Source organism: Phyllostomus discolor, chromosome 7, assembly GCF_004126475.2.
Source record: "Phyllostomus discolor isolate MPI-MPIP mPhyDis1 chromosome 7, mPhyDis1.pri.v3, whole genome shotgun sequence".
NCBI classification, from domain to species: Eukaryota; Metazoa; Chordata; class Mammalia; order Chiroptera; family Phyllostomidae; genus Phyllostomus; species Phyllostomus discolor.
The window spans coordinates 5,421,594-5,948,129 of NC_040909.2; the positions used below are offsets into that span (position 1 = coordinate 5,421,594).

Here is a 526,536-nt window from a genome sequence, read left to right on the forward strand (position 1 = left end):
CGGGGGCGGGCGCAGACGCGGCTCGACCCTTGGTGCCCCCCGCTGAAAATGAGAGAGCAGGCCTATAGGGAAGCGATGTCCTTCCCTTTTCTTAGAGCATGTACTTTACAGAGCTCATCATTGTGAATTCTTTCTCTATCTCTTTGACACGTGTGTAAATCTTTTAAAAAGCTAAACAAAGCCCTGGCCAGGTGGTTCAGTTGGTTGGAGCGACTTCTCAATCCCCAAAAGGTCGCAGAATTGATCTCCTGTCGGGGCTCAAAGGGAGGCGACGGATGGATATTTCTCCCACATCGATGATGTTTCTCTCTCTCTCTCTCTCCCTGCTTCCTCCGTCTCTAAAATCAATTTTAAAAAACATATCCTCAAGTGAGGATTTTTTAAAAAAGCTAAATAAGCCTCTTGCTGGCTTTATGACCCAGGGGATGTCTTTCTAAAGTACCTGGGAGCCACCTCCTTGAAATGCAAACGTCCAGGCAGACGGCACCCCTAACCCCCAGTTTCGGTGGGAAGGTAAGGGGCCTAGCTCCCGCGGGTACCTTGCTCCAAGTTGCAAAACCATCTCCTGTCACAGAGAGAGAACTTCAGCCCCATCTGGCTAGCTCAGTCGGTTAGAGTGTCGCCCCAGATACACTAGGGTTGTGGGTTTGATCCCTGGTCAGGGCACATGCAAGACGCAACCAAGGAATGCATTGATAAGTAGAACAACAAAGCGCGCTCTCTCTCTCTCTCTCTCTCTCTCAAATCGATAAATTAAAGAGAGAGAGAGAGAGAAGTTTATTTTTCCTTTCTATAAAACCCGTGAACTAACATACTCACCCCAGTCTCTTAGTGGATTGCCTGGAATACGCATCACATTCTGGCTCAATGCTTATTCGATAACAAACCATTGTTTTCTTCTACCTTTGTGGACAGGTTCTCCGGGGTGGGAGGTTTTGATTTAAATTGTATTTCCCTGGCACTGACAAAGGTAGGAAACCATCACTTCCCTGGAGGGTGCATGAATTTTAGATATTCTGCCTGGGGTGGTGAACACACAATACAACACACAGATGGTGTGTCATGGAACTGTACCCCCGGCTGCACAGGCGAGCACAGACTTTTAGGGCAGTGAAACCGCTCTGTGTGATCCTGTATTGGCGGACACCTGTCATTATGCATTTGGAGAATCCGCAGAAAGCACACCGCCGAGAGTGAACTTCGGTGTACACTGTGGACTTTGGGTGATAATAATGTGTCAGCATAGGTCTGTCCATCATAACAAATGTTCCTCTCTAGCGGGGGACAGTGATAAAGGGGGAGGCCATGCTTGTGTGGGGACGGGAGGTGTATGGAAATCTCTGCTTAGTTTTGCCGTGAACTTCAAAACGCTCTAAAATATAGTTTTTGAAAAATAAAACCCGCACCAAGACGCCTCTGCACCCTGCTAAAATGGCTGAAGTGAATACAACGGAGAACATTGAATAAATAGTGAAGAGCTACCTTCTGTCCAATGTCCTCTACCCATGTCTTGTTTCTAAGAGATAAGGTTACAGTTTTTTCCCTGAGGATTCTAAGTATCAGCTCACGATGACACAAAGTATGAGTGACTCTTAACTTTGCGGGGGGCGAGGTTCTGAAGTGTGGCCAGTAGTTGCCAACCGGGAGAACTCACCAGGCCAAACGGAAACAAGTTAGCGAGAGGGCTCACTGAGGCTCATGGAAGCCCGCCCCCTGCAGGGAAAGGGCGTCTTAGCATCGTGCTCCCAGTGTCTCTCTCATTTGAGTCTCGGTTTCTTCATGGGTCGAATGGGTGGTCTGGATGCGGTGATTCTCAGCAATCGGTATTTTGGGAATTTAACGATTGTTTAATGAAAACGTTAAATTATGTAACAATTTCATGACTCACATGAAATTTTATTCAAAACAATATTTTGAATGCCCTGGCTGGCATAGCTCAGTGGATTGGGGGCGGACTGTGAACCAAAGTGTCGCAGGTTCGATTCCCAGTCAGGGTACATGCCTGGGTTGCAGGCCATGACCCCCAGCAGCCGCACATTGATGTTTCTCTCTCTCTCTCTCTCTCTCTCTCTTTCTCTCTCCCTTCCCTCTCTAAAAAAATAAATAAATAAAATCTTTAATATAAAAACAAAAAAACAATATTTTGAAGATATCTATAATACATACCACTTATGATGCCCTGCCTGTTTCAGGGTTAGCATTGAATAAATAAAAGTTTTCTTCAGCTCTCTTTAATGCTTCCTGGTTACTTTTTTTAAAAAATTGACATAGAAAGAGAGAGAGGCATCGCTCTGTTGTTCCGCCCTGTAGTCGTGCGTACTCACTCCTGCATGTGCCCCGACCAGGGATCGAACCCACAGCCCTGGCGCAATGGGACAGCGCTCCAACCAGCTGAGCTACCCAGCCAGGGCCCATCCTGGCTACTTTTTGCAGCTTAGTAAGCAAAGTAAGTCCTTGACTTTCTGACTCACGTGAAAGAACAGTCAGGCAGCACTGACTACCGAGGCCTGGAAACCGAGCCCCAGGCAAGCCCTGTGCTTTCTTCATGGCTGCTACCCGGCTGCTTCGCTAGGCAGACGGAATGGAAAATGGGGTGCGAACCCTCTTAAAGGCATCTTACAGGCTTTGACAAACACACGAGGTCCCAATGGAGCATGGGTCTGACCTGTGGGGGTGGGGTAAGGACGTAGGACCATTGGAACCTGTTGCAGAGTGGCCAGAATTAACCCATGTCCCCTCCACCGTGACCGTGGCTCACCTGGAAATCACCGAACTCTTGGTCCCCGTTTCAAACCTCGGGAGAGGAAGCCCGGAAGGAAGGGTAGTGACAAGACAGAGCCTGCCCCTTCACAGGGTTTACTATCTCGTCTCCCGGAGGAAATGCACACGGAGCAAGTAAAGGAATGCATTTTCCATGGAGGTCACTGAAACAGAGATGTAGAAGGCAAGGTAGGGGACTGGAGTAGTGGGAGAAGTCATTCATCGAGTCAGGGAGAGTCACGCTGAGAGGTTAATGCAGCAGAGAACGAGCCAGGAACTCAATTATTTGTAACTATTTAAATTTATGATGAAGAACTTTACCTGTCACTTTAAAAATACGGTAAGTGGGCACCAAATTCAGAGAGATTGAATGTGACACTTTGAAGACCATCACGTACCCCTGGCTGGTGTGGCTCAGTGGATTGAGTACCGGCCTGTGAACTGAAAGGTTGCTGGTTCGATTCCCAGTCAGGGCACATGCCTGGGTTGTGGGCCAGGTTCCCAGTTGGGGGCATGTGAGAGGCAATCACACACTGATGTTTCTCTCCCTCTCTTTCTCCCTCCCTTCCCCTCACTCTAAAAAAAAAAAAAAAAAAGGCTATCATGTAGTCCTGATCAGAGCTGAGAAAGTACACTGACTTCTCAGAACTAGACTTCATGTCCTCAGTCAAGGCCACTCGCTCGGGACTGGAACCCGAATTTATGTCCCCCAATAACCTCTGAAGTTTCCCTTTAAAGGAAGGTGGTGTTTTGAGGGACTTTTTGTTCCACGTAGTAGAAAGAGGTACCATTTAAGGGAATCAGCACTCCATCCTAAAATTCTTCAACTCTACTAAACAAAACTGAGCTTGGCAGATTCCGTAGAAGGTAACTTTCTTGTTTCAGATTCTGTGAGCCCTGCCCTGGCTGGTGTAGCTCAGTGGATTGAGCTCGGGCTTCGAACCAAAGGGTCGCCAGTTCGATCCCTAGTCAGGGCACATGCCTGGGTTGTGGGCCGGGTCTCCAGTTAGAGGCACGTGAGAGGTAACCACACATAGATGTTTCTCGCCCTCTCTTTCTCCCTCCCTTCTACTCTCTCTAAATGAATAAATAAAATTAAAGAAAAAAAATAGATTCTGTGAGTCCAGTGGCCCTGGGCCAGCGGCAGGACTCTGGCCGCCCTTGGAGAACGACAAGGCGTCATTAGCAAGTCTGCCCACCGCCCGCGGCCGCTGACCCTGACCTCCCTTCCACCGCAGGCCAGGCGGGCTGACCGCAGGCCTCCGAGGATTCCATGACTACCAGGTGTGACCGCTCGGAAGGAACGTGTTCCGGGAACCGAAACTCAGGGTGAGCAGCTGCGACAGCACCCACAGAGCCGCGCCCCTCAGCTGTCCCGCAGAGTGGAGGGCGCGGAGGAGCACCCTCACTCACCCCAAGCGGCCTGGCGGGTCCGTGCACACCACCGGGCCCTCGGGAGCTCTGGGCGCGTGGTCTAAGCGGGACCCCTCACAGATGACCTGCCGGCGCTGTTCTCGCCCCGCGCCCAGGCCTGGCGCACCCCGAGACAAGGAGGGGGCCGAGGCCGGAGTGCCTACCCTGCAGTTTCTGGCGCAGCGGCCACCGCCCGGAGGCACAGGTGGGTTCTCCCGAGGCTTCCTGAATCGAGGGTGACCCGCCAGGGCACTCAGGAGCCATGTCCCAACTGCGTGCCAGGGACAAGTTGCTTCAGCGTCAGTGCAGGATGTGAACCCGGCAATGCACTGCGGGGCACTTTGTGACCCGCCTGGTTCCCCGGGTGCCAGCCATCACTCTTTCCCCACTCTGGGGTCTCCCCAGCACGGAGCGCTGGCCCCTCTGCAGCAGTCGGGCAGGCAGGGGACGACACACCCATGCCGTAACCTTTCCCGGTAGCCAGAGCTGCAGACGACTTAATTTGGCTTTTGTTTCTTGGCACTCTATTTCTTAAACCTGGCTCCACATTGTTGAAGCTTCTCACTCCAAAGCCTGGACTCACCCCCTTCTGAGGCCTGAATGACCGGGGGTAGCAGGGTGGGCGGAGGGGGCAGTGGGAGAAGCGGGGAGCCTGGGCCACGGACGTGTGGGGCCAGAGTCTGTGCTCTGTGGGGAGGGTGGGGGTGGGCAAGGCGCACCCTGGATTCGGGGTGCAGTCGGGAGGGGGTCCCCTGGCTCTAGGGCACAGGCAGAGGTGCCCCAGGCTCTCCGGGGCAGGGAGTGGAAGGGGTGCTCCCCTTTGGCTCCCAGCTCTGGGGAGGGTGGCCTCCGCTGCGCCTCCCTGGAGTGGAGGGAGCAGGGGCTGCCCAGCACCCAGAAGGGGGAGTGGCCGAGAGGCTGGCGGCGGGGTGGGCGGAGGCTCCCTGGGGAGGAAGCCAATGCCTCTGCTATCGAAAGGTCATCTTGTCTGCCTTGGCCTCCAGCCCGCGGGCTGTGACAAATCTGGCTCCTCCTGCCTGACCTCCCCTAACCCTCCCCCGGGGCCAGTGTCCAGAACAGTCCACCTGGCAACCATCGGTTCGGGCTGCTTTCAGGAATGGGGAGGAGGCAGCGCCTCTTCCCATGGACCTGCCAGCCAGGCCCACAATTCAGCCAGTGAGAAAACCTGGGTCCCGAGGGCGGTACCCTTCTCACCCGCGTGCTTGGGAAGGGGCTCGCCCTGCCCACAGCCCGGAAGAGCATCAGGCAGAGGGAACCCAGGCACAGCCCCCACCCCTCCCCCGAGTCAGGCGCTTTTGTTGTCCATAGTTTTCACACGGGTAATCCAAGGCACAGAGAGGCCAAGTAACTTGCCCGAGATCACACAGTGAAGACGTGCAGGAGCAGAGTTTGGCTTTGGCTCTAGGAAGGACTTAGCAGGACTCAAGAAGGGGTTTGGCGGGACTGGGGAGGGGAAGGTGAGGGGAAGGGGATGAACGGACTGGGCAGAGCTGGGGTTGGGGCACGGCAGTTTTTCCCAACCCGAAGGCTGGGAGGAGAAGGGGCCCAACCTCGAGGGCTCACGCCCCCTCCAAGGGCTGCCCCAGACTGGTGCGGGCAGGTGGGGGCAGGTGGGGTCCTGGGGGGCGCCCAGCTCCAGGACACGGGCTGTGGGCCCTGCGTCGAGGGCCAGGACTGTGCCCAGTGGAGTGGACACTGCATGTTTAAAGCCAGAGCAGAGGGGACTCTTTGAACACTCCGGGCAATCCAATATGGAGTCACTGTCAGCCATGACAGTGACGTCAAGACTCAGGTCATGGGGTGTAACACCCTTGGGAGGGGCGGGGACACCCAAAACCACAAGCTGGGACACTCGGGTAAGGCCTTCATCTGGACGCAGGTGTGAGCGGGACCTCCACCCCCTGTGGGCTGTAAAAACACCGAGCTCTGACCACCGGCTGCGGGAACCCGGCTGTACCAGGGGTCATGCTGGAGCCCCCCTTGGGACGCCCACCTGCCTTGAGATCAACGCCCCCACCCCCACCTTCAGAAGCCGCCAGTGACCGGGACCTCGTGCCACACGCTGACTCTGCTGGCGTTTACCCCTGAGCTTCCCTCTCTGGGTGTGACCTGCTTGTGACTCTTGGCTTATCGGGACGGTCTCCCCTGATAAACCAGCAGATGTGGCACCTGACAGCACTGTGTGCCCGCCTGCAGCAACCCTGGAACACAGCCATTGCAAGAGAGATAACAATGTGGGAACTCAAAACCCGGGCAGGACGTCTGGGTGGGTTTGGGTCTGGCCAGAACCACTAGGCCTTGGAGCGGAAGCGGACGGCGCAGACCACCCTGGGAACACCGAGACGGGAACTCCGGGATCGGGTGTGACGGGCCCAACCTGGAGTCGGAAGGAATGGGTTCGCGTTGTGTCAACATCTCCCAGCTTTAAAGGTCACTCACTGTCCTCCACTGCCAGGCATCCTGACCTTGGGAAGACACTGCGCCCCGCCCCCGCCCCACACCCAGTGTCGTTTCATTACCAGCAAACTGCACATAGAAAAGATCTTGTCCGGCCAGTTTCTCCGAAAAACCGTAGGAGTCACAGCAGGTAAGGTGGCCTTGTTACTTTGAAAACTTTTGAGTAGGAAAAGAGTTATAGTATTGATTCTTTGGTTTTACTCAGGGAAGGGCCTTGGGCAAAAATCACCTAGATACAGAATCTGCCTGGAAAATGTATGGAAAAAATGTATAGAAACCTGCGGATAATGCCAATTGGCGTGTGCTGTAGCATTTTCGATAATGCAAGTAAGCTGTTGATAAATAAATACTCTGCGGTGTTCATTTCAACCATGTCATTAGTTACTAAATGGTGATGCCCAAGGGATAGTGTCCGGAAGATCGGCCATATGGGGGTGTCTGGCGCTCTGACCCTTCCTGTTTCTTACTGTCTGGTGACCTGACCTGTGTCACTAAGCCTCCTAGCGACTGCCCTTCTTCCTTCAGAGATAAGCATCAACTTTTACACCTTTCATCGAAACATTTTTGGTGCTTATTCTTCATCAAAAGAATGTCATCCCTTGAAAACATTCTTTACGACCTCTTTTTTTTCTGGCATCTTCTAAAATTCTATGTTTGAGTTCGTTTTTCTCTGATGTTGAATTATTCTAAGCAAATGAATTAAGCGATTTCATTTCACCAGACACCATCCGTTCCAAGTAGCTCGAGGCAAGAACACACTTGAAGAAGTATTTCAGCTTCGTTTCTTGGTGGACGAGGGGGTCTCTGTGGGAATTTGTACTTCACGGAGGGTTTTCTGTCCTGCTGTCAAAAGCTGCATTTTTTTCCCACAGCTCCTGTGCCACCATGAAGGGGGCCTTCCTGAACACCGTCCTCGTCCTGGCCATCTCCGCCTGGGCTGCCTTCGCGGTGGGTGAGTTCCATGTCCTTGCTCTGCCCACATTCTCCGCAGCGTATGCGGGGCCGTGGGGAAATTAGAGGTAGAAGCGGGCGTGCCGTTCAGTTTTATTTAACCCTAATTCCTCAGGTTAGAGGTGTAGAAACTGAAGCAAAAAGAGAGAGAGAGAGAGAGGGAGAGAGAGAGAGAGAGAGAGAGAGAGGAGAAGAAAAAGGGGAGAGGGAACAGAGCTACCTAAGAATAACGTTTCTAAATGTCACTTGAATTAAAATAGTATAGATCTGAGATACATTCCAACAAGATCTGTATGGTAAGCCATATGCAGCTACTAAAATACTCAGAAAAGGTTATTATGGGAATTACGAGGTTACACTAGGTTATATTCACTTAATGCAGCGAAGGAGGAATCGGGAAGCAAAAGCATATGAGACACGCAGAAAACAAAATAAAATGCCAGATGTAAATCTAACTATATCATAAAAACCTTAAATGTGAGTGAATTCCACAATCTGATCAAAAGGTAGAAATTGTTGGACTAAATTTAAAAAAACAAGATCCAGCTACATACTATTACAGGAAATAAACTTGTTCAGCAGAAATGGAAAAGCTGACCCTAAACTTCGTGTGGAAATGCAAGACTGAGGTGGCCGAAACAATCTTGAAAGAGAACAAGAACGTGGCACATGCTCCTGCATCCCATGGCAGAACTTGCTACAGAGGCGCAGGATCGGGACGGCGTAGAGTCAGCATGGGGTAGAAGTACAGATCCATGGAATAGCCTTAAAATCTAAACAGAAAAAGGCCTTACTTACTTTTAGGGTGGGTTGATTTTAACAAGGCTCTGAAACGATTCGATGGTGAATTGTCTTTTCACCAAACGCTGTGGGGTGGACTGAGCACCCACGTGCAGAAGAATGAGCGTGGACCCTTTCCTCACGTCAGAGACAAACGTTAACTCAAAACGAATCACAGAACTGAATGTAAGGGGTAAGATGATAAAACTATAAGAAAATATGAGCGAATTTTTATGACCTTGCGTGAGGCAAAGCCTTATTGAATAGGATACCAAAGGCAGAAGAAAAAAAGAAAAATAGGTAAATTAGACTTCATCAAAATTAAAAATTTTAGTGCTTCAAATGATGCCAATAAAGACAACCATAAAGTGATAGGCTACCCAGAGAATGGGTGAAATTGTTTGTAAAGCACATATCTGACAACGAACCAGGATCCAGTGCGTATACAAAGAACTCGTACAACTCAATAATAAAAAGACTCAAAATGGTCTATTCTTTTTAAAAAGACCAAGTACCTGAGCAGACATTTCTCCAAAGAAGATACACGAATGGCCAATAAGCACATGAAAAGAGGCCCAGCTTCACTCCCTGGTCAGTAGGAAAAAGTAGGAAAACACATATGGAAATCACAACGAGCCCTGGCTGGTGTAGCTCAGTGGACTGTGTAGGCCTACAAACCAAAGAGTCTCTGGTTCGATTCCCAGTCAGGGCACATGCCTGGGTTGCAGGCCAGGTCCCCAGTATGGGGTGCCTAAGAGGCAACCACACATTGACGTTTCTCTCCCTGTCTTTCTCCTTCCCTTCCCCTCTCTCTAAAAATGAATAAATAATCTTAAAAAACAAGAACCACAATAAGATACCGCTTCATATTCATTAGGAGGACTGCCATAAAAAAAGAAATAATAACCAGTGTTAGCAGAAATGCTAGCAAACTGGAACCTTCTTACATTGCTGTTGGGAATGTGAAATGGTGCAGCCGCTTTGGGAAATGTTCTTCAAAAGGTCACCGCACGACCCAGCGATTCCATCTGCAGCTCCGTGCCCGAGGGAAAGGAAGACACACCGCCACGCAGAAACGCGGCGCGAACGTCCACGGCAGACTTGCTCATCGTAGTAGCCGGAGAGGGAAAACAGCAAGCGGCCCATCAACTGACTGATGGATACAGAAAGTGGGATGTGCACATGCAACGGAATATCATTCACTTATAAAAAGGAATGAAGAACTGATGCACGTCATATCAGGGATAAACCTTTAAAACATTATTCTGAGGGAAAGAGGACAACATGAAAGACTACACATTATATGATTGCATTTACATAAAGTTCCAGAAAGGACAGACAGCAAACGGGTGGCCGTCTGGGGAGGAGAGAGGGGGTGGGTGCTGAGGGAGGGAGGGGAGGCGGCTGCCTATGAGCACGGGTTTCTCTCCGGAGCTGAAGGTTTCTGACATCGATCTCGGTGATGGCCGCACAGCTCCGGGACTTTCATAAAGACCTTGAACCATGCACTTTAAATACATGAGTTCTGTGTTATGTACATTTTATTTTAAGAAAATTGATATACAGGGGTAGGTGAAGGAGGTTTACAGTTGTATGTGAAAAGTTTATTCTTTATAGTTTATTAATTATTGTATTCTTTATTTGTATTATGACTATAAGCCTACTTTTGCTCCCTCCAGTCTAGAGCTGATATGTTATATATTGTAATAATTATGTTAGATAATTATAATATATACTATAATATATGTAATAAAATGTTATATACATCTATATGAATAATTGCAAAGACTGCTTTGGATCCAGAACATGTAATTTTTTAAAAAGATTTTGTTTATTTTTTTTTAGAGGGAAAGGGAAGGAGAAAGAGAGGGAGAGAAACATCAATGTGTGGTTGCCTCTTGCTCCCCCTACTGGGGACCTGGCCTGCAACCCAGGCACGTGCTCTAGATTAGGAATCAAACCGGTGACTTTTTGGTTCGCAGGCTGGCACTCAATCTGTGGAGTCACACCAGCCAGGGCAGAATATTTAAGTCTTAATGAAACCCAACATCTTTTAAGATATTTCAATATAATTATTTTATTGTGATTTGTAACTTACAGGGTGTTTTCTAAAAGAAAAAGGGCTGTGGAAAGCGTTATTTGCTTGTGAAGTGGAAGGGCTGGGACGACCTCCGTTTTACGGGAGGGGGAGGGGCAGAAGCGTCCCAGCTGCCCCCTTCTTTAGAGGGTGGCGTGCATCCGAGAGGACCGTCAGCCTCTTCCGAGGGGACCCGAGGCTGCCCGCGTGCCAGCCAGGGTCTCCCTCACCCCAGCCTCTTTCCCTGGGGGCGGAAGACCGAGCAGCAACCCTCCTGAAGCCGCTTCTGTCTTGCAGACTTCCCTGTTCCTACGGGCGAGGGGGCGAGCCTCAGGGAGACAAAGGTGAGCTCTGTTTCCCGGCTTCCCCGCCACAGGACTGGGGGGAAGCCCGGTTTCCCGACAGCCCCGGCTCTTCCTTCCAGGAGTTGGGGGGCCAGAGGGGACTTGCGTGGGTAGAATGCCACCCTAAAAGCTGAGTCGTCAACTACGCGTAGCACGTTTTGTATGTCCCCGAGCCCTCTTCCCATTCACGGTCCCCGTCGGTTCATACAACCCGCTTGTGGGATGATGGGAGGCAAGCATTTTGCACCGTTAAATGCATGCTGAAGCCATGGCTGAAGCTCAGGCCTGTCTTGTGCTACAGCGCACATTCGGCGGGGGTGCACTAAGTCACACACCTGCCTCCCACACACTTCACATTGTGTCGCTTTGAACCCCTCCCTCCACATCCGAACTCTGCCGTGGCAAGCTGGAGCCCCCTGCTGTCTGGAGCGCCACACACACACACACAAGTCACTCAGTAATGTCGATGAGGAAAGTCTAACCTAGAAAGACATTTTCCCCTTTGACCTCACCACCGCAGTTTGCGGTTGGTAGGACAGGGATTCTTACCCTAAGGAATTTATGGCTCGGGCTGGGAAGTCCACAGGTTTTATGTTACATTGCAACACATTATATTGTACTATATTACCGGATTTTGCTGTGTACAATGTGAACTCACATTTTTGGCCCAAACTTTCAGGGAAAAAAAACTTTCGTTTTTATTTTTCAATAGTTTATTTATTTATATTTAGATACTAGGGGGTTTTTTTTGTATTATAAAGGAATTTTAGCATTTATCTTTGAACATATTATGGTACAAGAAATGTTGTGTAACAAATCATTACAAACCACAAGAACAGAGATGCAAAGTATTCAGGTACCACCCATGTATCATGTACCTCCTTATTTTCCCTCAAAAACCTGGGCAAAACAGTGCACACTGTACACGGAAAATCTGGGCATGTTATATTGCATGAAAGTGTTATATGTCGGTGGCGGTAAATGCCAGGGGTCAAACTCTGATGCTTCTAAAGCCTGGTCCCCAAACTCCTGGTCTGGTGCTCCTCGTCCCCCTGCATCACCCGCCACCAGCAGTGACAGTCAGAGGACCTGGAGGAGGGCGTCTGGAGCAGGAGTCTGTGTCTCACCTTCAGGTCAAATGCGCCAGCAATATCCATCAGTGCTGGTTTGTCTCCTACATCAAGCCCAGCGAGTCCATCTGCGGCAGTGACATGGTCACCTACAACGGCGAATGCCACCTGTGCTTCAGAATCCTGTAAGTTTTCATTTTATTCTCCCTCCTCTCCACTCAGGAGGCTAAAGGGGCCAACCCCAGAATGACCCCCCGAAAATGCGTCCTGCTGGTGAGATCCCCCCTCCAGCGATGACTCCACTACTCCACGTCTTCCAGGCTTCCCTAGGCTCCCAAGGCGACCCCCCACTCACACGATGCAGAAACGAAGACCCCCAGGGTGTGGTCTGGCCTGGGCAAGGGTCAGCTGAGAAAAACATGTCCGTCCCCCCTCACTTTATTGCTATGATACCATTACGTTGGTTGATATTTTTAGGTTGAATCACCTGCACACTTAGGAAAAAATCCCACCTGATCATGGTGTACAATCCTTTTAATATTCTTTTGGCTTCCGTGTGTGTTCGTAAGAATTTTGCATCATACTCATAAGGATGCTTGTCTGTTGTTTCCTTTCTCTGAGATGTTTTGTCTGTCTTCACTATTGTGGTAATTATGGCTTCGTAGAATGATTAGGGAGTGTTTATTCCTCTTCTATTTAGAAGCATTTGAGAAGGATTCGTATTAAATCTGCTGAAAATGTTTGTTACACTTTACTAATGAAGACTTCTGATCCTGAGCTTTAATGGAGTTGTTTTTTTTTTCCTGATTCAATCTCTTAATATAGGTCTGTTGATTTTGTTTCCTCTTGAATCAGATTAGATAATTTGTGTGTTTCTAGGAGCTTGTCCATTTCATCCAGGTTATCCAATTTATTAATGTACGGTTGTTCACAGTATCCTTTATAATCATTTTTATTGCTTTAAGGTCACTGGTAATGCCTTTTGTTAAATGCATATTTTAACTTTAATGGACATTGCCTTTCTAATAGTCTGCATTTCTACTTAACTATTCAAAACTATTTTGAGAATAATCAAGAATTTTCCAGATTTGATTTAAGGATGAGCATGTTTTATACAGTCAACCTCTTAGACAAATAAAGATCTATATCATAGATATTTTAAACTACTTTATTAGATAAGAATTCACTATTAGCAGAATGTGTCCTTCTCAAACTTAGCTAAAGTTATCAGCTAAAACTTAGTCATAACATATCCTAGAGCAAAAGTAATCATTTTAACATATAATTTTTTCAGATATGAAAAGCAGAGCATAACTAAACTGCATGATGGACCGTGCGTGAGTAAAGCCACCTTTACTTTTCATTTTCAGGAGTGAACCAAAATATAGTTAAGCACCCCTTGTTGTAGAGAGTTTCAAATATTGTGTTATGAAAAATTTCAAGCATGCATGGAGTCAAAGACACTATAATAAACCTCATATGCCTATTGCATAGATTCTACAAAGCACAGTGTTTGCCACATTTCCTTCCTCTGCTACTTCCCTTTGCTGAAGTTCATGAGCACCTGTCTCGGACATCACGTGGCTTCCCTCCTCCACCCTTCAGGGTGCATCCCTGGGATGAGAAGATGTTCCCTTACCGAAAATGCTGCTCTATACCTAACTCGTCCCTTGTCATCTTCTAGCACATACTTCATGTTCAGGTTTCCCAAGCCATCTCAAAACTAACATCTTCTGGGGAAAGAAATGTACTTTGGCCTGATAATTCGACAGTAAAGAACGTCTATTCCACCCTTTTTCTCCCCTGCCGTGTCTAGCTCCCCGGGCATTCACGGAACACACCGGGTGGGAGGTTATTCTGAGTGCGAATGGCCGGGGCTTTGCCTGGCCCTCCCTGCTCTGGATGCTGTGCTTGCGAGTCGAGGGTCATGGGGCCAAGCAGGCACTCAGCTGATACCGCAGGGATCACTAGGCTGTTCCGAGGCGTGGAAGTGGGGTGGGGACAAATCATGTTGGGAGAGAAAATAAAAAGATAGCACGTAAAGCAGATAAAAAGACAATTATATAATTTTGTAATAATTTTACGACAGTATCTCCTGATACAATCTCAATGCCAAGTTCGCAGGGCTCATCTGATTCCAGACCCGTGTACATATCGCTCACTCGGAGATCCATGACTGGCATGTTCTCTGCTCCCACTACAGAGAAATCATGAGACTTTTTATGATTTGGGGGTCATTGCAATGGGACCTCACACTATCCCTACTTCTGTCAGATCCTTGTGACCTGGGCTAATTCATAGGAAATCCGGCTGAATGCCCTTCCTCTTCTAGCTGGGCCACTTGTCAAATAAGCCTTTGGTCCTAGGTCCATTTCAAACTTCTAACTTCAAAAAAGTGCTTTTAAACTGGAGGGTATCCATAAAGTGGCATCCAAGGCCGTCTTCTGGCAGAATTTCTTTCTCCTTGGGGCAGTCTTTGTCCTGTTCAGGTCTTCAACTGATGGACGAGGCCACCCGCAGGGTGAGAGGCAACCTGCTTTCCGCAAAGGCCTCTGATTTGACGGTTCATCTCATCCAACAACACTTCTCAGGAGTATTCAGAGTGTGACACCAAATATCCGGGCACCGTGGCCCAGCCAAGTCCGTACATAAAATGTACAGTCCCGAAGCCTGTGCCTGGAACTACTGGTGAGAAGACGGCCGCCGAGCACCCGCCCCAGGGGCCACGGCGTGAGCAAGCAGTGCCCGTGCTACTTCATCCAGGTCTCTCCGTGTTCGTCTGTGTCCTGGATGGGGCTTCAGTCTGCCCATGGCGGAAACGGAGATACCACAATCACCACTCCGGGGGTGGCCTGAATCACAGACTATTAACATTGTGAAGAGGGGTCCCAAATTCACTGGGTGCATGGTCAACCTACAAAATCAGTAACGTTTCTTTACAGCAGTTAACACCTAATTAGAAAATGAAATAATATATCACTCAAAATAGAAACAAAAACTATGAACTCTCTGGAAATCAACCTTTCTCCTCAAAACTGCCAAAAACTTTAAGGACGTTTAAGATCCTGAGAGAGAGGCCCACGTTCCTGGATTGTAACTTAAGCTCTCCGACCGCCCTCCGCCTCTTCCGCCCCACGGCTCCCCCGGGGGCCGAAGGCTCAGCGGCACCCCGTCCTTTGCTCTCCTCTGCCCGCTGCCACGGTGCCTTTTCTCTTCTCCAGAGAAATGAGAATGTCTCTAGTCTGCCGGCATTCCTCCTGCTGGGCTACACGTGGTAGTCTTTCTCTTCACTTCCCCAGGTTTGATTTCTCTAAGCACACACTTCTCTTGCAGGCAAACTCCTGAGCTTACACCGCAGAGAGGCACAGCGCCGCTGAGTCCCCGCATGATCAAGTGAAACGGAATGATTGCCTCTTAAAGTACACCCCCGGTAGAGGAGAATGCTGGCCCCGGAGGAAGCCAACGGTCAGCGTCAAACTCACTGATTTGCTTCAGTAAATGATTCTCAGCAGGAAATCTGGCTGGCGAACGTTTTTCTCAGTTACTAAGACATATCTTTTTAAAAGATCAGCTCTTTTGTGGTTGCACCCCAAAACTACACGACTGTGCCGTGGGCTCCCTGTTCTTGTGCGGGTTACGAACACACGGCCACAGGTGTCTGCACGAGGGGACAGGTGCCTCGGGAGCAGCCACACTTACTAGAGGTGGTGCTGGGCGTTGTGAGGCTGAGTGAACGTCAAGAGAGAGACGTGACTTTCAATACATCAGGATTTGGCTTGAGAAATGGTAACCGTACTGTAAGAAATTCAGTTTTATTGAGCACAATACTTGGGAGTAGTGCCTGGCCACATTAACGCTTCTAAATGCTTCACAAGCACTAACTCATTTAAGTTTTTCGGCAAACCTAAGTACAGCCTTGTTTTACAAAGAAACTGAGGCTTAGAGAGTTTCACACAACCCTCAATGAGGATTTTATTAGAATGAACTGCAGATTCTTACATAAAACATTTGGTTACGGCCCTAGGGAAACACGCACACGCACACATACACGTTAAGCTGAGCATGGACGAAGAAACGACACACGCATGCGTGTGAAGCTTCAGGAAGCCAGGCACACACAGCGTGGCCCCTGCTTCCCGCCCTTCCCGTGGGAGCCAGCGGGGCGCACGCTTGGCTGCGTTTTGGAAGTTTGACAGGAGGTGGCTCTACCTTTTGGCAGGGGTGGAGGATTACGTTGGACTCAAAGGAATGTTTGGATCTGGTGATACGGCCCAGAACATAAAAGAGACCAGGTGAGAAATGTGGGGACCACAGCATCACATTTCAGCTGAGACATTTCAAACACTCTCTGGATTAGCCGTGTTGAATGTTGGCCACTTGGTTCATAAGCAAGTGTGTGGGGTCTTTTAAAGATTGAATTTATTTACTTGTTTTTAGAGAGAGGGAAAGGGAGGGAGAAAGAGAAGAGAAACATTAATGTGAGAGAGAAACATCAACTGGTTGCCTTTACACACACCCCAGATGGGGACCGGCCCACAACCCAGGCATGTGCCCTGACTGGAATCGAACCAGCGACCCTTTGGTTCGCAGGCCCGCGCTCAATCCACTGAGCTACACCAGCTAGAGCACTTTTTTTTTTTAATTAAAAAAATATGTTTACTGATTTTAGAGAGGAAGGGAAAGCGAGAGAAACGTTGATTGGTTGCTCCCCATATGCACCCCGACGGGATCGAACCCACGTCTGTTGGTGCATGGGTCGATGCTGCAACTGAGCCGCACCAGCCAGGGCAAGAGAGACTTTCTACAGGGGCTCCTTTCCTCCTTGCTTTCTGTAGCCTGGCAAAGGGCCAGCTCCACGAGTCTTCCTTCTCTCCACCAGTGAAATGACAGACTCTCAGTGAGCTTTCTGGAAAGGAGTAGAGGAATAGCAGTGAGAAACATGTCAAAAGAGAAATTTTGGAAAGAAATCTCCTCCTTGTCAGACACACCCAGAAGCTGAGGGTAGTATCTGGAGGAACACACAGAAGTCTCGATTCTCACCAGGTCCCTAGGGGAACAAACTTTAGAAACAGGGACAGCAGCTTCAGCTAAAATGAAAACCTCCGGAAATTCTCAGCAGAAATGTATGGGTCAAGAGCCCCCTTCCTCCCCAGGAGGCAGGTGTCCTGGGCCTGAGCCGCTCACCAGCACGAGGTAGCGGCCCCTGAGGACTGTTCACAGGCGGGGACCTGAGGGACCTGTCCCTAGAGCCTGCCCTCAGAGCAGCCCGGGGCTGGCAGAGACAGAGGACCCAAAGGGGTTAAGAAACTTCCTTGAGCCTTAGCGAAACGGAATGAAGACTTTCTAGCCTATTCACCTTGCCACAGATACCAATGAGGATCACGGGTTTCTTTTTTTGAATTTTTTCATTGTTATCCTATTACAGTTGTCCCAATTTTTTTCCCTTTGCCCTCCTCCATCCAGCCCAGCCAACAGCTTCCTTAGGACAAAATGTTGCCTGGTATCTGCTAGGAGCTGGGGATTGGCCTGTTTTCTAAGTTTTGTGGGAGTGGGGCAGTGCTGGGATAATTATGTCCTGTTAACTATCTACATTCTTTTTGTGGTTGCCACTGTTTTAAGTGAGACTGACTCATAGGAGACTCGGCATTGAATCCGGGTAGCAGAGTATGAGGCAGGTGCATCTGGCTCTCACGCTGTTTTCCGACAGATCCGTCAAGTACTGATTAAGCTCATATTTGGCCTCCACCTGCCTGCCCTTCCTCTCTTTCTCTTGGTTCTGAGCCTAAGCTCAGAAAAGGGAGTTATGTATTGGGTCTCCCCCTACCATCACATCTGCCCTTACTTTCATTATGTAGGCTTGTGGCCGAGGATGGTCAAAGCAACTATAAAACGGTTTCCTAAAGACCCCTGTGGCAACCAGGACCACAGACCTCCTACCAACGTTCCAGGAGTGCGACACCTGGACATGCAGACACTAGAGTCAGCTGGGAAAATGTTTAAACTGATGACAGTTATCATTCGTTATCCTTCCTCTCAAATTCTCTGATTCCCTCCAAGAAAAAACTGTGCCCTCTCCTTACATGAGACCACGCTCCAGGAACACCCCAGTTCTCATCTCCTTACCCTGGACGACTTCAAGAGACCCCGGGGTAACCCACTCCACTAGCCGGTGCCCGAATTCCTTAGCGGCACGTTCCAGACCCTTACCGCTAGTTTCCCTAAGAATCCTGCCTCGCCCACCCCGAATTCGCTGTGCTCCTTCGAGCCTATGTGATCGCTCCGCGCTCCAAAGGTTCCCGGTGGCTGCTGCCTGCCTCCGCCCTCGCGATGGAGCGCACAAGCCCTTCGCGGAGCTCCGACACGCACTGGGCACACGGACCTTGCGTGAGACAAAGAATACAAGAGTCGGGCAAGGTGTCTGTCGGTGGCGCCGCTGGCGGGCACTGCGCTCCGCCAGGCTGCCACCCTGCACCGCCCATCCTGTCCTGGGCACCCCGGCTCGCCCTCCCTCCTGAACGAGGGGGTCCTCCCAGCTAGGCTCGGAGGGCAGCTCCCGCCGGAGACGGCGTCCGCCTCTCCTCTGGTGCCGGAGAGCGACGAGGGCCACCGGCAGTCGACCCTCCTGCTGCAAGCTGCCGCCGCCGTTTTGAGCCCTGATAAACCGGACAGCACAGTGGCCTCCCGGGCTCACACACCCCTTTACTCTGCTTCCGCTGGGCCCGAGGTCCCCGGCAAGGACCCCAGAGGGGCTGCCCGCCGAACGCCTGAAGGCCCCCGCTTGGGCTGGCTAGCACGGCGCCTGGTGGCCGCGCCACGCTGCCGGAGGACAGGGTGAGTCCGCACCCGCACTCCAGCTGGCCTGGGGCTCCGAATAGCCCAGAACTTTGTCCCAGGTACCAGGAGCAGGGGCGCGCGGCTGCAGGTCTGGAGAAAAGGAGGGGGCGGGGGAGGGTAGGAGATTGTGAGCCTGGGGGACTGGGGGCGGGGCCTCACGTGCTGTGGGGCGGAGGCTGAGTTGAGGGTCTGTAGGTACCCGCTGCACAGACCTGGACGAGAGGCGTTCGTGCTGCCTTCCGGACGCAGAGGAATGGAATAGGTGCCTCCGGTGTTGGGGCAAATGCCCAGGCAGCTCCTAAAGTTTGTACTTCTCTGATGGAGTGACCTTTAAGTTGAGCAGGTTTCTCGACCTGTCATCACTTGTTGTAAACTAAGAACCAAGACAGCTGTAGTTGGCATTAGGAAAGGACCCACGTCCTCCCATGGAGGCTTCTCGCAGCCTGGACTTGGAATAGCTGGATCAGGTTCACTGATTAATTCGTTCAACAAATACTGTTGAGAGCGAACTCTGTGCTAGACGCTCTGCGTAGGTGCCAGGATACGATGCTGAGCAAAACAGACCCCTGCTTTCATGGTGCCGACCTTCTAGTGGGGAAGACGGAACAGACGAACACATGCAAGGAGCCCTGAGAACATGTTACAGGAGAAGTGAGCTAGGATCTAGTAGGTGAGTAGGAGGAAACCAGAGGAAGCACATTCTGGCCGCGAAAACTCCTCATACACACGCTGTCAGGCCAGAAAGCCCTGGTGCTGTAAGGCCAGGGGGGTGGCAGGAGTAGGAACCGGGAGGCCGTTCAGGAGACTGCTGTAGAAGTGGGGGGAGGTCGGACGCTGTCTGGGACTTGGTGACAGAGGTTGAGAGGGGAGAATGTTATGGGTTTGAGACACCATGTTGGTTAGGTAAAATGACCAGAATTTAGTGATAGTGTGAACTCGGAAGGTGAGGGAGGGGAGGTGTCAGGAGTGTCTCTCCCTAGATGTATGGAAAAGATTCCTCGTGCTTTGGGTCACTCGCTACCTGGGACACTGAGGAGACTGGCTTGGCCAATCTGGTACTGGGTAGACTGGGCTTAGCATTGTGGTTCGAGTGCAGCATCGGGCTGAAAGGTACAGAAAGGGTGGCATGAGGAGGAGAGACCTTGGCATAATTCCTCATTGGAGCCGGCTCCGGACAGCACTTTGAATGTGGTTGTCAGGCCACTGCCGGGCTAGGGGACATGAGAGTGTTGGCCAGGCTGGCCCTGCGCGTGCTCACAGAAGCCTTCTCTGTTTGTTGGCGAATGTCGCGGTTCCCCCCAGATGTGTTTCGAGACCTAGTCCTTAGTCCTGCAGAGATGGTCCATTTTTCACATGTAAATAGAAGTTCGCAGCTGGAATAGATCTCAGATTCTCTTCATCCAGAGTATAAAATACTTTTATGTTCTGTATGTCATTTCCATAATTATTTATTGGACTCTTACAGCATGTTAGACACTAGAAATACAAATATGAGTGGAATAAGACTATAAAGGTTCATTTAGTCCACAGGTGGCAAACACAAGGCCCGAGGGCTGAATCCGGCCCTCCACCTTATTTTACCACCTTATTTTATCCGGCCGGGGCCTTGTTTCTGTCTGGCGGCAGGCCTGAGCTCCTTGCCCCCAGCTAAGGAGTAGTTACATTTATACAGCGCTGAAGTTATATCTGGCCCTTTGAAGGCAACCGCTAGGTGAAAATGAGTGAAAATGAGTTTTATACCCCTGTTTGAGTCAATAAAACGAATCAAGCTCCTTTGTGCCAAGTACTGTTTCAGCCGCTTCGTATACGACACGGTTGCAGCTAGTCCCTGAACTTGGAGTTGCACATCTGTAAGGCTTGCCATCGGGAACAGCTGAGTGTATTACAGGGCTCGAACTGGGCGGGAAAGTGTCTGACCGACCTGTAAGAGTAGATAAGAGATGGAGTGTATCCAGCGGGCTCCTTGGTATCCTGCCAGCATCCCAGTTCTTGTCCGTCCCATCTCCCAGGTCCGCGGGCAGTGGGAGAGCAGGACCAGGCAGAGGCCCTTTGCAGCGGGAGCACGTGTGCTACCCTCGTGGCCCGGCCGTTGAGAAGTGTGACTTGTAACTCCTCTGAAACACAGAGGACAGTTAGGAAGGGAAGGGAATCCGGGGAGAGACGGGTAGTGTTTAAGCTGGAATTTCTCTGGAGTGGGCCGCTCCTCTGTAGGCTTCCAGTGGCCTAGCCCAGACAGCGTATTCCCCAGGCAGCCCCGGTGTCCCCTCTGCCACTCCTTCCCTCCATCCCATGAGCACAAACGGGCCATTAAATACAACCGTGTGCACGTGTGTACATAACAATGTGTGCAGCCTTCCCACGTGCCCGTCATGTGCTCCCTGAGTGACAGGAGTGGGAACACCGGCTGGCTTGCACAGCCGCATGGCTCCAGAGCAGGAAGGGTGGGAAGCGCAGTCGCGACGGGTCCCTAATCCGGCTCTGATGGCAGGAGCGGGAGAGCGGGATGGCCTCGATCTTGCGAAGCCCTCAGGCTCTGCAGCTCACCCTGGCCCTGATCAAGCCTGATGCGGTCGCTCACCCACTGATTCTGGAGGTAAGCATGAACCCTGAGCCTCTGCCGTGTGCCTGGACATTGCCGCTGTTTCGGGTGCCACCGGGCCCCTTGTGCAGGCTGACAGTGCAGCCCTGTGCCGGGTACCGTGGAGGCGGAGCTAGGAGCCATAAGAAGACTAAAGACCTGCTAGCGAATTGGGCAGATATAAAATATAAGAAAGAGTCCCGTATAATAAGAAGTGGAGCCAAACCTCAAGACAGTGTGCGCGCATTAGTTTTCTATTGCTACGTAAAAATTACCATAAACTTAGCAGCTTTAAATAACGCTCCTTATTAATTCACAGTTCTAGAATTTGAGGTGCAGGAGACCTGGCTGGGTTCCTTCCTTGTGGTTTCACAGGGCCAAAGCCAAGGTGTCAGCTGACTGGTCCCTTATCTGGACGTCTGGGGAAGAATCCACTCCCAGACTTGCTCGGGTTGTTGGCAGAATTCTGTTCCTGTGGTTGTAGGACTGAGGGTCTTGTGTCCTTGCCGTAGGCGGGATGGCCCTCTGCCTCTAAGGACCAGTCACATCCCTCACCTGACGGCCCGCTCTGTCTCCAAGACCGCAGCGGTGCACGGATCTTCAGGTCCATCTGACTCCGCCTGTACCTCCCAGCCAGATACGTCTCTGCTGCTCAAGAGCCCACGTGATTAATTAGGCCCGGCTGGATACTCTCCCTTTTGATGAAAGCCAGGCCCACCAATAGTGACCTTAATTACACGTGCAAACTCTCTCTTGTCATGTCACATGACATAATCGTTCTGCATGATATTCACAGTCCTGGAGATTTAGGGAAGGCAACTTGGTGGGCTAGGCGAGGGCCGTTTGAGCACCCCGCTTACAGTAGTTCGGTGAGCAGAGCCGAGCAGCATTGCTGAGTCAGCCCGCCGGGGCGCCAAGGGAGGCCAGAGCCATCAGGACCGGTGGCTTGCAAGGGTTGAGACTGTGCACCAATCCGGGGGGACTAGCATCCCGCAGAAGGGGGGTGCTCAGGTGGGCGTGGCGTGTCTGAGGGCCACGGGCAGGCTGAGTTCGTGGGACTAGAGACCGGGAAATTGGGGGGGCGGGGAAGTACAACCTCGAGGACCAGAGCACCGGACCAGAGTGGCCGCTCTTTACCCAAGAATGACAAGAACCACCCAGACACTGCTGACCAGAGTGTGACCAGTCGAACGACGTTTTCGACTGGTGAGGGGTGATGTTGTAGAGAGAGGGGGAGGAACGCAGGGCAGGGCCACTGTCCAGAGACGCCGATGAAGGTCTGAGTGGTGGGTCTGGTGGGCTCGGGCTTGAGGGGCTGGAGGGGCTGTAGGAACAGGGGCCGGGGCCAGTCACAGCACCTCCGGCCTCTCCGCCCAAGGCTCACGTTCGGCCGTGTGACCGCAGGGCTTCGCGTCACCCCACCATCTTCCCTTCTGGCCCATCGAGGGACAGGCTGCCGAGTCCCGGGCTCCCACGGGTCCCCGAGGTCCCTCGGGTCCGCCTTTTGTTCGCTCAGGCGGCCCTTGGGACTGACCTTAATCTCCGTGGTGATGTCCCCCCCAGGCTGTGCACCAGCAGATCCTGAGCAACAAGCTCCTTATCGTGCGGAGGAGAGAGCTCGTGTGGCGGAAGGAGGACTGCCGGAGGTTCTACCGAGAGCACGAAGGTAGGCTCCGCAGCCTGGAGAGTGGGCGGCTTCCCTGTCCCCAAGGCGGGCGAGACGGCTGTACCCGGACACGTGACCCGGGCTCTCGGCCACCAGCTGTGAAATGGCCGCCCATCTCAGGTCTCGGCATTGACTCCGAGTTTTCATGAGTATCAGGGCTTGGTTTGGTTTTCAATATTTTCTAGGAAGGTTCTACTTCACAGTGCCAAGCAGACACTGAGTTTTCTGGCCTGATGGTATCAGTAGTTAACATGTAGTGAGTGCTGCCTCGGCCTGACACTGTCCCAGGGCTCACGAGTTCATGTAACTCTCCCAGCAGCCCGTGCGGTGGGCATTGGTGTGTCCCCAGCATACAGATTAGGGAACCGAGTCAGAGAGGTTAATGAGTCACGCAAACTCGCCCAGGTGTAAGTGGCAGAGCCTGGATTCTGACCCAGGTAGGTCAGACTCCAAGGGCCTTGTTCTTTGCTTTAAAACAGTTTTTTTTTTTTTAAATTTATTTATTTTTCGAGAGAGGGGAAGGGAGGGAGAAAGAGAGGGAGAGAAACATCTGTGTGCAAGAGATACATGGGTCAGTTGCCTCTCACATGCCCCCAGCTGGGGACCTGGCAGCAACTCATGCATGTACCCTGACTGGGAATCGAACCGGCAACCCTTTGGTTCGCAGGCCGGCACTCAGTCCCCTGAGCCACACCAGCCAGGGCTAGAACAGTTCTGATTATTCCAAGTCAGGAGGCAGTGGTGCGAACGGCTCTCCTGGGCATCGGTGTCTTGACGAAGGTGCTGTCTCTTTGCAGGGCGTTTTTTCTACCAGCGGCTGGTGGAGTTCATGGCCAGGTACTTCGGGTTTCGGCCCCAGCGTCTTTATCTACTGAGACTTGCCTCCCTGCCCCCTCAGTAGATTCATCAGTTCCATTTGCCAGTCTTTAAAGCTTAGCGAGTGTCCAGTGTCTGGAGAAACTCGGATTTGGGGCTCTGACCGAGCCAGCACTGGCCTGGTGGCCCCCTGTCCCGTGGCGGTCACCGACCCAGTGGCTGTAGGAGAGTGCCATCAAATGCTGCCCGGCCACTCGGCTGATCTCTGCGGCCTCCTGCGATAGCAGCAGTCACCCCCCAGCACCTGTGTGGAGCAGCATGGGTGCCCAGCTAGAAAGGCCAGGAAACTCTCCCGATGGACAGGGTGCCTGCGTCGGCGCCCTGCGTCCCGCGTGCCGTCCTGGACCCGGGGGCCCGATTCCTGATCGATGAATGCTCCTTTTCTTCCCCAGTGGGCCCATCCGAGCCTACATCCTCGCCCACAAGGATGCCATCCAGCTCTGGAGGACGCTGATGGGACCCACCAGGGTGTTCCGGGCACGCCACGTGGCCCCAGATTCAATTCGTGGGAGTTTCGGCCTCACTGACACCCGCAACACCACCCACGGCTCTGGTGAGTCTGCCCCCACAGGCCCACAGCCACAGGTCAGGGAGGGTAGTTTGGGGCCGGTGGGCAGGCTGAGAGCCAGGTCCTTCCGGTGAGCTTTTTCCCCAACTGGGGTCCGGCCCTTTGCGGCCATCTCAGCCGACGTGGCCCGAGGGCTGAGGAACGGGCAGGCGACTTCGAAGCTCTGGTTTCTGAACCTGATTGTGAGGACTTGTCGCCTCCATTCTGCACTTCCTAACACCGTCCCTTCTGTTTCTTACCTCCTCTTGCAGACTCCGTGGCTTCGGCCAGTAGAGAGATCGCGGCCTTCTTCCCTGACTTCAGCGAGCAGCGCTGGTATGAGGAGGAGGAGCCCGGGCTGCGCTGCGGCCCCGTGCACTACAGCCCCGAGGGCGGCGTCCACCGCGCAGCCGGCGCGGGGGCCCCGAGGCAGGCCTGTCCGTGTGTGAAGACTGGCGGCACGGCCAAGACTTTCTCCTGAGCCCTCCGGTCCAGAGTGTTCTCCCGAGACCAGGGAGGCCTGGGGCTCCTGGTGCCCTCTCCGCTAGACACTGCCACCTGCCCGAGTGCCTGGCTCCTCGCCGCCGCCACCACGTCCAGAACCTGCCTCTCTGTCTACCTCTCCGTTGGAGCGTTTGTCGGTGGCTCAGAGGAATAACGCTTCCTCTTTCCTCCAAACACTGTTCATCCTTTTGTAAGCAGGAGCTTGCCCCCCGACTCTGCAGGGGCTCCCGGTGAGCACCAGGGGGCCCAGGGGGCCGTCTTCCTCAGTGCCAGCCAGCAGTCAAGGCCGGGAGTGCTGCGCTGGTGCCTTCTCTCCATCCTTAATGGAGTCACTAGTCATTAAACCTGCCCTGAAGCCAAGTGTCTCCCTGTGTTCAGTGGAGAGAGATGGCGTAGAAATCTCCCGCGAGGCTCACACACACACACAGGGTGCGGCTTGGGCTGTGCGTGAGGCGCCCAGAGACAGAGCTGCGTGCGGGTTCAAATCCAGGCTGTGCCTCCGGCACGGGCTGCGCCCTGGAGGAAGGGGAGGTTTTGGTTTTGAACAACGGTGTGTCTGCCCAGTAGAGGAGTTTTTTTGTTTTTTTGGGTTCTTTTTATTACTGATTTTTAGGGAGAGAGAGAGAGAGAGAGAGAAACATCGATTTGTTGTTCCACTTACATATTCATTGGTTGTCTCTTGTATGTGCCCTGACCGGGGAGCGAACCCACAACCTTGGCCCATCAGGACCGTGCTCTAACCAACTGAGCTGTGCGGCCAGGGTTTTTATGAGGCATGTTTTTATGATTCCCTTTTTTTTGGTGATTGGCACAAAGCCACTAAAGGTAGTCACATTTTTGTTGTAGCTGAGGGTGACAGTTATCAATTACTTCATGAAGAAGCACCTCAAAATTTAGTGGCTTAAAACGGAAATGCGTTCTTCTTACGTGTCTGTCTGTTGGCTGGGTGGTTCCACTAGTGTCACCTGGACTGGCTCGTGTGGCTGCACTCAGCAGGTGGGCCCAGCGTGCTCTTTCATTTTGAGCTGCTTCATAGCACGGTTGTTTCAGGGTTCCAAGATGGCAGGCCCCCTCTTCACAAGCTTAGGAAGCTTCTGTTTGTGTCGTGTTTGCTAACATCCCATTGGCCAAAGCAAGTCACGTGGCCAAACACAGAGTCCATTTGGGAAGGACCTGTATGAAAACATGGATACTAGGTGTTATGCATTCTTGGGGGCCATTACCATGGCAATCTGCAACACTGGAGATAGTGAAGAGCCTTGAATTTATATAGAATTTATGAAAACAAATATTTGCACAAGCCAACAAAGGAGATGAAACAATAGCAATAGAGTAAGAAGGCCCAAGTTCAAATTCTGGGTTCAGTGTACAGGTGGCGAGGTCCTGGGCCAGGTCCAATGTCCAAGTTTGCTGTCACGTACAAAGTTGCAGGTCAAATCCTTGTCTAAATTTCAGGCTTAATGTGTGGGAGTAGGTCAGAGTTCAGGATTAAGTTGATGCCACATCCAGGTCTGAAGTCTGGGCATTAGGTCCAGATCCGGGGTCAAGGCATGAAGTCCAAGTCCTCTCAGAAGTTCAGGTTCAAGGGGAAGGAGGAGAGGGATAATGGGGGAAGGAAGGGGAAGGGTCAAGTCAGCGAACATGTACAAAGGACCCATGGACAAAGACAACGGGGAAGGAGGATTGAAAGTGGAAGATGGGGGAAGGGGAGGGCAGGGGAGAGTAATGGGGGGAAATAGGGACAACTGTCATTGGGCAACAATAAAAAAATTAAAAAGTAAGCCCTGGCTGGAGTGACTCAATGGATTGAGTGCCAGACTGAAAACCAAAGGGTCACCGGTTCAATTCCCAGTCGGGGCACATGCCTGGGTTGTGGGCCAGGTCCCCAGTGTGGGGTGTGTGAGAGGCAACCACACATTGATGTTTCTCTCCCTCTCTCCCTTCCCCTCTCTCTAAAAACAAATGAATAAAATATTTTTAAAAAGAAGAAATCAGTGTTCTTATTTTTGTTTTTAATTTTTAAAGTTGGGCTCTCAAGAAGAAGAAAACACTTTTTTTTTCATTTTATTTATTTTTAGAGGAGAAGGCAAGAAGAAAGGGAGAAAAACACCAATGTGTGGTTGCCTCTCACACAACCCAGGCATGTGGCCTGACTGCGAATCAAACTGGCAACCCTTTGGTTCATAGCCCGCGCTCGGTCCACTGGGCTGCACCAGCCAGGGTAGAAGAAAACACTTTCATCAAAGTTAACATCAGCTCGATTTCACCAGTAGTGGGTTTTTGGCTTTAGAATGTAAACAATTTTAGGCAAATTCATTGTCTGAGATTTTGGGGGCTCATGTAAGTAGTTAAGTGAAAGAACGAACCTTAGTCTTGCAGACGCTGGGCAGTGGGGGCTCGGGCGGTCCAGGACCCTTGGGTCATGGCATGAAGGCTCAGAGCAACTGCTGAAGCGCAGGTAGGACTCCATGCCCATCTCCCCTCAGACCCTCACCCCCAGGCAAGCACACAAGGAGCCACGTGGGTGAGCTTTTATCAATTTCTCGAATACAGTGGACGGAAGGGATTCAATACCCTGCTTTTATGTTGGTATGACAGGTGGTGCAATCCATTACCTCACCACAAAAACACAATCATACTCTTAAATTGGTAAAATGTCTCTATCTTTCCTGTATAAATCAACTTTACATCTGTACAAAACCAGCCCCCAGTGGGCACTCAGAAGTCATCATTCCGTCAGCATCCCTCCGTCTCGCCCATCTTGTCCTTACCGCGAGGTCCCTCCGCATGCTGGTAGCTCCACGTCCCCCTCAGTCCCCACCCGTTGTAGAGAGGACATCCTCGGTGCCTGAGTAAAATGACTGGAGACGTAAGTGAAGGGAATGGATGTGATGCTAACACAGAGGGAGGAGGGAGAGGGCTGGGAGGTAGGTGTGAAGTAAGCAGCGCACACAAAGCTGGTGGCAACTGGAGACGCCGGCAGCAGGGAAGAGTCTAGGAGAAAGGCTTGAATAAGAAGACAGGAATCAAATTCTGCTGTGGCTGCAGGAAAGATAAAGACTAAGGGAAAACGGGAATTTGAAAACATGGAAGATGATTGGTGGGGTCAGCATACTGACCACTGAGGGGGGGAGTTTGAAGCAAGGCTGCGGAGGTGGGGGGGGGGGGGTGCCGGATGAGAGGGAAGAGTGGACAGATGGGCATTTCCAAGCATCTTAAAGAGGAGACACAGTGGATGCAGATAAAATAGAATTAGCAGAGGTGTTTTTGGTTTTGTTTTTGTAGAATAGGAATCATTTGAACATACTTATATATTAAGGAAGTGGAGTCCGTGGAGAGGGATTGGTTTACAATAAATATACCTTATAATCACTCATATAAAATTTCTAAGACACAGGAGGGACTAGGACCTCAGAAAACGGGAGTGAAGAGACCGGGAGAGTAAAACAGAAGAGGAGGAGCTGGTCAGCCCTGTGACCAGCTGGCCCCAGTTTAGCTGGAGGCCCTCTGCCTCCCAATAGAAGCCGGAGACTGGGAATTGGCCTACAGGTTTCCTTCACCCATCCTCAAGCATTGGTCAGGGACAGAACGCCTCTGGGATCCAAATTTGCATATTGCCAGAAGCCTTCCAGCTGAGTATCGGCAGAGAAGCTCCTGGGAGGAGCCAAGCATAATGGAATAAGAAACTGTCCGATTTCCCCTGGGTGCAACAAGAGACAAGGTAGGAATGTGGCCAAGCAGCCTTACTGTTGTGGCTCCGTTGGTTGGGTTCTGCTTAAACAGGCTCGATTCCTGGTCAGGGGACATGCATGGGTTGCAGGTCCCGTTCAGGTCGGGGCACATGGGAGAGGCGGCCAATCGATGTGTCTCTCCCTCTATTTCTCCCTCCCTCCCCTTCTCTTTAAAAAAAGGAAGGGGACCAGAGGAAGTGAGAAGGGGATATAAAGGTTGCGCAAGGCTGCCCTCCCCTGGCCATGCCTGGACCACCATGTTTTGTCCCTGGAGGGCAGCATGTCACAGAGCCCGGCCACCTGGCTCAGCCACCATCCCTGCGGGACTCCCTATAAGCAAGCGCATCAGTGGGGATCAAACTCATCATGCTGCGCCGAGGCCTGAGGCCATAACCGAGTCTTATCTCCGCGCTTCACCAACCACATCCCAATTCCTGCGCCCAGAACCAGCACTTCCAGGTCTGAGACGCTCACCTACAGGGGAAAGGCAGACCTTTATCTGCAGGGTCTGGTCTCTCAGCCACCCCGGGAAACACCTGACTGCCGGGAGTGCCTGGTGAGGGCGACCCCACTGTGTGCAGGGCTTTTGCAGAGTTACGATTTTCAAGGGGAATTGGAACTTTATGGGCATTGGAACCCTGCTGCCCTCAGAACCCAGCCAGCCCTGACACTGAACTGCATCCCTGGGAGTGTTTAACAAATGTCTGGCGCCCCCTGCAGGGTCACCCCTGTAAGAGCAGGGACAGCTCAGCAGCATCCCCAGCTGAGCTGCACACTGAGTAGATCTCCTTAAGACCCTACTAGGTCCTCAAGGAGGAAGGGGGGAAGGATTTGAGGCGGCGTGGGGGGCGACCCTGAGAATGAGGCACTGTCCTGGCCCCTCGGCCTGCTGCCTCAGCCCGTGTCCTCCTGGATGGAACAGCCCCCCCGCCCATGCCTGTGTTTTGCCCGCTCATGCGCACACGGTGCGCCCGCACACACACGGCCTCCCCGAGTAGGTGGCGGTAAGTGGGGGAAGGCGAGACAGGTGAAACTGAAGCCTGGAGAAAGTTGCTTTCACAAGGATTTATTTTTCAGCGTCCAGAGTTGGACCCAGGGCCAAACAGGCGCTCAGCCCCTGCGCTGACGATTCCGTTCACGATGGCGATTTATAGCATCTCCGATAAGCTTTCCAGCAATCCTTCCGGCAATCCTCCCGCCAATCCTCAATGCCGGGCCCAGTATAACATCCTGAATCTGTCATGAGGAAGAAACAGTCTCCTTGTGGGGGCTGCATCCAGCGTCAAGACCCCTCCCCACCTGTACACCCAATGTTCCTGGGCCACCCCAGGAGCCTGTGGATACAGTCACCTCTGGCAGTGACCTTCGGACATATGGTTGAATCCCTACACGCATCAGGAGAAGAGGAAGCTGAGGCCCAGACATGGCTACTGGCTTCTCCGGGTCACACAGCCCATCCCAGCAACACTCAATGGATCTTGGGCTGAACACTCATCTCTAAGTCAGTGGCTCTGGAAGTAGCCCAGGGCAGGGGGCTCTCTGGGCCCTGGACGGAGCAGTGGTTAATGGGTCCATGGGATGTTCCCTGCACCACCACCCATGGGTCCCTACACACAAAAGGGGCCACTCACCTCCGCACAGTTGATGTCAAAATAGCTACTGGCCTGGCCCAGGGTGACTGTCCCTGCACACTGTTTCACCAGCTGAAAAGAGGAGGATTGAGGTCACATGGGCATCTCTGTGCTTTAACCCTCCAGGCTCACCCCCAAGTCTGCAACTGTGCTCCAGATGCCCATCACTCAGCGTCTGGGGTGGCAGCCTGGGCCCCCGGCCCCAGCCTCACCCCGTTCTCCTGGAATTCACACTGCTCCGGGGGCAGCTGGGTCGTCCTGGGGCACACGGTCTCCTTCAGTGTGAAGCTCACGGGCTTCGGGGTGTTGGGGTTGTCGTCCTGGCCAGAGAGAGAGTGGGGAGACCCGACTGGCACCAGCTCATCTTCTCTGAGAGAAGGGGTGTCTGCCCGGCTGGTGTGGCTCAGAGGACTGAGCTTCAGCCTGGGCAGCGAACTGCCACTCGTTTGCTTCCCACTCCCAGCACGCGGCTGCGCTGCGGGTGGGCCCCTGGACACCAGTCCATGTTTCTGTCCCTTTTCTTTCTGCCTCCATACCCCTTTCTACAAAATAAAGAGTAAAATCTTTTTCTGAAAAAGCTTATTTGAGGGTAGGGGCTTTCAACAACCCACCTGGGTCCCTGGCACCAGGTTGGGTGCTGGAGGACACAGGTGAGCAGGACAGAGCCCATTGCTGCCCTCCCCGGGCACACAGAGTGCAGGAGCGGACTGCAGACATGTTTGGGGGACTGAGGGAAACCAGGGCCCTCCTGGAGGACAGGCATTATCACGGGCACCCCGGGGCGGAGAGGGGCCATCCCTTGTGTGGGAGACACGCAAGAGCAGGGGACACTTGAAGCAGCGAGGTCACAGCGAGACCCAGTGACCCCATTCTTCTTCCCAGAACTGGCAGGAGTCCCTGAGGGCTGAATGGGGGTGTGGAAGGGGCACCTCTTCGCATGGGATTGATTCTCAGAGAGGAGACTGTTCCCTGGGAGGGACACAGCTCAGGAAGGTCTCCTGGAAGAGGGGGGTCCCACTGAAAGGGAGGAGTGCCCCCCTGACCACAGGTCCTGCATGAGCAAAGGCAGTGGCAGTGTGGCCCACCCGGCTGGCCCAGAGCCCCCCTCCCGGGCATCCTCCCCAACTCACTGCATCGGGCCTCGGCGGGTCCAGCTCCAGCAGGCGGTAGAGATTAGCTTCCGAGGACCGCTGGTTGAAGCCGTCCACGGCAGCGAGCACAGCCTGGTTGTAGCTGAGGACCTGGGCAGCGGCTGGAGGCACTGCCAGGCCCAGCAGCAGTAGCAACAGTGACCAGCGCCCCCAGGGGAGGTTGTCTCTCTGGGTCTCCATGGTCCCCAGTCTGCCTCCTCCCGACCTGCACGACCCTCCTTTATGCCTGGGCCTGTTGCAACAGCCCCACCAGGAGCCTCCCTGACCTGCCCCATCCCTGGCCACCTGCCAGGTGTGGGCTGGGCTTGCCTCACCTCTGCTGTGGCCTCAGGGGTCTCGCCAGACTGTGAGCGAGGTCTGCCTCCTGTGCAACCTGAAGAAATCCTTTCTCCATCTTCCTGGCACCATATCGGCCTGTCCTGGGCCCCTCAGGGAAGTTTCGTCCAGGGTTGCTCAAGGGAGGTGAGATGCCCAGAAGAGAGGAAGGGAGTCGGGCCCAGTCCTCCATCCTCCCCCACTGGGACGGCCTCCGAACCCGCCCTGTGTGGGGAATTCACCAGCAGGTCTTCCCTCCAGGCCTGCCCGGCACCCAGCAGGCTCTCAGGTCAGGCTGGAAGAGTGAGTGACAGTGGCCGCCTCCACCTGCAGCCTTACCCCCCAGCCAGTCCCAAGGGCGGCTTCCAAGGTCACTTCATCCTGCTCTAGGCCCAGCCCTTGTCAGTCCGGCGGCTTGGGGACACTCGCCCCCTCTCCCGGGCGCTTCTTTACTTCTTTCTGGTCTGAAACTGTCCCTAGGCCCCACCAGATGTGGGCTGCTGCCCTGGCCCCTCCCCCGCCGAGGCCGAGGAAGGGCAGCCCACAACCACACTCCACTCCTCGGATGTCCCACTCACAGCCACTGCAGGCTGGCCAGCCCTCACTGGGGACAGTGGCCACTCATGCCTCGTCTTTGTCTACCAGGTGCTGGTGGCCCCTCTGTCCTCATGAAAGCGCCCCTGTCCCATCCCCCCCTGAGGCCCCTTCCTGGTTCCCCTCCTCGTTCCCTGGAAGCTGCTTCTTGGTCTCCCCCAGGACCTTCCCCCAGGACACGGAGGGCCTGACCTGGGCCATCCTGGGCTGCTTCTGCTCTCAGGCCTCACATCTCCCTGGGGACACCCTCTCTCAGGCCACCAGTTATCAGGCCCAGATGACAGCTGGCCAGCATCTCTGAGTTCGGGACTTCCGGGGTTGGCCCTGGCCGTGCCCAGGCGGCTGGGCCTGCTGTTTGGGCAGGTGGCCGCTGCACCAGCCCTGAGCTGAAAGGCTGGGGAGCAGCCGCCTGCCCCTCCTTCCTCCTGGGGACACTCCCGTCAGACCTCTGCCAGAGCCCCTGCCCTGGCCCCTGCCCTGGCCCCACCACCATCTTCTCCCCTCCTAGGTGCAGCCACAGCCCCCAGACTCCACCTCCTCCAAGCTCCAGGCCCTCCCCAGAATGTACTCTGCTTCCTCACCAGTGTCCAGGGCTCCTCCAAACTCTGATTTGACCGTTTGGCCCCCAGCCTTCAGGACTCCGCACTCCACACACTGGAATCAGGGTCAGGGGTAGCCTCTGGCTTCTGTGGGCCTGTGGGACCCCTTGGGCGCTTGGATAGGGCCCCTTGGAAGGTGGCGGCCAGATGCAGGGGCCGCTTGCGCACTCAGCCTCGGGAGAAGGAAGAGGAAATGGGCCTGTGTGCAACCCGGTGTCATATCCAGGTGTTGCCCCAGGGGGCTCTTGATCAATTCCAGCTTGCACATCCGGGCCTGTTACAGGGTGGGAGGAGGGTCAGCACCCTGAGGACATTGGACCCCTCAGATCTCTCCTGGGCCACTCACCTTTCTTCTGGCTTCAGGGTCCCCAAGGAGCCAAACTGGGAGGGAAGGAGGTTTCCATGTGCGTGTTTAGACCAGGGCATGAGACCTGCCGAGTCCTGCGTTCCTCCGGGTCACATGCAGCACACGCAGGGCCCTTCCCAATGGGCTGAGGGGCACTGACAGATGCTCCACACTCAGCAGCTGCTGCTGTCACCAGGGCTGGCAGCTGCCCCAGGGCTGCTGAGGACCTCAGCCTCTGGGTCGGGCAAACAGGCGTTGGGATCCCTGGCCTGTCTGTCACTCATTGTGGCTCCCTTTGCAACCCCTGCCCTGGGAGGGCCTCTGAGCAGCGCGTGAGGTGAGCCCCACTCTGCCAGCCACAGGCAGACTGAGGGACCCACAGGGGAAGACCGAGGGCAAGCTGTGGACGAGGTCCTACTGACTGGCCTCCAGGGCTTCTCCTTGGGTGGAGAGAGGGACAGAGACACAGAGAGATGGAGAGACAGGGAAGGCACAGGGACAGGGAAACAGGAGCCAGGTCAGGAGTAGGCGGGATGTCTGAGGCTGTGGGAGCCAAGCCCTAGATGGTGGGGCTGGCCCCTGGGCACTGTCCCCACACCCACCCCCAACCCAGCCAAGAGAGCAGCGCAGCCCAGGAGCTGGGAGCAGAAGGTCCCCCAGAGGCTGGCACAAGGGTGTTGTCACCACCTCCCCCACAGCTGGGGCTCCCCCCTTTCCCAATGCCCCTCTACTACTCCCGCCAGTCTGCTTGAGCCAGGTTCTCTTCCCCATCCTGTGTTGCACTGAAACCCCTCCCTCCTGGGGCCCTCTCCCAGCCAGGGCTGGAACCCACCCTCTACCTCCCAGGGCGCTCGCCTCCCTGCTGGGCCATGCTCTCAGGGCCCAGCCCCACCAGCCCCCTGCAGGCTGCCTAAGCAGCCACTCTGTCAAGAAGAGCTCTGTCCACCCGCTCTGCAGGCGTCCTTCCCTGCCAGGCAGCTGACCCCTGGGGCCCTGTCCCAGTCCACCAGGCATGGTCTAACAATACTGACCCTCCAGTGGGAGGGTGGGGGTCTCATGAGGCTGTGCAGAACTTTCTGCAGTGAAGGGACTCTTCTGGATCTGTGCTCTCCAACATGGTAGCTACTGACCGCACATGGCTGTGGACACTTCAAACAAGGCTAGTGTAACTGAGGAACTGATTTCTTTTTGTTAAATCAAATATATTTTATTCAGTGTGCTATTCCAGTTGTCCCATTTCCCCCATTCATTTTCCTCAGCCCTGCACACCCCCTCTCACCTGCATTCCCCCCTTTAGTTCATGTCCCTGGGTCATACATACAAGTTCTTTTGGTTCTACATTTCCCATACTATTCTTAACCTCCCCCTGTCTATTTTCCACCTACCATTTATGCTACCTATTGTCTGTACCTTTTCCCAGTCTCCCCTCCTCCCAGTCCTCTGCTGATGACCCCCCATCTAATCCCCAAATGGAGATTCTGTTCCTGCTCTAGTTGTTCTAGTTGGCTTTTGTTTTTGTTTTAGGTTCAGTTGTTCATAACTGTGAATTTTTGTCATTTTACCGTTTGTATTTTTTATCTTCTTTTTCTTGGATAAGCCCCTTTAACATTTCATATAGTAAGGGCTGGGTGATGACGAACTCCTTTCACTTGACCTTATGTGGGAAGCACTTTATCTGCCCTTCCATTCTAAATGAAAGCTGTGCTGGACAGAGTCATCTCAGATGTAGGCCCTTGCCTTCCATGACTTGGAATACTTCTTTCCAGCCCCTTCTTGCCTGCAAGGTTTCTATTGAGAAAGCAGCTGACAGTCTGATGGGAACTCCTTTGTAGGTAACTGTCTCCTTTTCTCTTGCTGCTTTTAAGTTCCCTCCTTCTCTTTAATCTTGGCTAATGTAATTATGATGTGCCTTGGTGGGTTCCTCCTTGGGTCCAACTTCCTTGGGATTTTCTGAGCTCCTGGACTTCCTGGAAGTCTATTTCCTTTGCCAGATTGGGGAAGTTCTCCTTCGTTATCTTTGTTCAAATAAGTTTTCAATGTCTTGCTGTCCCTCGTCTCCTCTTGGCACCCCTATGATTTGGATGTTGGAACATTCAAAGTTGTCCTAGAGGTTCCTAAGCGTCTCCTCATTTTTTTGAAGCCTTGTTTCTTCATTCTGTTCTGATTGAATGTTTCTTTCTTCCTTCTGGTCCACTCCATTGATTTGAGTCCCGATTTCCTTCCTGTTGCTGTTGGTTCCCTGTGCATTTTCCTTTATTTCACTTTGCATAGCCTTCACTTTCTCCTGCAGTTTGTGACCATATTCAACCAATTCTGTGAGCATCCTGATTATTAGTGTTTTGAACTGTGCATGTGATAGGTTGTTATCTCTTTGTTGGTTAGTTGTCATTTTCAGGAGCTTTGATCTGTTCTTTCATTTGGGCTTTTGGTTTTGTTTTTTTTTTGGTCTCAGTGGGGGAGTTAAGTAGAAAGGGGTGGAACCTTAGGTGTTCACTAGGCCGGAGCATCCCAGGTGGCTGTATTCTGATGTTGTGTGTCAGGGAGGGGCCCAAGAGGGAACAGTGTCACTTGCTCCAATGTCTGCGGCATTTCAGTCACTTGCCCTGCTACCCACAATCAAACTGGGCCCTTCTGGTGCTGATTCCCAGGTGGATTGGTTTTTGTTTGTTCTAGCACCCTGTGGGTCTCTCCAGTGAACTCTCCTGTGAGGCTGGGAGTTTCTCCCCCTGCCGCCTCAACCCCCACAGGTGTTTTCAATCAGGGGTCTGAGGCTTCACTTCCCAGCTCTGGAACCCTGGGCTGTGCAGTCTGCCTCGCTCCCCGGTCTTCCCTCCCGGTTTATCTGCCTGTGAATGTGGGACCGCCAGTCCTCAGTCTGCACCTCGCTGGGTTGGCCAGCCACCACCCTGCTGTGGTCTCTCCGCCCAGCTGCCTGTCTCTGACCCTCCTACTGGTCTGGGTGGGTATTTCTTATTTAAATCCATGGTTGTCAGACTTCCATACAGTTGTATTTCCTGGCAGTTCTGGTTGCTTGTTTTTTTTATATTTGTTCTTGTCTTTCTTCTGGTTGTGTGTGGAAGCACAGTGTGTCCACATCTCCCTCCATCTCACCAGAAGTCCTGATTTCTTAATTTTCATCATTTAAATGTAAGTATCCACATACATGTAGGAGCATGGTGGTGATCCTTTTTCCCTTGGCCTCCTGGCATTTTTTCCTCCTCCTTTCTACTGCTATATTCTGATGTGTGCATGGCCAATGGATGGCCCCACACGCCCACAACACAATAGCCCTTGGCCACTCAGCTCAAGGCCAAAGGAAGCTCCTAATGTTGGCAGGCACTGGCTGTGGCCCTGCCCACAAGGACTGGAGAGAGGATGCAGCTCTCTAAGGGAGGCCTGTCCCTCAGGGCCAGTTTTGTCTCACAAGCAGCCCAGGGTCTCTGCTCCAGCCCTCAGAGCACAGGTGCCTGAGAGCGGCCAGAGGCGGCCCTCACCCACCACCTTGCATCCTCTGGGACAGGCAGGGAGGGCCGTGGTGCCCTTTCCCTTTCACACATGAGTGCACTGAGGCCGACCCAGAGGAGGCAAAGCCACTTGCCCAAGACACCAAGCTACTTGAAGACAGGTGTAAGGCTGAGGCCCAGTTACCCCCAGGCTCTCCCGCCCTCAGCTCACCCTCTCATCTGCACCAGTGCCTCCCCCTGTAGGTGCTGGGGAAGGACCACCGGGAATCATTGTGAAAGGGGTAAGGTCTGACACCAGGCAACCCAGAAATTCCGTCTGTAAGTGTTTACCATCAAGAAATGAGAGCATTGCCCTGGCTGGCGTAGCTCAGTGGATTGAGCATGGGCTGGGAACCAAAGTGTCCCAGGTTCAATTCCCAGCCAGGGTACATTCCTGGGTTGTAGGCCATAACCCCCAGCAACTGCACATTGATGTTTCTCTCTCTCTCTCTCTCTCTCCCTCCCTTCCTTCTCTCTCTAAAAATAAATAAATAAAATCTTTAAAAAAAGGAAAAGAAATGAGAGCATACCTCTACACAAAAACTCATAGAAGAATGTGTGTAGTAACTTCATTCAAAATATTCTAGAAGAAGATGAAGAAAACCAAGACAGAGAGGGAGAAGGAAAAGAGGAAGAGGACAGGAAGAAGAAGAGGAAAATGGTCAACAACCAGAGACCACCCAGCTGCCCGTGAGCAGGCTCATCAAACTGGGGGCCATCCACTCCAGGACTGGAATGCTCCTTGCCAGTGAAGAGGGATGAACTGTCAGGACACACATCTCGAAGGAGCCTCCTGAACACGATGGTGAGTGGAAGGAGCCACATGCAGAGGACCATCCCTGCGTGGTTCCGTCTACGTGAGATCTCCAGAGAAGGCCAAGCCCCAGGCAGAGGAGGAGGACCAGTGGTGCCAGGGCCAGGGCTGGAGGAGGGGACTCACTGCAAAGGGGGCGAGGGGAACTCTGGGTAAGGAAAACGTTCTACACCTTGACTGTGGTGGAGGTCACACTGCTGTACACATTTGTCAAACTCACATAATTACTCTGAAAACTGTGGACTTTATGGTAGACAAGTTGTACCTCTGTTTTCCAAGTGGCAGAGTGAGGAGGTAAGCAGTGACAACAGGTGGGCATATTTTTCCAGGAAGGAGCGTGGTTCCCTGTCCCCACCTCTGTGACAGCAGAGCCCAAGCTTACCTGAGCTGGGCCAGGGGCCACTGAGATGCAAACCAGTGTGAGGGTGGGGACAAGGAGGGGCCCTGTGGCTGCACCTCCCAGCCACTGGGGGGCGCGCCGGGTGTGCCCTGGGAAGGGAGGCCCAGGCCCTGCTCAGGAGACAGCCACATGGGCCTGGGACATCTCTCTGTCTGTTTCCTCACCTGGGAAATCAGTGTGGGGCTTCACCAGATATAGTGGGCACATCTCGGGTTTGATTCCCTCACAGAACAGGCAGGCATCCCAAAGGGCCTGGGCATGCCCTGGAGTCTGGATTCTGGGCTCAAAGGCTTGGAATGGTCCAAGCCCAACTCCCTCTAGGGCAGGCATTGCTCAGGGCTGAGAACTTAAGTCCTGGAAATGGAGACCTGTTCTCCCCATGTCCCCTCCCCCACCTCTCTCTCTCTCTCTCTCTCTCTCTCACACACACACACACACACACACACACACACACACACAGCATCTTGCCTCATGTGGGCCTTTGTCAACCAGCTACCAGCTGGCTTGGGCAAGAGGCTATAACTCAACCAGGATGGGAAGGAAACCCAGGAACAATTTTACGTCCCAGAGGCCCTGAGAGTGAGGAACTGGGGCAGCCCCTTCCACCACCAGCACGTAGTGTTGCCGCTCCTGTGAGTACATTCTGTGAGGACCCAGCACCCAGTGCAAGCTGTGAGGAGGGCTCGGCTGCTACCCAGGACCTCTGGTTCCACAGACAGCACCCCAGGAAACCTCACAGGAAAACCTGACCCTTTGGAATGAAACCCTCCCCCTGCTCCACAACCTACTGTGGCTCCCTATTGTCCCTGGGACTTCCATTCCCCATCCTCTGCCTCTGACCTCACTGGGGCCTCATGCCCCCCACCTGCAGGGGGACCGCCTCTCAGGCTGCCCAGAGCTGGGCACTGGCTGGCAGTGTGTCCCTGAGGGCAGCCACACACTCTGCACAGCGTTACCTTATCACAGGCCCAGCGGGAGGGGCAGCGAGGACCAGCCGCCCCGCACACCTCTCCAGTGCACTTCATTTCAGCCTTCTGAGAGTATTCCTGTGACTTGCTCTGTTTGTGTTGCTCAGGCCTCTGGGTGGTAGAGAGATTGAGGTCATTCCTCCTGTTTCTTTTTTTTAAATATATTTTATTGATTATGCTATTACAGTTGTCCCATTTCCCCCCTTCACTCCCCTCCACCCTGGGCACCCTCTCCCACCCACATTCCCCCTCTTTAGTTCATGTCCATGTGTCATAAGTTCTTTATGACACTTCCCATACTATTCTTGCCCTCCCCCTGTCTATTTTCTACCTACCATCTATGCTACTTATTCCCTGTACCTTTTCCCCTTCTCTCCTCCTCCCACTCCCTGTTGCTAACCCTCCAGGTAATCTCCATTTCTGTGGTTCTGTTCCTGTTCTAGTTTGCTTAGTTTTTGTTTTTGTTTTTGTTTTACGTGTGGTTGTTAATAATTGTGAGTTTGCTGTCCTTTTACGATACATGCTTTTTAAATTTTCTTTTCTTAGATAAGTCCCTTTAGCATTTCATAAAATAAGGGCTTGGTGATGATGAACTCGTTTATCTTGACCTTATCTGAGAAGCACTTTATCTGCCCTTCCATTCTAAATGAAAAGCTTTGTTGGATAGAGTAATCTTGGATATAGGTCCTTGTTTTTCATGACTTGGAATACTTCTTTCCAGCCCCTTCTTGCCTGTAAGGTCTCTTTTGAGAAATCAGCTGACAGTTTGATGAGAACTCCTTTGTAGGTTACTGTCTGCTGCTTCTAGGATTCTCTCCTTCATTTTTACCTTGGCTAATGTAATTATGATGTGCCTTGGTGTGTTCCTTCTTGGGTCCAACTTCTTTGGGACTCTCTGAGCTCCCTCGACTTCCTGGAAGTCTATTTCCTCTGCCAGAGTGGGGAAGTTCTCCTTTATTATTTGTTCAAATATGTTTTCAATGTCTGATTCTTCCTCTTCTCTTTCTGGTACCCCTATAATTCTGATGTTGGAACGTTTAAAGATGTCCTGGAGGCTCCTAAGCTTCTCCTCATTTTTTTGAATTCTTGTTTCTCTGTTGTTTTTTCCTGTTTGGTTGTTTCTTTCTTCCTTCTGGTCCACTCTATTGTTTTGAGTCCCAGTTTCCTTCCTATCACTATTGGTTTCCTGTGCATTTTTCTTCATTTCTTTTATTGTAGCCTGCATATGTTCATCTAATTTGCGACCAAAATCAACCAGTTTGTGAGCATCCTTATCACCAGTGTTTTGAACTGTGCATCTGATAGGTTAGCTATCTCTCAGTCGCCTAATAGGCTGAGCTCTAGGGCTTTTATTTGTTCTTCTGTTTAAGCCATCTTTTTTTTTTTTGGAGGGGGGTCTGGCCACACCTGTTACATGTGAGGGGCAGAGCCTTAGATGTTCACCAGGGCAGGGCACCCCAGTTGCTGGGTTTGTGACGTTGTATGTGGGGGTGGGGTCGAGAGGGAACAATGGCGCTTGCTCCATTCTCCATGGGACCTCAGTCCCCTCTGCTGCTTCCCCCAAGCAAACTGGGCCCCTCTGGTGCCAATTCCCGTGTGGGTGGGCTTGTGCACCCCATGGGACCCTCCAAGGACCTCCCCCGTGAGGATGGGTGTCTCTCCGTGGGCCTCAATTCCCACAGGAGTCCTCAGTCAGTGTACCGAGGCTCTGTTTCCCAGCGCTGTGATGCTGGGTTGCGCGCCCTGCCTTGCTTTACTATCTCGGCCTCACTGGGTCTGCCGGTTGCCGGTTGCTGGTTGCCAACCCTGGGCCGGGATCTGCAGAAGCGCACTCAGGATCCACCCGCTGTGGTCGTGCGCGCCCGACACCTCACGCGTCCCCTGATGTCTTACGCGCCAATCCCACTGCTCTCTGTTCTCTGCGCCGCCACCCGACCCGCCTGGCTGCTCACCCCCGCCCCTCCTACCGATCTGGATGCACCGGTCTGGATGCACCGGTCTAACTGAACTTCTTGGTTGTCCGACTTCCATTCAGATCAATTTTCTGTCATTTCTGGATGTTATTCTGTTTCTAAATTGTTGTTGTCCCTATCTTGGTTGTGTGTGGAGGTATGGTGTGTCCACCTATGCCTCCATCTTGGCCGGAAGTTCCCTCCTGTTTCCTGGAGGGTGAGACGGAGACCGAGAGTGGACAAGCCCTAGCAGGTTGGGCTCCATTGGTTGGGCATCACATCTCAAGGTCAAGGGTCACTGTTTCAATTCCCCATCAGTGTACATGCCTTAGTTGCAGGTTCAGTCCCCGTCGGGGCACAAATGAGAGACAACCAATTGATGTGTCTCTCACATAGATGTTTCTTACCCTCTCTATTTCCCTACCTTCCCTTCTCTCAATCAATCAATCAATCAATCTACCAATCAATGTGAAGAAGAACAAGGAGAATGAGGAGGAGGAGGAGGAGGAGAAGGAGAAACAGCTGACTGCCGAAACTGCCTGGTGAGGGCAACCCCACTGTGTGGAGGGCTTTTGCAGAGTTACGATTTTCAAGGGGAATTGGAACTTTATGGGCATTGGAACCCTGCTGCTCTCAGAACCCAGCCAGCCCTGACACTGAACTGCATCCCTGTGAGTGTTTAACAAATGTCTGGCGCCCCCTGCAGGGTCACCCCTGTAAGAGCAAGGACAGCTCAGCAGCATCCCCAGCTGAGCTGCACACTGAGTAGATCTCCTTAAGACCCTACTAGGTCCTCAAGGAGGAAGGTGGGAGGGATTTGAGGCTGTGTGGGGGCGACCCTGAGAATGAGGCACTGTCCTGGGCCCCTTGGCCTGCTGCCTCAGCCCGTGTCCTCCTGGAGGGAACAGCTGCCCTGCCCATGCCTGTGTTTTGCCCGCACATGCGCACACGGTGCACCCCCACTCATATGGCCTCCCAGAATAGGTGGTGGTAAGTGGGGGAAGGCGAGAGAGGTGAAACTGAAGCCTGGAGAAAGTTGCTTTCACAAGGATTTATTTTTCAGCATCCAGAGTGGGACCCAGGGCAAAACAGACCCTTGGCCCAAGGGTACAAGAATCATCCCCTTCGGGGAAATCTGGGATATCTGGGAAATCTGGGGATTCTGGGAAATGGAGGAAATCTAGCAAATCTGGCAAATTCTCCATTTGTACTGCCACCCCTGAAAGCCGTCTGCTCCGTGTCGCCCAGTTGGACATCCTGAATCTGTCATGAGGAAGAAACAGTCTCCTTGTGGGGGCTGCATCCAGCGTCAGGACCCCTCCCCACCTGTACACCCAATGTTCCTGGGCCACCCCAGGACCTGTGGATCCAGTCACCCTCCGGCAGTGACCTTTGGAACATGTGGTTGAATCCCTACACCCATCAACAGAAGAGGAAGCTGAGGCCCAGACATGGCTACTGGCTTCCCAAGGTCACACAGCCCATCCCAGCAACACTCAATGGATCTTGGGCTGAACACTCATCTCTAAGTCAGTGGCTCTCAAACTTCAGCAGGAATCAGAATCCACAGGAAGTCTTCTTCAATGGAGATTGCTGCCTCCCACCCCAGAGTGGGGCTCAGCAAGCCTAAATGGGGCCTGAGAACTGGCATTTCTTGTACTTCCCAGAGGAGGCCACTCTTGGGGAAGCACTGCTCTCAGGGCCTGCAGAGCCAGTCCTGCAGACCTGGGGCTCAGCCTGAGGGAGGAGCCCAGGGCAGGGGGCTCTCTGGGCCCTGGACGGAGCATTGGTTGATGGGTCCATGGGATGTTCCCTGCACCACCACCCATGGGCCCCTACACACAGAAGGGGCCACTCACCTCCTCACAGTTGATGTCAAAGTAGCCACTGGCCTGGTCCAGGGAGACTGTCCCCGCACACTGTTTCACCAGCTGAAAAGAGGAGGCTTGAGGTCAAACGGGAATCTCTGTGCTTTAACCCTCCGGGCTCACTGCACTGTCTGGAACTGTGCTCCAGATGCCCATCGCTCAGCGTCTGGGGTGGCACCCTGGGCCCCCGGCCCCAGCCTCACCCCGTTCTCCTGGAATTCACACTGCTCCGGGGGCAGCTGCGTCGTCCTGGGGCACACGGTCTCCTTCACTGTGAAGCTCACCGGCTTCGGGGTGTTGGGGTTGTCGTCCTGGCCAGAGAGAGAGTGGGGAGACCCGACTGGCACCAGCTCGTCTTCTCTGAGACAAGGGGTGTCTGCCCGGCTGGTGTGGCTCAGAGGACTGAGCTTCAGCCTGGGCAGCGAACTGCCACTCGTTTGCTTCCCACTCCCAGCACGCGGCTGCGCTGCGGGTGGGCCCCTGGACACCAGTCCATGTTTCTGTCCCTTTTCTTTCTGCCTCCATACCCCTTTCTACAAGATAAAAAATAAAATCTATTTCTAAAAAGCTTATTTAAGGGAAGGGACTTTCAACGGCCCCAACTGGGTCCCTGGCACCAGGTTGGGCGCTGGGGGACAGAGGAGAGCAGGACAGAGCCCATTGCTGCCCTCCCCGGGCACACAGAGTGCAGGAGCGGACTGCAGACATGTTTGGGGGACCGAGGGAAACCAGGGCCCTCCTGGAGGAAAGGCATTGTCACGGGCACCCCGGGGCTGAGCAGGGCCATCCCTTGTGTGGGAGACACGCGAGAGCAGGGGACACTTGACGCAGGGAGATCACATCCAGACCCAGTGACCCCATTCTTCTTCCCGGAACCGGCAGGAGTCCCTGAGGACTGAATGGGGGTGTGGAAGGGGCACCTCCTCACACGGGATTGATTCTCAGGGAGGAGACTGTCCTCTACCAGGGACACAGCTCAGGAAGGTCTCCTGGAAGAGGGGGGTCGCACTGAAAGGGAGGAGTGCCCCCCTGACCACAGGTCCTGCATGAGCAAAGGCAGTGGCAGTGTGGCCCGCCTGGCTGGCCCAGAGCCCCCCTCCCGGGCATCCTCCCCAACTCACTGCATCGGGGCTCTGTGGGTCCAGCTCCAGCAGGCGGTAGAGATTAGCTTCCGAGGACCGCTGGTTGTAGCCATCCACGGCAGCGAGCACAGCCTCATTGTAGCCGAGGACCTGGGCAGCGGCTGGAGGCACTGCCAGGCCCAGCAGCAGTAGCAACAGTGACCAGCGCCCCCAGGGGAGGTTGTCTCTCTGGGTCTCCATGGTCCCCAGTCTGCCTCCTCCTGACCTGAACAACCCTCCTTTATGCCTGGGCCTGTTGCAACAGCCCCACCAGGAGCCTCCCGGACCTGCCCCATCCCTGGCCACCTGCCAGGTGTGGGCTGGGCTTGCCTCACCTCTGCTGTGGCCTCAGGGGTCCTGCTGCACAGCGGGCGAGGTCTGCCTCCTGTGCAACCTGAAGAAATCCTTTCTCCATCTTCCTGGCACCATATCGGCCTGTCCTGGGCCCCTCAGGGAAGTTTCGTCCAGGGTTGCTCAAGGGAGGTGAGATGCCCAGAAGAGAGGAAGGGAGTCGGGCCCAGCTCTGCATCCTCCCCCCCTGGGACGGCCTCCGAACCCACCCTGTGTGGGGCATTCACCAGCAGGTCTTCCCTCCAGGCCTGCCCGGCACCCAGCAGGCTCTCAGGTCAGGCTGGAAGAGTGAATGACAGTGACCGCCTCCACCTGCAGCCTTACCCCCCAGCCAGTCCCAAGGGCGGCTTCCAAGGTCACTTCATCCTGCTCTAGACCCAGCCCTTGTCAGTTCGGCGGCTTGGGGACACTCGCCCCCTCTCCCGGGCTCTTCCCTACTGCTTTCTGGCCCTGAAACTGTCCCATCTGATGTGGGCTGCTGCCCTGGCCCCTCCCCCGCCGAGGCCGAGGGAGGGCAGCCCACAACCACACTCCACTTCTTGGCTGTCCCACTCACAGCCACTGCAGGCTGGCCAGCCCTCACTGGGGACAGTGGCCACTCATGCCTCGTCTTTGTCTACCCAGCTGCTGGTGGCCCCTCTGTCCTCATGAAGCTGCCCCTGTCCCATCCACCCCGCGGCCCCCTCTTGGTACCCCCCCTCCTTCCCTGGAAGCTGCTTCTTGGTCTCCCCCAGGACCTTCCCCGAGGACACAGAGGGCCTGCCCTGGGCCATCCTGGGCTGCTTCTGCTCCCAGGCCTCACATCTCCCTGGGGACACCCTCTCTCGGGCTGCCAGTTATCAGGCCCAGATGACAGCTGACCTGCATCTCTGAGTTCAGGGCTTCCGGGATTGGCCCTGGCCGTGCACAGGCAGCTGGGCCTGCTGTTTGGGCAGGTGGCCGCTGCACCAGCCCTGAGCTGAAAGGCTGGGGAGCAGCCGCCTGCCCCTCCTTCCTCCTGGGGACACTCCCCTCGGACCTCTGCCAGAGCCCCTGCCCTGGCCCCTGCCCTGGCCCCACCACCATCTTCTCCCCTCCTAGGTGCAGCCATGGCCCCCGGACTCCACCTCCTCCGGGCTCCAGGCTCTCCGCATAACCCACTCTGCTTCCTCACATTGTCCAGGGCCCCTCCAAACTCTGATTTGGCCTTTTCACTCCCAACATGCAAGAGCCCACACCCCTCAGGCTGGTTTCAAGGCCTGGCACCCTGGGGCTCCCCTTGGCCCTCTCCTGCGCCCTGCCCTGCCTCAGGATTCTGGCTGCCGCACTTCCCCTGCCAGTCAGGCCCCTCGGAGCCTCCTGCTCAGGGAACCCTCTGCTCGGCGGGCCCTTCCACCCATACAACCACCCCTGACCTGCACCCCGACACGGCAACCGCCTCCTCCTTTCTCCCATAGTCTCAGGGGCTGTCCTCTGATTTGACCCCCCTCACTCCCTATTCAGTGCTCTCCTTGAGAGAGGAGGCTGGGACGGCTGGTGCTGGGAGGTGAAGAGAGCACCCCTGGGGGAGATATGGGCCCACGGGATAGAGGGGTCCAGAGGGCAGGAGGGAAATTCTGCTCCCAGCTCTCCTAGGAATGAATGGACACGTGGCCAGGAGGCCTGGGGTAGCCTTTGGCCTCTGTGGGCCTGCGGGACTCCTGGGTGCTTGGACAGGGCCCCTTGGAAGGTGGCAGCCTGATTGCAGGGCTGCTTGCGCACTCAGCCTCGGGAGAAGGAAGGAGAAACAGGCCTGTGTGCAACCCGGTGTCATATCCAGATGTTGCCCCAGGGGGCTCTTGATCAATTCCAGCTTGCACATCCGGGCCTGTTACAGGGTGGGAGGAGGGTCAGAACCCTGAGGACATTGGACCCCTCAGACCTCTCCTGGACATCTCACCTTCTTCTGGCTACAGAGCCCCCGAGGAGCCAAACTGGGAGGGAAGGAGGTTTCCATGTGCGTGTTTAGACCAGGGCATGAGACCTGCCCAGTCCTGCGTTCCTCCGGGTCACATGCAGCACATGCAGGGCCCTTCCCAATGGGCTGAGGGGCACTGACAGATGCTCCACACTCAGCAGCTGCTGCTGTCACCAGGGCTGGCAGCTGCCCCAGGGCTGCTGAGGACCTCAGCCTCTGGGTCGGGCAAACAGGCATTGGGATCCCTGGGCTGTCTGTCACTCACTGTGACTCCCTTTGCAACCCCTGCCCCGGGAGGGCCTCTGAGCAGCCCATGAGGTGAGCCCCACTCTGCCAGCCACAGGCAGACTGAGGGGCCCACAGGGGAAGATGAAGGACAAGCTGTGGACGTGGTCCTGCTAACTGGCCTCCAGGGCTTCTCCTTGGGGGAGAGAGAGACAGAGACACAGAGAGATGGAGAGACAGAGAGATGGAGAGATAGGGAAGGCACAGGGACAGGGAAATAGGAGCCAGGGCAGGAGTGGGCAGGATGTCTGAGGCTGTGGGGGCCAAGCCCTAGATGGTGGGGCTGGCCCCTGGGCACTGTCCCCACACCCACCCCCAACCCAGCCAAGAGAGCAGTGCAGCCCAGGAGCTGGGAGCAGAAGGTCCCCCAGAGGCTGGCGCAAGGGTGTTGTCACCACCTCCCCCACAGCTGGGGCTCCCCCCTTTCCCAATGCCCCTCTACTTCTCCCCCCGGTTTGCTTGAGCCCGGTACTCTTCCCCATCCTGTGTTGCACTGAAACCCCTCCCTCCTGGGGTCCTCTCCGAGCCAGGGCTGGAACCCACCCTTCTACCTCCCAGGGCCCTCGCCTCCCTGCTGGGCCATGCTCTCAGGGTCCAGCCCCACCAGCCCCCTGCAGGCTGCCTAAGCAGCCACTCTGTCAAGAAGAGCTCTGTTCACCCGCCCTGCAGGCATCCTTCCCTGCCAGGCAGCTGACCCCTGGGGCCTTGCCCCAGTCCACCAGGCATGGTCTAACAATACTGACCTTCCAGTGGGAGGGTGGGGGTCTCATGAGGCTGTGCAGGAGAACTTTCTGCAGTGAAGGGACTCTTCTGGATCTGTGCTCTCCAACATGGTAGCTACTGACCGCACATGGCTGTGGACACTTCAAACAAGGCTAGTGTAACTGAGGAACTGATTTCTTTTTGTTAAATCAAATATATTTATTCATTATGCTATTCCAGTTGTCCCATTTCCTCCCCTTTATTCCCCTCCTCCCTGCACACTCCCTCCCACCTGCATTTCCCGTCTTAGTTCAAGTACATGGGTCATACTTACAAGTTCTTTGGTTTCTACATTTCCTATTCTATTCTTAAACCCTCGGCTATTTTCTACCTACCATTTTGGCTTCTTATTCCCTTACTTTTTCCCCTCTTCCTCCCCTCCTCCCCCGCCACTCCCTCTCCACTGATAACCCTCCATGTGATCTCCATTTCTGTGATTCTGTTCCTGCTCTAGTTGTTCTAGTTGGCTTTTGCTTTTGTTTCAGATTAGGTTGTTAAATACTGTGAATTAGTTGTCATTTTACTTTTGTATTTTTTATCTTCTCTTTCTTAAATAAGCCCCTTTAACATTTCATATAGTAAGGGCTGGTGATGATGAACTGCTTTAACTTGACCTTATCTGGGAAGCACTTTATCTGCCCTTCCATTCTAAAAGACAGCTCTGCTGGATAGAGTCACCTTGGATGTAGGTCCTTGCCTTTCATGACTTGGAATACTTCTTTCCAGCCCCTTCTTGCCCTCAAGGTTTCTATTGAGAAAGCAGTTGACAGTCTGATGGGAACTCCTTTGTAGGTAACTGTCTCCTTTTCTCTTGCTGCTTTTAAGTTCCCTCCTTCTCTTTTATCTTGGCTAATGTAACTATGATGTGCCTTGGTGGGTCCTCCTTGGGTCCAACTCCTTTGGGACTCTGAGCTTCCTGGACTTCCTGCAAGTCTATTTCCTTTGCCAGACTGGGGAAGTTCTCCTTCATTATTTGTTCAAATAAGGGTTTAGTTTCTTGCTTTTCCTCTTCTCCTTCTGGCACCCGGATGATTCAGATGTTGGAACGTTTAAAGAAGTCCTGGAGGTTCCTAAGCCTCTCCTGGTTTTTTTGAAGTCTTGTTTCTTCATTCTGTTCTGGTTGAATGTTTGTTTCTTCCTTCTCGTCCACACCATTGATATGAGGCCCAATTTCCTTGCCATCACTGTTGGTTCCCTGTACATTTTCTTCTATTTCACTTTAATAGCTTTCACTTTTTCCTGTAATTTGTGACCATATTCAGCCAATGCTGTGAGTATCCTGATTACCACTCTTTTGAACTGTGCATGTGATAGGTTGCTATCTCTTTGTTGGTTAGTTGTAATCTTCTGGAGCTTTGATCTGTTCTTTTATTTGGCCCATTTTTTTAATTTTAATTTTGTTGTCTGGGTGCACCTGTTTGGTAGTAAGGGGTGGAGCCTTAGGTGTTCACTAGGCCGGGGCAACCCACGTGGCAGTATTCTAATGCCGTCTGTGGGGGAGGCGTCTGTGAGCACATGGTCAGTTGCTCTACTCTCTGACAGTTTTCAGTCACTTCCCCCGCTACCCACAATCAAATTGGGCCCTTCTGGTGCTGATTCCCAGGTGGGTGGATTTGTGTTTGTTCTAGCACTCTGTAGGGTCTCTCCAATGAACTCTGCTGTGAGGCTGGGAGTGTCTCCCGCCACCTCAACCCCCACAGGTGTTTTCAGTCAGACGTTTGAGGCTTTATTTCCTCATGCTGGAGTGGTGGGTTGCACTGTCTGTCTCTCTCCCCAGTTGTTCCTCCCGGTTTATCTGCAAGTGAACATAGGACCACCTGGCACTGCAGCTGTAGCCTTGCCACAAGTCCTCCCTGTCCAGCTGCCAGCCTCAGCCCCTGATACCAGTCTGGATGAATGTTTTTTCTTTTTTCTTTAAAGAATTTATGTATTTACTTATTATTAGAGATGGGAACGGAGGGAACCATCAATGTGTGGTTGCCTCTTGTGCATCCCCCATTGATGACCTGGCCCAGCAACCCTGGCATGAGCACTAGACTGGGAATTGAACCAGTGACTCTTTGATTTGCAGGCTGGCACTGAATCCACTGAGCCACTGCGGCCAGGGTGAATGTTTTTTCTTTACCTCCTTGGTTGTCAGACTTCCACAGACAACCAAGATTTCCTGGCAGTTCTGGTTGCTTTTTGTTTTTAAATTTGTTGTTGTCCTTCTTTTGACTGTGTGAGGGGGCACAGTGTGTCCACCTATGCCTCCCTCTTGGCCAGAAGTCCTGATTTCTTAATTTTCACCATTTAAATGTAAGTAGACACATACATATAGGAGCTTGCTGGAGATCCTTTTTCCCTTGGCCTCCTTGCATTTTTTCCTCCTCCTTTCTACTGCCATATTCTCAGGTGTCCATGGCCAAAGCTTGGCCCCACATGCCCACAACACAATAGCCCTTGGCCACTCAGCTCAAGGCCAAAGGAACTTCTCAAGGTTGGCAGGCACTGGCTGTGGCCCCACCCACATGGACTAGAGAGAGGATGCAGCTCTCTAAGGGAGGCCTGTCCCTCAGGGCCAGTTCTGTCTCACAAGCAGCCCGTGGTCTCTGCTCCAGCCCTCAGAGCACAGGTGCCTGAGAGCGGCCAGAGAAGGCCCTGGCTCACCGCCTTGCATCCTCTGGGACAGGCAGGGAGGGCCGTGGTGCCCTTTCCCTTTCACACATGAGCAAAGCCACTTGCCCAAGACACCAAGCTACTTGAAGACAGGTGTAAGGCTGAGGCCCAGTTACCCCCAGGCTCTCCCGCCCTCAGCTCACCCTCTCATCTGCAGCAACACCTCCCCCTGTAGGTGCTGGGGAAGGACGACCAGGAATCATTGCGAAAGGGGTAAGGGCTGACACCATGCAACCCAGAAATTCCATTTGTACATGTTTACCATCAGGAAACGAGAGCGCACCTCCACACAAAACTCATAGAAGAATGTGTGTAGTAACTTCATTCAAAATATTCTAGAAGAAGATGAAGAAAACCAAGACAGAGAGGGAGAAGGAAAAGAGGAAGAGGACAGGAAGAAGAAGAGGAAAATGGTCAACAACCAGAGACCACCCAGCTGCCCATGAGCAGGCTCATCAAACTGGGGGCCATCCACTCCAGGACTGGAATGCTCCTTGCCAGTGAAGAGGGATGAACTGTCAGGACACACATCTCGAAGGAGCCTCCTGAACACGATGGTGAGTGGAAGGAGCCACATGCAGAGGACCATCCCTGCGTGGTTCCGTCTACGTGAGATCTCCAGAGAAGGCCAAGCCCCAGGCAGAGGAGGAGGACCAGTGGTGCCAGGGCCAGGGCTGGAGGAGGGGACTCACTGCAAAGGGGGCGAGGGGAACTCTGGGTAAGGAAAACGTTCTACACCTTGACTGTGGTGGAGGTCACACTGCTGTACACAATTGTGAAACTCACATAATTACTCTGAACCCTGTGGACTTTATGGTAGACAAGTTGTACCTCTGTTTTCCAAGTGGCAGAGTGAGGAGGTAAGCAGTGACAACAGGTGGGCATATTTTTCCAGGAAGGAGCATGGTTCCCTGTCCCCACCTCTGTGACAGCAGAGCCCAAGCTTACCTGAGCTGGGTCAGGGGGCCACTGAGATGCAAACCAGTGTGAGGGTGGGGACAAGGAGGCGCCCTGTGGCTGCACCTCCCAGCCACTGGGGGGCGCACTGGGTGTGCCCTGGGGAGGAAGGCCCAGGCCCTGCTCAGGAGACAGCCACAAGGGCCTGGGACATCTCTCTGTGTCTGTTTCCTCACCTGGGAAATCAGTGTGGGGCTTCACGGGATACTATGGGCACGTCTCGGGTTTGCCTTCTCTCACAGAACAGGCAGGCATCCCAAGGGACCTGGGCATGCCCTGGAGTCTGGATGTTGGGCTCAAAGGCTTGGAATGGGTCCAATCCCAACTCCCTCTAGGGCAGGCATTGCTCAGGGCTCAGAACTTAAGTCCTGGAAATGGTGACACCTTCCCCCCATGTCCCCTCCACACACACACACACACACACACACACACATAGCACTTGCCTCATGTGGGCCTTAGTCAGCCAGCTACCAGCTGGCTTGGGCAAGAGGCTATAACTCAACCAGGATGGGAAGGAAACCCAGGAACAATTTTATGACCCAGAGGCCCGGAGAGTGAGGAACTGGGGCAGCCCCTTCCACCTCTAGCACATAGGTTTCCTGCTCCTGTGAGTACATTCTGTGGGGACCCAGCACCCAGTGCAAGCTGTGAGGAGGGCTCGGCTGCTACCCAGGGCCTCTGGTTCCACAGACAGCACCCCAGGAAACCTCACAGGAAAACCTGACCCTTTGGAATGAAACCCTCCCCCTGCTCCACAACCTACTGTGGCTCCCTATTGTCCCTGGGACTTCCATTCCCCATCCTCTGCCTCTGACCTCACTGGGGCCTCATGCCCCCCACCTGCAGGGGAACCGCCTCTCAGGCTGCCCAGAGCTGGGCACTGGCTGGCAGTGTGTCCCTGAGGGCAGCCACACACTCTGCACAGCGTTACCTTATCACAGGCCCAGCGGGAGGGGCAGCGAGGACCGGCCGCCCTGCACACCTCTCCAGTGCACTTCATTGGAGCCTTCTGAGAGTATTCACTCGACTTGCTCTGTTGTGTGTTGCTCAGGCCTCTGAGAGTTAGACTGATCGAGGACATTCCTCCCATTTCTTGGAGGTGAGACGGACACCAGGAGGGCCAGCCCTGGCCAGGTGGCTCTGCTGATTGGGCTGGTCCGGGTTCAGTTTCCGGTCAGGGCTCATTCCTGGGATGTGGTCCAGTCCCCTGACTGAGGTGCTAGTGTGAGTCCAGCGATGAATCTTTTTCCGGTTCTCTTTTGCCCTCCTTTCCATTCTTACTGAAAGTCAATAAATAAAACCTTAAAAAAAAAAACCAAAAACAGCGGATAGGTGAAGAAGCTGACGTCTAAGCAAACGGGCCAGCAGAGAGAGACGACACAGGAGTCCGGCCCTGGGCCCTGTGCGTGTCCCGCCGTGCATTAGTCCCGGAGCCAGACCCTCAACAGTTGGGGTGACATCAGTTTTCCTTGTTTTTTATATAATTTTAAAATTATTGTTGCCATACGGTATTATATTAGTTTCAGGTGTACTACATAGTGATTAGTCATTTATATAACTTGCAAAGTGATCACGCGGGTAATTCCCATCTGACGCCGTACATGATTATCACGATGTCGCTAAATAAAAAAATAGGAAGCGCAGCACGTTTTCCCTGTGCTGCCATTCACGTCCCCGCCCCGCCGTGCAGTCAGTTCCTCCCGTGTGCTCAGCTCCCAGCCCCAGTCCCTCGGCTGCGGCTGTCTCTTCTCCGGGCATTCCTCACTTCTTTCCAGAAAAATATTGTGCTGGGAAACAAGTGCCCTCTGGCGGCGTCTTTGGGGACCACGCCAATACTCGCCAGGGGGAAGTGGGACAGAAAAGTCCTCAACCTTTTCAGTAGAGAAAAGGGACTCTAGGGACCTGCCTCAGTCGCTCAAGCTGTAAGTCCAGTCCATTTTCCAGGGGGAGGGAGGGAGGGGGAGGGTGGATGGCTTCTCAGAGGCCCGTCTGAAGCCCCTGACCCCAGGATAGCATTCAAATTCTTAGCCTGCAATCACTCCAGAAGCATTTCTCTTTTCCCCTTCGAGCCAGGCTCTGTGTTGCTGCTGGGAACAGGAGACCGTGAGGCCGCAGACAAGCTTACCCAGAAGGCCCAAGGCTCTTGTCTCTCCCTATGCCTGGCGACCGGCACCCCCCCCCCCCCCCCGGCCCCTTGAGGGGCTCAGTGGCTTCCTCTGCCATGACCTCTGTGTGGGAGCCGCTAGAGAGAGGACGACCCAGAGAATGCTATCCTGGAAGTCAAGCAAAGCCAATGTTTTTGGAAGGAAATGGTCGTCTGCATCCCGGCCAGAGTAAGACATGGCATGTGGCTTGGTCACTGGATGCAGCAAAATAAGGATCCCCGGAGAGCGTGCCAAAGGCTGTTTCTGTGGAGTAGGGGGGTTGCGTGTCTGTCTGATTTGATTGGGTTCAAGAGAAAATGAGAGGAGAGAAATCAGAGACAAGTTTTTACTGTGAAGGGAAGGCACACAGCGTCAAGTGAGGCCCAGGGAAGGTTGTTTTATTATTATATTTTTCCCAAGATTTTTATTTATTTATTAAGGGAAAGTAGGGAGAAAGAGAGGGAGAGAAATATGATGTGCAAAAGGAGCAGCAATCGGTTGCCTCTCTCTCATGGCCCCAGCCGGGGACCTGGCCTGCAACCCAGGCAAGTGCCCTGATTGGGAATAGAACCAGCGACCTTTCGGTCTTCAGGTCTGTGCTCAGTCCACTGAGCCACACCAGCCAGGGCTATTTTATTATCAATTGCGAAGATTTCCGTGAAGTATACAGAAGAGCGAATAAACCATGAGTGGACATGAATTTCCACAAGGCGAACACATTCCTGCAACCAGCACCCAGATCAAGAAACAATGTGACCAGTTCCCAAAAGTCCTCTTCATGGCCCTTTCCAGTTACCGCCCCCCAAAGATAACCAGCACCCTCACTTCTATCACCAACAATGAAACAGCAGGACTTTTCATTTTTCTTTAAGTATTTTATTGTTGATGCTATTACAGTGGTTCTCATTTCCCCCCTTTGTCCCCCTCCACCCAGACCCCTGCGCCCCTCCGCTCCCACAGGCAGTCCCCACACCGTTGTCCACATCCAGGGGCCATGCACACATGTTCTTTCACTAATCCCTTCACCCTTTTTTAACAAGTACCCCCCGTCCCCAGGACTTTTCATTTTTTTGTAATGAAATGGAATCAGATAGCATGTCCGTTTCTGTGTCTGGCTGATGTTTAGCATTGATTGTGAGTCATCCATAGAATTCTCTCTTTTCATCGCTGCATGAAAGAGCCTCTGTTTACCCACTCTGTTGTGGACAGGCATCTGGACCGCCCTCTGCTGGGGCTAAAGCAGGAAGCATACTGTAGTACTCCACCTCCCGTGCTGTCTCTTGCCTTCCCAGAGCCTCCCTGAGCCTCCTTCCTCACTCCTACCTCCTCCGCCCAGGCAAAAGGACCTCCATGTGGCCACCTCCAGTGACTTCCTTCAGTGCGTCGCTGAGCCGACCGGTCACTCCCTCCCTTCAGGTTCCTTCCCCAGTACCACCTTCGTGGGCCTCTTTGCTACATCTGGGCTTCAATACCAGCACCCCCCTGGCTGGCATAGCTCAGTGGATTGAGTGCAGGCTGCCAACCAAAGCATCACAGGTTTGATTCCCAGTCAAGGGCACATGCCTGGGTTGCAGGCCACGGCCCCCAGCAACCGCACATTGATGTTTCTCTCTCTCTCTTTCTCCCTCCCTTCCCACTCTAAAAATAAATAACATCTTTTAAAAAAAAAGTGAACAAGAAACAAAAAATGCCTTGCTGAGGAAGAGGTATTAAAACAAACAAACAAACAAAAAAAACTAGTGCCCCCCAGGTCCAGTCTCCTAAAACACTCTTTGAAAGAAAAAAAGAAAACACTCTTTGCGCATCTTCAGGGGCCATTATCATCCTCAGGCTAATGAACCCCCAAATCGTTCTCCTGCGTGCCACCCCCAGACAGTACACAAGCGCAACACTGAGCTCTTCAAACCCCTCCGGAACCGTGCGGTGCTTGCTGAGATAATGGTACCACCCACCCAGGTGCTTAAGTGGTGACTGAGGCTAGGACTCATTCTCAACAGCTTCCTCCTCCTCTCCCACCTCAACTCCCGGTTACCGGAAAGGATCGGATAAGCTGTTCCTCCTCCACACTCCCAGGGTCACTCCCTGCCTCTGGTGGCTGAGGCCCCCACCTGCATTCCTCCGGACTGCTGGGAGAGCCCCTTCCTCAGGCTTCCCCACTCTTCCCCACTCTTCCCCCACACCCGCCACACCCTCCACTATCTGCGGAATGAAGCCAAACCCTTGGGAGGTCCAAGTGCCCCAAGCTGTGTCTCCTCCTCCCCACTCCGGTCCCCTTGCAACCACTCCAGGTGCGCATTCTAGGACTCAGTAGTTCCCGGAAAGTGCAGTTCCTGCCACCTGGCCTCCTTGGGCTCCTCCCTCTCCTTACAAAGCGCCCCATCTCACCCCACCGCAAGTCCCCCTTCACCGACTTGGGAAAGTGCCCCTCCACCAGCCCTCAGGCCCCTCCTCTGGGTCCCATGATCCTGCAGAAATGACAGCAATTATTACTATTATTGTAAGGGATGTTCTGTGAGATAAAATTTGGCAGAGGTGAGCCCCCTGAAGGGGGAAATCGTGGGATTTTACTTCAGGCACCAGGTTTGTCCCAGTGAGCCATGAGTAAGTGTTTGTGCAACGATGCACGCAAGAACAGGGATGTTGAGTCCAGTGTGAAACTACCCCCCAAAAGGAGAGGAAACACATTTTTAGAAGTTTAATGGGGAAAAGTATTTGAAATAGTGGACGGGGGGGGGGGGGCGGGGGGGGGGACCACAGGCCCTGGGGAACCCGTGACAGCAGGGAGGCGGGATAGCCTGAGGCTTGTGGGGGGGGGGGTGGCCGGTGGCTGGAGCTGTAGACCGGGCGTAAGGATCTTGGTGTCGTGGGCCAAAGCCTTTACTTTAGTCTTCAGCCTGTCAGCCGTTGCTTTGAAAGAACGGGCGCGTGCAAAACATTAAATCAAGAAAAGCAGTGTTTCTTGTTCTACAGAAAATAAATCTAACATAATAATGGGAGAATTTTTCTTTTTTTTTTTTTCTTTTTTTGTGTGGGAGTTTTTTTTTTTCTTCTGTTTTTAATGAAGGGAATCCCTTCTCCAGACCAAATACACAGGGCACTGCAATAGGTAACGCAGACTTAAAAACGGAGTTTTTCTGGTCATCAGGGAGTGGCAGGGAAGAGCCAGGAGCCCCGCTGGGGTGCCTTCCTGAGAAGCACGGCTGGGAAGGGAGGCCTACCCTCCTCCTCTGCATCACCCCCTCCCTAGGTCAAGTGCACACCGTCTCAGAACAGGACCTGCGAGGTCCTCCAAACCATCTCCCCAGCTCCACCATTGCTGCTCTCTGCTCAACTCCACTCTGGAGTCAAGGTTATGTCTTTAAAACGTAAATATAAGCCTTTTGACGTTTTCTCTTTGCCCTTGAGAGATCAAGTTCAACTTCCAGAATGTGGTCTACAAGGCCCTGCAGAGCCGGGTCCCTCCCCAAACCCCTCTTCTCCCACTTGCCCTCCACCACACGCAGGGGACTCCTAGCCTCAGAGCCTTTGCTTAGGGATGGTCCCGAGGCCCAGAGCACTGTTTCCTGAATCCCTGACATACCAGGCCAGATCAGATTCCCTTTTTAAACACTCTCAAAATATTCACATTTATCTTTTTTTTTTTTTGCAGAATGTATTCAATCTACATGTACTGAGGGGTCCCCTGAACCAGGCAGGCCCTGAGGTATATTGTAGGAGAGAAAGGGAAAGGCAAGTTCCTTACATTTTTCAGTTTATAGTCATTTGGGTGGACTCACCCTGATTAAATAATCACAGAAACAAAAGTAACCGAGTGGTGCCTGGAAGGTGGATAAATAACAGGAGAATGTATCAGTCAGGGTGTCTGAGCGTAGAACTTTCCTGGGCAGGGTGGGTGTTAGCTGAGTGAAGAGGGTATGGGTGTGAGGAGGGCATTCCAGCATTTTCCAAGGAAGTGTTGATGCTGTCTGTCTGGATGTAGCAAGCTGGTAGGCTTGCTCAGTAGAGCCTGAATGAATGAGCAAAAACTGACCTGCCCCAAAGCAGAATCAGAAACTGAAACCTCCCAGTTCACAAAGCAAGGCCCTTCCCTTCCCCTCCTGCTGCTCTGGGACTTTGAAGGGCATACCTAAGTGAATGGGGAAAGGACATGGTTAAATTATGCTTTTCCTTTGCTCTAATTCACAACTGAAGATGACCCAAACATAATAAAAGTCACCCTCAACACTTCAACCTTTAAAAAGGAAAAAAAAAAAAGCCCTGACCGGTGTGGCTCAGTGGACTGAGTGCTGGCCTGCGATCCCAAGGGTCACCAGTTTGGTTCCCAGTCAAGGCACATGCCTGGGTTGCAGACCAGGCCCCCGGTAGGGGGCGCGCCAGAGGCAACCACACATTGATGTTTCTCTCCTTCCCTCCCTTCCCCTCTCTCTAAAAAGTAAAGGGATGTTCTGTGAGATAGAACATCTCACCTCTTTTTTCCTTAAAGAAAAGCATGAAATAACTTAAAAAGAAAGAAAAAATAATATAGACAAAAGCACTTGGAAGAGTGTCTGGAACATAAGTGCTATGTGTTAGGTTTTATTAAATTTATGGAATTGCTATCTAGGAGCTTCCAATAGGATAAGGAAGGGTGGAGGAGAAGGAAGTGATTTTTAGAAGATATACCGAGAGCTAAAATGGAGGTGAGCAAAGAATGCTGAGCCCCGCAGCCCATATCGTATTGTAGGGTTCAAGTCTTGTGTGGTCAGCAGCTCGTGGTCAGCTCGACCCGCAGGGTCTTGAACCGCCTGATTGAGATGAGCGTAACCGCTCCGGAATTGGGCTCTAGTGTTCCGAGGGCAGCGCCCAGTCAGTGGGTCATTCAGTTCCCTCCCTGCTTATAAAATTGGGGCGTGGAGGCCCAGGCGGAAGACAGGGGCCCACAATACCGCAAGGCTGGGCTCAGCCTGGCCTCCAGAGGCCTTCTCCAGCCGCCACATTCCTTCAGAGTGTAGGGCCCTGGGCAGGGGCGATGAAGCAGTAGCCCAACGCGGGCAGCAAGCAACTGGGCGGCCTCGCGGGGTAAGAACTACGCTCCCCAGCATGCAACGGGCCAAGAGCAGCCATTCGATCTCGACCAGCGCCTCGCAGGTGCTGCTGGGAGTTTTCATTGACCTCTGAGCCCGCGCTCTTTGGGATCAGCCCCGGTCCCCCCCCCAACCCCGCCCCTTTCGGAGAGCCGCTGACATGGCAGAGTCCCGCGCCTTGCCCCCTTTTCCCCCTCTTATTGGTCCTGCCTAGCTGCCTTTCGGGAGCAAGGGGGAAGAGTTGCTTACTGATTGGCGCGTTCCGTTTGGCGCCAACTAGGAACGGGGGCGGGGCAGCGACTGTCTACTAAGCAATTACCGCGAAAGGCCTTCTCCCGAGAGACAGCGGCCCGGGAGGGAGGTGAGTGTTGGCTTGGGTCCTGGAGGCCCGGAACTGGGCCAGGGGATGAGAGTAAACGAAGAGAGCGTGAGCGCGGGCTGTTTCCCCTAGGCTCCGGCCGCTCGCCTGTTCTGACCCGCCGCGTTTGTTTGGATTTAATCTTCAGGTTGCCGGCGCCCGCCCGCCCGCTGGCCTCGCGGGGTGAGGGGGAAGCAACCTTGCGTGTGGCTGGCGCCTGCTGGGTCCGGACACCCGCCCGTCCGCGCCGCTTCTCCCGCGACAGCCGCGTCCCTGAACCGCGGGGTCGTGTTTGTGTTTGACCCGCAGGCACCGGCGGCGGGGCTCGCGGCCCAGGCCAGTGGCGGCAGGGCGGGGCGGCGCGGCGGAGGAAGAGGGAGCGGGAGCCCCGGGAGGCCGGGCGCCGCCATGGAACTGGGCCCGGAGCCCCCGCATCGCCGCCGCCTGCTCTTCGCCTGCAGCCCCACTCCTGCGTCGCCCGTCGAGAAGACGCTGTTCGGCACGCCAGCCGCGGGGGGCCTGTCGCCTGTCACCAACCTGACGGTCACCATGGATCAGCTGCAGGGACTGGGCAGGTGAGGGGGGGACAGACGAGCGGTTCCACGGGCCTCTGACCTCCCAGACGGCTCTCGGGGGGGATCAGGCCGGGAGAAGGGCCAGACCTGTCCGCCGTTTGGGGTCGGGTCAGTCTGGCGGGGGCTAGCCATGTGCACCCTCCCCCTCAGGCGGAATGTTGGGCGGGAGAGGCCGTTCGGACAGTCCGGGGCCGCCGTCAGCCCCGAGCCGGGCCCGGTAGGGGTGGGGGCGGCCCCAGGTCCCCATCCTCGCCACCCCTTTCGGATTGCCCTGCCCTGTCCTTTCTGACCCTGTCCCAGGAAGCCCTTTGGAATCTGCCTCCACGGGGGGAAAAGCAGGCCGTCCTAGGCGCTCACTTCCCCGCTTCGCTGAGCCGTCTTGCAGGATCATAGTTTCCTGTGAGCTTTGTTCCTTCCCAACAAAGGGACATGGCATTTTCTCGCCTAAGATTTGTGCAAAACCATCGCGGTCCCTCGCCCCGTGCACATTCCTGATGGCCGCCCCGATGCATTGCTAAGGCCGGGCCTTTTTACTCACCTTTCCATACTCAGAACTTCCCTGAGCTGCTCCTTATAGCAAAATAAATAAACAAATGCGCCCCACGGTGCCTGCGGTGAAGCTGCTTTCCCTTCTGTCTTGGACATCCTATTTTCTAAGTGAGCACGTGTCCTGCTTCCAGCCTCTGAAAAGCAGGAACCTTTCCCATTCGTTTTTCAACTCTGCTCCTAGCACAGTACCTACACACAGGACACATGCTCTCATTTCAGGAAGTGCTCCAGCCTTCATCATAGTCATCCTTTCCTGCAGTTGGACCCAGGCCATGCCTCCCATACCCACTCCTTTCTCGTCGTTTCTGTGGAGTGCTAGCTGCCTGGGCGTTTGGATGGCAGGGTGTTCTGTGGGGTGGTCTAGAGGGAATGGCGGTTGGCGGCTGGCACCCTGGCTACTTGGCCTGTCTCCTGTATGTAACCTGTTAGTCGTGGCCTAGAAATACATAGAATAACTTCTCTTGGTTTCAGTGAGTATGAACAGCCGCTGGAGGTAAAGAACAGCAGTCTGCAGAGAATGGGCTCCTCCGAGTCAACCGATTCAGGTACTTTTTTGGTCCATGCGCGGCATGTACCATGTGTCTGCTGGGTGGGGAACGATACTGGGATTTGCCGGACACGCGCTTTCACCTGGAAACGTTCTGTGGCGGTGTGGCGAGGGAGCACACCCGTCAGGGGCTAACACCCAACTTGCTGTCGGGTCGCGGAGACATCAGGCAGGAAAGGCCTTTGCTAGGTGGGCCGGGTGCCACCCTGCTGCCTTGGGTGAGACGGGCACCTCCCTCGGTGTAAATACTTGCTTTGCTTGTCATAGGACATAATCGTATTTCCAAGACCCCCCAATTATACATAGGATCTGACCAGATAAACTATTTGAAATAAAAGCTTGCACAACACTGGTGCCACATGTTATCCCCATGGTCGGAACTCGCAGAAAGAGCTGGATAATCTCTTACCCGAACAACCTGCAGTCAGGAGAGGGTTCAAGTGAATCCGGCTTGGTCACTCTCTCCTCATCCTCTTTCCCTTGATGGCATTTGCAAGTAGGAAAGGGGGTTTGTAGATATGCCATGAAAATACTTAAGACTTGTGCAAATGTTATGTCTTCGACAATCATATAGAGACTTGACTTCATTTCTGGCAGAAAGTTCAAGCTGTGAGTCCTCATTGGCTGGCTTAAAGAAACAATGCTAAGAATTTTACTTACTTTCGTGACAAAATGGTGTTTCATGGACTCTTTCCTAAGGGGTATTTTTATTTTCTACAGGCTTTTGCCTGGATTCTCCTGGGCCCTTGGACAGTAAAGAAAAGTATGTATTCACTGCTTTTAAGTGTTTGTGCTTAGAAAAAACTTTTCTTCTTTATTATTATCTTTTTTTCAGTGACCTTTGTCATACTCCGGATGTAGCTGTCCCTGTAAACAGTCTGATACCTTAATGAGCTGTCTGTGTCAGCAGTTTTCAGAACTTCCCTTTCTTTATTTTAACTGTAATTTGGTGTCCATGTGAGTCTGGCTCAAGCCCTTGCTCCACCCCATGACGGCCTGGCCTTCAGAATGGGCCTGCTGCTCTGACCTTGAAGCCCCGTGTTGGGGTGCTTGTGAGACAGGACAGCTTCAGAAACCTGGTCTTCCCTCTTGCCCGAAGTGGGGGTGTTTTTGACCGCCCTCAAACTATAGATCGAGCACACTGTGCATTTTGCTACCTCTTTGCTTCATTCTCATTCTTTACCTACTGATTCTATTGCAGCCTTGAAAATCCTATGAGGAGGATACATTCCCTGCCTGTAAGTTAATTCCCTTGTATATTTTGAACTGATACCTGTTGTCTGCCCCTTAGCTACCAGCGTGATCTTGATAGTGGACATTAATTTAGACAGTGAAGACTGCTTTTCCTTCATCTTAAAAGCACTCAAACCTTCTTAAAAGCAACTTCAATAACTGTCTCTTTTTTGACCATGTCTAACTATCCGTTTTAATCAAAGTAGGAGGAGTTCTTTTTATGCAAACGAGGTTGTTGGGGGAGCAGGTGGTTTGGCGACCCTGAATCCCCACCGAGAGGGTCGTGGGCCTTGTGGGGTTATGCGTGAAGCCGTGTAGCGGGAACTTCCATGCCGTGTTCTGGCAGGGCGGAGCCCTGGCCACAGTCACTGCCGTGCGTGAGGGCCTAGGCCGCAGCCCTCCCCCACCAGCCATCTTTTTTCCTTTTGAGGACTGAGTTTTCGTTTATGGACCCTAATTCCTTTTTCGCTTTGATAGCAGAAGCTCTTGGGGTGTAGTCCCGCTCTGAAGAGGAGCCACTCTGATTCCCTTGACCGTGACGTCTTTCAGCTGATGGACCAGGATGAGAACAAGGAAAACGTGAGTGTTGCACTGACGTACTCACTTAGGGCGGGAGCACAGCGTCCAGAGAAGTGGCCGGGCTGCCTCCTGGGAGGCTAAGCTTTCACCAGGTTCATGATGGTCCCTGGAGTCACAGAAGCCTCGATTTGAATCCTGCTGCTAACCAGCCCTGTGATCTTGGCGAGTTAGTTCCTCCTTTAGGCTTCTTCATTTCTCTGTCTGTAAAGCAGGAGTAGCAGTGCCTTGCAGGGCTGCTGTGGGAGTGCGGTGGGACAACGTAGGTAAGCGTTGCGGGTGGTTCCTGGCCAGTTTTTCCGGAGGCGTCTGCCCGGGCCTTTCCCTCCCTCGTGTGCGCTGACGCTGGGAGGGGTTGTGAATTTAGGGGAACGCTGCTTGACAGGGTTTGAAAGAAGGGAGCCAGCAAGTCCCAGGGAGTTTCAGAGAAACTGAGATGGTAGCTCAGAGGATGAGCTTGTGGCTGTCCATTTAAAAGGCCGGGAATTCCTTGGCCTGGCTTTTTCTCTCACACCTGGCACGCACGTGCCTTGCATGGGGCAGGCGTCCGAAATATTACAGTTTAAATGAATTTGCTCAACTTCTCCAGTCTTCTTACTCTATTTCCACCCCTTTTCCATTCCCTGCCAACAAGCCAGAGTGCATAATCCTCATACTCTTCCAGACTTGGTATAAAACCTGCCACTCCCGTGAACTCTCCCAGTGATTCCTTTGGCAACTTGCAAGGTGGCCTGTGGGAGGCTATAGAAATGAGTTACTGCCTTGGGGGGTTGGGAGACTTGGATCAGCCTCTGTGTAGTGGCTTTCTACCCAGCAGCCCAAACCTGTGGCCCTGCCTAGTCTGTCCGAGTTCCCCCGTGCCTCCCCGATTTGGCCTCTCCCAGGGTCGCCTGCTTGGTTGGAGCTTTGTTCTGGGAGGGAAACCGCATGGGTTAAAGAGCTCTTGCTCTGGAGTTGTCCTGTCTGCCTATGAAGCCAGATCTTAGGCGCATCTTCGCATCTGGTCAATAAGATCTTTAGGGCCTACAAGGCTTAGTTTCCTCATCTGTAAAATGTGGACGATCAGGTTATAGTTGATAGTTAATGAGCTGATGCACAGAAAGTACTTAGTCCTGCGTCAGCGTGTAGGTACTCTGATATTAGCTGTTACTGCTCTGAATACATACCAAACACTTAAGTGGGTATTTTAGGGCAGGGGGATTGTGGGTGCTTTTAAACTTGACGGAAATGGAATCACGCAGCGTATCGTCTTATCACTTTGACTTTTCACTCAGCATTTTGTGAGATTCATCCATGTTGCAGGCTAAACCAGTTTTTCCCCCATTACTTTTCCTATGGAATACAAGAATTTTAAGTGGAAAAAATGATCTCCTAGTGGGAGGAAGAAGGTGGAGAGTGTAAAGCCCTCAAGCATACCTGGAGTGGAAAGCTCTGGCTCCCGTTCACAGGCGTATTGAAATAACTTTGCTGTCGATTTACCGAGCTGTTGGTTTAGCTTAGAACTCACAGTGTTCTGTGTACTTGGCAGATACGTGCTTGTTAGGAAATAACGGCGTGGTGAGGGGGAAAATGCCGTATAAGAAGTTGGCTGTTGACAGAGTCTTTGAAAGTCTTAGTTACGCAGACCCGCTGTTGGCGTTAGATCAGAAACGTGTAAACCCTTAGTTCGGGGTCGGTTACGAAGATGATCGGTGCCCATTCCCTTGCCTGCCCTACCCGAGCTGTAGCTGAGGCCCTAGCGCTGATGTCTGTAGACCGTGGAAGATGTCTCGACTGTCCTGTCTTGCAGGAAGCCTTTGAGTTTAAGAAGCCCATAAGACCCGCGTCTCGAGGCTGCCTGCACTCTCACGGACTTGAGGAGGGTAAAGATCTCTTCACACAGAGGCAGAGCTCTGCCCCGGCTCGGATGGTACGTGCTCTGGCTTTCAGAGGGAAGTTTCTACCCACTTTCAGAGGGAAGTTTCTGTTGGGAAGGAAGCTAACGCGCCTGTAACCCGGCGAATTGAAGACACTGCAGTTGCTCTTGCTGTCTTCACCTTGACTTTGCCTTTCAAAACTAGATGGCCCCATTTTTGGTGTCCGTGCTGCGCCTGGAGAGCAGACAGGCAGGAGCAGAGTGAGAGATAGTGTGTTTGAGATGCTGTACTTGAGCAAAAAAGATTTGACCTGGTCAGTGCTGGGGAAAGAATCTGCAGGCATCCTGGGTGGTTCTGCTGTATGTGCAGGGGGATTGTGATGTCGTACTTAAAACTCGCTTTTTCACGATGCGCCCTGAATGCTAAGAGGTGCTTCCCCAGACTGATTTTAGAGAGAACACTTAGCTTCTTCCACCTTCCAGAGGTGGTTTATTAAGAACTATTGTGGATGTCAGGACACTTAGCCTCTGGGCTACTTGATAATAATTGGGGCCACTCGCCCCATGGTTACTGATTTGGTAGACGGAGACTGTCATTACTTCCCAAGTTTTCTGCTGGTGATCTGACGGCTACAGACTGGCGGGTCCAACTTGAGCAAAATGACCACGTTTGGTTCCCAGGTTTTCCCGGGAACAGGCATCTGAAAATACAGTTCTCCAGACTGGCTTGTGGTCTGAGATGTGGGTTCAGTCAGTGTTGCTGTGTCGAGCGTCAGTACGGAGCACTTGGATGTTTCCTCAGCTGTGAAATAGCCAGATTTGCCCGTTTTACAGACTGGGAGAGTGCTCGGGGAGGTTGGGTGATTGGCCAAGAAGCAGAAGAATGGGATTTAACAAAGCCTCCTAGCCCTGGCTGGCGTAGCTCAGTGGATTGAGCGCGGGCTGGGAACCAAAGTGTCCCAGGTTCGATTCCCAGCCAGGGTACATGCCTGGGTTGCAGGCCATAACCCCCAGCAACCACACATTGATACCTCTCTCTCTCTCTCTCTCTCTCTCTCTCTCTCTCTCTCTCTCTCCCCCTCCCCCTCCCTTCCCTCTCTAAAAATAAATAAATAAAATCTTTTAAAAAAAAAAAACCCTCCTGAGTCCTGAGTACACAGTAACCCTTTGAGAGCTGGGTGCCCAAACTCAATGTGTTTCGTGTGTGTGTGTGTGTGTGTGTGTGTGTGTACGTATGTGAAGCCAACGTTTCCTGTGATCACTTGGCCGGCTCTAATTGTGGACTGGAAGTGTAAACAGAAAGAGAGCCAGTGCTAATCACACGGGGTTGGCGTTTGATCGTGTCACAGGACATTACCATTGTGTCCTTGCTTTTGGTCTCCAAGCACCGCCTATCTTTCTCATAGTGGCTTCTTGGTGTGGGAATCACAGAGAAAGATGATCTGTCTAGGGATTTGTTGGTCATTTTCTTCTCTTTTATTTAAGTTTGATTTATTGATTTAGGGGCGGGGGGCAGGAGGAAGAGAGAGCAATATTGATTTGTTGTTCCACTTACTCATGCGTTCACTGGTTGATTCTTGTACGTGTCCTGACCAGGGATTGAACCCACAACCTTGGTGTATTGGGACGACACTAACTGACTGAGCTACCTAGCCTGGGCTATTTGTCATTTTGTTTTTCCTACTTTATTTATTTATTTTTTTTAAGATTTTATTTATTTACTTTTAGAGAGGGAAGGGAGGGAGAAAGAGAGAGAGAGAAATCAATGTGTGGTTGCTGGGAGCCGTGGCCTGCAACCCAGGTATGTGGCGTGACTGGGAATTGAACCTGCGACATTTTGGTTCGCAGCCCGAGCTCAATCCACTGAGCTATGCCAGCCAGGGCTTGTTTTTCCTACTTTATTTTTATTGTTTACAGTTGTCCCGGGGTTTTTTTCTTCCCCTTTTGCCCCCCTCCTCCCAGCCCCCCCAGCCCCCATAGTCAGTCCCCTCTCTGTTGTCCATGTCCATGAGTCATTCCTACAGGTTCTGCAACTAATCCCTTCCCCTTCCTTCCAGCTTATTTGTCATTCTCTGTAGCACGTCTGAGTCTAGGGATTCAAGGACCTGGGTCACAAAAACTGGTGTCACACCATTACGTGAGAATTCAGGGGGCGTTGCCCGGGGCAGTTCCCTGCCCCCACGTTCTGCTGGGTGGGAAACTGCTAGTGTGCCCAGGGGGCGCTCTGGTGCACGTGTGCAGGATTGGAGAAAGCCCAGAACTTTTTTTTTTTCCTTTTTTAAGATTTTATTCATTCATTCATTTATTTATTTATTTGCAGAGAGGGGAAGGGAGGGAGAAAGAGAGGGCAAGAAACATGTGTAGTTGCCTCTCACGTGGCCCCCCACTGGGAACCTGGCCTACAACCCAGGCATGTGCCCTGACTGGGCATCGAACTGGCAACCCTTTGGTTCGCAGCCCGAGCTCAGTCCACTGAGCCACACCGGCCAGGGCAGCCCAGAACTTTTTTTATGTTAGGAAGCAAAGCTAGTGCCAGATCAGAGCAGGCCAGCTGCAGTGAGGGTTCCTAGCTGAGTGATCCACCCAGAGCCACTTACAGATCTGTGCACTTGAGTCCCAGAGGGGTTGGGATCTTAAGGATATTCGTAGGACTTATGTGGGAGCCACCTTGTTACTGTGGGGGAAATAGGCCTCTGAACTGTTTTCCTGGCTTTGGGAAGCATGTGGGAAAGAAATAATAAAGTGTCAGCAATGCTTGTATTAGCAGTATTTATCTCCCTTCTTTTGAAAAAAATATTTATTTATTTATTTTGGGGGTGGGAAGAGGAGAGAAACACCGATGTGTGAGGGATACAGCAACAGGTTGCTTCTCTCACGTGCCCCCAGCTGAGGGCCTGGCCTGCAACCCAGGCATGTGCCCTGGCTGGGAATCAAACAGGCGACCTTTCTGTTCGCAGGCCAGTGCTCAACCCACTGAGCCACACTGGCCAAGGCTGAATTTCTATACCAAGTATACACTGGTTGAATAGTGGGGCTTCCCTAAAATCCAGACAGGGTTGCCTGATGCGATGCCTCCGCGTCGCTCCAGGAGTGGTCCCTCTCCTAGGGAGAGTGTACTGGGGGGAAACGCTTGGGCTCTAGAGTCGAAACAAGTGAGCCCTGTGATCTTGGTAACCTTGCTTAAGCATTGGTTTTCTGGCTTTTTATTAAATTATTGATTTTTAGAGGAAGGGGGCAGGGAGCGAGAGAGAAATGTCGATTCGTTGTTTCACGTATTTATGCATTCATCGGTTGCTTCTTACGTGTGCCCTGACCAGAGATCGAACCCACAACCTTGGCCTAGCAGGACAGTGCTCTCACCAGCTGAGTTAGCTGGCCGGGGCTGGTTTTCTGATTCGTTAAATATAAAGGAAAGGATTACCCTTAGTGTGTTGGGAGACTTAAATGGGAATATACATGTAAAGATTACATTATAACGTCTGGCCACACAATAATTCCTCAGTTAAAAACTGAGAAGCTATCATTTATTTTTTATTATTATTTTTTAAGATTTTATTTATTTATTTTTAGAGAGGGAAGGGAGGGAGAGAGAGAGAGAGAGAGAGAGAAACATCCATGTGCGGTTGCTGGGGGCTGTGGCCTGCAACCCAGGCATGTGCCCTGACTGGGGATCGAACCTGCGACACTTTGGTTCGCAGCCCTCGCTCAATCATATTTTTTAATTATTTTTAAAAGATTTTGTTTATTCATTTTTAGAGAAACAGGGAAGGGAGGGAGAAAGAGAGGGAGAGAAACATGGATCGGCTGCCTCCCAGACACCCCCAGCTGTGGACCCAACCCACAACCCAGGCGCCGGCCCTGACTGGGAATGGAAACCCCACTGAGCCACACCAGTCAGGGCTGAGCAGCTGCCATTGAAATCCCAAATCTAAAGAATCAGGGTCGGCACCATCTGGGCGCCTGTGGAGCCTGCCAGGAACAGGGCTTTACAGTGATAAGTAGGTCTGGAAGGCTGTGGTCTAAGGCCATTTTTGCCGGCGATAAACAGGGTCTCTGGAACCAGAGAGAGTTCATGGTTCCTTGTAAAAGTGAAGGTGTTCGTGCCCAAGATGAAACTGAATTCCATCCAGGGAAGAGATGCGTATGTGCACAGAGCAGAGAACAGCGCACTGACTCCCGGGGGAAACCCAGCAGAACCAGCGTGACCTGCGGAGCTCGTGCTCACGGAAGGAGCGGCATGGTTTGGGCTAAATTCCAAAGCAGCCTTCCTGCCAAGGCCACTGGACCCAGAATCCGTGTAGTGCTGTACCCCTCAGGGATTTAAACTCACTGAAAAGTAAATTAACAGCCCTGACTGATGTGCTTCAGTTGGTCGGGGATCCTCTGGCAAAGTGAAGGATTGTGGGTTGGCGTGCACGCTTGGGTTGCGGGTTTGGTCCCTGGTCAAGACGCAAGGGGAGCCAACTGATGAGTGTTTCTCTCACACATCGATGTTTCTCTTCCTCTTTCTCCCTCCCTTCCCTCTCTCTAAAATAAGGAAATGAAGTCTTTTTTACTTTTTTGAAGGTTTTATTTATTTTTTAGTCAGAGGGGAAGGAAGAGAGGGAGAGAAACATCAGTGTGTGGTTGCCTCTTGTGCACCCCCTACTGGGGACCTGGCCGGCAACCCAGGTGTGTGCCCTGACAGGGAATCGAACTGGTAACCCTTTGCTTCAAAGGCTGGAACTCAACCACTGAGCCACACCAGCCAGGGCAATAAGTCTTTCTTTAAAAAATTTTAAAAAAGAAAGAATTAGATCAAGGCCCTGTAGCTCAGTTGGTTAGAGAAGGGGTCCCCAACCTCCCCCTGCTCACAGACCAGTACTGGTCTGTGGCCTGTTAGGGGACCAGGCCTTGAGCCTGAGCTCTGCCTCCTGTTGTTGCACACCCTCTACCCCACCCCACCCCCTCCCGTCCACAGCTAGAGCATCGTCCAGAGTCGCCACGTTTGCAGGTTCATTTCCAGGTCCAGGCACATACGAGAATCAACCAATGAATGCATAAATAAGCAGAACAACAAATTGATGTCTCCCCCACCGTCCTCTCTCTCTAAAATCAATAAATTAAAAAAAGAATTAGGATTGATTTTCCCAGAACCATGCCACCCTTCACTTCCCTCTGTCAGAACTGGAGTTGCATACGCATGCTCCAGGCCATCTCGTGGTCTCGCCCTCCCTCACTCTGGCAGATTAGCGCAGTGTCACAGCCCTTGTGTTGGTCTGCGTTCCCTGACTCCAGTCCCGGGTAAAACAAACCTTGTCTTTCCAAAGAGCTGTGCCCGGGTCCTTCTGCGAGGTGGATTGCTTCTGAGAAGGGTTCTCTGTGAAGGCTGTTCGGCCTGACTCTACTTAATCCAGTGTGTGGACATCCCATCATTTATAACCTTGGGGTTCCTAGTCCTTTGGTTAGTAGCTGCTAAAATTGTACTTTTATAAACCGTGTACTTACTATATTGTCCTCATAAAAATGAATGACCATCCAGAGAAATCAAAGTGGGTCATTGAGTCACGAGCATGCATTCCGTCTTGCAGCTTTCCTCAAGTGAAAGAGATGGCGGCGAGCCAGGGACCTGCATCCCGCTGTTTATGCCCCAGTCGCCTGTGACTGCCACGTTGTCTGATGAAGATGATGGCTTCATGGACCTCCTCGATGGGGAGAACCTGAAGGTAGTGTATGTGTGTGCGTGCGCGTGTGTCTGTTCCTCTCCGTTCCACTGACTACCCCCAGAGAAGTCATGTGAAAAAATGCGGCGATTCCTGGGGCTGGAGCTGGCTGATACTTTTGTTCAGATGGTGAGACACTGAGGCTATCCTTCTAGGCTGAATCCTGGGGGCTTCAAAAGAAGACACTGATATGATCCTTAACCCGAAGGAACTCACACTCTATTTTTTGTGTGTGTGTGTGCAAGAGATGCGAGGGTGGGGGGCTAGCAGCCACAGGGCATGAAGCCGAAGAGACAGGAGACGCCCTCCCGTGTGGAAGGAGGGTGCCTTCGGCTGTGGTCGGGGGCCTGAGCTGTAAAGTATGGTTCTCTCCTGACCTTAAAATGCTGGTGGGGGGGGGGGAGATGAGCATTGGATGCTCTCTCTCTAGGCCTAGCTGGTATTCTGCAGGCAGTCACACCCAAAGCATTTAAACGAATGCTAGTCTCTACTGGATCGTTGTAACACAGCTTTCTCTTTCCTTAGAATGATGAAGAGACCCCATCCTGCATGGCAAGCCTGTGGACAGCTCCCCTCGTCATGAGAAGGACTACAAACGTGGTAAGGAACTCTGGGGTGTCCGAAGGGGACCTTTAGTAACTGGGTCTCTGAGACAGAGAGCACTAAACGGAAAACTAGTCCTTCTGCTCAAACGTCGCCACAGGAAGAAGGAACTGTTTCATTTGAGATTCTGTCTTTGGAGCTGTGGGCCTTTACTGGTCACTAGCGATTTCTGGTGCTAATGCACACTGTTTTTTTTTTTTTGTTTTTTTTTTTCCAAGGGTTTTTTTGGTCCTCACTGCCGTATGAGGAAGTCTGGGTAATGAATGTATGTGTGCATGCAGTTCTTGTTTCTCCGATTTCTAGTTCATCCTAATCATTCTTGGCCAGCTAACAGCCTTTCTGAGCAACTCGGACCTCTCATTAACTTCTTGTTGAAGATCGCTGGATAATATCTGGGAAATAGCTGCTCCATTGAATTTAAGAAGTTAAATTATTCTTAGACTACCTCAGCTGCCATTGGTAGAGAACAACCACCAGAAGAATGAGGAGACCCAAAACTACGATAGCTGTTGTGGGCTGGTTGAAAACTTGGGACAGAGGGCTTTATTGGAAGAAGAACTAATCTTGGATGCAGAGAAAGAACAACAGGTTTGGGACCGCAGGACTTGGGCAGAGCTACGTGAGGGCCGCTGCAGGAGCTAACAGGGTCCGGGGGCTGTTCGTGTTTGAGCCAGAAAGATGAGTTGTGGCTCGGGAAGTCGAGAGCGAGGCTCGCGTAGAGGAAGGGGGTGGCCATCCGGGAGGGGGTACTGCAGAAGGGGGACCGAGCAGCGTCTTGAGGTTCCTCACAAGCCACAGCAACTGATGGCACCTGAGCGTTCTAAGCTGTGGGCGCTGGTACTGGTAGTCTGGGGGTGTGGCCCTGAAGGAGGCGGGGTTCGCAGGCTGTGGCCCTGGTGAGTCTCACAACACAGCCCTCTCTCGGGAGCCGCTGAGAGCACACGCCCGCGTGGGCACTCCCAGCGCTTGGGGCTGCCATTTGCAAGGTGGGGAGCTGGCTGGCTTCTGTCCCTGGGTCTCTGGCTCTCATCTTCCCTCGTCTTGTTTTGACTTTTTGTCCAAGTTTTTCCACATTGGCTCACACGATGTGCCAAACATTTGGAACACTGCTTTACCTCTGATCTCTGCTCCAAGATTCTACTTTACGCTGGGCCTTCCCCACATGGAGTTTCATTAGGATTCTTTTGGAGCTCAAGGGTACTAACAGTATTACATATAGATAATGGAGGTTTCACGTATTTTTTATGTTTTTCTATAGACTTACCCACAGTTCATATGTTGTCCCCCTTAACTAGGACAGGCACTTGAATTTCTCTTGCTTAATTTAAATTAGAGTTGCCCTTGACTCTGCCGTTTTGTTGTTGTGACTGTTAAAGGCGTGAGCACAGCCTTGTGGCTCCAGCCCTGCAGTGGCCGCCGAAGCTCTGCCCCACACCCCTGCAGGGCAGGGCCCCACTCTGGACCCCGCTCTGGCCCCCACAGTCTGCCTGGCTCTGAGCGATCCTCTGATTTTGGGAAGGGGCAGCCAGCTCTCTGTGGCCTCCAACGTCAGCTTCAGCGAGGAATTTGTGGGGTCTCTAGATGGCACTTTAGCCTGCGCTTCCACACGGACACTTTGCTTCCAGCCAGTGTCCTCTCACTGGTCACTGTTAGAGCTTCTGTGTTGTCCTCTTGTCCTAAATAGGATGTCTCCACTGTCATCACCAGTGACAGCTGTGTTAGGTCAGTCCCAGTGTTAAAACTTCGCACCTAAACAGCAGTAAGGCAGCAGGCGGTGGGTTATTTTTCTGTTAAGGGCAGCAGCTTACCTTGTGAGAGGGGCCTGGTCAGACTCCTGCAGACAGCCGCGTGTGTCCAGTTAAACAGGCGGGTGGTGTGGACACTGCAAAGACAGGACCGTCTGTCCCTGGAGAGTCTGTGAGCAGCCACCTCAGCGCAGTGGGCTGGTCAGGGGAGTCACCTGAGCTGGGTCTCAGGGTACGTGGGGACCCGGTGGGCGGCAGGATGTTCGTTCTCACAGAAGAACAGTCTATCTGAGGAGATAGCAGCCCCGGGAAGCTGGAGCCTGGGGCCTGTGTGGTGGGCGGGGCTTGTGTGTGGGTCTGCGCGCTTCAGACCTGATTCCCCCGGGAACTCTGGGATTCCCACAGCGCTCTTGTGTTAGCTGGAAGGGTGCTGGGCTCAGTGACAAACATGCCACTCGGGGGCCTGCTGTGACTATTCAGAAGAGTGCCTAAGACTTCCTCTGGATCATGTGGGGAGGGGCCACAGACCGGAGGAGCTTCACAGAGCAGAATCACTGGTGTTGGGGCGTGAGAGAGCGGCAAAGGGGAGGAAGCCATGAGAATGACACCACGCTTTTCCGTCGGAGAGACGGAGAGACATTTGTAAGGTGGTAGTGGGGGGGGGGGGTGTGGGGGTGTGTGTGCGCGCATGCGCCTGCACCGTGGAGAGCCTGCCGTCTCCCGTCTTCTGGGATGGCGTAGGAGCGCCCTCCGTCCTGCCACCTTAGCTGGGTCCAGCCAGCCACAGTTCGAATGGAATGGTAGGGCTTGGGGACCTGGGTCCAGACCCCACTTCCGCTGCCTGTGAACTGCGACCTTGCGGCGTGCGCCTAGTCTGTCCGCGTGTTCCCTCGTCTGCGAAATAAGGGGCGTCCGTTAGCAGAGACCAGGGTTGTTTGGGAAAGCCTTTCTAACCTGAAACCTGTAGTCTGAAAACTTTTTGGACCATCCTCATTTATTTATATTCTGTAGCACCTAGCACAGCGCTTGACAAACAACAATGACTCAGAATGTTTCTATTTTTTGTGGAAAATACCCGCCCCATCAACATGCAGGCTCAGGTTTCCATTCGAGATACTTTCAGATGGAAAATCTGAAGCAAGACCGTGCCCACACAGGCCTCCCTTAGTTGGTGCGCACGTGCCTAGAGAAAATTCCATATCGTCACAGTGCAAGTTGAAAGTTAACGCAGCCTTAGCTATACCCGTAAATTGATGAGAACATTTTTAACTGTCAATGTCCCTGACTAGATACAGGACAAACGAACTATAATCTTAAGGCCACTTAAATTATCGTCGATTTCCGTGCAACAGCTTTAATGAATAGGCTACCCCAATACAAATGTCATGACTAAATCTGCAGGTCCTTTTGAAAGACATAACATTATATGTCGTGTGAGAGTGGTTGGGAAATGACTGCCAGCTTTATGAGCTGGATTTTGAAGTCACCAGGAGAGAACTGTGGGCCTCTTCGCTATGGACAGTTGTTACAGACTCACAACTGCCGAAGCTGTGTCAGAGTTGTGGTCTCGCCTTGGGGAGCTCGCGACTCCCGTGGGCCCTCTTCCCCAAAATGCGCCTAGATCTTCCAGGTAAAAAGAAGAATCTCCAGCCTTCCTTAACATGCCACTGAAATAAACTTCAGGGGATAAGAAATAAATCCCTGGTCTCTGGGAGATCCAGCGTGGGGGTGCCGCTCTCCTCTGGGGCCTCAGGAGCATTTCAAAGAAGAGGCAACCTTGACATTGGCCCCGCAAAGGACTTTCTGCGTGGGAGGGAAGGCCGGCCGTGGCACACTGGCTGGTGGGCAGGCTGATCGGCTGCCCTCGGGTCTCTGGGAAGTTGGCCTTGAAATGACGCAGGCAGAGGGGACTTCCGGGCATAGTTTTGGAAGGCACGTGCTCCCCCGCTCCCAACTTACACTTTTAACTGTTTTAACCACCTTCCTAGCTTTGTCTTAGTCTAACTACCTCACATCATTCCTGGACTTAGGTGAGATATTAAAGTCTGTTGGGCTGCTCGAGCAAGGTGCAAGTAATACAGCAGAGGGGCAGAGGAAGCCAAAAACCTGTCCCTGCCCAGAAGGTGACAGTCACTTGACTCTCAGGACCCTGTGCAGACGGGAAGTTTTGTGAGGGCATGGCTTGTCTTCCTCATCCTCATATAAGGGCAGCTTAGCACATGTGCATTGAGCACCAGCTACTGAGTGTCTGCTAGGTGCAGGGCCCCATGAGAGCTGGTGGCACCTGGTGGATGGGCAGTGTCTGCTCATGGAGGGTGGGCCTTAAACCATCACGGAAGACCTAGGTCCGTTCTCTTTACCATTCAAATGAGCAGGCTTTAATGAAAGATGGCTCTTCTTTTTGTTCCCCCCAAAGGGCAATCGGTATCAGCTGTTCGACTCCACCTCCCCGGGCAGCTTGGCCGCGCGGTCGCTGTTGAAAAGGCCAGAACGGTCCCAAGAGGAGTCCCCACCCGGAAACACGAAGCGGAGGAAGAGCACGGCTTGGGCCGGCCCCGAAGAGGCGGCGAGCCCAGGGAAGCCCCCGGAGGTGCGTTTTGCAGGTTGCGGTGTGCTGCAGGAGGGCGACACTGTGTGTTTTCAGTTCTGAGACTTCCGCTGGCTTCTCCTTCTCTGCTGAGACGTGGTTTCTGGTTTCTGTTTGTTTCACACACGGTTTGTAGTCGCCTCTTCAAGCATGTTTTGACGGCTGCTTTGAAATCCCTGTCAGATGACGCTAACATTCATTTCATGTTGGCTCCTGCTGGTGGTCCTTTCCGATTCCGGTTGTGATTTTCCTGCTTCGTGGTCTGGCGAGTGATTTTTCTATCATATCTGTGTATTTTGGGTAACGTGAGGCTGTGGTCTGGTGAATCTTTTGTTTCAGCAGGCCCCCTCTGGCACTGCGGGGAAGGTGGGGATAGAGGTTGCGGCTCCCCGCCACAGCCTCCCTTGGCGCGGTGCCCTGGAGGCAGGCCTCACTATTGTGGCCAGCGGTGGGGATTGCAGCTGCCTGCCAGGCCTCCGCTGACACCATCCCAGTGGCCTTTGTTCCGTGCAGACCTCTTGTGGCTTCATACAAGTTTAATTCTTATAAAGGTTACATCCATACTCAAAAAAATATGTATCCTCTTTGGTGCCACGTTCAGTAAATCTAATTCTGTCTAATCACCCAAGTTAGTGAATTGCATTGCTTATAGTTTTATGGTTTGTTTTAGATTGTTTACAGTTTTTTTTTAAAGATTTTATTTAACTTTTAGAGAGAGGGGAAGGGAGGGAGAAACAGAGGGAGAGATACATCAGTGTGTGGTTATCCCTCACACTTCCCCTGATGGGGACCTGGCCCACAACCCAGGCATGTGCCCTGACTGGGAATCGAATCAGCGACCCTTTGGTTCTCAGGCTGGCACTCAGTCCCCTGAGCCACACCAGCCAGGGCAGAAGCTTCTAGTTTATATATCTGTTAATATTTAAGAGTCTTCATTTCCTTTTGCCATGCTTGGGATTTACCTTTTTATTTTCTCAATGTCGTCCCCTCAATTATCTCCTAAATGCTTTTCAGTTTGTTCAAATCTGCATCCAAATAAGGTCGGTACATTGCAACTGCTCAGTAGGTCTCTTTGGGTTCCTGAGCTCCATCTTTTGTTTCTCTCTTGTGGGTTATTTGCTGCAGAACTCAGGTCATTTGTCTTGTACAGGTTCCCACAGTCCTGTGGGGTCTTCTAACCTCAACTTATATTTGGGTTCCATTTCGTTGGCAAGAATATTTCATGGGTGACTGCGTATACTTTGGTCAAGGGGCACAATGTGCTAGGCAGGCATTGGTGAGTGTCGCCTAGATTCATTACTTCATTTAACTGGGGTTTCTTACAGGTAATCCTCCAGTTCTGCCATCCTTTCTTAATTTACTAGTGGGATGTTCTCAGGAAGAGAAACTTACCCACATCAGACTCTCAGGGACCACCCTTTGGAGAGGCGGGATGAACGCTGGATCTCTTTCATTGCCAGTTTTCCAGATAGTGCCCTGCCTAGCCTCTTGACAAGGTAGCATCTTGACACTGAGGCTTGTAGGTTGTTTGGGTTTTTCTTGTTTTTTTTTTTTTATATATTTTATTGATTATGTTATTACAGTTGTCCCATTCCCCCCGCTTCATTCCCCTCCACCCTGCACACCCTCTCCCACCCACATCCTCCCCTTTTAGTCCATGTCCATGTGTCATAAGTTCTTTAGCTTCTACATTTCCCATACTATTCTTGCCCTCCCCTGTCTATTTTCTCCCTACCATCTATGCTACTTATTCTCTGTACCTTCCCCCCCACCTCCTCCTCCCACTCCCCTGTTGCTGACCCTCCATGTGATCTCCATTTCTGTGGTTCTGTTCCTGCTCTAGTCGTTTGCTTAGTTTGTTTTTGTTTTAAGTGTGGTTGTTAATAATTGTGAGTTTGCTGTCATTTTACTATACATGTTTTTAATCTTCTTTTTCTTAGGTAAGTCCCTTTAACATGAAATAAGGGCTTGGTGATGATGAACTCCTTTAACTTGACCTTATCTGAGAAGCACTTTATCTGCCCTTCCATTCCAAAGGAAAGCTTTGCTGGATAGAGCAACCTTGGATGTAGGTCCTTCTCTTTCATGACTTGGAATACTTCTCTCTAGCCCCTTCTTGCCTGTAAGGTCTCTTTTGAGAAATCAGCTGACAGCCTGATGGGAACTCCTTTGTAGGTTACTGTCCCCTTACCTCTTGCTGCTTCTAGGATTCTCTTCATTTTTATCTTGGCTAATGTAACTATGATGTGCCTTGGTGTGTTCCTTCTTGGGTCCAACTTCTTTGGGACTCCCTGAGCTTCCTGGACTTCCTGGAAGTCTATTTCCTTTGCCAGAATGGGGAAGTTCTCCTTTATTATTTGTTCAAATACGTTTTCAATCTGTTGCCCTTCCTCTTCCCCTTCTGGTACCCCTATTATTCAGATGTTGGGACGTTTAAAGATGTCCTGGAGATCCCTAAGCCTCTCCTCATTTTTTCAAATTTGTGTTTCTTCATTCTTTTCTGTTTGGTTGTTTCTTTCTTCCTTCTGGTCCACTCCATTGACTTGAGCCCCAGTTTTCTTGCCATCACTATTGGTTCCCTGTGCATTTTCCTTCATTTCACTTAGCATAGCCTTCTAGTTTTTTTCATCTAATTTTTCATCTAATATGCAACCAAGTTTAACCAATTTTTGAGCATCCTGTTCACCAGTGCTTTGAACTGTGCATTTGATAGGTTGGCTATCTCTTGGTCACTTAGTTGTATTTGCTGTGGAGCTTTGATCTGTTCTTCCGTTTGGGTGTTTTGTTTGTTTGTTTGTTTGTTTGTTTGTCACGCCTGTTGCATATGAGGGGCAGAGCCTTAAGTGTTCACCAGGATGGGGCAACCCAGTTGCTGGGTTGTGGTGTTGTATGTGGGGGCAGGGTCCAAGAGGGAACGAGGGCTCTTGCTCCACTCTCTGTCGGATTTCAGTCCCTTCCACCGCTTCCCCCAAGCAAACTGGGCCTTTCTGGTGCTGATTCCTGTGTGGGTGGGCTTGTGCACATTCTAGAACCCCGTGGGTCTCTCCAGCAAACGCTCTTGTGAGTCTGGGAGTCTCTTCGGCACTTCAACCCCCACAGGTGTTTTCAGTGGGTGATTTGAGGCCTTATTTCCTGGCACTGGGACTCTGGGTTGCATGGTCTGTCTCGCTCCCCAGTGTCACCTGGTTTATCTGTGCACGAATGTGGGTCAGCCAGGCCAGCCAGCTGCCTTGTGCACAATGCCTTACTTCACAGTCTCTGCCTCACTGGGTCTGCCCATTGCCATCCCGTGTCCAGAGTTTGCCAGCCACCACCTGCATTCCTAGGGTCTGCCTGCTGTGGTCTTGCGTGCCTGGGGTGCCTTGCCTGCCCGGCGCCACCACTTTTTGTGCCACGACCCCTCTCTGCCTGGCTGCCAGACTCGCCCCTCCTACCAGTCTGGATGAATGTGTCTATTTTAACTCCTTGGTTGTTGGACTTCCATACAGTTCAATTTTCTGTAGGTTCTGGTTGTTATGTTGTTTCTAAATTGTTGTTGTCCTTATTTTCGTTGTGCGAGGCACAGTGTGTCTACTGCCTACGCTTCCATCTTGGCCGGAAGTCCGGTTGTTTGTTTTTCAACAAAAATTATGAACTCATAGGTTAAAATATTTGGTGTTGTATATATTGCTATTTTTATTCATTCTGGTGCCCAAATTAATCCCTTTTGCTATTTGGCTACCTCTTCACATTGGCTTCTGAGGTTTTGTTTTTAAAAATGAACTTGATAAGATATTTTACCATATATACTGAAAAGCATGAACCTAAGTGTATATCTTAATGGGCTTTTACGACATGAGCACATCCCCATAAAACACCAGCTGCAACCAAGGAAGAGCATCGGCGGCAGCCCAAAGCCTCCAGTGCGTCTTCCCTCAGTGGGCCTGGCCTGGCGCTGGCGTTGAATTTTGCCTTTTATGTGAGGATTCTCTTGCTCAGCATATTTTTATGAAAATCACCTGTTGTGTGTGTCCATGGAGGGGGGGTTTCTTTTTCATTGTGGCATAGTGCTCTACTGCACGAATAAACTACCAGTTATCTGTTCTACTATTGACCGATGTTTCGGTGGTGGTTCACAGGTTTCGCTCCTGTAAATAAAGCTGCTATAAATATACGCATGCACGCACATTTTTGGTAAGCATACGCTTTTATTTCTCATGGAGATGCTTGTCCCAGGCTAGTCATGTGTTCAGCTGCAGTGCTCATTGCCAGATAGTTTTCCAAAGTGGTTGTACTCGCAAGTACGTACGAGAGTTCCATTTCTTCGACACCCTTGCACCATCCTTCCCAGGACTTGGTGTTGTCCACCCCTTCGATTTTAACCATTGTGGTGAGTGTATGATATCTGTGGTTTTAATTTGCATTTCCCTAACAGGCATTTTTCTTGGTCCTAGATTTCCTCTCTGTATATTCCTTGTCCAGGGTTTTTTTGGGTTTTTTTGGGTTTTGTTTTTGGTTGTTTTTTTTTTTTTGTCCATTTTTTAATTGGGTTGTTTAGTTTGTGGGAGTATACTATCTATATTCAAAAGTGAAACTTTTATTCTATCAATATGCATCTTCCAAGTCGGCCTTGCCTTTTCTCTTAATGTTCTTTTGACGAACAGAATCTCTTGATTATTAAATGTATTTCAGTTCATCGATTTTTAAAATTTATAGTTAGTGCCTAAGAAATTCCACCTCCCCGTGGTTAGCCCTTCTGACCTGCCCGTACAAGTCTGATGGCTTCCTTGTCCCAACCTGGAGTCAGTGACATCTCCAGAGAACCGTGGTTCTTTCCGTGGAAAAGGGTGTGTAGAGACCACGCTGTCCCAGGGTGCTCATGGCGCCCCTGGAACTTCTCAGTGGGTGGAGCCAAGTAACGCTTTTTTAGACGTGGCCTTCTTTTCAGTCCTGCTTTAAACCGGGGGGAGGGGAGGGGCTTAGTTACAGAGCAGTTCAGTTAGACACTGAAAGAATAGTAAACTTAGTAATCTCTTTTTTTTTCCATTCTAGAGTCAATTAAATATGTAAAGCCTTTATTTGTTAAATATAAATGTTAACATTCAGTCTCCTCCTTGTGAACATTCTAGGTGAATGTTTTCAAAAGTTCTGCTTAGCACCCTGGCCTCATTGTCCACTTTGGATTTGTTGCAGATTCTGCATCAGTCTGTATCCCTGGTGTCTTCCTCAAAAGGGACCATTGAGAACATTTTGGATAATGACCCGAGGGACCTTATAGGAGACTTCTCCAAGGTAACTGTAAGCAGACTCAGGCCTCCAGCTACGGGATGCAGGGTTGGCGGGGCTTACCTAGAACTCCCCTCGGCCCTTCTCCTTCTCTCGGGCAATTCCTGCGGAGGACACAGTTCGAGATGTTTTAAGGAGAGGAAACAGATGCCTGATCGGGTGTGTCTTGGTCTCTGTGAGACTGTAGGCCTGACTGGTGCTTCAAACCCCTGATCAGGGGTTTTAAGTAGAAGATGCTCGCCAGCCACCTCGACTCTGGCCCCAAGGCCCGGCTCCCTGGGAGCCGTTTAGTATACAAATAGAATTACATAAAAGTTTAAGTGAGCAGAAATCTGTGGCCTCACTACAAGTCCCTATCAGAAGGTTATCTTGGAAGGTCCCGGGTTGAAACGGAATTGCTCCATCGCCCAGAGAAGCCCCCGGGGAAGTCCAGAGGTGGCCCGATACGGACTTCCTCTGCGGAGGAGCCGGCCGCCTTCGAGCTGTGGGGGACACGAGGCGGGGCAGGGGACGTGTCGGTAGCAGCTTGTGTGGCCACCTGTGACTTGAAGGTCACCAGATCAATCTTTTGTTTTTAATTTAGCTACATTTATTAAAGCATGTATTACTATATTAGGCAAAGCTTTCCAAATGTGACCCAGTTCCTTCCCTCAAAAAACCCTAACGTTATCAGTAAGACTTGTGGCCATGAACCCCACCCATCACACGGTAACTGAAATGCACGTCAGTGCGATGTAAGCAGGCTAGGGAGAAGCTAAGAGGGGTCGTCTCAGCGAGCAGATCGGGTCTGGGCTGATGATGTTTCAGCCAGGGGGATGGAAGGAACAGGGGGCATAAGTGTGTTAAAAATAGGAGACAGGTTCATGTCCATTCCAAAGGCAGGAACAAGCAAAGACCTGGGTGTGCGCTCGCTAGTGCACTCTTCCACGTGAACTGAAGCTGTTGGTTGTGTTTGTCACGACCCTGCACGGGGAGACGGTTGAGCACTTGTCCTAGTGAGGAATTGCTGATGTGCCCATCTGCCCCCTCGCCAGGCCAGGCCAGGTCCTTTTTTTTTTTTTTTTTTTTTCCACGCGGAGCATAGTAGATGTTCAGTAACTGAGTGAAGTGTATTTAACATCTGAAAATGAGGGTGATATGCCTTATGGGTTTGTACAAAAATTAAATGCTCAGAAATTAATGAAATGACCGGACGAGAAACTAACATGAAATACTAGGTTTGGTTTGGTTTTGTTTAAAGCCGCCTCTTCGGGCAGGTAAGCAGTATAACTGTTGCATATGTAGGCTTTCACATTTGCTAAGTCTCTCTTTCTCTCTTTTTAAGGGTTATCTCTTCAATACAGTTGCTGGGAAGCATCAGGATTTAAAATACATCTCTCCAGAGATTGTAAGTCATTCCTTTGGAGCCTGCCTCGCGTAGAGTTATGTGAACCTGGGTGTTTCTGGCAGCCGAAGCCGAGTGCCCTGGGCTTTCTCTCCACAGATGGCGTCTGTTTTGAATGGAAAGTTTGCCAACCTCATCAAGGAGTTTGTCATCATCGACTGCCGGTACCCGTATGAATACGAGGGCGGCCACATCAAGGTATGGGCTCCAGGGGCTCGCCGGTGAGCCCTGCTGTCGCTGGGGGCATGGAAGGGGCCCTGGGCAGCATCGGCACCTTTTTTTTTTCCTTTTTCATTTTAGAAGGGGGGAGGGGAGAGAAAAAGAAACATCGATTTGTTGGTCACTTGTTTATGCACTCATTGGTTGATTCTTGTATGTGCCCTGACCGGGGATCAAACCCACAACCTTGGCGTACTGGGACAACGCTCTAACCAATGGTCAGGGCCAGCATCTGTGACTTTTTAAAAGGGTTGGGGGGGGCACCTGGCTGTTTATCCACTGGCAAGCTGGTGGTGAGAATGAAGAGACCACGGCGGGAAGGCATTCGACTCCTGGTGTGCTGAAAGTTCGTCCCCTGGTCTCCTCTGCTGTCCACCGAGTTGTACAGCAGATGCTCCCCGCTGCACCCCTCACATCATCGCCCCAGCAGGACCATTTCCAGGTGGTGCCCTCTGGTCTCCGAGCCAGGGCCCCCTGGCAGCACGGTTCAGCTTCCTGGTGGAAAGGGGAGTGAGGGCAGGGGTGTGAGGACACACTCTCCCAGGAAGAAAGTAACTGCATGTGCATTTTAATCTTTTAGCCATTAAAATAATGTTAAAGTATGGTACGGAGGTCATTTAAATACACTATTAGTGTTTCCATGGCCTTGTGGCTTTTGAAAGCCCCCGAATTCATAAACAGCATGCATAACGTATGCATAGGCATAACAGAATTCGAGGTGCCCATTTAAAGATCCTGCTCGTGGGACCGTAACTGCAAGTGTGAGACGTGGCTGCCAAGAGTCGGTGGTGCCTCTTCACAGGGCGCGGTGAACTTGCACATGGAGGAGGAGGTCGAAGACTTCTTACTCAAGAAGCCCATCGTGCCTGCCGACGGCAAGCGTGTCATCGTGGTGTTCCACTGTGAATTTTCCTCCGAGCGAGGCCCTCGCATGTGAGTGTTGCGCAGGACCGGGGTTCCGTGGGGTGTGGTGGCGTGTGGCTTGCCTTTGGAGCGTCCTACTGCAGAAACGGGACATTTCCATGCCGCAGCCTGCACTACGGCCTGTGAATACATGGTTTCCAGAAAGTATAAATTCACGTGTAGCAGATGTTATCTGAAATTCTTCTCTACCTAGCGGTCACTAGATGGCACGCACGACTCCCCTGAATGGAGTTAAAAATAGGCTTGACCTAAGCAGTTCCGTTGCTATGGGCTTGTGGGCTTCCGTAGTCCACCCCGTCTATGATGCTAGGGTTGCCCGAGCAATGTCCCCAGGGGGGTCTGACTTCTGAGTCATCACCCCCACTCCTGAGTCAGTCCTCGCCCCTGCTGGGCGTGGCTCACCGCTTAAGCTTCCTTTATGTGGAGTTGGACTCGGGCCCTTCCCGTTTCCACCACTGTCCTCAGGTCTCCCTTTGGGGCTGCTGTTCTCAGGACGTCCTTCAAGTACAGTGTAGTGGCTGCTTGTGCAAATGCCAGAAAAGTGTGAGACCCCTCACTGCAAGACTTGGTGTGATGCTGTCAAACGTTCATCCAGTCGGTGTTTGCAAAGGAGTGGCTGTATGTTCTCACATTATTGCCACATTAGGGGTGAAAGGAAATGCCCCCCAAACGTACCCCTTATTAGCACAAACTTCTGTTAGGGAAGGCCCTGTAATCACCCAAAGACACATTTAGTATGGCATTCAGTCCAGGCAGAGGAGGCACACGGGTGCCCTGCAGCAGCAGCCAGCTCAGCCTGTGGGCGAGGGAGAGGGGGAGGCCCGGGTGGAGAGCGAGTGAGGCGCTGGCTGGAGGCCGTCGTCACAGCTGCGGGGCGGGTGTTGGCAGGGAGCGTGTCCAGGGCCGGGGCTGTTTAACCTGGAGAAAGGAAACTGGGGGAACAGACTGTCTCCCTTCTCGTGCAGGGCGGTGGCACTGGCTGTGACCGTGTTCCTAAAGATCACACGTGGCCGGAGGCTCACACCTCAGCGCCGCTGTTCCCCAGGAATGAGTGGGAAGGTGGCCGGGTGTGCGTAGGGAGCGCTTCACCTCCAAGCAGCGCTAGTGGCAGTGCACCCCCATCCCTCGGCGTCGGAAGAGCTGACCTCGCTTCCCCGTCCTTGCCCTCCGCAGGTGCCGCTACGTGCGAGAGCGAGATCGGCTGGGCAACGAGTACCCCAAACTCCACTACCCTGAGCTGTACGTCCTGAAGGGCGGGTACAAGGAGTTCTTCCTGAAGTGCCAGGTGAGGCGGGCTCTCTGGGGGGGCACGGTTCCCCCTTGCCCGGGGTGGACAGTTGGGTGGGTCTGACGGTCATGGCTGTTTGTTGCCAGGGGTCTGGGGATTTTCCCTGCACAAGAGGGGCGCTGGAACCCATCGTGAGGGCTGCATTACTGCTCAGCCCCAGCCTCAGCGAGGGAGGGGGCAGGATTGGGAGTGAAACAGATGCAGGCTGACCTCCCCCGTTCGTGCCCCCCAGTCTCACTGTGAGCCCCCCAGCTACCGGCCCATGCACCACGAGGACTTCAAAGAAGACCTGAAGAAGTTCCGCACCAAGAGCCGGACCTGGGCGGGGGAGAAGAGCAAGAGGGAGATGTACAGCCGCCTGAAGAAGCTCTGAGGCCGGCGGGGCAGGCGGCGGCCTGAGCCTCCTCCGTCCTCCACCCCTTTTTGCTGCAGAGAAACCTGAGCGAAGGGGCCGACTCGGTGACACTGGAGAGAGAGCCTGGGCTTCCCGCCTCAACCCTCACTTTCCACACTCCCAGGGTCAGAGCCCAGCGCGCCCTGCTGGCTGCGCCTTTTCGTCCCTGCGTCAGGCCTGCCTCCCCAGGCTGTCACGGGCCCAGTTTTGAGCACCAAGACGATGCACCACCTGCCTCTTCGTCCCCTGGGCTGGAGAACCTCCTGGGGCACCACTGGGTCCCGCCCCTCCGAGAGGGGAGGGCGAGGCGAGGGCGTGACGCGACACAGCGGAAGTGCTGCCGGTCAGACACCACAGGCGGCCTGGGAAGGACGCAGTCTGCGTGGGGGAACCCGTGTCTTTAATTTATTCAACCTCATCAATCACTTTATTTTTTTTAACTCCTGGAAACTTTTATTTAACTGCTCTTTAAGTCAAAATACTGCCATTTTATCATCCCAAGGACTACCTCTGCTTTTAATTAAAAAGGGGGGGAGAAGAGGCCGAACGGGCGTGTGGGACAGGAGTAGCGCTGTCACCCCCACCCCCGGGAGGCGCTGCGGCGCGGGGGCTGCCGCTATTTAAAGCCAAAGACTGAGACGGCGGTGGGAGCAGCGGGCACTGGACTCGGCCTTCCTGCCGGGCGGGAGCTGCGCCTCCAGGACCTGCCTCGAAGGCCCCTGAGGTCTGCTGGGGGCGGGGTGAGACCCCGCTCCTGCCGCAGTTCCCTGTGAGGTCGGCCGGCAGAGGAGTGGATGCGGAAAGCACTTCAGGCAGCTTGCATGGGGCTCCCCACCCCCACCCCGGTGGTCAGTGTTGGAACGTGGTAGCGTAGGTGTCCCCAAGTAGGGAGACTGGGCTGGGGGCGGGAAATATGCACTGAGTGTTCTATGACTCTGGTACTCCTGGTAGCTTTTGATTTTCTGAAAATAGTGATTTTATCGGTCAAGGAGTATCAGATCAGTGTTGGCTGGCCCATCCAAGGGCGGGGCGAGGGGCTGGAAGCCCTGGGCTTCAGGAGAAGGACGAGGGTGCGGGCACAGCGGTGCCTGGGGTGTTTCTCAGGAGGCAGTGTGATGGGTTGTGAAGGCAGAACTCTCTGAGTTTATCATGTTTTAATTTGAGGGGCAGGGAGTGGTGGGTCGTCCCCAGTGGCTTCCTCCTCCAACCCCGTGGAAGCAGGGGGTCTCCAAGGAGCGCCTCCCATCCGCGGAGCCAGGGCCGCCTTCACTGCTTCTGGACAGGCCTGTTCGTTCTGCTCATCCCCACCGACCGGCGCCAGCCCCCTCGCCATCTCTGCGCCCTCGGGGTGCAGCCAAGTTCGCCCCGTGCACAGGAGTGAGTCCCCCTCCTGCCTTGGCTTCCTGCTGTGGAGCTGGGGAGGGAACCGGCTGGTTGCTGTGTTAATGGGTTTGAGTTGCATTTGGCTGTAGAACAATCTTGTTCGAAGAAAAGTTTGAGGGAGAAGACCTATGCCCCCCCCACACACACTGAGAGGTCGCCGTTGGTCTGTGTAATCTGGTCTGCAGGGGTTCTGTGGTTCGAAGGCCTGGAGAGGGAGGTGGAGCGCCGTTCGGATTGTGCCGCCCTGAGTAGCATTGCTAACCGGCTGTCGCAGGCTCTGAAAATAAACCGCCAGTCCTGAACCCATGCTCTCTGCCTAACTCGTGATTCGAAGGGAATCGTTTCCCTCTGCGGCTCCGGGACTGCACTTGACTGAAGCCGGTGGCCAGGGCAGCCACGTCTCCTCAGTGGCCTCCCGGGACAGCTGGAATGACCTCCAGCGACAGTCCGGAAACAGTCTAAGCTGATTTGGACCGACTGGTGTGATGGAAGAGCGACAGCAGCAGCTCGCCTGAACCACTGACATTTCCTTACAAAACCTTAGTTCCTATGGATTAAGCACCAGGCCAGGGGGACCCTGAAGGGTGTGGGAGTGTCCGCTGTGTTCTGGGAGCTGGAGAGGCTACTGCAGAAGGACACAGGGCCAGAAGCCCGGGCGTGGGGCCCTGGGGGTGACTGCTGGAACGGATAGACGCCAGAGCATGCACATGTCTTCGGAAAGAGGGACGCCTGGGGTAGGGAAGAGCTCGTGTTCCTTCCCATGTATTTCAAGTGCTCCATAAATGGAGCAGAGGCTGAACTCTAAAATATTTCACCCACGGTCCCACCTCAAGTCAAACTGCGTTTAAACACGGTGTCCCCTTCTGATGAGCATCTATGGTAGAGGCATTATTCCAGCCTTTTAAATGCGTAATGTGTAAGGAAAGGAAGTCACCTGTATTACCAACCGATTTCCAGTGTCACTGTGTGTGTGTTTCTGTGTGGTGAAGGCTTGGAGGAGAGAACGGGTCCCCAGAATGCTAGAAGGGCTAGCTGCCCTTCAGCAGGCACCCACTTCCTCTCCCACGGGGCTTGTTAAGCCTTCCAAAGAGACTGCATGGCTAAGTGTCCCTACCCTACTCCAGCCAGCTCTTGTCACATTATCTTTGAAAGCACTGTATAGTGATGGCTTCTTTTAAAAGATTTTATTTTAGAGAGGGAAGGGAGGGAGAAAGAGAGAATCAATGTGTGGTTGCTAGGGGTCATGGCCTGCAACCCAGGCATGTGCCCTGACTGGGAATCGAACCTGCGATGCTTTGGTTTGAAGCCCAAGCTCAATCCACTGAGCTACTCCAGGCAGGGCAGATGAAAGAGTTTTTGATTAGTTTGTCCACATAAACTCAGTTTTATGGTGGAAATAGATAAATACCTACTTGTACTTAATATCTGTGCATACTTAAAAGCACATCTAAAATGTTAATTTTTCTCAGTCTTTCTCAGTCTTTTTCTCAGTCTTTCAAAATAAAATTTTAAATTCTTCAACATCTATTTCTGCACCATATACTAGTTTCCATGTACTCAACTTTTATTCAGTCTTGGGGAACTTCAAACTTTGTGGATGAAGAAGCAGCGCCATGATCATAAATTCCTACGTGGGCAGATCACCAGGGCAGCGCCAACCCAGGCCTGTAACTGCTCTAGGTGGCGGCTCTAAGCGGACACACCTGGCAGTGCCAGCAGTAATACCCCTGGCAGGTGGGACCGCCCTCGAGGGCGCACAGAATCTAACTACCCTGCAATCCAGCGGCTTTCAACCCCTTTACTTTAAGGCATGCGTTAATAATGACCAAAATTCTGTAGCACACCAAAAATACTTCTTGTCAATCTGGGAAAAAAACGTATAATTTTGATTTATTCATACTGGCTGGCTATTGTTGTGTTGGCTGTTGTCCTAGACATATCTTTTAGACAATCTTAGAGAACAGAGGTCAGTGTCCCTAACTAGTGGGGTGAACTGCATGTTTTAGCATCGCTTGCAGTGCACTGGTTAAAAATCCTGCTGTGATCCAGCCCAGCCTGGTTTTTCCCACCTCCCTGTAGGCTCTCCCTCCCTCTCTAACCTCCAATGCAAAAAAGAAGCTGCGGCTCATTCTCCCAGCCCTGGAGTTCCTGCTTCCCGAGTGCTGTCCGTTTGGCTCAGATACTCATAAAAATTCTCTACAGGTTTGGACGTTTCTTATGTTGACATCGTACTGAACAAAGAGAGGCTAAGGAACTGGTCCAGGCTGAAGGGGACCCGGGGACATGACAGCGACAGGAAGTGTGGGACCCTGGACCAACAACAGTGCTACAAAGGACATTTTGTCTCAATGGTAGATTTTCTGAATTTGAGAATTATATAAGGAGAATAAAAATATCCCTATTCTCAGGAAATGCACTGAAGTTAGGGTTAAGGACTATTATGTAACATTTCCAAGTGGTTTTTTAAAACTGTGTGAAGGAGAAGAATAGAGAGGCAGGAGAAAGGATGGAGCAAATGTTAAAAAATAAAAGACTGCTGGTAAAGGCTACAAGGGAGTTCTTGGTACCATTCTTGCATCTTTCAGTAGGTATGACATTGTTTCAAAAGGAAACATTTTAAGATGTGGACACTGCAGTACTGAACTCCTGTGTAGACAGGGCGGGTGGACGGTCCGGTCCAGAAGCCTGCATGGTCGGGGATGGACAGGAGTGGTGCTCCAGAGAAATAGCCAGGCTGGTCCCAAGCATCCAAGCAGCAGTTAAAGGGACAGCCGAAAAAGAGAGGTCCCGGGTGGGGGCGGGAACCCGAGGGAAGCAGAGCCAGAGGCCGGAATGCAGGGTGTCAGCTCCCGGGGCAGGGGCAGGGACAGGGAGGGGGAGTGGAGCCGCAGGGAGGGTTAGAGAGATAAGGTGACTCTCCGCTGCCTGTGGCTGGGATGTCACCAGCGACCTTGGGGAACTAAGGCTGCCCACAGTGGGGTGGAGGCGGAGGAGCGACTGGAGGCGGAAACCGCGGTGTGTGGGTCTCCGTGTGACTGACCTGGCCGCAGGGTAGGGACTGGCGACTGCCTTGGTGAGTGATGATGCCTGGAAGTCCCATAAAGCCCCGTCTGGGGCTCCCTGCTTGCACACACCCAAGAGGAGGGGCTCCCTCCTTCCGGGAGGCAGCTGCTTGCAGTGATGGACAGAGTGGGTCAGCTCTTCTTCGGGCAAATCAAATCGCCCAGCCCGGCCCCTCCACCCACAGGCCTCCTTTGTTCCCTCGTTCTGCAGGGCTGGGCTTGCTGCCGAGACTGCTGTCATAGCCGGGGTAGCCCCCAGGTGGCGGTAGTGCCCCGGGTTAGCCTCCCTAGGCATCTGCCTTGCAGCTTCTCTTCCCCAGAACCGGCAACTGAGAGGACCTGGGGCCTCCGCAGCTTCCAGCGGCGCGGACCCGCATCCTGCCTGCCCCGGGCGGGCGCAGGGCAGCTGCGACTGCTCCCTGCTCAGGCTGCAGTTCTCCATGGCCCCGTCCAGCATGTGCTTCGTGTACCGCAAAGCAAAGCAAAGAGAAACAGAAAGGGGGCTAGAGGTGGGCTATCGGTGTATACGTTTGGATATTTGTTTGTTTTTAATCCTCACCTGAAGACATTTTTTCATCGCTTCTACAGATAGAGAAAGGGAGAGAGATAAACCTCAATCAGTTGCCTCCCCCACACACCAGGACCGGGGATTGTAGGATGGAACCTACAACCTGGGTATGTGCCCGGACCAGGAATCAAACCCGCAATCTTTGGTTATAGAACAATGCTCCCACCAACTGGACCACGCTGGCCAGGGCTCAGTGTACACTTTTAATTAAATACACACATGTAGTCACTATGGAGAAACATCAAGATCTCTGTTGGCTGTCTACACTTCATTCACGATTTATTTTGGATGACACTGTGGACCCATCTCAACCTTTTCAATGCCTAACTCCTTCCCCCAGAATGGCCCTGACCCATTTTTTTAAATATATTTTATTGATTATGCTATTACAGTTGTCCCATTTTCCCTCCTTTATTCCCCTCTGCCCTGTACACCCCCTCCCACCCACATTCCCCCCTTTAGTTCATGTCCATGGGTCGTACATATAGGTTCTTTGGCTTCTACATTTCCTATACTATTCTTACCCTCCCCCTGTCTATTTTCTACCTACCATTTATGCTGCTTATTCCCTGTATCTTTTCCCCTTCTCTCCACCTCCCCCTCCCCTGCTGATAACCCTCCATGTGATCTCCATTTCTGTATTCTGTTTCTCTTCGAGTTTGCTTTGTTTTTTATTTTTTATTTTTGTTTTAGGTTAGGTTGTTAATAAACGTGAGTTTGTTGTCATTTTACTGTTTGTATTTTTTATCTTCTTTTTCTTAGATAAGTCCCTTTAACATTTCATAAAATAAGGGCTGGATGATGATGAACTCCTTTAACTTGACATTATCTGAGAAGCACTTTATCTGCCCTTCCATTCTAAATGAAAGCTTTGCTGGATAGAGCAATCTTGGATGTAGGTCCTTGCCTTTCATGACTTGGAATACTTCTTTCCAGCCCCTTCTTGCCTGTGAGGTCTCTTTTGAGAAATCAGCTGACAGTCTGATGGGCACTCCTTTGTAGGTAACTGTCTCCTTTTCTCTTGCTGCTTTTCAGATTCTCTCCTTATCTTTAGTCTTGGGTAAAGCAATTATGATGTGCCTTAGTGTGTTCCTCCTTGGGCCCAGCTTCAACTGCTAATCAAGAAATAAAAAGGCCTACCTTCCTGCTGTTGCCCCTAACTGGCTGTGTGACCCTGAGCAATACCCCTCACTTCTCCGGACTGCAGAGGTCTCGCTGAAAAGGGAGGGGCTTGGGCAGCAGCCCCTCCCTCCGCCCCAGGACTCCTCCTCTCCCATTCCTGCTCACCTTTGCTGACCCCCCTGGAGAGTGCTGTTCTTCTTCCACAGTTGCTTGTTCTGGTAAAAATTAATAATATAATTACTGAAACCTAGAACTCAATTGACAGATTAGAACTCAAACTGCAGATTACACCCAACTGAAGAGATAACGCACTGGAGACACGTGTTTGGGATGTTTAAATTGTGTCAGTAAGACACATACTTGCCAGGAGAGCACGAAAGACGTGGAAAGAGAGAAACAGACATAATGAGAAGATCTAACTGTATCGAGTTTCAGCACCAGAGGAAAGAATAGAGAGAATGGAGGAAAAGCCATTTTTAAAGAAAGAATGCCTGATGAAGAACTCTGAATCCACAAAATCCACAAAGACCCCATGAATCCTGAAGACATCCACAGCTGGCCACGTGGTTGGGCAGAATGCCAAAGGCACAGGAGCCTGGGCACAGGCTGAGCGGGAGGCCGGACCACTTGCCCAGGGAGGGCTCATGCTGCTCTCTAGCCACCACGGGAGACTCGAGGCTACGGGGCGCCGTCCACTAAGTGTGGAACGTCTCTCCCAGCCTCGAAACTGTTAAACCACTGCGCAAGAATGAGAGTCAAAGAACGAGAGTCACAGATCAAACACAGCGAGTTCCGCACCAAGAGAACTGAACTTGATGAACTTCTAAAGAATAAACTTCAAAAGCCTGGGAAAGAGTCCCAGAAACAAGGTCAGCAATGCAAGAGGAGATGGGGACTGAGCATATGGTGAACACAGATGTTAGTCCAGATGGACCCTCATTTCCTTGTGCTGGGACCGGGGTAGGGGCAGCCCTTCCTCACGTGCACCGTCCGGGCTGTGTGCTCCCAGAGAGAGACCAGGGACTGGGACCGCAGCCCGAGCTAGCTTTGAGGGTGCCCAGAGCATCGCAACCCTTCTCCTCGCCCAAGAATCGGCACAGACCTATTCAATGGAGGTCAATGCTAGGGCTATTCCCAGAGAGACGACGGTCAGGGTAAGGAACAGGGCTCTGAGACCTCTCCTTTAAGGTGTTTTTACAGTGGTGTGGTATTCATGATTACAATCTTCAGTATTATTTAAAAGATTTTTTATTTGTTGTTTTAGAGAGGGGAAGGGAGAGAGAAAGAGCAGGAGAGAAACATCAGTGTGTGGTTGCTTCTCATACACCCCATACTGGGAACCTGGCCTGTAACCCAGGCATGTGCCCTGACTGGGAATCAAACTGATGACCCTTTGGTTCATAGACTGGTGTTCAATCCACTGAGCCACACCAGCCAGAGCAGTATTTTTTTTTTAAATCCTTGCCCTAAGGACACTTTTTCCCTCATTGCTTTCAGAGAGAGAGGAAGAGAGAGAGAGACAAACATTAACGTGAGAGAGAAACATTGATTGGTTGCCTCCCCTATGTGCCCAGACCAGGGATCAAACCTGCAACGTAGTCACGTGGCCTAACCTGGAACTGAACCCGTGACCTTTCAGTTACGGGACAACGCTCCAACCAACTGAGCCCCACTGGCCAGGGCAGTGTTTTTCAAATACAAACACACACACACACACACACACGGAGGTTTTACTTTGAAACCACCAGCTGGTGGATCCGGGGATCCAACAGTCACTTGGTGCTCACGATAGTGACAAACACCCACGGCTTCGGGCTGCAAAACCATAGAGGCTTCGAGCTAGCGACCGAGGGAAAGCCGTCCTGCTCAGCCTAGGGATAGTGGGTTCCTCTCCCAACTTAGAAAAAAAGTTTTCAAAACTTCAAAAGTAACGTATGTTTGCTATAAAAAATGAAAACGACGTGGAAATGCATGCAAGTTTTACGCTCTTTCCTACCTTTCTTCCTAATCCCGCATCTCTGAAGAGTGCCCCTATTAACATTGTTGTGCACCTTGCTAGACTTTTTTATGCTTTATATATACATATAGACGTATGGATATAAAAGTATGTCATTTATATTTAGGTATTCGTATAAATATATGTATATATGCACATTTACACATATGTAAATACAAATGCATATAAATATATGTAAATATGTGGGTACATACATATATCTATATATGTCCCTCTCCCTATATATCTTAATATACATATTTTTAAAATATTTTATTTATTTTAGAGAGGGGAAGGAGAAAGAGAGGGAAAGATCAATATGTGGCTGCCTCCCACACGCCCCCAACTGGGGACCAGATCCGCAACTCAGGCATATGCCCTGACTGGGAATTGAGCTGGTGACCCTTCTGTTCACAGGCCTGCACTCAGTCCACTGAGCTATGCCAGCCAGTGCTTAAAATATATTTTTGATATGGCAGTTTACCTTCTAAGCATTTACCCTATAGAAATACATGGAATATATGAACAGGAACATTCACTGAAGTTTCATGAATAAATATTAAAAAACAAGGCTTATATACCATATATTATATGTATGTATATATCCACAGAAGAGCAAAAGAAGAAAGAGTTCTTTTTCACCTAAGTGGGAGCTGGCATCTTTGCTGAAGGGCACACGTGGGGACTCTCGCCCTCAGGGTGCGCAGACTATTAGACTTGCAAGCAGCCAGGACTGTAATGCTTCCCAGGGGCGGGTGTCTAGATTGTTTCTTTTCTTTTCTTGTATTGACAAGTGATGCTTCAGTGAACTTTCTAGTACATACATTAAGTGCAAGTACTTAAGCAGGAAAGCGCCTAGAAGTGACCCTTCCAGAGCCATTCACTCGTTAACCCGCGCAGCCGAGGGCCCTCCCACGGGCCGGCCGACGCCAGCCAGCGACCGCGCCCGCGCAGAGCGGGAGCACGCCGGCGCCGCTGACTTCCGGGCCCTCGCCACGGGCGCCTACTGTTCGCGTGGAGGCCACTCGGAACACCGCCCCCGCAGCATGCTTCCCGAAGGCACACAGTGAACGATTCCCGAGTCAAGCTGGGAAATTGTTGGAGCCGAGGTAAACAACGGCCGCTTGGCTTCTTCGTTGCAAGCCTTCTCGGGCGCCTTGGCCGCCGGCGTGCGTTTCAGGGGAGGGCAGAGCATTTCCCGAAGCTCTGGCCCACGGAGCCTTGTTCCCTGGAGCGTGTCACGGGCCGGGCGTGGCCGAGGCCTGACCTGGGGGCTGCAGGTTTCCCTCCTCGGTGGCGGTTCTCCCCCGGTGCCCGCAGGGGTGGGTGTGCCCCCGTCTCCTGGGTCCGGGAGGCTGGTGAGCTGCTTCGGGTCCCCGGGCTGGCGAACAGCAGAGTTGGGCGTAGTAGTCATTTGCTCCTCGGCTTCCAGTCTCAGGCCCAAGCCTCTTTCCTGACTCTCTCCTGCCGCGTTCAAGCCTCCTTCCCAGGCCGCACACCGCCGACCCTGCCTCCGGAGAGCCGGCCGCTGGTGGGCAGTCTCCGAAGGCCGTGTGCCAGGGAGCCCTCGGAGGTGAGCTGCGGAGTGAGGGACTGGAGCAAAGCCTTTGTGTCAGCCTTTCCAGGCTTCATCGGGAACTCCCGCTGCCACCCACGCGGGAGCATGAGGAGCGGCCTCCCAGGTGCTGTCACTTCTGCCTCGGGCCCCACCCATCTCGCCTTCCAGGCCTGGGCTCTGGCTGCAGGCAGGTGAGATGGTGGGTAGAGTTTCCATGGATACCAGGTTGAAAGCTGGGAGGGAGCCTGCAGCCCGGAGTGTCTGGGAGGCCCAGAGCAAAGAGGCCCGCGGGGGAGGTTTGGGAAGAGAACGTGTCCGAGGCCTGACTCATTGTCTCCTTCCTCCCGGGCCTGCGCTACCAAGGACTTTGCTACCTGGATGACTGGGAGAGTGTTTTCAGCGTGGTTGTGTTTTTTCTCTTGATAGCATTCTTTACCTGTTTTCGCCTCCTTTCTCCGTTGGAAGTACTTTCACGCAGGACATTCCCTTCCTCCTGCACAGAGCTGTACGGGCGGCGGGAGGAGCAGAGAGGGAGTGGTGGCCTGGCGTCAGCTGGCTCCCTGAGGACTGGGGCGGGCGGCCCCTCCGGGCCTTCAGTTCCGGGTTTGGGCTTCAGCGTCCTGAGCCCAGCGCCGCCTGCGGGTGGCTGCAGCACCACGGGATTCCCGGGACACCCAATGCCCTAAGCTATGCTGGGGAGCCCTGCTTTCCCTCTCTTTCCTAGGCTCACGATGGGTCCGGAATGACTGGTTCAAAACAGACCTTGGGACCACTTGATTCAGTGCGAAGAGTGAGATGAACTGGCCCTGCATCTGGGCAGAGGACACCTCCTGGTGACGCAGGTTCCAAGGGCGCCGGGTCTCTCCCTGGAACCCAGCTGGACGGCACAGGCCCTCTGTCCGTCTGAGCCCCAGGCCTCGGTGAGTTAGTGTTGAGATCAGCTGCAGCCCGGTCTCGGCAGGTCTGAGCCGGGGTGACACCCTTGTCCTCCTCTACTCCCTGCCGCACACCCACCCTGCACCTTGAGGGCCAGGGCACCCGAACCAACGGAGGCGGCATCTCCTCACCTGCCTGGCATCTGCCAGCACCCAAACAACTGGGCATGCAGAGGAAAGAATGACAGCCTTCGCAGCTGCCGCACTACTCAGTACAGGCCAGGCAGGGCAGGGACAGGGCGCGGCAGCAGGTCCGGAGGCTCCGAGCCTGCCCAGACATCTGGCTGGCTCAGGAGGGCCGGCGTGCTGACAAGTGTGGGCTGACCCAAGGCCCGGGCTGCTGAGCACTGGTAACCACGGTATTTGGCAACAGCTGAGCAGATGAGGGGATGGAAACCTCGGAGTCATTACCTGCATAATGCGGGTAATAGCAGGGTGGTGGGGGATTAAATGATATACACATGCAGAACTCAGAACAGTTCCGGTAAGCACTCAGACATCCCAGGTATGATTATCTCGGGTCCAGCCCATAGGGCACAGCAGGTTTCGTGTCTGATTCATCTGCCTGCCACAGAAACACAAAACAGCAAAGTCGCAATAACAACAGGAATCACCTCACACCGAGTCCCCTGGAAGCCCTGTGAGGTGAGCACCATTTTTGAGCCCATTGTGTGGGTGGGCGGACGGGCAGAGAGGGCCTGTGGTTCACCACAAACAGCGCAATGAGACGGACACACAGCGAGGAGGCACATGGTGGCCGCCCAGCAGGGCACTGAGAATGCCCCGGGGCAGCCAGGCTGGTTCCTCTCCTCCCTCCACCCTCTGTCCCTACCGCCACCCCAGAGAAGCCTGCGGAGGCAGGTGCGGGAACCTGCCTTTCCCAGGTGGGGAACAGCCCTGAGAGGTGAGGAGCTGACCTTCTTCTCTCTACGGGGCCTCCCCAGGTGGCCTTGGTCCCCGGCCTGCCTCCCACTCCCTGCTCCACTTCTCTGAGCCTCCCCAGCTGGGCCAGCTCGGCTTCGCTCGCTCCAGGACGCCGTCCCTCCCTGACTCACCAGGCCAGGGAGGGCTCCTTGGGAGTGGATGGAGCCCCTTCATTCTCCACATGACTCGGGCGAACCAGAGACACTCCCTGCTACTCCCTGCCTGCAGGTGTTGGCCGAAGCCAGGAGACAACCAAAAGAATTGTGTGCAGAAAAGTTCATCCAACAGCTAGTGTAGCTCTCTGCCAGGCACCAGAACCGGAAACTCAGTCTGGGGGTTCCTTAACAGGGGGCTCGTTTAAGGTGTTGAGTGTTGTCACCTTGGGTAGTGCTGTGGTGACCCAAAGAGGGGACCTGGGTTTCAGATCTTAAGATCAGAAGAGAGGACCCTTTAATAAGCTCCAGCTTGCTTCCTTCCATATGAGGTGGTCTGCACCCTCAAAAGGCTGGTGTGGCTCTGCTGAGGTCCCTTCTGTGCTGCTCCCTGCTCACACGGGGTTAGCGCCACGGAAAAACCGTGGCCCTGTGTCATATCCCCAACTGTAAGATGTGCTCATGGTGTGACGAGGAGAAATGCCACTGGGCACGGGCTTGGCACTCCATACACAGCTTTATTTCTCAGCACAAATGGTAATTTCCTTCTCAAACACAAACCTCAAACCGCCCCCTCCATCCCCCCCACCCCACTGTGGCTTCTGGCCGAAGGTCACAGGAAGGTCCTTTGTTCTGTTTTGCCCTGCTGGCCTCTCCTGCCTGCTTCCTGCCACCCCCTACTCCCCCATCCATCCTCCAGCCCAGCAAAACTTCGCAGGAGCCCTCAACAGATTGCCTGTTCACAGCGCTGTGTCCCTGGACACTCTGGGCCCCCCTGTGAACCGCCACTCCCTCCCCGGCAAAGTCCTGCCGGCCCTTTTCCCCTTCTATCCTCCTCCAAAGGTATCTCAGATGCCCCCTGCACCCAGCATCCATCACGTCTTCCTCCCTCCTCTCAGGGGCTTGTTGTGCAATTGCAATTGTTTTACATTTATCCTAGCTGCCATTTCTCTTCTCTTTTCCTGCTTCTCTGGCAGTCATTATAGGGTTTGCCTTAGAGACACCGAAGGGGGTAGAAGGGTTGCGTGCTTCTGAGGGTGTCAGAGTGTGGGGCACATGGTTGCCCCACAAAACCACAGCTCTCCTGGGCCCTGTTTGTTGGAACGCTCAACCAACAGGACTCAGTGACTCCTGTCCAAGCTGGCACCCCAGCAGGCGCCACATCCCGCCTCTCAGCATTCAGGCTCCCACCACACGCGGGGTGGTCGGGTCCAGGGCATCCTGCCCCTGCCCCTGAGCAGGGCCAGGCCGGGAGGCTGTGTGTCTCTGTGCCCGCACAGGGCGGGGCCTCCTTGGCCATCAGAAGTCTCGGATCCTGGTTCTGAGCCCCAGTGGAGGCCTGGTGCTGGACGGATTCCTTCCTCTTTAATTAGGGCTGAAAGTATATGGGTCTCCCATCCACCCGATTTGGATACGGGCCAGGACACCGCACATCTGGAATTCTCTTTGGCTTCTCAGAATGCTTTGAACGCTTTCCCGTGCTGGGGACTCCCCCACCTTGACACCCATTCCTCCAGAGAGAAGCTTTTCCAGCCTCCCTACAGCCGGGCATCTCCTGGGACGGACGTGAGCACCGCCCAGACGCAATACCTTGTTCTGGGCGGGCTGCTAGGACACGGAGGTGGCTCGGAACAGGCAACCCAGCAGGGCACTGAGGCAAAGATGACAACGAAGGGAGGTGGCCAGTGCTCTGGGAGCTGAATTGTGGAGCCTTGCAGGGAGGGGCCCCTCTTACTCATTGGCTAATTACCCCGTCCTGGCAGGGAGGTGTCCTGTAAGGTAAACCAGGGCCAGTGTCTGAAGCCCCGAGTTTGAGTCCATTTTACCCTTTTATAGCTGGAACCTTGGGCAAATCACCACATCTTCAGGACCTCTGTTTTCTTAGCCGTGCCTTGAAGGACGTGGGAAGGTCAAACGAGGCAATGGATGTAAAGTGTCTTTGAAGAAAATGGTTGAGCACTTCATAAATCTTCACTTTTATTTTTTTAAAGATTTTATTTACTTAAGAGAAAGGGAGGGAGGGAGAAGGAGAACAGTAATGTGCAAGAGATACATGGATCGGCTGCCTCTCGCACTCCTCCAAGGGGGGACCTGGCCTGCAACCCAGGCATGTACCCTGACCTTTCAGTTCACAGGCTGACACTCAATCCACTGAGTCACACCAGCCAGGGCTGCTTTTTTTTTTCTAGTGCATTTCATCAATTCTGGCCCTTGAAATATTCTGTTGAATGAATGAATGAATGAATGAACGAACCAATGGATGACTGAATGGATAGCAGACACTCAAGAAAAGCTTTATTAAAAACAAAACATGAGCAAGAAAATTGCCACTCTGGGCACCCTTATTATCAGTAACGAGCTAAGAACTTCACAGACAGTCTCGTATTCCGTGTTCACAGCAACCTTGTGAGATGACTGCTACCACTGTATAGATGAGGAAACCGAGGCCCTGAGATGCTCAGTAACTTGCCGAAGGTCACGCGCCGCTTCCTTGGCAGACCTGGGAGTCACGCTCCAGGCTTTGTTCTTGTCCACTTGGTATAATCCCTTCTGGGCCGTGTACACAGGCGTTTCCCAGCGGCGTCAGCCTAAGTCAGCCAGCCTCTCCAGACAGACTACATAAAACGCAACTTTAATCCGCCGCTGCGGAGTCTTCTTTGACTCCTGGCTCAGGGCCACTGTTTGACTTGGCCAATTTGGGGAGCAAGTCAAGGGTGGCAGTTTCTGAGAGGCTGTTTCCCTGAAAGCACCCCTGTTTCCACCCGCACCGGGGCCGGGAGCAATGGCTCTCCCACTCTCTGTATCCCTCCCACCCAGGGCCCATGTAGCCCCCGAGAGCTTCCACAGCGGGCCCACCCCACCCACCTCCTGCTGTCACCTCAGCTGTCCCCAGAGGCAGGCAGCAAGGAAAGCATCACCCTTATCTAAGGTAAAGGGTTCAAGGTCACTGCTGCCACAAGTCCACACAGAAACACAAACCCAGATCTTTGCAGTCTATGGCCAGAATCGCCTCTACCAAGTGGCGTGGCCTAAGGTTTGAGCCCAGAAACTGCCTGGACACAGGAGCTTCCCTGGCACTGGCTGGGAGCAGCAGGCCTTAGACCATCAGCCTCCGCTGTGTTGATTCCTTTGGGGCCCTGGCAGGGGACAGTGCCTGTGTACAGAATAAAACACTGGGTGTCCCCCTCGTGTGGCAGAGGGAAGGACTGGAGAGCGGAACAGGAAAAACCCTCTCCTGGAGAGCAGCTGGGATGCCCGTGAGACATAAGGAACAGCGTCCAGGTGTTTTGGACATGAAGTCTGCCGTGCCAGGGGGGCAGAACGGCGGCAAAGAATCAGGAGACTTTGGGGCAGACGCCAGCGCCTGGGTGGTCCGTCTGCTCTGATGGCCGCGCAGGCGGGAGAGAGGATGCTCCTTTCGGACCAGACGGCGCCTCGCCTCCTCCGTGGGGACGTGCCAGGTCTGGTGATGCTCAGGATGGACGAGGAGCCCCGGGACTTTCGAGAGATCTGGGTCAGTGCTGCTTTCATCCTCTGCCCTGCTGGCTGCTTCGGGCAGTCTCATTGGACTGAGAAGCAAAAATCCTGTAATCGGCTGCTCTAAGTCCAGGTCTGATATTTGTGGAATGAGGAGGAGGGCGATGACAAGCAGGTGAGCTGAGGCTGCGGGTGGCAGGGCCTGGGGAGAGGGCTGAGTCTGATCTCAGCTGGCTGGCGTCTGGCCACGGAGGCTGGGCCTCCCCTCAGCCCTGCGGAAGGGTCTCGTCTGACACCCTAATGGCATCGCTGCAGGCTCCCGAGGAGTGCGGAGGGGGGCTTGGGAAGCTAGGGTGCACCTTTAAAAACGTAAGTTGAAAGCAGCATGTCCACACAAGGGCTTGTACATGAATAGTCAGAGCAGCATTGTGCGTGACACCGAAAGTGGAACAACGCAAGCGCCCGTCACTGGGAGTGGCAACGCCGCTGTGATACGGCCGCACCCTGGGGTCCTACTCGGCAGTGAAAAGGCATGATCTCCTGGCACGTGTCCCAACACGGATGCACCTCAAAAACGTTATGCTGACTGAGGAAGCTGGACACGAAAGGCCATATTCTGCGTGAGTCCACGTGTATGAAATTTCCAGGAAAGGCAAAATGAGAGACAGAACATAGACCCTCAGGCTGCTGGAGCTGGGCGTGGCCCTGGGACGAGCGGAAGATGGGCCTGGGGGAGCTTGTTGGGGGGGTGGGGACATTTCTGAGCTGGGTTGTACAAGTCTGAAAATTTACTAAAGCTCATCGAACTGTATACACTGAAAGAGATGAATTTTATGGCATGTCACTCATACGTCAAAAAATGCTTGAAATCCTTCATTTTTGTCAAGTCCATCCCAGAGCTCCCCTGGGCGCCAGCCTGGGAGGACAGGGCACATTCCCGCTGCGTCCTCCTCCAGAGGGAGAGAAGCACAGTGCGAGCTTTGTCTAACGCAATGGTCCTCGAGACAGGACCTGTGGGCCGCCCGCGGCAGCAGCAGCCCCTGGAGGCTGACGGAACTGCCCATCTGGGGGCCTGGCTCAGAGCCACCGAGTCAGACGCTCCGTGGTGGGACCCTGCGATCAGAGCTCAGCTGCAGCGACCCTCCAGGGCAGTGAGCACCGTGGCCTCATGGACGGGGGAGGGGAGAGCAGCAAGGTCGTCTGCCTTGAGCATCCATGTGTGCAGCCCGCTGGCGTGCCCTGAGTCACATCGTCCCCAAGGCCACCCTGTGACGTCAACATTATTGACCTTATTTTATAGACAAAGAAACTACAGTTCCAAGAGACTTGCCGGTTAATAAGCAGACAGAGCTGACACTTGAAACTAACATCATATTGTTAAAAAAAATTTTTTTTTACATTTTTAAACAAGGGGACAGAGCTGGGATCAAACACCCAAGTTTCTGATGTGAAACACACCTGCTCACCACCCCGCCAACGCTGTGACTGTGAGCGACAGTCATGGTGCCTGGGAGCCCAGAGAGGGGACAGAGAACTGAAATCAACAGCCCACCAGGTTCTGTCTTGGAACAAAGTGTGGGAATAAAAAAAAAAAAAAAAAAAAAAAAACGATCGGTAAGCATAGTACTCAACACAGCCCAGTATTTTCCTCAAGGCTGAGGCAGTAGTCTTTGTTTAAGGTAATACTGTTTTCTCCCAAGGGAGAGGGGGTGGGGGAATTTAGAACTAGCTGCTTGGACAGAAGCCCAGGAGGTCCTGACTCAGTTCCTGGGGAGCCTGGAATGTGAGGGTGGGGGACACAGAAAGAGCGGAACTCGGGGATCCTGGCCGGAGAGCACGAGAGTCTCTGGGGACCTGGGGGGCAGGTCTGTGGTTTGCAGATGCATGAATGACATCATGTCTGCCTGGCCTGCAGACACCAGTCCTGCTCCGAGTGGCCCTTCCGAGCCTCAGGGCCACAGGCCCTGCCCTGGCTTTGGCCCGCTGCTCGGGGGTGGACTTTGTCCTGGAGCTGCTCAGGCAACCGAGGCTGACCGCTGGGGCCTTCCGCTTAAACCCAGCGCTGCCAGAAGCTTGGCTCAAAGCCACACCTCAGGCCACCCTGCCGGGGGGTCACTCCCGTTGGTCATTCTACACGGTTTGCGGCTGTCTGTTTGCTGTGCATGGCCCTCCCACGCGGGGTTCGCGTCCCCTGCTTTTCCCACCAGGATCACCATTGACTGTCAGACTCGATAAAACAGAGAGGCTCTTCCAGATGAGAAGCGGCTTTCCCTGGGGAAGGGCAGGGCGGAGGAGCTGGCTGAATGATAATAAGCCCTTGTCTTCAGTAGAGTTTCGACATTTTCCAAGTGCTGTTGTGTGTGATCTCCCAGGCCCTCTTGCTAACCCTGTGCGACAGAGGGTTCGTAACGGCTTGGTTTGTAGACGAGCAATGTGGGGCTCACAGAGTTCAACTGGCTGGGCCAAGGTCACCCGCTAGTACCCTGGCTGGTGTGGCTCAGGGGATTGAGCGCTGGCCTGTGAACCAAAAGGTTGATAGGTTCGGTTCCCGGTCAGGGCACATACCTGGGTTGTGGGCCATGCAAGAGGCAACCAGTTGATGTTTCTCTCCCTCTTCCCCCCCCTAAATATGAATGAATTAATTTTTTAAAAAGTTATCAAAAAGATCACCCACTAGGGTTAAAACCAATGCCCAATGCTCATGACCCTTGAGACATTTGGCCCCAAATTCCTTGCTCAGTGCTCCATTCCTGGTGACGTGAACCATGGCCCCAGTGTCCAGATTCCTGTAGGAGGAGCCAGAGAGATGACACTGAGCACACCCCTCTGATTCTCTCGGGAACAAAGCCTGGGTGCTTTTCTTGTCCGTGGGCTGAACAGGGTCCTCTCCAGTGATTTTCCAGCGTAAACTGGGCAGGGGAGTCCCCAGCTTGAGCAAGAGATCTGGGCGAGCGCTGCTTCTGCCTGCGGAGAACGGGACTGGTGACGCCCACCTGCCTCCGGGTGCGCGCGCAGCCTGGAAACAGCTCTCTGCTCCGCCCACTTCGGCGGCTTTTCTGTTTGTTGTTGTTGTTGTTTTAATCAAAAAGTAACACTGGTTGTTAAGGGGTTTCAAAATGCTGAAGCAGAATCGTGATAGTCAGGGTCCACACATCCAACGTGCAGTATCATGAACACTTAAGATTTGAAAGAGATAGCATTATATAACCACTGAAATGCAAATCCTTTTCAAATTCTATTTTTGTTGAATTTATTGGACCGACATTGATTAATAAAATTCTGTAGGTTTCAAGTGTACGATTCTATAACCCATCATCTGTATATTGTATTGTGTGTTCAAGTCTTTTCCGGTTCTTTGCATGTTGTAAATGATAAAACCCACAACCTGTCACGGTTGGCCTGTGTCCCTCCCAATAGAGCTGAAACACAATAAGGATGATGATGATGGTCCCCGATTCCCACTTACCAAGGGCATACTGGGCTCTGGTACCTTTCATGCATCATCTAAGATTTTATTTATTTATTTTTAGAGAGAGGGGAGGGAGGGAGAAAGAGAGGGAGAGAAACAGACTGGTTGCCTCTTGCACACCCCCAAATGGGGACCCTGTCTACAACCCAGGCACGTGCCCTGACAGGGAATGGAACCTGCGGATCTTTAGGTTCCCGGGCCGGCATTCATTTCAACCCGCTGAGCGACACCAGCCACGGCTCATGCATCATCAAGAGGCCTCACAGCTCGTAATAAAGGAGCCAGGACTGCAGCTCAGATTCAGGGTGACTTGGGAGCGCATAACATCGTACTTCCCTCCCATCCCCCCTGGGTCCCCGGTCTGGGACAGGCAGGTATAGAACCTGGATGCTGCATGGTACCTTGTGGGATCTCAGCCAGGTTTTCTGGGGGAGGGGCTTCTTTTCATTCATAAATCCATACCCATGTCCCTGGGCAGAGCTGTGTCACCTGGGTGACCTGGAGAGCCAAACCAGGCTGCCACGTCCCTCTCATCCCTCTCGTCCCTCTCGCAGGCTAGGTCCTGGACGGGAGTGCCTACAGCCTGGGATTCCCCACTGCCTGGAAGGGAGTGCCAAAGGCCTGGGATTCCCCACTGACGTCAGTGCAGGGGAAATGCCTGGGGGCAGCTCACCAGGCCTGAGCAGGGAGAGGAGTGGCCCCTCCCGATAGGATAGGATGGGTGGTGCGGGATTGAGTTCATCTCTTCTGACTGCCCTGCCCCCTGCTTTTTAATTTTTAAAGTCTATTTATCTTTAATAGAATATATTTGACATGTAACATCATGTAAATTTAAGGTATAGAATGTGTTGCTTGGATACATTTATATATTGCAATATGATTGCTGATGTAATAATATTTTTTTTGTTTTTTATTTATTGATTTTAGAGAAAGGAAGGGAAGGGAGAGAGAAAAAGAGAGAAAGACAACGATTTGTCATTCCACTTATTTATGCATTAATTGGTGGCTTCTTGTGTGTGCCCTGACCAGGGATCAAACCAGCAACCTTGGTGTATCAGGACGATGCTCCAACCAACTGAGCTACCAGCCAGGGCTAGAATCACTTATATTTATGAACTCTTTTACATCTAGCTTCTTTCTTTCAACACAATATTTTTGAGATTTATCTATGTTGTTGCATGTACCAGTAGAATGGTCTTTTTTAAAAATTACTGTATAGTATTATCAGCTATACTATGGTATACTATGGTATAAAAATGGTATATGGTACTATGGTATGGTATTATGGTATAGTATTATAGTATAGTATAATACTATACTATGGTACTATACACTGTACAATACTGTACTATGGTATAGTATTATGACAATACCGTAGCTTATTTATCCATTCCTTTGTAGATTTTTAGGTTAGTTCTAGTTTGTAACCCTTAAGAACAAAGGTGTTTTGAACAGTTTGGACCGTTTTGAGACATGCATCTATTTCTCTTAAGCATATGATTAGGACAAGAACTGCTGGATCACAGAGGTATTATATGATCAATATTATTAGAAACTAATAGGATTTAGTGCATATATTTTCCTGCTCTTTCTCCAGCGGCATCCCCTCTCCTTCCTCCCTCTGGCCTCCGTAGCATTGCATTTGGTTTTTTTTTCTGTTGGCATTTAGCTTCTTGGTTAAATTAGGGTCAAGTCATTCACGTGTTCGTTTGCATAATGTGCATTTCTTGAACGTTAACCATGCACACGGCACTAGTGTACGAATAAGACATCCATCCCAAGGAGCCCACAGCAGCTAGTAGGGAGGTTACAGAGATAAATAATCATAATACGACGAGGAAGAAGATGCCGAGTGGCCAAACTAAGTTGAAATAAAGCATGACAGAGGTTCAGAGGTGAGAAGGATCATCCCAACGGGGAAATCAGAAAGGCTTCATGGAGGAGACAGCATTTGGGTTTAGCGCTGAAGAAGGAAGGTCAATTCAAAAAAGTTCAGAACGTAGTTATAAGGGGTGGGCGGGACGAGCTTTCTGGACGGAGGGCACAGTGTGGGCCAGAGCGGGGTCGGTAAACCTCTGGAGTGTGTGAGCCTTAAGCCCATGAAGACAGAGGCCACACTGGCCTAGCTGGCTCACGGCCACTTCGCCAGTGTCCGGCCTGGGCTGGCCCTCAGAAGATACTCAGGAAAAATGTGTGGCTTTGACCAGTGAGCGCTTCAGCTTGGCTGGGGCACAGGGAGCCTCGAGAGAGGCGGTGGGGGAAGGATAATGCTTCATTTATCCACTGCTGTGCAACAAATTGCCTCAGAGCTTAGAGGCTAAATTCAACAAGAAACTTTATTATCTCTCCCGGTTTCTGCAGATCAGGAATTCGAGAAGGGCTGAGCCGGCCGGTTCTGGCTTGGAGTCTCAGGCGCTGGAGTCACATGTTGGCCGGGGCGCAGCGTTCTGCGGCTTGACTGAGGCTGGGGTACCCCCTTCCCCCACTCACGCACAGGCCTGCGGAGCTGGCCTGGCTTTAGTGGGGTTCCTGACTCCTCTCCTCCTGGGGCTCCCCCAGTGTGGTGGCTGGCTTCCCCACGGTGAGTGAGCCATTGCAGAGAAAGGAGTGAGGAGGAAACTTGAACTTTTTTTTATGGCCTGCTTCTGCCCCACTGGGTGTACTAGGAGCAAGTCACTGAGTCTGGCCCCCACCCAAGGGGAGGGGAATTCAACTGCATCTTTGAAAGATAAAAGTGTCCAAGAATGTTCCAACATATGTTAAAGATTTTATTTATTTATTTTTAGAGAGTGGGGAAGGGAGGGAGAGCGAGAGGGGGAGCAACACCAGTGCGTGAGAGAAACATCGATCGGTTACCTCCTGCATGTGGCCCATCTGGGGACCTGGCCTGAAACCCAGGCATGTGCCCCAAGTGGGAATCGAACTGGCGACCATTCACGTTGCAGCACAATGCCCGACCAACTGAGCCACGCTGGTCAGGGCTTCGGACACATTTTAAGTCACTGCAGATACTGAGAGCGGGGAGGTTTGTCTCTTCAGAGCCCACGGCTCTGGGGGCCGAGGGGAGCTCAAAGGGTCTCGGCAGTCCTGCCCCAGCGTTGTCTATCCAGGGGACCGTGAGCCACCGTGAGCCCTGGCAGGAGACGAGACAGATAAAGGAGCAACCGAGGGAAGACGGCGCCACACGCTGCAGAGGATTCAGAGTGGCTCAGACCACGGCAGGAGGCTCTCCCCCGCTGGCAAGCACGTAACCCAAGGACATGACCCTTTGCCCTGGGAGTCAGGGAAGGCCTAAGGGTCAGGGTGGCATCTGAGCTGCATTCTTCCAAAGCCCACATTGCGCCCCCAAGCATGGGGCTGAGTATATCCCCCCAGAGCTAAATCTGCATGGGCTGCCTGCCCATAGCGTGTCGGAAGCCACACCTGGGACCCCAGGCCTGGAGGGACTACCATATGTCTCACCATAGCAGCAGACATTGTCCCCACTCTACACCTGGTGAGACATTGTGATGCCACTCGCTGGTGGCACGCGCCTTTTCAGACGGCTACGGCTTTCCCCACGGGAAAACCACAATCTCCGGGGGTGGCTTCAGCGCCCCGGAGACTGTGGGTTCGAACTTCTCTGGCCCATTTCCCCCATCAAGGGTCCTTCACCGTTGACAGTCCTCTCTGCTCCAGCTCTGGGAGAGCCTGGAGGGCCACCCCTCACCTGTCCCTCTCCCCCCACAGCTCACCCCCAGGAGAAGTTTCAGGATTTGCTCAGTGAATGGTTGGGTCTGGGGAACTCCTCCTGCCCCCCAGGGAGCAGCGAATGCCACCCCTGGGCCTTTCCTGTTTGCCGTCACAGACAGATGAGCAGTGCCACCGCTTGCTCGCATCTTCCCACGTGGGTGCCGGGACCCTCGGCAGGCTCCCCCGGGGAGGCTCCTCCAGGCAGGCTCCTCGGGCCCCGGGTGGAGTCCGGCTGCGGGGATTATTATACGTGCGTACTTAGCAGTCTGTGCTGGGCGTATAGCACGCTGCATCGCTGCTCCTTTTGATATGCTGCTTGTGAATTTCTTGGCTCTGGCTGTGTGACCTTGGAAAGGTGTGCAGCCTCTCTGAGCCTTCTCTGCTGAAGAGGGCACAGATCCCAGCCTCAGTGCGAGAATTAAAGGAGGTGACGTGTGTAAAACTTGGAGCTCTTCCTGAAACGCAGTAAGGGTAGGGCAAACGGGACATTTCTGTCCTGCCCTCCTCGCAGGGCCGCCGTGAGGGCTGGCGATGTGTTGTGGGTGCTGGACACCCAGAGAGGAGGGCTGTGCCGACTCTGGTGTCCTTTGCAGAGAGTCCCTTCCCGTCATCTGTGAACCTGGAGAAGTGGAGGGAAGGCGCGGAGGACGGAGGCTGAGTGCCTGGGCTGTGGCGGGCCCCAGCCTGAGCTCTCACACTTTCCCGTTCTTCACGAAACCCAGGGAGGTGGGGATTGTTCCCCCCATCACAGCCTCAGCCCCTGAGGCGCAGAGACAGCTGGGCTGCCAGCAGGGCTCCTTTAAGCTCCAGCCCAGATCAGCCAGGAGCTGGAGCCCCTGGGTGGGGAGGAGAGGGGTAAGACAGGTAAGGCGGTGGGGCTGTGATCAGAAGGACACCCACAAGCCCAGGGGGAAGCCGACAGTTGAGAGAGAGCCTGGGAGGCTGCTTGAAGCCAGCAGGAGAGGCCGGCCAGCCCAGCGGATTTCAGGGGCGGAGACTTTGCTCAGAGAGGGAAGGTGGCTGAAGCAGGACTGCGAGCCATTCTCAGGGGCCCCCCAGTGTGGGTGCTCAGGGGAGAGCTCCAAGGGCGAGTTGCTTCTTCTGGGCTGTGGCTGAGGGCCAAACGGGGGGTCCGTAGACAGCCTAGAGCTTCCAGGTTTTCCCTTTGAATCTTTCCCAGGAAATCTTTCGGGAGAGCAAAGTTCCCAGAGAGCTGGGAGTTAGGACAAACTGAACTATCTTCCTGACTCATTTAAACACTTCTCTTGCCCTGGCTGGTGTGGCTCAGTGGACTGAGCGCCAGCCTGTGAACCAAAGGGTTGCCGGTTTGATTCCCAGTCAGGGCACATGGCTAGGTTGCGGGTCGGGTCCCCAGTAGACGGTGTGCGAGAAGCAACCACACATTGATGTTTCTCTCCCTCTCTAGGAAAGAAAGACTTCTCTCCTTCAGGAAGGTCATGTCTTGACCATTTTGTGTCACAAAAATTGCTCTCATGTTCAGGTTGCTAAAAGCAACTGAAAACTTTACTACAAGCTGTACTGTTCTCCCCACCCGGGGTCCCCGCCCCCACTCCACCTTCCTCTACCCTGGCTGTCAGATGACAAAGCCTCACACACACACACACACACACACACACACACACACACGCAGGCGTGCACACATGCTCCGCACGTGCGTCCTGCTCGGTGGCTTCCCGTGGCCGACTGAGTCCATACCAGATGCCCTGGTCTGTCTGTCAGGGCCGCCCCGTCCCAGGCCCAGTTGTGCTCATTGGCTACTCCTCCTGCCATTCTTCTCTCACTTGCACCTTCCCAAAAGGGCCTTGAATTTCAAGCTGCCCTGCTTTTCCTACTGGGATGCCCTTCCCCCCTCTCCCTCCCCCGCCTTTAAAATCTTATCTTTCAGGCCTGTTTCCTAGAACTCCTCCCCTCTGAGACTCTCCTTGACCCCGGCCTCCGTCCCTCCCCAGCGGGAGCAGTTGCTCCCTCTTCGGTGCTGCAGGGAAGAGTGCCGGCCCTCCACCACACCGCTCAAGGAAGGCCCGCCTGGATTACAAAGCATGGCCGCCCCCCCCAAAGTTCTATTATGAAACATTTCCAATGTACAGCAAAACTGAAAGAACTTGATGCTTCACACCTACTTCTCTAGTGCCTTGTTTCTACCATTAACCCTTGTTATTTTTGAAAGATTTTATTTATTTATTCTTAGAGAGGGGGAAGGGTGGGAGGAAGAGAGGGAGAGAAACGTTAATGTGAGAGAGCAACATCGATTGGTTGCCTCTTGTACACACCCTGACTGGGGACCGAACCGGCAACCCAGGCATGTGCCCTGACCGGGAATTGAACTGGTGGCCTTTTGCTTTGCAGGATGATGCCCAACCAACTGAGCCACACTGGTCAGGGCCATTAACACTTTATGATGCTCGTTATGCAGGGTAGAGGGGAGTGAAGGGGCGGAAATGGGACAACTGTAATGGCATAATCAATAAGATATATTAGAAAAGACAATTTATGATGCTTGTTTTATCAAATATCTATCCATCTCGCCATGCTACTATCCATCTATTACTCCATATCATTTCTAATATATTTTGAAGTTAATCCTGGACATCAGTACACATCTCTCTAAATACTTCAAGATGTGTCCCATTCATTGGAATTCAATCTTTTTTCTTCTGTTTTGAATTGCAATTTATATAGAAGGACATGCACAAATCTGAAGTGTCCATTTGCTGAACGTGGACAGACACGTAAACCTGTGGTATATGATGTGACCCCCAGCAACATGCAGGACACCACCTCAGCCCCCAGAAAGTTCCTGCCTGCCCTTCCTGGCAGTCCTCCCCCGCCTCCCTTCCAAGCAGCTGCTCTTCTAACGGGTTTTCCAGTTTTGCCCGGTTTTGAACTTTATATAAAAGAAATCATACAGTATGGACTCTTGTACAGGACTCCTTCCACTCAGCGTGTGTTTGAGGTTCAGATGTGTTACAGAAAATCAATAGAGGTTCCTCTTCACTGCCGAGTAGCAGTCTACTGTGTGGGTGTCCTACAGCTTTTCTGCCCATTCCTCTGTTGACGGATGCCTGCGAGGTTTCCAGTGTGGGGCTATTAAGAATAAGTGCATTGGCCCTGGCTGGGTAGCTTAGTTGGTTAGAATGTTGTCCCAATACCCCAAGGTTGTGGGTTCGATCCCCAGCCAGGTCACATACAAGAATCACTCAGTGGATGCGTTAATAAGTAGAACCACAGATCAATGTTTCTCTCAATTCAATTAAAAAAAAAGAATAAAGTTGTCATGAATATTCTTGAACAAATCTTTGTGTGAATATATACTTTCCTTTCCTTGGGTAAATACTTAGGAGTGGAGTTAATGGTATATTTCTTCCTCTGGATTGAGAGCCTTGTGGGGGCTAATTCGCTTTGTCTCTAGCCCCCAGCACCGCCCTTGCTACAGGGAAGGTGCTCAGCAGACGCTAGTTGAAACGAACCAGTTCAAACACAATAGAATTCCCCTGCGTTCCCAGCACACAATGGGCCCAGCAAGATGAGAGCATTATTTCATTCAATCTTCCCAACCAGACCTTAAGGTAAGAATTACCCCACATTAGGAGTCAGGAAACAGAGGCCAGTGAGCAACTACCGCAGGTGAGCTGCCGGCGGTCAGTACGCAGGCGAGGGGAAGACTCAGCATCGGAAGCTGACCCCGCGTGGAGCCCCTGCTCGCTGGTCCAGGCCACTTTGCTTCTCTGAAGGTCTCAGCTTCTTTAAGCTGGACCATTGGAGGGGCTGTCCCGGTCTCCCCTTTGTCTGCTCTCCGTGACGACGGGTCACCGGGTGGGCTGTCTCCTTTCCCTCCATTGCTATTGGACCCGAGGGACTGTTTGCCAATGGACCTCCGATCTCCCTCACTTTGACAGAGACAGAACTGCTCCCGTTGAGAGGGGTGGGGGTAGGGCTTACATCCAAATGCTTAGTGTCAACAGGCAGCTGTGGGGGAGGGGTGGAATGGAGAATCGTCACTGTGCTCCAAAGACTGGTTTAGGCCGGAATCGTCAATGGATGCTGTATCTAGGGAATAATTTGGATGACGAGTAGGATATACCGTATTTTGCCATGTATAATGCACACCCACATTTTTGGCCCAACCTTTCAGGGAAAAAAATCTTTCGTTTTAATTTTTTAATTCCATTTGTTATTTATTCATGTTCAGAAACAAAACCGATGATCGTATTCCAGGGTATTATTTTGCATACGGATATCATTTTTGCTTTCTAGAGTGACGCTTTTAATGAATAAGCATAAATAAAAGAATTAAAAACATTTGTATAGATAGGGAATTAGTCCTACCCGTATATAATGTGCATCCTTATTTTTCCCTCAAAAATTTGGGCAAAAAAAGTGTGCATTACACATGGCAAAATACGGTCAGCATGTCTAACATTTCTTTCCACAGATTGCTTATTAGTTGCAAGGGCAAAAATAGTAACAATACCCAAGAGAAATCAGAAATCAGATGTTAATGAAAATTAGCATCATGAGTGACAGCCAGCTGGACACCACATGCCTGCTGATGCGAGGTACTGAGGACACGTCACCGCTTGTGCCGTGTTCCGGGCTGGGACGAGTGACCTGAGTCCAGCCATGAGAAAACATCAGACCCCCAAAAGGGACCCATTTTAGTACAAAAATGTTGGTGTCACAAAGACACGCCCATACGCAGACACAAAAGTTGTGAGGGTGTTCCGTGCCAACAGAAATGAAAGAGACAAGAGACATGACAACTGAAAGTGACCTTTGATCCCGGCCTGGATCCTGTTCTGAAGGAGGGAAAAAATGTCCTAAGGGACATTCTTGGGTCAATTGACAAAACTGGGATGGTAGGTTAAAAAGAGCTCCTGAAGCCCTGGCTGGCGTAGCTCAGTGGATTGAGCTTGGGCTGCGAACCAGTGTCGCAGGTTCGATTCCCAGTCAGGGTACATTCCTGGGTTGCAGGCCATAGCCCCCAGCAACCACACATTGATGTTTCTCTCTCTTTCTCTCTCTCTCTATCTCTCTATCTCTCTATCTCTATCTCCCTCCCTTCTCTCCCTAAAAATAAATAAAATCTTTAAAAAAAAAAAAAGAGCTCCTGAGTCCATGACAAATTTCCTGAGGTTGATATTTGTATTGGTTATAAGAAATATCCTGCTCTGGCTGGTGTAGCTCAGTGGATTGAGTGCTGGCCTGCGAACCAAAGGGTCACAGGTTCAATTCCCAATCAGGGTACAAGCCTGGGTTGCAGGCCAGGTCCCCAATAAAAGGTGTGTGAGAGGCAACCATACACTGATATTTCTCTCCCTGTCTTTCTCCCTCCCCTCTTTAAAAATAAATAAATAAAATGCTTTTTAAAAAGAAATATCCTTATTATTGGGAATGCACACTGAAATGTTTAAAAAGCCATGATGTATGGATGGAACCTACATTCAAATGGCTCCAAAAATATTTCTGTGGTGTGTGTGTGTGTGTGTGTGGGTGGGTGGGTGTGTAGCAAGCACATAATCAAGCAATGGGAAAAATGTTTGGAAGAGGTCAATCTTGGCCCTGGCTGGTGTGGCTAAGTGGATCAAGTGCCAGTCCATGAACTGAAAGGTTGCCAGTTTGATTCCTATTCAGGGCACATACCTGGGTTGTGGTCCAGATCCCCACTTGGGGGAGTGTGAGAGGCAACCAATCCATATTTCTTTCCTTCTCTTTCTTCCTCCCTTCCTCTCTCTCTAAAGATAAATAAATAATAAAAAAAAAGAGGTAAATCTTGGTAAAGAACGTCTCTCCCAGGCAGACTCTCGCTAGAGGCTTGTTGAATAGGCCCAAGTTCCAGTTTCTTTGTGATCCAAGGGGAACTCTGAATGGAAGATCTGAGGTTTGGGTCTTGCCTCCCTCTCTTCTGCTAATCTACAGGATGATGACCTCCTTCCTCATCTGTGGGTTGGACCAAAGCATCCCAAGAACCGCCAGTCCACAGATGCGTTCAGCCTACACAGTATTTTGAAATAATGTTTAATTAGTTGCCGGCACACAACGACCAGGTTGCTACACATAAAAACATGGCTCCATCTTCTCTGACCTCCCTGGGCCTGCATGTCCAGCAATTAGCTGGAGCCGAGGCCTATGCCCTCCTGCTCCCCACTGTCCCCACCCCATCCTTTCATAGTATCACTAACCACCTTCCACGCGTAGTTCCTGCTTGGCCTTTGGACTGGAAGAGCTCAAGAGGCCCTCCAGTTTATGTCTTCTCTGACCGTGTCTCATTTCTTTAGGGACTTCACGTGCTGAATAACAGGTTGGATGGAGTGAAGGAGCAATAACAGAACCAAGATGGGAGTTGCCTCAAGTACGCTGGTTTACAAAGGGCCAGATTCCAGCTCACGACACTGATACAGCCAGTGGAGCTCTAGATGGGACTGATGCTTGGAGTCAGAGCGGGAAGGAGACTAGGGGGTTATATCGGGACTGTGACTTGGCCACCGGCCAGCAGTGACCACGGAACGTTGCGGATGACTTGTCAAAACACAAGAAAAATATACACAGAGACCACCAGGTCCTGTGGGGAAATAGGGACGAAATGGCCACTCTCTCTAGTGGAGAGTGCCTAGGCCACCCTCCCTAGGGAAGAGCGCCCCTAAGGGAGAGTGCCTTGTTCTCCCGCCCAAGCAGGTTTTTATTGGGTTCATTTGATAATTCAGATAAAGCTCATTACTCATTGCCAGGAAGTAAGGATCAAACAATAGGTAACAAAGAAGTCTGAGGGCCTATTTTGAGTCAGGGTCAAAGAGCTGTAAAACTTTGAGGAACAAACTTACTTCTTCCCTGGACCCTTATCATTCAACTGAGAGCATTCTAAACAAAGCAGGTTTCACAGGATTTTACATATTCTTTCTTAGGCCTGATCACCCGGGGAACCCCCCCTTTCCAGCACAGGGCTGCACCACCTTCTGTCATTGTTTCAGGCTTAGGTGGAGCAAGGGAACTAAGGCAACCAAGAGATTAGGGGATTTTCTCGCAGACAATGAGGACTCAGGCTATGTCAAAGCCAAGGGGCGAGGGTCCATCACCCCCTTTTGCTGCAGCCCCCAAAGTCCTTCCTTGGGGGCCTCCCACGTGATCATGTCTGTCTTAGATCGTTCCCCCCTTGGGGAGCCTTACCCGTCATTGGCTAACCGACCAAGCATTGGGGGCCAGTTATGGATGAAGTAGCAGAAGCAGCACTCCTGCCAGGGAGATAAGCTTGTCTCCTTGGTGGTTTACGGTTCCAAGGTCGCTCCCTCATCCTTAGCCTTGGCGGGGGTTACAGCTTCTGATACCAGACAGGGTGGTTCCCAACAGGACTGAGGGTTCAGAACAGAGGATGGAAGAAGAATTGGGGGAAAGCTAGGGGTCTGCTGAGCCTGCCAAGTGCCTGGAATTGAGGGCATTACTATAAGCAGTCTTTTCCATCTCCCCAAAAGTATTTATTGCACTGCCAGGGTCCAGCTCTGCAGAAGATGCCTCCGAACCCGGCTCTGCCCTCACCCCGGCAAGTATCTGGGGGAGGAGGGACACGGTGGATTCAGGGTCTGGAGCCATCGAAGTCACATGGGCCACCTAAGGGGGGCCAGGCCTGCCTGTCTCAGCCAGTGCATGCCGCTCTGTGGGACCACCGTGGGATGACAGCCAAGGGCCGTGTGTCCACAAAGGGAGGTCTTGACACAAGAGGGGTCCAGGATGGCTCCATCCTCCTGCAAGCACAAGAGAAAGGTAATTGTTCTATTTTTGCCAGCATCACCATTGGGAAGTGCTGTCCTCACATGCTGCGTCTGTTTCCCTCTGTCTTTGGGATGCAGTTTCTCTGCTCTCGCCACTGCCAAAACCTCGGCCCCAGCCCCGCCAAAGATATGAACTCCGAGACATGACCATCGCTCTGCTCTGCGAAGCCGTGTGAAGCTATGAGCAGTCTCGAGATTATAGCTGAGAGCAGTTGTGACTTGTAGCCAGGAAGTGGGTCCTGGAGAGAAAAGAGAAAAAGGAAAAAAAAAAAAATCAAGGTGTTGTGGAAAGAGCACTGGGCAAGGAACCAAAGGAAGTTGTTTCTAGTTCCAGATCTACCACTTGCTGTGTGATCTTGGGCATATCACTCCATGTTCCTGAATCTGTTTCATTCTCTTCAAGACAGGGATGATAACACTAGCTCCGCCTGTCCCAGAGATACAGAAAGCCTAACCTGCAATGCAGAGAGCAGCTGGGAAGCTCTATCCCCATGTGAGATGAAACTCAGAAGGTGAAGTTGTCTTGGAATGCCTGAGAGTGACGGCCCTTTGAGGGTCCGCAACCTTCTCATTTCACAACGATGGATTTGAGGCCCGAAGCGGAGAGATTACACGGCAGGTTTAGGGCAGAGGTAGGCACAGTGCTGCATTAGTTTTAGAGTAGAACCCCCTTTGGGATCCCCCCTAGGGATCCCTCTAGGGTGTGCAAATAAAACTAATCGAAGGAAGAGAATACGGACCGAGCTGGGCTGCTCAGGGAAAGCCACGAGGGTGTGTGTTTCATCACATTCACTCAAAGGGGACAGGCCCTTGTGATTAGTCCTGAGGTCTCAGGAACAAGGGAACACTTAGCGAACTCTGAAAGCAGTAGTCTTTTGAGAGAAAGGAAGTCCCGCTCTGCACAATACGCGGCGGCGTGCACAGTGAAGCACAGAAAACGGGAGGCGGAGGGACAGCTTGCTCTGCTTCCCCTGACAGCCGGGAGGGACCCGAGGCCCAGAGAAGGGAAATGGCTTGCCTAAGGCCATGCAGTTTGTTCCTGGCAGAGCTGGGACTATGATGGGGTTTCTTAACTCGTAGTCCACGGCTTGTACTCCATGTACCAGGTGGGACTGCGCTTGGCTGCAAGTAACAGAGAATAACAGTGGCTTACACCAGTGGAGATGTACTGATTAATGATGGCTTTAGGAGACAGGGGTTACTCTTCTCACTTTACAGGAAGTCCAGAGGTGAGCAGTGGAAGATTAGGGTAGTTGCTGAAGGATGTTAAGGACCTAGTCTCCCCCTCAGCTCCCGGCTTTTGTCTGTCTTAAGATGATTGCTTCATGCACCTGTTGGCATTGTGTCTGTATTGCAGGCAGGGGGAAGAAGTGCAACTGAGTTTGTCTTTTTTTTTTTTTAAGATTTTATTTATTTATTTTTAGAGAGGGGAAGGGAGGGAGCAAGAGAAAGAGAAACATCAATGTGTGGTTGACTCTCACGTGGCCCCCACTAGGCACCTGGCTAACAACGCAGGAATGTGCCCTGACTGGGAATCAAACCTGTGACCTTTTGGTTAGCAGCCTGCACTCAATTTACTGAGCTATGTCAGCCAGGGTGAGTTTGTCTTTTTATAAAGCCTTACCTGAAAGGTCCAACCAGTGGGGCACATAGCCATCCGAACTGCAAAGGAGTCTGGGTAGGTGGGTGGTTCAAGTGTCCAGTCATTAAAGTGGGAGGTAGCAGGGGTTAAAAAAATTTTTATTATTTATTTTTAGAAAGAGGGGAAAGGAGAGAGAAAGAGGGGGAGAGAAGCAGTAGTTGGTTGCCTTTCTCACACCCCCAGCTGTGGACCTGGCCCACAACCCACACATGTGCCCTGACTGGGAATTGAACCAGCAATCTTTTGGTCCACAGGCTGGCATTCAGTCCACTGAGCCACACCAGCCAGGGCAGCAGGGGGCTTTTGAGCTGCTAGTCTGTGTTTGCCGCACCACTACGCTTCACCATTTTAAAGATGAAAGAAGGGGTGGGTTTGACAGGCAGCCACTTAGAGTCAGAAAATGGGTTCAAGTCTGGTTTCTGCCACTTTTTTTATGGGTCCTTGACATGTCTCAATGACCTCACCTGAAAAAGGTTTGTGCCAAAGGACCCCAAAAGGTCCCTTGACCCTATCCTATTCAAATTCTAATCCATGTAATTACATTTCTCTCTCCCCATGGAATTCTAACATAAACATCATAAATTATGATAAAAATTAGTATGTAAAAAATGTGTATTTTCAGCCAGGGATTCCTATCTTGAAAGCATCAAGATGATCCCTATATTTTCTTCTAAAAGTTATAAAGTTTTATGTTTTTCTATAGGAGTCTTATATGGTACTTATTCCTTAAGTACCATATGGATTTTAGTGCTTCACTGCAGTGAATAGGATCTTTTTTTGTATCACATTTTGTAATTGATTATTGGTGTATAGGGATGCTATTCCTTTTTGCATGCTGACTCTGTATCTAGTAATCTTGCTGAACTTTTAGTTTTATTAATTCTGGTAGTGTGTGGACCTTCCCAAGTTTTTTTTTTTATGCAGAAAATCCTATTACCTACCAATTAGGATAGGCAGAGGAAACAGCACGAGAAAGGACCTGAGAGGGAAAAGTTCCAGAAACAAAGAAGGCAGATGGTGCTGGGCATAGTGAGGAATAAGGAAGATGATGAGATGAGAGAGAGAGAGATAGCATCATCAGAGAGGGTCTTAAAAGCCATTCTCAGGATTTTCATACAATGGAAAAGCTACTGAAGAAGCTCACGTTAAAACAGGAGAAAGGTCTCTATGGTAAGCCATTAGGCTTTGCTCATGTCTGAGTCTTGCCTAACATTTTGGTCAAAGTCTGGATGAATAAATATAAATCATGCTTTTCAAGCAGAAAAATATATTGGATAACTCTAAAATGTTTTGTGAACTTGTAGATCCTCAAGCACATATGCTTACACATGGGACTGGATGTTTGTTGAGATCCTTTCCAACTTGGAGATGCTGGGGACCTATGCATTGCATCTGGGGTACCTGGAACTGCAGGGAAGGGTCTTCCCCACTTGAGGTGGGGAAACAATGAACCTGTATATCAAGAAATCATCTATTAGGGCAGATCCACATTTGCACAAATAATTACCAGGTATGTGCTGGGTGCTGTAACAGAGAGGCATATAAGTGGTGCAGGAAGGATGTGTACGGATTGGAGGGGGTGGTGCAGAAGTTGTGAAACTCGGACTAAAGCAGGGTGGAGGGAGGGCTGGGAGGTAGCCATGACAGTATACAGGAAAAGGGGACTGAACTGGAGCAGCATCAGGGGTGATGGAGACACTTCTGAGGCAGAAGCAGCATCTGGTAGGCCTGAGTGGGGAGAAGAAAGGGGATAAATGAGATTGACTCCTGGTATCTAGTTGGGGTTCTTGTAACACGGTGATTCTATTACCTTGAAGAAGGAACCCTAATTCCAACACTTTTGGTTTTTCCTAGCCATCTGACTTGTAAGGAGCTCAAAGCCAATGAACTCCAGTCATGAAGCCAGGGACAGGCCTTGGGGCTGGCTACTCCAAGCAGCCAAAAGGGTCAGTGTAGTCTAGGCTGGTGTGACTCAGTGGATTAACCACTGGTCCTCGAATCCAAAGGTCACTGGTTCAATTCCCAATCAGGACACAGGCCTGGGCTGCAGGCCAGGTCCCCAGTTGGGGGCATGTCAGAGGCAACCACACATTGTTGTTTCCCTCCCTCTCTTTCTCCCTCCCTTCCCATCCTAAAATAAATAAAATCTTTAAAAATAAAAAGGCCAGTGTAAGTTTTTTAGGTTCCACCTATGTGTTTTCCTACAACTTATTTCAGTTCATGTGTAAGCAAAACCTGTGGACTTTGGTGTGAAGTAATGCTGATTTCACCAGGACGGTAAACCTCTTTTATTCATCTTTGTATAGTGTCCCTGAATGGCCCTTCTTGATGTGCAGATACTCAATCAGCACCTGTTGGATGAATGAATTCAGGCTTGCAGTGGTACTCCCCTACTATGGAGCCTGGGTGAGTGTGAGTTTGGGCCCAAGGCACTTGGCTTCTTAGTATCAGTTTTCTGTAATTGGCCCAAAATCTTTTTCAGGACTCCAAGTTCATAGTTCTATACCTTTTCCATTTATGCTTTTACTCTTCATCCCTTCATATTTGTATATGCTGTCGACACTTCGTTATAATCATATTAATAGCAATATATAAGTGCTTGCTAAGTGACAGGCACCAATCTAAGCACTTTACATACATTAACACACTTGATCCACATAAAAACCGTAATGAGGTAGGTACCAACCATTATTACTCATTTACAGTTGCAGAATAGGTACAGAGAGAGATTAAGTATCTTCTGCAAGCTCATATAACTTCTAGGTATGAGCCCACAGATTTGCACACAAGGAGTATGGGTCCGAAGTCCAGGTTCGTCGACCTCAGTGTGCTACCTCTAGGTCACCCTAGCAGTGACTATGACAGGGGCTGGTGACTGAAGTATCTCGTTTTTATAAATAAGGCCGCTGAAGCTTAACTTCCCTAAGGTTATACAGCTGTAATAGAAAGTAGCAGAGCCAGACCTCCAGCCAGGGCTTTCGACCAAGGTCAGCGTTAACCAGCTTTCTCCAGAGGTCGGGTGTGTGGCCCTGGCACCTGGCTCACAGTGCCGATTACCGGCTTGCTGACATTAGGTAGGTCACCAAGCTTCTGTGTTTGTAAAACCCCCAGCTGTAAAATGAAAATGACAACATTAACGCCAACCAGATAGGATTGTGGTGACGAGTAAATGAATGACTGTCACACCCAAGAGAGAGGCCTGGAACATCGTAAGCACTCGATAGGCGTAAGCTCTCCCTTTTCATTCTGGACCAACGGTATCCAGCAGAAATATAACGTAAACCAGATAGTAATTTTAAGTTTTTTTTTAGTGATGGTGCTTTAAAAAACAAAAAGAAACACTTAAATTATTTTAAATACGCTTTATTTAGCCAACTATATCCAAAACTATAATCAGTTATCTGACTTACAATCAAGATACGAATTGTGAATGGGGTATTTTATACATTTTTGGCATTAAGTCTCGCAGACGTGGAATGTATTCTACATTAACAGCACGTATCAACTCGGACCAGCCACGTCACTCGCGGCGTGGGGCAGAGCTGCTCGGGAAAGGGCCCCCAGCCGGCTCGCGCCGCAGACCCCACCCCGCGCCCCGCCCAGGTGACATCACAGAGCCCGCAGGCCCCGCCGGCGCGGGTACCCGGCCCCGGCCGCGTGCGCCCGCCCGCCGCCTCCGCTCCACCCACCTAAGTTCTAAGAGGCACCGACGGTGTCACACTACGGCTGGGCGGCAGATCCGCCCGCCGACCGCAGCGTTAAGCGGTAGGGGAAGGGAGCCTGAGTCCCACGGGCGTACTTCACCCCCCAACCGCCCTCCGCTCGCGCCGCTACCTCGGCAAGGTCGGGGCGGCGGGGCCGGCGCCTATTGGCCCGCCGCGGCCTTCCGCCCGCCCCTCGGCGCTCTTATTGGCCGGAGCCGCGGCGCCTGCAGGATAGGCGGCGGCGGCGGCGCTCCTCCCACGCACCGGCCCTCGAGAGGGCAACGAGGAAGCGGCCGCCTCCCTGCGCCCCGCCCCTCGGGTTCACTCTCTGGCTCCTAGGTCTTCCGGCTCCTCCCGGCCCTCTCCAGGTTCTCTCTCCGGCTCCGGCTCCGGCGCGGTGGCGGCGGGTAGGTGCAGCGGCAGGCGGAGCCCGACTGGAGGGGCGGCCTCTCCGCTGCCCCGGGGGCTGCTCGAGCCTGCCCTGGCGGTGGCCCGGGGCTCCGCAGGGCCGGCTTGAGGCGGGGAAGGGCGGTGGCCGCCGGCCTGCAGGACGCGGGGATGGCCCGGCGAAGGGCCTGCGGGCGTGATCTCCCGAGCTTTCTAGGCGCGACGTGGGGGCCCGTGGGGCGGGGCGGGCCGAGAGGTCCGTTTTCGGGGGTCTGGAGCGGTGGGGCCAAAGGCGTGCCTCAGGCTCGGGATGGAGCCGAGCCCCGGGAGCGAGGGTCGGCTGCCGCTCGGGGCCCTGGGTGGGGCTCGGGGACATCGAGGAACGCAAAGGTCGTTCTGTGAGGATTTTTGGGGCCAGTTGAGGTGGGGCTGAGGCGAGCCTTGCTTGGAAAGGGTGAACAGTCAGGTTTTATGGGAGTTTGGAGGGGTGGTCTGGAGAACCGGGCCCCGGCCGGGGCTGCCTCTCCCGGCGTGCGTCGGCCCGGCACTGTTTGGGCGACTAAGCAAGTGTCTGGCCGAGGGAGCGCGAAGGAGACGGAGTTAGGTTGGGATGGGAGGATGGATGGGGACAGGGACGAGGAGGGCAGTTGGAAACGTTACCCAGAGCCGAGATTGTAATGTAGCGGCACATGGACTAGCTTCTCCGCGGGTGTGTTTGCCTGAGCGCTTCTTTATTGAAATTACCCCGTGGGGGAGTGTTGGGGTTTTGCTTGCATCCAGGAACGTGCAAATTAAGTTCATTTGGGAGGAGGCAGTGAGGGATGACGCTAAGGTTTGTGTTTTAGGAGCCAGACCCAGGGTGAAACGTGCTTCTCGGGAAGACTAGTGTTACCCAGCTTTCTCCTGGAAACCCCCTTTTCTCCTTCTTTCCCTCCTCTGGTTCGATTACAGCCTTGCTCCCCAGGGCCTCTCGATTCCCTCTCCCTGGCTGCAAAGCATTGCAGTCTTGCTGTGTGTGTGTGTGTGTGTGTGTGTGTGTGTCTCCCGCCCATTTCCCTGCTGCTGTGCTTTTGGCAACTGCCTCTGCTCTTTCCCAGGGATGGTTGTGGCATTGCATCAGGGGATATTTGTGCTTGTAATTTGCTCACTCAGCCCAGGAAGAGGGAGAATAGCACGCTGCCGAGATGGGAGGGGGGTGCCGTCTGCTGGGCTGGGGCGGCAGAGAAAAGGGTGTGGTGAGGGAATACAGCTGCTCTAGGCCTATAGGGTAACACTGCCCAGTCATCAGCTGAAAGAGATTGAAAGAGCAGCCGCGGCAGCAGCTATTTTTATAAATCAGCCTTGAATCCAAGCTGAGAACACATGGATTTAGAGTGAACAGTTGTCATGCTCTCACTGTTACAGGCGGGGGTGTTTGGTAGACAACATTAAGAGTTGCTAAGCAGGAGACTCCATTTGTACTGTACAGCAGGTACTTGACTTGCAACTTTTTAGCTTTGCTCTTTTGAGTTTTGTAGGGTGTCTTTCACACTGACGTCCTTGGATAGTCCATACTCCTTTTCAGATGAAATGTTAGGCTCTTCTTTTCAAGTGTAGCTTAAAAGTAATAAAGCCGGCTCTTTTTGAGCACTTGCCATCTTCCAGGCACTCGTTGTCTGTCTGTATTTACAGACGAGGAAATTGAGACTGGCAGGAATAAGAGGTCACACATATTTAAATGGCAGAAGTGGCAGCCACACCAAGGTCTCTCTCATCCCCTGCACGGTAGTTTAGAAATGCAGAATTTTTGGTTTACACGGGAGTGATTCAAGCGCTTGAGAATTTATTCATGCAAAGTAAACTCACTGGAGACAGATAAACCAGATACCAATTTATTTATGATGAAAGTATTAAGTGCCATGTATGCAACTGGAATTAATTATCTACTGGCCAGGACACCTCCTTTGTTTTGGGGCAGCCTAATCAGCAATGAGAAGGCAGTTGACTCTAGAAACGGAATGAAAGGCACTGGGTGTTCTTAGGGGCTACTTTAGTCCAGTTACGGAAGCCGAGTGGGTCTCCTTTCGTTGTATGAGCCTCTAACAGCGTTTCACAGTCCTGGGGGGCTTTTCACACACTTTCCCCCTCTGTCTCTGTTGTGTTTTTTAGCCATCACTTCATATGTTTGTCATCCAGCATATGCTTACCTGTGTTAAAATTTCCAACTTGTAAGTAGGTTTATGTTACATATTAAAAAGCCACTTTCTGTTGTTTGTTGACATTGAAGGAAGCACCTGGAGTTTTTTGTCTAGGTGGCTTATCTTCTTATTTACTTCTTTTTTGAGGGTACAAACGCTTTTATTAATTGCATGATAAGATGTTCGGGGGAGAGGAGGACAGGTTTCTCAAGCTCGTCCAAAGCGGCCTGAGAGCAGGGAAGGGTCCTGGTTTGTGGGTTTTTATTTTGGTGATGGCAGGGGTGTCAAACTCATTTTCGTCGGGGGCCGCATCAGCCTCGCGGTTGCCTTCAAAGGGCCAAAATAGTTTTAGGGCTGTACACACACACACACACACACACACACACGCGTAACTACTCCTTAACTGTTAGGGAGAGGAAATTACGCTAGGCCCTCTGAAGGCAACCTCGAGACTGATGTCACCCCCGGTGAACATGAGTTCGACAGCCCTGGGTTGTGGGGTGAGGTGTGAGGGAGCGAGTGTTCCCATGTGTGTGAAGAGGCTTGTGTGGTTCGACCCTCCCACCAATATCAAGATCAGTGACTTAGCAATTTTTTAAAACAGACATTGTATTCATTTATTTTAGAGAGAGGGGAAGGGAGGGAGAAAGAGGGGAGAAAAAGAGTGTGTGGTTGCCTCTCATGCGCCTGCAACTTAGTACCTGGCCTGCAACCCAGGCATGTGCCCTGACTGGGAATCGAACCTGCGACGCTTTGATTCGTAGGCTCAATCTACTGAGCTACACCAGCCAGGCTGGTATTTTTAATTGCTATTTTTCAGCCCAAGTGGAGAAGTGAAGTCATTTGCTCTTGGCTAAACAGGAAGTGACTGTAGCTGGAACTGACCTATTCTCATGTGTGCCTGATCCCAAGCAAAACAGTCTCTTCATATCAAGTAGCTTGACCAACAAGTCAACCTTTGTCTCTTTGTGGTGGGATTGCTCTTTTTAATAAAGAAGCTGCTGGCTTTAGGTTCTGTTTTTGTTTTTGTTTTTGACTTTGGCAATGTTACGAGCAAGAATAATTCCTTTTCTGGACTTCTTCCTTCTTGTAGAATCATAGAATCTCAAGAGATTTTAAAGATAATCTAGTGCAGCTTTTCACACAGTGTAAGCGATTTCTCCAGCCCTCCGTGCAAGTCTTACCCCGGAGAGGGACTCCGCAGCTGGCGGCTGACAGTTCCAGGTTTGCAAATTTGTCATTGTAGAAAGAATTCCCTGAAAATGACCCCAGACCTGCCTCCCTGCAGTCTTTATTTGCTGGTTCTAATTTTGCCGTCTACAGTATTTTCCTATAGCTCCAGTCTCCACTTGACACTCACTCCGTCACAGTTACTCTGTACCACCGAAGTTTTTTCTCTTCCAGACTAAACAGTTCTTTTCTTGCAGCCACCTCTTATGAAGTGTTCTCCCTAGCCCTGGCTGGTGTGGCACAGTTGGCTGGAGCATCATCCGGTAACCTAGAGGTCGCGGGTTCAGTTCCCCACCGGGGCACACACCTAGGTTTGCGGGTTTGGTCGCAGGCCAGGTGCCTGCGATCCCCAGTGCTCATGTGTACAGCAGGCCGCCAGATGGGTGCTTCTTTGTAGCATCAGTGTTGCTCTCTCCCTTAAGCCCTCTCTGAGAGCAGTGAACAAATGTCCTCGGGTGAGGATTGAAAAAAGAATAGAAGAAATGTTCTCTCTAAATCTTTCACTGTGTTGGGCATCGTTTGTAGACATGCTACAGACTGTTAGATATGGCCTGATTCGGATACTGCATTAGGCCCTGGGAGTGAAGTGATTAAGGAATTCAAAAAGGTCCCCGCCCTTGGGGAGCTTAGCATTTAGTTTCTATCAATGCTGCTTTAGAATGAAATAGGTTCTTTTTTTTTTTCTCCCAATATCCACTCTTCCCTGTTAGTTTATACTTGTCCTATACTAAGCTCACCTCTAGGTGTTTTTTTCTAGAACTGATATTAACCCAAGTTTTTGTCTGGTTGTTTGGCTTTCTTTGGTTTTGTTTTTTTTTTTTTTTTCCTTAAAGATTTTATTTATTTATTTTTAGAGAGGGAAGGGAGGGAGATAGAGAGAGAGAGAAACATCAATGTGCGGTTGCTGGGGGTCATGGCCTGCAACCCAGGCATGTACCCTGACTGGGAATTGAACCTGCGACACTTTGGTTTGCAGCCCGCGCTCAATCCACTGAGCTACACCAGCCAGGGCCTTTTTCTTTGTTTTTTATTTCTATTTTTTTGGTTGGCTTTCTCAAGCTGTGTGGTTGATTCTTTTACACTCCTAGTTTCTTGCTGTCCATTGTTCCAAGGGGGACTTTTGGAATCCTGATTCTGTTACCATGTGCCTTTGTTAGCCTTCCTATTTCTAGAATTCTTTCTATATTTTTACTTGATTGAACTAATTAAATACTTTCCTAGAGAGTGCCAAAGCCAGATCTTGGTAGTATCCAATGAGAGACAAAACTTCATGCTTTATTTTCTCCTTACTTCTGACTTGTATTAGATGTTGGTTTGATTTTCTGCTATAGTTTGTGTGGAAAATTATAATCAAAACATTTTACATCTTACAACTCTGAAGGCATAGCTAATTCTTTCTAATGGTAGTTATTGATTACTGATTGAAGTTACATTACAGGGTTCTTTATTATGACCAAGTAGAGGTTCTGACTTATAAATGATTCACATGTAAAATAGCTGTAGGGAAGACTGGGGATACATGGTGAGTGGGAGTGGAGAATGGAGACTTCAGGAAAAGGTGGCTTCAAAAAGAGGCAGAGTAGAAAATTCCAAGTTCCCTTTTAATTAGATGATATGATTTCCTCAAAGAATGGATTCTCAGTGTAATAAATTGACCATTCTGTAGATGGTGGTGAATAATATGTGTAAATTCTGGGGTCCATGGAAATTTCTGTATTTGTTGTAAAGAATTCAGGGCCATCAGCAACCAAGGTAACTGTGGTGGCTGGGCCACATGAGGAACTTCCGAAAGTAGCCACAGGCTGCATGGTTCCCGTATTTTGCTGTGCATAATGCACACTTTTTTGCCCACATTTTTGAGGGAAAATTAAGGACGCGCATTAAACATGGCAAAATGCGGTGTGTGGTTGAGGAGATTGTGAGTAATTACACCTCTTCCGGTCCACTTTCAGCACTAGTAGAGAAGTATTAGGGGTATGAGATGTCCCTGTGCTAGTCAGGTCGTCCTGTTCGGCTCTAAGATGTGGCCTGGAAGTGTCCATGCAGAACTCTGCCTGCTCGTGGGGCAACAGTTTAGCATGATTTGAAGTTCATTTTCCCGGACCGCCCACAGTTGCTTTGCCCTAGTGAATTTGATTTCCCTAATAGTCATTTTTGTGTCCCTCATTCTTTTTGTTTTTTAAAATCCTCACCTGAGGATGTGTTTATTGAGTTTTGTCTTAGAGAGAGAGGGAGGTGGCGGGGGCAGGAGAGAGAGAGGTCTCTCATGTGCACCCCAACTTGGGGTGGAACCCGCAACCTTTTGGTGTGCCCATGACGTTGCAACCACCTGAGCCAGGGCCCTCGTTCTTTCTTAAAAGACTTTTCCAAACAGCTTCAAATGCATCACAGAAGGTGAGAGGAGTATATGAAACCGAACCCCTACGTACCCACCCCTGACCAATTTTGATTCCCCCATATTTCCACCTACTCCCCTACCATTCTTTTCCAGATGGTTTTTTTTTTTAGCAAATCCTAGACATGAGTTCATCTGTAAATATTTTAGGACATATCTTAAAAGATAGTACTTATCTTTTAAAATATAAATCATAATTTCTACAGAGAACCTCAAAATTTGACAAAAATGCCCAATTAACATTCAGGTTTTCCTTACTATCTTAATTTTTTTTCCCCCACAGCTGGTCAGTTTGAACAGAATTCAAACCAAGTATTTATGTGATATTATTCTCTTAAGTCCCCTTTAACAGAATCCCCCCACCCGCCGTAATTTTTGCATTGAAGAAACTGGGTCCTTGTCCTCTAGGAATTTTCATATGCTGGATTTTGCTCTTTGCGTCTTGATGATGGCGTTTCACATGTTTCTTGATCCTCCACATATTTCTTGTAAACTTTTAGCTATAGCTAGAGATTTGACTTTTTTATGGGGGGGGCGGGCAAGATGCCTGCTTCATTCATAATTTCCATTCTAATAAACTCATTAAATGTTCCGAAGTTCATAGGGGAATGTTTATGTAAACTCACGAGTAGTGACATGCACAACTGTTTTATAGTGTTGCTGTCAGTCTGTCACAGCCTTTTGGGTCCCCAGGAGACTGCACTCTGCTTCCGACTTGTATTGGATCTTGGCTGTAACAGGCTTGTGTCAGACTGCCGTTGGCAAGGTGCATGTGGAGAACATGCCAGACCCTCTTACTAGCGAGCGGTCTGTGGCCCTTAGGTTGGGGGAACAGGGAGACAGATGAGCCAGCCCAGCTCCTCCGGGAGTGCTGGTCTGCACGGCAGCGACCTCCAGAGAAGTGAGCGTGGGCCCGGAGACCCTTTCTCTTCTCCCAGGCGGTCATCTCCAGAACTCTTTTGTGTCCCCGTGAGACTTGCAACCAGGGGGGCAGTGGGCAGCGACATCTTGTCCAGGCTAACCTCCTGAACCTGTCCCCGAGGCCCCCTTTTCTCTGGTCCCCCGTCTAGGCTGGCTCTCTCCCGTTGCTTCTGTCCTAGCCCGTCCTTGTTTCACTGTCTGGACATACAGTATAAATGCCACTCGACAGTAGGTGGCCTTTTGTGTCTCGTGTCTTCCACTTGGCACGGTGTTGTCAAGGTTCATGTCGCAGCATGTGTCAGTACGTCCTCGTTCCATTTTATTGGCAAGTGACACTCCTCTGTACGGATGTACTGCATGCATTTGGTTCATTCGTGTTGATGGGCATTTGAGTTGTTTCTGTTTCTTAGCTATTATGTGTAATAATCCTGTGAATATTTGTGTACAAGTTTTTGTGTGAGTGTATGTTTTTGTATCTCTTGGTTATGTACTTAGGAGTAGAATTACTGGGTCATATGGTAATTCTGTGTTTGATTCTTGAGTAACTGCCAGACCAAAACTGTTTCCCAAAATGACTGCACCATTCGACTTTTTACCAGTAATATATGATAGATTCTTTTAAAAATCCTCACTCAAGGATATGTTTATTGATTTTTAGAGAGAGATATGTTTATTGATTTTTAGAGAGAGAGAGGAAGGGGCGGTGAGGAGAGAGAGAAAGAGAGAAAGAGAAACATGGACGTGAGAGAGAAACATTGTTTGGTTTCCTCCCTGGTACATGCCCTGACTGGGATTTGAACCCGCAGCCTAGACATGTGCCCTGACCGAGAATCAAACCTGCAACCTTTTGGTGTGAATGATGATGCTCCAGCCAACTGAGCTGAGCCATCCAGCCAGGACTTATGATAGATTCTTAAATGTGTATTTCATTACTGAGTCAGAAGATGGTAAATTGAAGGCTTTTGATACCTTTTGCAAAATTGTGTTCTGGAAGATTGTACATTCTTACCAAACTCCATCTCATCACACCCTTTTTAGCCGTGGGAATGATCATTTAAATTTACTTAAAATTGCGAATTTAATAGGTTAAAATGGAAAAATCTCAGTTTCAATGACATCTGGTTTTCTTAAACAGTGGCATCAGAAGGGCACAGTCACATACCTGATAATCAAGGGCAAGACTGGGCCACTAAGAGGGAGCTCCTCTGACACAGCCAGGTGCCTGGCACTCCAGTCACTGTCTATTTTAGCATGATTCTCTCGGGTGGGGTATAATTTAAGAGTGAATGTCAGCAGGCTACCTGGGAAGCTGGTTTTTAGCAAGCCAGAGTGGGGGGGTAACATTAATCCTAGGGACAAAAGAAATCTTTGGAGGCTGTTTTGGACAATTTTATATGTTTGGTGTAGCTGAGTCTTGCTGGGATGCCTCAGGGACAAACCGGCCAGCTTAGTTCATCAGCCAGGGACAGGAGCGCCTTTCAGTGCGGAGCCGGTCCGAGAGTCCCGGGTGGGCTTGCCAGAATGAACAAACCACGGTTGCCCTCGCAGAAAACTAGTGTGGCAGCAGCACCAGACCGGGTGTCAAAATCCCAGGGTTCAGGTTCCAACTCTATCACAGAATAGCTATGAGATGGGGCACATCAGCTACCCTGCTTATTTGTAACACCAGATACTGGTAGAGTAGCTCACAGACTTGTGAGCATTAAGACCTATGGGACCAGGATGGGTACCCTTTCAAATGCTGAGAAGATGTCGCCTGATCCAAATCAAAGAATGATTGTGGTGTGCATGGGATTGGTGTTTTCCACGGAAACGCCCTGCCTCTGAGTTTCAGAGGACGTGTGTAGCAACTTGGCTAAGAAACATAGAGTTCTTGGACTCGGGGAGTCATTTGGGGCCCAGAATAATTGTCTTCTTTGAGGTCGCCTACCAAAGTTGTAGCCGAGTCAGGACTTGAACTTGAATCTCTAGCATTCTTTTCGCTGTGTTGAATTTAATGCCACAGATACTGATACATTTTTTAGGTACATGGGATTGTGATAAATGCCGCAGGTTATTCTTAAAGAGTAAGCCGTAAAGTCTTCAGAAATGACACTATTTTAATAATAATGTCATGATACAGAACATAAATGCCATGCAAATTGCAACAATAGTGGCCCGATACAGACTGAAAGTGCTTTACAGATTGTGCGGAGATCTGACTGACTGATTGGATTGAAATGGATGCTTTATGTAGTTTAAGGGAGGGTGCTTTGTTGAACTGACTCATAACCAAGAATTCAGGTTCTTTTCATTAATTTTTATTTAAAAAATTTTTCCTATTAATTTTTAATTAGTAGAGCTGGATAGTTATCATTTAAACACACTTTAGAACAGTTTTTCGAATGCTTCTTTGTTGACTTTGATATAGTCAGAAGCATAAAGGTTATAGGTTTTTAGGATTAAAAATGTAAGAATCATAGGGGAACATAATACTTTATACCTTAAGTATTGTGTTCGGTTTCAAGAGCCACATTTTCAGAGACATGGGTAATCTACAGCCTGTCAAGGAGAAAACCATCTGGCTTGTGATGAAAGTAGAAATGCTGATTGTATTATTCAATCTGATTCAATAGTACTTATTGACTGTCTAACATAGTTTAGGTTCTAGTTAGGTGCTAAAAGGCTATATAACTCGTAGTCCTGCCTTAAATCCAAATATTTAGTGTATGTTCATTTGTTACATAATTTTTGCACTCTTTTTTTAAAGTAAAATTAAACTTCTGACTTGGAGATAATTAGATTCACATGCAGTTACACAGAGAGATACTCAGTGCCCTTTACCCGGTTTCCCCTCGTGGTAATATTTTGCAAAACAATCTTACAGCTAGGCTGTGGATACGAAACATTTAACAGGAGATGGTACAGCCACTCCGGAAAACAGTTCAGCAGCTTGCCTCGGGGTGCAGTTGCTTGGTCATGTAGTGGTTGCATGCAACTTGGTAGGTGCATATAGAGTAAACATGCTCTTGGTAGTTGCATGTTTAGTTTTTTTTTAATTTTTTTTTAAGATTTTATTTATTTATTTTAGAGAGGGAAGGAAGAGAGAGAGAGAGAGAGAGAGAGAGAGAGAGAGAGAGAGAGAGAGAGAGAGAGAGAAACATCAATGTGCGGTTGCTGGGGGTTCTGGCCTGCAACCCAGGAATGTACCCTGGCTGGGAATCGAACCTGTGACACTTTGGTTCCCAGCCCACGCTCAATCCACTGAGCTATACCAGCCAGGGCGCATGTTTAGCTTTTAAAGAAATGCTGTTTATATTGATATGATGAGGTGGAAGCATAGTTTCCGCTGTGGTCTTCAGGGACATCGTGGTCGCCTCGTTTTATCAGGCTGCTGGCATGGAAGCCTTGGCTCCTTTCCTTGGCCTTCCCTGCCTGCACTCTGGAGGGGGCGTCGGTGCCCCTGCCGAGAGGGGAGACTTCAGTCCCCCCTTGACCTTTGCTGGGTTGGAGGTGTTGGGCCGCTGTGCTTTCTGTGGTGTTCAGCTGGAGCAGAGTGATTGTCTAAAAAGTTTCTGTCTTGCTAGGTGGCCTCGCTCCTGGTCCTTCAGCTAAATAAAGAGAACAGATTTTGCTGGGGGTTTTCTTGTCTGCACTCTTAGGCATTACTGGGTTCCCAGCCTTGCCACCTCCAGTTTTTTTTAACTCTTTTTTTTAAAGATTTTATTTTATTTTATTTTTTAGAGAGGGAAGGGAGGGAAAAAGAGAGAGAGAGAGAAACATCAATGTGGGGTTGCTGGGGGTCATGGCCTGCAACCCAGGCATGTACCCTGACTGGGAATCGAACCTGTGACACTTTGGTTCGCAGCCCGTGCTCAATCCACTGAGCTACACCAGCGAGGGCAGAACTTCCCATTTCACTATATTGTACGTATTGTTCTTTGTCAAGAAATACTTACACATAATACCATTTTTTGGTGATATCAATTAAGTTGTACTGTGCACGCCCTGGGGAATCATTGGTATGTGTTACTCCCCTGGTTTCAGTGCCTGAAGGGCAGTTCCTGTGTGAATAAAGGCTGTACTGTGTCACGAATCTCTGCTCAGAGCTGGCTTTTTCACTGAAGAAAGTCCCAGGCAATCTAGATGTAGCCATTAGTTTCAGAAACGCTGGGGGTTTGGGTATGTATTTAGATTTTAAAGTTTAAAAATAAAAAGCATCCCATGTTTTTATAAGTGCTAGTTTGATTAAAATTTTTGTTCATATTTTCCGTGCTATTGTAGGAAAGTCATTACAGTTTTCAGGAGAAAATCAGAGGTAATGATGGCTTTCTTGTTTTGCCTCGGAGGAAACAGGAGGTACCAGCAGTGTGTGTTTCGGGGAACCCTAGCATTAGTTTTCTGCTGGAATTTGCAAAACACAAGCTGGGAAGACTTAAATCTTTTGCCCCAGTACAGCTTTTTCTGATTGCTATATAATATACTTCTAGATGTGCAGATTTATTGGGAGGTTTAGATTTCATAGATGGGGTGTTTTTTTTTAAGATATTAATTTATTTTTAGAGGTGGGGAGGAGGGGAGAAAGAGAGGGAGGCCCTGACCCAGCACTGAACCGGCGACCTTTCGCTTCGTGGGAGGGTGCCCCACGTACTGAGCCACACCAGGCAAGGCATAGATTGATGTTTGTGATCCAGATTCGCCAAACAGGTCTAGTTAAAAATTAATACTCAATTTTTTCCACTTTGTGTAATCTTTCATTCACAATGTGAATAGCTGCAGTGTAAGTCAAATCAGAGCCAACACAGTAGCCCCCTTTTCTGCAACGCTGCTCTCCGTGGTTTCGGACACCCGTGGTCAGCCGCGGCTCGAAAATTTGAAATGGAAAATTCTACCTCACCTTATCTCATCATGTAGGCAGTGTGTCATCTCGCATCATCACAAGAAGGGTGAGCACAGTACAAGGTATTTTGAGAGAGACCACATTTACATGACTTTTATTACAATATATTAAGTGATAAATAATACTATAAAAATAAGGTTTAGAGAAATGGAAAAATTACCAACTTACTAGTTTTCATATACTTTACAAGCAGTTAACCATTGAGATATGTTCAGCAAATAAATTTTTACAAAGTATTTTATTTACTTATTTATTTAAGATTTTATTTATTTCAGAGAGGGAAGGGAGGGAGAGAGAGAGAGGGAGGGAGAGAGAGAGAGAGAAACATCAATGTGCGGTTGCTGGGGGTCATGGCCTGCAACCCAGGCATGTACCCTGACTGGGAATCAAACCTGCGACACTTTGGTTCGCAGCCTGCGCTCAATCCACTGAGCTACGCCAGCCAGGGCAATTTATTTATTTTTAGAGCAAGTGGAAGGGAAGGAGGAAGAGAGGGAGAGAAACATCAATGTGCAGTTGCTGGGGACCTGGCCAGCAACCCAGGCATGTGTCCTGACTGGGAATCGAACCGACGACCCTTTTCTTTGCATGACTGTGCTCAATCCACTGAACTATACCACCCAGGGCCCAGTTAGATCCACTTTTGAAAATCTTCACAAAAGGTAATTGCTAAAAAAAAAAAAAGGACAAGATAGCTCATTAAATAATAGAAAGCTTCACATAGTTTAAAGTCATAATTTTGTAAAGTCTTGTACTTTGTATATTTGCATTTAAATTTTCAATGGTTTGTTGAATGTGTGCACACTGATTTTTTTCATGTATGGTCACCATTTAATTATATCAGATTGCTTTTAAAATTTGTTTTTTTCTTACCCACTGTGTTTTATCCTGGATCAAATCAATAGGGAGATGCAGGGTAGCTTGGATTCCTCAGATGGATAAAGCATGAGTTAAACCCGTTACTGAGCGAAGCCACTGAATTCGGGGTGGTTTGTCACTTTCCCCATCTAACACAGCAAGTAAGGCTCCGGCCCGTACTAAGTTCACGCTCACAGGAAGGTCCAGAGATGCACCTGACGCTCCCGTGTAAGTGCAGCTCCACAGCCAGCCGCCTTTCTCTCTTCTCAGGCTGTGGTCCAAATACGGCTTCCATGCTGTTCGTCTGAGGTCCCTTTTCTTTCCCCAGTTGCCCCGTTTCATACTCTTAAGTGTTCCAGTAGGAGTGACTTGAGAGTTTTTTGTGCTTGCTTATTTTATTAAATAAGTTGTAATCTGTGTATACTTGAACTTCACATAAAAGGAATTCATATTTAGGGAGTGATGATTGTACCCCAAATATGATTTCCCCTGTGACTTGCCGTCGTTTTGTCCAGCAGACACGACAGGCTGCAGCGTAGCAGCGCGCCCCTCACAGCTGCTGCGTGCGGAGGTTTTACCCCCGAGCTCCCCGCGTGGCTGTGATACCGAGTGCTTGCTTTGTGGTGCCTCTGTTTCCGGACTGTATTCTGGGGGAAAAAGTCTTTATTTCTCTTTCTAATTTTTTTTCTTCTAAATTGCTGTGGCTTCAGGAACCAGATACTATTGTAGAATTAAGTTTAAAATGAGAACATTTTGAGGGTTTTTTCCCTCCAGGCAGGGGTTCTGTGACATACTGAATTTTTCGGACTGTAAGACGCACTGGACCGTAAGATTGCACCCAGGTTTTAGAGGAGGAAAATAGGGAAAAAAATTTGAAGCGAAAAATGTGATAAAATAATAACTTAAATAACATAGATGTGCCCCCCCCCCACCCCCCCAGTGAGCCAGGCAAGCTACATTCGGACTATAAGATTCGCCCCCATTTCCTCCCAAATTTGGGAGTGTGTCTTATAGTCTAACAAATAAGGTGCTTTTGGCTGATCTGAGACAGGCTTTTACTGGGCGTTTTCATTCAGTCCTTATAATAATCTTTTCTATGTAGACAGTTTCCTTATCTACAGGTTGGGGCAAAGTAGGTTTACAGCCCTGGCTGGTGTGGCTCCGTGGATTGAATGTTGGCCTGCGAACCAGAGGGTCACCAGGTCAATTCCCAGTCGGGGCACGTGCCTGGGTTGCAGGCCAGATCCCCGGTGGGGGGTGCACAAGAGGCAGCCACACACTGATGCATCTCTCCCTCCCTTTCTCCCTCCCTTCCCCTCTGTCTAAAAATAAATAAATACAATCTTTAAAAAAAGTAGTTTTACAGTTGTTCATATGGAAAATAATACAACAATCAATAAATAATCATACAAGAATAAACTCTGTTTTCATGTACTCACAGCTGTAAGCCTACTTTTGCCATATTCTGTGTAAAGTTGGGGATGATAGAGGTTAGAGAACATAAGGACCCAAAATTGCAGATCCAATAAAAAGATTCAAATCTAGATCCAACTATAACATGTATGTTCTTTGCACAGTTCCACGAAGCCTTGTAATTTCTTTCAGGATTTCTACTTGGTTTTTAAATACCAGATGTTGCCAAATATGTCGTGACTCTTGAACTCCACGCGGTCAGGAGGCACAGCATCCAAAGCAAATGCACGGTGCAAATGCATGACATTGCAACACAGAGAGGGTGGTGGCTGGGTCCATCATCCTGTGTCCTTCTGTGTCGCTGGGATGGGAGAGGGTCAGCGCCCCACGATCAGGTTGCAGCTTCAGGAGCGGCTGTTTGAGTTTTAGAGTTAGTATTGTCCGCCATTTTCTTGGTTCTTGTCTTTTTCTTTTCTCTTTCATCCTTTTCTTTTAGCTTTTGTACTTTCCTTTCTCTGTTTTTAAGAGACAGGGAAATCAGAGATATGTTGTTCAAGAACCTGCATTTTTTTCAAATACCTCCTATTTATGTAGCTGATGCAGCTTCACCAGGAGTTCCCTTTGTTATCAAGTTCAAGAGGGACTGCCATTCCAAGTGAAATTTTATCTTGAAAGTGGATGCAGTGAAAATGGCACCGAGAAAACAATTCAAACACTAACTATTTCTGAGCAATCAGGCTTATGTGTTGTGTACTGTCATTGTGTCTGTCTGTGCTAAGTTGTTTCCTTTTCAAAGCTTAGTTTAATTCTTCCTTTTTGGACTGTTATTTATGTTTCCTCGGTCGTGAAATTCATTTGATCTTTTAAAGGGTAGCTGTCTCCTGATTCCTTGTGAGTTGGGCCAGGCCACCTGTCCACTCGAATTCCTTCCTCACCCTACTCGGTCTTTGACACTGTGCTCTGGGCTACCGTGACTCCCCCCGACCCCGAACAAGGACTCTGACTGCTCAGCCCTACCTAACAGCTTTAGACCGAATTTTGGCAAGGGGACAGGGGTCAGGTTTGGTGTGTAGGGGGACAGCCAGGTGACCGTTCGGAGAGCTGGGTGGGAGACTGCGCCAGAGAGCTCTGCGAGGTTGGTGCAGCGTCCGGGTGACGGGGGGGGGTTGCACCACGGCACGTGGGGATGAGTAAGGAGGACCAGGCCCTCTCCGGTCATGCCGATGATACGGTTAATCACAGAGGTGGTCATTACCGAACACTTACTGTGTGCTAGGTACAGTAAGCACTCCGTAGATCTGTCATTTAACTCTCATAACAGCTTCATGATTATTACAGGTCTTAACATTTTTATTTTATCTTACAGATGAGGAAACTGTGTCATGGAGAGATACATAATTTACCCAAGTTGGACAAGTTTGGCTAGCTGGACAGAGGAAAAGCCAGGGTGGGCCGTCAGGCAGCCTGACTCTAGAACCTGTAGTCTTGCCCATCGTGCTGGTTGAGGGTTTATTTTTCCAGTCATCAGACTGCCCTGTAAAGCCGCGTGCATCACTCGATGGTCCCCAGTCGTCTGCATCCAGGTTCCACATGCACTCTCTGGTTAGAGGACCCTGAGAGAGTTTTCCAAAGTTGCCGAGATTTTGTGATTTGAGCCCTGGCCAGGTGGCTCAGTTGATCGGAACTTCGTCCAGTGCAACAAAAGTTTGGGTTCAATTCCCAGTCAGGGCACATACCTAGGTTGTGTGTTTGATCCTGGGTCGGGGAATGTACAGGAGGCAGCTGATCAATGTTTCTCTCTCTCATCTATGCTTTTCTCTCTCTTCCTTTCTGTCCCTCTAAAACCAATAAACATATCTTTGGGTGAGGATTAAAAAAAAGATTCTGTGATTTGATATATGGGGAGTCCTTCCTATGCATGGTTCTGATATGCATAAATTTCCTTTTCTGTGATTTAGTTAAATGACACTCTCCCCTAATAACATGTCTGAAAACTGACACAGTATATTAGCCGTGACTGGTCCCTGCACAGTTTGAATTTCCTCTTCTGTTCCATTGATCTTTGTGCCTGCACTAGTACCACATCGTCTTGGCTGCTGTAGCTTGTAGTGTGCTTTGAAATTGGGAAGTGTGACTCCTCCAACTGTGTGTTCTGCTAATTTCAGTCTTAGTGTGCCTGTTCTGGCTGCTCTGAATTTCCATATTTTAGAATTAGCTTGTCAATTTCTGCAGAGAAGCCAGCTGGGATTTTGATGGGATTGCGTTGAATCCGTAGATGAGTTTGGGAAGTATTAGCATCTTAACCATATTAGGTCTTCCCACCCGTGAGTGAACATGGGGTGTCTTCCAGTTTAGATCTTTTCTCTCACCAGTGTTTTGTATTTCCCAGAGTATAAACTTTGCACTTCTTTTGTTAAATTTTATTTCTAAGTATTCTTTTTGATGCTTTCATAACCAGAATTGTTTTCTTAATTTCATTTTTGGATTATTCATTGCAGGTATTTGGTGCTCTTCTTTTCTCTCTCTCTCTCTCCCCTCCATTTGGTGCTCTTTTCATATTGACTTTGTTGAATTTAAAACTTCCAGGAATCAAGGATCTTCTTATAATTACAGGAAAGGCTTGTAATTACAGGAAATGGAGGCCTGTATTGTAGGGTGCTCTTGCAAAAGCTTTATTTCAGCGTTAGCCTTCAAGCATTTGTGGTGAGACTTTGAGCTATTAGTGATGGCTTTTTAGGCCACTTTTACTTAGGTGTTCCAAACTGGTGACTATATATGACACTTTTACGGTCAGTGTGACTGGTTTTCAAAAGTCTTTTCATGCATATCATTTTTTTGTTCTCTTGGTGTGAAGAGCCAGAAGAGCCATAGTTAAGAAGAACAATAAGATTTTTGTGGTTTACCAAGTTGCATTAGAGGAAGTCTATAAAAGGATTGTTGAGCCAGCTTGCAGATTAAAAACCAATCTATTAGTAAGACAGGAACCTCTCTCTCTCTTTTTTTCCAATATATTTTTTAATCCTCACCCGAGGATATGTTTTTTAAATTGATTTTAGAGAGAGAGGAAGGGGGCAGGGAGAGAGAGAGACAGAGAGAGAGAGAGAGAGAAACATCAATGCCAGGAACATTGATTGGTCTCGAACCCGCAACCTAGGCATGTGCTCTGACTGGGAATCAAACCTGCAGCCTTTGCTGTATGGGATGATGCTCTGGCCACCCTAGCCACTGGCCAGGGCAAGGTAGGAACTTCTTGCAGATACTTTGGTTAACCTGTACTTCAGTGTAAGAAGTGTTGAAGATCTGACTTTCATGATGAAATCTTAAATCATGTAGGCATGTTTCTAGTAAGTATCTACATCAGAACTAGTTGGACTGTGTTGAAATGCAGATTCCTGGGCCTCTACCCAGTCAGCAAACCAGATTCTGGGACTAGAACTCTTTAATATATTTTAGCTGTCTTCCTGGAGGATTTCTATACTGAAGTTTTTAATGTTGTACCTCCTTCTCTTAAGAGATGGTTTTTATCAGAATCGAAAATTTAAAATTATAAGTCACAGGCAGGCCCTTAAAAAAAAAAGAAGGAACAGAAAAATATCAATACATTTTACATTGTAAGGATTCATCAAATTTCTGTGTGTGTGTGTGTGTAAAATGAATTTTCTCCCATGGGTTGTGGTCAAAACAGAAAAACTGAAGACCTCAAGTAGAAAAATGTGCAGCATGTTTTACTTTACATTATTTGTTTCTGCCGTGTTCCTGGAACTGGGGCGAGCGCTGGTGGACACCCAGGGGTCACTGGAAACCCTTGCCCTTGAGCTCACGGTTTGTAAAGGGTCACAGGCACGTAAACAGCACTTTGTCCGGGGAGGGTGGACTAGAAGCTCTGCAAGGCGCGGAGGCTTTCATAGAGACGGAGACAGTTGAGGTGGGTCTTGAAAAGGTGGGATAGAAAAATGGCGTTTTAGTTACTGAGCGAGAAAGAATTATTTTAGGATTGAAGAGGAAGACTTAGTATAAGTTACTTCTGATTCAGGGTACTGATGTACTTACCCACTCATATTCGTGTTACAGCGGTGAGGAGATGAAGGAAGGTTCTAGGCTTCTGTAACAGCTTTTCCTCTTCCTGGGACACTCTTTCCTTCTATCAGAACTCTGTGTACTGGAGTTTGTTTCCTGTTGGGAACTGCCCTGCCTGGTTTCAGAAGCTGTAATCCCTCGTGGCTAAGGCTGAGTAAAAAGACCTCAGACCTTAAACCACTGTGGAGACAAAGCTTATCTTCCTGGTAGGGATTCCGCCTCTGCCCCTTTTACTTCACCCTGCTTGGCCCTGGGCGAATGACCAGTTAGTCAATGATGGGTAAGATTCCTCAAAGGAGGGACGACCTAAGACAGGCATGGTTGCAAAGGGGCCCCCAGGGAAGGACTTGGGGGGCTATGAAAAAGGGGGTGATGGGCTGTCGCCCCTCGGCTTTGACATAGCCTGAGTCCTCATTCTGTCTGCAAGAAGTCCCCTAATCTCTTGGCCACCTTACTTCTCCTGCCTGACTTAAGCCAGAAACAATGCTGGAAGTGGGTGTGGCCCTGTGCTGGAAAGGGCGGGTTCCCTGAGATGATGAGGCCTAAGAAAGCATGTGTAAAATCCTATGAAACCTACTTTGCTAATAGCCTCAATTTAAATGATAAAGGTCCAAGCATGAAGTGAGTTTGTTCCCCAAAGTTTTATGGCCCTTTAGCTATCTGACCCTGACTCAGAATAAGCCCTTAGAGTTCTTTGAATGTTATCTATTGTTTAATCATTTCTGCCTGATAGTGATTGATGAGCTTTACATATACACCTTGTAATCCTGTGCAAATGGAACCCAATAAAAGCTTGTCAAGGCGAGGGCCAGGGCACTCTGCTCCTGAGAGTAGCCTAGCCACTCTGAGGCGCTCTCCCCTTGAGAGAGTGGCCACGCCGTCCCTTTTCCTCCACAGGACTCGGTAGTCCGTGTGAATGTATCTCGTCTCGTCCATAACGCCTCGGACACTGCGGGCCGCTGTCCGCATCAGTTTCCTTTACAGATTATATTTTGGATTGTGTTACTGTCCTCGCTGAAATATTGGAACCTATTTGGAGTCCAGGGTAATGTGGGGAAGATCTGGGGAAATCTTTATGCATTTCAGAGGGTTAAACTCTATTTTTGTCTGTAGAAACTTCAGGCTCTAGGCCAGTTTTGTTTTTAAAAATTTTTTATTGATTTTTTTAGGGAGGAAGAGGTAGGGAGGAAGGGAGAGGAGAGAGAGAGAAACATTGACTTGTTCCACTTATCTGTGCATTCATTGGCTGATTCTTACGTGCCCTGACCGGGGATTGAGCCTGTGACCTTGGCGTATTGGGACAACACTCTAACCAGCTGAGCCACCCGGCCAGGGCCATAGGCCAGTGTTCTAACTCTAGTCTTTATCTATCTGTCAGTTGGCTTTGTAACCACCTTTTTGTTTTGTTTTACCTTAGGACAACGTTCACTTTTGTCCTGAGAGCTGCCAGAGAGCTGGCCTGTAAACCAGAAGAGATTGTTAGCTTTATTCCTTGTCTCTGCTGTGGGTCCTTGTGTTTGCAGTTTCCATCGGGCACCCTGAGCCAGTTGATTCTCACGTGCACACACACACACACCCACACACACACACATTTAGGGTGATTCAATCTAAACAGCACTCTCGATCTGTTTTGTATTCCTGAGTGTTTCAGAGCAGAGACGATCACTGACCACCTAAGCAGGAGGAACTGTTGGCCAAGGGGGTGGAGGTGCATACCCTGTGGCCAAGAAGGTGGCTGTGGCTCCGCATTCGACAGTAGGCCAGATGGAGAGAAGGCACATCCATGTGCTTTGTGTACCGATATATAATATATGACGAATAATGACTTTTTTAAGAATTAAAAAAATAGGCGTGGTGCAAAGTTAATAGATGATGGATGCTAATGGATGTCTGTTTTATTTCCTCACTAGACATTGAAAGAGATTACTGCTGGGGGTGAGGTCAGATTACTACTGGGTGTTGGCGATGGGAGCTAACTGGTTACCAGCCTTTAGGATTTGGGTTGTAATCTTTAACTTGAGATAATGACTTTTCAAATGAGACCGACATAGTGATTAGGGGGCTGCTTTTTCCTGTTGCTTTCCTCCGCCCCCCAACCAACCGGTCTTGGTTTATTCTAAATGGGAAGGATGGTGGGTGAGCATGGATTTAAACCAGGGAATGCAGTTTGGGGCTATTTCATCTAAGCTCTAGGAGACCAAAGTATCTTCTTCCCTGCAGAGAACACTTTTTAAGCGACTAGATTGCTTGTGCTTACCAAACCCTTGGAAAATAGTGCAGTAATACTAAGATTTTGCTTTTAAAAAACCCCCTTTTCCCTACATCTTTTTTTGTGCTAACCTTTCCCGATCTGGCGTTATGTCATGGAGCAAGAGAAGTCCTTACAATTGCCCGTATGTATACTAGCCTGTTCCCACCACCTTCCACCTGTCAGTGTTGATGTCTCTTAATCTGCGTCGGGGGCTGGGAGTTGGGCTGTGGGGTCGGGCTGTGGGGTTGCAGGTGGAGGTGTGGGAGAGGGGGTTTATGTTGCCTCTGACTTCTCAGTGTGTGTAGTGATCTTTTACTTCTGCCTCAGCTTGTTCTAAAAAAAGTCACAAGTTATTTAACCTCTGAGTGCCTTGGTGTCCTCATTTTAAATGGGGATAATAACATACCTCCATACTAGAATATGTCAACATAACATACTAATCGAATTAACATGTATAAAGTGCTGGGAATCTGGAATATAAGCACTCAGTCAACGCTGAGATGCTGCTAGAGAGGAATCCCTGTTTTTCCATTCAAATCAGACCCAGTGTAGGTTCAATATTGGGACTAGAATATGAAGTTTAAAGTTCTACAATTAAAAAATTGTTAGAGTGATTTTTTTTTACTGGCATTAAATAATTCTGAAAGTCTTTTTATTCATTTGTAGTGATATACCAAAGAAAGGGCAAAATTCTGTAGAGTAAGTGATTTTTAGAAATGGTCAGTATGTGAACTGACTTTTCTCCCTATGATTTCTTTTTTCCTTTTTGTTGCCGGCACAGTAAAAATAGATCTGGTTTCCTAGGTTATCACAGCTTGTAACAAAAAGCTTTTTGATAAAGTTTGCTGTTGGATCAGTGGGATGAGATCATTCCTTCCTAAGTAGTTTGTAATGTCTCAAGTGTTTGCTGCAACAAAAGCCTGCGGGGTAGGCTTGCCGCACAATGAGTCGGGTCAGGGCAGGGGGGTGAGTTTTCTGTGTGATAGAGCACCACTGATAAGTCGGAGAAGGGGAAAGGCACTTGGCACAACACCTGTGCACGCTGGCTGGCCACGTGCAGGAAGAGATTGGAAGGATAAAGGGGCTCAGGATACACTTGGGGTTGGAGCCTGGGCGCAGGCGAGGTGCGATGGATTCAGTGAACACAGAGCATAGCTCTTCTGTATTTGGATGGTCGCGTCTCTAAGTAAAAGTGTAACAGATGCTTTGAAACTAGAGAGGGGTGGATGCCGTGGAATTGTATGCTTTAAAATGTTTGTTCTGTAGAGTTTACCTCAATGAAAATATTTTTTAGGACAGCTGGGAGGGAAACTGATATATACTTGCTTTCTGTTTGTACCAAATTAAATTGTACACTTAGGAACTTGAACCAAGGCTTCAGCTTCACGCCATGGATATTGGCTACACAAGAATTGATAATTAAATAGGAGACGAAAATCTGTGTTAGGCATGGCATTTAAAAAAAAGATAGCTATTTGGTGCTATTTCTGATAGGGGGATATGGCTGGACTCATCTCCTTGACCCTGAGAAAACCAAAGCATTCTAACCTAGTGTAGGAATTGGTCAGAATTATAATACCCCTTATCTGTCACTGCTTCCTGCTTTGGACTGTAGGACTGAGAGGAAATCCTTGTTCTAGTTGATACTCAAGGATGACCTTGAACAAGTATCTTTGTTAATCCCCTTGGCCTTTTTCTCACTTATAAGATAGGGAGGTTGGATTCAAATGTCCTTTTTAAAGCCTTATGATTCAGTTGGAAATATTAGCTCCATATTGCTAGTTGTTTTGTTTCTCTGAACATGAATAAGGCTTTATTAGAGTTGGAGGCTGTGGTTTGTGAATCAGCAAAGTCGAGTTGGTTTTCCAAAGTACCACTGGTAGGACTTCGGATTGGAGCTTCAGTGGGGAGCCAGTTTTCAGTGCCTAGAAGCTACTCTTCCGCAGGCTTTCCTCCAGACTTACTCAGTCTCGTCAAGGAGTTGTACAGTACTTTGTGTGAGTGCAGTTTGAGGTCTTGGATCAGATTAAAGTCGGGAGTGAATACTGGTTGTTCAAGGCCGGTGCCCTGACAGGGAGTCGAACCGGCCACCCTTTGCTTCGCAGTCCCAGTGCTCAATTCACTGAGCCACACCAGCCATGGCTCACTTTACTAGTTTTAAAATGTGAGAGGAAACTAGATAATGTAAGGTCCCCCTTACTCTTTTATTATTTTGTATTTTTATGCACGTATTTTTTTCTTTTGTTAAATTTATTGGGGTTAATTGGTTAACAAGATACATTTCAAGTGTACAGCTCTGCAAAGACATCATCCGTGTATCGCGCTGTGTGCGCGCCGAAGTTGTCACCTTCCGTCATCATGTATTTGACCCCTTTGCCCTCTTTAACCTCCTCCCACCCCCCTCCCCTCCGAGAACCACCACACTGTTGTCTGTGAGTTTTATTGTTTGCTTCTTGCATCCTGTTTTATATCCCGCATATGTGTGGAATAATTTGATTCTTGTCTTTTTCTGTTTGACTGACTTCACTTAGATATTTTTATGCCTGTGTTTCACTCGAGCTGTGAGGCAGTGACCGTTCGGGACTCAGGAGAGCGGGAGGTTTACCAGTCTGAGCGCTGTGGTCCTAGGGGAGACTCTTGTTTTCTCCACGTGCAGCTTCACGTGGGCCGCGGGGGTTTCTTGCCTGCCCTCCCGAATTCCTGCCATGCCCGCTGCCTCCAGCCGCTGTTTGGCAGATGTACCCATATTAATTAATTGGTGATGCGTTTTATGCTCCTGTTCCTTCAAGTAAATGGCAAATTCATTCTAATGTGATGCAGCTGTATTGATGGCTGTGTTGTTAGGCGGGGTCTGGGGCGGAGTTGTGAGGAGTGGAAATAGTAAAGCTGACAGTGGACAGGATTTTCTTAGTTGTGGAGAATATATTATTTTTGTAGTTTGATTTGTTTCACTGTTTCTAGTTTCAGCTAATCGGGTTGTAGCAGTTGTATGTGTGAGTGATGACTGGTTAAAATGAACCGCCCAAGATCCCAGGGCGACTTACATGCGTTACTCACTTACACGAGTTACTCGAACTGCAAACCTGAAATCTGAAAAGCTGTGTTTTAGAAGTTCTTCTACAGAGAAAAGAAAGCCGGTTACCTTGTCACCTTCTCCTCGACTTCAGACTTTGTGTTTTTTAGTCAAGAAGGTGGTTTTCTGGAAAGATTAAGATTCTTTCTGAAAACTAGTAAAGGCAAGGGAAACAAATTTTTGCCTACTCTGAGAATACAAGTTGATGGTACTCACTTGATGTGTTAGGCCCACGTAAAACCACACAAACTATAGTCAGCACTCAAACTAAATGTGCTGGCACAGTTTTGTAAAGACGTGTTCATTTGCCTCTGGCGCCTAGAATAAAGTGCCTCGATGGAAAGTGGTTTGGTTGGGAACATGCCTGTGCCCTGAGGACCGGTTTAAACTCCTGTTTTGTACGGACTGACCACGTTTTCCGAGAAGCCACTTGACCGGATGTAATGTGAGCATAGATGGTTCGGTCTTTCATGGGAATGGCCGGCTATTTGCGAGGAATTCAATCCCCTGAGTCTGACAAAGCAAACTGAATCCTAAATCTTTAAGTAGGCGTCTAAACTAATGGAACACCAGACAGGTAGGTTTTATGTTTAATAGTAACTGCAGTAATTTTAACCAAAACACTTGAATTTAGTATTGTGATCCCGTGTACCGTACCGACTGACACGGTGTGGTTCCTTTGCAAATAGCACATGGGTAAGTGCTAGGAGGAGAGGCCGTGTGAAGGCCGTGTAACAGGCTCTCCTCTTCAGCTGTGTACAATTTGCTCTTCATCTCTAATGACATCAGTTTGGCAGCTCCTAAATTGGCACACTGCTTTTTCTTAAAAACTGTGGGGGTGTGTATATGTCAAATAAAACTAAAACTTTTAAAAATAGAGTATGTGGCACTTAGTATTAGAACAAGCCATATGAAAATGAGTTTTTATATGTCAAAAACAGTCAAATGTCAGTAATTTCATATGGTTCCACCTAATAAGATTCAATACATTTTCTTGAATAGTCAAATCACAGGCAAACAATAGGCTGAAAAAAGACTTTGTAGATAATTCTTTTTTTACAAATCAAGCGAGGTGACTTGTCTAAGATCTTATATCCAGCTGTGACAGAGGTAAAGAGGAGCCAGACGACCTGCCAACGGTGAATTATTTTAAATGTGATCTGTTGTTAAAAACTTGGGATTTTCTTTCTTCTCGTAGAAATAAAGGCATAGTCAAAAATTATGTATTTGACCATGGGCTTAATGCCCATGGTACTCTCCGTAGAAATGATCACAAATACCCTTTTCACATGATATGCTTACATAATATATAATACTTTAAATGTACTCCTTAGAAATAAGGAGGGTAATAGAGTAACGAATTATATAAAGTTTTATGTAATGCGTTTGTTGTGAGATGCAAAGTTTCTAATAATTTCGGCCGTATTTTACTGGTACAAGTCCAAATGTGAGAACCAGTGGCAGTGACAGTATTTGGGATGGATGTCTGTGAGATTTTCAGAAGCATTTTTGTAGAAATGTAAGGTCCCACATGTTGTATGGGGAACTATCTTGCTGCCTTGTGTGGTCTTTAACAAAAGAACCTGGTTCTTTTCAGTAACTAGTGTAATTTTTAGAGACTCTGTTTGTGGATCAGTTTCTGTACCTGCAAAATGGGGATGTTAGACCTGTAAGATCCTGGTATTAGTTGGGTAATTAATGCTATCTGCTGTGAAGTAATCTAGCATATCAGTAGCTTTGCACAATTAAGGTTTATTTCTTGCTTCCTGTGATGACTGAAGAATTCTGGTTCCTTCCATCTGGTGTCTTGGAGTCCTCCACGGGATCCTTTTTATTTATTTGGTTGAGAGCAAAGAGCACCAGCAGGGAGGAGCTTATTTAACACGTTGTGGTGAAGTGTATTACTTCATCTTGCATTCCACTGACAGGACCCAGTCATACAGTCTCAATTTGTGACTGCAAGAAGGTAGGAAATGTCCTTCGGAACACTCTGGAAGAAGCAACAGGGCGGGGAGCTTGATCACGTCTCCGCCCCTCTCCCATTCCGCTTTCATGGTGCTCGGTTCCGAATTGACCCCCAAAATCTTTCTCTTACTGCAGGGTGTGGTTTGTTCCTTCGATTACTCAGCATTTGCTTCGGAATTGCTCGGAAGAAATTTAGTTGGGAAAATTTGTCGTTTTAGTTTGTAAAACTCTTTGGTGCTTGCTCTTACGAGTTTTTTCCACCCCCAAGATGGCTATATCATATAATTTTCCTTTTTAATTTCATTTGTGGTTTAAACTTCTTTTATCTCATATGCCTTGCTCATTTTTGAAGGATTAAAAATGCACTTATGGCAAAAATCTTCCAGTGCTTGTACCAGAAATACAGTCGGATACTGAACACAGCCGGCCTCAGAGCCGCCGAGCCCTCGTCCACCCATGTGCACTCTGCCAGCCCACTAGCACAAGGGAGAACAGACCAACCTTTTCCTCTCTCTGAAAGGTCAGCACAGGCAGACTTGCAGGCCAATAGAGAAGCACATTCCAGTGAGGAGGCAGAGTTCTCATTGCCTTCTGCCCACTTAAGATTAAACTTCAACAGTCAGCAAAAGCCTTTTAGCTTTGATTTCAAAAGCCGCTGTTTTAGAGCTGGCCCCACCCCCTTTCCTTTCCTCTACAGATACAGTGTGTATCCACCCTTTACACCTGAGGACACAATACAGTTCCTCATGGACCCGCCCGTGTCAGGAAACCTGATGAGTGTTCTAAGTGTCAGTATTAAATGCATTCTTTTCTCAAAATATGCGAGATCAAGATAAGGCCACTGTTCAGGTTGCATTGTGTTTGAATCAATGCCTTCTTGTGTGGTTCCCTTCCAGCAGCCCTCCTCCCCCCAACTTTTACTTGTCTTCTTGTTCCTTATTGTTAGAAAAATATAAGTCATCTGTACCACATATGTAAGGCCATTCTGCTTTTAAAAATTACGCTGTCTGAGGAAAGGTTAATTTTGGACAGTTGTTTCTTGATGTCATGCGTTACCATCAGCCTGGGACTTTTTATTTTTGCTACAGGCTGATTTTACTGTTGTTTGGGTACTGTGGCCTTCCTGGGCTGCTGTGTTCATTTGTCTTTTTTTTTTTTTTTGAATCTGCACTGAAGGTTCATTTTCAGAAAGGGTGTCTGGAAACATAAGTGATTTGGATTTATTGCTTGTTTGAATTTGCCACTTGGTCCTCATTTGATAAACGTCAATAGGTTGGGTATAAAATTCTAGGTTTAAAATGTCAGTTTTAAAAGACATCCCTCTATTGCTGTCTAGCATTTAGTGTTGCAGTTAGAAATCAGAAGACAATCTGTTTCTCATAACTTAGTACTTCTTGGGGAAGTACTTTTTCCTTTTCCTCCTCCTGTTTCTGTCTCTCTGCTCCCTCTGTCATCATCCTGGCATCCCTGCCCCTCCTTTTTGCTGTGATTTTAATTTTTTTAAAAAAGGTTTTATTGGCCCTGGCTGGCTTAGCTCAGTGGATTGAGCGCGTGCTGGGAACCAAAGTGTCCCAGGTTCGATTCCCAGCCAGGGTACATTCCTGGGTTGCAGGCCATAACCCCTAGCAACCGCACATTGATGTTTCTCTCTGTCTCTCTCTATCTCCCTTTCTTCCCTCTCTAAAAATAAAAATAAAATTTAGTTTTATTTATTTATTTTTAGAGAGGGGGAAGGGAAGGAGAAAGAGAAGGAGAGAAATGTTAATGTGTGATTGCCTCTTGCACACCTCCCACTGGGGACCTGGCCTGAAACCCGGGCATGTGCCCTGACTGGGAATTGAACTGCTGACCCTTTGGTTCACAGGCAGGCACTCAATCCACCGAGCCACACCAGCTAGGGCTAAAACTAAACTTTTTATTTTGAGATAATCAAGTGTGAATACTCTTCCCTTTATCTAATTATTCTAGCACTAAGTCATCTTAAAATCATATAACTTATTATTCCTGGACGGAGACATATGAGCTGATACTATAGTTAACATTTTAATAATTGCGAAAGTTTTAATATTTGATGCAGTGAAGTAAGTTAACATTGGTGGTGGCAGCTGATCTCTTGAATAAAAAGCTGTTTGTTTCTGCCCCGTTGCATCATGTTGTTGTGCTTTTCTGAAAGCTGGGAGCTATTTTTATTCCTCCGCCTAATAATGATAAGGCAGCCAGCACGGAGGGCTGGCGCGCAGGGCTGCTCCCGCTTGGCCTTCTTTTCGGGATCGCTCAGGCGGCAGCTGTGCCGGCGAGCAGACGTGAGGCGGGTAGTCTCAGTTCACGATGACTCTTCAGACTCGGATCTGTTTATTCTTTTTCTTTCTCTGGAGAGTGTCTGTAGTGTTGGCACCTCTGACTCATTTCAAACTAGACACGTCTTTTTATTCGCTTTTGTTGTGCCGTTGAAGAACCGTTTAGTTCGCCCCTTTGTTTTGTTGGCTTTGCCCCTTTGGCCCATCTTTTGTGTAAAGTCCTGTGTTTTGCTCTGTATGATGTGCACTTGTTTGCCCAAATTTTTGAGGGAGAAATAAGAGTGTGCAGTATACATGGGTAGTATTAATTCTGTCTCTATATAAATGTTTTTAATTCTTTTATTTATGCTTATGTGGTAAAAGTGTAACTCTAGAAAGCAATAACAATATCCGTATGCAAAATATCCTTTCTAATACAAACAACAGGTATCTAAATATAAATAAATAAAAAATTGAATTAAAAAGTTAAAATGGACAACTGTACTTGAACAACAATAAAAAAAAGTGAAAAAAATATTAAAGACTTTTTTTTCTCCTGGGCCCTGGCTGGTGTGGCTCAGTGGATTGAGTGCTGGCCTGTGAATCAAAGGGTCGCCAGTTCGATTCCCTGTCAGGACACATGCCTGGGTTGCAGGCCAGATCCCTAGTAAGGGGGCACATGAGAGGCAACCACACATTGATGTTTCTTTTCCTCTCTGTCTCCTTCCCTGCCCTTCTCTAAAAATAAATAAATGAAATCTTTTTTTTCCCTGAAGGTTTGGGCCAAAAACATGGGTGCACTTATACACGGCAAAATACGGGTAGTACCCTAAGAGAAGGTATACCTGTCATTTAGTCCTGGTGGTCTTCAACCTTTAAGACCTGGTAGTTTGTAGGAGCTGCTGGTATGCAGGGTGGGGCAAAAATAGGTTTACAGTTGTGAGTACATGAAACACAGAGTTTATTTATTTTTATTTTTATTGTTGACACGATTACAGATATCCCCAATTCTCTCCTTTGCCTCCTGCCCCCCAGCCCCTGCCCCCCTATTTTTGTATTATTATTAATTATGTATTACAGTTACTCATACGAACAACTGTGAAGCTGCATTTGCCACGCCCTGTATACAGCTGACTGCAGCACAGGTCAGACTGCCCCCGCTAGCACGGGAGTACAGGCGATGTGCTGTTTGTTAGTTCTGAATGGCACCGGGAGAACAGATTCTGGGAAGGCAGTCACAGAGAGGGCGACAGGATGTGGACCTGGATTCCGAAATGTTGACAGACAAGGGGGGAGCAAGGAGAATCTGAAGTGTGGAGAGCAGTATCAGCAGATCAGCACGGGGAGGGGAGGAAGAAACTTTCCTCTACTCTCAAGGTGCCTGTGGCTGGTCTAGTGTCAAGGAGACCTGAGACGGACTAACAGGAGGAAAGAACCAAACGTAACGCATATGTGCGGGGACCCTGCGCACACCACACGGGAGCCAGAGACGGGAAGGGAGAACGGGCACCGGAGGCATCCGCGCCAGGGGTGAGGCGGGGCACCTGAGGCAGTGCGGTGGGAGAGCATGGGAGGGGAGCGCGTGTTCAGTGATTACTCGTTTTCTCTGCCGTACAAATAGGTAAAAGGTCATTTCTGATTTTCACTCTTCCTCTGGGCCAAGCTCCTAATTTAAATTCTTCTAGATAGTTAAGGGAATAGCAGAAGTTTCTTCTGAGTCCTCAGGGTTTCGGTTACCTTTACCTCGCAGTGATCTGCATCCTGCAGAGGCACCTTCAGAGGCACCTTCCGAGCCCCTACACAGGGTGCACGGCGGTGCTGCCCGTGACAGGCTTGGAAAGTGGCAGCTGGCCCCATGCGGCCAAAATATAGGGAGACCCTATGTGGGAACCTGCTGATGGCTGTGGTAGGTTATAGGCCCGGACCTTCTAGGATGGCGTGGCTTTGACATCACACTAAGGAGTTTGGATTTTTAAAAGAATATTTTATTTATTTATTTTTTTAGAGAGAGAGAGGGGAGGGGAGGGAGAAGGAGAGGGAGAGAAACATCGATGTAAGTGTGAGAGAGACACATTAATCAGTTGCCTTTCCCACACACCCTGACTGGGGACCGAACCCGCCGCCCAGGCACGTGCCCTGACTGGGAATTGAACTGGTAATCATTCGTTTTGCAAGATATACCCAATGAACTGAGCCACACCAGTCAGGACTAGATTTTTTAAAATAGGCATTGGGGTTCTTTTAAATTTACTGGGATGTTTTCTTGGTGTTAGAACTCGGGTTCCCAACTGCCTTCATCCTTTTAAGAGGAAAAGGTAGGGCAAAATGAATTTTTTTTTTAAGTATTGTGATGTTGTATCAGATAAAGGCAGAACTTGTTAAATTCTAAGATTTTGCCAGTTTTGGCACACCCTGCTTCGGTTTCTGGCTCTCCTCTTGGCCAGACCCTCAGTTCCAGCTCCGTGTGTACGTGATTTGTTTACTCTGGTTCTTTTTTGTTGTCAGAGTGAGGGGGTTGGATCCTAGACTGTTTGAACTGGAGGTTTTAAACAGGCCTTCAGAGGGTTTAGGTGGATAGAAATTTTTGGATAGATGTAAGCAAACTCTGACTTTTTTTTCCTTTGTCTTGGGATGAATAATAAAGTTTTAAAAAATATTTTCTCTTTTTCCAAGTTTGGGGGCATTGGGTATTGAGAATCTTAAAATTCACTCTCTCTTTTTTGTAAAAAATTGAGGTGAAATGGAAGATTCTGTCCTCAGGATGGTTATAGCAGAAATGTAAGTGCTGTGTCATTGTCGTCTCTTGTTCTGGCCCACATACCCAGACTTAGGGACTGTCTGTATCACATGGCTAACAGTGGGAGGTATCCAGTGTGGATTTTTCTTCTTGGAGAAGTAGATTTAAATGCACTTGGACGGAAGTGTAGCAGGCAGGTGCCTTACGCTGCAATGTATTCGGTCAGGACCGAACACAAGCTGCCCGCATAGTTCCTGTAAGTAAGCTCGGCCTTCTGCCTTGTGCTGCAGGTTCTCTGTGTGTGAGTACGTCTGTGCCTGTGTTTGCAGTGTTTTCATGGTTAGAGGACAGGGCTCCCTAAAACAGCAGTGGGAACAGGAACTCTGTTTTGGGGACTGCGTGGGAGTAAAGTGTATCAGCTGGGTGATGGCCTCAGCTGTCCTAGCAGTCGGGCTCTCTTTTGTTGCTAATCAGTCCTATGCGGAGTGGGACAGGTGATGGTTAGGGACAGAGCCGTGTGCAGTCCGGACATTCTGCTAGTTTGTGATAGGACCGCTGTTGTCCTGTTGTCTGTACGGTGTGTAGGGAGGCACCTGGGGTAGAAAATGAGTCTGTTCTCCGGGGCATTTCGAGTTCATTGCTCAGGATGGGCAGTTTGTTGCCAAATTGCCATTTGCTAGCCTGGTTCTGGGGGAGAGCAGAAGTTCAGGTTAGCTGAGCGGAGAGGTGGCTCTGAGCTGTGCGAGGTGGTGGCTGAGTCCCCCAGAGGTCCTTAATAAAGACGTGATTTTCCTTAGAACAAAAGACAGTTTTGATTGAATGTATAAATCAAGCTTTTCTAGATAATTAAGTTAGGAGCAGAACACAGTCTCCAAACAAGGTTAAGCCTGATGTGCCATAGGCCTCTGAAAGAAATTCATTAAAACAAACCTGAGGAGTAAAGTACCCAGTTAGCAGCCGAGAGCCTGCCAGGCAAACTGAAACACTGTCGCGTTCAGTATGGCATCTTCACGATGCAGGCTGTCTGTCCCCTCACCGTGTCAGATTGTAAGTGGTCTTACAGTCACACTGGGGCTGGCCGAGATGCTGGGTTTTCCCAAGCTGGGAAACAGCACTGCCGTTTGGCCACAGCGCTCTCGCTGACATCCTGGGGTAGCAGCTTGGTTGCCGGCTTCGGAGTATCAGTCATGCAAAAAAAAAGTGTTGAAGAAAATACTAGCCCGTGTATCTTCCCAGTTCTGTGTCTCGTCCATAACTCACCCCTCCAACCCCACCCATCCTTAAAAACAGGGCAGATTATCAATTACAGAGAAAATTTAATTGAGCATGATAAGCCATCTTTTCTACCTTGAAGAATTATTAAACATTTATTAAGTTGGTTATTGGGAACTCAGAATGCATTTCCCTTAGATAACAAGGTTAGAAATGATCCTTTTGTTTCTAAACTAGTCCAGGTCATTGAGAAAAACATTTCTTTTTTTCTTGTAAAATCGCGAGGCGGTATTTAAAAGATGTCAAGCCTGCCCGTGGCCATTCCATTGCCTCCCTTCCCCCTCCTCGGGCCCACTTGCCCTCTTCCAACTCGATGCCTTCTCCAGGTCGGCTTTCTTCCCTGAAATGCTCCATGTCGCTGCATTATTTTTCTCCCTTTTCACACCACACCCGGAAACTCAAGACACTTCCATTGGAATTTCTCACTGGGATCAGGAGGAAAGTTACTTGATAAGAAGTAATTCACATGTGGTCCGTCTATTTAACCCTTGCCTCCTTTTAAATTGTGAAGTAGGATTCTGTATTTTTTTGAAATAATGCTATCTCAAATGCATCTTGGTAGAAAAAATATTAGAGTGTTATGAACAGCGACTGAGCATGTTGGTGGAAACTAGGCTTCTGTTCTTCCTTTTCGTGAGTTTTCTTCTTCCACCTTAGCTCCGCAGCTTCCCCCTTAGCTCTGCAGCCGCACCTTGGGGGCGGGGCTGTCGGGAGGGGAGGGCAGAGGCAACGACAGGCCATTTGCAAGCTAGATTGCAAATTTCTCATCAGAAGGAATGAGCACAGATCCCAAGTGACTGACTATAGATAAGATGACCTAAAATATTCAGGAGGACTTCTAGGAGCTTAAAAAGTCGTCCATACTTTGTGTATTTAAATCAGATACGAACACTATTTAATCTCTTTAGACCTAGAAAATATTTTCTTCGTAGTTATTAATTCTCGAGTTTGTGATCTAGAGTAAACCATACAGCAGAGAAGGTGCTTGTGACCTCATCATATATTCTTATGCAGTCTCTCTGAGGACACAGCTATAAATAGTAAGAGGGCAGGCAGGAGACCAGAACTCTCTCCCGTGCTGCATCGTCACGTCATGTCGTTATCGGTTTGCCTCGCCCTACCTGTTTTCACAGCCCTTCTAGAATACCAGGGAGTTTCGCTTCAGACGTGTAGTCAGAATGAAAGATCAGATGTCCACAGTGCTGTGTTGAAAACTGGGTGCTCTGGGCGCCGGGTTAAGTAATACGGGGCTCAGGTTCTGGCGGAGCGGTGTTAGCCAGCGCTGGGTGGAGTTTCTTCCGCCCCAGTCAGATTTGCTCAAACAGGGCCCTGTGCTCTGATGAGTTTCGGCTCTCCCTCTGCTAAAAAGCTTTTACTAAACCTGGACCCAGCTGTAACTGAGAGTACTTGATATATAAAATACTTCACTACTTTAACAATGTGAACTCACATTCACATCGAGGACCTGTATGACATTTATTTGTTTCTGACTTCAATGATGAAACTGAATTATAAGTAGCTTCTAGAATAATCAAGCTAGGAGCCACATAACTCACCGTCCTCATTTTACAGATGAGGGAACTCAGCCCCGGAAGGTGACTCACTGAAAGCCACCGTGAGAGTCTGAGTAAGCTGGTGCTTCAGCAAAGCGTAGGGACTCCTGGACCCAGCCTTCTCGTCTGGCCTCCAATTAACAAACCCATTGAAGTTAACTTTCTTTATCATCCATATGAATAAAAGATGAATGCTGTAAATAGTGAGAGAGATTTAAAAAAAGTAGATACTTCTCATTCACAAGGGTTCATTTTTAGACTTTCCTGAACATCGAGATTTGAGACTAATAGTCTGTCATATCCTTTTGTCCACAAGCTATAAACATTTTAAGGCATAAATGAGTATCGAGTGACCTTAAATGAGTGTGGAAGTGTGGGAAGAAACTTATTAATTTATTAAAATCAATTCTGGAACACTCGCAGAACCAGTTTAACAGATCTGTAGAGCACTTGAGGAATTTATTGTGCAGGTTTTAGAAAGAACACACAGTTGGGAGCTCTCTCGGATACATTGAGAACCAGAGCCTTCTAAGAGCCAGCCCTTGCACTTCCAGCACAACGCCGGTCTTGCCTTTCCAGCGTCACTTTCCATAAGGAGGTGTTGTGTGTGTGTTTAAATCATCCTTCTATTTATACGTGGTGACAAGAAGAGAACGGCCCAGCTGTGTCAGGTTGTGGATGCTGGCTGGCTGGGTGCACCCCGAGCCACGTGACCTTCCCACTGTCCATCTAATTTTCTATCCGTTTTACCTTCTTAGGCTGAATTTAAGCTGCTGTTGATGAACCACATGTCAGCTCAGGAAGTAGTTCGGGAGGTGGCGGCAGGGGCGGGGTGGGGGCGTTGGCAAGGGGCTGGGGGGAAGGATTACAGTGCATAAAAAGCTGCCCTTTGAGAATCTGCACTCAGACAAATGAGATTTAAAATGTATTGCTGGATTTTCTGTATTTTCCTGTGTGCTAAATTAGAAAAAGTTTGAGTAGATTGCATGAAATGTGTCATAATCATGCATTTCCAGCAAAAATAAATCTCTTGGGCTCTTACTGTATGGTGTTACAGAGAGTATAGGTGTCCTTCCAGATTCTCCTTGATTATGGAACTAGTCATAGACATCCTTTATTGTTTTTGGTTCATAACAGCTTTCATAGGCTAGCGGATAGTAATGGTTATAGGCAGAAAAGGGGAAAGCAATGACTTTTATGGAACTCTTTGATGTGAGAATTAGGCAGGCTTTTAAAAATTTCTTCAATGAGTCGTTTTTTAGCATTTTCATTGACAGGATCTGAAGTAACAATAACACTTATTGCTAAATAGAATTATTTTGTTAATTTTTTCTGTCATTACTTTTGATTTATTTATGTATTTATTTTTGGCTTTAGGGTTAACAATTAGCCAAAATGTTTTATTTTTAAAAAAGATTGTATTTATTTATCTTTAGAGAGGGGAAGGGAGGAAGAAAGAGGGGGAGAGAAATATCAATGTGCAGCCGCCTCTTGAGCGCCCCCTACTGGGGACCTGGCCTGCAACCCAGGCATGTGCCCTGATTGGGAATCAAACTGGTGACTTTTTCTTTTTTTTTTTTTGGCAATATTAAAGTTTTATTACATCATTAGAAGCAGAAAATTTGAAGGCTTTTGATTTGGAAAGAAATCAAAAACATTGTTTAAAAATTCACTTAGCACTTATGTGCCAGTCTATAAGCTTTAAGTTTTCACATGTATTTTTTTAAAATATATTTTATTGATTATGCTATTACAGTTGTCCCATTTCCCCCTTCACTCCCCTCCACCCTGTACCCCCTCTCCCACCCACGTTCCCCCCCTTTAGTCCATGTCCATGTGTCATACTTATGAGTTCTTTAGCTTCTACTTTTCCCGTACTATTCTTGCCCTCCCCCTATCTATTTTCAACCTACATTCTATGCTACTTATTCTCTATACCTTTTCCCCCTCTCTCCTCCTCCCACCCCTACTGCTAGCCCCCCATGTGCCCTCCATTTCTGTGGTTCTGTTCCTATTCTAGTTGTTTGCTTAGTTTCTTTGGTTTTGCTTTAGGTGTGGTTGTTAATAATTGTGAGTTTGCTGTCCTTTTACTATACATGTCTTTTCTTTATCTTCTTTTCTTAGATAAGTCCCTTTAGCATTTCATAAAGTAAGGGCTTGGTGATGATGAACTCCTTTAATTTGACCTTATCTGAAAAGCACTTTATCTTCTCTTCCATTCTAAATGAGAGCTTTGCTGGATAGAGCAATCTGGGATGTAGGTCCTTGTCTTTCATGACTTGGAATATTTCTTTCCAGCCCCTTCTTGCCTGTAAGGTCTCTTTTGAAAAATCAGCCGACAGTCTGATGGGAACTCCTTTGTAGGTGACTGTCCCCTTATCTCTTGCTGCTGCTAGGATTCTCTCCTTCGTTTTTACCTTGGCTAAAGTAATTATGATGTGCCTTGGTGTGTTTCTTTTTGGGTCCAACTTCTTTGGGGCTCTCTGTGCTCCTTGGATTTCTTGGAAGACTGTTCCCTTTGCCAGTTTGGGGAAGTTCTCCTTTATTATTTGTTCAAATAACTTTTCCACTTGTTGGTCTTCCCCTTCTGGTACCCCTATAATTCGGATGTTGGAACGTTTAAAGGTGTCCTCGATGGTCTTAAGCTTTTCTTCAATTTTTTGAATTCTTATTTCATCATGCTTTCCTGCTTGGTTGATTCTATCTTCCTTCTGGTCCACTGTGTTGTTTTGAGACTCAGATTCCTTCCTTTCACTATTGGCTCTCCTCTGTGTATCTTCCTGCATCCCTTTTATGGTAATCTGCATTTTTTCATGTAATTTGCATCCAAAATCAACCAGTTCCGTGAGCTTCCTGATACCAGTGTTTTGAACTGTGCATCTGATAGATTGGCTATTTCTTGGTCACTCAAAAGGATGAGTCCTGGGGGACTGATCTGTTCTGCTGGAAACATGTCTTCTGTCTTTCCCTGTCTCTCCTATTATTTTATTTATTTATTTATTTTTTCTCTGGTCTGGTCGCTCTTGTTATGGTAGGGGGCGGAGCCTTAGGTGTTCACCGGGGCTGGGCGCCCCAGTCGCTAGATTGTGATGTTATATGTGGGGGCAGGGGCGGGAGCGGGGACGGGAGGGATCAATGGCGACCGTTCCGTACTCCTGGAGCCAGACACTTCCCTGGGCTTCTGGGCCGTGAGCTCTGCCCTGGTCCACAATCGCTGCCTCACTGATTCCCCCAGCCGCCGCTTGCGTACTCAGGGATCACCGCTGCGCTCCCACGCCCCGGATTGCTGTCGCGCCGATTTTGCGCCAAATTTCCCCCGACCTACGCGTGCGCCTGCGACCCGCGCCAGCCCCGTGCCCGGTCGGCTAGTCGTCCCCTACCAGTCTGGATGTACGGGTCTACTTCAACTTCTTGGCTGTCCGACTTCCATTTAGATAAATCCTCTGACAGTTCTGATATTATGACTGCAAATCATTGTTGTAAATTATTGTTGTTCTGTTCTTGGTTGTGCGAGGAGGTACGGTTATCCACCTATTCCTCCATCTTGCCGGAAGTCCTCCAAACTGGTGACTTTTTCATTTGCAGGTGGGCACTCAATCCACTGAGCCACACCAGCCAGGGCAGATTGTTATATCTTCTTGATGAATTGACCCCTTTATTATTATGTAATATCCCTCTTTATTCCTGGTAATATTGTGTGTTCTGAAGTCTGTTTTGTCTTATATCAATATGTAGCCACTCCAGCTTCCTTTTTATTAGTGTTATCATGGTATATTTTTTCTGTCCTTTTACTGTCAACCCTCTTTTCTTTTGTCTTAAGCAGTTTTCCCTGTATAGTTCAGTGGCATTAAGTACATTCATGTTGTACAACTATTACCACTGTCCATCTGTAGAACCCTTTTCATCTTGCAAAACTGAAACTCTCTGCCAATCGAACAATAATCTATTATCGTCCCCCATCCCCTGGCAACTGCCATTCTATTTTTTGTCTCTGTGATTTTGGCTGTCCTAAATACCTCATATGAGTGGAATCATATGGTGGTGTTTTTTTTTTAAGTTAGTATTTGTCGTCTTGTGACTGGCTTGTCTCACTTAGCATAATGTCTTCCAAGTTTATTATCCATGGTGTAGCATGTGGCAAGATTTCCTTCCTTTTTTAGGCTGCATAATATTTCATTGTGTGTATCTAACAGGTTTTGTTGGTCCATTCATCTGTCCACGGACTGTTGGGTTGCTTCTACATTTTAGCTTTTGTGAATAATGATGCTGTGAACATGGATGTACAGATATCTCTGAGACCTGCTTTCAATTCTTTTTGCTGGAGCATATGATAGTTCTATTTTTAATTTTTTGAGGAACTGCGATACTGTCTTTTGTAGTGGCTGTGCCATTTCCCCTCCTACTAGCAACAATGTGAGGGTTCCAATTTCTCCATGTCCCCATTTCTTTTTGTATATTTAATAAAAGTGGGTTTCTTCATGTAGGTGGACCTTGCTTTTAAAAAAAAAATCCAACTTGAAGATCGGTCTTTCAACTGTTGGATTTAGGCTGTTATATTTTAATGTGATTTTGGAAGCGGTTGGATGTAAGTCTGTTATCTTGGTAGTTGCTCTTTGCTCTATCTGTTCTGTATTCTGGTTTCCTTTTCTGTATGCTTTTGGATTAGTTGAATATTTTTTATGATCCTGTTTTATCTTCCAGTATCAGCTCATTTTTATATCTTTTTAAAATGTGTAAATTTTTAATGAGAGAGAGTAGTAAGAGGGTTTTCTTATATTTGGATTCATATGTCCTGATAATCCTGAATTTTCTTAGCTTAAATGTCTTATTGGTAGGACAAAATTTAAAATAAAACAATAGTGACAAATAATCCATGAAGCGCACTGCCAAAGACCCAACTGAAGTAAGCAGTTCTTCCTTTTCTAAGTCTCTGCAATTTTGGAACAAGAGACTAACTTCTTTTATGGTGTTGGTTATATCAGTATATACTCAAGTTCAAGAAACTAGTTACAGATGCTTTCATAACTGAAACCAAAACAGTTACAGAATTATTTTTACAGCATACATGGAAATGACACTTTGGGACTGATGAAGCAAAGACAATAAAAAAGGTCCCACTCTGAATAATGTTATTAGTATTACAAACTGTCCATATGGCAGTGAATCAAAATTTTCATTACAAGTTGATAAAGCTATACTCTTTAGTACCTGTGTTTAGTTTCTAAATAAAATTCTGAGGATAAACTATTTAAAGTGATAAATGACTAATTCAAAACAGGATATTACAGACACATTGCTTAGATGTATATAATAGTGATCATGGCTACTGCAATAACAAGATAGAGACTTTAGCATTAAAGAATTCATGCTTAAAAACCTGAGGTTTAAGTAATCCTTTGTATTATTTAAAGAGAAGCTCATAAAAATTGTACTGTGGATCTCTTCTGGCCATTAAATAACATTATCAAAATGGGGAGCCGATGAAATCCCAGCCACCCTAGTCCGACTGCTTTCAGCTTTACATGTGACCCAGTGGGACCCGAAAACTGCCGTTTGCAGCTGCAGTGCGCTGGCTGTCCACAGCGAAATTTTAATAGTTTACCAACCTAAAAAGAGAATTCCAAGTTTATACAGGAATGATTCTTTATATCTTCATTGAAAGATAATTATTGACTTTAAAAAATGGCTTTACTTAATTGACATTTTGAAGATATAAATGAACTTAATCACGTTTACCGGACCTCGAGTAGATGACAGAGTTTATGACTGCAAAGCAGAAATTCAGCTTTGAGAAAGTAAACGAGTCACTAGTGCATTCAGCCCTTCTGTAGAAACCAGATTTTATTAGAATTAGTAGTGTAGCAGCTGTGTATGCTTGAAGCAAGCTTCATTATTTTGAAATACTAGATGCTAAGAAAGATTATGGTTTAGGATCTCATTAGCATAATCATGAGAAATTTAAACATCACATTTGCTTTAATGAATCAGAGAAAAAGCTCTTCCTACTGCCCTTTCGTATTTGAAAAGACCGTCATTTGAAATTCTTTGTGAGGAATTATGGCAGGCATTTCAGATAAGAAGCCTGATGTAAAATGGGCACACGGAAGCAGGCTCAAACTTACCATTAATCTTTTGAAAAGATTTTATTTTGAAATCTACACAAATTTAGTATTTCCAAATCTTAGTATTTTAACTTGCAATTATATAAAGCCTAAATAGTGGTCCTGGCCAGTGTGGTTCAGTTGGTTGGGTGACGTCCCACAGAGCAAAAGGTTGCTGGTTCGATAACAGATCAGGGCGAATGCCTGGGTTGTGGGCCTGGTGCCTGGCTGGGGCGCGTAGGAGGGGCAACCCATCGATGTTTCTCTCCCACATAGATGTCTCTCCCTCTCTTTCTCCCTACCTTCCCCTCCCCCTCCAAACCAAACCAAACCAAACAAAACAAAAATATGTATATATATGGTGAATGTTTTTAACAAGCATCATATATAGAAATGACCCTCCCCTTCCTGACAGCATTCTCTGTCCTGGACATACGGTTTTTTTCTGGACACTTGCCTAGAAGTAAGTCTTGCTCCCGGGTTTATCCCCTCTCTGCTTTGTTCTGTGTCATAGAACTGAGCTTACAGTCTGTGCTAGTCTGGTTTATTATCTCCATGTGCTTTAAGCCTCTGTGCTACCTACCGCTCTTGTACTTTCTACAACATTGAAACACACAGCAAAGCCTTTTAGTTGTTGGATTTGGGAACCGGGGGTGGGTTTGCTTCTGATTTCTCAAGGTTCTCGATGCATCTGCTTTGTGCGTATTTTATAACTGTGGTAGTCTCACAGCTTGGTCTTATTTGGGAAGTAAGAAGAAATAATACTTTAAAAGTATGACTTTCGTATTTGTATCACAGGATGGACAAAGTGGGAGGAGAGTGTTTGGGGACAAAATGAAGATAGAATGACTGTATTCCTTGCTGTGTGTATTTCTTTTTCCTCAGTACATTCGTTGGAGACAGGTAGACAGCGGGAGAGAGTTGGAAAGGGAAGCTTGACCTTTAAGTGTCTTGATTCATAGTAAATTTTGTCTTTTAAAAGTTTGGGTTGGGGAAAGACTATGTGTATTTGTTGAGATTCTTTAGTCAACAGAAACAGATTGACTAAAGCAGGCGAAGGGAAGATTGGAAGGCCGCTCGCTTAGACTTGAGCATGAAGACACCCAGGGCGACCGAACAGCACCGCTCCTGACCTTCCTTCCAGGGTGTAATCTTGAACCGGTCCTTCCCAGCCATTGTCTTCCTGTCTTCTGATTGGCCGGGCTCCAGTCATGCGTCTAACCCTGTGGGGCGTTGGTGTAAATGGGGGGGGGGGGGAGAAGATAAGACAGAACACATTTCTGGGCAGGCGGAAGCAGTAGCCATCACTCCATACAACTGAAAGACTGCTGTTTGATGTCCGTTTACCTGGTCAAGCTCATATGCCCCCTTAGGAGTCGCTTGGAGACTCTGTTCATAAACAGACTCTTCGAAAGCAGAGATGCCACCCTGCAGACTGTTTTACTTTCTACTGTGCCGTGTATGTACTGGGGGTTTAATTTATCGCAGGCCCTTTGGCTCTTTTTACTACATTATTTCTGTATTTTCTTGGCTATTCACCTATAGTTTTGCTGGTAGTAGATTATACTTCTTAATTTCAGGGTATGTTTGAAAATTGAGAACCTGGTATTCTGTAGAGATGGTAATGTACATGACCACAGAGAGGGACACCTCTCTCAGCGAATTCAGAGAACGCGTCCGTATTTTTCATGCCGGTAGGGCTGAGTGTGGCGTGCCGTTGCCATGGCTACCCCCAGTGAATCGTGAAGAAGCAGGACTTAACCCGGGATGAGGCCCGTGCTCAGTCTTTGGTCAAGAAGGGGGACTTCGTCTGCCTGATAGTAATGTAGCCTTTTTTATGGGAATCTAATCTAATCTGACCTCTCTTTGCTTTTTCTTTTAAGAATTATTCTGGGGTATAATTTGGAAATGAAGATAATATGGAATATTTGAAAGGGTTATAAGGCTTGAAATGAAATGATCTGATTTGAGTCTTACTGGGTATAACCTGGGATAAATTGATTTTTTTTTTATACTTGATGTTTCTCACTAAAGAAAAGAACAGAGTAGCATGTGCCCTGTTTGCCTCCCAGAGATGTGAGAAGAAAGTGTTTACCTTGGGAAAGACTGTCAGTTACTGGGCTTTTTAATTTTCTAATCTGTAAAATGAGCGTGTCTCTTCTAGATCTAAATGTCTGGATATTTTTTGTTGTTGTTTCTTTAAAAATCTGACAGGGGTTTCGAGGAATGTTTTCCCCTGTGCAGTACTCATGATGTCAATCATTTTCCCCCCTTGACCAGGCAGTCGCAGTGGTGCAGAATGGCCGACCTCAGCCTTGCAGATGCATTGACAGAACCACCTCCAGAAATTGAGGGAGAGATTAAACGGGACTTTATAGCCACCCTGGAGGCAGAGGCCTATGATGATGTTGTGGGAGAAACTGTTGGAAAAACAGACTACATTCCTCTCCTGGATGTTGATGAGAAAACCGGACAGTCAGAGTCGAAGAAGAAACCATGCCCAGATACTAGCCAGATTGAAGGTGAGTAATTGACTGACCTGGATATGCAGTGTTCAGAGGGTAGATTAGGGATTATGCTTTGGTTCGTGATCTTGGAAACCTTGAGGAAACTGAACTGAGTTTTTTAGTATAGGCTGGTAACTTTGTTTATCTAAATTTCTTCTTTTCTTTCTTTTAAGATTTTATTTACTTTGTAGAGAGAAGGGAAGGGAGAGAGAAAGGGAGAGAAACATCAGTGTGCAAGAGAAACATTTATCGGTTGCTTCTCGCACTCCCCCAACTGGGTACTGAACCTGCAACCCAGGCATTTGCCTTGACTGGGAATCGAATCTGCAACCTTGCGGTTCTCAGGCCAGCACTCAATCCACTGAGCCACCAGCCAGGGCTCTTGACCTAAATTTCTTTATTTGAAACCAAGATAGGTTCATACCCTTTTTAGTTGAGAGTGTGTTCATAAAGCAGTAGATTACTTTTAACTCTAAGGTTTCTTCTGTAGTGTCTCAACTTCTGCATAATCTTTCTCTTAATTTCCTAAATTCCACTGTCTGCAGTGCCTTTTCTTTGAAAGTATCTTTGAAAGTACCTTTCAAAGTATGTTTGAAAAGTTAGAGACATAATACTGTGTGTTTACATCAAGACTTAATTTAGAATGGAATCAAATGCCACTTGACTTTTGGAGTAATCCCAGGTCAGGATTAAAAATGATTAAACCCTTTAAAAGAGTTGTGTTTTTTTTTTAATATAGCACTGGATGAGATTTGCAAGTATTTGAGGATTTTTGCATCTCTGTCATGTGGGGTATTGATCTGTTGTTTTCTAGTGATCCTTTTGTCCAGGTTTAGCATTGAGGTCAAGCTGGCATCGTAAAATGAATTGGAAAAATTTCTAGAGTAGTTTGTTTAGAATTGATGTTTTTTTTCCTTTAATTTTTGATAGACTTCATCAGTGAAGCCATCTGGGCCTGGAGATTTCTTTGTTGGGTTTTTGATTAGGAATTCAATTTCTTTGAGAGGTGATACAGGACTATTCAGGTGTTTATTTCTTCTCAAGTGAGGTTTGGTAGTTTGTGTCTTTGAAGGAACTGATCCATTTCCTAAATTGTCAAGTTAATGGAGATGAAATTGTAATGATCTTTTAACGTCTATAGGATCTGTTTTCATGAGCCCTCTTTCATTCATTGTGTTGGTAATTTATGTCCTCCTTTTCTGGATGGGTCTGGTTAGAGGTTGTTTATCAATTACTAATCTTCATAAAGATCCATCCTTTGTTTGCAGGGATCTTTATTATTTTTCTGTTTTCAATTTTTGCACATATTTTTATATTTCCTTCCTTTTGCTTACTATGAATTGATTTGTTCTTTTTCTAGTTTTTTATTTTTTTAAAGATTTTATTTATTTATTTTTAGAGAGGGGAAGGGAGGGTGAAAGAGGGAAGGAGACATCAATGTGTGGTTGCTTCTTGAGCGCCCCTTACTGAGGACCTGGCCTGCAGCCCAGGCATGTGCCCTGACTGGGAATTGAACAGGAGACCCTTTGGTTTGCAGGTCAGCACTCAATCCACTGAGCCACAGCAGCCAGGGCTATTTTTCTAGTTTTTTAAACTGGCAATTTAGATCATTGATTTTGAGGCATTACTCTTATAAAAAACAAGCATTTTAAAAATTGAGATATAATTGACATAAAACACTATATTAGTTTCAGGTGTGCAACATAATCACTTGATATTTGCATACATTGTGAAATGATCACCACACTAAGTCTGTGTAACATCCATCACCACACAGCTACAAATATTTTTTCCTTGTGTTGAGAACCTTTAAGATCTATTCTCTTAGCAGCTTTCAAATATGCAAAACAGTATAATTAACTGTAGTCACATGCTGTACATTACATCCCCTGGACTTACTTATTTCTAAGTGGAAATTGGTACCTTTTGACACCCTCACCATTTTGCCTACCCCACCCCCACAACCACCCAAAATAAGCTTTTAATGTTAGAAATTTTTCTGTAATCCTGACTTTATTTATTTACTATATTTTTAATCCTCTCCCAAGGACATTTTTTCATTGCTTTTAGAGAGAGAGAAACATCGATGCGAGAGAGAAGTGTTGACTGGTTGCCTCCCATACGCACTTGGACCAGGGATTATATGTTCCTGGACCAGGGATGGAACCTGAAACCTAGATGTGTGCCCTGACTGGGAATTGAACCCGCAACCTTTCAGTTACGGGACGATGCTCCAACCAACTGAGCCACACTGGCCAGGGCTGTAATCATGGTTTTAGATGTATCACATAGTTTTTGATATGCAGTGTTTTTATTTTCATTCAAAATATTTTCTAATTTCCCTTGTGAGTTCCTCTTTGATCTACGGGTTATTTAGAAATATGTTAATTTCTCAATATTTGGGGATTTTCCAGACGTCTTTTTGTAATTGATTTTTAGTTTAATTCTGTTGTGGTCAGAAGACATCCTTTGCAGTTGCAGTTTATTTCAGCTTGTCCCAATTTGCTTTATGATCCAGAACATGGCCTGTGGTGGTCAGTGTGCCGTGAGCACTTGGAACCACGCACATGACGCTGGTAGCGTGTGGAGTACTCGCGTTAATGTTGGTCAGGTCTAGTTGGTTATAGTGTTCAGGTTTCCTGTATTCTTGCTGACTTTATATCTACTTGTGCTAATGACTTCTGAGAGCTGTTGAAGTCTCCATGTAATTTTGTGGGTTTGTTTTCTTTTGTTTGGTGAGTTTTGAAGATCTGATGTCATATGCATATACACTTAGATTGTCTTCTTGATGGATTGACCCTCTTACGATCCCTCTTTCTTCCTGATAATATTGTTTGTTCTGAACTCTGCTTCTCGTTCTGAAGTCTAATTTTTGTCTGTGTTAATGTACCTACCCTAGCTCCCTTTTGATTAGTGTTTGCAGGGTAGGTCTGTCTCCATCTTTTTACTTTCAACGCATTTCTTTTTTAATATTTAATAAAAGTGGGCTTTTTTCTTATAGACAAAATGTAGATGGGTCTTGCTTTTTCATTTAATCTAAAGAGCTCTATCTTCTAATTGATATGTTCAGATTATTTATATTTAATATAGTTATTGATATGGTTGGATTTAAATCTCTTTTTACTAGTTGCTTTCTACTTTTATCTGTTTTTAATGCAGTTTTCCTTTTTTTTGGTCTGCTTTTGGATTAACAATTTTTTAAAAGATTTAATTAATTAATTTATTTTTAGAAAGGGGAAAGGAGGGAGAAAGAGAGAGAGAGAAACATCAGTGTGTGGTTGCCTCTCACATGGCTCCACTGGGGACCCAGCCCACAACCCAGGCATGTGCCCTGACTGGGAATTGAACTTGAGATGCTTTGGTTTGCAGCCCGTGCTCAATCCACTGAGCTATGCCAGCCAGGGCAACTTAATATTTTTTAGGATTCTGTTTTTAACTCCAATATTGGTTTATGTATATTTCTCTTTAAAGTTGTTTTATATTTGACCTAGAGATTGCAGTGTATACCTTTAATGTCTTCCAGTTTTCCTTCTAGCAGTATCACACCACTTCATGTACCATGTAAAATTCCATGCAAAACAATGATGTCTCGTTCCTCTTCCATATTTTGTTGACGTACAGTTAAGGTTAATGACCTGCACTGTTAGTGACCATACATATGTTAGTGCCCCACATTGTTAGTGTTGATACAGGTTAGTGACTGTGCATATGTTAGTAACCCGCATTGTTAGTGACGTGACCATACACATGTTAGTAACCTATATATTACTACCATTTTTTGCTTTAGATTGTCGTTTTCTTTTAGAAAGAATGAAAATACAGAAAAATACCTTTTACATTTTCTCTTTTACCATTTTGGAAACTCTTTATTTCTTTATATAGACTCAAATTACTATCCAATCCTATACTTCTGCCTAAAAACGTCCTTTAACATTTCTTATAGCACAGGTCTACTTAACAATGAATTATCTTAGTTTTGACTTATTTGGAAAACAGACTTTCACTTTGGGAAGATCTTTTCCCAGGTATCATATTCACAATTACTTTTTCTTTCAGTAATTTAAAGGAAAATAAATCTTAACTTGCATAGTTTCTGATGAGAAGTCTTTGATTTTTGTTCTCTTTTTTTGGGCTGCCTTCAAGATTTTATCTTTGTCCTTAATTTTTAGTGATTTAAATATGTTGTGTTTAGGTGATATTTTGGTATTTGTCCTGCTTGGAGTTCTTTGAGCTTGATCTGTGTTTTGATAGACTTCATTAAGTTTGGAAATGTTTTGACTGTTGTCTTTCAAAATATTTCTTTGCCTCATTCTTTTTCCGTCTTACGCTGGAATTCCAATTGCATTTTTGTCAGCTTGTTGTGTGTTGTTCCACAGTTCTCGGGTGCTCCGTTTCTCTCTCTGTCTCTCCCTCCCACCCCCCTTTGGGTTTCATTGTAGGTACTTGCTTTTGACGTGCCCTAGTTTTTTGGTTTTTTTCCTGGCTGCAGTGAATCTTATGATGAGCCCTCAGTGACACGGCATTCTTGTTTTATCTTTTGCTTTTGATTTCTAGCATTTCTATTTGACTCTTAGAGTTTCCATCTTTCTGCTGAAATTTCCCATCTGTTCATGCATATTTTTCTCTTTTCTACTGTAGACTTTAACATTAATTATAATTATCTTAAATCTGTCTGATAATGAACATATGGGTCATCGCTTAGTCTTGTTTTTTTTTTTTTGGCACTTTTTAAAAGATTTTATTTATTTATTGAAAGGGGAAGGGAAGGAGAAAGAGAGGGAGAGAAACATCAATGTGTGGTTGCCCCTCACACGTCCCCAACTGGGGACCCAGCCCGCAACCCAGGCATGTACCTCACCTGGGAATTGAACCAGCGACCCTTTGGTTCACAGGCCCGTGCACAATCCACTGAGCTACACCAGCCAGGGCATTTTTTCTGGCACTTTTTCCATGTGTCTTAATTTGTGAGTGAATGCGCTGGACCTCCCGTGTGAAACAGTGGGGACGGAGATTTAAAGTATTTCTGCCTGGAAACGGGCATGTCTCTTCCTTTCCTAGTGATTCACGTAAGTGGTTGAGTTCACGTAGGCAGGAGCTGAGCTGGGTTTGGGTTTTGTTGCTACTACAGTTGTTCTCGGTGTGTGGCTGGCCCCAGGTTCCTCTGTTCCTTCTGCTTAGAGACTGGGGTGTGGGAGGTCTTTCTCAGTGTTCTTGTTCCACTTGTATAGCTTCTGGCCTTCCCTCCGCACCTGGGCCTCGAGAAGGGCACCTCTCCGTGCGCTCGCCCCTCCCTTGTCGGAGGAGTGCCACCTGCTCGTTGGCAGGAGTCTTTAAATTTGGCCCTGCTTAAAACCCAGCGCAGTGCGCGTGCATCTCGTGGTTTGAGTCTCTCCGAATAACATGATCCCTGTCCCAGGGGTAGGGTCTTTGACAACTGATGTCGAATCCTGGGCTGAGACTCCTTCTTGCTCCTCTCCTGGGGTAAGAGCGTATTTTCGTGCGGCTCCCTCCCTGCTGCAGAGTCCCCACCTGGGCCCTGTGGCTGAAGGCATTTGATACTGTCCCCCAGCAGCTTGCAGTTTTTGTTTGCACAAGGGCAAAGGGTCCCGGGGGACGGGGCTTCATGCCCCTCCTTTATGGGCAGCTTTTTCCAGGTCTGCACTCCTGTGGGGAGCCCTCCCTGGTCTCCCACCCTGCCTCCGGCTTCTCGGGAGCCTCTGCCTGGCGGACTAAGGGGTGTGAAAGGAGCCTTGGCTTGGCCTTTAGCTTCAGTTTTGTTACCTGCTCCCGTGGGCCCAGGCCCGTCGCCTCGCACGCTCTGCCGCGGGAGAGCCGGTGCTTGCTGCCGCCCGTGTCTCCTCGAGGGACCGTCCGTCTTTGGGTTTCACACCTCTGCTCTCCGGTGGGCTAAAGTTACGGTTTTGTAGTTGGTCTGTTTTTTTCTTTTTTCTTAATTTTTTTGTCGATAGGGTGGGAGTGACATTTCTTCAGGTTTTCTGTAGCCTAAGCGGAAGAACTCCTGCTGCCTTTATACAGGCTTTGTTTGGGGGAGGAGGAGGGGGACACCAATTATTGGAAAAATTGTTGAGAGTTTAAAATCTAACTATATCCATATATATATTTTTTCTAAGAAAAAAATGTATTTCATAATGGAAAATGAGAATGTCTGTTCTTTAATCCATAATGGTCAGCGGAGTTGTTTGTCCTTTAACCTAAAATTAAGGAAAACTTAGTGGGAGGTAAGGAGTGAATATTTTAATAACTTTAGTTATGGCTAAGCTGCTCTTCCCACGGGTGGGAACAAGCTTGCTGCCTTTCATTTCCCACTTTCTGTCAGCTGTTCCTTGCTGCCCTGCCTGGGACCCTGCTCGGGCGGGCGAGGGTAAGGAGGCGGGAGCGGTGGCTTTTCTTGTGTTTCACCGTAGGCGACTGGATCCGTACACCATTAATTTCACCCAAGAGGAGAAGAGTTTTTTAGAAATGATTTTGCTTATTAAAATCACTAGAATTTCCCTTCTCATATTTTAAAATACTCGAATAGCCTATAAACAGGAGCCTGTTAACTCGGGAAGTTGCTCCAGAGATCCCCAGTGGGCACTCAGGGAGCACGGGCGGGCCGGAGCGCCTGGGTGGGAGGGAGGCTCGGGTGCTGTGCACACGCCTTTATTAGCCTGTTCAGAACGGATAATGCAGAGTTTGTAACTACAGTATAGCTAAGTTATAAGTTGCTTGATTTGCTCACACCACCGTGCTGTAGAAGGCTTGGCTAAGGGTAAATGGAAGACAGAGGGTGGCTCTTCTGAGATCTTGAAGAAGAAAGGAAAAGAGCTTCCTTATTTGGTGTTGCGGGAATCTGGTGCAGCGAGGGAGTTCCCTGTCAAGGGGAACTTCCCTGCTGTGCGTGGGGCTTTTACAGATTTTTGCCAAAACCATGGGGTTTGTGTTTGTGTTTCGCCTGGAGAACATACTTTTTATGTTTCATTATACAAGGTTTAATTTGACTTTTGTCCTTGGATGAGGTTCAGTAAGTTAGCGCCGGTGCTCTCTGGTGGGACTTCACAAAGTGCAGGCTCACCTGGGCCAGCAGGTGGAGGTGATCGGCCAGTTTCCCGCATCTGGAAACAGAGAGGGCAGTTGAATGAGTTACCCGTGAGAGAACTCGTGGGACAGTGGGTTTTTCTTTCTTTTCATTCTCACACGCCGGCCCTGACTGCCCTCAGCTTGGAAACGAGGGGTAGGAAAGCAGGGACAGGAAAGCAGGGGCTCCCTTTGAAAGTCACGTGACTCGAAGCACAGCTCCCGCCGCAGACTCGGAGACGGCGGTTCCCGGGGAGGCCTACCCCTCGTAGCGCGCAGCGTTCCCGGTTGGCGTTCCCAGCGCAGGTCCAAGGGGTGCTCATTGCCGTTGGGTTTGCCGTTGTCCTTAGGCCTTTTCTGAGGATACACCATGCTATTACCATTGTACCTCCCATTTAGTTTGCTGCTACAAGTATATTATTTTAGCATTGCCTCTATTAAACATCTGAATAGCCAAATACATGGAAATGAAACGGGTGAAACTACTTCTAAAGTGCCTGTCACCTTGTGAAATAATTCTCAAAATACTTTTTTTGGAACGTATGCGCCACTGCTTGATTTTTTCCTTCACAAGTGGTGTCTTCCCAGTAAGTGTCCATTATCAGCTCTGTATGCCTGTTTTCTAAGCTCGGGAGACGAGACGTAAGCTTTGTCTTGGGTGTGAATGAGAAAGCAATACACTTCTGTGGCTCTTGTTCACTAAAAACATCATTACAGATGTTCGACACACTGTTGATGCTTAGGCACAAGTAGTTGGCAGGTTGTGGACACATCACTTAATTGTCCTGTTCCCTGGCTATGTAGATAATTCTGACTCTAGGGTTGAGAGGGTATCTTCTCCCCAACATTCCAGGAAGTTTTGAGCTTACGAAAAGTGTTTCTGTAAAACGTTTTCACCTAAGACAGTGGTTCTTAAAGCGTGGTCCTTGCACCAGTGTCAGTAATCACTTGGGAGGTTGTTCACATTGCGGTTTTTAGGCCCGTGGGGACTCAGAAACTCTGGGGATGGGGCTCAGCCATCTGTATTTTAACAAACCAGCGCACCCTGGCTGGTGTGGCTCAGTGGATGGAATACCGGTCTGGGAACTGAAACGTTGCCGGTTCAGTTCCCAGTCAGGGCATGAGCCTGGCTTGCGGGCCCGGTCCCCAGTTAGGGGCCTGCGAGAGGCAACCGATTGATGTATCTCTCACACATGAATGTTTCTCTCCCTCTCTTTCTCCCTTCCTTCCCTCTAAAAGTAAATAAAATAAAATCTTAAAAAAAAACATTACTGGTAACTTGGATACATATCCAACTTTGAGAAACATTGATCCAGGAGAGAGGGTCCAACCACGTCCGTCAGTCCTAGAGAGACTTGATCCGCGTTCAGCCTTCTGTTGCGGAGCATCACAGCCAACTTTTAATTGGCCGCCAGAGGGCGATGTTGGCACAGGCCTGACTTCCAGAGGAAGGTGCCCTTTGCCTGGAGCCCGTGGGGCATCTTCCCCGTTCTGCCCAAAGCCGCTGTGGCTCTTCTGCACAGCACACATGCCCTCTCAGCATGTTGCCACTTCTCTTCTCTGCCAGACTGATTTGCTAGCTGTGGCACTCCGAAATGTTTTGTGGAGGAACTTTGAAAAGACACAGTAAATTTTCATATCCTTGTATCTCAGAGCGTGTGATTAGTTGTGTTTTTTGTTTGTTTGTTTGTTTGTTTGTTTGTTTGTTTGTTTTTTAAGCTTGTGTTGTCAGTGCTGTGTGTGTGTGGCCGAGAGAGTTTTCATTTCCTGAAATGGGAGTCCCCCGGGGGAAATCAGGGAAAGGAGGCAGTGTAGCAGCTTTTGAATTAGGACTGCGCCAGTAACGCACAGCGTCCCGGTGATGAGAGCCCAGTGAGTCCTGTCTGCAGAGACGTGCAGGAGCCTTTTTTCTCCTCTAAAACCTAATGCTTAGCCCTGGCCGGCGTAGCTCAGTGGATTGAGTGCGGGCTGCGAACCAAAGTGTCTCAGGTTCGATTCCCAGTCAGGGCACATGCCTGGGTTGCAGGCCATGACCCCCAACAACCGCACATTGATGTTTCTCTCTCTCTCTCTCTCTTTCTCCCTCCCTTCCCTCTCTAAAAATAAATAAATAAAATCTTAAAAAAAAACCCTAATGCTTTTATGTTGAAGGGCTGTTTTATTCTTCTCTCCCGAGCTTAGGGTTTTAGATCGTTAGATGTTGTGTGTTTGGCAGAATCTCAGGCTCTTCTTTATTTTCTTCTAACCTCTGTTTTGCTTTTATTTTATTTTATTCTGGTAAGTTGCTTGTATCTTAGACTCACTACTTTAATTTAGTGACGGCATCTACTGTTAATCTACATACCAACTATAAAATCTATCTACACTTAACAATGAGCATAATAATAGTTAACACTTAACACTGTACAGTTGACACAGTGCTGCCTCCAATATTATTGTACTTAGTCCTCATGGGAACCATGAGATACAGATCCTGTAGTCTTGAAACTTTTTAATCACCCAAATAAGAACTCTGAAAAATTTTACTGTACCCTTTGTACATTTTTAAGTTAACATCTACATTTTTTTAGCAAAAGTTTAAATAATTGTAAAGCATGTAAACTTTCAGAATGTTTTACTTTTGCCACATAAAAATAATACTTACATCACTCTTTTAAATGTATCCAAATGCTTCTGAATATATTGCATTTTGATTTTCATCATTTGTTTTAAAAATACATGAGCAAGCTGTTCTTTATCATTGGAATTGTAAATCCTTTTGATTCCTTGAATTCTTATTGCCATTCCATGCTTCTTGTAGACTTTTATCCTAATGTAATATATTTTTATACTTGAAAAAAATTTTTTAAGTTATGTTTCTGTAACTAAACATGTATGTAAACTTAATTTTTAATTTAAAAAGTTCCTGTAATAATCTGGCTCTAAGTATTAACTTGCTCCAAAAGAAATTTACCATCCCAGTTAGTAAAAGCACAGTCAATCACCCGTTATAATTGTTGATAAATATTACTAACTAAAAAGTTGAATTTAATTGGAAATGTTTTTCTTAATGAGGTGATGTGATGGGGTTTATTATTTTCCTCGATTAGATTGTGAGTCTGTGGATAACTTAGTTTTTGCTAGAATGAAGCAGGATTTAGCAACTTTTATTTCTATTTCTATAGAGCTAATTGCCAAGAAACCTCATTCACATAACTAAGTACACAGGATTGGAAGCTTTATCATGGCAGTATCCTCAGTTCTCCGAGTTACATGCTAAGAATTTCACAATTCAATAGTATTAAAACTTTTAAATGTCCAATCAGTTGACAACTCCGTTATGACTCCATTCCATTTGATGAAAGCAAAGAATTGGAAACTAACCTGGAAAGGGATTTGTTACTCAGTCATTACATAAGTCACTTCGTTTAGGGACTTGTTCTTGTTTAGATAAATGATATATTTTTTTTTATCCTCCTGAGAGAAAATTACATACTTCTCTAACATTGTTTCCCTGGGGCGATATATGTGCTCTTTGAATGCAGTGCCCTCCTTCTTTGGTAGCAGTTTGATACTGTCTTACTTGAGGTTCCCTGTGACGCATGGCTCCACCCGCCTCTGGCAGGGATGTGACGGAGCTGCCAGGTGGGATGTGGGGCTTCCCGCTCCTGGGTGTCCCCAGTCGCTCGGTGAGTTGTCTTCCTCCTGTGCCAGAGCACCCAGGCCCTGCTCCCGGCTGCAGTCGGCACAGGGCTGCCTGCCCGCCGCGGTGTGAGCCTGTGATTTCTCCTTCAGAGTTGTCTTCTTTGCTTTTACTTTCTTGGATATTTCTCGTATCCTCCTTGATTTCTAAATCTTTTATTTATGCTTTTAAGCAACCCTTTCTGTTGTTGTTTTTTTAGGATTTTATTTATTTATTTTTAGAGAGAGAAGGGAGGGAGAAAGAGAGAGAGAGAAACATCAATGTGCGGTTGCTGGGGGCCGTGGCCTGCAACCCAGGCATGTGCCCTGACTGGGAATCAAACCTGCCATGCTTGGGTTTACAGCCTGTGCTCCATCCACTGAGCTACGCCAGCCAGGTCTTTCTGCTGTTTTTGAGTACTTACAACAGTTTGTGGAAGCCGACCTTGGTGCTGCAGCGGGCTGCCTTTACCTACTCCTGAACCCTTTAATGCGCCTGACTAAAACAGAGCCCGGCCTCTGCAAGTCCTCCTTCCCACCCCCGCCTCTGGTCCCCACACTTCATACCCTGGCACTGCCAGTGGCGCTCGGAATATATTCTTTCATATTTTTCAGTGTATTTTTGTGTTTTTTTTATAATGCTATTATGCATAATTTGCTTTCATTGTTTTCTTAATGTGTTCTGGCAGTTTTCCAAGTCAGTACATGAAGAGCTACCCCAGTTCCTTAATAGTTGCATATTATTTCACGGTGTAATGAATCTATTCACGGGCCTTTGTTACTTTTCAAGCAATGCCATAATAAACATCCTATTTACATTCATTTTCGTGTACTTCTTTGTCTTTTTGTGAATACCTAAAATGAATTGTTGAGTTAAACAGGTGTTTCAAAATTTGATGGACTGCCAGATGTCTCATAAAAAGGCTGTTCTAATTTATGTTCCCATGAAAAGTTTGTTCTGATTTATATTCCCTAGTGTTTTATGAGATTGCCTATTTTCCCATAGTTTTGCCAACACTGGCTATTATCAAATTTTAAAAACATTTTGTCACTCTCATGGCCAAAAGATGGTATCATTTTTTGTAATTTGCATTTTCCTGTAATCTGCATTTTTATTTTGTTTTTTTTTTTTTGCAATCTGTATTTTAAATGAGGCAGATTTTCAAAAATACACACTTTTTTGATCTAGAAAGGATAAATTTTATAAGCTGACTGTGTGAGGATAAAAGGGAATTTATGAGGGATAAATATGGGCTGAAAGGGCCTAAGTATGGGACAGAACATACTTGACATCTCTCTGGGGAAGTAAAACACAATATGTGAAGCCCTAGCATGGTGCCCGGTGCATAGCGGGCATTTAAGAAGCTTGTTGTACTTCATCCCTTTATTTCCTGCTTATTCTTCCTGTTAATTGATATTCTCTTTGGTCTGCCTTGTTTTTTATGCTTTTTAAAAATATATTTCATTAATTATGCTATTATAGTTGTCCCATTTTTTTTCTCCCCTTTATTCCCCTCCACCCTGCACCTACCCTCCCACCAGCATTCCCCCCCTTACTTCATGTCCGTGGGTCGTACATACAAGTTCTTTGGCTTCTCCATTTCCTATACTATTCTTACCCTCCCCTGTCTATTTTCTATCTACCATGTATGCTTCTTATTCCCTGTACCTTTTTCCTCACTCTCCTCCTCCTCCTTCCCCACTGATAACCCTCCGTGTGATCTCCATTTCTGTGATTGTGTTCCTGTTGTAGTTGTTTGCTTAGTTTGTTTTGGTTTTTTAGGTTCACTTGTTGATAATTGTGAGTTTGTTATTATTTCACTGTTCATATTTCGGATCATCTTCTTTTTCTTAGATAAGTCCCTTTAACATTTCATATAATAATAAAGGCTTGGTGATGATGAACTCCTTTAACTTGACCTTATCTGGGAAGCACTGGATCTGCCCTTCCATTCTAAATGGTAGCCTTGCTGGACAGAGTCATCTTGGATGTAGGTCCTTGCCTTTCATGACTTCAAATACTTCTTTCCAGGCCCTTCTTACTCTCAAGGTTTCTTTTGAGAAATCAGCCGACAGCCTGATGAGCACTCATTTGTAGGTAACTGTCCCCTTTTCTCTTGCTGCTTTTAAGTTCTCTCCTCTTTAATCTTGGGTAAGTAATTATGATGTGCCTTGGTGTGTGCTTCCTTGGGTCCAGCTTCTTTGGAACTTTCTGAGCTTCCTGGACTTCCTGGAAGTCTGTTTCCTTTGCCCTATTGGGGAAGTTCTTCATTATTTTTTCAAATAAGTTTTCAGTTTTTTGCCCTTCCTCTTCTCCTTCTGGCACCCCTATGATTCAGATGTTTGAACATTTAAAATCGTCCTGGAGGTTCCTAAGCGTCTCCTCATTTTTTTGAAGTCTTGTTTCTTCATTCTGTTTTGATTGAATGTTTCTTTCTTCCTTCTGGTCCAAATCATTGATTTGAATTCCAGTTTCCTTCCTTTCACTGTGGGTTCCCTGTATATTTTTTTAAATTTCATTTTGCATAGCCTTCTTCCTTTATTTTGTGACCGTACTCAACCATTTCTGTGAGCATCCTGATTACCAGTGTTTTGAACTCTGCATCCGATAGGTTGGCTGTCTCTTCACCCCTTAGTTCTATTTTTAGAGCTTTGATCTGTTCTTTCATCTGGGCCATATTTTTTTGTCTCGGTGGACCTGTTACCTAGTAAGGGGCGGAGCCTTAGGTATTCACCAGGGCGGGTGCAACTGACATTGCTGTGTTATGGCGCTGTGTGTGGGGGAGGGGTCCTAGAGGAACAGTGCTGCTTGCTCAGCTCTTGGCTGCGTTTCGGTCACTTCCCCTGCTACCCACAGGCAAACGGGGCCCTTCTGGTGCTGAGTCCCTGGGTGGCTGGGCTCTTGCATACGTTCTAGGACCCTGTGGGTCTCTCCAGCGAACTCTCCTGTGAGGCCGGGAGTTTCTCCCACTGCTGTAACCCCCACTGAATTTTACAGTCAGAGGTCTTGAGGCTTTATTTCCCTGTGCTGGAACTCTGGGTTGTGCAGTCTGTCTCGCTCCCCAGTTGTTCCTTGTTTATTTATCCGCAAGCAAATATGGGACTGCTCGCCCTGCCAGCTGCTGCCTCGCCTGGAGTCCTCTCCGCCCCAGTTGCCCATCTCGGCCCCTCCTGCTGGTCTGGATGAATGTTTCTCTTTAACTCCTTGGTTGTCGGACTTGCATATGGTTTGATTTTCTGGCAGTTCTGGTTATTTTTTGTTTTTAAATTTGTTGTCCTTCTTTGGGTTGCCTGAGCAGGCAAAGTGTATCTGCCTACGCCTCCGTGTTGACTGGAAATCTGCCTTGTTCTTTTAGGTTGTTCTCTTTCGTTGTTCCTTGGTTATCTGAGATAGTGGAATGAATGAGCTTTTCAATGAGTTTATGGGAAAGATTTCTGCCTTGGATTTGTGGGAGCCAGAAAGTCAGCGTAGTTCGTTAGTGTGGTTTCTTGTCTTCCAAAGTAAAATCTTGCATTTTATAATTTTGTAGCATACTTTCTAGATTTTCACTTGTTTTATGAAAAATATCTCTGAAGTTTTTGAGAGTGATTCATAGGGAACTCTTGGGTTAGCAGGCTGATTTCAGAGCTATGCACGTGGCTGAAATGTTAGATATATTCAGAACCTTTCAAAAAAGGTCGTACCCTGGCTGGTGTGACTCAGTGGATTGAGTGCAGGCCTATGCACCAAAGGGTCACCGGTTTGATTCCCAGTCAGGGCACAAGCCTGGGTTGCAGGACAGGTCCCCAGTGCGGGGGGGGGGGGGGGGGGGGGTGTGTGAATGGCAACCATGCATTGATTTTCTCTCCCTCTCTTTCTCCTCCCCTTCCCCTCCCTCTAAAAATAAATAAATAGAATCTTAAAAAAAAAGGTTTTACCTCCTCAAATTGATCTATATAGTCAATGTAATTGCAATCAACATTCCATCAGGATTTTTGTATAAATCAACAACTGATTCTAAAATTTATGTGGAAAAGCAAAGTAATAAGAACAATCAAAACAATTTTGGAAAAGTCCCAATTTGCAGGATTCACATGACCTCATTTCAAGACTTTACACAAATACAGTAATCAAGATAGTGTGTGGTGTTGGCAGAATGGGTAGACTTTCCGTTAGTGGTCAGGGGAGGAGGAGAGTCCAGACATGTATCGACATGTAACAGGGTCGTTTGATTTTCACGGAAGGTGCCAAGTTAATTCAGCAGAATAAGGACAGCCTTCCGAACAAATGGCGTAGGGACAAACAGATGCCCACGTGCGGAAGTAGGAGCCTAGACCCAGGTCTCACAGCGTACACGGACTTGACTCCAGCTGTGGCTCGGGCCTCAGCTTGGAAACTGCACAACTTCTAGGAGAAAATCCTGTGACCTTGGCCTAGGGGAAGATTTCTTAGATACCTCACCAGAAAGATGAAAGATAACTTTGACTTTATCACAACTTAGAACTTTTGCTCTTCAAAAGGCGCAGTTAAGGGAATGAAAATACAAGTTATAGACCGGGAGAAATTATGTGCAAAGCTCATTTGATGAAGAGTTGGTGTTCAGAATATGTACTTGAATGCTCAAAACTTAATAAGAAATAATCCAATTAAAAAATACTCAAGCCCTGGCTGGTGTGGCTCAGTTGGTTGGGTGTCATCCTACGAAGCAGAAGGTCGCCGGTTCGATTCCCAGTCAGGGAACAGGCCTGGGTTGCCAGTTTGGTTTCTGGTCGGGGCGTGTGTGAGAGGTAGCTGATCTGTGTTTCTCTCTCACGTCGATGTTTCTGTCCCTCTCTTTCTCCCTGCCTTCCCCTCTCTCTGAAAATAAATAAATATTTAAATAAATAGTAAAAAAAATTTGACCACTCAGTTTACCAAAGAAATTTAAAAAGTGGCAAATAAATACATGGAAAGATACTCAACACCCTTATTTATTAGGGAATGAGACATAACTGTGCTTTATTAGAGTAGCTGAAAAATTTTTTTAAAAAGCCCCCTGCTTCCAGAAGTCCTGCTGACCTCCACGTAATCCCCAGGTCCAGGAGCGGGATAGTGCCCTGGACTGGTCACGTGGGGTTGTTTTCAATGGCCCGTGTCCTTGGAGCGGATGATCGGAATCACAGAGAGTGAATGAGTGGTGCTTCGCGATGGTTTTATTGACTGTGATGCTGATCTTTGACAATTTACAGAAAAGAGGAGAGTCTTCGCTTGCTGTCAGGAAGGTCTCTCCTGTACTGGCGGTGCTTAACAGAGTGTGGAGGCTAGAGAAATGAATGACTCAGTTCTGTTCTGTTTCTGGGTTTCCTTTTAATGGGTCTTTTAATATTGGACTAATATATATTTTTAGATTTTATTTATTTTCAGAGAGGGGGTGGAGGGGGGTTAGAAAGGGAAACATCAGTCGGATGCTGCTCACACGCCCCCTGCTGGGCACCCAGGCGTGTGCCCTGACTGGGGGTCAAACCTGTGACCGTTTGGTTTGCAGGCCAGCGCTCCGTCCACTGAGCCACACCAGCCAGTGCTAATGTTGGGCTAATGTCTCTCTGCTTTATGCTGATGGTGTGACACAGATGCTACTAGACAGGAGTTGGGTCTGTTCTTCACTGTGTTGTCCGTCACAATGGGTGATTCTTCTCTGTGGTGGTTGCAGGTACTCCATCTCCCAAAGCAGCAGTGCTAGCCAATGGGGACCACGGAATAGAGGGGAATGACACCACAGGTAAGTGGGTCCCAGGACTCCCCGAATGTGTGGGGGAAACAGTCAGAGTAAACACCTGGGTAAGCTCCTTGGAGGAAGATTGTTCATGGAAACATAAGGATTATTTCTGTTTCTAAGGATATCATTGTTCCTGTTGGGTGTATTTAAACCCAGGGCATCTGCCACATGACATCTCGAACAGTAGAAAGAATGAACTTCCTTTGATAGTCTTAAAATATTTGTTGTAGTTGTGCCACGAGAGCTGGATTAACCTTAAAAACACGCGTACAGAGGCAGAGTGCCCATCAGGGTGTTTCGCGCTGGAGGCCTCCGGCAGGTCCCTTCCCCGAATGCACACTGACCTCAGTGCCTTTTCCGTGGCTCAGTGGTAAGAAACCCGCGAGCTGCAGATTAAAAGTTCTGTTCTTTTCTCTTTTGCCCTCAGCCTGTTTTTCCTTTATTTCCCCGTTAACTGTGACTTTTGAAATCTGCCTCTGACTTGAACGCCTCCCCTATTTCTAGGGCTTCGATATTCCGGCAGCTAGCACTGAGCTCTGTGGTTCCCACCTCATAATTAGCGCCTGCCCCTGCCCCCAGTGTGTTTGCAGTAAGCGGAATTCTTGAGGCAGCAGCAGGTGCCGCTGCGTGCTGTGTCAGCCTGTTCTTAGGTGGCCGATAGGAAGTCGTGTTGACTTTTTATAAATAACTGCACTTAATTTGCAGCTGTGATCAGGCTGACACTGTTGACCCAAAGGATAGGTCTCTGAGGATCACGCACGCTGCCCTCTGCCACACGGTGTGCTGTTCTTAACTCGGGCCTGACATTGCATTCCTGTTGCCGCGGGGGGCGCACGCAGGCATGGACCACGTGTGTTCCTGGGGCGCACACCTCACTCAGCCTGGAGAAGCCTCCCTGCAGCTGCCACTGGGTCTCTCAGTTACCTCGACTTCCAGAAAGCCTTTGTTAGCGGTAGCGATTGTTCCAGGGCTTAGTGTGTGTTCCGTGACCTTTAGAAATGTTGCACGTATCTTTTTACCTTCAGATGTATTGGTGACTAGGTTCTGTTTGTTGTTGTGACTGTTAGTTTTACTTAGTGAGATTCACCTCCTTGTTAGCAACTCATGAATTTGGAACACTTAAAGGCAAGAAACAACCAGAAATGCCATTATAGCTTCCAGTTTTGTGAAATGACATTTTTCTATTTCTTTGATAATTATAGTTATATTTGGCTTTCTATGCCTGCTTTGAAAGCAAAGCCATCTATGTAATTTGGTTTTAAGAAAACATGTGTGGAAATATCCCTGTGATTAAAGGAGAAGACGCTGGAACATGAACTTTGAAAAATGAATAAGTGCAGCTTTCCTTAAGCAGGAGACAGTGCCAGGGGAAGCAGAGGCGGTGAGGGGACTGGTTTGAAAGCTGGTGAAAGAGCGCATGCCATTTCCATCTGGGAAGGAAGCAACTATCAAAACTGGAGTAGGTTTCTCCTCCAGCGGGATGTCAAGCATGACCAGAAAAGGCTCGAACTCTGTGTAGCAGCTTCTTCCCACTGCCGAGTCTCAGCAGGGCAGGGGAAAGAGCAGGAAAAACACACATTCCAGCCCTCACGGTTCTAAGACTTTTAGTTTCCCGGGTGCAAAAAAGAACGGTGCTGGTTATGAACTTCCCAGTGAGGTTGTAAGAGCAGGTCTTCCCGCTCGCGGACACCGTACCTCTCCACGTGCGGGTGGAACCCAGCTGGCACGCCGGGAGGGTGTTTGTGTCCTGAACTTGACTGTAGTAAAGCAGATGCTTTGCTGAAGATGTGCACGTTTCTTTGGGGGTGGGCAGGAGTAGGGCGGGAGTGAAGAGTGCATGTATCGGGAGCATGTGGCGACTTCACTCTAATTCGGCCGTTACTAACTGGTGCCACTTTGAAAATTCCCACTTCTGGTTCCTTCAGAGTGTTATCTCTCGTCCTGAAAGCAGCTCGGCCCCACTGGTCGCGTATAGAGGGTTTGTGAGCACCTTGCTGCGTTGAACTTGCTGTTTACTAACGACCTGTGCTTTTCCGCCCCTTCCTCCCCCTTCCTGCTTTCCCCCCCTCTCTGTTTTTCTCCTCCTAGAAGCCTAGAGTGTCTCTCAGCACTGGGGCTGCGGCAGCACCAGCCAGTGATCTTTCCTAAGCACCGTTACACTCCTAAAACCTTCGGCACTTTGCAGAGCTTTGCTTTTCCTCCCTGGACACGATGTAGAAGAAGCCGAGGGTGGTTCTCCGGGGCCTCTCTCTGCTGATGCCTGGGCAGGCCGCCTGCCTCCTCTTGTACTCTGCAGGGCCCGCCGGAACCTCCTCCCGTCTGTGGACACAAAGTACAAGACGGAGTCGTTTCCATTTCAGTGTTTTTATAAAGGTCATCTGATGTTTTTTTATTTCTCGTTCTCTTTTCAAACTCATCTTATCATTTAATTCGAGCTCACGTTTTTCTTTTCCTTAAACATTTTTAGTTGGCATTTTTCATTGGGTTTTCAGATCTCCCACACGACCCAGGCCATGGTAACCCCGATGAGAACGTGTGCCCCCCTACAGGGCCAGAGTCCGCCAGGGCTGTGCGAGCCTCCCCGCTCCCCCCCCCCCCCCCCGCGCCCCCCTCTGCGAGCTTGCTGCTAGGGAAGGGTCTGTCTTAGACCGCCTCTGTTGTTCTGCACCTTACTAAATCTGAGCAATGGTCGCTATTTTCATTCCAAGTTTTATGATTTAGAGGAGCTCTGATGAAACTTTGAAAAGTATTTCCTCAAGTTAAATCATCCTTTGTTAGTTGCAAGTTGGGCCAAAATTGTTTCTCTTAGGAAATCATCTCTTTGTCTAGGCTTAGATTTGCCTGAAAATTTAACCACCTTATTATTGTCTGTGGAATTTTATAACCGAAGTTTCTTAACATGATCATGAACTATCAAAGTAAGGCTTGGAAAGTCAAAGGAAGTGGAATCCAGTAACGTTAGAATACTGGGATGCTGATACAAGTGGAAAATAACTTTTCCTGTAACAACAGGAGGTGAAACCAAATGGCAACACCTTGAAGGGCAGTTGATTAGGTTTCTAATGAAGGGGTTGTTACCTGGTTGGACTCAGTCCCCGATCAGGGTTCGTCTCCCTTCGACCCCTGAAGGTGTCCCCGGAGCCCCCATGCCAGGTCCTTCCCCACGGACACTAGCATCTACACCCGCACGTTGTGCGTGTTGTCTGATGGGGCTTCCTTATTTTCGTTTCTCATTTTTCCAAACTAATAGCTAAAAAATCTGGAACCATTTGGAATACTGTGGAGCTTTTCAAATGATAAGCTGTGATTGGATTTTTGGAAAGAGAATATAAAACATGGGCCATGTTTTGAAATCTTAGAGGAGTTCTGGTTTGAGGTCTGGAATGTGGCCCTGGGTGGTGTGGCTCAGTGGATTGAGCGCGGGCTGTGAACCTGAGGGTCGCCAGTTCGTTTCCCAGTCAGGGCACATGCCTGGGCTGTGGGCTGGGTCCCCAGTGGGGGGCACACAAGACGTAACCATACATTGATAGATTTCTCCTCCTCTTCCTCCTTCTCTTCTCCCTTCTCTAAAAATAAATAAATAAAATCTTTTAAAAAAATAAAGGCTTAAAATAAAAAGATCTGGAATGTGAAATACTCCTTTAAGTTTTCTATCCTCTTACTGACTGTGCAGGTTTTCTAATCGCCAAACTACTGATTATTTCAGATTAAAATAAATTGGCATCTCTTCTGAGGAAGAGTGAGATGGATTGAATACATTGTTTAGATCCTCTAATACCGATCTGCCTTTGGGCTGGTAAAATAAAAATATCACGAAAGTTTAAACTGAGTAGTCGCAACGACTTCTGGGATTTAGGAAGCATTCCCTCTTCTGGCCACAAGGACCTGGTCACGTGGTTGGTTTCTCTGCCAAGAATTCCTTCCGCGGGTTCTGGAGGGAAGGCACAGGACGGAAGCGCACGGCAAAGGGGAGGCTCCGCCTGACTCTCTCGGCAGGTGGCCGAGTGTGGAGCCTGTTCCCGAGGGAGACCACACCATCCATTGAATAAAACCTAGCCCTTTCCCTGTGGTGTGTGGCTGCTTAATATTTTTTCTTGTATTTTCTGTTTGTTTGTTTTAGTCAGGGGACATATAAGTGGTAGCACTAGCTTTTTAAAACCACGTTTGACATCTTTCTCTCTCTTTGAACTAGTCTCTTTATGTAAGCGACAGGTGGGTAGAGAATCCTGGGTACGACTCCTGGGGCAGTGGTCAAAGGCACACACTCAGCTTCATTATTGACATTGATTTATTCCACTTTTATTTCCATTTTATTATGTTTTTGTTTGAAATTTATTTTTTAAGCATTTTTTTAAATTTATAAAATTGAAGACTTCTACTAACAACTAGCTAAAATTTGGTATATATTGTTAGCTCACTCTGTTTCACTTGGATGTTTCATTTTGAAAGCAATAAATTGGATGTTTTACATACAGCTTTCTGTGAAGTAGCCAGTCCTGTAATGAAATGTTGTGTTGCCCTGGTGGTCACACGTGAGTGGCCCAGAATTTCACTGCTGAGGTGACCAGACTGGTCAGGGTCGCTCTGTTGAAATGTGACTTTTCTTATATGTAATCTCTCTCTCTCTCTCTCTCTCTCTCATTCTCTCTCTCTCTCTCTCTCCTCTTTTGGCCCAACATTGAACTTTGTTTTTAAATATTTTTATAACTTTGTTCATGCACCTAAGTTTATATTCTTTGTGATTTTAGACTTCAACAATTTGTATACTGGGACATTTTAATGTGATCATTATGCTAATTAAATTACACTAATAAACATCTTACATTAACACCTTACGGACTGGATTTTGGTCGGGGTCTTAATTATTGACGTATAATGTGACTAAGACATGAGTTTGGTCAAAAACGTTTGAGGCATGAGTTTCCGGTCTAACCAAGCTACTTATCCCACCTGCAATAATTCCATAATTGTGTGGTCTTTCTACTTCTTGCAAGACACTGTCACTTACATTATTGTTTTTGATTCTCAGAGTAAGTCTTCTCTCCAGAGTCAGGAAGAGTTAAGCCCAGATGACCACGCGTTGTTTCATGGCAGCTGGTGAGAGAGAGGGCTGGCAGGGTCGCAGTGTGCAGTGATCCCAAAGGACACTCGCACGGCCGATCCGTTAGTGTGAGGCGCCTTCTAAAACTGGGTGTGTGCTGGGTGCAGCGCAGTTAACATTCACGTTCACAGTGTTCTTGACACACCTGAATGATCACATAAAACTGTTACATTCAATAGCATTTTGATTTTGTGAAATTATTATTTGATAATGCAGTATACTGCATCTGAGGAGAATTCAGTGGAATGCCCCACTGCCTACCCATTCTGGGTTATTGTTTCTTTATACTAGTAGGTAGATTTGCAAATACACTATGTTGACTGAACTGAGACATTGAAAAGACTCATACCTGGGGTAATTTGCCTGATAGAAAGAGCTTTTTTAACTTGGCAGACATGTCTTTTTATTAAGAAAGCTCAATTTAATGTTCTTCGTTTCCTTTTATTAAGAGAGCTTAACAGCTATACTTAGGTTTAACTTTAAACAGCACAAGCATTTAAATACAATGACAATGCACAATCTTCACTAACTTTCTTAGAAGTACCCTGATTGAAGGACCCTTATAAGCACCATGATTGAAGTCTTTGGTGATGGGAACGGTTTTCGGATCTCATCAGTGTAATTGTTGAAAGCAGGGTGAAATCTGGCTACGGTTGGATAATACCGCGGAGCTGGGAGGCGAGAGAGGGTTCTGGGCAAAGACACGGGGCTGGTGGAACACGGCGTTCTTTTCATTTCTGAGGCATGTGTGAAACTGGATTATTCTCAATTTTATATTGGTCGTGTTTCCATTAGAGTGAAGGCTGACCTAGACTTAAACCACAGAATTATTTGTGGAGTAAACCTCTGTGCTACCATGGAGGCAAGTGACTGTTATGTACCGTGGGGTTGGCTGCGCAGTATGTATGCCCAGTGCTCCCCACACGCCAGCATTACCGGTAGTCCGTTGGTCCGAGTAGGTGGCTTATTATTATGATAACTGCTCTGGACACCCGCCCCTCGGGTCACGACAGCAGTGAGACAGCGGAACTGCTCTGTTAGAACATCCCGATACGGAAGAGACCCTGGGTGTTTCAAACTGTCTCTTGTATCATCAGATAGAATACATTAGATTTAACATTCACAGAATTAAAGGCAGCAAGAATATGAAATCCTAACAGAAAATAGATCTGTAATGTTAGAGTGGCTGAGCAACAATTACCATCAGCCCACAAGCTGACATTATAACGTAACTGTGTCCAGGCGTAAAGCGGCATGCTGCGTTCCTGGATTTAGACACAGGGGGACTTACTTCCCCTGGTTCCTCCTTACATCCTGGAAACAAAGCTCTTTTTTTTTTTTCTTTTACTTTGCAGCTAAGAGTTGCATGTTGGAAACACATCAGTGAAATAATACCAACTCATTATGTTTCTTAAAAGTGGGTTTGGTTTTGTTTTGTTTGGTGTTTTTTTTGTTGTTGTTGTTCATGGTTTTCTGGTAAAAATGCCGAACTTCTCAGAAAAATACAAATACACTAGTTAACACAGCATGTTACATTTCATTCCAGGCTGTTTAGAACTCCCTTGAAACCAGCTTATGGGCTGAGTTTAAGCACCTTTATCTAAGCAAAGCATTTAGTTATACTGTGAGACATTTGATTTCAATTTCTGTTGGAGTTTTGTATTGAATAAGACAAAACTGCTTCTTCCTGAGCTTCGAGTGATCCGTAATTCCGATACAATTTTTTAACCTAACTTTGTGTATATGATTGGCTTCGTTTGGTGGAATGAAGCTCCACACTATGTCAAAAGGAATATGTAGATATAAAATGTTTTCTTTTTTCTTTCATTTGTAGTTCCATAGGTAGCATAGGAATACCTTCTCCTCCCTAAGGAAAAAAAAACCAGTGCGTTACAGACACAGCCACGCTCCATCAGAGACAGAGTAGTTCCTCCCAGAACCACTAGCACTCACACACGGCCACGGAAGACTGGTCTCGTGTTTTTACCCGAGTCCAGACCTGAACAGATTGTTCACATGTCATTAATAACAACTATCATTTGTATGAAAGACTAGAGTTTGTAAAGCTCTTTTGAATGTCAAAGAGCTAATCCATTTTTCATTTGAAGAAGCTGAAGTTAGGTTAACAGTGGAGCTCAAAGTTGAGCTTAGTCTGATAAGCCTTAGCTCTTCCTACCACACACCGTATGTCACCTCCCAGTGGTCTTCCTGAGTGCTGGCCAAGCGTCGGAAAGGCAGTTGGAAGGGACGGACCTGTGTTGATGCCTTTCTTAGGCTCGACTTTCTGGGAGAAAATCCAGGCCGAGGCAAGGGCTTGACATGTAGGTGGCTTATTTTGAGAAGTGATCCCAGGAAACAAGAGGGGGGAAAGTGAAACTGGAAAGAAGAAAAACCACCAGTGCAATGAGGTTCCACCAAATTGCCACCGCTGTGGACAAAGGGGACTTAATTCCGTTGGGGTTTTTTGAGGAACCATGTCTCAGGATTTCCCACCTGAGTTATAGAATTGGGTAGTGTTGATTCATTTCCATCTCTCATTAACGCTTAGGCTGCTGGTCTGCACTTACGCAGCGCCAGACTTCAGATGTCTTGTCTCTGGCGTCGGAGGTGGCGGAGGGCGGAAGACGGGTGTGGTTGGAATCAAGTACCACCTGATCGCACCTGCGTGCAGTGGCGCTGCAGCCATTGCTGGAGGAAGAGACGGACTTGAAAGGGGGATTGGGTGCACGAGGGTGTCCCGTGGACCAAGAGGTCAATTCAACAAAAGCTTGCCTGCTTATGCCTTACTACAAGGAATGGCATCCTTGAATTCTACGCAGGGAAGTTGGAAGGAGCTCCATCTGTCATGGAACTAACTTGTAAACCTAATTGTTAGAAACTGTAGAATTAACCACGAAAATTAGTCTTGGAATTTTCCATCCTAATGTTTTCTTCTTCTGTTTTTTTAAGATTTTATATATTTATTTTTTAGAGAGAGGGAAAGGGAGGGAGAAAGAGAGGGAGAAACATCGATCTGTTGCCTCCCACACATCCTCAACCACACACCCTCCACTGGGGATGTGGCTCACAACCCAGTGTATACCGGGACTGGGAATCAAACCGATGACCTTACGGTGTGCAGGATGACGCCCAGCCCACTCACTGAGCCACACCAGTCAGGGCCTAGTGTTTTCTTCTTGAATAAATTTCAACGGTTTCTTTTTAGGAATTTACCCATTTCATCTAGGTTACATAATTTGTTGACATACCATTATTCTTAGTATTCCTTTGTAAACCTTTTTATTTCTGTAAGATTAGTGTTGATGTCTCCTCTGTTATCCTGAACTTAGTAATTTAAGTCATTCTCTTTTTTTGATTGGTTTAGTTACTTTGTCAATTTTGTTGCTCTTTTCAAAGAACCAACTTTTGGCTTTGTGGAAATTCTCCATTTCACCTATATTTCCATCTAATGTACATTATTTCCTTCCCTCTGCTTGCTTTGGGTTTAGTTTGCTCTTCTTTTCTAGTTTGTTTTGTTTTTTAAATGCTCATCCAAGGACATGTTTATTAATTTGAGAAAGACAAAAATATCGATGTGAGAGAGGAAACATCATTCGGTTGCCTCCCATATGCACCCTGACCATGGATTGAACCCGCAACCCAGGTGTGTGCCCTGACCAGGGATCGGGCCCACAGCCTTTTGAGTCGGGGGATGACGCTCCAACCGTCTGAGCCTCCTGGCCAGGGCCCTTGTCTAGATTCTTAAGGCAGAAGATTATTGATCCCCCCACTTTTTATGTAGATATTTGTAGCTATAAATCTCCCCGTAAGTACTACATTAGCTGCATCTCATAAGGTTTGGTGTGTTGTGTTCTCATTTTTATTCATCTCCAAGTATTTTCTAATTTTCTTTGTGATTTCTTTGCCCTGTTGGTAGTTTTGGAGTATGTTGTTAGTTTCCGCATATTTATGTATTTTCCAAACTACTTTCTATTGTCATTTTCTAATTCCATTCCATTGTCGTTGGAGAACATATTTTGTATGATTTAAATCCTTTCAAAAATATTGAAGCTTGTTTTAGGGCCTGATGTGGTCTGTCGTAGAGAACGTTCCATGAGTACTTGAGAAAGATGTCTATTCTGTGGTCATTGGGTGGAGCGCTCTTTAAAATGTCTGTTGGGTCTATGTCTGTTCGTTTTATAGTGTTGTTTACGTCTTCATTGTCGGTGGTGTTCAGTGTAGCAGTTCTGTTTATTATCGAAAGTGGGGTATCGAAGTCTCCAGCAATCACTGTTGTTTCTCAGTTTAGTTAATTTTTGCCTCATCTGTTTTAGGGCTCTTATTCCAGTGTTTCAGAGGAGAAATTTGAATAATATGATTTTACTTTTACATGCTTTTTTTATATCGTTTGAGGATGAATTCCTTGTGAAAGGTTCCGGGGGGTGGGCGAGAGGAGGTCTGTCTGCAAGTGAGCCCTGCACCTGGGAGCCTCTGGGAGCTTCCAGAAGGGCAGTGGCACGCCAGTTGCTGATAGGAAGATTTAAAGTGCTTTTTGCACCTTAAAGTCCAAACCACCTTTTTTGTAGAAATAGAAAAATATATCCCAAAATTCATGTGGAATCTCAAAGGGCCCCAAATAGCCAAAACAGTCTTGAAAATGTAAAGTTAGAGGCTTCACACTTCCTGACTTTGAAACCTACTGCAGTGCCATAGTAATCAAAGCGTGGTCCCGGAGAAAGACAGATGCCCAGGTCAAGGGGCAGAGTAGGGATCCCGGAAGTGAACCCTTGCACAGATGGCCAGATGGTACTAGACGAGGGCACCAGGACCATTGAATGGGGGAAAGGTAGTCTTTCCAATGAATGGGGTTAGGAAAACCAGATATCCAATTGCAAAAGAATGAATTGGGTCCCTTACTTTACACCTTATACAAGAATTACCTCCAAATGGATCAAAAACTGAATGTAAGACCTGAAAATATAAAACTCTTGGAAGAAAACAGAGCACAAGTTTCATGACACTGGATCTGGCAATTATTTCTCCCCTATGACACCAAAACACAGGCAACAGCGGCGAAAAACATGAGTCGTACCGCATGGAAGTTAAAAACTTCTCTGCATCAGAGGATGCCAACAATAGAGCAAAACGGCAGTTCATGGAATGGAAAAAAATGTTTGCAAAACTTATACCTGGTAAGGGATTGATACCCAGAATACATAAAGCACTTCACCACCTCAACAACATCAAAACAACTCGATTGAAAATGAGCAGGGACTTCAATGGACAGTTGTCTAAAGCAGGTACACAAATAGCCAAGGAGCAAGTGCAAAGAAGCTTAGCATCCCTAGTCATGAGGAAAGTGCAAATAGAATCCCAGTGAGACGCCACTTCACACCCATTTAGATGGCCGTTGTTAAAACCAAGCGGAACGAGTGTTGGTGAGGATGTGCAGAAAGGGGATGCCTGTGCACTGCTGGTGGGATTGGAAAAGGGTGCAGCCACCACGGGAAACACTGTGGCCGTTCCATACTGTTGAAAACAAGAATTACTGTGTGATCCAGCGCTTTCTCTTCTGGGTAGAGGCTCAAAAGCATTGAAAGCAGGGCCCTGAATATATTTGTCCACTGTGTTCGTAGCAGCATTATTCACAATAGACAAAAGGTGGAAGCAGCCCACGTGCCTAGCAGTGGATGCGTGGATAAACAAAATGTGGCATATACACGCCATGGAGTGTTTTTCAGCCTTAAAAGGGAAGGAAATTCTGCCCTGGCTGATGTGGCTCAGTGGATGAGTGCCTGCTTATGAACCAAAGGGTTGCCAGTTCGATTCCCACTCAGGGCACATGCCTGGGTTGCAGGCCAGGTCCCCAGTTGGGGCTGTGCAAGAGGCAACCACATATTGATGTTTCTCTCCCCTCTTCCTCCCTCATTTCCCCTCTCTAAGAAATAAATAATTTTTTTTTTAAATGAAGGGAATTCTAACACATACTTTAACATGGATGAATCTGGAAGACATTATTATACTAAGTGAAATAAGCCAATCACAAAAGGACAGCACTTATTTCATTTACCTTATTTTTTTTTTGGAATATAAGACACACACACACACACACACACACACACACCCATTTGGGAGGAATTAATGGTGGTTAATGCTGCTGTTGAATTCCGTTCACATTTACATTGGTGAAATATTATGTTATTTATGTTATTAAGTATTTTATCACACTTTTTGCTTCAAAAATTTTTCCCCTATTTTCCTCTAAAACCTAAGTGCATCTTATGGTCCGAAAAATACGGTACGTGACTCCATTTATATGAGGTGCTGTATATTAGTAGTCGAATTCATGGAGCGGGAAAGTAGAGTGGTGGTTGCCAAGGGTAGAGAAGGGAGCGGATGGGACCTGTTCAGTGGGCACAGTGTTTCAGTTTTGCAAGATGTTCTGGACAGGGATGGCAGTGATGTTTTTGTAGCAACGTGAGTGTGCCTTAATGCCACTGAACTGCACACTTAAACGTGGTAGACAGATGCCCTGGCAGGTGTGGCTCAGTGGATCGAGCACTGGCCTGCAAACCAGAGGCTCGCCAGTTCGATTCCCAGTCAGGGCACATGGCCTGGGGTGTGGGCCAGGTCCCCAGTAAGTGACGCTCAAGAGGCAACCGCACGTTGTTTCTCACCCTCTCTTTCTCCCTCCCATCCCCCCTCTAGAAATAAACAAATAAAAATCTTTTAGAAAGTGATAGAAATAAACAGCTCATTTTAAAAAGATGATTTTCAAAGGCATCATTGTGTACGTTACAGGCCTCCTCAGAATTGAAGTAATGCTTTTATGTTAGCTGTCTTGTGGATTCGTCCGAGTTGCTGTCCATTTGCAGAGAGAAGTGCACAATATGTAAACGTTATGTAAATGCTGAACAGTCACAAGGAGCACTTTGTAAAACCGTGTAATGTTGGTTGACTTCAATGAGGAGGTTTGTTGAGAACTAAGGAAACTGGAAATTGCATCTGATGTGAAGTCATCATGGCAGTTTTGAGGTGCCCTAAACTATCTGTCTGCTGTATCTCTGGTCTCCCCACCACGAACTAAAACAAAAACACAATCTGGCCCTGGCTGGCATAGCTCAGTGGATGGAGCGTGGGCTGCGAACCAAAGCATCGCAGGTTCGATTCCCAGTCAGGGCACATGCCTGGGTTGCAGTCCACGGCCCCCAGCAACTGCATATTGATGTTTCTCTCTCTCTCTCTTTCTCTCTCCTTTCCCTCTCTAAAAATAAATAAATAAAATCTTTATTAAAAAAACCACAATCTGTTTCTCCGTCTAATTAGATTGTCCTGTAGTTGCTCAGGCCAGTTTGGCTTCCCCCATCCTCCCTTTCTCTCGCCCGCCATACCGAACCTGTCAGAAAAACAGATCTGGAACCTGACCGCCTCTCACCACTCCCACCACTGTGTCCGAGACTGCAGCCGCTGCCTCCTAGCATGGCCACTGCAGTTGTGCTGACCGTCCGGATTAGTCGCCCCCTTCCTTCCACTTGGCTGCTCCCTCCCGTGTATTCCCAAGAGCAGCCAGGGGGTCCGGGATGGAGACCACAGTCTTGTGCTCAACGCCCTGCCGTGGTCTCCCATCTCAAAGTACAGCCAAAGGCCTTACCGGACCCCCCAGGGCTGTGTGACACCCCTGTCGTCTCTCTGGCCACACCCGCTCCTTACTAATGTTCTTACTGCTGGCCCTGAATGAGCCTGGGGGTGGGCAGGGCAGAGGGGGGCGGGTCTGGGGCCCTGAGCACTAGCTGTTTCCTCTGGAAAGCTCTTCCCTCGGGTGCACACATCATAGTTCACTCTCTGCCTTCCCAGCGAGGCCTTCTCTAGCTTATCTGAAACTGCGTCCCTTCCATTTCTCTCTCCTTCGCCTTTGCTGTAATTCTCTCCACGGTGCTTGTCACTTTATCATACACACAGTTTCATTATTTATCTTGTTTCTTGTCGGACTTTCCCCACCAGAAGATAAAGGTTATGAGAGGGACGGGGCTTTTGTCCCGGTCGCTGCTGTGGCCTCGCACCTACCACAGTGTCAGGCATAAAGTAGGTGCTCAGTAGCCATCGAATGAATAATCTTGTTGAATGTGTAATAAAAAACCCAAAACCCCTGAAGGACAGAAATGTGGTCCCGGGAAGGAGCCTGTGGAGCCGAGCTCTGCGGGAGAAGCAGCTCGCTCCCCCGGCAGGCTGGGGGTTTCTGCTGTTCCAGGTTCCTGCTGATTTTCCTAAAGCTCATCAGGACGCGCGCCCGTAGATCCCGGGCTGTGCTTACACGGCACCGCAGCACGCAGGGGGTGTGGCCGGCAGCCCCTCTCTCTCCCGTGGCAAAGCCTGGGATGGGCCCCGTGGCCTATTGGCTCTGCCATTACTGCCCATCTCCCTGGCAGTGCGAGCTTCACGATGATTCTTCATCTCCCTCTTTACCCGACATGTTTCCACGGCTGAAGCATTGTCGCTGAGGTTGAAAATACCGTTCTAAATAGTCAAGCCTTGTGCTAGACCTTTCTGTGCTGTTGGAAAAGTTGCAGGCTTACCCCTGTCATTTGGCCGTTGTGTGTAACGCTGGCAAGAGCAACGGGCCACCCTGCTGCTTTCTGTGCAGACAGAAGGAGGATCTGACCTACGTTTTGTGCGCTGTGAGGTGCGTAAGCGGTCTGATGAGGCTGCTTTTCCCTCATCCTCACCAGGATTTTTCTCTAAGTAGGTGGTCCTGTCTCTCTCACGCCTCGCATGGGGACAGAAAGTGAAGAGCAAGGCCAGGTGTAGTTGTAGTGACTTCTGCCAGGTCCTGGCACATGTCCTTCTGGAAGTGAGTTCCCCGTAGTGACCTGTTTACATCTGAGAAGGCCGTCCGAAGGAGCAGGCCCAGATCCCGCACCTGCTGGCTCTGGCCTCCTAGGCGAGTTAATTGCCCTCTTAGATCTGAAGTTTCTTCCTCTAGAAAAGGTGAACTAGTAACAAAAGAATCCTTTGGGTTAAGGGGCAGAAAATAGGTTCCGTGTTTTGTAACCTGGTTGAAGGGGTTAGTGCATGTAAGACAATATTAGGATAATGATTAATGTTCACATAGAAAGTCTTTACAGATTTGGCCCAGTAAGAGCTTTTGCCAATAAATCATTCTGTTTGGCCATCAGCCCTTTTTCCTGTTCAAGGGATTGCGTAACGGTGTTTTCATTGGTGTAACTAGAACACATCTGGTGTCCATTGTGTCTTTGGAGATGTTCTATTTCTAGACACAGAATTGAAGGTGGAATTTTAAAAGAACTCCAGGTAAACTGGAGGAAGAGCTTTTGCTTTGTTAATTGTGAGGAAGTTAATTTAGGACTTTTGTCAGCAAAAACCCGGCATGGCTGGTCCTCCACTGAGTTTTCAGCAGTTGGGACGGAGGAGAAGGTGCAAAGCTGTGTAAATTTAAATACTGCCGGCTGACTCCCTAGAGACTTCGCTGAAGAATTCAGCTTTCTGGTTAATAAAAGCGAGTATTTCTGGTCTCCACTTTTCTCTGCAAATGAGGGATTCTGCCCGCGCAGCTTCTGTTGCTGTTGCTGGTGCTGAACGGCAGAAACCAGTACTTTTTCTCACACGCATCGTAGTCTTTGCATTAGAGAGTCACGTGTGTTTTCCAGTTTATTGTCTTTGGTTTAAAACTCTCTTGTTCATTTCCCATTTTCTAATATGAATTTAAGCTGTCACGCTGTTTTTAACTCTCAGTATATGTATCCAAGTCTAGTCAGGAGACAGAAACCATACAGCATCTGGAACCGGGAATTAACTGCCGAGGGGTAAAGAGAACTCGGAAGTGTGTAGGAATGGGAGACACGGGAGCAGTTACCACCCCTAGGACTCGGGCAGAGTACACGGAAAAGAAAAACTGGGAGGAGTACACTTCTCCCCCAGAGCTAGTTTCTCTTCCTGGATGTCCTCATTGGATGGTGAAGAGTTTTGCTGAGGTGCTGATGCAGGTCAAGGTTGGCAAACAGGAGGCTGTGTGCGGAATTGCTGTCAGATCACCGGGAGGCCAGCCGGGGGCGTTGGCGGGAAGTGCCTGGGAAGGTGCTCGTGTGAGTGCCCACGAAAACATGCTGGGGTGAGTACCATTGTGTGTTCTGCACAGCAGCAGAGCACCATGGGAGCAAGGTGATGGACTAGCAGCCAGGAAGCAGGAGGAGAAGGCCCCTCCTCCAGCAGCCTCCACTAAGCTTCATGTCATGCCAGCTGACAAAGGAGAGACGTTTAATAAGGTCCAGCCCCACAATCACAAGTAAGGCAGTGAAAGGGAGAGCGGAGCTGAGATGCAATAACCCTTTGGCTGCTGTTGTCAAGAGACTGATTGTGACGTTAATTTTTGACAGTGTATAGTAACAGGAAGAAGAGAGAAGAAGATGGTTAGAGTGTACAAGGAAACACAAAACACGTATAAAGAGAAAAAAGACAAAGCCATCACAGGTCTCATTTCTGCAATTAGTCACGAGTCTGTAATTGATATCAACGCCCTCTTTCTCCTCTGACCTATTGGAGAGTTCCCTTGCCCTCAGCTCACGTTTAGGCATTGTCCCCACCAACATCCATAGCAAGTCTGAGGCTGTTCCTCAAAAGGTAAATCGTTGTCTGCAGAAGAGAGTGTAGATTTTCTCCAAATTCCAGAAGTTTGGTCTGTGTTTCTCTGAATGGGGCAGTCTGCACCCCCATTCATCAAGGACACTTCAGGTATGTTGGGGTGAAGAAGTACTTACATGTGAAATATGTTGCCTGTGACATTCAAAGAAACCTACGAAGTATTGCACCTCTTTATGCATTGTTGGTGATGTAACTAACTTATTCACTTCGGGAGGGAAATTCTGACTCGCTTCAGGCCATTTGTTCTAAACACTTAGTTGATTAGAAGGGCCCTTGGATTTTTGCGGTTTACCTCCAGGCCTCTTCCTAAAGCCTCTGTGCTTGCTGCTTTCTGCTCCCCAGACCCAGTTAGCATCATGTCAGTGTAGCAGGCTAGAGTGATATTTTCTGGAACGTCAGAATGTCTGAGGTCTTTGAGCCGTATGAAGGTAGAACTGACGCACCCCCGAGGCAAGGCTCATATCCATGTGAAAGTGGGATGCTTCTGCTGGTCCTTGCCAATTGGTGGGGGGAAAAAAGACATTATCCAGGCCCCTACTGGCTCCAGTAAAGGTGCCCCATCTGGGGCATCGGCTGCCAGGTGGAATGATCTCCTGGTTAAGTTACATAGTCCACAGCCATTCACCAAGTCCTCCTGACTGCTGCACGGGCCACACTGGTAAATGGGGACGTGATGGATGTCCCACCTTCGTTTCTTTCAAGTCTTTGCTAGTGGCATTGTACTCTTCAGCTATCCCAGGGTTATGGTCTTGCTTCCAGTTAAATATCCTGGTTTAGAGGGGAGGTGCCAGTGATTCCCGGTTAGCCCCCCCATAGTGACCCTTGTCATTTGGGCCGGCCAGTTGGTAGTGGAGAGCTAATATGGGAGGTCGGCCTGTTGTCATGTATGTCTGCTTCCAGGTCATGCAGGAACCGAGGAAATAGCCACAAAACAGGGCCACTGCGGGGTCCAGGGTGAGTTGGATTTGAGCCAAGCCCTCCACCTGGTGCCTGACCACTGTTAGCCCTCATTTTGACCGGTTAGCCACAGTGGCATTTTGGGTCCCCAGGAATTAGTAATCCCCGAAAGGTCTGGGTATTTCCTTTTCTCTGATCCGCAGCCGCTCTAGTAAATGGCCTTTGGGGGAGCGTGGAAGACGGTTCGCAGCCTGTCCTTGTGGAAACAGCGCAGGACCCTTCCTGAGTAGGCTCTGGTTTGTGGCCTGCCTGGCTTGGGTCTGCAGCCTGGATGGCAGGTTATGACTTGACCAGATCGGCCGTTACCGTCAGAGGTGGAGCTTTCTTCCCCCTGTTGCACGGGCCGACCCACGAGTCGGTAGGCTGCTCGTGGAAACTGTGGTCAAGTAACTGCCACGCGAGGTCCTGGCGGGCTGGCGCATTCTGATTACCGACGCAGCCCTGCTGCCTGTGTATGGTAGATGGCACCTCCTCGTCTTGGCGAGTAAGTGCTGCCCCTGGGCTCCTACTTTTCCAGGATCCCATAATCCCTGCTGAATACAAGGAACCCACTGCAGTGGTGACATCCCCCAGGGTCCTACCTTGGGGTTATGACAAAGACTGTATGGCTGTAACGTGGGAAAATCCTGTGAAATTCACATTTCGGCGTCCATAAACACGGCCTTGTTGGGCAGCCATGCCTGTTTGGGCACCGCCTGTGGCCACTCCTGTGCTGCAGTGGCGTTAGCGGGGTGCGGCTGGACCTTGAACGATGTGGGAGTTTGGGGCACCGGCGCTCCCTGCCCCGCTCAGCCGAGATTCTGCGTGTAACTTCTGATCCCCCCACAGCTTAACCACTCATAACCTGCTGCTGACAGGAAGCCCTACTGATAACTTAAACAGTCTACGAACACATGGTTCATGTGTTACGTGTAATATGCACTGTATTCTTCCAGTAAGATAGAAAAGAGAAAAGGTTAAGACAGGAAGAAAAAACAGTATTTATTGAAAAAATCTGAGTCTAAGTGGAACCGTGCAATTCAAACTTGCGTTGCTTATGGGAACTGGGACAGACTGTATGGCCTTCAAAGCCTAAAATATTTACAATATTCGCAATACTCTAGTAACAATGGGATATATTGGCAGAAACCTGGGGGAACGTGTGCAGAAGCGAATTCTAAGGATCTTCGACCAAGGAGGGTGGAATGTAATTCTTTATTGGCTGGAAGTGGCTCGAGCAGATCACTGAGCTGGTGTACTGAAATTTGGACTCAACAAGTGACCTACATTTAATGAGGTAGAGATGCCAGAGCTTCCCTGGTGAGACATAAAGGGAGGGACTCAAAGGCTTGGGGAGACAGGAACATTGGGTGGATTGTGCATATGTGACCTAAGTTGCACAAGAAGGCTCAGAAGACACTGCTTTGACTCAGGCTCCGAGAAACGCATCCACGAGGGGAGCACCTGCGCCCTGGAGCGGCCCTGCGGCTGCTTCCCTCTGCAGCGCGTGCCTGTCCCCAGACCTGGGTCAGAGAACGAGCGTCCGTAAAGGACCAGCACTCCCCCCATTATTTCATTTGCTTGTTTTTAAATAACTGGTTTTTAAAAATTGGAATCTAATTCATAGGTTCTTTTATAGGGGATTTTTTTGTTAATATACTTTGGATTTTGTTTGTATTTTAAGGGTGCTAGAGATTTAGGTGTGCTTGTAACCAGAGGAGAAGTGAGGAAAGAAGGGATGAAAAAGCAAGCCTCGCTAGGAGGTTGGAGGTCTGGATTGCAGGGGCGGCAACAAAGGGCGTACGTGCGTAAGTGCTGTCCTTAGCACCGAGGTAGACATAGATTTCTCATATTCTCTAGTTTAGCTGTTTTTTTTCCAATTAAGATTAAAGGCGGAGATTACACTTCCCTCATAAGTAGGAAAGGAGGAAGTAGTGATGGACTTATATGGTTAACTTTGCAGTAGAGGAAAAGGGCAGTCGAAGAATATTATTTTCTGTGAAGTCAGAGCTTCTATGTTGACAGAGGATGCTGGACAGTAAACACAAGAACCTCTTTGGAGAACAAGACAGGAAGTTGTGTAAAGACGTGTGTTTTTATCACGTACATTCGGTGCGATAGTAAATCCAGTGTCTGGAGGTGGAAGGAGCCACTGAAAACAGCGTAGCGTTTACGGCTCACTCCTGCCAGCTTGGGCTGTGCTCTGGGCTCACGGCGGCATCTCGTACCTGTTCCCACTCTGGGAAGCAGCCTGCAGGGTGTCAGGGTGAAGCAAAACCAGCACACTCTGTAATGTGTTAGGGCATTTCCAAGACAAGCATGCCTGTTCGATTTATATTGAACCAACAAGAAACTGTTAACCCAAACGACATCCTCTCCATCCTGCTGGAGACCTTCAGTGAATGCTTCATTGTTTTCAGATATTGTTAGAACCCTGAACTCTTAAAAAAAAAAGTCTCCCAGCCGTTTTAGGGATGTGAGGTATTGTTAATCTCAAATTCAGAAGGCGGGGGGGAGGGGGGGGGGGGCTGTTTTTGCCTGTTGAGGGAAGAAAGACACCCTAATGTAGTGGGATGGGAACATTTCATTGAAAAAGTGGAGCTGGCTGCAAATCTGAGGAGTTGGCTTTCTTCTGTCGCTTAAACTTTTATTTTGAAATAATTTCAAATGTATAAAAAAAGTTGCAAGAATAGAGTAAATCAAAGGACTTGTGTATGGTTTTTTTTAGATTTGCCAATCAATAACATTTTACCACAGTTGCTTTATCATTCTATAATATATGTAGGGATGTACACATGCTATTTCCCCAGTCAGTTTTGTTTTAGCTTTGTAATAAATTAAGAGATTCTCACATGTGTTTCTTCCAGTGTCAACAGTAATTGAGAATGTCATATTCTGAAATTGTCCCATCTTTTCAGTGAAGCTCACTGGCCAGCATTCATTTTCTTCTTTTTCCATGTAATTTAAACATCATCATACAGTTTAACCCTTAATGAAATGTTGTATTATGTATTTTCTCTTTCTCAGATGGCTAAGTGTCTATCACAAAAGCATTTGTAAGCCCAAACTTTCACTCTGGTGGCAGGGGGCAGGTATTGGCGGCAGCTGCTAGGAGGGGGGTTGTTGGACATGAGTCTGTTGTGCAGTAGGCAGGGATGCCGACTGAGAGCCTGCACAACTGGAAGGGAGCTTGCAGGCCAGAAGCCAGTGTGATGCCTCATGATACAGATGAGAACACCGAGGTTCCATATTATTGAATGGGTTAACTGAGGTCTCTCCAAAGACCTGGGACTGGTACCTGAGTCTTCTGCCCCAATCTGTGGTTTTGTTTTGTTATGTTTTCTGTTTCTTTACCTTTTTTCTTGCCTCTGCAGATAAATAGCAGAATTCTCTATGGATAATATCTGTAAAGACTCTTTTAAATCATCAGTTCTCAAACTTTACTGTCAAGACAACTTTCATGCTTAAAAATTAGGAAACTTTTGAGGAAGGTAATATGTTCACCTTTGAAGTGATGGTGCACATGTGTTGAAATTCATCAGACTGAGCCCTGGCTGGCGTAGCTCAGTGGATTGAGCGCGGGCTGCGAACCAAAGCATCACAGGTTCAATTCCCAGTCAGGGCACATGCCTGGGTTGCAGGCCACGGCCCCCAGCAACCGGACATTGATGTTTCTCTCTCTCTCTTTCTCCCTCCCTTCCCTCCCTAAAAATAAATAAATAAAATCTTTAAAAAAAGAAATTCATCAGACTGTACAATTTAAAGATGTGCAGCTTATTTTCTTTCAATTGTACCTCAATAAAGCTGTTTATAAAGTTGTGAATGACCCCCCAAGAGCTTTTATTTGTATGGGTTATATCTATCAGTAGTTCCCATACTGGGTATTAACAACGAGAGACTTTTAAACTATCATTTAAAAATAGCAACAGTAAACTCAGGATTAGGGTTAGCTCCCCCAAAAAAGCGTTTAGTGGAGCTCAGCGGTGAGGCTGGTGTTCTGCGTCTCTCTAACGCCCTGTAGCCCTGTAACGTCGGCTCTAGCAGAGGACAGCGACCGTGCGCTCCGCCCGCCACGGCACTCCGTCTGCGCTGAAGGGTGTGACGGGCTCCGCTCCGCACGTACGTGCCCTTGAAAGGAGGAGAATTCAGATTAACTGGATTTTGTTTTGATTTGACATCAAATCTTGACGGATGGTGGTTTCGTCAAGGTGGTTGCAATGCAGGATCTGAAACAATGGACTTTTTGCGTTGTGTTATACTAAAAGCGATTGGTTTATTTGCACTTGGGATGGATCTTACCTGAGAGATTTATCCCGGCTTTGATATATAGAGATATTGCTACTTCATCAGTTGGTACTTTTAATATTTTAGTCACTTACTTGCCTTTTCTGTTAAATGCCCCAGTTTCCAAAAAATAGAAACTAGCCCCCGTCTTTTCCCATTTTACTTTTATAGGAGAACCAAGGTTTCTAGAGTTGTTTCCGTTGTCTTACATAAATTGCCTTTTGTTTTGAATTCCGTTTTTCATTCTTTTACCGAAATAGATTCTGGGTTGCAGTTATGCTAAAAAAAAAAAAACCCAAACCACACACATTTATTCTGAAGGCCGTTGCTACTGTGCAAGGGCGTCTACCTGCTTTTGCTGTGGATTTTGGGAAGGAAATGAGGTCAGTGGCAGTGAATGAAGTGGTGGGGGCGAGCCTCTGTCAGACTTGCTCCTGAATGACCGTGATGGAGCTGGCTCTTCTCAGCCCCGCTCCTGCGAGCCGCTGCGGGCTGGGCCGCAGCACCTCCACGCAGGGGCACTAGCCAGTGCCAGCCTCCACGCAGGGGCACTAACCAGTGCCAGCCGCCGCACCTCCGCACACGGGCACTAGCCAGTGCCAGCTGCAGCACCTCCGCACACGGGCACTAGCCAGTGCCAGCCGCAGCACCCCCGCGCAGGGGCACTAGCCAGTGCCATCTGCACCTTAAAGCCCCCGGTGCCCTTCCTTCTCCAGAGCGTGAGAGAAAAGGGCACCCACTTCTCTGACTCAGAGTCATGGGTTTTTTCCAAAGAGTAAGAAATATAAGCAGAATCACTAGCCTTTTAGCATTTATTCTAGAAATGCTAGACTGCCCTGACCGGTGTGGCTCGGTTGGCTGGGCAATGTCCCTCAAGGTGAAAGGTCACTGGTTCGATTCCCTGTCAGGGCACATGCCCGGGTTGCCGGTTTGGTTCCCCAGTCGTGTGGAGGCTACTGATCGATATTTCTCTCCCTCTCTTTCTTTCTTCCTTCCTCCCTCCCTTCCCCTCGCTCTAAAAATACATAAACAAGTAAAATCTTTTTAAAAATGCAATTCAAATAAAGAATTGTTTGAATTCTTTTGGGGCTCCTAATCTTTTTTATAGTAAATGTAAATCCCTTCCCAAGAACTTTGCTATGTAGTATGAACTTACTCACTTAAATCATTCATCTAGAATAACGAAAACAGAATAACCCTCACATATCTAAGACCCTCCCCGAAGACCTTTCTGAAGGAGTGCGCATCTAGGGTAAATTGTTAGGTTTCATTCTTCTCTTCTCTTTCCCCAAACCACTTCACGTAGGTGAAGTCAGATTCAAACGGTGCCGTGAAAATAGCGGGCGACCTTCAGGGAGAAAATTTGCTTCCAGAGGCAGCCTGTTAGGTTGGGCTGCGCATGAAGGAGGGGCAGTTTCTCCCGCCACTGCCCCTCCCAGTTTGCCTGGAGATGAGCAGTAGTGGTGCCCCGCAGGGATTTTTGAAAAACTATTTTAGAGAGAGAGAAAGGATGGGGGGGAGAGAGCAGGAGAGCCGGGGAGGGGAGAGAAACATTGGTTTTGTTGCTCTGCTCATTGATGCACTCACTGGTCGCTTCCCGTATGCGCCCTGACCGGAGATCGAACCTGCAACCTCGGTGTATCGGGGCAGTGCTCTGACCAGCGGAGCCACCTGGCCAGGGCCTCGCATAGGGATTTTAATTTGAATTTCTCTAACAACTAGTGATGATGAGTTTATTTTCATGTGCATATTATCCATTTATATAGTTTCTTTGGTGAAAATGTCCGTTGGAATACTTTGCTCATTTTAAAGTTAAGTTGTCTTATAATTGTGAATAGATTTCTTTTTTCCAAGTCTAATTTTTTTATTATTAGATTCAACAGACAAAGAATATTTTCGTAAATATATAATCAGAACAAGCAAATATAGGGAAACAAAATAAAAACTGTACACACAGTTCATTGAAGGTAACAAAAGGTTAGATTGAAATAGCTATTTTTCCCATATTAAATGCCTAAACACAGTTTTGAACAAATATTGTATGTACCAATATTTAAGTTATGTATAAATATTATGTTTTTAATCTGATAAATGAATTTGTTAACTTATCTAATGTAGATTGTAATTATAATTGTATTATGAGAGATTTCGGTCTCTTCTATATATAGATCCTTTAGTAGGTTAATGGCCTGCAAATATCTTCTCCCAGTTTTTGGCCTCTCTTCTCATTTTCTTAATGGCATTGTTGAAAAGCAAACGATTTAAATTTTGATGTCCAGTCTATCAATTTTTTCTTTTATGAACTGTGTTTTTGGTGACATGTCTAGGAAATCTTTGCCTAATCCAGAGTCACAGAGATTTTCCTCCTATGTTTTCTCCTATCAAGTTTTTTTTTTTTAGTTTAGCTCTTCACATTTAGGTCTTAAATCCGTTGGAGTTAGTTGTTGTTTATGGTGTGAGGTAAGTGTTCAGTTGTTTCCGTACCGTTCGTTGAGACCAGTGCATTCTTTCCCCCTCTGAATCATGTTGGCATCTTTGTTAAAAACCAGTTGGTCAGCGCTGTGTAGGTTTTGTTTCTGAATTCTGTCTTCCGTTTATCTAGTGTGTGGTCTGCACCACACAGTCTCGGTTACTGTGTATGTATAGGAACTTTCGTAATCAGGTGATGCAAGTTGTCCAGCTTGCTGGTTTTTCAAGTGTGTTTTGGCTTTTCTATGTCTTTTTTTATATTTCCATATGAATTATGTAATGATGTTGTTGGTACCTTAAAAAAATTCTGCTGGGATTTTTTTATTGTAATTGCCTTTACTCTATTGGCCTGTTTGAGAACTGTCATCTTCAGAATACTGAGTCTGGCATTTATGAACATAATATAGCTCCCCATTTCTTTAGATCTGGCTTTTTAAAAAAATTCCAGTGACTTGAAATGATGCTTTTGACAATTTTGTTCAACGTCAAGTCTTTGTCAAAGGCACTAGCAGGTATGTTTGCGTTGTTATATTGTACTACCTGTAATACTTAACAGAAACTCAACTGTAGTGGAGGGCAAAACAATGGCACTTTGTAACTTCTGTTTCATGTTCCTATTTGCAGGGTCTCCAACTGAATTCCTTGAAGGGAAAATAGCCTACCAGGGATATCAGAACAACCAGGACTGGCCAGAGGACACAAACTTTTGCTTTGAACCCGAGCAAGCGGTGAATCCTCTCCAGACCGGTAAGTGGGCTTATCTGGGGCTGCTGAACGTGAGCTTGATGTGAACGGGAAGAGGCCACAACCACTACTCAGATAAAAGCGTGCTAGCCCCGAAACAGCCTGTAAAGCACAGTCAGGGCGCAGCTGTTAACCCCGAACATGTCGGTGATCCTCACTCCCCGCCGTTTATCTCATCGTCTCATGCACACGCGCCTCCGGTCCTCTCCCTTCCAAAACCGGTTTTGAGGAAATTAACTGAAATTCATATTCATTGAACGTTAAGGCTTCTAAAAGGAATTACACTAATAGCACCATTTGTTTTTTTCCTTTTTATTGAATTCATAGGGGTGACACTGGTTAACAAAATTATATGGGTGTCAGGTGCACAGTTCCATGACACATCATCTGTCCACTGTATTGTGTGTTCACCGCCTCAAGGGAAGTCTCCGTCCATCACCATTTAATAGCACCATTTGTTGAGTGCCAATTTTTTGCCACAGTGCTACAGCCATTCTTTTTTGAAGATTTTATTTATTTCTTTTTAGAGAGGGGAAGGAAGGAGAAAAGAGAGGGAGAGAAACATTGATGTGTGGTTGCCTCTTAAGTGTTCCCCACTAGGCACCTGGCTCACAACCCAGGCATGTGTCCTGACTGGGAATCAAACTGGCAACCTTTTGGTTTGTAGGCTGGCACTCAATCCACTGAGCCACACCAGCCAGGGCGCTACAGCCTTTATATACATATTATTTTATTTTTTTTAAAGAGTTTTTTAGAAAGAGGAGAAGGAAAGGAGAAAGAGAGGGAGAGAAACATCAATGTGTAGTTGCCTCTCATGTGCCTCCTACCAGGGGCCTGGCCTACAGCCCAAGCATGTGCCCTGACTGGGAACTGAACTGGCGACCCATTGGTTCGCAGGCCCTTGCTTAATCCACTGACTTCACCAGCCAGGGCTATCTACATATTGTATATGTTTCCTACCTAACTGCCAAATACATATTATCCTCATTTTACAGAATAGAAAGCAAGACTTATACCCACGTTTTATAAAAATTCAAACTCATCCGTGGATACAAAAAGCATGAGCGTATCTGTCTAGACCTGGGAGCAGTAGCAGGAAGGGCCTCAGGGCGGTGGCCTCGGTGCCTCCATGTCCGAGCTAACCAACCTGGGAGCTCAGGTTTTTGTCTCCACTTGTATATGGGTTTTTCCTTTTCCCTTTTTTCTGTCATCAAACTTATAACAGACGCAAAGCTAGTTTCAAATTAGTGAATGTTGATTGATTTCTTATGTACAGTGACATTATTTCAATTTATTTAACGTACTATGACAACACACGTGTAACTAATCAGCATTCACTGGGTAATGAGGAATGCTTTCTTTGTGGTCGGTCACGTTCACTGGGACCGTGAATCCTTTCTTCGTTCCAGACCCCTTTCAGATGCACCATGACGACGGCCTGGGAGACCTGCTCTCCTTCCCCGGCGCACCAGCCGGCACTTCAGCCTTTGCGCAGCAACACGGTGCCCTGGAGGGCAGTTACGGTAGGTAGGCCTGCTCCAGCTGGGCGTATTTCCTAACTTGAGACAATTAATGTGGCCTCACCCCATCGCCTTCGAAGTGAACTTCTAAGCAAAGGCACGTTTAGGGGTTCTGGCCGGGACAGTGCTCTTCCTAGATCGGTCACGGGAGAGAATGAATGCAGTTGGGCCATCCGGGTTGCTCACCTCCTGTCACAGGATCTTGAATCCTGGGTCCTAGGGCCAGATTCTGTCCGCACGTTTTACCCCCTCGTGGCCTCGGGCAAGCCTCGTCCTCCCTGCACTTCGGTTTCTTCATCTGTGACATGGGGCCGGCAGGAGCTCCCCCCTGAAAGCCGCAGTGGTGATTGAATAAAATTATGCAAAACCACTTTGCACCATGCTCATGACACAGCGAACGTGAACAGACCTGGTTTATCAGTGAGCAGTCTCCTCATTTCTGGTTTTGTGTGACTGTTAACACGAGTGTGGCCAGGGTATCTATCGGAGGTGAAACAAGATCTACTTCTGCTCATCTTAGGTTTTGAGCTGGACTCTAACAAAAAGACAGACTAACAAGAGAAGAAAAGTTTACTAACGCATGTACCATACATCACACCAGAGAAAAGTCACTCAAGGTGGTTCTGTTTCTGTAACATCTTCAACAAAACGACAACAATAAATTTGCAGAGAAGTGACAGGGAAAGGAAAGCAAGTGGAGGCCTCAGGAGTGGCGGCCTGGGAAGGTGGACATACGGGAGGGACCAGCGGGTCTGTGTGCGGGTTGCGCTGGTGCCCTCTCTGGGAGGGCCCGAGTTCCATCTCCAGTGAAAGGATAATGTATATCCTGCCCCTAGGCAGAAAGCGGGGAGCTTTTTCTGGGTTTGCTGCTTCTTAATTGCCTTCAGCTCAAAATAATTTTTCAGTCAGAGAGGCACATTTTGGGGTGCCATATGCTGGTTCCCCTCGGTACCCAGCACCGGCAAGCCCACTTCAAATGATGTGTAGTACAGTTCTGTGTCTGTTAAGGTCCCGGCTGACAGTGCTTCACGGAGGCTTTCCTTTGGGCTCTCGGGAGGAGGCCAGTCAATGAGTTGACTTCGACGCTGTCCAGCTAGTCTCCTGATGCTTTGACTTTGGCTTTGACTCCTTTTTTTTTCCAGCTCGTTAGCTAGTGAGTCATTTAGTCGCATTGACTTCTTTCTTTACAGCATCTTCCTTCTCTGACTTATGCTGCCCCTGCTCCTCCGCAGCGGGAACCCCTGGCATTCCGCGCCAGACCGCCCCGGGGGTCTCCTCCCAGCAGAACTGCTGCTCCCCTTTAACGTCCATTCTGAGCACCCCTGCCGTGCTGGTCGCCCCGAGTCCCTGCTCCGAATCTCTCGTCTCGTGTCTCGTCTTGTTCTCCTGGTTAAGACCTTGAGGCACCTATTTTTTTTTTTTTTTGTCTCTTGAAGTCTAAATTTCGCTGGCTTTCCAGATCTTTCCCCCTCTTCCCTTGCTGGTGTGCAAGGTCTGTTTGAATCAGACAGTCTCTCTCGGTCCAAGAAACATTTTCACCCTGTTGGCATCTCCGTGTTTGTTCTTCCCTCAGCGTTCTCCGTCCTTGAAATGGGCTGTTCTCTCTCTCTTCCTGCTCTTGCCTCTCCCTGAAGCCTTTTGTGACTGTTCCAGTCCTCGTGGCTGTTTTAAACTCTTGTATCACCTAGTTTGTACGACATGTTTTGTATTATTTTATCTCTGTGAAAGATCTCGCCGCTCTCGCTAAATTGTAATAATCTTGATGGCAAGGGGCTATTAAACCCCCCATTAAGTCTGGCAGTGAACACCATAATAATCCTTTGACATTGTCTAGTTGTTAATAGTTTACAAAGCGTTTCCACAAAGTTGTCTTCTAATGTTCGAAAGGTAGGTATTAATCTCTTCTAACGAGGGAGAAAATTAAGACCCGCAATTCCTTGCTACATGTTATGTTGTATTTGTGATGCTGGGGCCAGAGCTCAGGCTCGGGTTTTTGCCTCTTTGTAATATACGCTCTGGGAGGGTGACCTGTGGCACCGCAGGGTGTGGCGACGTGGCGCAGCGCGTGCATTAGCCGCAAACTGGAGACTGTCAGCGGTGCTCAACCTAAAACTTCCTTGCTTTGTTTTGTTTGGTCCTTAGGTCTCCATCTTGAAAGCTTATTTTAAATATCAGATGCCTTTGCTTGTTGACTGAGTCTTAAACACATGTTTGTTTGTGTTTCAATACCAGGTCTGTTTCCCTGTGACACATTTGCGCCTGCAGGGCTTGTCCCTCAGATCTGTCCTGTGGGACCCCCAAACTCGCCCCATGCTGGCGTCGTCCTTTCCCCAGGGGCCCCACCGCCTCTGCAGCCCACGGCATGTAAGTCGTTCGAACCTCTCTCTGTCGGTTTGTGGTTACAGTGTCAACAGTCAGCATCGGTCAGCAGACGTATCTTTCAGCAGCATACAGCAGTATAGATAAAAATGTTAGCATGATCACAACTGCTTTCGAACTTAACTATTACTGATTTTATAGCTAGAGGAATGAAGTTGTAGTTGAGATATAAGACTTGGGATAAATGAGCAAAGAAAATCCCTTTTCAAGTTGGTGCAGATTTAAAATTCTAGGGGTTCCGCAGGTCCCCTTTCTGACACTAACTGTGTGGTGTGTTTTGTTTTTTTTTAACCTTGGGTTTTTTCTCTTTGCCTTTTCTCTCCACTATTTGTTCCCCCAGTAACGTGTTCTAAGTACGGGGACTGTCAGAGTAGGCAGATGCATTAACCACACAGCTTCTTAGTTCTATTTAGAGCATTAGGCTCACAAAAGCCAGATGTCCCTGCGCTCTAGGAAAGTGTGTTTTGAATGCAGAGCTGCAGGCAGACAGTGACGGGTCCTAAATTTCCAACGTGTCTCCCTCAGGGCCAGCCGAGGAGGCAGAAATGGCATCAGCAGAAGGCAGGGCACCAATAGAAGCATTCGAAATAATGATGGGACTGAAGTCTGGTGACATGGCACCATCTAGAGAAACAGAGGTGGCCCTGGCTAAGGACATGGCCCCAATCACAGAAACAGAGGTGGCGTTGGCCAAAGACGTGGAACCGCCTACCAAAGAAGATGTGGCATTTGCCAAGGACATGGCACCATCCGTCAGATCAGATGTGTCCGTGGTCAAGGACGTGGCACCCCGCACAGAAACAGAGGGGACCCCAGCCAAGGACGGAACACTATTCAAAGAAACAGGGAGGGTGCCGCTTGTAGAACTGGACTTCACGCCAGCGGAGGGCATGGGATCACTCCCAGGAACGGGGACGACACTGGCTAAGGACGCCGTGTCATCTGCAGAAATGTCCTCGGCCAAGGAGTTGGCCTTGTCCTCAGAAACAGAGGTGGCCCCGGTCAAGGACATGACCCCATCGCCAAAAACAGAGGTGGCCCCGGTCAAGGACCTGACTCCATCCCCCAAAACAGAGGTGGCCCCGGTCAAGGACGTGACTCCATCCCCAGAAACAGAGGTGGCCCCGGTCAAGGATGTGACTCCATCCCCAGAAACAGAGGTGGCCCCGGTCAAGGACGTGACTCCATCCCCAGAAACAGAGGTGGCCCCGGTCAAGGACGTGACTCCATCCCCAGAAATAGAGGTGGCCCTGGTCAAGGACATGACTCCATCCCCCAAAACAGAGGTGGCCCCGGTCAAGGACATGCCTCCATCCCCAGAAACAGAGGTGGCCCCGGTCAAGGACGTGACTCCATCCCCAGAAACAGAGGTGGCCCCGGTCAAGGACATGGCTTCACCCCCCAAAACAGAGATGGCCTTGGCTAAGGATGTTGCACCACCCTCAGAAACAGAGGTGCCACCAGCTCCAGTTAAGGACACGGAAGTTGTCCGACCACAGGGAGAAATACGTGAGGTTTCCCAGTTGGAACCTCTCCAGAATGAAGGGCGTTCGAGTGCACCTGCTTCCACGGTTTCACCAGGTACGGACTTACGTTTACTCTCGGTATCTCTGTCTACCAGGGTGTGGTCTCCGGAAGGGCGAGGGACAGGTAAAATGAAGCCAGTACTTTGCAGATCTGCACACACTCTGCTCTCCCAGACAGTTATTTCTCACCTTCACCCTCCTCCAGCGCCTTCTCCATCCTCACTCGCTGCTGGCCTTGGTTTTCTTATAATTTAGTAAGTGGTGAGGGAGGACATTTACACCCTCTCCTACCTGCTCGGCCTAACTGCTTGTGTCTGTACCCAGAGACTCCTGTTGCTGGAAGGAAACACCCCAGTTTCTGGTTAAGGCCGCCTCGCTATTTTGTGCTAGAGCCCATCGCTTCCTGCCTGCGTCAGCATATTGCCCTGGCTGTCCTCTCCTTTCTTGCCTCTCTCCAGGGCTTGTCCCATTCCACTGAATCTTTCCCACCAACATACCAACATTTCTTACTTCTCCCATCTTAAAAACAAACCAACAGAAGCCCTCCCAACTCTACCTTCTACTACCACTCCACTTGCAGCTGCCCTGGCAGGAGCCTTCCTTATTCCTCAGCCGCTGTTCCTGTTTCCAGTTTCTGGAAGGTGGAGAAATAGCTGAATTGTGCTTCTCTGAAACCTGTGTGGTTTTTACTGTCATCTTTAGAACCAGTCACAGCCAGCGGCCAAAAGTTCAGCTTGCCAACAGATGAGGCGTCTGTCTCGGAGAAACTAGAGCAAAAGAAACCACTCGGTAGTCAGCCTTCTGAGCTTCCTTCGGAGACGTCAGGTAAGTTAGGAGAATGAAGCAGACCCTCTGGGACCACCGAAACTGGGAGCCGTTGTTCTGGTGGTGTGGTGGTGATCAGCAGGGCCGTGTATGAGGCCAGGCCTCTTTTGTAGACGGGCTCTGTCTTGTCTAGGCAGCGAGTCAGCTTGTTACATACTTTTAGGTGACCACTACGTCAACTCAGGACACCTAAGTTTTAATCCAGGTCAGCTGTTCACTGTTGTGTCCTGCGTGGTCTTAAGCAGGTATTTAACACATTGTATGCGGGAAATGTATTTATACATTTTACGTTGACTGGTAGTAGAGCGTGCGATAAAAACTACCTGCAAACAGTGTGATAACTTGCCTCATTTACCCCGGAACGTTGCAGTGTTCTGGACACCCTTGCTGCTTTTAGTGTGGCTCGCAGCCCAGCAGCGTCAGTGTTGTCTGGGAGCGTGTGAGAAATCCGTGATCTTGGGCTCCACCTCGGACCTTCAGAATCATGATATGCATTTTCACAAGTTTTCCAGATGATTCTTACGCACATTAAACTTGGAGAGGCACTGCTCTCAGATACTCCCTAGTTTAAAGCTCAATTATTCAATGAACTTAAAGACTACATGCTTTTTACTGTGAGCCAGAAGCATGTACATATATGATCATCAGCTTGATTCTCGGCTTGCCTTTCCGTGACTGATTGGAATGGGAGCTGGAGGGCAGAGACCAGGACTGGTTTTGCGTACGGTCTCTAGTGCTTTGCACACTCTAGCGCCAGGACGGAGCAAAATAAACACTTGTATTTTTAAAAGATGTTGTTCTAGTGATTCAGCATACCAGTAAAAATGTATCAAGTTTTTATTGTGTACAAAATGGCACCTTACTAAGGAAGGCACACAGGTATTTAGGTCCGGGTCCTGGCCCTTGTGTTACTATGTTATAGCCTGGGTGGCTGTAATCCAGTAGTTCAGAATACTTCTTGAAGAAGTTCCCAGGCATGAACTCTGAAAGCAAAGATTTACATAATTGAAATAAGTCATATAACAGATGGCACCACGTAGCTGCTGATCAATTGCTGGATTAAATGTTGTGAGTGCTGTGGGGTGCAAAAGCCTAGCAATTTTTTCGAGAGAAGCGGTAATTGACCTGAGGTATTAAATGAAGGGTGGGTTTTGGAGGACTTTGGAGGGGTAATGGCAAAAACAAAAGATGCTGTTTAAGTATTTTAATAGTCCCCAAAGTCGTCTCATTGGGTCGGACTTGGCGAGCGCTGCCCTAGGCCTGCTCTTCGTGGGCTCTTTCCGGGATCCCGGGGCCGCACAGCCTGGACTTGGAGACAGGAGGCGGGACCAGCTGACTCCCTGAAACTTTTCCGGGGGTGTTTGTCCCCGGTGTTTGAGTTCATTATCCTCCTTGGCATCACACGGATTTCTCTGTCTCTGGGGAAGTACATGTAGGAACAGGACATTTAAATCTAGCACATTGTCTTTTAAAGTGGGATGCTCGGGTTCTGGAATGATGAAAATGTTTCTCTAACCAAAAGACTGATTCAGTATCTTTTTCCTTTTCCTTTTCTCCTCCTCTTTTTTTTTTTTTTTTTTTTTTAAGTAGTAGCATAAGCCTGGCCTTCTGGTCTATTTCCCAGAATTGATCTAGTTAGTTTGATAATTAAGTAGTATAATATTGGTGACAGACTTGTAGAATTATAAACTGCCCAAGATCATACATATTTCATTCAATTAATAAATAAATGTCACCAAAAACAGACAGGAGCTTACCATTTTATTGCAGAATTGAGAATCATGTACCTAGTAAAAATAATTGACATGTAAATAAGTATCAGTTGAGATTTGTAGGCAGTAAGTGCTTATTATAGTGGTTAGAAAATCTCTGTTTTTTTCCTTCGGTTTTAAATATTTTGTAAATACGTTTGAAAAAAAATCTTTACTTGAGATGATGACCTTTGTTAAATGTTTGCTAATCCCAGTTAAGGGTGAGAAATGTTTCAGAAAAAAACTTTTTCTAAATGAATTAGTATGTTGGGTGGTGAAAATAGACTACTTACATTGAGTCACTAAACAGACTTTTTTAAAGAAACAATAACAAAAAGTTTTCTTTGTGGAATCTTGGCCACCTCCCTGTATTGCAGGTACCCTCCCCGCACAAGCCAAACAAGTGTGCAGGCCCGGTGAGCGCAGGGCCGCCCGGCCCCGGCCCGCCAGGGGCCCTCCCGAGCTGCTGGGAGGCTCTTCACGGAAGACTCTCGACCCGGCTCTGGGCCCCTGCTCTGTGCTGGAGTCGGGCTGGGTCTCCGGCTCCTCTTCCTGTGGCGAGCCTGGGAACCCAAGGAGACCTTTTCACGTTGACTTCCTTGAACCCCAGAGGGATCTGGGCAGGGAGGCCTGGGATGTAGAAAGCACAGCAATGATGATGAAGAAGAAAAAGAAGAAACCAAAGCAGAAGAGATACTCTCCAGCCCGGTCCGGGGGGCCTTGGGGCGACGAGAATGCGAAGGAGCCCACAGGCCATCCCTGGGCGGCCGACTCCCAGAAACCGGGTGTTGTCCCCGGCCAGTCCGCCGCTGCGGGCGCAGAGTGTGGACCAGCACCCAGAGGGACCCTGAAAAGGGGGTGTGAAGCTGACTCCAGAACAGCCAGGCTGGCAGCCGAGAACCCTGTCTCAGAAGGCCCTGGTGTTCCTTTGTGTCCTTTGAAAGAACCCCCGAAAGCCACAGTAGATTCTCTGCTGAGTGTAGAGGCAGAGGTCAAAGGTCACAGGTCAGGGCCACACAGCCAAGACACGAAATCTCTGCCGCCAGGTGCATGCAAACCACAGACTGCTCCCCACCTGGAGGCTCCCGGGGATAAAGGCCAGGCAGTAGGCTCTGTGAAACTGCAAGGGCCCCAGACAGAAGTTTCTGCACACAAAGTAGAAACTCCTTTGGAGATCAGACCCCAAGAGGGTTGCTTCCCTGTCTTGGACCAAGAGGCTATGGGGAGATTTCTAAAACCCACAGCAGCCAAGGAACTGCCTAACTTGATACCCACTTTGACAGCCAGTCACCCATTAGACAGTAGTCTGAAAGAAGGGAATGGTGGAAGGGAGATGGCTAAGCTGCAGGTCGACAAGCACAAAGAGTTCTCTGAGGGAGCGAAAGACGTTCAAGAACTCGGCAAGGAAGCCTCTCCCAAGCAAAGACGAGAGATGAGCATCTTAGCTTCTGAGCAGCCACAGGACAAGGTTCAGGCTCCTGAGCCAGGGAGTGAACCATTTAAGAAAACGGCAGGTGATGGCAAAAGCAGGAAGGGAAAGGGAAGTTCTGGGAAAGTGAGAGCTAGTTCCGGGAAGGTGAGAGCAAGAGCTGAGCTGCCGGTCCTTCCAGACAGCCCCGGGGACGGCACAGCCGTCCTGGCCCCCGGCGAGCCAGCCCCTAAACCCGAAAGACTGACTGCCGGGGCTCCGAGTGCGGGGCTGGGGCTGGGCCCTTCCAGGCAGCCGGAGGTCGCAGCTGACCTCCCCGAGGCAGGGGCCGTGCGGGCGCCTAAGGAGACAGCTGGTCCCAGTGTGGCGAGCACCCTGCAGGCACTGATTCCTCTGGGAACTGGGTCAGGCGTGACTCAGACTTCCGGTGCCACAACAGAAAGAGGAGCCGTGGCCATAGATGTGGGTGTCAGCAGCCAGGGCAAGGAAGGAAAGTGTCCTTGGGTGGATCATGAGGCAGCTCCCTGGAGTTCTGAAAAGCCTAAAAAAAGAAGCAGTGAAGGCAAAAACAAAAAGTTTAAAAATAATTATTCCACACAGCCTGCTGGGGTGGAGAGCAAAGAGGGAGTCCTCAGCCCGCCTTTTGCAGGGAAGGACGGAGGTGCCGGGGGCACTCCCCACCCAAACAGGGATTTAGGGCTCGCTTTCCCCCTGAGTCACGAGCCTTTGTGCTCCCAGACTTCGAAGGCCCCCACCGTGGGGGTGACGGACCGAAAGGGTAGAAATGTTGAGGTTAATTCTTTTGAGCTTGGGGCTGCTGGTGGGAACAAGACAGACACAGTCAGGGATCCTGCTGTCAGTGAAGTGGCTACCAAGGTGGCAGACGGGAGCCGCCAAGACCAAGCCCCGGGGGCCGGACCTGTTCCGTCAGTGCTGCCGGGGGAGCGGGAGACAGATGCAGCCGTGGGGCACGCTGCGGTGGCTGACAGACCCACTAAGAGGAGTAATGATGGGAAAAGTAAAAAGGCTAAAAATAGTTTTCCTGAGAAGCACACTTTGGAGAATAAGGCAGATGCGACAGAAAGACATGTTCCCGTGGAAGCCATGGGGGACCTCAGAGCAGAAGGAATGGGCTATGTGGATGAAAATAGAAACATTACATTTGCCTGCCCCAGAGCACCACCAGAGGTGATGACTATGCAGCCAACCCCTCTAAAGGCGCTGGATTCGGCAGCCTGTGAAAAGCTGCCTACGCCCACTCCTCAATTAGTAAAGGGAGGTGATTCCTTCCCAGACGCCTTGGCAGAAAGTAGGCAAGAGACAGCTCTGGCCCAGATTTCCAAATTATCAGTGGTCGGTAATTGCAGCAAAGATGGAGTCCCAGATCAAGGGAGATCCAAGGCTCCCTCCTCTGCTGTGCCCTTTGCAAGCGCAGGGGGAGGTGCCCTGGCTTGTACAGCGGCCCCAGAAACAGTGAAGAGTCCTGGAGATAACCATGTAAAGAGCAGAGGTGAGCTTGCTGACCCCATGAGAAATAAAGCAGGGGCAGACGGAGGGCCTGTGGCCGGAGAGTCTGCGTCCGTGCCCAGCGGTGCAGCTGAGCGTGCTGTAGAGAGAAGCACAGAAGCAGCAAAGGAGCGCCCTTCTGGAGCGCCCGCCCGAGACCAGAGCCTGCCGGGTGAGCTCGGAGGCCTGGCAGTGTGCGCAGACGGGAGTGACTTCCCAGCACACCCGGTCAACAGAAAGAAGGAGTCCGAGGCGGGTTCCGCTTCAGCGGGTGTTCCCGGCGCACTGGGAGGCAAACCTCAAAAGCCCCGTGTGTGCGAGGACCAACGTGCCGACGGCGGAGAGTCTAGGGGCCCAGCTGGTCTGGGTACGGCGGTGGGTAGGACTCTTGCGCCTCCAAAAAGTGAAAAGGATAAATTGGAAGGAGTTAGCCCGGCCTCTAAAGCCCCAGAAGGAGAAGATGTTTCCTCGCCAGCACCCCAACTCCAGGCAGGGTCCTCAGAGGGCCCAGCGGGAGCGACCCCCTCGAAGGTGGTAGATGACTTGGTAGTGACTGCTTCCAGGGGTCTTCAGCCCCCGGGACCCGACGGTAAGATCTTGGAGGCACCTGAGCAAATGACAGAGAAACCTGAACCAAAGGCCCTGGAAGAAGGGAAGAAGGCAGAAAAAAGAGCGGCGGAGCCGATGAAAGGCTACATGAGGCCCACCAAGTCCCGGGGACTTCCTCCGCCTCTGCCCAAGTCCGCGGCGCAGGACCGAGAGAGGGCCAGGCCAGCCAAGTCCGGCGGTAGGAGCCTGCCTTGGGCGCGCGTGTGCTTGTGGCTTTGAGTCCGAGTTGGGGAGGTGGAGAGCTCGCGCTTTGGTCCCCTCCAGGCTCTAATCATCTTTGTTAGTCGGCGATGTGTTGGCATGAAGAACGTGTAACTGCTACTCACATGTTTTCTGCAGCCGAGGCATGTCGTGTGTCCAGCTCGAGGGCGCCGGTGACCTGGCTGCACGCCTTCCTGCCCAGCAGGGAGCCTGGGTCTTCGGTGAGGTGAATTTCAAACAGTGAATTGTTGAGCAGAAGGCCTATCACCAGCCCCTGTCCTTAATTTAAAAAACAAAAAGTGTGCCTTGTATGTGTAAAGTCTACAGCCACATTTTAATCACTGTTCCGTGTAAGGAAGAGAAAGCATTCACATCCAGCTGTGGGGGGGGGTGGATTTTATTTGTTAGTATTATACAGGGGTGGGGAGAAGTAGGTTTACAGTTGTGAGTATACGAAACAGAGTTTATTATTGTATTATTATTAATTGTTGTGTTACTGTATTGTATTAACTGTAAGCTTACATGCCCCACCCCCGTATATGTATCTTGTGCTGGTGGCAGCAAATATCGACATAGTTTTCAGACTAAATGAAAATGCTGGCTGGCACGGTAGTCACGGGCTTCACTCGTGTTTCTCGTGGTGGCGAGTGTCCCCCAGTGATGAAGCCACACCACCCAGTTTGTTGCTCACAGCCGCTGGCCCACGGTTGCCTGCGGGGCAGAGCTGGGGCACAGCCTGTACCCTAGTTTCTGTGCACGGGCACGTCTATGGAACGTGCCCGTCTGGGACTCCTCGTAATTTTGCCATTTTGGGGCTCTAATCAATTGAGTAGTTAGAAGGAGATTAAGAAAGGCGATTCCTTAAAGATTTAGAAATGCTAGCCTTTTTGTTTCTTAAAAAATAATCATCCCTTTCCTGGGCCTAACCTTTAAAAAATGGTTCCTGGCCTTTGAGGTTTTTCACAGCCTACAAATGATACTACTTCTTAATCGTTGTTTCCCAGCTTGCATGGTATGTCTACTAACTCAGAAATGAAGAACAAAACAAAACAATAACGCCAGCTGGCCTCGGCAGCCAGCTAGGCTGTGGGGGTGGGCGGGGCCTGGCGTGGGGCGGGGCGGCGTGCTGCACGGCGGGACTTGCTGCTTCGGGTACAGCCTGTGCTGTGCATGGGTTTGTGCTCGGTGAGGAACAGCCGCTGTGTGGATGGAGAATGCTGAAGGTTGTTATTTGCATGCGGTACTTTCATCTTTTCTGTTTTCACGTTCCTTCTACCAGCTACCTTGTTGCCAAGGCAGAAAACCAAGTCCGGGGTAGGGGGCGTTCCAGCTTCCGTTAAGATCTCCGGTGTTCTGTCCGCCTCTGTAGCTTTGGTTTACAGATTGGTTCTCTCGTCTCAGCAGTGATACGAGGGCAGCGTGTCGGCTTTCTGAAGTGCAGCCATCTCTTTTTGCTCAGTATCTCCCAAGAAATGTAGAAAGGATTTGTTCCGATTCTGGAGGAAACGAGGCAGGTGCTGTTTTCCTCCCCACAGACAACCAGAGCTCACAGCCTCTTAGACATCCTTCCAGACCGTTTAATGCAGAAGGAAGCAAGGCCACGGACAGTTCCCGACTTTGTATAAAGGAGACATGCCACACACACTGCCGTGTGCCTTGCTTTGTAAACTTACTGGAGAGCTCTCTTCAAGTCAGCGCAGGGCAACAGACCATTTTTTAAAATAGCTGTATGGTGTGTCCCTGTCAGGATATACCCTAGAGTCTTTCACCACTTCTTTGTGGATGGGCATCTGGGAGTTTTCCCATTTTTCTCATGTAGAAACAAGGTGCATAAACTAGACTCGTATGTACAGGAGGCTGTAATCGAGCGAGTATAATAAAGGGCTGTGGGGGCGCTCGAGTCCGAGGCATATATATGCATTCGTGGTTTTGATCGGCGTTGCCGCGTGGTCCCCCGCAGAGCCCACGGAGCCCTTCCCCTCCGCCAGCGCCGGCCGGTCAGCACCGTGCCCCCGCTCTTCCTCCACCAGGGCGGCTTTTCTCTCTGTTTCGTGGGCTGACGCCATTGGTGAAAGATTATTTCCTGGCCTAGATTTTGTGTTTTACTTATTAACGACTTCCTTGTCTATTACCGAGTTTATAAAAGGCATCTCTGCTGTTTATAAAAGTATTTTCTCTTTAATTTTTAATATCGGCTAGGGCTTATAACCCTCTTACTCTTTTTCAGAGTTTTCCTGGTTATTCTTGTTTATTATTCCACATAACGTTGAGGATTGGTATTTACAATTCTGAAGGGGAAAAATCCGGTCAGTCTGTTTTTGAAACCACATTAAATGTGTAGATGACCCTAGGGAGAGGTGGTGTCTTCTGTGTTGAGTTTTCTATCCACCAGCATAATAATGTGGCGTGTTCGATAATGTCACATGTCCAGGTTTATGTGTCCTCGTCCCTCACTGGTATTTCGATGTTTTCTGTAGACAGGTCTTGAGTATTTCTAGAAGGGCTCATTCCAAGACGCCCAGGGGGCAGGGGATGCGCGGAGCAGAGCTCGGGCAGGCCTGGGGCTCTGAGGCAGGGGACCGGGCGGGCTGGAGAGTACCTGCATTTGGGGTGGGAGGCCGGGCAGGGCGACCCCTTGCACCCACACACCATGGGTTCACGCGGAGTCTGATGTTGCGCCCGGGCCGGTTCCAGACCTGGCCTCGCTAAACTTCTCCTGTGTTCCTCACTTCACACCATTCACCCCGACTGCCCTGTCCCCGGGCTGCCGGTGGTTCTCACAGAGATGGTTGTCGTTTGCCCTGTGGTCTGGTGGCGTCGGCCACGGTTTTCAGCGTTCAGGCAGGAAAGATTTTAGTAGTATTAATAAAAATACTATCAACTCCCATCTATTTCTTGAAGATTATATGCCTAGGTGTCTATAGCTAGGTAGGTAATAGTCTCACACACACACACACACACACACACACACACTACAGTATTATGAGGGACTGTCCATTTACAAGTGAGAAAAAGATGAAAGTTGGCAATTAGTAATTTTATTTATTTATTTTATAATTTCCTTTTTTCTTTTTTCTTTTCTTTTTCTTTTTCCTTTTTTCTTTTTTCCTTTTTTCTTTCCTTTTTCCGTTTTTCTTAAACTCTTTTTTAAAGAGTTTATTTTATTTTATTTTTTAGAGAGGAAAAGGAGGGAGAAAGAGAGAGAGAGAGAAACATCAATATGGGGTTGCTGGGGGTCATGGCCTGCAACCCAGGCATGTACCCTGACTGGGAATCGAACCTGCGACACTTTGGTTCGCAGCCCACACTCAATCCACTTCAATCCACTGAGCTACACCAGCCAGGGCAGTAATTTTATTTTTTTATTTAATATCTAAGCACGAACCACGATACTTTTCTAGTTGGGGAAATGGAGACACAGCATGAGGACATAAACTGGGAATCAGAAGCTACTTGGGGATTAGGATCTAGGCCCTTTGACTCTAACATCTTCTACTCCAGGCAGAGACGTGTGTGGTTTATTCACGCGGTCTTCTCCGTGCCCAGCACAGAGCGCTGCGTGTATGTGGTGCCTGGTGACAGTGTCTGAATTATGAATGAATCACCTTTTGCTTTGGAAGCAGGGAAAGTGAAAACTGGGCTAAAGGCTCTTCCTGCTTAACGTTTCTTCTCTTATTTATTCATGTCACTCTTAAGTTGGGGAGATGTCAGCAGAAGGTTTCTTCACTTACTATCCACGTTGCCCTGAGCAGGGGGTACTGAGCTGCTTTGGAAACTCTGAGCTCAGCGTGCCAGAAGAGGATTTCTCACGGGTGTGTGTGTTTTGTGAAGTGTGAAGGGGTGATGTCTGGTGCGTGCTGTTGCTCCCTGGGAGCCGAGGGGGCCGAGAGTGGCGGTGTGCCTGTCACGCCGTGCTCTGAGGGGGACAGCTATGGATCCCCGCGGATAAGCCCTTCCTTGTACAGTAGTGACAGCCTGGTCTCCTTTTTTTCTGGCTGCATTTCTTCTTCTGTAGTTTGCCTGAGCCCATCAACTGTCTTCCAGCAGCTGGGAGTGTGAGTTTGTAGTGAGAAATTCTCTGGGTGTGAAACTCGAAGTGATTTATAAAGCCCAAACCTTAACAGTTTCAAGGCCCTTGTACATAAATAAAATATGTATAGCAGATGAAAAAACGATTGGTAATTTTAGAACTTGCTACGATTTTACAACTGGAGAAGTGCCCATTTGGTAATGTCTTTTCCCAACAGCAGTGCCATTTGTGAAGTGCCTCCCTTACCACTTCCTTCCCACGCAAACTCCACTCTCGGGCTGCTTTCGTCTTGCTGGCTGTGTGCATATTAATGAAATTTACTGCCAGTTCTGTATGTCACCCAACTAAAAAGAAACTTGTTAATGCTCAGCACTGTCTTAAATTTTCTCACCCCCAACAGTCCTGTGCTCCTATTCACCTTATTTCAATAAGAGCGTCTAAATATTCTCTGAAACGAGTGCGGCAGATATGGGTTATTCTGCTTTAAAAAGAGGTTCTCATGTTCCCTCCCCCCTCACTTGTACCCTCTGGCCGACAGTAGCATTGGAGGATTCGGAAAACCAAGGACCAACAGCTTCTGATGTGGGGCACTGAAAAGGTACTTATATCTCCTTCCTTAGAAGGCGAGCAGGAGTTCTTGCTTCCCAGGGTAAGGTGAGCTAGCAGAAGCTGAGGTGGGGGGCGGGGGCGATGGGGGTGTGTTAGGCTTCCTTGATGAGATGGTGTTTTCCTTAAGTCACTTGTCTCAGGTTTGTGGCGCGGGCCGGGCCAGCGGTGCGGCTTCCATTTTTGTAGGTCCCCGCAGTATGTGAATTGCCTTGGGCGAGGATCACATAAATCAGGCTCCTAGCTTTAATTTTTTCTTTCTGTTTGTGTCCCAACCTTTTAAAGTTAATCAGGGAGAATCATGACTTACTTGATTCTATTGTTCTAAGAAATGTTTCCGGAATCTAGTTAGAACATAGTTTTGAAGTATTTTTTTGCATATATGTTTGAATGTATAAACACAAACACCGTTTACTTTCAGATAAGCAACTAGGTAGCAACTTCACAACCTTCTGCTGTTGTTAGTACAATGTCATCAATCATTTTGTAATCGCTAGAGTTATTGACTGTCATTGTAAGGTAACTCATCAGACAGTTTTCCTGGTGACAGTAGTAGGGAAATTTGATCAGTCTGGAACGTAGCTTTGTTGCCTCGGTAACTGATAAGAGAGAACGCAGAGCTCCCAGTTGTGGAGCATAACGAAACCAAGGACTAGCCCACAGCGCAAGACAAAACCAGGAACTTGTGCAGGTGCATCTGCTGAAGTCCGCCCTGCAGGCTGAGCCAGCGCCCCAGAGGGCCTGGCGCGTCCTGTAAGGTCTGATGAAAGAGGCTTAGAAACCACCTTCGGGCAGGACCAGGTGCCGGGGAATCCAGGCCTGTTCCTCAGAACGTACCTTACACATCCTTAGCCCGAGGGACATTTCAGGCCAGCACCTGCCTGGACAAGCTCAGTGAGGGGAGCGGTCAGGCCCACACCCAGACTCAGCCCCCAAGGGATTCCTCCATCCCGCCACGAGCAGAGCCTTGGGAGAGCCCGCTTAGTGAGTGTCACGCACTGTGCCAGACCCCTTGTGGCAGGGACGGGCCCGTCTTACTGCCGCCTTTCCGGTGCTTCCGGGAAAGACGCAGAAACGAGGTTGTGTGTGGTTTCGGGACCCAGAAAAGGGCAGAGCAAGGGTAGTGCTGTGAGAGCATGAAGGGATCACCGTGCGGGTGGGGTTGGTAAGCCCTTCCAGGGTGGAGAGCTCTTCCGGGAGAAGGGGTTTATGGAGGCAGACGCTAGCCAGAAAAGGACCCGGCCCCGGGGCCTGAAGTCCAGGCCACCAGCAGCAGGGCCGGGCAACACGCCTGTAGTCGTGGGGCGGACAGGCGCTTTTCTGTATTGTGCTTTGGAGGAGAGGGTGGTTAAGTTGTTTTGAACAGTTCTTCTTGGCCATAGATAAGGGGGCGGGAAGAGGTGCAGGGGGGTAGTTCCGTGACAGTGCACGGTCTTGGAGGAAGACGTGTCTACCACTGTGGACTGGTCCCAGGCAACGGCCCTGACAGTGCGTGCACACGCAGGATGCGGTGGCACCGGGCCAGTTAACAGCGGGAGGTGGGCTGAGCGTTCCAACACGCGTGGAACGTGAGCGGTAGTGTGTATGTTGGTCCATAGCTTTTAACTGGTTAACGGCTCCGTCTGCCATTTAGTTCAGAGCATTTTAGAGTCTTTCTCTTGTCAGGGTCTGGGCGACTTCACAGAGGAGGTGACACTGAAGCGAGTGGTGAATGAGCAGGAGGAAAACCGAGACGCAAGGAATTCCAGGGGCGGCTGAGTCCAGAATTTGATTCCTATGGTTCATAAGCACAGAGCTTTTCGGGGGGACATGCGCAGCCCCATCAGACTCACGGAAGTCCCTCACCCGCCAGCTGGAGGGGCTGGGGAGGTTTGCCGTCCTGGCCGCAGCCGCCTCCCGTGTGCGCGGGCGCCTTCCTGGGTGAGGCTGTGCCTGTGGCTCTGAAATGGGCCGGAGCGCCGGCAGGGCCGTCAGACCCCACTGCACAGTCCCTGCTGGGGTTTCCCCGGCGTCTGCCCTCTGGGTGGCTCTCACCCGATTTGGGGAGGAACAGACGCACTCGTTCTGTTTTTTCCTTTTCTAAAGAGAAATTTTATATAGAAAGTCGCAGAGGTAGAAGTGAGCTGTAGAAGAAACGGGTTCAGGAAACAAGTTACGGAGGCGAGCGAAGAGCCTTGGAGCTCAGGAGGAAAAGGCCAGGAAAGTGCCCCTGGGGAGGGGCGGGGAGAGGCAAGGGCCTGCTCTCCAGAGAGCCCGGCCCATTCATTCCTTCCTGTTCCATGTGGTCTCTTCCTTGGGATGTGCTGCCACAGTAACAGTCTAATCAAACTTTAATTAGTCAGTCTGTCCCCTCCCCTCTGTACAAGCCTCTGGATCTGTACTATTTCTCTCTCTCTTTTCTTTTGAATTTTATGGACTTCATTGGGGTGACATTGGTTAATAAAACTATATAGGTTTCACGGGCACAGTTCCGTTAACACATCATCGGTATATTGTGTTCAACACCCCACGGATCCGCACTTTCTCTAAGTGAAGCAGAAGGGCCTGCTTACTCAGAAGCAATCTGAAGGGAGCTCATAGGCTGAGGCACTGTACAAGTACATTAGCATATATGTAAATTCTCCTGAGGATGGAACCGAGTCATAGGAAACTGCTGAGGAGTAAGTCACTCCCACCTTCCTCATTCTTTGCATAATTACAACAGAACAAAACCCTGGTTAGGGTATAAGGTAAACGCTGAATGCTTTACTTCTTCTTCTCCTTTAGCTCAAACTTGCTCTTGCCCCCCCACAAACACACACACACGCATCTATCTATACACACGTGTGCATGCTACATAGTAATTTGAGAGTTTTGAATTGATCATGGAAAGATAAGCTACAGTGGCAAAGTAAATCTTGAGATACTACTTTACTGAGCAAAAAACTAAACGTTACAAAGGAGAGGCATCCAGTAGCCACGATTAATTTTTGCCCAGCAGCGTGGGAAGCCTGGCGTCTTCTCTGTGGCTTTTCCATTAACCCAGCACTTCAGCTTGGCCAAAGCCATTGTGCTTTTCCCTCCCTGGATCCCGTTTGCTCTTCTGCGAGAGCAGAGGGTTGAGCCGGAAGAGCGCCAGCGTCATGGGTCTGCACCGCAGCGCACGCTCCGGGGTCCCTGCCGTGGCAGTTTCCTGGAATGACCCTGGATCTAAAAGATGTGGAGGAGGGGACTTTATTTTCTCTGTTTGACAGCCACCGTTATCCTGTCCGTTCATTTGTCGGTGAACTTAGGGTCTGTGCGGTGTTTCTTGTGGTTGTGGTTGGTCGGTTCTGTGCACCTTGTTTATCAGAGTTCCGGTGCACCAACTCCCCAGTCCCGGGACCTAGGCGTTACCATTTCACATCAGATTCCCTACTGGAGACAGAAAACCTGCTTCACACCTAAGGACATTTTCTTGTTATTTAAATTTTTGTAATCTCGCAGCAGCGGGTCCACTGTGTGTGGTAACTGCCTTGTGAAGTGCTTTTTGTGTCTGTGAAACCTCACACCTGCGCAAGGGGTGGGTTCTGTGGGTGTCCCCATAGTACCTGTTGTTCTCCCGCCGTACTCAGACCCCTGGTGACACCAGGCTTGCGTGCTCCCTGCCTGAGCACTGAGCCGACATATGGTGTCTTGGGCACTCACCTCTCGTCCGGGCTTCTCGTCTGGGCTTGTATTTCTTGGCATTGACGCCCCAGGTTGCTGCTTCCATTTCCCCAACTCTTGAGCCCTGTGAGTCTGAAGTCCCCGCTTGGCGCAGCGGCCAGATGCTGACCGCATCATTCCCTTCCTCAGGCTGACCGCATCTCCGGACCACGCTGGAACGCTGGTCCCAAATACGGGCCCCTTTGCGATGAGCCAGCTTCATTCTCCTGGCTCCTGCTTGTGGCTGACTCGCATTTTACCGTTTGCTTTTTACGGAGAGAATCCTCGATGTGTACGATTTGAAGGAAGCAGGGACTTGCACTTCTAGTTATTGCCTTGGTTTGGGGGGGGCTTTGTTGTTGTTGTGGATTTCGGTGCTGGTGGGAAGGGTCTCGGTAGTCTGGCTGGCCAGTTCCTTGCCTGGGCTCTTCTCTGCCCGTCAGACCGTGGCAGCTCACTCAGACGGCCGTCCTCCTCAGGTGTGCCGCTGCCGGCGGGCGGCGCCCTGGCGCGGGGAGGGCTGCGGCTTGCTGGGTGTGCTGGCCTCTGGAGCCGAGTTAGAATCGCACTGTGAGCCGCACATTGTGGCAGATCGGTGGTTCCCTGAGAGTGCGTTTCGGCCTTTTTATTGAGATGGGACAGTGTTGCAAACTTGCAAGGAGAAGGCACTAGACTCCCCCATTCTAGGGATGCAGAAGCTGAGACTAGGCGCGGTTACGTGAGTCGCTCAGAATCAGAGCTGGGAAGTGGCACGGAGATCTTAAAGCCTGGTCTCCTGGCTCCAGCCAGACTAGTTTTCCCCACTAACCAGAGAGAGAAGGTGTCAGCACACTGTGTGTGTGTGTGTGTGTGTGTGTTTGCGGGGAGTGACTAGTTGAATGCGCGGGTTTGTTGAAGCGTACCTGATTTCTAAGATATTTTCTAAAACTTTGCCTCTGAAATGGTAATGGAAAAATAAAATAAAGATTAAATTAAAGCCCTGGCTGGCGTAGCTCAGTGGATTGAGCGCGGGCTGTGAACCAAAGTGTCCCAGGTTCGATTCTCAGTCAGGGCACATGCCTGGGTTGCAGGCCACGGCCCCCAGCAACTGCACATTGATGTTTCTCTCTCTCTCTCTCTCTCTCTCTCTCTCTCTCTCCCCCCCTTCCCTCTCTAAAAATAAATAAATAAAATCTTAAAAAAAGGGTAAATTAAAGAAATAAATATTTGCAGGCCAGCACTCAATTCACTGCGCCACACCAGCCAAGGACTGTAGCTTTTTCTTATCTGGGAAGCTCTTTGTCTTATGGGAGCTCCCTTATCGGTAACTAACTGCTTTTATCTTGCTGTTTTCACGATTCTCTCTTTGCCTTTAGCCTTTGGCATTTTAATTAGGATGGGTCTTGATGTGGGTCATCTTATATATTCTTGATAGAATATTTCACAATGTTTACTTTAGTAAAAGATAGTGCCTTGCAGGCAAGGCAACAAAGATCAGCTTTGTTCAAGGTAGATTATGGTCTGTCTTTTACATGTAACTCCCCCCCCCCTGCCCCCGAGAATTTTCTTTTGTGGATCCTTCGGTCCTGAATGTACAGTCTATTGTCAGCTCACAGGCCAGGGCAGCGAAGGATCCTGGTGAATACAAGAGGGGCAGTGGGCTGTGGTGGGTGGGTACACCGCCCCCCGCCCCCCCCCTCCCCCCCCCCACAGGCTGCCAGAGGCCCTGCCTTCCAGGGGTCAGGGGAAGATGGAGCGTACCAGTGTGTTCCCATGGCAACGGAGTGCTCAGCGGGCCGGAAAGAGCAGGCTGGTGCAGAAGGCAGAGACCCGGCTCGTCCACGGAGCCAAGGGGGAGCAGGGGCAGGGGTGGAAATGCAAGGGGTGGGTTGTCACATGGTGTCTTATAACTGGACACCTGTCCTCAAAGCCCCGAGGTCGCTTCGGTCTTTAAATGAGCCCTTTGTTAACCCCCCCCCCCGCCCCTGCCATGCAGAGCTAGCTGCAGATGGGCTTTGGGGACTCGGTTCAAATCCGTTTTCAAGTGAATTTGGTAAGTTGCTATGACAGCAAACCCACTCTTCCTCTGAGAAATGAATGCCTCCAATTTTCATATTACATTAGGGGTATTTTTTAAGTGAAATTTTGAACAATTTTCTGGAATCATTGTTCTTTGAGGTTATGGCAGGGAATGGCGAGTGAATCTCGCTTATTTTTAAAACAGGTTTCTGAGTGGGCGAGCGTGGAAGTGTGTGCACAGTGCCGGATGAGTGCACGTGTGGGCACACGTAGACCTGTATCGGTGAAAGCCGGAGCGATTACTGTTCCCGGCACCCGCCCCGGCACCACACCACGCTGTAAACTACTGGTCTAAACTGAGAGCTAGTTTACACAAAACTGCATTCTCAGCGTCCCAGTGGCACTGGAACGTGCAGAAAGACAGGAGCGGATTTCTTCCTTTGTCTTTCTCTTTCATTCATTTTCTCCTCCTTCCTTTTACACGAGTAAATTGATTTAGCGCCCAGCCGCGCGGGTTGAAAGGAGCATGGGGGGAAAGGTGGGTTTTGTCATGGATACTGGGGACGTGGTGTGATGTCACCGCCAGCTCTGTGCGGTCGTAGGCGGTGGTAGAGCTCCAGTCGCGCGAGGGGGAGAGCAGTGGAGGAGACGATGTCGCTGTCAGACAGGCAGCCAGGCTCCCGCGCCGCCGCGTGCAGCCAGCTCCGTCAGGGCCAGCCTGCAGCGTGCCGAATGGACTCCCCGAAAGACATCAGCCAAGCCGGATTCGAGTGGCAGAGGACGGAGGGCAAACTGAGTGAAATCGGGCTCCATGTCAGCGTGGACGGGCAGCTGAAAGACGGGCTTGTGAAACATGCCAGCTTCCTGGAGCCGAGTAAGCTCTGCTTCTTTGAGGGAAAGCTGGACAAAGAGCTGGGCGTCGACGTGCAGGGCAGGGAGTATCCGGCAGGCCTGGGTCACCTTGAGAGCAGGTATGTGATTTCAGACTCCTGCCGTCCCTCGGAGGGCAGCTTGGTACACCAGAAGACAGCCCGGCTCCAGCTGGGACCCAGAGAGGGGCCAGACGACAACAAAGCCGCCGCAGTTCCGGGGATGGTGGCAGGGCAGAGCGGGACAGAGACCACGAGCCGGCCGGATCTGGGTCTCCCTGGGGCCTCTGACCTCCCTGTCGAGGAGCAGGAAACCAGCGTCTGGAATCCCAACTTTCACCCAGCGGCTCCAGGCTGTCAGGGCTCCCGGGCAGCAACTCTAGGAGAGGAGAATGGCGTCACTCCTGGCTGCCGGGCGACTGGGGTGGGGAGCCATGACCCCGGGCAGCTTGAGTGTGGGTCCTCACTGCCGGTGGCTGTGGCCCCCCCAGCCCCCGCTCCTGAGCGCTCACGCACGGCCACTCCACCGGTCACCATGGTGGAGGTCACCCAGGAGCACTCGAATGCCAGCTCTCACATCCGAGACCACGAGAAGGAATTGGAGAAAGCGAGTCCCGCGGAGGAGGGGGCTTCGTGCGACCCCGCGCCCCAGCAGAAGAAGGCCATGCGGCGGGCCCTGTCTGAGTGTTCCCACCTCTCCGTTCCCCCAGCTGTCAACCTTGCAGATAAGTACCCTGAACTCCCCGCCCGGGAAGGGCTTTCCCCCAGCCTGCTGCCTCTCCCCAGGAGCCCGGGGCCGGTCCCTACACCCAGGAAGCTGGGGGCCCCTGCTGTCAGGCGCTCCATGACGGTGGCGGAGGAACAGGCGGCTGGCTACAGCCTGAACCCTGGGCAGCTGCCCGTCCTGTCCACCGAAGAGCTCCCTCCTTCCGTCTGTGAGGAGCCGGCGGCCAGGAAGAGAGAAGAGCTGACCCACTTGAACGGCAGCTGCGGCGGCAGCTCTGGGAAGAAGGAAGTGGCAGCTGCCGGGCTGTATCTCCAGTGTAAGCTGGAGCAGATTCCTGAAGTGAGCAGCGGCAAGGAAAAGGGACGAGAAAATGTCAGTGGAACCGGCACGGATTCTTCACGCTCCCAAGTCTGCCAGGGGGGTGAGAACCAGCCAGGACAGGCGGCTCTGGCAGGGAAGAAAGAAATCGAGGTCACAGCAACCCCGAGCTCTCCATCGTTCCTGTGTGGAGAGACCCCACGTGATGGTATGTTTCTAAATTTCGCCTCCGTGGGGAGCAGGCAGGCAGCACGGAGGGAACCACAGTGAAGAGTACCAGCAGGGCCATTAGGCGGCCTGTCCCTGCTGGATCGTGCGACTGCCTGGGAAAAGCTTAACTCAGGGGCACCGGGAGGTTGTGGGGGGCGGGGGGGGGGGTGAAAGGGAACGAAGTGAGCGTGGCTGGGTCAGCCTCAGTGTCTGCCGGCAGGACAGCTAGTGCGGACCGAGGGCGTGGGCTGGCTGGGAGGGAGGGGAACGGGGTGGGAGGGCGGTGGGCATATGAAATAGAGCCCCTTCCAGTGACCTCATGTCACCCCGCCCCCGCCCTCCCAGCCCTCAGCTCCCTGTCCGTTTGGATCAGATGGCTCCTGAGCCTGTAGCATCCAGTGGCAGCTGATCGGTTTCCCTGCTGAAAACCTGTCACTGTGGAGAGGCACAATGGGTTTATCGGCTCTGACCTCCTCTCATTAAGTAGCACCGTCTGGGTGTGAGCTCTGTTTCCCGTTTTGCTTTTGAGAACATTTTACTTTTGTTCCAGCTGAAAAACTGCCTTTTAATGCTGGTTATTTAATATTCTTTTCCTGTTCCTCGTGCATGACCCAATCTTGCTTCTAGTTTTCTCTTTCAGTGTGCGGGTTGGGAGGGTTGGTGGGGAGACAGGGAAAGGAGAGGGAAGAGAGAGAGGCTTGCACTCAGTAAACCGGGAAGCGCGGCGGGCTTTGCAGCTGCCCTCCGTGTCCTCCTTCCTGGCCCTGTCTTCTCTCCCCACCCCCACCCCCATTGTCCTGACCGTGGATGGGCCTGTTGTCGGCGGTCGGGGACAGCTCGTCCTCCGTTCTCCGCCGGGCCGCTTGGAGCACAAAGGGCCGCCATTCACAGCCTTGTCAGTAAGGATTTAAAACACGGGTTTGATTTGTTTAAAAATGGCCTCTTTTCCTGGGGACCGTTTCCTCTAATAGCTCTCAGTACGTTTTTAGTGAAAAATGTTGACTCTTTCCCTGTTAGATGTGGTATTTTCTAGGGGAGGGGCAGTTAGAACAGGATCTTTGAAGACTGACAGGTTTTGTGTTTTGTTTTGTTTTTTAAACGGAGACGGGCAGCGAAGCTTCCTCCGTCCCCATTGTTCCGTAGGGCTCCAAGATGGCAAGAGCGCAGGTGTCCTGCGCTGTAGCTTATTCCGCTTGTGGTGGAACCGCAAGCTCCCCGTGAGCAGCATGGTGTCCTCTTTTTATTGGTTCCCCAAGTGCCCTGTTCGGTGCCAGATACCTTCTAGGTGGCAACCCATGAAGACTTTTGTTGTTTCAGGACAGGTTCATCCTAGTTCACACTCACAGAAGTTGAAACTGATGGGAGACAATTTTAGATGACTGACAAAACCCCACTGATCACTGAAACTTGATAAATGCTAACTCTGCTAGATGCTATCGAGATAAAGCCGTATAAGGATTCATTCATTCGGCATGCCTGCCACATGCCAGTCGTTGTCTAGGTACCGGCGATGATCTGTATCCTCAAGCGATTTATGACCTAGTCGGGGTGGAGGTGCTGGCGGGAGGATGGTGGTGAGTCACGGGAACTTGCAGGAGAGGGCGGCCTGGAGAACCCGGGGTGCCTGACGGCGCTGAGGAAGGCCTTCCGGGCAGAGGGGCTGACGGGAGTCAGGGGTGAAGCCTAGACGACTCACGTTAGGAGAACATTGAGGAATTCTGGAGAGAGTGCTCATGGCGCGCTCTCTGAAGAATCATCTCACCCTGGCCAGTGTGGCTCGGTTGGTTGGAGCATCGTCACATTGCCAAGAGGTTGCGGGTTCCATTTCCGGTCAGGGCACATGCCTAGGTTGCAGGTTCCGCCCCGGTCCTGGCGCCTGTGATCCCAGGTCCGGGCATGTGTGATCCCTGGTCCAGGTGCGTACGGTCACTGGTTGGGGCACCTACGGGAAGCACCCAGTTGATGCTTCTTCTCACATTGATGTTTATTTCTCTTCCTCTCTCCTTTTCTCTCTCTATGAAAAGCAATGAAAATATGTCTTTGAGGATGTTAAAAATGTAAAAAGAAAAAGAATTATTTTATTACAAAGGACGGAAACACTCAGCAGAACCCAAATTTATAAAAAGTTGTCTGCTGATAGGCTGCAGGAGACTTTGCTTTTAGGAGGCATAGCCAGCCTGCAGCCGTTGGTGTCTCCCTCGGGTCCTTTTGCTTCTCCCTAAATGTGTGCTTTGTCCTCTCCCCTTCTGGAAACTGGTTTTTCTCTGCCATCTCTTACTTCTTTGCTTTCTTTGTGGCTCTGGCCAGCACAGGACATTGGATTGACCAGGTTGGGACTCTGCCCTGCTTTATGCGACCGTGTATCTGAGGGACTTGTGGTTGCTGGACTGAGGTTTTCTTGCTGTGTATCTCGCTGGCTCGGTTTGGTCCAGACAGCTGTGTGCCAGCCACCACAGGCTTACTAACTAGTCTTCCCGTTCAGACCTGCCCACTTCATTCATTCAGCTGGCGGTGGGTGTGGGCTGGGCAAACACGCCAGAGCCATCTGCAGTGTGGCGGGAACAAATGGAGGAAGAAAATCTGGGAAGTTGTTTGGAACCCCAGTTTCCAGTGCACCCCCTAAGATGCTGAAGCATGACTCCATTGTGGTGGCTGCCTCTGACGGTCAGCAAAGACTCGCCTGCTCTCAGCAGATGAGACGTCAGAAGATTGGGGGCGGAAAAGCCCTGTCCTGACTGTAGACTTAGGTAGGAGCAGCAGGTGAAATACCAAGGTTGTGGTGGGGAAGTGCCACAGCAGTGAAACCAGCTGGACTTGAAAACTGGGTGATGTCTAAGGGGGGAGGGTGTGAGGGGAGGGGGGCGAGACGTGTTGAAGGTGACGCTGGGAGCCACACCTTGGATTCCCAGCCAGTAGTAATGGGAAGGTCCAACAGAAGGGAACGGTTTTGTGAAGCAGTTAATGAGCTCTGTTTCAGACTTTTTTTTTTTTTTTTTTTGAAATTGTAAGGATGTGTGGGTATTGGTCTCTAGCAGTTGGCTGCTGTGTCGTGGCAAGAAGCACCATCTGGGAGGGAGGCAGCTTTTCTGCCTGTGCAGAGATCACCTGTTTTCGTCAGGTGACATTCAGGTGTGCAGGTTGAGGCGGTGCACATGTACGTCCCAGGCAGTGAGACTTCACGCAGAGCGCTTGCTGCTTAGTGGGAATCCTGCGCCTGCTGGAGATGCCCGTGCGGGCTAGGCTGGCGACAGCGGGTCACACACGCGGTGAGATACCCTTCCAGCTCGCTGTAGAACAAAGGCAGTTACTGGCCATGTGATGGGTTTTTTTCTCCTTCCTTCCCATTTTTAAAACAGAACAAAATTCAGTTGTTGATTGGAAAATACACACGATTTCAAACATCACAAAGTACAAAATTCTATGCATTAGAAAACCACCTACTAAGACAAGATGACATTGATTTAGTTTTTCCTGTTTCTTTCAAGTAAATAGACCTAACTGCTCTGAAATAATTCACTAGACAATCACGAAAGGCCCCGGAAAGGTGGGAAGGAGGGGGTGGACTAGGTAAGGACCTCAGGACACGAGGAAGGGCAGTGCGGTGAGTTTCCTGGTGGTTTTCTTTTTAATCATCCTACAACCCAAAATCACCAACAAGCATAGGGGAAAAAGGAAAAAAAGGGAAAAAAGGAAGAGAGAAAAAGTCTTGCCCTGGCTGGTGTGGTTCAGTGGATTGAGTGCTGACCTGCAATCCAAAGGTTCTATTCCCAGTCTAGGGCACGTGTCTGGGTGGCTGGTCAGGTCCCCAGTAGGGGGCGCTCAAGAGGCAACCACGCATAGATGTTTCTCTCCCTCCTTCCCTTCCTCTCTCTAAAAATAAATAAATAAAATCTTTTAAAAAAGAAAACATTCTTCACTTTCTTCCCAGAAGATCAGGAGAGGGAAAGCCCTGTAAAAGATGCAGCGATGGACGCATTGCTCTGCCCATATCCAGCAGCAGCAGTGGGCACAGGCCCCTGCAGACACAGTGTCCGCAGAGTTCACCCGGGCCTCCAGGCCTCCGGGCCCCCCAGGTGTTCATTCCACGTCCGGCAGCAGGCACGGGCCTGGCCCCCTGGCAGCACTGCAGTGTGATCCCTGCACGCCGGCAGGGAGGCCCCTTCCCTGGCCCCTACCAGGCGACAGCACCAGCGCCTCCTCTGGGCCTGCTGTCTTCCGGCCTTCTTCCTACCAGTGGGAGGAGACCTAGGTGGGTTTCCATCCCTCCGGCAGCCGAAGGCCAGGTAGAGGCTTCCCACTCCCGCAGCACCGGCAGAGATCTGACAGGAAGTCCGCCAGCACTGCGTAGCCAGGGAGCAGGCCGGGAAAAACTGGGCCTTCCGCATGTCTGGCGTCACGCAACTCCCACCTAGTGAAGCCACGTGGCCCAGCGAAGTGCCCTGAGCCCTTGTAGGCAGGAGCGACAAGGACTGAGCGAGAACTTCCTGGAGCCGGAACACGGGAGGCAGAATTGTACTGCACGGGCTCTGGAAACTGAACTGTCGCAACTGTAGCCAGAACCCGCTCACTAAGTGTGAACAGGGATCACCTGCTGAAGTACAAAACTGGATTTTAGAACACCATCATAGCATTGCTTCCACAAGCAGTTGTGCATTTTCGTGAAACAAATGAAAAGCTAGAAAATCTCAGCAATCAAATGTTATTTTTTTAAAGCAATTCCCTCTATAGTATCTTTTTTTTTATTTTTAAAGATTTTATTTATTTATTTTTTAGAGAGGGAAGGGAGGGATATATATAGAGAGAGAGAGAGAGAAACATCAATGTGCGGTTGCTGGGGGTCATGGCCTGCAACCCAGGCATGTACCCTGACTGGGAATCGAACCTGGGACACTTTGGTTCCCAGCCCGCGCTCAATCCACTGAGCTACGCCAGCCAGGGCTCAAGTGTTATTTAAAAGTACCAGATGGAGACTATACATAGGAAAGATACGATAATCAGAATTAAAAACGTGTCCGATGGACTCAGTGGCAGACTGGAGACGTTAGAGGACAGAGTCAGTGAACCTGAGGACAGAAACAGAATGTATTCATTCTGAACAAGAGAGTAAATAGACTAAACAAATGACTGCTCCTCCGAGACCGTTGGGACAAGAACAAAAGACCTAACGTTTGTATCCTCAGAATCCCAGCAGGTGAAAACCCCAGGCTACGAGGCTGAACAACTATTTAAAGAAATCATGACTGAAAACTTCCCAGATTTATCAAAGAGCATAACCAATTCAAGAAAATGAACAAACGCCAAATGAGAGAACCCACGGAAATCTATACCAAGACATTTTATCGATAAGCTTGTGAACTAAGAAGTTTTAGAACCTTACAAACACCCAGAGGAAAGTATGCACTGGGCAACAGCAGTTCCGGTCACAGGGTGTCTTGTCGGAAATCCTGGCCGGCGGAGGCGGCAGCGGCACGTGTTCGAGGGGCCAGAAGGAGAGAACAGTCAGGGGCAAATTCGGTGTCTGGTAAAACTACCCCTCAGGAACACAGGGGAGGAAAGCAAGGACATTCTTAGATAGAGGAAAACTAAGAGCGTGTGTTGCTAGTAGATTACCCGTAGAGAACGGCTAAAGGAAGCTCTCCCAAAAGAGAAGTTACGATAGCTGATGGAGGCTTGGAATTTCAGGAATGAAAGAACAGTGGAATTGGTAAAAAGTAGGTGTAAATATAACAGAAAAGGAAACACTGAAGACATTGTAGTTTTACAGTGGGGACGGTCAAAGACCCTCCATGGAAGCACGTTTCAGTGACCACTGGCCGTGGTGGGGCGTTGACGGCGGGAGGCCGCATGCGTGCTGTAACACTACAGCGGCTGCACCGGGCGATGTGCACAAAAACATCAGAACCGAGTTCTGAAAGGTCAGGTAACCCAGGGGACAGCAGGAGAAGCAGAAAACAAACATAAAAAAAAAACAAGGAAAATGGCAGACAGAACCCTAACATATCAATAATTACTTTAAATGCAAGTAGTCTAAATAGTACAAGTAAATGATGGATTGTAAGAGTAGATTTTTTAAAAATTACCCAACTATATATATCTTTAAGAAATGCGCCCTGGCTGGTGTGGCTTAGGGGGTTGACCACTGGCCTGCAGACCAGAGGTCACGGGTTCAATTCCTGGTGGGGGCACATGCCTGGGTTGTGGGCCAGGTCAGGTCCCCGGTTGGGGAAGCTCGAGAGGTGGCCACACATTGATGTTTCTCTCCCTGTCTTTCTCCCTCCCTCCCTTCCTCTCTGGCTGAAAAGTAAATGAAATCTGCCCTGGCTGGTGTAGCTCAGTAGATTGAGCACGGGCTGCGAACCAAAGTATCGCAGGTTTGATTCCCAGTCAGGGCACATGCCTGGGTTGCAGGCCGCGGCCCCCAGCAACCACACATGATGTTTCTCTCTCTCTCTCTATCTCTCTCTCTCTTTCTCCCTCTCTTCCCTCTCTAAAAAATAAAATAAATAAAATCTTTAAAAAAATAAAATAAAAATAAATAAGTAAAATCTTCAAAAAATAAAAAAGACTTCATTTACTTATTTTAGAGAGAGGGAGAAAGAAGAAGAGAAACATCGATGTGTGTGTGGGTGTCTGGGAGATAGCCGATCCATGTTTCTCTCCCTCTCTTTCTCCCTCCCTACCCCTTTGTCTAAAATAAATAAATAAAATCTTAAAAAAAAAAAGAAATGTATGTTAAACATAAGGGCATAGGTAAGTTAAAAATAAAAAGAGAAAAAACATATGCTAACATTAATATTTTTAAACAGTAGCTGGCTATATTAATATCAGACAAAGTAGATTTCACAGCAAAGAATAAAGGATCGATCCACCAAGATGACACAGCATCCTAAATGCATATGCACCAAATGACAGAGCCAACAAGGGGAAACAGGCAAAATGTCCTCCAGGGGATGGCTGGTACAGTCATACCCTGGAATCTTACTCAGCAAGAAAAAGGAGCTAACTCAAAATACCTGTAACGTGACGCATCCCGTGAGTATTATACCGGGAGGGAGAAGCCAGACACCAGAGGTAGCACACTGTGTGAGGCCGTTGGTCTGATATGCTTGAAGTAATACTATAGAGATGGGCAACAGAAGTTGTCGGGAATTTAGGGATTGGGAAGAGGGTGGCTAACAAGGGAACGTGAGGGAGCCCTGTGGTGTTGGGACAGTTGTGTGTCTTGCTTGTTGGTAACGGTCACATAAAATTGATAAAATTGCCTAGAACCGCAGATGTGCACAGGTGTGCGCGCACACACAGATGGATCCATGTAAGATGAAAACCCTGAATAAGCTCTGTGGGTTGCACCAGGACCAGCTCCCTGGGTTTGATGGAGGACCGCCGTTACACGGGGCGTCAGCCCTGGGGGAGGCTGCCGCAGGGCACACGCGGCCTCCCTGTGCTTCCCTGCAACTCCCCGCGGATCTGTGATTATTCTAAAACAATCGGTTCTTAAAGTAAAGTCTCCTGCCATCCCTAGTTTTGTCCCCCCCCCCGCGCCCCTTCGAATGAAGCTACTGTTGTTTTATTTCATCGTGATTCTTCCGAAGGTTTTTTTAAAAATGCTTGTACAGGTGTATTTGCAATAAAAATGTATTTCCCTCATCTCTTTTTCTATACAAGTGGCTTTATGTTTTACGTACTGTTCTGCGCCTTGCTTTTTTCTTCTTCATTTGGACATTCTTCCACATCAGTCATGAAATAACTTTTTGGTGCATTACTTTTTCACACTCAGAGATTACGTCCATACAACCAGTCCCCTACTAAGGGACGTGTGCCTTGTTTCCGTCCTTTGCTTTTGAAAACGATGCCCTGACCAGACTGTGGTGTCTGCTCTTCTGCAGGTGTGCCAATGTGTCTCTGAGATAAACTTCTAGGAATCGGATTTCGGGGTCAGAGTTACCCACACGTGTAATTTTCGGGGACACGGCAGGACGTGGCTGCACGCGCTGTGCCCTTTCGGCCCCCTCACCAGGGGCGTGCGGCCTCAGGCGGTTCCTTCCGGATCTGGAAACTTGACAGTGTGTTAGGTTAAAAGTAGCATCTCCGTATGGCTTTAATTTTTATTTTTCTTAACGTTTGGACATCTTGTTTTCAAAAGTGATTGGTATTTCTGTAAACCCTGTTTCTGTTCTTCTGGCCAATTTTCTACTGGGTTGTTGGCTGTTATAGGAGTTCCTGATTTATAGGAGTCATTTATGTAATAGATTCTTTGTCTTTGGTGTGAGGTTCAGGTATTTTTTCCTGTTAATCACTTGCCTTTTTTTAATCTTTGTTATTTTGGCCACATTGAAGGTTTTTCTTTCTATATAAAGTGACTTTTGTGGCTTCTAGATTTTGTGCCAGTTAGAAAGGTTTTGCCTATGCTCTGGCTAAAAATGTAATAGTATTTTAATGATTTCAGGTATAGCCCATTGAAATCTGGAGTAACGCCCCCAAAATGGTTCTGCTGGGCATAGCCTCAGGCAGCAGGCTTTATTTCTGGCTCCGGGTCTGATTTTCCGGGTCTCCTCAGCCTTGTTGGAAATCTGGGTCACCGCTGGAATGAGATCGAGTTAATCTCACATCCTCCCTAAAGTGGTGCTTTACACAGGGAAAGGAAGTAAGAGGAGGACATTGGATGATCTTCTGGCACTTAGCCCATCTCTCTGCAACCTTTATTCCAAGAGATAAGCCCTCGCAGAAGAGGCTCTTGTCCCCAGTGTGCTGGGGAGTGAGCGGCTGGGTGAGAGAACCCTTTGCCCGTCCGTCTCCAGGGGAGGGAAAGCGAACTGGGGGGGCCGCTTCCTCCCCCCTGATCGTCTGCGCAAACCCCGCTTAGGTTGCTGCTCCACCGGGACAGGCTGCCCGAATCTCTGGAATCTAAAACTGCCCTCCGTCACAAAGAGGGGGACTTGGGAGCCTTGTCCGGTTTGCAGCGGTGTGGCGCGGCCGTGTGGGTTTTTTTCAGAGTGAGGCGCTGCCTGGTCGTCTGTCTCTGCTGAGCCTCGGTTTGGGGAAGGGATGTGAAAACCTTTGCTGAGCCTGTACTTCCACCCTTTAGGAGCATCCAGGCCAGAAGAAGGGCAGCGGGCCGCGAGTGTGACCGGAAATGACATCACCGCCCCTCCAAACAAGGAGCTCCCACCCAGCCCAGAGAAGAAAACAAAGGTAGTTGCCAGAATGGTGGGTTATCTTTTACCGCTGCAATTTTTTTTTAATAGTATCTTCAGCTATTACTGCTTGAATTGTGAATGAAATGTCTTTTTTTCTGAGTTGTTACTAGTTCTTTTGCAAGTTTGGGTGTGCTTTAAAAATATTTTATATTCCCATTTGACCAAAATGGCCTGACTCAGACCTTGATATCTCTGCCGTTGACCCTACTGTCTCGACTGTCTGTAGGAATGCTCTGTAGCGGCAGTTTCTGCTTCTCGACGAGAGCAGAAGGAGTTACGGAACTCTTTTGAAATAGATTCCGAAGTCAGCATTCACGCGAGGGGACGCATTTTTACGTAGCGTCAGGCACTTGCTGGTACTCATGGCAAAGTTCAAGTGGCACATTCCATTGTAGCCTGGCCGCCCAACAGCCCACCAGTGTTGCCTCTCTGAGGCGCAGGCGGCAGCACCGTCATCACCCGCCAGCAACTTAGTCATAGAATTATTACAGCCACCAAAAGTTCATTAAAGTTAGTTAATTATCGGAAGCCCTTGCTGGGTTTGAATCCTCGGGGCCACGCTGCTGGAGCGTGCGGTGCCGTCACTGAGACGCAGCCCCCGGTTTCCTTTTCCTCCGTGCCGGCGCCTCCCTCCTCCCCCCGGAGCTCAGAAAAAAGGAGTGCTGGTTTTCAGTTGCCTCGCTCTCCATTGCCTATGGTTTTGCTTTGAATTGTGCAATTTATGCTTTTTTTTAATTTTGTTTTATTCTTGTCTGTGTGTTTGATGTTGGCCTTTTTACACACACAAAAAAACAAAACAACAAATCAACTTAAAGCCTTTGGCCACAACTCAGCCTGCAAAGACTTCAACATCGAAAGCCAAAACCCAGCCCACTCCTGTCCCTAAGCAGCCAGCCCCCACCACCCTCGGTGGGCCGACTAAAAAACCCATGAGCCTGGCTGCGGGCTCAGTGCCGGCCGCCCCGCCCAAACGCCCTGCCGCTGCCACTGCCAGGCCCTCCATCTCTCCTTCAAAAGACGCGAAGCCCAAGGTGAGTGGTCCCCAGGGCTCTGTGCAGGGCGAGGTTTCCCCTCCGCGTGTCCGACAGACGGGCTCTTGTTGCTCCAGACGATGGAGTCGGGCTGGTGGGACTGGGGACCGGCCAGGGAAAGGGGACCTGACACTCCGTGTGGGGCCCGTGGCGTAGCCGTACCACTCGGGGGCCTTTTGTGCGTTTTACCTTCGCCCGCGTGGCTGGGGGCAGTACTGCATCTGCTCTGGTTTCTCCCCCCTCCTCGCGGCTCTCCTGGCTCTCGCCTATTGATTGACACACTGGCTGACCGGTTTCCCCGTCTCCGCACACTAATGAAATAGATGGTCATCCTTGCTGGGATTCCCACATCGCTCTCCCGGATTCCCTTCTTTGTCCTCGTTAATCATCCTGCGGACGTGAATTCCACCCATTGCTTTTGTGATAAGCTCTTGTCCCGGCCCGTCCCCTCCGCGTGTGATGATTTACTTTGCTTTTGGCATTGGCCACCTCCCACTGAATTGCTTCCGAAGTTCTTCGGTTTTCCAGGTCACCCACATGTCATTGCCCGGAAAACGGTCGCTTTGGAGTAGCGTTGGCTTCCTGGGGCGATGCCAGGGGGAGAGGGCGGGGGGAGTCCGTGCCTGCTTTAACATCTCGCCTGACCCGAGAAGGGCCTTTGTGTCAGTGCCGTGTCTTCTTGGCGTTCGTGTTGTGAAATCGCTTCCATGTTAAAACGTCACGTGTTTTCATCTAATCTTGTAAAGAAAACCGGTGGAACCCAGGGATTGTAATCTAGGTTGAAATCCTTCCGTGGACTAGGAAGGATGGAATCTTGTGGAGCTTTCTGGCCCTCCTTTGTCCAGTTGATTGCTTCTCTTGGCTTTTAGAAGACAGGTTCTGAGACGTAGGAGGGTAGAGGGAAGGCGCCTGCGGCCACGGCGCAGCCACCCCGGGACGCCGACTCTGCAGCCAGTCCTGGGGGAGACAGGGCGCTGCGGGGAGGAAGGGTGTCCAGTGACACTGCAGTCTGTAATGTGAATAAAAATGAGTATCGGTCTCCTCATTGTATAGCTCAGTTACATAACCGTCCCAAAGTTCAGGGCTCGTAAGTGGCACGGGCAGTATTTGAACTTGGGTCCAGTGCCAGCAATGCTGTGCTCAGGCCCTCGGTCAGCCCTGTTGTTGCGTGGCTTTCTGCCATCCGGTTTGTAAACAGCATTCAGGCCGCAGCTGACCCGAAGAGGTGACCCGAGTGGCAGTGGTTATTGCTCTTGTCCCTTTAGATGAGAAGCAGATGGGGCCCCGCTCGGTTCTTCTGAATCGTGGTCCCACTTTGGTGACTGTGAAGGAGCCCTCGGGGTGCGTCTGGTCCGTCCCCCAGTTCTGGGGCGAACAGGGAGGGCGTCCCTCGGCACAGGCTCCTGAGACATGTTCTGGACAGAGCTGGTAGCTGAGCCCGTTCCTCTGATTCCAGCCTCACGTTTCTTCATACCATGCTTAGGGACTTTGTTTTTATTTTTATTTTTTAAGATTTTATTTATCCATTTTTAGAGGGGAAGGAGGGAGAAAGAGAGGGAGAGAAACATCAGTGTGTGGTTGCCTCTCATGCACCCCCTGCTGGGGACCTGGCCCACACTCCAGGCATGTGCCCTGACTGGGAGTTGAACCGGCGATCCTGTGGGTCACAAGCTGGTGCTCAATCCACTGAGCCACACCTGCCAGGGCAGGACTTCATTTTTAGAACTGGATATTACCCCGAATTTGCAGGGTTAGGTTTTATCTAATTGGATGCCAGGCCTGAGTTTCCGCACACCTCCTCAGCTGATTTTCCATTTAAACAATACCCTGTATTTCTCCACCAACATACTGCCCTTCGAGCGGCCATTTCTCCTAGAGTTAAAGGTCCGGATCCACTGTGTCCGTGGTTGGCCTGCTCTCTTGAGTAACGTGGTATGTTTGCTTATCAGTGAGTGTGTTCATCCCCCGTTCTGTAGAAACCAGGCTGACTTGATTCCTTCGCTCCCTTGCTAGTGACAGCATGCCCAGGCCGCATGGCACAGGGACCCCGGTGCCTCCGCACTTGAGGGGCTTCTCTTCGCTTTCGGTCACGGCTGTAGCATCTGTGCCTCTTGGCCCCTCTGTTGGTCAGCCTGCGCCCCTGCCCGCCCCTCCCCGTCGTCTGCTCTCAGAGGCCTGTCGCCCTCCAGTCCCCAACGTCCCGTGTTATCAGAGCTGCCTCAGAGATCCTGTGACCCCACCTCCTTTACGCGGGTGAGGAGCCGGGTGAGGAGCCGAAGCCCGGGAGGTCGGCCACTTGCCCGAGAACCCTGTGATTTGGGGCCGGACGGGGCTGGAGCTCAGGCCCCGGCCGGCCGGTGGGGCCGGCGTTCTCCCCGTTTGCAGCCTGGCCTGTTCGCCCACTGAGTGCGTCTCAGCCCAGGGAGGGCTGGGTTTGACTGGACGCGGTCTTTAATCTCTGTTCTGTTTACGTGTTTGTTCGTCTCTGGCCATGTATTTAACACACGAAGCACAGAGGTATTTAGTGCAGCGGAGAGAACCCAGGGCACCTGGATGGTCAGGTGAACTTTGCAGGCCCCTTCGTTCTCAGTAGTTGAGGTCGGCTTGAGGTTGTTGGCTCCCCAGTCCCACGGCGCCCTACAGGGCCAGCTTCCCACGTTCTCTGGAGGGCTTTGACCCCAGGGCCGCACGTGCTTTCCCACCAGTAGCCGCCAGCCCCAAAGCGCCCTGTTCTCCGGTGTGTGCGCCCATGGACGCATCCTGGGCGTGGCCTCTGGGCTGCGGCCGGCGGCCGCTCTCACTCCCACTTTCCCGTTACCAGCCTGCAGCGGAGGCAAAGATTCCCGAGAAGAAGGCCACGCCGTCCAAGCCGGCCACGCCATCCAAGCCGGCCTCTGCCCCGGCCGCCAGGCCTGGCCTCAAGAGCACCCAGACTGCTCCGAAAGCGCCAGCAGCTGCCTCTGTTACCCCGACGGGGCCCAGCAGCAGAGGCTCTCCCATGCCCCTGCCCAAGAAGCCAGCTGGTGAGTATGTATGTCGCCTTGACTTGACCCCGGCCGCGGCTCTGGCCGGCGCCGCATCAGGCTGCCCAGACCCGTGTGTTTATCCGTCCTTATGGGGGGGGGGTGTCGGGAAGTGGCAGCCGTGGTCTCTGTGTGGGGTTAGCCCGTAAGTGTGTTCAGGAGAACCCTGAATAGAGGCGACTCGCAGGAATTCCCGGACAGAGTTTACTCTTCCTTTCTTGGTGTCTCCACGGCTCCCCGCACAGTGCAGTCACGGGCCTCTTACACGATAAGAAGCGGGCCATTCAGTGCCACGGGCATGTACTGATCACCTGTTTCTAAGGCTGCGTGGAAGGCATTGTCCAGGCTGGAACAGAAGATGCAGTGCCCGGCCTGCACCCTGCGTAGGGTGTGGTGTTGACACGACCGCATAACGCTCCGCTTTGTCCTTAGAGACCGGCGCGGCCCTGGCTCAGATGGGCCATTTGGTAATGGCTGAGTGAATGCAGGAATCTCAGGGCTGGGTGAGCCGATCAGTCCGTCAGTTTGTTAAACGTTGCATTAAAAAGTGTGTGTTTGTTCAGGCATCAAGACTGAGGGAAAGCCCGCAGACATCAAGAAGACAGTTACGAAGTCTGCACCAGGTAACACCCATCCCCCCTTTGTGGAACCCTATCTAAACCCCACCTCTTCCATGACTCTAAGGCTCCCCATTTGCTCTCGCCCTCTGAACACTTGTGTCTCTCACTCCTGCCTTCACAGCCGACGTGAGCCGCCCGAAGACCACCTCCGGCAGCACGGTGAAGAAAACCACCACTGTCCCCGGGGTGACTTCCCCAGCAGGTGTGGCCCCCAGTCGAGTCAAGTCCACACCCGCGCCCCCCCGGCCCGCTGGGACTCTTGCTGCGGACAAGAAGCCCACGTCGGTCAGGTCCAGCTCCTCCGCCCCCAGGCTGAGCCGCCCAGCGACCAACGCCTCTGCTCCTGACCTCAGGAATGTTCGTGCCAAGGTCGGCTCCACGGAGAACATCAAGCATCAGCCTGGAGGAGGCCGGGTGGGTCCAGGGAGCGTGGGGTCCTTGCTTGCCGGTCCCTGCTTCTTTCCCTGCCACATCCACCACCGTTCGTGCAGCCTCTCCTCGCATCAGTCCAGGGCGCACCAGAGGGGGCAGCTGGGGCATGAACTTGGCGTAGGGAGGGTCAGCCAGGGCTGTGCATCCTGGCAGCCAGGAAGGGGCGGGGGGGGGGGGGGTGGACTGAGCTCTGGGCCTTCTCCTCCCAGTGGAATCAGAGAGGACCCCGTCCAATATGTAGGGGTTTAGGCTTCTGTTCTTGCTTGGAGGCAAAAAGGTTCTTCTGCTTCACAAAATGGGCAGAGCAGACCTCTGGGGCTGCCCAGGGGGATGCAGTGGACGTGAACCCGGTTTGTCGTGGCTCTCACCCCGCTCTTGAGCAGCCGCAGCGGCAGGTGGGTGGAGGGTCTGCCTGAGAGGACGAGGGTGTCCTGTGCTGGCCTGTGTCTGTCCTGGACTGCTGCCGAGTGCCGTGAGGGAAAGGCCCGGTGGCCTTTCCTGTTTGCACCCACTCTGGCGTTACTCGTGAACCGTTAGCAGCCATGGGGACACGGTGTGTGGAAAAGGTGGTGGTGGAAGTCCAGGTTCCAGGCCCTGGAGATGACCTCGCTTCAACCCAGAGCTGTTACAAAGCAGAGGGAAGACGAAGCAGACTCCTGGAGCAGTCGGAGGACCCTGGTGGCAGACGGGAGTGTCTGGGACGAGGGCCTAAGCCGACTGTGGCTCTGGGAGCCCAGCCAGGCCTCGGGGCCGGGGGGCCGCCGGCCCGTCTCCCCTCCGCGTGCTCTTGCTAGGCTGCGGAGTGCAGGGGGCGTGGTGGGGAGTGGGGTGACTCGGTCTGGCAGCCCAGTCGTTTTCCAGTCCCACGCCCATCTTCGGTAGGGGCTCCCCGTGGCCGTGGCCGCTTCTGTGGGGCGTGTGGAGCGTCTGAGTGGGAGGGCGTTGCGAACTGGGAAACTCACGGGCTGAGCCCTCCTTGCCACCTCTCCCCTGTGCACGTGTGCCTCCTCCCGGCCCAGCCCGAGCTCCGGCCTGCGGCCCCTCCCTCTGGCCGTGTCTGCCCTGGCGGTGGCTGTCCTTTCCCAGCAGCAAGGGCGGCCTGCTTCTGCCTGGCGGCCTGGCCTGGACCTGCGTCCCCAGGCTTCTTCCCCTCCTGGCATCTGGGCTCTTGTCCTCTCGGTGTGAAATGTGCCCTCCCTTTATCTCCGTCTAGGCCAAAGTAGAGGAAAAAACAGAGGCGGCCGCCGCAGCCCGAAAACCCGAACCTAGCGCGGGCACTAAAACCGCCGGCCCAGGTGCGAGTGCCCAGAGACCGCCTGCCGGGAAAGTGAGTTCTGCCTCCGCTTTTACCTCTGACGGTAAAAGGCGCTGAACTGTCCCTCCGGCCTGAGTCACTTTCCCTTCTGGTGCACTTTTCACCTGTCCTCACACTAGTTTCCGCTTCTCTCCCTGTGCGCCCTCCTTGGTACTGGACGATTCGTTCATCAGAAGATTTCTTTGTATCAATCCTGAAAGTTAACAGTTGGGAGCCCGTCATCCCTTTGGGGACTGTTTATTTAGCTGGATAAAGTGGATACAAAAGTTTCAGTGGCTTCTTCCTTCCCGCACCTTGAGCTGAAACCCACCCGTTATGCACTTGAGCACATGCACACGCACCCACACTCACACGCAGAGCACCGGGGTTCCTCCTCAGTAAGGCACGGCACTGGTAACCTCTGGCACCCGGACCCCACCGACCCTGTGCTTTATGGTGAACTAGAAGGCCCCTCTTGTAGCACTGTGGGGCATGGGGGTGGCTTCATTTGTCCTGGCTCCCTGAGTCACCTCTTAACAGAAAGTTAGGGTGCTCATTGCAATGAAAACCCACCCAGCATGAGGAAGGGGGGTTGCAGCATCAGCCAGGGGTCAGAGGTAAGCTGACCCCGGAACTGGGCCCTCCTGCCTGCTGCCGGGGCCCTCTTCCCTTGGTTGCGCAGGTAGGTGGTCTCTCTGGCCAAGGGCTCCCAGGGAGGCCTGAGCGCCGGTCCTTGAAAACCAGGGTGGGTCTCACCCAGGGAATTTGTACAGCCAGCGAGGTGAGGAAGCCCGCACCTTGGCTCCTGGGTAAACACCTTGAGGCCCTGCAGGTCTTTGCTTCAGACCAGGGCTTATTACAGAGTGGTCTGTGAAGAAGTCAAGAGAGAGTGCGTTGCCTTCTTGGGTTGGAGCGTCTCAGGGTGGATTTCTGTACCCCGTGGAGAACTCTTCAGTTTGGGAGCTGCGTCATTTGCAAAGGGCTCCAGAAGGAAGGAAGGAAGCTGGCAGCTGTTCCCTCTTGAGAAGGCCCCAGAAGAATTCTTTGTTCCAGCCCTTAGAGCCTGGGCCCTTGTGTGGCTGCGTTCCAGGGGGAGCCGTTCAAGTGCGGTTCCATGTGCCGTGTCCCTGGGCTGTGCATCGTTGCAGCCCTGCCTCGCCTCTTGGCACACGACTGTCCCATGATACAGGCCTGGGCATCCGGAGGATTCAAGACGGTGTTTTACCCTTGAGTCAGGGGACTTCACCTAACCCCCAATTGTGCTGTGCATTCTGGAGCCCTAGATGAATGGGCTTCAGCCCGCGCGCCCCCTGGTGTCCAGGATTGTGCACGGCAGGTCCAGCAGCCCGGGGTCTGTCTGCATTTACAGTTTATCAGTGTCCCTTCCTTACCCTTAGCACCAGATCTGTGCTCTGTGAGCCAGCTGCCCAGTGCTCCTCCCAGCAGCCTTTGCCTCCCAGAGTGGGGCTGGCCGCAGCTGTCCCCGGCCCAGATTGAAGGGAAGGGCCATCCTTGGGTGAGGGCTGGCCCGGATGAGCAGGCAGGGGGCAGCAGGGCCCTGGCGGGGTGGGCGCCCGGGGCTGGCTGCTGTCAGGCTTGTGAACCACAGCCCGGCCGCCAACAAGCAGTGGTGACGACCGTGTAGCACCTTCACGACATCCGCGTCTGTCCTTGTGTCGCTGGTCCGTGTTTTCACCCCCTTCCTGCTCCTTCAGCTCCCTTCCCCTGTGCTTCCACCGCTGCTCTGCTGGAGGTGGGCGGAGCTCCGGCACTCTCTGTGTTGGTCGTCGTGGTCACGTGTGGACTCACCGCCTGCCCTGTGTCGTTCTAACCAGCCCTCTCCCTTTGTGTTGTTTTTTCTGTTCTCTAACACTCCAGGTCCAGATAGTCTCCAAAAAATTGAACTACAGCCATATTCAGTCCAAGTGTGGTTCCAAGGACAATATTAAGCATGTCCCTGGAGGTGGTAATGTAAGTATCAGCTCCGGACACCTGGCATCTGAGGCCCAGTCCGCTGTGGGGGCACCCTGGGGCGGAGGCCACCTGCCCGAGCGGACAGGACCCGGCTGGTGGGCCGCGCGCTCACTCAGCATCTTGCCAGCCCTGGGGGCGGGGGTCTTCGCTTCCCCCGGAGCTGGGTCAGAGGCCCGGTCTGAGGGCCGTGGTCGGCGGCGGGCCTGTGGCTTCTCTCGAGTTTGCTCCTGGGATCCACGCCTCTGAGCACAGTGGGGGTCCTCGTTCTCCCAAGGCCGCCCCGTCCAGTCCTGGTTGTCGCCCCGGGGGGTTAGTGCACCATTCCTCCTCCCCCGCTCCCCACTTCTCCCCACTTCTCGGTCACCTCCTGCTCACCCCCGCCCCCGCCTGTTCTTCCTCCTCCCAGCTCCCAGTCTTCCCCTCTCCTTCCTCTCTCATCGCTTTTCCCCCTTTTGCCTCTTCTAGTTCCTCTTTCATTCCCTTTACCCTCCTTTATTTCTGTCCCTTCCCCTGCTCTGTCCCGACACCGTTCCTGTCATGCTGCTCTCCTGTGCCACCCCTAAGACCTGCATGGAGGACATGGGGGCTCCAGCGCACAGGGCGGTCCTGGTCTAGAGAGAGACAGGGACAGGCATCGTTGTCCGTTGGTGTGTAAAGAGCATCCTGTGTGTTTGCCGTGTGTCCCTGTGACTGTGTGGGCCCGTGGGACTCTGTAGCGTGGGTCAGGGGCGTTTTGGGGGCCATCCACGCACAGCCCCTGCCCTTCACTGCCCGCTGGGTGGTCATGCCGCCCTGCCACCCCTCACCCCAGGTCCGTCGTGAGGAATGCGGCCGTAGTGCACCTCACAGCCCCCCTCACTATACCTCCCTCCCAGTCACCTCTCACCAGGGGCTCCTCCCACGCATGGGCAGGAGCCGCAGCTTTGCCTTCAGGTGGGGAGTGCTCGGCCAGCATGGTAGTTGGCCGGCCATCGGCCAGCCCGGTGTGGGATTGGCCGAAGTGGGGGCAGCTCTCAAAGGCAGTGTCTGGTACAGGTCCCGCCCGGGGGCGCCCGGTGGGCGCTGGCCCTCGCTCTCCTCCTCAGGCCCTCGGCCCACTGAACACAGAGGGGGGACGGGGGTTCGGAGTAACCGGGGTGCTGTGTGCGCGTCACACCGAAACGCGTTTGTGGGTGTGCTGTGGTGTAGGTGAGAGCCCTGGAAGTCATCGTCGTGTGCCTGCCACCCGCCATGGTCTGCACCCCGCCCACCCTGCACCCTGCACCCCCGCCCTGGCTGCACACAGCCAGGCATCAGCCAGGGGGGCGGGGCGTGCTTTGAAAGCGCTTCCGTTTTCGGGAGCTCCTGTGAACCGCAGGGCGCTCGGGTCCCGCCTGTGAGCCTTGTTTGCAGGCGGGACGATGAGGATAAACACCCCGGGTGGGGGTGCTCTCGCCCCTTCGAAGCACCGGAGCGCTGGAAGGCCACACGAGTGAGCGCTGGGCTCAGGGAGAGTGGGCCTGCCGTGCAGGTGGCGTGGCGCCACCCGTCTAAGCCCGTCGTCTCCCACCGCAGCCCTGCCCTGCGCAGAGGTTCTGCAGCTCCTTCAGGGGCGGCGGGGCGCCGGAAGCAGGATCCCCCCACAGACACACACACCCTTGGCAGGGGCCAGGAGGATGTCGGGAGGGAGCTTAGCAGCTACTTTTGTGGCCGATCCCACGTTTAAAAGTTGCAGCAGTTTGAGACCCATGTCACCCTCGAAAGGGTGTGTGTGTGTGTGTGTGTGTGTGTGTGTGTGATGGGCCCCCGGGCCTGGCGGCAGGGTCGCTTCGTAGCACCAGGCCCGCGGGCGCCACAGCCCAGCGGTGACTCGGGCCTGGCTGCAGCCAGGTGCGGGACACGCGGGCTCCATCAGGACGCGGTTCTGCTGGCTGTCAGGCTTCACCGGGCAGGGGACCTGTGGGCCGGCCCTCGCAGCACGGGGAACACTTGTCCTAGGCCAGTGAGGCAGCACCCGGCTCCCCAGAGCTGGAGCCGAGAGGGGGTCCCCCAGCCAGGAGAGGAAAGGAGGGTGGGGGTTCCTCCCTGTCCCAGCCTGGGGAGGCAGAGCTGCCTGTCGGAGGCAGCAAAGCTTTTCAAAACTTTTCAGGAATGTTCAAAAACATACCCGAAGGTTGATAAAATAGTGAAGTGGACTTTTTCCTTAAACAAGACCCGGCCTTGTTTACTTGTGGCCAGTCTCATCCACACGTGCTCACCTTGATTTTTCTGGAGCCGGTCTGAGACGAATCCTTCGTCTGCAGGTGCTCCGCTGTGTGACTCTGAAAGACAGGAACTCCCTACTGTGCGCGCGTGCACATAGTTTAAAAGGCTCACGAACATGTGACACAGGTGTGCTTATTCCCGCCAGGACGCGGTGAGGGCCACAAACTGGTTGGGTGGGTGTGTCTCTCGTGCCCTGTAGTCGGCCGTCTCCTTTGCCCCGCAGCTCCCCCGTCCGGTCTTGTTCCCGTAGCGATGTCGTTTGTGAGGGCACCAGGGGTTGGTCCCAGAGTCGGGGTTCTGCTGACTGCAGCCCCACTTAACACGTTTCTCTTGTCAGTCAGTCAGTCAGTTTGAGAGAGGGGAAGGGAAGGGAAGGGAAGGACAGGGAGAGAAACGTCAACCTGTGGTTGCCTCTTGTGTGACTCCCACCAGGGACCCGGCCCGCAACCCAGGCATGTGCCCCGACTGGGAATCTAACTGGCGACCCTTTGCTTCTCAGGCCCGTGCTCAATCCACTGAGCCACCGCAGCCAAAGCCCCACTTAAACACGTTCCGCTGTCCCTCCATTTTCCTTACGTTGACTCGGGTGTCTTTGGTTTCCCCACGTCCTTACCGGGCGCTCACAGGCGGGGAGGAGGTGGTCCTGTCGGGCAGCGCCGCGTGTCCCGCTGCTCCGGTGGTTCCCCTCGCTGAGATGGCGTGCACTCTTGGCGCCCGGGCCCGCGAGTTCCGCCGGGCGCGTTCTTCCCGCGCTCACTGGCTGGAACGCACCTGGGAAGTGAGCCTGCCCCTCGTCACCCGGTGTTTGACTGGGGACAGGGGTGGGGGGGCGGGTAGAGCAGCGGAGGCCTCGAGGGCAGAACGCTGTCGGGGACGTGTGGGCTCCGCACCGTGGTGGCGGCCTGGTCGTGGCCAGTGACCGCCAGGAGGTCCGCGCTGGCGGCGGTCTCGGGGACGGCGCCAGGTGAGCTTGGGCGGAGCAGCTGCCGCGTGTCTGGCTGGGAAACGTGCCCTTCCTGTCCTCCCGTGTAGGGAGGAGGGCAGCCCGCGGGGAAGACGAGGCAAAGCAGAGGCTGTCGTTTTGATGGTGGCGGGCGCCGTGTAAGCAGCTGTCGGGGGCCCGCGTCGCCGCACACACTCCGGCGTCGGAGCGACACAGAGGAGACTGGCGTGGCGCTGCGTGGGGGTGGCACGAATTCGAGAAGCGCCCGTGTGTTTTTAGGAAAGGGCGTTGTTGCACGCGCCAGGCCGTCTGGTGCCCGGTGGTTGCCGCTGCCGTTCACGGGTGACGAGGTAGAGGGAAGCTGAGCGAGGGAAGGCTCTGGAGAAGGCGGCCTTTGAGCCAGGCCCAGAGGACGGTCGGAGGATGTGGTGGGCTTGCTGGCTGGGGGCAGCGTGAGCCGTGTTCTGGAAGCAGGAGCGCGGCCGCTCATGGCGGTCGGCCTCCCGCCAGTCCCCGGGACGGCCAAGGTCAGGACCCTCTGGTGCTCCCAGGTTCATTTCCCGTGGGCAGGATGGAATGGGGCAGGATGAGGGGGAAGGAAATCACTAGAGATCATCTCCAAATTTAAAAAGGTCTTCTCCCCTGAGCTAAAGTGAAACTATGTGAAAAGATTTACCAAAAAACGAAAGAGGGAGAGAGAGAGAAGAGAGAGATGGCTCAGGCAAGCTGAGGACCGTGGGCAGTGGCGCCGGGCCCGGCCCTGGGCTGTGGGTGGGAAGGCAAGTGCAGAGCAGACCCCACGTCTGTCCTCGGGCGGAGATGGTGCCGGCTGACACGGGAGGAAGACAGGGCGCTGCCAGGGAGCCGGCTAGACGGCATTGTGTGCTCCTCGCCTCGTGTGCGCCTGTCGGCGGCGCTCTGCGGGCCACGCGTGCAGGAGGGGTTCCCACTGCGTGGAAAAGCCAGGCTCTTCCACAGCCTCGGAGCCGCCGGGTCACTCGCAGCCGTGCTGCGGCCCCGTCTGGTAGCACACGGGAGCTGCTGTCTGCAGGTGTCCTCTCCTGGTTAAAGACCTGCCGCCCTCCTGAGACTGAGACTGCCCCCAAGGTGCCCGAGGGGCAGGCGGCAATGGGTCTGCCAGCCCTCTGCCCTGACGCGGCGTCTGGAGAAAGACAGGCGTCCATGCTGTCAGCTGTGCGGGGGAATGCATTGGGAAGAACCGAGAGGGAGGAATTGTGCCGGAATGGTACTGCGGCTCATCTCTGTGCCAGGAGTAGACGGGTGGGATTCGGGGTGGGACAGAAGGGGTGTTTCGGGAGCCTGGGGCCCAGAAACGTGGGAGAAGAGCTGCCTGGAGGGTGCCTGGACAGGGTGGGGGGTGGGTGGGGGAACATCGGCTTGGTCTGGCTGCAGGTGCGGTCAGACACTGCACGCAGGGCCAGGGTGGACCGAGGGCTCTGGTGAGCACTTTAGGAGGGGACTGTGACCTCGAACAGGCTGAGATGAGGGCTTACAAGGGAGAGAAAAAGCTTGAACGTGGAGAAGAGTATCACAAAGAAGCTGTGTCTCTGAAGCAACATTCTCGTCCTTTTCTCTCAGGTTCAGATTCAGAACAAGAAGGTAGACATTTCCAAGGTCTCCTCCAAGTGCGGGTCCAAGGCCAACATCAAGCACAAGCCTGGTGAGTGTGTCTCCCTCAACCACCGGGGTTCACCCTCTGCGTCTTTGTTGTTCCATAAAACTTCTGGGGCCACCCCGACCCGGGACAGAGCGGTGGGACAGCACAGCCCTCAGTCCCCGCTAGGGAGCGGGTCTCGGGGCGCTGAGCTCTCCTCGGGAGGAGGAGCAGATGGTAAAGGCTGCCGTTTGCACGGGCCTCGTCCTAAGGACAGGCTCTGCGTCTGCTGCTGCCAACCGGGGCTGGGGGGAGGCGTGTCCCAGGGGCTCACACTAGCTGAAGGGGCTCCAGAGAGCCACCCGGGGCACCCTCGGGTACCAGGTACCGGAGCAAAGGGCTTCCCTAGCAGCACAGCGTCAGCCCCCAGCCCGGGGGCCCGGGATTCGGGGTGGGCGTGTCTCGGGGGTCAGTCACTGGGGACCAGTTAAGGTGAAGGCCAATGAAACTCTCCCTCCCAGCAAAACTGTCACCCCTGTCGGAATGTGTTCTCTCTGAAGAGGTGGGAGCACTGCGGCCCTCAGCTGTCCTTGCCCCTCTTTCGCCCGGCAGACCCGTTCTTGGGAGAGACCCCCTTCCCCGGGGGCTCTGGGGATCTCCAGGACGGAGTTGGCTGGGGGCGGGGCTGAGACGCCAGTGCTGGGGATTGGCAAGAAACCAGGTGTTGAGATTTGTGACGGGAGCTGAGAGCAGGTGGAAGGGGGCAGAGGCAGGCTCGGAGGGGAGCCGCACTCCGGCCGGCCCTCCACCCTGCGGTCCGTGAGCTCCGAGCGTTGGCCAGGGCTCGGACCGCCTCCCCCCAGGCCCCCCCACACATGGGCTCTGGATCCTGGTGCTGGCCCTGCCCTTTCTGCCCGCAGGCCCCGGGCCCTTCGCCCCTCCTCCTGGTCAGTGCAGTGTGATTCGGGTAAATGGCACAGACAGCTTGCGTGTCCGTCCTGTCACTGCCGGTCACCAGCTAGGTGGTGACTCCGGGGAAGTAACCTTTGCCCAGCAGCCGTAGGACAAGGACCCTGTCCCTGATGGACAGAGCATTCGTGCAGCTGAAAGGGGGCCAGACGCACCACACGGCCCACCGGAGGGAGCAGCCGCGTGCCCAGAGACCCAGGGGTTGACGGGGCGCCCTGGGGCTGTGCTCCACGCCCGGGCCTGCCCAGCGTGGTCAGCGGCTGCACGGCTGTGGGCTGCAGGGTGTGGGGTGCCGTCCCCACGGAGGGATGGTCTCAGCCTGACTCGGAGAGGAGCAGCCGCTTCGACAAGCATGCTCACGGCCCCCTCGTGGCCCTCAGAGCCGCCAGGAGCGGTCCCGGTCTCCCCAGTTCTGCGTCGGCCACCGGGCCGCTCCCCGGCCACGCCGGGGTTCCTGCTCCGGGCCCCTGGCTTTGCTCGCAGGGCTCTTGCTCTGTCGCCGACGACGCCGACGACACCGTCTCGGTTTTAGGTGGAGGAGACGTCAAGATCGAAAGTCAGAAGCTGAACTTCAAGGAGAAGGCCCAGGCGAAGGTGGGATCCCTGGATAACGTGGGCCACCTGCCGGCGGGAGGTGCCGTGAAGGTAGCGAGTGGGTCTCCAGGGGGCGGAGCTGGGAGGGGCGGGGGGTCGGGTGGGTTCTGGTCCCCCCAGGTGGGTGCTGTCACCGCCCCTCAGTCTGTTCAGAGTCATGTTCCCACGACACCGTCCATTGCTGTCCCCCATCATCCATCGTCAGTCCTGGTCCTGGGCGAGGCGGGAGAGGGGAAGAGACCCCGGCTGGAGACAGGGCCTCTTCGGAGAGCCGCGGTCTTCTCGCAGTCCGGGCTCATCTCGGCCACTTTCAGAGTGACCGTGGGCTGGGGCACAGGTCACCCAAGGCAGTGTGGTCCACACGGTACAGTTGTCCCCACCTGCCTCATGACGGGGCACTGGGCACGTGCTCCGGGCCAGGCTCCCCTCCAGGCCCAGGAGCAGAACGGGACATTTCCCCACCAGTGCCAGCGGGCCAGGTGTCCGCCTGCCTCTGGAGGGACTGCCCTGGGAGGGCACTGGCACGCTCGGGGGCGGAGCTTCCCCTCTCCAGACCCACCAGGTCTCCCCTCCCCGCCCTCCCTGCCCTCCCTCTGGCCTTCCCTGCCTCCCTCCTTCCACAGTCCTGTGAGACCCTCTGTGTGCCCAGAGGCCGTCTGTCCTGTGTCCCATGTCGTTGGCGGGCTTCTGTGCCCGAGGGTAGCTGCAGGGGCAGGACAGCAAGTAGAGAGGACCCTCCGCCGGACACCTGAGTGCCCCTGCCGGGCCGGGCCAGCCCAGCACAGCCTGTTCTTGGTCCCTCGTCCCCCCCACACCCTCCAGCCCCGGTTCAGCCCCAGCTGGCCTCCAGGAGCATGCAGGGCTCCTGGCTCTGCCACGTCCTTGTCCCCGCCCCCACCGAGCTCTGGCATGTCTCTGCGGGGTGCCGTCTCGGGCCGCAGTCCCTTTCCCGGGGCCGTGGGGCACGTGTGTGCAGACCAAGGCTCATACTCCGCCTTTCCGACCCTGTGTCTTGTGGGGGGTTTTGATTCACGTTAGTGCCCTTTCTTCATTGTTCCTGGAATTGGTTTCCTAACCCTAACCTGCCTGCGGCACCAGCGTTGCTTCCCAACCGAGTTCAGACCCCCGTCCGGAGACGGCTCCGGCTCCACAGGCTGCTGCTGCCGGCGGCCTCGGTGGGAAGCCGGCGCCTGTCACCTCCCAGGGGCTTCCCAAAGCCTCGCGCCTCAGGGGGCTCCGGCCGCACTGGGGCCGCACTCCCCACCCAGAGCCTGCCCCCCGCCCCCGCCCTGTGCCAGGCCGCCCCCACGGGTGGGGCGGGGTGGGGAGCACCTGGCCTGGAGTGTCCAGATGACCGTGCCTTATGTAGGGGGGCGGGGGCAGCAGGGGCGGGGGCTGTGTGTGAGAGCCGTCGCCATCACCCCATCCCACTCCCTCTCGGACTGACCCTGCACTGTCTCCCCCACTGTTTCATTGTAGACTGAGGGCGGTGGCAGCGAGGCCCCTCCGTGCCCGGGCCCCCCCGCTGGGGAGGAGCCGGCCATCCCCGAGGCAGTGCCCGAAGCTGGCGCCCCCACATCAGCCAGTGGCCTCAATGGCCACACCACCCTGGCAGGGGGTGGTGACCAAAGGGAGGCCCAGACCTTGGACTGCCAGATCCAGGAGACAAGTAAGTGGCTGGGCTTGGCCTAGGGGCCGGCCAGGGTCCCTGCCACTGGCTGCAAATTGAAACTCCTTTGTTTTTTGACTAGAGTGTGGCCTAAATTTTAACGAAGCAACCTTTTATTTTTCCAGGCATCTAATGATGACATTCTGGTCTCGTCTTCCGTCCCCTTTGTCGCCCCTCTTGTCTCCTTCGTTACCCCCTCCCTCCCCTCCTCCCGTGTCACTGCAGATTGAGACCTACAGGCTGACGTTCCGGGCAAATGCCAGGGCCCGCACCGACCACGGGGCCGACATTGTCTCCCGCCCCCCCCACTTTCTTGGCGGCCCCAGCTCAGGCACCCGGGCCCTTGGCTCCCTCCCCCGGGCGGCCCACTAGACGTGTGACCCCTTGGGTGCTGGGCAGCCCTCTAGGGCCCTCCCCCCCTCCCTCCGCCCCCCCGCCCCCCCCCTCGCCTGCCTAGGGCAGCAGCCGTCCCCACACGTCCCCCACCCCCACCCCAGGCCAGGCTCCTGGCTCTGCTCCTGGCCCACCAAGGTCACTGCTCGGGAGGGCGTGGGGTGGGAGCCTAACGTGGGAGGGGTCTCGGGGGAGCTAAGAGAAAGGAACCGGATTCCCCCGTCCTCTTTGTTTGGGTTTTTGGACCAAACCCAAGAGAAACTGACAAACCCTCCCTCCTCGCGGGTCCGCCTGGAGGGAAGAGTGCAGTGTCCGCGTGGTGGCCCAGCCCTGTGTCCCCCGCAGCTTGCTAAGTCACTGCCTCTCCCTTCGACCCCCCAGCAGTGCCCCCCATGCGGGTGGTGCCAGGCGCCTCTTGCTACCCCGCCCCAAGTTAGTTAGGGGCCAGTGCTGCCTGTCCCCACTGCGTCCCATACCTGCCTAGCTGCTGTCATTTTTTTCTCGTTTTATCCCCTTTTTAAAGAAATAACCTAAAAACTGGTGGAGTAGTTTTGCAGGTTGAAGTCATGTCTGAATGAAAGTCCTCAGTAGGTGTTAAAGGAAAGGGGAGGGGAGGCCCGTGAGCCTCCAGCCGGGAGGCCTGGCGCGGGGCCTGGCAGGGCGTGCGCGGGGCGGGGGATGTGCGGGGCGTGGCCGGCGAGCAGGCAGAGCAGCGCGGAGTGCGCACTGGTGGTTCTGGCGTTTTGCGTGTATGCTGCTTTTCTTTTCTAACCCAGAGGCTGGTTTTGGCATCTGTCTGTCCGTCTCATTCCTGGGATCTGGTGGGAGATACGAGGTCAGGGCTGGGGAGGTCCAGGTCCCCCAGGCCTGCAGGCCAAGGACACTCGAGCCCTCAGCTCCCAGGGAGCCCGAGACGTCCAGACCTCGCATGGGTATTGCGGAATCAGGTCCGGAAATTTAAAAATAAAGGCACGAGACCGAGGCCGTCCTGGTCCCCGATAGCCTGACGGGAGAGGAGAGGGGGGCGAGGCGAGCGAGGCCAGCCTGCGGAGGGGTCCCGGCCAGGCCCGCCGTCGGGGGGCTGCAATGAGAAGAAATCCCGGGAATCATATTGACACGAAGATTCTTACTGCACTTGTATTTTTTGTATTAAAGTTTGCATGGTTTCTAATAAAGGATTAAAACCTACCAGTTTGTAGTGAAGTGGCCTGGGAGTCCCAGGGCTCCCGCGAGAGCACTCGACTCTCCGCGGTGCAGCCTGGGCGCCTCGCCCTCCCGCCCTCCGCTCCCGTCCCTCCGCGCTGCGAAGGCGGGGCCCTGGAAGGAGCTTCAGATTGGGTGTCCCCGTAGGGGCGGGCGTGCGGGTGGGGCCGCGCTCCCATTTCTGGGGCAGCAGCATCGGCCGTGGAGAGGTTTGCCGCCACGTCCCCAGCTCCCAGGTGGGTACCAGGAAGCTGTTGGTCTTGGAGACAAAGCGCTCCCAGAGCCAGACCGTCCCTAGAACGGGCCCCCGGGCAGGGAGATCGGGGCGCCCGGGGTTGTCCGCCAGAGGAAGGGGCAGGATGAAGCTGGGGAGAAGGAAGCCGTGGGGGCGGGGCCTGAGGGCACCTGCGCCCTCTCTGTGTTAATCCGCGGAGGGCCTGGGTGGAGCAGGTGACCCACGCCGGAGAGCTGTGGGTGGCCCGGCCACAGCTCCCGGGAACGGTCCCACAAACCAGGGGCTGAGGGGGCTGCGCTGACGGGAGGACCAGAGGCCTGTGCGCTGGGCACTGCCCTGCAGCCGCGGGGTGGGGTGGGCGGGGCGTTTCTGTACTGCCCGGTTTGCTTATGGCTCAGCCATCACCTGATTCTGTTGTAACCATTTTAAGAGTAAATAAAGCTCGTGATGTCCCACCACGCAGGCCCCGTCTCCTGTATGTCCTGGTTTGTCCCCGCCACGCTGCCCACCCCATCCCCCAACACTGAGGGGTGGTGTGCACTGTGCAGTCTGAACTGCCACCCACCGCACGACCTGCCCCGCCGTGTCCCTGCCCACTGCGGAACTCCCCCGTTCACCTGGGCTGGGGGGTGGCAGCCAGACCAGACCAGACCGCAGCCCCAGAAGGCGCTGCTCACCACCTGAGTCCCGACCTGCAAGGACAGTGACCACTGGGACAGGCCTCCCACGGTCCCTCTAGGAGCAGCTGTGACAGACCGGGCTGGCCCGACTGCAAGCTGGTCACAGCACTGGTGGTTAAGTCCTTGAGGGTGGGCTCCAGCCCGCTTCCTCCAATGACCTTGGGCCACGGCCTGTGCCCACCTCTCCGCCTCCACTCTCTCGGTTCGGGGCCCACTGTCGCGGATGCTGAGGCCCCGGAGAGGAGCCCCCAGCGGATAGCGATGCTCACAAGGGATAAATAGAACTTTATTTTAAATAAACATTTGCACTCTGTACACAGCCCCGGCGGAGGCGGGGCTCAGTCGTCGGCGGACTTGCGCACGTCGAAGCTGCCACAGGGCCCACGCAGCAGCTCTGCCAGCAAGGCCAGCAGCTGCCCGTGCTCCTGCTGCACCTCCAGGGGCAGGGCGGCCAGCTCGCTGCGCAGGCTCCGCTCCACCATGCGGCCCAGGGCCCGGCGCAGCTCCCTCAGCAGCCGCACGGTGCGTGAGTCGCCCTCCAACCTCAGCAGGTCGCTGTCGCTCAGGGAGATGGTGGCCCGGCGGCCGTCGTCTGGGGGAAGGCAAGGGTGGGAGCCCCGGTGAGGCCAGGCCCCGGGGGACAGAGTGGCCATGGGGAGCGGGGAGCGGGCGGGCGGGAGGCCTGCAGGCACCCACCACGGATGTGCACGTCCCCGTCCGTCAGCAGCAGCACAGCCAGCGGGTGCACCTGGGAGGAGTCCCGGACGAAGACGCTGCCGTTGGACTTGACGGCCATGAAATACGTCAGCCATCGGCTCCGTAGCCGCGTGGCCTCCCTGGGGGATGGAGGGCTGGGTGAGGCCACCCTCCTGGCCCAGCCCAGCTGCCCTGCCCAGCCTTGCCCGTCCCCCACCTGTTAATGGTTGATTTGTGCAGCAAGATGTTGCCTGATTTGGTCCTGTACGTGACACTGTTGGGCTTGAACTTGCCCTGCCGGGTCACCTTGCCCTGCCTCACCTGTGGGGGTGACGGGAAAGGAGGTTGGGCTAAGCATGGAGCCAGGGCTGGGGAGGGGGCTGGGCCCAGTCAGCCGCCCCCCGAGGCAGCACCTGGATGAGGTTGGGGTAGAGCCCGGCCATGAGCACGCCCTTCACCAGCTCTTCCTCCCCGCTGTACTCGTTGCACTGGGCCGAGGCCAGCGTGCAGTCCGCGGGCTTGCCCACCAAGAAAGCCTCGTAGATGTTCTCGGAGAACTGCTTGATGAGTCCTGGGGAGGCAGAGGTGGGGGCCCCTGAAGCCCAGTGCAGGCAGGAGGGGCGAGGGGCTGGAGACCCGGCGCGGGGCCCCCCTCACCGTGGATGAAGCGCAGGCTGGGCGCGTAGAGCAGGTTCTCCTCCAGGTAGTTCTCCCGGGAGCTGCGGTCCTGCCAGCGCAGCACCTCCTCCCAGCCGGCCACGGCCCGCACGAAGGCCAGGTGGTCGCTGCCGCTGTCCTGGCTCAGGAGGGCCTTCACCTGGGAGGGACGGGAGTGTCACAGGGAGAGGCCACCTCAGGACAGGAGGTGGTGAAGGGCTGCGAGGGAAGGCGGGGGGCTGGGGGGCGGGGCTGGTCTGACCTTGTCCACCTCCGCTCGGTTCTGCAGGCTGCTGCTGAAGGGGTCCCGGGTGAGGCAGGACACGACCACTAGCAGCGGGTGCAGGCAGCGGAAGATGGCGGCCAGCACTATGGCCTTGGCCAGCCGGGGGTCAGTGGAGATGTGGGCCAGGCGCTGTCCCAGAGTGGTCAGGTACTCCCGCTGATCCAGCACCCCTGCAACAGCTCAGCTGTCAGGCCCACCCTCGTCGGCCCCCCTCTGCAGCCCGGCCCGGACCCGCCCACTCACCGATCTCCTGGAGCAAGATCACAGCCTCGTCCACCGCCTTGATGTTGGGGCTGTCCACGGCCTTGGAGAGGAACTCCACCGCCTGCAGCGAGCACACGGCAGGGCCCCCACCCGTGAGCCCGTGTCCCGCCCGCCCCCCCGAGGCCAGCCCGCCGCGCAGCGCCCCGGCGCACCGTCTTCTCGGGCATGTGGATCTTGGCCTGCAGCACCAGGTTCTCGAGGGGCGTGCGCAGGATCTCCGGCACCTGGAACGGGACCATCTTCTCCAGGCGGCTCCGCGGGAACAGGTGGTAGGCAAAGCCCGACTGGCAGCGGCCCGCCCGGCCCCGGCGCTGGATCACGTTGGCTCGTGACACCCACACGGTCTCCAGGCAGGACACCTGGGGGAGGGGCAGGCGCCCAGTGACTCAGGTGCCACAGGCCTTCCTTGGTGCTGCCCTATGCCTGGCCGCCCCACCCCCCGCCCCTAACGGGCACACGGGACCCAGAGTGCGGCCTTCTCCGGACACTCGCGGCAGGCCAGGGACGCCCAGAACTTGGAGCTGCTCGCTGGGGGCTGGTGGGCCGGGGGTGGGGCCACCTTGGTCTTCAGGTCGTAGCGCTCCTCCTTGTGCAGCCCGCTGTCCACCACGTGCACGATGTCGTTGATGGTGATGGAGGTCTCGGCGATGTTGGTGGCCAGCACGATCTTGCGCACCCCGACCGGCGGCTGCTGGAATATGGCCTTCTGGTCCATCATGGGGATGTTGGAGTGCACTGGGGGCAGCAAGCACGCACCGGTTACGGGCCGGGACTTCCGCCCACACTCACGAGAGCCAGGCCCAGGTCGGGGTGCGCGGGAAAGGCAGCAGAGCCAGCGAGGACTGCGGTCTGGTCAGAAGCCCCGGCCCTGTGGGTCCCAGCTGGGTCACTCCCCCGGACAGAGAGAGGGCAAGAGGCACCTGGGGGCCGTGAGGCCGGGGTGCGGCTCTCACCTGGCAGGATGAGGTACTTGCTCTCGTGCATGCCCAGGGCCTCCTGCAGGCGCTGCTGCACCCCCTTGATCTCCTGCCAGCCAGGCAGGAAGCAGAGGATCCCCCCTGAAAAGGAACCTGCAGGCGTGAGCGGCTGCCCCCCCGCACACAGGGTCAGGGTGGGCACGGGGCGGGGGAAGCACCCACCTGGCTCCCCGCGAGCATCGATGTGCAGAACCAGATCGGTCACGAGGTCCAAGTCGAGCGCGCATTCGTCCTCGGACTGGGGTGGGGGGAGAGAGGCCAGTCACAGCCCCAGGGCGAGGGGCTCAGTGAGGCCGAGGCACCTGACATGTCACCTGCAACCCTCAGCACACCCCACCACGGAGGCCCCGTCCTTCTGTGTCCATGGAGACAGTCAAGGCTCGGGGCAGGTAACTCACCACAGGCCCCCAGGCCACAGGGACAGAGAGGAGAGGCCGGGAGCCCCGAGTGGGGCGAAACGGGCACGTCCCCTCACCTCGTGGTGCCGGTGCCGGTGCGGGTACTGGTGCTTGCCCAGCTTGGCCAGGATGTCCTCCAGGTAGTGCTCCTTGACGGGGTACATGAAGCCAGGCACCTTGATGACAGGGCAGCCGCCGAAGTAGCGGGAGAAGCGCTCGTTGTCCCCCGTGGCGCTCATGAGCACCAGCCGCAGGGCCGGGTTGAGCCGCTGCAGGCCCTTGAGCAGGATCAGCAGGAAGTCCGTGTTCACGTCCCGCTCGTGCACCTCGTCCACCACCACGTGGCTCACGCCCTCCAGGCTGGGGTTGCTCTGCAGCTTGCGCAGCAGGATGCCCACCGTGCAGAAGAGCAGGGCCCCGCCTCGGGCCGGGGGCTTGCTCTCCAGCCGCACCTGGAAGCCCACATTCCGGCGCAGGGTGGGGCCCAGTTCGTGGCTGACCCGCTGCGCCACAGACACAGCCGAGATGCGGCGTGGCTGCGTGATGATCACGTTGCAGCGGGCGCCACGCCCCTCGGTCACATAGCGCTCCAGCAGCAGCTGGGGGATGCGCGTGGTCTTCCCGCAGCCCGTGTCCCCGGAGATGACCACCACGGGGTGCTGCTCGATGGCATTGAGGATGGTGTCCCGGTGCGGGTCCACGGGGAGCTGGGGGGCTTCCTGCCAGACAGGCCCTCGCCGCCGCCACAGCTCCAGCAGGCTCTGGCTCAGGCGCACCTCCTCCGCATCCGACAGGGGCACGTAGGGCTTGCCTGTGATGGGGTCGCTCAGGGGCCCAGAGTCCTTCCCCAAGGGCAAGATGTCATCACTCTGCAGCCGGAGCTCGGGGGAAATCCACGAATTGTCCACGGGGTACTGGGGGACAGGGAAGGCGAGCAGCGTGGTCAGAGAAAAATACCTCCTTCCTCGCTCGCACCCAGTCCCTCTCCACGTGACTCGCGGTCACACACTACGGCCCCGCCCCCGGGGCAGATGGCTTCGGTCCACGGCGGCCCTAGGGGCGCTCACGGGCGAGGCTGGGCTGCTGGGGGCAAAGGTGCTCCCAGGCTCCGCTCCCAGTCCGGAGGGGGGGCGTCACCACGGCCTGCCGCAGGCGGAAACGGTCGGTCTGGAGGAGGCAGGCAGGCGGGTGGGGACGGGGCGGGAGGGGCTCTCTTACATGGTTCAGGAAGGTCTCTATCTTGCGGAGGATGGGCTCGGGCACCTGGATGGTACAGGGCCGGCGCTGGGTCTCCCCCAGCTCGCGCAGGGAGGCCAGGTTATACATGGCGTGGGTGAGCGGCTCGTTGTTCCGGTCCACCAGGCCCAAGCTCTGCAGAGGGGACACGAGCGGCTCAGGTTGGGCCCCCGCCTGCCTGGAACCCGCCCAGGCGGGCTCAGGAGCTCCAGACAGAAGTCATGCAGAGCAGCCCCTGTTGGGCTGACCTGATGCAGGGGGAGGGGGAAGTTGGGAACCAGGAAAATGTGAATCTCACACACACACACACACACACACACACAAATAGTTACTAGTTAAAACTCAGGAAAAGCAAGCCCTGACGTGTCTGAGCAGGACGGCCTCACACCTGCCCGGGGAAGGGTCCCACTGAGAAACGTCTCCCTGGGCAGCTGGAGCCCCCCCCTCCCCCACAGCCCGATCTCACCTCCACGAACCCCCAGCGCGGACCTGAGGACAGGTGAGCCCCCTAACGCACTCCTGTCTGCCCGGCACCTGCTCCAGGGGCCCCGCCCTCCGAGCTACATGGAACTCCTATTCACACGACTTGGTACAATAAGCTGCTGGAAGGGAAACGCATCCTAATTCCCCACGTGCCCTAAGCCACCTGGCCAGAGAGAGAACGTGGCGCTCCCACGCCGTGGGCAAGCGTGCCAACCGGCCAGTCACTGTTCCCTACGTCTGTGCTCCCATCCCCTGTAATGTCTGCGTTCTGCTCTCCCTCCAACGCCCAGGTCAAACGGTGCCTCCTCCAAGAAGCTGAGCCCCTCAGGACCCAACCCCCTCCCCCGGCTGCCTGGCAGAGCGCAAGGCACTCGGTCCCTGACCTGACCAGACCAGACCCCGGACCGTGGGAAGGGCCAACACGGCCTTGGGGGCAGGAGGCCGCCGCCCCTCCCCCCGCCCCCGCAGGACTGCGGTTCACCCGGGGCCCCTCTGCCGCCTGCACACGGCCGACCCCCGGGAGCTGCTCCTTCCTGAGACAGGACCCCGCCAGCCGGAGGCTTCTGCTCCCGGCGCCGTGCCTGTCAGGCTACAAGACGTCCCCCTCCGGGCTCTCTCAGGGACCCTGGTCCTGAGCAGGTAACCCGCCCACTCCCTCCTCTGGCGCCATTCACCGTCCCCAGCCCCTGCCCGTTCCCAGGCTCCCGTCACCTCTCGGTGTCACCTCTGCCCTCGGCCGCATCTAAATCCGCTCTCAGAGCCGAACACGCACCAAAGGCGTGTTCAGAGTGACGCCGGCCTCTTCCCCGTCTTGTCCCGCAGCCAACCCTCTCCTGACGTGAGTCAGGTCACCGACGTCCCAGGCGGTCATGATGCCAGCCCCACTGCTGGCGCAGCCGCCGGCCTCAGAGCCCCTCCGAGGGACCGCAGCCAAGGCCACAGCGCCCCCACCTTGACATGGACGGCCCCCTCTGTCCTCACCCCAGACGGACGCTGTCTCATTCGCTTTGTCACACAGCCCAGGCGCTCGAGACCCTCCCGGCACCCAGTCTGCCACCCGCCGCGGGCACCCCTCCTCCAGCCTCACGCCACCACCCAGTACGAGGGGCGCGTCTCCCGCCCCCCCACGCAGGCTCCGGCCGACGGCGGCCCACAACTGAGCCGACAGCCCTTCCGGAGGGGCTGTGGGGAGTCCCTGCCGCGGCTGGGGCACCCGGGACCTGAGCGTCCAGGCCATAGACCCGGTACGGCGGGTTTCACCTCCTGGGGGAGTGGGCCAGTTTGCTAAGGGCCCCTCCCGGACTCACCTTCAGCTTCTTGCAGGCCAAGGCCGCTGCCTTGTTCTCAGCCTCTGCTTTGCGGCGCCCTTTGGCAACAAAGGTCATGGGACAGGGCCAGAGCAGGGTGAGGGTGGACAGCTTGGTCTTGGTGCCCACGGTGTGGAACTGCATGAGGTTCTACGGGGAAGGCGGGCCGGCGGTTAGAGAAAGGCAGAGCACCAACGTCTGGTGCTCCCACAGTGCCCAGAAACGCGGCCACGGAGGCCCCCCCAGCTCAGCCCCGGGAGAGGCGAGCCCCCCTCCGCCCCTCCTCCTGAGCCCTGAGGTCCCGCCCCTCTCTGCCCTCTCGGCACCTTCAAGGCAAACAGGTGTGGTGGCAGCGGGGGGGCTGAGGTGTGCTCGACCGGGCACGTCCTGGGGGCGCAGGAAGGCCTGGAGACCAGCCCCGCCTGACCACAGCCCCTTGCCGGGGCAGAGACGGAGCTCACACCTCAGCACGACGGCCACCCTCCGGCCCCGCCCACCACACGTGCACAGGTACGGGCCTCCCGCCCCCGCAGTCCTCCCCAGCCCACAACCTGGGCTCCTGTGTGACTTCCGTCGGTTCCCCCCGCTCCACCCTCCCACGCACCTCTGGTTCCCCCGCTGCCCGGTCCTGAGGACAAGCGGACGCAGCCCAGCCAGCTCCCCACCCACGCACACCCCGGGAGACCCCGCTCACCTTAGCTGTGGAGGACGAGGTCGCTATCTGAATCACCTTGGCCAGAAGGTTCTTGGGAAGTGGAAACTGGGTCAGAGCCCTGACTGCACTGTCATCGTCTGTCATTTCAAGGGAGCCCCCCCTGGGAGAACCAAAAGTGTGGGTGAAAACGCTCTCTCTCCCCCAGGGCCAACTCCCCGTGGGCTCCGTGGGCGCCGGGCGGTCGCAGCAGGCAGCCGGGAGGCACGGCAGGACAGCAGGCGGGGGTCTCTGCTGGCCCGTGACCCTCTCAGGCACGTGGTGTGGCTGACCGACCCTCCCTCCGTTCCCCACCCAACACCAGGTGGGAAGGCCGTGCTGACCATGAGCCAACTCACGGGGCGGGGCCCTCCCTTCTCCGAGGAGGAGGGGGCTCCCAGGGACCCCCCTCCCCACCGTGGTGTCCAAGTGCAGCCCACCTCCCCGCCGTACCTGAGGGGCGTGTGGGAGTCCTGCTGGGTCATGGACAGGAAGTCAGTAACGTCGATGGTCCCCTCCTCTAGCTCTTCCTCCTCCTCATCCTCTTCCTCTCGGCCCAAGGAGCGGGACAGGCCCCCGGGTGCCCCTGGCCGGATGCTCTCGGGATTCAGCTGCCGCCAGGACGTGGGTGGCATGGCGGGCTCTGGGCGCCACCAGCTGTCAGCCGGGGAGCCGAAGCGGTCGGCCAGCACGCGGTACTTGGCTGCGTCAAACAGCTCGTTCCGGGGACCCAGCAGGCCCCAGCCCTGGGGGAGGGAGGGGCCTTGTGAGGGTCCACACCGCCCTCCCACCTCGGCCCGCCTGGAGCCTGCCCAGTGACTTCCTCCTAAGTCCCTCACGCAGGAGCCACCTGCCCACCCGCCTCAGCCCCTAGTCCAGAACTGGCACAGAGGGAACAGTAAAGCGTCCACCTTTGAAGGACGTGCAAGGGGAATTCTTACACTTACTGGACAAAAGGCAACCAACAAAAAACCCCCCAAGCCCCACAGAGCAACAGACACATCCACTAAGTGACCCAAGGAGCCGCAGCGAGAGTGGGGATCCAGACCCGGCAGCCCACACCCTGAAACGGATCCCCCTCCTGCCAGGAGGACCCCGGGCTCCGAGGGAGAATGAGGTGGACACGGCCCCCCACGGCGATGGGGAGCGGGGGGCACCAGAGTCACAGCACGGGATTGAAACCGGGGCAAGGGGTCAGAGGTTCTCGCCTCGGGAGAAATAAAGAAGAACCCTGTACTGGAAACACATTCTAGAAAGAACCCGCAACACTTTAAGGCCATTTACACAAAAACGTTGTTTCAGGTTGTATCGCAGCATCACCGTTTTCTAGAGAGACCACCGCACAGAGCGGCGGCCGGCCGCCCTGAGCTTCGGGAGGACCGGCGGCGCCCGGCCCCTGCGCCCAGAAAGCCCGGATTCGCGCGGCAGAGCAGCAGCGGCACAGGGGACCAGAGCTACGGAGCCACAGCGGAAGAGAGCAGCTGGGACACGGAGCGGAGCGCGAACCCACCACAGGTTCGGGCACCTCGCGCTGGGAGCCGTGACGACAACACGGCAGCACACGGTCGTGCCAAGCGGGCTTCTGGCATCAGGGCCGCGTGACGGGGACGGCGGGTGCCACGGCCCAGGCACCCTCTGCAGACGGGCTTCTGCCCCGCCCGACGCTTGACAGGCTGAGCGGCGACCACACCCTCCCTCCCTTCCTTCCTTCCTTCGTAAAACTCCTCGGTTCCTGAAACCTCCGACCGGCCGCACCCCGGCCCCGCGACCTCCCCCGCTCCAGTCCTCGGGGGCGGCTGCGCCCTCCTCCCCGTGCCCGCTCCTCCGGGCAGCAGAACCGCGCGTGAGCACGACACTTAGTGAATAAACACATCGGGTTTGGGGGGCCGGGGAGGGGGCGCTGAAGAACCGCAGGCGCAGATATTCGGGGGAAAAGCGCTACGAACTCCACCATACATAAAGAACTATGACTCAACGACCAAGAATCCCGACATCCCACACAGGCAACGGACTCGACGTTTCTCCGAACAAGATCAACGAAGGACCGCCAAGCACGTGACAGGACACTCAACGTCCGCAGTCACCGGGGACACGCACACCAGACCGGCACCGAGACATCACCTCCACCCACCGGGATGGCTGCGTCACCGGGAGGGACGAGAAACAGGTGCTGGGGAGGGCGCACGGAAGTCGGAACCGTGCACGTTGCTGGTGACACCGCAAAACGGTGCAGCCCCTGTAAACAGTGCGCAGTTTCTCAAGAAATTAAGGGCAGAACCACCACGTGACCCAGCAGTCGCACTTGTGAGAATTAAATGTGGGGCCTCGAAGAGATCCGTGCACGTCGTGCTCAAAGCATCATTATCCACAGGAGCCAGAAGGTGGAAGCAACCTAAGCGTCCACCGACGGCTGGACGGACACACGAGGCGCGGTCCACCCAGCCAGTGGACCACCCAGCCTCCCGGAGGAGGGGAGCCTGCCACGTGCTGCCACGTGCACGGCACGCGCCCTGAAGACATCGTGCCGAGTGAATGGGCCAGCCGCAGACAGACACATGCTGTGTGGTCCCGCTTATGTGAGTTACTCAGAGCAGCCAGATTGCCAGGGACAGAGAGTAGACAGACTGCTGGCTGCCAGGGGCTGCGGGGGAATCGCTGTGTAACGGGCGCAGAGTTTCAGTTTTGCAGAGAAAAAAGTCCTGGAGATCAGGGGCACCACCACAGTGCGACTGTGCTGCACATCACTGCCCCGCACCCTCTCAAAGGGCTGAGACGGTCAATCGTAAAGGTTGGGTGTTCTACCACAATTAAACACACAAGGGAAAAAAGGCTGCGAGCACAGGCGGGGAACGGCGACATGGCCGAGGAGCAACGTGACCATGACCTGCAGCTCCCGGGCTGTGTTTAAAGCGCCTTCCAACACCCAGAGGGGGAAGAATCCTTTTCTAAGCTGACAGCAGGGACAGCAACCCGCGGCCAGCCCCCAAGAGGTGAGAAAAGCAGCCACCACGCTTGCACTGTGAGCGAGAGAGGACTGCCTGGAGACACAGAACACCCGCATGGAACAGTGGGGAAGGAAAACAGAAACCAGAGTGGAAGCACAGCCAGGGCACTGGACACGGGGGGGTGGTTCTCATACAGGGGCTCCTCTGGGCGGGCCCTGAAACCTCAGGGGGGCTAAACAGCAGGAAAGGGACCACAGGCGGGAAGGGCTCAGGGCAGCCGAGCGGCGGGGCGCCCCGTCGACCGCTCCCAGAGCGGCCGCCAGAGCGAGGGGCTGGAGGGCTCTCAGGAAGGCGTCTGCCCGGCCTTCGCCCGGGGAGGGTCACCTTGAACAGCTGGCAGGCCGCGGCTGCAGCCTGCCGCTCGGCGTCGATCTTCTTGCTGCCATAGCCTTCCACCTCCACACTCTTGGGCCACTTTATGTGGAGGGTGACTTTCTGGGGAAGAGAGGAGAGGATCAGGACCCGTGCCGCTCCGCGCGGCAGAGCCGCCACAACCACAGGGAGAATCGGAGCACAGCCTCGGGCCTCCTGGCGGCAGGGCTGAGTGCAGGACAGAGCCCGCCCACCGTCACCGCCACCGCCACAGACGCCCTCTCCCCCCGCCCCCGACCCTTCGTCCCCCCTCCAGTTGCTCTGCTTCTTCAAAGTGCCGTGTTCTAGCCAGAGGGCACGGTGGGGCCCATCTCTGACGTTAAAAGTCTCTGTTCAGGATGGTTTGCCTGCACGCATCCGCGGGGCCCAGGGCCTACAAGGCTTCAGAAACAGGATTCCATCAGCAGCCCCAGCCCTCCGTGGTCCCGGTGGGCCGACGGGGGGCCAGACCAGCGCCGGGGTGAGGCCTGCGCTGCACGGGAGTGTGCCTCGCCTCCCCATGCTCCCGCCTCCCCGTGCTCCCATCCCTAATCCGGGTGCCTCCTCAGACCCAGCTTTGCCCTGGCAGCGTCTGCTCTGACACTTTTCACCCCAGAAATGGCCTCTTTGACAAAGAAATCTGAGGGCGAAACCAGCACCCGGCCTCCGCCCCGAGAGTCAGACCGACACCCCCACCTCCGGCAAGGTACCTTTTTCTTCGGTCCGTTCGTGTGCACGTACACCAGCTTGTCTTTTGCGTGTGAGATGCCCAGGGCTCTTCCAATCACACTGTTGAGGAGGTTTTTGGGCTGTGGGAATTCTTTTAATAGGTCCCTAGAAGCTAAGAAAATAAGAACAAAAGTATTACAGCTGTTCTTTCTCTTTTAAAAAAATACACAACTCCATGGCGTGTGTGTCAGGGCAACCCTGGGCTGGACACCCAGGATGTGGGCTCACGACCCCAACCACCCGGGAGCCTCTCATAAAAGGAGAAATGGCTTCAGGGTTTGCGAGGGAAAGGGGGCGGGGCTAGACCTGCCTGCGTGGCCCCTTCCCGAAGGGGAAGGGCCGATGACCTACACACCACAGCGGGGAACCAGCCGGCATCCTCTTCCCACCCAAGCTCCTGATTGAATACGTCAGCCACAGGAGCCTAGATGGCAACAAACCCCCATTCTGATGTCTGGAAGAAGGCACGAAACAAAACCACGAAGCAAAAATCCACCACACACACAAAGTGGAGATCGAGACGATGGTAGGCCCCGCCTCCTATAGAGAGGACTGGCCTCAGCGTCTGAGGCTGAACCCTGGGCCCCAGCTCTCCTGTACCCCAGCCCCCTGCAGAAGGCCCGCCTAGAGCCAGATGACATGTAGGGACGCTGAGCAGACACCTCTGGAGCCGAGACAAAGGCGTGGGCTACCCCTTCCCCGCATTCACCGGAGAAGTGGAGGCAGGAGGCATCAGACACTGAGAGGCACCTCACTTTTTTGTACTTGGATGAACCCAACAGCACAGAGGAGTGAGCTGTGCACCTAGAGGCAGCTGGTGCCAGACACAGGGCTCAGCCAGGCCACGAAGAGAGCCAGTGGGAGTGGCTAACAGTGAAGAGCTCCAAAGCGTGAGAGTAGCCGGTCCAGACACCCGAGGTCAGAGGCTGCCAGCGGAGCTGGGAAGCCGTTTTGTTCCCCACCCACAGTCTCTGGCGTTACACTGAACTTCATACCAACTCCAAAAAGGGGCACGTGCACACAGCTGCACCTGCACGAATCGATCTTAAGTCACCTGGGGAGATTTTCACAGCACGGGACAGGTGCCCTGATCCCTGCAGGGCACCTGAGAATGGTGGCGATCTGGGGGACGGTCCTGTACTTTGCAAAAGCTCCTCCAGGAGTTCTGATGCAACCCCGCTGCCTGGGTTAAGGCCGCTTCCTTGGGGCAGCCTCCTGTGTCACCTGGCCAAGAGGGAGGATTCTGTCTGGCTCTGGCTCCCTCTAAACCACAACTTGTAAAGCAACCAAGAGTCAAGCAGTGAAGAAACTACCATCTAAAGACTCAAAAGGCTTCGATCCCACAGAGGGACCCGCCATCAAGGGGCCCCTAGACATAGAGATACACACACAGATCTGCACCACTGGCCCCTCCCACTATACAGGGCAGGCAGAGGCCAGCTGTCTCTATCCATCCTTGGCGGGCAGCCGTGCCCTCACCAGTTTTGTTCCCTGCACTTTCCAGGAGGCACAGCGCTGGGCTCCATTAGAGCAATCGTTCTGTCTCTATTTGGGATCCTGAATTCCCAGGCGTATTTCGGGCTCTTCCCCACACCCACAGGATGCGCTTACTGTTGACGCTCTACGTCTAACCTTTGACCACCCATCCCTGGACGTTTACCTGTGTTCTCCCACTCCCTCGAGGTCCCGCACCTCTCACCTGTTCTCGCCAGGTGCAGGCGCTGCGGCCCCACAACCTCTGCGCTCGGGATCCATTTGGGTCTATGCCACGCTGAGCTTTGCAACAGCAGGCTGCGGCCCGCCGGCGGATGGCGGTCTCGGCCGCCATCGGAGAGGTGGCGCAACCCGCCAGACCCGACCCCTAGCCGCGCCCCTAGCTCTGCCTTCCCCAGGAGTCAAGGGCGTCGCGGCCCGGCCGCCCTCGCCACTGCCCTCACCGTTCACCATGCTTCCGTCGCCTGCCCCGGGCCCGCAGGTGGCCACCCCGGCCTCGGCCTCGGCGGCCGCCTCCTTGATGCCGTCGGGGTGGGCGCAGCCTGAGGAGAAGCCGCGCGAGCGCCGCTGTCGCCCGATGGCACGGGGAACCGGCGGCCGCAGACGCGGAGAGACGCCGGCGGCCAGCACCATGAACCTCCTGGCGGCCGCCATCGCGCTCCCGCCGGCCCCCGCGGGCCGGGGGCGGGCCTGGAACGGCGGGGCGGGAGCGGCGGCCCGCGCGCCCCCTGCCGGCCGGGCTGACCGGGGGCGGAGCCGAGCGCTGCCCGGCTGCGGGCCTGGCTCCCGCCTCTCGCAGTCCAGGGCCTCCCTCTCCCCGGCTCCGGTCTAGCCGTGGGCCCCGGGCTCGGACCCTGCGGAAATCACTCCCACAGACTCGCCTTCGGAGTCTGCGGCTGGAAGAGGGAATGGGATTTTCTGGGGAACGGTGCAGGCCTCAGCTCGACATTCCCCGGAGGAGAGGGAACCTCTCCCGAACCGCGGCAGGTTGGCTGGCCCTCCAGCCGCCAGAATCGCTCGACTGGGGCCGAGCCTCCCAGAATGGCTTGCGAAGTAAACCCGGGGAGAGCCCGGAGCCGGGACCGGGAGGACATCAGCGGTCCACACCTGTTCCCCAGGGCTGCAGTCAGAGGCGGAAAGTGCCCGGCTCCGGCACTGTGCCCAAAGCCGAGCTGGTCCAGCCAGAGTCTGCAGCCGCCCTCCCTCGTTCGTTTGAAAGCCAGATGGGATCCTGTTTCCAAGCTACTACACCTGGGTTCTGGCCAGGCTCAGGCCTCTCCTGCGGGTTCCGCGCTGAGCAGCGGGGTTTGGGTCGGCTGCGAATCAGGCTGAATGGAGCCGCAGGCGGGGCAGGGACCATGACAGCAAGGGGCCCTGGGTCTTGGAAGGTCTTGGTCAGAGGTGGGCAGTGCAGTTGGGGGCAAGCTGGCAGGGAGGGTTTTGTTTGTTTGTTGTTTTTTAATTCTGGATCTCACACTGGTGATCCCCTGGAGAGTTCGTTAAAACCTTGCTAGGAGCCACCCCCCGTTTCTTACTCATGAGGTCTGGAGTAGGGCCTGAAAACCTGCATTGTTAACAAGTCCCCAACACTGAGAGCTGCTGGCCCAGGGCAGGAACTGGGGATCTGAGTGCTAATATTTGGCTTCAGTGCCAGCCCGACCCCTCGCCAGCTGTGGACCTTGGGCAAGGTCATCAGCTGCGAACATCAGGACAAACGTGCTCTGCTCATTTGGCCGGGCTGCGGTTGGGATAAGACCAGTGTCTGGAAGGCAGCTCTGCAGAGTGCTCTGTCGGAGAAGGCCCTGCCCTCTGTGGGCTGAGACGAACAGGGGACGGGTCCCTTGGAGCCAGACCCAGGGCAGGACGGGGCAGGTTCGACTCCAGCTCCTCCACTCCCTCCTCGGTGGGAGTTTGCTAGGAGAGGGGCAAGAGAAAGGGGCCTTGGCAGCGATGGTCTGACCTCACGAGGGGACACCCCGTCTGGCTCAAGCCCCCTGCCCCGATCATCCGCATTGGGAGGGCAAGACCCTCGGAGCACAGCACGATTTTCCAGTGGCTTTGAACGTGGCCAAGCGGCATTTTTACTCGCCAAAAGCCGAGACGCCCGCCCTGCGTCAGTAGTGCCCCCCGTGCGGCGCTCTGCTCCGACAGCCACCTGGCAGCCGCGACAGGAACGCAGTGGCTGCACGGATCTGCTTCCGCGGGGAAGCGGACTCCAAGGTGGAGGGCCTGGCCACGGGCTGTTCATCGTTCAAGCTGGGCAACAGGTACGTGGGGCTCGTTATGCTATTGTCTCAGTTTCAGGAAACATTTCAAACAGATGTTTGAACTTTTATTTTTTAAAGAAAGCATCGACCAACTAGTTGGTTCCCAGGGATCTCCCTGTCCCCTCTTCCTGTTTCACTTGCTTCACCTGGGCTCTCACTGGCGTCGCCCTCAGCAAAGACCTCACCTCTACAACCCTCACTGCCTCTTCTAGGAAGGGGGCAGCTCTTAGACCAGCTCTGGGAAGCCTCCTGGTTCTGTGAGCTTCTCCCCCTTGGTCTAGGGCAGGGTTCCTGACCGTAGCCTGCGGACCAAATCCGCCCAGTGCGTTTTTATGAATGAAGTTTCCCTGGAGCACAGGGGTGCACGTTTCCTTACGTATACTGTACCAGGGCCCTGCTGTCATGGCAGAGGCACGTCACGGCGAGAGAAACCACGTGGCCCGCAAAGCCTAGAACACCTCCTCTCTGACCCTCACGGGAAGGTTGCTGGCTCCTGCCGTGGGACATTAAAGAAAGGGGGGACCTGGCATGCCCCGCCCCTCCTTCCCACCAGCAGTAGGTCTCCCCTGCACGCCCCACTCCCTGGGGAGCGAGCACCGGCACGTCTGCCTGTGGAAAAGAAGGCAAGTTCCGAGAAAAGACAGGGCTGCTGGCCCAGAGAGCTTTCCACTCACTTCTAGATCAAGTGTATCATGTGGAACTAAATGCGCCAGCAGCATGGAAGTAAGGTGTGCAGGTTCTGCTGCATGCACGGGGGGAGGAGGATGTCCTAGGACCCTGTACTCTGGAGGGCCCAGTTAAAGACAGGAGGAAGCCCAAATGAGGCCAGGGTTTGAGCAGACCAGGCACTTCTAGAGGGGACGTGAGAGGGACCACCGACACCTGAAGAAACCAGGGGTCCTGGCCGACGTCCACCACCTGACTCAGCCAGAGTTAGCTATTTTATGGACGGTCAAACTGGAATGACAAGGTCCACCTGCTGGGCCACGAGAAAGGTAAGGGGCACTCTAGGGGCCGGGTGGCTACCCTGACCACCCTACCCATCCTTACAGCTGCACGGTCACCTACGTGAGTCACACGGTCCCTGGAGGGAAGCCACCACACCAAGAGGAGGGGGCACGGCTGTAGGACAGTGGACAGGACAGCCATCCTGCGACCCCCAGGATCCTTCCAGGAGCGTCAGCCGTGCTGCTCTCTAGGGCTCTGCGTCTTGGATCCGGGTGGGTGGGGCACGCTCCGGGGGAGGCTTAGAGGAATGTGTTTCCGTTTATTCACCCTTTGCCCTGGAAAGAGGCTGTGGCCGGAGGCTGGCAGTGGACTCGGGGGTGGACTGGGGAAGATGGTGGCGGGGTTTCCCAGTTCCAAACCTGACTCTGACGGGCCACCGGCCCCTGTTCCAGGGGCCGAGACTTTCTGAGCACTGCGTTCCTGCTCGAGCCAGAGAGGCTGTTTCTGCCGCACGCCTCCTTCTTAAGGGAAGGGCGTCGGCGAAGCCTACGGGGAATCAGAGCACACGGCAGGAAGGTGCCACGGTCACGTGTGGACCAAGGAGCTCGCTGCTCTGTGCCCGACTCCGGAGAAAGACGGAGGGGGAGGAGGCAGAGACACACACCCACGGGCGCCTTCCAGGGGCGCGGCTGTGCGGAGACAGTCGGGCTCGGGGTCTGCGCTCCTGGGGAGACAGCGTGGGGCCTGCCGGGCCGTCCCACGGGGAGCAGCTGCCCCTCCCCGGGGCGGCGACCTTCCCCCCTGCTGTGCACGAGGAGGCACAGCCTACCCATGCGGCCTGGCTGGTCCCCACTAACCAGCTCGAAGCTTAGCCGAAGCGTGTCTGACGCTCTCAGAGCCACTCACCTGCCATGTTGGAAATGTTAACGTTCAGCCTTTTGGAGTTACAGGGCATTTTAAGAAAGAAAAAAAAAAAGGGCAATCAACTCTTGTTTTGGCAACAGGAGGGGGTGGCATTTCCTCACTACCTAAGTCAAAGGGTCAGAGGGGCCGGAAGTCCTTATTTCTCTCCTGCCGTCGGTGGCCAGGGTCCCAGCCAGCAGCAGGGCGGTGCGCGTGCAAACGGCTCAGGGACCCAGGTGCTCCAAGCTCCCCGCACCCTTCCTGAGCTCTTGACCTTCAAAGCACTTTACAGACAGAGCCTGAAGGGGACATGCAGCCTCCTCGAGGCAGCGACTCCATGACCTGACATGGAGTTCTTCCACTGGGCTGCTGGGGAGCGGTGCGGACAGGCACCCATGGGGCAGAGCAGGGCGGCTGTCGGGACGAGAAAGAGGCCACGGGGACACTGGTCTCAGCAGACCCGGAAGAGAGCTAAGGCCGAGGCGAGGAGGGAGATGCTGACGGGCAGAGGTGCCTTCCTGGTCCTACTGCTAGGCCTGTCCCTGGGTGTCAGTGGCACCTGAGGTGAGCTGTCACCTGTCTGGGGACTCTTGACATTCTCCCCCATCAAACGGTGAACCTACCTTGCCAAACGGACTGAGAGGCAGATTTTCAGGCCAGCAAAGTGCTTTGAGGGGCTGGGGGAGTGCTTTGCCGGGTGGCCCCAAGGCCTCCAAGGTGGAGGGCACTGGGCCAGGTCGGGTTCTCTGGTCTGGCCCTGCTGCGAGTGCCCAGCACCTTTTGAGCCGCCCGAGCCAGGGCCTGCCAGAAGACCCAGACCCTACAGATTCTCCACACCGGTGCTCCACATCCAGACTGCGCCTCAGCCTCATTCTGGCCACACGAAGAGGCCCGATGAGACCACAGAGTCCAGGGGTGTCCAACCCGAGGCCCACAGGCCGCATGGCGCCCAGGATGGCTATGCGTGAGGCCCAACACAAAATCGTAAATTTGCTTAAAGCCTTTTTTTTTTTTTGCTCATCAGTTTTCGTTAGCGTTTGTGTATTTAATGTGTGGCCCAAGACAACTCTTCTTCTCCCAGTGCGGCCGGGAGACGCCAAAAGGTCGGACACCCTGGAAGCCATGTGGCCAAGGATGGTGAAATAGCCCAAACCTTTCCAGGTGACCTCACCCCAAGGGCTCCGACCGCTCCGCTGACCCCAACCCCCCCCCCCCACTCACTTTCCAGAGGCTCGTGGCCCTGGCACCCAGGCTGCCCCTGCTGCCTGCCTCCCCATAGACCCTGGACGGAGTGGGTGCGGAGGCCAGGCTCCTCCCTTACCTCGAGAGATGGTCCCTCCGGGGGCAGGGTTGACGCACATGGGCGGAAGGCGGGGCGGGGGGAGTTTGCACTGACGCTGCCTGTGCTGGGCCCGGTCTGGGGAGAGAGAGAGGGCGTCAGGGTGGCGGGTCCGGCCCCTCCGCCGCAGGCCCCCGGACGGACTCGCCCCGGAGCACCTGGGAGGGGCCCCGGGCGCCGGGGTTGCCGGGTGGTATCTGCAGCCTGTCCCAGGTTCTGGGACAGCACTGTGTCACCAACGCCACGCCGAGAGAAGGCACCTGTCTGTTACGGATGTGGCGCGTGACGGCCTTGCAGAGGCCCCTCCTGGGCTCTGAAAACAGCCCTCGAGCTCTCCCGGTTCCCTGGGCCAGCGCCCGGGAGTCTAATGATGCCCATCCCGGGTACTCGTCTCCAGGCCGGAGCTGTGAGGGTGACGCGGGGCCGCAGCTGGGAACCAGGAAGCCACGTGCCAGGTAAACCCTCGTTCTCCCACTTGCTGCCCCGCTGCGGTGGCCGCCTCTGAGCCTGCCGAGGCTCTCCAGAGAGCCATGTCAGCCACCAGACTGCAAACTCCCTTTCCCTCCCTCCAGGAACTGGGCAGGAGGGGCCGACTGACCTCGGGGGCCCCTCGGACAGCCCGGACCGGGCCTGCGCTCACCAGCCGCCCCCCTCGTCCCGCAAGCCAACAGCCGGCCGTCCCAATGTCTCCGCTCCCTTGGAGACTGAACTCTGCTTACCAGGAGACCTTCACAGTAAATCTTAACAAGTTCCAAGTATTTGGTACAAGTGAACTAAAATTAAGACCCCCACTGAGCCTTCCACAGGTAAGAAGGGCCGGAGGCCATTAACCCCCTGAGCAGAGAGAGCGCCGGAGACGCAGCGGTCGGGGGGAGAGACGCAGGAGGAGCTCTGTGCTCGCTCTGCCCCACTGGCTGAGGTTCAACACCAGGTGGGGGAGGAGCAGGGGCACCCCACGCCCCCAAGCAGCAGCCTGCTCCGCTGTGGGGACGCCCGTCCCTCCAATGCAGATCGCCCCCTCTCCCCGCGGCCCCCTGGGGATGCAATGAGCAAAACGTAAAAACCCTCGGTGCGAGGGCAAGTTTTGGGGGGCAAGGGCACTGAAAGAGCTGGAGCGGAACTCTAATTTTTAGCAGGAAATGTAAAAGCCCTTTCAGCCGTATCTTTCCAAAACTAAAGCGAAGTGTCTGTCGAGAACCGAGGTGGTAGATACAGGGGTGTTGGCTACGCAACTTTCTCAACGTTTCAGTGTTCTTGAAATCTTTCATAATAACACTGGGGAAAAGAGAAAAGAGCACATGGTCGCACTCTGGTCCTCCCCCTGCCAGGCTCCCCCCCCCCCACCCCTCTGCCCATATCGCCCTGGCAGCTGCCAGTGCTGCTCTGGCAGGTGCTCTCAGGGCGCTCTCCATGCACTGTCGGTGGCCACGGGGCTGCCACCTCGGTGGTCCGAGCACCGTCCCAGGCACTGGTGACCATTGTCGTCCCGCGCTGGTCGTAAAGGTGTGGTTGCCGCGCCTCAATTCCACTCCCCCCACAGGCCCTGTCAGGACGCTACAGGGTGGGACTGTGCAGAGAACACACCCCGCGTCACAGCGGATCGCCTGCCTGTCGGGTCTCCCAAACAATGTGCCTAGGACCCAGGTTCACCTGGGAACTGATCCAGCTGCTGAGGTCGGAGAGGACCAGCCGGACCTCTGCGCGCCTGTCTGAAACGGGCCCTTACTCACAGCCAGGGACGCCGGGTAAGACAAGAAGAAGGAATGGTCTGATGGTTAATGATCGTCTCATCGGGCATCTGCAGTAACTGGGCCACGCTGTCATAATCCCAAAACGCCGTCACTGAGCCCTCCTCTGACCACTGCTGTCCGGTGTTTTCCAGCTTTGTGCCCCCTTTAAAAGGCTCACGCGCTCTTTGCGCCCTGACTCGGATGCCGGCAAAGGCAGGAACAGGTCCCTTTCCAGGCACGTAAGCGCTCTAGTCGGGAGGTGTTGGCAACTCGGAGAAATTACATAATCGGAGACAGCGGCCAGAAGGAGTCGCTACAGGCCGTCACCACCGGAGCATCGGATGGCCCGCCCGCCGCGCCCGCCCCAGGAAGCACCTCTGGAGCATGGCCGTCTCCACCCAGGGCCCACGAGCGGCAGACGCTCGGCCACTAGGCACACTGCGTGCTGAGGCCAGGCTGTTGCTCGCCGGCAAGGCGTCGGCTACAGTCCGCACCGGAAACACACCCAACTGCTCACGTTTGTTCACCAAGCACCTGCCGACCCAAGCCCCGGGGCTGGGGACAGACCACATCGCAGGCAAGAGCTTCTCCCCATCGTCTCTGATCTTCACTCCATCTCCAAAGACGGGGGCTGGGAAACGGGATCAGATAAGGCGACACCGTTCTAGGGGGGACCAGAGTGGAGCCCGGGCCAGTCTGACCGAGGAGCCCCCAGGCCCACACTTCTCAAGGCTCGTGACACCGCAGGGAGCTCACACTCCCATCGCGAGGAACAAAGAAACATAAAAACTCCCTAAGGGACAAAGAAGAGTCCTACATAACAATGACAGTGTCACAACTGGCAAGGTCATGATGCAAAACACAAGTGACATCAGCATTCGAAAGACAAGGGGGGCATTCAGCCTTACAGTCAGGTAACCCCGAAAAGATGGCTTTGCCTGAAGCAAAACACTCAAGGCGGTGACTCTTCCAGATTAACGGTTTTCCTGAGACCCCAAAGCACGAAACAGCCGATGGCGAGCACCCAGCACTCACCCACGTGGAAAGCGAGGCCCCGGACTAGACGGGTCCGAGTCCCGAAGCCACTGAGCTGCTGACACAGACCGCGAGCGCGCCAGGCGCCAGGCTGTGCTCTGCGCTCTTCACACGTGTCGGCTCCTCTGAGCCGCGGAGCCACCCTGTGCCGTGGGTCTCGAGGACGCGGAGGCGGAGTGGCACCAGCACCTGGGTCCGCAGCCTTCGCCCGGGGGGCTGCACTCCGAGTGCTGACACCGTCACCCTGAGGGAGAGCCTCTCACAAGTCGGCCCCCCGCCGGGAAGGGAAAATTGCATATGCTATAAGGGACTCAGCCAGTACCCTCTTCCTTTCGTGCCTGAGCTACGTGACCGGGACAAAGGGGGACCGTGGCTTTGCTGGGCCTCCGTCTCTACAAAGTCAGCACCCCGAGTCAGAGCCGCCCCCGCCGGAGGGACCCTCTTTCTCTTCAGCGTCTACGATGTGGACAACAAAGCCCGCTGATCAGCAGGTGAACGGGGCAATGAAGTTGTGCTCAGTGTCCAGCTCACAGTGTGCTGTCCACACTGGTCTCAGGTTCAGCGCTTCCTTTCTCACACAGCCAGCCCACGGAACCGAGGCGACAGAGATGAATTTCTCCACGCAACGTGAGTGCAGATGGAGCGGCTGCAGGCAGACGAGGAGGCAGGAGGAGGCTGCTGCGGATGCCGGGACGCCCAGACCTGCCCCGGGCCCGTTCAGTGGCCACGCAGGGGCTTTCCCTGGGCCGGGGTTTCCCAGGCCTCCAGGGACGCAACTCGGAGAGGGGACTCTACTCCACGGATCTCTTTTGAATAGAGTCAGTCAGTCAGCAGGTCTCTCATGGTTCTCATTTATTTGTAAAACATGCTCAGACGGGAGCCGCACGATCAGCTTCAACAACGGGCCTTTACTCTTTATTCCCTTAAAGGAGAAAAGTCACCTGACTGTCTAAGACAGCCAAAGCCCTCGGGGACGTGGCCCTAGCGGTCCTCGTCAGCTACATGGCTCCCCGCAAGCAGCTCCTGCAGACGACCTGCAGCCCTGCCAGGGCCCAGCTCTGCCGTTGCCGGTGCAACCCCCCTCCCCGCTGCTGGTGGGCGCTGGCTGCGAGACCCGCCGCAGCTTCTGTGACCAGCAACAGAACGGTGACCCGGCCCACTCCCACCAACGTTCACCGAGGCCTGCCCACCGCGTGCAGCGTGCCGTGCCAGGCGCTGCGGACGGTACAACATGCCCAACAGGCCCCGGCTGCAGGGGGCTGCCAACCTGGGGGTGCAATGTTTGCTTCGGGCTAGACGAAGCCCGAGAAAGCACAGGTACGGTGCTGGGGAGAGTCTGAGAGGAGAGAGAGACTGCACTTGTTTGACAGACTCGGGAGATGTGCGTGGAGGACGTGGTATGAAGTACGGGCCCAGGGAGACTGGCGGGGTTTCCACAAGCAGGGACTACGTGGAAGGGGGCATCCCGGAGGGACGGAGGGAGGGGTGGCAAATGCCCACCAAGGCTGAGGCGAGGGATGGCGGGGGTCACGGGCACCGTGCAGGAGGGGGCGAGGGAGAACTCCGGAGAGAAGCGCCCCGGGGCCGCCGCCCTGGCGAGGGGTTTTCCCAGCCTTCACGGCCGCCCGGCCCGGGGAGGAAGGGCGTGAGGGCACAAGCCCCGCGACGTTCTTACCTTTTCTGAATGAGTCCAGGCTGAACATTTCTGGCCAGGAAGGAGAGCTGGAATCCTGAAAAGGAGGGCCAAGGGGCAGTGGTTAATAATATCCCTGCTCCGGGAGGCCACGGGGAGGACTTCAGGAACACAGCGCTGTCCACGGGACAAGGAAAACGAAGCCTTCACTCAAGAGCCCCAGCTGCCGCCCCCCTTAAGGATGGGAGGGCCGTGTCCACCCCAGTGTGATTATGACTCAGTTTCTTTCTGACTGACAGCTGTATTCTTGTCTCTGTCCTAAACGCCCTGGACCCCGCTCAGCAGCAGGCAGCGCGTCTCATCACGAGAGGCCTAGGTTTTCCCCCTCGTCAGAATACACGCCGTTTTCCCGGGGCTTCCAGGAGGAAGTGAGATTCCACATGGACCCCCTCCTTGCCCCCACCTTGAGGGCAAACCGGTTTACTGGGCTTTCACAAAATCTAGGAATGGGATGTGACGGACAATATCAGAGAGTAACTGTGGCTCTGGCTGGTGTGGTTCAGTGGATTGAGTGCCGGCCTGCGAACCGAAGAGTTGCCGGTTCGATTCCCGGTCAGGGCACAGCCTGGGTTGCGGGCCAGGTCCCCAGTTGGGGGCACGTGAGACACAACCGCTCAACATCTCCTGTACTGATGTTTCTCTCCCTCTTTCTCCCTCCCTTCCCCTCTCTCTAAAAATAAATAAAATCTTTTTTTAAAAAAGAGTAATTGTGTAGTGATTAAAAATAGAAAGCTTTTCACGGAGAAGTCTCTATGAGATGACAAATGATAAGTTAAAAGTTCAACTGTTGGCGAAACACTTTGTTGCATTTTGCTGATGAGCACCCTTAACGGAGGAATCTACCTAGAGAACAAATAAGTAACACCTCTAGTTTAATAATTTTGTTTAAAAAAAAAAAAACCACTCGAACTCAGCATCCTAGTTGTTTTTAGGAACGCGGTATTCTTAGGCTGGTGCAGCTCCACCACGGGCCTCGGTTCAGAGACGCCTACACAACGTGTCAGCCCGTCAGGATGGCGTCAGCGCTCCCAGGAGTCGACCGGTGCCTGCCCTCCGGCTCCTGACTGCTGTTCTCCCTCTTCTCAAATGATGGGGCCGTGGGGGGGGGGTGGGGGGCTGACCGGGGCAAACCTCCTCTCCCCCAGAGATGCCGGAAATTTCAGCCAATAGAGAGAAAACTTCAATACAGTATCAACAATGATTCCATTTTCTTTAGGGAATTACATTCCACAGATTCCTTCTATCCACAGTAAAAGGAAAAAAAAAAGTGCAACTTGAGATTCTAATTTTAAAGAAAACCTGGGTGCTATAAAATCTAAAGCAGCTATGTGATTATTTAAGAAACAATACTTTCGTGCTAAGAAATTTAATTTGCTGGTAAATACACTCTTGGTGTTGTTTTTTAAAAGCCCCGATCCTCTCCGCACCAACCCTAACTCAGAGGTGAGGCTACCTCTTTCCTGTGTCGGTCTAAGAAAACAGCACGACATTCACAACAGGATCTTTCGGAGACATTTTACAGAGCTCTGGAACACTGGACAGAGATCGAAAAGACGGCTGCCTTCCTTGCCGGGAAACTTTATGGCTCAGGGTTGCTCTTTAATAACTGGGATAAGCAAAATAATATTACGTCGAGTTTTCTTGCATAATGAACCACTGCTTAACTCCAGGCAGAGTCACTGTGGGCTCCACAATGACTAATTAAAAACGAGACCCTCACCCTGGCTGGTGTAGCCCAGTGGATTGAGTGCAGGCCTGCGAACCAAAGGGTTGCTGGTTTGATTCCCAGTCAAGGCACATGCCTGGGTTGCCGGCCAGGTCCCCAATGGGGAACGTGCAAGTGGCAACCACACGTTAATATTTCTCTCCCTCTCTTTCTTCCTCCCTCCCCATTCTCTAAAAATAAATAAGTAAAATCCGCCCTGGCTGGTGTAGCTCAGTGGATTGAGCGTGGGCTGCGAACCAAAGCATCACAGGTTCGATCCCATACAGGGCACATGCCTGGGTTGCAGGCCACGGCCCCCAGCAACTGCACATTGATGTTTCTCTCTCTCTCTCTCTTTCTCTCTCCCTTCCCTCTCTAAAAATAAATAAATAAAATCTTTTAAAAATAAATAAATAAATAAATAAGTAAAATCTTAAAAACAAAACAAAAAAAACGAGATCCTCTTTTCTAAGATGGTCACAAAGGAATGTCACACATGCCTTTCGCTTTACAGCGCGGCTGAGCATGAGATGCAGCACTACTCTGTGTGCGTGGTGGCCACGGCAACTTACCTTACAAGAGCAGAGGAAGTCTCAGGCTTTGCAGGCTTTTGAACTGGAGCTGAATTCTCTCCTTGCTACTCCTCATCACGAGGCTGGGCCTCCTCCTGGGAAGTACAATGCTGGGTCACTAAAGAGGTGGCCCCCTCGGGGAAAGAAAGTTGCTCCGGATCATTGAAATTTCATTTACTAACTCTGACAACAAGGACAAGTTTTGTTAGTGGCACGAAACACACATAGTGGACCCACTGGCCTCACTTCAGGACCTGCCTCGACCTACTCTAGGCCCACCAAACTGCCAGCTGCCCTGTGTCAGCACCTGTAAGGTACCAAGGAAGAAATCTCTTGGTCGAGGGGCTTGGAGTCCTGAAAGCATTCGTTCCAAGCCCAGTTCTGCCCCCAACATGACTCAGATTCCTCTGTCTGAGGCAGATAAAGCAGCTCTTCCAGTTTTGGAAAACAACTAGATGTGGAAACACCATTTTCACAGTTTACAAAGGAATTCTATAGACATTAATCTCACTTATCTATGCAACTATCCAGTGAGGCAGGAATTCCTTCCCAGAGGTTATACAACTTGCCCAAGATCCCACAGCTGCCTCAGGGCAGAATGTAAATCTGCAGGTTAGGGACTGAGCTCCAAAGCTCTCGGGGCCTATGCCCACACTGCTTCTCTAATCCCCACAGTGTGATATCCTCAGCTGCTGCTGCCCAGATGTCCCCGGGGGTCAGTCCTTGAAATAACAAAATTGATGGTAACATCTTCAAAAGTTGGAAGGGGCAAGAAGTGTCCAACTGACAAACACACGGAGAGTAAATATCTCTTGGCGGTAAAGGGATACCCCAAACAAGTAGTAAAAAAAAATGCAGCAAAGAATGTATTTGCTGCAGCTTAAACACCTACAAAAATAAAGAGCACTATCCTAAATCCTCAAAACTATGTCAAGAAGAGTCCTCTTTCTTGAAAACTCCAAAACTCCAAGCTGTAAGCGTAAATTACAAGATGTGGTCAACACCCACAATGACAGTGGCATAGTGGGATTGCTGCCTTCCAAGAAACTGCAAAGGAAACCATAGCACGATGTCTCATTTCACTCTGGCCAGTAAGTTGCAACCAAAACCAGGTTGAGAGTCTGCAAGTGGCCATCTGCGGTCCACCTGCTACAGTGTATGGCAAGCCCCTGCAGACTGGGGGTGCAAAGTGGGACAACCTCTGCCTTGCACAGTAACAATTAAGGTGATGAATGCTGTTACAAGAGGACTAGCTAAACAGCTTGCTGACGCCATGCTCCTGGCTTGGGGGTTCTGAGGACCCCTGGTACTCCAGTTCACTGCAAACAAAGAACCCAACATGCATGAGGTCTTCCCCTGCGAAATGGGACAAGGCACCACCAGCAAACAAAGAACACCTCACCCCTTGGCCTCCCCCAGTGACAGGGTCGGTGCAAAAGGGAGCAAACCAGTGGGGGCAAATTGCACCAGGCCTCCCTTTGGACGAACGGTCCAGGCCGCACGGGGGGCAGACAAAGGTCCCAGGGCACTCCAGTAGCTTTCTCCAGGCCCTGCCTCGGGAAACGGAGCATCCCCAGAGGCGGAGGCGTCGTTGCGCCAATGAAGCGGCCTCTCCCGCGGCCCCCGCAGAGCCCCTGGCTACCAAGCTGGCCCCAGCGGACTTGTCTGGCCCCCGCCCCCGCCCCGGCTCCATGGCAACGGCAGGCCGAGGCCTGGCTGCCCACGGCTCGGCCCGGCCGGCTTCCCGGGCAGGCCTAGGATGCCCGGCCTGCTCCTCGGGCCCGCCCGCTTCTCCGCCCCACTCTCCACCAAGCCAGCGGTCGGACTCGGACCCCTCCTCGCGCCGATCACCCCCAGCCGCGGCAACCTCCTCAAGGGGGCACGAAAGGGGAGAATAAAAAGCCCAATTCACCTGTTGTTACAGATGTGAAACAAGCCTCGGTGCACCGCGCATGAGCCGCGGGCCCCCCCAACCACGGCCGAACTACAACTCCCACCAGCAGTGGGGCGGCCACTTCCGGGTCCTGGGGCGGAAGTCCCGCCTGTCGCTCCAGCTCTCTTCGCTCCTCGCCGCTGACCCCGCCTCCCGCGCTCGACCCCGGGTCTCCGCGGATCTCGAGCGGGTACCCTTCTAGGGCTCGCAGTGGTCGCCTGAGGCTCACGCAGGAGAGCGGCCAACCCGCGGCGGTACCCCGTGCCGGGCCCAATGGGGAACGGCCGGGCGGGCGTAGGCGGGACTTCCGGCAGGGTTGCACAGGAGTGGGCGTGCGAGTGTCTGCGGGGTCTTGGGGGGCTGCAGTCGGCGGCGCCTCTCGCAGCGTCCAGCGGAGTGAGAATGGGTGGAGGCTTTGGCCCCGCGCCGCCGGTTGCGCGTGAGCAAACAGGCCGGCCCAGGGCTGAGCCGGGGACGAAATCCAACTCGGGCTCCGGGTTTCCATCCGCCTTCCCCTCCACAGCTCGTGGGCACGCCTCTTTGCTCCGTATCCCCCCCCCCCCCCGATCTGCTGTTTCTTTAGGGAGGTGAGAACTGCCCCCCGAGATTATTAGGAGGATGAAATCGACGTGGTGGCGCGTCGTAAATGGACAACCCCAGGGAAAGGACCGGGTGGCACTTGCTGGTCGCGGGGAGACCGCGGGTCCGAGTGCGGCTGGGCGCGCCTGGAGGTCCCGCCCCCGGTCCCCGCTGGGAGCTGCGGTCCTTGAGACTCGGCCGCCGTGTGAGTTCAGTGGAACCCGGCTTCCAAGGCGGGAAGTCGGTGTGGGTAGCTGTGGAGCTGCGTCAGGAAAGACCTAGAATGTGCTTTTAAAACACAGCCGTTCAGGGTAGATAGGAAGAATCAGTGCCACATCCCGTCCTTTTTGCCCGAAGAAATTCAACAAGTCTTTTTTATTTCCTTTGTACTCGGACAGAAGGGTGGAGGAAGTGGGCGTGGAACATCAATCAATCATTCAAGTCGTTACTCCCTGCTCTGAGCAGGGCGCGGGGGCGGAAGCGGGGGGGGGGGGTGGGGGATCCCCGCGCGGGTGCTGGGCTGAGCTGCACAGCAGTCGCCACGCGGGCGTGGAGAAGGCAAAACCCCATTCTCGAGGGGCGTCAAGGCCCGTTAGAGAGGGCGGAAACGTTGTGTGAAGCCAGTCGAAAGTGACAAAGGCGGGAGAGGAAGTATCAAGTGTTACAGGCGTTCAGGGGAAGGAGTCTGCTCCTGACGGGCCGCGTCGGGGAGGGAGAGCCGTTCGAGGCGAAGCGAGGGGCAAACCCCTAGCGGCCACAGTGCAGCGCGGCCGGAGGGCCGCACGGGTGTGCAGGCTGGAGCGCAGAGGGGCGAGATGGCGTCGGCAGTGCTGCGCCAAGAGATGTTTTACTCTTACTTGTACTTACAAACATGTTTTTTTTTCCCCAATTCTAAGAAGGAGAGTAAAATAACTGCTTTGAGGAAGCAAAAGACCTCATTTTAGAAAGGTTATTCTAGAGGTGTAAGGGTAGAATTGGCTGGAAAATCGGAAGCCAGGACACTAACTAGATGAGAGATAACGAATTGAACGACACTCAGCTCTGGAAAAGGCAAAGAAAAAAAGGAGCCAGGGTGGCCGCAAGCTCTGGGCTGTTGTTCTGCGTGGCCACAGACTTGCAGGGAGGTGGCTTCGGGATCCGAAAGGGGGCGACCGGCGGGGCGCCGCACTGTGCACGTGACTGAGCGGCACAGGAGTTAGAGGATGGACACAACGTCGTGCCCATTGTATTTGAAAAGCTGCTGTGAATTAAGTGATGAAGACGTGATCCGCGCCCCGGAGGAAATTCTAACATGGTGGAGAGGATGGAAAAAGCGTGCACATAAATCTTAAAACCTAGAGGAAGTCCTGCAAAGCAGGTGCAAGGGGAGCATTCTTAAACACTTCAGCGTTTTGCACATTTTATGTTTCCGGTTTTCTGCTTGCAGATCTCTTCCTTGTGCTTGAGCCTTGAACTATCTCAGATGAGCAGTGTGGTACCTATTCAGGTACGCTTTGTGTTTCACCTCCTGTTTCCTGGGCATCTCCTGGTCCCTGCCTTGTGGTCCTCCGTCCAGTCTCTAGACTTCACTCTTTGCTAACGTCTCCCTAGAAACGTCACTTCAGTTTCCTACTCATTTTGCAGAAATAGGGGAATTTGGTTAGCAGAGTTTCATGTTTTCTTGGGAATGCATTAAACATGGTTATGAAATCAGTCATGTCTTTTTTTAAAGATTTTATTTTCTTTGTCTCTGTTTATTTTTAGAGAGAGGGGAAGGGAGGGAGAAAGGGAGAGAAACATCGATGTGGGAGAGAAATAGGACTGGTTGCCTCTCACATGCCCCCAGCCGGGGACCTGGCCCACCACCCACATGTGTTGCCTAAACAGGAATCCAGCTGGTGACCTTTCGCTTTGCAGAACAATGCCCAACCAACTGTGCCACAGCATTCAGGGCTCGTTTCTTTCTTTTTTTTTTAAGATTTAATTAATTTATTTTTAGGCAGAGGAGAAGGGAGGGAGGAAGAGAGGGAGAGAAATGTCAATGTGTGGTTGCCTCTCGTGTGCCCCTCCTGGGGACCTGGCCTGCAACCCAGGTATGTGCCCTGATTAGGAATCAGACCAGCGACCCTTTGGTTCACAGGCGGGTGCTCAATCCACTGAGCCATACCAGCCAGGGCAAAAATCGGTCATTTCTGACAGAAGCTCTAGTTTATATCATTAGCCAATTATACACATCAGTTATCCTCAGTCTTATAAAGTATTTATTGGGAAAACTGGAAGAATGTATAGCTTCCAAGCTACTTTTTAGCCAAGATTGTTAACCAGGGTGTACTGCCAAAGGACCAATATAGAGGATTTTTAAAAAGCATGAATGAGCCTTGGCTGTCGTAGCTCAGTGGATTGAGCTTGGGCTGCGAACCAAAGCATCGCAAGTTCAATTCCCAGTCAGGGCACATGCCTGGGTTGCAGGCCACAGCCCCCAGCAACCGCACATTGTTGTTTCTCTCTCTCTTTCTCCCTCCCTTCCCTCTCTAAAAATAATAAATAAAATCTTTAAAAATATATTTAAATAAATAAATAAAAAGCATGAATGAAATGGACCTCTGGTCAAGGCAGTATTATACACACACTTTGGCGCCACTTCCGTTGTTCCAAATGCAGGGTAGAATTAATAAGAAAAAACCAGCCCTGGCTGGTGTGGCTCAGTGGGTCCAGCACCAGCCTGCAAACTGAAGAGTCACCAGTTTGGTTGCCAGTCAGGGCACGTGCCTGGGTTGTGGCCAGGTCCCCAGTTGGGGGTGTGCGAGAGGCAGCCAAGACATTTCTTTCGCACATGGATGTTCCTCTCCCTGTCTTCTTCCCTTCCCCTGTCTCTAAAAATAAACAAACATTTTTTAAAGTACTAAAATTACATATCCCTATTCAGAAACAAGATAGGCATGTTAACCACAAACAAAGAGCTGTAATATTTCTGGGCCGTGGATTCAGAAACATAGAAGCAGTCTGGAGATGAGAACCTATGAGGGGATGTGATTGAGGGAGTGAGGAGAAATGCCCCATGTAATGCTGGGGTCAGTTGCTGCTTGTAATGAGGAATTAAGATGGGGATGCCCCTAAACAGGTTGGAAAGAACTACAAGCCATCGTGGGTGAAGACACAGTCTCTATGAAGCTGTGCGCTCAGGGAGTGACACAACATGGAGCCACACGGAAGCCCAGCTGCCCTCTCACTTGGTGCCCTGTCTCCTGTCTCCCAATATTTGTGGTGGAAACAAAGTCTCAAGTTACCGATTCTAAGACTTGTTTCCGGTTTCCTGGAGGATGGAACAGAGGTTGCCACAAAACCAGGGAAGAAGTGATAGGTGTGTGGGGAAAAGAATGCCCACTCACAAGAAGCTTGCAAGTTAAGCTTTCAAAATATGCAGGGAAGTGCTAACCCAAAGAAAAACAGCCAACAAAACAGCATCGAGATGAATTCAGCGCAATTGAAATGAAAATAATGGACTGACCTGATAATAACTTTAAAAAGGTATGTGTAGAGTATTCTAGGACATAAAGGAAGGATGCCTATTTCTAAAGAATAAAATTATAGCCCTGACTGGGGTAGCTCAGTGGGTTGCACATCGCCCTGCAAACCAGAGGGGTGCAAGTCGGATTCCTGGTGAGGGCAAAGGCCTGGGTCACAGGTGATTGGGGGGGGTTGGGGGGGCAGCCGACTGATGTTTCTCTCCCTCTCTCCCTTCCCCTCTCTCTAGAAATAAATAAATAAAATCTTTATTTAAAAAGTAAAATAACGAAACAAAAGTGGTCAGAAATGGTAACATAAATATGTAAGAATCAGAAATACTAGAAATACAAATGTGTTAGAAATCCTACAAAATGGAGTGATTGAATAAACAGTCTGCGGACATCATGAACTCTAGACAACTCTCAGTGGAAAGGAGTTTGGTGAATTGTAAAGTAATGAGTGAATAACATGTTGCTACTAGAAAAATGGAAATAACAAGTTAAAGACCTGGAGAACAGGTCAGAAGTCTTTGACGGAAGTGTAGGGACGGGAGTTGCAGAAGCTGTGGCGTACGGACTGCAGAGAAGTTACACTGTATCTCACGTGATACTGGGAACTGTTCCAGAATTGAAGATGCCGAGCCTTGGAACAAGGTTACACTCCGAATGCCGTGCAGGATAAAGAATCCCTTGGACACAGTGCAACGGAACGGTAGGATACCAAGGATAAGAGAACCTTACAAGTTACCGGAGCAGAAGGCAGTGGAGTAATCCTGTTTTCTAAGAAATAATTCAATTTAGAATTCTATATCCAGTTAAACTGTGTAAAATGAGGCTAGATAAAGCTTTTAAGATATATAATAAATAAGAAATGGTAAGAACTGCCCTGGCTGGTGTAGCTCAGTGGATTGAGCACTGGCCTGCTAAACCAGGGAGTCGCCGGTTCAGTTCCCAGTCAGGGCACATGCCTAGGTTGCAGGCCGGGTCCCCATTGAGGGGCGTGAGAACACATTGCTGTTTCTCTCCTCTTTAAAAAAAATGGTAAGAACTAACTAAAGAATGTACTTTGGGAAAAAAGTTAACCAGTGGAAAGGAATGGGATGTAATAAACACTGACATGCACTGACCTTAGAAAAATGGATTGGTAAATGTTAATTTACCACTGACTGCTAACTACTGACTATTGAAATAACTGTAGACATAAAAGATGGAACTAAAATTTTAGGTAAAAATAAATGAATATAAGGGTATGTGTTATTTGGGATGTTTTGGGTAACGAGGAACAGAAACCCTCACTCAAAACTGGCGCGGCAGCCCTCACAGTTCACTGGTTAAGTCTATCGGCCCAGCATTGATCGACTCTGGTGTCAGGGACCCAGGCTCTGAACCTGCCTGTGCTTCCGTCTCTAGAGCCGTCGTCCGCAGATTTCTAGCAAGGTGGCTTTAGCAGTTCTCATAAAGTCTTTTTTTTTTTAAGATTTTATTTATTTATATTTAGAGAGGGAAGGGAGGGAGAGAGAGAGATACATCAATGTGCGGTTGCTGGGGGCCGTGGCCTGCAACCCAGGCATGTGTCCTGACTGGGAATCGAACCTTCGACACTTTGGTTCACAGCCTACGCTGAATCCACTGAGCTACACCAGCCAGGGCTAGTCTTTTTTTTTTTTTTTTTTTTAATTATTATGTATTGGTTTCGGGCATACAGCCTAATAGTTAGACAGTCATATAATTTATATAGTGTTCCCCTCGATGTTTCCAGTACCCCAACTCATAAGATCTTAAAAGATTCCTTTTCATGTTTCGCTGACCACACTGGACCCCATTTTGTGACTTTACCCCTGGCAACGAGAAAAGAGTCAACCATTAGTGCACTCATGCCCCGCCCCCCCAGGGGAAAGACAAACACAGTAATGACTTAGGGTTTTGCTGACAATTTTATTTAGAATACATAAAAGCAATGTACGCATAGTTACTAGACAAATAGAAATACAGTCCACAGCTTCTGAGCCAGTCAAGGGAAAATAAAATATTAATTGAACAGAACAGAAGGCAGGAGAAAAGAGAAGCAAAGGCAACCATGGTACACAAAATAGACGTAAGATTATAGAAATACATTAAACCATTAATAATTCAAGTGAATGTAAAAGATTTAAACTTGCCTGCTTATTCTCCTCACCTGAGGAAATCAGTGAGCGACCAGCCAGCCAGTGATTTTTGGGGGGTGCCAGCCCTTTCTGTACTTGGGGTACTTTGAGAGGAAATACAATCCTTTGAGCATTAGAGGTCAGCAGTGTTCCTTACTGGATCCCTTTCCCTATGGGACTTGGTTGTAACTGGCAGATTGTGACCAACTGGGAACACACTTCTGGTAGACCTGACATGTGTATGATCTTCCATCTGAGGCTAATTCCCAATTTTTACATATTTATTTTTATTATTAATAACTGTTTAAATGTTCCAGGGATCCCAACCCCCACTGAAAAGCTAAAATTGAAAAGCATTCCATTCAATAAAATAACACCCTCATGATAAGCACCACAATTCACGACGCAGCTAATACTCTAACGAAGGTTCTTTTCCCCTTTGTTACGAAGGCACAGAAGTCATCCAAGACCTCGGATATTAACCGCACTGCATAGTGATGTTACACTGCTAATGTGCAAGTTGATACAATTGGTAACTCCCGTAGAACAGTTTTCCAAGGACTCGTCAGGGGGTATAGATTGTTTCTACAGGGTTTGCGTGGGTGACACATCATTGATGAGAATTGGTTAGATGATCTGTGAACACGGCTGCCGTAGCGACAGAATGAGGTTCCCAGCAGGACCCCGAAATGTACGCCATTGATGTCCCTACCGTTGTTGGGGGACTGCTGCAAATCTTTCCCATTGTTGCCCTTGGAAACCATGTGCCGTGTTCCCAATCTCTTGGGGGTTTGCTGCCAGAGAGGGCTGTTCTGTGGACCCCCACCTGTTTATGTTCTCCAGCGCTTGCCGGACTTCGTCCTACCCCTGCTGAAAGAAGCGAAGAATGAGCAGGGGTGCAGAAATGGGGTCGCGCCTCGGCCCCGAGCAGTTAGCGGTCCGGAGCCGCCCTTCTCATCTTCGCTGCACCAGTTCTGGTGGTCGCAGCCGCTGGTCAAGAGCCACTGACCGCGAGTCATGTTTGCTGCTCGGGCTGAGTCTGAAACCAGTAAGTGTGTTGAACTTGTGATCAAGCAGCCCGTGGCTCGTTTTAACTTCATTCGTCTGATGCTGACACCTGGGAACATCATCATTGCATTATGCCTCCAAGACATTGTTAACTGTTAGCAAATTACTACTGCCCAACGTGGATGTCTGATGACTCCGGAATCAGTATGAACTGGCTGATGGAAACTTTTCTTTCCAGCTTGACTGACCAAAGGATAGCACTTCTATTTTTGTAAAATTGTATTTTTAAAAAGATTTTAATTATTTATTTTGAGAGAGAGGGGAAGGGAAGGAGATAGGGAGAGAAACATCGATTGATTGCCTCTTGAACGTGGGTCCGCAACCTGGGCATGTGCCCTGACCAGGAATTGAACTGGTGACCTTTGGCTTTGTGGGACAACACCCAACCAACTGAGCTAAACAGGTCAGGGCAAGGATAGCGCTTCTGAAGTTAAGCTGTCAGGGGAGGGGTGGAGGGAAAAGGCAGAAAACTGTACTTGAACAACAGTAAATAAATAAAGTTAAGCTGTGAAATGCGCAAATTGTTAAATGGCTTTTCCAGAAGTGAAATATGACATTTATTAAAGTTTTTAAAAAAGATTTTATTTTAGAGAGAAGGGAAGGGAGGGAGAAAGAGAGGGAGAGAAACATCAGTGTGTGGCTGCCTCTCACATGCCCCCCACTGGGGACCTGGCCCACAACCCAGGCATGTGCCCTGACTGGGAATCGAACCAGCTAGCCTTTGGTTCACAGGCTGGCACTCAATCCACTGAGCCACACCAGCCAGGGCCAGCCATTTGTTAAAGTTTTAAAACAAGTAATGAACTTTCAGAATGTCTACTGTGGGTAAGAATTATTCATATGCAGAATAACAAAAGGAAAAATCAAGTCTAATTTTAAAAATAGTATTCAGTGTTATAATCTCTGGCCAATTCAGAGTATTATTTGAAGTGGTAAAACTAATCTCTGGTTCAGGAAGTCAAAAGAATGGTGATGTCTGGAGCTGAGAAGCAGCGGTGACTGCAGAAGGTGTGAAGAGCTTCGTAGGCTCAGAGAATGAGCCTGGAAATGGCCTTGGAGCCATAACTCGAACCAGCGTAGCAACAAATGATTAAACCTGGTTTGATCTTTAGAAAGCTGTTTTCCTACCATCACATCGAAAGTTGTCTTGTAAGGCTTAGTGTACAGTGTGGACTATGTCTCAGTGGGTTTAAAAAAAATTGGAAATAATTCCACTAACAGAAAAGTTTAAAGAGTAGTGCAAAGAACTCCTTCACACCTTTTTTTACATTTTTTAAAAGATTTTATTTATTTATTTTTAGAGAGGGAAGGGAGGGAGAAAGAGAGAGAGAGAGAAACATCCATGTGCGGTTGCTGGGGGTCATGGCCTGCAACCCAGGCATGTACCCTGACTGGGAATTGAACCTGCGGCACTTTGGTTTGCAGCCCGCACTCAATCCACTGAGCTACGCCAGCCGGGGCTCCTTCACACCTTTTACTAAATTCCCTTTGTTGACACTTTACCACATTTACTTTATATTCCCTATCTTTCGAAAAGAAATTGCAGGCTTGACACCCAATCACCCTTAAATACCTTAGTGTGTATTTCCTAAAAATAAGGACGTTCTTCTACATACAATCATCAAAATCAAGAGGGTAATGTGCATATAATACTACATCCAATTCGCAGACCCTATTCAAATCCTGCCAATGTTCCAGTAATGTACAAGGTCACATGTTGCATGTATGTGTTGTGTCTCTGTAGTCTCCTTCAATCTTGAACAGTTCCCAAGGCTGTCTTTGTCTGTCACAACCTGGACAGTATTTAAAACCATGGGCCAGTTACTTTATTTATTTATTTAAAATGTTATTTATTGATTTTAGAGGGAGCGGAAGGGGGAGAAAGAAAGACACTAACACTGATTTGTTGATCCACTCATTGACGCATTCACTGGTTGCTTCCTGTCTGTGCCCTGACCAGAGGTCGAACCCACACCCTTGGTGTGTTAGGATGATGCTCTAACCAGCTGAGTAAGGGCCAGGCCAGTTACTTTGGAGACGGCTTCTCACTTTGGATTCGCCTGATGTTTCCTCGTGGTTAGACTTAAGTCAGGCATTTTTCACAGGACCGCACAGGAGTGAATGTGGTCTTCTCATCTCACGGCACACCAGGTTTTGTCCCGTTACTGGCATAGTTGACCTTGACCATGTGGTTCAGGTGGTGTTTGGCAGTTTGCTTCACTATGTAATTAGTAAGTATCTTGAGAGCAGATACTTTGAAACAAGGAAATATTTCACATCTCTACAACATTTCAGCACTACTGTTAGCATGCAGTTCAGATTCAGTCATCTGAGTCAATTCCCCTATGACGGTTGCCGAAAGGGGTTTTTCTACCCCTATCACTCTTTCCGCATTTGAAATTGTCATTGCACAGTAGGGAAGCACTTTCTCTTTTCTCCTTTGATTTATTTATGTCATTATGCATTCATGGATTCCTATTTGACTCAATCCAGCACCATCCTAAGTGTACCAGACCCATACACGTCTCCATGCCACAGCCCCAGAACCAGCCGTTTCTCCAAAGGGCTCTGCTTCCTCTTAGTGGCATTTGGCATTTAGAAACCAAGACCTGGGCACTAGGTGTGGTCATGGCTAATGAGCTCTCTGTATACTTACAGACACACACACATCGATGTACACACTTACGGTTCTACTTATTTATTAATCTACTGAAAACAGTACATTCACACGACATCTCCAATTCCCGTCAAACACCACGAGGCTCATTCCAGCCTTCCCCACCTCCCTGTTTTTAACTTCCTTCTCTAGCAGTGAGAAACTTGGCTCTCATTGCCCTCAATATATTTACTTATTTGCGTAATCCCTCTGTAAGTAACCAATCTTCGGATATGTGGACCACTTCCTTGACCTTGACACTGGTCAAGGGGGACTTACCTCCTCACCGGGCCCTGGCACTGTTGGCTGCCCCCAGTAAATATTGGGGAAAGAGAAAGACTCATCTAAGGCTTATTGATTGTCTTAAACAAGGTCAGTAATTGGTGAACTACTGAAGATATTTTTGTGTGATTATATCATAAAAATGTAGTTAGATTGTGTTAACCACACATTATTGTTGCTATGACTATGAATGATTTCTTAGCTAAGTAAAGTTCCAGGTGAATATGAATGTCACCAAGTGCTGTACATGTATGTCATCGATCTTCCCAATGATTCTAATTATCCACTCTTAGCATCTCTGTTTTTTTTTTAAGATTTTAAAAAAGATTTTATTTATTTTTAGAGAGGGAAGCGGGGAAGAAAGAGAGAGAGAGAGCAACATCAATGTGCAGTTGCTGGGGGCCATGGCCTGCAACCCAGGCATGTGCCCTAACTGGGAATCGAACCTGTGATGCTTTGGTTCACAGCCTGCACTCAATCCACTGAGCTACGCCAGCCAGGGCTGCATCTCTGTCTTATAAGTGAAGAAACTGAGGCTTAGAGCAGAGTAATTGTCTGGAGGCCACTGAGGTTTTTAGTGGTGGAGCCTTTGCATTGAGTCTGTCTGTTCCCAGAATTTGTACCACTAATCTGTAGATGGTTTGCTGTTAGGCCTGAGTTGGTTTAGTGTGCTTTTGTTTGTTTATTTGAAATAAAATACAGAGGGGACTCAGGCCATTGTATGAGTCTTATATCTGGGAAAAGGAGTTTCTTCTTCTCCCTTTTTAGCTCTTTTTTTTTTTTCTATTTTAAAAATATAGCCCTGGCTGGTGTGGCTCAGTGGATTGAGTACCAGCCTGCGAACCAAAAGGTCGCTGGTTCGATTCCCAATCAGGGCACACACCTGGGTTGTGGGCTGGGTCCCCAGTTGGGGGTGTGAAAGAGGCACCTGGTCGATGTTTCTCTGGCACATGGATGTTTCTCTTCTCTTCTTCCCTCCCTTCCACTGTCTCAAAAAAAAAAATAAATAAAATCTTTAAAAAATATATAGTGCTTATTTACACAGAGTTTAAAATTCTCACATAAAATATGAAAGATACTGACATGAGGAACAAGAGATTATGCACAAGCACAAGTAATTTTTTGACATAGTAGTATATTACACTCCGATTACCTAAAGTTGTATGAATTAGTCAAGTTCACAAATACATACACCCAAATGGAGTAAAGGAAAAAAGCTGCAAGGGAATGATATTGGTCCATAAACTGTCTTTTTAGTTTTCTTGTTTGTTTGTTTTTAATCCTTGCCTGAGGGTAAGTTTATTTATTGGGAGGGGAGAGACAGAGGCAGGCACTGATTGGTTGTCTCCCATATGCACCCCTACTGGGGATTGAACCGGCAACCTAGGTATGTGCCCCAACTGGGAACTGAACCCACAACCTTTTGGTGTATAGGATGATGCTCCAACCAACTGAGCAAGCCAACCATGGCAGAACCACCTTCTTTTTTAAAGGTGAACAATATGAGGTCTGTCCAAAGAAAGTCCAACCATTGTTAACATAATGAAAACAGTTTGTAACCTGGCAGCCAAGGACTGGACTGGAATGTGCATGTATGAACAATGATGGCTTCACTGTACAAGCCCTTAAGTGAGCACATGTACCATGTGGCCAGTGCATTCAAAATGTCTGAGAGAGTACAGCAACAGATCTGCATCCAACTTTGCATTAAGCTTGAACATTCCTCCACGGAAACGATTTGGATGATTCAGAAGACCCCAGCTATGGGTAACTGGTGATTGGCAGCTTCATCATGACAACATGCCTGCTCATGCATCACGTCTCATGCAGAGTTTTTCTGGTGAAACATCCAATCACCCAGGTGACTCAGCCCCCCCTAGAATCCAGATTAGGTGCCCTGTGACTTCTGGCTTTTCCCAAAACTAAAATCACCTTTGAAAGGGAAGAGATTTCAGGCCGTTGATGAGATTCAAGAAAACAGGACAGGGCAGCTGATGGCAATCGAGAGAACTGTGTGAGGGCCTGGGATGCCTGCTTGGAAGGGGACGGAGGCAGCATTGTCCTGTGTACAATGTTTCTCGTACCTTGTATCTTCTTCAGTCAATGTGTCTATTTTTCTTATTACATGGCTGGACACCTTCTGGACAGACCCCGTATTTCTTCCTATGTGTCACATTTTGCTTATCCAAACTATGAAGGTTTGTCCTCATGTTTTCTTCTGAGTTTTGTAGTTTTACAAAACTCTTACTTTTAGGCCTTTGATGAACTTCAAGTTAACTTTTGCATGTAGTGTGAGGTGAGGGTCTAGCTTCATTCTCTTGCATGTAGCCATCCAGTTTTCTCACCACTATTTGTTGAAAAAAAACAAAACAAAACTGCTCTTTTCGCATTGAATGATTTTGGCAACCTCATCACAAATTAGTTGCCCATAGATGCACGGGTTTATTTCTGAACGCTCAGTTTTATTCCCTGTGTCAGTGCCACCACTGTCTTGATTACCCTTGCTCTATCTGATAATGATTTACAGAAATTTTGATGAGGAATGGGATATATACATGCTTTAAAAATACCTCCAGACAATACCAATGGACTACAGAGGCATAGAGGAGAGCTTCCCAGTAGAGAGGCCTGGGGGGTACTCTCTTGATCAGGTTGTCAGAGCCCTGGAAGTGAAACCATGAGCCTCTGGATCGCGTGAAGTGGCAAAACAACATGGTGTGAAGAACATCAGCCACACTCAAACGGAGGGGCATTTCTACAAAACAGCCGGCTTGTAATCTCTAGCGCTATCAGTGCTGTGACAGTTAAAGACAGGAACCATTCCAGACTGCAGAAGACTGGACACTTGACCTAATGCAATGCATGGTTCTGATCTGGCAACTCTGCTACAAGGGACCTTATAGGGGTAACAAGACAATCTTGAATGGGGGCCTTAGGATAGTTTTAATGTTATTGTGATTAACATGGAACAGAATATACTTGCCTGTAGGAAACACACAAGGATTTTCTTTTTTAGTTTATTTTAATTTTGCTTATTTATTTTTGTCAAGAATAGCTCAATGGTTTATTATGAACCTTTGAATATGTGTGACTATATATCCATTATGTTTATATTTAATGATAACTTGCACCCAAATTCATTACTCTCTAGGAAGAGAAGCTGCAACTAAGAATGTGGGTGCCCTTCTCTTCTTATTCCGTCTTCCACAGAGGATCTTCCTTTGCCGCTACAGAGTCCTCTGGGGAATCACGACGGCTTCTCCCTTCCTCCCCAGCTTGAGCAAAGGAGGGACAAACTTTTCTCTAACCGCAAGGTTCTTCTGGCCGGTCTGAAATAAGACAAATTCTATTTTCTAATTTGGATTTTCTTTTCTTTTCTTTTTTTTTTTTGTGGGTAAGTTGAAGAGGAAGGGAGAAACTATCGCAATTTCCCAGAGGACTCTCCAACAGCAAAGGAAGACTCTCTTGATGTTCTAGAATTATCAGCATTTTATTTTCACTAGTGAGTAATCTTTGCTAAAATTTTTGCCTGGGGTGTGCTTCCATGGAAGAATTGCTTCTCAAGGAAAGGTTTGTTGTTGTTGTTGTTGTTGTCGTTTGTTTTACTTTCACAAATCATTTCATTTTTCTCTGCTTTCATTGCCTATCTACAAACGTGTCCTCCACAGGGTCTTATCTGGTCTGGATGAATGGTTGTCGGGACTTCCGTACAGTTCAATCTTCTGTCTGTTCTGGTTGTTTTTTTGTTTCTAAGTTTTTGTTGTCCTTAGTTTTGGTTGTGCGAGGAGGCATAGTGTGTCTACCTACACCTCCATCTTGGCTGGAAGTCCCAGGATTTTTGAGTAATGGGCATGTCAGCAACATACTGTTGTCAGGCAATTCAAGAAAAGAGGAAGGTTGCCTTGGCCAGGCAGTTCAGCTGGTTAGAGCGTCATCCCAGTACGCCAAGGTTGTGCACATGGAAGAGTCAAACCAAGGAACGTGGAAGTGGAACAACAAAAAATCCATGTTTGTCTCTACCTAAAAGTTAATACATTTTTTAAAATTAAAAAAAAAATGTTCTTTGTATTGTACTTGCAACTTTTTGTTTGACATTATTTCAAAATAAAAGCTTTTAAAAAGTGATGTAACCATGATATATAAAATGTCCATTTTTCTAATGTGCTCTTTGCAATTACTCAGCTTGGGGGGATTTTTCAAATGATTATTTTTAGTCTGATGACGTGGAGGACTTTCCAGGGAAATACACTGGTTCTTATAAACCAGCATTTATTTTGGGTGTGAAAAGATGTTTTTCTAAAAATAAAATAGGTGTATGGTGTTTTTAAATTATTTTAGATGTTATTTGAGCAAACAAGTTGGAATATTACTGCCCTCTCCCCATGGCCCTGGGCACATGCAACAGCTTTCTGAATTCCTCCAGTGCATTTTCTCTGTTCTTCTCCAGAAGAAAACACGTTGTACTTTGGAAGAGGGAGTAGTAGTACTCCAGGGTCTAGTTCCTGGGTTCAAAAACCTGACTCTAATACTAGCTAGCCAGTTAACCTCTCTGCCTCAATATCCTTATCTGTAGGAATGTAGGTTTACTTAGCACAAGGCACCAACAATGATAGCGTAAGTGCTCCACAAACACCAGCTATTTTCATCACTTGTAAAGTCTGGGCCCTTGGAGGGCACGCTCCACGCCATGCTCATATTTTATTCTCATTGTTTCTCTCCTGGACTGCTTATCAGGTCATCTTTCCTCCGGTCTTTCTCCCTCTGACCTATCACTCCTACGGTTGCAACTGTTACCTTTCTAATACAGCTATTTTCAACCTTTTTCATCTCACGGCACACATAAGCTAATTACTAAAATTCTGTGGAACATCAAAACATTTTTTTCCCCATCTGACAAAAAAACAGGTATCATTTTCATTCATTCACACCAGACGGCTATTGTTGAGTTGGCTGTTGTCATTTTTTGACAACCTAAGGGAAAAGAGGTTTTAAAAAATCTTGTGGCACACCAGAGGAAAATCACTGTCATGATCTGTAAGTCTCATCATGTCATTCTTTCTGTTCAAGCTGATTTCCCAATGTTTACAGAGTAAAGTCAAAAAATCACTGCCACAACCACGTAAGTTCTCTGTTTCCATTCCATGGGCTTAAGGACCATCTCACCAAGCGTCCTTCCACACTTGAATGCCTTTGTTCCCGTTGTTTGTGTGTGTCAAAAATGTCCTTCCATCCCATCACATTCCATACATTCTTTTAAAAATTTTTAGTATATTCTTAGAGGAAACTGTAGTGTTATTTGAATCAGCATCTTCGTTGCCCTCTAGGGTCCCTCCCTGTCTTCACTTAAGGAGATGTGGAAGTGCTCAGGGAAGGAAAACTTGTAAGAATTGATGGAAATCAGGGAACAGACCTTGGGAATCCTGGAGTGTGGTCCCAGTCAGAGTTTGGTGAGCCTGGAAGGCGGAAGCCCCAAAGGTCAGGAGCGGCTGGGCCTCTGGTCTCTCTGTTCAGCGCCGCTCAGTCGTCCCTGCTCCCTGAGCCTCAGCACCAGCCAGCCACTCTGCTCCTGTGCCCGCAGCGCCTCCACTGCATTCTGTTCATTCTTAAAACTTGGTCTCACTCACCGGACTTCCTTACAATTAGTTCCTCTGCTGTTCTGGGGCCTTAGAGCATTTCATTATGTTCGTAACTCCCTAATGGCCGTTCATACTGTCATAGTTTTAAAACCTTTCCGCTTCTCTCTGGGCCACCCATTCATCAAATATTTATTGAACAATGTTTAGATAACATGCCCTGTTCCTGTGGACATAGGTCAAGACTGAATTCTCATGTAATTTATGTGGACGATAAATAAGAAAATAAGAAAAATACCGGATCGTGGCGAGTGAATGCTACCTAGGCAAGATCGAGTGTGATTAGCTTTCAAGATTGTTCCGTCAGGGAAGGCTCTTCTGAAGTCCCTTTAAGGTATGAATTTGAAAGCGCCTAAGGGACAATCAGAGCGAAAGAGCTGCAGGTCTCGGGGGCAGCTGGAGACAGGGCCCCGAGGCACGTATAGGCTGGTGTGGCTGGAGCCACGAGGGGCAGGAAGGTGTGTGTAGACGAAGTCCCGGGTGGTTGTCACGTGTGCCTGTGCACAAAGGCCGACGCGGCCACGTGGAGCAGAAGGTCGGAGGGCAAGCGCTGCAGGCGAAGACTGCCATCCCGCGAGCGGGTCCTCCGCCAGCACTCGACACCGTAAAAGGGCTTTGCCCTCCGACCTTCTCACACCAGCCCTTTTCTCTCCGGCGGCGGCCGGCGGCGACAGAAAACCTCCCTGCAGTTGTTGACCGCAGAACGATGTGACACAGGAGCCCGGGAAAAGGCAGTCACTCAGAGGCCGAGGCGAGGTAGCAGACACGAGTGCAGACAGCACGAATTGGTGGACAATGCGTGGAGACATATCGGCCAACCCCCGGGCGCGGCCTGCGCATGCGTGAGCGCGCGCCCCCGTCGGTTAGGGCGCTGGTCCGAGAAGGGGCGGGGCCGGACGGCCGCGCCGGAAGAAGGTTGGCTGGGCGGGGCCGGGGGGGAAGGTGGTGGTGGCGGCTGCGCGCGCGCGCGCGGGTGCGTACGGGGAACGCCGCGAGGGCCGGGGCAGGTCAGGCGGTGGAGACCACGGACGGCGACTATGGCCGCGGCAGCGGGCGGCGGCGGCCCTGGGACGGCGGCGGGCGCCGCGGGTGCGGGGGGCGCGGCGGTGGCTGCGGGCCTGGCCGCTTATCGGCGGAAGGAAGGGGGCCCGGCCAGCAAGTTTTGGGAGAGCCCGGAGACTGTATCCCAGCTGGATTCGGTGCGGGTCTGGCTCGGCAAGCACTACAAGAAGGTGGGTTCACGCGCCTGTGGGGGCCCGGAGGTCACGCGACGGGGGCCGGGGCGGCTACTGGCCTCGCGGGCCCCGGGCCTCCCCTCCCCCCGCGCGCCACGAGGGACAACAAAGGCCGGCACCCGGCTCGCCACGCCCCCGCGGTCTGCTGTCGGAGCCCGCGCGCCTGGGGCTCCACGGGGACCCTAGGGCCAGGCTCCCGGGGGCCCACGCATCCCGGCCGAAGCCCCTACTTACCCCAGGGCGCAGGAACAGTAGATCGTAGCACCCCGGAGGATGCGAATCGTTGTCTTTTGTTAGGTGCATTAGGTGTGTGAACAATGGTTATTAAAAACTGTTTGAGCCAGTGTGGGAAAGCAGCTTCTTTTTGTTTGGAGATGAGTCTTCAAAGTCAAGTGAGGTGACTAAGGTCCTCCTACCTGTTGTTGATATGCTAGAGAACGAGTCTGGACAATTGTACTCGGAAGGTGATAACCTCAGGTTACTATATTGACTTACAGTATTGGTGACACCTAATATCAAAAGTAGTTTTTACTTTACAGAACTTCAGGTTATGTATAGTGAGAGCACAAGACTTAATGTTCGCTGTACCTGTGTGTTTCTCAGTGAGGCCTTCCCTGAGAACCCCGTTTATATATTATTAGATCACTCCCCTTCATATCTTTATTTTCTTCGCACACTTTTTGAAAAAAAATTTTTTTCCATTTATCTGTTTGTCCCACCTTTGGAATGTAAGTTACACAGAGTCAGAGATATTGAAAGAGTGACTTAATAATCCCTTGATTAAAACAAACGCTCCCCTTCCCCTTACTGTAAACATTTAGGAATGTCTCCCTTAGAAAGTGGAATGAAGCAGACTGCCAAAAATACTCCCTCTGCCCCTGAATTTCCGGAGCACCTTTTTCGGTTCTGTACTTCCTCACTGAAGACCGTAGCCGTGGGGCAAGAACCTCGTCAGGCCTGTTCAGTACAGTGTGTCCTTGAGCGTGACTGGTACTCATGGCCTCTCCTTGGGTAGTTGCTTAGTAAAGTAGACACTGAATGAATGAAAAGATAAAGTAGTGGAGGAATCTGCTTAGTTGGTGTGTGCGGCGCAGTGAAATTGTCGGTTTTTTTAAGTTGTTAGGCCTGGGCAGGGATCTTGGGTTTGTTTTTTTTTTAACATCACACTGTGGTACTTCCAGAAATGACAGTTTGTTATCTGAAGTTTTAAGAAGTGAGAGACATTGTAATTACAGTATGTTTTTAGATGCTTTAGTGTGTTTTTCTCCCTTTTCTGAAATTTTAGAGTCATATTTGGGATTGTAGATTTTTCTCATCTACATGGAAGTAGATGAGAATAGTGCTCTTTCACATAGTGATAGACTGGGCACTTTTTTTGTGTGTGCTCACCAGGGCTTCTGGAAGTAGCTAAGGAAGTGGAATATATAATTTGAAAGTATTGGTTGTTTTTTATCGTGTGCCCTTCAGACAGTGCTTTGGGTCTTAAGTTCGGTCTGGCTTCCGCCATCCCCAGTTTTACTGAGATATAGTTAACTTATAATATTGTATTGCTTTATCAGTGTAGTCTTAACGAAGAAAAATTCCCAGGAGTGAGTAATATTCCTCTAGGTTATTGCTTTGTGATTCCTAGAGGACTGTTGTTCAAATCACGTATCGAGGGAAGGAAGAAATATTTCCACCTCTCCAAACTCTGTGCATCTGGCCCCAGTTTTTAGAGGGCATCGCAGTGGATAACTCTTCAGAGGTTCGTCTGGGTGGGTGTGGAAGTGGCAGGGAGGCTGAGTGAGGGTTTGTGTCCCAGTGGTGAGGCCAGTAGGTTGATGCTGGCTCAGTGTCCCTGAGGTCCTAAAGACAAAGTCAAAGTTAGGTTTGACTGCTCAGGGTTTCTTTTGTGTACATTTTCCTTTATTTTTTTTTTTATTTATTGATTTTAGAGAGAAAAACATCGATTTGTTCCCCTAACTTTGGTTTTCTTGTATGTGCCCTGACCAGGGATGGACCCTCAACCTTGGTGTAGAAGGTCAACCAACTGGGCTGCTGGGCCAGGGCTCTCACGGTTCTTAAAGCCAGAATGCATTGCTTGGGTTTGCTCAGATTCAGAGTTGACTTTGTAGTCAAAATCCTATCTGTTTGTGAGAGTGGTATTGGAAAGGTGAAAGCATTAGCCAGAAGCTCTTTGCTTCTTTCGTACACATTGTATCCTGTACACATTAATGGGTTTCAACTGAACTTTTTTTATTGCATTTAATACTGCAATTTCAAATTGATAAACCTCAGCAGCTATGTGAAATAAACATGACATTGGTGGTCCCCTTTTTATTGATGGGTCTCTCTGTGCAGCCAGTGAACACTGAGCTTCCACCATATGCAGGTGTTTAAGATGTAACTCACTTAAATCCTCACAACACTCCTGAATGGTAGACATTAGTTACTTCATTTTACACATGAGGGGAACCTGAGGCTCCAGATTTAAGTAATTTCTCTGAGATTACAGTTAGGAGTGGCAGATTTGGCATTTGCTGAATCCACACCCACCCCACCCCTTCCTTTTTTTTCCCCCTACACCTGTCTCTCTTTAAGGAACTCAACACTTTGTGGAAAAGATGGGCGTAGACACCTACTTGTAAAACCCAGGTGATTGCAAATTAAAAGAGAATTTCCTTGTACTGTTTTTGTTTTCTGAATGCCCTTGGTAGGTGTTCAGTAAATGTTTGTTCAGTGAATGAACAGAGTAAACTAGCCTATTCATTTAGGCTTTGCAGACAAGCTTGGCTTAGCCGAACAGGAGAGAGAGTGCGTACCTCCTGACTGGAATGAGCTTCAGCCGGGCCAGAGGAGTCCAGAGGAAGTGACCCCTTTAGAGACCAGGCACCTAAAGCCGGGAGGGGTGGACTGCTTGCCCGGCGTGCATTTTAGGCCTGGTAGCAGTGTGCACGCATGCTCATCTACCGAAGTTCCTGTCTTGGTGGTGTTTACGTGTCTTTCAGCTCAACTCTGAGAAAGGCGGGGGCTGTATATCTGTCCACAGTTTGTGAGTGGTTGTCCAGTTGTAAGACTTCACTGGTCTCACATTGATTCCCCTCACACACCTTGGAGGTGAAGTGTATCTGTAAGCCGTTAACATTCCAGAAGTTTCTTCCTGAATTTTGGCTAATTCCTGATACAAGATTTCAGAATGATTTAGATTTAAGGATGATACACTAAAATAGACTGGATTATCTAAAAAGGAATTTAAATGCCCTTTAATAGAAATTGTTTCACAGAAAAGACAGTTCTTTTTTATGGGACATTTGCTGCAATAGGATTGTTTAGGAACAAGTTAAACTTTATTAATGTCATAGGGACTATGAAGCAGATTTATTGATAAAATTTTAAACATATCTTCCTAACATTCTTAGCCAAAGTACTTTGATACTGAAACACTCTTGTTGTCAAGTAAAACATGGTGTTGAACTTTTTTTGATCAAAAGATAAAGTGTTTAACTGAAATAGTCTATATAGTCATTCATTTCTTTTTTCACAATCAGGAGTCAGTATTTTGAAAGCTGTTAGGAACTGGTTGTGGCCCTGAGTGGTGAGGCTCAGTCAGGTGGGCAGCGTCCTGCAAAGCTGAAGGTCGCTGGCTCCGTCCCTGGTCGGGGCACGTGCCTGGGTGGTGGGTTTGGTGCCGGGTCAGGGCGTGTACAAGAGGCACCTGATAGGTGTTTCCCTCTCTCGCATCGATGTTTCCCTCCCTCTCTTTCTCCCTCTCTCTAAAAACAAATCTTTAAAAGAAAAAAGGGGATGAAGCAGGCTGACCGCAGGATGTATGGCAAAAGTACCACAACCGTCTCACAGTCCTGCAGTCCATCTCTAAGGACTGTCGCATGTGAGTCGAGCAACAGTCCTGTGGGAGGCGGCCTTACTCCCCACTCACAAATGGAAACTAGAACACGGAAACCAAGTGATCTGTTCCAGGACACCACCGATGAGCAGCCGAGAGTGTTGAACTCGTGTCTCTCAACCAAATGGAATGCTCGTCCCACTGTCCCATGCTGGTACAACCAAGTTCATTTCCACTGCTTCCAAAGATGTATCCCATAGAACAGTGATTTTTTAACTTTTTTTCACCTCATGGCATGCATAAACTAATTACTAAAATTCTGACCCTGGCTGGTGTGGCTCAGTGGATTGAGTGTGGCCTGCAAACCAAGGGGTTGCCAATTGGATTCCTAGTCAGGGCACATGCCTGGGTTGTGGGCCAGGCCCCCAGTGGGTTGCGTGCAAGAGGCAACCACACATTGATGTTTCTCTCCCTGTCTTTCTCCTCTTCTCCTCTCTCTGAAAATAAATAAAATCTTAAAAAAAAATTCTGCAGCACACCAAAAAATGTGTTTTTTTGCCAATCTGATGAAAAATAGTTATATGTTTCATTCACTCACACCAGACGGTTATTATTGTGTTGGATGTTGTCATTTTTCTAATTTGACCATCTAAGGGAAAAGAGGTCAGTGCCCCTGACTAAAGTGTCGGGTAGTGCGTGTTTTACAAACTCCCGTGGCGTCCAGCCAGCAGCCCTAGGCTTTGCCGGACAACGGGGCAATGCTGGTCAGGGCAGCCTGCTTCACTCATTGGATAAATAGAATGTTACTGTTTGTCATTTTTAAAAGTTGATTTAAACCATTTGAAAGTCACACATTGACCGTCTTTTGCGTGGGTACAAGATATAGTTGGCAGTAACACATTAATCTCAATTTTTTAAAAAAGATTTTAGTTATTTTCTTGTAGAGAGGGGGAAGGGAGGAAGAGGGAGAGAAACATCAATGTGTGAGAGATACATCCACTGATTGCCTCCCACATGCCCCCCACCACTGGGGACCTGGCCTGCCACTCAGCCATGTGCCCTGACTGGGAATCTAACCTGTGACCTTTTGATTCGCAGGCTCAGTTCACTGAGCCACACCAGCCAGAGCTCAAATTTCATTTATGAATTAAACATCACCTCTTACATGCATTTTCATGTTTGATTCTTTTTGTGGGTCATTTGGAAAAAAGTGTCTAATCAGAGTCAAATATTTTATCATTTAAAAATTGGATTTTAAAATAAGATAATTTTCATTGGGCTTCGAATTTAAAAAAAAATTAGTTTTCTGTGAAACTGAAGAGATTATCAGTGTTGTTGAAACTAATAGGTTTGTTCACATGAAACCTCATTCTAAACCTTTTCTCATTGAATGAAACATGTATAGTAGTGAAGTTACAATGTCTACAAAGATATATGTATATTTATCTCAAGGATTAAAAATTACTTTTTGCCTGGAGGGTCAATTTGTCTTTAGTTGAACAGCCTTCCTCCAAGTTGGTGTTTCTGGGTTGTTTTTTTTTCCAGTTTTAGGAGTTGGCATTATTTAGTTATCTACAAATATCTGAAAAAGGTGAGGTTATTAATTTTTCATATTGCTTTAATGTATGCAAAAAAACCTGCAGTTTTTTTAATATGACCCCTTTGGGAATCCTGCACTTATCAAAGGTGGCAGAGTTATCTCGTGGGCAAGTCTAAAACTCATTCTTGCTGTGGGCCACACAGAAGCAGGCAGCAGGTGGGGTTTTACCAGCTTTTTGGTTGAGAAGATTGTGTGTAAAATACTTCAACAAAATATGGGCCAGCCTTCAGTAAAGTTAGCTGCGCACTAGCTGCTTCATCTGGAGTCGAAAGCCAGCGCACATGGACAGACGAGAACCTGAGAAGATGCTAAGCTTCACGGAGAATCGTGGTGTGTTACGCTCTCTGGCAGTAGCACAAACTGAGAGCCATGCGGCTTCATGTGTAGGGATGGTAGACTGCGAAGCCGGTATTTTGCCATATATAAAGAACTTAAAAGTTATTTATTATGGTAGAAACTTAACACATTAATCTGGAAATGTTGAGTGGTACTGGAAAGAGCTTTGCTCCTGGAAGAAAAATTTAGCTTTTTTCTTGCCTTTCATGAAACTGAAGAAAGTATAGCTATTTTTCCTGTTCAGAATTGGAGGTTTCAAAAAAATTCTCGAATATTGGTTTCTTTACAGTGATACTAAACATTTAACACCAAATTCAACTTTTACATTCAGTTTAACTCCTTCATTTGTGCTTCTGTGTCATGTTGCCCGCTCTCTCCCTTCGCTGTAAAGAGGCCTGCTCTCTGCCACCAGCTTGGCCTTTTGACATTACCGTCCTGTGTGGATACTTTTCACGTACATTGTTTAAAACAAATTTTTTATTGTGGTAAAAACCATGAATTTACCATCTTAATTAACAATTTTAAGTGCTTGTGCGTATTTTTTTTATTCATAAAGACCACCCCTTTTTTATGCTCAAAACTTAATGCCATAAAACCACTATTTTATCATGCTTAAAGGTCAGTGTGTCCGGAATTGGAAAGGACATAGTGGGGACAGTTGTCTCTGCTTAGCGATGTCTGGGACCTCAACTGGGGAGACTTGATGCTTGGGTTGGCTGGATAGCTGTGGGCCAGAGTTATCTGGGACCGTCTTCACTCATGTGTCCGGCGGTTGTGTGGTCAGTCTGCTGGAACACCAGCTGGGGCCCGTGGCCATAGCGTCTCCACGTCACCTGGGCTTCCTCGGAGTATGGGGCGTCAGGGTGATTGCACTCCTTCCTTACAGTTCAGGGCTCCAAAGGTGAGTGTCCCAAAAGAACTACGTGGAAGCTGCATGACCTTTTCTGACTGACTTTCAGCAGTCACATAGCATCACTTCTGCATGTGACAAGTGAGTCACTAAGGATGCTGCTGATTCAGTAGAAGAGGGCATAGACCCCACCTCTTGATGAGAGGCGTGTCACAGAATTTGTGGACCTGCTTTAAAAAGAACAGTTTGCTCTCTGGCCCCAGAATAGTTACCTTCGTCCCACATAACAAAGGACGCTGGCCAGTGGGCCTCATCCTGTTGCAGCGTCAGACTGCAGTCGAGGTCCGGGTGAGGCGAGCTGGCTCGGGTCTCTTAGGCGTGGTGTGTGTCCTTCTGAAGGTCTGTTGCCTAAAGACACTGTTGTCTGTCCTCCCTGCCCCCCCTGGTGTTTGTGTTTGTGAACTCCTTCACAGCAGATTGTGTGTCTCAGGCACTTACAACTCTGCCCCCGTTCCAGGGCGTAGTAGGCACGAGGCAGGAAGGTAATGTTCTCCCGTGTGATTGTCCCGTTTTGAGCCTCTGCCTTTGCCTTGCAGTATGTGCACGCGGACGCGCCCACCAATAAAACGCTGGCGGGGCTGGTGGTGCAGCTCCTCCAGTTCCAGGAAGACACCTTTGGGAAGCACGTCACCAACCCGGCCTTCACCAAGCTCCCTGTGAGTACACCGCCTTGTCGCTACAGAACGGAACGCTGCTTCTTAACCGTTTCTTCGCCTCTGAAGACTGGAGTGTTTATTTCCTGTTCTCTCGTGGACTCCAGTACTGGAGTGTTGATTCCCTCATTTCTTACGGTTTAGAATTGTCAGATCAGGAACTGGTTGAAGTTTTCATCATTTAAAACACTGTAATATAATACATATAGATAGCACTTTACCAAGTATAATTCCACTTAGGATAAAATTTGAACGTAACATTATACTTTTACTTTTTAAAATATTTTATTTATATATTTTTGATGGAGGGGAAGGGAGGAGAGAAACATCAGTATGTGGTTGCCTCTCATGTGCCATGTACTGGGGACTTGGCCTGCAACCCAGGCCAAGGGTTGTGCCCTGACTGGGAATTGAACCAGCGACCCTTTGATTTGTAGGCCAACTCTCAATCCACCAAGCCACACCAGCTAGGGCAATAAAGAATTTTATGTCATGCGATTTACATTATATTGGTATTAAATAATTCATGGCTTAGTGCCAGCAGGACCAGATGTACTTCCCTTCCTCTCAGAGCAGTCCGTCGCATTTCCCCAGGTGAGAGGCGTTGGTGTAACGTGTAATGGAGGAACACACGAGTGCATGAGAGTGCAGTAAAGGGTATTTTAGTGAAATGTGGAAGCTGTTTGCATTAAAACTTTTTTGTGTGAATAAATAGTACTAGTGTAAAAGTCTATTTGGGCTGATTTTTTTTAATCAAAGTGGAACTTTATAACTAATTCTGTAAATCATGCTGGATATTAAAAAGCTAGCTCAACATTGGATATGTTCTATCTAAAGCTAATAGAGAAGTTATAGAAATTGAGGAAGAAGTATCTTATAAGGCTAAAAATAATATGTAGGCCAGCCTAAAAAATGAATTCAAACAGAAAAAACAGCATTTTTACCTGCATCACAAGTAAAAAATTCTTGTGGTTTTTCTCTTTACAACCCCTTCGAGGTTTGGTACATAGCGTACATAGCGTACATAGCACAGAAGTAATTGTGATGAGGCGGTAGAGCCGGTTTCGTGTTCGGCCTTTTTACAGAGATCATAAGCATCTGTGTCTGAGAGCCGCAAGCTCTAAGAGCCGGGAGGGCTGCGGAAAGGTCAGGTCAGAGTCTCAAGTAGCCGGAGATTCTAAATGTGTGCGTGAGATATTTAAAATTTTGAGTTGTCATTACATCTAAGAAAATTACGCATCATGCAACGCACAGCCCGTCATATCACAGCCTGCCAGCCTGTAAAGGTCAGAGCGGGAGACCGTCTCGGGAACGCGGGGCTCGAGAGAAGAGCCTAAGGGCACGCGCGCAGCCCAGAGCCCCGGTGCCCGTGGAGCGCGGGCCGCCGCTGGGGGACGCAGCTGGGCGTTGGCTCTGTGTAGCCGTGACTTCTTCCAGTTTTTAAAAACTTCTTGTTGCAAAGTGTACAGAAAATGAGTGAAACAGACTCTGACAAATCAGCACAGAGAGCGCTCGTTTAACCCCAGCCCAGGTAAGAAGCAGAACGTTAACAACAGTCCGGAGACTCGCGTGTCCCCTCCGCTGGGCCCGTGGGCCAGGCAGCAGCACGCGGGGCCCACGTGGAGCAGGGCCGTGGAAGCCTCGTGACCGCTGGTAACGGCAGGCCGGTGGTCCCGGTCACACCATGTGGTGGGGGGTCCTGCGGTGGCTCACTGGAATGGTAGTCCTTATTTATTAGGGTGATGTTTTTATTTTGTAATTTCTTTTTTTTTAAATATTTTATTTGTTTTTAGAGACAGGGGAAGGGAGGGGGAAAGACAGGGAGAGATACAGGCGATATGTGAGGGAAACATGGGACAGTTGCGTCTCCCACGCCCCACCCGGGGACCCGGCCCCCACCCAGGCGTGTGCCCTGACTTGGGTTGAACCGGCAGCTCCTTGGTTTGCAGACTGGCGCTCAGGCTGCTAGGCCACACCAGTTAGGACTTTTTTTTTTTTTTTACCATTTTATTTATTTCTATAGACAGAGGGAAAGGGAGGGAGAAAGAGAGGGAGAAAAACATAAATGTGTGGTTGCCCCTTATGTGCCCCCTACTGGGGACATGTCCCACAACCCACGCATGTTCCTTGACTGGGAATCGAACCGGCGACCCTTTGGTTCACAGGCCGGCGCTCAATCCACTGAGCCACACCCGCCAGGGCTATTTTTATATATTTTTTTAACTTAAAAATATTTTTTTCTCTATTCTCATAACTTTTCTCCCTCCAATTTTACTGACGTGTAATTTATACACAACAAATAATATACATATTTAAAATACGATGAACTCAAGGTAATGAACATTCTGACCATCCTCAAAAGTATCCTTGTAATCCACCTCCCTTCCACCCGTGTCCCCTGGCAACCACTGACACCACAGCTTTTACAATTTCAATGAATTTATGTAAATGGAATCACAGCATTATAGTCTTGTTTTGCCCCGCTGCTTTTCCTCAGCATCCCGGTTCGGAGGCCCACGTCATCGGTGCTGCTGCTCCGTGTAGCAGTGGTTCGTTCCCTTCTGTTGCCGAGCAGCGTCCCTCTGCGCCGGGAGCCACCCCTCAGCGTGTGGCGGGGACGAGGGTGTTTCTCAGCTGTGCGGTAGAGCTGCCCTCAGCGTTGACATACAACAAGTCTTTCTGGGGCCGTCGTCCCTGCTGAGCGAATACCAAGGGATGGAATGTTTGTGTGGTAGAGTTGGTGACATTCACCTTCTTAAGAAATTGCTAAAGTGTTTCTAGATTTTTATATCATTTCATGTACCATCTCCCAGTGTATGAGAGTTCCAGTCCTCTTGCATCCTCATCACTAGGTGTGGTCAGCATAATTTTACTCATCCTGGTGGTTATGTAGTGGAATCTCGTCCCACTTTTAATTTGCAGTTTTACAATGACTGATGATACTAAACATGTCCATGTGGTTATTGACCGTTTGTACATCATCTTTTGTGAGCTGCCTATTCAAATGATTGGTCCCCGAGGCCACCCCCACATTCAGAGGTTTGCCAGAAGGCTCCGGGAACTCCGTGGGCAGTGGTACTCGTTCGTGCCTGAGATGTGCTGCAGCTGCGCGGCGAGCGCCCGGCGTGCCAGGGGGGCCGCGGGGAGAAGGACGCAGGGGTGGTCTGGGGGAGCCCGTGCAGCAGGCGCTCCTGCCCTCCCCTCACGAGAGGGTGGCACGGTGAAGACGGGGCGGCACGTACACAGTGTTGCCGCCCGTGGACGCCCATCGGAGACCCGCACCCACGGTGTCCTGGGGAGCTGGTCCGTTCCGCCTGGTGCACGTGAACATTCCAGACTCGCAGGAGGAAAGCAGGAATTCATGACAAACCACAGTGTTTACACAAACAGTCCGGACACAGTGACCACCCTCCTAGCCGTTAACTTTTGATTAGGAATACTCTGAGGGTCAGATCCCCAAACACCAGCCAAGGCCAAACTGGCAGGCAGGCCTTACGGAGCATATTAACCTCAGGCCTGCTCTGTTAATTCTTTCCTGCACAGTTTTTTTTTTTTTTTTAACAAAAAAATAAAATTAAAAAATTCGTAAAAAAAAATAGATTTTGTCTTTAGAGGGGAAGGGAGGGAGAAAGAGAGGGAGAGAAACATCGGTTGGCTGCCTCTTGCACACCCGCCACTGGGGACCTGGCCACAACCCGGGCCTGTGCCCTGACCCGGGTCAGACTGGCCTCAGCTTGCGGGACGACACCCAGCCCCCTCGGTTACACAGGTCAGCGCAGGTGTTCTCTTATGATTTTCTTTTAAAAAGTGTGTAGTTTTTAAATTTCTTGATTTTAGAGGACATGAGAGATTGATTTGTTGTTCTACTTATTTATGCATTCATTGGTCGATTCTTGAATGTGCCCTGACCAGGGATCGAACCCCTAACCTAGCTGTGTCAGGGTGATGCTCTAACCACCTGAGCTACCCAGCCAGGGTGGCTCTGATTTTCCTGATACATTTGCTTTACTCTAGTTGACTTGATTGTTAAGAATACGACTTATAACGCATATACAAAATAGGTGCTAATTGACTGTGTATGTTTTCGGGAGGGCTCCTCGTCACCATCAGACCAGTAGTAGTTCAGTTTGGGGGACGTAAGGGTTAGTGTGCAGATTTTCAACTGTGCTGAGTGGGGAAGGGGGGGTTGGTGCCCCTAACCCATGCATTGTTCAAAGGTCAACTGTATTGTAATTTCCCTTACTAATAACATTGTAAACTGTGTCTAGAAAGCACTGTTTTACGCTCTAAAGCAGTTAACATACGCAAAGAAACTTGTGAATTATTTGACTGTCATCATACTTGTGAGGTAACGGGGTTCTGGAGTCAAGTGTTTTCCCCCCCACAAATTGTTTTTGGGGTGTGAAGGTGACTGAATCCCGGTGAACTTTGTTTCTCGGGCACACTCAGTTTCGGCTCCGTTGTTCACGCCTCACCTCCACTGATGCCGAGGCCAGAACGTGACACCGTGTGCGCGAGCATGCCCGACCCACGCCAAAACACCGCCCCCGCCTCTGTAACAGCTGCTCGCACTGCTGTCGTGTCATTAATTAACCCGTCAGGGAGATGCTGGCACAAATTTAAAGCAGTTTTAAGCTTTGCACTTACATGTGGCTTTTCTAGGTTTTGTTCTGCTCAACAGAATCTTAGGTGGGCTATAAATAGGATGAGACCACTTACATGCGTCCGGGATAGGATCCGATTGAATTTCCAGTGTAGCCGCCAGAGAGAGAACGGCTTATCAAAAGCAGTGTGGTCACGCAGCCCGGAATAGAAGCAGCTTGTGGAGCTGTCCCTGACCCCGGAGTCTCTAACTGGGGCTGCAGCTGCTGAGGCCGCACCCAGGAGGGGTCTCGCTGGCTCTGGAAGGCTCAGGTTTCTGTGCCCTGCTGCCCTTGTATTCTTTAGTTTTTTTAATGCTAATCAAGAGGCGTTGACCCACACCAGTCTGCTTCTGCTTCAGAGAGAGTTTAAGAACCAGCGGGTCTGGTGTCAGAGCAAGGCCCCTGGGGGGTTGAGTGAGGAAATACGGTCCGGGCCCAGTGGGTGTCCCTGAGGAGTCTCCGGTCTGCCTTCAGCTTGTCGTCGTCCCCTGACTCTGGCCTATTACTTTTTCTTTTTAATCTGGGCGGGTCTGATACGGAACTTGACGCCCCGAGGATCACAGTCCCAACTCCATTTTTAAGCAAACTCTGAGAATCCTTGATGTATGGTGAGCGGCCCTCTTTGTTTTTCATTCTGCCCCAACTTCAAGGGTGCTTCCCTTGTGCTGTGTTACCAGAGCTGGTGCCCACAACAAGTGCACGAATCTCCCTCTTTTGTTCAGCTCTTAACCACAGGAAAATCGAAGGCCTCAGCTTTCTCCTTTTTCATTCATCACTTGTCCCTTTAGTGGTTGACAGAAGTTAGTCTTAAGCCCATATGTGATAACGATTTAATTTCTCAAATTTAATATCTGTCCAAAAATTGACCTTAATCTTAAACTGTATAGATGTTTTATCGTTCTGGTCTGCTCAGTGTATATTTCTCAGCACAGCTCTGACTTTGTAAATTATTTTAGTGTACTTGAACTGTTGAGAAAATTTTTATTGATTGCCTGCATTAGGCACTCTGTTGAATACTAGTGTAAAAGATTTGATTAAGACACTGTTCTGTCCTCAAGGAGTTCATATTACAGATACGCCGACAAGGCAGCCATTTCGGTGCTGTGCCGTGCATGGTGTGTGTGTGTGCAGTAGTGGCGTGCACGTGTGGTTTCAGAGATGTTTGAGACCAGTCCCTGGGGGTTCGAACAGGGAGGGCTCAGTGGGAGAACTAGGTCGCATTCTATCCTAGTAAGTACCTACCTGGCATACTATTCTGATTTCGGATGCGAATGCTATAGAATTGTGGATTGTGCATTTTCTCAAGTTGTCAATAAGAATTGCATCCATATATATTTGTTTAGGAATATGTAATGCTGGGTTTGTGATGTACTGGGCATAGCACTGGGCAGAATAAATTAGGAACTCAGAACTCATGTATTTGAAAAATGACAGGATAACCAGACTGACTTAGTGGGTTTGTCAGCTTAACTTGGAAGAGCTCTTTAAAAAAATATATATTTATTTATTTATTTATTTATTTTCAGGGAGAGGGGAAGGGAAGGAGAAAGGGAGAGAAGCATCAATGTGTGGTTGTCTCTCGCACGCCCCCTACTGGGGGCACAACTTGGTTCACAACCCAGGCACATGCCCTGACTGGGAATCAAACCGGCGACCCTTTGGTTCGCAGTCCCGTGCTCAGTCCACTGAGTCACACCAGCCCAGGCTGAAGGAGCTCATCTTAATGATACTTAATATTTCTTACTTTCTAAAATTTCATTTATTATTGAATAAAATTTTAGTGGGAAAATATATGTAACCTAAAATTTACCATTTTAATCATTTTTGAGTGTACAATTCAGTGGTAGTGGGTGTATTCACATTGTTGTGAGAACATTGCCGTTGCCCAGCTCTAGAACTTCGTCATTTTCTCAGACTGAGACGCCGTAGCCGTGAAATAGTAACTCCCTGTTCTCCCTCTTCAGCCCTAGCAACCACCGTTCTATTGGCTGTCTCTCCTCTTAGTAATATTTGACACCATGTAGTTCTCTTCATTGGGTTGGCCAATAAAGTCCATTTAGTTTTTTTTTTCCTGTGAAATGAAAGACATTTTTCATTTTCACCAATAATTTTATTGATTAGGATATTTTGAGTATGTTGGCTCTCTCCCACTATTGACTTCTACTGGATAGAGGCCAGGGGTGCTGCTAAACATCTTCTAATGCATAAGGGAATCCACAGCAAAGAATCATTTGGCCAAAATGTCAACAGTACAAGAAACTCCACAAACCACTGTTGACATGTTCCATCAGTCACAGCACTTTCTCCATACACTGCAGAAATCTTCTTTTGTGTTTCATTGTGTTTTTACCTTTCTTAAAATAATAAAGCATAACATGCCAAAAATGTTGCGAATCTTCTTCCATCTTTAATATTAAAATGGCTGCACAAAAATTCAACAATGTTGATAAGTTTTTTTTTTAAAGATTTTATTTGCTTTTAGAGAGGGGGAAGGAGGGAGAAGTAGAAAAAAATCAATGTGTGGGCACCTCTCACATGACCCCCCCTCCCAGGGACCTGGCCCACAACCCAGGCACATGCCCTGACTGGGAATCAAACCAGTGACCCACTGGCTCATAGGTCAGCACACAGTCCACTGAGCCACGCCAGCCAGGGCGCTGAGGGTTTGTTTTTGTTTTTTTTTTTTTTAATATATGCTGATAACAACAGCTATCACAATACATTCTAACAAAATTATTTTGAATGAAGTTAAAGACAACGAAGCACCACTGGAGCCATCGTATGGGAAAAACTAAATGAACTTTTTGGCCAACCCAATATTTTGTCAGTAGTTGTCAAAAGAAAAAAAATGCATGATATATTTCTAACACTTCATCTTTTAGCCCATTTGATGATGGGCCCATAATTAAATTTTCCTTCCATGTTTTGGAAATTATTCAGCATTTGATTTATTTGAGGTCTTATGATTTATTTGATTTTATTTATAATCCATGAAGTGCATATCTTTTAAGTTGTGCAGATTTTAGCTATACGTTTATATATTGTTCAATGTAGTGCTACAGTGTTTGAGTGGTCATTAAAATACCATCAAAATTCAGTTACAGTTTTTGATAATTTAAAGTTAGGAGCCTGGCTGGTGTGGCTCAGTGGGTTCAGCGTTGGCCTGTGAACTGCAAGGTCACTGGTTTGATTCCCAGTCAGGGCACATACCTAGGTTGCCAACTAGGTCCCCAGTTGGGGGTATGCAAAAGGCAACTGATGTTTCTCTCCCTTTCTTTCCCTCTCCCTTCTCCTCTCTCTAAAAAATAAAATCTTAAAAAAGTAAATAAACTCAGGAAACCAAATTTGAAAAACATTGAATGTGTACTAATATTTCTTATTCTATACGAAAACCATATTGTTAGAAATTGTCTGTTACTGGAATTTTATGTTTTAAGAATCAAATTTTATACTTACCAGTGGAGTTAGTTATATATCAATATTTTGTCCATTAGTGTTTCCTTCTGATACATTTTTGATGAATCTTTTATAAATCTTGTTTTTTTTTTTACAGATTTTACTTAAAGAGTAATATGTTAATTGAACTTGGAAAGAAAATGTTTTAATCCATTTTTTGGAAAAATTTCTTTATACTTCATTTGTTTCAGAAAGTACTTAAGGATTTATTTATAGAGTTATTTATATCTTTGAGTTTATAGCTTAGAGTTCAGAAATAAGTAATTTTGTCAGAACTTTTATTTTTCTCATGTGTAACTTGTATCATTTTTAGGCAAAATGTTTCATGGATTTCAAAGCTGGAGGCACCCTGTGTCACGTCCTTGGGGCTGCTTACAAGTATAAAAATGAACAGGGATGGTAAGTTTCTTATTTACGTGTTTTGAGGTAATAATAGAAGTTATTTTATGCTGAATCCTGTTCCTTCTTTGTATGGTGTTAGAAAATTCTATAGATGCATTATGATTAACGTGCAAATTAGTTGTGTTTGGTTTAGAGCCCTAATTTACTTTGTGCCGACACCCAAGAAAAATATCAAACAGCCATCGCATCTCCTAAGCAAGTTAATTCTCATACGTGGTTGTAAGTGGACGATGGATGGGCGTGCATTATCAGCAGACTAGAAGGCAAGCTCACTGTGAAATGCATGTGTATTCTGAACTTACAGGGTGCTGAAACGTAGGGGTTTAATGTTCAGTTGAGCTAGGCCTTCAGAATATGAGCCGTCCAGTCGGCCTCCTCGGGACAGAGAGGACAGGGGTCTGGCTCGGAGGGTCCGCATTCCTGCCGGGGCAGTGCTGGAGCTGGGAGGGGAGTCCCTGCTCTTGTGCCTACGGTTTTGCTTCTCCCTTCACACCCCCTTTTCCTTCCCCTCCTCCCGCCCTCTCTCTGGCAGTAGCTTTCGAACTTGAGGAATCACTTGGAGTCCTTACTAAAAACATGAATCACCAGGCCCCCAGGACAGGTCGTCAGGCTACTGAGAAGTGGCGTTTTCAAAGAGCGCTCTAAAAGTGGTCCTTGTGCGTCACGTGGAGACGTGCTGGTCAGTTGTCATTCCAGCACAAAGGCAGCTTAGATAGTTTAACCTGGGAAGAGTTACTCATTTTAATAGCACGCTTAAAACATTTCTTCTTGCTAGTCCTCCAGCTTTTTTATTTAAAAATATAACATAGCAAGGAGCCAAACCAATTTACTTATTCCTGAAGATGCTCATCCAGTGAAGTATAGTGTTTGGTCTGCTGGACAGGCCTCCCTCCCCTTGTGTGCTGCCTGGTTCCAGGCACTGATTGTCTCCAGGCTGCAGGTCCCCCTTCCGCGGTACAGGACCCCCTTCTGGTGGCGGTCTGCAGGCTTTCCTCGCTTGCCCCCTGCACCGAAGCCCCTCTGTCGGGGCCCACTGGGGTCACTTCCCACACAGCGGTCCTTCTCTGCTGTTGCCTGCTCTTGGCCTTGCCCCAGCCCAGGGCGCTTTTGTTTTGCCTTTTAGAAGTTTGCCTTCCCAGCCCTTCACACCACTCTCCAAGGAGTTAAACTTACTCTCTGGGATCTGTAGTTGATTATTTGTATTCAGACTCTATTTTCTATATGCAGCTGAGGATGCAGAGAGAACATTGCTAGATAGATTTACAGGAGGCTGCAAAATTGGAGCAACACAGTTATTGAGGGCCCTTTTGACAGACATTCGGTACCACGTTGCATTGAAAGGTAACTGCAAAGCCTTGCCCAGCAGACGCCGGAGGAGAGCAGAGCAGAAGACTCATTGCTAATGAGCTCTCAGGGGGGGCTCACCTCACGTTTGGTCCCATGGCGCCCGGGACACGCTTGTGCAGTGGGGCCACCTGGCCAGGGCTGCCGGCGCATGCTTCTGACTTTGTAACCTCATCCGTAAATATCTCACTGTGTGTGTGTTTCCCAAAAGGGTTTTTAAAACATAACAGTGCCATTATCACAATTAGGAAAATTATCAATGATTTACAAATATTATTATACATCCACTCAGAGTTCAGGTTTCCCTGGTTATCTCATGAACGGTGCCTGTTTTAGTTTGCATCAGCACTCAGACAAGATTTGTACATTGCATTTGGTTGGTATGACTTAAGTCAGTCTGAACAAATGTATAGTTTTCTTTCTCATCTCTCTTCCTTTTTCTTCCTTGCAAGTTATTTTTACAACGCTGGTTGCCATTTAGAACTGTCTTCGTTTTGACTGACTTTGCTGTTCTGTCCATAGGGTACTGTTTAACGTCCAGTAACGTGGTTAGATCCGAAGGCTGAGTGTGACTCAAGTTCAGGTTGGTTTGTGGTGGTGCGTTGTCTTCGGCAGCAGCGTGGTGCAGCAGCTCCCTTCGCTCTGCACGGTTCCGTCCCGGCCACGGCGCGCCACGCCCAGGAGCCCGACTCTGGTTCGTGCCAGTTGGCCTCTGGTGCGGTTCGTTCCTCCGTACGTTGTTTCCCCCGAAGTCGCAGCGCCCACCAGCAGCCCTGAGTGCGGGCTTAGTGCAGCCCCCGCGGACCGCCGCGTTTCTCCCCCGGGAAGTGCGTCGTGCCGGGTGTTTGTCCGTCCGTGGCGGGTGGCCCTCGGAGCTCAGCGCCCCCAGTCACCCTGCCTGACAGCCCTGTCACGTGGGCCGTTCCGATTCGCCAGACCTAGATGGTAGACATCCCGTTGTGTAGGTACAGGTCCTTGTTGTTACTCAGATGATTCCTTATGGAACACTGTTATTCCTTCTGCATTTATAAGCTGGGGTGTTTTTCTGAAGAGAAACTTTATCAACAGTTGGAAAGGTAGAATAGATACTTGATTTTTTCTCTATTAACAGATTTATTTAGCTTTTAATATTCAGATCACACCACCCTGTATACATTTCTGGAATGTCTGCTTTCAGAGTCCCTCAGATCTGAGAGAGAGAGAACCCCTTCAGGGAGCCCCATTGTCTGCGTCACTTATTTAGGGGGCCGTTGTCTGAGCAGTGAGCAGGCTGTGTGAGCAGTTCCGCGAGCGGAGCGTTTGTGGGCCTGGCTCTTCTGTCATCAGAAGCCCGAGGAAGGTGACCTTGTGTTGCGGAATTGGGGGGTTTAATTGTGGCAGAAGAGTGTGGAAAGCTGTCAGCTGTCAGAGGCTGTTCCCGTTAGTCAGCTGTGGTCTGTCGTCCTGCCAGTCAGGGGACGTCGTGTGGCGTTGCTCCCCCACCGCCCCTCCCCAGGAGGGCTTAGGGAAGGGGCATCCTCGACAACGAAGGGACAGGATTGAAGGAAGAGTTCCGTGTCCCAAGGTTAAGTCCACATGGTTCACCGGGGCAGGTTTTGTCTGGTCTGTAAATGCCATTTTTAATGGCATTTTTAGCTGGTTATGTTTTAAATTACGTACGTCTGTGCTTTAGTGGACACTTTCCTTAGTTTTTTAATTGGAATTACTTTGGGAAGCATTTCAGTCCTAGCTCATGAATGAAAAAGTCATAATATTAAAACCCAGTCGTGATAAATATTAGTTTATTGAGTGGTTTGCCTTATGAAGACACATACTTCTGTTAGTGACGAAGGCTACTTGGGAGAAACCGCGAAGCCCTGGTCCTTGGCCTTGAGGACCCCCGGGCTGCCGCAGCAGCGCGCTGAGCGTGCACACGGTGTGTTGGGACCTGAAGGGAGACAGCAGTCACGCGTGGAGCAAGTGCCTCTGCACTGACTCTGCGCGGGACAGTGTCAGCCCGCTCGCTGAGTGGGCGGTGGCATCCTGGAGCGTTCAGAAAGAGAGTTTGGCGGTGTGGGGAGCATCTCCAGGGCACAACCTGCGAGTTCGGAGCGTCCCCTCGGGACGCAGATGGTTTCTCCCTAGCTTAGTGTGTGGCGGTAGTGGTTTTAAAAATAGTATCACTCTCAACTAACGTTTATTGACCGGTTACTGACAGCGTAAACACTGTGTTAAGCTCTTAATGTATATATTTCTTTTACCCTTCACAAAATTCCACAGTGGGCCGTTGGCTCATGAGGAAGTCAATTCTTGGGTTAGAAAGCCACTCAGCACTACACAAATAAAAAGTGGGTCAGGGTTAGGGCCCCATGCAGCTCCACTCTGCAGCCCATACTCTCAGTCACTAAGCTGTGCTTCTCTCCCGGAATTAAAATAGGACAGAAGCGGAGTAAGAGCCCCCGCGGGGTGGCGCAGTTGTTCGTGCCACTGTCCCGTACACCAGAAAGGGTGCGGGTTCACTCCTTAGGACACGTACCTAGGTTGTACCTGGGATGTGGGCTGGGTCCTGGGTTGGGGCACCTCTGGGGGGCAGCCAATTAATCTTTCTCTCTCACATGTCCTCCCTGCCCCCACCAAATCAACAAAAACCTCTCCTTGGCCGAGGGTTTAAAAAAATGCTTAGAAAAAGCATTCAAATATATAAATATGTAACCATATGAAAGCAACTAATAATAGTTGAAGACAGCACCAAAATGTTATGCTTTGGTACTCATGGAAATAGACATTGGGGGAAGATTTGAAGAAAAGGTAACAAGATGAATTTCACCACGTTTAGGACAATAGTGATCTCAGAGAACACAGACAGTGTTGTTGCATTTGAACAAAGGACCTGTAAGCATATACAAAGTCGATAGACTGCTTATACCTGAAGAATGGTATAGTACTTTACTGCCTTTGATAGGTGGATCCCTTTTTTATATGATATCAAACACCTTAGATTTAAGGAAAACGGGATACTTCATGGAACAGATACTTCATTTTGACTGGAGTGAATCTTCATGTCTTAAAATTTAGTCTTTTAGGAGTTGGCATTGCTTCCTTATCACTGTTGAGAAAATACCCTTTAATTTCCAAATCTGTCCAACTCGTTTGCATTGAATGCTACAGCAGACTCACTTTTGTTTAAGGTGGGAGACAGATTAATCATTTTTTGTCTTTTAGGCGGAGGTTTGATCTGCAGAACCCATCCCGGATGGATCGCAATGTTGAGATGTTTATGAATATTGAAAAAACATTGGTGCAGGTAATTGGGAAAGTTAAATTGTTACAAATTTTTCCTTGGATATACTTCCAGTTCCAAGAAAAATTTTCTGAAGTCCATTGTTCCATTATTTTCATGGGTTTTGGAAGGATTAGAGGCATAAAGCATGACTAAAACTTGTCATTTATAGATTATTGACCTTAAACTTTTTAAAAAAGATTTTTATTTATTTATTGTTAGAGAGAGAGGAAGGGAGGGAAAGAGGGGGGGGAACATTGATGTATGAGAGAAACACCCATCGGTTGCCTCTCACACACCCCCAACTGGGGACCTGGCCTGCAGCCCAGGCATGTGCCCTGACCAGGCGGGAATTGAACCTGCAGCCTTTTGGTTCACAGGCCAGCACTCAATTCACTGACCCACACCAGCCAGGGCATTGACCTTAAACTTCTGGTGAAATGATCTGTGATACTTTTCTTTATTAATTTCACCAAATCCATTATTTGAATCTCTTCTATATTTACTATAAAATACTGTCTCATCCTATTAGTTGCTTGTTTATACCATGAGTTTTTGGGGACTTGTTTTATGGTTGTACCATAAATATATATCTTATTTCCCCAATTAGATTATAACCTAGAGGAGAGAACACTAAATTTTTTTCTTTTCTTTTGCAGTATTGATATTTTTATTGATTGGTAATTTATATTGATCGTTGAATTAACCTTCCTGGGGTAAGGCAGCTGGCAAAAATTTAGCTAGGTATTTTCATTAACTTAATGCCTAAAACTTGTCTCATGGACTGTTTGCTGGAGAAATAATGGAGCGTTTTTGTTGGTTGGTTGATTTTTGGTGATGGGTCAGGTGGTTAATATGCATGTTTTTTTTTAATTTATTATTTCTGTGATAATATTTGCCTTTTTCATTTCTTTTTCAAATATGCTTTTTCTTTTTTATCAACTTTACTTAGGGTTTCAAGTCCTTCATATATGTCTTATATTATTTTAAACCCATATATTGTATATTTTTTGTATATCTTTCTTAACATGCATATTTTAACCACTGCTATATGTAAGATCAGAAATGGGGGGAAAAGAGCTATCATCCAGAGTCTTTATGTTTTAAGTAATTTACATCATGAGCCAAAATGAGTACACACCTCCCCCAAGCCACAAAAGATGTAGTGAAAACACTACAATGAACTGTTACGGTGAGTTCAGGTCTAATTGACTAGGGGGATTAATATGTCCATTTGGTACCTTAATGAAAAAGATGATTTAAAATCTTTTTTACTTACGTTTTTCCATCACCATTTATCCCCCCTACACTCTCGTTGACCTTTACCTCCCCTTCTCCCCACTGTGATGATTTCTCGGGTCATAATTCTCAGCGTCTTTTTGTCCCACTGTGCCCTGGCTGTAGAAAAGAGTTTTGGAGATGCCATTAGCCTCTGGACACCTAAGTTTTACATTGACAGTAAGACTTTTACGGTCTTTTATGTATCAGAGTACATCTTCCCATTTTAAGCAGTTACAGATTTGAGTGCAAAACTTTTGCCATTAGGGTGATGTATAAATAATGTGACATATTTCAAAACCAAGAGAATTAGAAGTCTGTTCTTTCTTTCTCAGAGCAATTGTCTGACCAGACCCAACATCTACCTCATGCCGGACATCGACCTGAAGCTGGCCAACAAACTGAAGGACATCGTTAAGCGGCATCAGGTAATAGATGCGGTCACTTCGGAAGCGCCGTGTAGCAGGTGGTAAACGTCTGGTCGGACTCAGCCGTGGTGGCTTCTGATTTCTGTTTACATCTGCGTTAAATGCAAGTTTCCTCTCAGTCAGCAGAGTGCCGGTTAGTTTTCTCTCCCCCCACCTGCGGCTGTAAGCCCAGAGCAGCACTTGCCCCCAGCGTCATCGAGGTCTGACTGGCGCGCTGCTGTGTCAGTGTACGGTGAATTGCGTGGTGATGCATGCAGTACACGTGTGTGTCCTACAGCAGCGTGTGATAAAGTCATTGGACACAGTCTTCATGGCCTCATTGTGAAATGCGCTCGTGTAGCATAAAAGAAACCAACCAGTGTATTCTATCGCTGTGACCCCAAAGTCACAGTGAAGGTTGGTGACACAATTGTTGGAGGAGATCAGATATTACTTCAAATAAACCGCCTTTCCTTTTATTATAGGTGTTATGATGTTTGTGGCTTTTTAAAAAAGTGACTTGCACCCTGGCTGGTGTGGCTCAGTGGATTGAGCGCTGGCCTGCAAACCGAAAGGTTGCTGGTTCAATTCCTAGTCAGGGCACATGCTTGGGTTGTGGGCCGGGTCCCCAGTTGGGGGCGTGCGAGAGGCGACTGATCAATGTGTCTCTCACACATCGATGTTTGTCTCCCTCTCTCCCTCCCTCTCCCTCTCTCTAAAAATAAATAAAAATCTTTTGGGGGAAAAAAAACAAAAATAAAATTTTAAAAAGTGACTTAGAAATTCCATTTTCGCCACAGGCTCACTCCTATCTTGATTCACGTGTACCAGTGCTGTCTTCCAGCATCCCCACCTCTTCCCTGTAGTTGTAGGCTGAGACCCTAGGTGTTGGCTGCCTGCCTGCAGGCCTGTGACTCCTTGGGGCCACACTGCAGGCAGACCGTGTCGTGTGCCCTAGCTGAGGAGACCCAGGGAGAAGATAGTTTTCTGAAATAGTATCATCTGAGTGACCGTTTTATCAGTCCTTAAAATTAAATGAGAAGCCTCACTAAATAACCTTATTTTTTCTGCTGCAAGAGAGATTGCAAGCTAAATTATGTTTCAGCTTTTAGTAAAATATCTTTAAAGTTCCTAAAACAAAGCTTTCTGATACTGCTTACAGTCAGAGATTTAGATTTAGTAGTTTATATATATATGTAAAACATTCCTACCAAAGGGAAAGGCAATATAACTGTGTTTTCGTATCAGCAGTGTGAAACCCAGTTCCGCACTTCACTAGCATTATGAGTGAACAAATCACTTTGCCTGCTTTTCTCTTTGGGACCGAGTGTGGGAGCTGCTGTCCGCTGTAGCTCTGTGACATGTGGAGCGACGGAGGGCGGAAATGGGACACATTAACCCACTGGCTATTGCCTCCGAGCTAACAATGCTGACTCGTACTGCTACCAAGTGATCCTGGACAAAGTTTGTGTATTTTCTTGTAGTTTATACTGAACATTTAGTTGCCGTGGTTCGTAAGTGACCTGACTTTAGTGGCTGTTTTCCAGGGACAACCTCCAGAGGGCTGTAAGGATCTGCTGGTCTCACAGGTTCTTAGAGAGGAGACCTCGAAAGCTGACAGTGGTGCTGTTGTTGAATGCTCTTGGTCAGACCTCCGCTCAGGCATTGGAAACGTATTAATGACTCCACTGGTTGAGCTCTTACTGTGCATCCGTCACCATTCCGAGCTCATTACATCTGTTAGCTCAGTCCTAACAAAATTCTTGTGAAGTGGTTACTAATTGTTACCACCCTGTTTCACAGAAGACATTGAAGTACCAAAACATTCTGCACATACAGAGGGGTACATGCAGCTGGGTTTAAACCCAGGCCTGTCTGGCGGACTCGAAAAGGCTGAAGCTGTAAACGTCGCGTTCTTCTGTCGCCTGACGCACATAAGATGTTGCGTCCCCTTCTCAGCCTTTCCTGGGGCTGTTCAGAAGGGTGCCCAAACGCTTCTGGTGATGGAGGATTTCTTGCCCTGTTTCGTAGCTAATTCACCTTTATATAGCCCTAAGTTTTAGAATTTTCCTCCAGTTGAAAATAGCATTATATTTTTCTAATGTTAATAATTGGTAAACACTCATGGTCGAAGGCAAAATTCAGGAAATTTGTCAAGGTGCTCTTTGTACCTGACTTAAAGATGTCTCATTGTGCTTGTGGTCTGCAGAGGCGCACTCCTGTGTTGGCATGGCGTCCAGGCCCTGTTCCAGGCCTAGACGTGTGCTGTGCGTGTTTATGTCGTCCACTTTCCTGACATAACTGAGGGCAACAATAACATACCCTGATGGGGCAAAAGTAGGTTTATAGTTATCAGTGTGTGAAACACAGAGTGTGTTCTTGTGTTGCGTATTAATTATTGTATTATGTTCCATGCAAACAACTGTAAACCTGCATTTGCCTTACCTTGTATACACGCCTGGGCCATGTCAGCATCTATTCTGCATACACGCAGCCTAGGTTACGTATGTTCATGGCCGTGAACCTGCATTGCGTCGGTTCAAACACTCATGATGATTCACGATGACTTTATAGTAACTTTAAGAATTAGAAGTATTCATATTACTGATAAGGTCAACTGGAAACAATTAGCTAAGGGCACCTGGGTTATTTTCCCGTAGAACAATGTAACTGTGTTTATAGATAGTTTTTGTTTGCTCTTATCAATCACTGTCTCTTTCCTTGACTAGGAATAATAAAAATGTTGTCTTAAAATACTACTTTAAAAATGTACATGAAATAGTGCCTTTATAATCCTTGGGCAGTTTGCACCTGGCATCTTACAGGTGGTTGACCATGTGCTTCATCTTTACATGATTTGTTTATTGCTTCTCAGGGGACATTTACGGATGAGAAGTCAAAAGCTTCCCACCACATTTATCCGTATCCTGCCTCACAAGAAGACGGTAAGTTAGTTTTGGGTTGTGAACTGATAAACTCACCCTTCACTGGATTTTAAATTGTATCAGCAGAGGTTTAAATGATATAACCAGCTGTTTTAGAGAGAGAGAGTTGCAAGTATTAAAATGACAGGTTATTTCAATTTCTGAAATGTTTTTTTTTTTTAATTGGACTCAGTAAACTAATTTCCCGATGTCCAACTTTCTAATCATTAGATTTTTCTGTTTCTTTGCTGGTTATTACCTGGGCATTAAGTCTTGGCATGCCTTGTGTTTTAGCTTAGTTAAGGTTTGCCGTGCTCCTTCTGTCCTGAAAATTAAGAGACATTGCGAGACAGAGGGGCATCCCTGGTGAGGACCGGCTGTCTGGCTCTGGCGGAAACGGCCCCTCCAGTGTGAGCTGGGGGAACTGCTGACGGCTCAGCTTCTACGTTCATTTCAGCTCTGATCTCCTGTGAGCTGGTTTAGCCCATAGCCAGAGGTCATTAGACCTGTGGCAACTTACTTTCATTCTTTCAGAGGTTGGAAAGTTGGGAAACAAAATGCAAATTATTAATTCTTCCAAGTGAATTAATTTAGATTGAGGAAGTTCTCCTGTCCGGAGATCTGTTAAGCATGACATAATGCTTTTAGAATATTTTTATAGTAAGCCAAATTATATCGAATTTTAGCAGATATTTATCCTGCACTGAGTTTTTCTAACCAGTCCAGATATGCTAGAAATCAGTAACAAAGATTAGCAGACAATTTACGTATGCTTGAGAATTAAGACATCTATTGCTGTAGCCCTGACCGGTGAGCCTCAGGTGGCTGGGCATCGTCCCACAAAGTGAAAGGTTGCCAGTTCAGCTCTGGCCAGGGCACATGCCTGGGTTGTGGGCCTGGTCCTCCATGGGGGTGTGTGAGAGGCAGCCGACTGACGTTCCTCTCACGCATCAGTGTTTCTCTCCCGCTGTCTCCCCTTTCTCTAAGAATAAAAGATAATAAATAAATATTTTTAAAAAGAAAAGAAATATATTGCCATATAATCCGTGGATCAAAGAAAAAATTACAGTGGAAATGGGGCATCTTTGGATCTGAATAATTACAAAATTAATAAATTGTAAGAAAATTAATGTTTTAGAATGTGGCCGATGCTATAGCCACATTTTGCATCTTTAAATGTGTATATCAGGGAAGAAGGAAGACTGAAAAATCTTTGGTCTGCACATCTTTCTCAAGAAATTAGAAAAATAACATCAAATTAAAGCTAAAGAATAAAGGAAATAAATATGCAAACATTAATGAAGTGCAGGATATAAAACAGCAAGCTCTCAGCAGTATCGGAAGTGGTTCTTAGAAAAGACTTATATGAGATTAATACATTGTGCTGCAAACAAGTAAGAAAAAAGGAAGAACAAATAACGTCAAGAGTAGAGGGGGACGTTGCTAAATTCTACCGACACTAAAAACAATTGTGAGAGGTTAAGCTGGCTTGTTGGGTTGATTGGTTGCTTGCTCGCTTGTGTGTGTGGTGTCAAATCAGGGTTGTGAAGTTTACACCCAGCTTTCCTTCTAAGAGTTTTATAGTTTTAACTATTACATTTAGGTCTTTTCACCATTAAATTTGATAGCTGAAAGTTGATTTTACTTGTAACAGTCAGAATTTTAGCTCTGTGATTGTTAGGCGTTTATGTATGAAGTGAGAAACCTCACCTGCCTTTAGCGTTTCTGTTTTTTGGCCTGTTAGGTAGTAGCTGCTGGTTGCCACTAGGGGGAGGTGGTGGATAGCTGTGTATGTTAGAATACGGATTCTGTTGCTGGCTAACGCTAAGGTTTCTCTAATAAAGCTGATGTAAATGCTTAGATTGTGAACTTTTTGAAAACACTTGCCTCTTACAAAAGGTTTGAACTGCAGTTGTTACATCTTAGCTACTTAGTAATTCCTTATTAATGTGGGATTTTTTTGTTTCATACAACCTGGTTTACTGATGTTTGCTTGGTATTGTTACTAGTAGTTGAAGTAATCATTAGGAGATAGCACTTAAATTTAATTTTTAGCATATTGAAGGTTATTCTTAAATGAAAATCCTGTGGGGTTTTCCTCAGAATAAATGGCGGTCAGGTAGATGAGAGCTTGCTTCAGGTAAGTGTGTGGACGGTAACAGCACCAGCCGTAGCTCATTAAAAATCATGTCGTAAAACCCTCAAAAGTGCACTAGGCCTTTTATGAGGATTAGTTAAAATTTAAATTAGAAGGTGATATTTAATTGATCTGAAGATACTAGTAAGAGTAATTTGAGTATGGCATACCAGAAGAGGGGTACCAAATAAGAAAGAGCAAAGAGGTGATACGTTATAAATTTGGAGAAAAAACAAATGGTAAAGTTGGGCTTTGTGTCTTAAGATAGGAGATGGGGGGTGAGGGTGGGAAGACCTGAGTCCAGATTTAAAGAGCTTTCTTTTTATTTGGTGGATGAAGGAGAGAGAAGACAGTATTGATCATTTTGTGTGAAGAGGAAAATTTTGTGAATTTAGGGAAATTTGCCTGCCAGCTGATTTCTGGAATGTTTACTGTAAGGCAGGGGTGTCAGACTCATTTTCACCGGGGGCCACGTCAGCCTCCAGGTCGCCTTCAAGGGGCCGGATGTAATGTTAGGACTGTATAAATGCAGCTGCTCCTTAACCAGGGGCAGGGAGCGTGGTGCTGCCGCCGGGTGGAAACAAGGTGCCGGGCCGGATAAAACAAGGTGGAGGGCCGGGTTCGGCCCACGGGCCTTGTGTTTGCCACCTGTGCTGTAAGGAGACTGTTCAGAGAGCAAGACCCGTTGGAAAGCTCAGAATTAAACTGCTGAGTGAAAATTTTATCATTGGATGGGATAAATCCATATATTGGAGAGTAAAGGACCTTAGTCAAATGCAAGCCAATGTGGTCCATATCTTAAAAGTCAGGGAAAAGTGAGGACAGGAAAGCATCTGAAAATGCAGGAGGCAGGCAATGGAATTGGCCTACAGAGTGAGTCCTGAGACGAGGCATTCGGGTTTGCCAGGGAATAATGGATAACTTCTGGTAATGAAGTTCCGGTAACGTGCGAGAGAGAGCAGGTTGGTGGAAGTTGGTGGAAGATAACCACTGTCTCGGGAAGCATGGCCCGGAAGAGAAGGTGGAGGAGGACCCCCCCGCCCCCCGGCAGGCGCCCCAGGCCTTGTCGTTCAGGCATGCCTTCTGTCGAGTGTTTCTGGGCAGGGCAGGAGGAGATGGAAGCACGTGATATGTGAGTTGGAACCTGGAAGGGATAGGGCGATTGGTTTAAGATCATGGGTTGAATTTCTGGTTTTAGCAGGAAGAATTTGTACTTTCTCAGATGAAAAAAAAAAAGAAAATTAAAAAATTAAGATATTAATTAGAAGAAAACAGACTATATTGTACTCAAATAAGTTAGATGAATGTTAAGTGTTTTAGGCTTATCTGTTTTTTATTGTTGTCCATCCGACTTGATAATTTCAGGTGACAGTCTCTCACTTTGCTGATTCTTTCTCCTGATCTTCTGGGCTGCTGCTGAACCCCTCTAGTGGAATTTTCAGTTCAGTAGTTACTCAGTTCCAGAGTTTCTGTTTGGTTTCTTTTTAGTAGTTTCTAACTCTTTGTTGGTATTCTCATGTTGCTCATGCATTTTTCTAACTTTGATTAGTTCTAACTATTTTGTAGTGCATTGAGTTTCTTTAAAATGCTTATTTTGAATTTGCTGGGTAATCCTTAGATCTTTGCTTTTTTTTAGGGTTGGTATTTGAGATTTATTTTATTTCCCCGAGTCATTTCCCCCTTTGTCTTAGTTCATCTGCTTTTCCGATGTGTTTTGTGCATTTGCAAAAACAGCCACCTCTCTCTCAACGTTTATGGCTTGGCTTGAGATTCGCGGCATCTCTCAAAAGTCTCCCTAGGATGCAGCTTCTCGGGACTTGGGTGTATAATTTCCCAGTTAGCGAGGTTTGCTGGTCTCTTTCAGGAACTTATAATCTCCTGCGGTCTCTGGTGGCTGCTGCTGAAGCACAAGTTCTCTGCTGTAGCGAGCTGCTGAGCTCTGCTTTCTGTCTCTGCCTTGCCCAGGCCTCCGTAGTGGCTGGTTCCCCATCAGCACTCTGAGTCAGTGGAGACAGAAACCTGCCCCTTAGGCAGCCACCCGAAAGGCCAGGAAGTGGGATGCACGTTCTGCTCCTCTTTTTCCCTCCCACGGGAGGGGTTGGGATCTGGGCGCTTTGTCCTGGTGGCAGCCAGCTGAGCCGGTCTCTGTCCCTGGCGCTCCTGGTTCGCAGGTGCTGCTGCGGAAGCTGCTGGGCGCTCCTTTGTTCTCCGTGGTCCCCAGACGCCAGAAATAAGCCAGTTCCAGCAATGCTCCAAGCCAGGGGAGACAAGCCAGTCCCTCACTCGGCCCTCTGAAAGGTCGTTTTCTTCTCTTAACCAGCCCGGTGGGAGTCAGGCAGTATCTCCCGTGGTTTCAGTTTACGTTTCCCTGGTTGCCTACTCCAAGCATCTTTCCATGTGCTGCTTGGCCGTTTGTGAATCTTTGGAGAAATAACCTGTTCATATCCTTTTCTCACTTTTTAGTTGTATTATTTGCCTTTTCATTGTTGTAAAAGTTACTTCTCTGTTTTAACTTTGGGCTAATTTTGACTCAAAAAATGTGAGGGTTTTTATTGGTTCTGTGATCATCTCTGGGAACAGTGCGAATTCACATTTCTAACCTTTAGTTACTATCTGCTGCTGCAAAAATTTTCAAGGGCAGTCAGGGCCTCACCTCAGTCCCTGTCAGAGTCAGCCATGGAAAGGAGAGGCATCCGTGTCCTTAACCTCCTAAAGCCGCATGACCTTCGAAGGTCGACTTTGTGCCTAAAGGCAGCTCCTGCGGGTTGGACAGCCAGCATATTTTAAACAGATTGTGTTCTGGAAGGCCCCCTGGCCGCCTCCTTTTACTTTTCCCTTGGCTGTTTTGGGATGCAGGTTAAGGAACAGGGCCTGATTCTTCCTTCTCGTGGTCAGGATAGTAAGATGCAGTAAGGCGAGCGGCTGCATGCTCAACAAGGAGCACAGGCACGCGGGCGTCGTGACTTCAGCCGGTGAAGGGGCCGTTTCCTGTTGGCGTGGTCAGTGAAAAGCCAGTTTTATTTAGCTGACTTCACCTAGTTAGGTCTTGCTCTCTCTTGGGTTTCAAGGGACTTCATTAGGTCCCTCGTGCTGTCGGAAACAAGTGTCCTGAGCTAACTCTAGACTGTCAGAGAAATACATAGTAACCAAAGCAGTGCCACCCAAGTGTGAGTCAAGTCGGTAGGAGTCTGCCCCTGTCCTGGGTGAGGAACCTTGAACGAAAATACCCGTCTTACGTGATCATGTGGCTTGCAGTCTGGTTGGGAGGGCTAAATTGACAAAGAATAAGTAACAAAATATTATTATGGGTACAAGCTTGGATGTCGCGCCATAAAGCACTGCCGGATGCCAGAGAAGGGGAGCCCGAAGGAAGAGGAGGGGTTGGTAAGACTCGAGTCGAGGCACTGAAGCCTGACTTCGCCTTGGAAGGTGGGCAGCGCCCGCAAAGCGTCGCAGACAAAGCGGTGGGTCCTGCAGAGGAACCGAGGCAGGGAAGGCCCGGCGATGGCGATCAGGCGGGAGCGGGGGCAGACGGTGGTGGGCCCGGCGTGCTCTGCTGCCCCGGCAGTGGCCTCGCCGAGGGGGTGGGCAGCAGGCCTGAGTCCGTTCAGCCTGAGTCCCCGGCCGGGAAACTTCCGCTTCGAAGGTGGTAGATGACATTCAGTCATGAGAAGACTTTTTGGGCGGGGCGTTTCAGCAAGCCAAAATCTTCGAGTAAAAATTGAGTCTAAGTAATAGCTTGCTTATTACTTTTTTTGTCAGCTTGACTAAAGTGTTTTCCCTTCCCTTTCAGAAGAGTGGCTGCGGCCCGTGATGCGGAAAGACAAGCAGGTGCTGGTGCACTGGGGGTTCTACCCGGACAGGTAACGGCGGCGTGCTGTCCTGGGGCCTGGCCGAGCGGCGTGTGTCTGTGCGGGCCAGGGTGCCTCGCGTCTGCTTCACTCGTGCCTGGTGACAGCCTCGTGATGAGCTTCTGCTGTCCGTCCCTCTGGGCCGAGTCTTTCACTGGCTGTTTTCTTTCTTAAGTTACGGAATTCGTGTAGGCACGTGGCTTCATCTGTCTTAGTAAACTGGTGTGTTTGCTGTATCTGTCAGAAACGGGGGGTTCTCCATATGGTATCAGATTGCTGATTTATACTTGTTTCCTTCAAGAAATGAGTTTTTCTCCCTGGTATTTTATGACTAGTACGTTTTTCCAAAAGCTACTCATGCTATACTTTCAAGAATGCACTTATTTTATGTCTAAAATGACGTTTTTCTCGTGAGACGTTTATTTCCCCAGTGGTGGTGGTTTTTCTATACATAACGGATGCTGTGTTTCAGTGTCTGAACACAAATAAAGAACATTATAAACAGGAACTAGATGTTCCGGAAATGGTGGCGCTGTTCTAGTCTCACGCCTGCCCAGGGCACGTGGGAGCCAGGACAAGCCTCCGGGTACAGCTCTCCTTCCACCCACGGGGGGGCCGCTCGGGCGCCCGCTCCCCTGTCGTCACGTCACGGGGGAGGGGCTGCCTCGTGGGCCGTCACGGCGGACCAGTCCTCTCCACCTGCACCCACGCCTGCTTCTAGCCTTCCCCTGCTACTGGAAGTGAATCCCACTTCAGTAGTTCAATAAAAACCATTGTACTGTGTATTTCTAGAAGATAGGGACTTGTTTGTGAAAAAAGAAATAAGCATTCCATTGTCAAATATTTAAAAAATTAGCTAACTTTTTAATACCAAATATCCCATCAGTATTGTCATATAAGCAAAACATTTGATTGACATCTGTTAGAATTCAACCATGTTTTGTGATTGGTTGATATATTTGTTACTGTTTAGTTTATAGGTTCTCTCCTTACCCTCCCCCCCCCTGCAGTGCATTATTTAAGAAACCCGGTCATTTGCCCTGCAGTTTACCATAGTATGAATTTTGTGTGGCATCTCTGGGCATATTTGTGTTTCTCTGTTCTCTGTATCCCCTTTGACTTGGGGGCTGGATCTGGAGGCGGCGAGAACCCGTTCCTGGGGGTGGAGGGACCAGCTGCGCGGGTGCGGCTCTTTGTCAGGGCGCACGCAGTGTCCGGTGGTATGCTGCGTTTGAGTCACATTTGGAAATGCATCTTTAGATATGTTCAGAATTTTAAGAGTATACACACAGTCTTTATACGTTTGAGTTAATTAGAACCAAATGAAATCAACTGACTAATCAATCAACCTCTTTTAAACCCCAATTGAATACTTTAAATGAACAGGGTTTTTTGTGTTTTTTTAAAATAATATTTAAATAAAATTATTTTTGTAAGACATTTCTAGTTTTGAGGCTTCAGGTAGTCCTTGGCACTATTAAAACCTTTTAGTATTATAGGAACTATTATAGGAAATCAATTTGCCTTTTGAAATACTTAGATGGAAACTCAAGTTTCCATGACAAGCTACATGAGTAAAGGGTTGAAATAAAATTTTTAAAAAGATTTATTTATTTACTTTTAGACAAAGGAGAAGGGAGGGAGAAACAGGGAAACGTCCATGTGTGGTTGCCTCTTGTACGCCCCCTACTGGGGACCTGGCCCGCACCCCAGGCATATGCCCTGACTGGGAATTGAACCAGAGACTCTTTGGGTCGCAGGCCGGCGCTCAATCCACTGAGTCACACGAGCCAGGGCTGAAATAAATTTTATAACAACACCTAAGACATGTTAGCCTGTTTGCTAACCTTTTTTTCATGTGTCACATAGGATGTGACATAATTTCTGGCTCAAGTCTTGTCTTCTCAAGGGGCCTTTCTAGTTCACTTGATTAACTACAGTTTGTGCCCTCACTTCTACCTGTGTAACATTTTCTACTCGAGTTTTGAAGAGTGTAAGGTTACCAGTTTTTTCTTACCATTGTAATTTTTACCTGATGTGAATAATTACTTGGCAAAGGAACTGTTTTCTTCTTGGTCATATTCAAGTGTTCCTGGAAAACTGACCAGAGTGCAGTTACTCGATTTGTAGAGCTCTGTTGGCTCCCAGTGCTTTTGTGCTGACACCGAGCAGCGGCTGCAGGAAGCCCGTGCTTGTTGCCGTCCGTGTGTTTCATTCGGGTGTCTCTGCCGGCGGGTACGATAGCATTGACAAAGCCGTGACTCGGCGTGTGATCTCTTGCTTGCTTCAAAACCATGGAGGCACGCACGGGGGGAAGATTTCCATCAGTGCGTCGGGCCTCGCTGCTGAGAACCCTTGAGCTAAAGATGTGGAGATGCAGGGGAGTGAGCTGTGTGGATGTCCAGGCGGGGAGGAGCGTGATTAAAGGGCGTGACGTGGCCACGGCCTGACGTGTTTACGGGAAGGAGGCGTCAGACCCCAGAAAGGGGCTCGGACGTGTTGAGCGAGAGGACAGCGCTCGCATCTTGAGGCCATGGCAGGCCACTGGGGGCGGGGGGGGGGGTTGACTTCCACTCAGAGCTGGGTTCTGGGCAGTGGAGCAGCGTGGACTCGGTTTTCAGAAGGCTCCCTTCTGGTCGCCGCATGAGAAAGGGACTCTCGGGGGCTTCGGGCAGGAGTAGAAGGATGACAGGTAGGTGGATTCTGGACACATTTTGAAGGGAGGGGGCTGGTAGAAGTTGTGGATGGTTTCGTTATAGGATGTGAGTGAGAATGAAGTCAAGATAGCAACCAGAATTTGGGCCAAAACAACTGGAACGATAGAGCTGGCATTTACTGGGATGGGGGTGATTGGTTCGAGCAGGGGTCCCCAGCCCCCAGCCATGGACTGGTAACGGTCTGTGGCTTGTTACAGGACCGGGCGCACAGTGGGAGGTGAGCGGTGGCTGAGCGAGCGGAGCTGAGCCTGCATTACATCCCCAGCTCCGCCTCCTGTCCCCCCCACCCCCATCTGTATAACAGTTGTCCTCCTCGAAACCCGCCCCTGGTGCCGGAGAGGCTGCGGCCCGCTGGGCTAGAGCACAGTGTTGGGGCAGGGTGGCGTTACTGAGTGTGGGGAGTTGTGAGTGTGTGAGATGTGAAAACCTTCTGACCCTTGCACGGGGAGTGTGACTAGACAGCCGCACTCCCGAGTGTGGAATTCGGAGGAGGCAGGCAGACGCAGGGTGGTGAGGGGTGGGTCCCTGTTGGAAGCCGCGGGGCTGCAGGAGGGCGCCGCGTGAGTGAGTGGCTGAGAAGGCAGGTGTTCCACAGACGAAAGAAACCGGGGGTCCGCCAGTGTCCACGAGGTTTGAGAGGAGAGAAGAAACTGCCAGCAGAGGCTGGTGCCAAAGGGGTGCCAGTTTGGTAGCACTGTCCGGAGGCCGGGTGAGGGCAGTGCTTCGAGGGCAGAGTGGCACCTCGTTGAGATCCCGGGTGCAGGCCTGCGCCTTAGGTCAACGGTCAACGGTGTGGGGTGGCTGCAGGCCACGGCGGGAAGCGGCCCATCAGAGCGGCGGGGATCGCAGAGTGGGATAAATTGCTGTTACCGGATCCTGGTGGGCTCCCTAAAATACGTTTTTACGTTTTGAGCAAAGTCTTTTTAGTGAATGAATTTCATGTCTAATTGATTTTTCCTCTTTTCATTTCCTCTATAGCTACGATACTTGGGTCCACAGTAATGATGTTGATGCGGAAATTGAAGATCCACCAATTCCAGAAAAGCCGTGGAAGGTGAAAGATTCTTTAAAAAATTCTTAACGTAACTTCATAGCTCCTTTCAGCTGTTCTCCACGGGGTTGTTTTGAGGAGGTCTGGGATGATGGTCTTCCTCTCGTCATCCTGTTAATAGAAACCCAGTGGCTACACAAGCTACGTTATCTCGGTCTGACATGGCAGGCCTGCGGGCTGGGTTGTGGTCTGGGACAGTGGGGGGCGTGAGGGCTGGGGGACACCTTCGGTGGCAGCGTTGGGGACGCATTGTCACGATAAGTTTTTAGAAGTAGGGTAGCTGGGTCCCGGTGTGAATGGAGACGTGCAGTTGTGTTAGGGCGAGCCTCTCCCGTAGGGGTTTCTGCCACGTTGCGTTGTCAGCGGCGAGGCGAGGGGAGCTCTCCTTCAGAGCCTCGGCAGGCGTGTGTTGTGTCAAGTTGTGGAATTGTACCCGTGCATATGTGTGTGAAGTGTTACTGCCTCTGTTTAGCTTGAATATGTGTGTTCTCCTTTGTGAAGATTTTTGTTAGGAAGTCCGTACTGTCTCCTAGTGGTTGCCGTGTTGTGTCTTGTTGGGCTTCGTAGGTGTAGATGCTACTGCCTTTGCTCATGGTAACATTTTAATGGTCCTTAACCGGGCATGTTAATTGTGGCATGCACAGCGCCCTTGACCTGAGTTGTGCATAGCAGCCCCCCGACCCACGGAGGCGGTGTCCAGGCCCAGTGCCGGTCGTGCTCCCCTGGAGAAACGCTGTTGGGTAAAAAGGAGTAGTAGACAGGTTTGGTCTGCGATGTGAATGTCTGTGCGTGTCTGCATCCGTACTGCACCCAGAGAGCCTTTTCATTCTGCTGATCTTGCTCAGAAACATTAACGAAAGCGGAAGAAGGGGCTGTGTAAAAGACTGGGAGGAAACCCGACTCTCACCTCTGCATCCCCTCCCGGACCTTGGCCGTCCCAGAAAGGTCTCGGTAGAGCACCTGGTGTGCTTGAGGGGCCAGGGGGCCGGTCTCTATCAGTGCCCTCACCACTGCTTAGAGCACTGCTGAGTGCATACTGCAGTGATCCCCTGCTACAGCAGGGCCAGGTGCTGTTTTTATCAGGGGTTTTCATGAAGATAAGGATGCCATGATTAGTGGAGTAGGCCAAAGACAAACGCATGGAAGAAGATAGGCGGAATCTTAAGAGGAAAGAAAAAAAAGAAGTCAGGTGGCTGGAAACAACAGAAAAGCGGTTGCTGGAGGCCTGGGAAGAGGGAGGGCTGGTGAGTGGTACCGGCTCTGCAGTGAGTAGGGTCCGAGAGAGCGGAAAACATGGTGCCCGTGGCTGGCGACGCTGTCTCCTGTAATTGCAATGTGGCCATAGTAGGACAGCCGTGTTCCACCCAGAGAAAAAGGTCAGTGTTTGTGGGGTGATGCTGGATTGTGAGCTGCCTGAGGGGTACCGTTTCACCATGCATATAGGTATCACCACCACAGTGTACATCCTAAATGTCTCACTGTTTTCTTGCCTTGGTAAAACTGCAGTGAAAAAGGAGATGACGTCTCTTAGTTATCGAAACTCCGCGCACACAAACCCATGAGGCTTTCTTACTCTGTTCATTCGGTCAAGGACATGGAGTAAAACAGTTGGGAAGTGGCTCGGGGTGCTCACATGTCATCGTTTGTCTTGTTTTTAAATTTGCATGTGCAGTTGAGGATTTTAGAATAATAAATCAGCTGCTTCTCTTTTAAATACTTTTAATACCCCTTTTTAATACTTTCAAGTGATTTTATTATGCTTTGATGCGGTCTTAGGTTCATGCCAAATGGATTTTGGACACGGACGTTTTCAATGAGTGGATGAACGAGGAGGATTACGAGGTGGACGAGAACAGGAAGCCCGTGAGCTTCCGGCAGCGCATTCCAACGAAGAATGAAGAGGTATTTGGTCTGGTGCCAGTTTTCCCCACTAAGTGTTTCTTTTTTCTTGGCCTGAATACTCTCAAATATTCATTCATCCATAAACTGCTGCGTACAAACCGAGATGCATCAGCCATCAATCAAGTACACGTGAAAGTCACTGAGTAGCCACAACAGCCACTCAGGAGCTGGCATCCCCGCGAAAGTGGCCTGTGCAGGGCGCAGTGGCGCAACTGGTTATGTTCCCTAGATCTGAGTTTTCGCGCTTTTTTTAAAGATTTTATTTATTCATTCCCAGAAGAGAGGAAGGGAAGGAGAGAGAGAAACAGCAGTCTGTGGTTGCCTCTCACGTGACCCCCACCGGGGACCTGGCCCACAACCTAGGCATGTGCCCTAGACTGGGAATCGAACCAGCAACTTCTTGATTTGCAGGCTGGCGCTCAACCACTGAGCCGCACCAGCCAGGGCTGAGTTTTCACTTTGATAAACCAAATACTACCGTAGGGTGGTTTGATTTTGTTGTGGTCTTCCAAGGGAAAACTCCTTTAGTTTTAGTATTTTAACAGCTTTGTTAATTACACATATGGTAGTCAGTACAAAGTATAACCCTTTAAAGGCCTCAGAGTTACGGTCCCGTTAGTTTCTGAGGTGGGGGACTTGGTATTCAACACTCTCACACTGTGAGAAGCCCGACCCCCTGCGTGTCTATCCCCGATTCCTTACAAGTCACAACTTGAGAGGGAGGTGTGGCGCTCGGGAAGGGCCTGAGGCTGAGAAGAAAGAAGGCTTCCATGTGCTCGTTGTGGGTTTGTGACGCCTTAGGGAGAGACCTGGGATGCTGGAGTCCTTCGCAGTGGGGTAGTTACATTTCGGGGTTTTGTTTTGTGTTTTAGCTTTTTGAAAAATCTTTGAGATAGCTATCCTTTTTAAAAATGATTTTTATTTATTTTAGGTAGGGGAAGGGAGGGAGAAAGAGGGAGAGAGAGATTGGTGTGAGAGAAAAACGTCAATCAGTTGCCCCTCCCATGTACCCACCCAGAGGCCAGGCCCGCAGCCCAGGGGCGCGCCCTGCCGGTGTGCCCTGCCAGGCTGGCTAGGGCAGGATGGATACACCCTGACCTTGTCTGAGGAAGCACAGCTCGTCCACACCTATGTTGTCTTGTGTCTTTCTAACTAAACTCCTTTGTCACCCTGTGTATATTCTTTGCTTTGAAGAAGAATATATTAAAAATGTCCTCTTATTTTTAACTTGTTTCTATTTGGAATTTCACTTTGAAATTTTTTTTTTTTTTAGCTTTTCCCCTCTGATACACTTATATATTTTTTCCCTTAATGCATTCCAAACCAAAACTTGTGTCATCAGGAGTATTCTAATGTTCACATCACTTTATTAAACCAGCCTGTTCCTGTCCTCCCCTGTTCAGATTTAGGTGGTTTGTTTATTCACTTATTTTCAGGGGGATTATATAAAAATTGATTTAATATGCCTTTAAAAATTTAACTTTAGATTTACTGTACTAATCAAAGGTGTGCGTAGTTTAGATTTTCTTCAAACTGTGCAGGCTGGTGAGGTGCCTCGGGGCTCCCGTTGGACGTTACGGGGCTGCTGCAAGGAAGCGCAGTTGTGGAGGGTGTGCATGAGCCGGAGGAAGTCAGTGTTTCGTCGATACTTGATTCTCTGATTGGGGTGCTGGGGGGACACCTCAGGTGCAGTTAATTGGGTCATTTTAGTTAAGTTTTTCTTTAATGGCCCATTTTGTTATGTTGGTAGTTACCATCTGCAGGTTGACTTTTGCATGTTGATGTGTACCCTCCACCTCTGATGAACCCACTTGTTAGCTCCGACAGTTGCTGTGTGGGTTTCCTGGGGTTATCTAACGTCACCCGCAAGTAGTGATGGTCTTGCTTCTGTTGGTTGACTTTTAAATCATAGATGATCATCTAATTTTACATCTTTTGTATCATAGTTCTGTCTTATTTTACCTTTACTGGTATGTTGGGAGTAGTTTCCGGTGCATTTTCACAAGCTCATTCAGCCCGTCTTTGCATTTTCATTAATATTATAACATGTTTTATGTTTTTCTCTTTTAAAGTGCTTCTTTGCCCCAAGGGCTGTTTTTGTTTTTGTTTTACTGCAAAAAGAGCTTGTCATCACTTTTCTGTGTGGTTCTTGTAATTTACTATGAAACGAGCTTTTAGAAAAACGGTTAAAACAAACCTAAGCAGTCGTTCCTCTGCCTCACCCGACTCCAGATGCTTCTGGTGGCTGTCACCGTGCCTCACTGGAGGGCCCCCCACATGCCACTCCAGATCCCCGAGCAGCTCTGCGGGTGCACCTCCAAACTGGGGTTTCCTAGGCCCCATTCTCCTGGGCGATTTATTGTCACTCTGCTGAACTACTGGCCAAACTGAGATGCGCAGAGCTGAAGAGCACATCTAAGCCTCCATTGTCAAGGCTGCCCATGGGTGGGGTCTTGGAGGTGGTCTTATCTAACATCCCCTTCTGACAGATGAGGAGATTGAGGTTCAGCGTGGATGCGATGGGCCTAGTTCACACAAGCAAGTATTAAGTGTAGAGTGTGTGTTAGGAGCTCTGGGCTAGCCCACACAGTTTTCCAGTTCTGTGCTCTGTGCCCCGCACCCCCCCCCAAAAAAAAAAAAAACAGACCAGGAGTGCTAGTCCAAGGAATGTAAGGCCAGTCCCCCCCCCCCCCCTGCGTCTCCCTGCACTGACGGGTCCCAGGAGTCCACACTGTGCTGTAAGGTGATGTGTGACTCATGGCTCCCTGGAATACCTTCTCTCTCTAGTCGTTACTGGACGTGCTTTTCCCACCTGGGAGCCGGAGTGGGAACAGGAGCCACTGTCAGCTGTGGGGTTTGGGGCACGTCTGTTTCGTAGCCTGGTTTGGGCGCCTGAGGATGGCGCCGGCGTTCCCGTTGGTGATGCGTCACGTGAAAGGGCAGGGGAGTCTCCTGACTGCTGGTGGCCCAGGACGCTTCGTGGCGTGCCTTTGATTTGCTCTGAGCTTGTGCGTTTGTTACTGTCTTCGTGAAAATTCACCTCTGGGCAGGGGTGTGGAGAAACGGAAGAGTCGCAGAGCTGGCTGGTGTTTATTTCCCTTTCCTCCTTCCTAGCCAGTCAGAAGCCCGGAGAGGAGAGACAGGAAGGCGTCGGCCAGCGCTCGGAAGAGGAAACACTCGCCCTCGCCCCCGCCCCCCGCCCCCGCAGAGCCGCGGAAGAAGAGCGGCAAGAAAGGGTGAGAGCTGCGGCAGGGTTCGAAGGGCCCTTAACTTCTTAAAATTTTAAAACCCAAAGGCCTTCCTAGATGTTTACCATTACAGTGGAAGTTTCGCTTCGTATGGTTGGAAGTCTGCTTTGAAAACTCACCTTGTTAGGGGTGGGTACCTGGTGGACTTCTCATACACAAAGGTGCCCTGAATACAGTCTCTTTTTCCTGCATCTGAGTTTACCTTGAGAAACATGGTTGGTAAGGAATTTAAGGAATTGTATTCACAGGGCCCTGGCCAGGTAGCTCTGTTGGGTAGAGCATCCTCCAGATACACCAAGGTTGCAGGTTCAGTCCCTGGTCAGGGTGCATACAGAATTAACCAGTGAATGCAGAAATAATTGGACCAACAAATCGATGTTTCTTTGTCTCTCAAATCAATAAATAAAATTTTTTTAAAAGATTCACCATTCTTAGTATTAATGCCTCTTTCTCTGATTTTATTACCTGTCCTGTTTGTGATCAAAATGATTCATGCAGGACGTGAGCCTGTGACTTATGTTCTTGTGTAGTGCCTGGCCTGAAGTGGATACCTAGTAAATGGTAGAGTACTTAATAATTTCAGGGTTGTCCAGCTCAAAATATTTTTTTTTAAAGATTTTATTTATTTATTTTTAGAGAGGGAAGGGAGAGAGGAGGGAGGGAGGGAGATAGAGAGAGACATCAATGTGCGGTTGCTGGGGGTCATGGCCTGCAACCCAGAAATGTACCCTGGCTGGGAATCGAACCTGGGACACTTTGGTTCCCAGTCCGCGCTCAATCCACTGAGCTACGCCAGCCAGGGCAAAATATTTTTTGATAAAATTGGTAAATAATGTTAATGACAGTGGATTGAGCGTGGGCTGGGAACCAAAGTGTCCCAGGTTCAATTCCCAGCCAGGGTACATTCCTGGGTTGCAGGCCAGAACCCCCAGCAACCGCATATTGATGTGTCTCCCTCTCTCTCTCTCTCTGTGTGTCTCTGTCTCTGTCTCCCTCTCTCTCTCTCTCTCTATCTTCCTCCCTTCCCTCTCTAAAAATAAATAAATAAAATCTTAAAAAAAAAAATGTTAATGAGCCAGGTATGTGTTACGATATAAAAATGGATAAAAGCTGATTTTTCTTCAGGGTTTTTTATTTTTACTTTTTTGTCTTTTTTTTCTTTTTTAGATTTTATTTATTCTTAGGGGAAAGGAGGGAGAAAGAAACACCAATGTGTGGTTGCCTCTTGCACGCCCCCTACTGGGGACCTGGCCCACAACCCAGGCATGTGCCCTGACTGGGAATCGAACCAGTGACCCTTTGGTTCACAGGCCGGCGCTCAGTCCACTGAGCCACACCAGCCGGGGCTTTTCTTCAGTTATTATTGAGGGTAACTTTATTTCTTAAGTTTCAAATCTGAATCTTCACGTTCAGAAATTTCAGAGCGACCTGAGGTCCTTGCAAACACAGCTTGAGATCTGATGGGCCCCTCTCCCCACTTGGGGGCTAAGATGTGGGGCCGGGATGCTAGTGGGTGCTACACCAAGATGCAGCGGCCACGGGGCTCATGGTGGTGACGTTTAGCCTCTGCTCCCGAGTGAAAAACCCACAAAATTGAGTTTCCCAAATAAATGATACGTCTCCTTTAGTTGACTATATCTGCCTTTTTATTTTTAATTGACTTGAGAGAGAGATTTGTTGTTCTACTTATTCATTCATTCTTTGGTTGATTCTTGTATGCTCATTTTAAGTTTTCCCTTAGGGATTCTGTGTTTAACCAAAACACATTGAAATCTGTTTCCCGAATGTGGATTTTGTTCATCTTCTCTGCATTTTTCTTCCATATTTTATCTCCCCACCATCTTTAGGTTCATAGGCCTTTAACAAATTGTCATGTAATGTTCATGTGAAAATTTTAACAGGTACTCCTCAGACATACCTGTGCCCGCAGGTTGTCGTCCCTCTGCGAAGGGAACTGGGAGTGTCCTCGTGGCGGTGTGAGGGCCCAGGCCGGCCCGTCCTGTGTTTCCGCACTCACGCCCCCTTGTCAGTGTCCTTCAGATCACTGCCCGTGCCCCTGAGCAAGGGGGTCTTTCCTACGTGCTTATATGCCTTTGCTCATCATCCTGAACATTGCCCTCGCCATTGTGACCTGTTACCGTTCCCACGGTTCAGCTTCACTGTCGGCGTCAGTCTGGACCGTGTCTCTGAGCTTGAGTTTTTGGTACTCGTACTCTTCTCTTTGCACTGGTATGAATCACCAGTACAGAAGAGAAGAGAAAGAGTTTAATTCGTTATATGAATTGAGTAGTGATTTCTGTCCTGTGTCCCTTGTAATTCCTCACAGTAAGGAATCATTCCATGCTTGAACTTTTTTTTTTTTTTGTAAGATTTTTATTTTCAGAGAGAGGGGAAAGTGGGGAGAAGGAGAGGGAGAAAAACATGGATTGGTTGCCTCTCCCAGGTGTTGCCTCTTGCACATGTCCCAACCAGGGGGACCAGAACCTCCAACCCAGGCATGTGCCCTGACTAGGAGTCAGACTGGTGACCTTTGCTTTGCAGAGTGACGCTCAACCAACTGAGCCACTCCGGTCAGGCCGTTCTCGTTTGAATTTTAACATGCATTCTGGCATGTATTCATTTTTAAAATAAATACTGGTTTTCTTGAATTGGTGAAAACAATGACAATTTTTACAAAAAGAATTAGTACCAAGTTAGTATCATCCTAAGTGATTCTGCTTTGTACTTCCTGGAAGTTAAATGATACAAAGGGCCAAGAAAATACGGTTTTTCATGTCTTTGACAAATTTTTTTATCCCGCTGATCATTTGTGATCTCAGAAAAACATGTGCCGTATTCCCTTAGCAGATGCTCTTTTACCACACTCAGGTGGGCCTCTTCTAGGGTGTGGTCTGCAGTTTGTAGAGCTGGGCCTCGCTGTTTGTTTCAGAGGCCTAGTAACTCTCACTTTCCTTTTGGCTGTGATTCAGGGGGGGTGTCTAATTTTTTTATTAGTCTTTTAAGGTGATTCTGAGCATAGAGTCTAAGAACAAGGAACGTAAGCCTCTGAAATTGCTTGCTATAAATAGTATTGTTTATTTTTCATATGCTCTTGTATGTTTTAGCCAAGCAAGTATTTATGGGAAGCGCAGAAGCCAGAAGGAGGAAGATGAGCAAGAAGATCTTACCAAGGATATGGAAGACCCAACACCGGTACCCAACATAGAGGAGGTGGTACTTCCAAAAAATGGTTTGTATTCTTCTGCCGAGACCGTGAGCGTGTTGGGCGTGATCGCATCGCTCCCAGCTGTGCCGTGGGCTGGTTGATTTCTTGCTCTGCACCCCCACTTCTCCACTTCATGAACAGACTCCCCTTTTTAACATTAATGCTTATGAAATTCGGCTTCCCCATCTTTTGGTGTGCTTTTGCTATTTGTTTATTGAGAATGTACACTGGCGAAAGCGTTCTCTACATTTAGTGATGCCTTAAAATTCATGGTTTTAAAATTCCAACAGAATCAGTACATGGTTCTGTATGAGGAGAAAAGGTGGAGTGCTTGTCTCTGTACGATTTTATGTGTTTGAAGCAGTTGCTGGGGAGAGGATGTCATACCCCTTTAACCGGGATTGTCGATTTGTCCCTTTTCTCCTGTTAAACTTCTTTTTTATTTGCTTTGATATTCTGCCGACCAAGGGCATGTGCATTTAGGGTCACCGTGTCGCCCGGTGGCCCGCCTCCCGTGTCAGGGCTCTGTGTGCCATGAAGGTGCAGTATTGAGGTCGGAGTTCCTGGGTAACGCACCGACATCTGGTCTCACCCCGTGCTTTTCTGCGTCTGCGCTGTGTGTTTTACTGGCCCTCGCTGCGCCGAGGACTCGCATGCAGCAGTCGCTCGTTTGGCCCTGCTCACATCTCCTCATGCTTTATGTTTTCAGCTTGTATCTCTTTTGCTTTTGTTTTTGCTCTCAGCCTGTTTGTTTATACCATTTTTCTTCTAGACAGCATATTACTGAGGCTTGTTTCCCCCCCAATTTAGACATTTTCTGTTTTAAGTCGGAGTGTGTAACCCGCTTAAATGGAGCATAATTGTGGTGTGCTGGTGTGGTTGGGTGTAAGTCTACCATTGTGCTGGGTTTTTTGTTCCTCCCTTATTTCCTCCCTTCTTTTGATTTAATCCACTACTGTTTTAGCTCTGCTGTTTTGTTTTCTTGTAAAACTTACATTTTCTCTTTTTATATATCGCAGTTATAAATAAGATGTACTTCACACGGCATAAAAACCGCCATTTAAAAGTGTGCGTGTCAGCGTTGTTTTCATATGTTTATTACGTTGTATGGCCATTACCACTGGCTTAATTCCAGCACGTTTACATTCCCCCGGAAAGAACCCCGGGACTCACTGGGGTCCACGGTACCCCTCCCGGACCCCACAGCCACTGCTCTGCTTTTCGTCTCCGGGTTTTCTTATTCTCTGTTTGCTCTTCTAGCTAAATTTTTTGTGGTGGTTGTTGTAGGTGTTTTAGGACATACCCTTAATTTATCAACTGTATTTAGAATCACTGCTGTCTAGTTGAGATAAAAATGTGAAATTTATCATAATTTAATTTATGCCCTCGCCTGTCTTTTATAATGAAATACAGCCATCTGTAATGTGTTATAAGCATTTCTAAAAATCAATGCATTGTATAAAATGGGGCCCTACAAACCACACAAATGTGTTTTATAGGTCATATGAAAGAATATTTTTTTTTTAGATTTTATTTATTTATTTTTAGGGAGGGAAGGGAGGGAGGGAGAGAGTGACAGAGACAGTGACACAGACAGAGAGACATCAATGTGTGGTTGCTGGGGGTGTTGCAACCCAGGAATGTACCCTGGCTGGGAATCGAACCTGGGACACTTTGGTTCCTAGCCCGCGCTCAATCCACTGAGCTACGCCAGCCAGGGCGAAAGAATATTTATAAAAATAATGAAAATTATTCTTTGAAATAGAAGAGCTGTGAAGGTGGTGGTGGCCCTGACAGACACCTCATCTGTGAAGCTGTAGTAGTGTCCATAGTAAGGTCTGGGCACGGGAATGGCTGAGTCCACCGGCGGAATGGAGTGGCCAGTTTAAACACAGACCTGTGTGCATACGTTCGTGAATTTCACATATGCTGAACCTGGCGGTGCAAGTCAGGTTGCAAAGACCAAATTGTTTCATAAACACTTTCTTTCAGTAAAAGTTAGTATTCTTTGTATCATATATAAGAATTTAAATGTCCAGTGGATTAAGGAACTAAGTATAAAAAAAATAAAACAAATGTAAAAGTGATCTTTTTCAAACACTGATGTGCTTTAAAGAAGTGTGAGCCTTGGAGAAGATACTCATTACCCATTTAGCAAGGAATTAGAACCCTAAATATGTATAAAGAGTCGTAAACCCCAAAGAGTAAAGGGCAAAGTATTGTGTACTAGTAATGTTATACAGGTCCAATAAATGTGTGAAAAGATTCCCAACTTCGCTTAACCAAGGGTAGATAAGTTATTGAAGTAACTTTCACTCATCAAAGTTTCAAAACTTAGAAAATAGATGATTCCTAAAGTACAAGTGTTTTGAGAAAGTGGGAATTCCAGAATGTTATTGGTGGAAGTGTAAATTGGTAAAGTCACTTAATATAATTTGGCTGTATCTATTACATTTTAAAATGTATATATCCAATAGCAGTTTTTTAATCATTTACTGCAAATTAGCAAACATGGTACTATGATACCTCAGTCAGAAGTTTTGCATTTGAAAGAAATTATTATAGTTAAAGCACTTTTTATGACTCTTAAATAATTACATGCATGTATATTGATAAGAATAGAAATGTTCATTGTAGAATAGTTTCGCTCAATATAGGGCTAGTTACTTTGTAATCTACACAATGACGCTGGACCTATTAGAAATGAAAGGGATGTAATGTAACTAAAAATGTTTACATGGAACATCACACAGGCACACTGTCACATGAGAAAAGTACAGAGCTAAGGACAGAATGAATACTGTTTATGTAAGATTTGAAATCCTCAGCATATGTTTCAAAGTCACAAAGGGATACAAGAGGGACCAGTTTCTTCCCTCAGTTCATCTAGCTGTGCGAAGGGCCCCAAAATGGGAATCAACAAGTGCACAGAAAAGCTAATAACATGTTTTTAGGAACGGGATTGAAAGGCTCATTTTATGTTTTGCTCTGTATTGTTTATGGTTGTGATGAAATAGTTGTGGTGCATTGGTAATTAATCACACTTGCAGTGTGTCAGTCCCATCAAGTGGCTGGTTTTTCGGCAGGGATTGTGGTTTGTGTGTGAAGGTGGAGACTGAGTGATGGGCGGTTGCAGTGAGGTTCGTGTATTTTTAAGTCTGTCCTCTTAAATAGAGCTCTCCCCGTGAAATATTATTCTCTTTCTCTTCTAGTAAATCCAAAGAAAGATAGTGAAAATACACCTGTTAAAGGAGGAACGGTGGCCGATCTAGGTAAAAACCAAAAAATCTGTGGTTTTTGTCTCTGTTTTCTGTGTTAATGTACCAGCTCCTCGGGTACCTTTGTCTTTCTTGAGAGGCTGCTTTCAGGTGCCGTGCCTTCCAGCAGACACTAACCAACCACAGCTGTCTCCTGCACGGTGGGGTTGGGGCCGCCGGCACACAAGGACGTTTGATTTCCTGTCATCCATTCTTTTGAGTGATCTGCCCCCTCACAGAGTAATCTTTTGCTGCAAACTAGCAAACGTGGTGCTATTACACCTCAGTCAGAAGTTTTGAGTTTGAAAGAAATTGTTGTGGTTAAAGCACTTTTTATAATCTCACTGAGATATTCTACATGTGCAAATTTGCATCTTTGGAACAAAAATTGGTTGATTGTTAATACTTTGTAAGTCAGCCTAAAGTTTTCTAAACCATGCAAAATGAAAATCCCATTTTTTTCCTAGTATTTTCAACTTATAGAGTACATTTTTACAAGTAAGGAATAATTCATGGGTGTGCTAGGTGGGAAAGAGGAGAGGAGTGTAACCACTTACTCCAGTTTTTAAAAATTGGGTTAGTTTTAGGCCCTGGCCGAGTAGCTCAGCTGGGTGGAGCATTGTGCTGATGTGCCAGAGTTCCGGGTCTCATTCCTGGTCGGGGCACGTGCAAGCACCCACCAGTGAGTGCATAAATGAGTGGAACAACAAAAGTCAGTGTTTGTCTCTCCCATTCTGTCTCTCTCGTCCTTCCTCTCTGTCTCTTAAAATCAACAAGTAAAAAATTAAAAATAAAAAGATTGGGGTAGTTTTAAACATCTGTATCCGTGAGAGTTATATATGGAGTCATAATTTTTAAAGACTTTTTAAATTTATGTTTCAGAGGAGAAGGGAAGGAGATAGAGAGGGAGAGAAACATCAGTGTGTGGTTGCCTCTTGATCGCCCCCTGCTGGGGACCTACCAGCTGGTGTTGACCTACCAGCTCGTCTGGTACCGGCACTCAGTCCACTGAACCACACCAGCCAGGGCTTGAGTAATAGTTTTGATTACTTCACTTGTAAGATCAAAGGAGAACCTAGCGTTTTCAGCATATACTAAATATTTGATTTGATGGATTTTTGAGATGTCTTAATACAGAAAGTCAGACTTGAAAAAATTGGTTTGATGACAGTTTATATGAAGGGGGGATTAAGTCAACAGAATGGAGTAGTCCCCTCATATCCATGGAGGGGTACACTCCAGGACCCTCAGTGGGTTCCTGAAACCAGGGATGTGTGTACCTCTGACCCCTGGTCCTAACAGCTTACTTATTAATGCTTTTCAAAGAGCAGGTTCTGGGAAATATTTGCGAAATGAATACTTTTTAAAAATGACTTTCCCATGTGCCCTTTGAACTTCACAGTGCCTTAGTCACTGCCAACAGTCATAGCAGTTTTTTTTAAAGGTTACCAGAACTTAATGTAATTATTTGTGCCAGACTCTCTTACCCTTATCACACTGGCACTTTCACTTTTCACGGTGGAAATCAGCTGCCTAGTTTTTAAATTTATTTTTAGAACATATTGGCATGACACTAGTAAACAAAATCGAATGGGTTTCAGGCGCACAATTTCACAGCACATCACCTGTGTGGTGTGTTCACCAACCCAAGTGAAGTCTCCCTCCGTCACCATCTCTCCCCCACCCCGTGCCCTCCTCCATGTCCCCCAACCTCGGCGGTCTACTTCCAGTTACACCTGGGTGTGCCCTGTTCTTCTGCATGGCCGCACGTAGGTCCTCAGGGAGCATTCACACCCTCACGAGGACTCTGTCTGTAGGGAACGGCGATCTCCTCCTCCTCGTCTCCTCCTCTTTGCGCACTGCCTCCGGGGTCCAGTGTGCCGGTGCTTACTTCACCAAACCCCGGGAGGTGACAGCCCTAATCAGGCCTCCACCTGTTATTAAGTGAGACCGTGACTAAGATAGCAGCCCCAGCAGTAATTAATTGTAAATTCCCAGTGGTTGGGAGTTTTCCTTTGTGCTTTGAGTTTCTGCTCGTCTCTGTGCTTCTGGGTACAATTCTCGTGTCCTGAGTTATTCTCAGTGAATGCATTTTAGTGCCCCGTTTTCTCTTCTCTGTCCGTTGTCGTTACGTAAGCCTTAAAGTGTCCCAGTGATCCAGACAGCGTTACCTGTTTTCTTAAATAAACGATGTGCTTTGACTTCACAGATGAACAGGACGAAGAGACGGTCACCGCAGGAGGAAAGGTGAGGGCCAATTTGGGCCGGGGGCGGGAGTAGCCGAGGGTCCCGGGTCCTGAGCTCCTGGAACACTGAGTGAGAAGTGTCTTTATGAGTGTTCTGTTAGAAGTGTTATGATTTTTACATTTCTTTTTAACACCCCCCCCCCCAAAATAATGTGTTCCTTGACCCCCAAAGTTTTATTGAAAGAAAATTTGTATCTTCTCTGGTAGTGTACCAGAGGAAGCAGTGATTTTGAAATTACTATGTTAGCAAAACCCGGTTTTTAGGTGGGGTCACCTGCAGAGCCTCCCTGCTATGTACTCTGATATAAGGCAGAGGTGATTTTTAGCAGTGGGAGTGACTGAGACTGCAGGCCCTGTAGCGGGCCACCCGCAGTTGTATCTCGGTTACAGTTTGTTCGTTCTGTGCATCGTTTTCTCGTCCACCGGGCAGGTGGGGAGTAGTACCTGCTGCTGTTGCTGCAGGAGTAGGTGAGGTAAAGCACACGTGGTTAGCTGTTAGCAGATACTTAGTGGTAAATCTTGGGGATAGGGGAGGCCTTGCCTTTATGCCTTATCAGAGTCCTTGAGCCCACTCCTTGCGAGTAACTTGAGAACTAATCATTTGGGTTGGCGGTACTAGTCAGATGAAACTGGGCATGTGAGAAGCTGCTGCGGACAAAGTTTTGGGCGGTGGGTGTCAGCTCCTCAGTATAAAAACAGCTTTTCTTTAACGTGAAATTTAATCTCGTCCTGAGACATTTACCTTCTATGTGTTGTAAGAGGCAAGAGGAAACTCTGCTGTCACCTGGACATCTTGTGAAGGTGCCTTAACAATTGTGAAAGACTGTTTTCTCTTGAGATTGGGTGTTCCTGGCTCTTGGAGTTGGACCAGGTAGCTCCGTCTTCTGGGACGTGGCGTCAGAAGCCTGACGGCCGCTGTGCGTGTCGAGGTGGTTGTCTGGGTCTCGGAACTCGGGTTTCTTGTCCGCAGGAAGACGAAGACCCCAGCAAAGGCGATCAGAGCCGGCCCGCTGACCCTGGAGAGGATAACGTGACGGAGCAGACCAATCACATCATCATCCCCAGCTATGCGTCGTGGTTTGATTACAACTGGTGAGTGGCCCCGCGCACCTGCAGAGGCGCTGAGCCACGTCGTCCCAAGTCCCACCTCGGTGTCGGTGTCGGTGTCGCTGTCACGCTGGACCGGGAGAGAGGGAAGGCGGTTTCATGTTTGTTTTAGAACAGTTTCGAGGAGGAAGGTCAATGGTGTTGTGCTGTAGTAGGGTTGTGAAATGTTTGTCAGCTGGAACATGTGGTTATTATTCAGATAGACAAATGCTTACATATTTAATAATTATAAAACACTGATTATTGTATGACTTGAAAACATGAAGGAGATGTGCAAAAGAGACTCAATTCACTGCCCAGTAATAGCTTCGTTTTAATAGGAAATATATTGACATTCAGAGCTTTTCCCGTGCAAACCCTGGGTGTGTAAAAACATTCACGGGAACGGGCCTTCTCTGCCCCCTCCCTGTCACCGCCACGCCCTCTGCGGTGTCACTGGAGCGTGGTGGGGGACAGCTGGGGCCACAGGTACTGATGGGTGTTTCATGAGGGTGACTCTGATGCATCAGGCTGAGGTTCGTTTGCTCGGTTTGTTATTTTTAAATACGTGTGCCAACACTCACCCCCTGCCCTCCAAACAGACGTTGGCTGTGTTCAGGTGCTTTCCTTGGAAGGTTGTGTACTTACTCCGGTGAGGCCGCCCCGCTCAGAATCGGGTGGTCCTGTTTGGATATTCTGCTTGCTCTCCGTGATTGTTTGCATTATTAGTATTCTTCAAGGACAGCTGTGGCACCAAATACATATACATCTATATATATACAATTTAGAAGTCTTTGGAAGCCAATTTAAACGAATAGGGTGGATGGTTCACTGAGCAATATTTTATTTTTTTCCAAAACCACAAGGTATGGCTATAACACTGAAACTTTTTTGCATGCTTGTAAAACCAGCTCCGAATGTTTTTTCTGAATGGGTTGAAACGGAAAGCTGGGACACAGAATAACTATATAGCCCTTCTCTGAAGGTTGGTTTTCTTTACACTGATTACTGTGTTAAATTAGTCTTAAACTTGGGTCTCAGTCTCATTAGTGTTTGTAACTGCATGGTAAGATTCAGGATGCCTAAGGACACACTTAAGAAACTAGCATTCCCCTAGAATTAACAAAGAGCAGAGGGTCATAACAATATGTAATTTTGTAGGTTTTCATAGGTTAAAGAAACATTTTTCCACAATATAACCACTGCTTGTCACAAAGCATGCTGGTGGGTGGGTAGTGGCGGTGTTCCCCCATTCCTCTTTTTTTTCCTTTGCAGTATTCACGTGATCGAACGGCGTGCCCTTCCCGAGTTCTTCAATGGGAAAAACAAATCCAAGACTCCAGAGATGTGAGTGACATGCAGAGATGTGGTCCTGATACCGTTACGTGCCTCAGTGGGGCCGGTGTTCAGGGAGATTGCGTGTGTGTGTGTGTGTGTGTGTGGCGGGGCTCTGAAAGCATACCTCTGAGTTAATGTTTGCTAATGTGTGAAGGTTTGCGGATGTCTTACTCCTGTCTCGGCTGCACAGGATTTGTTGCCTTACAGCCCATTGTTTCAGATTTCTTTTTTCTCAGCCTTGAACTGCATACACGTCAGTTCTTGCAAATAAAGTTTGAACTCAGTAATGATTTTTCCCTGAAATTTGTTCAGGTTGCTTTCTAACTGTCCATTTGTGTGTCCAAATGGATTGTGAACTACAGATATTTATATGTAATAATCTAGGAGGAAATGGAATTTTTATCTTATTTTCCTGTTGAATGACGAGTCACTAAAAGAATGCCAAATAGAATGATACAGCTGCGTATGAATGGCTCTTCATTGCATAAAGGATTGTTGTGCTTTTGCATTGGAAATAGAAGAACTTTTATTGGAAAGAAGTTTGTCAGGATGTATTTCTGCTTTTGCCTGGTAACCGTTAAATACATACTTCTGAAACTCTTGCGTCTAAAATAAACCCACACCTATTATACCGTAAATATCTTCCCATGTACCATCTTCGTAGTGTCGTTCCATCGTCTGTTATGCACATGTGACGGCAAAATAGAGGCCTCTTGTGGGGGTTGTGAGGGAGGGCTTGGTCCACAAAGCACATGGCACAGTACGAGTAACTGAATAATAATAAATCCATGCTGGTGGTAGATTGTGTAAGACAGTTTGAGATTCTAAGTTCAGATGTCAAAGATACAGTTAGCATTTTTAAGAGATTTTATTTATTTATTTTTAGAGAGTGGGGATGGGGGAATAGAGAAACTGGGAACCTGGCCTGCAACCCAGGCATGTTCCCTCTCCTGGGAATCAAACCAGCCAGCTTTTGGTTCTCAGGCCCACAATCAGTCTACCGAGCCACACCAGCCAGGGCAAAGTCAGCATTTTTATAACAAAGCTGTAAGGAGTCATTTGGAGACAGTCAAAGCTTTGGCGTAAGAAACTCTGTTACTTCCCTGATGGTTTTTCTATCTACTCAGACATGGTATGTTCCACCTGATTTGCTTATTGCCAGCATCTTACAAGTACTGTGGTCCTGGGGCGTCTTCTGTTTAAAAGAGCAGTTCGGTACTTTGCCCATGTAACGCTGTAAATTCACCTCCCAGCCTGTGTTTGCCCACCGGCCTCTACAGGCCCCTCTCTGAGCAGCGTGCCTTCTCTGCGCCAGGGCAGCTGACCTCAGCCTGCCCGACTACCGTGGCGAGAACTTTTGCTTCGTCTCTAGCTTCTCAACACCTGTTTTATAGGTATTTTGTGTCAGAAATGCTTGGGTGCATTGTGAAACCTGCTCTGACCCCCAGGTTTGCTTTTTTCTCCTTTTAAAAAAATATATCATGTGTTACCTCTGAGTCTGGCCCCATGGATTCTACTCATTGCCTGGTTGCGATCTCTGAAAAACTGCCGAGCGGAAGGTCTGTCGCCGTGCCAGAGCCGCGTCCCCACGTGACCCCAGGGAGAGGACAGAGCAGGATGCAGCGCAGGCCGAGAGCCCCTCGCTGGCTGTGCTGAATTCCACCTCACCCCTCCCCACCAGCCTGTGTCCTAGAACAGATTCTTTAACCCTGGGTGCTTTCCTTTCCTCTTCCGTAGGTGGGGTGACAATAGACCGTACTTCCCAGAGAGACTGGGAGGGTTAAATGCGTTGAAAGTGCTCAGAACTGTGCCCGGCACATGGTACATGCTAGACGCATAGCACAGTACCCCCTTACCTGCAGGGGATACATTCCAAGACCCCCCCCCCAGGGATTCCCGAGACCAGGATGTGGTCACCCCTGTGCAGTCGGCCCACGGGTTTTGCTTCTGCAGGTTTAACCAATGGTGGATCGGAAACAGTTTTTTCCTTCTGCAGTTGAGAATCCCCGGGTACGGAGGGTCGGCTGTAGCTGGGGAGACAGCCTAAGGAAGGGGGTGCTGCAGGCAGCTGTCTCCATCCGCACTCGTCGGCTGTAAACACCCCACACGTCAGTGTGTTTGGTTGTTGGGACGTTATGTTGGCTTTCTGTTGTGTTCGGGTGTGAGGACTCGGCAGAGTTTTAGCTCCAAGGTACTGTTTCTGACCTTATGAATTTTGTCTTTGCCTTTTAGATACTTGGCATATCGAAATTTTATGATCGACACATACCGCCTGAACCCCCAGGAATACCTGACCAGCACCGCTTGCCGGCGGAACCTGACGGGGGACGTGTGCGCGGTGATGAGGTGAGACGCCTGGCGCTCGGGCCCGCCGCGGCCGGCGGTTCCCGACACTTTCCGTCGGACGTGTCATTGAGCTGGATGTTCTCTGGTCAATGAAAGTAACTCAGTCTTAGGTCTTTCATTTAGGGGGTGAATATTGGTAAGACTTGGGATTTGATCCTCTCTTTAAGGTTTTGTATAACCTTTTATCCTAGAGTCACATTATGAAATGAGCAGAGGTAGTGGATTGGGATGGGGAATGCCCTGGGTCTTTCTACAGGAACACACCGAAAGGTGGCTCGCCGGGGAGCTTGGTCTGTGTGTGCCTGTGTTCACTTTTTTTCTTAAAGAGTTTATTTATTTTTACAGAGGGGAAGGGAGAAAGGGACAGAAACATGAATGTGTGGTTGCCTCTCACATGCCCCCTACTGGGGACCTGGCCCACAACCCACGCATGTGCCCTGACTGGGGATCGAAGTGGCAACCTTTTGGTTCACAGGTCGGCACTCAGTCCACTGAGCCACACCAGCCAGGCTTGAAATGATTAGGCTTTATACTAGGTCTTGAGTGGCTATATTGTCAGTATCACTTTGAGTTTATAGAAATCATCCCTCATTCAACAAACCAAAATTGTCAGTACTTTGTGATGGTCCTGGCCTACAGAGAACACATTTGGTTTTTGGTTTTGTTTTTTTATTTTTTTTTTAAGATGATGATGGTTATGAAGGAGATGAGGTACAGCCTCCAGATTTTAACTCTTGGCTTTATTCTTTAGGGTTCATGCCTTTTTGGAGCAGTGGGGGCTTGTTAATTACCAAGTGGACCCAGAGAGCCGGCCCATGGCCATGGGACCTCCTCCTACTCCTCATTTCAACGTGCTGGCTGACACCCCCTCTGGGCTCGTGCCGCTGCATCTCCGGTCCCCGCAGGTGAGTGCGTGCCGCCTTCGGGTGACCGGTGGCCACATCTGGCCTCCACGTCCAGGGACTGCCGCTGTCGTCGTGTGACAGTACTGTTGGTTAGCGGTGGGCGGGCTTGTTCGTTCTCGTCTGTTGTGAATGTCTGAGTCTGTCAGACTATTTCAGTGTTTCCGGAAGTGCTCTCCCCTTAGTCCCTCCCTCTGTCCCTCCTCCTGCCAAGTGTTACAGATGCTCTTTCCTGCTCCTGATTCCCTTAATCACTTGTCACCAAAGGCACTAACTAAATGTCGTTTGTTAAACTGTTTAAAACTTCCTCCCCTTTGTAACATTTGGAAAGTGGACATCCACACACGTGTTGTTAAATACATTGTGTCAGTCACCTTATTGCCCTCCATTGTGAACAGAATATCATATTTAAGTCAGTTTGTTGTCTGTTTTCTCTGTGACTTACAAAAGATAGAAACATGTTTCTCATCTGTTGGAGGTTTGTTAGAAGTGCAGTGTGAAGGTGTTAGCGTCTTTTTCCTGTAGCGCCTCCACCAGGAGTGAGTGGTTTGCTGAGTGCCAGGTGAAACCGTCCTTTAAAACTCCGTCCCCTTGACTTTGCAGAGGTCGCTGCAGCTATTTATCATGTGTCCGCCTCACAGGTCCCCGCCGCTCAGCAGATGTTAAATTTCCCCGAAAAGAACAAGGAAAAACCAATTGATTTGCAGAACTTTGGTCTCCGTACTGACATCTACTCCAAGAAAACCTTAGCAAAGGTAAGGACTCCTTAGACACGCACCGACTGCCATCTCGCGTGTCCTCTTTGTGCCCCTTCCTCCTAAGGAGCATCGCTCCCCGTGAGACGCTCCATCCGCTGTCTGCGGCGTGAGGGGTCAGCGCACTCCTTAACCCGACGGCCTTTTAGGAAGCACCAGCCACTTCTACCGTCGTCGTTGTTGTTGTTGTTGCTTTTCTTTTTTTCAGTATGATTAGGAGATAGGTATTTAAAAAATAACTGTGGTTAATATGTTAAAAGCAAATAGAGGACAAGTGGGAAATTTCAGCAGAGAATTGGAATCTATAACAAGCATCAAGTAAATACTGTTTAATTGAAAACTATACCCGAAATTAGCTCAGTGGATGAGTTTATCAGCAGGCAGGATAGAGCAGAAGGCGGGGCTAGAGAACTCAGTCAGGTTAGTAGGTTTATGGAAACGGAAGGACTAAGGAGAAAAGAAGTGGAATAAGAAAAGACAAAGACAACACAGTGTAAGAGAAGAGGCACATGAGATACTGTGGGAAAATACAAGTTCATCGATCCTTCAAGACCTGTAAGAAGGAAAACATGGAGCCAAAGTGATATTTGAAGGTGTAATGGCTGAAAATTTTCCATAACTAATCAGAAGACACCAAATCACAGAATAAGAAAGACTGAACAGATTAAAATTTGGACACAGAAAACCACACACAGGCACCTTATGCTTAAACTTGTGTTGGAAACAGCCAAGGAGAGAAGGGGTGGGTGTGGGATTGGGGACGGACACATTAAATTAGAAGAAACAGTAACTGATATCTGATTTTGAAGCAGAAATGTTAGAAACCAGAGGACAGAATAATAACATTTGAAATGCTGAAAAAGCCCTGGCTGGTGTGGCTCAGTGGGCTGAGTGCTGACCTGCGGACCAAAGGGTCTCCAGTTCCATTCCCAGTCAGGGCACATCCCTGGGTTGTGGGCCAGGTCCCCAGTGGCGGGTGTGCAGGAGACAGCCACACATTGATGTTTCTCTTCCTCTGTTTTTCCCTCTCTTCCCCTCTACCTAAAAATAAATAAACAAAAAAGTCTTAAAAAAAAAGTTTTTTTTTTTAAGTGAGATAACACGAATCTGTCACAGCCGGAACCAAGAATCCCCTCAAGGACTTTAGGTGTAGTACAGTCTGTCCTTGACGCTAGAATAAAACACTGCCTTCAAGGTACACCCGATATTTCCATCATGGTTGTAGTACTGTAGCAGACTCGTGGTGTCCATTAAGGTACTGCGCCTGTGCAGCGTCACGAGGTCTTTTCATGTCAAAATAATAGAAATAATACGTCTAAATCACCTGTGAGTTACTGATAGACAAGAAGTCTTTGAAACAGATCACCCTTTCTGTTGGGAGTTTAGGGTCCCTAAGTGTTTCCTGCTGTCAGCGGGGATTTCTCTGGGCGGTTTGCAGAAAACAGCCCGGAACTTAGAAAGGAGTCCTGCCGAGCTCCACACGCAGCCGCCAGGAACCAGTTGGTAATTTCTGCTTTTGTTTTTCAGAGCAAAGGAGCCAGTGCTGGGCGGGAGTGGACGGAGCAGGAGACCCTGCTGCTCCTGGAGGTGAGTGAGCGAGCACACCGATGGTGAGCCCTGTGTCCGCCGTGAGCCGGGCGGGTGGCGCGCTCCTGTGGCCGGCGTCTCAGACCTACCTTCGGGGTTTATTCTGAAATGTTTCGATCCATGGAATGAAGTTTAATAGAATTCTCTTGGGCCCTTATTATTTAAATATTAAACCTAGAGGTTATATACCGGCTGTCAATAAGGGAGATAAAGCCTGGATAAGTGTTATTTTGGCCCGGGTTGGATTTTTTTTGTTTAAAATCTGGTGCCAACATTAAACAAATATTGGAGCTTCGACAGGTTTTTCGGTTTCCCTCCAAAATCGGAAGATCTGGCAGTTGTGGGACCTCCTTTTCACGGAGCAGTAATTGGCTGCCCTTGAGCAGCAGGTTGTCCTTGGAAGCTGAGCACTACTTCTTCAGGCAGCGGTCTGCCTTCGCTCGGCCCGCCGCAGTCGTTGCCGGTCAGTCCGAAGCGCCTGTGTGCGTGCGCGGCCTCTGTGCTGCACTTCCCAGAGGACCCCAGAGAGGTGGCTGGGGGGCCTGCTGCCATGGACAGCACCGTTTTGTCCGTGAAAGCAAGAGGCTGGTAAGCCAGTGACACTGCAAGGGATCCCTGTCAGATTTTGTTGAATGGTTACTTGGATTTCTTCATGTCTTTGGAGATTCTTAAAAGTAATTGCACAAGGAGATCCTAGCAATTATTTCTCCTCTGAAGGGTAGAAAGGAGAGAAATTTGGGTTTCATCTTTAGCCATATTTCTGCGGAGGGGCCATTGATCGGTGTTCAGCTAGCGAACCGCAGCCGTCTGGGCCCTGCCTGGTGTTTGTGGCGGAGCGTGCCTGTGGGGGCTGGGTTAGGGCAGAGGAGCGCGCTTGTTAGATGCGCAGGGGTGCTTCCGCCTGCGAGGAACAGAGGCCGACTAGCAGTGGACTAGACCCAGAGGACACCGACTGGGTTTTTTGCTCAACTATATTTCTTCAGATGGGCAGTTCCAGGATTCTTTCCACTGCTCGGTTACATCACCATGCTTTCACTTACGTGTGGAGTCTAATGAACAAAAATGAACTAACAAAGAAAACAGAGACTCACAGATACCAAGAACAGAGTGACAGCTGTCAGAGCAGGGGGTTGAGGGGCTGGGGGAAAGGGGAAAGGGGTTGAGCAAAGGAAAAAAAATGCACTGACACAGACAATAGTGTGGTGATTACCAGAGGGGAAGGGCATGGCTGCAGGTAGGAGGGTGTAAAGGGCAAATGGTGTGGGAAGGAGACCTAACTTAGGGTGGTGAACACACAATACAATATATACAGATGGTGTGTTACAAAATTGTACACCTGAAACCTGTATAATTTTATTAACCGATGTTACTCAAAAAAAAATTCAGAAGCATTTTTTAAAAAAGGAAAACAGCATTTGAAAAAAAAGATTAGTGAAAAGTGTGACGTTATACATTTAAGCAATTCTGTAATGTTTGGCCTAGTGGAATACAACTGGATTTTAACATTTGCTTTCCATCCAGTATGTTGTTTGAATTTAAGCATATTAGGGAAATCTGGCGTCGCCTGGACGTGATGATGATTCCTGGGGGGAAGCTGGAGTATCTTAATGGCTTTTTCAGGGATGTTCCTTTTTGATTCCACATTAAAACTTGACCACTTGTAGTTTCTTAAAGGGTAGTTACAGCATGGAATCCATTGATCTTTTGACTTATCTTCTATCCATTTATGATTGTGTAACATCTCGCATTGATACATTGGAGGATACTAGTTTACTGATTGTTCAGATCTTCCAAGTGTTGATAACAGTTTATTATACTATATTTTTAAAGTCTCATTTGGTAATATTAGTACCAAGCTCATCTCATCTGAAATTGTTTGTAAAGTATTCGGTCAGGTTTTTATGGCAAATGCATATCTTTCAGAATTCTAATTTTTTTTAATTGTTGGCAATTAACACTATCAGTTGTGTTCCTGGAGATGGCATTTGGAGAATTCTTTTTTTTTTTTAAGAGTTTATTTATTCATTTGTTTGTTTATTTTTTAGAGAGGGAAGGGAGGGAGAAAGAGAGAGAGAAACACCAATGTGCGGTTGCTGGGGGCCATGGCCCGCAACCCAGGAATGTACCCTGGCTGGGAATCGAACCTGGGACACTTTGGTTCCCAGCCCGTGCTCAATCCACTGAGCTACGCCAGCCAGGGCTGAGAATTCTTGTTTGCTTTGCAGGAAATGTCAGTCAGGTATCTGTGTCTGCACAACCAATGACGTGTCAGCCATTTGCCCCAGTAAAAACGGTTTCTGGTGAAAGGAGTGGCTGGTCGAGCTCAAACTGGCACAGTCTCACGGAGGCCTCCCCGCGCAGACGGCCGTGGCGCTTTGACAGCCGACCTTTAGTTCTCCGCGTGCCTCTGTTTCACACTCCGGACATTTAAAACACGGGCGGGTTGAGAGTCAGTCAGTGAAATTCACAATTTCCACCGTCTCACTCGGGAACCATTTGAGGAAAGTCGGTGTGTTTGGTCTTTGCCAGTACGCGGTGGTGAGGAAGGAGTGACTGTGACGAAAGTACTCGGGCACTGCCGCCTTGATTCACGTTGCGGGGCCTCACCCCGCGGGCCGGTGGCACCTCCACCGTTGCCTCTGCCCCACCCCCATCACTGCAGACGTCACGTGGCAAGGCGGGCAGAGGTGCTCCAGCATTGTAGTGAAAAGGGTTTTGATCCGTCCTGCCTGAGTCTGGTCCCTCTTGGGTCTCCAGACCACATCTTGAGGTATACTGGAGATGCCTCGTGTTTCTGTAAAGCGTTAATTTGGTTTTTCGAGTTTTTTTAATAGTTGTGGTTCCTTAAGAAGTTTTAGTGGTGTGTTAACTGTTTTCTTTTTTACACCTTTATTTTCCTTGTCACAGTATCTTTCTCTCAGGATCAAAATTCAAAGAGATTTCTTTCTTCTTTGTTTTCTTAATTCTCACCTGCCCACTCAGTAGCAGCGACATACAGAGAGCTTCTTTTCTTAGCCAGTTTTTACTTGTGTCAGGACTGTTTTGCCTAGTCATATGCCGTGGATGTTCATGTGAAAGGGCTCAGTGCTGCCCTGACTGGTGTGGCTCGGTGGGTTGGGCGTCATCCCACAGGCCAGAGGGTCACCACTTCGATTCCCGGTCAGGGCACGTGTGTGGGTTGCAGGCCAGGTCCCCTGTTGGGCGCGTGCACAACGCAGCCGATCTGTGTTTCTCTTGCACACCAGTGTTTCTCTTCCTCTCTTTCTCCCTGCCTTCCCCTCTCTCCAAAAATAAAGAAATAAAATCTAAAATTAAAAATAAAAGGGCTCAGCACGGCAGGGGGGATAGAACACACGCTTCTGTTGGGTTCCGCAGAGAAACTGAGCTGTGCACCCCCAGCTGGGGCAGTGGGCCCCACGTCACTCCTTGGGGCCGCACGTCGATGCCCAGGATTTCCTCCTCTCCCTGGTCACGCGGAAGACCAGTGGACGGTAAATACAGAGTGAGGTCAGCGAGGCCGAGCCCCTGTTTACACCCGACACAGGAGGGAAACCGCAGCATCTTCCCACAACCGTGCTTTGTCCCTCCTGCAGGTGGGGCCCGGGCCGTGGTTGGTGTTTTCTTTCAAGCACTCGGTTGCATTAACAGGTGTGTCCCGGCTTACAGAGAGAGATAAAGGGCTTCCCCGCAGCACTGTTTACCGCCAACACCTTCTATTCATGAAGTTTGTTTGTTTGCTGATAGCTCAAGAGCAGGAAGTCAGAAGGAAAGTTTTAATGGGTTTATAACCAAAAACACAGTCCGTTTCTTCCTAATAAATCTGGAAGACTCATTAGGGTCTTCAAAAAAAAAAAACCTCCAGTATTTTATTAGATATCATACAGGCAGTATCCTGGATATTTTGGATTATTCTTGAAACCACCCATTTTTATTAAAAAAGATTTTACTGGGTGTGGTCTCTATCAAAGCACTGCTCTCGTATGGAGGCTGCTGGTTACTGTCTTACGTTCGTTTCATTGTTTTATGATAAATGTCGGAGACATCATTTCCATTTTGCAAACAAAAGGCTCTGCATTAGCTTTTTAAGAAAAATTTTGCAGAGGATCCATATGATGAAGGGGAGGCTGTTTGAGTAGGATTTCAATTGTAAAATGTGTGAGGAATTTCAGGTGTTTTTCCTGAAAATGTGTCATCGGTGCAAGAAGCCACAGAAGGCCAAGTCGGTCCTTGCCGCAGTTGGGAGTGACAGCATCGGCAGAATCAGACGCCACGTGAAGAAGTGGAGCTGTTCCCTTCCATAGCTTTTGGGGTGGGGGGGGGGGCGGTTAAAGGTGCTTTCAGAGCTTATGCTTAAGTTTACGGCTGATAAAATACCCTTCCTGGTCATTTGTCCCCAGGCTTGAAATGGACAGAACTTGAACCTGGGAGCTTCCGTGTTCTCCCGTGTTGACGTGGGTGCTTCCTGCGCCTGCGTGGCTTTCTCGGGCCGTGTGTTCATTTCCCCTTAGATCACTGATGGATGTGAAATCTTGTACCTGCGAGTGAGATTCATGAGGGTCGTTAACGTTTGTCTACCACTCACTAAGAGAGCGTCTTCCATGTTTTCAGTTATAGAACTGAACATGTTTAGGTTATAGAAACTGTAGTAGCAGGAGATATTTAGTAATCAGCGTCAAAGATTTTCTCACAGTATGCACGCACTTAATATGCAACCCGAGAAATGGTATTTTCTTTAGATGAGCATGTCTTCCGTTTGTTTGTTTTTTAAGTTTGGAGCCATTAATTCCTTTCCTGGTGTAGCCCAGTTGCATGTGAAGTGTGGCCGAGGGGCCCGGTGTTTCAGGTGCTATGGCAGACCCTGCAGGGTGAGGGGCGAGGCCAGAGTCTCAGCAGTTAAGGAGTTCAGAGTCGATCGGGGAGACAGGAACAGATTAAAACCCAAAATGACCACAGTGTCCTCAGCTTCACAGTTGGAGGCACACTGGGGCCCAAGACACATGCAGAGCAGTGGCTGTGCCACCGGGCTGGGTGGGGAAGCCGTGATGGACAGCTTCTCACGCGCAGGCTCTCTGGTGTAGAACGGTGTGCACAGCGGTGCTCAGGAACGGTGTCGTGGCAGCTGGGTGTTCCGGGAACACCGCAGAGCAGGAGCGGAAGAAGCGGGCAGAGCCCCAGTCCTGGCTGGCCTTGAGTCCACAAGATGAAAATGAGCAATGACATGGTTTTAGGCGAGAGAGAGCCAGTGTCCTGTGTGAAATGTACTTGACTGTGGCAGCAGGGAGAGGGATGGATTTAAGGATAGAGAGGCAGTTTTCAGGATCCTGGTAAATGGTGAAGACCCGGATTACGGCCAGAGGGTGAGGTGTTTGTAGTTATTATAAAAGGTCTGGTAATACCTTTCCTGTCGCTGTCAGCCCCCTGTCAGCGCCCAGGCTCCGAATCTCACTGTTCTCAGCCTTGCTGTGCTGTTCTGAGTGTTGGCTCTTGCTTGAATTTTGCAGGTTGTAGGGTTCCTGAGCTTTATTCAGGGAAAAAAAAACCTTTCTGGACTTGGTTATTTTTGTCTGGCTGAAGGAAAATGATTAAAGGAAAAAAAGTTTAGATAACAGTTTGAAAAGATTATGATGGAGTATGCTCCCAAAATTCCTGCTCACAAAACCTGAAATGGTCCCAGTTACATGTTTCTGGCCCCACGGACCTGGTAGGATAAATTTTTCGTTTGTTTGTTTCAGCCTGGGTCTTTTTTCTGAGTAATTCCTTCTAGACTTACCCAAGGCTGCTGCCTATCCAGAGGCAACCCAGAATCAGCCTTGTTTGTCAAGGAATGGAATGCGGGAGACCAGTTGCTGGCCCGGGTTCTGAGGAGTGCCCCGGAGGAGGAACGCCTGGAGCAGCGTTTGGGGCCGGGCCGGAACTCGCTGAGGCAGGCAGGCAGGCGTGGGGGAGCTGTGGGCGCGGCACGGGCCCTGTTTTACTGTGGGCTCTCAAGGGCGCTGTGGCATGTGGAACAGCATCCATCGTCTCCACCAACTAGGTGCCAGTAGCACCTCCCCCGTTACATCAACCACAAGTTCCCCAGATATTGCCAGTGTCCCCGAGGAGGCGCAGGTGCCCCTGTGTGGCCATCCCGGCTCTGAGAGGCCGTGCGAGGAGCCGCTCGGGACAGCTGCCGGACACGGCCCTCTTCCCCAGTCCATCCAGGAACCCCCGGCCCTGCGTGTGTTTCTGACTTCCTCCTGCCGCTCTGTCCCTCCCGCTCTTGGAAGAGATTGCTTTCACTGTCTTTGTTGACTTTTTCCCAGCATTTTCCATGAAAAATCATTAATTTTCAAACTAGAATTGTGTGTTTTTCATAAATTTCAGTGCCAGCTTCGGAACTTCTAACAGAACAGGCATGGAGTGTGCATGGTGGTGCGCCGAGGCGGGTCCGTTCGGAGAGAGCGGACACCCCTCGGGCACCGAGGCTTCCTGCCGGGGGCGGGGACGCGGGCCCGGCTCTGTGCAGGCCGCCGGTTTCTCTCGGCACCTGTCTGCTGCGTGCGGGCCTTGCCCGTTCGTTAACGTGCTCACTCCTGAGCATTTCGTTTCGTGCTATTTTACATACTTTAATTTCACCCAATTAAGAGAACGTTTACTACTGGTGTAAATAGAAATCTAATTGAGTTTTTCTGTTCCCTTCTGTCCTGTGACCTTGCAGAACTTGGTAGTTTTAGTGCCTTTCATGTAGACTCCTTGGATTTTCTGTATAAACAACCATATGTACTGATAAAAGACAGCTGTTTTTCCTTTATGATGTGCATGCCTTTTAATGTGAAGTATAACCATTTTCTTTTTTCTTCTTGTTGTTGTTGCTATGTAAAAGCCCTGGCTGGTGTGACTCTGGATTGAGCACTGGCCTGGGAACCAAAAGGTCGCTGGTTCGATTCCCAGTCAGGGCACATGCCTGGGTTGCGGGTCAGGTTCCCCGGTGTGGGGCGCGGGAGAGACAACCACACACTGATGTTTCTCATCTTCTCTTCCTCCCTTCTTCTCTGTCTAAAAATAAATAAAGCCTTTAAAAATAAAAATGCCCGTGTCAGCAATAATCACAGGCTTCCGATGGTGTTACACAGCACTCCTTGTTACCGGCCACTGAAGCCCCTGTTCTGTCCCCGCCGCAGGCCCTGGAGATGTACAAGGACGACTGGAACAAGGTGTCGGAGCACGTCGGGAGCCGTACGCAGGATGAGTGCATCCTCCACTTCTTGAGGCTTCCCATCGAGGACCCCTACCTCGAGAACTCAGACGCCTCCCTGGGGCCCCTGGCGTACCAGCCTGTCCCCTTCAGTCAGTCAGGAAACCCGGTCATGAGCACCGTGGCCTTTCTGGCGTCCGTGGTGGACCCTCGCGTGGCGTCTGCTGCGGCAAAGGCGGCTCTGGGTAAGGACTGGGCTGGGCCGTCTGACCCGCAGGCGTTTTCAGACAGCGGTTTAGTACCGTCCTTCACATTAAGGTTGCCCCGGATTTCAGGGTTAGGTGTTGTGTGCGTTTCCATTACTTAATACAGAGATTAGATATTACCTCTTAGGCGCTATTGTATTTAAAAGTATTGTAACAGTTAGACTAAAGCACTTAAAGTGTGATAGTTTTAAAATTCAGAGTGTCAAGAAATGGGGGAGGACAAAAACATTTTTGTGGTATGTTTTATAATTTGTATGAAATTTCATGTAAGTGGCAAAAGGAGTCACTTGACATTCTTGGATTATATTACTAATTATGATTCGAACATTATCATATTATAGAACTCCTTCTTGGCCTTCTGGTTGTTTAGCCTTGCAGTTTTCTTTTTTGTCAGTCTAGCCAAGCAGGTAAAATGTGGACAGTTTTGATTGTTTCTGATAGATACTTAAAGATCTCTCTTATTTATGTAGCAAGATAGTATGGCGTGTAAGGCAAGGCACAGTCACGGGTTTACGTTACAGTCCACAGGTTTTCATTTGGCCCCGTTGTTTTACTGGAATAGACAAGACTGAGTCCCTAGAAAGGTCACACACAAGACACTGCTATGCGTTAGGTTTCTGAGTGGTTTATGATAAAGCAAACGTTTGTGTAAAACCAGGCCGCTGTTCCATTTTCATTCTCGAACAGAGGAGTTTTCTCGGGTCCGGGAGGAGGTACCCCTGGAATTGGTGGAAGCTCACGTCAAGAAAGTACAGGAAGCAGCTCGAGCCTCTGGGAAGGTGGATCCGACCTACGGCCTGGAGAGCAGCTGCATCGCAGGCACGGGCCCCGACGAGCCGGAGAAGCTCGGTGAGTCGCTGCCACGCCCCAGGTCAGGGCCGGCCCACACCTATTTCCCTGGGGGCTCGCTAAAGTCGTTGGGCTCGCTTGTGAGTGAGTGCCTGGACCCGCACAAGCCTGTCTCCTAGGGTTAGTGTATGGCCTTTTTTCTCTTGTCTCTTTTTTGAATAGTGGTTAGAACTAAAATAGTCTCTCGTAATTCTCTGTGATGATACCCCCGTTGTAAACTTTCAGGTACCTGTTTCTAGATCTGGACTTGGAGCAAGTAGACACGAGAATATTGAAAGGACTTGATGTTATTTTAATTCGTATGTTGCTGTGTGGGCTTATGTTCATTGTTGTTTTGATTTTTTTAAATTGAGGTAAAATTCATATCTCGTATCACATAAAATTCTCTGTTTTAACCACTTAAAGGTATATGATCCAGTGGCTTCTAGTATTGTGTTGGCCAAAAAGGCCATTTAGTTTTTTCTGTAAAATGAAAGATACATTTTTCGTTTTCACCAGTAACTTTACTGATCTGGATATTTTGAGTATTTTGGCTATCTCCCACTACTGGCTTCTAGTGGGTAGAGGCCAGGGGTGCTGCTAAATTCCTTCCAATATCGAATTCTTTCCCCAAAGAGTTATTTGACAAAAATGTCAATAGTACAAGGAATTTTGCAAACTGCTTTTGACACATTTGGTCAGTCACAGCATCTTCTCCATACATTGCACAAATTTCTTGCATTTCAGTTGAATTTTTACTTTTCCTGAAATAACCAAGGCATAATACGTCAACAGTGTTCCATATCTTCTTCCATCTTCAATATTAAAATGGCTGCACAAAAATTCACCAGTTTCGGTAAATTTTTTCAAAATGCATGCTGATATGACAGCTGGAGTCAGCACCAGAAGGGCCCAATCTGCTTGCAGGTAGGAGGGGAAGTGACTGAAAGCCAGTTGAGAGTTGAGCAAACAGCACTGTTCCCTCTCGGACCCTTCCCCCACATACAGTGCCATAACACAGTGGTGTGGGTTGCACCCGCCCTGGTGAATAGCTAAGGCTCCGCCCCTTACTATGTAACAGGCCCACTGAGACCAAAAAATATGGCCCAGATGAAAGAACAGATCAGAGCTCCAAAAATAGAACTAAGGGGTGAAGAGATAGCCAGCCTGTCAGATGCAGAGTTCAAACACTGGTGGTAATCAGGATGCTCACAGAAATGGTTGAGTATGTTTACAAAGTAGAGGAAGAAGTGAAGTCTATGCAAAGTGAAATGAAAAATGTACAGGGAACTAACAGTGCAGGTAAGGAAATGGAGAATTAAATCAATGATTTGGAGAAGGAAGAAATAAACATTCAACCAGAACAGAATGAAGAAACAAGAATTCAAAAAAATGAGGAGAGGCTTAGGAACCTCTGAGACAACTTTAAACCTTTCAACATCTGAATCATAGGGGTACCAGAAAGAGAAGAGAAAGAGCAAGAAATTGAAAATATTTGAAAAAATAATGAAGGAGAACTTCCCCAATCTGGCAAAGGAAGTCGACTTCTAGGAAGTCCAGGAAGCTCAGAGAGTCCCAGAGAAGCTGGACCCAAGGAAGCACACCCAAGGTGCATCGGAATTACATTACCCAAGATTAAAGATAAGGAGAGAATCTTAAGAGCATCAAGAGAAAAGGAGACAGTTACCTACAAAGGAGTGCCTATCAGACTGTCAGCTGATTTCTCAAAAGAGACCTTGCAGGCAGGAAGGGGCTGGAAAGAAGTATTCCAAGTCATGAAAGGCAAGGACCTACAACCTAGATTGCTCCATCCAGCAAAGCTATCATTTAGAATGGAAGGGCAGATAAAGCGCTTCCCAGATAAAGTCAAGTTAAGGGAGTTCATCATCACCAGGCCCTTACTATGTGAAATGTTAAAAGGGCTTACTTAGAAAAAGAAGATAACCACAAATATGAACAATACAGTGACATAAACTGACAACTGTCAACAACTGTTGTTGATATAATTATTGTATCTTTTTAATGGGTTGGCCTTTTTACATTACATAACGTCCGTTTCCGCTGGCTCACAGCAGGTTTTATCTGATGTTGGCACACCACTGCAGCTCTCCTCTGGTTGTTGTGCTTGCGTGGAAGACCTTTTCCCGTTACTTTACTCTCAGTCTGTTTGTATCTCTTTATCCGAAATGGGTCCCTTAGAGACAGCGCCTTGTCGGTGGGTGTTAGGGTTTTGCAGGCGCAGGCTCCAGCTCCGGTTCTGCCCTGGAGAGCCCCCGGGCTCTAAAGAGCTGTCGGCCTTGGCCAGCGCGCCTGTGCCACGGAGGAGCCAGTGGGCGTCCTCTCGGCTGTGCGGTGTGGCTGTGCTGCTCTGCGAGATGACAGACGATGGTTTTGCTGTTAAGGACTTTCAGCTATCTATTTTTGCTTAATCAGTCTTGAAGAGGAATAAAATTTTAATACAGTATCTTCATAATCAACACCTGGCTTCTCAAATGGGAGATGCTCTATTTAGGAGGCTTATTTACACACCGAGTAAAAGTACGATTTTCTGTACAGTTGGTAGTGCACTCCCAGTGTCTCCTACATCGTCCGTGGCTTTTTCCTGTCATTCATTACGGCACAGGCTCTGGTGAATAGCTCAAGCTCAAGTTTCATTGTCCTCATCTTGCCTAATTAGTACCGTCTTTGTCTTAGTCGAATGCAGTTTATATACCCTGTGCTCCAGCTGCAGGAATTTTATTTTGTATCTGTTGTTTACTTTCTAGAATAAAAACAATTGGGAAGTGAAAACTAAAACTGCAGCCAGTTCCCCACACACCGTACAACCCGGACCTGTGGGGCTCTGCTCTCGGGGGTTTGGGTAGACGCCAGCGAAGCCTCTTCCAGCCTGAACTGCACGGTTCCCGTGCGTTTGCACAGGGCCTGCCTTGTGAGGCGTCAGTCCAGCAGCGGAGCTTTGGAGATGGGGAAACAGATAACCAAATAGCTCACTGTACCCCTCAGAACAGATTACTGACCCAGCTGTTCTTAACCTTGATTATTAATCCAGATAGGAAGCCTTTCGATTAAAAAATCAGCTTAGAGTTTCCACAGTAGTTCTTCATTTGAAAACTCACTGATCTTCCTTTCTCTTCGATGGAGACTGAAATTAGCAAGCTGGGCCACATCTCTGCTTTTTGCTGATTCTGCAACACAAGGCAGGGCCCCGCTCAGGGGGGCGGACCTGGGCCTATTGAATGCCTGGGAAAAGTGTTACTTCCCTCCACTTTTTTGTGTGTTTTGGTTCATTTGTTGTAGGGTCTTTTGGTTTCCTATGGTCATGGAATTGAAAAGGGTTGGCAAAGCCTTCTTACTTAATTCAGAGAAGTTTCTGTACTGTGCAGAATCGGGCCCATGTTTTTACATGTAAATATGGTTTTAAATTTTTGGTAGAGGATACCACAGAGCATTCGTGGCCAAGAAACGGCTTGCAAATTTAGTTGTTTCTGTTTTAGTGAGATTTGAAACAAAGAGGGTCAAAAAAACAAAATCTAGCAACCATGTCCTTGCGGGCCTCGCTCTGATCTACAGTGAATGTGCGGTTTCCGCAGGGCTCGGGGCGGACCGCTGCGGGAAGCGTTGCAGGCGGGGGGCTGGGGGCGGGGTGGGGGGGGGTGTTGGTTCTGTGCGAGGCTCCGGCTGTCAGGTCTGCTCCTCGTGTCTGCCGGTAGCCTGGCAGGGGACCCCCCAGAAGTGCGGGTGCGCTCAGTAGTTGTTGCAGCAGAATTTGTGTCTTTTTCCCATTTAATAAGGGTGAGGAACGTACGAGCATAATATGAATAATTTTGAATGAGTTGTAAACAGCATTCTTGTAACTAATGCTGGCTTATTATAGTTACTAGGGTTTATTTTACATTGTGCTGTGACTAATGGAGTAAATTGGGAAACAGCAAATGGGCCTCCCCGTGGAAGAGGCTCCGCGAAGCTGCAGGGGGAGTCAGCGCTGCGCTTCCCTGCGTCCTGAGCCACAGCCTGAGAGGGGGTGCAAAAAAGGGAAGTATTAAATTTGCGTTTGAACTTACGTCTTATGTAACTAAATAGCATCTTATTTATATACCACACTGATTTGAACAGAATAATGCAGGGTTTTCCTTATCAAGAGAATATTGTAGTTGGGGGGTAGGTTCGTCATACTTTTTATTATGATGCTTAATTTACTGTTACACCTATTAAGTACTACAATAGTCAAATAATAACAGGAAAAAATTAATGTTTCCTTGTGAAATACAAGACATTTTTGGATTTTTCTCATTAACCCATCAACTTTTCATTGCAGACTTGGATTGGGGAAAGTATTTGGTGAAACAAAAGTAAAGATATATGAGCACCAGGCTTGAAACAGTTTATTTTTATTTATTAGGGGACTTTTCATAGGAATTATTGAGGAAATGAGCATTCGCTTATCAAAAGGGCTTCTTCAATCCGTGTAACTCTGTTCGGTCATCTACTGATTTCTCTAGCCTTGTACCATTTTTGTTTTTCTTTGGCCAGAGAGCATTCTATTAGTAGAAAAAGTAATATTGGTATTTGAGACCTTTTGTATTTAAATAACAGTATTACTAGGTTTTATTTGCTGTGGGTTATAGGAGAAGGTGGGAGAGGTTAAGACAAAAGCTATTAAAGATTTTATTATTTATTTTTAAAGAGAGTGGAAAGGAGGGAGAAAGAAAAGGAAACATCGATGAGTTGCCCTTCACGGTGCCCCCAACCGGGGACCTGGCCTGCAACCCAGGCATGTGCCCTGACCAGGAATCGAACTGGCAGTTTTTCGGTACACAAGCTAGCGCTCAGTTCACTGAACCACCCAGCCAGGGCTGAAAAGGATTTTTAAACATTTCTCAGAAGTCGTTGGAAACCAACATTTCTTTTTGAGTGCCCGTGTTTGTGACACAGTATATAGGGTTTTTCCGATTGGTCGTTGAATTTCTTATCAGCAGACTGCTTTGGAAAGAGAGACGTTGTTTTTATTGTGAAAGCAAGGAGTCTAAAGTGTGGACAGTTAAATAGGCTTGTGACGATCCAGGATATATTTCAAACTTAAATCTCTCTGACCCCAAAGTTCCACCTCTTTTCACTGTAGCAAACCAGAGAAGTACAGTATGTAGTATGTCTGTGTTTCTCACTCGTTGAACAGGGATGATTAAGGTCCTGAGAGCTAGCTCCCTGGTGCCGTCCTGCCTTAGATAATGTGGAAATACAACCGAAAAAGACCCAGGCCCTCCTGAAGGCCTAGGCTCTACGTAAGAAAACAGGCCAGTGTACCAGAAGGAGCAGCTGTGGATGATTCATTTACGTGAGGTTAAATGCTGAGAAACTCACACCAGAGCTCAGTCATTGAGATTCAGCGTGTGAGCCTACGAAGCAGCGTTCTTGGATGGAAGGTCATTCTGAAGCTAGTCTTTCTTTTAACTCGCTGGGGTAAGGAAGACAGTGAGCGGGCAGTGTTACCATGCCTTTCGTGTGTTCTGGGTGGCAGGGTGCTGCTGAGCACGGCAGACCAAGTTCCTCCCCTTGTGTGCTTAACGCTATGGAGACAGCATGCACGAGGACCTCATACGTACAACCTTTAGGGTGTAAAAATTAAATATGCAGAAAGAGTGTGTTGCCTCACAAGTAGTATGCTGAGAAATAAAGTAGGGATGGCAGGGGCGGTAAGAGTGACGTGTTAGGAGCTGTGGTTTTAAAGGGTCAGAGACTGTTTCACCAAGAAAGTGACATTTGAACAAAGGTGTAAATGAGGCAGGGAATGGAAACATGCAGACATCCAAGGTCAGAATGTTCTAGGCACTGGGGACAGCCAATGTGCAGGCCCCTGGGTAGGGGCTGCCTGGCGTAGCTGAGGAAATGCAAGGGGGGGGGCTCGGACAAGGAGCTGGATTTCTGGGTTGCAGAGGTCATGGCTGGCAGGCAGTGGGGTCTGCCGGCCACTGTCACTCTCTGGTGTGTTCCCTTGCAGAGAGGCGGGGCCAGAGGAGGGGGCGGAGCCCCAGCGTGTCAGGGCCTGACCTGCGTTTTTGAAGTTTCGCTCTATTCAGTTGAGAGTAGACCCCGTCTATGAGTTACTAAATTGATGTATTCTTTAAATAACTTATGATTGTAATATATTTGAATATCAAAGGTAATTTTTTACTGTATCTGAGGGCTTTATTAAAGAACTTTACTAAATTTTTCTTCACTTGAGTTGGAGTCTAAACAAAATAGCCTTTATCTTTTTATCTTTTTATTTTTCCAATTACAGTTTACATTCAATACAAAAGAGCCTTTCCGATAACCTATTTGCTTGTAGCCAAACATCCTGAAATGCTTATAGGATAAGCACGGGGAAATCCCATATGCCTGCCTGTAAGGTTCACCTTTGCCGTTGTTACCTATCTAGTAATCCAAATAAATGATTTTTATTTTATTATTTTTGGTGAATGATTTCCAAGTAAGTTGTAGGCATCACGGTTCTTTGCACCCTAAATAATCCAGCGTGCGTCTGTGAGGAATGGGGACATTTTCCTGTGGGATTATGAGGCGACGACTCTGTCCCTTGTTAGGTCATCAGCACCCCCTCCCCGATCTGGCGTGTGCGCACGCACTCAGGGCCGGGCACGTGTCTGTGAGACTTGGTGTTGTACCCTCTTCCACTCTTAATTCTCGGCTCCTCCTTTTCCTTTACTTCTATTTGTCAGGTATAGTTCATATTCAGTACTATTCTGTATTCGTTTCAGGCGTGCAGCACAGCGGTTAGACAAGCACATACTTTACAAAAGTGTTCCCCCTGATATTTCCAGTCCCCACCTAGCACCGCCCAGTTATGACAGTGCGGGGCGGGGCAGAAGGAGGTTTACCGTTGTGAGTGCATGGAGCCCAGAGCGTGGTGTGGAGTTATTTCTATGACTTACTGTGGTACTCCCATGTGAGCAACTGTAAACCTCCTTTCAGCCCCACCTTGCATTACTGACTGCACCCCTGTGCTGTGCTGGACATCCCCGCGGCTGCTTCCTACCTGCCAGTCTGCACTCCTCGGGCCCTTCCCGTTCTCACCCAGCCCGGCCCACCTCCCCCACGGCGGCCGCCAGTCTGTCTGTGTCTGTGAGTCTGTCCCTGCTTGGTGTGTGCCTTTAGTCTGTCCCTCCAGTGCCTGACTCAGAATATATGTACTCGTTGCTTGTTAAGTAAAAACAAAATTTTCTGCCTATTTTACTTAAAATTATTTTTGAACTTCTAATGTTTATGCACACAGAAGAGTGCAGCCTCTCAGTGGGCAGCCCAGCGCCGCCCTCACAGATCGGCCCGGTGGTCTCCGAGCTGTAGCAGTCGTCCCGTCTGCCTCACACATCGGACAGCCCCAACATTAAAACACAGATGTGGGCACCCAGGGCCTCCCCCCGCCCCGACTTCACCGGCTTTCTGCCTTTGCGCCCTTCCCTGGCGGCGGCTGTCCTGATTTCCAGCACCTGGTTTTGCACTTTAATAGAATCATAAAGTGTGTGTTTTGTGCCGCACTTGTTAAGCCAGTGGTGTGGTTGTGAGCGTCATCCAAACTACTCTGTGTACTGGTATTTCAGACTCTCGCGGCAACGTGATTAATGTCTTTTACTTTTTCCCACATCGTATGACTCATTCTTTTTCTTCTGTTCGTAGAAGGAGCGGAAGAGGAGAAAATGGAAACGGATGCCGATGGCCCGCAGCCTGAAAAGGTGAAGTCTGTTGGGGTTCTTGCATCACAGAGAAGCCACAGAGAGTGTGCCGTTCGTGGCATCCCGGTCTGGGCGCACGCTGCGCTTCCAGGCCCTCTGGGGCACCGGAGATAATTCTGCCGGCCCGTCGGACTGCGCTGGTGTGAAGTACAGTTCCCAAAAAGCGCAGCACAGGGCATGGTTCACTTAGTTGCTCGTCAAAGACGGCCATTCTGACCTCTTCTTGTGTGCCCCTGGGGAGCACAGTCGGGAGTACAGACACAAGAGTTTCAGTTCTTGTGAATGTTGAATTGTAGGGCTCAAGTCCTAAGTCTTGAGTCCAAAGAGAATTTTAAAATACTGGGAATTTTCTGAGAGTAAACTGTCAGCAGAAAAACACTTAGAAGAGACTTAATGAGAAGGGGAACGTTGGAGGTCGATTTTAAAGAACTGGAGGAACTGGGGAGAATGAAGTGGAGTGTAGGGAATCCAAGTTCCCAGCGGGCGGGGAGGGGAGACGCTAAGGCGGTGTGCCGAGGACCTTGGGGTGACCCGACGCCCGTCTGGGGCTGAAGGCTGAAGGCGGGCAGAGCTGGGTGGGGCGGGGCTCCAGGCCTCCTCGGGGTGGGGCCGTGCTGAGCGCCCAGTCTCTGAGTGAATGAGTAGGTACACGGAGGGATGTAAGGTCTGAGTTACACGTGGTGTTTGAAAATTGTGTGTAGACGAGGAGAGGATGAAGATGATAGTAAAATTAATTCTGTTTCTTACAGCGTTTCAAATACTGTGCTTTGTTACATTCATGAATTCATCTGATTCCTAAAAGAGCCTCGTCACGTCACTGATAGTCCCTTCATTTTATAGACGTTGACAGACTGGTCCAAGGCCACGGGGATTTGTGAATCACCGAATGACACCAAGTGCTGGCTGGGGGTCTGCAGGGGCTGGCTCCCGATGGTGCTGGTTGACGCCCTGCGGTGGCTTGTCCTGCAGACCAGCAGCAGACGTCCCAGTTGAAGGGCCTCTCGTGTTGGCAGCAGTGCATCTTGGTTGATAACGTGCACTTCAGACGCTGTTGGTCCTTATGGACAACAGATGGACTGTTTATTGTTTACGTATTTCTCTGTACAACTCGTAAATAATACAAACGAATCCCCCGGCTTTCATTCCTGTGGGCGTTGCAGCCCCGGCCTCACAGCGGAGTGCGGAGAGGGTCCGTGTCCTTCAGGGCGTGTTGTCTTGTGCACTCTCGGGTGTGGGGGCTCCGGCAGCATTTCTCTTGAGTTCACTGATCTCTTTCCCCGCCCTTCTCTCCGGGGCCCTCCGAGCCCGCACTGCTTCTGGTCAAGAATAGTCAAGCCTGTAGTTACCCCGTGATAATGTCACCTGTAAATGGCCTTTTAAAAAATCTTTCCTCACTCTTTGTCCTCTTCTTTCGTGCCTTATTCAGGCAGAACACAAAGGGGACAATGAGCCAGATGAAGGGGATAAAGCCCAAGACTGCGACAATGAGAAAACCAGCGAGAAGGAACAGGATAGTGAAGTTAGTGAGGACACCAAATCAGGTAATTTGAGGAAGCTCTTTATACTTCATTGTGTGAAACTGTAAAAACTGGTGGAGAAATGGGGCCTGTCTGATTGTGTCGACTTAACTCCTCGTTTGAGTTTGTTTCTTACCGTGGCAGTAAAGGTGCGGGTGGAGTTCTGGTTTGTGGGTGGGTGCCAGCGCTCCTGCCAGTGACCGCCTTGTCGCGGTGGTGTACAGACACACGAGTTGTTCAGTGTCACCGAGGCCACCACGCAGGCCTGCCTGCCTGCCGTGCGGCGTCAGCACCAGTTGCTGGCGGAAGTGCTGCTCCTGGTCTGATTTCCCTCCGACCTGGGGTCGCCCAGAGCGCCTCGTTGACCGGTGGGCAAGCGTGTTGGTCTTAGGCCTCGTTCCCCTGAGCTTTCCGCTGTGCCCGAGGGAACGGCACACGGAGAACCGAGGGAGGTGAAGGCGAGACAAAGGGCACCATTTAGAAACTTGGTCTCGGATGGAGGCAGACTTGCATGCACGGAGCGTTTCGGCAGAAACCTCCCAGGGACGGAGAGGCACTGAGCGCCCTTTGTGGCGTCGGCCCGGCGGGTCACGTGGCGGAGGTGAGGCGCGCGGTGGCTATTGAGCCCGGGCGCTCGCTCACGCAGCTTCCGGGTGCTTTCAGAGGAGAAGGAGGCCGAGGAGAACAAGGAGCTCACTGATCCTTACAAAGAGAGAGAAAGTGACGTCGGGAAGAAGAAAGTGGAACACGAGATTTCTGAAGGAAACGTCGCCACGGCCGCAGCAGCTGCTCTGGCCTCAGCTGCAACGAAAGCCAAGGTTTGCCAGCCCGCCCTTCCCCGGAGCCCGCCGAGTGAATGGGCGTGTTGTTCTGCTTCCCGGGGGCATTTGGGGTGCAGAGGCGGCCGTTGGCCTGAGTGGGTGCTGGGTGAAGCGCCCACAGCGGGCGGATGGTGGACAGCAGGGCTGGCCCTGAGGGCGACGCCCGCGAGGCGGGGCTGCTCTGCGTAGCCGGCCCGGACTGCGGGTTGCGGGCGGGACGGGGAGTCTCTCTCGTTTGCTGCAGAGCTTGACTGGGACCGCCGTTCCCATGTCTCCCAGATAGAAATGTTTGTGATTTTTAAAACAAAAATCTGTTTCCTTGTATAAATACTTAATCTTGCTCTCGCAAACTGAAAGGAGAGAGGAGGGACCTAAAATAGCTCTTTTTCTTCTTGAATTTGCCAGCTCTTCTGGGGGTGGTTTTCTCTATTTATAACACAGCATTGGCTTCACGGCATATTTAAAAAGGAGAGAGAAATTCATTTTTCTCACTTTGTGTTAATTTAGCATTTTAAAGCATTCCAGGCATGAATATGTAGTTTCAAAAAACCTCTTCACCCCTTGTCCACTTCACCCCCGGAGGTGGTTTCCTCCCACTGCAGGCTGCCACGTTTCGAGCGGCGGCTCCTGGAACAGGCGCAGTCACTGTGTCTGGAGCTGTTCCCTCCATTGGCAGAGATGTGCCTCGTGGCCCGGGGTTCTCCCAGACCACTCGGCTGCTGAGAACTACTTCTCCAGGTGTTCCATCTGCGGAGCATGGTTTCTGAGAGACCCGTAGGTGACCGAGTTCAAACCACAAGACCACTGTTTTCAGCGTCCACCGCCGGACGTAGGAGAGGGGGTGTTTGCGGGCCACGCTCACGCTCAGCTGGCTGTTAACTCTTACAGTAGCTTGGGGTCTTGCATGTTCCTACCTGCTGGTCTCGTCCAAAGATGCCTCCTCGTCGTCGTCGTGCTGTGGCACAGCTTTAAGTGGTCTCTTCTCCTCTACCACCCCCACCTCTAGGCATTTTTGAGGCACACATTTTTATTTTTTTGAGTCTCCTTACCTTCTGCCAGGTTGTGCTCTTTGGCCCCTCGTTGTCTCTGAGCTGCTCACGTTCTCCTTGTTCACGCTGTCGTTAGACCTTCAGCGTTGTCTCGGCCAGACTTGCTCGTTTTCTCAGTGAGGAGCTGAAGGCCAGGAGAGCTCCCCTGCTCTGCGTCCTCTATCGAGGCCCAGTCCAGCCATCTGCCCAGTCCCGAGACCTGCAGCCTCAGCTCCTTGGACGCCTCCCACCTTCTCGTTTTTTTTTGTTGTTGTTCTGCCACCAAATCAGAGCTTCTGCGTTGTTTCACTTCATCTACTAATGCCTGGCCCCTTTGCTGTCCCGTAGGGCTACCTCCCACTCTGTCCTTCAGCCAGAGTGATCTCTTGTTTTTAACTCTTTATTGTAGTGTAACTTAATTCGAATGAGTGGGTATGTGTGTCCACAGCTAGCGAAGTCCTCACAGACCGAGCCCCACGTCAGTCTGCGTCCCCGAGCCCCCAGACGCCCCCCAGAAGCGCCCTCGTGCTTCCCTCCAGGTGCTGGGCCTGCCTCCTGCATCCTGGCTGGCCTGTCTCCTCGCTCCGGGGGAAGCTTCTCCTATTTTTGATTTCATATCAGTAGAATCATACAGTATAAAGTACAAATATGAGCATGGTACTGGATTTAATAACCCCCCTCGCTCAGGCTACAGTTCCAAGCTCTCTAGACTGGGATTCGGGGTTTTCACGATCGGGACCCTTCTCGGTCCTCAGGCCCCGTTTCCTGCCTGCCTCACCTGGCCCCGCGGGCTCCCTGCCGTCCTGGGCAGGCCCACGTCTCCCTCATCTCCCTCCGGGACTTCTGGGCACCCTCCCTCCCTCGGAGCACGGTTCTCCCTTCCTTCCCACCACTCCTCCCTCTGTTCTGTGCCTCTGTGCGTGCAGGCTTCCCTGCAGGTTGCCAGGGAAGAAGCCGAAACGGCAGATTGGGTTTTGCAAATGCTTCGTGGTGTTTTCACAGCCCAGGAAGGCGGGATGACCTCAGAGCTGTCGGCGCGCGTGTGTTGTGCACACTGCTGGCCGCCGAGCCACAGCCGTGCGGCTCCCTCCTTGCGGAGACGCCGCTGCTTTCATGGATGCGTTTCCCCGGCCCTTAGACATCCCCTGCGAGGCCTGGAAGAGTGTTTCCAGAGCGTTTCCTTTCCAGGTCACTGACTGTTTACACTTCCTCTTTACTTCCCTCACTCTGACTTCCAGTTACTGGGAACTTGGACTTGATTCTCTACTGATCTGGGAAAGCGATGCCAGGCTCCTCGGCAGGGCACCCGCGAGCTGCCCGCGCCACTCCCCGCGGCCCCGACAGCTTCACAGCACCCATCACTTCTGTGCTCCGACGTAATTAAGGGATAAGGAATCCGCTCAGATTACTGTAATTAGTACAGTTATCTAGCCGATCCAAGTTTCTGTTACTCTCTCTTTGTTCTGGGTCTATAAACAGCTTTGTTATTGCGAGTTTTCCCTGATACATCTTCACTGTTTGTCACATTCTGACTCGCAGCCGTAATTAGAGGATCTGGGTGAAGGCCCGCAGCACGCCGCACAGCCTGCCCCCCGGCCTGCCGGTGAGAGACTCGCGGTGGCGCGTCCTGGTCTCCGTTCCCCTCCTGGCCAGCCAGGCGCTCTGGATCCCGGCCGTCTAGGGTTCAGGACTAGCTGGGAGGAGGAGCTCAGAACTGTTCTGGGGTAACCTGGGTCCTCCAGAAACTACAGCGTGCTGTCCTTTTCAGCAGCCGCAGGATTCGGTTCTTCCAAGGCAGCAGAGATCACCTTTTCTTAAGTCCACGGACGGTCCCTTCAGATGGACTCTGCTGCCCCCCCGTGCCCACGCGCCTGCGGAGGGGCACGGGGGGGTTGTCTTCCTGGGGACGGGGCCAGTTCTGGAGCCACGGGAAGATTCTTGCTCACGCCTCAGAAGTACCTTGACTGGCTCCCTGGTGCCTGAAATTCTTTCTCAGCAAGTTTTGCCTAGTGCTTGGTGACATTTATCTAACTCCTCTGGGTCCTGTGAAGGTTCCTGATTTCCTTAAGAGCCCGTTCTCCGCCTCTGTGACTTCCGCTGGGTGGGCTCGGTACACGCACGTCACCGAGTCCCTAGGTGTTCTGAGCGCCTCGGTGGCAGGAGGGATGCTGCTCTGTGGCAGGAGTCGCCGTGTTGCCTTCTCCCAGACGAGGCTCTCCCCGGCGAAAACAGGAACAGTCGTGGAAGGCAGGCGGGCAGGAAGGAGGCTCTCCGTCGCTGTGGAAATGCAGGCGGCAGAGCGTTAGCCACGCCGCCGGGGCTCGGTCAGCGGAAAGGACTGTGGTGCCCTGGACAGCCGTGTTTTCTTCCCGCTTTTTATCCTGAAATGACTGCAGACCCACGGAAGGTGCAGACGTGTTATTACAGGGCCACCCTGTGTGCTAGCTACCAACTTTTTCCCGTGTAACATTTTACTTTTAATTAACCCAGTATTTTATATTCTTTTTTCTCCTCTGTGGTCTTGGTAACTCCCATTACTTCTCAAAACCTCATGTAGCAGCAAGACAGGCCCACAGAGCCGGCCCCTGTGACCCCCAGGAGGCACAGCGGTGTCCGGGGGCGGCCAGTGTGAGCTCCCGGGTGGGGTCTGGAGAAGGTGGGGCGGCTCCCCTGCCGGGCGGTCAGGGCCTTGGCGGTCCCCACAGGGGTCCTCGTCCTTTCTGGGCGGTGTGCCGTCCTCCGCAGCGTGCTGCTGCATGGGCAAGGAGCAGGAACAGGGCACGTCGTCAGTTCTGGGGCGGGCGAGTGGCACGTTCTTCCTCCAGAGGAACTGCCTGTCTCGTGCTGTTTGTTTTCTGTGCTCTGGACCCTCTCCCCACACTGGGCGGGACTCGTTCTCCCTCTCCCCGCACACTCCCCCTCTGAGTGCTGGGTGGGGAGGGGGACCACTGTGTGCTGGGCCCTGGACTGCTCCCCAGAGGGGAAGGCTTGTGTGGGGAGGGTAGAGTCAGGGTGCGGGGGTGGGGGGGTGAGTGGGGACCTGCCCCCCCCCCCCCGGCCCCCTGGAGCCTCCTCGCTGGGTGCTTTGGAGGGAGGAGTTCGCCACAGGGTGGGTGTCCTTCAGCCCTGTAAACGGGCTGATTCCTGCCTGTAAGGACTGGAAATCTGGGTAGTCAGTGTTTGGTCCAAAGGGGACATCTGGGGCGCCACTCTCCATCACAGAATCCCCACTTTGAACAGCCACTGTAGCATTTTGTTGCTCTTTTTAGGCAAATATTTCAATGATTTGAATGGTCTTTTGCACTTAGCACCTGGCTGCCGTGGAAGAGAGGAAGATCAAGTCTCTAGTCGCTCTCCTGGTCGAGACGCAGATGAAGAAACTAGAGATCAAGCTGCGGCATTTCGAGGAGCTGGAGACGATCATGGACAGGGAGAAGGAGGCCGTAAGTCGGGGTCTCGGGGCGGCTCTCGGACCATTGTGCTCTGGCTGCCCTTCGTGAAATACCGGCTCGATAAATGGGAGGAGGGAGCCGGCTCCGTTGGCCTCCGCCTGTCTCCTGTCCCTTTTCCGCGTTTGCTGTGCCCCTCAGAGGAGTTGCCAGGCAGCGGTGGTAAACAAACCCACTCTCCTCTCATCCTGAGCTGTTAGGTCTAAGTACCGGCTTCTCAGACCGTCGCTTTCCAGGTCCGGGACGGCATCACACTCTCCCGTCTTGGCCTGACCTCTCTGCCCACTTGCTGTCCAGGTCAAGGGTTTCCTTGAGCTCTGTCTCCGTCTGACTGTCCGACTGCTGGGAAGCAGGGGCTTCCCGTGCTGAGTCGGGCTTCACCCTGTGATCCGTCTCGCGAGCCCTCCTCAGGCCCGGCCGCCGCTCGCCCCCCTTCTCTGCCCTCTGGGGAGGGGCACCCCTACGGAGCGTTCTCCAGCGTGACACTTGTCTTGTTTGGGCGTGGCCCGCACAGGACCGAGAGAATTACGAAATCCGAAACTGAGGGAGGGAGGAAAAACAGACTCACCAACAGCGCCCACGGGGAAACATTTTGTGTTTCAGAGGACGTTTGGGGAAAACAGATTAAGCTGTTCAGGTAAATTCTGTAATGCGTTTACTGGGAAGGGAATTGGTGACTTTCCAGCAGAGGGCTAAGTTTGAGGGGTAAGACTGTTTCTGACTACGTTCACTCGTGTCTACATACGCGGTAGTAGCATCTCCAAAGGATAGAGCCTTAGGATCAGAAGAGTTTCAACGTTAAGGATCTGTTTATGTTTATTAAGCCATTTCTTCGTGGTCAGTCCAAGCAAGTCCTGGCAAATTCTTCAGGATGAGAAGCCCAACAACTACCAGAAGGGCCCATTTTTGTTTTTGTCCCAAGACCAGCTCGGCCACGTACCCAGGCGTCCTGGCCCTGCGCGGACGGAGAGGCCGCTCCAGGAACTCCCCTGCCCACAGCCTGCACCACCACAGCCCCGCTCCCTGACCTCGGACACGTCCCTGACACCACTGGCCCTCTCCTCCCTCGGAAGCGCGCCAGCCGTGCTCCATCACGAACACCTTCCTCATGCCTCTCTCTGTGCCCCCATGTGCCCTGCCGGCACGGCTCTGCCCCGTCTGCCTCCCTCCTGGGTCCCCCGGCTCTGCACCTGGGAATGGCGTGCCCTCCCTACTGGCTGCCATGGCAGCCCAACAGAGCCCTCGCTGTATTGTAACTGCTGATTCCTGTGGCCACCCCCCGCACCAGAGCAGAAACTTGGAGAGCAGAATTAATTGAGTGTCTCTGCAACACAGAACTGGCACATCATTAGGCCCCCATTTAACTGTTGAGTGAATGTAGGCCAGCGTCAGAGTCAGAAGCTGGAAAAAGGGAAAAGTCCCCTCAGAGACCCTGATTTAGCTTAGTGGGGAATAAATACAGTCAAGGAAACAAATGACAGCCCACTGCGCTCGGCTGCTGTGGGACGGGAAGGAGGACGGCCTGGAAGATGGGGGAGGGTGTTGGAGGACGCTTCCCAGCAGTGAGCGGGAGCTCCGAGGAGTGTTTGTGTCGCACATCTGACCCACCCCAGGAGGCTGCCCTCTGTCACTTCTTAGGTTTGTGCAGGGCCCTTGGGATGGCGGGGCTCTGATACAGTGGACAGTGGTCATTCGTGAAGGAGCACTGGCGTGTGAGCCTGGGAGACGGGCATGACCCTGACCAGGCACGCACGGAACCGGAGATCGGCAGGGCTCCGTTCTCAGTTCCAGGTCGCGCTCCCTTCCGAGGGTGGGCCTGCGGGTCGCCCAGTCTTGTCCCTCCTTGGTGGAACTGTCACCTGGGGCTGCAGAGCCCAGCCCCTTCACAGTTCTCTCCCTGGTGCCTGGGCACCCAGGGGCAGCGGGGCGCGGCTCCACTGCTCCTGACCATTGGGAATTTGCCTTGTGCTGTGGATTTTGAAAAATTGTTTCTTTTAAATATATAACTCCACTGTGTTTCTCTTACTTGAGGTTTTTTGTGCTAAGTTTGAATCAGAGCACGAGAAACATTTCACAGGGCAGTCTGATAAAACAGCACGTTCTCCCAACTCTGCTGTGCGGGGTGGCCCTGCCCGGATTCCTTGGCAGCCTTCTCTCAGTCGGCATTTGGGGCGGGAGCGCTCTCTGGGCGGGGGAAGCCCCCAGCCGTAGCCACTGGATGTCGGCAGTACGCCTGTATTAGCTATCTCTGTGCAGAGGCTACCCCAAAGCCTGGGGACCGGGAACAGAAATGTCTCGCTGTGGTTTCCGAGGGTCGGCGTTCTGAGAGCAGCTTCGCTGGGTGGCTCAGGCCCAGGGTCTGAAGGTCCTTCCCGTTCAGCTGGGGCCGGAGGGTGTGCGTTGAGCGTAATTATGTGGCTACTGGCAGGAGGCTTCAGTTCCTTGCCACGTGAGCCTTTTCCTAGTGCTGCTTTTTTTCTTTTTAAGATTTTATTTACTTATTTTAGAGAGAGGGGAATGGAGGGGAAAAAAGAGGGAAGAAAACATCGATTGGTTGCCTCTGGCACACGCCCCAACCTGGGACCAGGCCTGCAACCTAGGCATGTGCCGTGACCGGGAATCAAACCTTCGACCTTTGGCTTAAGTGTCACTTACTCATTTACTTACTTTTGAATTACAGCTGACATTCAATATGATTAGTCTCAGGTGTGCAGCATAATGGTTAGACGTGTGTAACTTACGAAGTGATTTCCGCCCCCCCCCCAAGTATAGTTACCCACCTGGCATCATACAAAGTCACTAGAGTATTATTGACCGTATTTCCCATCGTGGTGTCTTAAGATTTTTAGAGAGAGAAGGGAAGGAGAAAAACATCCACGTGCAAGAGAAATACTATCAGTTGTCTATAGCACAGCCCCAACCAGGGACCCAGCCCGCAAACCGAGGCATATGCCCTGACCGGGAATTGAACCAACAACCTCTTGGTTTAATGGGACAGCATCCAACCCATTGAGCTACACCAGTCAGGGCTCATGGTGTCTCTATAACGTGAACTTGGAGGTCACATCCCTTCACTTGGCCTCACAGACCAGCCCTGGATCCAGGTCGGGGTAGACAGGCTTCCGTGGGGAAGGTGTAAACACTAGGAGATGGTAGGGGGCCAGCCTGGAGGCTCTCTTTCTCGACCGAAGAGAATCCCATGAACTTCACAGGGTCTCTGGCTCACGTCACGCACAGTTGTGACGTAACCTACTGTTCTCCACTCCAGCACTAGTGTCCCGCCCTCCCCTGGGGGCAGACAAAGCCGGGGCTGCTTCTCTGCTGGTGGTTCGAGGGCAGGACTGTTAGGAGGGTGCAGTGAGGGAAGCACGGCATGTGCCTGGCACGGCGTCTGGAGCACACGCGTGTGTGGTACGTGTTTATGTGGCCCCTTTACGCAAACCAGCGAGCAGCCACTGTACAGTGAATTCTCAGTGTTTGTAAGTCTTCCTTGGCCTTACGAACATTTATTGGACCTGTCGCTGTGCTAAACCACCTTATTTGGGTTTTCTCATTTTATCTCGCCAACAGCATATGAGAAAGCCATTAACAAGAAAGTACTGATGGCGTTAAATGTCCGAGGACAAGAGTCCCGCAGTGACACTGGGTGGGAATGCAAGGCCATCTCTTCCTCGGCCCTTCCCACAGGCAGGGGGGCTGGGCGGGGCTTGCACAGGCTGCATTCCACTTTCTGATGACACCATCCACAGATGACCGCACCGGGTCTCACACCTCTTCGTGCAGCTCTGTGTTTTTAGCCAGAACGCTGTGATTTGTAAAGAAATGAGCCCTTCTTACCCTGCTTTAACCTAGAGACTCTGAGATATGCGGGGTTTTAGCATTCCTGGATTATGACTCGGGAAGGTCGAGACTGGAACATGATCAAGCCAGCTGGGAGCGAGCCTTCCCACCCGGCTGGGGCCCCACCCACCTCCTGCCTCAGCGCACTCTGGGGTGCTCGCCTGCCTGCTTGTCTGCACCTGAGCAGCAGCTTCAGGGCGTGCTCTTCTGAATTAAGTGGTCGCTTTTGTTTATATAACATTAGATTTTAAATGTCTTAGACTTTAGGAATCAGGAATGTCTTTAGAATTAATATTTGTCAGAACGAAATACGAAGCGTCTTTTTTTCTAATGGCTTGAAATGAGGTGTTCTCTTCAGTGTTTACTGTTCAGTAGTTAAGCGTGAGTACGTGAAAACTTGAAACCTTGAAGCTCCCGTGAATGTAGCTGTAAGGAGAGTTCGGTGCAGATTACAGCCCTCTTACAACGCACTCGTGTTGGGGGAAGGCAGCGATGGAGCCTGCAGGGTCTGTCTGGGAAGTGACATGATGAATAGGATTGACTCCGGTTCAAGTGACGGTGCCGAGCTGGCGCTGGGTTCGCAGCTTGGAGGGGCCCCCGGCCAGGCAGCCTTCAGTGCCAGGCCGATCGCGTGCCAGTCAGGAGAGCTGCTCTTGGGCTGGGCGGTGCTGGGGCCCGGCACCCCCTGGAGAGAAGAGGAGGGCCCGGGTCCTGCCCACAGCATTCTTGTTCGGATTGAGAACAGTGGTGTGAAAAGCCCATGAGCATGGATCCGGGAGCTGATCTAGTTTATAGCTTCTGGACCGAGTGCTCGCTCAGCCTCTGAAGGTCGTTTGGCTGTGTGTACTTTCAGAAAGGAGACATTGTCGAAAACCCAAAACTGCGAGAACCCCCAACTCTGTCTTTCAGGAGGTTAGAGGGCGGGTGGGACGAGACCCTCGGAGGTCGTAGGGCTGTGAGAGGGGAGGAGGCCGGGGTTGGCTGTGGCTGTCAAGGCGAGCGCCCCGGCCGAGCAGGCACTGACCTGAGCTGTAACCAAGGCCCGGGTCTAGAAAGGGGGCGCGGACGGCATGGTTGCCGAGGAGACCGAAGGGCCTGCCTGGCCAGAGCCAATGGTGTTTGCAGCAGGGGCAACAGAGTAGATCCATTTGCTCATTGGGCAAATTTTTATTAAGCACCCACTTTGTCTAAGCCTGTAGGTACTGGGAAGACAATAGTGACTAAAACCCAACAAAACTCTCTCTTAGTAGGACTCAAATAGTTAATGATGTTAGGTGTTACATGTTGTGTGTGTGTGTGCATAGGTATATGGGGCCTGTCTAGAAGGTATCCAGCCATGTACTAGGAAAAATGGAGACATTTACTGAAGAAGATACAAGATACAAGAAACATTGTACACAGGACAGTGATGCCTCCGTCCCCTTCCAAGCAGGCATCCTGGGCCCTCACACAGTTCTCCCAGTCGCCATCAGCTGCCCTGCCCTGTTTTCCTGAATCTCATCAACGGTCTGAAATCTCTTCCCTTTCAAAGGTGATTTTAGTTTTGGGAAAAGCCAGAAGTCTCAGGGTGCCAAATCTGGGCTGAGTGACCTCGGTGATTGGATGTTTCACTAAAAAAACCACGAGATGTAATGGATACATGAACAGGTGTGTTGTCACGATGAAGCCACCAATCTCCAGTTGCCCACAGCTGCGGCCTTCTGATTCATTTGTATAGTTTCCACCGAAGAATGTTCAAACTTAATGCAAAACTGGATGCAGATTTGTTGCTCTACTCGCTCAGTCATTTTGAATGTGACAGCCACACCGTACACACCCTCACTCAGCGGCACCTACCACCCCCACTGACGAGTACGGTGAAGTCGTCATTGTTCACACACATGCACTCCAGTTCCCTCGCCTTGGTGCCAGCTTACATCAAGTCATGCAAACCATTCTCATGTTAGCAATGGCTGGACCGTTTCCAGACAAACCTTGTACTCTGTGTCTGTACATGCCTGTTTGTCACAGGCAGTGGAGTGGAGGTTGGAGGAGGGAAGGGACCTTCTCACAGGTGTGAGAAGCAGTGGCCCTGTCTCTTCGGGACTTGGTGGCTCTCGGTGGAGGTCTGGTCACTGGCACCAAGCGTTTCAACAGAAGGTGTGATTGTTTACTTCGCTTCTGAGGCCGAGTCTGGAGGCCTCCGGCCTCAGCCGTTAGTCCCGCCTCCACAGTGTGGACGGAGCGTGCGGTCCCCACCTTCTTTCACTCCTTTCCGCCCTCCGCCCTGCTTTATGCAGATGAAGGCGGCAGAAGGGCTCTGTGTGAACTTCAGCTGCACTTGCAGCTGTGTCTGTGTTCGGGGCCTCCGTGCAGAGAAGCGCTCTGTTGAGCCCAGTTCCGCCGGGGCTCCCAGCGTGGGAGTGAGTGGGGGCCGGGGCAGCGTTTGAATGCCGTGGGCGGATGTGTCTCCGAGCACGCAGGGCCACAGGCAGCTCTGTGTGCAGCCAGTCCCGAGAGCCAGATCGCAGCCGTGAAAGAGAGTGAACAGATTCATTCACACCCGACGGGGGGGGCGATGTGTTCAGTTTGGCCGTTAGGGCTTTGTCCGCAGTCCTGGGAGGTGGAAAGGGAGAGAAGACATGCCTGCAGCTTTGGTGTGACTCGGCAGTCTCGAGCGTTCTGGTTTTGTTTTTTTTTTTCTTTTTTCTTTTTGGTGACAAAAATAGTGTGTACAATCAAAACTTTGTTTCAAGTAGTAAAGACATGAATAAATTACAAAATCTCTCCCACCTTCAGTTTTATTCCTGGGAATAATTACTGTTCATAATCTGCCGTCTTCCAGAACGTGTTCTGTGTATGTATGTTCACAAAAATTTGTGAACACAAATTTTTTTAATATAATTGAGATTATGTTATAAATATTGTTGCAACTTCCTTTTTTCTTTTATTTCACTCAGTGTACCTTAGAAATAACTGTACATCTAAAATAATACTCTAATGACTGTCCTTATACATTCAGTCTTCTAGGATGGGTTTTCAGATGTAGGATCACTGGGTCATTGGTTAAGCCCATTTAAAATTTTCTCAGTACCGTAATGCTCTTCTCAAAAATTCCCAGTTCCCATTCTTCCTGATTGCCACAAAGGTGGATGCGACCTTCAGCTGGGTTCAGCGATGGTGAGGTGTCCACGCGAGACCAGGATCTCTATTGCGTGCTGCCAGGGCGTGTCCATAACTTGGCTGCACCGGCCCCAGAGACCAGCTGGCCCTCCTGGAGCCGGCTGTGGGGTTCCTCTCATCTCCGGGGACCTGTTCGCCTCCCGTTGGAGCTTAACCTTAAACTGGCTTCTCTTTGTGGGGGTAGTACTTAATCACTCATCCATTTTAATTCTTCTAATTACTTTCTTTTAATTACCTTTGTGTTTTGAAATGACAAAAGAATCTCGTTAAAAAAATAGTACAATTGGGGTTAGTTCATTTGTAGGCAATAAAAATTAGACAATATTTTTCCTCAAGGTTAACCTTGATACTGGGAGCTAACCTTGAACGATACTAAGGTTAGCTTCCGAAGAAAGGCGGATTTGGTGTTTCAGACAGTAAGACAGGTGACGCAGAGAGTAACACCCCCTCGAAGACACGCACTCCCCCCAGTGACAGTGCAGTGCCTTCACGGAGCAGAGCTGACCTGAGTCCCGCGGCTCTCGCAGCTGCAGGGCTCCAGCCGGGCGGGCGGGCTGACAGCGGCTCGGCAAGGACGCGGGAGGTCCTTTTCGGCAGCCTCTTCAAGTGTAATCTCGGGAAAGTCCTCGATTTCCTAGAGAGAAGGGTTAAAAGAAAGCAAAGCCTAGGACTTGTGGTGAGAACCTCGAGGTCCCTGTGTTGCCAGTCTGCCTTTTAGCGGCATTACCGCACTAGTGAGCCTTCGTGCGGGGCTGGGCTTCCACAGGGCTCTCCGGCCAGTTGCACCTCGCAACTCCCTTCTCAACCTGCTGACGAAGGGAGGCGTTAACCCAGGCCAGGCTTTACCCTTTTGGGGTCACCCTCCCCAGAGAAAGAGTCCACGCCAGTCTGTTAGGACCGTGGTCGCACCCGGTCTCACTCCCTCCTGCCAGCTCGCACCCACTTACAGAATCATTTCGGTCTCCTTCCCGGGGAGACTCTGTGAAAGCCTCCTCCCCAGCACCACGACCGGAGCCTCACCACCTCTCTCCTCATTTATGCTGCTCCTCCTCACATGGTCGTGTGGCCTCGTGCTGTACCCAAGGCCCGTGTCCCTGCACTCGGACCGTCCGAGCACATGCCCCAGCTGCTATGCCCCGACCAGCGATGCCTCCCCTCGACTGCACAGCGCTCCTCTGCCAGCAGCCCAGGTTTTTGGGCCGATTCTCGCGCGTGTCCCACCTAGTCTCGCTGGTGACAGTGTGCAGTGCTTATCTGGAGAACTGGCTGCTCCTGGAGCTAAAGTGCAATCGGGTTGGCCAGAAAAATCCGTCTAGTTTTTTCTGTAAAATAAAAGACAAGTTTCATTTTCACCGGTAACTTTACTGGTTTCAGTACTTTGAGCGTGTCGGCTCTCTCCCCCTGTTAGTTGCTGGTGGGCGAGGCCAGGGCGCTGCTGCTGCTGCACGTCTCCCAGCGCACGAGGCAGCCCGCAGCGAAGGGTTCTTGGGCCACGGTGTCAGCAGCACCGGGAAACGCCGCGCACCACCTTCGGCACGTCCCGTCAGTCACAGCACCTCCTGCACACACCGCACACATCTCTTTTTTGTTTGTTTGTTTCACTTGCATTTTTACCTTTCTTTTTTTGTTTGTTTGTGTTTTTTTAATAAGTGGCATTTTTTTAAAGATTTTATTTGTTTATTTTTAGAGGGGAAGGGAGGGAGATTGAGAGAGAGAGAAACATCAATGTGCAGTTGCTGGGGGTTATGGCCTGCAACCCAGGCATGTACCCTGGCTGGGGATCGAACCTGCGACACTTTGGTTCCCAGCCCACGCTCAATCCACTGAGGTACGCCAGCCAGGGATGCATTTTTACCTTTCTTGAAATAATAGAGCATGTCAAAAATGTTGCGTAGGCATATTCTTCCATCTTCAGTATTAAAATGGCTGCACAAAAATTCACCAGTTTTGATAAGTTTTTTTGAATGCATGCTGATAGGACAGTTGTCACAATATAATCTTAACAAAATAATTTTAAATGAAATTAAAAGACGACTAAGGACTACTAAAGCCATTGTACAGAAAAAACAAAGCGAACATTTTGGCCAATCCAGTGCATTTCCTTAACCTACTGAGTGCCTTGTGGAGTAGAGCCAGCCAACAGAAACATAGTACGAGCCATACACGTGATTCCCAATGTTTTTTTAGTAGCCACGTTAGAAACCCAGTGTATGTAAAATATTTCAACACGTAATCAGTATGGAAAATAAATCTTGTTTCATACTAAGCCTTTAAAACTCAGTGTGCTCTCTGCACCTCTGGCACATCGCGTCCCCATTAGCCCATTGCAGGGGCTCGGAGCCACTGGCTGGGGCTGCAGGGGCGGGCCGCCCCGCTCTGGAGGGCGCCTCCTGGTGGCCGGGGCTCGCTGTCGGACACAGTGGGATGGGGCCTTAGTGAAGAGAAGCAGATCCGTCAGCCCTCGTTACGGTCTTTATTTCGTACTTCCAGAAGTCTGGGGTTTTACTTCTCCTCTTTTCCATGTTGGTATTCTTTTTCAGCCCTGAATTAATTTTGATAGCATTCCATTCTCTGAACTGTCAGGCATATGGTTTCTGAATTTCTTGGCACATGAGATAGTTTTTCTCTGTATTTTAATTTAGGTTTCAGAAAGATTATCTTGAATGTTGAAATGCTTGTGTTCCGCAAGCCACGGTGAATGCAAACGTTTATGTAGACATCTCAAATACACTGACTTTGTCACCCGGTGCAACTGAGGGCACTTGAAAACCAGGGTTTACAGTGGCACTGCCAGAGTTCCACAGAGAAAACGGGTACCTTTGCAGCTAAGGCCACACCCACACACTCAGAAGATGTATCTCTGGTGTCACATTCTACACCTGTCACCCAGAGGGTCCCACCTGGAAGAGGGCATCTGGGGAGGGTGGCGCACTTGAAATACTAGCTCTGGGGGACCCTTAAAAGGGCGGGAGGGCTTGTTCCGCCTGGGGGAGAGGAGGGCAGGTACAGACACTTCTTAAATACCTGGATGCCTGTCACACAGAGAAAAATGCGCATGTCCTGATTGGACCCAGAGGATAGTGGCCCCACTGAGTGAAGGCCATAAGGAAAGGCAGACCTTATACTTGACGCAGAGACCTTTGACCCCAGTAACAGGCACCCAAATGACAATATGCTACTTAAGAAATGATGCTTTTTTTCTCGCTGTCGCCATTGCGGGAGGGGCGGTGGCCGTGTTGCTGTGGAGAGGGATAGGGAACTGGGGGGTTGGGTGGATGGCCTGGGCATCACACGCCCCCTAGATGGAGCCTCTGCTGGTGTCACCTCTCGCCCCCTTGCTTTTCTCAACAGCTAGAGCAGCAGAGGCAGCAGCTGCTCACCGAACGCCAGAACTTCCACATGGAGCAGCTGAAGTACGCGGAGCTGCGCGCCCGCCAGCAAATGGAGCAGCAGCACGGGCAGAACCCCCCGCAGGGGCACCAGCACTCGGGAGCGCCGGGCCTGGCGCCCATGGGCGCCGCGGGGCACCCGGGCATGATGCCGCACCAGCAGCCGCCACCCTACCCGCTGATGCAGCACCAGATGCCGCCGCCCCACCCACCCCAGCCAGGTGAGAGGGGCTCTGCCCCGGGCGGACGGGGCTGGTGGCCTCGGGCTAACCGTGCTGCCCGTGGCATCTGAACAGAGCTAGCTATTCGGGACTTGGTTGTCATCCAGGAAGTTGGAGGCAGGGGAGCTCTGGTCTTGCAGCCGGTGCTCTTAAGGTCACACTCAAGCACAGCGTAGGACACTTTCAGTGAGATGCGCGAATTGCTGTCCATCTCGCGGGAGACAGTCGCATACCCTACCAGCCACACTCAGGCCGGCGTCCCCTCCTCCAGACCCTGTGCATCCCAGAGTGTCTTAGAGATGCATCCTTAGATTGACTGTACTTTTTTTAACTTAAAACACATCTTCAAAGGCGGACACACAAAGAATAGTACCGTGTACCCCATGCCCCAGCTTCCACAGTCATCCCCTCTCCGCCGCTTCTGGCTCGGCTACGGAGCCCTTCGACCGAGGAGTGGGGAGAGGGGCGTGACGCTCCCCCGGCGCCTCGTGCGCGGCTGCGAGGTGACCAACGTTTCCTGTGTCCCTCCTTGCTTCGGGGTGAGAGGGAGACTCCAGAATGTGCCTCTGACCAGGGGAAGTCTTGTTCTTCAACGTGACGTTCTGTCGTCACACCCGAGGGAAGTAACCCAGGTTCCTAACGTCGTTAGTTGAACGTCTCTGAATGCTTCATGTGACTGGATCCACATTCAAATGGGGACCGACGCTGCGTTTGCTCTAGCTCTCTCAAATCTATTTTAATGTGTTAACAGTTCCCCTCCTTTTCTTCCCTTCTTTTTTTTATTTTCTTTAATGTCGTTCGTGAACGGAGGAAACCAGCGTTTACACCTGTGGCTGTGCCCAGTTGTGCACTGAAGGTGCACAGTGTCATCGCACCTGTCCTTCCCGTCTGCTTCCCCCCTGTCTCCCTGCCACACGGCTCCCGGACACCAGAGCACTTATTGCTCTGGGTATGTTAGCAGCTCGGGCTCACTTTCAGGGCCGGCGTTTTTCCTGCACTGTCCGTTGACTCTGTCAGTGACGCTAGTGGTAGACGGTGCTGTCGGTGTTGCTGGCTGACCCGACCGTCACCGAGTTCCCCACATCCGTCACCCACGGGCTCACCCGCCGCGGGGAGCACCCTGCGTGTCCAGGTTTCCGTCCGGCGTTGCAGCGCGGCAAGGTTTCTGCACGTGTTGCTCCTTCTTCACTCCTTCCCTCGCATTTCTTAGTAACTCCTTTATTTAAATAAAAAACCAAAACCTTCTCCCTTAATCATTTACTTTCTTGGAAACCAGTCCTTATAGGACAGTCTGGGCAAATGCATCGTCCTTCCCTTCTGCTTACCAGTTGTTTGAATGAAGACTTCCTGTCACCCCAGCACCCCTCCAGAGATGACCGGGCGGGTTTTTCTTTCTGTCGTGTGTGTGTGTGTGTGTGTGTGTGTGTGTGTGGGTTCAGTAGTGTGGATTTCTGTACGTTTCACGTGTTTCAGCCCATTCTAGGTGTTCCCCTTCTCGGTGCTCGAGTTGTCCTGTCTCTAGCCCGCGGGGGTCCTTCAGGGCGACTGCTCTTCCCAACACTTGGCCGCCTTGAAGCTGAGCGCACACTGCTTTTAAGCTGAACAAACAACATGATTAAAACTAAAGTGTACTTTTAATTCCACCATTTTTATCCCACCGTCGTTTCCCCTCGAAGGGCAGTGTGTGCGGGTATGCGTGGTTGTGTTGCCCCAGTAACCGTCATGCTGCGAGATGTTTATCATGACCTGCAACGATGTGCCCCTACGTTCTAGAAAAGTTAGCGGCTGTGGCATCTGTTAGGAGCTGCGGGCAGTTATCCAGGTCTGCTGGTCAGCTCAGGTGTTGGCCAGGCTTGAGGGTGGGTCAGGAAGGGAACCCCCAGCCTCTGGAAGCCAGCCAGGCTGGGGACGTGGTCAGAAGGTCACGACAGATTTATCACCCAGAGCTTCCTTTGCCCAGCTTCCTGGCTGAGACCCTTAGAGTTAAATCGTTGTGTAAATGTAGAACTCTTCCTCCACAAAACTGGCATCAGTCTGGAGTAGAACCTGTAGTAGAGGTAGCAGCTCAGCATCGTGGTCTGCCGGGCCGTCAGACACAGGAGACTTGGGCACAGGGTGGCTTAGTGTAAACCCACACTCGTGTTTCTCCCTTTTAGTTCGTGCCTCTGCGGTCACTCGTTCGGATGCTCAGGCTTTCGTGTGGCGGGTGCGATTTATGTGCTGCTGTCCCTTCGTTCCTTGGCCGTGTCACCTGGCCCCACCCCACCCCTCACTCACCTGAGAACTCTGGCCTTGTCTGGGTGCTGCTCCTGTCTGTGATCCCGCGTCCAGGCCGATGTGTGTCTCCCAGCCAAGGGCGAAGGAAGCGCCCGTAGCAGAGCGTTCTGGCGTGCGCTTGGCCAATGGAAGCTGGAGGAGGCTCCGGCCATCTTTATCCCACCCTCGGGCTTTGCTGCTCTTCAGAAATACTCGGGGCTGTGTCGCGTCCTTCCATTTAAATTGTAAAGCAGCGTGCTTCCACAGAGGGGTTCCTAAATTCAGGCTTCGCAGTTCTCGCTGAAGACCGCTGTTGCAGATGGTACTCGATGAACAGTCATGATGGCAACCCAGTCTGGAGCCACACAGTAGCACCCCCGACCACACCGTGGGCCGGGTGTCCTCGACAGTGCCCGGCAAACCAAGGAGCAGGGTGGCCTGGGCGGTGGCTGCGGCCTCCTGAGGTGCCCTTGCCTGCGTTGCTGACTCGCCCGAGCAGGGTGCCCCTGGCTGCTGGGCGTCTCCTTTGAGGTAGGCTGGTCACTCCTCCGGGGCCTTGGTCCCCATCTGAAGTAAGACGACCTGTCCGTGACTGAGTCCAAAGGAGATGACGACAGGAGTCCCCGTGTGAGTGCGGTGCGGGCTCTGCCCTCCCCTGGGCATCTGCGGGGAAAGGCCCGCCCTGCAGCTTTCATGCCCGAGGACTGGAGTGGCTGTCCCACCAGGGAGCCTTTATCTGTCTCTCCCCGTACGGGAGCAGGGGGGGGGGGGGCATACTGGTTTAAATCTCTACGGTTTCCTTATTATTAACGCGTAAGAATTGTTAGAAGTGCCTTAGAAATCAGAATAGGATTTGATCTGATTTGATGAAAACTCAGACATGGTAGAGGCAACGTTTCAGTGATGAAACTGGAACATTTTACATCAGTTAAGGTATTAGTTGCTCAAGGAAGTTTTAAACAAAATTTTTTTAATTGACTTTTGATGGGGGGGGCAGAAAAACGTCGATTTGTTCCACTTATTTATTATGCATTGACTGGTTGATGCCTGTGTGTGCCCTGATTAGGGCTCAAACCCGCAGCTCCTGGGATATTGGGGTGATGCTCTCACCAGTTGAGCTACCCAGCCGGGAAGTGCAAGGAGAGTGAACCAAGGCATTAGGCACTTGGCTTTTTAAGCCCGCGAGGTGGACCCACTCACACAGCCCTGGCTGTGGAAAGGAGCACCCCCGGGGAGGGGTGGCCAGGCCTCGCAGCACCCCAGCCCACACTGGAAGCGGGAAGGAACAGCTCACCCCCTCAGCCAAGGTTTTCTGAGCCGGGGCACCTCGGGTCGTGCCTGCATTGAGGGACAACAGAGCTGCCGGGCTGCCTTCCGGAGCAGCAGGCTGCGCTCACAGAGAGCAGTGAGGGCTCGGTCCTCCACAAAGAGCGCCCGCCGCAGCGCCCCGGAAGCCAGCCGCTTCTGGGAGCTGCTGCAGGAGCGTGGGCCCCGGAGGAGGAGCTCGGGCTTCCCCTCGCTTGGCCTCGACCAAGTGGCTTCCGTTCCGTTCTGCGGGGGACTCAGCCAGGGGACGTGCTGTGGGAGGTTGGAGATTTGCTCGAGGTTGGGAACTCACGGCTCCCCGTCCTCCTCTCCTGGCTCCATGTCTTCTGCCACCTGCCTCTGCCATCCTGACGAGTCAAATTAAACCCTTAAATAATCTTCCATTAGGCACGGTGGGCGTGCCGCTTCAGTGAAAGAGCTAATAAACCTGAGAGAGTATGAGGGATTTTTCCACTAGGCTGCACCTAATTTTAGCAACCCTTTCCATGTTTTAGGCTTCAGATGCCTGCTGTTTAAAAAAAGGGGGGGGGGAGGAAAAAGCTCGTATGTAGGTCAGACTCCCACCAGCTAGGCTCTGGCGGTGCTGTCGTGAGGACCCACGGCTCTCGCGTGCGCGCGCGCTCTCTCTCTCTCTCTCTCTCTCACCTCCCTCTCTGCTGGGGAAGGAGGCACCCGAGTTTGTTAAAGTGGAAAATACGTACATATGCATTTTGCTTTTAGTTTTACTTAGTTTATTGATTTGAGAGAGAGAGAGAGAGAGAGACATCTGTTTGTTGTTCCACCTATTTATGCATTCGTCGGTTGCTTCTGGTATGCGCCCTGACCGGAGATTGAACCTGCGGTTCTGGTGTATCGGGACGGTGTTCCCACCAGCTGAGCCGCCAGGCCAGGGCCATAAACACTTCTCACTTTGTTGGGTCGTGGCCTGCGCCTGTGCGTGTGGGGCTCGGGGGGGCCAGGCCTCTCCGTGTTCGGTGAGAACTACCAGAAATGCCCTCAGACGTCGTCATCCGCTAGAAAACAGCGAGGCCTGCATCGGACACCAGGAAAACCAGAAGGATACTTCGATTTCAAAAGAATAGAAGCTGCCGTACGAGAAATTGACTTGTAGTTTCCCCCAGTTCTCTTAAATCCCGTCCCGTGTCAAATTGGAGCCTTAGAAGTCTGCTTTCCCCAGGAGAGGTCCTCCTCCCAGGCAGGCTGGCGTGAGTGGGAGAACGGGCCTGGGCGTCAGACCGACCTGGGTTTGTGTCTCAGCTCAGTCTTCGTTCCTGTGACCTGGGCCAGGTGACAGGCACCCCGTCACTGAGTTCCTCATCTCAAAACTGGGCCCATCTCCCCACCGACCTGGAGGAGTCGGTGAGGTGACTGCCACTGCCTGGCAAGTGTGGGGCCAGGCTCCAGCGAGACAGCCTGCTCCCCTCCCGGTCGGCTCTCCACGTGCCCTGCCCTGCCCGTGGCGCACCGGCACTGCGGCTGCAGCACCTCTGGGTGGCACAGGGACCCGCTCCCTCTTGTCCCTCCGTGCTTCCGTGAGGAGTGTCTCTCTGCACGAGGTCCACAAGCAGGACTTCCCTCTGGTCCTTCCATTTGCTGCCGCCTCTCCCAGGGAGCCGTCGTCTCTCACACCCCGAGCACCCGTATCCCAGTGACACTGCTGCCCTGCTTGTGGCAGGAGGATGGGAAAATGGTGGTGTTCAGAAGGCTCTGGAATCGCTAGCAGGAGAAAGAAGGGGTTTCTTTGGTGGTTGAGCTTATGGCCTTGGGAAACCCTAAAGCTGATCTATCCCAGCTTGTTGTTGCAAAGATACAGGGAAACAGGTGAGCAGGGCCACTGCCGAGAGCAGGCATCCTTGCAAACAGCACTGGGGGGCCTGCAGCTGAATGGCCAGATGGCTTCTGTGTGGGGATGCGCACGCTGAGCTGCCGGTGTGGATGGCTTCTGTCGGGAGCTGGGTGTGGGCTGAAGAACTGGCCCAGCCCCTTAGTGGCAGTAGGGTCAGTGTCACACGGGCTGCTGGGAGAGAGATCAGGCCCCCACTCCCACCCCAGACCTTCATCCACACCACCTCTGGAGCCAGGATACCCAGGTCAGATCTGGGTCCCTTGTTGACACACTTCCCGGTGTCGGGCAAGGTGCTCCGTCATTGCGTCTTCCTCTTTCACAAGCTCGGCGACTTAGGGTGACAATACTTTATTCTCTGGCAGTTCTGGGAACTCGGTGCTCACTCTCGAGCAGCCGTGCTTCCTCTAGGGGCTGCGGGAAGGGGTCTGTTTCTCGCCTCCTTCGGCATCAGGTGCCTGGCAGCACTCCTTGGCTTGTGGCCACATCCCCCTCACTCCGTCTTCACCTCGCCTTTTCCTCTTTGTGTCTTTTCCACGTGTCTCGGACGAGAACGCTCGTTACTACATTTAGGGATGATCTCATCTCAAGATCCTTCCTTAACTGAAGCACACGTACAAAGACCGTTTTCCACGTGTGGTCCTTGCGCCCTGGGTGCGGGACCAGACACTGGAAACAGATGGTGTCGGGCTTGACGCTTCGTGTGTCTTCCAAGACAGGCCTTTCTCTGAGCACTGACAGATGTCGTCTCCCGCACCGCGCTGTGTGTCTTCACCGCCAGCCAGCTGCCAGGGGGGCCCGCCTCCCAGGTCTCCCAAGACTGGGCCTCAGGCGTTCTTGTGTCCAGCTGTCTCAGGGCTTATGTCTGAATGCCTACACGGACTCTCATACAGTTGACCTTACGTAGATAGTAAAGTCCTTAGGTTTTAACACAAGAAAAAACTGCAGAGATTCTTTCTCCCCATTCTGCAGAGTACAGTTGCCCTTGTAGAAAAGGGCCGCAGCCCTGGCGTGTGCTTATTGAACTACCTTCCTTTGTTTGTAGCTCTTTAAAACTAAGCCCAGCAGCCTGGCTGGTGTGGCTCAGTGGACTGAGTGTGGGCTGCGAACCAAAGGGTCGCTGGTTTGATTCCCAGTCAGGGCACATGCCTGGGTTGCGGGCTGGGTCCCTAGTGGGGGCCACATGAGAGATAAGCACACATTGATGTTTCTCTCCCTCTCTTTCTTTCTCCCTTCCCCTCTCTCTAAATAAATAAAATCTTAAAGACAACAAAAACCGAAGCCCAGCAGCCAAACCACTGAGCTCAAAGACTAATAAACACCCACCATCATACTGGAGCGGGGTTAGCAAACCTGAGCCTGCAGGCCAGGCTGGCCCAGCTCCTGTTTTTGTAGGGCCAAGGCTAAGGACGTTTGCTACAGGTGAAGTAGTGGAGGGAAACTCAGAAGAGGGGGAATAGTGGCGTCCCGTGAAAGCTGCCTGAGGTTCCCAGCTCAGAGTTCATAAATGAAGGTGTGTGGGGGCCCAGCCATCCTGTGTGTTACGTAGCCTCTCTGGCGGCTTCGAGCTGCAAAGGTGAAGAAAGGGGAGCAGCTGTGACAGCGACCGCGTGGCCTACAAAGACTGAATGTTTACTGTCTGGCTTTTTACAGAAAACATTTGCTGAAGTGCTGAGGGCTCAGTGTGAAGCTGAGTACAGGAGGTATTTTACGATGCCTAGGGCTGGCATCTCCTGTCACTAATTCCAAAACAATGGGGGGAGACGAAGGAGTCGGTTGTCTCTTGCGCTCTCTTCACCCCCCACCCCACCCCTTTGGTTCTCTGGGGCTGCAGGGGCCTTCGTGGTGGGGGACAGGGAGAGATTTTTTTGTGACCAGTCCTTGGGGATTCCAGTCAGAATCCCTTTTGAATGGTGATTTCACAGTAGCGACCAAAACCCTCCTGGGTGTGCCTCCCCTTGAAGCCTGTGTGTGAGGCTCAGTCTTGACTTCAGCCGTAGTCCGAGGATTGTGTGGCGGCTTGTGCGGCGGCTTGCTGGTGGCATCCTCCCTCCGTCCCCTGTGGTCTCTGCGTGGCATTCGGTATCCTCGGGGAGGCACTTGAGACTCACTGTTCACCCCAACTGACCCGAACGAATGCCTGCCTTCAGGATGCTGCTTTTGTAATCACGTCTCACAGCTACCCGCCTCTCCCAGGGCTTGGGGTAGCCACTCACTCCACAGACCTGCTGCATTATCCCTCCCCACCCCCCAGAATTTTCTTTTACGTGAGCACAGAGGTTACTGCAGGCCCTGCTGTGTTGGCGTCTCAGGTCCTTTGGAGAGCTGGGTTTTCGTTTACACTTAACGGGCTCGGGTGGTGGTTGACCGCTTCCTTCCCAGTGCACTTACCTTAGGCCTTTAAATCTCCCTCTACAGGTCAGATGCCAGGCCCGGGCTCCATGATGCCTGGGCAGCCCATGCCAGGACGCATGATTCCCACCGTTACAGCCAACATCCACCCCCCTGGGAGTGGCCCTCCCCCTCCTGGTATGCCGCCAATGCCGGGAAACATCTTAGGACCCCGGGTAACCCTCACGGCACCCAACGGCATGTGTAAGTAGCGTGCTGGGGAGATGCGTTGCCCAGGGAACGGCCTCTCCGGGAAGGCTGTGGACGGGGAGGGGGGAGGCTTTGTTCTCTGCGATTTGGCAGGTCCCCAGACAGTGCAGCCTGTGGCAGAGGGTTCCGGAATGTCAGTGTTTGGCCGGTGCTCCTCGGCACCCTGATGGCCGGTGCTTGGGGGATGAGAACAGAGCGCCTCCGGCCGCTGGGCTCGTGCGCCATGGCCTCCCTGGCGTGCACTTGTGACCCCGAGCTCTGAGGGGCGGAAAGGACACTCCTCTCCACTCCTGTCTGTTTGTTTGAGGCTGTCCACTTTGAGTCTCGGTAAACCTTCTGAGCTGCTGGTGGTTACTTTCTCTACAGGAGCCTTTTAGCAACACAGGGTTCAAAAGTAGTGGGTGAGAAGGAAGGAAAGAACAGGAATCAGTGGAAGGCAGGAAAAACGAAGTGGTTGCTTGTAGCCACTCTGACACGTGGGCGGGGGCTGCTTAGACCAAGGAAGGCGATTTCAGCGGCTGCGTCGTGAGGGGGTGAGGGTCCAGCGGGCGCAGGCGCTGCTGAGCCGCCGGTCTGACGGTGTGTGCGCAGCCGTGCCGCTTCCCCCAGAGCCCGTGCTCCGCTCCGGCCGCGGCCTCCAGACGGCTGCTTCGGAGGCTCTGCCCTGCCTTCCATTCCTGCAGACCTCCTCAGGGAGAGCAGCGCCCAGATGCCACATCTGTGGTCCCACGTTCATTTAGAAGTTCACGGATGTGCCAAGCAGCTAGCTCCCATTTACAGCACAGAGAGCTGGGATGCACGAGAATCCGGCCTCCCGGGGCTGCAGTGGGAAAATGAGAAGTGCTCGACTGGACGGCAGCGAGGGGTTTCCCCTGAGGCCACGGGGCCCTGCAGTGCCTGGAGAGCCCTGGGGCGCTCCGGGACCCTTCCCAGGGCCAGGGGGCAGGCTGCGTGGGTAGAGGCGAGGCTGGTCCTGCCCGGACCCCTAGCAGTTGGGACACGGTGGGCACACAGAAGAAAGATAGCGGTTTGGCTGGGCTCGTGTGTGGGGCCGCGGCAATAGGAGAAGGTGTGATCTGTTCAGAGTCGGTGGTTAGAGGCTGCAGCGTAGCGGGCACCCCCTCTCCTTGGCAAGGATATGCTTGCCCTGCAGCCTTCCAGGCAGCACACCAATGTGCCAGCCTGCCAGGAGAGTTGGCCGGTTTGCCGTCCCTGTCACAGAGATGTCGTCATCGCTCTCTACCACTGTCCCATCCTTTGATCACCCATGGCTCGTGACCCCAGTGGGCTCTTAGTGGAGCACCTGAGAACAGGACGGGCTGCAGGCCCCCTGTGCCCACTCCCTTCCTTCCGGAAGTGAATGTTCCGGGGCTTCTGTGCTGCCAGCTTGGCTCTCCGGTAGCGGGCAGCCTCCACGGGCGGGCGAGGGCCTCCCCTCCTCGGGCCTTAGCGGTCTCCAGCGAAAGGCGGCACAGGAGGTCGGGTGGGGTCGGTGGGCTTGGAACGCTCTGCAGAGCCTTGGTGGTTTGACAGGAGCCTCCTGCGGGGAGGGGCGGGTGAACTGGCTGGTAAGTAAGCAAGGCTTCACTTTAATTACTGGTTTCATGTGTTTTCATTTCTGGCAAAATTTAGAGGTTTAAAAAAAAACAGATTAAACGATCTCTAGGGCTGCTGTGCACGCTAGAGCAGCTGAAGTTGGAAGAGAAAGGAGCCCCAGACACTCACACTAACGTTCCCTTCAGGACCTGACCCAGTTTGGGCCAAAAATCCGGGAACTGCAGGTCAGGCGCAGTGGGGCCGCCCCAGGCCGGCCGGCCTGCCGGCAGCTGCCTAGAGGGGAAGTTCCCTGGCCTTGGCCAGGACAGATGAGCCATTGTGTGCCCCGCCAGGCTAAGCCTAGTGAGAGAAAGAAGAGACACAGAACCTGCCCAGGAAAGGGCTTAGCTGAAGAGATAAAACTAGAGAGCCTTTTAGCAATACACAAAGTGAAAACGTGAGTGAGCTCTGAGAAGGTCCGGAGTGATTTGTGGAAGAGGTGGGTTTGGGGGGGGGGGTCGGGGGGGGGCGCAGATTCGGGCACGTCTCACGCCCCGGCCACACCCGGGTTGGGGGCGGCAGCAGGAGGGGACCTGGCGGCTCAGGTGGGCCTGGCCCACACCGGCCACAGCTCAGCGACGCCTCCCCGGCCGCACTGGTGGTCTGCCGTGGGGAAAACGACTTCCCGTGTCATTTTTCTTTCCCGAGCCGCGTGTTTCCACAATGACAAGTGACTCTTGGATGTGTTTTCAGATCCCCCTCCGCCACAGCAGCCGCCACCGCCGCCGGCAGATGGAGTCCCTCCGCCTCCTGCTGCAGGCCCGCCCGCCTCGGCCGCGCCCTAGCCAGGAGGACGCTGGGGACGCCCGTGCCCGCCCGGCGCCACCAGCCGGGCTGGGGATGGCGAGACTTACGTTCCTCGGCTCCCTCGGGTTTCTTTCAGGGTTTTCCTTCGCGCAGCCCCAAGCACGTGTCCGTCTCTCCCCATTCCTCCTGCCGCCCCTCCCCGTGCCCTGACGCCCCCCGAGTTGGGTCCTCAGCCAGCGCTCGGGGGTGCCCTGGTGCCCGTGAGCCCTGGTCATTCTCAGAATCACCTGCGTTTTCCCTGTCCTGGTGTGGGTATTCGATGTCTTTATCATTTTTGCTCTCCTGTAGTTTTTTACTTTGTCTCAGGCCCCTGTGGATGTTTTATAATCATACCCCCCCCCCCTTTTGGTTATTATTGCTTTAAAGGAGAGCATCCGAAGTTAATAGGAACCAAAAAATGGTGGTGGGTAGAGGGGACAGCCAGTGGGGACAAACCTTAAGGCATTATAAGTGACCTTATTTCTGCTTATCTGAGCTAAGAATGGTGCTGAGGGTGACGTTTCGTGAGGCTTTTGCCACACACAGGTGCGCCCGACTCCGCGGCGATGAGGAAGGGCCTCCTCCGCTGACGGTTCTCCCTGGCGAGGCCTGCACGGGCCGCGCCCTGCCTGGCAGAACGCGCCCATCAGCACCGGGCGGGGAGGGCACCGGCATCCGCACAGACGCCTCCCCAGGCCCACGGGTTCCGGTTCTCTATGCAGGCGGTTTGTCGGACCGGGGCGGGTGTTTCTGTTCGTCTGCAGGCAGCATGAGCTCTGAGGGCTGCCGTTCGGAGAGGCGTTCCTCAGTCCCGGGACTGGCCAGGAAGGTCGTGGGGGCCGAGGCCGGGGGTCATCCAGTGAGTCTAGCCCACTAGTTACTGCTCGTATGCATTCTTTCTATCCTCCCTCTTTAAAAAAAATTTAAAAAGAAAAAAAAAGTAAGTAGATAGTGCTGAACATTTTAGCTCACAGAACTTGGTCAGGATGGCGGGGTGCAGGTCCCCTCACTACCTCTTGCAGCAGCCAGGGCACGTGGAATTCAGCGAAGCGGTACCTCCGGCCCGGTCTGAGATCCCACACCCCGGCTGTCACAAGGCCGCCACGGGGCTGCTGGTCGCGTGGAGGAGCTCGCTCGGCAGTCGGAGCGTCGTGCCTCGAGGGCCGGGGCTCCTGGGCTGCGAGCGAGGAGTGCTACTCCAGAGGAAGAGCCACAGAAATGCCTTAACTTGAGCCCATTTCTAGCCCTGCTGACAAGTGACCCGAGAGCTCCCGGTTCCCTCCCCTGGTCCCCGCCGCCTCCGCTCTGGCCTTCCGTGGGTGTGGAAGGGGCCATCGTGGCAGCGCTGAGCCCAGAGCGCCCGACCTCGCCGCTTCACAGCCTCCAGCGGCGGTTTCGTGGAGAATGAATGCCAAGTGAAACATCTTCGGGGTCTCTTTTCTATGTATTTTATAAAGCTTTACGTATGAGGGGGTCTAGGTCGGTGTTTGTAAAACACCTTAGAACTTTTTTCCTTAATATCAGAAAGCAAAAAAATAATAATAATAAAAAAACCACAATTAAGATTTGCCTTTCAAACCCTCAGGTGTTGCCTCTGCCCAGATGGCCCTGGTCGCCCTCAGAGCACTGGAGCCGAGGAGACCGCGTTCCGCTGCGCTTGCGTTCGGGGCGCCGGTGGTGGGGGAGACTAGCTCGCCCCTCCCGGAGTTGGCTGCCAGCGCGACGGCCTCCAGGCAGACCCCAGTGCCCCTGACAGTGGCCGGGGTTGTTCCTGTTTCCTGCTGGTGTTTCCAAAAGGAAACTCATTCCAAATACTTACTTTTTCCACTGGGGTCTTAGAAGGGAAATGAAATTCTGGTTCATACTGTGGTCCCTCGCAACCTCAGGTTTTTAATGCGGTCACTTTCAAATCTAAAAGACCCAGGTGGAAACATTTTTACCGTGCTGGTAATAATCCTGCAGAACACCTGACTTGTTAGCCCTGTTGCGTTTCAGTGGAAGCGGTGGCTTTCTCTTTTCGTGTCCTTGGTCTGGTTTCATTCCTGTAACACGGCCACTCGATTTTGTGCGGGGGAATAATACGTGGTTTTTGTACAAATGTGTTTCTCGCTGTGTTGTTATTTCGGAAAAAGGAAGGGAGGGAGTTTGGGGGGGTTGGAGGAAATTGATCCGGGAGGCCTATCGTTCCTGTGTTTCAGCGAGGTAAACGGAATGTCACTTCCGGATTCTCGTCCATGCTCTGCATTCCTAGGCCAGTGTCTTCACGTGTGCTGTGAAGAGCCTGAGTGTTCAGCCCCGTCTGGTCCAGTTACAGTTCGGTGACTTGGGGCTTCCTGGCTGACCGCCGCCTTCGTGCTGCCTAAGGAACATGCATACGGTTGACTGGCCCTCGCCCACTGTTCGTTTCCATGGCCACGGTGAGAAGAGATGTGGAGGTTCTTCAGAGAGGGTGGCCAGTGCCCCCACACCTGCCGGAGAGGCCTGATTTTGCTTGGTGACCTCAAGAATGTCCATTGGGGTGCAGCTCAGCCAGCCCCCAGTTGGGAGCCGGCCTTTGTGTACTCTTAAGGATGGCCTTCGAGCACCCACCGCTGCAGACCCTGTTTGGGAAACAGAAGCCATGGTCTTCAGGGTGCTCGTGCACCAGTGCGGCAGAAGGAGCTGGTCGGTGTCGGCCCGGCAGAGAGCACGTGGCTCCACGCAGCAGTGTGGGCTGGCTGGGCCTTGCCCCCTGACCTGGCCCGCCTCATCCTCCAGGGAAGCGTGCTGGAGCCGGCGGGGCCCCTGGGGGCCCTGCACTTCCTGAGAGGGGTCGGAGAGGTTGGCTCTTGATCCACCGAAAGACCTGTTTATAAACTTCAGTGTGAATTGTTTCTAGCGCCTAACAGGACCTGAACGATCAATTAGCTTTCCACCTGGATTCCTCAGACCCTCACTGTGCGACTAAGAACAGTGGTTTCCGTGCTCAGTGCGTATCAGGGTCGCCCGCAGGACTGCGGGCCCCGCCCTCAGAGCTGGTTCAGGGGGTCTAGGTGAGTTCTGAGGTTCTGCATTTTTAGCCAGCTCCCAGGAGACCACCCCCTAGACCTGGTGGTTGAGAGAGTTGTGTGGTGGGGCAGGTTTCCTGCAGTTCCTGACAGCTTGTCCTGGGAGCCCATCAACCTCGTAGACTCTGGAGGGCCTGTTGTGTTTTGGGCATTGGGATCTGTGTGCAGCGGAGTCATAGCTACAAGTAAGGTCGGCAAAGCCCCTGCCGTCCAGGCCCCTTAATTCTTGTAGGGTGGGGGACACCAGGCCATTTCATAAGTAGGTAACAAACACTATTACTTCAGACTGTACCAAGCATTCGTGAAGAAAGACTGCAGTTGAGAGTTTTGTAGGGGACAGTGTGTGCGGTCTGAACCGGGGGTTTCTGCCCTGCTGGGCGTGGTAACCCTGAGGGCTGACCTTCCTTCCAGGAAACCCTCCGTGGGGGTCCTCAGATTGGAGCACTTCGTCTGGATATGCAGTGCCAGCTCCCAGGAAGATTTGCCGCAAACCTCTCGGCCTGTGACTTTTATTATGAAGCCCCCGCTTTCTGAGTGCCAAGAGCATAGCTGTTGTTCGCTTGCTCCTGCTGAAGGGGAACCTCTTCCCAGCAACAGGGCGGAAGCACCCTGATCCCCCAGTCGTGGATTCTCTCCGTCTGAGGAAGTCTTTCCGAGCGGGGTGGGAAGGCCCGTCCTCGAAGGTAGTGCTGCCTTTCCAAGCCCAGGACCCTCAGTCCTGGCTCTCCCCATGAACATCCCGGAACACTCCCCTGGGGCCCACCTCTGCTCTTGTCATTAGGAAGCACCTTTGACCCTGAACTCCTCAAACAGCTGAGACAAACCTGTCGTACCCAAAGGGCGTCCAAAGGGAAAGTGGGAGAGTCCCGTGAATGAGCCTACACAGCGGCTCCAAAACCAGTTACAGCCGTCTCCTCCTGGGCCTGCCCAGCACCGTTTGGGGAGAGCAAGCCCTGTCTTCCTGCCCCTGGCCCACCTTGCAGAACCGGAGCCGTCTCTACTCCCTGCTGCCCCCAGAGGCCTTTCCGGGCCCTTCCACACCCACGGAGGGCAGCCACTTACCACCCCCTGCCCTTAGGGCACAGTTTTCTCGGGCCTCAGCAGAAGAGCCAGGCCTTAATACAGTACAGTGACTGCCGCCTTCAGAAAACCAGAAAGAAAGTCCCTCCCACTCTGGTTCTTCGGCTCCACTCCCCAAAGTGCCCTCGCTGCCGGGTAGGCCGGCCAGGAAGCGTCAGGCAGCGGCTCTTGAGTGGAGACAGGCCCAGCGCTCAGGACTCTTGATTTCTGTGGCCACTGTGGCCCTGACCGTGTATCTCCCGTGGCTATCCAAATTGTGTCTTTTTTTTTTTTATCTGTTTCAACATTCTGCAGTCGCTGCAGGGTTCCGGAGAAGCGGGTCATGTGCTGAGGCAGCAGGGTTCTCAGCAGGCAAGCCCAGCTGCTCCATATCTGAAGCTCTCCGTGCTGGCTTCTGTGTGGCCTCCTCCCGTGTGGCCTCCGCCCAGCTGAGCTGATGCTGGGGGCATGAAAAGCAGGGCCTTTGTGCCCTGGCCAGGGAACTCCATCGGTTAAAGCGTTGTTCCGGTACACCAAGGTGGTCGGATCGATCCCCAGTTGGGTGCTTACAAGAAACAATGAATGCCTAAATAAGTGGAACAACCAATTGATGTTTCTATCTCATCTCTCTAAAATCATCTTTTTTAAAAAAAAAAATCAAGGGCCTTTGCAGTCTTGCAGCAGACCGCTGCCCAGACAAGATGACCATCTCCAGGTGTGACGTCCTTTCTAGGAATAGAGCACTTAAATGCATTGAGAATTCAGAGTTCCCTGCAGCAAGGAGGTGACAGCCAGCGCAAAGAACTCGGGACCCTGACCCTTGGCTTGCCCTTCCTGTCAGTGGTGTACAAAGGCCCAATCCAAGCAGCCCATCTACCAAAACAGTCACAGAGCCAGCTGCCCTGGCTCTCAGACAGGCGTCTCCACCTGGCACAGGCCAAGAGAGGCCATTCACATGTCCATTCTGACTCATCTAGAATATCGGTCTGGGCTTGGTACTGTGTTGTACCCTGTTAAAGATCATGGCATTAACTCTTAAGCACCCAGGTAGAAATGGTGGGTTGGAGGGAGAGGCAGGACTTGAATTCTGCTCAGTAAGGTTCCTACCTCTACATCCTAATTCCCCTTCTGAAATTAAAACACAAGAATGAAAAGCCTCCGTGTTGAAGTGAAAAGGTTTGAAATCAAGATAACTTGCCCTGGCTGGTGTGGCTCAGTGGATTGAGTGCCGGCCTGCAAACCAAAGGGTTGCCAGTTCAATTCCCAGTTGGGGCACGGGCCTGGGTTGTGGACCAGGTCCCCAGTTGGGGGTCCACAAGAGGCAACCACACACTGGTGTTTCTCTTCCTCTCTTTCTCCCTCCCTTCCCCTCTAACAAATGAATAAAATCTTTTAAAAATAAGTCAAGATAATTGGTCGTGGACCTGACACATTAGCATGATCTCAGTGTGAGTTTGCAAGTGTGTAAAATGAACAGTAAGATGTTCGTAGCATAGTTGTGAGGAACAGCACAGTCTTGCTCAGGTAGCTGTTAGAGCATCGTCCTGATACATTAAGGTTGCAGGTTCAATCTCCAGGACAAATGCGAGAATCAACCAATGAATGCATCAATTAGTAGAACAACCAGTAGATGTTACTCATCATTTAAAAAAATTTTTTAAAGAATTAGATCATCAGGAAAATGAAGAATTCATAGAGATGTTAGTGGTTCCTACTGAGGACCTAAAGCCAGGTGCCACCCTGCTTCCTGGGCAGACTGCAGTGTGTCCCCAGCCATGGCATCAGGAGCATGCCCACCCTGGGTGGCAACCCCTTGTGAAACCGTGGGGCAGCTGGCTGTAGCCATGGCCATAGGCCTTGTGCTGGCCTTGGTATTGGAGGCAGGTTGCTAAACCCATTAAGGACCTCAGAGGCCCACAGAAGCCATGGCCTCACAGAGCATCCCTGAGGCCCACATGGAGGGACATGATAAGCCTTAAAGGTCAATTTCCTTTTCTCCTGCTTTCCAGTTCCTATATCTTCTCTTCTTTTGCCTATCCTACTCGCCCTTACTCCCAGAAAAAAAAAAAATTACATTTCATTGGATACCGTATGGTTACCACTTGCATGAGGTTCAGGTCCTTGGCTCTCCTAGGGTCACACACACAGGATGCTGAAGCCCGCTGTTCCCATCCCTCCCTGCATGAGCTCATGTCTACCTTGTGGGGATGTCGCCCAGCCAGGTGTGCTGTGCTCAGTTCTGAAGCTGCTGGTGAAATCTGCTGGGGAGGATCAGGATGAAACTGAAGTCTCAAAATGAGAAAGTTGTAATAGAACTTGACTCCAGGGAAAGGAAGAAGGTTCAGGAAGGAGACATTTCATATTTTATGCCATATGCGTGCTTATTCAAAAAGTGAACTTAAAATATTTAACGAAATTGTTAAAGTGAGAAACGAGTAGGTAAGAATTTTAAGAAAGGGGTGGGAGAAGGGCCCCCATCCCGGCCGGTGAAAAACCGTAAGAGTGGTTGCTGTGCCCCATGTCAAAGGGCCCATAGAGGAGGTGGCCTTCCCACACAGGCTGACCCCAGCGAGGAGGAGGTAGGTAGGCATCTTCACCAAGACCCTCGTCTCTGACCACCACTACCCGGGGGTCCATGAGATAACAGATGAGCTGCAGAGATGGGGTTGGAGGATGCCTCTGGCCAACAGGCAAGTGTAACCCTGCCTTCTGCTTGGAGAAGAGAGAGCTGTGTTTCAGCCTGGCTTTTATTGTCCCCAGAGGCAGCGTGAACCCAGAGAAAGACAAATATGATACTATTTCACTTACATGTGGAATCTAATGGACAAATAAAATAGCAAAATAGACTGATGGCTGTTAGAGGGGAGGGGGTGGGGAGGCCAGGTGAAAAAGGTGAAGGGGTTAAGGAGAAGAAGACCCATAGACAACAGTATGGTGATTACCAGAGGGAAGAGGAGTGGGGAGAGGTGGCAGAGGGGGAAGGGGTATAAAGGGTGATGGAAGAGACGGCTTTGGATGGTGAACATACAATACAGTGTACCAATGGTGTGTTACAGGACTGTATGCTTGAAACTTATTTTTCACCCCAATAAGTTCACTAAGACTTCAAATTAAAAAAAAAAAACTTGCAGGAAGCCTCAGATCCATGGCTGTGGGGCATGAGTAGATGGTTGCCATTCATTCATTTATGCCTCGAACTGGCCCTTGGAGAGAAAAGCCCCCTCTGCTGGGCGCTGTGCACTAAAGTGCCGTGTGGTCCACTGAGGTCAGAGCATGAGTGCCTAAGGGGCAGGTTGAGAAGGCTTCCCAAAGGGAGGGTGCTAGGAACTGAGCATTCTGGGTTAAGGAGCTTGCCAGACAGACCCGGAGAGAAGGAAACACCAGGTGGAGCAAAAAGACTGCAGCAGTAGTTGCAGTGAGAGAAACAGGCTTTGAACCAAAGCAACCCCATCCAGAGACAGGTACCAGGGAGACTGGGCGATTGAGTCTCTGTTCTAGTCACCTATGTGGTTCCCTAGGGACAGAAATGGGCGTCTCAAGTAAAGGTTGCCACATCTCGAGCTGTGACTCCAAAAGTCATAATTTGGGTCAATGACACACCAGGAGGTTGGTGTTCCGTTCGGTGGGTAAACTAGGTAGGTGACTAGGCTGTGACTCCCCACCAAGCAGGGTCCAGGGCTGAGTGGTCCTGGACACAGCACAGTGAACTTTGGATGGGCCCCTCAGACGGCCCTGCACTCCTGGCCTGGCGTTCGCGGGTCCCTAGGCTGCGATATAGGCCGCCTGGGTCTACCCAGGAATCTGACTTTTGGTGACCCGGGACACACGAGGCGATGTGTCCTGGAAAGGAGGAATAGACCGAGATTAAAAATCGCTACCCAGGTTACCAGGGGGAGGGGAAGGGGAAGGCGAAGTAGTCGCAGTCTCAGGAAGGCCTTGCCCCCTGCCCCCCAAATGCATTCCGGCGGGCCTGGCTGTGCAAGGTCTGGGCTTTGGCTGCGATGGATTAGTTCTGATCCGATTAGAGCTTTTGCCGAGGACTTCGCTCCCTGCCTGGCGCCGCCAGCGCCCGCCCAGGCTTCGCGAGGACCTGGAGACGTCCCCGAGACCCTTCCCCGCACCGAACATGAGGTTGGCGCAAAAATCCGAGAGGCTCCCTGCGCCCCGGGTTCCGCTCATTGCCATAGCGCGGGCTTCCGAGCCCCGCCCCGAGTCTGCGGGTATCTGGGCCCCCGCCTCCGTTCTCGCCGCGTGGCGGATGGGTTCCTCGCGGGTGGGGGTCCGGTGCCAACCCTCCACAGGGAGGGCGGGGCCGCGACCCGGCCCCGCAGGTCTCCAGCCGGTGCACCTGTCAGCTCAGGCCGTGCGCGGCGCTGTGCGCCTTGCTGCCGCACCACTCCACATCCGTTTGTCCCTGCGTCGTGAGTCTAGGGTCTGTCTGTCCCTCCTGCAGGCGGACTGAACAGGGCAGGCGTCAGAGCTACGTGCTGCGGGGCGGGAGCGGCGGGCGGGGTGGGGGCGGCGCTGAGCGCGGCAGCGGCGGCGCGGGAGGTGGGGAGGCGCGGCGCGCCGGGGACAGCGGCGGACGGCGGCGGCGGCGGCAGCAGCATGCGGCTTCTCGCGCTGCCCGTCGTGGGCTGAGACGGCCGCAACACGGGCAGGAGGCGCGGCGGCCGGGCAGGCGAGGGCGCAGCTAGCGGGGGCAGACCGTGGACAGCGGTCAGGGCGCCGCGCCATGGGCCGAGCTGGAGGCGGGGGCCCGGGCAGGGGGCCGCCGCCACTGCTGCTGCTTCTGGGGGCCACGCTGGTTCTTGTCGCCGGGGCCGCGCCAGGTAGGTGCCGACTGCCGCCAGGACCCCCGCGACCCACGCCCCTGCACCCTGAGCCGCGGCCCCGCTGGCTTCGGGTGCAGGTGGAATCCGCGAGCTGGAGGCAAGGGGGCGGGGCAGCGCCTTGCCTGCAGCCCAGGCGGGGTAGGGGGCGCGGAGAGGTGTGGGATCCTAGGGGAGGCCGAACGGCGGGGGGTGGCCCCGACCGAGGTGTACGGACCTAGGCGCGGGCTGGGGAGGGGTCGCGGTGGGCGGGTCCGAGGGTGAGACTTCGGCGCGGGATTTGGAGAGGATGAGGAGGAAGGAGGATGCGAGTTCAGGGCGGGATCTGGGGTGGGGCGGGGCCCTACGGGTGCGATTTCGGGGCGGAGCCTACTCATGGAGTGTAGCCCAGAGGGTTAGATCTATTCCCCCCGCCGCGTTGGGGGCCGCCCGGGTGGACTAAGGGTCTTCACGGGGGCGGGGCCTCACGCGTGAGGGGTGGGGCCTGAGAGGGCTAGGCTGGGCCCGCTGCGTATCCCGGCTTGGGGGCGGGCTCGGGGCGGGCTCGGGGCGGGGCTTAAGGATGGGCGTGGCCTCGGGAGACCTTGAAGCGGAGGGTTAGGGTTGGCGGGGGTCCGGGAGAGCGAGCCGCGGCCGGGGCGGGGCGGGGTGGGGCGGGGCGTACGGCCGTACCCCGTGCGCGCGCTCTGACGCCCCGCCTCTGTCTCCCGCAGCGCGAGAGGCGGGCAGCGCCGTCGAGGCTGACGAGCGCGTGAAGAACGTCGCGGCGTGGGAGTCGCGTGCCAACCACACGCGGGAGAAGGCGGGCTCCCCAGCAGGCGGGGAAGATGAGGCTTTGTGGACCGCGCTCGACCGCGAGCAGGCCGCGGCGGGCCCCGGGGTAGGGCCAGAGGACGTGCTGGAGGCGTCCGCCGCGGTGACCGGCACCGCCTGGCTGGAGGCCGACAGCCCAGGGCTGGGCGGAGTGACTGCAGAGGCGGGCAGTGGGGACACTCAGGCCCTTCCAGCCACACTTCCCGCTCCCGACGAGGCCCTAGGGCAGTCGTCTAGGCCCCCTGCCATCCCTGAGGCTACAGAGGCCAGTGGACCACCCTCCACCACCCCTGGCCATAGGCTGAGCCCGGGCCCGGAACTCCCCAAGGAGAGCCCCTTGGAGGTTTGGCTGAACCTGGGAGGCAGCACACCTGACCCTCATGGGCCAGAGCCCACATACCCCTTTCAGGGCACAGTGGACCTCCAGCCGGCGTCAGACATCATTGACATGGATTACTTCGAAGGATTGGACGGCGAGGGCCGCGGCGCCGACCTGGGGAGCTTCCCGGAGTCACCAGAAACCTCAGATCACCACACTGATAGTGGGGGGGAGACCCCTTCCTGGACCCTGCTTGATTTATACGATGACTTCACCCCCTTTGACGAATCTGACTTCTACCCCACCACGTCTTTCTATGACGACTTGGATGAAGAGGAGGAGGAAGAGGATGGCAAGGATGCGGTGGAAGGTGGCGACCTGGAAGATGAAAGTGACCTTCTGGTGCCCACTGAGAAGCCCGGGCTTGGGCCAGGGACAGGCCAGCCCACCAGCTGGTGGCATGCTGTCCCTCCACAGCACACTCTGGGCATCGTCCCCGGCAGCAGCATTGCTCTCCGGCCCCGCCCAGGAGAGCCAGGCAGGGACCCGGCCCCAAGCGAGAATGGCACCGTGTGCCGAAGTGGTTTTGTGCGGCATAACAGCTCCTGCCGGTCAGTGTGCGACCTCTTCCCAAGTTACTGTCACAATGGCGGCCAGTGCTACCTGGTGGAGAACATAGGGGCCTTCTGCAGGTAAGGGTGTGGCGCGCAGGTGCACAAGGTCTTGTAAAAGAACTCCTGCCAAATGTACGTGAGGCAGACTCAGCAACGTGAGGAATGGGACGGGCACTTCCGGAGCGTGTGCGTTCACAGGGCTCCCAGGTCAAGAAATGTCCACTCGGGCGCCTTCCACAGAATTACTTCTTCAGTGTCCGACCCGTGACCTCTTCACTCGGAGAGCTTCCTGAGAAATATGATTTTGTATTCCCTCTAAGGGTTGTAGCCTTCACCCACACACTGACTGTAAAGACAAAAGGAGGGGACTTCTCTGAGGGTTCCAGAATGGGGCCTTGGCTGGCTCGGGGAGGTTTAGTGGGGAGTCCCGTGCACACTAGCAAGCGGAGTAGGCCCACAGACCCACCTCGGAGGAAGGATGGCTGCAGAGCACTCCCTGGGGGCCATGTGAGCGGCAGGAGGGCAGCCTGTCTCCCTGCAGGGCACGGGCGGGGGTGGGCGTGTCAAGTCACAGTGGGGACCTTCTTTTTAGGAGGAGACCCAGAAAGCAGCCACTCACACAGATCAAGTGGAGACTCTTACCCGGTGTAGCAGAGGTGGTGGAGTTTCTTAACTTTGGGGTGGCTTTTCCCCTTCCACCTTGATTTTTGCCATCCTGGAATACCCAGTCCAGCGTGTTTTAAAGACATAGAGAGTTCAGTGTCTCTGAGGACATTGTCTGCAGACACCATCTCGCGCCTCATCAGTAGTTACTGTATACACATACCTCACGGTGAGGTGGTTAACCTGCTGGAGAGCCCGCTGGCTCAGCTGGGAAAAGCACAAGGCAGGGCTGGTCTTGGTGGGTTGCTTGTCTTCGTCCTTTCCAGGCCCTAGAAGTGGAGTAGAGCCCTCAGACTTCTCTGGGACTCGTTTCCATCGGTCCCAGGAGGAGCATTTCCGTAATCTGAATGTCTTTTTATTATTATTATTGATTTGAGACAGAGAGAAAGAAACATCGATGTGTCGTTCCACTTACTGATGCATTCATTGGTTGCTTCTTGCACGTGCCCTGACCAGAGACCAAACCCACAGCCTCGGTGTATCGGGACGGTGCTCTAACCAACTGAACTACCTGGCCAGGGCTAGATGTCCTCTTTAAGTGTCATTCCTGCTGTTTCCTTTCCTTGTTCTCTTTGGAGGTGAGTGAAGAATTCGGATTCTGGAGGTCTGGCTGTTCTGATAGCATGAACGCTGTGCCTTTGGCATTAAAACCCGGCTGCCAGCTCCCTCCTGCGAAGTTGTTTTCTACAGATGATCGTGACATTAGGGTCACTTATGGCGGATGCGTCCACTCAGTTCTGACTGGAGTTGTCCGGCCATTGCCAAAAGGAGCAGCTGTGATAAAAAAAAATAGTGGTGACAAGACCTTGCAGTTGGTTAAAGGCTACCAGAGAGATGGGGAAGCCTGTGATCTTGCTCCTCAAACTTTACTGGGGGGACGGTAGGGCTGGATTTAGCCAGGGAGACAGGGATCTCTGTGCAGACTCACTGTCTCTCCTCCTTCTGGAGGTCTGAGTTTTCACCTTCCCAGTCAGCTCCCCATCAGAGCATAAAGTAGGGAGCGCTTGCTACCTCTGGGGAGCTGGAGCAGTTCCCAGAACCTCCCGGAGCTCTCGGGATTCCCGAGTGGAAGCGTGAGTGTGTCCCCTTCCCTGCACTGCATGGCTGTGTGACCACGGATCTGCCGTGGGCCCTGCCTCAGGAGGGCTCCTGCCCAAGGCCACCCCAGGTCCCCTTGCTCAGCTTCCCTGCCAGCATCCCACTGGGGCCTGCCTGCCTGCCTGCCAGAGATCCTTCCTCCGGCCATGCACGCCCAGGCCGGCTGTGGCTCGGAAACTGTTTTGCATTCCACTCACAGGAGACTGCTGAGCTCGTAGTTGCAGACTGCAGTGTGCCTTTGTCTCTGTCACCCTGACCCACACTGCGGAGGAGCGGTCGGAGCTGTGGCCGAACTTCTCCAGAGCGGCGGGTTAGAGCGCTCGCTCTCCCCGCCGTCACACGGGGAGCCTCCTCGTGGCCGCAGAGGGGCAGTGGGAGAAGGGAGGGTCCCCTGTTGGCCGTGCCTCCCCACCCTGTTCTGGGTGTGGGGCAGCCAGCTCTCCCTCCTCTGGTCTGTCATTCACTGTGAGGTTCATGGCCTCCCTCCTTTGCCTGCCTCTGTATCCTTCCACATCTTTCCTCTTTGAAGCAGCCTGGTTCCCATGGAAACAGCAATGTCATTGGAAGAGTTGGAGCCTGGGAATGTCCCCAAGGGCAGGAGAAAGTCACTCAACAAAAGGACTAAAACCCACCCAGAGGGCTGATTCTCACCAGGCTTTCAGGGCGGTTCTCATGGTGATAGGGCAGGAAGCTTCAGGGCAGAACCTCGGGCGCTGCCCTGTCCGTGTGCGTGTCCGTGGGGTTCGCCACGTGGGCCAGATGGGACTGCAGACCAAGCCAGGTCTTCATGTGTGGGGCGGGTCCTGCTACTTTCTGGCCGTGGCTGCTATTCATCTCCTCTCACCCGGAGCCCAGGGCTGGCAGGGAGAGGCACAGAGGGGGGGGGGGGGGGCCTGAGAGAATCTGATTTTTTTTTCACGGAGGCTGCCAGGTGGAAAACCAGGGCTCCCTTCCCTCCTCAATGCGAATGACCGGTTCCCTCCGTTTCTTGGCGCCCTGGGTACGTTTACGTCACGGACCTCAGAGCTGCCCGGGTAGGTGTAAAGGCGGGCCAAGAAGGCCAGCTGTCAGGTCTGCTCAGGGTGGCGGCATCACAGGTCCTGAGCCGGTCCTAGGGATGGGCGTCCAGGTAGGTGCCGGAGTCGGGGACCTGGCCCTTCCTGCGGCCGGGGCTGCCCGCCCACCGCCTTCATCCCTCCCTGTCGTGGCTGCAGGTGCAACACGCAGGACTACATCTGGCACAAGGGGACGCGCTGCGAGTCCATCATCACCGACTTCCAGGTGATGTGTGTGGCCGTCGGCTCGGCCGCCCTCGTGCTGCTCCTGCTCTTCATGATGACGGTGTTCTTCGCCAAGAAGCTCTACCTGCTCAAGACGGAGAATACCAAGCTGCGTCGGACCCAGTGAGTCTGCGCAGGGGGCCGGCCCCACCCAGCCCTGTGGCCACGCCCCTCCACCCGACCCAGGATGTGCCTGGGAGGGTTTCTGGCTCCACTCCCCGCTCCCCTCTCCATCCCTAGTTGTGTTTTTCACACCAAAGGTTCGCCCAAGCATATCCGTTCCTACACAGAATGTGCTAGAATCTCAGCAGAGGCCAAGCCCAGTGGCACACTGCTGCCGTCCAGCACGGCTGCCCACACCCCCAGCCCGGAGAGAGGATGCTTAAAGAAGAGGCATGCCGTGTGAGCGGCGCCCGGCTCTGGTCCCCAGCTAGGTCCCCGTGCTCAGTCCCCCGCCCCTACCCGACTGCCCCACGTCCCGGGAACAGTGTGAGGTGTCACTCCCACACCAGCAGGAAGTAACTCGAGCTCCCCCTTGGGGAGCGCACTGCAGGGCGCTGCTCTCTGAAGCTGCCCAGCCCTGCGCCTGCGCAGAAGTACAGGAAACTTCAGGAAATCCTCCTTACCCCTCCTGAGTGTCTGGGGGGGTGGGAGGGCCTCGACCTAACTTCCTCCACTGGGGACTTTAAAGGCCACGTGGGGATAGAGCCTCATTTCACCTCTTCACAGAGGGGTGGCCGCCGTGTGCATTTGAAAATCAGTATTCATTTACCCTTCACGTCCCCGCCTTGAACAGTCCAGTGCGACCGCACACGCTGGGAGACAATTCCTCTTGTCACTGAGGAAGGCGAGGACCTTCAGCGGGGTCCCGGGAGTCACAACAGGACGAGACTGGAGCTCAGCTCCCCTGGGGCCCAAGAGACAATGTATGCAGAACCGTGCCCACCTCCCTTTCACCCTGTCGCCCTCCCCCCGACCCGAGACTCCCTCCGGAGAACGTGACTGAAGGCCTTTCCCGGGGTCCTGGGAAACGGACAAAACGCCATCTGTTGCTCCTCCGCCGGGTAAACTCGTGCGGCGCGCAGATGCCGCCACTCCGCAGCCTTCCAGCTAACGGCCGCGGGGCCGCCAGGGCCCCTGCATTGTGCCTGTGCACTGAGGCGGGGCGTGTCTGTGCGTGTGATCGCAAGCCAGGGCCCCGGCTCCTCAGGCCTGCACCGAGGGGGTGGGTGTGCGGAGGGGCGGGACCACCTATGGTGACAGCCTCTGAGGGGGAGGGGGCGAGAAAGGAGCGGCTAACTGCCCTGGTTGCGGAGAAGCAGGGGCTGTGACCCAGGACAGCGCCTCGCTCCAGGCCTCCCTCCAGCGGCTGTGTGTCCGCACAGAGCAGGGCGCCCACCCCCTTGGGCTCAGACGCCGCCTCCCCGGCGCCCTCCGCACACCTTTCCTTCCCAAGCCCCGGCCCTGCCCTGACGCTAGCTACCCTGTCCAGGGTACTGCGGATACTGCCGCAGTTTATTGATTCTAAGACACACGGGTTTTTTTTTCCCCTCACATACAAACATCTCTGCAATTGGACTGTGTGTTACAGTCACTGGCATCCTATAATCACTGTTGGCCAGGTGGCCAGCGCGATGGAGTTGTGACTGCCCGGGTACACGAGTGTGGCCAGAGCTGTTCGTGACGTATTGTCGTCAGTTCTTTATCTAATGTAGCCTCCAAACGAACCACTTGGAGCACGTAATAAAAACTCGAGAGGATGAGAGAGTGGCGGACCGTGGCATAAATGGCAGGAGTTTTTCCCTAGTGGCACACCCAACGATGGTGCATCTCACTACAGTCTGCAGCGTTCAATGAGATACAGTATATTTGTCCGTGACACCTTTGTCAGGGTTTGCTGGGATGGTTTCGCTTACACCCTTTTCCCTTCTCTCTCTCTTCTGCCCTAACCAGCAAATTCCGGACCCCCTCCGAGCTCCACAACGATAACTTCTCCCTTTCCACCATTGCCGAGGGCTCTCACCCAAACGTAAGGAACCTTTGCGGCACTCCCCGTACCGCCTCCCCCCATGCCCGTGCCCGGGCTCGCTCTGGTAACGTGATCTGTCAGGTAACTCGTCGTCTTCTCGCCTCCCCCGCTCGGGCGCTGCAGCCCCTGCCTGTCTGTGCCTTTGGTCTGCGTCCCAGTGCGGAGCCCCGGGGGGCTCTGGGGACCAGCTTTGGGCACCCGGGTGGGCCAGTGGGCGTGGCAGGAGGGGCTGGTGGCCTGTCGCTTCCTTCACAAGCAGAGTGGTAGGTGGTGCAGGAGATGACTTAGGGTTTTAGCTTCCTGTAGACTTCAGAAGTCTGAGTTTTGTCTTCCTGCTCTTTATGTCAAGGAGAAGGGCCCTGCTTTCATTGCTGTGGAATTTTCTGATAGCCATGGGAGCAAAAGGGGATCGCTCCTTGGGATGAGTGGAAACACAGTGTGGACGGTGTTTGAGGACCCCCGGAACTGGCAGACAGTATGCACTGGTTACGGCCGAGTGGGCCCAGAACCCAGGCGGAACCCTAAGTAAGTCTGGGGTGAGTTCTGTTGCCAGGAGGGTGGGCTCAGACATGCCCGCTGAAACCCAGTAAAAGGCCCCAGCGGACCCTTTTCTGAAGATCGTGGCCTGGTGCCTCGCCTGGACCAGACTCACCCGTGAAGCGCCGGGTATTACCAGAGGCCGTTTCGGAAGTAAAGCACAAGCCATCCAAGCCCCAGACCATGTTGCACCCAGACCCAGGGGTTGCGTGTGTGACTCGGGCCCCACACCTCCAGGAAAAGGCACAGTGACACATGAGAAGCCTTTCCCCAAGGGGACAATGGTGTGTACGGGGAGAGTTAGGAGAAGCTCCTTGAAACCATGGACCGGAGAGCACCAGAGCTCGTAGGGGCCTTCTCAGTCCAGCCCGCAGCTGGCAGCTGGAACTCCCCGGGGGGGGGGCAGGAGTGTTCTCTCTGCACTGCCCACTGCGGCAGCCGGGGCACCTGCGGCTGGAGAGCTCCCAGAACGGGGCCGGTGCCGCCGCGTTGGACAGCGCAGCTCTGGGCCGCTGTCCCCTTCTTGTAGACGGGGAAGGGGTGGCCGCAGACGGGGAAGGGAGAATGAGCCTGTGAGACCGTGGTCACCAAACCCCAGAAGAGAAAAAGCTTGGCCTGGTGGAAGAGGATCAGAGGGGTTAATCTAAATTAAAAAAAAAAAAAAACAGGAGAAGTTAATCTAGGATAAGATTGAAAAGTCCCTGATACGAACGCTAGAGAAAGAACGGATATTCTATTACTGGGTCTGTACCAAGATATCAGTGAGTTCGCTATGCACGTAACCAAGGAAACAAGCTGCCCTCTGGGCCCTGAGGTTGCCAGTCACAGTAACCGACCCACAAGGACGCAGGCGCGGCGAGGGCAGAAGGGGTCCTGCTCATCTCGGCACCCCCGCACGCCCCGCCTGGCCCCTGCTCTAGCGCACACTCAGCTGTCATCCGTGGAGCAGCAGTGAGTGACATGCCCACAGGGCCCCTCGGTCCCACCGCCCGGTCTGCCGCCGGTGCGTGGGGACAGCAGGCCTGGCCTGTGCGGCGGCTCCTGCAGCCCACGGAGTGCCAGGCCCTGCGGGGAGTTTCTGACCCGAGAGCTTCCGGAGCCCCAGGTTTGGACACCTTCGCGCCTCACAGGTGGGGGCAGGGAAGGCCGCAGAGGGCTGGTTGGCCGAGCCAGCACGGGGCCTGCCAGTCCCTTGGGGCTGACCCAGCCGTGTGGAAAGCAGGGCGCGCACCCCCAAAGGCTACTGCTGACCGACCTGGAGTTCCGAGGACGGCGAGCGGAGGACGGAGTTGGAGGGGGCGGTCGGCTGGCCTCGAGGAGGGCCTGCCCCTCGGGGAAGGGGCGAGATGAGGCTCTGGGGTCTCTGGCTCTCTTCTCGGGTCTCGAGGGCCATGTCCACCAGGCATCCTTCCCTCAGCTTGTGCCCCAGGGTCATCCCATCCTCCCGGCCAAAGCTCCGAGCGTGTGAGGGGCGACCGTCCCGTCCAGCGGGGAGTGTGCAGGTGGGTTTTCTATACCTTCCTCCCTAAGTCCCCGCCGAGCCCCGGAGTCAGGCTGGGCCAGCGTCCAGCTCCGCGAGCTGGCATTTCAGACACGCGCTGCTCGATTACGAAGTGAAGGCCTGTCGTCACTCCAGGGGCCACATCGACCACCGCCTTCAGCCTCTCCCCACCCCCTCCCTTCACCCCTCAACGTCCTTGCTGGTGCTGGTGTCTCCTGAGAACCTGGAGAGCTCATCCAACAGGCGGGTTATTTCCTTTACGTGAGTGAGGAGTAGGCGGAGCGAGTCGCTTTCCTACCCAGGCTCAACCATCTCTGCAACCCACACCCCGAAAGGACTGCTGCCCAGAAAGCGCTGCCTCGGGTCTGTGGCGGGGGGCGGGGCCGCCGCTGGGGTCCGAGTCCCGGCACGTCCCTGTCCCTGCTGCGCAGTCACCTGTGCCGCTCCCGGCCCGGGCCCCGCCCGCAGCTGGCGAGCCGGCGGCTGAGTGTGTGTGTGCGCGTGAGTCCTCGGCGTGGCTGAGCAGCCGCTGGAGAGGGGAACGCCTGCTGCGAAGGTTTGCGGGGCCCCGGAAGGAGCGGTGCGTGGAGGAAGCTGGACACTGTCCAGGCGCACGGCACGCACGACGTCACCTGAAATCCACCGGCACGCTGCCCAGGCCCCGGGCGCCGCCCTGCTGGCCTCGCAGCTGGGCCAGCGGCGGATGTCATAGGTGTTGCTTGGCTCTCCTAAGACCTGACAGACCTCCCAGGATTTCACTCTATTCCTCGGGCTTCTCTAGGGCGCCCTCTAATGCTCCCCGCCTTGCACATCCTTCTAACTTCCCAGACCGCTCTCCCGCTCTTCCGCTCACTGCCCGCCCCGCCAGGAGAGCTTTGTGCGTGGACAGGCAGGGGCCCCGGCCCGAGCCCACACGACTCCCGGGCTGAAGGAAGCCCGCATGTCTGGGGACGCCAGGAAGGGGGGGCGCAGCGTGGTTCCCAGCGCCTACGCCAGATGGAGGTCCGGCTTCCTCGTGATGAGGGACTTCTGCCAAGCCCAAGGCAGATGGGCCTTCCGCCGAGGGACTCAGCTGCCCCGGCTTCCTGGGACGGAGTTGTGGAGGGAGCTCTCAGGTGGGGAGGGCTCCTTCTTGGTTCAGACACTCCCTCGTCTGTTCTGTTTGGCACTCGGCTCCTCTAACAGCGCCGTGCGGGTACCTGCGTCCCTTATTTTTAGAAGGCACTTCGCCCACCCACTGGGCCAGGAGGCCCTTTTCCCATCTGTCCGACTGCCCTGGGCCCTCAGGGGGCCAGGTTTAATTTGGGTCCCACGCCTACAAGGATTCTTGAAATCCACTTTTCTCCACACTGTGAGAACGTCCCTGGGCCCCTACCTGTGCCCAAAGAGTGTGTGATGTGGCGGGGTGGGAGCGGCAGGAGGAGGAGGTTGTCGGAAAGAGGAGGAAAGTGCGTTCCAGCCTTGCAAGAGGACAGGTCGGCACTGGCCACCCTCGAGTGTTCCAAGTTCCGCTGAGACCCGAAGTCCGCTCTGCCCCGGGTCTTCCATCACCTGCTCGTGAGGGCCCACGTCCGGCGTCCTCCCCCGGCCACACCCGAGTGCGAGAAATGAAAAGCAGCCCCCCTTACACACTTCTGTCTCCGCAAAGCCTGCATGTGAGCGTGCAGACACACGCTCCTCAGGACATCACGGAGACCTTTCCGTCCGAGCACGTACAGATTTCCGTCGACAAGAAGTTTTCCTGAACCTCTCCAAGCGGTGACAGAGAACTCAAAGTGCCGTGGGCCCCTCGCCTGAAACCCGCCTCCCTCCTGTGCGGAGTGCATTTTCTCTCGTCCTTGGCTCACGGGCGACAGGGACCCTGTGTCCCCCTGTTGTCTGTGAGTCACTCTGGGGTCTTTGGAACGATTGAATTGCTCTGGGAAGGTGCTCAGGGAGGCTGGGAACAGAGGGCACGGTACTTTTGAAGGCCCGCCCTGTCCCGCGGGTGCCATGTAAGCCAGTAGCCTGTCCCTGTCTCCTTTCCAAGCCGTCGGCGCCCCGACCTCGTGCTGTTCTGGGTCGGACTTGGCAGCAGGCAGGGAGGACGAGCTCAGCTGTTCCGTGCAGAAGGCCCCAGTCCTTCGGCGTGACTGCCGCACCTCGAACCTCGGGAGAGGTTGAAGCAAGGAAGGTCTGAGCTAGCCGGCCAGTTACGGGCGCTCCCTGCCCTTCTTGCCACCCATGCGTCTTCCTGGGTGGGTGACGCAAGCCCTCTGATCAGCAGAGTTCCGAGCACTGAGTGTCACCACTCGGGGCACCTGAGAAAGGACTAAGACCTGGTGAATATGAGGGTGGAATCCCCTCGGGTGGTCTTCAAGGAGAAGAGCCTCGGGAAGGCAGGAGTTCTCAGAATGCCGGAATGCGGGACTGGGGGGCTGTACTGACTGGTGCGGGTCTCCTGAAAACCCTTAACAGGCAAGTGCAGTTCAGGCTCAGGAGCTTGTCAGAGGGCTGCAGGCAACATTCACAGGTAGGCTGGGGGGCACGGGGCACGTCCGACGGGGGTCGTAAACCAGCCTCGCGAGCAGCATCTGGTGCAAACAACGGTGGACCGTGGAGGCTGCCGGCCGCATGCGGGCTCGGACTGGGGAGACTCCTCGTAAGGCAGGGTCTCCGGTAGAGAAGCTTCTGAGGGGAAGAAGCACACTTATCCGGGCTCTCGTCCGAGGGCTGACCTGTGCCTCCGGGGCCGGCGCCCCAGCGTGGCCAGGAGCAGCTCCGAGCTTGATCGTAGTCCTGTGGGCCCTGCCGTCCGCACTGGCCAGCACCCCGTTGTGAGAGCCGGGTGGGTGGGCAGCCGAGCAGAGCTTCCCACGGGCCGAGTCCAGAAAGGCGCCGGTTCTCCCCGCTCCCTGTCCAGGAGAAAACCCGGGACTGGCCTACAGCACAGGTATCCGCAGCCCAGTCCCCTGTCCAGTTCCCACCTCCATGTGGCCTGAGGGTTCGAAGGCGACTTTCCTAGGAAGTAGCTGCCCGCGAGTCCCTTTGACACCCCCCCCACCCCGCCTCGGAGCTTCTTCCCTCCTGCTGCCGGCTCTGCCCCTTTCAGCCGGGTAGGAGAGCCCGAGCCCTGCCCCCCACCGTCTGCTCCCTGTGCCTCCCTCACCTTTCTCCCTCTTCCAGGACGACCCCAGCGCTCCCCACAAAATCCAGGAAGTCCTCAAGTCCTGCCTGAAGGAGGAGGAGTCGTTCAACATCCAGAACTCCATGTCGCCCAAACTGGAGGGCGGCAAAGGCGACCAGGCCGACCTGGACGTGAACTGTCTTCAGAACAACTTGACCTAGAGCAGAGCAAGGAGAGAGGAGGCGGGGGGCGGGGGTGGGGGGAGCTCCATGACTCCTCGTGCACAGAGTCTGTTTCTCGTAACCATTTGTTATCCGCTCTTTTCTGTCGCTGAACCCATGGCATGCTTCGATGTGTTGCGTACGGGAGGGAGGAGCCACGAACCCGGCAGGGAGCCAGAGCAGAGCCGCGTGCGTCGGGCCGCCGGGCCGTCTGTCTGTCTGTCTGTGCGTCGCTTCTGCCGCCGGGGTCTCTAAACCTGCACTGTCATCATTCACCCGACTTTTGTTTTGTACTTTGATCCACCTTTTTTTGAAATACCAGTAAGAAAACAAAGTTCTTGAAATAAAACTTTTTAAAAAGCCATTTTCCTAATGTCATCGTGTTCACTCCCCGCACATTCTCGTTGGTTTGAGCTGAGTCCTTACCTCCAGGGCAGGCGTGTGTGTGTGCCTGTTCGCCCGGAGGTGGCCCGTGTGTGTGTGTGTGTGTGTGTGTGTGTGTGAGTCTGCTCAGGCGGGCGCCACAACAGGGTGCACAGGCTGGGTGCCTGAGACGTGGACACTCTTCTTGAACAGTTCTGGAGGCTGGAACTCCACGATCAAGGCGCCGGCAGAGCTGGCTACTGGCGAGGTCTTTCCCGCTTGCAAGTAGCCATCCTCCCCGTGTCCTCGTGGCCTTTCGTCTGCGCCCACGGGAGAGGGAGATCTCTGTTTTTCTCCCTCTGCTCCCAGGACGCCGGGCCTGTTGCAGTAGGGCCCCACCCTGATGACCTCGTTTAACCTCGCAGGCCCCACCCCCAATACCGTGGCCGTGGGGGTTAGGGCTTCCACACAAGGCTCTCGGGGCAGCGGGGGGAGCACAATTCAGTTCACTCTGTCTGCAGCCCCTGTTGTTGAGACGACTCTCGCCCGCTTGCATAGACGTTTACTCAGCACTCGCTCAGCCCGGCGCTGCACCGGATGGTAGGAACTCTAAACACTGTACTTGAGAGACAGACTCGGAAACAACACCCTGGCCAGGCAGCTCAGTTGGTCGGAGCATTGTCCAGGTGCACCCGGGTGACGGGTTCGGTCCCCAGTCGGGGCACGTGTGGGGTCAACCACCAAAGGTGTGGATGGGTGGAACAGCACATGGCTGTTTCTTTCCCTTCCTCTGTCTCTAAAAATCAATACGTACATATTTTAAAAACCCGATACAACACAAGTGTCAGTAGCTAGCAGAGGTGCGCTCAGAGCTCTGAGCACTGGAGTCCCGAGTGCAGGGAGGGGAGAGGTGGAAATGGCCTAGAAGGAGGGCTGCGGAGGGTCTTTTCAGGATGACACGGAGACGGGGCCCTTGAAGTGGAGGGAGACCACTCAGGAGAGCCCTGAGCCCTGCTGTGCGTCTGGAGATGGGAGAGGGAGGGGCCCTCGGGGGTGGGGCTGGGGAGGGCGGTTCAGGACAGGCTGTGAGGGCCTCGAGCACCACGCTGTCAGACCCGGCTGAGGCCACGTGGGCTCCGTGTTCTCAGAAGAGACCTCTGGGGACAGGCGAAGGCAGGCGGAACGGGGGTTGTAGCAATCTAGGGGTGACCTTGGGTGAGCCGAGGAGAACCGAGGGCTCCTGTGGCCGGTCACGGACCAGTAGGGGCGTTTTCTAGGCCTCGAGTCCAGTCTGTGACGACCCCAGTGACTGGGATCCCCAGGAGTGTGTTTCTGTGGCATCATTCCTGCTGGTTCTCCCTGACTTTCTTCTCTTGTGCCTTATGGTTTCTACTTCGTGTGGGCATCATAGCGGGAAATTGATTATTGAAGCGGAGGCTGAGGATAATCTCTTCTTTGCGAGAGGGTTTTTGTCTCCTCCTCTCAGGCGCCCAGGAGCGCCAGGATTCCGGGGTCACGTTGTTCTCGGTGCGAGCTGGAGATTTCTGGTCCACGGCCCCGTCTGACTGTGCAAGGGCCGGTTTGCTCGCGGTTCGTCCTTACCCCGGGGTCGCAGCCCCAAGCGGGCGGTGGACATCAGTGTGCCACCGTGGGTGGGTGGGTTCCGTACTCCCACGCCCGCCCCAGCAAGACTCTCGAAGACACGTTCACTGAGTCACCTTTTCCAGGTGGGCAGGTGCCTGCGAGCGGCCTGCGTGCCTCCTACGGCTCACCCCTCTGCGCCACTGTCCTCTCTGGGGTGTCAGCCCGGTAATTGATTCCTCAGTATCGTGTTAGCTTTTTGATGCTGTTCAGATGTGTGCACAGCTTTCCGGTCGTCTGCAGTGGAAGGGCTGCTCCAGTTCACCTACTCTCCTGTTGATCGGCAACAGAAGCCTTCTGTGTTCATCCTGGGACTCGTGCCCGGGGGGCCTCCAGCCGCGGCCACGAGCTCAGACTGCCCTTTGCTGGGGGCCGTGGGGCTGCAGATTGGGGCGGTGGGGTGTGGCCTGTGTGCAGGATGGTTTCCCAGCGTGACCCTTGTCCTTCTGAGTTGGGGGCAGGGGGGAGGCTGGCATGGCTCTGCCTAGGACTTCCTGTGCTCCCTGGACGAGGGGCAGGCCTATCTCTCACGGAGGGCCTCTGGCCCCCTCTCCGGGCAGCCCCGTCAGGAGGGAGTGATGTGAGAGCACTTCCTAAGCGCCAGATCCCGTCCAGACGTAAGGGCTCGCTAGGGTTGCGTTGCTCTGTTTTCCAGCAAAAGCACTAAGGCCTGGAGATCAAAGCCCTTGGCTGCCGTCCTCAGAGCGCATGCAGGAGGGATCGGAAAACTCGGGGATCAGAAGGGGAGCAGGAGCCGGCGCGGGTGGATGAATAGTGCTGGCAGACGTCGCCGGAGCGTGTCCGACCCGAAGAAGGAGCTGGCGTGTGAGCAGGATACGCCGATGTCTATCGGCGCCGGCCCTGCTTCCTGCCGGGGCGCTGGCGCTTCCTGATGGCTGTGCTCCCGGGGCAGCCAGACTCCTCCCCGGGGACCTTCAGCTCCGGCCAGACTCCTCCGCCGTCAGCTCCCTCCGCCTCCCCCACAGGCCTGCCGAGCACTTGGGGACACCCTCCCACCCCCACCCCACCCCACCCCACCCCACCCCCGCTGCCCTGCTTCAGCAGCCTGGTGCTTCAGGGGATGGTCGCCAGGTCCCTTCTCTCTGCTTTTCCCACCCCACTCCGGAGCCTTTCCTGTGTCCTTTTGCCCAAGGAAAGGCCAGACTGACACTGCGGGAACCTTGGGCATCGTGGAAGGAGACTCAGCTGTCTGGGAGCCTTTCAGAGCTGAGGGGGCGGTTCACTTGGCGGAGCGCACCTGCGATGCTGAGCCGTCCGTCTGTCTGTCTGAGGTGCCTTCTTCGCACACAGGCCTCCCCGGCAGCCCCTCCCTGGGGCTGCCCCAGCCCATCTGCACGCACCGCATGGGCTCCAGCGACAACGGGAGTGTGCTGTCTCCCAGCTCTGCGGGCCGGAACTCTGAGAACAAGGTGCCAGCAGGGCCCTGCCCCCTCTGACACACCCGGGGAAGGCCCGGCTTCCAGCGGTGGCCGGGAGCCCTCGGCATTCTCGGCCCGTGGTCACATCATTCCGGTTTCTGCCTCTGTCTTCACGTGGCCGCTTTCCCTGTGCGTCCCCACAGGGCCTTCTCCGGACACCAGTTCTTGGATTCATGGCTCACCCTAATTCAGTGCGACCTCATCTCAACTGGGTTACGACATAAAGACCTCTTTTCCAGATAAGCTCGCACTCACAGGTACTGGGAGTTAGGGTGACTTCGATACATCTGTGTGGGGGGCAGAGTTCAACTCACAGGCACACCTCACTGTTGACGACACACTGTCACACCCTTGGTCTCTGACATCCTCACCAGAGTGTGGACACTGGGTCTGGGCACTGGGAAGCGTCGGTGACAATAGCAGAACCCAGACCTCGGACTTCTGCATTTCGTGTCCTTACCTCTGTGTGGCATCACACTGCAGGCAGACGCTGTATTTATGGTGCCTTGCCCTTTTCATGTGATTTGTAGAAATGAAAAGGTTAGCCTGGGCTCTGAGGGGCGGCACAGAACGCCAGACTCGGGGCTGGAAGCCTCTCCCATAGAAGTCACAACATCTCCCAGCCCAAGGCCCTTCATCGGGGCCATCCTTGCCTTCCTGCAGGGTGAGCTAGGCATCGGGGGTAGGGCAGTGCACCAAACAGACCCAAAGCCCTGCCTGGTGGGACTGACTCCCCAGTGTCTTCAGGTCACTCGAGGTAAGGTCTGTGAAAGCATCCTGTGAAGTGGAAGGGGCTGTAAGCCCTCCCTCCAGGCCCGAAGGCGAGGGTGAACCCAGGAAGGGGGTAAAGGTGGCTTTACCTGTCAGGTGAGCAAGGAGGCGTGTGAGCACAGCCAGCACTCAGAACGGCAGGAGGGGCTCCTCCCTCGGCCTGGGTGCCTGTCGCTTGGGGGAGGAGTGGCAATCTCGTCCCCTGAGTGCGTGGACATGCATGCGTTCCCCAGAGAACCTGGACGCAAGGCAGGCAGAGTTACCCGCAGGGGTCACTTGGCCAGCCAGACGAGGCAGTACTCTGGCCAAAGCAAAGGTTTGTCAGAGCCGAAGGAAGAATGTGTGTCCATCACAGGGCTCGGCCTCCTGGTGCACAGGTGCGTGCCTTTCCCGGGGATAACGTCCATGAAATTTAGTCTGTTTTGACCCTTATAAGATGACGTTGCAAGTGGTTGTATCAGTAACTCCCACCAGCAGTGGATAAGGATTGCTTTTGTTCCACCTTCTTGTCAACACTTGATATTCTCACGTTTTCAGTTTTAGCCACTAGGTGGCATGTTGTGGAGTGTAATTGTTATTTTCATTTGCATTCCCAGGTTATTAGTGAGATTGAGCCCATTTCCATATTAGTCATCTAGATTTCTGCTTTTGTGAGGCACCTGCTTAACTCTTTAGCCCATTTTTCTATTAGATGGTGTTTCTTGTTGATTCATGGATGTTCTGTATCCCATTTATGAGCTCTTTAGCAGTCTTCTGTGTTGCAAATATCTTTTCGTACTCTTGTGGCTTGCAATTTCATACTCTTTTTAAAAAGAGATTTTACTTATTTATTTTTAGAGAGAGGGGAAGGGAGGGAGAAAGACAGGGATTGAAACATCAATATGTGAGAGAAACTTTGGTTGCTTTGCACACAGCCCCAACTGGGGAGCTGGCCTGCAACCCAGGCCTGTACCCTGACCGGGAATGGAACCGGTGACATTTCAGTTCACAGGCCAGCACTCAGTCCACTGAGCTGCACCAGCCAGGACAAATTTCCTACTCTTAATTAAGATAATATTAAAGTTAATTTTCATGTAGCCAAGTGTATCAATCTTCCTTTCTGGTTACAAAATCATTCCTGAAGAGCTGCTTTCACCAAGATGCTGACAAAAATCCTTGAGGTTTTGATAGGATTAGACAGAATTTGCAGGTCAACCTGGGAGACCCAATCATTTCAGTACTGAGCTTTCCAATCAGTGAACATGGCCCCTTTCTCCACGGTCTGTTTTCTCCAAGTATTGTCCTATAGTTTTTTGTATGAAATACACCCATTAAGATTTCTTTCCAGGTGCTTGATTTTTTTAAAAAAAATTATTTTAAAGATTTTATTTATTTATTTTTAGAGAGGGAAGGGAGAGAGAAAGAGAGAGAGAAACATCAATGTGCGGTTGCTGGGGGCCGTGGCCTGCAACCCAGGCATGTACCCTGACTGGGAATCAAACCTGCGACACTTGGGTTCACAGCCTGCGCTCAATTCACTGAGCTACACCAGCCAGGGCTTTGATTTTTTTATATATAGTATCATCAGTGGTATCTTCTCAGAGTTTTAAATTTTCTGGTTTCTATTATATTTTATACAGAAACAGTAATTGTAATACTGACTTGATGTTCAGCAAATCTGATCACCACTCTCACAATGATCAGAGTGTGCGTAGATTCTTTGGTTCTCCCATGTCTGCGGTCGACAGCCCTGCAAGCGATGACAGCTTCCTTTGTTTCTTCCTGTGCGACTCGCACACACGTGGCTCCCCTCTCTGGGGTTATTACACAAGTCAGGGCCTGTCGGTGCATTATGAGTGGGCATGTGAGAGCGGACACTCTGGTGTCCTTCACTGCCGGTCTCCGAGGGGAAGCCTCGACCTCTCGTCACTGAAATGTGTGCCATAGGCTTTCTGCAGACACCAGGCCAAGTTATGAAAGTTTTCCTCTATTCCTAGTTGCCTATGAGTTTTTACTTTGAATGGATGTGAAATTGGATAAAAAGCTTTCCTGCGTGTATTGAGAAAGTCATGTAATTTCCCTTCCTTATTCTCTTGGTACATAAAATTTCATTGATTTTTTTCAAATGTTAAACCACTCTTGCAATTTTGGAATAAATATCACTTGGTTGGATGCATTAACCTTTGAATTTATTGCTAGGCTAAATTTGCTAACAGGTATTTTTAGAAGTTTGGTGCTATGATCATGCATTAGACTGGCCTATAACTGTCCTACTTGTCCCTGTTAGGTACCTGCAATAGAGGTCATGACAGCCTTTGAAAGGGCTTGGGTGGGCCACTCCCCTGTCATATCCCCTGGGCGAGTGTGTGGTGTGGGCGCCACTTCTGCCCGGAGTGTTCGGTAGAGCAGAGCGGTGGGGCCACCCGGACCCGCAGATTTCTCTGTGGAATGTGTTCCTGCTCAAGGATTTAACTGCCATAGCAGCCACAGGATTGTGGAAGTTTTCTGTTTGGGGGTCGCTTTTGACAAGTTGTATTTTCCTAGAAATGTGTGCATGTCATCTAAACTGTCGGGTTTTGGGTGCAATATTGTTTTCAACGTCCCCCTGTAATGTTAGCGCCTGCAGAGTCTGTAGCCACGTCTCCACTTACGTCCCGGTGCTGCTCATCCATGTCGTCTTCCTCCTTCTTGACCGGCCACGTGAGACGCCTGTCGGTTGAATTGGTCCTTTCAAAACCCAACTTCGTGGCTCTTGGTGACCATCTCTGTTGTGTATCTGTTTCCTTTTTCATTATTTCCTGCTTTTATTTTTATTCTTTTTGTTCTTTAATGCTGTGCAGTTTTTTACTGTTTTTTTTTTCTCCCTAACCCTTATAGCTGCCTGGCTCATTATTTTTCAGTCTTTCTTCTAACATACCCATATAAGACCACACATTTCACTCTAAACTTTGCCTTACTTGGCCTCTTTTTTTTTTTAAAAGATTTTCTATTTATTTTCAGAGAGGGGACAAGAGGGAGAAAGAGAGGGAGAAACCATTAATGTGTCAGAGAAACATCAGTTAGTTGCCTCTCACGCACCCTGGCTGGGGACGCAACCCAGTTCTGTGCCCTGACTGGGAATTGAACCAGCGACCTTTCAGTTCACAGGCCGGCATTCTGTCCACTGAGCCACAACAGCCAGGGAAAAAGAATTTTACTGTTGAGTTTTAAGAGTGTTTTGTATATTCTGGATAACAGTCCTTCATCGGGTGTGTCCTTTGCAAATGGTCCCTTCCATCCTGTGTCTTGTCTTCTCTCTCTCGTCCAGACCCGGTGCCGAGCGGAAGTTCTCCACGGCCGTGAGCCGTGGCCATTCCCTTTCCTCTTCCACAGACGCGTCTCTAGGTTCCGTCTGAAGGGCACCGCCTGCCCAGGGCTGTCCAGGTTTCCACTTACAGTAACTTCTAGGAATTGTATAACTCTGCACTTTACGTTTAGGTCTGCGATGACCCACTTTAACTTAACGTCTGAGAAGCATGTAGGATTGTGTCTAGATTTTTTTTTTTTCCGCATGTGGCTGTGCGGTTGTCCCGGCACTGCCTGTGGAAGAAGCTATCTTTGCTCCCTTGTGCTGCCCTTTTTCCTCTACCAGAGCTCAGTTAACTTTATTTTTGTGGGTTTTTCCGGGTTTTGTATTTATCTCCTTTTCTTTGGCCAGACCACAGCATCTGGATTCTTGCAGCTTTATCCTAAGTCTGGAAGTCTGCCCTCCGAATCCGCACTTCAGCAGTGCGGTGTTAGCCGCTCCGGGTTTTCGGCCTTTCCGAGGGAGCGCTGGGATGGGTTTGTGGAGATCTATAAACTACCTGCTGCTGGGATCGCAGGGCCTCTGCAGAACACGCCACATGCCGGGGAGTACTGACGCCTGGGCAGCATCGGATCTTCCCGACCGACCGTGGGCGTGGACCGTCTCTCCGTGTACTTGCTCCCCTCTGATCGCTCACATCAGGACTTCATAGTTGTCCTCATGCAGCTCCTGTGCACACGTGCTGAGATTTATACCCGAGTCTTCTTCCCCTTTGGGTGCTAGTGTCAATAATAGCATTTTGGTTTTGATTTCAAATTCTACTTGTCCCCTGTTAACACGCAGGAAAGCGGTTGAGTTTGGCGTGCTAGCCTTGCACTCTGCAGCCTTGCTGTCACCGCCCATTAGTCGCTGGGTTGGCTGTCGTTGTTGTTGAATCGTTCAGGTTTTCTACATCGATAGCTGGTCGTGACCTCCGCCAACAGACAGTGTCATGCTTTCCTTCCTGATCTGTGTGCCTTGTACTCTCTTTTCTCGCCCTGTTGAACCAGCAGGGACTCCCAGTACAACACTGTCATGGAAATGCAGGAGAGCCCTGGCTGGCGTAGCTCAGTGGATTGAGGGTGGGCTGCGAACCCAAGTGTCACAGGTTCGATTCCCAGTCAGGGCACGTGCCTGGGGTGCAGGCCATGACCCCCAGCAACCGCACATTGATGTTTCTCTCTCTCTCTTTCTCCCTCCCTTACCTCTCTGAAAATAAATAAATAAAATCTTAAAAAAAAAAAAGAAAAAGAAAAAAGAAAAGCAGGAGAGGACCTCCTGGCCTTCTTCCTGATCTTCACGGGAAAGCTTCAAGTTTCTCTGCATTACACGAGGTGTTAGCTGTAGTTTCATTTGTGTTTTTGTAGATCATCTTTGCTAAGTTGAGAATGTTCTTTATTCGTAGTTAACTGAGAGGTGTTTTTTTTTTTTAAATCATGAATGGGTGTTGGATTTTGTCAAGGGTTTTTTCTGTATTAGTGTGATCGTCAGTTGATGTGGTGGATTACGGTAACTGATTTCTGAATGCTGACCCAGCTTTGCACACCTGGGTAAATGCCACTCGGTCGTGGTATATAATTCTTTTAACACATTGTTGGATTCACTTCGCTCACATTTTGTTGAGGGTTTTGCGTCTATGTGTTCATGAGAGAGATTGATCTGTAGTTTTCCTCTCTTTTGTACTTCTCTAGTAACACGGTGGTACTCGCGTTACCCCCACTTTCCGGAGAAGGAAGCCGAGGCCCAGAGGCCGGAAAGGCTCCTCCTGGGCAGCAGCAGAGTCAGAGCCGGGATTCGAACCCAGTCCAGGCTGATGCCACACTGTTGCCTCTGGTTTTTCATGATTGGGTCCCCTGCTTTCTGTCCGACCTACTTAGAATATAGGTTTTTGAGAACAGAGGTCCCGTCATATTCACAACTGTGGCCCCTGGGCACAGCAGGTAGGTGGGTGGCAGTTTTTGTTAGATAGATGGATGGATGGATGGATGGATGGAAGGATGGATGGATGGAAGGATGGATGGATGGATGGACGGATGGACGAAAAGAAGACTCTAGCTCTCTGAGAACAAGGCAGTTTCTTGTTTGCGTCCATGGCCCTGGGCCTAGAATAGGGCTGAGTCATCTTCGGGGTGTATTTTGGGGAGCCTGTGGAGTGAACCCACATCTGGACCTCCAGTGACGCCCCGTCTTTGGGGTGCCCGGTGGTGGTGGGGGGGGAGCCTGGGCAGAGGTTCCAGGAGGTCACAAAGGCGGGCCCTGTCTTTGGCTCCGCCCCCGTGTTGCTGGGCGCTCTGGCGCCAGCACCCCGCCGCCACGCCTGCCCTGCAGAAGAGCGGGAGCTGGCCTGCTGCTCCCCTGGCACTGCGTGCACTCGCTTAGAGCTCGCTTAGGACTCCCGAGGCCCCCGCGCTGCCCTCGTCAACCCACATAGCCTGCGGCTGCCTGCCCGCGCGCTGGCTTTGAGGGCCGGCCAGAGCCGCCGCCGCTGGGAACTGCCCTAATTGGGCCGGTCCTGCGGGAGGGGGCGCCCCGCTCCGCGCTCGTCTTTACTCTGGCTGCCGCGTCGCCCGCTCAAGGGGCACAGCAGGCTTCCTGGTCGGCCGATCCCGGGCCAGGAGCTCACCCTTGTTCTGCAAACGGAGGAGCAGAAACCCGCGGGGAGACTGGGTCCCTGCCCGGTGTCACTACCAGGCGGAGCAGAGTTGCCAGGAGTGACCCTCAGAGAGCCAAGTGACACAGCTCTGTTCCTCACTGCGCTGGCAACAGGAGCGAGTTCCCACAGGAAAAAGGCCTCCGTCCGTCTCCCGTGGCTGCCCGGGCCCTGCCGAGCGCCAGGCACAGGCCCTGGCTCGGGGGCACGCTCCGGTCCACACGAGAGTTGTCAGACACCCCCAGAGACCCTAACAAAGCCACGAAAGTCCGAAAATCCGACGTGAGCGTGGCCCACCAAGGGAGATGAGCTGGGTTGCCCAGGATGCCCTGACTTCCCGGCTCATTGCCTCCGTTTACCCTTCCTGGAGAATGGGAAGGGTTTTCAGATGCTTGATGGCAAGGCCCGAGGGGCCTTGTCTGGGAGAGGCAGGCAACCTGCCTGTCACCAGTCAGACCCGGGGCGGCCCCGGGGCGACCCTGGGGTGGGAAGGATATGATTCCCAGCTGCTTCTGGTCCTCCAGTTGGGGTTTCGATTACTTCTACCAGATCCCCGAAGACCACGAGCCTTGTACCGGGGACGTCTTTCAGCAGGTCCGCCCTTTCCCCTTCTATTCTTCGCCGCCTCCCCCACCGACGTGTCAGATGGCCGTTTCTCTGTTGCACCTCCCCCTCCCCCTCCCCAGTCACTCCTGGTCTGCGTTCCACCTGCTGAGCACTCAGAGTGGATTGTTCCGTCCCCTTTTCAGTCTGATGGTCCCTGGGGACCAGAGACACCCTGGATGCTGTTCCCCACCCTTCACTCACTTCCCCGGCTGGAGGGCCTCCAGTGTCTCAGCCGTCCCTCCCACAACAGCTCTCCTGGCCCCTCAGTGTCCTGGGGGCTCTACTCAGCACACCCTGGGTGGCCCCAGAAGGGGTCTCCATACTGCAGGTGCGACCCCGAGGGGCCACTGCCCCAGGCCCGTCCTCCCCAGCATCCACCGGGCCAGGAATGAATGTTTGCAAGTTACTATTCGCACCAACTACTGAGCAATCACACCCCTCCTTGGACCCACAAAACCTCCCTGTGGTGTGGAAGGCTGGGCTTGCCTGTAGAATTCTCGGACTCAGGGCTGCGCCCCAGAACACAGTGGGGCCGGGGGGCGGCCCTGCAGCCTGGCCCCCTTTCCTTTCACGCCCTGCTCCACGTTCAAGGTGAGGGAGGTGCTTCAGGAATGCGCACGGTGCGGGGGGGGGGGCATCTGGGTCCCCATATCTCAGCTCAATTCACACCCTGTGGCCTTTGAGACCCTATGCCCAGGGAAGGGGGCTGGGGAGGCGGGTTTGGGGCCATTTGGGAAAGGGACTGAGGGGTCCACGTGTGGCCTAGAAGGGGAGATGGGCTCTCGGCAGGCACGTCCCTCGGTCCTGAGTTCCCCTCGTGCCTGGGTCCGGGGGCCTCACTGCTGTGTTCCCAGGGCCCAGGCCCTGCACCCCTCTGTCGAGTTGCCCTGAGCTGCCAGCCGCATGGTCCCTGGGCTGCTTCCCTGGGGGCGTAAGGGCGCCAGCGGTTCATTGGGGTCGGGGCCCTCGTGCTGCACCCGGCCAGCCCCCGTGAGAGCGGAGCTCCGTGTTTCTAACCTGCCAAGTTCATTCCGAGCCCCAGCTCCGTGCTCCAGGGCCCATGGGCGCTAACTGTCCGTGTCTGTGTCATCTGTGCGTTTGCTGAGTGTGCCCCTCGGAAGGCAGCCCTCGGCCCAGAGCCTGGCTGTCACCTGGCATCTATCCGGCTGCGCGGGTCCCAGCACGCAGGGCTAGTGGTGCCGGCAGCCAGCTGCCGATGGGCGGGCGGCGCTTCGTCTTAGTCAGCGAAACCCGCTCTGCTGCTGCTTCCTGGGTGCTAGGTGACTTTCCCAGCCGTCAGCAGCAGCGCTCCAGGCTGACGCAGGGCTCACACGGCCCCACCTCCCAACCACGCTCCAGCCCTGGCTGGCCCAGCTTCTCTTGTCTTCTCCTGCAACCCCCCGCCCTGCCCCAGCCCCTGCCTGTCATCTCGCCCTCCCCTCCACAAGGCCTGGCCCTGACAGTCCTCCCAGCCCACCTGCAGCACGGTGCCCACCTGTGTGGTGTGCTGGGACCACCGCCCACATCCCCCAAGGAAGGAGCAAGTGGTCTACAGCCATCAGCCCCGTCGGCCCCTCGCGCACTGCCCCGGCCTCCCAGAGCCGCCTTGCCTGAGGTCACCCTTCCCCGGGTGGCCCCCATCCCATGGCTGGTCCATGGAGCGGGGAGAAAGCACCTGGCCGCCTGGGCCCAACACCAGGTGCCCGGGACGGACCGTTTTAGCTTCAGACCTCCCCGTGGGGTTGGCCAAGGCTGCCGCTGAGCCGGAAGCACACGGTGCCTTCTCTCTCCGCCACCTTTGCAGACGGGAGCGTGTGGGGACTCGGGCTCGGTGGGGACGCTTGGGAGGCTTCTGCTGCACCCTTGGGTGAGCAGGATGCTCCTTCCTGGGCACCCGCGATTCTGCAAGGCTTTATCAATGAAACCGAATAACAGCTGCCCCTGGGCCAGGTACTCTGCTCGGTGCTCACGGCATCCTCTCACCTGAGGCTCAGGGCCTCTCTCAGGTGTGTGTGGTTCTGGCTCCTGCTTCTCAGAAGGAGGGGCCTGAAGCGAGGAGACGCGGCCTCCCAGAGCCGCGGGGCCGGACCTCACCCCCGACCAGCGTTCCTTTTTATCTCCCCCCGCTCTCGGCGCTAATCGGGTTCATAAAAAGTACATTTTTCTTTCTTTTTTAAAAAAAAATTTAAAGATTTTATTTACTTATTTTTAGAGAGAAGGGAAGGGAGGGAGAAAGAGAGGGAGAGAAACATCACTGTGTGGTTGCCTCTCACATGCCCCCTACGGGGGACCTGGCCTGCAACCCAGGCACGTGCCCTGACTGGGAATCGAACTGTTGACCCTTTGGTTCACAGGCTGGCACTCAGTCCACGGAGCCACACCAAAAAAAAAAAAAAGCAAAAAAAAAAAGTACATTTTCTTAAGAAAAAAAACTAAGTCACATTGCTCTCAGGTACACAATTACAACAATCTCACCCGTTTGTGATTTTCTTTTTGTGTATTTTACTTTTTTAACAGAGTGTACGGTGCCAGGGTCATGCACTATTTAACAGGGTATTTCCACCGTTTTTCCCAGACTATTTCTTACCTCTCAACCTTCTTATCTCTCTGTTCAACATCTTCACCGAGGCAGAATCTTTACGCTTTTATTCATCCTTCAGGGGAAATTACTTTGAAATTTCTGTTTTAGAAATGTATCCTTTGGGTGTCACGCTATTTTCCGTTTTTTCATGGCGAAGTGCCCGTCTTCCTTGGGTGTTTCCCGCGGGCCCAGGAGAAGTGCCTCCGTGTGGGTCGAAGGAGCGGTGGAAGAATGAATGAATGAATGAATGAATGAACGCGGGAGCCGGGCTGGGGAGGGCGGGGAGGGCGAGTGCGGGGCACAGTGGGGAGTCGCCGAGTGTTGGGCTGAGACCCTGGAGCCCCACCAGGAGCGTGGAGTGGGGGGGGGGGTGCCAGGCAGGGTCCCCGCAGGGGCCAGGGCTGTGAGGGCCATCCCTCAGCAGATGCCCTGCAGAGGGATGCACTATTCTGCAGCCCAGGACACCGGCAGCAGAACCCTGTGGGCCCCCAGGCCTGGGGGCAGAGGGGGAGCCTGCAAAGGACCCTGGGAAGGAGCCACCTGGGGAGCGCTGGGGAAAGGGCTGCTGGTCCTCAGCTGAGAGTGTGCGGCCTGGTGGTGGCTCAGTGATGTGCAGGTCCCCACTGGGTGGGTCTAGGGCAGCAGGGTGGGGTGCTCAGGAGAGAGGGAGAGGGGAGGCAGCCCCGCCTGCCTGGGTTTTCCCTTTGGAGCTTGTGGGGCACCGGTGTTAGGCCGGCACCTGGCCTTGCTTCTCCCACGTGGAATCCCTGGGTCCAGTTGGCTCTGGGACCCGACGAGGGTGAACCTGCCACCCCCAGTCAGGAGGGGCCCCGCCTGCACGCCTGTCCCAGCCGCCCCAGAGCAGTCGGCAGCACCGGACACCCCGAAGCAGGCCAGGGTCCACGCCCTGCGTGCCTGCTCATCACGGTGTTTGGCCTCCCCCGCCCTCACCACCACTCGGCTGCCTTCTGGTGTGCTGCGTGACTCTCCCGCCCTCGGCTCGGCTCCCAGCTCCCCTGCCCACAGACTGCGGCCCTCTGCGGGGCCCTCCCCCCCACCGGGCTCGCAGCACACGCACGGCGGCACGCCCCCAACCTTTGTCCCGGACCGAGGAGGGCGCACACAGCGTTCTGACTCCACCCTCACTGTAGCGTGGAAACACCTGCTTGCGGATTGGTGCCCGTCACCTGGCTCCCCACGCGGCCTTGGCGGCAGGAGGCCTGGTCTGGTGGGCTGGGTTGGCCTCGACGGCCCGCCCAAACGCAGCCCCCATCCTGTCCCGCCCTGCCCGGCCTAGGGGTGGCCAGCCGAGTGGGAAGTGTTTCCCCACACACTCAGTTCTGGGAAGTCTCGTTTCCTCTTTCAAATTGGACGAGACTCCCTGGTTGTTTGCTTTCATGGTAAAGGATGGGTTTTACAGTGCTCACGTGTGCCCCATCTGTCACCCGGCTTCCTGAAGTCCTGGCCCCCTGGGGCACGTGTACCCCCCCCAGGGGGGTGCCCAGGCCTTCCCTGAGGTTTGCGTTTCAGAGCCGTGCGCGGCCACCCGCTTTCCCCTGAGCCTCGGAGCACCGCTCCTGTCCGCTCCCCGGCTGCCGCCCCTTCCCCCCGAAAGGGCCTGCCCGCCCCTCCGGCCCCAGGCACCTGGGCACCTCCCCTCACTCTCCAGGGCCCCAGCCCTCTGGCCCAGTGCTGGGCTGCTTCCTCCTGGCTGGAGGGTCTGGCGTCTGGCCCTCGCGCCTCAGACGGGGAGACCCTGCCCAGAAGTCCCACTGGGACCCCGTCAGGCGCTGCTGAGAGCTGGGGCTCCCTCTGTGTGTGCTTCCTGGGGGGCGGCTGAGCCCAGGGAGACCCTGTCACCACCCCGGCAAGGCCCCTTATCGATTGAGGAGCAGTCTGGGCTCCTGGGGGCGGGGGTCACACCCTGGGGCCCGGCTGCACTGGGCCTCGTTGGGACTCTGAACCGGCTGGTAGGTCTCCAGGGGGCGCTCAGACCTCCCTGGGGTCTCCAGCCCGGCCCAGAGCGCACAGCTGGACCCCTTGGTCGTCAGAGCCCTGAGTGGCGATGACATTCAGTTGTGCAGTGCGTTGGCTGGGGCGCCAGCCCTGTGCGATGGATTGGACGGGGTTGGCACCGGAGTGTGGGACAGGGGACGGCTGGCAGGGAAATCAGAGCAGCCCAGCTGGCACGGCTCCGCTTTCCGCCGGGGACACGTAAGAGGATTAGGGCTTAGAACTCCGGACAAGGGGCTTTTATTCTCAGGGCTGCGAGTTCACCGGCTCGCAGAGCCCCAGAGCCGGGAACAAACGGTGAGGAGGGCCCGCGGGACCCCTCACCCTCCTCGCCCTGTGCTTTGGGGAACCACAGAGGTCCCCCCTGCTCACCTCTGGTTGGTCCTTAGCACCCAGCCCCATGCAGGTCTGCCTGATGCCCCAGCTCCAGGGCCCAGGGGTCTGCCCCGCCCGCCCCTGCCACGGAGGCCTGAGCCACCGGCAGCCTGGCATGGGATCCCCGAGGTGGGTGCAGCTCACACGGGGTGGGGGGGGCACAGGTCCCGGGCTGTCAGGGTGGGAGGGAGCACACAGCCACCGTGCCTGCCTCCATGGGAATTTGCACTGGGGGCAGCTGAGGCTCAGAGAGAGGCCATGACCTCTCCGGGGCCACTCCCCAAGGCCGGGAGGCTGCCCGCCCAGCCTGGGAGGCGGGCCCCGTGCTCCAAGAGGGTGCCGAGGCTGAGGTCGTCCCACCGTTGGTCGGGTTTGCCTGCTCCAGGACATCTTATCAGTGAAGTCACAGTCTGAACACTTTGGGATAAGACTTCCTTTGCGCGGCATAATGGTTTTGAATGTCGAACGCATCGGTACTTTGGTCTTTTAATTGATGAGTATTCCAGTTTATCTGTTCACCAGTGGGTGGACAGTTGACTTGTTCCACTTTTCACCTGTTACAAAGGAAGCTGTTATGAACATTCGTGTACAAGTCATTTCTATCAAGATGTTTTATTGTGGAAAGCACAGAGAACAAGGCGGGAAACTGTAAGGGCCTCGGCTTTTCTCAGAGTGTAGCAGGGCCATGGGAGGGGTCTTAGCAGGGGGTGGGGGTGGGGGCGCTGCCTGACTCAGTTCTGACAGGGCCGCTGGGCTGAGGCCGGGGCAGGACGACCGGCCAGGAGCCTCCAGTGCTGGGGGCTCGGGGTGGACTGATGGCTGAGGAGCTGGTGGGGCCGCTGGCTGGATTCTCGGTGCGTCTTGAAGGCTGAGACAGCCGGTTTCACCGGCGGGATGAGCGGGAGCGAGAAGCCGAGGGTGACTTGACCTAACACGAGAAGGACGATAGGACTGGGGACGGCTTCGGAAGGGGCGGTGTGGGGCGGTGGCCACGACCTGGGAGAAGACCCCGGCTAGGTAACCAGCCAGCTGACGGAGGTGTGGGCTGCGCACGGACGTGCCGACGCTGCACTTTACCGGGAGTTCTAGCCAGCGCGACTAGGCCAGAGAAGAAAGCGAGAAGCACCCAGGTCAAACAGGAAGCACTATAGCCACGCTCACAGAGGACCTGTGCTGGCACATGGAAACCCCACGGAGTACAGGCAAAACAGAGCAAAACATGAGCTGGGCGAGGGTGCCGGATAGGAGGTCCAAAGACAAAAACCAGTTGCATGTCTATGCACTAGCAAGGAACTCTCTGGAAAGAAAATAGAAAGTGGTTCCATTGACTCTCATTCGTTGCTGGCGGAAACACGAAATGGCACAGCTGCCTCCGAGACAGGTGGGTGATTTCTGACCGGGCCAACCAAACTCCCCCCCTTCAACCCGGCAACTGGGCTGCAGGGCGTTTACCCAGAGGAGAGACAAGCCCGTGCCCACACCCAAACCTGCACGCAGATGTTTGTAGCAGCTTCGTTCATAAGTGCTGACACTCGGAAGCCAGCGAGGTGTCCTTCAGTGGGTGAGTGGGTACATAAACGGTGGCGCCTCCAGACGATGGAACGTGACTCGGCGATAAAAACACACGAGCCATCAAACCATGAAAAGACACAGGAGAACCTTTGCTGTGTGTGTCACTGAGTGGAAGAAGCCGGTCTGAAAAGCTTCACACCATATGAGCCCAACCATGTGACATTCTGGGAGAGCCACACTGTGGAACCAGCGGCTTGAAGGTCAGTGGTGGCCAAGGGCCAGGAGAAAGGGAGGGGCCCAGAGACAGAGCACAGAGGACTTCTAGGGCAGGGAAACGGTTCTGTTACGATGCTGTCATGGCGGATCCCTGTCGCTACACATTTGTCGAAACCTCTGGAACGTACCCCAGGAGTGATGCTTCCTGTAAACCACCTCTGGGGAGTCACGTCCGGGCTCAGCCAGCCTCCTGGGGCTGCAGGGGGCCTGCGAGGCTCCTCCGGGACCCAGGGGAGCCCTAGGCCGTTGGCCCCTCCTCCCTCTCGGTCAGAGCAGCGACCGATGCCCACCTGGTTTCCCTCCCACGCGGGGCCACAGGACACGTCCACCGTCGTGTCCCCTGGAGCCTCAAACACATCCCGTGCGGACCCAGCCTGCCCCCTGCCCCCTCCCATGTTGGTGTGGGTGCCTCTTTCCCACCCTCAGCCCTGCACCCGCCCCAGAGTCTCCAGCCCACGTGGCTTTGTGAGATCTCTCCTCTCCCCCTCCCCCGCCCCCCCCCACTGCCAGGCCTGGCTCAGCCCCTTCTGGTGGGCCGCGCCGTGACCTCCACGGCCTGTCTACACCTCACGCTGACCGGTCATTCCCGCCTCCTCGCTAGCATGCTCCCCCCCGCCCCCCCCCCCCCCCCCCCGCAGTCACGGCACCGCGCAGGCTCCCCAGCTCCGACCCCCTCTGTGCGCCCAGCCTCGCGGACGAGCAGAGCCTCCTCCGCCGTCCAATGCGCAGGCTCAGCAGACACTCTGGGGCGCAGGTAGTCCGCACTCCTGCTGACCCTGGGCCAGTGGGAGGAAGCCCACAGAAGAGCACCCCAGTTGCGGGTCCTGCAGGAGCGCTGTTCTGGACGGCCCTCGGCACAGCTGTCCTGGCCCCGCACACTCCTGCCCCTCGACAGCCCGCGCCAGCCCAGGCCTCGCCCACCTCCGTCTCCCACTGTGCTCCCAGGTTCTCTTCCCCATACGTGACCTCATCTTGGCTCAGCGTTTGGGCAGGCCAGGCTAAGGACGCTCCTCCCTCATCCGTTCCAGCCTTCTGGAAAGCATGTCTTTCTCCAGCTGCACCGAACTACCCACAGTCCTTGTCCCACTCGCTCACTCATTCATCCATCACATTTACTTGGCGCCTGCCGTACCGCAGGCACTCCCGTAGGTGCTGGGCGTACATTTACAAGAAAAGAGACACAATCCCCACCCTCTCCTGGCTTACATGCTGGTGAGGAGAGGCAGCGGGACAGCAAACTGGAGTGTGTGTTAGGTGTTGATAATTCTGCAGAGAAAAATGGAGCCGAGAGCAATGGGTAGGGATAGTAGGTTAGGTCCTCCGGAAGCACAGGCCGGGGTAGAGTTCAGGGTCAAGGCCTGTGAAAGGAAGGGGGAGGAAATGAGATGGGGCAGGGGCAGAACTTGAGCTGAGAGGTAGAGAGGCCGGTCGCAGGTGGAGGCCCCTGCTCTATTCAGCCACCGGATGCCCCGGGCCGTGTGACCTCAGGGAAGGCTCTGGGCAGTGGGGGGCCCCTGGGGGGACTGAGAGCTGGAGGTTGTCTGGCGATTGCTCTTCCTTCAGACCCTCTAGGAAGGGGACCTGGGTGGTGTGACTCTGTCCACCACGTGGGCCGCGCTCAGGGAAGGTCTCACAGAGCAAAGCCTTGGAGGAGTTCAAGGGAGCAAGTTCGGCAGACAGACATGCGGAGGGAATGCCTTACAGACACGCAAAGCGTGGTTGCAACTGAGGCCTGGAGGAGCAGCAAGGGGCCCAAAGGGGCTGAGGGGGGGTGAACGGGAGAGCAGTAGCGGACCAGATTGCTGAGGCCACGGGAGGACTCCAGCTTTTACTCTGAGTGGGAGGGGGCCGTGGAGCGGGGAGGGCGCTGGCAACATTCCTGAGGGAGGCAGGCTCGGGAACAGGAGAGCCCATAGGGGGTCCACTGCTGGGCTTCCAGAGAGGGGAGCTAAGGACCGTCAGCCAGCGGGACCCTGGCCAAATGCTGCCTTGCCAGTGTTTGATGAACATCAGGGGCGGGTTAACCGGGCAGCGTTCGCTGGTGCCTGCTGCCCTCTGGTGGACATGCTGGAGAGTACCCAAAGCTGCTTCCAGCCTTTTGTTTGTTTGTTTGTTTTGTTTTGCTGGGGTCTTGGGGTTCTGTGGATTCGCCTTCAACTTGGGGCTACTATAGACCTCTCTTGTCACAGATGGTGGAGGTATCGGGCAGCAGTTGGAGGAAAGTCAATCAAGTTCGAGACAGGAAGGCAAAGGGAAACTACGGTGCAACAGAGTCTGGAGCGGGGCCCTGTAAGGTCTGCGAGCAGCCGGGGACACCAGCACCGGAAGCAGAGAAGCGGGGCTGAAGAGTGCGCTGGGGCCGGGAGGATGCCTTAGAGACAGTGCTGTTTCCAGGCGGTGAACAAAGTGATGACACAGCAGCTTGCCAGCCAGCTCTGAGTCCCAGGGCACAGTTCCTGCTGGGGAGGGAAGGAAATGGAACTGGAAGGCCCAACTCCTGGAAAGAAAACGGAAAGGAGCTGGCGGTCCGGTGGGGGGAGGGTGTGAGAAGACTGGACACAGCGTGGACGCTGGGAGCCGTGCAGACCCTGGAAGCACTGGTGCTGCCTTTGCTGCCGTTGGAGCCTGCATTCCCGCGCTTCTGCGTCTGAAACTCCCCGGCACCTCCGCAGCCCAGCCACCCACGGATGCGGACGCTGCCGGAAGCAGAGGCAGGATGGTTTCTTCCTTCTTCCTGCCTTCCAGTCCGCTGCCAGTGTCTCCCTGGCGGAAAATAGCGGGAAGCCCGCGGGAGAGCAGTCTGGCCGGCGTACTTTGCAGGCTTGCAGCCCGGAGTCCCTGCTTCCTAACTGCCCTGCAATATCGCCTTCTCCCTTTTGTTCTTCCGGTCCTTCCGACACCCTTTGACCCAGTTTCCTGCGTCAAATCCCTCTCTGTTTGATTTTTCTGTCTGCCCTGGGCTGTTTTAGGATGAGAGCAAAATTCAGGTATTTGGGGATCTGAGGCTTATACAAAGTCAAAGAGCAATACCCTTTAAGGGAAGTAATACAATGCTATAAATAAAAAATTAGCTTTATTAGCCTCATGGCAAATTTGTCTTTGCCTATGACCCCACAATTCCACTCCAGATACACACCTAGAGAACCTCTTGCACATCTGTTCTGAACGGCCTGGCTGTGTGTGCTGATGGGGGTGTCCTCTGTGGTAGGACAAAACTCAAACTAACCCATCACCATTGGCAGGAAAATGGATACATAGGGAAAGAGTCAATATTTTATATTAAAAGATACCTATCCTCCTCAATCTAAAGAGTCAATACAATACCAATTAAAGTATAACCAGGTTAAATGAAATATGCTAGTTCCAAAAAGGGATACATTGATCTGTATCCCTTAGTTCACACATGAAAATCAATCACAGATGGATTAAAGGCTTACTTGTGAAAAGGAAAATCTCACAACATTTGGAGAAAATCTAGACTATCCGTATGATTTTGGGGTAAGGACAACTTTCTGAAAGAAGACTCAGTGAGCTCAAAGAATAGAGGAAAAGCTTGTTAAATTTCGGTTCATCAAAAGATACTCCGCAGACTTCCTTTTTTGAATTATAGTCATCATCTTACATTTAAAAAACTGACTTTAGAGAGAAAGGATCTAAGGCTGACTAGGTTGGAACAAAACTACACATATGGTCTGCAAACACAAGGCCCCCGCAGGCTGAATCTGGCCCTCCACCTTGTTTTATCCCGCCCAGCACCTTGTTTCTACCCAGCTGCAGCATTGAGCTCCTTACCCCTAGTTAAGAAGTAGTTACATTCATACAGTCTTCAAATTACATTCTGCCCTTCGAAAGCACCCATGAGGCTGATGTGGCCCTTGGCGAAAATGAGTTTGACATCTTTGGTCTACTAGATAAAACCCCCATGGGAAAAATAAAAACGGGAAAAGAATAAGAATGTTGGGGAGAAAAATAATACGTAATCATAAATAACAAAAATTAAAAAAAGAAAAAAGAAGTATTGAGGAAGAGGTCTGTGATTTAAGTAAGATACTCAGGGAAGCCTTCACTGATAGAGACATCTAAGCGAAGACCTGAAGGATGTGAGGGGTTTTCCATCAGCTAAGTATCTGGGAAATGGAGCTTTCCAGAAAGGGGGAACGGTTAGTACAAGGAGGGGCACACAGGGTGCGCTTCGGTCCCATTTTCTTAGTGAGTCTCCTTGACAACCTCTTTAATCCTGAAGCCTACTCCTACTCCATTGAACTTTTCAATATGTTATTTCCCTATCATGTTTGTTTTGTGCTTTGTGCAAGGGCGGGCATCTTGGCCCCTCTAGGTCTGTAACTGTGGGACACACAGCATGAGCTCGACAGGTACGTGTGCAGGAACGGACAGGACTGCCGTCCGGCTGCGGGGAACGAGCTCTCGAGAACGAAGAAGAGATAAGATTGCATGGGATCTCGAGGGGGGCCACCGCGAGGGCTCAAACGCTGCAGAGCCACAGAGCAGGAACCAAACTTTTTGCAGCGGTAGGGAGCCACCCGACCGAGCGCTCCTGAGAACAGAGGCCGGAAACGCGTCACCGCGCGTGCGCCGGTACGGCCAGGCCGAGGCGTCCTCCTGATTGGCTGCGGGGACGCTCAGAAGCGAAGCTGCGAGCGCGCGCGTTCCTTCCACGTGAACCTGAGGGCTGTGTGTTACCCTCCGTACTCCCTCGTCTCCGCGGGGGCTTTAGTTCCTTGTCCAGAACGCTCGTCCCCGGTGCTCGGAATGTTCCCAGAACTCAATAACCTCCTCAATACCAGCCCTGACAGCGTGGAGCAGGTAATTAGTCCCGCGGGCGGGCCCCAGGAGCGTAGCGGAGGAACACGTTGCCGAGTGAAGTGCACGCGGCCCTGTCGGAAAAGCGTGACGTCAGTGGGCAGGACTGTGGCTGGGAGTTGTAGTCCGGGGAGGGAAGACCAGGGGCTTGGGCTGGACACTAGGACCTGCGGAAGGTGGGCTTCTGGACCATCTCACGTCTTCTCGAAGGCCGTGTGTGCCCTTGGAAGTTCCTAGGAACCATGCCAGAGGTGTGGGTGGTTTCCGCTCACAAATGTGTCCCCGGGAGCCCTGTGCGTGCTCACTGCAGTGGGGGTTCCGGCCCCCAGAGGAGGTTGCCGGAGAGGAGAGGAGAGGCGAGTTTGATTTTCCACCCTTCACCGCTTCTTTACCGTCCTGAGTCCCCCCTGGCCCGCGAGCACTCTGCCGGTCGCCGTGAACGCCAGTGCTCCTCTGACTCTTCCTCCTCACGGTGTCTAATAGTGCTTTTCCAAGCTGCTCTCAGCCAGCGTTGCGTTGTGCCAAGTTCATCTTTGGCACCCTCTAATTTTCTCCATTCTTCTTCCCGCACTCTGGGGCACCTCGAAATTTTTCACCTTTCAGCCCACGGTTTACCTCCCCCAGGAACGTATCTGGTTTATTCCATAACCTTTGTCTTCCTAATGAAATGATTAACTCCTCCAGGCAGCCAAGACATCAGGTCCAAAAGCCCGTAGTGCCAGGCGAATTGGAGCTTTAGTGCCAGGCGAATTGGAGCTTTCAATAAATAGATCCTTGTGGATTTTGTAGTTGCCCAGCAGTTCTTGCCTGCCCAAGCCTGCAGGTGGCGCTAGCGACCTTGCCAATTAACTACTGGCACCACCGAAACCCTCAGCCTGGGGCCCAGGGCCGGAGTGAGGGAAAGGAGGGTCAAAGTGGGCACCAGGAAATGACATCAGGGGGGGTAACCCTCAAAGTCTGATAGTGTGATCTTTTATGTTTTATCAGTGAAAGCAATCACAACAGCATAGAATACCACTTGATCTTGACCTTCCCCGTTCACTGACCCGAAACTGGAGGTGGCTAGATCAGGGCAGCCAGGCTTGCAGAGACCATTTTTAGAGGTCGTTCCAGGGATCTCCGTGATCAGAGCGATCAGAGCTCTGCCTGAAGGGCCATGGGGCGGGGGGGGGGGGGGGGGGGGGGGACACACGGACTTGGTTCCTGCAGGTCGCTGTCAGCAGCCACTTGCTCGTTCCCACCCTGTGGGGCTGAACTGACGTCGGAATTGGAAATGGGGAGGAGGCTGGATCAGATGTGGGCCCATAATGAGCGGTTTAATACTGATCACTGTAATTGTTGGGTTTTCCCTAATTTTGGCTTCTTTTTTAGTAGTTTCGGTGTATTTGTGTGTGTGTGTGTGTACATGGATGTACACACATATACATACCTACATACTCTTCAGGTGTCAAAACATCAGGCTGGACACAGTTAACCAGGTTTACACAGTCAGCTGACCTCTCTCCGGGGAGTCTGACTCACCCGTTCGTGTTCCTCTTGGCTTTCAGGGGACACTGACCCTCCTGTGTGACGCTGGGACAGATGGCAGTTTCCTCGTGCACCACTTTCTCTCCTTCTACCTCAAAGGTACGGGACTGGTTGAGGCTGCAGTGAAAGACACCTAAGGCAAGGGAGACAAACAAAGCCTGTGTTAGGAAGTGAAGGGGAGAGCATGCACCATTCGGGGGCTTGGGGTGTATTAGGTAACTGCCCAGTCCTGGGGAGGAGCGGCGGCATGTGCTCCCTGTCCTGCCTCCCCCCTCCCCCCACTGAGCCAGTTCTGCCGCTCTGGGGGCCTCTGGGGGCCTTCGGTTTGCTTGCTCCTCCTCGGCCCCCCTTGGGTATCTGAGATCTCAGCCCGTTGACACTTGACCCCTGCAGGAGGTGCTTCCTGAAGAATGCAGGGTAGAAGACTGCGTGGTCACTGTAGTTTACCTACGGAAATAGCTCAGGAGAAGAAAACTGCTAAAGGAAAAGAAAAACTAAAAGACTCATGTATCAGTTGATTCTCCCTGAGGCCCAGCTGAGCCGGGCCAGGACAGAGGGTGACCTTTGCCACAGTTAGTCACAGTAATTTACAACTTGGAAAGTTATTTTCTTTTGTAGATGATGTTATTATTAGCATAGAAAGAGCGGGAGAATCTACAGATAAATTATTAGAATTAATTATGTTTAGTTAGGTAGTTAGAGTTTCTTTGTGTTTCCTTTATATTCTCTTGGATATAGGGCCAGTTTTAAAAATTAACTATAGCCCTGGCTGGTGTGGCTCAGTGGGTTGAGTGCCAGCCTTTGAACAGGGGTGGGGGTGGTGTCACCAGTTCGATTCCCAGTCAGGGCACGTGCCTGGGTTACAGGCCAGCCCCCAGTGGGGGGCGTGTGAGGGGCAACCAATTGATGTATCTCTCACACATCAGTGTTCCTCTCCCTCTTCCTCCCTCCCTTTCCATCTCAGAATAAATAAAAACCTTAAAAACAAACAAAAAAACCCCAAAATTGCATCTTAGAATCTAGTCGGGTATACTGGGTGGTAAGACCTCTGGGCCGCAATGCTGTTGTTCTCGGGGCTATGAAATACACGAGGCTGGTTATAAACAGAGGGATCATCCAGGTCAGTTCGTTCTGTTTTCCAGCTAATTGTAAAGTCTGCTTTGTGGCGCTTGTCCAGTCCTTCAGTCACTATAACGTCGTGGGACAGAAGCTGGTGAGTACCTCAGACCCCTGCACGGAGGTCCTGAGTGAGTGAGTGTGCCGTGTGCGCGCTGGTGTGCTCGCACTGGTGTGCTCGCAGGCCGGGCTCCCCTGCTTGGGCTGTGGAGAACTTAGCGAGGGAGGGACAAAGGAAATCGTAGGATCCTGAGCTCTTTATCTGAAGGGATTAGGCAGCGTTAACTCGTGTTTTGTTCATTGAGAGCTTATAGAACCAGCTTTGTTGTTAATTAATCAAACCCGTCTCTACTGGTTCTGGACCAGTTAAGGTTTTCTTGTTCTCCTTATGGCTTTGACCTTGGTCCTGCTGGGTTGGAGATCCCAGTTTGGGCTGCCACCGAGTGGGTCCCCCATCTCTCTGTCTCTCCCTAAGCCTAGGGCTTGGGACCCAGATGTGGGGAGAGGTCCTTTCGCCACCTTCACCTCCTCTCATCAGAGAAGGGCGGGCAGCATGTGACAGCCAAGAGGCTAGTGAAACTCCTGGCCTCGCCTGGGCCATCGCCGCAGCGAGGGAGGGCACCTGGTCGCCCATCAGCAGTGACCTTTGGAATGCCAGTCCTGCTGTTGGGCCAAGTCGCTGCCTCTTTCTGACGCAGAGAAAGCAGTGGGAGGGTGAGGGGAGGTGGGCGCTTTCTCCTTGCTTGCAGACAAGGAGGAACTTCCCGTGTTGGGGTCGGCGAGAGCGCAGGGAGGGCAGTCGTGTTGGGGACACAGGTTGCCTTCCGGGTCTGTGAATCATGTCCCTCTGTGGCCTTAGCACTGGTGTGTCCGGATGAGAGAGCCGTGTGCTCTCATGACCAGATCGGCTGCTTCTCTCCTGTTCCCCTGCAATCATCCTCCACGCACGCGGCGGGGGTGGGGTGCGAGGTACGGGGTGCGCAGAGTACTAGAGTGAGGGTCGTGCTCCGTGCGCTTCCACGCGCTCTCCGTGGCTTACGGTGCGTACGTGAGCGGACGGCAATGACCATGAGCGGAGGTGATGATCGGGAGTCTCTCCCTCGGCCAGGCGCGGCTGCTGGAGCTGCTGCTGCTGCATCGTGGCGGGTGCTGGTGGGAAGGAGAGCAGGGGAGCCCTGGCCTGGGGCGCAGGTGGAGCGGTGGCCGCACACTCCGATTGTGTCGCCGTCCCCGGGTGTTTGCTGAGGCACAGACTCTTGGGCTCACCCCCAGATTTCCGGCTCTGGAGGTCTGGAGTGGACTCAGGGATCTGCATTTTAATCAGGTGTCTCAAGAGACTTTCAGTTGTGTGGTTCAAGAAGAACCACAGTTGAGAAGCTCTGGTTGGAGCAAGGGTTGACACACTGCAGCGTGCACCCCCTGTGTCTCGTAAATAAAGTTTTATTGGGACACAGCCACACCCACTTGTGTATAAATTGTCTGTGGCCGCTTTCCCTCTCCAACAGCAGAGTCGAGTGGTTGCAACAGAGACTGTCATTCTCCTACCCTCTTATTGTTATTTACTTCCTGTTTTTAAGTGTGTGCTTAGTTTTATAAACACCGGCATTTAGGCTCTGGCCAGGTAGCTCAGTTGGATGGGGCGCCGCCCTGAGACACCAGGGCTGCAGGGGTGGTCCCCAGTCGGGGTGCCTGCAGAATCAGCCACTGAGTGCACAGATAAGTGGAACCACGTGTTTCTCTCTCTAGAGAAAAAATACGTGCATTTGAAAAGGGAACTATATTACTGTTGGAAGTTAAAATCTGTATTAGCTAATCACAGAATAAATATATAAAGAAAAGATGTGAATTTAAAAAAAATGATAAGTGCAAATGCACATCTGAAACGGAACGGGGATTGTGGGCCAGGGACGCCCCGGGCAGAGAAGACACAGGGCCGCCCTGCAGGGAGGGGGGCGGGGGGGCACACTCTCGGGGGTTGGAGCGCATTCTGCACCCTCTGAGCTGGAGCCCAGCCCCGGTGGGCTCCCCACAGGGGCGGTAACTCGCTGCCCTCCCCGCTGTGTCCAGGGCGTCAGCCTGACCTCGGCCCGGGAGCGCGGGCAGCTCGTGTTCCTGGAGGGTCTCAAGTCGTCGGTGGATGTCGTCCTCCGGGCTGAGGCGGAGCCGCACCCGCTGGGCTTCCTCAGGTCAGTCAGCCTGCGGCCCGGCCCGGGGGTGCTCACGGGGCAGGTGGGCCAGCGGGGGTTGCCGTGTGGGAGGGAGGGCAGAGCTGGCCCCCGGGTCAGGCCCGTCTGGGGTTGCAGCGTTCCTGGGCAGCCCTTGGCTCTGGCCACAGGCCAGGGGGTGGACGGATGGCTGTCCCGGAGCCGAAGGGGGCGTTACCTACTGAGAACAACGTGGTGGAGCGGCACACTCTGCCGGTCCGTGTCCCCACCCCGGCCTGGAGCCCCGGCGCACTCCTCCCTTCTGTTCTCAGCGTGACGCGGGGTCGGCGAACTGCAGGCCAGGGGCCGGCCACCTGCTTTTACAAGTAGAGTTTTATTGGAATGGCCATGCTCACCTGTTTGCATATTGTCCCTGGCCGTTTGCAGTATCACAGCAGAGTGGAGCTGTTGAGGCAGAGAGCACGGGCCCCCCCAGCCTGACACACTGTCCTCGCCGTTGGCCCTTTAACAAAACGTGCGCTGCCGGCCGGTCTGCCTTGCTGAGGTCGGGCTTCCCGCCTCGTCCTTTCCGATCTGAGCCGCAGACGTCGCTCTGAGCAAACTCCCCGCCTGGCTGCTGGCCTCCTCCACCCAGAGGGGTGCGTGCAGCAGCCGTCCCCGCGCCCCCTACCAGACGCGGCTCTGTGCGGTGGCCGAGGTGGCCGAGCGGCTGTGAGGAGCCAGAGGGCCGTGCGCCCTGGCCCGGTGCCCACAGCTCTTCGCGTCTCTGTGTCTGCTGTCCTTGTCTGAGGGACAGCTGACCCCAGTGTGGGCGGGCGGTTGTCATCCTTGCTGTTAGGGGGCTCAGCCCTGGGCCCTGGGGCGGTGGGGCAGGGGCCTTTGGAGCCTCTGTCCGTTTCTGGGGAGCAGCTACCAGCGGCCGGCACCGGGGGCACGGAGGCAGGTGGACAGCGTGTTCAGACACAAGCCGCACCTGTCGCGCACGCCAGCAGCCCTCACGCCAGGCCCCTCACCCCCGGACACCTGGGTCACCGTTTAGCTTTTAATGCCCCCTGACGCCCTCCGGGGAAGGCCTCTCCCGCCTGCCTCTCCGCGTTGATCTCCCAGGCACCTTACGCTCTTCGCCTGAGAGGCTGTCCCTCACGGGCCTGGGGAGCTGTTCACTCTCGTGTCCTCGTGTGTGTGGGACAGCGCTGGGCGCCCGCTGGGCCACAGGGAGCACTCGAATTGCAGTGCAGCTCACGTGCGTGTGCCTGCCTTCCCCGGCCAGCCGGTGGGAGCTCCGTGGGGCCGGGGACTGCGATGCAGCTCTTTGCCTCCCCAAGCCCTTCCCTGGGATGCTGGCCGTCCACCATCTGAGAGAAGCGTCTGTGGGGAGGGAGCTGTCTGCTGACCTTCGCCCTGTGTGTGCCCCAGGGAGGCCGGCGCCGGGAACCTGCAGCCGCTGTACGAGTTCGTGCGGGAGGCCCTGGAGCCCGTGGACTGCAGGGAGGCTGCCTGGAGGAGCCCGGTCCTGCTGGTGGATGACCTCAGCGTGCTGCTGGGCCTGGGCGTGGGGGCAGTGGCCGTGCTGGACTTCATCCACTATTGCCGGGCCACCGTGTGCTGCTCGCTGCAGGTACTGAGGCGCGGCGCTCGGACCCCCGCCTGGGACCCCACGGCCTGGTGGGTCTGGGCCTCGCTGGCGTGCGGTGGTCTCTGGGTTTGCGTGTGTGGGGTGTGAGCTTTGCTCTGGCAGCCCTGAAGCCTGTCGGTCTCCCCACCGTGCTCCCCACCACTTGCCGTTGCTAAACAGTCACACCCTCAGGATGGATGGGATGGCGAGCACCGCCTCTGACGGGCCAGTCACGTGTGCGGCCTCACGGCTCCAGCCCTGCCACGTGGCCTGTGTCCTTTGGGGCAAGTCACTGTCCCTCTGGCGTGGGTAAAAGATCAGGCGACATAATGAGATGCAACATCAGTATAGGTTGTAACCTTATTGTCAAACCATCGGGCAGAAGTAGAGGTTGTCCGCAGTAGAGATTCCAGCTGTGAGCGTGGGCCAGCCTACGCAGAAATGGCTGTGGTGTCAGCCTCCCAGAAACCCGACCGCGAGAGGTAAGTGAGATGAGGCTGGCGATGCCTGCAGCGTCTGGCCACCGCGGCTGCTCCCCAGCGGCAGGGCGGCAGGTGGCGGCCACAGACGTCGGCCTGGTGTGGTCCGGCTGAGGGTGCGGAGCGGGGAGAGGAGCCAAGTCAGCCGGGTGCGTTCACTCAGCAGTGCGTGCTGAGCTCCTGCGGCACGAGAGGCAGGTGCCCCCGGACTCTGTCTGGGCAGCTTCTGAGGCCGTCGCGGCTGCGGTCACAGGGCCAGGAACCAGGGTGCTGCGGCCAGCACGGAGGGGCCTGGAGGGCAAGTTCAACACCAGGGCGGGGCGGGGGTGAAGGGGCCGCCTGAGCTCAGCTTGCCCTGTGGCCCACGACCATCCTCTTTTTGGGAAGACACTTCTTTTAGTTGACATGGTAAGACTTGGAGCAGTTTTAAACAGAAGAGGAGAAGGAAGCAATGTAAAGACCATGCAGCTGAGACCGTGCCCGCGGGTGTGACGGGTCCCTGCGGTTCGCTGCACGGCATGGGCGACCTGCCCTCGGCTGTGTGGGCGGGACTTTTCATTTCCTGACACACAGTCCGTTTTGGTGGCTGTTGCCCCGTAACAGACCACAGAGACCCCCTCCGTTCTCCTTAGCAACTGGGCAGGAGCCTCATGAAAGGACTCCTTACTCACGGCGTCCCCTGTAGGGGGCGCGAGCCGGCGCCCACGGAATGGGCACCCCTCTCGGTAACGTTCAGGGGAGCACGGGCCGAGCTTGGCTTCAGGGGCTTGAGCTGGAAGTCCAGGTCAGGTGTGCGGGCAGTGGGTGTCCAGTGGTGCCCCAGCCCTGCGTCCCAGTCAGGAGCCGGGCTCCGTCCTGTGTCCCTGCCGCAGGGAAGCATCGTGGCCCTCGTGCACGACAGCGGAGATGCCGAGGACGAGGAGAGCGACGTGCTGTTGAATGGCCTCAGTCACCAGAGCCACCTGATCCTGCGGGCCGAGGGCCTGGCCACCGGCTTCTGCAGGGACGTGCACGGGCAGGTGCGTGCACGGGCTGGTGTGCGGGGTGGGGCCGGGTCCTGCTGGGCAACGGGCCACTCGTGCTGGTGCCCAAGTCCTGACCTCACGTGGGGTGTCCTGGGGCGGTGCCAGGCCGAGGGTTCGTCCGCCTGGGGAGTCCCTTCTGCTCGGAGTGAAGGCGCAGAAGTCGTGGGAGTGCGAGTCAGAGCAGGCCCGGAGGCTGCCCAGCCCCGTGCACCCGTGCGGGCCTTCCACAGCGGGCCCACGCGTGACCAGGTGGGGACAGCTGTCCAGGGTGGGGTGCAGGGGCCCCACCGTTGAGCAGCAGGACTCCTTGGCAGGAGGGCGGCGGGCCTACCTGTTCAGAGCGACCCTGCTCCTTTCCAGACCGAGACCTAGGGTTGCCACCACCCCGCCGGTGCCCTCCACGGTGTTCGGGGTGAGTGCACAGGTGCGGCACGGCCTGCCCTGGTGCGGAGGTCAGGTTGTCCCCCTGCCGAGGGCTGCCGTGGCTCTCTGCTTCCCGAAACTTCCCTTTTGCAGTCACCCCAAAGCCCCTCCACAGCTTCCAGGTGAACTTCACATGAACCACTCTTGACCCGTTGAGAGTGGAGGGGATTGGGCCCAGAGTCATTCAGGGGCCAGTGCAGAAATAAAGCAACATGGAGGTGCTGTGGGGGTGCTCGAGGCACGGCACAGGAGAGTGAGTTCTGCTGGGCGCCTGTGGCCTGGCGCTGAGGCCCCGCGGTTCCCCGGAGCGTCCTGGTCAGCCGAGACGTCCCCCAGGCGCCCGGCCTCCCTGGGCTCTGAACTGAACGTGCAAATTCTGAGGCGCTGATTTCCAAAACCAGTGCCGCCAGCAAGGGCTGAGCCACAAGTGTGGGGACAGGACCACAGGAGGACACGTGAAGTATTCCAATAGTTTCCTCTGGCGAGACTTTTCTCCCTGTGCTGCGGTGGAATAATGCCACGGCCCACTCTGTCACTGCAGTAACATCCCTGTCGTAGCAGAGGGGAGCCTGTATTGTCAGTTGGCTGTACCGGCTTCGTTCCGGAAGTCTGTCCCATCGCTGCCTGGCGTGGGCGGCCGTGACCTCAGGGAGGCCCCCAGTGGAGGTCACGGAGCAGTCAGGGAGCACTCACAGTGGAGCGGGCGCTGGAGCCGGTGGGGGCCCCCTCTCACCCTCTCCCTGTCCCCGCAGCTGAGGATCCTGTGGCGGAGACCGTCCCCGCCCACCGCCGCCCGGCGGGACCGGAGCCTCACTTTCCAGTACAAGATACAGGACAAGAGCGTGTCCTTCTTCGCCAGAGGCATGTCTCCGGCCGTCCTGTGAGCGGACCTCGGGGCAGGCCGTGCTGCCGTGGGCTGCGGCGGGTGCGAGGGACGGAACAGCTGAGCAGGAATGCGTGTTTTCGCCTCCGTGTCTGCATTTTGGGACGGCCTGTCACCCAGGGGTGGCCGGGCGGTGCTGTGACAAGCGCCTCCGTCCCGGGCCTTGTTCAGACGCACACGAGGAACCTGCAGCCGTGCTTCTGCCGAGAGGGGCGTCGGACCGGGCGAGGGGCCCCTCGGAGCCCCCCTAGCACACATGCCTGAGCCCAGCTGCCCATCGCTGCCCGTCGCTGGTGGCTGTGCCCCGGAGTCAGGGCGGGTGTGACCGTGCCAGCTGGGGGCAGTCCCGGGCAGCAGGCGTCCTGGGGTCAGGCGGGGTAGCCGTGGCTGGCGTAAAGTGAGTGCCCACTTGGGGGCTTCGTGGACCGTCTCATTGAACTTGCACCTTCGTCTCATGAAGGTGTTTCCCCCTCGGTCCGGTGGGGAGGGAGGCTTGGACGGGTGTGGACGCTCGAGGCTGCAGGTCAGGGGCCTGGCTCTGAGTCCACACTGGCTGGCTGACCCTCACGGGGACGGGAGGCAGGCCCCCCACCCCCAGTTCTCAGCTTCGGCTCCTCCTGGCTCCGTGGGTCCTGGCCCACATGCTGAGGGGGCCTGGCCACCAAGGGCCTGGCACCCTGGCGGTGGCCACCTGAGGCCCCACGTAGGGCCCGGGTTTGCTGGCCTTGGGGAGGGTGTAAGCAGGGTTCCTGCCACCAGGCAGGGTGGGGCCTTGGAGAAGAGCTGGGGCCCCCTCGCCCGTGAAGACCCCAGGAGGTGCGCTCCTGCCTGGTCACCTGGGAGGGACCAGCTGGCCACACTCACCCCTCAGCCAGGGTCTCCTCGGAGTGGGCGCCAGGGGTGTCCAGCCTCCTGGCCTCTGCGCCACACCAGAAGGAGGAGGGTTGTCTTGGGCCACACGTTAAATAAACTGTAACATGTAATCACCAAAAAATCTAAAGTTTTAAGTAAATTTTCAATTCTGTGTTGGGCCGCATTCACAGCCACCCTGGGCTGCATGTGGCCCACAGGCCACAGGTCGGACACCGCTGCCTTAAAGTGTATGTCAATTTGTCACAGTGGATTTGACTTTTAAAATAAAGTGAAAAAAACAAAACACCGCTTTGCAGGGACTAGGGGACCCTCGATGGTTCTTTAACATCAACTCCTTGCACTTCGGTCCTTGTGAAAGGGACGGCCTGTCACCCCTGCCCCCGTCAGGCTGTTGCGTCGGTTTCTGCACCGAGGCAGCGGCTGCTCTTCTCCTCCAAGCACCGCAGACCCGGCAGGACATCCGGAAGCTGCGCGTGTGAGCGGCTTGAGAGAGGGTAGTCGTCCAGGACTCTGATGATTCTCTCATTAATGCTTCAGCGTTTGTAGAAGCCTCACGCACGCTCCCGTTCCGGGTGGGCAAGGCACCTCACAGCGGCGTCCCTGGTGCGAACGTTGCTGTTGTGTCTCTTCCCTTCCCCTACGCACGTCGGGGCTGAGTTTCCAGTGTCGAAGGGCTGCTTGGCATTTATGGTGTCATCGTATCCTGCTTTACTTGTGAGTCTCTGGGCACACAGGTTTTGGCTTTTGTGGTCATAAATTATGCTTTATGAGCTTTGTATGCCATGCCTCAGTTTAGTTTGGGAGTGGGGGCAAGTACGCGTTTTCTCAGAACCTTCCGTCACCCGTCAAACCCTCGGCACCTTCGGTGGCAGACTGCTGTGGGCACCGAGGGCGGGACAGTGACAGAAACGGGGGCCTCCCCCCTGGAGGGGACGTTCCCGTGGAGGGGTCAGAGACTACACAATTGAGAAGTAGCATGTAGAGTTAGACAGGGAGAAGCGCTGCGAATAAAGCAGGGAGCCATGGCTGCTGTGGCTCAGTGGATTGAGCACCAGCCTGCAAACCAAAGGGTCGCCGGTTCAATTCCCAGTCAGGGCATGTGCCTGGGTTGTGGGCCAGGTCCCCACGTGGGGATGCACAAGAGATAACCAATTGCTGTTTCTCTCCCTCTTTCTCCCTCCTTTCACCTCTCTCTAAAAATAAATAAAGTCTTTAAAAAAATAATAAAGCAGGGAGGGGACCTGATCTATGACCCGTAAGGAACGATGAATTCAGAGCCTGCTCCCTGGAGTGGAACCCCTGAGGTCACAGGTGGTGGCCTCACCTGTTAGCAGGTGCTCTTTGGAACAGGGGAACCGGGGGACAGTGAGCAGCAGGTTTTCCTCCACCTGTGTTGAGCTTTTACAGATTTTAAAATGCTTTTTTAAAAAAAATTTTGTTTATTCATTTTTAGAGAGAGGAGAGAGAAATCAATGTGTGGTTGCTTCTCACAAGCCCCAAACTGGAGACCTGGCCTGCAACCCAGGCATGTGCCCTGACTGGGAATCAAACTGGCAACCCTCTGCTTTGCAGCCCACACTCAATCCACTGAGCCACACCAGCCAGGGCAGTTTTTACAGGCTTTAAAGTAGTGCAGTGTTCTGTGAAAACGGACAGTTGGTAGCCAGGCTACAACTTCCTCTGCTTTCCCATGTGCACAGAATCTGTTCTTCATGCTCAGTCACTCACCAATTAGAATCTGGTGCCAACCTTATAAATTCCTTGTAATAGTTCGGAAAGTAAGGTGTGTTATCATTGTCTTTGTGTATATTTTTCTGCATTCTGGCTTTTTAAAATTATTTTATCTCCAGAAAGTTAAAAAAAATATGGATTAGTTAAAGAAATGTTTGTAGAGCACCTGTCTCACAGCAGGGGCTGTAAAGACGACACTCCTCAAGGCGCCTGCTGCCGTGGAGCGGGGGGAGGGAGAGAGCAGGAGGAGCTCAGGGTGCTGGTGGAGAGGGGAGGGAGGAGAGCAGGAGCTCAGGGCCCTGGTGGAGAGGGGAGGGGGGAGGAGGAGCTCAGGGTGCTGGTGGAGAGGGGACAGGGCCATCAGACCACTTCAAGTCACAGGAAAGAGCCATTGTTTCCCCCTCACTTTTTTTTTTTTAAGTTGGAGGAGCAGAGAATGGGGAGAATGTGTGATTCAGGGAAGCAACAGCACTGGAAGGAGACCTTGGGCTGTTCCTGTTTTATCTCTGATGGTGCCGTGTTCTTCAGGGTTCAGAAAGGTCCTTCTCTTCTTACTGTGGGAAGGGGCTGTTCTTGGTTGTTTTGTTCCAGCTTACAATAATTTTTAAAACACACCTTCGATGTTGACTCATTTAGAATTTGTCACCGTATTGTACTTTGTCTCCATGCTGAAAACTCAGTGGCCCAACAGTGTGTACTGAAAAATAATAGTCCTTGTTCTTTATGTAGTTCTGACTTACTCATATGAAAAGTTTTAAAAATTGAGCCTCTCTGAAATTTGTCTTGATAGGTATTGAAAGATTAGTGGATGTCTGCTGTCTTAAAAAAGCATTGTGCATACTTGTCCAGATGAATTCCACCTGCATGGTATCACGGTCTATAAAGTATTCAGGGACTCTTTCTCTCATTTCTTAAAGCTATAGTTGTATAGTTCTATTAAAGCTAATGGAGAAGTTAATTTCACGGTCTCTCAAATGCTGTTTGTCATTGGACAAGGACTCGCCTGTTTTTTTCCCGGTGCCTTTGACATAGGCATGCAGTTGACTTTGAAAAAGTTACAACATCCTGTAGTTTTCTAAAGATTGCTTGTAACATTTTCTGATTGAGATTCTTGAGATTTAAGATTTTTTTCCCTTTTTAAAGATATTGTTAACATCTGCAAATAAAGATACCAACCTTCTTAATTTTTTTTGTCTAATTTTTGTTTCTAAGGGAATAGGAAGCATTTTCATATAATAATTCTTAATTTTTAAATACGTATTATTAAGTCAGTTTTAAAAAAAAACAAGCACGGAGGAGGCCAGGAGAAGGAGTGCCCCTCCGTCTCCTGTGTGTCTTCTGAGAGAGTCGCACGGGAATCACCGTGTTCCAGGGACTCCCCCCGCCTCCTTCTCTCTGTTGTTGGGGGCCCTGAGTTCTTCCTACAGTCTCGTCCCACTGGTGTCTGTCACATGCTCTGGAGCCTGCTGCTTGTGTCAGGCTGGTTAAGGCTTCACAATCAATCTCATGGAGATCTGTTTATTAAGGGAATACACCACCTCCTTTTGAGAGCAGAGATGCCTGTGGGCTTCTGTCTGTGCTGGCCTCGCCCGTTTGAGCGCGAGAGGGATACAGGCCGCGCGAGCAGCCCCGGGCGGGGCGCGTGCCGCCTCCCTGTTCGTGCTTCCGAGGCCTTCGTGCTTCTCACTCCGAGTGGGGGCTTGCAGCGGTCGAGGTCAGGTAACTGTGTGGGATTTTGTCTTTGTTGTTGGTATTGTTATTATTATTGATCGGAGAGAGAGCGAGAAACCACAGTTTGTTGTCCCGCTTACTGTGCATTCATAAGGCCGGTTCCTGTAAACTCAAGGGGTCTGGATGACACTCGAACCAACTGAGCTACCCAGCCGGGGCCTGCTACTGATTTTTTTTTTTTTTAGATTTCTATTTATTTATTTAAAAATATTTTATTTATTTATTTTTAGAGAGGGAAGGGAGGGAGACAGAGAGAGAGAGAGAAAAAAAAACATCAATGTGCGGTTGCTGGGGGTCATGGCCTGCAACCCAGGCATGTGCCCTGACTGGGAATCGAACCTGCGATGCTTTGGTTCTCAGCCCGTGCTCAATCTACGGAGCTACGCCAGCCAGGGCAGATTTCTATTTATTTTTTAGAGAGAGTGGAAGGGAGGAAGAGAGAGAAGGAGGGAAACATCCACGAGTGGTTACCTGTGATGCGCCCCGCACTGGGGGCCTGGCCCACAACCCAGGCACGTGCCCTGACGGGAAATCAAACTGGCGACCTCTCAGTTCACAGACTGGTGCTTAGTCTGCTGAGCCACAGCAGCCAGGGCTCTGCAGTTCTGCACCTTTAAAGTGGGGTTTATCTTGCCTCCGAAGGCCATCGTGAGGACTGTATGAGGTACAGAGCCCGTCTCTGGCAAGGAGCCAATAGTCAACAGTTCTTCGTTATCAGTGGCTGCTAGTGTGACCTGTAATAACTGGGAGGTTTTGTGTAAAGGTGTGCACTGACCGCTTCTCTAGTGCAGGGAACGAACTTCATATATCCTTGGTCTCTTGACGCGTGGTAGGAACTTGGTAGATCATAAAGACATTGAATGACTATCAATACAACTTGGAGATTTTCAATATTTTTAGTGACTGTGCCGTGGTCATTTGCCTGTTTATTGGGACCTAGGCTTTTTTACACATGTTCACATGGATTTAGTTTTTTTTCCCCCAAAATCACAGAGGTCTGTGTTCTTGGTCACATCTTGGCGCCTGACTCCCAAGTCGAGGCTCCCTGGGGTTGGGGTGAGTTTCCTGGCCACAGAGCAGCTCCTGCCGCGGTGCGTCAGCCAGGGTTCCGCTCGGAGAGGGCTGTGCCGGAGCCCCACTTGCCAGTCCATCACGTTGCCAGCTGCCACACTGGAGCTTAATTCACGGTGAGCGTGACCACCGATGCAAGCGACGGCAAAGCCAGACCTGGGTGCCCTCTGCGCCCCGGCCCAACCCAGGTGCCTGTGCAGTGGGTTGGAGCCCAGAGTCCTGCGTCCCAGAATGAGGCCACCTCGTCAGCTTTAGAGGGACCTTGGGCAAGTCTCCCCTCTCAAGGAAGGCTTCTCCGTCTGTGAGACACATCCAGCCCTGATCTTTCAAGATTTTCATGAGGACTGGCTCAGCGTAGGGAATTGCCATTTCTTGACAACCTTTAAGCTTCATTTAGTTTTTACAATTTTTGAGTATCACTCCCACGGTGAGGAATTTGCCGTAAGGTTGAGCTTTACTGATGGTAAGAAAGAAGTTCTGAGACGTCCTAAATGACAGCAGGTGGAGGGTGGAAGGAAGAACGAGAGGCTGATCAGTTAACGACCGACCGGAGGACGCAGCAGCAGGCTGTTTACATCCCTGGGAGCGTGTGGAGTTGACTTCCAGGGGACTGTCTCCCAGTTATCTAGAGAGACAGGCCAGGCCCCCCGACCACCGGGCCCCTCTGGTTCTTGCTGACGCGTGAACTTTCCAGACTGTCAGTTTCCAGGTTGCCCACAGCTGGTCCTAATGAGCTGACACTTCCTCGGGGACTCTGCACCTACCCCAGGGCTAGCCTGGCTTCCATTCCCCCACCCCTTATCCATAAACTCTTCCAAAACAACTTACTTCTTTCTTTCCCAGGTTGTTTGCATAAAAGAGCCCATCAACGCCAGGACTGCCGACACCTGGCCTTCCTCATCTAGCCCTGAAGTGTAAGCCCCAGTGGTTAATCCCCAGGGCCTGGTCCTTTTCTGGCTAGCACGTGGGTCTGTAACTCCTTTCAGAAAAACTTGCAGCCATGAATGTCTTTGGTTTAACTCTGGTTAGGGCTACATGGAGCTGTTCCACCTGATTATATTTAAAAACTAAGATCAAGTATTTGCAACTTATCTGGAATGCATAATAAATAAAATGTATTCATAGGTGGATGAAGAGAGACTTTTTTAAATAAACTTTTTAAAAAGATTTTATTTATTTTTTAGAGAGGGAAGGGAGGGAGAAAGAGGGAGAGAGAAACATCAATGTGCGGTTGCTGGGGGTCATGGCCTGCAACCCAGGCATGTACCCTGACTGGGAATCGAACCTGCAACACTTTGGTTCACAGCCCACGCTCAATCCACTGAGCTACGCCAGCCAGGGCGAAGAGAGACTTTTAACAATAGGTAATAACATACTAAGCAAAACATTAACAGGTGTAGAATCTAGGATGTATAGTTAACGATATGGTTCTTTCAACTGCTCCCTGTGATTTCATAATAAAATGTTGGGGAGAAGCCCCAAGATCATGACCACTCCATTCTACTCACGGGCAGCACTCTGTAGCGTGGGTCCTCCCTCACCAGGGCCCATGAGCCTCGGCTCCCCCACCCCCACCCCCGACCAGGGCCCCTGTCTGTCTCCTCCTGCAGGGTGGAGGGCTGTCAGCTATGCCGCAGGGCGCAGAGGCTCTTGTGTTTGGGGAGGAAAGTGGCCAGACCTTGCGTGGGGGGGTCGGTGCCCTGCAAACACAGGTGGGTGGAGTGGTTGGGAGGGCAGGGGTGGGGAGGTACCGGTGACAGCAGAGCCCGGAAGATGGTCTGGCCAAGTCCCCTGCTGGGGGAGTTGGGGAAAGACGGGCCTGTTCTGAGAGAAGGCTTTGGTTCGCTGGGCCTAGGATGGGGCTCAGGAAGGCTCTGACTCACTGGATTTCCCCTGGTGATTCAGCTGCGAGGTAGGCTTAAAACCACATTCTTTGTAGAAGCTCTACAGTAAAAAAGAGGGTATTCAGTCTTGCGGAGCCGCTCAGAAAACAAAAAAACTGGGTAGATTTTATACTTGCCAAAAGGGGCAGGCAGCGGAGAGAGGGAGGAGCTGGTGACAGAAGTGAGTGTCCTTTGCCCAAGGTCTCTGAGGGGTCAGGTGGCTGTGTTTCAAGGGGTCAAGGACAGAGAGAGTGATACGAGATGGCTAAGGGGTGTAGGTAAGGCCCTACCCACTTCTCTCTTCTGTTGCCTCTCAGAAACAACACACAAAAAGGAATCTTTCTCTAAGGTTCTCATCTAGAGCCAAAAGCCGACCCTGAATACAGGGCATAAAGGTCATTTTGGGCTCAGGCCAATCATCCCCACTGTTGTTTACTTTCACCGTGATGACAGTGTGGTGGGCAGGGAGGGAGGGGAGACTGGTGGCCTTGGAGAGGTCGTCCAGAGTCCAGTGGGCACAGGGGTGGGGGAGGGTGTGTGACTTGGAGGAACGCCTACGAGGGCGGACCCAGCAGCTGGAGCTGCCGGAAGGGCCGCCTGTAGCTTTCCCTTTGCCTATCTGCTCTTCGTGCTGGCCCAGCGCTGCGTCCTTAGAGCAGGAGCAGGATTGAACATGCGCTAGTATAGGTAGGTTGTATCCTGGTAGCCCTGGCTTGGGTGCCTGGAGCAGCAGGGCTGAGCTCTGACACTTCAGATCTGAGACCTGGCGAAGGTGAGGGTGGTGTCATCAAGGCGTCCACTTGGGCCCACAGGCAGCCGCAACGGGCAGCATCCTGGGGTGAGCCAGCGCCCCCAGAACGGACAAAACCTGCCGTTTGCCTTGTGTGAGACCCAGAAACAGGACCTACCTGGGTCAGGTGGAGGGTTCAGGAAGTCAAAGCTGAGCACGTGTGCACAGCGCTCCGCTCAGCACCTGACAGAGGAGACGCTCTGTGGATGTAGCTATGACAACAAATGCACGTTTTGTGTAGAAAATCGTTGTGTCCGTCAGCAAAAGCAAAACACTCGGTAACTGCAATCCTCCACCCGAGACATCCGCTGACCACACAGCAGTATCACCCCAGACCATTGCCCTTGAACTGTTGTTGTTTTTTTTTAACAAAAATGAGAGCAAACTCCACAGCTCATTTTGAATCATCCAGAACATCTTTCAAGGACATCTTTCAACATCAGTATTCACAAAACATTATTTTAAAAGGCTGTATGGAAACTCGCTTTATGGACATAATGTATTCGACCCGTCTGCATTTGTTGTGTATCTCGGCAGCTTTTCTCATTCCCCGCTGTTGTAAAACAGGGCTGATGGGCATCGTGTGCTTGTTGATTCCTCTCCGGAAGCTGTCGGAAGCCTGGTGCGATCCTCAGCCGCACTCCCGCCCCGCCTGTTTGGGTGGCCTGCGTCCGCCAGGGGGCGGGCGGGAGCTGCGGGCGGAGCTCGACTGCGCATGCTCGCGCCGCTGGGAACACGTGCGGAGGGCGACGGGGCGGGAGGGGGAAAGGTAGGAGGTGAGAGGTGAAGGGGCGGAGAGCTGCGCGGGCCCTGGCGGCCCGGGGAGAGAGAGAGAGGCGGACGCAACGCACCGGACCGCGGGCCGGGAGCGCGCACGCCGCGCCGCGCCCTTGCCGCCGCCGCCCGGGAGCAGCTGCCGCCACAGGTACCACCGCGCGCGTCGCTTCTCGTGGGCCCCGGCCTCCCGCCGCGTGGCCCCGGGAGTTCCGGGATGGGGGCCGCCTCCGGCACGGGCGCGCGGGCGCTGTCCAGCAGCTATGCTGCCGGGGCTGGGAGACCACGGCCGGGAGAGCGGGCCGGGCTGCCGCGTCCCGCCCTTCTCCGGCCCCCGCCGAGCGAGCCGCGCGCCCCCACCCCACCCTCGTCTCCAGATGGCCACTACCGGGAGAGGGGGTCGTGTCTTTGCGCCCTTGGCCCCGCTGTCCCCGGGGAGCAGTCGGTTCTGGAACCTGCTTTGGGGCTGCCGGGGTTTCCCGGAGTGCGGGGGAGAGCGCCGTTCACTCCCACCTCTTTTGGAAGATCTGATTGAGAGAGTAGTTCCTTTAGTGGCTTTTGCTTGGTTTCTAGTTTTCTGTTTTACGCAAACCCAAACTTGGCTCGCTAACGTTGCCTCTGTTTACTTCTCGGTGGATTTATTACCTCTGGGTATCAAACAGGAGTACAACGTCACGGTAGTATTAGTTTCAGGGAGCCCTGGGTCCAGACCGGTAGAAATACAGAAAGTGTACAGGTGGAAATGCTCTTGGCGGAAGGGGGAGCGAGCCCCTGGGGGGGCCATGGCAGGAGTTGCCCCTAGTTCGGGCCAACTACTGGCCCACCTTCTATGGGGACAGTCAGTGCTGCGTGACTAAACTCTTTCAGATTTTGTCAAGGGGACGTAAAACGGTATGTTGAATGATGTTCCTCCAGACAAGCGTTTCGTGGAGTTTGGTTACATGGCGTTCGTTCTGACGTCCTGCCATCTCAGGATACTGTGCTGAAGAGGGAAGCTTTTGGAAGGGAGTCGGGGTCGGGCTGTCTTGTTAGCGCTGGATACGTTTTAGGCGTTTCTGAGTGATGCCTATCTGATGATCTGTATGTTTTTGTTTAAGTGAATGTTAACACAGCTTAGGTTTTAAATGCATTACACATTTGCAGCGTTCCTACTGGGCCCACGATGTCGAAAACACATCTGTACAACTACATCTCTGTATTCCGTATTCATTCTTTTGGCCGTAGACTGAAACAGGAAGAATTAGGTCTGTGGAAGTACTCTGATGTTTGAGAGCACCCTTTTTGGGGGGGCAGAAACAGCGCCTCTCTGTAGCCCCTGGCTTAGGATCCCCCCCCCACCCCGCCATCATTTAGGTTATGGTTGGAAGGTGGGCGGAACACCTGCTCCTGGTCTGTGACTAGGATATGGGGGCACGAACGCTGTGAGTTGCCGGAGGTCCCACGTGAGCCAGTGAACCGTCCGGCTTGGAAACGGTCCTTACCTGTGGGTTCCGCACGCAGGTGTGTCTCCCTGTGTGGGATCGGCTCTTGGGATCCTTCCTCTCTGAGTGTGCAGCCGTGCCTGGGAACGTGGCCCAGAGGCCCCGGATGACACCTAGGATTACCTGCTGTTTACATTCCCTCACCATTGGTGGCCATTTGCTGGCCCCTGGTGTCAGGTTTCCCGGCTCTGACAGGTACTTCTCATGCGGTTTACATCATCACTGTCAGCAAACAGGTGAAAAGCTGCCCTTCAGAAACGGGGTTCCCAGAGTTGCCCCATTGGTGCGTGGTGGCTCGGGCCTCCAAACCGGGTCTGCGGGGCTCCACCCCCTGAGTTCCTTCCCCTCCAAGCTGCTTCCGTCCAGAGCTGGCCGGTGAGACGAGGTCCAGGTGACTTCTTCAGGCACCTGAAATAATTTTGGGTAAAATATTAATTGGCCACGTGTGTTGTCTCGGTACTGTGCTGGGTGCTCCAGTGATAGCTTATCTCACTCGTAATAACCAGGTGAGAGCGATCCTGTTATCACCCCCTTTACCGATGACTTTTAGAGACGTTATCTGCCTGGCCTGGGTCACCTGGCGAGTTAGAGGCCTAGATCCAGGTTTGTCTGACAACAGAGTCGATTCTCTTGCACTGTTTGCACCTGCTGGCTTCTTAGTCTTCTCAGCTGTCTGTTGCCAGGTGAGAGGGAGCAGGAGGTGATGAGGTGACGGGGGAGAGGCAGTGTCACCTGAGTCAGAGATGGTGGGACTGAGCAGGAAGGAGACAGCAGTTTGGCCGCTGCATTTGACATTTTCAATTTGAGTGGTGAGGGCCCCGGCCTGAGAATGCCGCAGCGTTGCTGGGCCACATGCGAGCTCCCCCGTGGAGTCCAGAGCAGGGTGTGTGTGAGTGTGTGTGTGTGTGCGCGCGCGTGAGAGAGTGCACGTGGTCTAAGGAGAAAGATTAAAAACAGCCTTCGTTTGTGTCAGCCTGAGTTTGTGTTATGTGTTTTATAATGTACATATAGCATCGCGGTAGTGTGCTTGTGTAACATATATAAATGAACAGATGTTGGGGGTGTATTCTGCTATTTTTGTTGTTGGGGATTCATAACCAAAAACCTTTGGACATCACCGGTTTATTTGATGTGTGGCATTTTCTAAGTGCATAAATTATGCAGGACCGTCTGCTAACCATTTGTTTCTGAACTGGAAGTCTAGTGAACTTGAGGGTAATTCCACATAATTGGAGAGAATGGCATTTCCTACTATCAATAACCAGTTATAAGTTACTTGGAAACTGCAGGCGTGAGCACGAGTGAGGGCCGGGTCCCTCGGGAGCCCTGACGCCTGGGGCACGGCGCCGTCGGGAGCGCGAAGCTGTGGGACCGACAAGCCCCGCGGAAGCTGGAGTGCAGCGGGGCCTCAAGTGCGTCCCGCGTATTGGTTCCACTCAGAAGCCAGCCAGACCGCAGGGTCCGGTCCACACGGCTGTGGCATCCGTGACAGTCTCGTTCCCGCCCTTCCCCGACCCCTGAGTGTGTTTAAATCATCTTAATGTTGAAATTACAAGTACATTGATTCCCCATCACTTTTTACAAACCGCGTTGATTTTCTTCAGTTGATTCCACTGTAGTGGTTGGATTATTTCAAAATGACCAGAATTTTAAAAAATTCTACCTAATTTAGAAAAATCATCTTTATCATCTTCTAGCTGATCATGTCATAACTGACTAGATTAGTATTTGTTCAGGGTTTAGGTTAAAATAACAGAGTTTCGAGCAAGAAATACATTTTACTTACTAGACAAGCTATTTTTATCTAGGGAGGCATCGTTACTCATATTGGGTTGGCCAAAAAGTTTGTTCAGCTTTTTCCATACGATGGCTGTAGTAGCGCTTAATTGTCTTCAACTTCATTCCGAACAATTTCGTTGGATTGTGTTGTTGTATTGTGACAGTTGTCATTATCAGCCTGCTTTTTATTTTATTTTTTAGAAATATTTTATTTATTTATTTTTAGACAAAGGGGGAGGGAGGGGGAGAAACATCAACATGTGAGAGATGGATCAGAGAGACATCAGTCGGTTGCCTCTCACACACCCCCAACTGGGGACCTGGCTTAGAACCCAGGTGTTTGCCCTGACCAGGAATCAAACTGGCGACCTTTCCATTTGCAGGCCGGCACTCAGGCCACTGAGCCACACCAGCCAGGGTTTAGCATGCATTTAAAAAAAACCACTTATCAAAACTGGTGAATTTTTGTGCAGCCATTTGATATTGAAGATGAAAAAAGATAGGCAACATTCTCGACATGTTATGCTTTATTATTTCAAGAAGGGTAAAAACACAAGAAAGGTAGAAACACCAAAGATTCCTGCGGTGTGTGGGGAAGGCGCTGTGGCTGATGGAGCGTGTCAGAAGTGGTTTGTGGAGTTTCTTGTACTGCTGACATTTTGGCCAAATAATCCTTTGCTGCGGGGCTGTCTCATGCACTGCAAGGTGTTCAGCAGCACCCTGGCCTCTGCCCCCTAGAAGCCAATAGCAGGAGAGAGCCGACATACTCAAAATATCCAGATCAATGAAGTTACTGGTGCAAATGAAAAATGTCTTTTTTTTTTTTTTAAGATTTTATTTATTTATTTTTAGAGAGGGAAGGGAGGGAGAAAGAGAGAGAGAAAGAGAGAGGAACATCAATGTGCAGTTGCTGGGGGCCATGGCCTGTAACCCAGGCATGTTCCCTGACTGGGAATCGAACCTGCGACACTTTGGTTCACAGCCCCAGCTCAATCCACAGAGCTATGCCAGCCAGGGCAAAAAGTTTTTTTTATGAAAAAAACCACGCGGACTTTTTGGCCAGTCAGTAAACTACCAGGCGCCGCTGCTGCTGGCCCGGGGAGCCGCAGTCTGAGAGCCGGGGGTCCACGCAGATGCGCCGGAGAGCAGAGCGCGAGGCCCATGCTCGTGCGTGCCTCACCCCGGGCCCCACGCCGTCAGGGCGTCTGTGGCGTTGCGTTGCCAGGGTCGTGACTGGCACTTGTCCTAACCAGTGATTTCCTCACGTTTAGATGACGCCATAGCCAAGATTGCATTTTCCACTATTGTGCGAATCCTGCTCTTTCCTGACAGCCCCAGCTCTCCGGATTCCCTGAGGGATCCGAGTTGTTTTGTTGCTGAGTGCAGGTCGCCGGGCGCAGGACGGCGAATAGGCAGACACACCGTGCAGTTAGGGTCCCTGGAGCCGGGTGGCTGCCCAGCCGGCTTCTCCCTTCTCAGGCCTCTCCCGGGCGTTCTCCTCCTTTGTGTCCGTGTTCTGGGTTACTGCAGAGCCCCTCTTCATGGAAAGCTACGCTGTAACGTTTTTGTTCTCTTAAAACAGAGTATCTCCTTTGTTTTTACGTTTCCAACAACTTTCTCCCATGAGCAGTCCAGCTCAGCCACTCTCCGTGTTTGGCTGTGGGCTCGGTTGCCCCTTTGGGCGGACTACCGTCCCGTCCTGTGTCCTGTCTTGTCAGCCGCCTCCGGGGGCTCCGCCTGCACCCTGCCCCCAGCCAGCCTGGCGGGCCCTCCTCCCCTGGGCCGGCTCACGTCCCTGCGCGGCTCCTCGGGCGATGAGAGGGCCCTTCTCTTGGGCCTGAGTCCCGGTGCGGTTTGGTGTGACTCACACCTGTCACCCAGTGACAGTGACTGTCAGAAACGTGAGGGCCTGCCTGCAGCAGACGACAGGGAGGGGCGCAGGCCATACCCTTGTAAGGTTGGGGGTCTCGCATTCTGACCTCCCGAAAGCCAGCCTGGGCCTGAGCTCAAGGAAGGACACCCCCGACGCCCAGATGTCTCCCCCCGAGCCTCGGGCTGTCCCTCTGGCTGTGCACGGTTCCCACCGATGCACAGAAATCACTGGTTTTTATGACATCCCGCCAGTCTGGTTTTTTTGTCGTTGCCTGTGCTTCTGGCATCCTGTCCAAGAAATCCTCACCAGATCCGGTGTCAGGAAGATTTCCCGGTTTTCTTTGAAGAGTTTTATCGTTTGCAGACTTCAATCTATCGTGAGTTCACGTCCGTCTGTGCTGTGCGGGGAGGGTCCGGCCCCAGTGCTGGCGTGCGGCCGCCTGGTTTCCTGGCCCCGGGGACGAGGCCCCGGCTGCTGCGCCACTCTTCCCTCAGAAACAGCTCCTGCATACCTGGGTTTGGGCGGAGCCGTCTTCCCACGGCACTTACAGTGGAAACTTCTGAGATGGTGATAAAACAGAGACTCATCTCACCGCCACTTTTGCGGGAAGTGTCAAGAACCCTGGCTGGCTCAGTTGGTCGGAGCATTGTCTCGTGCACCGGAAGGTTGTGGGTTCGATTCCTGGTCAGGGCGTGTACGGCAGGTGGCGGACCTTGTTTTTCTCATGTTGAAGTTTCTTCCTCTCTCTTCTTTCTCTCTCTCTAGAAATCAGTAAATACATACCCTTGGGGGAGGGTTAAAAAACAACACCCTGGTGCTCGGCAGCAGACCACACCCCGTCAGGAAACCAGGTGAGAGGCCTTCGTCCCGTGCGGCCTGGATGTGCCTGTGTGTGTCTGGGAGCAGGGGGCCGGCCCTGCCCAAGCGCCGCCTGCACCTGCGGGGCCACCGCTGAGGGCTCCCTCCCCGGGGCCAAAGGTCCTGTCTTGTGAAATGGCAGGGGTTGCCCCACTAGGCTCTGGGGCGGTCTCTGGCTTTAGAACAGATTGTTTGCACATGTTCGTTGCCATGGTCAGCTCAGCCCCTCTGTTAGTCATTCCCGACCTGGTCGGGGCGGGGGGCGGGGTGGGTGACAATGCGGGTGGCCGGCGTCGCGGGAAGAAATCTGTAGTCTCTGCGGCCGGTCACGTGCGTGGTTCTGTGTGACGGCCTTTCCCGCCGTCTGGGGCCTTCCCGCCGTCTGGGCGTTGCTGCGTCGTCCCAGCAGCTACTCTGGTCAGTCCCCGTGTCCTCGGGTTTCAGACTCGCGGAAACCGGCTTTCAGTCGCGAACTGAAATGTCTTTCCACTTTTAGTTCTGTCAGGTTGGAAATTCTCCGGTGTACTTGGCTAATGTTGACGCTTAGAGAGAAGCAGAATTTTCTGTCCTGATCGTCGGTCCCCTTTGAAAAGCAGCACGCAGAAGCAAACCTCCTCTCCCCCGGGGATGACGCGGCTGCACCAAACAACAAGTTCAAGTTCAGCACAGTGAGCGGACTCGCAGTGACTTTCCGCTTGGCACCCAGCGGGGTGCTGGGTGCTCCAGGGACCACAGAGGTGCTTTGGCTCTGACCTTCTCCCAGGAGGGCCGGTCAGGGGAGGCCGAGCGAGCCCGAGGGGACCCGGGGCAGGGCAGGGGTACGGTTACAGCTCCGGGAGGAGGCCGCTGCCTCCGCAGGGAAGCTGTGATCACGTTGCTTCGGTGTCAGCTCTTCGGTGTGGCAGTGGCCACAGCGTGTTCACAAGGCTCAGCAGAGTGTGCACGGGGCAGCGTCCCTTCCACCTGGCCCCTGGCCACCCGGTCCCCACCCCCTGGCAGCCGTGGTGCCAGTGCTCGGGCGCCAGTGGTGCCAGTGCTCGGGCGTCCGGGCCGGGGTGTCCTGTGCGGAGCCCCCACAGACACCCAGAGCCCCATGCTCGCATGTGAAGGCGGTGCACAGTGACCCTCGCTTGTGCTCTGCTGCTTTGTCCTAGTTCATAACCAACACCTAAGACCTTCCCGTCGTCCTTGACAACCTTGCCTTCCCAGGGTTGCCCTACTCGGTTCAGCCAGAGCTCTGCTGACGGGCCCAGGGGGTGCTTTAAGTTCTGCACGTGCAGCTAACACCGAGTCCCTTCCCCAGGACGCAGTCCAGCCCCGCCAGGTGCACCTGTCTGGTCACCTGCCAGAGGCGGAGCGCTAGGTGGGTGAGCACGTGCTTTTGCCACCTTGTGGCTCTCGCCAGCCCGGAGACCTCACACAGCTTCCTGGAGGGTGTGTCCCTGGCCGGCTGCTCAGCGCCTGCGTCCGCACCCTCACTGCGGCCGGCTCCGCAGTTTGGGCTCCGCCAGTTCCGTAGGTGAAAACAGCTTCTCTTCTCCCCTCCCCCCCGCCCCCCCCCCCCGGGATTTCTTAGTTCACACCGGGAAGCCTCGCAAGTGCAGTGGGATGCGCACCCACGACGCAGGCCGTTTCGCCGGGTCCCTCTGGCTGCTGCGAGGGGGCAGGGCCGCCGCCACGGCCTGTGCTGTGGGAAAGCCGGCCGTGTCCTTTGCCGTGTTCCGTTGCCCTGGTTCTGAAAGCTGGTTTTGTAGGTGGTTCGTATGTGAAGAAATGTGTCCCTTTGTTGTTGGCCCGAACTGCCCTTAAATTTGTTCAGATTGATACACACACACACACATACACACACACATTTTTTCCACTTAGGATGGTTTTACCATAAATTCTTCGTTCTTAATTGGGTCACACCTATTGTCCTTTTTAAACAGGCTTCCAGGTCCCCTGTTCTGCCTAAAAGATCTTGCCCAGTCAGGAAAGCACGAAAAATTATTCTGTTGTTTTTCAGAGTACTTTGTACCTTTAAATCTGTCCATTTGGTTTATTTTGTTTTGGGGACCAACTAAATATTTTCACAGAAGGCCACCCGTTTGCTGTGACACCTTTTACTGGACAGTTCATTTTGTCCCACTTATCTAAGTGTCCCGTAGCGTTTACTGTGTGGGACACTCTCACGTTTGGGTCCGTTTCCACACTTTTTAGTCTGTACACTGATCTGTGTGTTTACGTGTTACTAGTACGTTGTTTCAGTTCTCGCTTCACAGCATGTTTTGGTATTTGGTAAATTTTCATTTATTACCTACAGTTTTCAGAATTTCCCTTTTTCTCAGGTATTGAATGAAGTCCTGTTTGTTTTTATCGGGACTGTGTTACATTTTTAGACTAACGCAGGAAGAGTGAGGTGTGGTCACGAGTCCTCCCCACGAAGGGGGGCGCGAGCCTTTCTCTCCGGTCGAGTCTTTCTGTTGGAGAGAGTTCTGGGCATTTCTTCTGAGTGTGTGTGTGTCGGTGTTCCCGCGGGTGTCTTCTGCCTGCTCACTGATGACGTTGTGACGGCACTGAATCCTGCTGCTGACTCGTAGCACCTCACCTGATTCCTTTGTCAGCTGTAAAAGGTTTTGGTCGATTCTCTTGGATTTCCTAGGTATGTAACATCATCTGCAGGTGACGATTGTGCCCTCTTCCCCCCGGTTGTGTGCCTGTGTCCTCTCTGTGGCCGAGCCGCGCTGGTCGGCGCCCTGCGACGGCAGGAAGTGGTGATGGGGAAGTCCAGAGCCTCGTCCGGCCTCTGCCTGCAGGGGAGAGTGTCCTAACGGGTCCCCCGGGCCGGCTTGTAGCTTCGGGTTGAGAAGGATGTCGCTGTGTGGTGGAAGTCCGTGTCTCACACACACACACTCACGTGCACACGCATTGCCGTGCGTCCCCGAGGGTCTGTTCTGAGACGTGCGTCACTAGGTGATAGGGTCGCTGGCTCACGCAGCGTGCACTCACACAAACCTGGGCGGTGCAGCCTGCTCACAGCCAGGCTGTGTGGTCGAGTCGACTGCTCCTCGGCTGCAAACCTGTACAGCTGCTAGTGCCCCGGGTGCTATGGGCAGTTGTAACACAGCGTTCAAGCATCTGTGCATCTGAGCACATCTGACCCTAGGAAAGTCCCAGTAACAGTGTGGCATGGGGGGTGGGCGCCTGGACAGGGCGCCTGCCATGAATGGAGCTGGCAGGACCGGGGGCTGGCTGGGCGAGTTGGGGAGTGAGTGGGAGTGAATGTCAAGGCCTGGACGCAGCTGTGCGGGACTGGAGACGGTCTGACACTGTGCCCCAAGCGCCCCCCCCCTCCCCTCCGGCAGCGTCAGAGGTAGAACAGGGAAGTTCTCCCTGCTGCCCCCTGAGCAGGGGAGTGGGCAGCAGTGACTGGAAACAGCGGGGAGAAGCTGGCGGGGTACGGAAGAGGCACAGGTCACCGTAACCCCGGCCGTGAGGACGCCTGGCTCGAGGGTCAGTCGGATGAAGACACCGAGATGGAGAGAGAAGGCGCGGGGGGCTCCTGGCGCAGCCGTGTGGTTCTCGGTGGGCAGCGGGCAGGTGGAGGGACTCTGTGGTGGTCATTAAAGACGGGGGCTCGGCCCGGGGAGGGTGCACAGGGGGTGAGTCTCTGGGCAGCGTGCGGCTGTCCTGCGTTCCCCTCTGTCCAGCTGCCTGTGCTCTCCGATGAGAGGAGCAGTGCATGCCAAGTTAGAGTGACCTGAAGTAGTTATTGGCAGCGAAAGCCTTACTAATGCCAGCTTGTGTTCTGGCTGTTTTGTAAGTTTCTTCATTCCTTTCTTCCTCTTTTGCTGTCTTTCCAAGTTGATGCCTTCAGCGGTGTGTTTTGGTTCCCCTCTCCTTATCTCCTAGCATCTGCTACGGTTTTGGTGCGTGCTCGCCACGAGCTGCACAAACCTCTGTAGCTCAGCAGCCTGTTGTAGGCTGATAACAGCTCAATTCCCATAACGTACAGAAACTTCGTGCTCTTGTCCACCCCGCATTTTGTGTTTTTGATGTAAACAATGTACACCTTTTTACATTGTGTAAGCTGTTAACAAATTATTGTAGCTGTAGTGACTTTTGATACTTTTCTCCTTTGACTTTCATATTGGAGTTCAGTGGCTGACGCGCCTCCGTGTCACGGCACAGCCATGTGCCACGTAAGGGCCTGTCATGGGGCGATGGCAGGCCGCACGCATGCACAGCGCTGCGCTCAGAGGGTTGCAGTGGATCGTGAGCGGAAGGTCGGATGTTGCAAGAGGAGGCTGGGCCTGACTGCGGTGCTGGGTTTGCCGCCAGCTCTGGGCGGTGTGTGCAGATGAGCTCAGCGTGCTGTTCGCCCACCCTGCAGCCACCCAGGTGGGGCCCGGGATTGGCGAGGGAGTGAGGGGGGAGGGCTGTTGAGAAGGGGGCCCAGGAGCCCACCCTTGCCCAGTGAGTGTAAGACACACACAGACACACACCCACTGTCTTGTGCACCATAATTTTGCTGTGTCTTCTCTGTGTTTGGGTAGGTTTTTTGGACACACAGATACTTGTCGTGTTACGTCCGACCGCAGTGCTCGGTGCAGCAACCTGCTGCACAGGTTGCGGCCCAGGAGCAGCGAGCTATATATAGCGTATCGCCCGCGCGTGTGGCAGGCGGCGCCAGCTAGGTTTTGCGCAAGTGCACGCCTATGTTTACACGGTGAGGACATCGCCCAGTGGGGAGAAGCAGGCTTCTCGGAACATGTGCTTGTTGGTACGGATGCAGAGCTGCATCCGAGTGTCCTGAACCCCACTGCATCCGCACCTTCACCGGCGTGTTGGATGTTTCCACGTCGCTGATCGGTGTCCTTTCCGCTCGAAGAACTCCCTCCAGCGTTTCTTGTGAGGCGGGTCCAGGGGTAATGAACTCGGTAACCTTGTGTCTGGGAGGGTCTTCGTCTCCGAGGGCCACTTTGCTGGGGACGGGATTCTTGCTTGGCAGTTGCTTTCCCGCAGCACCGTGAACACTCCCCCCACCCTCTTCTGGCCGCAGAGGCTGCTGGGAAACCCCGCTGTAGCCTCCAGGCGGTTCCTTCGAGTGTGGGGAGTGCTTTCCTCCTGCTGCTTTTGAGATTTTGATTTTAGATAGTTTTTTTTTTAAAGATGTGTGTATTTACTTTTAGAGAGGGGGAAGGAGGGAGGGAGGGAAACGTCGATGTGAGCGAGGAGCATTGTTCGCTCGCCCCTTGCACGCCTCTGGCCAGGGGCCTGGCTGGAAACCCGGGCACGTGCCCAGACTGGGAATCGAACCGACGACCTTTCTGTTTGTGGGGTGACGCCAACCCTCTGAGCCTCAACAGCCAGGGAGATTGTAGATCGTTTTATTAGAATTTATCTCGGAGAAGATATTTTTGGCTTGACTCTTTGTCCAGATCTCTCCTTAGATTTTGGTGGGTCTTGGCCATTTTTTCTTCAGATAAGCTCCAAACCCTCCTCCCCCCTCTTCTTCTGGGACTCCAGCAGTGCGTAAAGCGTTCCCCTCGGTGGTGTTCCGTGGTTCACAGCGGCGTCTGCGTGTGTGACCCGGCGTTTGTGGTCCGTCCAGGCCGGTCCCGGGGAGGGCGTTCTTCCGCAAGGCAGGCGGCAGGACGGCCCACGCTCTTATGCCGCGTGGCGCAGGCGGGCCTCCAGCGCCCCGTCCTTTCCACCCGTCGTCTCTTGACATCCAGGAAGCAGCACTGGGGAGTCTGATCCGAAGAAACCTGGACCTGTGGGCTCGATTCTGGGACACTGAGGGGCAGTGGCGGGGGCTGGTCGGAGGACCCAGGGTGGGAAAGCTGCGGCTGGTTGGCAGGCTTCGTTCGGTTCGGTCCCGTTCGCAGGGAGCCTCTGCGCAGGCGCACATCGCGGAAGCGCGCGTGCTCCCTGCCGGGCGCTGGCACAGGCGCGCGGCTGCCCCGGAGCCCCGCTCTCTGCCGCGCGGTGGGCACCAGCGCTGCGCAGCCGCTGTGGGAGACCTGTCTGCAGGCGAGCCTCGTGAGCACCCCCTGCTCCTGGGGCGGGCAGCTGTCACCTAGCCTCTGCGTCCCTTGCGCGTTGAGTTGACCCACAGGCAGTTTTTCGTGTTTCTCTCAGAGGGTGCCGGCCGGGACCCTGCGTGTGCACCTGAGGCTTGTGCTTCCAAGGGATGGGGGCCGGGGGGCTGTTCCTTCTTGTGAGTCGCCTGGGTGTGACTCCGTTTGCTTCTCATTTCTGCCTTTGGCACTTCAGAGGAGCCGCGTCTTGGCCTGGGTTTCCATCCCGGAGACCGATCAAGCCAAGATGCATGTCTGAGCAGACTCCGTGTACCACGACACGGGGACGTGACGCAGAAGCGGGCTTCAGCTTGGGCTCCGTGGGAGAGTACAGGCAGAAAGGGAATCCTGGAGTTTTCTTCCTGGTTTTACTGGCTTACGGCCCTCTGCTGGGAAGCAGCAGGAATTAGCTTTGGCTCACCCCAGCAGAAAGAGGGTTTGTCGGGAGGACCCGAGGTGGCGCCCCGACTGGAAAGACAGGCTGAGGCCGACCACAGGAAGGACTGGAGCCAGAGCAGCTGCCGTCTCGGGGGCAGGGACCTCTCGGGGTTGAATAAGGACCCACATCCAGTTTCTGCTGCTTTCTGCTCGGAAGTCCAAGTCCAGGGAGAGAGGCGAGGCCAAACCAGCCTGGTGGGGTTCAGGGAGGGAGGGGTGCCTGACTGTCAGGGGGTCCACCCAGGCCGGCTCCTGGGGAGAGGGGGTCCCCCTGAGCCACACCGGCCGCTGTTACTGGAGGAAAGAGACAGGAGCGGCGGGGCCCTTTGCCCGCGGGCTCCCGGGGGCACCGGTGGGGCAGGAGCAGAGCCTCCGCCGTGCCCTGCCTTCGGAGTGAGCTTTGTTTCCGGTCAGGGGCCTCGGCTTCTTGGTGTTTCTGTGTCGAGGGCTGAGCCCCCTGCACATTCCTTGTCGGTGAGTCACTCTCTGTCACTCTGTGTCTGTGAACGTGAATTTGGAGGGCTCGGCCCCGTTTAACGGTCTTCCCCAAGGATTTCTCTCCATCTGACCTAGGTGCAGTGGGGGGGGGCGTCTGCAGCACCCATTGGCAGTGGGCAGCCGACGGGGAGGCGCGCGAGTGCTCTCCTGCGCCTCGTGTGAGAGGAAGGCCAGCTGGGAGTGGCCTTGTGGAAGTGCCCAGTGTGGGAGCGGCGAGGGGGTCGGCACCGGAGCGGGAAAGACGGGTTTGGCCTCTGTGGTCACACTGGCTGAGAAGCTGCCCACCGCCCCTGAGAGTCCAGCAGGGCTGTGGGGGGTGGTTGATGACTCTGCCCGTGTGTCGGCCTCCAGAAGCACCCCCACGCCCCCACCCGGCAGCCCCGTGTGCAGAGCTGGACGCTGTGCCTAACTGGCTTTCCTCCCTCCTTGCCAGGTGCCGCAGATGGTGTCCGCCGACCCCGCTGGTCCGCGTGTGCCAGGCTGATCCATGGTCGCTTTCCGGGATGGCAGCAAGGTGACGCCAGCCGAGGATGACCCTGACTGACAGGCTGCGCGAGAAGATCTCTCAGGCCTTCTACCACCATGGGCTGCTCTGCGCGTCCTACCCCATCCCCATCATCCTCTTCACGGGGCTCTGCATCCTAGCCTGCTGGTATGCCGCGCGTGCCCGCCGCTGTCCTGGGGGCGGGTCTCCCCGAGCGGCCGCCCTGCAGCCCGTAGGCTGCAGGTGCTTCCTGCACAGCGGGACTTGGGGCGCCATGGGGCTGCTGAGTGGGAGAGCTCCAGGCCGGCCCTGAGTGACCGAGTCATAAGCTTCATTCACGTCTCTGGTAATCGATTTCCAAATAATGTCCAGAGGCTCTGAGGAAACCGGGAGGTAACTGAAAGGCGAGGTTGCTGAATGCCTTCCTCAGCAGTGCGTGCGTCTGTGGTCCCTGGCTAACAGCAGGGGCCTTCCAGGGCTGCAAGGCAGAGTCCGATTGAACGGCCCCTTGGGTCCGTCCTGCAGGCTTGAGGACAACCCCCAGAGACTGGGTTCTCTGCTCCCCCTCGTCTTCTGTGTCCCACGGAGCCGTCTCCTGACCTCTGGGGACCCCCGGGGCTGCGTGCGCCCCAGGGGCTGCTGTGAGAGCCGCAGTGGCCCTGGGCCATGCTGGTCATCCTGCCGCAGGGCACCTAGAATGACAACAGTGCGCAGTGAAGGCGTGGTGCCAGGTCTCTGGTGGCCCTTGGGCACCAGAACACTGGCGGGCGTGGAAAGAGCCGGCCACCCCAGGGTGCTGGCATCTGCGAAGGGTCATGGTTCCCAGACCCGTCGGACATTCGTAGGCGTCTTCGGCACCGGAAGGGGGGTGCTCAGGACTGAACTCGGGGTCCAGCGCTGCTGTGAAGGGTCCCCGGTTCTTCCCCGGCTAGGGCTGAAGAGAATGCACACCGCTCAGCCAGAGTTTCCTGCCGGTGCCTCGGGGTCTGTGAGCCGTCTGGTCCGTCAGTGTGATAACCTGGGGGGTGGGGGGGGACGGCGAAATCTGCACTGACCAGAGGGCATGGGGCTGCAGACTTGGCTGGTCTGCACAGGCACCGAGCAGGGAATGGGTTCAAGTCCAGGCCTGGGGACGAGGGCGCCTACCCCGGGCACTCTGCCACCCCAGCCCCCTCACCCTGGCTCACTCCGTTTGTGCTGAGGTTCGACCTTCGTTAAACTGTGTGGTAAGAGATAAGATCTGGGAGAGGCCCACGGATTGCATCTCTGACAAGTTCTCAGGCCTGGGGGCCACGTCCTGGAAACCGTGAGGCTGTGTCTGTCTTGAGAAAGTCTCTGACGTCCCCCCACGTTCGTGAAAGGTGTCTCCTCCGCTGCTCTAATTTCTGGGGCTGCGGTGTGCGGCGGCTGCAGGGCTGTCGTCCCCTGATCACCGCCCGTGGTCGGGGTGGGGCCCCGCCCTGCTCTGCTCCACCCTCGGGTCCCGGTGGCTGCTTGTGTGAGCGCTCGCCCGTGGGGGGCAGGGGGTGTGGGGGGGACAATGCCTGGAGTTGAACGTGTGTTCTCTGCAGGCAGTTCAAGTCGGGGACGTGGGCGCTGTGACTCCCCTGCCACAGAGGCAGCTCGGGCGGCGGGAAGGGGGGGTGTTTGCGCTTTGCCACTTGTCTTCTGGGGGCTGCATGTCCCCAGCTGGGACCGGGCAGCTTCCTGGAGGGCGGGCAGGCTGGGTGGGGCAGCTGCCTGGGCGTACTTGGGCCTTATCTCTGAGCGAATAGTTTGATATCACACACAAGTTTCATAACAGACTGTCCTCGGACCTGTGACGTGGAGGCCTCCGGTGCGGAGGGTTTGTGAGACGGCCAAGGCCTTGGGAACGAGGACACGGCCTCGTGTCAGGGAGACTGAGGATGGGGGAGGGCTGGGGGAGAGGCGGCCGTGGCGGCCCCAGCGCGTCCGACGGTCTGTGAGCCCGGCTGTAGCTGCACCTGCCCACTCTCCCATGGCGCTCTCGGCCAGACGCCAGTCCAAGGACAGCGGGTGAGCTCCTGGGGGGGACCGGGCTGACCACCGGTCTCGTCGGCCCTGAGGGGCGTCCACGCATGGTGTCCCACGTGGCTGCCGCATGTCCTTGCAGGTGCTTGTCGCTCCCTGGTCTTTGACAGGTGACGAAACCGGCGTGGCCAGCCCGTGGGTGGAGGTGCTGCAGCCGGCAGGTCTGGGCGGCTCAGCTGAGTCTGTGTCGTCGCCACCTCCCGCCTCAGTGAGGAAGGCTGTGTGTGACATGTGCCGGGCAGGGTGCAGACCCGCGGCCTCGGCCTGAGACACAGCGGCAGTGCCATCGGACACGCGCCTGGCAGATGTGGCCCGGCCTTGGCGCAGAGGGAACGCTGTCAGGGAGGCCTCCCGGGGGTGGGGGTGCCTGGGGAGCTCTGCAGGAGGGGCCCCTGTGCCGGGTCTTAGCCATGCCGCTCGCCACCCCCACCAGAGGACGGGGTCACGCCCCCAAGCACCCTGGGTCCCCTGTGCTCCCCACCAGTGGCTCTGCTGCCTCTGGTCTCTGCAGCCACTCTTTCTCCCTCTCGGAGAAGAACCAGCCTGTGCCGTCGCGCTCAGTGCCGGTGCTCATTCTCCCAACCGGAGTTGCCGTCACAGGGTCTCAAAGGGGTTCTTGAAACCCTTTTCTTAAAACCTGATCGGCATAGGAAGACACTCCCAAGACTAGATGAAGTCTCTCGCCCCCGAGACGACGAAGGTTGCGTCCAAGAACCCGCAGACCGTGGGCCTTCATGGCCGGGAGCCCAGGGACTGTGGACCCCGGCCCCACGCCTCACTCTCTTCTGCCCGGGAAGCTCTCCCGCCCTCCCGCCGGGGCCCCGGCTGTCTGCGGAAAGCGCGGTGTGGGTAACAGCTCTTACTCGCTTTATGGGACACTCGGGCCCCGTTTAGTGGCTTATGTTGTCGTTCTGGAATGAGGCTCGCTCAGTGTGAGCCCAGGCCCGCTGCCCTGACACCCTGTGCGGACCAGCAGCCGCCTGGGCAGCAGCCCGTGCCGCCCTCCGGACCCCTGGGCCGCCAGGGCTCCTTCCTCCAGGAGGATCTGACGGACCCTGCAGCGGGGCAGGCCCTGCGTGCGGCAAGGAGCATCTGGTCGGCCCCCGGGACCCTCCGTGGGACCCGGCAGCAGCCCAGTGAGGCAGAGGGTGCTGCTGCTCCTGACCTCCCCTGGGAGTGGTGGGTGCACCGTGGGGCGAAGGAGAGGGCCTGGGTGCCAGGTCAGCGGGACCTCCTGAGGTGCGGGTCAGAGGTTAATGTGAGGGTTCCACATCCTGCTGCTGGTGGTCAGAGAAGATGGACTTGACTTTGGAGAGCAGGCAGGAGTCATGGGGAGGCCATCGAGCACCTGCGACAGGAGGGCGCCCCGCAGCCTGCATGGGTGCTGGGGAACAGAGCAGACGGGGCCCCTCCCCCTTTCTGGGGAGGACAGCTGGGCGTCTGGGTCGCAGTTCCCTCCGCTTCTCAGCCTCTGTCCCGTTCTGCCCGCGCCTCGGGCTTCCCCACCGTCACCGTGGCCCCTTTGGGGGTGTGCACCTCTTTCTGCGCCCGTGTGGCCACCCTCTGCCCACCTTTGTCTTCTCCGTCTGTGAACGAGACAGAGGTCCCAACGGGGGACGGGGAGGATGGGAGCAGATGGAGAGCAAGACCATCTACGAACATGCGGGCCCAGCGCAGCATGAGAAGGCGGGGCTGCCCATTCAAAAAGCAGGGGAAGTACCGCTACAGGTGCTGAGATACCTGTAGCTCCGATGGGCACCCCTGCCGACGTGCCCACCAGGTGTGCTGTGGCACTGCCAGCCTGGGGTGGGGGTGGCCGTCACCTCTCCCTGCCCCGGGATGCAGCTGGCCTCCTGCTTGTTGTTTCTTTCAGGCCCCTGCCAGGGGGAGCAGCAGTTGGGGTCCCTGGACAGGGAGGGGGAGGCCAGGTCCAGGCCGCACAGGGGCGGGGGAGCCCGTGGTGGAGAGCCTGTGCCTGGGGGGAGGGGCCACGTGCGCACCTGTGCTCCGGACGCTCAGCACCGCGTGCTCTGCCTGTGTGCGTCCTCCGGGACGCAAGTGCAGATCACTTCTAAACAGATCAGATGCGGGGTCACACTGCCTGTCCTCACGCCGGAGCGGCCGCTTTGCAGTGGGGTGTCGCTGCCGCCTGCCCCCTGGGTAGTGGGGAGGCTTCCGGGAGCGAGTGGAGGGAGGCACTGGGCCTGGCGTCCGGCACGTTGTCGGAAACCGTCGTCGCCGGGACAGAAGCGGGCAGGTCCGCCGTCGGTGATGAGAACCATGTGGGGTGAGGACGGGGCACTTGGGCAGCTCATGGGAGGGTGCCCCAGTCCAGACTTGGGGGGGGGGAGGTGCTGCAGATGAGGCCTCCGGGAGAAGGGTGGGCAGGGGTGTCCCGGCAGGCACGGAGGCGCAGAAGCGGGCTCCGTCCTGACCGGGGGGCGGGCGGGGGTGGGAGACAGGCTGTGCGTGTTGGGGGAGCGACTGAGCCGGCTCAAGTGTTTCAGGGCCTGCGCACTTCTTCCTAAGAGACGTGGCCCCCAGAAAGCGGATGCTCTGGAGCCTGCTGCCCTTCATCTCTCCTGCTGGAGGGTGGAGGCTCCTGGGAGTCGAAGACACTTTTAGTATTCACATCTGGAGAGACGGGCTGCCTTTAGTGGAGCGGCTGCTGTGTGCACAGTGAGTGCGGATGAGTGACCCGTGCTGCCTGCCTTCCTCCTGCCGCGGGGCCGGCCCCTCGCCGCCTCCCCACAGCCGGAGCCCAGGGCCCGCCCCCGCGCCGCGTGGGGCCTTCCCCAGAGGGGCCCTGGCCACGGCCAGAGACAGCCCTTGACGCCTGCTGCCTCTAGATGGTGGACTTGGGCCCTTCAGAGAAGCCGGTCTTCACGTATAAGGGGTTCTTGTCAATGCGGGCACTGCCGGTTGCCCCTTAGCAACCACGGAGGCCAGAGGCAGTGGGAGCGCGTGAAGCCCCGGATGAGAAAAACAAACCTCAAGCAAGACTTCTGTGTTCTGTGATGCCGTTCTTCAGCAACGAAGGAAAACTTAGGATGTTTCCAGATAAATGAAAGCCGAGGGAATTTGTCACCAGTGGACCAGCCCACAAGAGATGCTAGAGGAAGTCTTTTAGGCTGAAACTAAAGAATACTGATTAGTAATTTGAAACCGTAAGAAAAAAAATAAAGGACACTAGTACAGGTAACTAGTATTACTGCGATTTGTTTGGGTTCCTGACATCTTTGTTTTGTGTGATTTAAAAGGCAAAATGCGCCCTGGCTAATAATGTGGCTCAGTGGATTGAGCACTGGCCTGTGAACCAAAGGGCCACCAGTTCGATTCCCAGTCAGGGCACATGCCTGGGTTGCGGGCCAAGGTCCCCAGTAGGGGGTGTGCAAGAGGCAACCACACATGGATGTTTCTCTCCCTCTCTTTCTCCTTCCTGTCCCTTCTCTAAAAACAAATAAATAAAATCTTTTTTTAAGGCAAAATGCATTAAATCTGTGTTCATGGACATACAACATATAAAGTGTAGTCTGTGGCAATAATAATATAAATTATAAAGAGAAACAAGGATAGAAATGGTGCTTATATGCTATTGAAACTGTGCTCCCCAGACTGGATCCTTTCATTGTCTCGTTAGTAAGGTTGCCAGCCCTTCCTTCCGCCTGCTTGGCTCTGCTGTTGAGGCCTCCGTGGCACCACCATTCGGTCTGGGCCGTTGTAACTCACTGACAGTATTTGTGATCTGCAAGGTAACTAGTAAGACCGTAACCGTTAAAGTGCAGAAATACGCCACACTCGTCACGTTTTGATGAGAAGAAAAATCGCTTGGCTCTTGCTCGGACTCGGCGTGCTTCCCAAAACTCGTCTGAGTCACAGTGCCGCCCCGCAGGAGGGGGCGCCCCGTCGGCCGAGCACTCGCCACGAGTCCTGGGGTGAATTCAGGATGAGCGCCGAGGCACCGCTGCGTGGGAAAGGGAAAGAGGAAGGAGAGGGACACCAGTGACAGCCAGATCAGCCGCACGCACACATGCACACACAGAGGCAGCCGTGGGGGACGTGCGAGGCTCGCACAAACAGCAGGGCGGCCCCCGTGACCTCACTGCACGTGAGCAGCCAGACTGTCCTGCACAGGGCGGAGACCGGCCGGTGACAGTGACAGACGCACGGACATGCCGTCCACAGGGGCCCCCAGACATGGCAACACCCAGAGGTCACAAGCAGAGGGATGGGAAGCCGTCACCAGGAGAGAGCTGGTGGCCGTGGCATCACCAAACGGCTTTAGAAAGTCCGTGGGACACAGCAGGACAGGACGCGTTCTGTGAAAACCCCGCCTCCCCCCTTCTGGCACCGGGGCGTCGGGCTCCGGGGTGCTGCACCCTCCTGCCCTCCCTGCGGGGAGCTCCCTGTGCCGCTACAGCGGCCCCGCCTCCCCGCCACCCCAGCGCACCCCGTCTCCCTCCCACCCTGCCCTAAACCTCCTCTCCTCTCGTCCCTCCCAGCTACCCCCTGCTGAAGCTGCCCCTGCCCGGGACGGGACCCGTGGAGTTCGCCACCCCCGTGAAGGACTACGCGCCCCCGCCCGTGGCCGCCGACCGCAGGCCAGGGGAGCCCAGCGAGCAGCCGGACTGGGTAGGTGCTGGGCGCGTCTGCGTGGAGGCCCCGCTCTTCCTCGGTGTGTGGTGCCCCTCCTGTCCAGTGCCCCTCGAGGGGGGGTGTCCGTCTCTCTCGATTGGACGGGGGCTGGGCCCTGTGGGGGGGGGACGATGGGGGCAAAGTGTCGTCCTTGTCGCACCCACCCATCTCCCACAGTTCTGTAGATTTCCCTGCACTCAAGTCCGGTCTGTCCTGTGGCGTTGGCGAGACTGGTGGGCTTTTGAGGATCCCTTCTGACGGACGGATGGTGGGGAGGTCCCCGTGGGTTCGGTCTGCCTCTCCCAGCGACGCACGGGAGGCGCCCCCTGTGTCCGGGTGTCTTCCTTTGCGGAGTGCCCGTCGAAGTGCCCGTTGTCTTGAATCGGGCTGTTCTGATCTCTCTTGCGAGCCGTGATTCCGTCTGTGGGGCTCCCCTCCTCCTTTTGCCGAGGCGTCGAGTCCCCCAGTGGGTGGTGGCCGGCCCTGCGGGCCCCCGTGGGTGCTGCCCAGAGGACTCACTCGACCGGCTCTGCGGGGCCCTGGTGCCCCGGGCAGGCCTGCCCTGGGTCGCAGCCGCTGGGACCAGGGCCTTGCGGGCTTGGGGGTGCGGCTCCCTCTGGGGAGACGGGTGTTTCACAAGAGGAAGAGAAGAAGAGCAAAGCAGAACTTGGCGTTTCTCGGGCGTGTGGCCCAGGGCACGCTAGTTAACACGTTGTGCCTTGATTTCCGCGTTCGTGACACGGGGACAGCACTTCTGCTCACGCCCGCGTTACGTGTTGTCAGAGGGCGGAGGGGGGACGCGGAGGTTCAGGGTTAGGGTTAGGGTTGGGGTTAGGAGCTGAGGGTTAGAGCTGAGACCCAGGCAGGCAGGCAGGCCCCGTGCTCGTCACGGGGGAGCCTCGGGGGCCGCGCTGCGATGTGCCACAGCGTCTGCTGCTGGCGTTTTCGTTAATGCTCGTCCTCTGCACGTGCTGCTGCTGTGCGAGTGTGTCAGTGGGGTGTGCATGTGTGTATTGGGTTTGTGTGGTGTCAGTGGGGTGTGCATGGTGTGTACAGGGGATGGTGTGTGTGTGCGGTGTGTGCGCGTGGTGTGTCTGCATCTTGGTGCTGCGGGGTGGGCAGGCGTTGTCCGTGAGGGGCTGGATGGCGCTGTCTCAGGCTTCGTGGGTCACACGGACCCTGGCGTGAGTGCCCGCTCGGGCCCAGACCGCGGCCGTGGGCGGGCAGCGGGCGTGGCAGTGTCCCAGTGACACCCGGTCAGGCCAGCAGGCGTGGGGTCGTCAGCCTGTGGGCCACAGCCTGCGGACCCCGGGCTGCTGGGCAGTGGGTGGGAGAGGGGTTCGCCAGGGAACCGAGCGCCCCTGGGGGTGCCCTCGCGGTGGCGGGCCTGCCCCTCGGGCCCCACGGTGGCCGCTCAGTCTGGACGCGGACCCCGTCCCCGCCCGAGCGAGCCGGCCTCTCTGCCCCGTCCCCCCCGCAGTACGTGGGAGCCCCGGTGGCCTACATCCAGCAGATCTTCGTGAAGTCCTCGGTGTCCCCCTGGCACCGGAACCTCCTGGCCGTGGACGTGTTCCGCTCCCCTCTGTCCCGGGCCTTCCAGCTGGTGGAGGAGATCCGGAACCACGTGCTGCGGGACAGGTATCCACCGAGGGGCCCCGCCCGCCCTGCACTTCTGAGCATGCACGAGCGCCCTGTGGCGAGTCCCCCTGCACCTGTGCAGGTGGCACAGCCGGAGCCCGGTGTCAGACCGGGAAGGGGCTCCCTGGGCTGGCCTGGGCTGAGCTGACAGAGGGCCGGTGGCCTTGTGTCTCAGATGCTCCCCGTGGCGGAGCGGTTATGACATGTGGTGGCCATGCTGTCGCGAAGCAAGCTCTCCCTGGGGGTACGCTCCTGAGGCCCCAGCTCAGGGATCCCTGGAGCGGGCTGGCCTTGCAGGCTGCTTGCTGGGGTGGTAGTTAGCGAAGGGCGTGGACAGGCGTGGTGGGTGGAGCAGAGCCCCCGATCTCCACACCAGCCCTGCTGCCCGTGGAGTCGGTCCGGGCATCTCCGCGGGTGGGGCTGCGCATGCTCCCAGGCAGGCCTCTCTCTAGAGCCGTCAGCCTTCGGGCTCCAGGTGAACTTGGAAGGCCGGACAGCCGCATGGTGGCTGCCCTGACCCCCAGGCTCTGGGGACTTGATGACAGCCCCAGACAGCCCGCATGGTGGGCTGCCCTGCGTTGGCAGACACAGCAGAGGCCGCGGGCTGTCTCCACACAGCTCGGGGACCAGGAGCCTGGAGGAGGTGTGCCTGCAGGTGACCGACCTGCTGCCAGGCCTCAGGAAGCTCCGGAACCTGCTCCCCGAGCATGGATGCCTGCTGCTGTCCCCGGCCAACTTCTGGCAGAACGACCGCGAGCACTTCCATGCCGACCCCGATATCATCAGGACCATCCACCAGCACGAGCCCAAGACCCTGCAGACCTCGGCCACGCTCAAAGGTACCCTCGGGGCCGGCGTCCCGAGGGCCTGTGAGGGTGCCTGTTGGTGGCCCAGCCCTCTCCGATGGGTGCTCTGGCAGATCAGGGGGTGACCCCTCGTGCCTGAGGGTGGCAGCGGGGAGGGGCTCCTGGCGGCTGCCCAGCGAGCGCCGGCTGCTTTCTGCCCACAGACCTGCTGTTCGGCGTCCCCGGGAAGTACAGCGGCGTGGGCCTGTTCACCCGGAAGAGGATGGCCTCCTACACCATCACCCTGGTCTTCCGGCGCTACCATGCCAAGTGAGGCCTGCAGGGCAGCGCTCTGGCCTGGGCTGTGGGTGGCAGTCCCTGTCCCGCTTGGGGCGCCCAGAGTGTCCCCGGGACCGTGCAGTGTCCAGGCTTCCTACTGGAGTGTCTCTGTCTCTCAGACTGAAGGCGTGGGGTCCGGCGTGAGGGACAGAGGCAGGGCTGGCAAGTAGTGTCCTGGTGCCCTGCTCGTCTCTGGTGGGCAGTGCTCACCAGCTACTTGCCCTCGAGCCCCCGTGGCCCGAGAGTCCTGCCTGGCAGAGCGCCTCCGATCGGCTCTGCAGGGCCCTCGGCCTCCCGAGCGGCAGGCTGGTCGGGCAGAGGCTGCCGACACCCTCTGCGGAGGAGCCCTCGCCAGCCCGGGGAGGAGGGAGGCTTTGGGGGCCCCTTTCCTGGGGCTGCCCGTGTGCCCTGGACCAAGAGGGACAGCCCCTCCCCCGCTGCTCCGTGGCCAGGTTCCTGGGCAGCCTGCGGGCCCGCCTGATGCTGCTGCACCCCAGCCCCAACTGCAGCCTGCGGGCCGAGAGCCTGGTGCACGTGCACTTCAAGGAGGAGATCGGCGTCGCCGAGCTCGTCCCCCTCGTGACCACCTACATCCTCCTGTTCGCCTACATCTACTTCTCCACGCGTAGGTGGCAGCGAGGGGGTTGGGCGGGGATGCAGGACACGCCCCGTGGTCACCAACGCCAGGGCATCGTGCCCCAGGAGAGTCACGGGCCGGGGCTCCTCTGCTTCTGCGGAGAAGAGCCCCCCCGTGCGGGGGCTTCCGGAGACACACTGTCCCCGAGGCCGGGCGGGCGGTGGGCGCGGCTGCCCCTTCCTCGGTCGCACCAGGGACCCTCCCTCCCTCCCTCCCTCCGCGCCGTCAGGCGCACCCTGCTCCGGGCAGCTCAGGGCCCCGGGTGCCGGGCCGAGAGGGCGCCGCCCTGACGCGCCCTCTGCTCTGCAGGCAAGATCGACATGGTCAAGTCCAAGTGGGGGCTGGCGCTGGCCGCCGTGGTCACCGTGCTCAGCTCGCTGCTCATGTCCGTGGGGCTCTGCACGCTCTTCGGCCTGACGCCCACCCTCAACGGCGGGTAGGTCCTCAGGGTGGGCCCCGCCGGGGCGCCTTGTCACTCTGACATCTGACAAGCGTGTTTGCTCCCGGAGTTACCTGGTTTGTGTTCATACATGTGTGTGGTGTATCAGTGTATACACGTGTATGACGTGCATGTTTGTGTGTGTGCAGACCCTGCACACGTGCGTGTTTCTGCATGGGCACCTGTGGTTCTGCCTTGCATGTGTGTGCGTGTGAATGTGGGCGTGCGTGTTTCTGTCCCCGTACCCGTGTGCACAGCGTGCTGCTCGACGGCTTGAGCCCCAGGTGGTGTGAGACAAGTGTGTACTTCTTCCTTTTTTACTATGAAAACACTTAGATGCCTAATAGGTCATTTTAGTCTCAGCTTTTAAAAAGTCATGGGCACGCTCTGTGAGCGGTCCCCTTTCCTTGGTAACTGCTCCCCCCGCCATTGCTCTCCGAGTCCGGGCTGGAGGCCCCGGGCCTGTCCTCCGGCCTCGGTCTGCGTGGCCTGCGTGTGACCAGCGGTCCTGCCTTGACCTGTTGGGCTGGCCGCAGACACCGCGACGCTGTTTCCCGCTTCTCTCCCTGCTCTGGAAGGCCTGCTTCCTCTCCTGACCCGCGGGTGCCGACGCCCCTCCCTGCGGGTGCGTGCTGTGTGCCCTGCAGGGCCCTTCCCCCTAGGCTGCTGCCCCTGGCGCTCGCAGTGTGAGCCGTGGGCCCGGGGAGCCGCTCGTGTTCATAGAACCCCTCTCCGAGGCCCGCCTCTCCACAGAGGGGAGTGGGGCTGCAGGCTGCCCCCCACCCCCCTGCTGAGTCCTCATGGCCCGGCCCAGAGCGCCGCTCGTGTTCGGCCATGGCCACCTTCTCAGGCCGGGAGAGGCTGGTGTGGGAAGGACAGGGAGAGGTGCTCGCAGCCCTCCCTCCACTGCGCTGGGGCTGGGGCTGGGGCTGGCCACCTGCCTGCAAGGGGAGCGCTGCATGGTCAGGGCCCTGTGGGCGGTTGGTGCGGAGGGTGGGGTTTCTGCCCTGTGCTTGTGGGGGTTGCTGGGTAGCCCCCACTGCAGGCTGCAAACCCCACAGTCCCCCCAACCTCCCGGAGCCCAGACCTGCTGAGAGCTGGCTGTATGTTGGGGGCGCTCAGCGCTGCCCTCGCCTTCTCTCCCCCTCTGCCCCCAGCGAGATCTTCCCCTACCTCGTGGTGGTCATCGGGCTGGAGAACGTGCTGGTGCTCACCAAGTCGGTGGTCTCGACGCCCGTGGACCTGGAGGTGAAGCTGCGCATCGCCCAAGGTAGCGCAGCGGGGAGTGGGCTGGCCCCCGCACCCTCGCCCGTGTAACGTGGGTGGGCCACCAGGTCCTGGCAGCTTGTAGTGCGTGTCCCGGGGGGCCTTTGTCCCAGTTCCTGTGCCGGGAAGAGAGCAGGCCAGACTGTGCGGTGGGGGCGGGGGCTGCTGTGTCTGGTGGCCCCTCGTCTGGGCTGGTGACTTCCCTTCCTGCCTCCGTGCCCCACGGTAGCGGGGGGCCAGCCACTTCAGAGGGGCTGTCCCCACAGCTGTGGCCTTGGGCGCAGAAGCTGGGGACCTGGGTCCTGGGGAAGCTGGAGGAGAGCCTGGGCCTGGGGGTCCAGTCTGAGTGCCGGCTCCCCCTTTTCCCGCCTGTGTCTGTGGGAACGGGGCTGCGGCGGCCGTTGGGTCCGCAGACCCCTGAGCTGCTGCGAGAGGCTGGCCCGCGCCAGGTGTGGTGTTCCGGGGAGACCCGGGAGGTGGCTCCTGCCCTGGGCGCTCAGAGCCTTGCACTGCCACCCGCCCTGGGGAGGGGCTGGGGGAGGAGCAGAGCTGGCTCTTCCATCCCTGGAGTCATTCTGCCACCCAGTGGGGGGGCATGCTCTCCCCACGCTGAGCAGACGGCGTGTGGGGGCTGGGCGTGTCGGGTGGGCAGCGCTGCGTTCGCTCGCCCCAGCACCTGCTTCTCCCTCCCTGTGCCCCGCGAGCCGCTCCCCGAGCAGCTGCACGGTGATGGCTGCTGTGGGGCCTCCTGCGGGCTGGCGCGCCGGGGGAACGGCTGCCCGGGAAGGCCGGGCCCCGCCCACGCCTCTGCGTCTGAGGCCCACGGGGCGTGTGCGGACACGGAGCAGACAGCGACCGCGTGCGGCCCCGGCCCTGTCGCCCCCGCAGGCCTCAGCTGCGAGAGCTGGTCCATCATGAAGAACATGGCCACGGAGCTGGTCATCATCCTCATCGGCTACTTCACACTCGTGCCCGCCATCCAGGTGAGCCCGCAGGCCCGCCTCCGGGCTGAGTGTGGGTGCCCCACCCCCCGGCACGGCGCCTCACCTCTGAGGGGGACCCCTTTGCACCAAGGCGGCCCAAGGCGGCGGCCAGTGTGCACAGGGCGCCCCTGGCAGGCCAGTTCGGGAGAAGCCCTCGGTGCGCCACGGCTGGGCTGTGGGGTCACGCTCCCGGGCCAGCAGGCTCCATGTCTGAGCTTGACCCCTTACTCTCCGCCACTCGGCCCCAGGGAAGGAGGGCACTCGGTGGGCACACGAGGGCTGGCGGCCGACTGCGGTTTCCATCAGGCCTGGTTACCCGTTTCTCAGGCAGAACTTCGGGGGGGCGGCCCTGACCCAGTCCCCTCCTGCCTTCCCTGACCCCCACCTGCAGGCCGTAGGCACCTGTCCTACCCGTGCCCACAGCGGGGTCACCACCACTGCCAGAGTGGCGCCCGCTCTCAGCAGAGTGTCCTCGCTCAGCGGTGGGGCTGTGGGCGGCGGCGGAGGAGGGGCAGGCGGGGAGGGAATCGTCCCCCAGGTGGCCCCCAGGGCGCCTGCAGGGCACACACGGGGCAGCCTGGGGACGCGAGAGCTGGCGTGGCCGCACGTGCTGGATCCCTGCAGACTTGAGCAGAGACTTTGGTGATGCGCCAGAGGCCTCAAACACTCAGACAAGAGCACGGCAGGAAAACTTAAACCTGAGAAGATTCCGCCCCGGACAGAGCCCGGGCAGCGGAGGGACCACCCTGGTGCAGTCTCAGGACAGAATTAGGGCCTTCCGGCCTCCCTCCCTCCAGGGGCCCAGCGCAGCTGTCAGCCAGAGCCGTGGGCAGGTCCACACCCGGGAGTCCGGCCAGGGGCTCTCTGCAGGCTGGTGGGACTCAGAGCGCCCCGGCTCGCCTCAGACTCTCCTGGTGGGGGGGGGGGGGCGGTCAGAGGGTTCAGGGAGAGCGCCCATCCTTCAGCCTCATCCTGATAAGGATTTGAGAGGTCCTTGCTGCCCCCTGGTGGGCAGGGAGGGAGCTGCTGGCCCTGCCCCTCCTTGGCCACTCCCAGATCCAGAGCTGCCTGCCGCTGAGCAGGTGCTCAGGCACCTGCGGGCAGGGACCGGCTTCGCTAAGGCGCCGCTGGTCTGGGAGGTCATGATGTCCCCGTGTCTGTCCTGATTCCAGGAGTTCTGTCTTTTTGCCGTCGTGGGCCTGGTGTCTGACTTCTTCCTTCAGATGCTCTTTTTCACCACCGTCCTGTCCATCGACATCCGCCGGATGGAGGTACGAGCCGGCCAAGCCCCGCCCCGCCCTCCTCCTCCTCGGCCCTGGCTGCGCTCCCCCGGGGCCTCGGGGCGAGAGCGGCACAGACCCTGGCAGGGCCACCGCCCCTGCGGGTGGCGTCTGGGCAGCACCCTCAGGCCCTGACCGCTGTGCCCCAGCAGCTGGCAGACCTGAACAAGCGGCTGCCCCCCGAAGCCTGCCTGCCCCCCGCGAAGCCAGTGGGGCGTCCAGCGCGCTTCGAGCGGCAGCTGGCCGCGCGGCCGTCCACGCCTCACACCATCACGCTGCAGCCGTCCTCCTTCCGGAACCTGCGGCTCCCCAAGAGGCTGCGTGTCATCTACTTCCTGGCGCGCACCCGCCTGGCTCAGCGCCTCATCATGGTACCTGCTCCCGCCCCCCCGAGGGCCGGCGCTCGCGGCCCTCCTGCGCTCTGCACTTGGCCTTAGAGGTGGCGGCGGGGGCACCTCTCCAGCCCAGACTCTGGGGCAAAGCCCGTCTCTGGGGCAAGCAGCCCCAGGTCACCAGGTGGAGGGGTCAGTGTCCCCCCGAGGGACTCAGGACAGGAGCCTGCTGGACGTGGTGCTCGGCATGAACCAGCCATGCTCCCAAGTCAGGGCTCGTTGGCCGCTAGTGGTGCACAGGCTTCGGGAAGGGCTGGGCGGAGTGACTCCTGCATGGGGCTGGGGGGGGCCCTAGGGGCCTTTCCCTGAGCAGCCGAAATGGTGGGGGGGGGCTGGGCCCGCTTTCTGTGCAGACCGTGGGAACGGTGGCAGGCTTCTGGTCCCAGCCAAGAGGGGGCTGGGGGTGGGGAGACGCACCGTCCCACCTAAGGGCATCTCTCTGTTTCCAGGTCAGGAGACCCAAGCCCTGACCATGGGAAGGGAACTGGGTCCCTCCAGTGGCAGTTGACCCCAGGTGGTGCAGGGGACTTGAGGAGGCAGAGGGGGGACAGATTGGGGCCCAGCTCCTTTCTCTTCATGCCTGAGGTCCTTATGCTGCCACCTCTGGGCACGAGGGCCAAGCATGAGGGATGGGGGGGGTGTTGGGGCCGCCCCTCTGTCCCAGAGGCCCCGCTGAGCCCCCGCCTCCCCTCCGCAGGCCGGCACGGTTGTCTGGATCGGCATCCTGGTGTACACGGACCCGGCAGGGCTGCGCACCTACCTCGCTGCCCAGGTGACGGAGCAGAGCCCCCTGGGTGAGGGCACCCTGACCCCCATGCCTGTGCCTGGGGGCGTGCTGCCGGCCAGCCACCCGGACCCCGCCTTCTCCATCTTCCCACCGGACGCCCCTAAGTTCCCCGAGAACCACACGTTGCCGGGGGAGACGCCCGAGTCTGGGGCTCCGGTAGAGGGCATCCAGGACAGCCCTGTCCCAGAGGTCACCTGGGGGCCTGAGGACGAGGAACTTTGGAGGAAGTTGTCCTTCCGCCACTGGCCGACGCTGTTCAGCTACTACAACATCACTCTGGCCAAGAGGTCAGTGGGGCCCTGCCGGGTGCCACCCCCACCTGCTGGCGTCAGCTCACCGTCCCCGGAGCACCCCTTTGCCCCCTCGGGTGGGGAAGCCCCGGCTGGACTCCCGTGTGTCCTGGCCTGCACTGCAGCTGTGGCTGGGGGCCGGTGCCTGTGACAGAGCAAGTCGCAGTGTCAGAGCCGGCTAGGGAGGGGCCCCCTTGCTCCCCCCACCCTGTGGGGAGCTGCCCTCAGAGGGTGGTCTTGGAGTTTGGCAGTTTGAGCAGAGTCCTCTGCAGAGTAGGGAGGGGCGTGGGGGTGGGCAGCAGCAGGGGGGACTCTTCCGGGGGCCTCCTGGCTGAGGCCACCCACCCACTGCCCGGCCCAGGTACATCAGCCTGCTGCCTGTCATCCCAGTCACGCTCCACCTGAACCCAAGGGAGGCCCTGGAGGGGCGGCACCCTCAGGACAGCCAAAGCGCCTGGCCCCCACCGCAGCCCGGTCCTGGCGGGCTCTGGGAGGCCGGCCCCAAGGGGCCAGGCGTGGCACAGGCCCACGGAGACGTCACCCTGTACAAGTAAGGCCCGGGAGGGGGGCGGCCGGCGGGACGGGCCTGGGCGCGCCTGACCACAGCCCTCTGCCCAGGGTGGCGGCGCTCGGCCTGGCCTCTGGCATCGTCCTCGTGTTGCTGCTGCTCTGCCTCTACCGCGTGCTCTGTCCGCGCAACTACGGGCAGCCGGGGGGCGGGCCCGGCCGGCGGCGCCGCGGAGACTTGCCCTGTGACGACTACGGCTACACGCCTCCCGAGACGGAGATTGTGCCCCTGGTGCTGCGCGGGCACCTCATGGTGAGTGCAGCGGGGGCTGGGCCCTCCCCCGCCCCCGCCCCAGTGCCCAAACCCACGGCCCCGCCCCGCACCGCCCCCGCACCAGTGCTCGAGCCCACGGTCCTGCCCCGCCCCCGCAGGACATCGAGTGTCTGGCCAGCGACGGCATGCTGCTGGTGAGCTGCTGCCTGGCCGGCCGTGTGTGCGTGTGGGACGCGCAGACCGGGGACTGCCTCACGCGCATCCCGCGCCCCAGGTAGGTGTGCGCCCCCGTCGGCCCCCCAGACCCTGCACCCCGCTGTCCTCACCCCACCCTCCTGGCCCCTCACAGGCAGCGCCGGGACAGCGGCAGCAGCAGCGTGTTTGAGGTCCAGGAGAGCTGGGAGCGGCTGTCCGACGGCGGCAAGAGCGGCCCAGAGGAGCCAGGGGACAGCCCTCCGCTGCAGCACCGGCCCCAGGGCCCCGCACCGCCGTCCCTCTTCGGGGACCAGCCGGACCTCACCTGCTTGATCGACACCAACTTCTCGGTTCGGACACCGCTCTCAGAGTCCCCTCGGCCTGAGCCCCGGCACCGGGCGGGCTGCGGCCGCGCCCGCGACAACCCAGGCTACGATTTCAGCCGCCTGGTGCAGCGCGTGTACCAGCAGGAGGGGCTCGCCCCGGTCCACGCGCCGGTCCTGCGCCCACCCTCCCCCGGGCCCACGCTGCCGCTGGCCCCTGAGGACGAGGGGGGCTGTCCTCCCGAGAAGAGCTCTCTGGCCCTCGCCTGGGCCCCCAGTGCGGAGGGCTCCGTCTGGAGCCTGGAGCTGCAAGGCAGCCTCATCGTGGTGGGCCGCAGCAGCGGCCGGCTGGAGGTGGGCGGGGGCGCTGGAGGGGGCGGGGCGCTGGAGGTGGGCGGGGTGCTGGAAAGGGCGGGGCGCTGGAGGGGCGGGGTGATGGAGGGGGGCGGGGCGCTGGAGTTGGGCGGGGTGCTGGAAGGGGCGGGGCGATGGAGGGGGCGGGGCTGTGGGCCGCCCCAGCCCGCGGGCGCTCACGGCCGCCTGGCTTGCAGGTGTGGGACGCCATCGAGGGTACGCTGCGCTGCAGCAGCGAGGAGGTCCCCTCGGGAATCACGGACCTCGTGTTCCTGGACAAAAGGTGGGAGTTCCAGGCTGCCTGCCTCAGCCCCGACACCCCAGCCCTTCCTGGCCAGGGCGCACTCCTGGCTCCTCTTTGCCCGTGACTTGACCGCCCTTCCCGGTGCCCAGCCCCATGCCTGTGACCAGCAGGCGGTCCACCTGGACGGGAGGGCTGGTTGGCAGGTGTGAAGCACGTAGAACCCGGCCTGGCACCGAGTTCCCAGGACACTGAGCCACTCACCGGGACCTTGGGGTGGGGGCGGGTTAGTGTTCTGTGTTCCTCCTTTTACCTTCTTGAAGTCCGAGTTCCCTATGTAGCCTGTTGGTGCTGACCTTCCTGAGTTTCCTGGCTGCATTTTCAGTCACAGAAAAAGTGTTTTCAGAAGCTTCTTATTAAAAACATTTCTTTTTCATTGACACTGCCCACTGCTCTCGCCCCCCTTCTCAGTGCACTCTGGCTGAGGGTGCTCCTGGGGCTCCATTCACACACTCGAGGGGGCTCCCCCGTTTTCTGGGGACAGGAGAGGTACCTCTTGCCTCTCATTCTCATTCTGGCTGCTGCCGTGCTTGCCATCACCACGCTTCTCGCACAGGCCTTGACCGCCGATGCCCTGCCCTCCGGCCTGGCCAAGTCCATCGGTTTCCCTGACTCTTGGAAACTCTCGCCTGCTTATTTTTTTAAGTTTTAGGGGCAGCCCACGCCTTGGCCCAATGTCCGGAGTTCCTGGTGTCCACAGTCCTCATCCCTCCCTTTCCCCTGCACCACGTCTCCCCCGTTCTGTGGTGCGCCCACAAATCTGGGGGCAGAGGTCAGAGACGTGCGTTGCCGTCTGCCGGAGGGAGGTTTTGAATCCTCCTCACTCCCAGGCTTTAGGGCCTCGGGGCGAACACCCCCGTGTCTCTCTGTCGGCTCGGGCCCAGGCGTTCCCACTCGGCGACGAAAACCCCGGTTTCTTCGTGGAAAAGCAGGCAGAAGGGGTGGTGCTTGTTTGAGCCGCTGTGGGGTGGTGCAGGCTGCGGCCTGACTTCGGGCGCGTTCCCCTCCTCAGAGCTCCCCAGGCTGTGGGGGGGGACCCTCCACGGGCTTGTTTTCCGTTTACAACCTTACACGACACTCCCCAGGGGCCACTTCACCCACACTGACTCTTTCCTCCTCGCGACCACCCTGTGAGGTGGGTTGTGTTGCCCCATTCCCCAGGTGAAGAAACTGAGGCAGAGGATCATGGAATGGCAGCCAGGCCCCTCCAGCACCTCTTCCCCAGCGCCTGTGCCTCCCTGCTGGCCGCGGGCCCTCCCGTCTCCCTGCAGAGCCGAGCCTGTGCCGCCCGTGTGGGGCTCGGCCCTGTGGCGGGGGCTCTGCGGGTGAGCCACATGGCCATGCTTCTCTCTTTCAGGATTGTGGCCGCCCGGCTCAACGGGTCCCTCGATTTCTTCTCCCTGGAGACCCACACTGCCTTCAGCCCCCTGCAGTTCCGAGGTCAGAGGGGCTGGGCTGGGCAGGTTCCTGCGCCTGGGGCTGGGGCACCTCTCAGAGACCCCTCACTGGGCCCGCTGTCCCCAGGACAGGGCAGCTCGCCCACGACCCCCGTGTACAGCAGCAGTGACACGGTGTGCTGCCGCCTGACCCACACGGTGCCCTGCGCGCACCAGAAACCCATCACAGCCCTGAAGGCCGCTGCTGGGCGCCTGGTGACTGGGAGCCAAGACCACACGCTGAGGGTGAGTGCCGGCTCCTGGGCACCGGGGCGAACCGCACTGGGTGGGTGGGTGGGCTGGGGGTCAGTGAGGGACAGGCTGGGGGTCTCCTGGGCGAGCCGTGGAGGGGACCTCCTGGCCAGCGTGTGGTTTGGCCAAGTGGAGACCAGAACCTGACGCCCGCCCCTGCCCAGGTGTTCCGTCTGGAGGACTCGTGCTGCCTCTTCACCCTGCAGGGCCACTCGGGGGCCATCACGGCCGTGTACATGGACCAGGTGAGGGGCTGCACGCGGGTGTGGGCCGGGCCAGGGCCCTCGTCCCTGACTCCTGGGAACAGAGCAAGGGCTCCGAGGACACGGGGACACCGCAGTAGAGACAGGTTCCTGCCACGGTGACCCCACTCCTGACCGTGTTCCTCTGGGAACGGGGGGCGAGCACAAGGCCCGCGGGCTGACTCCACCTCGTTTTACCCAGCCCGGCACCCCATTTCCACTCGGCGGCAGCGCCGAGCTCCCGCTTAACTGTACAGGGGCAGTTACACGTACACAGTCCTGAAGTTACACTCAGCCCTTTGAAGGCGACCGCGGGGCTGACGTGGCCCCCGGTGAACATGAGTCGACACCCCCCGCTCTAGACCATGGTGCTGGCCAGCGGAGGACAAGACGGGGCCATCTGCCTCTGGGACGTGCTGACCGGCAGCCGCGTCAGCCACACGTTCGCTCACCGCGGGGACGTCACCTCCCTCACCTGCACCGCCTCCTGCGTCATCAGCAGCGGCCTTGACGACCTCATCAGCATCTGGGACCGCAGCACGAGCATCAAGCTCTACTCCATTCAGCAGGTAGGCAGGTGGGGGCGGCGCGCTCCCGCCGCGTCGGAGAAGGAAGGGCCGAGACCCTGAGCCCGTCACATCTTTGCCTCCAGGACCTGGGCTGTGGCGCAAGCTTGGGTGTCATCTCAGACAACCTGCTGGTGACCGGTGGCCAAGGCTGTGTCTCCTTTTGGGACCTAAACTATGGGGACCTGTTACAGACCGTCTACCTGGGTAAGGAGAGTGAGGCCCAGCCCGCCCGCCAGATCCTGGTGCTGGACAACGCCGCCATCGTCTGCAACTTCGGCAGCGAGCTCAGCCTGGTGTACGTGCCCTCCGTGCTGGAGAAGCTGGACTGAGGGGGGCGGGGGCTCTCTGGAGCCAGCGCACGGGACCTCGAGGGGGGAGGAGCTCAGGCTTCTGGAGCCTGCCTCTGAGCTGTCCTCTCTGGGGACAACTGTCCTCTCTGGGGACTGTAACATTAAACTTTTTTAAAAAACCACATCCGCCAGGGACCTCGTGAGCCACTGCGTCTCCCCCACGAGCGCCCCTCCAGCACTCTCGGTCAGACCCTGCGCAGCTCAGCCACCGTGGGCTGGAGCTGTGGAAGTGCACGGGGCCACTGACGGGGTGGGGGGCGGAGCTCTTAACCATTTCACAGGCGTGGCAGCCGAGGGTGGCCCCAAGGTCACCCTCCCAAGCGCACTCAAGAGGCCATGTTTCAAGGCGGTTAGTGGGGTTCAGGCTCCTCCTGAGGCAGCAAGGGGCAGACACTGGCCACGGAACAGGTCAGTTTATTCAACAGCGAAGAGCTGAAACACGTCAGGTCCCACAAAGGAGCAGAACCCGACCCAAGGCCTGTGAACTGGCTCCACCCACAGGGGTGTGGGCTGGACCGGCTGTGGGGGGCGGGGGCAGGCCCACCTCGAGGCCCTGCTGCGCACAGGCGGGCAGGCGAGATGACGTAGTGTGAGGGTGCAGGGGATGCGCCCGCTCAGGTCTTGTTGAGTGTCCAGAGTGGGTCCAGGAGGCTGAGGGGGTCGTCCGTGGGCCGGGCAGCCCGCAGCCCCTGCCCGTTGTGGGCCTGCAGGAAGTTCTGTTTGCTCATCCGCTGCTTTCCTCGCAAGGAGCTGTCCAGGGAGAAGGCCTCAGGGGTCAGGGAAGCCAGCAGCTCCAGGGAGGAGGAGGGGGGCCCCACGCTGGGAGCCTCGGGAACTGGCTGCTCCTCTTCGGGCTGGGGGGCCTCAGGCAAGGGTGAAGAGAGCGGGGGTGGGGAGGAGGAGGGGGGCTGGGTGGACTCCGGGAGGCTGGCTGGCAGCGGGCCTGGGCCTGGGGGCTCTACAGGGCCTGGCAGGCAGGCGGCTGGGGAGTCCAGGCCCGCAGCGGGCCGGATGCTGAGCTTGGCAATGGTGGCCTGGATGGAGCTGATGGGCACGTCCCCGCCGAGGACCAGGTCCTGGGAGTCCTGAGGAAGGTGGTTCTGGAAAGATCAAAGTGGGTGAACACGGGGCCCCACAGGCCGTGGCTGCCCAGCCACCGTTCCCCTCCTTACCTTCTGGCTGACGCTGGTGCCCGAGGGCCTGCACGGCGGGGGCACACCGTGCCGCTGCAGAACCTGCTCCACGTGCCTCACCACCGCCTCGTGGCAGAACCGGAGGTTGCAGCTGCAGGGGCACATGCGGCCTGGTGAGCTGGGGGGGCCGTCACCCGAGGGCAGGCGCCCGACCCCGCACCCAGGACCCTCACCTTCTCCTGCAGCATGTGCTTCCTCTGCTGCCGCATCCGCCGCACCAGCTGGGGCAGCTCGGGGAGCCTGCTGCCCGCCTCCACCTCCTGCACGGCCGCGTAGAGCAGCGCGAAGGCTCCCGTGCGGCCCACGCCGGAGCTGCGGCAGGAAGGGGCGGTAAGGCCGACAGCCTCTGGCGGCCGCCCCTTCCCCGCAGCCTAATAACCTACCCACCTACCTGCAGTGCACGACGATGGGGGTGTGCAGGGGCCGCTGGTGCAGGTAATGTGCGTGGACCTCCTGGATGAAACGCAGCAGGTTGCTGGGGCTGTCGGGCAGGCCTCTGCGGGGGTGGGGTCTGAGAGTCAGGCCCGACCTGAGGGCCTCACCACCCCGCCCAGGACTCCCAGCCCCCGGGGCCAGGACGCACAGCTCAGGCCAGGTGGGGAAGTGCAGGTGCACGAGCGAGCGCTTCAGGCTCTGGTCGCGGAACTGCAGGCTCAGCACCCGCTCCACGTGGGTCTCGGTGGTGCGGACGCTGCTCAGAGCCAGGCTCAGGGCGCCGTGCACCATGGGCTGGCCTCTCTCGGTGGGGAAGTAGCGGGCCACCTTTTGCTGAGGGGCAGAAGAGGACAGTTAGGGCTCCTTTCCCAGGACCCCTCCCGGGCACCCATCCCACCTCTGTCTCACCTTCTCCATCTCGGCCTCAGACACCAGCATGACAATGACCGACACTTTCTGCTCGTGCACCATGAGCCAGAAGTCGGCGGCTGTGCCGGGCAGAGGGGCCTGGGTGGCCACCAAGGGCGGGCAGTACGGCGAGAGCCCCTCCAGGCGGCTGGCATTGATGTAGTCGTCCTTGCCCGAGCGCAGCACCACGCGGTTGCTGTCGTAGGGCATGATGTCCTGGTGCCGGTTCTTCAGCGAGTAGCAGCGGGCGATGGCGATGGAGCGGCCGCGGGCGTCCTGCTCCTGCGCGTCCTGCAGCTCCCGCCAGGCCGCGTCCAGGGCCCCCGTGTCGCCCAGCTGGCCCCGGAAGGCCTCCAGCTCCTGCTGCAGCTGCTGCAGCCTCTCGGGGCGCTCGTAAGGGTCCCGCTCGATCAGCCGCAGGGCCTGTGGCCGCCAGCCCTCGGCCGCGTCCACCTTGGTGGGCTGCAGCAGGGGCTGCCCGCCCCCAGGGGGCTGGGTGCCGCCGTGCTGGCTCTCCGGGCTGGAGGAGAGCAGGTCTGCGGCCATGGCACCCCGGCGCACACTTGCGGGAGGCTCTGCCGCAGGGGCCCGGGGAGGTACTGGGCCGGGTGCTGGTGATGGGGCAGGTGAAGGCACCAGGTGAGGACTAGGCGTGGGCTGGCTGGCAGGCGAGGGGCCTTGAATGGAGAGGGGGGCTGCTTGGGGGCCCAGGGGCCTGGGGGAAGGGGCAGGACCATACGCCAGAGTGGGATGAGGAGGCTGAGGGGGCCCAGGGCTGGAGAAAGGCAGAGCCCCCGAGTGGGGGGGCCGGGGGTCCTGAGAGGGAGCGGGATAGAGCTGGCTGTGCAGGGGTGGGGGAGGCTGCCCCAGGACACCGGGCTGAGGAGCGAAGGGGTAGGGTGGCTGGGAGGCCACAAGTCCCGGAGCCTGGGGTGGGAAGAGGTGGGGATGCTGCAGTGGAAGGGGCGGCTGGGGCCCGAATGCCACTCGTGTGGGGTGAAGAGGGGGCTGGGGCCCAACCCTCGGGGCTGGGAAACCTGTGGGGATCCCAGGAGGAAAGTGCTGGGCTGGGGGCGCTGTGAGGGGCTGCTTGGGCCCCGGAGGATAGGGGTAGAGCACAAGCTGGGACTGGGCTGGCGGTACTGGGAAGCAGGGCTGGGGAGGGACGGGGGTGGGGTTCGGCCGGGGTGCCGTGTGGCTGGAGATGGGAGCCTGGACACTGTCTACTGTGGTGGTGGCTGGCCGAATCCCCATAGCCAACTCTGGGCCCGAGAACTGGGGAGGCGGGGCAGAGGGCAGCCCTGCGACTGGGGGGCGAGGCCCCACTGCCCCGTAGGGACTGCTCACCACGCTGTGCTGGGGGGAGGAGCGGGGCACGAGGCCCAGCTCCGGTGTGTAGGCCGGGGCCGGGTAAACAGGTCCCGGTGCCATGGCCAATGCGGGGGGCCCCGGGGCCTGGGGGGCCCGGGGCTGCAGTAGCTGTGTGGGGCCCGAGTAGCTGCCCGGGGGTAAGGGGCCTGAGAGGTAGTGGGCTCCGGGGGCCACGGAGCCAGGGAAAGGGCCGGGGGCAAAGCGGAGTGCAGCACCAGCTCCCAGGAAGGCGTCGGGGGGCAGGCTGCGCAGCTCCTCGGGGGGGTCTCCTGTCTCCCCCGCCTCACCCTCCTCCCTGCGGGGCAGCAGTGGCTTGGGGGCCGTGGGCCGTGGGGGCGGCTTCTTCTTCAGCTCCCTGCAGGATGACGAGGTAAGCAGGGGGGCCAGCCCCCCGCCAGCCCAGGCTGGATCTGGGCGGCAGCTGTGCCACGGTCCCGGGGCCGCACCCACCTGTCCAGGAGCTGCTGGCGGGCGGCCTCGCGGCCCCGGCAGACAGACTGCGCCCGCTCCAGGAGGGCCGCCACCTTGCTCTCCAGGTCTGCGTAGAAGTCCTTGCCCTCCTGGGACTTCTTCATCAGGTCCTCGTAGGCTTCGTAGGAGGCCACCAGGGTCTGCAGGGTGGAGTTCCATCTGGGGGCACAAGAGCCGGCAGCAGGTGAGCAGCTGGAGCTGAGCTCTGGGCAGGACTCGGGCGAGAGCACCGGGCCGGGCACTGACTTCTGGTCCAGCTCGTTGAGCACCCGCCGCACGGCCGCGTACTGCACGTTGGCCTCTGTCAGCGCCCGGAGCACGTTGTCCTGGGCAGCCAGGTTCTGCTCCAGGTACACCCGCAGCTGGTCGTACTTCTTCAGCTGCTCCTCGAACAGCTTCTGAGGGAGCATTGGGGGTGGAGGACACTCAAGGCTTTGCCACCTAAGGGTGGAGCCCCAAGGGAGGCCCCACCACCCTGCTCCCTGCTGTCTCTCGCCCACCTTCATCTCCGAGTGGTCCGTGGTAACCAGCGAGGCAGTGATGTCGTCCTTCTGGATGAGCTCCCGCAGCTGCTGCTCCAGGGACACGCGCTGGTCCCGCATCTCCTGCACCTTGGCCAGGATGCGCTTCAGGTTCTGCAGCACGGCCTTGTCCTCTGGGGGCAGCAGTGGTCAGTGAGGACAGAGGAGCCCCCGGATGTCTCAGCCCACGGGCACAGGGCAGCGGCGCTCACCTGGGGAGAGCGCCGGCACGGGCAGGGCGGCCCGGACCTGGTCCAGCGGCCCGCTCAGCAGGCGGAGGTTGCCTACGTGCAGGTTCATGGCGCGGTGCAGCTCACTGTTGGTGAAGGAGGCCTTCTCGTGCACCTCCAAGTACTTGGACCACTCTCGCCGCACCTCCGCCAGCTCGGCCTTGGAGACTGCCGCGCCGGCCCCTGCCTGGCCCACTGCCTCCTGCAACTTCTGGTCGAGCAGCTCGTCCTCCTCCAGCAGGGCCCCGATGTCCTTCAGAGAGGCCTCCACGTCGGTGAACACGCCGGACAGCACTGAGGATGTGTGGGGAAGTGAGCAGCAGCCTCTGAGGCAGGCAGACCAGGCACCCACTGCGGCCTGTCCCCTCAGTCAGGGGCTTGTGACAGCCCGACAGTCCCTGAGCACCAGACACGGCGCTCAGCAGGGGGACGGTGCCTGTGCCAGGGGGGTGGAGAGGCACCCCCCATCCTGGGTGAACAGGGGACACGGAGAATGCCACCGCAGACGACATCATCACGTCATCCCCACCCTCCCTGCCTCCCCCACCCCGCACCTTGCATGGACTGGACGAGGTTCCGGACCGTGTCGGGCCGCACGCTGAGAGCCGCGCACTTCTCCATGAGCTGGGGCGGGATGTGGCTGTACGTGTCAAGGTTGTCCACTGTCTCAGGGTCCAGCTGCATGGAGTCCATGAACTGGCTGCGGGGGCACCAGGACCATGTGGGTGCTGGGTGCCGACCTGAGCCCGCGCACAGAAAAGGCACGCCCGAGGGGGAGCCCTACACAATGGAAGGTGGCCCCGAGGCCGGAGCAGACTGCAGATCAGCACCAACCTCCACTCTGAGGCCTGGCCCCCCGGAACACGCCCGGAGCACCGCTGAGAACACTGGGACAGAAGGGGCTCACCCGCCCCGGGCCGTGACTCTCACTCGCCTCACAGAGCCAGCCACCAGGCCTTGGGTGAGGAGGGCAGAGCTGGGAAACGCTTCGCCGCTCCTTTCCTGGTTGCAGGCCGCACTAGGGGCCCACCGAGGTCTGGTTTGTAAGCCCCAGGCCCCCACCCCCACACTCACTCCAAGACTTCATTCTTGTCCTCGATCTTGGCCATCATCTCTCGAAGCAGCTTGGCTTTCTCCTCACTGTGGGCAAAGGGACAGAGCGGTTGCCAGACGCCTGTGTCTTGAGACATCCCCACCCCACCAGCGCAGAGGGCAGGGCCAGGCCCCCACCCACCTGTACAGCGATGAGGCTTCATGGGCGGCCATAGGTACCAGTTTGGCAAAGATGTCGGGCCCCGTGACAGCTGGGTCTGTAGGGTTCACCGGCAGGGGCTTCACCAAGGGGGCACCTGGGAGGGAGCGGAAAGTCGTGGAGACCAGGCCCACGCACACCCCGAGTCTGCCTCTGCCGCCTGCCACCGCACCCGCCCTGCTCCTCGGCCTCCCGGCAGCTGCGGACCTTTCACGGCCTGGAGGGTGTCCAGCGCTGGGACAGCCTCGTGGTAGATGAAGTCGTTGTCCTTCTTGGCAGAATTGTACCTGGGGGTCCAGAGAGGGGAGTGAGCCCAGGGTCTTGGACACTCGGCAGCGACCCGGGGGCTGGCCTCCTGTGCGGGCCACTGCGCCCCAGCACTGGTGCTGCCTCCCGCGGATGCAGGCGCAGGGCCAAGACCCTTCCCGCTGGCAGGAGCCAGGCCAGCCCAGCCCCACGGACTCACTTTCCTCCGATGACGTCCATAGTGAAGCGAAGCGCATCTTGCACAGTGTCAGGCTGGCCCTGCAGGGTAGGGATGCGGGGCCTCAGCGCCCCCCGAGGCCAGTGCCGGGACCCCCCTCAGCCCACCAAGCCCACTCCCCGTCCTCTCCAGGCTCCGAGGGGCAGGCAGCCAGGCCCTTCCTCAACCCTACCTTGGCCAGCTTGATGGCTTCATTGAGTTTGTCCAGGGCGCTCTGGAAGTACGCGACCTGCAGGAACGGCGGGCAGGCCCGGTCAGCCCTCCCCTGCGTGGACTCTCCTCCCCCTGCCACCCCGCTGAGCCCTGCCTGGCCAGCGGACGACTCAGGGAAGGAGAGAAGCTGAGGCGGCAGCCGGGCGCCAGCCAAGCCAAGACCACGGTGGTCAGCATCACACTGTGCCGCACCCACAGCTTAACGCCCAGCTAGCCCGGCCTCTGCAGGAGTCAGGGGTGCCTCCTCGTCCCCGGGAGAGACGGGACACACCTGGCCTGCAGCGGGGCTGTCCCGGTGCGGGGGAGCGAGAGGCAGAGAGGAGACCAGTCCTGTGCGGGAGGGGAGCCCCAGGCATCCCGCTAACAAGGCTGGGACAGTCCGGAGTGCTCTCCTGGCCACTCATTCACTCACCTGCTCTCCGAACTTCTGCTGCTCCTCGGCCTGCTTCCCCATGTGCAGCTGGGAAAGAGAGGGGAGGTCACCACCGATTCCCCGAGCTGTGGCCGCCCGGCCCAGCCCAGCGCCAGGGCCCCGGTGCCCTCACATGAGCCACGGCCGCGAAGTAGTAGATCTTCATCTGCACCAGCTTCTTCCAGTCCTTCTGGATGCGGCCCAGCAGCGAGGCGGTGTCGGGATTCTCCAAGGCCCGGCAGGCCTCCTTGTAGTAATCTACCACCTGGAGGGGGGTGGGGGGTGAGTGGCGTCAGGGGGCGTCAGCAGGAAACCGAAGGCCTGCCCCCACTGCCGCCCCGTCCCTACCTGTGCGCTGATGCGGGCCACCAGAAAGCTCTTCCTGTTGTCCAGCATGGACTTCTCCAGAAGGCACTCCTGGGCCTGGCCCTGTGACCACAAGTACAGGGGCACGCCCACAGCGCCTCAGGCCACGCCCTTCCCCGTGGGCAGACCCCAGGGCTCCCTCTTCTCGTCTTCTCTCCCACAGCCTCCCCCACCCGAGGCAGCCCAGCCCTGCTCCTGGCCCGCCTGGAGCTCTCAGAGCGGAGCCGAGGCCCTGCTCCTCCTGCACTGCACCCGCACAGGGCCTGGCCATGGGTCCACCCCAACTGCCCGCTCCCCGAATCCCACCCAGTTCCAACAAGAGCGCCGCCTCACCAGCATGAGGTTGACGTTGAGAGTGAGGACCTGGCGGCTCATGTCGACGCTGTAGGCCTGCGGGAAGTGCTCGCGCAGGTAGGCAAAGGCGCCTGCCGCGCACTGGAAGTGAGTGCAGGAGACCTTCATGCCCTGGGGGGAGAGGGAGGATGGCCGGGGGCAGCAACAGACTGCTGCCGTGCCCACGCCCACGGGGCAGGGCTCAGTAGACTCTGCAGTCTGAGAACACTCCGCAGCCCTGGTTACGGCCCACTGCCCCTCCCCTCCCGTCCTCACCTCTTCAGACACCCGCTTGTCCATGGCACCCAGCATGGAGTGCAGTGCACCTGGGGAGGCAGAGGACACAGCACTGTCGCCCATGTTCAGGAAAACGGGGTCTGAGGACCCAGCAACGCTGGGCAAACGGGGAAACTCAGAGGCCCCGCCAAGCCCCGCCCTCCCGTCTCCTGCTGTGCACCAAGCGGGGGTGCGAGTGGACAAAGGAGGGGCTCCTGTCCACAGACCCCAGCCCAGCAGTCCAGTCTGGAAGCTTCCCCACACAGGACCCTAGGGCTGGCTCCCCAAGCTTGCCCCTGAGCCAGGACGGGCCGAGCCACTCAGGCTGACGACGGGGTCGCCGGAGGCCGACCTTGTTTCCTGCTGCCTGCAGCAGCCAGAGTCAGGAGGCCAGGTCAGGAGCGGTCCAGCCAAAACAGAGGCCCTGTGGGCCACCTCTCCCCCTGAGACACACCGTGTGGCAGCCGGCCCCAGAAGAGCCTCTCCCAGCAGGGTGGCTCCCCGTGGCCCAAAAAAGAGGCACTGGCAGAGATGTGGGCAAGGCAGTGGGGACTCCGGCCGTCCACTGCCCTGTGGCCGGGCACTCAGCTGAGGCCCAGAGCTGCAGGGCTGGGAGGCAGGGCCACGGGGAGGGGTTCAGGCTGCTCACCAAGGTTGTAGAGAATGCAGGCCTGCTCATACTTGATGTCCTCATGGGCCACAGACTTGCCAGAGAAGATCTCAGTCCTGCAGACACGCCACACCAGTCATCTGGAGGGGAGGAGCTGGCCAGAGCCCCGAGGCCGGGTGCAGGGACCAGCCGCCCCTGTGCAGGGTTGGAGGGAGGCAGGCCCTGGGAGACCACACCGAGCTGCTCCCCACCCCGTGCGGCGAGGGGAGGGGAGGGGAGGGGGGCATCCCCAGCCCCCGGACACCCCGGGGTTGTCCCAGGCACCCTCCAGGCCCCCTCTGCCGGCTCTCACCAGGTGACAGGAACAGCGGCCTCCTGGCCCGAGCCCATGGGGACCCGACTCTGCAGGTAGTGGAGCTGGCCGAGGTACTTGCGGAGGACACTGCAGCCCTCGAAGTCCCGTGGGACCCGCACCGCGTTCTGGGGGGCAGACGGGGACGCTGTCGTCACTCGGGGAGGAGGACAGGTAGGCCTGTCGGCCCCGAGCGCCCAGGAAACACGCGTCGGAGCAGGAGCAGCGGCACCCCCCAGGGGCCCAGAGAGAGCCCACCGCTGCCCCTGGGGTCGGTCGTTCAGCCCATCGCCCCAGGGGCCGGGGCGGGGGACCGACTCGGGGCCCCCTTCCTGGAGGCAGTTCACAACACGCATTCGGATTTTTAACACACTTAATTCTGACCCACGGCACAGTGTCTAAAAACATGCAGTAAGAGACACCAGAAGAGCAACTGCCTGAATGGGCATGTGTAAATATTCATCACGGCATTATTACAGGGCCAGATACCGATGCCAACAAAATGTCCGTTAAAAAGGGTTGTCTGAACAAAACTGGGACAGACTCGCAGGCACAGAACAGACCACGGTGTCCAGGGGCGGGCGCTGGCGAGAGGCTGAACAGGTGAGTGCGGACCGGCAGCCACGGCGCGGTCTCAGGCCGGGAAGAGCGGCACCGGGGACACAGCAACGCTGTGGGAACTGGGTGCAGTGGCGCCGGGCGCCGGGGTGTTGGCGGGTGCGTTCTGTGGGATGCCCAGTCACCTGACCACCGTGCTGTACCCCTGAAACTAACACGAAATACTGAGTGTCGCTGGAACACAAGGAGAGAGCCTCGGGGACCTGCAGGGCGCCTTCAGCAGACCAACATGGGCACGGCTAAAGTCTCAAAAGGAGGAGAGAGAGAATATTTGAAGAAATGATAGCCGAAAACTCCCCAAATGTGATGAAAGACATGAATATAAACATCGAAGCAGCACAGTGGAGTCCAGGAAGCTCAGAGAGTCCTGAAGAAGCCGGACCCGAGGGAGCACGCACCCAGGCACATCGCCATCACGTTACCCAAGACGGAGGAGGAGGAGGAGAGGACCTTAGAAGCAGCGAGAAAAAAGGAGGGAGTTGCCTACAAAGGAGTTCCCGTCAGACTGTCAGCTGATTTCTCAAAAGAACCCTTGCGGGCAAGAAGGGGCTGGAAAGAAGTATTCCAAGTCATGAAAGGCAAGGACCTATATCCCAGATGACTCTATCCAGCAAAGCTCTCATTTAGAATGGAAGGGCAGATAAAGTGCTTCTCAGATAAGGTCAAGTTAAAGGAGTTCATCATCACCAAGCCCTTACTATACGAAATGTTAAAAGGACTTATTTAAGAAAAAGAAGATCAAGACTGTGAACATTAAAATGGCAATACATTCACAACTATCAACAACTTCATCTAAAAAACACACTAAGCAAACAAGCAGACCAGGAACAGAATCACAGACATGGAGACTGTCAGCGGGGCGAGGGGAGGGGGAGCGTGAGGAGAAGGCACAGGGTAAGCAGCACAAACCCACAGGCGTGAACCAGACAAGGGGATGCAAAGAGCAGTGCAGGACACGGAGAAGCCAGAGGATTTACCCGCGTGACCCATGGACGTGAACTAAGGAGGGGACTCGTGGAGGGGGGCAAAGGGGGAAACACGGGACAGCTGCAATAGCATAATCAACAAAACATATTTAAAAAGTAGATCAGCCCCTTTGCTTCGGCATCATAAAGGCCGTATATGAAAAGCCCTACGCTAACATCACACCAAATAGTAAACACCGAAAGCTCTCCAAGGCCAAGAACAAGGCAAGGACGCCCGGTTTCACCACCTGTGTTAACGCAGGGCTGGAAGGCCCACCGGAGCCATCAGGCACGAGAAAGAAAGAAAAGGGCCCTGACTGGTGTGGCTCAGCGGGTTGGGTGCCGTCCCACGAAACGAAGGGTTACAGGTTCAATTCCCAGTCAGGACTCATGCCAGGGCTGCGCGTCCAGTTCCAGGCTGGGGCGCACACACACAGGAGGCAACCCACCCACGTTTCTCTCTCACACCCATGTTTTCCTCTCTGCCTCCCTCGCCCTTTCTCTCTAAAACCCATAAACATGCCCTTGGGTGAGAATGTCAATAAATGCACGGATAAATAAATACGTTTGCAGTACAACAGAAAATAAATTACTAGAAATGAACTTAACTAAAGACAAAAGGCTTATACCCTGAAATTATAAAATGTTTCTGAAATTAGACAGTAAATGCCTTTTTATTTTCACTAAAGACATTATATAAATTTTTAAATAACCTGTATTCATGTAGTAGAAGACCTATTATTGTTAAGGCAGCCAAAGTCCCCTAAGTGGTCTACATTTTTAGGTTTTACTTTTTAGGAGTTCAATTCAATCCATATCAAAATCTTAACAGTATTTTTCTTTAAAATAGGAAAGTCCGTTTTAAATTTCATATGGAATATCAAATAACCAAACCAATCTTGAAAAAGAAGGATACAGTTGGAGATTTCAGTTTCTGATTTCAAAACTTGTTACAAAGCTGTAATAATCAAAATGGTGTGGCACTGGCATGAAGACAGACATACGGACCAACGGAACACCAGACAGAGCCCAGGAACGAGCCCTACACGCCTGGTGTCAGGGCCGGACCGTGCCCCCCGACAAGTGCACACACCGAAGCCCCAGCCCCCCGCGTCTCAGCGTGTGTTTGTAATTGGAGCCACAACCTCCTGTGGCTGGTTGTGTACAGTATACATATTACATGTAAATAACTTTAAATATATATATAAAAATTGTGAAAATGATTTTTAGGATTGTCTTTCATTTATTTTTTTTTTTATTTTTTTTGCTTTTTGGTATTTCCCAGTTTTCCATCATCATTTTGTTTTTACAGAGGAAGCACACCGAATTACAGGAAGAACACGGCTGCAGGCGGCTTCTCTAACTCCCCAGCAGTCCCGGTCGCTCCCACCTGTCTGAGCACCTCCAGCTTCTTCAGCTCCTCGTTGTAGGCCTCCGGGTTCTCGCCGTAGTTCTTCAGGACGAACTGGAGAGAGAGGAGAGAGACTGTGCACCGGGGGTGGGGGAGACCCCCTGGCTCCCGCCCTCCAAGTCCACACAATCAGCAGTGAAGGCGCGGGACTGAGTCCAGGCCCCCCGGTAACCAGGGGGCACCAAGGTGCTGACCACAGAGCCGCCTCCTCTGAGCAAAGGGGAACGTAAGGCTGGCCGCCTGGACCTGAACCCCAGGCTGGTCCTCACCAGCCCGCAGCCCTCTCCTGGAGCCCAGGGCTCTGCTGGCCCAGGAGACTGGGGAACTTGGGGGGCTGCAATGGGGTTCTCCGGAGCCCTCTCAAACAGGCCACAGGTTCGAGCTTCCCCCAAGGACCGCCCCTGCTGTGTTCTGGGGTCAAAATCACAGTGCGGACCCCAGAGCAAGTGCAGGCGAAAGCACCGACGTGAGTGTGACCGCACGTCCTCCTCATCGGCCCGCCCTCCCAGCTGGGAAAGGACGGCACAGACAGAAGCCATCTGCAGTGTCCTCTTCTGTGAGGAAAGGCCCGCGGGGGAGTCACAGGGGTGACCCAGACAGCAGGGGCGGGGGGGTGCCCACACCAGCGAGGGAACTGGCACGCCTGCCCATCGCCAGCCTCACCGGCTCGGACAGTGAGCACACTCACCAGCCCGGAGGCACGGTCAGAACCAGCGGGCCCCTTGCTCACCAAAACCCCAGACGGAGGCGGCTGGGACTGCCCCTGCTGCAGGACCAGCTGCCTGGGGCCTGGGCGGGAGATCTGAGGGCCAGGTCACTCACTCCACACAGACCAAGGACACCAATGGCCGACTCCCAAGGTTCTTGAAGGCCCTGGCCAAGGTCTGTGAGCAGAGGGAGCCTGTGAAGGCTGAGAGGGCGCGGCCCGCTCGGTCCAGCAGCACACTCGCACCCTCCCCGCCCCGTGGCCCGCCCACCTCTTGGGGTCCCTTCCCAGGACCCATGTCTACGGAACTGGCCACAGGGGAACCTGGAAGGCCACCAGCTCCCACCTGCCCTGGCAGGGAAAGTGAGAGGAGGGGCAGGGAGAAGGGAGGCTCCTGCTGAGCTCAGCGCAGAACCATCCAGGACGTCCTCAGACCTCTGGCCCCGACCCCTCCTCTGTCCGTTTTACCTCCCGAAAGTCCTCTTGAGTGCCCATGAGCTTTCTTCCCTGTCCTCCCGCCACCCCTGGCCTGCGCGACCCGCCCCTTCTAACCCGCCCCCTCCCGGTGCCCAGGACTGTCTCACACAGCTCCAGCCACCACTCCTAGCCTTACATCCTTCCGACACACACAGCCCTGGGGACAAAGTAAACCAGAATGTGCTTTTCTCAGGACAGCGAGATTCTGGGAAATGCGTGATCTAAGGAGAAAAACTGTCATCTGAAAAGATGGCACAACAGTGGCTCCCCAAAGCCCCCGGGGCCGGATCCAATCGCCTCGGCCCAGAGCTCAGGGCCCCTCACTGTCTGCTCCCGTGCCCTTCCCAGACGGTCTGGTCCGCCGGCACCTCCTGGCAGCGCCCAGCCGGAGCAACTCGGAATCAGAATCGCTGCCGCCAGGTCTGGTGCTGGTCCGGTGCTGCTCCCGCCTCCTCTGCTAAGACCCAAGGAACGCCACCTCCTCCACCGAGGCCGGCTGCTGCCCCCACACGCCGCACCCGCCTCCACCCCACTGTGTGCCTCGGCCCAACTTCAGTGCGTCGGGAATGGCAGGGGCCTTACTAGGTGTGCTGGACTCTCAGCAAACGGCTGCCTTTACAGAAAGTGCAGGGGGCAGACAAACTGAAAAACACTGAAAGGAGACACGGAGAAAAACTCAGAAGGCAAGGCATTTTACCCAGCAATTAGCCCATTTGCTTTGGAAAAAACCAATGTCGTTAAGGAAGGGGGAGGGCAGGAGGCCGTTCTATCGCAGAGTAGAAGGTACAACAAAACACAAATGGGGCTCCCGACTGGATTTGAGTTTGGAAAAGAGTAAGTCACAAAAGATGTTTTAGGGACTACAGGTGGAATTCAGAAACAAATCACAGCAGGAATATTTTGTGGATTTTCTCAGGTGTGACGATACTGCTGTGGTTATGCAGGAGAATGTCCTTATTTTTAGGGTGTGCTGAGATGCACGCAGCTTACTTCCCAAGGGTCATGGGATGTATCTCTCACACACACGCACGCACGCGTGTGTGTGAGCATTTGGAGCTGCTCCCTGACTTACAATGGGGTCACAGCAGCTTCCAGCGATAAGCCCACTGTAAGCTGAAAGTGCATTTAACACGACGGCGCAGAGCACTGGTTGCTACCTTCGTGACCCCAGGGCTGGCTGTGGGGGTGGGTCACCACGGTGCTGCCCAGCAGTGCGAGCTCACAAGATTATCGTCACACACCGTATCACTGGCCCAGGAAGACAGCATAATTCCAAATCTGAAGTATGGTTTCTATTGAATGTGTATTGCTTTTGCATCATCGTAAACTCAAACAACCGTAAGGTGAGCTGTGGCTGATGTAGCTCAGTGGTCTGAGCATCCACTTGCAAACTGAAAGGTCACTGGTTCGATTCCCAGGTCAGGGTAGATGCCTGAGCCGTGGGTCAGGTCCCCAGTTGGGAGTGTGTGAGAGGCAACCAATGTTCCTCTCCCTCTTTCTCCCTCCCTTCCCCCCTCTCTAAAAATAAATAAATAAAATCTTTAAAAGAAAGACTGGAGTGATGCCGCCACAAACTACTGTACACACAGGTTACTCTCTGAACTCTGAGAAAGTCCTCTGTGACCGCCGCTCACCCCCCGACTGAACGGGAGGGAGGGACTGGCTGCAGGGCTCTGGAGTGGAAGGAGGGGCCGCCTCACCGTGGCCTTGCGGCCCAGAACTCCGTGGAGCCTAGAACACGGTCTGGTTAGGCCCCGAAGCCCCTGACAGAGCCCGGGAAGGCCCAGCAGCACGCAGACCTGGGACCCTGCACCACAGACCGGGTAAGAGCCCTGAAGGCACTGACAGGACCCCGGTGCCCGACACAGCTAACAGAGAACCTCCAAAGCCTAGCCAGGCTTTGGAGCAGTTGGGGATCCTTTTCTGAAGGAACAGTAAGACCTGCAGACAGGCCTGTGTTACCTGAGAGCATGCTCAGGGGTCAGAGCCACTGGTGGGGGGGAGAGGCGGGGAAGGAAAAAAAGGAGCTAAGAGGGAAAAACAGTAACACAGCACGGGAAGGCCATTTCCAGAGGGAATACCAAGACAGAGTATTAAGTCCTGGCTGTGCCCCTGGGCTGCTGTGAGATGGGCCTTGGTTTTTCCATCTGTAAAATGGGGTTAACATGACCTGCTGTGTCTGACTCAGAGCTCCTAGAAGGCCCTGAACTACTTCCTAAATTGAGAAAGAGGACAGTAGGCTAAAAATACTGTTTGCAGCATGCCAGGACCTGCACTGGGGACTCGCATGCATGACTCTCGATTCTCACGGGCTCAGAAAGTACACCGCTAGCTCCGTGTTACAGGGGAGGAGAGTGAGGGCCAGATTAGAGATGCGGCCACTCCCGCGGCTGACAGTTAACAGTTGGGAAGTGGAGGAGCTGGGACTTAACCCCAGGTCCGTCCGATTCCAGCATCTTGGCTACGTTCATGACGTTGCCCTCTCTCTCACTGAGAAACAAACAGCACACAATTTTGTAGGCAGCAGAGATTACCGGAAACACCCATCTTGGGTCCTGCCACCCTTCTACAGACTAGGAAAACGGGAGCCAGAAATGTGCAGCCGTGGCGCTAGAACTATTAATGAAATTTCCCGACTCCCTGGCCCAGGGAGGTGCCTTGGTTGTCACTCTCTCTCGTACCAGCACGTTCCCCCTCTTTTGTGTATGCTTTTATGTTTCTGGGTGGCAGAGGTGTCTAGCTTTTGCTCTTAATTTGATCTAACATCTTGGGATTTCACAGTGCTAATTAAAGCGATAACCCACGAAGAAAAGACACACACGTCAGTAACTACCTTTGTTCACCACACACATTTTTCCTCCACCTGCAGCGGCGACTCAATACGGGGTGTTCCCTGGGCGGTCCCATGGACGCACAGAACTGAGTCCCACACGTGGACGGTAAATTCATTCAGTGTGTGCTCCGCTACCGAGGAGACGCACCTTATTCGGAGAAAGGCGTATCACTGCCATGGAAATGTCCAGCCGCCTGCGGTCAGCAAGCCTAAGGCCGAATTACAGGCCAAGACCACCGGGGTAAGGTCAGACCTTCGTCCTCGCCTGGTCTCCCCCAACCAACACTCAAGGCCTCTGACCCACACCTCTTCAGAGCGGTCCTCCAGCCGGTCTGAACCCCACCAGGAAACACCCCCCAGGCTTCATCTCCCGGAGGGGCTGGACCTAGACTAGGTCATTCAACCAAGACTCGTTAAGCACTCGTTACACGCAGGTATTTATCACTTCGCAAGCAAAGGAAAGACTCCAGTGTGAAATGGATGCGGGTCCTTGGAGCGTGAGACTGACGTCAGAGGACAGCCAGGCCAGGCCATCCGGGCCCCCTGGGGCAGTTCCGCTGCACAGCCCCAGGGGGCAGGCAGGCTCGGCCAGACCAGCCTGGCCAGACCCGCCCGGCGACTCCAAACCTGCGGCAGGAAACAGGAGAAACCACCACAGGTCACTGGCGCCGCTGGGGGGCCAGGGCCCTTGCAGGCCTCCAGGCGTCTCAGCTCCCTTTCTGTGACTGTGGCAAGTTTCTCAAAGGAGTCAGCCGTCCCACGGGACAGCTGGAAGGGAAAACAACCCCACAAACCTGAAAACCAGGCTCTGCCTACACGTGAGAGAGACGAACAGTGAAAAGAAGCAAGAGGAGTGAGTACTCCACATGCAGGTGGACTCAGGAATAGGGGCAGGAAGACCGCTCTGAGTCTGGGGGTGCGGCAGCCGCCAGGCAGCAGAAGGGACCCTGAGGAGGTATGGTTCAATCCGGGTGACGGATGGGAGAAGAGGATTCCAGCAACGACCAGAACAATGACCAGATGTGCCTGCTCCTGTAAGAGGGGTCTTTGTGGCAGGCTTTGGACAGCAGGCAGGGCCCCTGGAGGAACCTGGTGGGAAACTGGAGAATCAGAGGGCCCAACCCAGCCCTGGCTGGTGTGGCTCAGTGGACTGAGTGATGGCCTGTGAACCAAAGGGTTGCTGGTTTGATTCCCAGTCAGGGCACATGCCTGGGTTGTGGGCCAGGTTCCCAGTAGGTTGCTCGAGAGGCTACTACACGTTGATTTTTTTTTCCTCTCCCTCTCTTTCTCCCTCCCTTCCCCTCTCTAAAAATAAATAAATAAAATATTTTTTAAAAAACAGATCAATCTAGCAGTGTGGAGGAGGGAAAAGGCCAGGAGCCAGTTGTTGGCTACCACTGGGCACATCAGTCCTCGTGGATGGGTTACTGTATGGACCAGCACAAGGTAAGCCCCGCGAGGGCAGGAATTTTTGTCCCCACACACAGCCCTGCGTTCCCTGGGCGAGCACAGAACGGTCCCTCAGTAACGACTTGCTCAGTGAGTGACTCAGGGGTGAACATAACGCTGCAGTCCCGGTGAGCCTCACTTGAGCTCAAGTGCAGTCAGTCAGGGCAGCGGGCAGCTGTCTGGGATCAGAGGAGGAAAGAACCTCAGGCGCTAACACCTGTGGCCAAACCCCTCGAGGATGAGGAGCACGGGGCTCGCGCTCCATCAGTGCCCGGCGAGTGCAGTCGGCACTCTGGGCTCCAAAGCCCAGGGCAGGCAGGGGGACCGGGGTGGGGGCGGGGCGCAGGGCCAGTGCACTGCCCCGCGGAGCCACTGTGCAGGTCCAGGTGTCCGTGCCCACAGCTCCGCACTGCAAGTCAAAGCCAGCTTGCTTGCCTCCCAGTAATGACTTCACACTGTCCCATAACTGAAGGCACGTCCATTAGGAGTGAAAATCAGTACTGACCACTATGAAAGTTTGTTAAATACCCACCTCTCACACACACACAAAAAAACCCTTCATCTGTCTGGAAAACTCCTATTCATCCTTCAAAACTCACCTCCTTGACAAGCCTTCCCAGATGGACCTTACTTCTACCTTCCACTAATGTTACCATCTAACTTAAAATGTCCTTTACTGGACTATGATTCCATGAAAAAAAAAAAGTGTTGTTTCTTATTCACCTGTGCCATCATGGCTCAGCATCGTGCACAAGAGGCTGACCTTAAGAGAACGGATTTTTACCCTTCTGCCCTAAATTAAATGCTGCCCCTCAGCTCCAAGTCACTGAATGTTCCGGCAGCCCAGAGCAAGGGGAGGAAGAACAAGGGCTGCAGTGGCAGAGGCGGCGCGGGGGCGCTGGGTCGGGGACAGGAGTCAGGATGGGGCGAGTCCCCAGGCTGCGGCGGCTGCAGGAGGGGAGCTCCCCAGTGCCCGGAAGGAGCTGGCCATTCTCCAGCCCGGCCTACCCCCCGACGGCGGGTTCCTGCAAGCCCGTGCCACCATCTTATCAAATCAGTGGTGGCACCTTTCCCAATTCCAAAAAAGAGGAAACTAAGAAAAAAAGCTGACATTGAGGAATTGCTGCTTCAGCAGCTGATACCGCCTCAGGCAATGGCTGACGAGGAGGAGGCCCGGGTTCTCCCAGGGAAGTCCTCGCTCACACGATACCTTGTGGTCTAGGTGTGCACTACCAGAGAGCATCAGAGGCTAAGTTCAAGCACAAACACCTCCTGGGAGCTTCTTAGCTAAGACTTTACCCACTGGATTTCCATAAAATTATAGCCACCATCTCTAAATTCCCTCCCAACAGTCATTTAAGACACACTTTCTGAGTGCCAACTATGCAGAGGGGATCCTACTAGGCTGTGAGGAGGGTGGAGGCGTGCTAGCTGGTGTGGCTCAGTGGATTGAGCACGGGTTGCGAACCCACGGGTTACCAGTTCGATTCCCAGCCAGGACCTGGGCTGCGGGCCAGATCCCCAGTGGGAGATGTGTGAGAAGCAACCACATTGATGTTTCTCTCCCTCCCTTCCCCTCTCTAAAGATAAATAAATCGTTACAAATGTTTTTGTTTTTGCAAAACCAACTATTAAAGATTCTGATTCATTAATGTTAAAGACTTTTTGGTTGTATTTTTTAGCTATGTCCATGTTTCTGTTGTTTGAAAAAAAAAAGTATTCTTTGTTTTTATGTTTTAAAAAAAGGATAAATAAAATCTTAAAAAGAAAAAAAAAGGCATGGCGATGCCTTTCAGGTCACTTACAACTGAACAGAGCGTTAAAACACAGCCAGACAACTGACCAGGGAAAGGGTGGAAAGAGTTAGGGGCTCAGAAAAGGGGAAGAACTGCAGTTGTATCAAAGGGCAGGTAGGTGCCCTGGCCGGCGTAGCTCAGTGGATTGAGCGCCGGCTGCGACCCAGGCATCACAGGTTCGATTCCCAGTCAGGGCACATGCCTGGGTTGCAGGCCATGACCCCCAGCAACCGCACATTGATGTTTCTCTCTCTCTCTCTTTCTCCCTCCCTTCCCTCTCTAAAAATAAATACATAAAAATCTTCAAAAAAAAAGGACAGATAAGTGAACAAAGCCTGAGAAAGATGTGACAAAAGCTTGGAATTTTAGATTAATCTAATCCCCTGTTTTTATAAACAAGGGAAAAGAGGTCCAAAGAGTTTAAACGCTGGACTCCACAGAATTCCAACTGCTGGTGTCTGAACTAACACAGTTGGGTGTGGAGAGAGGCCCGGGGCTGGCTTCCCGGGAGACTACTCCCGAAGCCATTTGCTTTCTCCCATTTCTCTTCTCAAGCACCCTGACCAGCTAGGTTGTCTGGGACTTACTCTGGCCGCTGCTTTTCTACACGATTTGTGATTAGAAAGATGTCAACCTGCAACAACCTCCTGCTTGTTCCTTATCACTTCTGCTCTGACCCTCAATGCTACCAAGTGGCCCTTCCCAAGGCAGCAGATGTCTCAGAGGGCACCTGATGGCCGAGCAACACGCTGCCAGCCACACCAGATCTCGCCACGGAGGTCCCTTGCCTCCATCAACGTCAAGCCTGCCTGCCTCCTCCATCCGTCTGAAGATCGAACGCAAGGAGTGCTAAGGTCGCTCCGGGACCTATAGCACTGTTCATCTCCTCTGGGCAGTTATGAAAAGCAACCACCCTCCCCAAAACGACATGGGACAGTATCTTTGGGTCCAAAGTGCTCCCGAATAGGGTTCTTCTTCTTGCACCAAGGGTCGAGAGGTCTGGCATTCTTCTGGGTCACCGGGGCCCCGTCTTAAAACACACATCCTGAGCCACCCCCGGCGTCCGTCCCAGTCCGGCCCAGTCCAGCCGGGGAATGACGGCGCACCTGGGGCCCGGCACAGCCGTACCACCCAGACGGTCGGGGCCGCCCCCCGCTCCCCGCGGGGCGGGTTCTGGCGTGAAAGAAGGCGGAGCAGAACTAGGTCCCGAGCGTCGCACCGAGGAAGTGGGGTGCCACGGTGGGAACCGCGGAGGGCCCAGGACAGAAGTTAAAAACCAGCTCCGACGAGACTGCGGTGCTAGCCCCGAGCGGCCGAGGAGGGGGCGAACGGTCTGCGGACGTGCTGAGGAATGGGGGGCGGGGGTGGGCCTGGCTGAGGAAAACCAGGGAAGGCCGCACCCCACAGGGCCTGAGGCTCCGATGGACGCGCAGGGGGCGTCACGCGCTGGCCGACGACGGAGATACGCGGAAGAAGTGGTGGTGGGAGGAGGCGCACTCACCTTCTTCACGGCCGCCTGGAAGTGGAAGTCGCCGGCCTCCTTCAGGTCCAGCCAGATCATGGGCATACGGGGCACGGCCTCCATGACGGATAGCGCCCGCCCGCCCGCCACCGGGCCGCTCCCCTTAGCTGCTCCAGCTGCTGGCTCAGCCGCGCGCCCTGCCCCGCCCCTCCGCGCCGGAAGGCACTAGTCACGCTGGGATGAGGAATGTCCGCAAGGCCTGCCGGGAGATGCAGTCCCCGCCCCGCTTGCGTAGCCTTTCGCGCATGCGCAATTCGTCTCCTCCGCGGAGAGAGCGGGGACCGCACAGCTCCAACTGGAGGCGAATGGGTTTCTGGGAGTAGTAGTCTTTTCTCATTTAGCTGCAGAGCACAGCGTGGGTGGGTGTCCTTCTCCTGGGCCCTGCCTCTTGGGCCTGGCGCTGGTCTCTCAAGGGAGCAGTTTTAGAGAACGCACCCATAAACTTGTAGTCCCAAATAGTGTCGCGGCGGGTGGGAGGGCAACTGCTATACTAGAGAGAACGTGACGGGCGGGTCGCCCAGACTAGATGACTTGAACACGGAGCGCTAAGTCAACGTGAGAAATAAGTGGAGGCTGGGAGAACAGCTGTTGAGATAAATGGAGGATATCATGAGGGCTTTGTCTCAAGGAAAAAAAAATAGCCCTGAGGAGTTGCCTAGAGCAAGGGGTTTTGTCCCAACTGTGGACCTCTGGCCAAAGGTCACTGGTTGGAGGCTGGCCGCACTTGTGCAGCCTGGAAGGCCCAGCTCTGCCTGAGAGACGGAGGGGTCCACTGGTGATGACGGGAAAGAACATCTGGTTAGAGCGGAAAGAGAAAAAACGAAGGCCGGAGCCCTGTGGGCAGACGGGGCAGGCGTGACGGTGTGGGGCCGCTTGAGTACCTAGGATGCCCCTCCGTCTTGCTGCTGCCTGCGGAGAGGTGACCTGTAGAGCAGGAATTTTATTTTAAGATTTTATTTATTTGCCCCTGGCTGGTGTAGCTCAGTGGATTGAGCGCGGGCTGCGAACCAAAGTGTTGCAGGTTCGATTCCCAGCCAGGGTGTTACAGGGTGCAGCCAAGAGGGGGGACCCCAAATAGGTATTTGAAATGGGGTCCAGAACTCAAGGTGTCCAGGAGATTTTAAGGTGTCTTCACCCCTTCCCCCACAGGTGTGAGTTGGGGGAAGGGGCACACAGAGCAAGAACATGCAGGGCAGCTTTGCAGCTAATCCATAGCATGGTCATTTAGCATACCTATAGCCTTTGGCTGGTCACTTAGATATGCTAAATAGCTATGGCCATGCTCAAGGCTAGGGGGATGGAAAGGGAGCTCCCCGCCAAGATGGGACCTGAGAGGCAGGTCCCCTGAGTTACAGCGCCTGCGTGGAAGCTGGGAGAAGATTGGCTCCATGACATGGGGTGACACCTGCCCAGACCCACGATGGCGACCAGAAAAGCTGGAGAAGACAGCAGATTGAGGGCAAGTGTGCCCAAGTGTAGGAGGAGTCGGAAATGGGGCTGCAGAAGAAGATTGGTGCGGGGGATTTAAACCCAGACACGGCAGCCATTGGGGGAGAACCACGCAGCCTTGACAGAGTGGAGACTCCTGCAGCCCTGAGAGAGGGAGAACCACGTGGCCTGGCAGAGTGGGGACTCCCGTGGCCCTGGGAGAGAGGACCACGTGCCTATGCCAGAGTGGGGACCCCCACAGCTTTAGAAGGGGGAACCACCACCTGGTTTTAGCAGAGATCCTGGCGACTCAGCTGAGGGTGCCGGGAACCCAGAGAAGTCTCCCAGTCGAGATGGAGTACTAACTAAGAACCAGAGGACTGCCTGAGCCATGGACTTCTATTTCCTTTCCTGAGATACGGTACTCTGGACTGGCAAAGGGGGAAGGAAGGAAGGACTGTGTGTGTTTGTGGGTGTTTTTAGGGACTTTAGGATTTTTTATAAAGACATTAGGTCACTACTTTAAGTTAGTATAGCATTAAATAAACATTTCCTTTCCTTTTCACAAATCTCTGGCATTGAGAGACATCTTTCCTAGGGCGGCGGACATAATGGACCCGGGGCCTTCTTTCAATAATAGTACATCGTCCCAGGCCCCCCTTGTTTGTTCTGTAACAAGGGTACATGCCTGGGTTGCAGGCCATAACCCCCAGCAACCGCACATTGATGTTTCTCTCTCTCTCTCTCCCTCCCTTCCCTCTCTAAAAATAAATGAATAAAATCTTTTTAAAAAGATTTTATTTATTTATGGGAATCCTCATGATGAGGGAAAGACTGTATCAGTATCAGTACCTTGGTTGTGGAGTGTTCTATAGTTTTGGAAGATGTACCATTAGAGGAAATTGGGTAAAGGGCACAATGGAATGAGTCCCTCTGTATTAGTTTTTTTTATAATTGTATATGAATCCACAATTATTTAAATATAAAAGTGAAAGTTTAATAAAAATAAATAACATGTAAAAAAAGATTTTATTTATTTAGAGAGAGGGAAAGGGAGGGAGGGAGGGAAATGTCCAGGTGCAGTTGCCTCTTGCGCGCGCCCTACTGGGGACCTGGCCCACAACCCAGGCACGTGCCCTGACTGGGAATCCCCCCTGGACCCTTTGGTTCACAGGCCGGCACTCAATCCCCTGAGCCACACCAGCCAGGGTAGAGCTGGAATTTTTAAAATCATGTTTGTATTGCCCATCTTTAGAAATAAAATGGAAAATGGTTTGGAAACAGGGCAAAAGTAGAAGCAGGGAAATCCCATGAAACTGCTTTTGTAGTTTTCCAAGAGACAGGTGAACAGTCTGCATATTTGAAAAATGTTTTGGAGAAAAAAAGTATCTGAACTTGGGGTGAATGGAAGAGAATGTCAAAGAGGATTTCCAAGTGTCCAGCCGGTACAGCTGGGTGGCTGCAGGGCTGACACAGGAACCCAGGAAGGAACACATCTGGACGGGAAGAGCGGAGGTTCAGGTGTGCAGCGAGCTGGGTAGAGGTGCCTTTCAGATATTCAAGAAAGGCGGAAGAGACCATGGGATGTGGGATCCAGGCTCAGAAGAGAGGTTCACCTACGAGATAGGGCCCAGGTCCCTTTTGCAACGAGACCCCAAAGCTGTTCAAGTAAGAGCAGAGGAAAGTGCCAGTACACCAATGATCAGAGCAGCATCGTTCGCCACAGCCAGAGAGAGGGAACAGGGTGAATGCCCTCCAGTGGGTGGATGGATGAACAGAATGTGCTCTACACGTGCAGTGGGCTGTCACTCAGTCTTAGAAAGGACAGAAGTTCTAACACATGCTGCAACATAGATGAGCCTTGCCCTGGCTGGCAGAGCTCAGTGGGTTGAGTGCAGGCTTGCGAACCAAGCATTGCTGGTTTGATTCCCAGTCAGGGCACATGCCTGGGTTGCGGGCCATATCCCCAGTATGGGGTGTGCTAGAGGCAACCACACATTGATGTTTCACTCCCTCTCTTCCCTATCTCTCTAAAATAAATAAATAAAATCTTTAAAAAAAAATACACCCTGGCTGGCATAGCTCAGTGGATTGAGCGCGGGCTGCGAACCTAAGTATCGCAGGTTCGATTCCCAGCCAGGGCACATGCCTGGGTTGCAGGCCATGGCCCCCAGCAACTGCACATTGATGTTTCTCTCTCTCTCTCTTTCTCCCTCCCTTCCCTCTCTAAAAATAAATAAATAAACTCTTACAAAAATTATTGGCTAGCAAATAGAAAAAAAAACTTTTTTTAAATAAAAAAATAATAGTACAATTCTTAAATAAATAAATGAATGAACCTTGAAGACATTATGCGTGGTGAAATAAGCCAGACACAAAAGGACAAATATAGTATGATTCCACGTGTGCGAGTTACCCAGTGTGCTCAGGTTCACAGAGGCTGAAAGCGGACCAGTGATTGCAAGGGCTGGGAGAGGGGAGATGGGGAGTTGGTATTTAATGAGTGTAGACTTTCAGTGTGGGGTGATGAAAAAGCTGTAAAGATGGACGGTGGTGGTGATTTCACAACATTCAAATGTACGTGATGCCATGGAACTGTGCACTTAAAATGGGCCCTGGCCAGGTAGTTCAGTTGGTTAGAGCACCGTCCCAATACACCAAGGTTGCAGGTTCAACCCCTGGTCAGCACACATACAGGAATCAGCCGGTGAGTGCATCAATGGGCGGGACAAGAAATTGATGTCTGTCTGGCTGGCTGTCTCTCTCAAATCAATTGCTATTATTTTTAAAGATTTTATTTATTTATTTTTAGAGAGGGAAGGGAGGGAGAAAGAGAGAGAGAAGGAAACATCAATGTGCGGGTTGCCTCTCACGTGGCCCTCACTGGGGACGTGGCCTGCAACCCAGGCACGTGCCCTGACTGGGAATCGAACCTGTGATGCTTTGGTTCACAGCCTGTGCTCAATCCACTGAGCTACACCAGCCAGGGAATTGTTAAATTTTTTAAATGGTTAAAATGGTAAACTTTGTGTTAGGTGTATTTTACCACAATAAAAATAATTTTTTAAAAAGAAACTGCAAGACCTTGCCGGTGTGTGTGTGCGCGTGCGCACGTGTGTGTATAAAACAAGGTCTGTCTGGAAAAAAAGTCCAGCCACTGTTAATATAATCAGAACAGTTTGTGCAACATCGATGTAACCTGGCAGCCAAGGAGAGTGGACTGGAATGCACATGTGTGAACAATGATGCCTTCACTGTACTAGTCAGTGGGGGTGGTAGATGCCACTGAGTGAGCATGTGCAATGTGTGACCATTGCATTACAAATGACTGAGCAACTAGGGCAATGAACCTGCATTAAATTTTGCGTTAAGCTTGAACGTTCCTCCACGGAAACAATTGCGATGATTGAGAATGCTTTTGGGGACGATGCAATGAGTGCAGTGCAAATAAAAGCGTGGCACAAACACTTGAAAGATGGTTGAGAGTCTGTTGAAAGGGATCCACGTTCTGGACGGCCTGCGACGAGCAGAACACCTGTGAATGTTGAACGTGGCCAGACAGCAGTCAACAAAGATGAGCCACTGACAGTGTGAGAACTAGAAGCTGATCTGGGGACTCCCCAAACTACTGGGTCCGAGATTTTGATGCAGGATCTTGGCATGAAATGTGCTGTGGCAAAATTTGTTTCATGCTTCCACTACCAGAGTGGAAGGAGCATCATGCAGCAGTTGCTAATGATGCTGGGAAAACTATGTGAGAGCCAAGGTGCCTACTTTGAAGGGGACTGAGGCATCATTGTCCTGTGTACAACGTTTCTTGTATCATCTTCAGTAAATGCCTCTATTTTTCATAGTACACAGCTGGATACTTTCTGGACAGGTTTTGTATATATGTATATTTAAGGAAAGCAAACCATTTACCAGCATCTTAAAAGAGCTGGGGTTTTTTTGTTTTTGTTTTTGTTTTTTTACTGGAGGACCATCTTGGGTTACCTGGTCAGGGGTGGAGGAATTGAGTATATGCCCATGCCCTCAAAAATCCCAACCATGATGAAGAGAAGTTGCCCCAACAACCGATAGCGGATACAAGGCAGAAGAAGCATAAAGCAGCCCGTCCTGGGGTTCTCCGATGGTGAGGTAGTGGCCAGCTGTAGGCAGCTGCTAGACCGAGGCACAGCAGCTGGGACCGGAGCAGGCTGCGGGGTGGGAGACCATAGCACAGCATTGCTAAGCAAGGAAAGGCAAGATTTGGGACGTGGGACCAGGGAAGCAGGCAGCCAGCCACAGGAGGCAGTTTGGGCCCAGGACACAGAGGGCCCAGGCCCCAAACAGGAGGCTGCAAGAGATCAGGAACGAGCAGCTGTAGGTCGGTGTGGGCTGGAACAGTCAGGAGGGAAGGGGCAGAGGAGGGCTGGGAAGTCCTAGCTGGGCCTTGCAAGACAGGGAGGACCTTAGAGTGGCAGGCATTCCTGGTGTGAAGTGGGGTTCCGGCCAGTCTTCAGGACCCCCAGGAGCCTGACAGATGGGTCCCTACTCCCTGAGCTTCTTAGAGTAACTGTCCTTCCCCGAGCCTCGCTGGCTTTTACAGACAGGGACCACCTGAGCCCTGCCCTGCCCGCCCCTGCCCCCCACCACCGTGGTGCTCCTGGGGTTGACCTACAGCAAACATATCCGCTCCCAGTGCCATGCTAGGTTAATCTGCCAGAGCTGCCATAACAAAGTATCGCAGCGGAGTGGTTTAAACAACAAATTAGTTTCCTCACCACTCTGGAGGCCACCAGTCAGGTCTAGGGGTCACCAAACTGGTTTCTTGGGGCCTGACTCTGGTTTGTAGACGTCTCTAAAGTTAAGGAGAGAGTCTTTCTGCAGATACAGTCGCCTGCTAAGGTACTGATTGTTAGGACTTCTACATAGGAATTTATTGGGTTGGTCAAAAAGTCTGTTATGTTTACTCCATACAGTGGCTCTAGTAGTGTTTGTTATCTTTAATTTCATTAGAAACAATTTTGTTAGAATGTATTGTGACAGCTGTCATTTCAGCATGCATTAAAAATGAAACATCAAGCCCTGGCTGGCGTAGCTCAGTGGATTGAGTGCGGGCTGTGAACCAAAGTGTCACAGGTTCGATTCCCAGTCAGGGTATATGCCTGGGTTGCAGGCCATGACCCCCAGCAACCGCACATTGATGTTTCTCTCTCTCTATCTCCCTCCCTTCCCTTTCTAAAAATAAATAAGTAACATCTTAATAAATAAATAAAACATCAAAATTGCTGAATTCCTGCGCAGCCATTTTCATATTGAAGTTGGAAGAAAATATGCAACACTTTTTATCACATGACACCTTGTTATTTCAAGAAAGGTAAAAACACAACTGAAACACGAGAAAGATTTGTGCAGTGTGTGGAGAAGGTGCTGTGACTGATGGAACGTGTCAAGTGGTTTGCGAAGTTTCTTGGCACTATTGACGTTTTGGCCAAATAGTTCTCCTCCGCGGGGCTGTCTCCTGCACTGGAAGGTGTTTAGCAGCACCCCTGGCCTCTGCCCACTAGAAGCCAGTAGCAGGAGAGAGCCGACATACTAAAAATATCCAACTCAATAAAGTTATTGGTGAAAATGAAAAATATGTCTTCTATTTTAGGGGAAAAAAATGTAACAGATTTTTTGTCCAACCTGGTAGGAGAGATGGCGGGGTGGGCGGGGTGGGGGGGGTACACAGTTCAGCCCAAAACACGGGGTCACAGTGACACGAAGGGCAATTGGTGAGAGAGGCATCAAAGACCAGGAGGCCCTGTGAGGGGGGGTCCTTGAATGCTAGGCAGTGGGGTGGGGATGGGCTGGCAGAGGGGAGACAGACAGCAGAAAGGAGTCCGGGGTATGGCAAGCGGTCCTAGTGCCCACGTTTGCCCAGAGATGGGCCGAGTTGAGGGTTTGGGGACGCAGAAGACTGGGTGAGCATAGACACCACCACAAGGGGGCAGCAAACACCCATTCATCCGTTCAGTTCCTCTCTTTGTTGCGACCTGCCCCTCCACACCTGGCGAGCTGGGAGGGCCTCAGAAGTACACAGACACCCTCCCCCCTGTCACGGACGTGGAGACTGAGCACTGGACTAGGGAGCAGGCCATGCAGGTGTCCTGCAAGTGAATGGAAGAGTCCGGATTGGGACCGGGTCCTCTCCCTCCCAGTCCGTTTATTCAACATGTATTTATTTATTCAGCTGTGCGCTACGCACTGTTCTCCGCGCTGTTGCACAGAACAGACAAAGATCTCTGCCCTCATGAGGTCACAGTCAGTGAGGGGAGACAGACTTCGCACAGTAAGGAATATACGGTAAAGTACATGGCGTAACTGCTCTCCATGGTAAGAAGAAAAAGGAGGGTGGGGCCCTGGCTGGTGTGGCTCAGTGGACTGAGCTCGGGCTGTGAACCAAAGGGTCACGGGTTCGATTCCCAGTCAGGGCACATGCCTGGGTTGCAGGCCAGGTCCCCAGCGGGGTCCACATGAGAGACAACCACACATTGATGTTTCTCTCCCTCTCTTTAAATAAATAACATCTTTTTTAAAAGGAGGGTGGGAATATGAGGAAGGGGACATTTGCAATTTTGTATCTTTGATATTGGGCAGCCATCATGGAAGGCTTTACTAAGAAGACACTTTTAAGCAGAGATTGAAGGAAGTGGAGGAGCAAACCACGGACCTAGCCAGGGGAAGAGTGTTAGAGAGAGAGAGCAGCGTGTGCAAAGGCCGGCGCCGAGGCTGCCTGGCAGCCTGGAGAGCAGCACGGAGGCAGGGTGGCTGAGGTGGAGGGATGTGCTGTGTGTGTGTGTGTGTGTGTGTGTGTGTACATACACACACAGAGAAGAGGACGCAAATCTGGTGTGATGTTAACATCTGGGGAATTTGGACAAAGGGAATGAAGGAATTCTTTGTACTACTTTTGCAACATTTCTCAGTAAGTCGGAAATATCAAAATAAAAAGTTAAAAGAAAAACAGGGTATTACAAAGAAAGTGGAAAGACAAGATCAAATTGGGAGAAAAATATTTGCGAGATGTAACCAACAAAGGATTACCATCTAGAATATGCAAAGAACCATGATGAGTTCTCAAGAGAAAGAAAGGAGAAAGAAAGAAAGAAAGAAGAAAGAAAGAAAGAAAGAAAGAAAGAAGAAAAGAAAGAAAGGAAAAGAGAAGAGAAAAGGAAAGAAAAGAAAAGAAAAGAAAAGAAAAAAGAGAAAAGAGAAAATGGGCACACGTCCTGCACAGGCACGGCCGGAAACCCGGGGAAAGATGCCCGGCCTCACCAGGAAGCAGGGAAAAGGCAGCCCAGCCCACGACAAAAGTCTGCTTCATTCTCATCGGGCAAGTGAGTTGGCGCATCGGCCAGACTGTTAGTGGCAAGCGTGTGGAGCAACGGGTGCGATCGTCCACGGCAGACAGGGCTGTGGGCGGTGCCACCACTTTGGAAAACGGTTTGGCATCGTCTAGGAGGGTTGACACCTCATGGCCTTTGCGCCCCACTGCAGGGCACGAGCAAGCCCTGTGCCGGGTGTCTGTAGACCCTGGAAAGGCTGCCCACAGCGCCAGGCGGTGTGTCCAGCACCAGCGTTCACAGCCTCCCGAACAGGAACCTGGGAGCCTCCTCTGCCGCCACCTTCCTTGGAGGACAACCCGGAATCGTTGCAATGCAGGTGGGGAGACTGAGGCATGGAGATGGAAAGGGGCTGCTCAAAACACCATGTGGGAGAGGAAGGGGGCAGGAGAAAGGGAAAGCGAGGAGGGGAGGGGAGAAAACTCTCCTGGTCTCACCTGGCAGACTGGTAGCCAGGGCTGAGAAGTCCCCCTTGTGTCCCTTCCCTCCCAGCCACCACCGGGCACCTGGAGCTTGGGGAGGGGATTCTGAGGCGGCCCCCCCTTCCCTTTGCCCAGAAAGAGGCTCCCGTGGGAGCAGCAAAGGAGAAGCTGCTCAGTGATACAGTGCCCCATCTCCTCCTCCTCCAGAGCATCCCGGGCCCTCCAAGAACCCCGGGAGCATTGGTCACTTTTCTCCCTGGAAAAGGCTCCAGCAGGACAGGTTTGCAAATATGCAGGAAGGTGAGGGGCCTCTGAGGCCCCACGGTGAAACAACCCCTCCCAGCTCTCGGGTGTCACTTGGCCAGCAAAGCCCGCCAAAGCCACAGCCTGGGGGCCCCCTGGCTGCACAAAAGCCTAGTAGATTTGAAATTAAGTTGTTGTTGTTCGGGGCCAGGCTCAACTCTTGGGCGAGGGGCCCTCCCGCACCAGAGTGCGTGAACGGACAGGAAGCAACGGAGGGTTTCTCTCTCCCCTGCCTGGGACAGACCAGGTGCCTCGTTCAGGCTGCTGAAAGGGAGCGCCTCTCAGGGCGACGGGGCCTTTGGGGTTGCCCAGTCACACCCTCCCGTCCGTGAGCGGAAGCACAGCCAAGCAGGGCGGAACTTTGAGACATCCTGGCCTCTGCGATGAGAGCCTAGAGACGGGTGGCCCTCCACCCATAGGCGCCAGACCTGCCGGGGCAGGCTGGGGTCACAGGTGCCAGGGCCTTGTTAGCCAACGTGTGTCTGTGGGGCAACTTGCGTCACGTTGCTGGTTCTGGGACATTGGGTGTGTGTCCCCATGGGACCGATGGGGACACAGCCACTGTCTCCACCCGCTTGGGCAAGGGCTCAGCGTGCCAGCGTCTCTGCCCGCCTGCTGACCGCCCCGTTGGAGCGAGAGCTAAGCCGAAGGCCAAGAAGGGCAGAGGCTTGCCCAAGGGCCCTCCGGGCTTCTTTCTTCATAACCCTCTGGCCCTTGGGAAAGCGTTTTGCCTCACACGCCCGCTCAGAGAGGCGCGGGAGGTGTGGGGGCGTCCGAGGAGCCTCCGGTCTCGGCCGCCTGTGCTGCTGGCTGAGCGCGTGGAACCGCTCACCCGAAGGGGAGCTCTGGCCTCTTGCAGATGGAGGCTTTTCCCCCGTGTCCACTTCCTGCTCCCCGTGTCCACTTCCTGCTCCCCGTGTCCTCCGGCTGCCCTCTAGAGCCTCCCCCTGCCCCTGCCCCCCGGCCCCTACTGCAGGCCACAGGGTCAAGTCGCATTCAAGGTGTGTCCTGGAGAGACCCACTCCAGGAACCTGCCCTCGGCCTCCACAGCTCAGCTCCTGCAGACCGGGGCAAAACCCGCAGCCCCCCACTGATGGCAGAGCCTCGTGGGGGGTGCCACTACCCTCAGCTGGTAGCCCGGCCCCTCCCAGCCCCTGCACTGAACCAGCCCTGTGCCAGGCCCAGTTCTTGACCTCCCAGTGCCTGAGTGCCCTCGTCTGCAAAACCGGGTTGGTGGCCGTCCCCTGCTCAGAGCTGGGGCGGGGCACGCACTCGGAGCTTGCTAACGGTCTCAGCTGCACCCTGCACCTCACTGCCCTAAAAGTCACCACACCTGGGGCTTCCTCTGCCCCACGTGCGGCCCAGGCCCTCCACGCGCACTGGCTATAATGCTCCCCTCCGTGACCAGGTCGGAGTTGTTATCTCTGCTTTACAGGTGAGAACACTGAATCCCACCCCAGAGAGGCTGACTGAGAACCAGCTGGGCAGTGGCAGAGGCGGGATTTGAACCTGGGTCCATGGGATCATTCCACTGAGGCAGGGCTCTCCGTTGTACCCTGAAGCTGCGTTGGGTCAATGATCAAGCACGAGTTGTTGGAGGATTTTTGTGCAGCCATAATAGAGCTTGACCTTTCGAACTTGTACTCTGTAAGGCCTACCTGTCCAAAACAAAACAGCCCTGGCTGGTGTGGCTCAGTGGATTGAGTGCCAGACTGTAAACCAAACGGTTGCCGGTTCAATTCCCAGTGAGGGCACATGCCTGGGTTGTGGGCCAGGTCCCCAGTAGGGGGCGCGTGAGAGGCAACCACACACTGACGTTTCTCTCCCTCTCTTTTTCCCTCCCTCCCCCTCCTCCTTTCCCCTTTGAAAATAAATACATAGAATCTTTTAAAAAATAATAATTGCTTGAAAACAGAACCACACACCTCACTTCCTGCAACTTCAGAAGCCCTCAGGCCAGACTACGACCCCAGACTGTGGACAAACTTTGGACATGTCGTCCAGTCTGATGGTTTGATGGGGTCACAGAGACCACATGGTCTGTCCCCACCGTTTCCCATTGGAGGTCTGAACCCTACGGTGGCTGCAGCATCATTTGCAAGTAACAGAAAAGTCTACCCAAACTAGCTTAAACGTGACCTCCAGACGTCCCCACCTGCGGGCAAGGTGTGGCCCAGCGGCTCAGTGACGCCGTGAGCATCTGTTTCTCTCTCCTCTCTGCCTTCTGTGGTACCCTAAGGGGCCCAGGTCACACCCCAAGACGTGCTCTTGGCTGCCTCGGTCACGCTTCCTTGGTCACTTCCAGGAGGGAAGAAAATGCCTGGCATTCCCACCAGGAGTTCTGAGA

The 526,536-nt window shown here is 52.5% G+C and overlaps 11 protein-coding genes across 50 annotated transcripts; 8 read left to right on the forward strand and 3 right to left on the reverse strand.

The window, feature by feature from the left end:
* The first annotated feature begins 6,613 nt into the window (after positions 1-6,613).
* Positions 6,614-26,485, forward strand: SPINK8 (serine peptidase inhibitor Kazal type 8 (putative)). 2 transcript variants are annotated; one of them, XM_036030384.1, is made up of 6 exons: positions 6,625-6,781; positions 7,373-7,603; positions 10,757-10,803; positions 11,937-12,058; positions 13,168-13,210; positions 15,207-15,385. In XM_036030384.1, exons 2-6 carry the CDS (start codon positions 7,537-7,539, stop codon positions 15,216-15,218), a joined length of 291 nt encoding a protein of 96 aa, XP_035886277.1. In that variant the 5' UTR covers positions 6,625-6,781; positions 7,373-7,536; the 3' UTR covers positions 15,219-15,385. The 2 variants fall into 2 exon arrangements, with proteins under 2 accessions (XP_035886278.1, XP_035886277.1); XM_036030385.1 differs by lacking the exons at positions 13,168-13,210; positions 15,207-15,385 and adding an exon at positions 26,474-26,485 and having other exon boundaries at positions 6,614-6,781; positions 11,937-12,062.
* NME6 (NME/NM23 nucleoside diphosphate kinase 6) lies at positions 17,760-26,384 on the forward strand. Of its 7 annotated transcripts, none has more exons than XM_036030379.1 (6): positions 17,760-18,704; positions 21,196-21,300; positions 22,849-22,951; positions 23,749-23,788; positions 24,220-24,380; positions 24,647-26,384. In XM_036030379.1, the coding sequence occupies exons 2-6, from the start codon at positions 21,211-21,213 to the stop codon at positions 24,853-24,855; spliced, it is 603 nt and encodes a 200-aa protein (XP_035886272.1). In that variant the 5' UTR covers positions 17,760-18,704; positions 21,196-21,210; the 3' UTR covers positions 24,856-26,384. The 7 variants fall into 7 exon arrangements, with proteins under 7 accessions (XP_035886272.1, XP_035886275.1, XP_035886270.1 ...); XM_036030382.1 differs by lacking the exon at positions 17,760-18,704 and adding an exon at positions 18,714-18,795; XM_036030377.1 differs by lacking the exon at positions 17,760-18,704 and adding an exon at positions 18,717-18,766.
* Positions 26,486-29,659: 3,174 nt separating the features above from the next.
* Positions 29,660-44,129, reverse strand: LOC114501854 (cathelicidin antimicrobial peptide). Of its 2 annotated transcripts, none has more exons than XM_036030383.1 (4): positions 43,872-44,129; positions 42,954-43,061; positions 42,742-42,813; positions 29,660-29,845 (listed from the first exon to the last, which is right to left on the reverse strand). In XM_036030383.1, the coding sequence occupies exons 1-4, from the start codon at positions 44,070-44,072 to the stop codon at positions 29,720-29,722; spliced, it is 507 nt and encodes a 168-aa protein (XP_035886276.1). In that variant the 5' UTR covers positions 44,073-44,129; the 3' UTR covers positions 29,660-29,719. The 2 variants fall into 2 exon arrangements, with proteins under 2 accessions (XP_035886276.1, XP_028374415.1); XM_028518614.2 differs by lacking the exons at positions 42,742-42,813; positions 42,954-43,061; positions 43,872-44,129 and adding exons at positions 30,241-30,312; positions 30,453-30,560; positions 31,371-31,869.
* Positions 44,130-58,233: 14,104 nt separating this feature from the next.
* Positions 58,234-85,520, forward strand: CDC25A (cell division cycle 25A). 4 transcript variants are annotated; one of them, XM_028518374.2, is made up of 16 exons: positions 58,234-58,388; positions 58,534-58,960; positions 59,981-60,054; positions 60,777-60,819; positions 61,258-61,294; positions 61,767-61,868; positions 63,655-63,774; positions 69,291-69,425; positions 69,948-70,022; positions 74,187-74,360; positions 79,530-79,628; positions 80,947-81,009; positions 81,106-81,204; positions 82,028-82,158; positions 83,323-83,434; positions 83,670-85,520. In XM_028518374.2, exons 2-16 carry the CDS (start codon positions 58,794-58,796, stop codon positions 83,808-83,810), a joined length of 1,572 nt encoding a protein of 523 aa, XP_028374175.1. In that variant the 5' UTR covers positions 58,234-58,388; positions 58,534-58,793; the 3' UTR covers positions 83,811-85,520. The 4 variants fall into 4 exon arrangements, with proteins under 4 accessions (XP_028374175.1, XP_035886279.1, XP_035886280.1 ...); XM_036030386.1 differs by lacking the exon at positions 58,234-58,388 and having other exon boundaries at positions 58,559-58,960; positions 61,770-61,868; positions 83,670-84,328; XM_036030387.1 differs by lacking the exons at positions 58,234-58,388; positions 63,655-63,774 and having other exon boundaries at positions 58,559-58,960.
* A 33,796-nt stretch (positions 85,521-119,316) lies between these two features.
* Positions 119,317-254,117, forward strand: MAP4 (microtubule associated protein 4). Of its 24 annotated transcripts, none has more exons than XM_036030396.1 (20): positions 119,321-119,743; positions 161,182-161,423; positions 177,815-177,883; positions 201,930-202,052; positions 203,459-203,572; positions 205,802-205,933; positions 206,474-206,940; positions 206,983-207,529; positions 208,177-208,299; positions 210,428-213,772; positions 235,305-235,426; positions 236,232-236,447; positions 239,269-239,470; positions 240,034-240,093; positions 240,212-240,504; positions 241,736-241,849; positions 243,695-243,787; positions 248,577-248,658; positions 250,094-250,206; positions 251,635-251,938. In XM_036030396.1, the coding sequence occupies exons 2-20, from the start codon at positions 161,201-161,203 to the stop codon at positions 251,845-251,847; spliced, it is 6,651 nt and encodes a 2,216-aa protein (XP_035886289.1). In that variant the 5' UTR covers positions 119,321-119,743; positions 161,182-161,200; the 3' UTR covers positions 251,848-251,938. The 24 variants fall into 24 exon arrangements, with proteins under 24 accessions (XP_035886294.1, XP_035886290.1, XP_035886295.1 ...); XM_036030398.1 differs by having other exon boundaries at positions 119,322-119,743; positions 207,025-207,529; XM_036030393.1 differs by adding an exon at positions 251,950-252,192 and having other exon boundaries at positions 119,323-119,743; positions 206,474-207,529; positions 251,635-251,824.
* A 483-nt stretch (positions 254,118-254,600) lies between these two features.
* Positions 254,601-281,561, reverse strand: DHX30 (DExH-box helicase 30). 5 transcript variants are annotated; one of them, XM_028518034.2, is made up of 23 exons: positions 281,014-281,121; positions 279,102-279,196; positions 276,807-276,861; positions 272,349-272,444; positions 271,031-271,059; positions 265,397-265,527; positions 264,660-264,770; positions 261,784-262,076; positions 261,334-261,454; positions 260,640-260,789; positions 258,832-258,984; positions 257,691-258,527; positions 257,378-257,453; positions 257,192-257,296; positions 256,798-256,973; positions 256,391-256,597; positions 256,218-256,299; positions 255,951-256,144; positions 255,689-255,848; positions 255,445-255,602; positions 255,249-255,352; positions 255,032-255,171; positions 254,601-254,927 (listed from the first exon to the last, which is right to left on the reverse strand). In XM_028518034.2, the coding sequence occupies exons 5-23, from the start codon at positions 271,035-271,037 to the stop codon at positions 254,674-254,676; spliced, it is 3,459 nt and encodes a 1,152-aa protein (XP_028373835.1). In that variant the 5' UTR covers positions 271,038-271,059; positions 272,349-272,444; positions 276,807-276,861; positions 279,102-279,196; positions 281,014-281,121; the 3' UTR covers positions 254,601-254,673. The 5 variants fall into 5 exon arrangements, with proteins under 5 accessions (XP_028373835.1, XP_028373833.1, XP_035886307.1 ...); XM_028518032.2 differs by lacking the exon at positions 271,031-271,059 and having other exon boundaries at positions 281,014-281,561; XM_036030414.1 differs by lacking the exons at positions 271,031-271,059; positions 272,349-272,444 and having other exon boundaries at positions 281,014-281,122.
* A 16,266-nt stretch (positions 281,562-297,827) lies between these two features.
* SMARCC1 (SWI/SNF related, matrix associated, actin dependent regulator of chromatin subfamily c member 1) lies at positions 297,828-400,704 on the forward strand. The gene is made up of 28 exons (XM_028518116.2): positions 297,828-298,113; positions 305,322-305,441; positions 313,851-313,936; positions 318,485-318,566; positions 320,156-320,248; positions 323,103-323,172; positions 329,082-329,151; positions 332,835-332,910; positions 334,684-334,809; positions 337,924-338,045; positions 341,162-341,286; positions 344,475-344,534; positions 346,729-346,766; positions 347,736-347,857; positions 349,127-349,198; positions 351,422-351,535; positions 352,287-352,440; positions 353,079-353,192; positions 354,720-354,779; positions 361,940-362,198; positions 362,907-363,068; positions 370,716-370,771; positions 372,198-372,312; positions 372,952-373,106; positions 377,446-377,580; positions 387,940-388,198; positions 396,042-396,218; positions 398,514-400,704. Exons 1-28 carry the CDS (start codon positions 297,919-297,921, stop codon positions 398,603-398,605), a joined length of 3,309 nt encoding a protein of 1,102 aa, XP_028373917.1. The 5' UTR covers positions 297,828-297,918; the 3' UTR covers positions 398,606-400,704.
* Positions 400,705-407,278: 6,574 nt separating this feature from the next.
* On the forward strand, positions 407,279-420,089 carry CSPG5 (chondroitin sulfate proteoglycan 5). The gene is made up of 5 exons (XM_028518627.2): positions 407,279-407,544; positions 408,258-409,368; positions 412,266-412,454; positions 414,285-414,360; positions 419,564-420,089. Exons 1-5 carry the CDS (start codon positions 407,448-407,450, stop codon positions 419,723-419,725), a joined length of 1,635 nt encoding a protein of 544 aa, XP_028374428.1. The 5' UTR covers positions 407,279-407,447; the 3' UTR covers positions 419,726-420,089.
* A 21,515-nt stretch (positions 420,090-441,604) lies between these two features.
* ELP6 (elongator acetyltransferase complex subunit 6) lies at positions 441,605-452,482 on the forward strand. The gene is made up of 7 exons (XM_028518833.2): positions 441,605-442,080; positions 443,625-443,703; positions 444,747-444,817; positions 446,788-446,906; positions 448,302-448,503; positions 449,852-449,998; positions 451,180-452,482. The coding sequence occupies exons 1-7, from the start codon at positions 442,027-442,029 to the stop codon at positions 451,309-451,311; spliced, it is 804 nt and encodes a 267-aa protein (XP_028374634.1). The 5' UTR covers positions 441,605-442,026; the 3' UTR covers positions 451,312-452,482.
* A 7,712-nt stretch (positions 452,483-460,194) lies between these two features.
* Positions 460,195-494,037, forward strand: LOC114501665 (SREBF chaperone). Of its 2 annotated transcripts, XM_036030416.1 has the most exons (23): positions 460,196-460,314; positions 473,586-473,804; positions 480,191-480,320; positions 481,804-481,961; positions 482,580-482,800; positions 482,971-483,076; positions 483,538-483,710; positions 484,032-484,158; positions 485,319-485,431; positions 486,316-486,410; positions 487,583-487,681; positions 487,843-488,061; positions 488,780-489,156; positions 489,521-489,709; positions 489,778-489,979; positions 490,099-490,214; positions 490,290-490,812; positions 491,010-491,095; positions 492,471-492,553; positions 492,638-492,795; positions 492,966-493,046; positions 493,406-493,612; positions 493,696-494,037. In XM_036030416.1, exons 2-23 carry the CDS (start codon positions 473,683-473,685, stop codon positions 493,939-493,941), a joined length of 3,831 nt encoding a protein of 1,276 aa, XP_035886309.1. In that variant the 5' UTR covers positions 460,196-460,314; positions 473,586-473,682; the 3' UTR covers positions 493,942-494,037. The 2 variants fall into 2 exon arrangements, with proteins under 2 accessions (XP_035886308.1, XP_035886309.1); XM_036030415.1 differs by having other exon boundaries at positions 460,195-460,314; positions 492,471-492,795.
* Positions 494,038-494,356: 319 nt separating this feature from the next.
* Positions 494,357-514,806, reverse strand: PTPN23 (protein tyrosine phosphatase non-receptor type 23). The gene is given in 26 exon segments (XM_036030417.1): positions 494,357-494,975; positions 494,977-495,062; positions 495,135-495,246; positions 495,329-495,467; positions 495,547-495,651; positions 495,739-495,923; positions 495,999-497,724; positions 497,820-497,999; positions 498,087-498,238; positions 498,341-498,495; positions 498,574-498,885; positions 499,146-499,291; positions 499,666-499,731; positions 499,826-499,940; positions 500,051-500,130; positions 500,310-500,368; positions 500,500-500,556; positions 500,953-501,000; positions 501,086-501,217; positions 501,301-501,381; positions 501,652-501,783; positions 501,928-501,977; positions 502,577-502,653; positions 502,890-503,017; positions 505,863-505,937; positions 514,646-514,806. Coding segments are annotated over 26 exon segments (4,881 nt in total). The 5' UTR covers positions 514,730-514,806; the 3' UTR covers positions 494,357-494,576.
* Positions 514,807-526,536: the final 11,730 nt, after the last annotated feature.

Bases quoted from the DNA above. Each gene is read 5' to 3' on its own strand.
- SPINK8 (XM_036030384.1), top strand. From the start codon at position 7,537: ATGAAGGGGGCCTTCCTGAACACCGTCCTCGTCCTGGCCATCTCCGCC. The intron at 10,804-11,936 runs GTGAGCTCTGTT...TCTCACCTTCAG, and splicing joins CGAGCCTCAGGGAGACAAAG to GTCAAATGCGCCAGCAATAT. The intron at 12,059-13,167 runs GTAAGTTTTCAT...TAATTTTTTCAG, and splicing joins CACCTGTGCTTCAGAATCCT to ATATGAAAAGCAGAGCATAA.
- NME6 (XM_036030379.1), top strand. From the start codon at position 21,211: ATGGCCTCGATCTTGCGAAGCCCTCAGGCTCTGCAGCTCACCCTGGCC. The intron at 23,789-24,219 runs GTACTTCGGGTT...TTTCTTCCCCAG, and splicing joins CTGGTGGAGTTCATGGCCAG to TGGGCCCATCCGAGCCTACA. The intron at 24,381-24,646 runs GTGAGTCTGCCC...CTCCTCTTGCAG, and splicing joins CAACACCACCCACGGCTCTG to ACTCCGTGGCTTCGGCCAGT.
- LOC114501854 (XM_036030383.1), bottom strand. From the start codon at position 44,072: ATGGAGACCCAGAGAGACAACCTCCCCTGGGGGCGCTGGTCACTGTTG. The intron at 43,062-43,871 runs GTGAGTTGGGGA...CTCTCTGGCCAG, and splicing joins ACCCACAGAGCCCCGATGCA to GACGACAACCCCAACACCCC. The intron at 29,846-42,741 runs GTGAGTGGCCCC...TCCTCATGACAG, and splicing joins TTGACATCAACTGTGAGGAG to ATTCAGGATGTTATACTGGG.
- CDC25A (XM_028518374.2), top strand. From the start codon at position 58,794: ATGGAACTGGGCCCGGAGCCCCCGCATCGCCGCCGCCTGCTCTTCGCC. The intron at 60,055-60,776 runs GTACTTTTTTGG...TATTTTCTACAG, and splicing joins CTCCGAGTCAACCGATTCAG to GCTTTTGCCTGGATTCTCCT. The intron at 61,295-61,766 runs GTAAGTTAATTC...TCGCTTTGATAG, and splicing joins GGAGGATACATTCCCTGCCT to CAGAAGCTCTTGGGGTGTAG.
- MAP4 (XM_036030391.1), top strand. From the start codon at position 161,201: ATGGCCGACCTCAGCCTTGCAGATGCATTGACAGAACCACCTCCAGAA. The intron at 161,424-177,814 runs GTGAGTAATTGA...TGGTGGTTGCAG, and splicing joins AGATACTAGCCAGATTGAAG to GTACTCCATCTCCCAAAGCA. The intron at 241,850-243,694 runs GTGAGTTCTGCC...CTAACACTCCAG, and splicing joins AGAGACCGCCTGCCGGGAAA to GTCCAGATAGTCTCCAAAAA.
- DHX30 (XM_028518031.2), bottom strand. From the start codon at position 267,563: ATGGCGGCCGCCAGGAGGTTCATGGTGCTGGCCGCCGGCGTCTCTCCG. The intron at 258,985-260,639 runs GTGAGTCCGGGA...TCCCCTCTGCAG, and splicing joins TGGCCTGCAAGAAGCTGAAG to AGCTTGGGCCTGGTGGACCG. The intron at 255,849-255,950 runs GTCAGACCAGCC...CGTCCCTCCCAG, and splicing joins ACCGAGCGGAGGTGGACAAG to GTGAAGGCCCTCCTGAGCCA.
- SMARCC1 (XM_028518116.2), top strand. From the start codon at position 297,919: ATGGCCGCGGCAGCGGGCGGCGGCGGCCCTGGGACGGCGGCGGGCGCC. The intron at 344,535-346,728 runs GTAAAAACCAAA...TTGACTTCACAG, and splicing joins AGGAACGGTGGCCGATCTAG to ATGAACAGGACGAAGAGACG. The intron at 373,107-377,445 runs GTTTGCCAGCCC...TTTTGCACTTAG, and splicing joins CAGCTGCAACGAAAGCCAAG to CACCTGGCTGCCGTGGAAGA.
- CSPG5 (XM_028518627.2), top strand. From the start codon at position 407,448: ATGGGCCGAGCTGGAGGCGGGGGCCCGGGCAGGGGGCCGCCGCCACTG. The intron at 409,369-412,265 runs GTAAGGGTGTGG...TCGTGGCTGCAG, and splicing joins AACATAGGGGCCTTCTGCAG to GTGCAACACGCAGGACTACA. The intron at 414,361-419,563 runs GTAAGGAACCTT...TCCCTCTTCCAG, and splicing joins CCGAGGGCTCTCACCCAAAC to GACGACCCCAGCGCTCCCCA.
- ELP6 (XM_028518833.2), top strand. From the start codon at position 442,027: ATGTTCCCAGAACTCAATAACCTCCTCAATACCAGCCCTGACAGCGTG. The intron at 442,081-443,624 runs GTAATTAGTCCC...CTTGGCTTTCAG, and splicing joins GCCCTGACAGCGTGGAGCAG to GGGACACTGACCCTCCTGTG. The intron at 446,907-448,301 runs GTCAGTCAGCCT...TGTGTGCCCCAG, and splicing joins CACCCGCTGGGCTTCCTCAG to GGAGGCCGGCGCCGGGAACC.
- LOC114501665 (XM_036030415.1), top strand. From the start codon at position 473,683: ATGACCCTGACTGACAGGCTGCGCGAGAAGATCTCTCAGGCCTTCTAC. The intron at 473,805-480,190 runs GTATGCCGCGCG...CGTCCCTCCCAG, and splicing joins CTCTGCATCCTAGCCTGCTG to CTACCCCCTGCTGAAGCTGC. The intron at 489,710-489,777 runs GTAAGGCCCGGG...CCCTCTGCCCAG, and splicing joins GGAGACGTCACCCTGTACAA to GGTGGCGGCGCTCGGCCTGG.